Source organism: Schistocerca piceifrons, chromosome X (genome assembly GCF_021461385.2).
Source record: "Schistocerca piceifrons isolate TAMUIC-IGC-003096 chromosome X, iqSchPice1.1, whole genome shotgun sequence".
Taxonomy (NCBI): Eukaryota; Metazoa; Arthropoda; class Insecta; order Orthoptera; family Acrididae; genus Schistocerca; species Schistocerca piceifrons.
The window spans coordinates 747,320,336-747,870,152 of record NC_060149.1 but is presented as its reverse complement, the minus strand read 5'-3'; the positions used below and the strand labels follow the sequence as shown (position 1 = coordinate 747,870,152).

Sequence of the window (549,817 nt, the reverse complement as noted above, 5' to 3'; positions counted from 1 at the left end):
GTTGCCTTGATGCAGTAATAATTTTCCGAGGTACATGTAAACTGAAGTTAAATATAAGTGTAAATATCAAAACTATTTCCAGCGATTTTGCTATGTTTCTACTACGTTGACAATATGTATCCCTCTCTGAAAAGTAAGTCCAAAGGAATAGAGGAAATGAAATATTTCTTTTCAAGCAGTTGCGAAATCGTTTTTAAAATGCTAACCATCTCTTGTCGTTCGCTATTTACTCTCGCATTAATCGACTGTAGCATACTGGGCTACAGTATTCGGCACAAATCATCGAAATGTTGCGTCATTTCCAGTACTCCTTATTCGCTGAACCACTCACACCTAAATTCAGCGTTCCAGATATTCGATTTGCTAACAGCTACCAGATACTTCCATCACAGCTGTTGTTGTTGTGTGACAGATCCGAAATCGAAGAACAAATGCCGAGTAAACGAATACCTTTTGAATCTTATTGCATTTGTGATTATTGTTAATAGACAGGGGCACGGTGTGCTTATTGAAAACTTTGGCTGTATTACGGGTAATTTTAGTGAAAGAAAACACGAAGTACATGCGCTATAAAAATGACGACTACGATTTTTTGTAACTAATATCAACTTCCTTCAGTGATGTCCCAGTTCAAGTTCTTTGGGTTCGATTCCCGGCTGTGTCTGAGATTTTCTCCGCTCAGGGACTGGGTGTTGTGTTGTCCTTATCACCATCATTTCATCCCCATCGACACGCAAGTCGCCGAAGTGGCGTCAACTTGCAAGACTTGCACGAGGCGAACGGTTAACCCGACGGGAGGCCTTAGGCACACGGTATTTCCATTTTATTACCACACTAATATGTATCATCAGCCAAGAAGTTTTCCAGTTTCTAGTGAAATCAATGAAAAATAGCATTAACATAAGGATCACTTAATTTAATATATAATCAATGAAAAAAACAGCCTAGATCGCTATGGTACTTTATTAAGATGACCAGTTTCGGCCTAGGCTTAGGCATCAGCTGAAGTTGAGGGTGTTCCCTTTCTTTATTGTTATGAATTCAAAAAGTTATGAAGCATAGTTAGCAATAAGCTTTTTATTAAATTTTCCATCATACATTCGATAGTAATTAATGTGACGTTTTTGAAATCACCTGTTAATGGGACAGTCAATCTTTTTCTCAGAGCCACTCAAACACAAACAGTCTACTCATTTATAAATAAAAATTTCAGGTAATTAAGTGAAAATGAGTATGAAACCAAATATAAGACTTCCACGGAAGTAGTCAGAAAGTAAGTGTAGTATACTTCTATTAATCTCAATACGACTTAGAGCTATTAGTCTAAGATGATGCGGAAAAACAGCTCTAATGATTGCTAACTATATTTTAGCTCCAGGATATTTAAACTGGTATAAAATCAGTCATTTATATCTTTATGAAAATAGTTTGTATCAACCTAAACATCAAGAATTTTTTAAGACATGTAACAAAACTGACTTTAAGACAGATGCTAGAATTGCTCACAATGATGAAATTGTTTGGTTGGATCAGTGGTTCGCAGTCTTTCTGAGATTATTACCCCTGAATGAGATGATATTGAAACCAACACTACCAAAATAATTTATTATCTAAATGGTGGTAAAAAATGCTTGAAACATCCCTGTTTATAAAATCACGGGGCAACCAATGAGATGGTTGGTATTGTTTATTTCTAACAATCTTTTACGGATTCGGTTTTATCCCAGTCAATGCACATAATAAATGCTTTTGTTTTCGTGGCTATCACAGTCGCAAACCCACTTTCACACCTATAAGTTGTGGCAAATTGATTTATTTTCTGTGTCCAGAGCACCATACACTAAAATATGGTATAAGTCAACCATAATAAAATTGAAAGTTTAAATATTTTTTCCCAGTAATCAGCTACACTGATGGCCTTATCATTAGCTGGTTGTAAATCTAGTGAGGTACAGTATGTGCTGAGATTTGGGCAAGTCAGTAGCAGTGGCAGATACAGAAAAACCTCAAGGAGGGGGCACTAAAGATATCTTGAGCTACCTTTACTTTTACCACAATAAAAATTAATCAAGTCACATGCAAAGTTTAAGAAAGTTTTATTTAAACTGATTGTACACATATACAAGACAATGCCATCTTATGATATAAAAAAGTTACAGTTGCGTTTCTCTTCCTTAAATGATGAGTTCTGTGCGCCTAATCTTCCTGGTGAATTGGTTAATTACATCATCAATATGACAATCAATGTCAGGGTGAGTGTTCAATGGAGGTAAGCCATTAACTTGATTGTCCTTCATTGTCGACCTCAGCCATGTCTTTGTATGCTGCAATGTTGAAAAACTTTTTAATTATAGCAAACACATATATGAGAAATAAGATGCCAACTTTTACAATAAACAACCATAATCTTTTTTGTAATCCTGGAGTAGAAATGCACCTATGACACATATCCAAACTGGAAGCTTTTATTGTGTCTCATCCTAAATGTTTGAGGAACAATATCTATTCCATACTTGGCTTTTGCAATCCTCTTTAGCAGCTATATCTACTGTCAGTTTTGTTTTGAGAATAAAAATACCTGTTCTGAAATCTGGAAAATTAGCAGAGACGCAGATGGTGCTGCTTCAAAAGTAGTATGACAAGAAACAGGGAAGGGAGGAAGAACTGTATTGGTTTAAAAAGAAAGGGCATAAAGTTCAAAATTAGGATCAGATAATACAAATTAAACAAATGATTTCAGAATAAAAGTATGTTATTCCATACACATATGTTTATTTTATTTTCACTTAATTATATCAGACAACTGAAGTAATTAGTAAAACTACCTCATGTATAAGTTGTACAGTGTCATACACATCCCTTGAATAATGCTGCTGGCTGTTCTCTTCTCAATACAAATGAAGTCTCTAATGGACAGAGAAAATTACCAGAGGCAAAATAGTTGAGTGTCAGTAGTATCTGCTTCATTGGTTGAACAGTCATTTCTGAAAGAAAGAAAACAAATGATATGAGACAATTTGTTTGACTATTCAAGAGAAACTTAAAAACACAAATAGCTAGCCTCTCCGTCCACTGTTATGATTATGTAGATTCAGTAACTAAAGATTCCCTGTTAGCTGAGTGACAAGCACCTCTGTTCTTATGACACACTGATAACAGTTATTTTATGACAGATGTTGATGTGATTGTGTAGATAATACTAATAAGTGAGAAACACAACGGCCTCATCCTACAGCTTTCTTAAAAAGACTGACTACCCTGTTAATTTCACTGTGTTAAACTTAGCTTGAGGAAGCACAAATAATTTATATGGTTATAGGAATAATTATAGGTAGTGTACAGTTTTTTTGCTCTGAAGCATTCACTGAAAGATGGAAACTTGTTGTCCCAATGGGAGATAAGAGTGAAGAATGTTTTCTGCTATAGATGTGGCTGAGTGAACTCTGATTAAACAGTCGTAATAAGCCATCAGTTTCAGAAAAATGGTACTTCACAGACGTAAAATATACGATATTTCAGTTTAAGTTAACTTCAGCTAACTACAATCTGAAATAAAGGAGGGCACTGAAAATAAATTGACATGCAAGGAAAGATAAAACATAGCATTCCAGGTACTCCTTCCACACATTCTACAACTATGTTGATTCATTGACTAGATTCCTGTTCTGTTCCTATTACATACATATATATAGCTATTATTGTATGATAAATATGGATGTGCTTATGTAGATAATACTGATACTTGAGAAACACAAGAGTTATGTTGTGTAGCTGAGGAGGCATCACCATATTTTTAAATACTGACTTTCTTGTTAATCTTACTGTGTGAAACGTAGCTTGAATAAGCACAGATAGATCACAGACTTCAGTGAATAATAGTAGGTGGGAGACAATGTTGTTGCTCTGAAGCACTAACCCTAATATTTTCGCTATCAGGCGGAAGTTGTTCTGACACTGCTGTGATGTTTACGAAAAGGGTAATTCTACTAGAAAACAGAGTGGAACAACATTTTCTGCTATTGAAGTAATGTGACTCAATAAAGTTGGTACACTGCCGTGTTATCAAAACGTTTTACTACATAAAAAATCAATGTTTTTGTCTAAAGCTGAAACAGTTGTTAATACAAATAGTACCCATATTTGGTGTGGTTCTTTGATTTGGTAGAGTCCATTAAGGCACTGCTAAATTAAATGAAACACACCACACCACATAAATAAGACTATTTTTGCACAAATCGTTATTTTATTTGCACAAATAACACGACGAAATTCGCGAAGTACTGAAAACAAATGCATACTACTGCAAATAAAAAGTATTATTTTAGAAAACAGAGATATTGTGTCACCTGTCCGTCATATGGTGCACTTTCTCACGTACAAAACCGAAAAGACGAAGTATGGCTTCTCTTGATAAGCGAAATCTGGCTATAAATTAGGAATTGACGTAGTCTCACTTTTTTCTTCTTCCTCATTGTCATGAACAGTTCAGACAAAATCTCGTCATTGCTGTCTGTAACTATATCTCTCACGGTTCCTGCCATCTTGAAAACTGACTGGTTAAGTTCGCTAACTGACCAACAATCGCTTGTTAAGTTATCCCGAGTTTGTTCTCTGCTTAGGCGTTATTCCCGGTTCGTACAACGCGTTTATCGCTATTCCGGGAATGGAGCTTAACCGGCTGTTAACCGTGGATTTTACAAATGGCCCTATGTAAGAGAGCAAAAGTTCTTCAGTGTTAACTGAAATCATTTTAAGGCTAGTTCTGGAAAGGATATTTTGTTCATATTATGTTTCTCCTTGGTGTACAGGTTTCGGAAAAATTAGCTGGCTCCATGCCATTTTCCCGGGCACCTGATTTTTATTCGATTTTCTAGGAGGACCCTTATGTGTTCCTTATTGTTGTTGCAAATGGAATCCATATCCTTAAGGCTTTTTCTGATCGTAATGGACACTCGACACCAATCTTTCTCCTAAATGTTGACATTTCTGTTTTAGAGAAATCTATTTTCAGCGTGTTGTCTTGGTGTAGCCCAAGAAATTCTGCCTTTCCTTGTTCTTCTCTATCTGAAAATACTCTTTCATTCACTGAAAATGGTTTTAAAACCAAGGGATTCACTTGTTGATTCTCCCATTCAGGAAACTGGTTGCTGATAGATGGTGGTGGTTAGTGTTTAACGAGTTGCTGATAGAATTTACTACTAAAGGCAAGTGCTTACTTATTTCACCGTTGTCGTCGAGCATTATATTAATTTTTGGCGACATCGAAATGCATTTAACTTAAAACTCAAGGTGGTAAAGCTTCAATCTATGAAGAAAACTGACAACTTTATCTTGTGCTGTAAAAATATTCGCCATATTGCCTTACAAGCTGAGGTTAAGCGTATTTATTTCTATCAAGAAATCCATGAGATGTGGCAGTTTGGGAATAAATATATTATATGTTATTTCGCAATGTAAATCTATTTCCTTTTCCGCCTTCGTCCTTTACAGAAACAAAGCAATCTTTTGGCCAAGCTCGAGCACTTTATGCAATTCCTTGCCACATGATAGCAACTGTACTTCTTCGTGGAAGAGCAGCACATCGAATTAGGTCCCTGTCTCTTCGCACAAGCGTTTGATAACTCTTGTATTTGTTTGCACTCCTTGTATGTGGTTTAAAATCTTCCTTACCTGAGTGAATACGTTCAACAAATCAGGTAGAAGTGTTTTCACTGCTAAAACATAACGTTATGTACTGCAGTTGCTAAACGTTACGTTTGGAGCAACCTCTCTCGCCAACAGAGCGAATACACAATATGTAAGGTGCTTCGCCTGTACATATAGCTCCAACTTTGAGCAGTGTATTTCATTTTTCTCAACAAAATTCTTCACTGATCGGTAAACATATTAATCGCATATAATAGTAGCCAGTGATTCCAAGATCACATAGTTTTCCTTCTGGCTGTCATTTTTCATGTACTGAACACAGACAAGGAGCAGGGAACAAGATGCAACGTTGGTCTATTCATACAACTACAAAGCAAAGAAATAGCCTGATCTTATTTTGTTGGGTATCGTGAGTGTGTGACCAAAATATCCAAACTCATGTCCTTGATACGACTTCTGATTTTGTTGTTAGAAGGAAATATCTCGTTTATCTTTTCCATACGTTGCTCTCCTAGAACCAGCATCACCAAAATTTGTAAGCAAAGGCTGATGCGATTCTCTCCTCCTGAATGAGGTTTTTTGGTTGATTTGAAAAGTGATTCTGCGTGATTCTTCAGGACCAGCTTCCATTGAAAGGGAAAAGTAACCTGATAAATCCATTTATAACTTATTTCAGTGCATCCTCTTTGCATTTGAAGAATTCAGCGTCTTTTGCAGCGAACTCTACGAGACTTCTTTAAAAGTGGCCTTTTAATTTGCTGGTATTCATAATCTGCATTAATACTTTACTGTAGAGAACACACTGGGGCTTTTCATGACTTTATCAGCTGTCCAGTTAAAACCCCATGACAAGAACACTTCTTTGTATGATCTTTTCTTCGAGGTAAGATGGCTCCTGAAAGAAACAAAATTTTCTAAAGTATCAGTCCTTAAGAGCAAGAAGCACATCATAATGTGCTTTTGAGAAAAAGTGGGGCAAAAACGTAATATTATTTGCAAAGAAAATAATGCAACTGACGCTTACTATATTAATGACCCTGACTACAGACTGCTCTCCAGTTACACACGAATTGTTGCCTATCACGAGTAGATACGACAACGAATAGATAAACACGTAATAATTAGATAATAAATAAATAACAAACAAGTTAACGCAAAGGTCTACATTTTCTAAATTGATTTTGTCTTTTAAATTACATTATGTGCTGAAAATGACCACTTTGCGCTTCAATGCAGTTTTGCGCGTACTCTGACATGTTTATATGAATTCGCGCAACTCTGCCACATCAATTCCCAAGATTTCATTATGAATATTTTCCTTCAGGTCGTCTAGCGTTATTGGGTTATTTGCGTTCATTTGACCTTTAAACTACCCCAAAGATAAAAGCACAAGTGGTTAGGTCTGGCGAATGTGGTGGCCACAATCCTTTGATGAGAGTCCTTTCTTCCGTGAAGCTTTCATGAATTCATGAGACTGACTCGCATGAAGTGTGACAGGTTGCCCCATCCAGCATACTTACATTCATGGTGGGGTCAACTGTCCGTAAAATTCCTCAAAGATTCGCGTATACGCAGCAATGTTTACTGTTGTTTCAAAATAAATCGGACTCACAATCCGACTTGCTGACATAACACACCGCACTTGGATTTTTTCACGGCGAGGAGGCTCCTCAGTAATCGTATAGGGAGTGTTTATTGACAATCATCTGGTGTTCTGGGAGTTCACATGTTCTGTCTGTTGGGACCAGACTTCATCACTCTTGAAATACAACAACAGATTCAACATTTCACTCTCAACTATTTGTCATAGCCACTTACAGTAATTCACAGGTTTTGCCTTATCTTCCTCCTTCAGTTCCTATACACATGTCATTTTGTAGAATTTCATCCCTATACAGTGTAATACAGATTGACAAGACCTATGCGAAAGGTTCACTTGTTGCTATACTTTATGTGTCGATTTCCTAGGACTCTGGATCACTCGTGCTAAAATATCCGCGATCATAGCAGGTTTACGAATGGACGGGGCTCGATTCTTTTTTACGCTTGCAAATGACCCTGTAGTACGCCGCTTTGTCACCAAATCTGGAATACTGCTCTTTGCAGGCATGGAAACGCCAGGAAACTTCTTTGCAAAAATGTCCCGCTTTTCTGCAAATGAACTGGTAGACACGTACACCTCCAATACTGCTATTCTTTCTGGAAGAGGATACATCTCGCTGAGATATTTAGTTCACACCTCTTAACCAAATAAAAAAGGGTTTCGTTCGACATCACAAAACATAGTCGCAACAGCTTCGGAACAATAGATAACAACTGGCGAGCTACAATGGACAGTCTAGTACTCGGAGTCAGTTTTTCGCGTGCCACTGTGTATTTGCAACTGAAATTATATCTGTCCATACAGGTTTTGTCTCGATGTACTATGAACTACCTTCAGTGGCCTGTTATGTATAAATATTTAAGTGCTGCTCATGCCATTTATTTAGCTGCACATGTACGTAATCTCCAAATCATCATTATAGTATTTTGTATATTTTTCATTGCAGTTTTCACACGGATGGCAATACTGGCCTATATGTTACCTTGTAAAGGAAAGTGAAGCCCTGATTAAGGTAGCAGTACCATAATTGCGTCAGAGAAGCAGAGAGATCGAGATTATAAGCCTAGTACATGCTGAGATGCAAAGCTGCGACTCATTGTCACATAGCTGCATGTGGACTGCAACTGAAATGAGTCTGCTACATGTGTCTCGAGTCGGTGACATAGGGTCTTGAATGTGGCGCTTGCGGAACAGTATTGAACAAACTTTTTGAATCCTACTCGAAATGGGATTTTAAGACTCAATGTTGTGGAACACTGCCAATGCGGATATGACTCAGCGACAAACAACACGTTGTTATTGCACTGCACTGCGTTGTAGAATAAAGCGTGACAAATCACTACGTCTCACACAATTTATAAACGGTTTTCTGTTCAGAGACGTGGTAACCAGTGACTTTATAATAGAATTCTCTTATTAAGAATGGAGTGGAACTACAAAGGAACTGAACAATTTGTAGACTTTTATGGAGAAAAAAGGACAATATTTACCATAAAAGCAACAACAAAGATGATGAGTGATAATGGGCCACACTTGGTGTCGGCTGTGAAATCGATGAAGAGAAGAGCAATATGCAAACTTTGATAAGAATCATAGGTGAACTCTGGACATCTTGAATAGTTTCATCAAACTAATAAAGGAGTCCCCAGTTGCCAGAAAGCACACAGTTATTGGTAGGCCCTTTTTTCGAGATATTTCAGTTGTGCAATTTGTGTCCAATATTCGTCTTTTAAATGTAACAGATATTCAAAGTCGTCGAACGGTATCTGACAAAAAATTTCGAACTGTCGTTCTTGTCAGAAAGAAATTAACTGGAAACCTTTTTCGTCTAATATTGCCGTTTTGTCGACACTGGTTTCACTCACTGAAGATGACTTTTCCTCTTTTCTTTTCAGTGACTGTGCAGCACAATGAATGTGGAACTTGCAATTTTGACTCACCTCAGCTGTGACCTAGCATGCACTCCAACTGGGACTACTATGGACAGTGCAGCGCAGCTCAGCTCTGCGTAGAGCAGCCCTGTCCAAACAGAGCATGCATGACTGTCCTGCTTCCTTTGATGTAGTGACAACACATGTAACTTGTTTGGTGTGGTGTGCTCAGTATTGACCCGCCTTCACATACCATATTCAGATATTACTTATTTGGACACTGATGTTACACACAAGACAGGTAAATTAACCTTCACTGGCGAGAAAGAGATAGAGGTCATTTATAATGATAAAAATTTTTTCAGTACATAATATACTGACTTGAGAAAATGAGTTACACATGTTGTCCCTCACTACGTCTATTGCACAACAAAAATGCCACATTGTCGGAGGAGAATTCATGTTCCACGTGTCCTGGTGTACTGCAGACGCTGTTCTATGTTACGAATAACAGGTTAATCACAGTGTTTGATTGAAATGGTGTGGCAACTGTAAACATATTCCAAAGTGAAATATGTGGGACAGTAATATTCTTGCGTTCAAAGCTTCTAAACCACACACAGACTGACTGTGAAATTGTGGCAGTATATGGATCAAATGCAATTCCTTGTCCAGCCATAATGATATGGTGTTAACAATTTGACCAAGGCAGAGCAGATACGAGTGATGCTGACTGGGTATTTCAGATCTCACACAATACAATATCTGTCTTTTCAGTAAAGAGTACTTACACAGTGTGTCTCAAACGGCTCCATGACTAAGATGCAGATTTCAATTGTCAAGGAATTGAACGACTGGTATATCATTCTGACCATTGTTTATAGAAACTTGGTGGCTACGTTGAAAGATAATTCAATGTTTCTACATCACTTTGAAGTGTAGTGCAGCATTCAATAAAAGTTACTTGGCCTGCCATAATAATGTGTAACATACTTTTGAAGACATTGCATAGCTACATTTTGTATGCAGCAATGAATGACCTAAGGTGCACCAACTGGAAAGTAGCAGCATTTCTCATAAATGTTGGTGGAGTCATGAACTCCTTAAACAAGAAAACAGCCATGGGCACAACCTGCTTCATACCTTAAAAATGCAAAATGGAATGAAATTCAGAAATTTCTTGCAAGTGAGTACGCAAGATTTCGAAGATGGTTTGGGGGGACGCATTTCAAAGAAAGAGGGCAGTTTCAGACTACCAATTTCTGCTTCCCTCAGGTTAGCAATCTCCCTTGTGACCTCCCTTTCCCTTTTTTTATTTTTCTGGCGATAATTAACAGAGAGAACACATTTTGTTGCCTAATAAGAAACTGTGTCTCTTTCGCTTAAAATATTACAGTCCTTTAAATTTAGATGGAAAAATGTTGTTTTGGAAATGTAACAGTACATAACATTTTTATTTATTTGCTGGTTTTTGTATGCAACACACTCCCTGGCAATGCATATATGCAACCATGCCTGCACTAACAGTTGTCATATATTTATTCCAATTTCCACACTGAATTTAACCATAGCTCTATTGCTTTTCCTTACACACTCCACATTCATTATTCACTGAAAATTCTCCGAACAAGGGCAGTGAATTACTTAACTTCATCACCAAGCTGCAAAGTGAGACAATCAGATGTGAAAGAATCAAATATTTTTATCAGATAGTTTCCCTGCAATTGTATGAGAATTACTGCATAGCGAAAACACATGCAAATCCAAAATCTATGACTTGTAATTTTTTAAGCAAGAAGTAAAATGTTTCCAAAAAAACTACTTCAGAAAGGGATACAGCTTTGCTTGATTTACCTCGAGAAAGGTTTCCAGTGGTTTCTTGCTTTCCTTGAATCAAAACTAAATGTGGACACAATTCTTCATGTGGCAGGGTGAAAAGTCTGCCACAAAGAGACCATGCCAAGAAAGTTTGATAATGTATACCAACCCGTGTATGAAGAGTGCTATTACAGGCTACACATCTTGATCAGGCATGTTCAGAAGGCGGCAGCTTAGTGAGCAGGAGTATCATGATAAAATGGGGCAAGCAGACAGATGTCTTCTGAGTTATGGCTGGATGTTAAGTTTGTTGTCATCTTGAACACAAGCAAAGCCACTCACTGCACTGTGATTATAGCCCATATTTTCTCTTTTATTATAATTACAATATTGTAACAAAATATGTCTCAGATTTATATAAGGATTTTCCCCACCATAATTTTTTTTGAATTTACAAGCTTGCAGCCCCAATTATGCCCACGCATGAAATCATAGAACTGTGGATGCAGCTTTTATTCTTCAGTAAAAAAGCTTATTTGACGTCCATGTGACATTGAGTTCTGTCCTTAAAGTGTACTAATTTTTAGACTGTAACAGTATATGTCATTTACAGTGATCTATTTGTGATTACTGCTCAGTGGCGCCACAGTTTCAAATAGAAGACAAACTAGTACACCTATGAACAACTAAGTTATTTCTGTCAAGTAGCAAATAAAAGTCACTGCAGTAAATTAACAATTTTCTACCGAATAGGTGACACTTGAGTAGGAAAAAATTCACTCAGCTGTTTCCATTTCTCATCTAAGAATTCAAAGTACACCGAGAAGGTTACCATATCAGAGGCACCAATAATGCATTCACTTAATGTGTCTATCGACCTGGTTGGCAAGTGACAGTCTGACTAACAAAAGATGAACAATGATCTAGCTGACAACTTAGTGGTGGTAATAATGAACCTACTTCACGAAGCAGGTGGCTGGATGTGAATTTCAGATAATGCCATTAATACATTCCTTGTGGCCTCTACTTCTCTGTGTCATGCATTAATGCTCCTATTTGATAATTTTAGAATTAGTTACATATCTAAAATTTATTAGTCTTAAGAGGCAGTGTTTCGATTTTTTAAAAGAATTAAGTTTTTTGTTTGAACTGTAATCAAATCTTTCCTGCTTTTACCTCCCAGAAATGTCATTTTACTCCTCAGGGTGTAATGACTCCCATGTTGGGAACCACTGCTTTAGATGAATATGAGGACAATAAATTTGTGTAATTTGATAGTATGATTTTTGGAAACCAAGATATAAAGGATGGGATTGTTAATTTAGTTCTAACATATTTTAAAATTCCAAAAAAGACTTAGTTTGAGATAATCTTAATTTCTTGAACGTTATTCAACTACATGATACAAATTTAAACCTTAATTAAAAATTTTATGACATTATAGATATGTGTATTCAATGATGGAGTAACTAATTTCATTTTCTTACAGTAGATTTGCCACAGAAGCATAACAGAAAATGTTAAAAAAGGTTAAAGATTTTATAAGAATAAAAAGGTTAAATGTAAACATTAAACATTAATCTTTAACCATTTCATTGAGTGTTAATTGTAATGTTTCCAATAGAAGCAAAAATGTTCCTGAAATTGTTAGTAAAATGAAGAGAAGCAGAAAGATATAAGAGTTAATAGAAGCTTCTTGAGTATAGAGGGAACAATCAGGAACAGAGAAAGAGAAATACAAAATGGCAAATGAGCCGGTTATTAACACAAATTCACAAGAAACCGAAGGAGTAGATGATAATCTGCTGAAAACAATTAAAAGAGAAGCAGCAAAGGAAATGATTACTTACCATCATCTTCAAGAGACCTATAATCATTTAGTTCATATATCATCAAGGCCACCTTAAACTTAATTTGAAAAAGTTTATATTTTCAACTAAAAGTAGATGATTCATTAGAGTCTGTAGATATACTATCAAACAGAAAAGTAGAAGAATTTAAAGGAAAAAGAAGACAAAGAAGAGAATGAAAAATACGTTAAAATACACATATAAGTCATTGTATTAAAATGCATAGGAGCCTTTAAAAATAAACCATTAAGATTAAAAGTGTGAATAGTAAACCTTGTACTGGCAACACAAATGTTAAATTTGATGATGATACCCTATCTATGAGTCTAGAATTTATACAGTTACAGATGGTTTAATGAAACTTTAATATTAACCTATTAAATGAAGCATGCAAACAACATGACTCTTCCTATTATGAATATAAAGAACAATAATGAAGGTATAAGGCAGAGAAAATGTTACAACTTAAAGCAAACTACAAAATGAAAATACCAAGTGCTAATTTGGAAAAGAAAACGGTAGCAACTGCTGTTGGAGAAATTGTGTACTGCATAAGAAATATCTGAATGTGTATTTAAGTAGATAGAAATGGTTTTGGTTCATAAAGTTTTTCATATTACATAAACGAATTATTGCACATATTATTTATTATTCCTGATGGACAGACAGAAGCAAGATCTGTAAAGATAAAATTTCTAAAGACTGAATTAATGATTTGTTATTTCATTAATACCTATCCAGCTGATGTTTTAAAGAGACGAAAATGTATACCTATTTTAAAGGGTGAGTCATTAATTTTGACATTAAGTATGACTGCCATAATAAGTTTTTGAATATTTTATGCATAATAATGGGTTCTGGATCAAATCAGCATAAAGGAATTTTCTTTCATTACTGTTCATTGCATTTGGAGCTCTGTGATCTTTAGATGGTGAAGTGACAGCAATTGTAAGTGCTGTTCATAAGGATAAAATCGGCTCTCCCGACTAGCTGCTGGGCTAGTAATGCATCACATTAAGTTATTGAATAAATCATTGCTTTCTTTGCTGATGGCCAATGAAGCTCTCAATTTAAATGTGCATTCAACACAGAGGTAAGTAATCATAATAAAAGTCTGACGTGGCTAAGTAAAATATTTTGGGCGAGAGAATTAATTTAATTACACTGCACGCAGTAGACGAGCTCTGAACTTGCTCTTTGGAGATACGCTATCGCTATAGTTTTATAGTTATTCAAATGAAACTTCTCACATCTTTATGGTTATAGCGGATCTCCATTCTACTTAAATATAAACATCCTAGCCTTATTTATTAGCCTACTTAATCTATCTTGCTTCCTTAATTTTTAAGACAAAAACCAGAAAATCATGAATTTCAACTAAAATCTTAATTTGTGAGATCCAAAGTACTGTTTCTATTAAATTATTATGAAAAAGAAATCTAAATATAAATTTTTAAGTTTCTAGCTCTTTTCTGTTGTGCCAATGATTTTTACAGAAAAATGTCCAAATTTCGAAAATGGTTAAAGTTATTGGACTGACATTCAACACATGTTGATTTAGTATTACTCCTGACATGCTAGAAACGTTTCAGGTTATTTACTTGATTTTTAAAGTATTGTGCAACATTTGTGACATCAGAGCTAGTTACAGCGGACTAGGCTGGCACACAATGGAAAGACTGATGTGAATTTTATACAGCGTGAGTAGGCTGCTTCCCTACATGCTGACGAAGAACAGGGTCTGGGTTTTTTCAAACTACTATACTGGTGATTTTAAGCCCATAAAGAGTAAGCTGACTACGTGCCTATTTTGTATCATCCAGATTTGAAAAGAATTTTTTATTTAGCTTGTGACAGTTCAGTCATGGAGTCAGTGTGCAGGTGTACCAGATAAATAGTAGCAGGCAAATATTAGCTGTAAGTTTTTCCAGCCAAAAGTTTACTTCTGGAGAGAAGAAATAGACTGTGATCAAGAAGGGGGCACTCACTGAGGTACAGGAATTTTCAGAATTTATATGTTATCTGTTCACAAAGCTCTATTATTAAAATTATTTAAGGCGCAGTCGGTAGGAAAGATGCTTTCTAGCCCTACAAGAAATTGTCTATTGATATTAGATTGAGAGGTGGCATGCCTTTACGATGCACCAGTGACTTGACCCCTCTCATATTTATATCTTACCCTGAGTGATTCGATTTGGGGAAGTATGGCCGAGTGTTGTCATTACAAGGCTAGTATTGAGAACTCAGAAGAAATGAATATTTCCCTCTCTAATTGCATGTGCTGAAAAGTTGCTATTGTTTCACACACGATTTCCCACGCAGCATCTCTCGTCACCCGGGTGGTCCGGTGACAGGCGTGCTCTGCTTATCTTGAAAGGGTTATGCCGACGGGTGTGAGGGAGTCGAGTGGATGCTGTCCAGACGCCGACATTGTCATAAGAGCGGGGGCGACACGCCCACAGGGACCTGAAAGAGCGGCTGGGGCTAGAGATTCCGTTACTTCGCAGAAACTTGGTGAAAACACTTTCTGATGGGCTACCAGCGAGGCGTGGGAATGACTTGTGTTCCCAGGCGGTCTTGGTGGGCAAATTCCCACATTTTCTGCAAAATCTTAACTGTGATTGGCTTGCTCAGGGGATAGCTCTGTGACGTAGCAAAATCGGCTCAGAAATTGTCGCCAAGTATCTCCATTGGTGGAATAGTAGTGATTCGGCAATAGAGTGGAATCTACCACCGGTTTTCGAGTTGCTGATTGGCACGTTTAACCACGGCCACTGTCGTGGGAGCGGGAATGTTCTGTGTTCGGCTTGTACGGGTGCTCTTTAGTGAGTCATCTCTCACCTTTCAGTCGGAGTAGGTTACAAGACTGAGCTCTCGCTGCTCTGGACAGCCTGCTTTCCGTTGGTTGTCTAATATACTTTCATTTAATTATAACTGTTTGAAGAAGTTGCTGAAGTTTCGACTTCAACATAACTTTTCGAGTACAGTTGGCAATTGAGCGTTCTGCGTGCAAGCGGCCTATGTTGTCCGTCTTGAGCAGTTTTGGCTAAAGCTGACTGTATCGGAGTTACTGTGTGACGTCACGTGTTAAAATCAATCACTGTACTGCCAGCCTTGAATAGCGAGCCTTCGTCACCCTCAGAGGCGCATTTGTGTTGCTAGGAAGTCTTTAGTCTGGAACAACCAGACCAGGATAATTTGTTTCAGGCTATACTCGCGACATTGTTATCACCACGACAGGACGTCGGAGCAACCAGCCATCGCCTCCGGTATGCCAGATCGTGTTCTTGCAGTTAAGAAGACAGCTTGGTAATGTATGTCCGCAGCACCGGCAGATTAGCAAATTTTGCTGTGTGGCAATCAGAGCTCAGCAGAGCGCGCCTGTTCCCGTCTTTTCTAATGTGGTTCTGTCTTGGGTGTTCATTATCTGAGTTCTCACTACTGTAGCAGCAATTAATGTTGGGTTGACTGGGTGTTTCTCTTAAGATTTGAGTTGCAAGGAATTGGCTCCACAACCCACTTGGTCATAAATGTCACAATCTAGTTTATGGACAACTTCACCTCCACAGCATTTATTTGAGTATCCAATCTGACGTACTGTAAATGTTACATGTATTTTTTTATTATTTTGAGTTTAGTCATAATAAATCAAATTGTTATTTTGGACAGAATTTTCATTCTGTTGATCGGTAGAGCAACCCTTTCATTTCTCACTACGTTAATGAAACTTTTCTTTATTACATTAATTTCTATCAAATTAAATTATTGCAGGTGCCAAATTCTTTTCTACTCCACTTGCAAGGTCGATTACACTCAGTTCGCGTTTATTCTTAATCCAGGTGCAGCAGCAAAAGTCGGAGTTAGAAAAGGGAGGACTTAGAGCATCATTTCCATATGAAGATTCTAGAAGAATTTAGTGTTAAATACACTACTAGCTCCGGCACCTCGCAAGATGTACAAAAGAATAACAGAACAGCATGCCAGATGTGCTGTCCAAACATCCCAAAGAACTGAAGATATCGGAAGTGGAGCCGCAGGTTGCGGAAATGACAACAGAAACATGAGAGGAGTACAACAAGAAAGTTTTCTCAAAAAGACAATTCAAAACATTATAGTGAGCAAGATGAGGACAGGTGCCTACAGGTGGCTAACTGTAACTACAAGTGCTCATGGGAGGACAAGATGAGAAATACTGTCGAGCATGAAGACTGGAAATTGTGTATTTTTGAGCATGTTATAAGTCAGCTGATACGGTATCTTCATTTCAGCATAAGGCATTTCGCAGCACAAAAATGTTTGGAGGAAGTAAAACAGGAATGTTTTTGCGGTAACATGGCAAAGTAGGGCAACCAAGATATTGAAAACCTGTGTTGTGTGTAAAAAAATCCAATAAGTCAATGGTAAACAGAAAAAGCTTTTGTGCCTCGAGTGCTTCTGGATAATTTGAATTAGGTAGTGATTGCGCATATTCTAGGTCCATTACCACAATCTGTAGGTGGTGCCACACAGCTGCTAGTAATTACGAAACTGTTCTCTAAATGTGTTAAGTTGTACTCCTTACGAAAAGCTAGTGGAACTACCATAGAATAAAAAACCAGGAAATGTTACTTCCAGGACGTATAAGTTCCAGAGAAGATAATCAGTCACAATGGAAGTCAATTCGTTGGAAAGGAATGGAATGAGACAATGAAGGAATATGGTTTGAAGCCATTGTACATATCACTTTACAGGTCAGCAGCCTGTCCAGTGGAACTGAGTTTCTTATCAAAGAGTTAAAAAGAATTTGCAGGTATAATGACAAAGAAGACATGGAATGGGTGAACAGTATGTCTCAAAATTTGAGATCATTTTATACAACACACTGCATGTCACAAGTGGATATACACTACTGGCCATTAAAATTGCTGCACCAAGAAGAAATGCAGATGATAAACAGATATTTATTGGAAAAATATATTATACTAGAACTGACATGTGATTACATATTCACGCAATTTAGGTGCATAGATCCTGAGAAATCAGTACCCAAAACAACCACATCTGGCCGTAATAACGGCCTTGATACGCCTCGGCATTGAGTCAAACAGAGCTTGAATGGCGTGTACAGCTACAGCTACCCAAACAGCTTCATCACGATACCACAGTTCATCAAGAGTAGTGACTGGTGTATTGTGACGAGACATTTGCTTGGCCACCATTGACCAGACGTTTTCAATTCGTGAGAGATCTGGAGAATGTACTGGCCAGAGCAGCAGTCGAACATTATCTGTATCCAGAAACGCCTGTACAGGGCCTGCAACACGCGGTCGTGCATTATCCTGCTGAAATGTAGGGTTCGCAGGGATCGAATGAAGGGTAGAGCCACGGGTCGTAACACATCTGAAATGTAACGTCCACTGTTCAAAGTGCCGTCAATGCGAACAAGAGGTGACCGAGACGTGTAACCAATGGCACCCCATACCAACATGCCAGGTGATACGCCTGTATGGCGATGACGAATACACGCTTCCAATGTGCGTTCACCGCAATGTCGCCAAACACTGATGCTACCATCATGATGCTGTAAACAGAACCTGGATTCACCCGAAAAAATGCCGTTTTGCCATTCGTGCACCCAGGTTCGTCGTTGAGTACACCATCGCAGGCGCCCCTGTCTGTGATGCGGCGTCAAGGGTAACCGCAGCCGTGATCTCCGAGCTGATAGTCCATGCTGCTGCAAACGTCGTCGAACTGTTCGTGCAGATGTTGTTGTCTTGCAAACGTCTCCATCTGTTGACTCAGGGATCGAGACGAGGCTGCACGATCCGTTACAGCCATGTGGATAAGATGCCTGTCATCTCGACTGCTAGTGATACGAGGCCGTTGGGATCCAGCACGGCGTTCCGTATTACCCTCCTGAACCCACCAATTCCATATTCTGCTAACAGTCATTGGATCTCGACCAACGCGAGCCGCAACGTCGCGATACGATAAACCGCAATCGCGATAGACTACAATCCGGCCTTTATCAAAGTCGGAAGCGTGATGGTACGCATTTCTCCTCCTTACACGAGGGATCGCAACAATGTTTCACCAGGCAAAGCCGGTCAACCGCTGTTTGTGTATGAGGAATCGGTTGGAAACCTTCCTCATGTAGGGATGTTGTAGGTGTCGCCACCGGCGCCAGCCTTGTGTGAATGCTCTGAAAAGCTAATCATTTGCATATCACAGCATCTTCTTCCTGTCGGTTAAATTTCGCGTCTGTAGCACGTCATCTTCGTGGTGTAGCAATTTGAATGCCTAGTAGTGTACTTAAAAGCAGTCGGCAGTCTTCAAAGTCAACTTTTTCGAATCGTTTTTGTGAAGCGCACCGTACTGTCTTTGGAAACTAATGTCCCGCCATTTATCTTTAAAATCCAAGTTAGCTTTCCAGCACAGTAATGTGTTGTCCGTCGCTTTTTAATATAATCTAGGCCAATAACTATCAGAAGTAGAGTTCTAGATCCCAGTACACCGAAGGGTCCATACTGGTTGGCTTGCATCATTATGATAGTGACACAATATCAGAGTTGGGCATTTTACAACGAGCTCAACTCACAACGTGCGGTCTCTCTGACTGCAAAAGTTTTCGAAATCGCTCTGCAAAGTCGTTGCTAACGTATTGCTTCTATACCCCCCTGCTCTCCTTAAAGAGGCAACCATAAAGCGTGTTGTTGTCGGTTGCGTTATCGCCTTCTTTGTTTGCTGTTGACCCATGTTACTGATATGTCCTGGAGTTTCCTAGACCGTGCGTCGTGGATTACGTACCTGTTTTCTTGAGTGTAGCACGAACAATAATCACAGGAACATGTCAGTTTTAACGATTGCAAGTTTGATGAAACTTTTAGTCAGAGAGTGCAGGAAGATTTCTGTGTTATAAATAAAGAGATAGACGAAATAAAATGACGAATTTACAATAGCCAGTGATCAGAGTTCTCTGCCTTGGAGGTTCACTAAGATACTTCAGGACAATGGGGATGGGAACCTTTCTGTTTCTCCAATAAAATACTTAAAGTGTTAGTTAAAATCAAATGTGTTCTGAGTGCTGATAGAGAAAAATGTGGATCCCAGCACTGAATATCAATTTTGCAGGCTTTCTTTTTGTACCTATCGTGGGATGTTTCACGAGAAAATTTATTTATTTATGTATTTATTTTACCTGCCTTCAGGCCCTCTCTTACACTTAACCAGGCACACTCAGGTTGAACGAATGTCAGTTTGTACAGAACATTAAGGACATATAACGTGTTATACAGTATTAATGTTAAAGAAAAAAATAGAGATTATAACAGTAGTATAATGATAATTATAACAATAAAAAAATAACTATAGCAATCAAGAATAATAATATTAATAATAATAGCTATAACTATCGAGGATAATAATAATAATAATAATAATAATAATAATAGTAATGAAACCCATGAAGGCCCGGGAAAAGAATACGCCTCCGGTATGTTCTGCCAGTCATAAAAGGCGACGAAAAGAACAAACCACTAATAGGGCTAACCCCCCTTTTAGTGTGATTAGTTGGTTCAGGACAGAACTAAAGAAGCCTCGGACAAGCGCCGTCATGGTCGGGGACGACATTTGAACCCTCTGCCCGCCCACAATCGTAACGACACTGCTAGCCAACTGGAAAATGATTTAAATCCAAATAGAGGTGTTTTGCAGGATATGCTTCCTGCAACCACCCTAGAAGGAAATCAAAGACAGAGGATGAGATGGTCAGATGAAGTTAATCGACACCTCATGTTCTGTTATTACCAAGCAACAAACCTAGGAACAACACAACTGGATACAGATCACAAGTATACACAACATTTATTATCAGATACCCAGAATTAAAGTTTTTAAAAGAACAACGACTAGCTGATCAGATCTGTGTAATAATAAAAAATAACAGGATACCCCAGTCAGAATTAGAAAACATCAAACAACAAGTACAAGAAATACTGGAATAAAATAATGTGCAATTAGAAGAAGAAGAAAATACAGTAATGGACTCAAAAATCCCAGAGCAAACAAACAAAGAACAACACGAATCAATTAAACAATCAGAGGAAAACGAAATCTTAAGACAGCCACCAGAACAAGCACAAATAGAACTCGAAGTAACACACATGTTAGATATAGAAGAAAAATTTCAGCTGACATATATAGAATACAAAGACACAAATACAGACATTAGACCATTCTTGCATAGACCGCCAAATAACCCACAAGTCTAAACAACAATAAAAACTATCAACACAATCATACACAACACAATAAATGAAAACACAACTATGGAAGAGTCACAACTACTGGTTTATATAGGAGCACTCACTACACTAAATATACACACTAGGCAGAGATCATAACCAACCAACACACAGAAGAAACCCACAAAACCAGCATGGCAACACATGCTACAGATCAGAATAGAAAACTGAGAAAAGACATCGGACAGCTAACACAATTTATAGGAAATGAAATGTCAGAAAAAAACGAAAAAGGTTAGGTAAAATCTCACAACAAGAAGCGATAGAGCAATTAGATGAAAAGAAGCAGAAATTACAAGCATTGGCCAAACGAATTAGAAGATACAAAAAAAAGTGAAAATAGAAGGAAACAAAACCAAACATTCAACACAAACCAAAAGAAATTTTACCAGACAATAGATAACACACACATTAAAATAGACAATCCACCAAACCTAACAGACATGGAACACTTCTGGAGCAACATATGGTCAAACCCGGTACAACATAACAGGCATGCACAGTGGATACAAGCAGAAACAGATACATACACGATGATACCACAAATGCCTGAAGCGATAATTTTGCAACATGAAGTCACCCAAGCAATTAATTCTACTCACAATTGGAAAGCCCCTGGAAAAGATAAAATAGCAAATTTCTGGCTAAAGAAGTTCGCCTCAACACATTCACATATAACTAAATTATTTAACAGTTACATTGCAGATCCATACACATTCCCTGATACACTTACACATGGAATAACTTATCTGAAACCTAAAGATCAAGCAGACACAGCAAACCCAGCTAAATATCGCCCCATAACCTGCCTACCAACAATATACAAAATATTAACTTCAGTCATTACACAGAAATTAATGACACATACAACACAGAACAAAATTATAAATGAAGAACGAAAAGGCTGTTGCAAAGGAGGACGAGGATGTAAAGAGCAACAGATAATAGATGCAGAGGTAATATATCAAGCTAAAACTAAACAAAGGTCGCTACACTACGCATACATTGATTACCAAAAAGCTTTTGATAGTGTACCCCACTCATGGTTACTACAAATATTGGAAATATACAAAGTAGATCCTAAATTGGTACAGTTCCTAAACATAGTAATGAAAAATTGGAAAACTTAATATCCAAACAAATTCAAATAATATCACATCACAGCCAACACAGATTAAGCGTGGAATATACCAAGGAGACTCATTAAGTCCTTTCTGGTTCTGCCTTGCTCTGAACCCACTATCCAACATCCTAAATAATACAAATTATGGATACAATATTACTGGAACATACCCACACAAAATCACACATTTGCTATACATGGATGATCTAAAACTACTGGCAGCAACAAATCAACAACTCAACCAATTACTAAAGATAACAGAAGTATTCAGCAATGATATAAATATGACTTTCGGAACAGACAAATGTAAGAAAAATAGCATAGTCAAGGGAAAACACACTAAACAGGAAGATTACATATTGGATAACCACAGCGACTGCATAGAAGCGATGGAAAAAACAGATGCCTATAAATATCTAGGATACAGACAAAAAATAGGAATAGATAATACAAATATTAAAGAAGAACTAAAAGAAAAATATAGACAAAGACTAACAAAAATACTGAAAACAGAATTGATAGCAAGAAACAAGACAAAAGCTATAAATACTTATGCTATACCAATATTGACCTACTCATTTGGATATATTATGGAGTAACACAGACCGAGAAGCACTCAATACACTTACACGATCACTATGCCACAAATATAGAATACATCACATACATTCAGCAACAGAAAGATTCAAATTAAGCAGAAAGGAAGGAGGAAGGGGATTTATTGACATAAAAAACCTACATTATGGACAGGTAGACAATTTAAGAAAATTCTTTATAGAACAAGCAGAAACTAGCAAAATACACAAAGCAATCACTCATATAAATACATCGGCCTCACCACTGCAATTTCATAACCACTTCTACAACCCTTTAGATCACATAACATCAACAGATACGAAGAAAGTAAATTGGAAAAAGAAAACACTACATGGCAAGCACCCGTATCATCTAACACAGCCACACATCGACCAAGACGCATCCAACACATGGTTAAGAAAAGGAAATATATACAGTGAGACGGAAGGATTCATGATTGCAATATAGGATCAAACAATAAACACCAGATATTACAGTAAGCATATTATTAAAGATCCCAATACCACAACAGATAAATGCAGACTTTGCAAACAACAAATAGAAACAGTAGATCACATCACAAGCAGGTGTACAATACTAGCAAATACAGAATACCCCAGAAGACATGACAATGTAGCAAAAATAATACATCAACAGCTTGCCTTACAACATAAACTTATAAAACAACACGTTCCCACATACAAGTATGCACCACAAAATGTACTGGAGAATGATGAATACAAATTATACTGGAACAGAACCATTATAACAGATAAAACAACAACACATAACAAACCTGACATCATACTCACCAATAAAAAGAAGAAATTAACACAACTAATCGAAATATCCATACCCAATACAACAAATATACAAAAGAAAACAGGAGAAAAAATTGAAAAATACATCCAACTGGCTGAGGAAGTCAAGGACATGTGGCATCAGGATAAAGTTGACATTATACCAATTATACTATCAACTACAGGAGTCATACCACACAATATCCACCAGTACATCAATGCAAGACAGCTACATCCAAACTTATATATACAACTACAGAAATCCGTAATTATTGATACATGTTCAATTACCCGAAAGTTCCTAAATGCAATATAACATGTACCGTACAGTTAAAAGGAAGTCACACTTGATCAAGGTCAGTGTCACTTTCCATTTTTGACCAGACATAACGTCTGAGAAAAGAAAGAAATAGTAATGACTATGTATATGAAAGTAAACATATTTTTCTTTTATGAATGTCAGTCCTATTGCTAGTTGGGAATTTTTTCGTTTTGTTCTTGCAGCTTGTGAGTTATTCTCATCGAGCAGAGACATAAGACGATAGAATGGGGTGAAAGAGATATAAAAGAGGTAGCTAGGTTAGAGGAAGAGAAATAGAATGGTAAAATTCGAAGCTGTGATGGAGAGGAGAAAGAAAGAGATGAGAGAGGCACAACAATGGTGGCTATACCGTCCCTAATATGTAAGTTTTGAGTTCCCTCTTGAATGTATGGCTGAGATGGAGAATGACACGGAGAAAGATTTTGTGTTATATAAAGGTACAGCCAAGATGCTAGACGTATCCGATCTGGTATTGCAGTTGTGGAATGATGATAGGTGTTTAATGTGAGACGATAAGCCATGGAATTTAGTTTTACACGAAAATTCGCCTGCTACAGAATACTGTAAATTTTCAGAACGTAAAACTCAATTTTCTGACAGTTCGTTTACGTGAAGTACATAAAAAACTGGAAAGAGTACATTATTTTGCGTGATAAAAAGATAAATGCTCTGGGTTTTATTTAGTACAAGGAAAGTAACAAGGTGTATTTGAACAATACTTAAGTAACTGTAAAAATAAACGTTACATAACTTCAGTTAAAATTTTCAAATGATTTGTACATTAAATCTCGGTTTGAACATAGGGATCATACAGACCTCATTTTGTAATATAAGTTACAGAAAAGTCACCTCCTAAGTTAAGAGCAGTAATCTCTTTCCAAGTACTTTTGCGGTTTATCCTCCGACTAATAGTGGACTACCATTTGATTATTACCAGTTTTCAAACCATGGAGAGCGATTGTATTCCTGACGTATAAGCATCATCAGCGCAGTAACTACGATGGCAGCTTGAACAAACAACTGTAAACTGCAGGTGTACCAGTCAGATGTGAGCAGTCAGTGTTAAGTAATACATGTGCTGTCGTAGCATGTTGTGACACAAATCGCAATGGAGCTACATCTCTAAATCAGGTGTTCAGGGCATTCTCAAGAATGTTTTAAAGAAGAGAAATGTGTGTGCAAAGTTTGTCCTGCACACCTTGATTCAAGAACAAAACATGAGGATGCCTCTCACGACTTGACTGACACACAAAGTGAGGGCAATTCTCTTCTGGATTATCAGTACAAACCGATAAAGTTCAGAAATTGGCACGAGTTGAAGAACATACGTAAGATGATCTTTTCTGACATTTTGACATGGTTGTATAACCATGCACTATACTCAAGTGAAATGAGACTATGTAGAACACCTAATGCATTAAAACCACCACCTTAACTTTCTTCTATTTTTTAAAATTAATCCAGTCTCAAAGCTATTTGAACAAGGGGGGAGGGGTGGGGATTATGTGCAGCCAACACAGCCACAAACAGTAACATAGTTCGCCTGTCTGTCAGTATGGCTGTCCTGACAGCACTCATCCCTGGGTCATGTTATCCACCACTGTAATTTGTACCGTTATCGATAACATTACTGCTAACAATCGACACAGCAGCTCGTTTCAACAGCCTGTGAAACTGTTGAACGTTCAGAGTGTTAGCGTTTCACACCAGCAGTTAAGATTGTTTGGTGTCGACGATAATTCCTTGTAGACTGCATGCGGTTTTAAGAAATGAGGAGGACAAGTGTCCATGATGAGTGTCCAAATGTGTATGAATTCCTAAGGGACAAAACTGCTAGACTTACACACTACTTAAACTGACTTATGCTAAGAACAACACACAAACCCATGCCCCAGGGAGAACTCGAACCTGTGGCGGGAGGGGTCGCGCAAACCGTCACATGGCGCCTCTAACCACGCGGCCACTCCGTGCGGCATGATGAGTGTCAGAGTGCGACGGACGAGATGTAACCCTGTGTGTGGAGAAAAGTTAAAATTGTGGAAGAAACAGACTACATATAATCGCGAAGAAATATTAGAGTTGAGGATCTAATGACTGATTCTCAGGCAGTATGATTGCTGATTACTTTGAGAAGAATTACGAGTTTACCATCAGTTACAGACAACAAAACACATTCGCGTATGTACAACATACATTTTAGTGTATGGCAAATTATATCTTTCATAACGACCACGTTTGAATTTTGTATTTCGTCTGAAGTAACACAAACACTAAATTTCACAGTGCAAAGTTTTGTATAATCAACTGATCTATGTGGTTAAACAGAAAATGTTATTGTTAAAAAGAATGTGACATTTTAAGGACCACAATCTTGCTCTAATACATTAAAGTAAACAATATATAATTGAATGATTTTGCTTGTTGATTAAATATAGTTAAATTAATTTCCTGACAGGATGGTAGCAGACATGTAGATTAGATGATAGGCACCTGTGTCAGATGTAACAAATACCTACACTCATGAGATTGCCATTAACACTGAGTGAACAGTTTTGTTAAAGTGGTCAAGCAGTATATTGCATGTTATCTACAGGAAGACATAGCATGCATAGTTCACCACCTTGCAACGAGAAATAGCCACTCCGCTGACTAAATTGTGATTCATTCCCTTCCTTGACACACTATAATTACAATTTCTTAGTCTCCTATGGTAGTATATTTTGTGCTGGTGTTGCCCAATACCTTGTAAGTGTTTGACAAATGCCAAATTTCGGAACTTACAAGAGCTGCCGAAAAAATTTATTAAATACTACTCTTGGTTTTCTATGCTACTCTTGGCCCACGTACAAATATCATGAAACAGTACACAAATTACTCTTTTAATTTTAGAAATGAATTTCAAATATTGTAATTACTGTAGAGAATCGGAAATCCAAAATTTAAGTATTTAAAATCACTTCCTTTGGACCTTGGCCAATCAGAGATGTATTACAATTTGCATCTCAGTGGAGATGTAGCCTTGTGAGTTATTTCCATTTTTAGTCATGGAAAAGGTGGCCTTATGCTGGACAAAGAAAAAAATAGGTTTTGTTGTATAGCATGTGTTCAACATGAAAGAATAAATTAACTTTCCTATTGTTATACTGACTATGATACAAAGAACTCATGAATGTAGCCACTAGGAGGTGAACTGTGATGTTGGCACAAGATCTTCATGGTCAATAAATGCTGTGTAAGTTAGTAAATACGTAAGTGTCACCTCACACTTTCCACACACATTGCAATTGCATTTACCATCTAAAATACAGCTCATTTTCCTATAGTCGCTGATCTCTTATTACAAAACGTTGTCTTGGCACCACTATGCAGTATAACAACACAGACACTCTGGCCCACACTTGTAGCTATTGAGACAGTGTTATCAAGACAGCAAACGGAATTAAATTAGTAAGTAACCTTATAAATAGAGATGGTGGTTCTTGCTCAAATTCTGTGTGGAATCCTGCTCTCTCCCATGTCAAAAAACAGAGGGACATGGTTAATGTTACATCACCCATTGGTTTTTAATTTTCGCTATCGACAACTTGGTCATCTTTCGTTGTGTGGTGGTGCTAGTGGTTACAGTATATATATGAAAAAAAGTGGAATACATATATATATATATATATATTCCACACAGAATTTAAGTAAGAACCTCCATCTCTATTTATAAGGTTACTTACTAATTTAATTCCGTTTGCTGTCTTGATAACACTGTCTCAATAGCTACAAGTGTGGGCCAGAGTGTCTGTGTTATTATACTCCATAGTGGTGCCAAGACAACGTGTGTGTGTGTGTGGATGGGTTTTATTTTTCCATAATTGCTTTTTAAACTGTGGTTTCAAATTCCCTAGCATAATGCTTACTTCCTGCAGTTTCTAATACACTTGAACAACCTCCATGCCAACATAAAATTTACCATGGAAGTAGAAAATGACAAAAAATACCATTTCAAGATGAACTTGTCGCATGGGATGGTGAATACCTGGGTCACAGTGTGTATCGAAAACCGACACACACGGACCGATACCTGCAGAAACTTCCAAATCACCACCCCAGCCAGGAAAGAGGCATAATTAATACGCTCGTAATGCGAGTAAGACGAATATGTGAACCCAAGACGCGAACGACACTTGGAAAAGTGTGCTGAGGACCAATGGGCACTCCACAAGTAATATTAGAAGTATAACAGAGCCAAACACTCGGCGAAGTGACAAATCAGAAAAAGAAATATCGAGTACGGCCTTTCTGCCATACATTTCCAGTGTGACGGACAGAATCGGCCATATATTGCGCAAACACGGCTTAAAGACTATTTACAAACCGACAAAGAAGATCAAAGAGTGTTTCAGATCGGCAAAGGAGGAAAGAGACTCACTTGTTATGTCGGGAATATGCCACATACCATGCATATGTGGAAAAGTTTATGTTGGAATGACTGGACGATCAATCAACACCAGGATAACAGAACATAAGCGACATTACAGGTCGGATTACGTGGAGAAATCGGCTGTGGCAGAGCACGTGCTGTGTGAGACGGACCACGTATTAAAATTAGCCGACACGGAAGTTATGGCTTTAGGGAAGAACTATCACAACCGCTTGTTCGGAGAAGCTATAGAAATACATCAACACGAGAATATTTTCAATAAGAACGAAGAAAGCCTCAAGGTAAACGGGCCCTGGCTTCTCGTGCTGCTGCGAACGACCGTCGCAGGTACACTATGTGATCAAAAGTATCCGGACACTCTCAAAAACATAAGTTTTTCATTTTAGGTGCATTGTGCTACCACCTTCTACCAAGTATTCCATATCAGCGACCTCAGTACTCATTAGACATCGTGAGAGAGCGGAATGGGGCGCTCCGTGGAACTCAAGGACTTCGAACATGGTCAGGTGATTGGGTGTCACTTGTATCACACACCTGTACGCGAGATTTTCACACTCATAAACATCCCTAGGTCCACTGTTACCGATGTGATAGTGAAGCGGAAACGTGAAGGGACACGTACAGCACAAAGGTGTACGGGCCGACCTCGTCTGTTGACTGACAGAGACCGCCGACAGTTGAAGAGGGTCGTAATGTGTAATAGGCAGACATTTACCCAGACCATCACACAGGAATTCCAAATTGTATCAGGATCTACTGCAAGTACTATGACAGTTAGGCGGGAGGAGAGAAAACTTGGATTTCATGGTCGAGCGGCTGTTCATAAGCCACACATCACACTGATAAGTACCAAACGACGCCTCGCTTGGTGTAAGGAGCGTAAAAATTGGACAATTGAACAGTGTAAAAACGTTGTTTGGAGAGACGAATCACGGTACACAATGTGGCTATCCGGTGGCAGGGTGTGGGTATGGCGAATGCCCCATGAACGTCATTTGCCAGCGTGTGTAGTGCCAAGAGTAAAATTTGGAGGCGGTGGTGTTATGGTGTGGTTGTGTTTTTCATGGAGGGGGCTTTTACCCCATGTTGTTTTGCGTGGCACTATCATAGCACAGGTCTACCTTGATGTTCTAAGCACCTTCTTGCTTCCCACTGTTGAAGACTATTTGGGCATGGCGATTGAATCTTTCAACACGATCGAGCACCTGTCCATAATGCACGGCCTGTGGCGGAGTGGTTACCGGACAATAACACCCCTGTAATGGACTGGCTGCACAGAGTCCTGACCAATCCTACAGACTATTTTTGGGATGTTTAGTAACGCCGACTTCGTGCCAGGCCTCACCGACCGACATCGATCCTCTCCTCAGTGCAGCACTCCGTGAAGAATGGGCTGCCATCCCCGAGAAACCTTCCAGCACCCGGCTGAATATATGCCTGCGAGAGTGAAAAATGTCATCAAGGCAAAGGGTGGGCCAACACCATATTGAATTCCAGCATTAGGGACGAAGGACGACACAAACTTGTAAGTCATTTACAGCCAGGTGTCCGGATACTTTTGATCACATAGTGTACAAGGTGCATTCAAGTTCTAAGGCCTCCGATTTTTTTTCTCCGGACTGGAAAGAGATAGAAACATGCACATTGTTTTAAAATGAGGCCGCGTTCATTGTCAGTACGTCCCAAAGATGGCAGCACCGTACAGCAGATGGAATTTTACCGCCAGCGGCGAGAATGAGAACTGTTTTAAATACTTAAAATGGCGACGTTTTCCTTACTTGAACAGCGTGCAATCATTCGTTTTCTGAATTTGCATGGTGTGAAACCAATTGAAATTCATCGACAGTTGAAGGAGACATGTGGTGATGGAGTTATGGATGTGTCGAAAGTGCGTTTGTGGGTGCGACAGTTTAATGAAGGCAGAACATCATGTGACAACAAACCGAAACAACCTCGGGCTCGTACAAGCCAGTCTGACGACATGATCGAGAAAGTGGAGAGAATTGTTTTGGGGGATTGCCGAATGACTGTTAAACAGATCGCCTCCAGAGTTGGCATTTCTGTGGGTTCTGTGCGCACAAACCTGCATGACGACCTGAAAATGCGAAAAGTGTCATCCAGGTGGGTGCCACGAATGCTGACAGACGACCACATGGCTGCTCAAAAAATGATGGTGTCCATGTTCTGGGACAGCGAGGGCGTAATCCTTACCCATTGCGCTCCAAAGGACACTACGGTAACAGGTGCATCCTACGAAAATGTTTTGAAGAACAAATTCCTTCCTGCACTGCAACAAAAACGTCCGGGAAGGGCTGCGCGTGTGCTGTTTCGCCAAGACAACGCACCCGCACATCGAGCTAACGTTACGCAATAGTTTCTTCGTGATAACAACTTTGAAGTGATTCCTCATGCTCCCTACTCACCTGACCTGGCTCCTAGTGACTTTTGGCTTTTTCCAACAATAAAAGACACTCTCCGTGGCCGCACATTCACCAGCCCTGCTGCTATTGCCTCAGCGATTTTCCAGTGGTCAAAACAGACTCCTAAAGAAGCCTTCGCCGCTGCCATGGAATCATGGCGTCAGCGTTGTGAAAAATGTGTACGTCTGCAGGGCGATTACGTCGAGAAGTAACGCCAGTTTCATCGATTTCGGGTGAGTAGTTAATTAGAAAAAAATTCGGAGGCTTTAGAACTTGAATGCACCTCGTATATGCACCTGGCGCGCCAACGTCCAAGGGTTTCTCCGCGGTCATTTCCGGTGCAGTTCTCTTCCTACACTATGTGATCAAAAGTTTTGTGCTGTACGTGTCCCTTCACGTTTCCACTTCACTATCGCATCGGAAACAGAGGACCTACGGAGGTTTAGGAGTGTGAAAATCTCGAGTACAGACGTATGGGACAAGTAACATTTAATCACCTGACTCCGTTCGAAGTCCGTGAGTTCCGCGGAGCGACCCATTCTGCTCTCTCACAATGTCTTGTGTCTACTGAGGTCGCTGATGTGGAGTACCTGGCAGTAGGTGGCAGCACAATGCACGTAATATGAAAAACGTATGTTTTTGGGGATGTCCGGATACTTTTGATCACATAGTGTAGTTTGCTGACGCGAGCTCGGCTCCAGTCCACCATCAGCAATGGAGGGTGAAACTTTGACAATGCCAGCCACTCGTGCTGGCGAAACGTCCGAAAAATCATCAGACGAACTTCGATCGAAGAACCTGAGACAGAAGCCAACAGGCAGATTGTCAACAAGTTGCCAAGAAAGCCTTAACAGTTTTGTATGCTGTTATTCCTTTTATTTTTTTTCTTTGTGCATCTCATCCACATTCCATTCTGATACGGTATTTTTTTTGTTATAAACTACATACGTCTTGCATTATACATTAATTTAAAGAAATCTTCAGCTTCTTGTAATATTTTTGTTTGTTTGTTGATATACCATCTTACCCAACATAAAATTCTGTTTTCATTTGTTCATACTCTTACAAATCGATTTTTTTCTGACAACAAAATTTTCATTGCTTCCCTGACGTCCTCTCTAAAATTATTACAGAAATGTGTTTTTAATTAATCAAATTCTATCCTGTTACTTTAATCATTTATGCAAACTGTCACCTTCTCTTTAATAGTTTCGCTGTTCGAATAAAAATTTTATTTGTTTTGCTTTCTTCATACTTGCAACATCATTTCCGGTTTACCTAAGTACAAGCGTCATTTCAGAAGTCCCGCACACCGCGCATGCGCGACCGTTTCAGTGGCGTGGTCAAGTTAAAATTCATGTCAGTTGTGAGCGAGACTTCAGGAGTGATCGTCGTATACTTGTTTGCTGGTTCATGTGGCCGTGTCATCAGTAATTCAGTTTTAAAATGGAAGCTGAAACAGAATCAGGTCGGATTACACATAGTGAACTGCGCCCCCACATCAAAATCGAATCCCTATGTGGAAAGAACCCAAAGAAAATATAGAACGCTTTGCGAGAGGTATGTGGGAATAGTGTAGTAGATCATAGCACAGTATCATGGTGGTCTGCTTGCTTTTGTGAAGGTCGGGTAAGCACTGAGGACAATCCAGACTACACCTATCACGTTATTTTAATGACATTTTAAGAGATAATCGATGAAAAACAAGTGAGGAAATTTCATATTTGGCCAGAATATCTGTTACTTCACTTTACAAAAGCGTAACTGAAAAACTGAAGATGAGAAAAGTTGCTGCCAGATGGGTTCCACACGATCTGAGTGAAGAGCAGAAAGCAGGCAGCGAAAGAATCGCAGAAGCATTGCTTCAGCAGTTTCTGAAAAGGATTATTACATTTGATGAAACCTAAATACGAAATTTTGAATCAGAACCGAAATCTGAGTCATCGCAATGGAAACGTGACGCCTCTTCAAGCCTGACAAAATTCCGCCGCTGACGATCAAAGGTGAAAGTGTCAATGATCTTTGCATATGACGTGAATGGAGTCGTAGCTACAAACAGGGTGCCCATGGGGACGACTGTAACTGGCGCGTACTACAAGCTGCTTCTGAAACATATTATGCGCCCGAAAATTCTTCAAAGAAGGCCTGACTTGTTTGCAGCTGGTGTTCTCATTTTCCCCGATAATGGAAGACCAAATATGGCCCTACCAGTGAGAGAAATGGTCAGCAATTATGGATGGGAAATATTCCCTCACCCACCATACAGTTCTGATGTGAGTCCACCAGACTTTGATTTGTTCCCAAAGTTGCAGGAACAGCTCTGACGAAAACGTTTTGATACAACTGATGAAGCTTCCAGGAAGGCGGCCCGAGTAATCAGTCAGCTCAACAATGAAGGAACCCTATCCGCGGAATACAGAAGTTGCCAAAATGTTGAGGAGCTGTCATAAGCAAGAATGGAGATTATATTGAAGGACTATAATGTCATTTTGTAAAATAAAGTATTTTGTTTAATTATGTCTTACAGTGTGCAGAAATTTTGGAATGACACCCTTATCTTTGTTAAATAACTGGTTCTTTCTATTATTACCTTCTAACACGTTGAACCAGGTGATAGATTTGATTTAGTGTATCTTCATATTTTGAAATATATTATTATAATCTACAGTCTAGTTTTGTGCCTGACAAGTTTGTTTGTTTGTAGCTTTGTGTCTGTTTTTACTCGGGCTATTATTAGCCTATGATACTGAAATTCGAAAGTACGTTAAAACTATCATAAATGTATAATTTCCTCATTGTTTAAAAATACAGCTAATTTAATTTTTGGTTCCATTTGGGCCTTGTCATGTATAGCTCCTATTTGTTTCCATCTAAAAGAATGAGTTAAGGAAAAATATGTTCCATCTTTCTCCTTGTTATAGTAATGTGTGACTTCTGTCTTTTGCGATATCATGTCTGAAGCTTCACTCTGTGGAATTTTTGTTTACTTTTGGTCCTTATTTTGCTTTAAGATTCGCTGTTATCAGCATATAGTGGGATTTTCTGTTTTTTTAAATTAATTTCTGTAACTCTTTGTAGAGATACATTATTTTTTACATTAGAATGTGAGCATGTTGGTGCATTGATTTAAGTAATATCCATGAAACATCTTTTAGTGATGTTTTAATGAACTATTGCTGTCCTGCTTCTGGTTGTTACAATAGCTATAATATTGGTTTTAGTTTTCCTGACTGCAGTGAAACTTACACCAGGATTTCCTCCTGCACTGTTACTCTGTAATAAAACACATGACCTGAATTTGATCCTATTTGATTCTATTTCTTTCCTCACTCGTGATAACTCACTGTTTGCTGTCTAACGCTTAGAGCTCTACGATATATTGTCCTTAAACATATGTTGTCCTTACACCTTCGTCTGCATATCTGAGCGATCAGTGTGCCTGACTGTCTTGAAGAAGACCTGAGTTCGATACCCAGTACAGAATGGGTTTTTCCTTGGTGGACAGACTGAAACACGATATATTCAGCCTTGTGGGCGCAACTGAGGAGCTACTTGAATGAGAAATAGTGGTGACGAATATAAGAAAGGTGACGATTTCTGGTAAAGAAGTCTGTTATCCACATGCCTCTCGAAACAGCATTCAGTTACGCTGTTGGCAGAGGATGGACAAAGCGACTGCTCAGCATTGCTTGGTCTCTGGACCCTGATTGTAGTTCCCAGTTTAAATGAAAAGTATTACAAGTTTTGGGCTTTTAAACACTTTTTTACGTTTATCGCATCAAATTTCAAGTAACAAGGAATGATTTGACAGTGTCACGATCGTGGCACACAGAGATTGTTGTTTATTCCGTGATATTGCTGTTCACGTGTTTCGGGGTCCATGGATGTCATGAGAAGAGAGAAAAGATAGGTTCAGGACGGCCCACTCAGTACTATGCAGGATCACAGTTGCCCCATGTGACTAGCGCCTGAGGAAACCAACTTACTATTCGCTCAGCTCTGCAGGATCATAGAACCATTTCACAGACCTAGAGTCAGAAAGACAGCTTGTTTCCAGCGAAGCAGGCTGTACACGGAGAGTGCGACGACGTCTGGAACACCATGGATCGTCAGCATGGTGAGTATTGTTGTAGTTTCTCTTAATGAAGCAGCAGAGAGAGGTGCCCCGACTGATGTGCGCCACATGAAAACGCTAATGCCGGACACAGGAGTGACACCATGTCATCTTCTCACAAGAGTTATTGTCCTTTGTACATCATCACTGTGGAGACATCAATGAATAGAGACTCCAAGGAGAACAAAGGTTGTCAGATTGCATTCATTATTGTAATACAGACCCAGCAGCTGGTATGGAGTGCTACTGGATATACAAAATGGTCAACTCTTGTTTGCATAGCTCTTAATTTGCTCCGCAGGTGTTACATTTCCGACGTGCTATGGCCGTTGGTTGTGCCGTGTCACCGAGGTCTCCGTGACAATATCTGTCTAAAAGATAATGCAAGACCGCATGTTGCACATGCTGTTCTGACCTAAGTTGATAAAGAAGGTGTTCAGCCGCTGTCTTGGCAACATGTTCTTAAGATAATTGGTTTACACAGATGTTATTCAGCTGGTCTTAAGAAAAAGAAGCAATGTCTCTAACAGACTTAACACATTCCCTAATACAAAAGTTACTCCTTTAAGAGTAGTTAATGTGTTATTTGTTCACAAAATAAAACTGGGAATGGAAGATATCAAAATAAAAAAAATATAGACAGGACTATTTGGGAAAAACAACTGCCACTAGAAAAGAATATAAACTTCTATCAAAAAAACAATGGATTACAGTGGTGCAAACAATGCTTACAAATTACTTTAAACACAGTTCATGGAAAAATTTGGATACGACAAGGAGGACTATCAGCATCTACTGTAACTACCGGTGGAATGTTGCCACATGTTGGAATATTTATAGAAAACCAAGAACGTTTACTGTATTAGAGGATACAAGAAAAATTTGTTAATGGTCTTCCATACCTGTTTGGCTCTACTTAAAATGATGATTCTTTGTATATGTATGTAGTATTTTCGACAATGTTGATCTAGCAATAGAAAAGACATTTAGAGAGTTAAAACTATGGAATAATTACGAGTAATTGCAATTTGTTTGCTTAAGTGGTAAGCTTAAAGTTCTGTGTGGAAAGTCCACTAGAATATGCAGAAGAGTAAACAGCTTACACTTTTAATGTCTTGAGAATATTACTAAACAGAAAATAAAACGTAAAATTGAAATTCCCAAGAACTCATGGCCAGAAGAAGTGCAGTCATGTTCCCAATTGCTGTGAACGGCATTCTGCTATTTCCAGTACCATTGATGCACGTTCCAGATTGCCACATATGCTGTGGCCTGATCATCAGACTGTTATGGGAGGTGTATAAATTTTAATTGGACTATGACGAGATCTTGACAGCTAATATGAATAATTTGGACATGGAAATAACACCGTGGCATTTAATTGGAGGGGCAGTTGTGGCTTGCACCAAGTAGGTACACACTTTGACGTAAATCCAGGCCCGTGGTTAGCTGCCACAGAGTCTAAGTCAGCGCTGATCGCGACACTGATAATTTTCCAAGTCCAGCTATCTACACAATCTGATAAAACTGTAGGCTGCAGAAGTTCTTGAAGGAAGTCTTTACTTCTGTTTTAGGTATTATACTACGTCTGCGCCCATGGTCTCGCGGTCCGAGTTCTGCCTTAGCGTCGAGCGAGCACGTTGTTCTTACTTCCGCCTGTGCCACAGAGCCGCGTGTGTCGAATTTGTGTTTACTGAGTCTTGTGTGTGTATGTCGGCCGGCGTCGCATCGTTCTTACCTAGCAGAGTTTGTTGTTGGTTTATTCTTTGGTGACGGCGTTCTCTGCCCTCGCCGAAGAACGCTGTTGAGTTTCCCCGAGAATATCCCTCGTCGGCGTACCATTCGTTTCAGTTTTAACAAGAGTACACATCATGTTCAACCGGGTTCTTTAGAAACTCAGGATTGGTTGACAGATATGATTCGCGTTGCATCTGATCAGGTAGATACTTCAGTACTGCAGTATTCATGTCACGCTACATTGCGGGTTCCCTACATCAAGGGCAAGTACACTACTGGCCATTAAAATTGCAACAACAAGAAGAAATGCAGATGATAAACGGGTATTCATTGGACAAATATATTATACTAGAACTGACATGTGATTACATTTTCGCGCAGTTTGGGTGCATAGATCCTGAGAAATCAGTACCCAGAACAACGACCTCTGGCCGTAATAACGGCCTTGATACGCCTGGGCATTGAGTCAAACAGAGCTTGGATGGCGTGTCCAGGTACAGCTGCCCATTCAGCTTCAACACGATACCATAGTTCATCAAGAGTATTGAATGGCGTATTGCGACGAGCCAGTTGCTCGGCCACTATTGACCAGACGCTTTCAGTTGGTGAGAGATCTGGAGAATGTTCTGGCCAGGGCAGTAGTCGAACATTTTCTGTATCCAGAAAGGCCCATACAGGACCTGCAACATTCGGTCGTGCATTATCCTGCTGATATGTAGGGTTCGCGGGGATCGAATGAAGGGTAGAGCCACGGGTCGTAACACATCTGAAATGTAACGTCCACTGTTCAAAGTGCCGTCAATGCGAACAAGACGTGACCGAGACGTGTAACCAATGGAGCCCCATACCGTCACGCCGGGTGATATGCCATTATGGCGATGACGAATACACGCTTCCAAACACGGATGCGACCATCATGATGCTGTAAACAGAACCTGGATTCATCCGAAAAAATGCCGTTTTGCCATTCGTACTCCCTGGTTCGTCGTTGAGGACACCTTCGCAGGCGATCCTGTCTGTGATGCAGCGTCAAGGGTAACAGGAGCCATGGTCTCCGAGCTGAGAGTCCATGCTGCTTCAAACGTCGTCGAGCTGTTCGTGCAGATGGTTGTTGTCTTGCAAACGTCCCCATCCGTTGATTCACGGATCGAGACGTGGTTGCGCGGTCCGTTACAGCCATGCGGATAAGATGCCTGTCATCTCGACTGCTAGTGATACGAGGCCGTTGGGATCCATCACGGCGTTCCGTATTACCCTCCTGTACCCACCAATTCCAAATTCTGCTAACAGTCATTGGATCTCGACCAACGCGAGCCGCAATGTCGCGATACGATAAACCGCAATCGCAGTAGACTACAATCCGACCTTGATCAAAGTCGGAAACGTGATGGTACGCATTTCTCCTCCTTACACGAGGGGTCACAACAATGTTTCACCAGACAACGCCGGTCAACTGCTGTTTGTGTATGAGGAATCGTTTGGAAACCTTCCTCCTGTAAGCATGTTGTAGGTGTCGCCACCGGCGTCAGCCTTGTGTGAATGCTCTGAAAAGCTAATCATTTGCATATCACAGCATCTTCTTTCTGTCGGTTAAATTTCGCGTCTGTAGTACGTCATCTTCGTGGTGTAGCAATTTTAATGGCAATTAGTGTATACATTCAGGGTAAATATATTGTTCTCTTTTGATTGACAGGTCCTCAAGCTATTTTGTTAAGTGGTTTTCCATGTCACCCCTATCTCTTCCACCCTCTCAGACCCCTGGCACGACTTGCGATGTCGAATTAATTGAATAAATAACAAAATTGATTAAAAAGAGCGGGAAATAGCTCAAATGTATCACTTTCGGTATATCGTCTAAACAATGTAGTAGACAATGTGTGGAATACTGCTTATTTTTAAAAAATTTAACGGGATACAAGGTGGTATATGGGATACAATTTATTTAAAGAATTTGTCACGAAACCGATTGCAATGTGTGGAATATTTATAAACAATTGCGGCGCTTTTTTCATTCCGATCGCGTAAGGAAACACATAATTACACCTTCACAGAGCGCTTAAACATCTCTGAAAGACTTTCTCTTGTAGCGCCACACGCGCAGGCTACCCCGGCCACGTATCCCAGGGCTTGCATCTACTGCCGGGCTGAGCCACACTTTCTGCCGACGTCCACAGCCATTTCAAGTGGTTTGTATGCATGAAGCAACCTGTCGGATACCAGCCCACGCAAGATGCCTTCCTTCCAAGGCAAATACCCGACAGAGAATCGATCCAGAAATACTGCTGAAGTTAATACATAATTAATTTCCGTTCACATGATCGTGTGTAGGGGATACAAGGTATTTCGCACATACAATGCTAATAGCAGGCTGACTCGAAATACATTTTAATAAAAGATTGTTGCATACAAAGGGATATATATATATATATATATATATATATATATATATATAGAGAGAGAGAGAGAGAGAGAGAGAGAGAGAGAGGGAGAGAGAAAGAGCTGTAGTTTGCTTTGCAGATGACATAGGAACTAGCATGAGATATTTCATTCTGCCATGGACTCTAAACTGTCCCAGCCTTCCTGGTGCATTTTTCTTGCGGTACACTTCACAGAGTGCTTAAGGAGTTATTAAATCTGTTGTGGAGTATCCCATCTTGAAGATGTTACAAATGGTTCGTGCATAAACAACGGTGTTATGTTTTTGATGAGAAATTTCATTAAATAATCCAGACCTCTTATTATTTGATGTTACGTTTGGAAGCAGTGATGTATGAAATGATAGTTGGAATTTTAAATATCAACGTGAATTTATACTGGCACAGTTAGAGATTCCCAGACCACTACATGTTTGCTAGGTGTATTTTCTTTTTCGTAAGAATTCCTAAGTTGACTGGTTCTCTCAGCTACACCAGGACGAAGAAGGAGCGAGGGAAAGCTCTACCGTGTGATGGGATAGTAAAAACATAAAATACTGCTGCGATGTATTGAAAAACACAATCCATTCATGGCTAGATGACTGAGATCGTTGAAAACGTTCTTCCACATGCTCACCTTCCAGACGCCCGCACGCACCGTGCTGCAGTACAGCGCCAGAGACCGGAGGAGACTACCGCCGTAAGCACAGACCATAATTGCAGCCACGGAAGTGCGTGTCAACCAGAGAGGCCCACCAGTCATGGAGGGTCCACCACCAACGAAATCTTGAGTGGTAGGACTTCGAAAGCTATCAATACTGCAAGTGCAAACACTTGTCATATTAAATCTTCTCAAATTTCCACTAAGTATACATGCGACACATGCGAGCCCAAAGACGACTCAAAACAAACTGGATATTAGTTCATTATTCACCCATCCAGGGGGAGCCGCGAGCCAAATCATTGTAAGCCGCGCAGACCAGAAGCTTTCTCGGACTCCCCGAACTGATGTACAAGGGATGGGCAAGCCCCAGCCTGGAACAATGGCGGTCCGGCTCCGACCACGGCCATCTACAGGCTCACATTGCAGACAAACTGCGCAGTTATCGTTTATATATGTGCAGCACCCGAAAAAATTATATGCCCACACTCAACACTGGCTAGGTGCCTCAATTTTCGCCAGTTCTCGGAAATTGTTTGACGTTTAAGTCTTCCAGTCAGCGCTTCCGGGAGGTGCTGAATCTTGCCAAGTGTCTCTCAAACAAGTGTTGTAAAAGCACAGGAATCCGGTACTATCTGATAATCAGCAGTGAAGCTACGGACGAAAGGGTTGGGAAATACATCACCGATGCGGGTTGGTGTACTGTCGGCAGTTAACTTCGTCGCTGTCGCTGTTGTACGTCGCAGACATGGCTGGACGTGGCAAGGGAGGCGAAGCCAAGGGAAAGTCAAGATCTCGCCTTCTCGCCGTCCTACTGGAGCACCTGGCCTATGAAGTGCAAAGCGGAAAGAAGAGCGAGAAGAAGATAAAGACGCAGCAGAGCTACAAATGCCAACAGCTTGGCCATGTAGCAAAGTCCCGCAGCAATACGGTCGCGTGTATGAAGTGTGCGAAGGCACATGATACACGCGACTGTAATAAGCCGCGAGATGCTGCTCTGAAGTGCGTCAACTGCGGCGGCGCACACGCTGCAAACCATCGTCGTTGCAACTACATAAAGAATTTGAGCAAGCAGAACCGGAATAAGAAGACTGAGGCCGCTAAACCTGGAGAAGTGGCCCAACAAGACAAGGTGGCCTCCCCGCTCCTCTATCCGAGAAGGGGAAGCGGGCCACGCATCCGCGAAGAAGACGACTACGATAGTTTCCGCGAGTCGTTACAGAAAGCCACGGATGAAGCCGTTGCCGTGCTTAAATCTGCCATGGCGGAGGAGAGGGCGTCCCTGAGGGCAGAATTGGAAGAGGCGCGCCGTCAGATGTGGTAACTGACAGAGGCCTTGACCCTTGGACTCGCAAAGAAGAGGCGCCGAACCCCAATAGCAAGGGGGTAGATGCTGAAAACTCAGACGACCGCCTGTCTGGCCGACGCGGAAACGCAGGTTGCTGGAGAGGTTGTCGAGGAAATGGAGGAGGTGGTACAGCAGCCGGAAGAAGAGGACGACGAAGAGGCAGCACAAGTCACTGCTGTCACTGCTATGGTCCGAGAGCAGGCTGCCAAACATCGCAATTCATGACTACCTGCCGCTGCCGGACAACCCGCGAGCGGCTAAGCTGGTAATGGACATGCTAGTGGAGTCGCTGCGAGATGGTACATATCCGAACCTATACCATCCGTACCCTTTTATCTCCCCCCCCCCCCTCCCCCGATGTTCCCAAATCCCCTCTTCTCCACCAACCATATGACTTTGGTTCGGCAGCTGCCAACCTGCACAACGTCATCTCTAAAAAAGACCTGGCGCTGATTAATTCCCATCCCATCATCACGCCCCGGGATTGGCAATGCGTCATAGATGTGGTGCCAAGAGCCAGGACCAAGAAGAATAGTAGCTAGATCTACTACCACATACAAGTTATTTTATCCTGCCTTGCTAGGGCAAGTCCAATTTTTCCCTTGTCCCAGTTACAACTTTTAAACCATTATTTTGGAGTAAATTTCATAGGACAAAGACTCCTCTTTTTTTAGGCATTGCCGGCCGCGGTGGTCTAGCGGTTCTAGGCGCTCAGTCCGGAACCGCGGGACAGCTACGGTCGCAGGTTCGAATCCTGCCTCGGGCATGGATGTGTGTGATGTCCTTAGGTTAGTTAGGTTTAATTAGTTCTAAGTTCTAGGCGACTGATGACCTCAGAAGTTAAGTCGCATAGTGCTCAGAGCCATTTGAGCCATTTTTAGGCCTTCTCTGAGAGGCGGTCATTCACAGTGAGCAAGGAAAATTGATGTACTGTAAACAACGTCGCAGCCGATAGTGCAACAAGGAAAACGTGAGGATCTGCTTAGGGAACCCAATGAGGGGATGCTCTGTATATTCATTTTGTTAGAGCTGTATTGCCCATCCTGTTTGTACATTATAGCAGATCCAGTTGAACCCTCGAATTGCTATATTGTGCAGATGTTGAGGAAATGAATCTATCATACTCCTCAATGGGTTGAAATCACAATTCACATAAAATCCATCCTCCCCTTAAGACTAGACTTATATAATTTTTTTTACGTGAATACTAGTCGGAATACTTCCCACAGATGTCTCGTGATATGTCGGAACACAAGCCACAGTAACTTACGTTCAAGCAGCAGCACAACACTTATGACTATCATTTATAGGTGTATAAAAAACAAAATATGATACGTTCACACTCGCACGAGCTGGCACCGTTTTCGCAGTGCCCAATAGCAAAAAAGCCTCCCGCCATCACATATTTGTCGATGAATAAAGGATGTAATTACAATTTTAAAAAAATCCCTGGTCTTTTTTTATTTTATCCATTTCACCACTTCCACGAAGCCTTTTCATAATTTGGTACTTGTAAACCCAGCCAACACACAGTGGCGTCTTATATATATTGAGACAACCAAGTCAGGGTTTGTGTCAGTGCATTCCACGCATAGTTACTGTAGACCTACCAACCACCCAGATCATACAAATTTCCCCTGACTAAGAAATCATTGCGAGTGCAATATATACTAGAGAACGTCGATTCAGAGTTAATTTTCAGAGGTCAAGCGGATGGGTGGAGAAACCGCAGAACTGTTGTAGTCTAAGCCCATTTTTATGTTCCTGTTGCTAAGCACCGTACCTGTTTAACGCTTTGAAGCAGGAACAGAATCACCGCGAGACGGATCTGTAGTTGTAGCTGGCAAAATTGAGTTTGTTGCGAAAAAACAAAAGAGTCTGATACAGAGTTATACAAAGATTTATTTGTTACATGTGCGAGTATCGGCGACTTAACGATGCAGACCTATTTAGATCTTATAACATGAGTGTGCGAGAGCTGAAATTTCAGATAGGAATACCATGGTATGTAGGAACCTCCTATAGGCTGAATGCAAAGAATGCTTTATTCCAAGCGTACAACAGACTTGTGTTTGTCTCTTCCAGAGCACCAGCTGTATGAAACTGAATAATCACTGTTAATCCATCGACATTCAGTTATTCAACTTCAAGTGTGTGCTGGATGTCGGTGAATAAGGTAATGCCGTGATTCTAATAGTGAATTTGAGGAGTGTTAGTGAGTGTATTGTGCAAAGATGGTCATGCTTTTGTTATCGCTATTAACCCTTTTGTGCATGACCTATATGTTCTGCACATTTATATGTCCTCGATCTATAGGACTCATTATGTCTAATTCGAGAATTTAAACGAAAAAAGTATTTTGTGGATGTTAACATGCACAAATATTTTGTTTTAAGGTTTATCAGTATAATATGAGGCAGCTGTGAACATTTTTAACACTTTCATTAAATTAAAAGAAGTACATTTTTAATCGTGAATAATTTTCATTAAACAAATTACATAATGAAAACTTAAACATAAGCCACCAGTATAATCTCAATCTTTTCTCAGATTGGCAGTTGTAATATTCACAAAGAACAAATCATTAAGGGAACAAGGATGTTAATTTTTACAGTTGTTACACACATCACTGCTATGTTTCTGGCACACATGTTTTGTGCACTTACAGCACAATGTCTTAGTTTTTCTATCCTTTGAAGCGGGACACAATGAACACCTTCTCTTTTGATGTCTCGCTGTGCTGTTGTTATTACTACTGCTGTTCTATGTTTTAGGAATAGTAATGAACTTTTCAGGTACATGTATTTCTTTAAAAAGGGATTAGACGCTTTTCTGATCATTAACGCTTGGATCATCTCCACTGAAAGGTCCTTGATGAAAAGTCTCCTCTTGTGCAAAAGCCATTCGTGATATGTGCGATGTTATGTTTTGTAAAGAATAAAGGCATTTAGAGTTCATACATCAGTTATGTTGCACCAGAGAGCCATTGGCCGCCGTTTAGTTTGTCTTTTGAATGTATAATTAGCCCCAGGTTGATCCATAACATCCCCACCACCCTTCGTTTGGTTATAAAATTTCACAATCTCAGGCTTCCGTTTTGTATGTTGTTCACCTATAGATTTATCATGGTGAATGTTACTTATGATGATTATACACTTGTTTTTCTTTAGCGAAAAACTAACAATCGTCATTTCTTTTGTAAATGCAAATATACTTGAGTTTAATGCTCTGCTTCTATTTGGCTTAATCTCTTTTAGAATTTCTCTTTTATTTATCCTCATTGTTCCCACAACAGTTAGGTTATTACTCAACAGATGTTCCGCAAATGGTACACTTGTAAAGTAATGATCTGCAGTAATTTTCTGGCTGTACCTACAACATTGCCTGCAAGGGTCTTCACTGTGGTAAGGCCCAAAATTTTCTGGGGTGGCTCATCTGGTTCTCTTCCCATGTACACAATCCTGTCAATGGGATAACCAGTTTCAGCTTTGCACATCCAGAATATTTTCATTCCATACTTTCCAGGCTTGTTTGGCATATGTTGCACAAACACACAACGGCTCCTAAATGGAACCAGCTGTTCATCCACAGTATCATCACTTTTAGGTATCGTTATTTTCTTGCACTGTCCTGTAAATATTTTCCATACATAGAATATACAGCAAGCTTATCAGTTTGTAACCTAACCTCTCTTGTTCTTTTGTCATCAAATCTAATGAATCTTCTTATTGCCTCAAACCGACTCACAGACATTGTAGCTCTATATAACGGATTGGAAAACTTTCCTAGAAAAAGTTCCCTGATTGGAACATACGAACCCTTATCGCTCCAGAATGAAGTGAAATTCCCCAGAAGGCGAACATTTCGTCTCTAGCTACATCATACCAGTGTATTTTTCTTGGTGCACAAATACTTCTTGCTTCTAGGTTTGTGCATCTCACAGTTTCATCCACAATGGCTAGAAGAATAAATAAATCCCAAGCATCTTTGGGGATGTAAGTGATTATGCACCTTGTTGCTCCTCGAATAAATCTCACAAAATTCTGTGCAGACTCCGCAATTTCTCGAAAACGTCCGCAAGTAAGCACACGCCGGTGTCCATGTAAAACAGTGCGTACTGTCCTAAAGTGGAGATGTTGAATTTCATCCAGACATTCATACTCTGGATCCGTTATGGCATCGCCTGTGAAGTTGCTGGAGAATGCGGTTGTGCCGTGTAGCATGGTTTCGTTGAGTTTTGCCACACTAAGCACATATTCATATGAGAAAACCCCCTTCCTATTCACAAGTTGAAACTTTTCCTCTTCGGGAAATGCAGCTCGAGTGATATGCATATCCTCCTGAGGTAGAGTTTCAACGAGTTTCTAGAGTAAAGCGTATCAACCTCCCACGAAAGATTTTCGAGCTCAGTGAGCAGCCGAACCGCAGCATTATGCTTGACATCTGATGTTCGCTACCCCATATGGTACGTGTTTTTTTGTAAACATGGTATGTGAGGTCTTGGGGTCACCTTCACAGTGGGTCACAGGAGCGAGGAGGATTCATAGTCCATGTACATTACAAACGGGCATCGTTGTTTGTGGTGAGCATTTTTAAACTTTATGAATTTGTTTTCCTCAGTAGGCATAATAACACGTACCGGGTCCTTGGAAGCGCAATCTTTTGGATGCTCTGCTAGTAGCTTGTCTGACGAAAAATTATTGAGGCACCTTAAGCAAATATGCTTTACACAACAATTGGTTGATAGTTAGGTGGAAAGGAGTCAGGACATGTCTTTGATCCAAACATAATGATAATTGACCTTCTCCTTATTTTTCTCATCGGAGAATAAGAGCGTATTTACGTGCTTCTTACGCTCACCGGCAAATTTTGAGAAATGGAGGGGGCCGACGAAATACGCTTGTTCTGCTCATCTGATTTGCTTTTCTTTTCCAGGTCATAAACATGAACCGATATTCCGGTATTCTGTGCCTTTAATTTAGGTATGTCCTCAACCTTGAACTCGATACCATCAACGTTATAACATCCACGAATATTATCACCTACATGGTACGTATGGGAACATTCATGGTGATCTCTGTAATTGTAATTTCTCTCGCAAGCCAGGATTGACCATTCAAAACAAGCCTGATCCTTTCTATTTTCGACATTAATGCATGCATGCTTATTAGTCTTATCCTTAGGTACGAGAATCACTCCAAAAGAAATGCTACTATTTTTGTAAAAATACAGTTTTCATTCTGCATGTGTGAAAGTTTTACAGTGTATAGATGCAGCCTTCCCGCTTGTTTTCAAACTTAGTTCAACCTGTTCCCGTGAGTGGCGCCGTCACAGCATGTCTACAAGATGGCTGCTACACTTGACGTTCGTCAGAAGCAACGTGCTGTCATAGAATTCCTGTGCTGTGAAAACTAGACAGTGGGAAACATGCACAAGAGGTTGAAAAAGGTGTATGGAGATGCTGCTGTCGATAGCAGTACATTTAGTCGGTGGGCAAGCAGGTTACGCGATGAAAGCGGGCACGGCAATACTGAGGATTGTCCTCGCAGCGGCAGGCATCGTACTGCACACACTCCCGACAGTGTGCAGATAGTTAACGAATTGGTGACTGCTGACAGAAGCCATGGACTCCAGTGTGGAGTTGGTGTGGGGGCGGCGGCGCGGGCGGCGACGGGGGAGGCGGCGGCGGCAGCGACGACGACAGCGGCGACGGTGGCTTCACGCGCAGCGACTTGCGGCGCCCTTGCTGCCGAAGCATGCCGCACAGGACCTTGCCGTCCCCGTTAGCCGAGCCACACCGTATTGCGTGAACTGTTCCCCTGACACGGCCGCTGTAGAAGAGAGAAAGAATAACGAACACAATTAAGTACAACGTTCTAGACACTGCTTGCTGCAAGGAAAGAAACAACACTGGTTATTCATAAATAGAGTGAGTAGGTATTACCAATTTCGCTCTGGCTCCTTGGCATCTCCCTCATTTCCTCATGACGATGAAGGTCTCTCTCCATCTCCTCCACCCACTTTGGCATTTCTCCCTTCCTGAACTGGGTAGGACCCATCGTTTCATCTCACTGATATCACCTGCAACATAATCGTCCAACAATAAAAACATATACACACAAAAACTATGGGAAACAAAGTGAGATCTGCAATAGCTCGCCGCGCGGGATTAGCCGAGCGGTCTAGCGCTGCAGTCATGGACTGTGCGGCTGGTCGCGGCGGAGGTTCGAGTCCTCCCTCGGGCATGGGTGTATGTGTTTGTTCTTAGGATAATTTAGGTTAAGTAGTGTGTAAGCTTAGAGACTGATGACCTTAGCAGTTAAGTCCCATAAGATTTCACACACATTTGTACATTTGCAATGGCTCCTGCATATCTCCAGCGCATACCTCTCCCTGTCTTCCTCCTTCATCTGCTAGGAAATCATCTTACAACAGCAAAGACTATGTACCATATTAGATATACGATGAAATTCAATTATATATACACAGTACTGTGGAGATGAAAAAATTTAAGGGCTATATATACTGAAGCAATACGAAATTCTTAGTGAAAAGAAAAGAAGTAACGTTTATCGATTTTGATCCTCGAAATCGTCTACAACAACAACAGGAACGTATTACGTAAACAGTGAGATTTTGAGAAAGAAACTACACGACATATATTGCAACAATATTAAATTCTTATTGAAGAAGTAAATTTTATAGATTTTGGTCGCTCCAGACCCTCAGACTCGTTGCTCACAACATATTATGTATACGATGAAAAATATATATATACAAACACACAACATCAAGAAATCCATTAGTGTCTGTTCTGGTATCCAGCGACTAGTGGTCTGCGTCTGTTTACCTAGTTGGTGCGGCAGTGAAATATGGCTTGATCTCAACAATCAAGTCTGCAATTACCGTGATCTTGTTGAAGGTCACCACAACCAACTTCAACTTGAAGTAATCATGATGGAACAGATGGAAAGAAATCCGCTACCCCAGGCCCCAGTCAACGGACTGGACTTTCCTGGTCATCGGATTCTGGGGGACCAGGAACATCATGAGGAGAAGAGTCGGAGCTTCTCAAAACCTCTTCGCAAGCACTACCTTGGCACTCTCAATGCAAACACTCTGTTCAAACTTGGAAAACTAAAACAACTGACAGACATGCTAGATAAATTTCACATCAAAATTCTTGCCATCCGAGAGACGCGCTTCGTAGATGAAAACCATTTCGACACAGAACATTACAGGATTTACAAAGGTAAACCTGCTGTCAGAAGAGGAACACCATTATTGTTTGGTACAGGGTTTGCAGTACACAAATCAGTCATGGATAACGTCATAGACTTCAATTCAATATCAGAACGTATCTCGACACTGTCCTTCAAATCAGGTAATAAAGCATACACAATTATCAACGCACATGCACCTACAAATGACCATAACAGAAAGAAGCCACAAGAAATTGAAGACTTCTGGGAAGACATGGAGGAAGTAACTAACAACGTACCAGAAAGACATGTGAAAATTGTAATGGGTGATTTCAATGCGCAGCTTGGTAAGGAGAGAAAATTCAGAGAAATAACAGGCCCATACTCAGCACATATTCGCACGAACAGAAATGGGGAACACCTCATAAAATATGTCAAAACTTTAACCTCAAAATCATGTCAACACAATTTCAAAAACCAAGACGAAAACTTACAACATGGAAAGCACCCAACACAGTGTGGGGAGAATTTCAGATTGATCATGTGGCCATATCCAAGAAAAATTCGCGGGAAATTCTAAATGTCAGAACACGTAAAGGAGTCTTCGAGTCTGATCATTATTTGCTACAAGTTAAGATTAGGCCAATCCCAAGACTGAAACAGACAGCGCAAAACAAAATAGTCAAACCTGATCCGGAATACTTGAAGATAAACAGGGATAAAATCGTTGAAGAAATTAATAGGCACTCAATAGACACATGGACAGATCTGGCGAAGGCAGTTCAGAAGACTATGTGCTGGGGACAACCACCTAGAAAACGCAAACATAGGTGATGAAGCCATTGAGAGAAGAAAGCAAGCATGGGACAAGTTCAGTAGCTACAGAAATTCAGAAACATGGAAAGAATTTCACGAAGTTCAGGAACTAGCATCGAAGGAAATCAGAAGGGAAAAACGAGCATATGGCAATAACAGACTAAAAGAAATTGAGGAAGATTTCAAAAGAAATAACACAAGAAATTTTTACAGAACTTTCAAAGAAAATATTAAGGGCTATCAACCCCCTAGCCTCTGCTTCCGAAGAACAGATGGATCCCTGGAAACAAACACAAAAGAAAACTGTAAAATTCTCAAACATTACTTTGATAAACTTCTTAATTGCAAAAAACCTACAGGAAAATTAACATTCCAAAAGACCACATCTAATGCCGATTCTGATCCACCCACAATAGAAGAGATAGAGGAAATCATAAAACAAATGAAAAATAACAGAGCTGCCGGAGAAGATGGTATTATCGCCGAGATCTGGAAACTCCAAAATGAAAACATCACCAAAAAAATCCATAAGATTATCTCCGAAATTTGGATCACAGAGAAAGTGCCAGAGGAATGGAAATGTGCATTGATCCATCCGTTACATAAAAAGGGTGATAAGTCAGATCCAAACAATTACAGAGGCATTTCGCTAGTACCAGTTACATACAAAATTTTCTCTAAGGTGCTATTAAACAGACTAGAACCACAAGCAGATCTGCAAATTGGGGAATACCAGGCAGGCTTCAGAAAAGGGAGATCATGCATCGAACAGATCTGGAACTTGAGAACACTTTTGAAAGTCAGACAGGCAAGAAACACTGTAGTTACCTTTGTGGACTTTAAAAAAGCATATGATTCCATAGACAGACAGACACTCTTTGACGTACTGGAAGAATATGGTATCGACAGAAAAACCAGGGCACTTATACAACAGACGCTTACAGACACTACCTCCAAGATTAAGTTCATGGGAGAAATTTCGGAACCCTTCCACATACACACAGGTGTCCGACAAGGAGACGGGCTCTCACCAATCCTGTTCAACATGGTGTTAGACAAAATTATCAAGCAGTGGGAGGAACAAGTTAAAGGAATACAGCTGGGAAGAACACGTGAAACCAAAACAATCATAAAATGTCTGGCATTTGCAGATGATATAGCCATACTCAGCAATAACACACAGGAGGCAAAGGAAGCGCTGGAATGCTTGCATGAAATAGCTGCCAAAACAGGTCTGCAGGTATCTTACGAGAAGACACAATATATGGAACGACAGACCAACAATGTACACACCATGCATACGGTATATGGATCCGTAGAAAGAGTCGAAAAATTTAAGTATTTAGGGGAGTACATACAAATGGGAGGATCTAACAAGGCGGCTAACATAGAACGAACGAAGAAACTCCAGAAGGCATACAAACTCACATGGTCACATTATAATAAGAAAAGCATATCGAGGCAGGCCAAACTTAGGCACTACAAAACAGTTGTATTACCAGAAGCATTGTACGCGTCAGAAACAACCACAATTGGAGCATCAGGCATCATAGACACAGAAAAAATAGAACGCAAAATTCTCAGAAAAATATTTGGACCAATTCACAGAGATGGCATATGGATGAAGCGACCTACCAAAGAGCTGTACCAGCACACTGACAGACTAACAGACGCGATCAGAAAACACAGATTAACTTTCTATGGGCACATACAGAGAATGGACAACAACCGACTTACAAAGAAAATTTTTGATGTAGTAAACAGCTCAAGCAAGAAAACAAATTGGTATCATGAAATAGACGAAGACTTAAGGCAGATAGGGATCAACAGGCAAATGATAGGAGACAGGAAATACTTCAGAAACAAAGTTAGGAGTGCAAAATTTATTGTAAAGGAGAGAAAGAAGAAAGGAACATTATGGACAGACCAAAGGAAACAGGAGCACAGCCAAAGGATGAAGAGATTTTGGGAAGAGAAGAGGAAGAAAGGAAAGAAGTGAAAATTGTGTCATCATGTGATTTTCGAGTTCAAACACTGTCCGTAAGGGCAACAATGAAATGAATGAATGAATGAATGAATATATATACTGCTTATGATGATATTTCCGCTGCTGCATTTCCTGAAACTGCTATTGCTGTTGCAGCTACAGCCACTGATGCTGCTGTTGCTGCTGGTTCAGCTGCAGCGGCAGCCACTGTTTTTGCGTTGCTGCTATTGCTGCAGTTGCTTCCTGTCGGCCTTTTCATTTATTCGCTGGATATATTCTGAAAAAAATAAGAGTTATATTCAATACGGAATTCTTAGTGGAAAAAAAGTTACAGTTATCGATTTTGATCCCTCGAAGTCATCTACAGACTCGCTGGTCACTCCAGTACGACAAAGATGGAATATATATTTACAATGCAGCCGATCTGCTGCTGCTGCTGCAGTTGCTTCCACTATCTCTGCTGTTGCACTACAGCATTCATTTCACCCACGATTTGGTGCTAGTGTGTATGAGTTGAAACAACCAGAAGTAATGCAGTCAATACTACGAAATTCTTAGTGGAAGAGAAAAGTTACTGTTATAGAATTGAATCTGTACTTGCCAGGTAATTCCCCATTCTGTTCTAATGGTCTCTGCCGTTTGCCACCACTGACACTACCGATCGTGCTTGATGCAACTGACTGCTTCATTTTTCACCTGAACTGGTAACACGCACTCAAAAAAGGAGCACACTGACGATTAAAATACACGAGCAAGACAATCGACCTCACACTACGGTGGTTGACGACGGTATGAGGGCGACTGACCGTTGCAGAATATATTGGGGTATCTAGGATTGCCCAGTCTGAAAATAGAAGTTCAAGGCATGTGGCTACGCCTTCAATAATAAAAATTGACATTAAAACAATAGTTTTTGGGTTTTCTTGTTTTTTTTCTGCTTTTAAATGATTTAAAAAGACATTGGCTGGTTGTTAATAATTTTTTTTTTGTGGTGGTGGTGGTAGGGGGGGGGGGGATGGAGTGGCCTTTATATACTCTTTGCTCCCTCCAACCACCACTTCCCGCAGGGAGCCAACAGGAACGCAGCATCCTACCCCACCTGCAAATGAATGCTGGTCTGAGCCCGATGGACAAGTCTGTGCCGGTCTGCGAGCACTGCCTGTGTCCTGCTGGTTGTCAGGTTTCTGCTGTTCGTCAAAACCGAACGTAAGATTAAACGTAGGTAATGCTCGCCGCCATTTCGCGATAACTTTTCTTTTAGCTTTCTATGTATCTTGGGGTTGCCATAATTTCTTTCTGACAAACCGGGACACTCCTCTCAAACTGAGTAAAAATGGTCATAATTTGGGAAGCAGAAAACGCAGCAAAGCGGGCTACTTTTCTTAAGCTTAAAAAAGTGAAATATTCGAGCAAATGCTGTATTTAGTTGCGAACAGCTGCAGTTATACCAAAAATAACGTAATTTTGAAAGATCAATGTGTATTTGCTTGACAGTGTCGAGCGCTAACAATCATTTCACAATTGCTGTTGATTTTGTTATGTCCAACGCCACATTGTTTGTGGCTTCAGGCACATTAAAAAGTTTGGAGCTTAGTGTGAAAGTATAGTTCACTGATTTCCAAGACGTGATACTGTTTAACGGTATGACAGCACATTGGTAATTTCGCTGTTGTTACTAACTGGCCGTGTTTGAATGAATTTGAAACAAAGTAACTGTCCATTTCTTTAAGTGCTTCCAGAGTGCACGTATCATATGTGATTTACGTCAGCTAAATCATCATTAACATCTGCTCTTCCCCCATCCGCAATAATATCATAACATTTACAAATTCCACATTCTGCTTCATAGTCACGCCTCCCTCGTTTTTCTTCTAATGAACACTTACTCGTCTTACTCGTCGGCATTTTGAGTTCTCTTGAAACAATCTAACACAATAATAATAAATTAACTGCTATACGACTCGGAGAAATGGAGACTCACGTTGCTGCAAAGTTTAAACTAAAGTGAGATAAGGGACGTTGATGGATGTCCATCAATGTGTAATCGAGCACTCGAGTCATAGTGCTAAAAGTAGGCCTCATACTTCGAAACGAGTTCACCCTTTTCAAACACGTCAGGTAGCAAATAAAATCTGGGGGAACATGTAGTAATCAAAAGCGTTCACGTGGAGACGACTTTTATCAGTTTCATATAAACATCCGAGAGCACATTACATACATTTATTGATTTCACCCGCTCAAACGCGTTGTAAGCAGTAACATTCTCTTTTCCCAGCGAATCCGTAGTCCTCAAGGCTAACTGTCGTAACATATTCAGGAAGTAAGAACTCTAGAATATTTTTGCTAATGTGTGGGTACATCTCTGTTCTTAAATTAGCAGAGTTGTACGATCACTATCCCTCTTTAATAGAGACAATTAAAACATGACCATTTTTGTACAATACACTCACTAACACTCCTAAAATTCATTATTAGCATTATGGCATTACCTTATTCACAGACATCCTGCACACACTTGAAGTTGAATAACTGAGTGTCGATGGATTAATAATGATTATTCAGTTACATACAGCTGGAGCGCTGAAAGGAACAAACACAAGTCTGTTGTATGCTTGAAATAAAGCATTCCTAGCATTCAGCCTATAGGAGGTTTCTACATACCATGATATTACTTTTTGAAAATACACGTGTTATAAGATCTAAATAGGTCTGTATCATTAAGTCGCCGTTACTCGCACATGTAACAAACAAATCTTTGTATGACGCTGTAACAGACTCTTTGGTTTTTCGTAACAAACTCAATTTTTCGAGCTGCAACTACAGATCCGTCTCGCGGTGCTTCTCCTCCTGCTCCAAAGTGTTAAACAGGTACGGTGCTTAGCAACAGGAACTTAAAAATGTGCTTAGACTAGAACAGTTCTGCGGTTTCTCCACCCATCTGCTTGGCCCCTGAAAATTAACTCCGAATGGACGTACTCTAGTATATACGAGGTGCACTCAAGTTCTAAGGCCTCCGATTTTTTTTTCTAATTAACTACTCACCCGAAATCGATGAAATTGGCGTTACTTCTCGACGTAATCGCCCTGCAGACGTACACATTTTTCACAAAGCTGACGCCATGATTCCATGGCAGCGGCGAAGGCTTCTTTAGGAGTTTGTTTTGACCACTGGAAAATCGCAGAGGCAATAGCAGCATGGCTGGTGAATGTGCGGCCACGGAGAGTGTCTTTCATTGTTGGAAAAAGCCAAAAGTCACTAGGAGCTAGGTCAGGTGAGTAGGGAGCATGAGGAATCACTTCAAAGTTGTTATCACGAAGAAACTGTTGCGTAACGTTAGCTCGATGTGCGGGTGCGTTGTCTTGGCGAAACAGCACACGCGCAACCCTTCCCGGACGTTTTTGTTGCAATGCAGGAAGGAATTTGTTCTTCAAAACATTTTCGTCGGATGCACCTGTTACCGTAGTGTCCTTTGGAACACAATGGGTAAGGATTACGCCCTCGCTGTCCCAGAACATGGACACCATCATTTTTTCAGCACTGGCGGTTACCCGAAATTTTTTTGGTGGCGGTGAATCTGTGTGCTTCCATTGAGCTGACTGGCGCTTTGTTTCTGGATTGAAAAATGGCATCCATGTCTCATCCATTGTCACAACCGACGAAAAGAAAGTCCCATTCATGCTGTCGTTGCACGTCAACATTGCTTGGCAACATGCCACACGGACAGCCATGTGGTCGTCTGTCAGCATTCGTGGCACCCACCTGGATGACACTTTTCGCATTTTCAGGTCGTCATGCAGGTTTGTGCGCACAGAACCCACAGAAATGCCAACTCTGGAGGCGATCTGTTCAACAGTCATTCGGCAATCCCCCAAAAACAATTCTCTCCACTTTCTCGATCATGTCGTCAGACTGGCTTGTGCGAGCCTGAGGTTGTTTCGGTTTGTTGTCACACGATGTTCTGCCTTCATTAAACTGTCGCACCCACAAACGCACTTTCGACACATCCATAACTCCATCACCACATGTCTCCTTCAACTGTCGATGAATTTCAGTTGGTTTCACATCACGCAAATTCAGAAAACGAATGATTGCAGGCTGTTCAAGTAAGGAAAACGTCGCCATTTTAAGTATTTAAAACAGTTCTCATTCTCGCCGCTGGCGGTAAAATTCCATCTGCCATACGGTGCTTCTATCTCTGGGACGTATTGACAATGAACGCGGCCTCATTTTAAAACAATGCGCATGTTTCTATCTCTTTCCAGTCTGGAGAGAAAAAATCGGGGGCCTTAGAACTTGAATGCACTTCGTATTGCACCCGCAATGGTTTGTTAGTCAGGGGAACTTTGAATGATCTGGGTGGTTGGTAGGTCTATAGTAGCTATGCGTCGAATGCACTGACACAAACTCCGGCAATATACGTATATAAGACGCCACTATGTGTTGGCTGAGTTTACAAGTATCAAAATATGAAAAGGCTTTGTGGAAGTGTGAAACGGATAAAATAAAAAAAAGACTCTAGCAATTAAAAAAAAAATTGTAATTACATCTTTTATTCATCGACAAATATGTGATGGCGGGAGGCTTTTTTGCTACTCGGCACAGCGAAAACGATGCTCTTTTCGTGTGAGTGTGAACGTATCATATTTTTTTTTATACACCCATAATGGATAGTCATAGAAGTTGTGCTGCTGCTTGAAAGTGAAGTTACTGTGGCTTATGTTCCGACATATCACCAGACGTCGGGAAGTAATCCGATTACTATTAACATAAAAAATTATATAGGTCTAGCTGTAAGGGGAGGATAGATTTGACGTGGTGAAGTGTCATTTCAACGCATTGAGGAGTATAGTAAGTGATGATAGACTCATTTCGTCATCAGCTGTACAATATAGCAATGCGAGGGTTCAACTGGACCTGCTATAACAGGCTGTTCCAGCTCGTGGGCTCCGTTGTGAGCCGCGGAGCGCTCCCTGCTCCAGGGAGCCGTGTCGCTCGCTGTGACCATTCAAGTGGGCCGGCACGCCGGCACGTGGCACGGCTGGTGGAGGCAGGCGGCAAGGCAAGCGTTCTGATGTGCCAGCTGCGTCTTACAAGACCGACAACCTCATACTGTTAGCTGCTAAGACGTGGTGACATGCTTCATCAGGAAATACGATGTTCAGGGAATAAATAAGAAACAACTGTTTTACAAGAAATTGCATACTAAATTTATTGGGCCTCTGTACCTTGACATTTTCTTTTCATTACAAGATCGGAAATATCATGCGTCAAAGTGTTCGCAGCGTTAATGCGGAGGATGGCCTTCATTGTTGCGTCCTGAAGAAACGATCGTTCCTTACTTTTTACTCTTTTCATTGCTGAGAAAAGCTGCTCACAACAATACGTAGATCCAAACATGCACATGATCTGAGCGGCATTGTTGTGAAGCTTGGGAAATGTTTTTTGCTGTAATGAACGATACCATCGTGAGAAATCCAACGTGTTGTAGTACCTCTCTTTCAACAAAGTTGAATTTTGCAAATCAATTATCTCCAATAGAAGTGACGATGACAGGTCATCGGCGGAAACTGAAAAAGGAGTGCTGAACTCCTTAAGTTCCATTTCCAAACTAGTGAGGTCTCGGAATCGTGTTTCAAACGACGTGATGACCTGCTTTAACTTTGCTTGGTAATCACCGAAAGTAGTATCTTCAGGCAGTTTTAAAGAAGCAAGACGACTGAAGAAAGTTAAATGCCCATTACTCATCTGCCTCTCAAATAAACGTAACTTTTCCATGAACGCTTTGATCCGGTCGTGCATGTCAACGATTAGCTGCCCTTTGCCCTGCAATGACAGATTTAAATCATTCAGATGCGTAGTTATGTCAGCTAGGAACGCCAGGTCTGATATACATTTTATATCTTTGAGACAAAGCATTTCGAGAAACAGGGATATTTCCTCACGAATGGCAAAGAAAACATCAAGAACTTTTTCCCGACTCAGCCAACGAACTGTACTGTGGTAAGGTATATCCCCATACTCCGCTTCCATATCTTTCAGGAATCCTTTGAATTGGCGATGACTCATACCGTGACGCCGCACAAAATTCACACACTTCACGACATCTTTCATTTCGCCACCTAGTCCTACTGTTTCAGCACACAGTGCCTCTTGGTGTATAAAACAATGAAGAGTCCAAATGTCTTTCCCGAATTCGTCCCTGAGTTTATTTTTCAAACGAGAAGCAAAACCTTGGTGACGCCCGATCATTCGTGGTGCACCGTCTGTCGCTGCAGAATGGAGCTTATCCCACGGCAAATTCATATTGTCCACTGATTCACAAACAGCTTCAAAAATGTCACGTCCTGTTGCGGTGTAATCATGGTACCACATCCAAGAGTTCTTCAGTTACTTGCAGCTCCATGTCGACGCCACGCGCAAAGACTGCAAGCTGAGCACAGTCCGTTATGTCCGTGCTTTCGTCAAGCGCTAGCGAAAATGCAACAAAACTCTCCGCCTCTTTCCTGAGCTGTGTGTCTAAATCCGCTGCCGTGTCCAGGATTCGACGAGACATTGTTTGGTTCGACAGGTAAACCCCTTCAATTGCCTGCACCTCCCTTGGAAACAAACATTCAGCAACTGCTACCATGCACGATTTTACGAGTGGTCCCACCAAAAACAGCTTGCCACTCGTCGCAATGATGTGAGCGACCCTGTAGCTTGCTCGAATTGCAGATTCAGTAGTGTTTTTTCCGCTCTCATTCACCTGAAAATTATAAACGATTACAGAACGCGAACTATGTTGCATGTTTTGATACCCTCCGTACTACGAAACCGTTGTTAAACCTATGTCTCCTGGTATGTCGTTCTTAAGCCTGGTTACCAGATCTCTGCGTGCAACGCCTTCTACCTTATCGTGGTGTGGGATCCGTACCGGATGGGGTTGATAGAAGAGATAGAGAAGGTCCAACGGAGAGCAGCGCGCTTCGTTACAGGATCACTTAGTAATCGCGAAAGCGTTACGGAGATGATAGATAAACTCCAGTGGAAGACTCTGCAGGAGAGACGCTCAGTAGCTCGGTACGGGCTTTTGTTAAAGTTTCGAGAACATACCTTCACCGAAGAGTCAAGCAATATATTGCTCCTTCCGACGTATATCTCGCGAAGAGACCATGAGGATAAAATCAGAGAGATAAGAGACCACACAGAAGCATACCGACAATCCTTCTTTCCACGAACAATTCGAGACTGGAATAGAAGGGAGAACCGATAGAGGTACTCAAGGTACCCTCAGCCACACACCGTCAGGTGGCTTGCGGAGTATGGATGTAGATGTAGATGTAGTGCGCTGCGTGAAGACGTGTATAATGTCATTGTATATTGTACTTCTTCGCAGAATTAAATACTTTATGACATACAAGACATTGTGGACGGCCATCCCTGTCAATGAATAGAAAGGTATCCGCCAATAGAGGTACAGGGCTCCCGCTGTCATTGAACACGGATTATTGCGTCAGTTGCGGCTGCATGCGGCCAGGGGCAGTGAATTCGCTTTCCCCCTCCACGCGGGCTCCGAGCTGCCGCAGTGAGCGCTCCGGAGCGCTCCGGCTCCCTGGAGCTCGGTTGGAACAGCCTGTGCTATAATGTACCTTCAGGATGGGCAATATGGCTGTAACAAAATGGATATACAGAACGTCCCCTCTTCGGCTTCCCTAAGCAGAACCTTACGTTTTCCTTGTTGCACTATCGACTGCGACGTTGTTTACAGCACACCAACCCGTATCGGTGATGTATTTTCAGCCCTTTCGTCCGTGCGATCGCTGTTGATTATCAGATAGCATTGAACTCCTGTGCTTTTACAACACTTGTCTGAGAGAGTCTTGGCAAGATGCTGCACCTTCCGGAAGCGCTGACTGGAAGAGGACTGACGAGAATTGAGGCACCTAGCCGGTGTTGAGTGTGGGCATATCATAATTTTTTCGGGTGCTGCACACATATAAACGATAACTGCGCAGTTTGTCTGAATGTGTATATGTTGCAGTGCAAATTTACTATTGCTGGCAAGTGAAAAGAAAATAGCTTTTTCCGGTCTTAGGGGAGGTATGGAATCAACACATCGATAGCCGTAAGGGTATGAGAATAAGTGGAAATTGCCAACGTCGGTGTCGGCAAACGTCTACAGGGACGCCTAATTACTGTTTCACAGATTTAGGGCAAAGGAAGTATATTCACTTCATAACTATTTCCCTGACATATGGGTCCGCCGGCCGCGGTGGTCTCGCGGTTCTAGGCGCTCAGTCCGGAACCGCGCGACTGCTACGGTCGCAGGTTCGAATCCTGCCTCGGGCATGGATGTGTGTGATGTCCCTAGGTTAGTTAGGTTTAAGTAGTTCTCAGTTCTAGGGGACTGATGACCTCAGATGTTAAGTCCCATAGTTCTCAGAGCCATTTGAACCATTTTGAACATATGGGTCCTAAGTGACCATAAAAACTCGTATAGTTGATGGACGAGTCGAAATTCTTCAGAGACATTTGTGTAGTGAAGAAGCTTGGCATTCACAACGTAGATATCTACGACCATTAATACAGCTTACTGAGTTGAGCTTGAGACTTAATATGTAAAGTTTTCTTCAGATTTTGTTAAAGAATTTCTCCTGTCAAATTGCGTCACGTGACATTCCTTCGAGTTCATCGTCGAATACTTCACTCAGTTCTTTTTTAATTGCGGAGGACAGCCAGCCATCTGACCGAATGCACCGAGCTACCGTGCCTGCGAACTGTGTTCCGGACCGAGACTCGAGCTCGGGACCTTTGCCTTTCGCGGGCAAGTACTTACGATGATACGAAAGAAAGGACAACACAACACTCAGTCCCTGAGTAGAAAAATTCTTCGGAGGGAATTCCAAGCGATTTTAGCGGAACGAATCAGGGCCATACCGAAAGTAAGTGCCAAATATTTACAACGATGTTGCCAATTCTTACCAGTGCTAGGGATACCTCTGTAGCGAAATGTTTGTCGTGCTCATGTTATACAGGCGCTCATAGAGTACAGTTGGGTTTTATGCTGCGTTACCTTCAAGTATTCTGCATGGCAAAGCATCCAACATTCCAGTCATCCAGAATCACTAGTCATGTGCATCACTACCAAATAAGGATAGGAAAGCTTTTGCGGGTGAACGAATAACAATAATAATAGTAACAATAAAAAACTAAGAATGAAAGAATTCTATTGCATTATAAAAATGCTGACGATTAAAAACTAATAAAAATAGGCTGATGTGCAATTGGCGCAGCGCAAATGTTTTCTCAGCATTTTGTTACTAATTGCATTTCTAGCTATTTCCAGAGGGAAAAAAAAACTGAAGCCTTACACACCGGTAGTACACTGAGGCCTGAACCAGCAACTACCTTTGTCTTAGATCACGAGACGAGCATGGCGCCACGAAGCAAACATAACATGACTCTGCTAGGATTGGCTCTCTGCCATTGTTCAAATGGCTCTGAGCACTATGCGACTTAACTTCTGAGGTCATCTGTCGCCTAGAACTTAGAACTAATTAAACCTAACTAACCTAAGGACATCACACACATCCATGCCCGAGGCAGGATTCGAACCTGCGACCGTAGCGGTCGCTCGTTTCCAGACTGTAGCGCCTAGAACCGCACGGCCACTCCGGCCGGCTCTCTGCCATTGTTCTGGTGCTTGTTAATGCAGACAGTTCACAACATAAAGAACAAAGGTAGTTGAAATTTAAGCGTGGAATTAGCTTTCTAGGGTCGAAAAACTAAATTTACAATCTCGATCTCAGTATCATACTTTATTAGTATGAAAAGAGAATATTACGAGAATTTCGCAGGATAACTCAGCACCAACCACGAAAATGAGTGAGCGATCACGAGGTATCGGACATCGTCAGCAATACTGCCAAGTCTCAGCTGCACTGGCAGTATGAAGAGTTTCATGGACAGCTCGCAATATCCTCACTGCTAACTACAGCCTGTTCCAGCCAGTCGACAGTGGAGCTGCGCTACCAGACACTTATCTAAGGGACAACCTCACACTGACAGCGGATTACATTACTGAAAAATGCAAATGAGTTGCACACTTATCCTGTTCAGTTTGCGGCAAGATTTTACGAGGAAAGATAGGAAAGTAACGCACAATAATTTTCTTACCAAAAAAGCACAATAGGTGAGAAAACAAAAAAAAATCACAAAAGAATTTACATATTTTACCTAATTTTCTACATAGTCACCAACGTCCGCAGCACATATCTCCCACTGTGGTACCAATTTCCGTATGAACAACTCGCAGAAGTCCGTTTGACCAAATATAGCCATCCACAGATTGCTGATTTCACTTCCGAATCTGTCGCAAAACGTTTGGCCGACCAGGAATTTCTTCTTGGGATCAAACAGATGAGTCCGAGGGTGCAAGGTTCAGACTGTTTGGCGGATGCTGGAGCACCTCCCACCCAAATTTGGCGGTTTTCTCACGAGGAGCAGCAACATGGGCCCAGCATTGTCATGAAGTTTGATACCATCTGCATCAGTGTTGTGGCGTTTGTCAAGAAGGGCACAACGCAATTTAACCAAAGTTTTAATTCAGGCTGTTGCATTTACAGTGGCCCCGTGTTCAGAAAAGTCCACCAATAACACAGCGTGTATATCCCAGAACACTGTCACACATCCAACGAGATGGCGCAGTGGTTATCACACTGGATTCGCGTTCGGGAAGACGACGGTTCAAATCCGCGTCCCGCTATCCTAATTTAGGTTTTCAGTGATTTCCCTAAATCGCTTCAGGAAAATGCTGGGATGGTTCCTTTCAAAGGGCACGGCTGACTTCCTTCCCTAATCTGATGGGACCGACGACCTCGCTGTTTGGTCCCTTCCCCCCAATCAACCAACCAACCAACATTTTCACAACCACTTTCCTAGCAGACTGAGTCACTCTGATTTTTTACGTATTGGAGAACCAGCCTGTTTTCACTCTGTAGAGGCCTGCTTGGTTTCGGGCATATAGTGGTACCCCCACGACTCATCAGCAGTGACGATTATTTTCAGAAAGTCATGCCCTTCTTCGGTGCAATGCGTCAAGTGATCCAAGTTTGCCATCATTTGCTGGCCCTTGTGGTTGTCTGTCAGGTTCTTAGGCACCCAACGAGCACTTCCTGATGATGTATTGAGTGTATTCCGAACTTCCCTCACTGTTGCCTGCATCATTGATTTTGAAAAGTGTTAATTCGGCTGGCAGTCAGAACTTAATGCAGAAAGCCCTTCATTGTTGTAAACAATAAAATTGTTTATGTTGCTAGTTGCTCCGCACATCGATTCGAAAAAACAATAACTGAAACAATAGTTGCTTTCGAAATCATTTCCAATTTTTCTGCAAAAGCTGTATCTTATCATTTCCTTTCACGCCTACTTTAATTGGGCTACAAATTGTCACAAGTTAAATGACGAATCTTTACACATAGTGTCATATGTCTCGTGGAAATCTCGCAGGAGTAGCTACCGCCGTCGGCATCACGAATACAACGATACATCACCAACAATACAAGAGAACGTCTCGAACAGATTCGAAGCATCTGTCAGTGAGACGAATCTTTATTTTGTTCATCATCTCGGTATCAAACAAAGACGGGATGAATCACGGAAGCAATGAACCAGTTCGTTATATTCATTACCTATGGTAAATGTGAAGGTGAGGAGCGTAAAAAGTGCAAAACTGTACATTATCCTGTCTTATTTCTGCTGCGGTAGTCATTCTTCCCTGTGAATCCACAATTTGATTTGTTACTATGTGGCATAGATGTGTTATCTATTTTGGTGGTATTCCTGATATTCTGGTTGTCTATGATACTAGGTTGGGCGCAGATATAGTCTATTTCAGGTCAACAGTGCGTAGTATCTTACTGTTTGTTGACATTCCGGACAAGGCCGTCTTGCACACATTTTTAGTTTTGTTAAAGTACGTGGGAGGATTGGAAAGTAATGCAAAATAATATAATTTTATTCTCCCCTGGTAGTGCAGCTGGAATATTGAAATTTCACGACGATATAGTCTGATGTTCGAGCTGCAGAGAGTATTTTCTTTTCATGTGCAGCTTTAGCAAGAGAAGCCTACACTACGAAATAAATATGGCGCGCATGTTACTATAGTCCCCTTGTGGAGAGCGGTGAAGTGTAATTCGACATTTGTGGGCCAAAGGGCATAAACCGAGTGAAATTTACATTTGTGGTGTGTATGAGAACGAGGGTATAGATCATAGCAATGTCTCCAGGTGGTATAGATCCTTCCAAGAGGTCCGTGTGAACCTTAGTGATTCGCCACGCTCCGGGCGGCTGACAACAGCTGCAAACCTTGCAGACTATCGGAGCCATTGAGGGAGAATTTTGAACGACCTGGGTGTGCAACTGCGAACCTTATTGCAGCAGTTCATCATTTTCTATCGCGCGGTGTACGCTGTTGTTCATGAGAAGTTTAAATTTCGTAAAGTTAGTGCTCGATAACATAAGTGTGCAAAATGAGTATTGGTGCAGTGTCTCGTTGATGTCATCATGTGATACGAAAGGAATTATAAATAAATGTGAACTACATGTGAGTGAATAATGAAAATTCCATTCTCACTTTGTCTAAGTTATCCCATACCCCAAAATTTTCTGCCGTGTAGTTAGTGCTAAAGACTGGCTAGAGTGTGATAATGCTCCGTCCAGCCCTCCCGCCTTGAAATGCTGATTGTGATGACAGACTGACCTGTAGCGTAGCCCAAGGTCTAGGTTAGGTTTAAAAGGTTTTTTTAAAGTTGATGATGTACAAGTGAAAACAGTAGAAAGAATTGATCTTATAGTTAAAAGTTGACATCGTGAATAGTATTAATCCAATATTTGAAAATACAGACAAAAGTTTAACTACATAATGCACTTTCGTAAAAAAATATCTGCATTGTGAATACAGTTGTTAAATGTTTGGTAAAAGTTACATAGTGGACATCAGATTGAATTTTTAGTAGTCCATGTACGGTATATTTGTATGATACGCATCAAAATACTTGTTGGAACCTGGTCCATTATCTAATATGTTTTCTAAAATTATCCTGCTGTTTTAGCTTTTATGATGAAAGGTATGCTTAAATATTCACGAAAATTCCTTGCTACTCCATCGGTCTATCTATTAGAACAACCTTTATTCGGCATTCACATTCCTTGGCTCCATCAATTCTCAACAGAGTATAAAATTTTTCTAAGAGCAAATTAGCTTTTTGGTTCATTTCTTCGACCACAAGCATGTAATACGTCCATGTCGTGAGACATAAGAGTCTCCGAACGAAGCACAGTATGGGCGTAGGTCAACAGATGGTACATGGCATCTGATGTTAACTGCACTTTATAGTTGCTTCTTGCGACTCCTAGTTGCGAGTTGTCACAGAAATCGCAGTTAGACTCGATAACATATCGCAAAGAAAAACAGTAGTACGAACTTCGGCCAGCAAATGGTACAGAACGTTGGATGTTAACTGCGCTTTTTAGTTGATGCGACTTACATTTGCGACTTGTCACTGAAACTACAGCTAGATTCGGAAGGCTCTTGGGATGGGCAAAGCTTATCTTTCTTATGCGATGGCCTGGTTGTTGATAAACTCGGAATATCGACGTGTTCATTAAAAGTAATTCCACCAAAGTTTATGGCGTTCTGTCAACCATGCAACGTATACTTTTACTGACAGATGAAAAATTATATTCGCATACAAAAGTGTCCTATTCTAATAGCAGAGCAAACGGAAATCGCAAGTACAAGCGATGAAATTAATCAAATAAACGATTTATCCTTCATTAATTGAAGTATCCAACTTTCGAGAAAATGTTTGATATGCTTGGTTTGCCTCAAAATTATCGTCAGATCTCGATGTATATGGAACGTTAACAATTTTGCTTTTCATTTCTTTCCCTAATGACAATCGCATTAACGAATTTGATGGGGTATATCTGCCTTTCCATGTTGATGATGTCGCTTCGAGTTTTCATGTTTTGAATGTTTTTAGGATAGATATTTCCATGGGGAATACCCTCGTTCTCTTTCAATGTAAAAGTAAAAATTTATGTACGAGAATCTATATTTTTTTCATTTTCAATTACTGTTAGTTACACAAGGTTATGCAGGGTGCCCTAAAATTCATTAGGACTTGTAGAGGGGGGACTGTATAGAAAATATCTTGAATTGGAACCCATGTCCGGAAACGGTAAACATGTTGTTAATGTGAATATTTTGACAAGTAATTTACTATGCGTGACCCAGTACATCACTCGTTTTACAATTCCACTCATTAATAACAAAAGAAACGAAAAGGAATTTCAATCAGTATCAACGAACACTGTTGTTTACATTTAAACTTAAACTATTTTTGTCCTGCTCAAAGAAGGGTTAAAATTCTGATCCACTGCAAGTAAGGTTCAATGTGGCGTGTGCTTGTAAGGTGTAATTTCAGAAACTGTTGATGTAAATCCATGCCCGAACGCGGAATATAGAGTTCTTGCAGCTTTTCCACACCAATCCCTATGGGCCCCAAACGTCGGTCTTGAGAAACTGATATGCTATCGAAATCAATCACCACGTCCTGGATTCCTCAGGATTACTATTATGTAATTATGCTTGTTAAAGTAAGATTAAACCGTATTGATTCCATGGAGATTTACATGATTATTTTCCTGCAATTTGTGGACCTTTTTATTCTTTCTGACTCGCTTCCTAAATCTACACTCCTGGAAATTGAAATAAGAACACCGTGAATTCATTGTCCCAGGAAGGGGAAACTTTATTGACACATTCCTGGGGTCAGATACATCACATGATCACACTGACAGAACCACAGGCACATAGACACAGGCAACAGAGCATGCACAATGTCGGCACTAGTACAGTGTATATCCACCTTTCGCAGCAATGCAGGCTGCTATTCTCCCACGGAGACGATCGTAGAGATGCTGGATTTAGTCCTGTGGAACGGCTTGCCATGCCATTTCCACCTGGCGCCTCAGTTGGACCAGCGTTCGTGCTGGACGTGCAGACCGCGTGAGATGACGCTTCATCCAGTCCCAAACATGCTCAATGGGGGACAGATCCGGAGATCTTGCTGGCCAGGGTAGTTGACTTACACCTTCTAGAGCACGTTGGGTGGCACGGGATACATGCGGACGTGCATTGTCCTGTTGGAACAGCAAGTTCCCTTGCCGGTCTAGGAATGGTAGAACGATGGGTTCGATGACGGTTTGGATGTACCGTGCACTATTCAGTGTCCCCTCGACGATCACCAGTGGTGTACGGCCAGTGTAGGAGATCGCTCCCCACACCATGATGCCAGGTGTTGGCCCTGTGTGCCTCGGTCGTATGCAGTCCTGATTGTGGCGCTCACCTGCACGGCGCCAAACACGCATACGACCATCATTGGCACCAAGACAGAAGCGACTCTCATCGCTGAAGACGACACGTCTCCATTCGTCCCTCCATTCACGCCTGTCGCGACACCACTGGAGGCGGGCTGCACGATGTTGGGGCGTGAGCGGAAGACGGTCTAACGGTGTGCGGGACCGTAGCCCAGCTTCATGGAGACGGTTGCGACTGGTCCTCGCCGATACCCCAGGAGCAACAGTGTCCCTAATTTGCTGGGAAGTGGCGGTGCGGTCCCCTACGGCACTGCGTAGGAACCTACGGTCTTGGCGTGCATCCGTGCGTCGCTGCGGTCCGGTCCCAGGTCGACGGCCACGTGCACCTTCCGCCGACCACTGGCGACAACATCGATGTACTGTGGAGACCTCACGCCCCACGTGTTGAGCAATTCGGCGGTACGTCCACCCGGCCTCCCGCATGCCCACTATACGCCCTCGCTCAAAGTCCGTCAACTGCACATACGGTTCACGTCCACGCTGTCGCGGCATGCTACCAGTGTTAAAGACTGCGATGGAGCTCCGTATGCCACGGCAAACTGGCTGACACTGACGGCGGCGGTGCACAAATGCTGCGCAGCTAGCGCCATTCGACGGCCAACACCGCGGTTCCTGGTGTGTCCGCTGTGCCGTGCGTGTGATCATTGCTTGTACAGCCCTCTCGCAGTGTCCGGAGCAAGTATGGTGGGTCTGACACACCGGTGTCAATGTGTTCTTTTTTCCATTTCCAGGAGTGTATATAATCGCTAAGCTTTTCGATGAAATTTTAAGATGCTCGATGGAGATTTCGTCGCACCAGTACTGGAATGATGACAGTATAAGGTGGCGGACACTCCCCATTACAACCTTTAGTTACCGAAATATTTTAAACGACTCTAAGAGATCTTCAGTTACACGTATTTGGCGTTTGTTAGCTGTCTAGGGGCGGTTTCAAAACGGCAATGCTAACTGAAAAAATGATTACGTTTCATTTCGAAATGTTTACATTATTTCATCTACGTCATCTCATCTAAATTCGTTGCACTACCAATGCTTAACTCTTCAAGTTATTCCATGCTGATGTAAAGACTGAGGTGTTTAGTTTCCATGCCTATTTGTCCTTCTCGTTTTACACTATTTGTTTTACCCACAACTTTTTAGTTAAACAAAAGCCAATGAGCACTTGTCTCAGAAGACAAACATGTGTGCAGTGAGGATCTTAAAACGTTATTAAGTCTTTCCAGTAATCTCCAAGATGAACAGAAATTAAAATTGGCGTTATTCATTGATTCAGATCCGGCCCCTAGTGCCGAATGTTTAAAACAACAGTCTGTTTTAACAGTTACACATCGAAATTTCACATTGTGGTGGCCCAGAAGCAACTGATACATAAAAAACCTGCAAAATGTGCCAAATGTGAGTAGCTGCATAGAAATTCTCTCTCCCTCCCACGCTCATTTAGGTAACATCTTCTTGTTACCATAGTTCCTCTCTGTTTTAAGCTATCTGACAACTGAAAAGCTCTTTCACCAAGCGTTTTTAGCTGTTATTGGCAAAGCATCATCAACAGTTATATTGAAATCGTTATGATTAGACGACACTTTTTGTCCCTTTGGTTAATAAGGAATGAATGACAGTTCTGGAAACTGTTTTCAAGTGTATAGCAAGTGTGTGGTTTTGAGTCCAGGAAGCTCGTTCCAACAGAAACTGCAGCTTACTTTGCTATTTACTTTCCACATTACCTGTCTTGGCCATCACTGGGACAACAGGGCAGCCGCTGTTTGACGTTGTTGTATGCTAGCTTAGCGGTAAATTGTTCACCCTTCAAGTGGAAGAGTGGGTTAGTTTTCGGTTCCAATTATGCTGAAGACAAGATTTTTACCTCTTTCGTGAAAGAGCCACTAGCAGGCAGATCGACAACTTCTCCATGGTAAGTTTTGTCACTACCTCAATTCCGTAACCTAAGATCTAAAGGTGAAAATCTTGCTGAATTACACCCCTGTTAGTTTCTGCTTTTTCTGATTCTATAAATTGTCTTGGCATAATTGTGGCAGTGAGGGGGACAATGACTGTTCGCGTCCGTGACGTACCAACACGTGTCCTCTGGGTGGTGCTAAAGAACAGTCGCTTCACGGCAGATATCTAAAGCCAAGAAGCAGAGGCAGCCAGATAATCTCAAAGATGTCCTGGCTAAAATGAATCTGTCACACGACATGGACTACACGATTCTTCTCAGGACCCTCCAGCTATAAACTTTGGACCGGTCATCAGGATATGTCAAATCAACATTGAAGGTATAAGTAAATCCAAATTCCAAGTCTTACAGAAAATTTTATCAAAATATAACATTGATGTTTTTGTTGTTCAGAAAACTCATACTGAACATGAAGAGCAAATGAACCAGAGAGGAAAAATTCCTGGATTTGAGTTACTAGGAGCAACGTACCGCTGTGCTTATGGAGTGACAACGTAAGTACGATCTTCATTCAAGACTGCACATCTGTGCTCTATATCTGATCTCAATGACATCCAAGAAGTTACCGTAAAAATAGCAGAACTAACAGTAATTAATGTATACAAAGTCCAGCTATCTCTTGGCCTCCATAAGTCATCCCAGTATTATCACAACACCCCGCCATATACCTCGGAGATTTTTACAGCCATCATACTCAATGGAGGTATAAAGAAAGTGATGGAAATGGTGAAGCCATTGTAAATTGGGCAGAAGACAATAGCTTATACTTGGTGATGATGCAAAGGATAAAGAAATGTTCGTTTCAACAGCTTGTAGACAGGAGTACAATACCAATTTATGCTTTGTAACAGCTAATTAAAATAAATAACCCTCCAGTGTTCACGGTTCGTATTAAAAGACTTCCCACACAGCCAACACCGTCCAGTCTTTATTGAAATAGGGACAAATATCCCACTCGTTTCATCTTTCCACGACCTAGATAGAACTTCAGGAAAGCAAAGTGGGATGTATTTGCTAAAAATCTGGACAAATGTCTTGGTTGGATTCCCCCAAAAGCAAAAAAAACTATGAGAGGCTTGTTGGAGCCACGATAAGTGCAGCAAAGAAGACAGTCCCTAGGGGCTACCGGAAGCAATGTATTCCTGGTTGGAATGAAACTAGTGAGAAACAATATGATGAATTTCTAAAAAGCGGGGACCCGGAAATAGCGGATAACCTATTTGACAACCTCAATATATCCAGACGAATTAGCTGGACACAGACTGTTGAGTCACTCAATTTTTAAACATCAAGTAGAGAAGAATGGCTATTGTTAAGGAAGTTGGATGCAAACGAAGTTAAAGTAATGAACAACACTCAAATATCAAGTAATAGGATTGCTTCACCTCTACTGTCCACATCAAGAGTTCCAACGGATAAAACTCATACGGGATACATCAGACGAAAACTTACATTGCTCAAAAAGAACACGAAGGAACAATCTGACTTCTCAAGAAATTTCTCTATACCTGAAATTTCTGCTGCTCTTAAAACTCATAAGCCCGGGAAGCCATTGGGAAGTGGCGGAATCCATCCAGAATTTCTTCTGTGTAGTGGAAACTATGCAAAAAAATGTCTGGCGGTTTTCTTCTCAGATGTTATATCTGGTTCAATCCCACAAAAAATGAAGCAATCAAAAATCATAGCAATATTCAAGCCTGGCAAGGCACCAGACCAGCCTAAGAACTACCGCCCAGTCGCACTATTGAGCACGGTTTGTAAGTTCCTTGAAAGGATTCCATACAATCGGATTAGTCCAGTAATCTTTAAGAACCTTCCTCTTGAGCAAGCTGGATTCCATCCAGAACGGAGCTGCACTGATCAAGTCTTATGTTTAAAAACATTTATTGAAGCAGGATATCAAATGAAGCACAAAACATCAGTTGCTTCCGTCGATCTAAGTGCAGCATATGACACAATTTGGAGGCATGGACTGCTTTATAAATTATTGCAACTCGTCCCATGCAAACTGTTATGGGTTGGCAGGAGAGCCAACACCGGGTACTAGAGGAAGCCGAAAGGCACGAGTTTTAGCTCACGCAGGCTGGCGTGAGGTCTGGAACAGGACAAGGAAATTAGACTTTAGAAAAACGGACGTAGCTGGTGGAATACTTGACTTTAATCCATTAATGATGAGAGTCGCTCTGGACTGTACATTATTCAGTATCAATAGTAATTGGTAATGGCGCCTTGCTAGGTCGTAGCAAATGACGTAGCTGAAGGCTATGCTAACTATCGTCTCGGCAAATGAGAGCGTATTTTGTCAATGAACCATCGCTAGCAAAGTCGGTTGTACAACTGGGGCGAGTGCTAGGAAGTCTCTCTAGACCTGCCGTGTGGCGGCGCTCGGTCTGCAATCACTAATAGTGGCGACACGCGGGTCCGACGTATACTAACGGACCGCGGCCGATTTAAAGGCTACCACCTAGCAAGTGTGGTGTCTGGCGGTGACACCACACAAACGGACAACAAAACTAATTCACAACGCGTTAACTGAAAAAAGATGCTAGCTGCCCAAAAGTACTGAATAATGGTTACCACAGGGATCCGTCCTTGCTCCTCTCTTGTTTAATCTATATACGTCTGATATCCCTCCAACCCAGTCCAGAAAGTTTGGCTATGCATACGACTGAGCCATAGTTACCCAACACAAAACTTTTGAGAGAACTGAATAAGTCCTAACTTCTGATCTACATATCTTAAGCCATTATTTCCGCAAATGGACGTTACAATCAAATTCAAACAAAACAGAAGTTTGATGTTTTCATCTGTCCAATAGATTGGCACACAGAACACTCGATGTCTATTTTGAAGGAGACAAACTTCATAATGGTTCGAATGGCTCTGAGCACTATGGGACCTAACATCTGAGGTCATCAGTCCCCTAGAACTTAGAACTACTTAAACCTAACTAACCTAAGGACATCACACACATCCATGCCCGAGGCAGGATTCGAACCTGCGACCGTAGCGGTCGCGCGGTTCCAGACTGAAACGCCTAGAACCGCTCGACCACAGCAAACTTCATAATAATATGAACCCAAAATACCTTGGGATCACGTTAGATAGGACACTTTCTTTTAAGGTTCAGATGGTTGCAATGGCTCTGAGCACTATGGGACTTAATTGCTAAGGTCATCAGTCCCCTAGAACTTAGAACTAATTAAACCTAACTAACCTAAGGACATCACACACATCCATGCCCGAGGCGTGACGTAGCGGTCACGCGGCACCAGACTGTAGCGCCTAGAGCCACTCGACCACCCCGGCCGGCTTTCTTTGAAGGCGCACTCGACACGAACATCTGGTAACCTCAAAACCAGAAACAACATTCTCCATATTCTTCGGGTATCAGCACTCGGTTTGGTATACTCAACAGCAGAGTACTGTGCGCCTGTCTGGCTAATAGTCCACACGTAAAAAAGATAGACGTACAACTTAACGAGACCATGCGCATTGTTAGTGAATCAATATGATCTACTCCCACATACTGGCTACCTATCTTGAGTCACATTCCACCTCCTGATATCAGACGGAAGAGCGCGCTACTGCGTGAATACCGGAAGATTGCTAATAACACGGACCTTCCAATAGTGGACGACGTATTCCCTGCGGAACGAAAAAGACTAAATAACATCAAGGCATCCCACTCTCATCACAGTCAAGACTCTCATGGAAACTGAATCCAATCCCATCGATGAATGGAAACGCTGCTGGCAACAAAATTGTTCCCCACGATACCTGAAGATGCCCTGCATCCAGAAGAAACCCCCTGGATTCGACCAGCCTCAGGCAATCTGAACTATCTTGAACCGCATCCTAACGGTCCATGGACGATGCGCAGACATTCTCTACAAGTGGGGCAAATCTTCATCACCATCCTGTGACTGTGGTACGGAACGACGACAGTTGCTCATTTTGTATCGACATGTTCCGCACGTGCCTACAAAGGTCCTTTCGAAGATTACCTCACAATGATGAGTCATGTTATAAAATACATAAAAGACCTTGATATCCATCTATAGGCCTAGCTGTTGTTATTTGTGTTATTTTATGCTGGAGAGGTACACTTAAATGTTGATGTGTAGTGATTTGTATTCTTTATATATGTATGTCCATACGATAAATAAATAAATGTGGCACTGAGCGATATGTCAACAGGATTTGTTATTTATCAAGCCCTACTGCCACATTTGTATACTTTCGTGGTGGTCCTGTAACGCTACTTCAGAATGTGAATTGAACGTAGAGATGGACCGTTTCGAAGTCAAAAGTGTGAATTATCTACATCTACATCTACATCCATACTCCGCAGACCACCTGACGATGTGTAGCGGAGGGTACCTTGAGTACCTCTAACGGTTCTCCCTTCTATTCCAGTCTTGTATTGTTCGCGGAAAGAAAGATTGTCTGTATGCCTCTGTGCGGGCTCTAATCTCTCTGATTTTATCCTCATGGTCTCTTCGCGAGATCTACGTAGAAGGGAGCAATATATTGCTTGACTCCTCGGTGAAGGTATGTTCTCGAAACTTCAACAAAAGCCCGTACCGAGCTACTGAGCGTCTCTCCTGCAGAGTCTTCCACTGGAGTTTATCTATCATCTCCGTGACGCTTTCGCGATTACTAAATGATCCTGTAACGAAGCGCGCTGCTCTCCGTTGGATCTTCTCTATCTCTTCTATCAACCCTATCTGGTACGGATCCCACACCGGTGAGCAGTATTCAAGCAATGGGCGAACAAGTGTACTGTAACCTACTTCCTTTGTTTTCGGACTGCATTTCCTTAGGATTCTTCCAATGAATCTCAGTTCCTGCTAATTCGTAACAATTTGGGATACTTTGTATTATTAAAAGACTTTTTCGCAACGTTATCGTGACAATTTGTAATTCATTTTTGTTAGTAAACAGCGTTGTTTCGTTAGTTTATTGAACACAACAGATAAACATAAGAGATAAATACACCAGTAGCAATATATTCTCCTACATTATCTAAAAGAATCTAACAGTGTTCAGATAATTTTTCGATCTAACGTCTACAGATTATATTTCTGAGGCACTTCGTCTCCTTACGTATTATGCTGTACTAACAGACAGTGAAGCTATCCAAATCTAGCGTGAGACACTGTGTTCTCTAGATTTTAGGCACATGGTGTGACCAGCTGTCTAAAAAAAAAAAGTAGAAAGCTGAATAACACCCCAGCGAGTGTTTTTCACATTTCTGTGACTCTGATCATGGGTAATATTTACCTAGGGATAATTTTTGAGGGTAGTGACAGCAAACTACACCATTACATAACAGCAGGAAATCTGGCAAATACTTCCAGTAAAGACTTCCTAACATTCGAATTTATCTTTGATGTTAGTATGTTTATCTTTTGAGAAAAGCTGTTCTTGCTTTTCCCATCAACATTCTATATCTGTTTTGCTTCTACCACCATCAGGTACTTTGCTGCCCACATAGCAAAACCCACTCTACGTCGCCTGACTTAATTAAACTACAATTTATTGCCCTTACGTTTACGTCTGTTCCTCTAAAGAACGCTAAATGTCATCTACATGCAATGTTTATTGCAGGGTCACTCAGGAAAATTTGCCAGTAAATGTGAACAGCGTCTGGTGAACGAGGTTTTCAGTTTGTAGTATACTTCAGACGGAAAGAAATAAAATAATAGTAAGAGCAGCATGTTCACCATCCTGAGTGTGGGCAGTGTGACGCAGGGCCCTGAAGATGGTACATTTGCCTCCCAATTTACTATCTGATTGCTCCTAAGGGTGTTCTTAGTACAAAAATATTGGCATATTCGCATGAGAATTACTATCGAGGCGCAATCGATAAAATACCTTGCTACGTCAGGTCCCATTCCATGTCTCACTAATCTTTATTCAACCCCTTTTAAGCTGCTAGTTTTTCAAGAGTAGTGTTGAATCTTCATAGGGTTGCAAACCCTCCTGTATTATACGGGGACTCCCGTATCCTTCCGAATTTTTAAGCCTACTCCCGTCTCTCGTTTTTATTTTGTACGGGAGGTACAATCTACCGTATTTGACAAAATGACATCGAATAAGATTAAAACCTGTCGCATATTTTTCAAATCTCGTTGCTGGACAATCGTTCCAAAGTCGATTAATAGATACGGCATAGTATTATGGATACAGTTACTACATCGATAAGTAGGAAACACAAAACATAACATGATGTCGCGAGTATCGTTGCGATTATCTTGTTAATTGGTCGTTCGGCCTAATCCGAGTTACGCGAAATCGAAGAACCCAAAACTTCGCATAGAAAGATAAGTGTGAAATTTTAAGGCATGTGCCTACTACGTGGCTGTCCCTCACACCAGCTGTTGACAGGCTAATAAAGAAGTGGGAGCCAATAATACGTTTTTTTAAAAGCAGAAATGAAACACCTAAGGCTTTGAAATTGTGTTTTAGTGATGAGGATTCAAGCAAAATGTTAATTCTCGAAGCATATTTTCAATTTTTTCTTGCATTGGAAATATTATTTTGGAAACCTTAAAATATCTAGAGATTTCAGATTTAACTATAATGGAGTCCTGTAGTGCCATGGAAACTTTGCCAAAGAAAAGATGACTCGTTTTTGGAAGCAATACACGCAACATTTTAAATAGATTAGACCGGTTAATTTTAATGATTTTCAGAACATGCTTACTCATATTCAGGTAGACATAAATGAGAATAACCTGTACAATGAATTTTGTTCTTTGAAAAATATAATAAATATAAAAATTGCTACCGACGGTAGCACAGTTGAAAAGTGGGTATGCTTTATGATTGAGGCAGAGGCCAAAGGAATGAAAGCCGAAGAGATAAATAAGATTCTTGGCTTTGTTCTTAGTATACCGGCATCTAATGCTCCCACTGAAAGAATTTTTTCTTTGATGGAAAGCAAATGGTCTGATGACAGGAACCGTTGCAATCTAGATTTCATGAAAGCTGAACAACAAATAAGTGTTAATTTTTGTTACACATGTGATGAATTTGTCGAATTTGTAAAGAACGATCGCAGACTTCAGCCTGCTGCCAAAAGTGTAAACAAATATAGTTTTAAGTAAAAAAAAATGCTGTAGACCTTCAGCTTATAATCGTTATGAAGAAGTTTTTTCGTTGGTCCATGCAATAAAACTGTTTCAACATTTAAATAAATTGTGTTAGGCCTATTAATTTCGTCGGGTCGAAGTCTCCCTTATTTTGACAAAGAAAAGTTGGCAACCCTAAATTTTCACAATTAACCATTCTCAACAGTGGATGCGTAAATAGAGCAGCCAGTAATAGAAGTGGGAACTGCGTCCAGAAAACCACTAGGACTATTAAACTTTTATACTGCTACTAATTTCTGGCAATGTACTTCACGTTATACAACTTCTAAAATTTCTGGTTATGGAAGCATTTGAATATAGGGAGGTTTCACGCTTTGCATAAACGATGTCACTAAGTTGATTCAAAAACTTAGAAATTAACTTACTTCTGAAGAAGACGGTGTTAAAGGCGCTGTGGCAACTTCTCCAGGTCTGCTATCAATGATATTCTGAATTATCGCTATGTCGAGTGACTGAAAATGTTACTCGGATACCCATGGTTAGAATACGTATTCTAAACTTGGTCTTTTACGATACTGTGTGGTAATTTGCGTTACGATTCTCAACATCACGTTAGCAATATTTCAATATTTTCACACTTGTTCCATTAATACAAAATTAAAGCCAAAGGAAGAACGTAGGTAAAACATACTATTTACTGTTCTGCTAAGATGAAATTTTCTGTATGGGGAAGCGTGTGTTTCGTATATCACGTAACAACTGAGGAAGAATCGTTAGAATTATTTATAATACCAATTCACGTAACTTTTCGTCAGCTGGATTACTGAAGCGTTAACCTTAAGTTTTGACAAGTAATCGCTTAAACAGGCAAGAAAATACTTCTTGATTGTACTGACACAGTTCAGTTCTAACTTGAGACTAATGACAGTATAAGATTTATAGTGATAAATCACGTGAAGCCCAGAAATCGGGTAAGTCGCAGAAATCACGTAAATCGCAGAAGTAGCAAAAATGGAAGAAGTCCAGGAAACAACACTGGAGTGCGGTGGGATACTTGTTGAGAACTCGTTAACTGCGAGTTGCCGAAAAGTATCATTCGCAGGTATCACTGATATCGGAAAATTGCTCAGATCTTCTGGCACTGGAATGGGATAGACGTCAATCTCTGATTGTGCATTCATTTTTGATTTAAAGTCAACACAAACACATATAGAGCCCTTTGGGTTTCTTGTCACTACCAGTGGTGTTGCCTATTCAGTGGATGTGACAGGTGAGAGTATGTCTTGTTGCTCCAGATGATCTAATTAGAGCCTGGGGTCATCTTACAGTACTGTTGGTCTAGCTCTAAAGTATCGAGGAACTGCAGTCGACTTTAACTGAATGTGAGTTACATTAATTACTTGAGCACCATAAGCCTGGTGAAAATAGGTCTGAAATTCGATGCATAGTGAACCAAGATCACCGAATGGTACAATTGTTGATACAGTGTTGATGTTGCCTACTATCTGAAAACAAAAAGTTGAAAAAGCGCCCATCCCAAAAATGTTCTGTGCCTTACATGCTGGCAAAACTAAGAAAGTAATTGGACGGTTGAGTTTTTTGAATAATGTCGTTTACTGTGGATTTACCACGCAGAAGTATGTGGTGCTTGCTGTTGGATTGTAACCTCTGTGATATCAATTGAACTGTTGGATTGTAGCATTTGCGATGTCAATTGAAGAGACCGAGAGCCAATGTGAGAAGAGGTTTCCTCATTCATAAAAGGAACTGGTGAACCAGTATCAACAAGAACAAGTGGTAGAGAACACTTCTGTGATAAATGAAAAGCACCAGTTTGCTTTTGTTCTACAATATTACTTTTATTGTTAACCGGCTTTCGGCTTGCAAGGCCATCTTCAGACATTTACTGAGTATTATCACCAAAGAAGTTACAATGTTTGCAAACAACATTGGAAGCGAAGTAACACGTCTAGACATCTCTTCCAATGTTGTCTGCAAATTTTGTAGCTTCTTTGGTGATAATACTCAGTAAATGCCTGAAGATGGCCTTGTAAGCTGAAAACCGGTTAACAATAAAAGTAATATTGTAGAACAAAAGCAAACTGGTGCTTTTCATTTATTATAATGTTGTTCTACCAAGAACCGACGGAAGATTCTGTTAACATAATACTTTTGTGGTTGGTCCGTGAAACGTTTCAGCTGTGGCTGTAACCTGTTTTAGCTGCTGCGGCGTTGTCGGTGCAGTGAAGAGCTGCTGTTGTAAACTTCCGCCGTACGTTATTGTTTATAGCATTACGCACAATGCGTTTCCCTATACGGGCGCTAAGTGCTGGTATGTTTAGCAACACAATCTGGGCACCCTGGACACAGCTTCCTGCTGTTATTACAATGAGGTTGGGCGGTAGAGGGACTACGCGAAGACTGTGAATCAAATGCGAGCAGGTGCTGATTCGTTATTTGGGCTTTGTCCCTAAATAGACGTCGGAATTTGAATCCCGAGTCGGGTGACGAAGGTAAATTTGATGATTTCCGATCACCCTTACTGTGGCGTGGATGAGAACGCTTTCATTAAAAGCTTTCTATACTGCATCCGATAATTTAAGCGGTTTTACAGAAGATACGCTGTTTCCTCAAAATAGTGCTGTGCTGCGCCTAACATTTCAAAAGTTTTTTTTTGTGAACTTTTTTCGAGAGCTGTTGTGATCTTTAGTCTGAAGACTGGTTTGATGCAGCTCTCCACATTAATTTATCCTGTACAAGTCTCTCTTCTGTGAATAACTACTGCTGTACTATCCTCGTACTGAGGATTGATGAAAAACTCTTTGAAAGAACAGCTGTATATTCAGTAACTAAAAGTACAGATTTGATCAAGAATCTCTTCACGACTTGTTAACAGAAAACTGATTATCCTGGACACTATCTTGGGGAGCAGGGAAGAGAGTTCGGCACGGCCCTATGAGGCGAGGAGCTCGTAGGCAGCCACAGGTAAACACTGCAAAGCGGTATTGGAACACAGAGTGTATAGGCCCTCCGAAGGTGGTGTTCAGGTGGTTCAAATGGCTCTGAGCACTATGGGACTTAACTTCTGAGGTCATCAGTCCCCTAGAACTTAGAACTACTTAAACCTAACTAACCTAAGGATATCACAAGCATCCATGCCCGAGGCAGGATTCGGACCTGCGACCGCAGCGTCGCGTGGTTCCAGACTGTAGCGCGTAGAACCGCTCGGCCACTCCGGCCGGCGTGGTTGCGTTCACAACACAAATGGTTTTGCCTCCCATGCAAGTGTGAAACCTGGTTTTTTGATCTGAATTTTCTTATGGTTTTCAAGATGTTTGGTTTCGTCTATAGATGATGCACATGCAGCTCGTGGTCCTGCGCACGATGTCCCGGTAGAACTCTGCTCACTGGGTAGAAGAACTTCTGTGTTAACATGACGTTGTAATCGCTTGAGGTAGAGTCGCTGGAAGTAGACTAATGGAACGGTAACTCTGTGCAAGAGGAAGATCCTTCCCCATCTTGGGAATGGCCACTATCTCACCGTGTTTCCACGTTCGAGGGAACTAAATGGTGCGATATATCTCACTGATGATCACTGCCAAGTGGGTACAGGCTGCCAGAGCCATCTGCCTCAAGATGGCATTGGATACATCGGCCGGGTTTCCGCTTTCCTGGGGCTGAGCCCAATGCAGGATCAGCGAAACTTCACCAGTTGATTTTTCATCCCCCCCCCCCTCCCCCTCCCAACGTAGTGTGAACCTCTGTAGCCGACTGGGGCAGGATATGATATATGATGCTGTACCCCTTGAGCACGTGACCGCACGGACAGAAAACAGTGCCCGCTGGTCGCAGGACCACATAATGGCGAAGCTGGCGCCCTCAGACGCTATCGCAGCTGCTGGCGGCTCGCCTGTATACAATGCCTTGCCTCATCTAAATCTACATTTGCATCTACATGGATACTCTGCAAATCACATTTAAGTGCCTTGCAGAGGGTTCATCGAACCACCTTCACAATTCTCTATTTTTCCAATCTCGTATAGCGCGCGGAAAGAATGAACACCTATATCTTTCCGTACGAGCTCTGATTTCCCTTATTTTATCTTGGTGATCGTTCCTCCCTATGTAGGTCGGTGTCAACAAAATATCTTCGCATTCGGAGGAGAAAGTTGGTGATTGGAATTTCGTGAGAAGATTCCGTCGCAATGAAAAACGCCTTTCTTTTAATGATGTCCAGCCCAAATTCTGTATCATTTCTGTGACACTCTCTCCCATATTTCGCGATAATACAAAACGTGCTGTATTTCTTTGAAATTTTTCGATGTACCCCGTTAGTTCTATCTCGTAAGGATCCCACACCGCGCAACAGTATTCTAAAAGAAGACGGTCAAGCGTCTCCTTAGTCTCCTTAGTAGACTTGTTACATTTTCTAAGTGTCCTGCCAATAAAACGCAGTCTTCGGTTCGCCTTCCCCACAACATTTTCTATGTGCTCCTTTCAATTTCAGTTGTTCGTAATTGTAATACCTAGGTATCTAGTTGAATTTACGGCTTTTAGAGTAGACTGATTTATCGTGTAACCGAAGTTTAACGAGTTCGTTTTAGTACTCATGTGGACGACCTCACACTTTTCGTTATTTAGGGTCAACTGCCACTTTTCGCACCGTTCAGATATCTTTTCTAAATCGTTTTGCAGTTTGTTTTGGTCTTCTGATGACTTTATTAGTCGATAAACGACAGCGTCATCTGCAAACTACCGAAGACGGTTGCTCAGATTGTCTCCAAAGTCGTTAATATAAATAAGGAACAGTAAAGGGCCTAAAACACTACCTTGGGGAGCGCGAGAAATCACTTCTGTTTTACTCGATGACTTTCCGTCAATTACTACGAACTGTGACCTCTCTGACAGGAAATCACAAATCCAGTCACATAACTGAGACGATATTCCATAGGCACGCAATTTCACTGCGAGCCGCTTGTGTGGTACAGTGTCAAAAGCCTTCCGGAAATCCAGAAATACGGAATCGGTCTGAAATCCCTTGTCTGTAGCACTCAACACTTCATGTGAATAAAGATATAGTTGTGTTTCACAGGAACGATGTATTCTAAATCCATGTTAACTGTGTGTCAATAGACCGTTTTCTTCGAGGTAATTCATAATGTTCGAACACAATATGTGTTCTGAAATCCTGCTGCATATCGACGTTAACGATATGGGCCTGTAATTTAGTGGATTACTCCTACTACCTTTCTTGGATATTGGTGTGACCTGTGCAACTTTCCAGTCTTTGGGTACGGATCTTTCGTCGAGCGAACGGTTGTATATGATTGTTAAGTATGGAGCTAATTCATCAGCATATTGTGAAAGGAACCTAATTGGTATACAGTCTGGGCCAGAAGACTGGCTTTTATTAAGCGATTTAAGTTGCTTTACTACTACGAGGATATTTACTTCTGCGTTACTGAGGTTGGCAGCTGTTCTCGATTCGAATTCTAGAATATTTACTTCGTCTTCTTTTGTGAAGGCATTTCGGAAGGCTGTGTTTAGTAACTCTGCTTTGGCAGCACTGTCTTCTATAGTATCTCCATTGCTCTCGTGCAGAGAAGTCATTGATTGTTTCTTGCCGCTAACATACTTCACATACGACCAGAGTCTCTTTGGACTTTCTGCCAGGTTTCGAGACAAAGTTTCGTTGTGAAAACTGTTATAGGCATCTCGCATTGAAGTCCGCTCTAAATTTCGAACTTCTGTAAAAGCTATTTGCTAACAGCTTTGTAGCTGAGACAGGGGCCATAGCTGAACCGTTAAACAAAGACGGAAGTGTGGTGGTCGAACTATGCAGGTGGAAACCCTGTGTATACCAGAGATGCAACCTGCATCCATTTCAACCTGCTTACTGCATCCATCATTTGGCTCCCTCAACAATTTTTATCCCCCTCCTCACCCCCACTCCCTTCCCTAACACACACTTCCCTCCAATACTAAACTGATGAATCCTTGATGTCTCAGAGTGTGTCCTATCAACTGATCCCTTGTTTTAGTAAAATTGTGCCACAAATTTTAATTTCTACCCAATCCTACTCAGTACCTCCCTTTCAGTTTTGCAGTCTACCCATCCAGTATTCAGTACCGTTCTGTAGCACCACATCTTCTTGTCTGAATTGTTCTAACATGTGTGAGACTGTTTGTGATCTATTTTCTTACCACAGTGGCACAAGGACGCTCTGAGATTGTTTTAGGAATTTGGTGTTGAACCTACGGCCTGCAAGGTAGGAAGATACCAGATCAAGCATGCAGAGTTCAGGAGAGTGCAGCGGTATGGACAGTGATGTAATCAGCCAATGATCTCAATGTCAGTTCCACTACACTCCCTTTAAAGGAAACGTTATCGCTAACAGAAATTAGTGTATCGGTTCAGACGTAACTATATGTTAGCAAAAAATGAAAATCTCAGATTTTCGTTATTAAGGCTTTCTTTTACTCTGAGTATGGCTTCATGAGATATTTTAATACGTACAGGATGGTAAAAATATTGATATGGGGTGTTCACAATTGTGAAGCGAAATTACTAACTATTCTAAAGTGATTTAATACTAAGATGGTGAATGACCATGTCTGGGGGTCGATAAAATACAAACAAATTAAATACAACTGGGACCAGAGATATTAATTAAGCTAAAAATTGACAATGAAAATACCCAAAGTTGAATGGGGGTTGGTAAAGAGCAATCAGAAAGAAGTACACAATTAAAACAATTCCAGAACCTAAGAGTATAAAGTGCTCTACCGTGCCTGATCAGTTCTTTTTGTTATATCGGATATCTCGTGTTTGTGCTTCAATTAAGGCCGACAAGCGTGAATATGTTTAACTATAGGTCATGGTTGAATGTACGAAGAAAATTAGGAAAGATGGAGATGACCAAAGTTCTGAGTGTCAATTGAATATCACTCGCTGGCGTGGCGCGAGCGCCTGTGTTTACCTTTTGTCAGCAGCGGCAGTGGCGGCTGTAGGCGCGAGCTGTGAACCTGAGAAACTATCCTATATCTCTCTCGACTGTTAAACCCCAGTCTGACACATTTCCTTTGTCTTCAGTAAGGCAGAGACTCCTAGTTGTTCGCTAGCTAAGTTAATTGGCATAGTACACGCTATTTGGCTGGAATAGCACATACGGTACGTTTTTGCACTCAAATCACTCGCAAACGTTAACTGTCAGTGCTCGGTGTTATTCTCCGTACTAGGAGATACTGCAGTTCAACTCCTTACGAGTTAAGACGAGCCTGTGAACAAGTGTTCACATAATGTCTCCCACAATCGTCTCAGCGCGGCGTAGTCGCATTGCTCAAACACTCGATGAGTTGCTGCTACATTTGCCTGTATCAAAGCTAGTGGCCATACGTTTTCTATCTGGCCGTTCGTACTTGTTATAACACCACCCACAAAAATTTTTGTAGCCTATCACAGGCGTCGTTTCTTTCGTAAGGCAGAGTTTAACTTCTGCTATGTAATACAGAGATAAACAGCTTTTTCTTTCATGTGAGTTTTAACACAGGTGGCTACAGTGAGTCACCAATATTTTGAGTTGGGTTTCTCCATACGTTTATCTGCCATCTCCCGCCATGTTCTTGTAAAAAGGCTTTCCGAAGGGTCTTCATTAAAGGAGGGACAAGGGGTGACTCTGGCATCTCATTGAGTCTGCTAGGTGTCCCCCTATGAGGCTTCTGCCAAGCGTGGGACGGGCATGCCGCCGTAAAATTCTTCTTCATTCAGACCTGCGTCTCTGAGCTCAGGTTTGGGAAATTACATGCTTGCAATTGCTAGTGTGGGTGTTAGTGGTTTATATTCATGAGATGTTGGTTCGTTTGTTCTATCTGCATATCAATAGATTTTGTACCCTTTCACATAACTATGTCATTGACATATTGATTTAACCAGAATTGTTTCATGACATCAATGCAAGGTGTGTTATTTGTTTGACACCTTACATTGTTTTGACCCCTGTTTCACTTCCTTATAAGGCTACACTCCAGACAAATAGCTGCAAAAAATAACTCCCTAGAATTTAATTTTGTAATAGATGTTAAAAAATTCATCTTTTACTGAAATTCTTTCCTTGCTCTAGGCAGTATGCATTTTATATTCTCTCTGCTTCGACCGTCATCAGTTATTTTGATGCCCAAATAGCAAAACTCATGTACTACTTCTTGCATATCATTTCTAATCTAATTCTCTCAGAGAATAGGATTAATTAATCTTAGTTCCTGTGCACACACTTCTTTACCAGGTATGTGAGTAATTATTACATCACACACTGAAGATTCATCACAGGATTGTTAACAGTTTTGATTTTCACATAAAAATCGACATTTGCAGTCAGTCCTTTGAGATCAGCTACCCATACATATGATTGATGTGACTTCTTGTTACATCGAAAAAGTGAGAGTCTTGCTACTACAACATGTGTTTGCTGCTTGTAATGCTTAGTCACAAAACTATAGGTCTATCGAGAGGACGCAATTGTTATAGAAGACAGAATATTTGTGGGCTATTAGGAAGCAGAAAAGCACTCTTTTTAGTAACATTGGCTATGCTAATCGCCTGGAAGTGGAGCTGCAGACGTCTGTTGTATGAATCTCGATCTGAGTCTTCTGGATGAAACGGCGTGAATGGTGGTGGCGGATGCTGTTCTGGCCTGGTGAGCTACTATAGTAGATATGCCAAGGTAATAAATAAGAAGAAAATATTCTTTTACAAAATCTTCATTAATTTTGGCACATAAACATGAAACGTTTCTGGCATTTTTTTTCTTCAGGTATAATTTAACACTTCTGTGTGGTACTTGTGATAGTGTCAGTATTATCGATTTCCACATAGCTTACAAATAAATTTAACACATTAGCATGTGAATGGTCATCAAATGTAGACAGCCTGTCGCTTCTGCATTCTGCGAATGGCATTTTTGTTGCTAGATGCACTATGTCCTGTCCACCATATTTCGATAGAATGTAACCATCCTTTTTAAAGCAGTTCCTAACAGGAATGGAGGTTTATAAATAGATTTTTTCGTAATCTATCATTTTCTATGAGTAGTCCAATGTGTGACTGTTTTCCATCAGTGTTTGCAGTATACACCAGTATTTTCTGTCGTTCTCAGTCATATCCAGATTTTTGTTTACAGTAATTTGTAAGCCTTGCTGATATATCTGCAATGGCTTTCTCTTCTTCGAATGGATTCATATAGTTGTGGTGTCACCGCCAGACACCACACTTGCTAGGTGGTAGCCTTTAAATCGGCCGCGGTCCGGTAGTATACGTCGGACCCGCGTGTCGCCACAGTCAGTGATTGCAGACCGAGCGCCACCACACGGCAGGTCTAGAGAGACTTCCTAGCACTCGCCCCAGTTGTACAGTCGACTTTGCTAGCGATGCTACACTGACAAATACGCTCTCATTTGCCGAGACGATAGTTAGCATAGCCTTCAGCTACGTCATTTGCTACGACCTAGCAAGGCGCCATTACCAGTTTATATTGAGCATATTAATGTACCATCAAGAGCGATGTTCTACAATTATGGATTAAAGTTAAGTATTACAGCAACTGCGTCCGTTTTTCTAAGTTCTCATCTCCTTGTAATGTTCCAGACGTCACGCCAGTCTGCGTGTAATTAAACGCGTGCATTTCGGCCTCCTCTAGCAACACGGTGTTGGCTCTTCTGCCAACACAGCAATAGTTCCCCTTCGTCACAGTTTATGGGTAAACAATTAAAGCCGGCCGCGGTGGTCTAGCGGTTCTAGGCGCTCAGTCCGGAACCGCGCGACTACTACAGTTGCAGGTTCGAATCCTGCCTCGGGCATGGATGTGTGTGATGTCCTTAGGTTAGTTAGGTTTAAGTAGTTCTAAGTTATAGGGGACTGATGACCACAGATGTTAAGTCCCATAGTGCTCAGAGCCATTTGAACCATTTTGAAACAATTAAATAATTAAAACTGTAGGCACGTAGAACATACTTTATAATCTTTTCTCAGCCTTGATTCCTGGCAGGTTTTCTGTCAACTTACGTGTATTCTTCTGGTGCTAGTGGACACATTGCAAAAGACTGTTAACCATTACACAGCAGGTGGATATTTTACGTCATGTAGAAGCATCTGGAATGGGATCCATTGTAAATACTGTTTGTTTACATTTGCTCAAACATTCTGTAGCTATAAATCTTAGCTTCCAGTCTCGTTATATCATGGTCTTTAGTCAGGGAAGACACACATCAAAGGACTTTATAAAATCAGTAAGACGACTACTGAATTGTAAACAGGAGACTGTTTTAGCATTGTTGACAGGCTAACAGATAAGAAAAGAAATATTCTTGTACAAAATCTGCAGTAATTCTTGCACATACATTACACCCAGAAAACAAATCTTTTTTAATTTTTGGTTGGTGTAGTTTTGATAGTATTGTTGTGTACATAGTTCCGTGTAGTCAGCGCGTACACAACTTTCCCACTAGAGCGCGCCCCGCTACGCACAACAGCGCAGGCGCAGCGCTCGTCCGTCTCCGCACTACGAGATGGCGCTGCCTTAGAGATGGACCAAATTCTGCTTCCGCCGATCCGCGTATTAATATGTAACGCAGCCAATGAAATTGCTGCTAATGTAGAACCTTTTCTCCTCGCGGATCACACTCGCGCAGTGATACATGAACTCGCGAGGTATTATAACGAGTGTACAGACCTCCGATTAGTCAGTCTGCATTAGTCTGCATTTGTCTGCACCAGTCTGTACCAGTCTGCATTTGTGTGCACCAATCTGTACCAGTCTATAGACAAGTTTCAGTCTGCGCCTAATAAGATTACCATATTCCTGCACATACCCATGAAGATAAATGAATATACAATTTGTCAAGTATCAGAGATATGTGAGAATAAGATTAACGTACCAAGACCAAAGGAAATTCAGATTGTCAGTTGTAAACAGTATCCAGAATCAAGTTACGTAATGCTATGCTTTTTATTATTTTAATAAATGTGTGTCAAAATTAATCTAGTTCTGTTTAAAGTCGGTCATCTTCAATCTGCTACTCTAAGCGTGCAAGTGGCATTTCTATCGTCTGACTTAACGGCAGAAGATAAACACGCCACGATAAGACCACGAGACATATTGCTGACACTCGCCTACTTTGTTAGAGCAACTAGTCAAATAATCTGATGGTGTGTGTACCGGAGGTCTTACAGTACGCACACCACAAGTATCCTGTGTAATTTTTAACTTATAATTTAATTCTACACCTGAATCATCTAATTCTTCTTCCAGCTTGTACCTTTACTAATACAGTGAAGTTATGTTCTCAAATTCTAGTACGTATTTAATTTTTTCCTGTAAACTACGTATCTCTTGTATGGCCTTAACGATTAGTTCCCTTTTTCTTGCAATTCTTTTAGCTGAGGGTATTCAGAAATGTATTTTGCCTTTTATTTCTAGCATTATATTGTTTTTAAAGCATTCTGTGTCTTCTTGGATGAACATTATCAGCTTTTCCCCATCACATTATAACGAAATTTGCGTACAAAACTTTTAACTTAGCACATTAATTGTAGTTATATGTCGTTATTCCATCGGTTTTAAACTCTTCTAAATGCACAGTGCCCAGACCACTATACTATCATCCTTTTTAAGCAGATCCAGGTAGGACTGGAGGTTCACAAACATATTTTTCGTGTATCCATTAATGTAGTAAACGTCCTTGAATCTAATGTTTCATACAAGCACTCCAATGTATAGTCAATTTTCACTGTTTTTTACAGTAAATGTTGATATCTTGTTTTCCCCAGTGATATCCGGTATTTTCCTTATACCTTGTTTAAAATAATTCATTTGTCTTGTTCGCACATCTGCAGTGGGTTAGTTTGTTTATAGTAACTGTTTATAGTCTTTCTTCATACATATACATATATACAGGGTGATTATAATTAAAGTTAAACTTTCAAAACGTTGTAGAAATAACACCACTGGTCAGAATTACATTAAATTGCAACGGAGTATTATCGGAGAAGGGGGAAAACGCATGGTGGAAGAAGAAAAATAGTATGAAAATTGATCAATAGATGGCGCCGTATGTGTCACAAAACGTAAATGAAAACACCTGTCATGCTCACCGATCCGTTGAAGTTGGTATAAACACGCCGGATACACGGCTTTTCTTCCTTTCGCATCTGCGACGTTCGCCGTGACTGTCTCAATGCAGGATCGCGCTCTGCTTGTAAAGCTGTATTACAAAATGAGGGCTGTGCACACGTTGCTCTGGAGAAGTTCCGGACACTGAAGGGTTTGAAAAAAGGCGTTGGTCCGATGACTGCCGTGGGTCTGGAGAAAATAATTCGGAAATTCGAAAAGACGGGTTCTTTTGGTGTGCAACCTGGTGGAGGAAGGAAACGAATTAATTCGACATCAGTGGAAACAGTGGTCACAGTAATACAGGAGGAGACGATTGGTGATGTGCAAACGTGTAGTGCATGGAGAACTGCTCGAACTTTGGATATACCCATGAGCACAGTGCGTAAAATCCTACGAAACATTCTTCTTCGGTATCTATTCAAAATTACGCATGTGCACTAGTTGCTTCCTGTTGACCTGCCAGCAAGAGAGACCTTTGCTTTAGAATTTCTTGCTCGCATGGAAATTGACAATGATTGGCCGTGCAAGATTTTGTGGACAGATGAAGCCCACTTCCATCTGACAGGATATGTCAATACACAGAATTGTCGAATATGGGCAATGGAAAATTACATGCAAATCAACCAGTATCATTTCGTCCTGAAAAGGTCACTGTGTCGTACTGGTTTACGGCATCATTTATTATAGGGCCATATTTTTTCGAAGAGACAGGTGCTTCCTGTCCTGTTACCTGTACCGTTACTGGTAAGCGCTATGAGTGTCTTTTGTGCAACTACGTCATTCCAGCTCTCCAACAGCGAGGATGTGTGGACGGGATAATTTTTGTGCGAGATGGCGCCCCTCTGCACATTGCAAATGTATTTAAGCAGTTGCTGAACGGCAATTTCGGAAATGCTAGAATTATGAGCCGTCATTTCCCTAGAGCCTGGCTGTCGCTATCACCTGATCGGAATCTGTGTGACTTCTGGCTGTAGGGCTATCTGAAAGATGTCGTGTTCAGTGTTCCGATTGTAAACTTAACTGCATTGAAGGCACACACTGTGCAACACATTCTGAACGTGACCCCGGAAACACTTCTGCCAGCTGTGGAACATGCTGATTCTCGATTTCAACTTGTTGCAGAAAACGGTGGACAGCATATTGAACATGTTTGCGCCAGCCGCACGGATATTAATAATCCGATTTGATTTTGATTGACGCTTTTATGCGGTTTTTGGCCTCGAGACAAGGAAGAACTGATCTGATACATGCTTTTTGTGCGGTTTTTGGCCTCAGAACAATTAAAAACCGATTTTTCCCATCCGATGTGATATGACCTTGCCGTGGTCGATGGGCTAACGTAACTAACAATATCACACCTGTTCACCCATGCATACTGAGTAGTACAGTTTGTCATTATGATGCTTACAGCGCCATCCATTGCTACATTTTGTAACTATTCTTTTCTTCTGCCATACGTTTTCCCCCTTCTCCGATAATATTCCATTGCAGTTTGACGTCATTCTGACAAGTAGTGTTATTTCTACAGCAGTTTGCAAGTTTAACTTTAATTATTATCACCCTGTACATACCTACCGAAAACAGACCCTACAGACCGCGTGCTGCTTCCACAAACTGCCTCCAATCCTTTGTGTTTTGTGTCCTCCTTTAGGCGTCTTCAATTCCAAGGGCTGCCACATACTGTGTGTTTCAGGTCATCCATCTAGCGCTCCCTTGCTCGTCCTATGGGAGGGTGGTGTTTGGTTTTTCCTCAAGTGCCTTCTTTACCTGTCTTTGTTCTGGAATATGGGCCATCGGTCCATCCATTGGATTCTTTTGCTCTTCAGCTTCTGTAGGATTTTTGGATGTTGTATTAAGACATAGATTTACTCGTTCTTCCTCTTCCTCCATTCTCCTTTCTCTAAGATCGGTCCACCTATCTTCCTCATTACTCTTCTTTCAAATATCAATATTTTTATCCTTCTCTCGTTTAGTCCTGCTCCAGACTTCTGAACAATGCATGACTGTGGGGCATATCCCTGTGTTATAGAATCTCATATTAGTGTTTGCTGATATTGATTGTGATTTGATCGTCTCTCTGAGAAATACAGGCATTTAATTCTCACTGCTACTCTTTCGTTGATGTACATTTATATGCTGTTGTCACTGGTAAACCAAATCCCATGTACTTGAACTGGTGAACTCCCTTGAACCTCATGTCATCTATCTCCAGTAACTCTTCGTGCTCTTGTCTTATTCCTAATTGCATTAACTCCTCCTTGTCTTGATTCGCGTTTTGCCAACATTCTGTGAATAGTTGTCCATTTTCTGGTACATTTCTTTCAACGCATGGTTTGATTCACTTACAAGGGAACCTCCCCATCGCACCCCCCTCAGATTTAGTTATAAGTTGGCACAGTGGATAGGCCTTGTAAAACTGAACACAGATCAATCGAGAAAACAGGAAGAAGTTGTGTGGAACTATGAAAAAATAAACAAAATATACAAACTGAGAAGTCTATGTGCAAGATAGGCAACATCAAGGACAACATGAGCCCAGGAACGCCTTGGTCCCGTGGTTAGCGTGAGCAGCTGCGGAATGAGAGGTCCTTGGTTCAAGTCTTCCCTCGGGTGAAAGGTTTTCTTTATTTTTGCAAAGTTATGATCTGTCCCTTCGTTCATTGACGTCTCTGTTCACTGTAATAAGTTTAGTGTCTGTGTTTTGCGACCGCACCGCAAAACTGTGCGATTAGTAGACGAAAGGACGTGCCTTTCCAATGGGAACCGAAAACATTTGATCGCAAGGTCATAGGTCAACCAATTCCTCCACAGGAAAACACGTCTGATATATTCTATACAACACTGGTGACGGCATGTGCGTCACATGACAGGAATATGTTGTCAACCCACCTAACTTGTACACTTCGCGAATGGGTAAAAAGATTCTTCTACCTTGCCCGATTTAGGTTTTCTTGTGGATGTGATAATCACTCCCAAAAAGTGATGAAAACATAAGCGTTTGTCACATAAACTGAAAAAAAAGTTAAAATTTTCAGCCAAAGGACGGCTTGAATGAAGGACCTCTGGCTCCGCAGCGTCTCACGCTAACCACAGGACCACAGCACTCCTGAACATGCTCATTCCTCGTTGTTGCTTGTGTTACGCATGGACTACTCAGTTTGTATATTTTGCTTATTTTTTCATAGTTCCACACAACTTCTTCCTGTTTTCTCGATTGATCTGTGTTCAGTTTTACAAGGCCTATCCACTGTGCCAACTTATAACTAAATCTGAGGGGGGTGCGATGGGGAGGTTCCCTTGTTAGCAGTACTGTATCATCTACCAGCCGTCGCTGTTTACCAAACTGCGGCCCAGGCGCAGCTGCAACACCAGCGGCAACTGGATGGAGAGAATTGAATCTGAATTACTTAGATATTTTACTACAAGGAGAAAATGACGTAGTAATATTATCCTGGCTTCTCAACTTCATGAAGAAGAAGGAGATTAATAGTATTTTTGAGACACATGACATAATGGTCAAATGGCTCTGAGCACTATGGGACGTAACACCTGAGGTCATCAGTCCTCTAGACTTAGAACTACTTAAACCTAACTAACCTAAGGACATCACACACATCCATGCCCGAGGCAGGATTCGAACTTGCGACCATAGCAGCAGCGCTGTTCCGGACTGAAGCGCCTAGAACCGCTCAGCCACAACGGCCGGCGACATATGACAGTGACGGTTGTCGTAATATTTTGGTTAACTTGTGCCTTGTAAACGACGACACGAAATTCAGGCCGTATTTGAGGTCAGTTTACGCGTATTTTGCACCTTACAGAGAAAAGTGCAACATCTTCAAGAAACCCACCAGTTCAACTGAAAAACCCCAGTGACGCTTATTTTCTTCCGTAACACACAAATTTTTGGCTAAAATTATGAAAATAATTTTGCTCATTTTCACAGTTCTAGTAGCTTAACAACTCGTAACGTTTTAAAATATCATGGAACATTACGTAATTCCTCATTTATTATAAAGAACGAATGTTTCAGGTGGTGATTGATCCCCTTCCTGCCGCATGCTGCCACATTTCTCCTTTAAGGTGAAAACAGTGAAACGTCTGAAAAATAGCTATTTATTAACACTCTTGCATATCATTTAGGTAATGATCCTCCATGGTACTGAAAAACTGTGATAAAAACCCTTATTTACTCTCCCACCGTCGTCAGATTTACAGCAACAAAGAGACAGAAAACTTAATATACACTGTCTCCATTAAAATGGCAAGCTGCTTTTAAGAAACTTACAAAATATAGTAAAAAATTAATCAACAGTTTAGTTTTACTTGAAAAGGAAATACATCATGCCCCTAATATCATCAGTCTCAAATAATATCAGTCGTTTCTGACACTCTTAAACTTCTCATTTTTTATTTTTATATTCATCACTTAATTCCTAAATTCCATACACTTTTTTGACTCAATTAAAGTAGTGGGGTGTTCTCATAGTCACATTAATGCTGAGTAAAAATAAATTTTTATATTCCTTTCTAGGCGGCTCTAGGTATTTTATTTTTAATCCTGCGGATGCTTTCTCCCTTTCAGTCTGTCTTTCTTTTTCTTCGAGCAGGAGTTATATCTTGTCCTGAACAATCATTTTCTTCCTCTTCAGTAAACTTGTGCCACTGGAATCGAGACCTTTGTTTATCCCCACGGACGCTGTATGTCCATCTGAAACAGTTAATGGAGCTTGTATCTCTCTCTCATTTTAGAGTCTCCCAGGTTAAGTGATATGGATACAGCTTCTGTACTGTCTCTGGTATCAGTCAGAATGTATGAAGAAATACTGCCGGTCTTTTCTTCAGACTGAATGAGTTAAATATTGGACACAGATCTGCAACAAAATTTTTCTGCGTTAGTTCGTCAAACGTATCAATGCAGTGCTTGCACAAAGCTTAGGGACGTATCTTAAATTCATTGAATCCACATATTTCACCTAAGTAACAATATTTCAGTCAATGTTTTATAGTTAAAATTTCACTACTCTGGTTCTAATATTTTTGGAGATTTAACTGTTTCCCTTTTTGTAAACAGAACTAAGGAAATGCTTTTTTTCCTACTAAAATGTTGTAACTGCTAGTTCTACTGACATTAAATTTTAAATTCAGCTTCATTACACCATAGCAATGACAAGAATAATAACACAACACGGAAGAAAAATTTCTACTGATTTGTTTACCCTTCAACAATACTATTTTTAAATTACACTTTACAAGATACTGCAACCATCGTCGGATGGTAACGTTGACTTCTTTTACAGTAGTGAGATCTTGAAAAGTTCTCTTATAAATGTAAAGGAGGACTTTTCAGGAAGATACATATGTAAAAGAAATCAACGCTATCATATGACGATGGGCTCCGACCCGAAACTGATAATGGCATAATAAAATTATTTAAAGAAAACTTGACTGGTTGCACTATTTCCTACATTGTAATTTACGAAAACAGCTGCTATGTTTTCCGACCAAAATAGGTAAGACAATAAGATTATTTTTCCTCGGTGAGTTCGGTGGTAAAATTGGTCAGTTGCGTTCCACGATAACCATCGATTGGCTACACTTAGAAGAACACTAACAGCGCGTTTGTTTTCTCCGTGTCTTGTTTGAAATGGGTCAGCATTCAAAATGGATCTGGCTGTTGTCAATCGGGAATTATCGTGAAACAAAACTGACTGATTCTGTCACCGAATTTATCGGGAAAATTTTGTTTTGAGAGGCAACGACGTGAGTAGTAACTATTTGTATGGTTTCTATGTTGCAATAAAACAGCAGTAAATGTTTAATTGCTTTTGGAGCAGCAGTTTTCAAGAAGAGAAATATTTTAATCAGAAAAACAGGATTTTTAGCTCTGTTTACAAAACGGTAAAACATTACATTATCAGAGCTACAGTAGTGAAATTTAACTGCAAACTTGTAATTAAGATGTGTAATAAAACCATGTAAAACATAGACTGCATTGCTATCAGTTTAAGGACACGTGCGGATTCAACTAAATTTAGGTCTGTCCCTGCGTGGCCATCCTCCGCAGCAGGCACAGAAATATTTGTTTTTAATAAAAACCACCTTTTCTTGCTGCACTGTAATTTATTTCTCCCAGACGCATTTCGCCTTCTCTTTTATTCCAAAGGCCGGCCGAAGTGGCCGTGCGGTTAAAGGCGCTGCAGTCTGGAACCGCAAGACCGCTACGGTCGCAGGTTCGAATCCTGCCTCGGGCATGGATGTTTGTGATGTCCTTAGGTTAGTTAGGTTTAACTAGTTCTAAGTTCTAGGGGACTAATGACCTCAGCAGTTGAGTCCCATAGTGCTCAGAGCCATTTTATTCTAAGGCATCTTCAGTGGGATAATTTGTTGGCATCCGCGTTTCCTCTCATCTGGTCTGGAGGTCGCACTACCACTTCATTTCCGAAGCATAGGCCTAAGCATGTTTTTATATTATGAACTTCTCCCCTCCCCCCCCCCCTTTCGGGGCGACACGTATTGCCACCCGCGCCGCCCTCGCCAGTTAGCCCGCACGCCATTCATTTCGTTCTTCCGTCAGCCGATTCGACTTAATCGAGTAGTTGTACTTTCCTATGTAGCACGCGCGTCCGCATCATCGTATTTTATACGTTTCTGTCTAGCACACAGATAGCTAACACATACAAGTCACGGTCATTCTAGTGATATCGATACGTCATTCTGTATGGCGTTTGTTCGAGAAAAGTCTCGAATATTCTACTGTTTTCTTGTACAGAGAACCTCCGAGGTCGACAATGAACAAGGTTCGACTTAATGGCTTCGCTCTGTTGAACACTCACCCGGACATTGATTGTCCTACTGATATAATTAACCAAACTGCCAGAAAGAATAGGCGCATAGAATTCATCACTTAAGGAAGGGAACCACAATTGTAACTTTTGTTTATCATAAGATGGCATTCAAAATGGTTAAAATGGCTCTGAGCACTATGGGACTTAACATATGAGGCCATCAGTCCCCTAGAACTTAGAACTACTTAAACCTAACTAACCTAAGGACATCACACACATCCATGCCCCAGGCAGGATTCGAACCTGCAACCGTAGCGGTCGCGCGGTTCCAGACTGAAGCGCCTAGAACCGCTCGGCCACACCGGCCGGCCTTCCAAGAAGTACTGTCCGCATTTGTTTGCAAACTTTCTCCTGTTTATTTCCAGTTTCTTGAGCAGAAAAACTTTTGGAACAAGCAAAAGAATTTTCGACCAAATGGCAGTTTTCCAACTGCGACATTGTTGAAACAAAATGCTCTTGTACTTATGATACTTTAAATCTAAAGACCCTGACGCTGAGAGACTAACTCACAGAGTATTACTTTCTGTGAGTGGCTCATTGTATTTTTGTTTGCGTAGACAACATGCGACAGCACTAGATGGAACTCGCTCAGTCGCACGGCTTCCATCGCAGCACTGATCACCGATGCAGTGCTGCGACGGTGTCAGCACCAGCCGCGCGTCGCAGCCCAAACTCAAACTGCGCATGCGCAAGTAGGCAGCTCCTTTCTTCGCGAGGGTTCCTGCCGCTGCCGCAAGCCACTGTCACATCTTGAGCAATGCACCTTAAGATGGCAATCAACAGAACACATGAGAAAACATCCCCTTGTCTGAGACCTGTCACAATCTCGAACGTTTCTGGTGTCGCCCTTCGAAAATGAACTGCTGCCTTTGACCCACCCATACAAGTTTTCACCATTCCCATTAGCTTCTCACAGATACTGAAGTCATGCAGTACACTGTATATGCTATTCCTGGAGATGCTGTTGTATGTAAATTGAAAATCTACGAAAAGAAGGTAGATATATTTATCATATTCCCATTGTTTTTCACACAACTGTCTTAAGAGTGAAAATGTGATCTACTGCCGACTAGTTGAAAACCAGCTTGGTATTCCTTTATGTTGTTCTCTATGAGGGGTTGTAATTTTCTGAGGATGATGGTCGACACTGCTTTGTAGATTACCTTCAGCAAGCTGATATGGCTGTAGTTACCACATTCAGGTTTTCCTCCCTCTTGTGTATCAGGCGGCCGGGCGCAGTGGCCGAGCGGTTCTAGGCGTTTCAGTCTGGAACTGCGCGACCGCTACGGTCGCAGGTTCGAATCCTGCCTCGGGCATGGATGTGTGTGATGTCCTTAGGTTAGTTAGGTTTGAATAGTTCTAAGTTCTAGGGGACTGATGACCTCAGATGTTAAGTCCCGTAGTGCTCCGAGCCATTTGAAACATTTGTATATCAGGCATTTTATGAACAATTTCCATGCTTCTGGCAATGTTTCATTCCTCCGTATCAACTGGATCATTTTATATATCTCTAACTGTAGTCTCTTACTCTTCCTCTTTGATTAATTATCCTGTTATTTTTTCCTCACCTGGGGCTTTGTTGTTTCTGAGTCTTTTGACTGCAAGCTTCACATCTTTAGTGAGTTCTCATTCCTCTTCCTCTTTCTTTTGTTCCGTGGTGTCTCCATGTAACATCTAATGTAGGTCTTGGAGATACAGGAATTCTGACAAGTATTCTTTCCATCTTCTTTCATAAGGATTGTTTTTATTACATATTCCATTTTTCGTTTTGTCGATATCTTCCATTCGGTTTTTTTTTTTTTTTTTTTTTTTTGTACATGTAACACTTTGGCTGCAATTAAAGAAATCATTTCTTTAATGGGACGTGGCTGAAGTATGTTTGATGTATTTGTAACTTTTCTTAGGACCTGTGGAATACCATTATTCGTGGGAACCGCTCATAATTCGGCAAGATCTGTATATGGTGTTATTGCTGAGAACAATGTCCTAATTGAGAGAAATATGTTTCTTCAGTTTTAACAGAACAATTCCCTATAACACTTACGGTCTCCATTTTAGAGCTAATATTAAAAATTTGCACAGGTAAATAATTAAAACTGTAGGTTTGCAGACTATAGTTTACAATCTTTTCTCCGTTTTGATGAAGTGGTAGGTTTACTTGCACACCACTCATTTTTCGTGTATTCTTATGCCCCAGTAGACAAAATGAATAATGTTGGAAAAAAATGCAGCAACTGTTCTTCAAGCTATCCGATAGTTTACACCACATAGAAAGCACATTGTAAATACTTTTTGTTTGCCTTTAATACACTTACACAATCTTCGACACGGAAAAACACCAAACATTCTGCGGTTATAAATTATAGCTTTAAAAGTCTTCTGCCGAGGGAGATGTAAAAGTTCTTTAGACAACGGAGACATAAACATTTCTCATCGACACATATCAGGGCATTTTTTTGAATCAGTGATGTTTACCAATATCTTTGTTAATTCCTGGGCTTGTGATATTATATACAAACTTGTTACACACGGTAATCTAAAATTTCTTTTACTAACTACCGATGTGGTCAAGAACCCAGGAGAGGTGCTGCAGGAGATGTGCTGTTAGCAAAGGCACTTATGTCTTTCGTCTGCTGCCACAGCCAAGTAACGAGAAACTTTGCCACACTGTCCTAACGGATACGTTAGTCGTGCGTCCAACATTGATTTTTATGGTTATTTGACGCTTTCTTGTCTGTTAGCACTGACAACTCTACACAAACGCCGCTGCTCTCGGTCGTTAAGTGAAGACCGCGGGCCACTGCGTTGTCCGTGGTGAGGGGTAATGCCTGAAATTCGGTATTATCGGCACACTCTTTACACTGTGGATCTTGGAATATTGAATTCCCTAACGATTTCCGAAATGAAGTGTCCCAAGCGTCTAGCTCCAAGTACCATTCCACGTTCAGAACCTATAAACTCCCATCGTGCGGCCATAATCGGAACGTTTTCACATGAATCACCTCAGTACAAATGACAGCTGCGACAGTGCACGGCTCTTCTATAGCTTGTGTGTGCGTACTACCGCAATCTGTATATTTGCATATCTGTATCTCATGACTTTTGTCACGTCAGTGTACATGCTCTTCACTTTAATGAGATCAGAGTGTCCGCTTGAAAGGTGTGAGTTGATACACCTTTTATGCTCTTACGATTACTCTGTGATGTATGAGTGTGTGTGTGATTGAAAACGCATGTACATTAGTAGACTGAACATAGTAGCCCTCTTGGTTTCCCCTTGCAGTAAGGCGTCGGAACTGCAGTTAAATTTAAGTTTTCGAAGCTGACTTTCGGTGCCAGTGAGGCGGTGGCATCTGTCTGTCCCGCTCATTTCTGAAGCCTCGCCCCGCTATTGGTCCCTCAGACTAACGGGTAAGGCGAGCGCACGTTCAAATTTTCGGCGTTAAACAGGGGAAAATTTTGAGCAGTGGGCACAGGCGTTATTTCAGTTCCATGTGATTGGAGAACAGTTTTTTTGCGGTGTTCGACAGGTGCAGTCTAGAAGTCTGGTGAGTATGACGGGCAGCCTCCGTCCGCACTTGAGATGAATATCTTAGACAGGGGTGCGTTTAGTTTTTCTTGTGAGCGTGTAGGAAATTTTCAGGGTTATCAGATTCATTTGGTGACCGAATTACGCGGTTTTCGCTTGTTCCGATTTTGCGACCATTTACTTACTTTCTCGTAGGGCTGAATTTGCCTTTTGATAACTGTTTGAGTCGGGAATCTATTCAAAATGAGACTCAAATTTTCCTTGAACCTTTCAGCAGTTGTATCGTCTGAGTCAGGGGATCGGTAACAGGAAACAACTATTAATTTATTCCAGTTGTCGAATATAACCTCTACCATTTCTAACTCAGAGGGTCTAACAACTTGGTTTTAATTACAAAATAAATTACTTCTAACAGCAATAAACAAGCCACCACCAAATGAATTTAACATCATTCCTGAACACCGTTAAGTTCATTGTAAAAATTTCGGCCAAACTTATTTATGTCTTTAGCCACTTTTTAGAACCTATAACGAGTTCTGCTTCAGTGATTTATGTGAGTGTTTACCGAACGACGTGGTGCATCTCACTGGAATCGCATTAGGGAGGACGACGATTAAAATCTGTGTCCGGGCATCCAGATTTAAGTTTACCGCCATTACCCTAAATCGCTCCAGTCAAATGCCGGGATGGTTCCTTTGAAAAGGCACGGCCTATTGACTTCCCAATCATTGAATCAATCCACACTTGTGGGACATCTCTAATGACCTTGTTCTCGACGGCATGCTAAACCCTAATCTTTCTTCCTTCTATGAGTGCTTAGAGCTCTTGTTCCTTCCCATCGCAGCTAGAAAAACATAGAACTATAACACCAATATTTTGTAGGCCTTCTCTCGCCCTGTGTTTGACCTGCACGCTTTGAGACAGTTGCCTCGTTTGTAACTTTCCGAAACCGTCTAATGTAGAAAAAAAAGCCCAGTCTACTCCAAGCAGTGGCCGAGCGGTTCTAGGCGCTACAGTCTGGAACCTCGCGACCGCTGCGGTCGCAGGATCGAATCCTGCCTCGGGCATGGATGTGTGTGATGTCCTTAGGTTAGTTAGGTTTAAGTAGTTCTAAGTTCTAGGGGACTGATGACCTAAGAAGTTAAGTCCCATAGTGCTCAGAGCCATTTGAACCATTTTTTACTCCAAGCAGCACTTGCTGCCCATATAGCCTCACCTTTGTGAAGTAAATCCCTAATCTATTAAGCGGATTCCGACACCTCTGCACTCTGTGACCACGTCTCGGAATCTGCAGCCTAGACGGTCGCAGAACTGTATGCACCTCTCATTCAGACCCTACATTCGGCTCTATACCAAAGGTTAGCAAGTGAGCCAGTCAATGACGCTACAGAGGGTGATCTCCTTCATCTTGCAAGCAAGAATAGCTATCTTTACCACTTCAGGCAGCCACCGGATACGGGAAAGAATATTTACAGAACCAAAGTGACACGCATTGTACCGACATAAACCACCAGCTGCAGTTGGCTGCAGCCTGTGCTCTCCGCCGTATTTCGAATTACCCGTTCCACATCTGGAATGGCTCCTCCCGGTACGCACAGAGAGTTGAAACACCACCGTCATATCTGCCAAACAGTTAATTATTATGAATATATGACCGTGTGCTTAATGGATGAAAGGCCATCGTTTTTTCTGCTGTGGTTTCGGGGGTATTTCAATAGAGTGCGGCTGTTCTGAGACGGAATAGCTAATGATTGAAAGTTTTTTCTATTATTGAAGACCACAAAGGTTGCGATATACAAACTGATATGTATTTTCTATAAACACACAAATTCTGAGGCAGTTGCTACCTTCGCCTTACACGTTGAATTACGGTTATATCTCTTATTGGTTGCTGATTTTGAGTACTTCGTCACACGCAATGGTGATGGTTAACATTCACAACAATCCTCACTGCCATCCATGGTTGTTGCTGGCCGACGCGGTTGACGCGAAACACGTAATTCCGCACTTGTCACTTTTGGTTTTATATCACTCGCGAATCGGTGTTGATGAGGCTCATCCCCACGACGATAAGGGGACGGACTCTTTTGTCACACTCCGCTGAATTTATAAAAAAATGGTTCAAATGGCTCTGAGCACTATGGGACTTAACTTATGAGGTCATCAGTCCCCTAGAACTTAGAACTACTTAAACCTAACTGACCTAAGGACATCACACACATCAATGCCCGAGGCGGGATTCGAACCTGCGACCGTAGCGGTCGCGCGGTTCCAGGCTGTAGCACCTAGAACCGCTCGGCCACCCCTGCCGGCGGTGAATTTACAACTTACTCCCCACTCGGAACATCTGCCATTGACACCGTACTCAGCTCGACCGTCATTTTTTTACTCTTTCCAGTCTTTCCAGTACTGCTTTCACCCGACAGTAATCTCACTGCCTCCTGCAGCGCTCGACAATCGACTCCTGTCTGCTATCGACCTGGGTGTCGGATATTAATATCTATGTTCGTGGGACCACGGATCCCTTACAGAGTGCACATAGGATTTAGTCCCCTCCTGAACCGCCATATCACTAATGGGCTCCATTTCGCACCTACAACTGGAGCTAGTAACTGCTATTAATAGCACCCTCTTTGAATACAAGTACCTTTGGTGCAGAGAGGCGTCCTCTGAAACAGGGCAAACGACTGCAGCTGGCTCAGGATCTTTATCGGCCACAGATAGAACTTGGAACTGTTTGTGATACAAACCGGGGAGGCTTTCGATGGCTCTCCTGGTAAATCTTTTGCTGCCTGCCACACCTTGCAACGACTTCCCATTCAACCGCAGGTGAGGGGTCAACCTTAATGCGGGTAGTAACCGGGTCGATCACAGCAGCGCACCATCGGGAGAAAGGTGGGAAGTGCAGGACGTCCCTTGGATCCACACGTCCGGTCCTCGCAGGTGATGGTCATTGGCAGCAGCTTCAGTCTGCGTGAATAAAGGCATGGCCTGGAGCTGTGAACAAAGGGACTCCAACTCAGCTCTCATACGAACACGGCATCCACAGTCCCTTTCCACATTAAAGACAATGGAAATCTACGCTGTACAGACACGCAAGACGTTTAAGATTAAACTACAGCGGCATACAGATAAAGCTAAATAATTAACTCGTTTCTACTTAGAAGCTCGTAACACAATTGTGTAGAAAAGTTAAGGACGAATGTAACATGATATGGCACTGGCAAATAAAATAGCTCGATTAAGTATGGACGATGCATAGAAAGAACTGGTACAGTATAATACAGGAAGTAATTGAAAGACATACACAATGAGATGCACAGAAATGACAGTTTTATCGGAGTCTATAGTTAGTTACCGCATTTAACGATTGTTCCCTGAAAATTACAAAGGTGCGACACGGTTCTTAAAAGGGTGTGTGATCACCATAGACAGCAGTAGCTGCTCTGTAGCGTGCTCCTATCTTGACGACACGGTTGGCAAAGAGTTCTTGTCGTGGGTCGTTCCATTCCTCCACCAGCGCAGGTTATGATCGTTAATGCATGTGGACACGCAGCATTACGTCTACTAGCGCATCTCACACGTGCTCTATGGTATTTAAGTCGTGGGAACCGGCAGGCCTATCAATTTGCCGAATATCGTCTCGTTCTAAGTGCTACTCCATTTCAGCTGTTCGATGCGGCCGCGCATTGTTATCCACAGAAAAGAAGTAGGGGCCGAATACACCCCTGAACAGATGCGCACGGAGAAGGAGCGCAGCGTTACAATACGTTGCCCGGCTGGTGTACCGGGTTCAAGGATTTGGAGGTCAGTACGCCTGAGCAACACGATGCCTCTCCGCACCACAACACCCGGGCCATCATGTTCGACAATGCTGGACGTACCGTCACATGGCGTGAGGTGGGAACACGTAATGCAAAAGGAACACAGGCGAATATGATCGTTTTTGGTGGTCCAGATGTTATGGTGCAGAGAAGCATTATGTTGCGTGGGCGTACTGATGTGCAAATCTTTGAAAACAGTACACTCACTGGTCAATGTTATTTAATTTTGTGCTCGAGTTTAGCACACCAGTTTATAATGCACAAACAAACGGACTACACGCCTGGTGCTGCTGGAACAGTAAAACACATCGCTTATGGCGTCTGCCTTCGGAACTGGATAAACGTGTTCTTGACGCTTATATACTCGTATATATGAAATGGAGGTAGCATTTTCCGCTTTTGCTGTAATAATTTTATTAGTTCACAACTAGTTTCCGCGCTCGAGGCCATTGTGTGATTTTGTGATTCTAGGCCATTTTGTGTTTCCGTACAAAATAGAATATATTATAATACCTTCAGAAAACCTGACAGAAGCAGTTACTCAAATAAACATTCTGGAAAAATTAGCAAACAGAACTGGTCTCAAAATTTCAGCTGAAAAAACAAAATGCATGACAAATATGAAAAATGCACCAAAATACATAGAAACACACATAGGTAAAATAGAGCGAGTAAATAAATTTAAATAGCTTGGAGAAACTATACAACAGAATGGACTAGAAAAATCTGCAATAGATGTAAGAATTAACAAAATGGAAAGAGCATATGGTTTGACCAAAAATATTTACAACAAGAAATGTTTATCTAGAAAAACAAAACTAAAACACAACACCACAGTGGTTCGCCCGGAATGTTTATATGGATCTGAATGCCTAACGATGAACTATAAGATGGACAAACTAGAGGTACTGAAGAAGGATTATTAGAAAAATAATGGGTGCAATGAAAACTGCAGATGGTTGGAAAATAAGAAGTAATGAGGAGATCTACAAAATTATAGAGAAAATACCTGAAGTAATGGCCAAACGAAGATTAACCTTTTTTGGACATCTCTACCGAATGAATGGAAATAGACTAACAAACTGGAAGAAGAAATCGACAATAGCATGGATTACAGAAGTTAGAAAAGATCTTGAAAGAAACAACATCAAAGAATCAGAAGTAGCAGAAATAAACCGTTTTAAAAACAAAATTCTAAATTTGGAAGGCTTTCAAAGCAGAAGAAATAGGAAATCGGGAACAACATGGACAGAAGAAAGGAAGAGACTTCATGGGGAGAAAATGAGGGAATACTGGAAAAATAGGAAACAACAAAGGAAGAAGAGGAACTGAAGTTGTTAACGTGATCCTAGTTGGTCAATACAATTGTAAAAAAAAAAAAAAAAAAAAAAAAAAAACCCTCCACGAATAGGAATGTACTTATGTGAATGATGTAAATTTATACGAAATATACAGGGCGACAATTATTGAACTATATTAAATAAAACCGTCATAACTTCTGACCGGTTTGCGTTAGGACGTTCATACTGCACGATTGGGCCGGCCGGAGTGGCCGAGGGGTTCTAGGCGCTACAGTCTGGAATCGGGCGACCGCTACGGTCGCAGGTTAGAATCCTGCCTCGGGCATGGATGTGTGTCACGTCCTTAGGTTAGTTAGGTTTAAGTAGTTCTAAGTTCTAGGGGACTGATGACCTCAGAAGTTAAGTCTCATAGCGCTCAGAGCCATTTGAACCATTTTTGCACGGTTGGCCGCGAGGCATGATGAGAATTAGTATCAATAAGCAAAATTGTCGCATTTCGGGGGACTGAGAATCCGCATTTCGCGATAGAGACGTCTCCTCACCCTCAGCGGGTGACTGTGATGGGTAATGTCCAGTCACGGAATAATCGGTGCGATATTCCTTGATGGCACGATGCCTACCGAACGCTGCGTGAAGGTTTTGGAAGATGATTTCATCCCACTATCCAAAGTGACCCTGATTTTGACAAGATGTGGTTCATTCAAGATGGAGCTAGACCCCATCGAAGCAGGAGAGTGTTTGATGTCCTGGAGGAGCATTTTGAGGACCACATTCTGGCTCTGGAGTTCCCAGAGGCCACTGGCATTGTCCTCGATTGGCCGCCATATTTTCCGGATCTGAACACATGCGTCTCCTTTTTGTGGGGCTGTATTAAAGACAAGGTGTACAACAATAACCCCAAGACCATTGCTGAGCTGAAAACAGCCATTCAGGAGGTCATCGACAGCATCGATGTCCCGATACTTCAGCAGGTCATGCAGAATTTCGCTATTCGCCTGCGTCACATCATCGCCAATGATGGCAGGCATATCTAACATTTCATAACCTAAATCCAAATATTTGTACTGACGTTTATATGTCGAATAAAGTGTGTGCACGCCGTAGTCTGTAACTAATTTACATTTTTTTCATATCGGTCATTAACTGTCACCCTGTATTTACCTGCAGTAGAAAACCATACTGAAATGCCTGAGTTTTTAAATTTGTGTCTTCTGCTCTTGTTGGTTTACTCATGCTATCTTTCTGGTTGTACAGCTTGACATTTAAAATGTTATTACATCAATAAAAGAGTAAAGATAAGCGTGGAATAAGTGGAATGATATTTAAAATCGTTGAGTTAGTACAATATATTCTATTTTTTACAGAATCAGTAATCAGTTGAGAATGACCAAGAAGGCTAAAACTACACACATCAAAAAATGTTTTGCATCACCTCGGTTCCGAGAGTTCTCGAACCTGCACAGAAAATTGGAATAGAGATCAACATAAAGATCATTTCCACCCTTTTTATTGCTCAAGAAAACCACACATTGCATGTAGTGCCACCATACAGCGAGACCTTCAGAGGTGGTGGTCCAGATTGCTGTACACACCGGTACCTCTAATACCCAGTAGCACGTCCTCTTGCATTGATGCATGCCTCTATTCGTCGTGGCATAGTATCCACAAGTTCATGAAGGCACTGGTGGTCCAGATTGTCCCACTCCTCGACGGCTATTCGGCGTAGATCCCTCAGAGTGGTTGGTGGGTCACGTCATCCATAAACAGCCCATTTCAATCTAACCAGGCATGTTCGAGAGGGTTCATGTCTGGAGAACATGCTGGCCACTCTAGTCTAGCGATGTCGTTATCCCGAAGGAAGTCATTCACAAGATGTGCACGGTGGGGGCTCGAATTGTTGCCCATGGAGAAGAACGCCTCGCCATTATGCTGCCGATATAGTTGCACTATCGGTCGGAGGATGGTATTCACATATCGTACAGCCGTTACGGTGCCTTCTATGACCACCATCGGCGTACGTCGGCCCCACATAATGCCACCCCAAAACAGCAGGGAACCTCCACCTTGCTGCAGTCGCTGGACAGTGTGTCTAAGGGGTTCAGCCTGACCGGGTTGCCTCCAAACACGTCTCCGACGATTGCCTGGTTGAACGCATATGCAACACTCAACGGTGAAGAGGACGTGAGCGGTCCATTTGGCATGTTGTTGGGCCCATCTTTACCGTGATCGCAAAAATGGACCTCGACATGGACGTCGGGAGTGAAGTTGCCCATCATGCACCCTATTGTGCACAGTTTGAGTCGTCACACGACGTCCTGTGGCTGCACGAAATGCATTATTCAACATGGTGGCGTTGCTGTCAGGGTTCCTCCGAGCCATAATCCGTAGGTAGCGGTCATCCACTGCAGTAGTAGCCCTTGGGCGGCCTGAGCGAGGCATGTCATCAACAGTTCCTGTCTCTCTGTACCTCCTCTATGTCCGAACAACATCGCTTTGGTTCACTCCGAGACGCTTGGACACTTCCCTTTTTGAGAGCCCTTCCTGGAGCAAAGTAACAATGCGTACGCGATCGAACCGCATGGTTGAACTACAGACAACACGAGCCGTGTATCTTGTTCCTGGTGGAATGACTGGAACTGATCGGCTGTCGGTCGCCCTCCGTCTAATGGTCGTTGCTCATGCATGGTTATTTACGCCTTTGGGCGGGTTTAGTGACATCTCTGAACAGTCAAAGGGATTGTGTCTGTGATACAATTTCCACAGTCAACGTCTATGTTCAGGACTTCTGGGAACCGGGGTGATGCAAACCTTTTTTTGATTTGTGTAATACTAAGCTTATAAAACATTACAGGAAAAGTAGAAAATAACACTTTCTCGTAATAAATTCGTTTCTGTGGTACCCACTATGACGAATATGTAAAACCTGGAGGGTAATGTTGGAATATTCAAGAGAGTTTACAGGTAATGTTTTTGTATGTAGAGAAGTGAACAGTAGTGGTCCTGTAAGACTTCATTGCAATTTACCCGAGTCTACCTTTAAGTCTGATAATTTCTCTCTGTCAAGAGCAAAATGTTGTCTTTCATTCACCAGGGTCTCTTCAATCCAATAACAAAGGTTGTCTGTTTCTCCGTACATTCTACACTACTGGTCATTAAAATTGCTACACCACGAAGATGACGTGCTACAGACGTGGAATTTAACCAACTGGAAGAAGATGCTGTTATATGCAAACGATTAGCTTTTCAGAGCATTCACACCTACAACGTGCTGACATGAGGAAAGTTTCCAACCGATTTCTCATACACAAATAGCAGTTGACCGGCGTTTCCTGGTGAAACGTTGTTCTGATGCCTCGTGTAAGGAGGAGAAATGCGTACCATCACGTTTCCGACTTTGATAAAGGTCGCATTGTAGCCTATCACGATTGCGGTTTATCGTATCGCGACACAGCTGCTCGCGTTGGTCGAGATCCAATAACTGTTAGCAGAATATGGAATCGGTGTGTCCAGGAGGGTAATACGGAACGCCGTGCTAGATCCCAACAGCCTCGTATGAGCAGTCTAGATGACAGGCATCTTATCCGCATGGCTGTAACGGATCGTGCAGCCACGTCTCGATCCCTGAGTTAACAGGTGAGGACGTTTGCAAGACAACAACCATCTGAACGAACAGTTCGACGACGTTTGCAGCAGCATGGACCATCAGCACGGAGACCATGGCTGCAGTTATCCTTGACGCTGCATCACAGACAGGAGCGCCTGCGATGGTGTACTCAACGACGAACCTGGGTGCACGAATGGCCAAACGTTATTTTTTCGGATGACTCAAGGTTCTGCTTGCAGCATCATGATGGTCTCATCCGTGTTTGGCGACATCGCGGTGAACGCACATTAGAAGTGTGTATTCATCATCGCCATTCTGGTTTATCACCCAGCGTGATGGTATGGGGTGCCATTGGTTACACGTCTCGGTCACCTCTTGTTCGCACTGACGGCACTTTGGACAGTGGACGTTACATTTCAGATGTTACGACCCGTGGCTCTACCCTTCATTCGATGCCTGCGAAACCCTACATTTCAGCACGATAATGCACGACCGCATGTTGTAGGTCCTGTACGGGCCTTTCTGGATACAGAAACTGTTCGTCTGCTGCCCTGGCCAGCACATTCTCCAGATCTGTCACCAATTGAAAACGTCTGGTCAATGGTGGCCGAGCAACTGGCTCGTCACAATACGCCAGTCACCACTCTTGATGAACTGTAGTATCCTGTTGATGCATGGACAGCTGTACCGCCGGCCGAAGTGGCCGTGCGGTTAAAGGCGCTGCAGTCTGGAACCGCAAGACCTCTACGGTCGCAGGTTCGAATCCTGCCTCGGGCATGGATGTTTGTGATGTCCTTAGGTTAGTTAGGTTTAAGTAGTTCTAAGTTCTAGGGGACTAATGACCTCAGCAGTTGAGTCCCATAGTGCTCAGAGCCATTTGAACCATTTTTGACAGCTGTACCTGAACACGCCATCCAAGCTGTGTTTGACTCAATGCCCAGGCGTATCAAGGCCGTTATTATGGCCAGAGCTGGTTATTATGGCCAGAGCTGGTTGTTCTGGGTACTGATTTCCCAGGATCTATGCACCAAAATTGCGTGAAAAAGTAATCACATGTCAGTTCTAGTATAATATATTTGTCCAATGAATACCCGTTTATCATCTGCATTTCTTGTTGGTGTAGCAATTTTAATCGCCAGTAGTGTAATTTTAAACATTAGGTGGCAGCCAGGAACTGTATCGTATGCCTACGAGAAGTCAAGGAACATGACATCAATCTGGGTCTGGGTATCTACTGTCTTCAGGGTCTGGTAGACGAACGAAGCAAGCTGGATTTCACAAGATCGCTGTTTACGGAATTCTTGTTGGTTCGTACTGAGGAGACTTTTTATCCCCGCAACGTCCATCGTACACGAGCACTAACTGCGTTCAAGATGGAAAGGATGGTAACAATATGCCTTGTTGTTAATGAATCAGAGCTGTGTTTGCGGTTTCGTTGCCCTGCATAGTTACCTGAACTTATTAGTACCATACATTGTAAATCCCGTTTTAATTCTGCTTATTACCGTCAGAATCGCACAGAGAGACTGGGAGAATACAGTGTTTCCCGAAGTACGCGTCGTAGGCCAGTCAGTCTGTAATTTAGCCATGTTTTTATAGAAAAATGCAGGCTAACTGGGCGACGTAAAGAGATTACAAACACCAGCGGTGATCCGATTAGCGCGTGATTCTATTAGGCAATGGCTTGCCAAGTCAGTGGCGGCCGCGGCTCCGAGACGGAAACATGTGACTGGCGCTGGGAAAACCTAAAAGGTCAGTTGTGCGCCATGGACGGCGCCCCGCGGACCTCCAACGCGCTGTCTGCTCCTGCAGTCCTCAGAGACGCCGAAAATGCCCCGGGTGCGAGTCGCCCCTTCTCTGCGCGCAGCATCTGGAAAATGTGCGCCTACGTGAGAAACAGTCTGTGAACGCCGTTCGAGAATGCTGAACTTACTCTCATGTGATCTCGAGTGACGGTATCGAGGGAGACTGTAACAGTGTTGTTAGTGATTCCTGAACAATACGAGTACCCTCTTGCTGGTGGTTCGGACAGAAGCGGTCACAGTCGTGCACCGTTTTGCTGAAATACCTTTGGGACTGCACAACTGAGGTAAAATGGTTTTGTTTATTATGTAAATGTATAGCTGTCCGTGGTTTCGAAGATAATACAGCATAGTCTTGCGTGCTATAAATGAACTGAAAAAAGGCAGAAACAACCCCTGCAACAGTCAGGCGAATCGAGTTTGCACTGCATGTGCGAAACAATTGACAAGCAAGGGCTAATGTGATATCACATCAGTCATGCCTTAAGCCCTCAGAATATGAGAATTCTAGTCATATATCGTTAAAAGTTAACAGGAACACCTTTGATGAGGCTAATCGTATCACTGTCATGTTTTATGTTTACTCGAAATATATAAGACAGTGGAATTAATGGACAGTTTATGGTCTTCGTTAACGGATTAATATTTACGCTCCTCTGACTATTTTCTGGACAGCGCTAGTTTATGCTTATGAGATTATTATCAGTCTTATGGGATAGTACTAAAAATATGAAGATATATTAAAAAGCAAATTTGGTGAAGTACCTAAATTACACTAGTCTTTAGTTAATCAATTATTTCCACCTTCCCTTCATACTTCGTGTCCGTCGTCGCATATTAATTCGTAACCAGGGAGTCATTACCTGCTCAACATTTCTCCACTTCAACGGCGAACTGAAAAATATGTTAGAAAAGTACCTAGTGTATTTGATATAGAATCAAAACAAAGACGTAAATATTCCACAGAAAGGTAAAGGAGATGGAAGGAAGAGAAGAATCAAATTATAGTGATATAGAGAAAAATGACGTCTATAAGATAGTAGAAAAGAAACTATTAATCCCTTGTACATTTGCTCTTTCACAACATAACACATGATCCAATTAAGTCGTGATGAAGACCAGTCACAAAGGCAAAACGTATACTGAATGCAATAAATAAAAAAAATTATAACTAAATATCAGTTCTTTGAGCTGGTAGTTACTTCATTCTAGAGGATTACTTTTTCTTTAATGGAAGTATATATTTATGTTGGAAATATCGCATAGACATTTGCGCAATTGGAAGGCCTAGAGCCGCGTATTACTCGAATTTTCTGGGCGTGTGGAGGAACGTGTAGAGTGTATTCATATTCGGCGCTTGAGAAGGCAGTATAACGACGCACAGCCTCATTTGAATGTAGGTTTACTTAATTTTCCATATTTATGGGGTGAATCTACTCCAGGATTTTAATCTCAGCGGCTTCATCACATGCAGGTGAAACTACTGTACGCACAAACATACGCGCCATCTATGTGTAAGCTCAGAATTCCCACTCCGGTGCAGAATGACTAATTTCACTAAAAGTTTCTCCAAAGTAGGTAGTCATGAGGCCAAGACGGATATTAGAAAAATGGAAGGTATTAAACTTGGAATACGGGTGCTAACTTCAATCTGACAGAGAGGTGCGCACCTTCAGTCTTTTCAGTAATTATTAGGAAATGTTCTGATAAGAGTAACACTTATTGACATTGTCAGATTGTTTAATAAAATGACGGTATTTTATTTAGAAAATAAGTTAAACGAAATCTCTTAGTTCACCTCAATAATGTTATGGATGAGTTTCTATTACAGAGTTACTTGAAATAGAACATATAAGAAAAATGATTCAGTAGTTGAGAAGTCATATTATCTGAAAAATTTCAGTGGACAGAAGCGTGTAGAAGAACATCAGATCTAAAAATATTCATTGTCCGGTTTCTAGATTAAATAGTTCTGTGGATCTACGGATCCCCCAAATGAATAAAAAATCTAATTTTCTTAAAACAGCGACCTTTCGTTAACTCACGCTGATGCGGAACGGATCCGAAGTGTCTTTTTCTATCACCCACAACGCTTCTTTGTCAAGAAATATTTCACGAAATTTCACTTTCGCTGCTACTGCCTCAATTTTGAAATTTAAGTTATGCATGTTTATACACTATTTTTCTGAGTTTTCGACGGTATCTTATTGACAGTTTACAAACGGTAAATAATCTCCAAACCAACATGTAATCATGCGCAGCATAATAACAGTGAGTAATAGGGGCGATCATAGTACCTGAAGCTCTGTCATATATATCAACACAATCGCCATGTTTGTTTTCTATATTCCGTAGCCGGTGGAACTTGTGAAGAGCCGGCAGTTAAATCAAGGATGTTCACATATTTAATATTATCGAATCGTTGTCTAATTACACCTATATTCTCATGCCAATCTATTGGCCCTTTTATTACAGAAATCTAGGTTCTGTCATATATGACTACTGTAATTCCTCCATCTTTCTTCTTTACGACAGTCAAATGATTGTCGTATTGGCTAATGCTTCTTTTTATAACACCCCTTCCGTCAAGTTCGTTTGCTGTTGCTTCTCTGCTTGTATTTGGTATTGGGCAGGCCTTGACTGAAAATGGTTCATGAGGTTTTATCTCTAATTTGCACTGAAAATGCAACACTCTGACTTGTCTGAAAATATCTTCTTGTATTCCATTAGCGCTTCGCACATGTGGGCTAACTCCATGTTACGTTCCTTCATGGCCTTTATTCTTTCCATTTTGCTATACCTATATTCAGATACTTTCCTTTCTTTCCTGACCGGATGTACTCTTTTCTACTAGAAGTGAATGCTCCTTTTATTAATATTAAGGCACTGATTCACAATAGATATTGGATTTCCACTTTGACCTGTTTCACCACAGACGCTCATTGAAGCGGTGACTCATTTCCTTGTCTTGAACTACGCCTGGTAGCCTTCAATAAAGAACCACGACCTCTGCCACCTCTGTCTCTATAGTCATTTGGACCCATCTTCTTATCTGCCTCTTATTGTCCTCAGCCCCTCATAGCATTCAGTTACTTTACCCTCACTTTACAATCTTCTACTACTACTTGCTCTCCTGCCGCATCACCTTCCTTATGATTTCGAAAAATGGTACATAACATTTGTGTTACTTAAATTTTAGATCGAGGGAACTGTAGAAAAATTTCAGGAAGTGTTACTTGACGTTTATGTACTGAGAAAGATAGAGAAAGCCTCGCTGGGGCCGTTACACTACAACGTCCCACGTTTCCCTCTCAGGTTTAATTTAAGGGGGTAATCAGTCGTTTGCCTTTATTTTTCAGTATTAAATCGTAGCTTCAGAGAAGGCTTACATTGTGATCACTTAAAACTCCCATCAACGGATCCTGAGAATTGTTTGTCATACATTCCTTTCATAAATATCTATTTCGTTTTGGTAATTATTATTCTTGTTTTAATCCATAATGACTCACAAGGTAGAGGTCGATGAAGCACGGTATTGCGATAGCGCTCGACCTTGAGGTTTCTATTTGGAAACCTAGCGGTAGAAATAATGATTATCACCAGTATTTTGTAGGCAAGGAAGCTTGAGATGGTAGTGTGAAATTACTCAACGTCATACTAAGTACCAGTGTGCTGGATGAAACTCGTAATCATCTCTACAGCAGCTCATGAAGAAGATTTGTGACACGATTGATGATAGTTCATCTGTTCCATTGGCAGGTACGTTAGCGCTGTTCGAGAGTGGGTGGCTATCGATCGACACCAGGTTTCACTCACTCCTTTCCTTTCATTTTTTTAATTATCCACAATAACTTGTGCACAACACTACACAGCATAAGATAAGTGCACAGTTGACGCATTATTCTGTGGATCCACCTTAGTATATCACAGTGTATCTGAAACATCTAGGCAAATGGGCGACAACATTCAGATTACAGTTAAAGACTAGGCACATACCTAAAATGAGTTTCTATTTTCTATCTATCTTAAAACTTTGTTCTACATCTACATGGATACTCTGAAAATCACATTTAAGTGCCTGGCAGAGGGTTCATCGAACCACCTTCACAATTCTCTGTTATTCCAATCTCGAAAAGCGCGCGGGAAGAATGAACACGTATATCTTTCCGTACGAGCTTTAATTTCCCTTATTTTATCTTGGTGATCGTTCCTCTCTATGTAAGTCGGTGTCAACAAAATATTTTCGTATTCGGAGGAGAAATTTGGTGATTGGAATTTCGTGAGAAGATTCCGTCGCAACGAAAAACGCCTTTCTTTTAATGATGTCCATCCCAAATCCTGTATCATTTCTGTGACACTCTCTCCCATATTTCGCGCTAATACAAAACGTGCTGCCTTTTCGATGTACTCAGCCAGTCCTGTCTGGTAAGGATCCCACACCGCGCCACAGTATTCTAAAAGAGGACGGACAAGAGTAGTGTAGGCAGTCTCTTTAGTAGGTCTGTTACATTTTCTAAGTGTGGATTACTCCTACTACCTTTCTTGACTTTTGGTGTGACCTGTGCAACTTTCCAGTCTTTGGATACGGATCTTTCGTCGAGCGAACGGTTGTATATGATTGTTAAGTATGGAGCTAATGCATCAGCATACTCCGAAAGGAGCCTAATTGATATACAGGCTGGACCAGAAGACTTGCTTTTTTAAATGATTGAAGTTGCTTCACTACTCTGAGGATATCTACTTCTACGTTACTCATGTTGGCAGCTGTTCTCGATTCGAATTCTGGAATATTTAATTCGTCTCCTTTTGTGAACGCATTTCGGAAGGCTGTGTTTAGTAACTCTGCTTTGGCAGCACTGTCTTCAATGGTATCTCCATTGCTATCGTGTAGAGAAGGCGTCGATTGTTTCTTGACGCTAACATACTTCACACACGACCAGAATCGCTTTGGATTTTCTGCCAGGTTTCGGGACAAAGTTTCGTTGTGGAAACTGTTATAAGCATCTCGCATTGAAGTCCGCGCTGAATTTCGAGTTTCTGTAAAAGATCGCCAATCTTGGGGATTTTGCATCTGTTCAAACTTAGTATAAAAGCCTTTCATCTTTATCTTTCGTTTTTATAGTTATTTGTGGTAAATTGATGCTTTAATCATAGTAGAAATGGTAAACATATTTACGATAGCCAAATAATAGTAAACAAGAAATGCACGAGAGCGGTTTTACATAGTTATTTTGGACAAATGAGGCTGTATTCGTTATTCACTTTAACTTTAAAAAGTCGCAGATTGACATAATGTTTTAAATGTTGAAATGCTAAATACAATCACTTTCATATTTTCAGATCAGACATGTTTCGATCATCACAGGTTATCTTTTGGATCCCTATACAATTTAATAGACTGTGACAGCGTACAGCTTATTCACACAGAATATGTTACAGAATGCTGACTGATGTAAAAGGTTCTGTAAAGGCCAGTGATGGTTACTCATGGTCGAAACAGGGAAGTTATGAAAACATGACAGTGATTATATATTTCAATAACATTGTAGAAATAATGACGAAAAAGTCATAAAACCATGCAAGGTATTCAAAACTGATCATTTCAGCGAACGGGAGATTAAGAAAAGAATGTCCGAGGGATGATTTTGCCTTTAATCAAAATGTTCCTTGAGTGCATGTTGACATAAGGAATCACTATCGTGGACATGGTCTACAGACAATTTTTTTTCCACTTAAAGCCGGTCTGTGTTCAGCGGATGAACAATCGTTATATTATGCTCTAGTCTGCAATTATATTTAAATCGCAGTGACATGGTAGTGGTCGCACCAATGATGACTCTGTTATACTGATTGAGGGAAGAACTTTTGTCATGGCGATCTGTTCAGAAATAACAGAGCATGTTCAGTTTACAGCTTATAACCAACACATTTTCCTACCAGATTTTAGTCTGAACTTAGGACCTCTCTGCAAAGCCTGGTGAACTGAGAAAAGAAGATGTGAACTATGATTACTCATCGGTTGAACAATCGTCGGCTACGTATAGCAGCACTGAGTTGTACTCTGTCCTCACAGAATAACAAATAGTCTGTCAAAAACATTACGATTAAAGGACAACAGAACGACTTGAAACTTCGTGGCAGATTAAAACTGTGTGCCCGACCGAGACTCGAACTCGGGACCTTTGCCTTTCGCGGGCAAGTGCTATACCATCTTTTTTTTTTTTTTTTTTTTTTTTTTTTTTTTTTTTTTTTTTTTTTTTTTTTTTTTTTTTTTGCCCGACCGAGACTCGAACTCGGGACCTTTGCCTTTCGCGGGCAAGTGCTCTACCATCTTTTTTTTTTTTTTTACAGTCCGTCGCGCTGACCACTTTTTTTTTTGTAATCTTTATTATTGAACAAACGGAGAGTACATATATATATATATATATGTATATATGTATATATATATATATATATATATACGCAAAGCAAAAGTTCTTCAAGGTACCAGTTAAACATATACAAATGAGTGTTAGGTAAACAAATTATTAGAATAACGTGAAATACAACAAATTAGAACATATCCTGTTTACCTTTTTTTTTGTTTTTGTTTAAAAATTTGTATTGAACAAACTAAAAGTACATATATAGTCACTATGCAAGAGTTTTTCAAGGTACCATTTAAAAATATACAAATGACTGTTAGTTAACCAAAAAAAATATTAAAAAAGAAAAACATTAAATACAACAAAATATAACATATTCTGTCTTCTTCCTTTTTTTTTTTAAAAAAAATTGTGTTTGTTTTTGATCGATGCATGAGAACGTGGATAAGGGTGTTGCATCATGTGACAGGTACGCATGGTACACCCCAACTTTGAGGGGGGTCAAGGAAGACGCTGCGGAGATAACCGGCAAAAGTTTGTCGGTAAGATGGTTTTCGGGTGAGGGTGCTATGCGCGGTCACAACTTTGTACCAGAAGTCAAGGACTGTATGCGGACCACTCCGAAAGAGATATTCTAAAGCCTGTCCTCGAAACCAGATTAGGGTATGGTGCTTAGCAAGAGGGTAGTGAAATGTCTGGGGCAACAACAGGAAATCCGGAGTTACCGTCGTTGGCGGGGCACGGAGGTAAAAGCCCACGATTCGTTGGATGAGGAGCCATACGTTTTGTTTCAGGGGGCACGTAAGACGGTGCTCGTCGGTGTCTTCGAGCTCACAGTCAGGGCAGAGAGGGGAGGTGGCCAGTCCTATGCGATAAAGTCGACTATTAGTCGGGAATTTTCCATAGACTAAAACATACCAGAGTGCAGACACAGACGACGGTAAAAAGGGTGCATGCACACACCCCCAAACCGTGCGCCAGTTAATGTCAGGATGCTGTAGCACCATGGGGTCGCAAGGGTTGGACAGCATAAACAAACGATAATAATCTTTAGTATGGGGAGGACGGGTGACTGGAAGATCGGCCCGAACGTAGCTGAGTTCTATGAAACAATTGGCGACGTAGTACAATAATGGAGAAATAGGTGCCACATTGATCGGTGGATCGAGAGAAGCTGGTCGGAGGATACCTAAGAGACTGCGTGTGAAAGACGGGACCGGCCCCTGCCAGTGCCGCAACAGAGTGTGGACAAAGAGTGCAGAAGAGCGTGCCCGCACGTTGATGAGTCCGAGGCCACCTTTTGCAGGAGGCAGTGTTAGAGTGTTGTAGCGGACTTTGAAAAGTGCCCCTGCTGACACGAAATATCCAAAGGCTGATTGGATGCGGCGGCCAAGGAGTAACGGCATTGGGAGGATCTGGGCGACGTGTACCAGTTTAGGGGCGACATAGATGTTGACATAGGACACACGTTGGAGTTGGTTTAAGTTACGGTGCACTTGACCGCGGACATGGTGCCGAATCGACTGCAAAAGCCGCCGGTAAGCCAGGGCCACTGTGCGGTGTGTGGAGCTCGTAAATTCGATACCCAAGTAACGAAGGGTGGCACTAACTGGGAGTGGGGTCGGCACCATAGCCGGGAGGCCGCGCCCAATGTGCATCATAGTCGATTTACGGACATTAAGAATGCTACCAGAAAGACGTCCATACTGGTGGATCCATTGGATGGCGTCATTGAGTTCCGTGAAGGAGCAGGTGAGAAAGAGGAGATCGTCCGCATAAGCCCTACAGTGAAAGGTGTGGTCACGCAAAGTGAGGCCCTGCAGTCTAGAGGTAAGTCCAGTGATGAGGGGCTCAAGTGCAATGGCATATAGTAAAGTAGACATAGGGCATCCTTGACGCACAGAGCGGCGTATAGGAATCGGTCCTACAAGCCTCCCATTGACTTGTACCATCGAGACCGCGGGAAGGAGTAACCGGCGAATGGCATCGGCAAAAAGCAATGGGAACCCCATACGTGTCGCCACCATGAGGAGGAATGGATGTCGAACGCGATCAAAGGCACTCGTGAAATCGACGGATACCAGTGCTGCACGAAGGCGACAAACCGACGCCAGTGCAATGAGGTCACGGCATTCTTCTAGGGCTGTTTGTAAGGTGGCCCCACAACCACGTGCAGACTGCTCAGGTGAAAGGACCGTAGGTAAGACGGTGCGTATGCGCGCTGCTAAGAGGCGAGCATAGATTTTATAGTCTGCATTCAGTAGTGTAAGGGGGCGATATGCAGAGACATGAGACCCTCCCTTCGGTTTAGGCACAGGTAGAAGAATGCCAGTGACGAATTCAGGTGGAATTGGGAAGGACGGAGTAAAGAGTTCCTGAATCATTTCCGTCCAGCGAGGAAGCATTAACGTGGTGAACGCCCGGTAAAACTCCACTGGGAGACCATCTGGTCCGGGTGATTTGTTCTTGGCCCCTTTGTTGATCGCATTTACCACCTCTTCTGCGGTGATTGCAGACATCATGGACGTCGACTCCGCTACGGTGAGGGTCCGATCAGGGGAAGGACGGAGATCATCAGGAATGGGCGTCGCCATCGGTTCATCATCATAAAATTGGCGATAATGTTCAGCAAAGGCGGACACGACCGCCGCCTGTGTTGTGTGGTGAACACCATCGGAGGTCGTGATGTTGGGGACGAAAAGCCGACGTCGACGACTATGGTCGGATGCGGCATGGATTGTGGATGGGGTTTCGTCGTGGAGGAGGTCTTGTCGTCGGGAACGCACCACGACACCATGCAGTCGTGCACGTTGAAGAGAGAGGAGACGAGCTTTAGTACGTTGTCGTCCCCTGTGGGTGTCAGGTGATGGAGGGAGCGCATCGAGCTCACGGAGGACGGCGTAGTGAAAATTTGTGGTGTCTCGATGCCATGCTGCTGCTTCCTTGCCACATTGTATGAAGGCCTTTCTGATCGCAGGTTTGGCACATTTGAGCCACCAATGGAACGTGGATGTGTATTGCGGAAGGCGTCTTTCGCAAGACGCCCATATAGTGGCAATACATTGTCGGCAGTGTGGATCATTAAGGAGGGAGGTATTAAGCTTCCAGTAACCTCTGCTGCGCCACACTGACTGAGGTGGCAGAGCCAGGGAGCAAATGACGGCGCAATGGTCCGAAAATGCAAGGGGCCATCGTTCAGCTTGGGCGACTTCATTGCCGAGGTGAGCAGAGACATAAAACCGGTCCAGTCTGCTCGCAGAATGTGCTGTACAATGGGTAAAACCGGGGGTATTGCCATGAATTTTCTCCCAAACGTCCACTAGATGAAAATCTTCGATTAAGGTGAGCAGCGCCGGGCATGGCGAATAACCAGGTACTTGGTCCTGCGGATGGAGGACACAGTTGAAATCGCCTCCCATGATAAGGCGATCATAGCGTCCAGAAAACAGGGGCGCCACGTCATGTCCGAAGAAAGTGGACCGCTGCCGACGGTTCGTGGAGCCAGACGGAGCGTAGATATTGATGACGCGCGTGTCGAAGATGGTAACAGCCATGCCTCTTCCACAGCGAAGGATTGTCGTGTCCGTGAGTGGGATTACTTCGCGTGTGTAGAAAGCCACTCCACGCCCTGATTGATCACATGTGGACGTGTATGAGTCGTAGCCGTAGACTGGTGGTAGTGTGGCAACGCGTACTTCCTGAAGAAGGGCGACGTCGACGTCAGAGGCCCGAAGCATGTCACATAGGAGTTGCAGCTTGGGTGCAGTGCCGATCATGTTGATGTTCAGTGTGGCAAACCGGTATGTTTGTTTCAGTGGTGGTGGACGCGCATCTACCATCACCAAGGGAAGTAAGACGAGGGCACTGACAGGAAGTCCCGTCCCATCAGTTGCAATGTCTCGCTTTTGATGTTAACAGGCAGCCTCGTCCGGCGGAGGTAACTCATCCGGAGGAGGGGGCGTACCTTCCTCAATGTCGTCGGCCCATGCTCCTGTGCCGTGGGTCTGTCCAATGCCCATGGGAATTGCGTCGTGGTGAGAGAGATCTGGAGTTGTCGGCGGGGAGACAGGCGTCTCAACCGGCGCACCGATCGTTACATTGTGCGTGGCGACCTCCATAGTGGTCCCGTCCTGCGAAACGTCTTGTTCATCGTGAAAGTTGTCCGCCGACCTCTTCGTGGAAATGTCGGCTGCTTGGGTGTCGTCTTCGTCGTCGCGGGTGGCAACGCTCTGAGAGCCCGTGGGTGAACGGCGACGGCGTTTGCGCCTACGTGGCGAGCGTTGTTTGCGCACGTGTTCCTCAGTGTCGGACGACGGCAAGGAGGAGCGTCGACCTGGTTCGAAGGCGTCGGTAGGTACAATGAAATTGTCAAACAGGTGTTGTGAAGATGTACTGGTCTCCTCAGCGTCCGGTGCGGGAGCCTGTTCGGCGGCAAGGTTGTCAGGCGGGACGTCTGTACCGTCCGTTGGTGACTGGGACGGTGGGACGTGCCGATCGGAAGGACCGGGCGACGGACTGGACGAAACTGTAGACGTGGCAAGAGCCGCTGCGTAAGTGACCGGTAGGGCGGTCATCGTGGGTGTGACGGACGCTTCCGACAACGGGAGCTGCGCGTCACGTCGTTGAATGCATTCAGACCGTAGGTGACCTTCTTTCCCGCAACCGGAACAGGTCCGAGGTTGGCCGTCGTACATTATAATGGCACGGCAGCCTCCGATACGTAGATAGGAAGGCACGTGTTTCTGCAACTCGATGCGGACCTGTCTAACACCGTTTAAAACTGGATAGGTCTGAAATTGGACCCATCGTTCGGCAACATGTTCCAGAACGTTGCCATAGGGACGGAGCGCCTCGATGACGACGTCTGCAGGTAGTTCGAACGGCAGTTCGAAGATCCTTATCGTCCGTGTGCCGAGACCTGCGTGATCGACGGTAACGGGTCCGACGTTGCCGTCGGAATGACAGAAGCGCAGTTCACGTTTTGCCTCTTGAAGCACCTTGTCACACGCCGCATCGTTGATCATTTTGACGTAGACGGTACTGCTAACTATGGACAAGTGGATACCAATTAGATCCGTTGGTGGTATTTTAACTTCATCGCGTATAAATCGTTCTACCTCCAGGGCCTTGGGTCGGGCGAAGTCAGAACAAAAGTTGAAACGTAATGTCTTCTTCCGATAGTTGTGCGCCATGGTGGTCTAGAAGGAAAACGGCACTTACAGAGGCCGAAGTAAACACAAACACACCGTGCGCGCCTCGCCCGCAGCGCTCTGGCGCGTGACCGCCTCGCAGCACTGCCGGCGGCAGACTGAACTTTACAGAAGCTTCTGTAAAGTTTGGAAGGTAGGAGAGGAGATACTGGCAGAAGTAAAGCTGTGGGTATTGGGCGTGAGTCGTGCTTCGGTAGCTCAGATGGTAGACCACTTGCCCGCGAAAGGCAAAGGTCCCGAGTTCGAGTCTCGGTCTGGGCACACAGTTTTAATCTGTCAGGAAGTTTCATATCAGCGCACACTCCGCTGCAGAGTGAAAATCTCATTCTGGAGAACGACACTTGTTATGATTCAGTCATACAATGCAATCACGCACAAGGAGCTCTACGTACAAAGACTGGTGATAAACATAAAGCGTCTTCGATTAGGATGTCATCGAACCTGCTACTCGATGTTACTATATTCTTCAAGTACGCTTATAGGTGAATATAGCAACATTTATTGGTCCTGAAAGTAACTTTTGACTGCGAATGTCTTTTGTTCTTCATAACATCGGGTGTTTCAAAAATATTCATCCGATTTCGCTAGACTGTATCTTCCACATGACTGAAAATAGAAACCTTCGGTAAGTTTTAACTTACATAAAGAAAAAAAGTCCTTATTTTCAAAAAAGTCATACGATTTTAAGGGTGTATACATTTTACATGCATATACATGTTACCTTCGAGCACTTTTTACAATTATATTTAGGATAAGGGTATTCGTTAACTTTCCACAAATGTTTGATATACCCTCCACCAAAAGCGCAACAAACATCCATACGACAATGAGATATTCACCCTGCAGCGGAGTATGCGCTGATATGAAACTTTCTGGCAGATTAAAACTGTGTGCCGGACTGAGACTCGAACTCGGGACCTTTGCCTTTCGGGGGCAAGTGCTCTACCATCTGAGCTACCCAAGCACGACTCACGCGCCGTCCTCACAGCTTCACTTCTGCCAGTATCTCGTTACCTACCTTCCAAACTTCACAGAAGCTCTCCTGCGAACCTTGCAGAACTAGCACAATATCCTTTCTTCCAGGAGTGTTAGTTCTGCAAGGTTCGCAGGAGAGCTTCTGTAAAGTTTGGAAGGTAGGAGACGAGATACTGGCAGAAGTGAAGCTGTGAGGACTGGGCGTGAGTCGTGCTTGGGTAGCTCAGATGGTAGAGCACTTGCCCGCGAAAGGCAAAGGTCCGGATTTCGAGTCTTGGTCGGGCAAACAGTTTTAATCTGCCAGGAAGTTTCATTCATACGATAGTCAAACTCATCCCATACTTGTGGAAGTATGTCTCGAATTACTGCATTCACAGCTGTTGCTGTACAACGTCCTAGGTCACACATCCTAGCTGGAATGGGAGTCACAACAGAGTCTTTCACAACACACTCCCACCCGCCCTCAAACCCCCACAAAAAAAATCACGTACCGTTGTATCATGTGTCCTTTGAGGCCATCGATGCAGTGCGAGATCCTCACGTTCCTTACGGTCGATCAATTGCTGAGGCAGCCCACTGTTAAGAAATGCGCTCACATGAAGGTACCGGTACGGTGGTGCTCCGTTCCGTTGAAAAATATACTGTGTTTCACAATTCCTGTTACAGGCTTCTAAGGTTTGTAGAATGAATTTAGTAGATAAAATCTTGATAGTGAATATATGTCCTCAGGTGCACCATTTGGATATAAAAGGAGTTTGAGTATCGTATCACTTACAAAAATTCATCTTCACGGTACGCACACTGCAGAGACAATGAGCCCTACCTACGTTTCCTAGAGGAGCCTATGGTATGGGCAATGTTTCGCGTATTCGTCGTCGGGTTCGCTTCTACGTGATGAAGGACGTCCTCCTCACAGTCGAGAGCGTAGCGCGTCCGTGAAGCACCACAGTCAACCCTCCTAATTTGCAAATCTTTCAGTTTCTCGCAGCCGATGTTTCGGACGAGAATCGTCTGTGATGTCATAATTACAACAGAAATTGGTGATAGCGCCCTCTTCTCAGTTTGTATGCTTACCGTGAAGCAGGAGAGTGGCAAGTGATCCGATTTTAAAAATTATTTTATATCCAAACAGTACATTCCCGGACATGGGTTTCTTAACAAAATATTGTCTACTAAGTCCCCTCTATAGCCCCTAGAAACGTATAATAGGAACAGTGAAAAAGCCGGTGCAAATTTCAGCTTTTTCTCGCAGTTGTAGAAGAAGCCAGACGAACGAGCCAGCGACCTAGCTGTACCGACAACATGCACTGGTAACATATGACTGGAATCAAGATAAACTTTTAGTTTCGACGCAAATCTACCCTGAGTTTCTACTTTCATTCATGTAGAGGATATAGTTATGTGAAATTGAATTTACACTTTTGAAACAGTCTCTGTTTTAAAAATAACGTGTCTTCGAGATTCCTTGATTCAACAGTTTTTTACACCGTGTTTTTGTGACGTCGGAAAAATTTCCACAAACGGCAGGTTACCACACAAGTTGCAATACAAAATGATCACTCTCAGTTCGGAAAAGCCGTATTTAAAAGTTATATGCTACAACATCACAAGCGTAAAACAGCAAATTTTGGTGTAGGACTTCGTGCAGTGTTGAACGTGGTAGCTTTAACTATCTGGAAGATTTACGGATTTACTTCCTGCGAGAAGGATCGAAGGCTTCCTGAGGTGTTCTTGGACGCCCATTCTCGATTTTATAGAGCACTGTCGCTGTCTCCACAAATTTCTTCTGCCGTCAAGGAAATGATGGAGTTACACTTAAATCTGAAGTTTTTCTGAGTATGTTGGTCCGACTTTTTTTCAGTGTTCCAGGTTATATACCATTTAGGCTCCTTTCAGAGTGTGCTGATACAATAGTTCCATTCTTAGCACTCATATAAAACGGCTCGCACGCGGGAAGATCCGTACCCAGAGACGGGATAGTACGAAGGGCGTTTGAAAAGTCCGTGCAAAGTCCGAGAGACGGCGCAACCGGCGCATGTCGAGGTCATGTTTAGTTAGTAGTATCTTTGGAAAGAACGCACACCAAGTTTCAGCCATATTGGTCTATTTCTTTGTGTTTGGCATTCGTGTGAATCAAGGAAGTAAAGTGATTGTCAAAAAATGGACGAAAAAGAACTTCGTGTGGTGATTAAACATTACTTTATGAAAGGCAAAACGCCTCAGGAGACTGAAAAGAAGCTTGATAAACATTACGGCGAGTCTGCACCTTCGATTAGAACAGTTTATAAGTGGTTTCAAAATTTTCGACTTTCTGGACGCCCTGTGGTGGTTACGACTCCAGAAATCATTGATAAAATCCATGATGTGGTGATGGATGACAGAAGAGTTAAGGTGCGTGAGTTTGTTAGTTCTGTGGGCATCTAGAATGAACGGGTACATAATATTTTGAATAAACATTTGGACATGAGAAAGCTATCTTCATGATGGGTTCCGCGATTGCTCACGCTTGACCAAAAATGGAAGCTTGACCAAAACCGGAATCGTGTGAAGTGTTGCAAGGATGGTTTGCAGCTGTTCAGGAAGAATCCGCAGGACTTTAAGCGTCGTTTCGTCACTGTGGATGAAGCATGGATACATTACTATACTCCTGAGACCAAACAACAATCTAAACAATGGGTTACCAAGGGAGAATCTGCACCAAAAAAGGCGAAGACCATTCTTTCGGCCGGAAAGGTTATGGCGACTGTTTTTTTGGGATTCGCAAGGGATAATCCTCATCGACTATCTGGAAAAGGGTAACACTATTACAGGTGAATATTATTCATCGTCATTGGACCTCCCTTTTCCATCACGACAATGCACCAGCACACACCTCAGCAGTTGTGGTCGCAAAAGTATGGAAATAGGATTCCAACTCGTTTCGTATCATCGGCCCCCCCTCCCCCCCCTCCCCCCCCCCCTATTCTCCAGACTTGGCTCCCTCGGACTACTATTTGTTCTCCAATTTGAAGAAATGACTGGCTGGACAAAGATTTTATTCAAACGAGGAGGTGATTGCAGCAACTATTAGCTATTTTGCAGACTTGGACAATTCCCATTATTCGGAAGGGATTAACAAATTAGAACAGCGTTGGACGAAGTGTATAAGTCTAAAAGGAGACTATGTCGAAAAATGAAAAAGGTTTACCCCAAACACGTAAGTAGTTTTTTTTATTTTTGTACGGAATTTTCAAACGCTGCTCGCAGAACAAGTGACACCAATACCCAAGAAAGGAAGTAGGAGTTCAAAATGGTTCAAATGGCTCTGAGCACTATGGGACTTAACATCTGAGGTCATCAGTCCCCTAGAACTACTTAAACCTAACTAACCTAAGGACATCACACACATCCATGCCCGAGGTAGGATTCGAACCTGCGACCGTAGCGGAAGTAGGAGTAATTCGCTGAAATATAGACCCATACCACAAACATCGATTTTCAGTAGGATTTTGGAACATATACTGTGCTCGAGCATTATGAGTCACCTCGAAGAAAACGATATATTGACAAATAGCCAACACGAATTCAGAAAATATCATTCTTGTGAAACACAGCTAGCTCTTTATCTTCACGAAGTAATGCGTGCTATCGATAGGAAACGTCAAATTGATCCCACATTTTTCGATTTCCAGAAGGCTTTTGACAGCGTTCCTCATAAGCGACTTCTAATTAAATTGCGCACATATGGAGTATCGTCTCAGTTGTATGACTGGATTCATGATTTCCTGTCAGAGAGGTCACAGTTCGTACTAACTGACGGAAAATCATTGAGTAAAATAGAAGTATTATCTGGCGTTCCCCAGTGTGATAGGTCTTATGTTGTTTCTGATCTATATAAATGATTTGGGAGACAATCTGAGCAGTTCCCTTAGATTTTTTGCAGATGATGCTGTCATTTACCGTCATGTAATATCATTAGATGATCAAAAGACTTGTAAAATAATTTAGACAAGATATCCTTATAGTGCAAAAAGTGCCAGTCGACTCTAACTCACGGAAAGTTTGAAGTCATCCACATGAGCATTAAAAAGAATCCGCAAATTTCAGTTACACGATGAATCACACAAATCTAAAGGCTCTAAACTCAAGTAAATACTTAGGGATTACAATTACAAATAACTTAAACTGGAAGGATCACATATATAATGTTGTGGAGAAAGCAAACCAAAGATTGCGATTTATTGTAAGAACACTTCGAAAATGTAAGAGGTTTACTAAAAGGACTGCTTACACTACTCTTGTCCGCCCTCTTCTAGAGTATTGCTGTGCGGTGTGGGATCCGCACGAGATAGGGTTGACAGAGGACATTGAAAAAATTCAAAGAAGGGCAACTCGTTTTGCATTAACGCGAAATAGGGGAGAGAGTGCCGCGGATATGATGCACGAATTGGGGTGGCAGTCATTAAAAAAAAATAGTCGTTTTTCTCTACAGCAAGAACTTCTCATGAAATTCCAACCACCAACTTTCTCCTCAGAATGTGAAAATATTTTGTTGTTACCCACCTACATAGGGAGAAGTGATCATCATAATGAAATAAGAGAAATCAGACCTCGCACGGAAAGATTTAAGTGTTCGTTTTTCCTGCTCTCTATTCGAGAGTGGAGCGGTAGAGAAATAGCTTAAAGGTGGTTCGATGAAATCTCCGCCAGGCATTTAACTGTGACTTGCAGGGTAATCATGGAGATGCAGATGAGTAAACCATGATTAGATTAGATTAGATTAATTATTCATTCCATAGACCCATGGTACACACTGTTCCTTCTCTTGAGGAGTAACTACTTTGTTCGGAGTTCGTATCACGGTATGTCTTACACCAACAGTATACGTGAAAGACACAGATGCAATGCCATTAAAAACTTTGAAAAACGCTGAGTGTCTAGTACGAATTCGATGCAGAAATCTTATCAATTGCTTTAGTAACAAATTTTTAGAATTGTAAAGAGACTTCATGGACCCCCCGTATTTTAACCTTCGTTGTGGAGCGACTTCAGGCCAGGTTTCTTATAAAAATCAAAATATTTACGTCTTTAGCGTAAGTTTCTTATCTGGGACGGAAAGTACGTGAACGTATTCTCATTGGTATTACAAAGATTTCTGCAGGTTGTTCAGCAATCATGATGGCTTCCACTGTAACTTTAACAAATAAAGAAACATGAATATAGAACGTAGTAGTCTATTTGCAGATGGAAATATATACGTTACTTAATTTACACTAAGGTGAGGAAAGTTATGAGATACATCCTGATATCGTGTGGGCCCTACTTTTGCCCGACGTAGTGCAGCAACTCGATGTGGCACGGACGCAACAAGTCGTTCGAAGCCCCTGCAGAAATATTGAGGATTTGCCCAAAAACCTGTCCCCGTAACCAAGGGCGTAGACCCACTCATGTGTGGTGGTACTCGACTCCGATGTAGTGGGTCTTAATCCTGGTGGTGACAGCTTCTTCGCCAGTATTACCCCAGTAAGGGGGGAAAAATGATGAGTTGAAGTTCGTGGTCACCAGGCTGTGCTACAGCAACTTGGGATGAAGTCTAAACTTATCCGCAATGTCTAATGGGGTGATGTCACGGAAAGGCGTCGGTGTCATGCGTCCGTCTGATGGGGCCGTTGGGCTCTGCGGCTCTCTTGTTGCTATTCGACAGGAGTAGGGTACAGCCATTTACACATTGCACAGGTGCCGGCCACAAGTTTCACCTTCTCCTTTCTTCCTCATTATCGTCATCAGTACAACACTATCACGGAACTATACGCCATACACGGTCGTAATTATTATTATCACTAAACAGTTACACTTTAGATATTTGACAACAGCCGCTGCAGAAATGATGTTAGTTACAAATGCTTGCATCAAGCTGTAACCCACATCAAGAAATATATGAAACCATTTGCACTCTACGTTTTTAGTAACGAATATTTATTGTTCCATCAGAAAATTATACATAATGTTACAAGACAAGATTTAAAGCTGTTCTTGGAGTTGTAGAGGGTTTCCATTCAAGTAATTTAGTGCAGGATAATTGTTATGGTAAAAACGATAAATGTCTTAAAATTTATCATGGAGAAATTAATCGTATTATTTGCTTGAGTGTCCAGTAGGGTCAGATACTTTTTTAAAATTTGTTTTTCGTTTTAATCACCTTTTCATTGGCTACGTACCCTCCTTCGTAACCGAGGCCGCCGATGCATGGATTGTGCTGATACCACACTCGAGGGTGTCTGTCTCGAATTCTGGTTGTGGAAGAAATTGTCACTATCCTTATTTGCCTGGAAATGAGAGAAGAGGTGGTGGCATGAAGTTTGTGGTCCCTAGACTTCTCGTCAGTGTTCTGGATTACGTCTATGGAATGAGGGCATGTGACATTGTTGATATTACGTTTCCGTCGGATAGGAACATTGGGCCCGGCGTTGGCCTGGGTGTTCTTCGAGAGGTATAAGCTATGGCGCGGTACTGGGTTTCAGTCAGTCCCTTCTCTTTCATCATCATCACCATTATCATCATCATCATCACCGTTATCAACAACAACAACAGCCGACCGGAGTAGCCGAGCGGTTCTAGGCGCTACATTCTGGCACCGTGCGACCGCTACGGTCGCAGAATCGAATCCTGCCTCGGGCATGGATGTGTGTGATGTCCTTAGGTTAGTTAGGTTTAAGTAGTTCTTAGTTCTAGGCGCAGCGCTCGTCCGTCTCCGCACTACGAGATGGCACTGTCTTAGAGACGGACCAAATTCTGCTTCCGCCGATCCGCGCATTAGTATGTAACGCAGCCAATGAGATTGCTGCTAACGTAGATCCTTTTCTCCTCACGGATCGCACTCGCGCAGTGATACCTGAACGCTCGAGGTATTATAACGAGAGTACAGACCTCCGATTAATGTCCCTCCTAAACTTGTCCATTATTACTCCCGTGCCAACTGGTATGCCTACTGAGACTCCATTCACACCCAGGTTGACGGCCATGACCTTACCCTCCAATCTCCTGATGACATCTCTCGCACTGCTGCCTTCCTGCACCAGACCTTGTCTGACGCTGTCGCCACCCAAATCCCACCAAAGCCATTCACCCTCACCGCCCCGCCCTGCCTCCACAGGCCGTCCTTCTCCTTCGAGAGTCCCGCCGCCTCTACCGCTCTTTTCTCCGCACTCGTGACCGGGATACGCTTAGCCGCCACCGGTAGTTACAACGACACATCCGCAACCTGCTTACTGCGAAGAAACGCCGTGCCTGGCGCCAGACATGTACACAATTCAACACCGCGCTCCCCATAAACTCTTCCAAGTATTGGTCTGCTTTCCACCGCCTTACTGGGAACCGCCCCACCCCCCCAGTACCCTCTCCTCCTTAATGACCGTCCCTTTCCTGACAACCTCAGTATGGCCAACCACTTTGCCTCTCACCTCTGCGATGTTTTTTCCATCCCAGATGATCCCCACTTTGATTATTCCCTCTTCCCTGACGTCATGGACCGTACGAATACCTCTGTTCCTCCCCTTGCTCCTAGCTTCCAGTACTTGGGCCACACACCACCATCTGAACTTAACACTCCCATCACTGCACAGGACATCAGCCTCACACTCCGCACTAAACACAACACTGCTCCTGGCCACGACTGCATTACCTACTGCTACCTCAAACACTGCCCTCCCTCCTACCTTTCAATCCTTGCCACCCTCTACAATGTCATCCTTGCCACTGGCTTCTATCCCGACCTGTGGAAAACCTCCCGTATCCTGATGTTCTCCAAACCCAACAAGCCTCCATCTGATACCTCTTCCTATCGTCCTATCTGTCTCACATCGGTGTTCAGCAAGCTCTTGGAATCCATCCTTTCCCGGCACATCCATCACCACCTCCGCCAAAACCACCTCCTCCCAAACACCCAATGTGGCTTTCGACCTTCCTTCTCTGCTGATGACCAACTTCTCCGCCTCACTCATGTCCTCTCCCTCCAGCTTAACTCCCGTCGCTCTGCCATTTTTGTCTCCCTTGCCCTCGAAAAGGCCTACGACCATGTCTGGCATCCCGGTCTCCTGTTTAAACTCCAAACCTACGCCCTTCCTATCAACTACATCTGTCTGATGGCCTCCTTCCTCTCCCACCGCCCCTCCTATGTTACCATCCATAATGCCAGTTCCCACACCTTCTACCCCTCTGCAGGTGTGCCCCAGGGCTCTGTCCTCTCCCCTCTCCTCTACCTCCTGTACATGGCAGATATGCCCCAACCCCCCCCCCCCCCTCCAGTACACCTCTTGCAATAAGCTGATGACACCGCATTCCTCACTCTCGCTCCTACCCTCCAACGGTCCCAACGCCTTCTCCAGAATCACCTTGACCTTTTTGCTGCATAGTGTAACCAGTGGCTCCTGAAACTCAATCCTTCCAAGACCCAGGCAATCATCGTAGGTCGTACCACTCGCTCCTCCCGGCTCCTGGATTTCTCCCTTACTGTCTGCGCCTGTCCTGTCCGCCTCACCCCCACCCTCACCTACCTTGGCCTCACCATTGACCGTCACCTCACCTGGATCCCTCATCTCCGCTCCATCCAATCCAAAGCCCACAACTGCCTCCGACTCCTCAAACTCCTCTCTGGCTGGACAAGGGGGTTGCACCCCTCTACCATCCTCCACACCTACAAATCCTTAATCCGTCCCATCCTCTGTTATGCCAGTCCTACCTGGATATCTGCCCCCCCCCCCCCCCCCAAATTCTGTAAGTCCCTCCAGATCCTTGAGCGTCATGCACTCTGCGTCGCCTTCCGTATACGCCTCCTGTCCCCTACGCGGATCCTCTATGATCTCATTCCTTTCCCCGTCTGCTCCTATTCCTCGAACATATCCGCATCCTCTACACCTCCCGCCACCTTGAACCCCCTCACCCCCTGGTTGCTCCTCTCCTCTCCCATCCCCGCCCCCTGCCACGTCTTCACTGTTGTGTCCCCCCTACCCTCCATCTCTACACCGTACATCTCCTTTCCCAAGGTGGCTTCCATCAACTCCCCCTCCTGGATGATGCCCTCTCCCCCTCCATTTATCCCTCCTATCAACTCTGATCCTCACTCCCCCTCCTTTCCTCTGTCCTTTTCCCGGGCTCCCTCTCCCCCCCTTCCATCCTCTTTTTTCCCCACCTCCCCTCTCTTTGCGCCCTTCTCTCCCCCAAGTCCTTTTACATTTCCCTCCTCTGCCTCCTCTCATTCCCTCTCGCATCTGCCCTTCTCCCCCTTTATTAGTCCTCTCCCTCCTTGGTTCCCCCCCTTTTTCGTTTTTCTCCTTCCTCCCTCCTTGTTCTTCCCCCTCCTCCATGTCCCCCCCCCCCATCTGCCTTTGGCTCGGGAGTGTCATCTTTGTGCCGCCACTTTCGTGCAGTGTTCTACATTGAGTGTTCTACAATGAGTGTTCTACAGTGAGTGTTTTACAAAGAGTGTTCCGTGTTGTGTTTTTTGGGAAGTGTTGCGAATGGCCATCATACTGTCGCTGGGTGTGACTTTTATCTCTTGCGAACAGAAACCAGACTGTCGCCGTGTTTTTTTAATTGTGTGTGCACTATGTTACTTGTCTGATTTCTGTGTCTTTTATTAACGTTGCCAACCCCTTTTGCTTTCTGTTTTAACTTTCCGCATTTTTCCACCATTTTACACTTGACGTCACCGTTTTATCGCCTGTTTTTCTTGTTTCTTTTCTTCTTCCGTTTTTTAAAATAAAAGTCTGTAGGCTGTAGAGCAGCGTACTAAGCTGCTGCCAGCCCGCCCCCTTCGGGGGAATTGAAAATCAATAAAGGAAAAAAAAAGCTCCGATTAAACAGTCTGCATTAGTCTATAGTCAAGTTTCAGTCTGCGCCTAATAAGATTATCATATTTCTGTACATAGCCATGAAGAGAAATGTATAGACACTTTGTCAAGTATCAGAGATATGTGAGAATAAGATTAACGTACCAAGACCAAAGGAACTTCAGATTGTCAATTGTAAATACCATCCAGAACCGAGTTAAGTAAGGTTTATGATTGTTATTATTGTAATAAATGTGTGTGAAAATTAATCAAGTTCTGTTTAAAGTTGGTCATCGTCAATCTGCTACTCTAAGCGTGCAAGTGGCATTTCTATCGTCTGACCTAACGGCAGAAGATAAACACGCCACGATAAGACCACGAGACATATTGCTGACACTCGCCTACTTCGTTAGAGCGACAAGTCAAATAATCTGATGGTGTGTGTACCGAAGGTCTTACAGTACGCACACTACAACAACAATGCTATTTTCACGTAAAACAATTTTTATTAAAATGTCAACGAGTGGATATGTGTTAGATTCAGCACGAAGACGTTTAGGTTGTGCTTCGGGTATTGTCTTGGCTAATGGTAGATAGGCTTTCATTTAACATTATGTGTCCGCTGCTACAAAGCTGGTAGACTGACTAGCCTGATGTTCGAGTTGTTGCAGTACTTGGTGTTGTTGCCACAGGTGAAGTCGTTGCTCTTTTGGTTGTAGCTGCGGTTGTAGCTCATGTTGCTGTTGGTGTAGCAGTCGTTGTCGCTGTCGTATTACCGCCGCTTGCTGCAGTTTATGCGCTGTACGGGAGCCTTGCAACAGGCTTCTGCAGCTGCCTACGTAACCTGACTTGTGTCAGCAGGTTTAGCCATGCTTCCCGCTAACGGATGGTATTCATCACGAGGAAGTGCAACGTGAACTTAAGCCACGACGAACCACGCAGTACGTCCGAATTCTACGGAGACTCAGTAAGAGTGTTGAGTCAAAAGCTTGCCGAAGTAATAGATTTGGTTTTTGTTAATGAAATCAAATTGAGTTTTTGTTTTTTAGGATTGTATGGAACACGCTGGAATAGACCTCTGGTTTCAGTTTATTGCTGTCGGTCAAATAATTCAAAAATATGACAGTGGTTTGGAATCAATGAGTAAAACCGTTGCGGTGTTGTAACTGAGTGTCACTGATAATCTAGTCCAACAGCCACGTATTTCCTACTATATTTCACTACAGGGTGGCAGTATACGTGCACTTGCAAATATCTAAACATACACCTTCTTGACAGTTTGGCACTATGACATAGATATGGAAACACTCTGAAGATGGATAAATATACTTTATTACACTGAAAGGCTACAATAAATGTACTTAACTTTATTGGTAGCTTGGTGCGTGACACCTGAAGTGCTGTACGCAGTTGAATCCAAATAAGTTTGCTGTCTCTGGCAGTCTATGAGTCAGTCGTATGGACAGATTATTAACTTGCAGGCACTCGTAGTTACCTGTTCCTATTCGCATTCTCTGAGAATTATTTCGAGGAGTTAGTTCATGAGCCCACGCGAATAGTAAACGCCTGTGAAACACACTTGACCTCTTAGCAACAAATAATCCTGAGTTAATAACGAGCATCAAAACGGATACAGGGATTAGTGAACACCAGGTTGTCGCAGCGATATTGAATATTGTAACCCCCAAATCCTCCAAAAATAAACGAAAAATGTACCTATTCAAAAAAGTAGATAGAAGTTCACTTAACGCTTTCCTGAGAGACGATCTCTATTCCTTCCAAACCAACAATGTAGGTGTAGACCATACGTGGCTTGAATTCAAAGAAATAGAATCGGCAGCAATTGAGAGATTTATACCAAATAAATTAACTAACGACGGGTCAGAACACTGTTGCAGAAACAACGAAAAAACATGCCAAATTTAAACAGACGCAAAATCTCCAAGACTGGCGATCTTTTACAGAAGCTGGGAATTTAGGGCGGACATCAATACGAGATGCTCACAATAGTTACCGTAACGAAACTTCGTCTCGAAACCTGGCAGAAAAACCGAAGAGATACTGGTCGTATGTGAAGTACGGTAGCGGCAAGACGCAATCAATGCCTTCTCTGCGCGATAGCAATGGAGATACTATCGAAGACAGTGCTGCCAAAGCAGAGTTACTAAACACAGCCTTCCGAAATTGCTTCACCAAAGAAGACGAAGTAAATATTCCAGAATTCGAATCAAGAACAGCTGCCAACATGAGTAACGTAGAAGTAGATATCCTCGGAGCAGTAAAGTAACTCAAATCACTTGATAAAAGCAAGTCTTCTGGTCCAGACTGTATACCAATTAGGTTCCTTACAGAGTATGCTGATGCAATAACTCCATACTTAACAATCATAGACAACCGTTCGCTCGACGAAATATCCGTACCCAATGACTGGAAAATTGCACAGGTCACACCAATATCCAAGAAAGGTAGTAGGAGTAATCCACTAAATTACAGGCCCATATCGTTAACGTCGATATGCAGCAGGATTTCAGAACACATATTGTGTTCGAACATTATGAATTACCTCGAAGAAAACGGTCTATTGACACACAGTCAACATGGGTTTAGAAAACATCGTTCCTGTGAAACACAACTATATGCTTATTCACATGAAGTGTTGAGTGCTGTTGACAAGGGATTTCAGATCGATTCCGTATTTCTGGATTTCCGGAAGGTTTTTGACACTGTACCACACAAGCGGCTCGTAGTGAAATTGCGTGCCTATGGAATATCGTCTCAGTTATGTGACTGGATTTGTGATTTCCTGTCAGAGAGGTCACAGTTCGTAGTAATTGATGGAAAGTCATCGAGTAAAACTGAAGTGATTTCTGGCGTCCCACAAAGTAGTGTTTTAGGCCCTTTGCTGTTCCTCATCTACATAAACGATTTAGGAAACAATCTGAGCTGCGGCCTTAGGTTGCTTGCAGAAGACACTGTCGTTTATCGATTAGTAAAGTCATCAGAAGATCAAAAGAAATCACAAAAGATTTAGAAAAAATATCTGTATGTTGCAAAAATTGGCAGTTGACCCTAAATAACGAAAAGTGTTAGGTCATCCACATGAGATCTAAAATTAATCCGTTAAACTTCAGTTACACGATAAATCAGTCAAATCTAAAGGCCATGAATTCAATTAAATACCTAGGAATTACAATTACGAACAACTTAATTTGGAAGGAGCACATAGAAAATGCTGTGGGGAAGGCTAACCAAAGACTGCGTTTTATTGTCAGGACACTTAGAAAACGTAACAGGTCTACTAAGGAGATTGCCTACTCTACGCTTGTCCTCCCTCTTTTAGAATACTGCTGCGCGGTGTACGATCATTACCAGATAGGATTGATGGAGGACATCGAAAAAGTTCAAAGAAGGGCAGCGCGTTTTGCTATTATCGTGAAAGAGGGGGGAGAGTGTCACTGAAATGATGCAGGATTTGCGATGGACATCATTAAAGGAAAGGCATTTTGCGTTGCGACGGAATCTTCTCACGAAATTCCAATCACCAACTTTTTCCACGATAAAATAAGGGAAATCAGTGCTAGTACGGAAAGACGTAGGTGTTCGTTCCTTCATCGCGCTGTACGAGATTGGAATAATTGTGATGGTGGTTCGATGAACACTCTGGCAGGCAGTTAAATGTGATGTGCAGACTATCCATGTAGATGCAGATGGAGCTGCATTGCTCCGTAAATAGCTACTGCTATGTCGGAGCTGTAGTCATTTTAGATCTCCGGAACCGACTGTGGCCGGCCGGTGTGGCCGAGCGGTTCTAGGCGCTTCAGTCTGGAACCGCGCGACCGCTACTGTCGCAGGTTCGAATCCTGCCTGGGGCATGGATGTGTGTGATGTCCTTAGGTTAGTTAGGTTTAAGTAGTTCTAAGTTCTAGAGGACTGATGACGTCAGATGTTGAGTCCCATAGTGCGCAGAGCCATTTGAACCATTTGAACTGTCTGTGGGGAGGAGAACTGTAGTAGCTTCGGGACGGAACAGCAGGAACTGCGCTCCGTAGCTTAAATGCAGGAAATGGAGTAAATGTCGACAGCGAGCGCCTTCATTTTTCCCTTCTGGGAGAAGGAACTCTATGTGCGCCCGTACTTTGGGAAAGTGAAGTAGTCTACGACTGACAGCGATCTTCATCGCAGTTGATAACACGATCGGCGGATGGATTTGACGCGCTCTTGGACGTATTGCGGAAGCAGGAATTAGTCCCGGTTGTGTGAACACCATCTGAAACTGATTGTTCGGAACTGTTAGGCACCTGGCGAGTAGCGTGCCTGTGTGATGGCGGTTACTTGTGGTTTACTTCTTAAGTTGTGTATACAGCAGAAACAATGGACAGGCTTATGTTCAGGAACATACAGTAACTCTGGTGTAAGTTTTGTCAATAAATGACATAAAATAATATTACGAGTTAGTGATCATAATACAATTACTTAATGTATCTATGCAGACTGAAGGAGACGAATGAAAATTTCTACCAAGGCCCGGATTCGAATCCGTGTCTCCTGGCCACTAGGCAGATGCCCTTCAATAGGCAGATGCTCTAAGCACGCCGTCACCCTGGCAGAGTGGGTTTGCACAACTGCACGGACTATCCTAGCACACCTCTCTCCTCAATCCTAATTCCCACTCACGCCTCAGCCCACTTCGTGTTTCCCCTAAACTCTAACAGCATTGCAGAGGCTCTGCAACTGTAGTGGAACATCACCTTAGCATTGGAAAAAAAACCGGGGAATCCTGCCTGAAATCCAGGCATAGGTGCTTGAGAATTGAAAAAGTCTCTGGAACCATATAGTCACAATCACTTAATATAATGTTCCGTCTTGACTGCTACTTTACTTTCATAGACCTTTTAACTTAACGCGTTTCAGCTTAAAACGTCATCAGAAATCTCTGAGACGAGAAAGAAACAAACGAAAAGTATTTTTATACAGAGCATACAATAATACAGGTATACAAAAAATACAGATAAACATACATCATTTAAAGGACATCGATACACATCATCTCGTTAGATTTATAAATAACTGTGGTACATATGAAAATCTATCATGGTTTAGTACTACCTGTTTAATCAGGTAGCCTACGAAGAAGCTGTGGTCTATAGGCGATTCAATACTCATTCCATGTTGAAGTTCGAACATAATTTTGTACGTGATCGGCTCTGATTTAAATTTTGGATTACTATTGCAAAGGAATCGTAATATGCCCTGATTTCAACAAATTATGCCATGTTATAGAGAAAGTTATGACCTCTGTGATTAAGTAGTCTCACTACAATACAAAATGTGAAATTGCTTGAGCAGTACACACTTACGTAAACAGCGCAATGCCGGCATAAAAATATGAAATTGAGCAAAAGTAATCACGAATATCATTTAGATGATGCCCGCAGTAGTGGATGCATTGTAGCTACCTGACTTACAGTCACCACAGTGCCATGGGGACGTAGCGCCCGTATTGTGATGATAATGAGCAAATCTACAGCACTGATTGGATGCACAGCTGTCAATGATGTAAAATATTAGTCGAGAATTGTCAAATCCATCAGTTATCAGAGACAAATGCTGTGTATGACAATACGTGATTATGTAATGGTGCAATAATAAAAGCAATGCTTTTTTTCCCTTTATTGTGTTTCTATGCCCCATCTGGGGCGGGCTGGGAGCAGCATGTGCGCTGCTCTTCAGCCAAAAGACAGCAATTGTACAAAGAAGACATCTAAAAAGAAAAAAAAGAAAAGAGAAAATATGGCGTACATAGAAATAAAAAGGGGGGACATGACGAAAGACAACAGACAAAAAGAGGAGCGACTGTAAAATGGAGATAAAAACTGTAAAAAATAGTGCACACAAAGAACCACACACTGGGCAATTAAAGAACACAAGGCGAAGTATGACCAGAGCATAAAAGTATTGACAGATGGTGTAGCACATAACAACACTAACAGTAACACTATGTACCTGTCCAGCACACAATTAAAATCACAGCCCTTGATGCAAGAGAGAACAGCACCAAACACAACACTAACGCAGCACACTTGAGAATGAACAAAAACCTGGGAGGATCTGCTGGGGGGGACCAAGGGAGAAGTGAAAAGGAGGCAAGAAGAGGGGGAGAGAAATGGGGACGAGGTGGGAGGCGCGCCAGAGGAGTGCTGGGGAGGGAAGGAGGAAAATACCCTCAGGGAGAAGGAGGGGAGAGGAAAACGAGGGCTCTTGGGAGAGGGGGGAACAAGGCCAGGTTACAGTTGGAAGGGAGGGTAGATGTCAAGGCGAAGTTCAACATCCAAGAGGGGAAGGTGCTGGAAATTTCCCTGATAAAGGAGATGGCGGGTGTAGAGGTGGAGAGAGGGAGGATGCAGAGACGTTGGAGGAAAAGGAGATCATACCGGTGTCATGTGGGGGAAGGAAAGCAGATATGGAAAGCAAGGCAGATCACATGGTGTTCGAGGATCTGGAGGGCCTTGTAAAAATGGGGGGGGGGGAGGGGTGGAGATCCAGAAAATGCTGGCATAACAGAGGATAGGACAGAAGAGGGATTTGTAGGTGTGGATGATGGTAGAAGGATACAATCCCCACATCAGGAGGTGGAGGCGGTATTGGGCTTTCTGCTGGATGGTCAGGAGATGAGGGGTCCAGGTGAGGTGACGATTGAGGGTGAGGCCAAGATATCTCAGGGTGGGGGTGAGCTGGATGGGATGACCATAAATGGTGAGGAAGAAATTGTGGAGATGGAAGGAGTGGGTGGTGTGGCCCATGATGACCGTCTGGGTTTTGGAGGGGTTGATATGAAGGAACCATTGGCTACACCAAGTGGTGAACTGGTCAAGGTGGGTTTGGAGGGTGTGTTGGGACCGTTGTTGAAGGATAGGATAGAGAGCCAGGAAGGTGGTCTCATCAGCATATTGGAGGAAGTGGACAGGAGGCGGTGGCTAGGACATATAGGCAGTGTACAGGAGATAGAGGAGAGGGGAGAGGACGGAGCCCTGAGGATGCCAGCTGTGGGATAAAAGATACAGGAGTTGGTGTTGTGGAGTGTAACATAGGAAGGAAGGTGTGAGAGGAAGGAAGCAACCAGACAAACAAAATGGATAGGCAGGGCAAAGGTTTGGAGCTTAAAGAGGAGACCGGGATGCCATACGCACTCGTAGGTGTTTTGGAGGTCGAGGGAAAGAAAAATGGCAGAGCGACGGGAGTTAAGCTGGAGGGAGAGAAGATGGATGAGGTTAAGGAGTTGGTATTTGGCAGAGAAGGAGGGTCAGAAGCCACACTGGGTAAGGGGAAGGAGGTGGTGTTGATTAAGATGCTGACAGATTCCACAGGAGAGGATGGATTTGAAGACCTTACTGAAGACAGAGGTGAGGCAGATGAGACAATAGGAAGAGGTGATGGAAAGGGGTTGGTTGGGTTTGAGGAATAAGAATATGCGGGAAGTCTTCCACAGGTTGGGGTAGAAGCTGGTAGAGAGGATGACATTGTAAAGATTGGCAAGGACAGTTAGAAAGGAGAAGGGACTTTCTCTAAGGTGGCGGTAGGTGACACAGTCTGACCAGAGGCCGTGTTGCATTTTGACCAGAGAATAAGTTTAATGTCTTGTGCTGTGATTGGTGTATTGATGTCAGAGGGGGGCAACTGCACCAAGTACTGGAAACTTGGAGCAAATGGAACGACCGAGGTATTGGTGCATACCATGACGGTGAGGAAAAGAGAGTAATCCAAGTGGGGATCATCAGGGATGGAGAAGACCTCAGAAAGGTGCGAAGCGAAGTCGTTGGCCTTACTGAGGTCATCAGGAAGGGGGTGGTCGTTATGGAGAAAGGGGTAATGGGGTGCAGAATGGGAACCAGTAAGGCGATGGAAGGCGGACCAGTACTTGGAGGAGTTGATAGGGAGGGTGGCGTTGAGTCGTGTACAGGTCTGGCGTCAGTCCCTGCGTTTCTTTGAAGTAATAAGGTTCCGTACATGTCGCTGTATTTGCTGGTGGCGTTGGAGTGTATCCTTGTCACCAGTGAGCAGGAAGGAGCGATAGAGGCAGTGGGATTCGCGAAGGAGGAGGGCAGCCCATGGAGGGAGAGTGGGATGGTAGGGGTGGATGGTTTTAGTAGCAGCATGTGCCTCCACGGCGTCAGTAATGGCCTTCTGAAGGAAGGAAGAGGCGTGGATGATGTCATCAGGAGGGTGACAGGTAAGAGGGTGGCATTCGACCTGGGTGGTGACGGATTCCCGGTAGGCATCCCAGTTGGTGCGACAGAAGTCATGGACTACCTTCAGAGGGGGTGCAGGGTGGGGAGCCAGAGGGGGGTGGTGAGCAGACATTATGGTGAGAAGGATGGGGAGGTGGTCGCTACCTATGGGGTGAAGGATGTGGACGGCAGTACGCCCAAGGAGGTTGGCGGAGGCAATGACAACATCAGGGGTGGTGTTGCTTTTGGGATGGGTGTGCTGGGGAAGGGGAACAAGGTCACCTCGGATCATGAACTGATACAACCGCTGAAGGGCTGCAGGAGAGCGGCTATGGATATTGATGTCAGCAGCAATCACAGGGGGAGAAGGTGTGGTCAGTGTGGGAGACGAAGTCATAGGAAAGAGGAGCAGTGGAGTGGACATAGATGGTGGTGCAGGGAATGGTGAGGAGTCAGTTAGGAGATGGGAGAACCAGGTAGATACTTACGTATCTCCATGGTGAGGGTACAGACATCAAGGAACTTGGGGTCTGTGGTGGACAGGACAAAGGTGTGAAGGGTGGGGGCTGGGGAGTGGGTGTCAAGAGGAGGGGTGGTGTCCATGGAGATGACAGTGGGAGGGGGAGAAGACGGTGACATTTTATGGGAAGTGGCGGGAGTGGAGTTGGCAATGACATACTTCTGGGGTTTTTTGGAGAGTGGAGGCTGGTTGGAGGAGAGAGGGACTGGGAGGAGAGGGAGGTGGCAGGTAGCAGATTCCGTAGTGTAGGCGCATTGGAGGTGCTGGGAGATGCAACTGGTTCAGTGGTGGCGATGATGGCATGGCGTGGTGTGATGAGGGCGGGGGATGCAGATTGCAGATGATGAAGCACCGGTGGGGGTGGGGGGGTGGTAGAGGGGAAGCCGACCAGCTGAGGATGGCAGCAGAGGCGGCAGCGAACAGCGAAGACATACGTGCGGGCGGGGACAGGAAAGGGAGCAGTTGCGGGTGTGGAGGCTGGAGGGGTGTAGATATGGGAGTAAACAGCAGGGAAGGGTGTAGATATGGGGGTGAGCAGCAGGGGAGGAGATGGGGCAATGGGTAGGGAGGGGAGGAGAGGTGAGGTATAAGGAGGGAGGCCAGGGGCGGCACTCCAGGAAGTGACAGTTTAAGTGGGGGAGGGGGAGATGTAGATGACAGTGCAGATGGGGAAGGCTCATGACGGACGGACGGCAGACGGACAGACGGCGGAGGCGAGCTCCGGGCGGCGGCGATGGCGGACAGACGACAGTGGCCGGCAGGCAAGCAGGCAGGCAGACAGACAGACAGACAGAAAGCAACAGCAACAGGCGCTTCGAAACCGTAGATTGCAGCCTGAGGGTAGCCCAGGTTCTGTATCTGTCGACTTCGAAGTAAGGGGATCCAACCCTCGAGATGTCCGAAAGTTATGCCGGTGCACTTAAGTATCAAGTAAATGATCACGGAAGTTGAAATGAGAGAGAAAATTTGAGTTCCCAGTCATGTGACTAATTCATAAATCGAATGAGCAGAGTAATACATGACCTCATTAGCGCGTCCAACGAAGGAGTCTCTGATTCCAAAATTAAATATACTGAAAACTAAGATCGATAGACGAGTGCAACCAACGGTATGTTTATTGTGAAAGTTGTAAGAATTTTATACGGAAGTTTCGAAATAGTACGGAAGCTGCGAACAGTTGGCGCTGTAATCGCAATACGTACTTCCTATAAATACTACGCCGCAGCTTAGAGCGATCATTTCCACTGTTGAAACGCGTAAGGAGGTTAGCGTAACGAAGGAAGAGGTTGAAATCACGTATTTCATCGAACAATGTGTTTTTCTGGTACTAGAATACCACAGGTTAGAATACAGCCCTGGAGCAACAGGGCGCAGTGTTTAAACACGATTTTATGTTCCAAAAGGACCCTCTGTGAAAACCATTCGCAATCTCTTCACCAAATTCCAACGGAAAAGCAGTGTGATTGATGATCTAGCGCGAAATGTTGGCTCCAGGCTCATTGCAGTTACTCCTGACAAACTGTTCGGAAAAATCCAAGAAAATCCATCCGAAGACTTTCAGCAGAGACTGGGTTGAGGCGTTCCAGTACACAGAAAATGCTGAGACAGAGCCTACGCGTGTTTCCGTTCAAAATCCAAAGCCACCAGGCCATAGCTGTAAGAGTTGTACAACAGAGGGCTGCCTTTGCGAAGGAGATTCTCACAACGATTGATAATGAAAGGTTTAATGTTTGCTGCATATGGTTCACACATAAAGCCCATTTCCACCTGAATGGAGTCGCGAATAAACAGAACTGGCCATTCTGAGTTTCCGAAAATCCCCATTTGTGTGAAACGAAACAACTAATCTCCTCAAGTTACTGTTTGGGCTGCGGTATACAGCAGAGGCATTATCTAGTGAACGTTACATCGCAGTTTTGGAACAGTTTGTCGCCACACACCTAGCGTTGAAGTATCGACCAGGCACCGAATGGTTTGTGCAAGATGGGGCAGACCACACTGCGGTGAACAAGTTTCGCTTTCTTGGTGAGTACTGCGGGAATAGGGTCATTGCGTTGGACTACTGCAAATTTACTGACGCAGCGATCGATTGGCCTCCATGTTTGCGTGTTTGCCCGATCTGATTCCTTGTGACTACTTCTTGTGGGGCACATTGAAAGACACTGTCTACCGGAATCATACCGCCACGCTTGAATCGACGATCTGTGTGGCATCTTAATCCATTTCCCTTGAGACAGTACAGGATGTGATGGCAAATTTCTCTGTTCGTTTACTCCACCTCCTTACTGCGAGTGGTGGACATTTCGAAAAGATTGTGATGTGACTACAAAGCTTGGTTAGTTTAATTACTATGCACGATGAAACTGTACCAGTTGTACAGCGTACAGCGTCATCTGTTAGCAGCTTTTCGATCTATTTCGAAACTTTTGCACAACTTCCGTATAAAATGCTTACACCTGTCACAGTAAATATACCTTTCGTTGTACTCGTCTATCGGTCTTAGTTTTCGAGACATTTAATTTTGAAATCAAGGACTCCTTCGCTGGACACCCTGCAGCAGCACGAAGATACGTATTAGGTAAGCCAGATATTCAGGCATCATATTAATCACCTTCTATACGCGACACAAAGCATTTAATCAGATAAACTGAATGAACGATTGAATGAGCTGACAGTACTACTCTTCGAATTAAATCACCAAACGTGGATTCTTTATCAAGCCTCATGAATACTGGTCATATAAGACAGAGAATTAGTAACGTCACACAGCACATCGTTCCATTCGCGGCATTAATAGCAACTTCGCTAAACCAGTGAAAATTTAGCCATGAAACGCAAATACCTCACGAATGCTTGAGGAAATAACTTCGCAGATAGGCAAGCCGCCTCCTCAAACAGCAAACACGACGACCGACTGCATTCACCCCAGCTTGTATCACCTTCAAGCCCACTGACACACGGTAGAACTTATTCAGACCTCAATTCATAGTCTCTCACTTGACGGGTAGCAGTCTGCTGAATCGCAAACTAAATACATGACTGAGTAAAAATTTCTCGGTGTACATGCCGCGTCAAATCAGGATAAATCTCCGAGCTTTCGACCACTACCTCCATGGTCGTCGTCAGGGCTAAAACTGACTGTCGTGAACTAGCGAGGTTCCCACTTTTATATGCAAAGGACGGCTTCTTATTGGCTGGAATACGTCAGCGATATGGCGCGTAGCGAAGTGGTGCCCTCTACTTCCATAGATGTAGTTGCTATCCCGCGTTGCTTGCAGCCCTTAGGCTTAGCGATAACAACTTTAATAGAGACAACGGCTATGCACTTAGCAACACTTGGAAGAGTGCACTGGATAAAGAAAAATCGCTGAGAAAAACTTCTCGCACTTTACCTCCTGATTTAAGGGATGGCGCTGCAAGCAACGCGGGATAGCAACTACATCTATGGAAGTAGAGGGCACCACTTCGCTACGCGCCATATCGCTGACGTATTCCAGCCAATAAGAAGCCGTCCTTTGCATATAAAAGTGGGAACCTCGCTAGTTCACGACAGTCAGTTTTAGCCCTGACGACGACCATGGAGGTAGTGGTCGAAAGCTCGGAGATTTATCCTGATTTGACGCGGCATGTACACCGAGAAATTTTTACTCAGGAAATACGTCGCGAAAGACTTCGTAGCCATAAATACATGACTTTCCATAAGTTTCAAAGATTACGCATACTAACCAAACTGTCTATAGTCGATTCTTGGTACAGAATAGTAGCTTTGCATTACTTAGCAATAACTGGTTCACGAAAAAAGTAATATATTTCAAAATGCTATTTAACAAGCAACTTCAATAGCCCTCCTTTTCTGAAAGAAAACAGATTTGCAGTATTATTTGCAGGAAACTAGCAGAGAAAATTCCAAACTGATCGTGATACGTCTTACAACAGAGAAATTTATACGTTTATCAAAAGCTAAGACAAGCAGATAATATTTAAAAAACTGCTTATGTTCTCATAGGTTCTCATGGCTGAGACTGTTTGCCTAATATGACACAATAATGAACCATGAGTGTCAAGCACGACTTAAAAGAGAGGTAACAAAATAATTTACATAATAATAATTTAAAACAAAGCAAACAGTTAAATGTTAGATGCCTGTGAATAACGAATATAAAGGCACGACACCACAATGAGCACTCAAATTGTAAACAGCAAGTTTGTAATGACAATAAGAACATTCACAGTGAAAATTGATCAAAATCAATCACATAAGAATGACATTGGTCTAAAATGTAACTATCTCACGGATGAAAGTATTACAATATAAAGCAACGATTTTATCAAAAAACTAAGTTTAAATACCAAATGTAATTTATACTGGAAGTAATAATAATGGTGTTACTCTACTGTTAACTCCCACAGGAAGGTTCAACATCTAAATATAAAACAATAAAAAAGACAATATGTGTTTTCAGAATGTGTTGAAATATTGTAGAGAAACTGAGAGTATTAAGTTCTTAATGATTGGGAAATTGCATTATTAATAATGAGTTTAAGCTCCACAACGAGCTACCAGGCAAATGAGTGAATTCTGAGTAAAGAACTGGCACAATATACTATCCTCAAGCTGGAAGCTAGATCAGATAGCACAGAATCATAAATACAAATTATTATACAAAGATTAATAAATCCCCTTTTCAATCCTAATACATGTTTGAAGAACGATTATCTGAATACCCAAAGTGACAACTACAGGATAACATCAAACAAATTACATCTAATAATTACATCAATAGCAATGATATTGACAATCAACAATGAGAGATCCTTCACTCAGACACCGTTATTTATATCCAGAATGTTCAAGACAATTATAAAGTAAGATATTCACATACATAAAATAAGAGAAATGAAAGCAAAAATAAATATGCCTTCACGTTGGCCGTTCATTGAGTTAAGGGACATCCACACTGACGTACAGCGAAAAGATTGGATATTTACTTCAAGTGTTCATGTCAGCCAGACAACTGACTGGGCAAGTGGAGAATTGACTGAGCAACTACAGAACATCTGATCTTCCGTGCGCTGGATAAATGAGGCCTGCATCACGGTCCGGGATCGTGATTTCGAACATCTTCTTTTATGATTATCGTTGTCTGTTTTTGTTTTTATTTCTTGTTTTCTGCTTTGTAGGACCACGCAAGGTACAGTCGACAAATGTCGCTTTTGATGGTTGGCCCTCTTTTGTGTCCAAATTCGTTTCATCCTTTCAGAATGAAGTCTCTTTCTTTCCTCAGACCCCAGTGTTCCAGTCCGTTTTCTGATTTCCCTCTGACAAACGTTCCAGTCAAATATCTTTTGTCTGAATGTTTTTTTTTTTTTTTTTTTTGTCTGTAACGTCTGCCTAAGTTAGACCGGCTGCCTTCAGATCCTTCTTAATTACAGCGACCCATTTAATTTTCTCAATTTTGGTCCCACTTCTGTTTTCGTAGGATTCTACTGTTTGTTTTGTCAATCTAGTGAGTGCCGTTCTTTTAATGTGCTCATAAAATTTAAGTCTTCGTTTTACCTTATTAATTGTCAACCTGTAAGTTTCTCCATCAATAATTTTGGGACCTAATATTATTCTAACAATCTTTCTTTCTTTTGAATTTCTTCAATATCCCTCTTCCTATTTAAATTTCTGCTCCAAAATTTGTGTTATTCTGAATGCAGTTGCCATTTTTTAGGAGCGAACTTCGTTTGCAGCTTTTTCCAGACTGTTTCCTTGTATGATTTCCCCCCAGTATTTTAATTAAGGAACCCTTTTTATTTTTAGGTATTTCGTGCTCAAAAACTTTGGTGCTTGTTTGTTACATGTCATATATTTCGTGTTTTCAAATGATATTTGTAGTCCTCCTACTTTTTATGCAACTTCTTTAAGAATTTCAATTTGTTTTTGAGCTGTGTAATATCCCTAGTTAAAATGGCCAGACAATCTGTAAAGGCTACGCAGTCTACTCTGATATTACTTCTACCTAACTTGATTGACTGATCTGTGTTTTGACTCGACTTTGTTCTCGCCATTCTGTAATTACCTTTTCCAAAACTTAGTTACACAGTCATGGGAAAAGTCCATGTCCTTGTCTAACACCAGTCTTTATATCAAATGGTTCAGAAGTTTCCCCCATGAATATAATTTTAGAGCTAGTGTCGGTTAACGTTTCCTTAATCAGTGTTAGAGTTTTATTGTCTAGCCCTTGTTCCTTTAAAATATGAAGAAGAGACTCACATTCAACTGAGTCTTAGGCCTTTTTACAATCCACAAATGTACATGCAATATTGTTACTAATAATCCTTTGGTGCCTAAGGATTACTTTTAAATTAAGAATTTGTTACGGACAGTATCTGTTTGGTCTAAAGTCTGCTTGGTATTCATCAAATTTTAGGTTCTAACTGTTCTTGGGCTCTATCAAGTAAACACTGCGATAGAATTTTATATGTGATCGGGAGAAGAGAGATTCCTCCGTAATTATTAACATCTGCTTTGCTAAGCATAATAAACATGTTTTCTCACTGTTCATGTTCTTCCTTTCTTGTGTTTTGTGCTGTCACTATCGCCCCAGGAAAGTGTTTCCGACCATGCATTGCTGTGTGTTTTTCCATGGTCTAGAAGTGCTCTATCTCTCCTGGAAGTTTGTAGCCGCTGTGCTGAAACACACTGTATACAGGGTGTTTGTTTTAACACGGAACAACCAAATATATCGAAAAATACGCTTCGTCTGAAAAAATTGTTCCAGGTAGAGAGTTAATATTTTCAAAGGGGACCTCAGTCTGTGCTAAAACTGACCAAACCGTAAAACCGTAACCTCCACCTCCACTCCCCCCCCCCCCCCTCCCCCGCACATGGAGGTGTCAACTTTTTATTTTCAAATGGTGGGAACCCTTACTCCTTTTTGACTGAAGAATCGGGTTCTTCGCCAAAAACTGCCTGGGGTTTATCTGAAACATTTTTTTTATTCGTGGTAGATGGCGCTCTGTTTGGCACGAGCGTTAAGGAGGTTGGACGGAAGAACACGTCAAAATCAGTCACCCTGATGATGAGATTCGAGGAGACCACGGGAATCAAACATTGCGAAATCAACCCTGAAGGAAACAGAAAACAATATTACGTTAAATATAGCTTATGTGTCAGACTTTTAAATGACATTTGAAAGAAGCTTCTAAGAAGACTTCACCCATATATCATGTGTGGGAATTAATTAAACAGTATCAAGATAATAGCGCCACAAACCACTGTCCCACCGTCAGGAAAAGAGGTTGCACAAACGTCCAAACGTGTGCTCTATTATACCAAATGTGAGAAACACTTAACTTTGGTACGGTTCGTGTATTTATCATCTCGGCTGTCATACCAGCTGTTCAAAATGCTGCTACACGCTGTTAAGTGATTCTGGAGAAACAGTGCTGCACGTTGAATTTCATCTGGAGTTAATGGCAGCACAGGCCAGCCTGATAAAGCATTTCATGCCTTAGGGAGTCGTCGGCCTTTCGTAATAGACCTCTTCTTTTAATTGCCGCCACAGATAAAAGTATAGAACTGCCATGTTTGTTGACTGTACAGACCATATACGTTTCATGAACGGCCGTTCCAATGCTATTCAAATATTCTCTTAAGAGGGCCTGGCATTACGTGTACGTAATAGGGGGGATGACTGTCAACTTGGTACCACACTGATTGCCCTATTTCCAGTGGGATGTCTTCCAATAACAGCGACTGCTGCATATCTTAGGAAGTCGAGGTACTTAAGCGTATTTAGATCCCCATCAACATAACGTGGACGAATGATGCTCGTCTTGAAAGACATGCACCAAACATTGATAGATTAAGGGTGTTGTTGTTATTCACTTCTTTGAGTCAGCGTGGATTTTTAACTGACGATTCTTGCATATTGCGAAGATTGACTTGCTCATACCTCTTTCTTAAACAAAATTTTGCACGGGTATGCCGCATCACTTTGCACTTTTCGCAGATAACATACGGAGATCTGTCACCAATTTTGGAAGTCATTATCATGACACTGCAGATGCAGCGAAATATGAAGAGGATGAAACGCGATGGAACGCAAGTGTCCGCAGATCATTTGGTTGATCCCTCTCGTACTTCCAAAATGCCTCTCAGTAACATTCACATTGTGTATTACTGCTGTAAAATGTTAGTTTCATTTCTTTCATGAGCAGCTCTTAATTTTATTTGGTGTATTTTATTCTCCAAACTTCTGGTTCCTAGAACTTCCTTTTGTAATGTGTGCAAAGACAGATCGTGAGTGCTTGGTGCGACCTGGATACTCGTCAGCATACAATCTCACCGCCGCTTCAATAGTCTGGTGACATTCGTCGTAAACGATATTCACTTTTTTGACGGTCGTATACATTTTGAATGTCTCAATAGCTTTACGAGCAACTTATCTGATTGCAATAACAACAGAACATCGACTGATGGGCTTCAAGTGCACAGATAAGAACAGCCACCATACCTGAGTTAAGTGTTTGCTTACATTTGGTAATAAGGAAGAAGTTTGTGGAATCTCTTCTCATGATAGCGGGACAGTGGTTTGCGGCGCTGTTATCTTGATACTATTTGATCAAGTCCCATACATGTTATGTCGTTAAAGTTCTCATAGAAGCTTCTTTCAAATGCTATAGATAAAAGTATATAGTTCCATTAGAAAAAAAACAAAGTCGATGTTGTTATTCGGCTACTATAAAAGATAAGAATCACTTGCGAACGTCAGGAAATTCGCAATATCGTCCACTATAGCTTTGTGCAGATCGCACCTCGAGATATTTATTTATATTTATTTATTCTGGATATATTTGGGGTGGCCTGTCTTAGCTGCCTCACTAAAATAAGAGGTGGAGCCCCTCCACGCACACACCGGCATGATGGCCAACACAAAAGGTCTACTGCCATCTCTGCATAAGGGTTAGTATTCACTAAAGTGAGGTGTCGCAGGATGTGGGTGCTGCGATGTTTGCGTACGTCTAACTGCCTCACTATATTGCTTTGTTAGATATAATGAAACAGTTTCAAAGCCAAAGATGCCCCCGTTGTTCAGCCTACTGTGATATGTTATGAGGATTTGTCCAGAGTTCAGAAACTCAAGTTAGTCTTCAGAGAGAGCAGAAAACCAGATATGTTTTACATTTTTTTGCGGATGACATTCGCTCCATACGTTTCATGCTCTCTCACTCTCCAAGCCGCTTCAGATTCTGCAACAATCAATGAACAGCATCTAGTTACAGCAAGTAATCAGCAGTTTTGACAATAATAGACGTCAGACTTACATTTTGGAGAAGTGTGTGTGTGTGTGTGTGTGTGAGTGTGTGTGTGTGTGTGTGTGTGTGTGTGTGTGTGTGCACGTATGCGAATATCTGAAGAAAGTATTGAGCAATGACTATGATGGCAGAAAATTAGCAACTTGCTACTCCTACTGGTAGCCTGTTGTGTCAGCAAGGTGAGGCTTGTTTCAGAAATCAAAAGCAATTAGTCATCAAGTAAGAACAAGTAGATACTTGTCTATGCCAGCTAATCAAGACCTGTTCCAGCAAGGAAAATGCTTAGTCAGCAGGCTGAGTCTTGTTGATGTCTGCCAAGAACTCATCATATTTCAGTCAAAAAATTCAAAGGCAGAAGCGTTTGCCTCGTTATCCGTCTTATAACAAATTTCCAATATTTTGCAAACTGTTTGTAGAAATGTCAAGCATTTTTTAGATTATTTCATTAAACATCAGACATATGCATTCATAACATTAACCTACATCCATGACATAAGTAATACAAGATTGCACAGTTGTTGATCATAATAGATAATGTGATGTTGTTAAAACATCCAACGCCAATGATCGTAACTGTTCAACATCCCTCTTAGTTTTTATAACACAGAATGCATACGAAAATCCACGCATATCCAATTGAAAATTTCATCATACTTCTACAAACATAGGCACTGTAATATAGTGTTTATCCGCCAATACCAGGCTAGCGACTTTCGATTTAATGCCTCTTTTGTACGGGAATTACATGACGTGTACGAGTACAGGCTAATGTCATATGGATGACGACAAATAAAGATTGGGAACTGGCGCGCACCGATAACAGAAACTTTTAAGGCGACCGCTCGTGACACGTGTGGAATCCGGGTTCGAGTCCCAAGCCGGCACAGATTTTCAGTGTCGTCGTTCAGTTCTACAGTTGGAGATTTCCCGTATTCGCAACTGCGAATACATTTACTATATCCAACAGAAAAAAGTCCATTGTAAACGAAATGTCTTTTTTGTTGTTGCTTCATTCATCCAATCGATATAGCGACCTCAAACTACTCTGATGCGCTATGTAGATAAAGGATTTATGTTGACAGTGACGGCAAAACACGAAGGACAAACAGGGTTCCTAGCTGTACGTGAGCGCAGTTGCTCCACTGAGCCACTCTGTTTTTGGTCTCGACACACAGCAATGTGACCATAAGCACATATATTACCATTTCTGTCGTAATTTAAGCGAATAGTGAGGCCAGACACTTAGTAACGGCACAAAGAATACCCACACCCAGCGGCTGTGAGTTACAGAAGACTAGAATCCTGGACCATCGATTTAGGACGAAGCGAATTGCAGCTGTGTTTAGTGTAATAAACAGTCTGAGCCATATGTTGAGAGAGCTGCCGACAGAAGAAGTGTGTTAGCAAGTTACTCAGTATTTACTAGCATCCGTAGGTTCAAATGGTTCAAATGGCTCTGAGCATTATGGGACTTAACGTTTGAGGTCATCAGTCTCCTAGAACTTAGAACTACTTAAACCTAACTAACCTAAGGACATCACACACATCCATGCCCGAGGCAGGATTTGAACCTGCGACCGTAGTGGTCGCGCGGTTCCAGACTGAAGCGCCTAGAACCGCTCGGCCACTGCGGCCGACCTAGCATCCGTAGGTTGTAACGGAACATATTAAAGGCTTTACTTTAATGAAGTATGTGATACCCTCCAAATTCAACCAGTTTAACGAGTATTTATGATTATAGAAGAGTTATTGTGTATGTTAACAATGATTGCACAACATGTCTCCATAAACAGTCAACCCATTAAATTATACTGAATAACTGACCCATACAAAAGTTAATATCACTTGATCACTGATACAGCAAATGTCATCATGTAAAAACACTAAGTTTTTCTTAAATAATTAATATGAAGTACGAAAAATAGTAGCCAACTTAGGTATTTTGGATCTCCTTAAATAAAAATCACCCAGTGAAACCTATTTGTTCACTAGGAGCGTTTTCACTCAGTATTCACGTAATCAATCCTATTTTAGACGAAAACCAATGTAATTCTTAATAATTCATGTTAATTACTTATTTATGCAAATTAGAGAAGTCAATTGACAAACTTCTAAAAAACGGCCTTTTTGTAACAAAGAATTATTCTGTCAAGTCTACAAATCTGTCTGTCATTTTAATAACATGTTAAATTATGTCACTTGATGCAAATTAATAACTTTTCTGCACAAATTATGATAACAGATGTACATGTGACTTGTAAACTATATCTCTTTTTAGTAGTTCTTTGACAATGTTATAAATACAAGCAGCAAGAAGGGTCGAGGAGGCAATCGGAATGTCACTTTGGTAAAGTGTTTGTGTGTTATTGTTTGAGGTGGATAAACAATGCAAAGAACATGCAACGGAAATACTACTTTGTCTTGTGTCATGGTCTTTGGTGGACAGTGGAATTAAGATGGCCACCTGAGTAATAAATATTTGAGGTTTACATATTTGTTGGTTTCGCTCGTTCTTTATCATCAAAAGCACATAAAAAACACGGGACCTCATGTTTTTAACCCTAGACAACCAGATTTAGAGCCAGCATCAGCATCGAGACACAGCAACGATCCAGCAAGCAGCAGCGATTACTACAACGCATTTTAATGGCGCCAACCAAACATCAAGTGCTAACAAGCTCCGTAAACGGGAGTGAAATAGTGCGATTACAGCAATTAGCTATATCAACGACTAGGCGGCCATTACAAAAGTGGGGGCTCGTCCGGGATCTTTAAGTGCATCGATGATAATAGTGCAGCGATAAATTTCGTAAGTGCTTAGCACTTAAAAAAAAAAAAGTTTATTTGTGCAGTGTGGCAACAGTGAAGATATGTCAAAGTGAAAAACAAAAAAACTTGTGTATGTGCGATTACGAAAAACTATCATCACACCGCTCGGAAGATTAACGTCTGGATTGTCAATGGAATTCATCAATCAAGATAAAACCGAATAGATGTGAAAAAAGCCAACAAGAACACCGATCACGACATCATAGTATAGCTACATAAAGCAAGGTATTTTGTTGTTGTCAAAAAAAAAATTATAGTTAACATGTCTCTACCTGAGAGTGATGAGATCGTAGGAAACGTAAAAATTGAACCAGGGGATGGTGAACAATTAAACTTAACAGAGTGGCTAGCAGAGTTTGCAACTCAAATAAGCTCGTAACTTAAACAATCGAGTGAACAAGTAAGTTTGAAACTTAAAGAAAACACAGATAGACTAGATAAGTTAAGTTTGAATTTTGATCTATTAACTACTCATCTCAATGAGAAGTGTGAGGAAATTAAAACTACCCTCAGTAAGGACACTAGCGAACAGCTGATACACTTCAGAAAAGAATTTCAAATTAAAGTTGAAAGTTTAAATGAAAATATAGAAGCTAACACAGACAGCATTGCTGTCATCTACAACAGAGTAGATACTGAAGTTGAAAGATTAGATCAGAGAATAGACAAAACATCAGAAAACCTTAAACAAGAATACAACCTGTATACCACTAATGTAGATACAAAAGTAGAAAATATACACACTAAATATACACAATTGGAAGATGCATTGATGTCAAAACAAATGTTTTACAATCAAAATACAATGTATGGGCACATCCAAGTGAAATGCTTTCCTGGTGAAAATCTGCACCCTATTGACTTTATTCATCAATGTAAGGATATGTTTGTTGTAGGAATGTCAGATAACATAAAAATTAAGTTAGTAAAACGGTTTCTAGAAGGGGAGGCCCTATCCTGGGCAAATGAGAATAATGATTCTTGGAATACTTTTGAAGAGTTTGAAGCTAAATTCATTTGTAAATTTTGGTCACAATCCATACAAGCCAGATTAAAGTCAGAATTTCTAAATGGACCAGTGTATAGAGGGAAATAGGGAGAATGCAAAAATTTTGCAGAGACCAATTGAAAAAACTTGCTCATTTGAATAACTCATTTGATGTTATGACACAAATTGATGTTTTAAAAAGAAGGTTACCAGAGAGACTGCAGTGGGAATTGGTCCATGGACCAGACGATTCAATGGAAGAGTTCCTGAAATATGTAGATAGATTAGATAGGGCCTTGGAAAGAGAAAATAACCAAAGATTTGGCTCTGACAACAACCAGTATGGGGGGTGGAACAGGAATGTAAATAGAGATTATTATGGGAGGAGAGACTTTGAAAATTCTGGAAATAATGCTCCAAATAGGGGAGATAGGAGATATGAAAATGATTTCAGAAACAATGCACAGGAGGGAGGATGGAGGAGAGATAACAGGAATGATAGAAATATGTATTGGGGAAGAGAACAAGAAAGAAGGGGGTTTGTTGAAACTAGTGAACAAAATGACAACTACAAACGGACAGACCGAGGGAACCAGCCGGGAAACGGTGGACAGTCCCACTAGATGTCCGTAGTTTTGGGGCTAGACAATATTATGATAGGACAACACATAACCGGAACTGGAAAAGGAGAGGATACAATGTAAAGAGTAAATACCATGAAAATACTGATGTTGTTAGAATGAATAAATTAGAATTTAATAAAAGGTTTTGGGATACTATGAGTAAAAGTGATACAGTTAATAAAAACAGTGTTCAAGCACAGGTAGTTAGTGAAAGTGCAGAAGTTGAAGGTATTGCAGAGTTCCATAGTTGGGCTGAAAAAGATACTGGTGTTAATAACAAGTCAGACACACCATAAATAGAATCTATTTTGGGGGGTTTATTTGATAAGAAGGGGGATGCCGAAGTGTTTAATGGAGCCAAAGGCTCAATTGCTGAGATTCAGGTACATAGGGGGGAAACTGAAGATGGGGTTGTTGTGGAGGAGGAGGAAGAAGTAATAGAGGGACATTTAAATAATGATCCTAAATCAAGTGATGTTATTGATGAGAGTGTGGAGGAAGAAATAAAAGTATTTGTAGAATTGAAAAGTGATTATGTAGTGAAGGTAAGTGATGTGACAAACATGGGTAATAATGAGGTTAATTTAAGTGAAATGCAGACTAGGGAATGTGTATCTGAGGACAAGCTATTGCTATTGGGAACTATGAAACACTAATCTATGAGAATGGTAATAATAATAATAATAATACAGAAAATATAAAGGGATGGAATGTAAATGTGTGTTTTCAAGAAAAAGGGGAAAAGTTTTTAGAAGTTTTGTGGAACAACTATGGAAACTGTATAAACAAAGATGCCTTTTGGAAAGAATTAGCAAAGGTAAGTGCAACCTTGTATCCTACATGGTGGACAAGAATCCGTAGTGGATTTCATAAAAAATGGGGTGAAAACAGTAGTTTGTTAAGTGGCAACACAGTGTTAAGAGGGACAGATAAAAACAAAGGTTTATATTTAAATGTCAATGCTTTGCAAACAGAGAGGGATGTGGCTAAGTGTAGGAAAGAGACATTAGACTTAGGAACTAAAGAAATTGAAAATGATCTATTGTTTGAAAATGCTGAAATAGACAAAGATGTTGAGCTAGGTTGTCCATATGTTAAAGTAAACATTGACATTTGTCCATTTGAAATAAAAGAAAGCCCACATCCTAATGCGTATAGACTTATCTTTCCCAGATCAAGAAGGTTATTTGGATTAAGAAACATCACTGAATTGAAACCATATAAACATGATTAAGCATATTTCCCTGTTTGAATACAGTTACTTACCCATTTTCCGTAAAGCATTTTATCAGCAAAGATTTTTACTGGGTGTGTCAAATAGCAACTACCACTCACCACTCATCCTACAGACCCTGGAAAAGTTCCAGATCTCTGAGACAATGTTTTTATATTTTTATTGTCACTGTTGAATATTAAATTTGGAGACATCTTCTTTACTTGCAAGGGGCAAGTTTAACCATGCACCCAAAGAGGTGACAAACATTTATTACTTTCTGTTTGTATTGTTGAATATGGGACATACTTGCACCAAATATAAAAGACAGTGTAAAAATTGTTGTGCAAGACCCATCATTTTGTTACTATTGTTTTCTTAGGCATAAGATTTGTGTACAATTTTCTACAGCTAATCAGATGTTCACCAAGTTTGATGTTTGTATTATGTTGTGACCAATTTAAGTGTCCAATTTTAGTATTAATTTGTTCTTGTACTATCTTGACTGTGTCTCAATGGGAGACAAGTTTTTTAAATATTTTCTTTTTTTTTAAATGCATATTATATTCATACATGTGACTTCTCTAGTGTTTGTGTTTATATATCATGTCCATACTTCTAATTATGTTCTTTGTTTTCATTTCCTTTATGTGGCTCAAAAAGAGCAGACAGTTGCAATATTTTCCTATGGACATCTGACATGTCCATCTATGTAATATATTTATGTTCCTTCTATTATCTTGATTATTCTGTGACTCAATGAGAGCTGACTTTGAAATAATTTACATACATTTTTATATATATCTTAAGATCGCATGTGATATATTTGTGTCTGTTTTTGATCATTTTCCATGTGGCTCACTGGGAGCAAAGATTAAGTTTTTTTTTACTTTCATATATTACTAAATATTTTTATTATGCTGTCATACTGAGGGCCGTAACACAAAGTGCATTTGAAACAACACAACTAAAATATTTGCAGGAAACAGTCATTGTATACATACACATTATGCATAGTAAAACAAAAAAAAATTATTAAAATAGTACTTTTCCAAATTTTAACCATTTGACACATTTGTCCTAGTCGGCTAATATCATTAACATTCTGTAAATGATATTACCCGAGGGGGGTATTGTAACGGAACATATTAAAGGCTTTACTTTAATGAAGTATGTGATACCCTCCAAATTCAACCAGTTTAACGAGTATTTATGATTATAGAAGAGTTATTGTGTATGTTAACAATGATTGCACAACATGTCTCCATAAACAGTCAACCCATTAAATTATACTGAATAACTGACCCATACAAAAGTTAATATCACTTGATCACTGATACAGCAAATGTCATCATGTAAAAACACTAAGTTTATCTTAAATAATTAATATGAAGTACGAAAAATAGTAGCCAACTTAGGTATTTTGGATCCCCTTAAATAAAAATCACCCAGTGAAACCTATTTGTTCACTAGGAGCGTTTTCACTCAGTATTCACGTAATCAATCCTATTTTAGACGAAAACCAATGTAATTCTTAATAATTCATGTTAATTACTTATTTATGCAAATTAGAGAAGTCAATTGACAAACTTCTAAAAAACGGCCTTTTTGTAACAAAGAATTATTCTGTCAAGTCTACAAATCTGTCTGTCATTTTAATAACATGTTAAATTATGTCACTTGATGCAAATTAATAACTTTTCTGCACAAATTATGATAACAGATGTACATGTGACTTGTAAACTATATCTCTTTTTAGTAGTTCTTTGACAATGTTATAAATACAAGCAGCAAGAAGGGTCGAGGAGGCAATCGGAATGTCACTTTGGTAAAGTGTTTGTGTGTTATTGTTTGAGGTGGATAAACAATGCAAAGAACATGCAACGGAAATACTACTTTGTCTTGTGTCATGGTCTTTGGTGGACAGTGGAATTAAGATGGCCACCTGAGTAATAAATATTTGAGGTTTACATATTTGTTGGTTTCGCTCGTTCTTTATCATCAAAAGCACATAAAAAACACGGGACCTCATGTTTTTAACCCTAGACAACCAGATTTAGAGCCAGCATCAGCACCGAGACACAGCAGCGATCCAGCAAGCAGCAGCGATTACTACAACGCATTTTAATGGCGCCAACCAAACATCAAGTGCTAACAAGCTCCGTAAACGGGAGTGAAATTGTGCGGTTACAGCAATTAGCTATATCAACGACTAGGCGACCATTACAAGGTTCACGGCTCTTGGGTTATAGAAGACACAAGTTAATATATAGCCGAAGTTATCTATGGTGAGAATAATGTATCAACGAATAAGCGTCTCGTGTATTATGTCGCAAATAGCAATATATAATTACTTTTTTTGCGTCATGCCTGGACTTTGCACAGCTAGTTTGAATGCATTTTTTTGCTGCAATTAGAATTCAGAGAAACATATGGTCCATGTGAGTCAAAAATAATCGAGACATCTCAGAGTAATAATTTAAATTTCTGGAGGACTACGCTGTGATTTCTTTGAAAATATGCAAAAAATTCTCGCCAACATACATAATATACATTGATGCAATCAGTACACACCACTCTGACAGCAGATTTCTGGAGGAAAGTTGTCGATGCTAAATATCATGGCCACCAAAATTTTTACGTTTAAACCCAACTGGATTTTTTTGGTTTGCTTGTACTTTTGTAGTCTGCTTACTAACTACGGTTTTACGTGTTGCGTTGCGGGAGGTCGTTCTTTGTGTACACTGAGGGACATGTTCCCGCAGTGCATAATCAATCAACGACTCAATGTCGTTATGCTGTTGCTGTATCTGGAGACCACAACCGCTGGTAGCTTATATGTAAAGTGGCTCTTCAGATGGTAACTTTACAGTTGCCGATATACAGCGTAAAAGTCCGGTATGCCATTTGGAAACAATTTCATTGTAACCCCTGTCCTTCATCTACATCCACATATATATTCCGCAATCCACCATGAGCGAGGGAAGAATGGGTGTTCATGTGCCTCCAGAGGAGCCCTAATTTCTCTTATCTCATTTTCGTAGTCTTTAAAGCGAAATGTACGATGGTGGCAGAGGAATCGTTCTACAATCAGTTTCAGTTGCCGATTCACTAAATTTTCTCAATAGCGTTTCATGAAAAGAGCGTCGTCGATTCCCATTTGACTTCCAGAAGCATCCTCGTAATACTCGCGTGACATTCGATACTACCAGTAACAAATGTAGCAGCCTGCCTCTGAATTGCTTCGATGTCTTTCTTTAATACGACCTGTTGGATGTCCCAAATACTCTAGCAGTACTGAAGAATGGGTCCCATTAGTGTTATACGAGTATACGCGGTCTCCTTTACAGATGAAACACATTTTCCTAATACTCTCCCAACAAACCGAAGTGGAGCATTTGCCTACCCTATCATCGTCCTTACGTGCTCGTTCAATTCCATTTCGCTGTGCAACATTACGTCCAGAATTTAATTGGCATGACTGTGTCAAGCACTACACAACTAAAGCTATAATCGAACATTATGAGTATATTTTTCCTACTTATATCCATCAACTTATATTTTTCTACATTTAGAGAAATCTGCCATTAATCAAACCAAGTGGAAATTTCGTCTAAGCCATCTTGTATCCTCCTACAGTTACTCAACGGCGACAGCTTCCCGTACACCAAAGCGTCCTCAGTAAACACCCACACATTGCTGCTTAGTCTGTCTGCGAGATCATTTACGTGTATAGACGGTCCTATCAGACTTCCCAAGGACACTCCAGACAACACCGTTGCCTCTAATGAACGCTCGCCATGGAGGACAACATATTGGGTTCTATTACTTCTATTACTGTAGAAGTTTTCCAGCTACGCATGTATCTAGGTATCTATTTCGTATGCTCGCACCTCATTATCATTCTGCAGTGGGGGACCATGTCAAAAGATCTCCGGAAATCAAGAAATATGGAATCTGCCTGTTGCCCTTCATCCAGGGTTCGCAAGATATCATACGAGGAAACGTCAAGCTGCGATTCGCACGAGCTATACTTTCTAAATCCATGCTGATATGTGGACAGAAGCTTTCCCGTCTCTAGGAAAATTATTGTATTCGAGCTGAAAATATATTCAAGAATTCTACGGTAAACCGATGTTAAGGGCATTGGTCTGTAATTTTTAGGGTCAGTTCTGTTACCTTTCTTATCTAAAGGAGTCATGTGCGCTTTTATAGTTGCTTGGGACTTTCCCCTGGGCGAGAGATTTGCGATAAATGCAAGCTAAGTAAGGGATCTATGCCGGCCGGGGTGGCCGAGCGGTTCTAGGTGCTTCAGTCTGGAACCGCGCGACCGCTACGGTCGTAGGTTCGAATCCTGCCTCGGGCATGGATGTGTGTGATGTCCTTAGGTTAGTTAGGTTTAAGTAGTTCTAGGTCCTAGGGGACTGATGACCTCAGCTGTTAAGTCCCATAGTGCTCAGAGCCATTTGAACCATTTAAGGGATCAATGCCCTAGACTATTGTTTGTAAAACCGAACTGGGATTCCATCCTGACCTGCCGTATGTCACACTGGGTCAATACCGTCACTGTGTTGCACACTAAATTCAGTTTCTGGGTGCGCATTTAAATTTTTAGTTATTATGTGGCGCAGACAACAGGTAAACACGTTCAGCTCATACCGTGTGTCACAACTGGCATCAGGGGCACCCAAGAAGCGCTATATTGCTAGAGGCAGAGTGCCACTTTCAACACATTGCTACATCGAGCCGAGCCCTAATCAATAAGAGTAAATGGCGCAGTATGACAGCACCTAACACGTTAAAAATTCAAATGGCTCTAAGCACTATGGGACTTAACATCTGAGGTCATCAGTCCCCTAGACTTAGAACCACTTAAACCTAACTAACCTAAGGACATCACACACATCCATGCCCGAGGCAGGATTCCAACCTGCGACCGTAGCAGCCGCGTGGTTCCGGACTGAGGCGCCTAACACGTCAGTTTGCGAGCCTTGCACTACGGAGCCCTAACGTACAACCTCCGTGCTCAACCGATCCACGGCGTCCTGGCGCGGATGGAAAGTGCGAAAGCACGTGGAACGGGATATACACTGCTGGCTTTTAAAATTGCTACACCAAGAAGAAATGCAGATGATAAACGGGTATTCATTGTACAAATCTATTATACTAGAACTGACATGTGATTACATTTTCATGCAATTTGTCTGCTTAGATCCTGAGAAATCAGTACCCAGAACAACCACCTCTGGCCGTAATAACGGCCTTGATACGCCTGGGCATTGAGTCAAACAGAGCTTGGATGGCGTGTACACGTACAGCTGCCCATGCAGCTTCAACACGATACAACAGTTCATCAAGAATAGTGACTGGCGTATTGTGACGAGCCAGTTGTTCGGCCACCATTGACCAGACGTTTTCAATTGGTGAGAGATCAGGAGAATGTGCTGGCCAGGGTAGCAGTCGAACATTTTGTGTATCAAGAAAGGCCCGTAAAGGACCTGCAACATGCGGTCGTGCATTATCCTCCTGAAATGTAGGGTTTCGCAGGGATCGAATGAAGGGCAGAGCCACGGGTCATAACACATCTGAAATGTAATGTCCACTGTTCAACGTGCCGTCAATGCGAACAAGAGGTGACCGAGACGTGTAACCAATGGCACGCCATACCATCACGCCAGGTGATACGCCAGTATGGCGATGACGAATACACGCTTCCAATGTGCGTTCATCGCGATGTCGCCAAACACGGATGCAACCATCATGATGCTATAAACAGAACCTGGATTCATGGGAAAAATTGACGTTTTACCATTCGTGCACCCAGAGTCGTCGTTGAGTACACCATCGCAAGCGGTCCTGTCTGTGATGCAGCATCAAAGGTAACCGCAGCCATGGTCTCCGAGCTGATAGTCCATGCTGCTGCAAACGTCGTCGAACTGTTGACTCAGGGATCGAGACGTGGCTGCACGATCCGTTATAGCCATGCGGATAAGATGCATGTCATCTCGACTGCTAGTGATACGAGACCGTTGGGAACCCACTGATTCCATATTCTGCTAACAGTCATTGGATCTCGACCAACGCGAGCAGCAATGTCGCGATACGATAAACCTCAATCGCGATAGGCTACAATCCGGCCTTTATCAAAGTCGGAAACGTGATGGTACGCATTTCCCCTCCTTGCACGAGGCATCACAAAAACGTTTCACCAGGTAACGCCGGTCAACTGCTGTTTGTGTATGAGAAATCGGTTGGAAACTTTCCTCATGTCAGCACGTTGTAGGTGTTGCCACCGGCGCCAACCTTGTGTGAATGCTCCGAAAAGCTAATCATTTACATATCGCAGCATCTTCTTCCTGTCGGTTAGATTTCGCGTCTGTAGCACGTCATCTTCGTGGTGTAGCAATTTTAATGGCCAGTAGTGTAATTGAGACATCACGGTGGGGAAAAGTCCGCTGACATCTCCAAGTAATGACATCAAATGACCGCATCGCTGGCCACGATGATGTTATGCGCAGCTTTTCAACGACCGTTTCTTAAGCGTCAGTCTCAATGTCTGTCTCTACCTCTTATTCCGACGGAATGAAAGTCTGCTAGTTACAGAACAATTTGACTGCCGAATCGTGACGTGCTGCGTGTCGCCGAGGGAAGACTTCGCCTCCGAGACCACAACCCACAACCAGCTGGCTGTGGTGGGACTTTACCACTATAAGCTGCCACTGCTGTTTGGTCACCGCCATGACTGAAGATGATGTGGGCGAGCCAAGTGAGGGTCGTACCAAATGAGTGACAACTTCTGCCCTGTGCGTTACACCTGAGTACACCTCCCTGGCTGTACGCTGTATCATTGATCTGGGTCCTTTGCTTCCATTTTCTTGACACCCTTCTTCCGTGATATTCTGTCGACACTCGCTTAAGCACACGTCCCTCTTCCAGAATACAGAGGTGGAAACCACACTACGGTGAGGTCACAAAGTCATGGGATAGTGATAAGCACATATGCAGGTGGTGGTAGTACCATGTACACAATATATAAAAGGGCGGTGCATTGGTGGATCTGTCATTTGTTGTTAGGTGATTCATGTCGAAAAGTTTCTGACCTGATTGTGGCCGCATGACGGGAATTAACAGATTTTGAACGCGATATAGTAGATGGAGCTAGACTCATAGACCATTCGGTTTTGGAAATCGTTTGGGAATTCGATATTCGAGATTCACAGTGTCAAGAGGGTTCCGAGAATACCAACTTTCAGGCATTACCTCTCATCACGCAGAACGCAGTAGCCGAAGGCCATCACTTAACGACCAGAGAGCATCGGCGTTTGTGTAGAGTTGTCAGTGCTAACAGACAAGCAACACTGCGTGAAATAACCGCAGAAATCAATGTGGGACGTGCGACGAACGTATCCGTTAGGACAGTGCTGCGAAATGCGGCCTCAGTGGGCTATGGCAGCAGGCAGTGCCTTTGCTAACAGAACGACACCGTCTGCAGCGCCTCTCCTGGGCTTGTGATCATATCGGTTGGACCATAGACTACTGGAAAACACGCCGCGCGGGATTAGCCGAGCGGTCTATGGCGCTGAAGTCATGGACTGTGCGGCTGATGCCGGCGGAGGTTCGAGTCCTCCCTCAGGCATGGGTATGTGTGTTTGTCTTTAGGATAATTTAGGTTAGGTAGTGTGAAAGATTAGGGACTGATGACCTTAGCAGTTAAGTCCCATAAGATTTCAAAAAAGAAAAAAAAAACTACTGGAAAACAGTGGCCTGGTCAGATGAGTTACCATTTCAGTTGGTAAAAGCTGATAGGAGGATTCGAGTGTGGCGGAGACACCAGAAAATCATGAGCCCAAGCTGACAACAAGGCAATGTGCTAGGTGTTGGTGGATCCATAATGGTGTGAGCTGTGTTTACATGAAATGGACTGGGTCCTCCAGTCCAAATGAAACGATCTTTGACTAGAAATGATTATGTTCGACTACTTGGAGACCATTTGCAGCCATTTATGGACTTTATGTTGCCAAACAACGATGAGATTTTTACGGATGACACTGCACCAAGTCACCAGGCCACAGTCGTTTGCGATTGGTTTGAAGAACATCCTAGGCAACGCGAGCGAATGATTTGGCCATCCAGATCGCCCTACATGAATTCCATCGAATATTTATGCGAGAAATAATCTAGAGGTCATTTCGTGCACAACATCCTGCACCGGCAATACTTTCGTAGTTGTGGACAGCTATAGAGGCAGCATGGCTCAGTATTTCTGCAGGGGCTTCCAACGACTTGTTGAGTCAGAGCCACGTCGAGCTGCTGCTCTGCACAGGGCAAAAGGAGGTCCGACACGATGTTAGGAGGTATTCCATGACTTTTGTCACTTCAGTATAAGCTGCCACTGCTGTTTTGTCACTGCCATGATTGAATATGATATGGGTGGACCTGGGTCATCCCTGGCGAATTGTCATACCAAGTGACTGCCAACTCCCGCCCTGGCCGTGACAACCGAGTACACCTCCCGGCTGTACGTTGTCACTCATCTGGGTCCTGGACTTACGCCTTCAAGACACCCGTCGTCCGTGATATCCTGTCGACATTCGCTTAGCGCATGTCCCTCTTCGACATCGCTGAGGCGGAAACGGAACGTCTGGTCTGGCAGCACTTTTCTCGCTTCTGCCACCATCAACAGAGTACGCTACCGTCTCGCTGACCCACGTCACTGATGTCACGACTAGCTGACAAGGCATCAGCACTTCGCGGCGTATGCCCTTCCGCGATTGGTCGCCAACTGCATCTCTGAAGAAACTTATAGTCTGTACACTTAACGCAGTAAACAAATGTTGTTGCAGATATTGCTGTTTCACTGACGCTGTAGGGCGAATGACAGGCATCCACACCAGATTCTGAGATCGGCCTCCTACACCAGTAGTGTCACCACCTCTCCTATTAAATCTCCACATCCGCTAAAAATCCTGACCTGAGTGGTATCCGCTACAACTGTCCTCTATAGGTCCACGCTAGAAATATGACTGTATTATGTCACGGTTTTAGAGGTGTTAATTACTCATCTTTCACACTGTACGTAAGTCACGGCACGTCACATTGCGGAATGATTCCTTTCATATCATTAACTTGGTAACCAAAAAGTCTCTAACCTCATGTGTCATCAGCAGCTTCAATTATTATACACACATCAAAAAAAGTTTTGCATCACCTCGGTTCAGAGAGTTCCGGAAGATATACAGAAAATTGGAATATAGATCAACACCCTTTTTATTGCTCATGAAAACCAGCATACAGCGAGACCTTCAGAGGTGGTGGTCCAGATTGCTGTACACACCAGTACCTCCAATACCCAGTAGCACGTCCTCATGCAGTGATGCATGCCTGTATTCGTCATGGCATACTATCCACAAGTTCATCAAGGCACTGTTGGTCCAGATTGTTCGATAGGGTAGGGTAGAGTTCATGTCTGGAAATACCCGTTTCGTCTGAATGCTGAAGTCCTGAGGGTAATGGTAGCCCAGCTACAATGTATTACACTTTCTGACACACTGGTAATAACAGTTCCGCTCAATAACATTTTTGCGACAGATTTCTTGCCAGACTGTCTGCCACTGAACGCCATATGCATCAGACCTCTTCAGGACACACTTGCTGGAACACGGCAGCGGCTGACACGACGGAGCTGTGCTCCCTCGCCCTGTGTCGAAAACGTCAGCTACTGCTCATTGTTTTGTAGACTATAATATGCTTTACTGTTGCTGAGTGATGCTCCGCATGATAGGTCTACTATTTGTATTTCGAGTTCGATAGCAGTGGAGGCAGACGACTTGTTTTCATGCACTACTGGCCATTAAAATTGCTACACCACGAGGATGACGTGCTACAGACGCGAAATTTAACCGACAGGAAGAAGATGCTGTGATATGCAAATGATTAGCTTTTCAGAGCATTCACCGAAGGCTGGCGCCGTTGGCGACACCTACAACGTGCTGACATGAGGAAAGTTTCCAACCGATTTCTCATACACAAACAGCAGTTGACCGGCGTTGCGTGGTGAAACGTTGTTGCGATGCCTCGTGTAAGGAGGAGAAATGTGTACTATCACGTTTCCGACTTTGATAAAGGTCGCATTGTAGCCTATCCTAATTGCGGTTTATCGTATCGCGACATTTCTGCTCGCGTTAGTCGAGATCCAATGACTTTTAGCAGAATATGGAATCGGTGGGTTCAGGAGGGTAATACGGAACGTTATGCTGGATCCCAACGGCCTCATATCGCTAGCAGTCGAGATGACAGGCATCTTATCCGCATGGCTGTAACGGATCGTGCAGCCACGTCTCGATCCCTGAGTCAACAGATGGGGACGTTTGCAAGGCAACAACCATCTGCACGAACAGTTCGACGACGTTTGCAGCAGCATGGACTATCAGCTCGGAGACCATGGCTGCATCACAGACAGGAGCGTCTGCGATGGTGTACTCAACGGCGAACCTTGGTGCACGAATGGCATACCGTCATTTTTTCGGATGAATCCAGGTTCTGTTTACAGCATCATGATGATCGCATCCGTGTTTGGCGACATCGCGGTGAACGCACATTGGAAGCGTGTATTCGCCATCGCCGTACTGGCATAGCACCCGGCATGATGGTATGGGGTGCCATTGGTTACACGTCTCGGTCACCTCTTGTTCGCATTAACGGCACTTTGAACAGTGGATTTTACATTTCAGATGTGTTAAGACCCGTGGCTCTACCCTTCATTCGATCGCTGCGAAACCCTACATTTCAGCACGATAATACACGACCGCATGTTGCAGGTCCTTTACGGGCCTTTCTGGATACACAAAATGTTCGACTGCTGCCCTGGCCAGCACATTCTCCAGATCTCTCACCAGTTGAAAACGTCTGGTCAATGGTGGCCGAGGAACTGGCTCGTCACAATACGCCAGTCACTACTCTTGATGAACTGTGGTATCGTGTTGATGCTGCATGGGCATCTGTACCTGTACACGACATCCAAGCTCTGTTTGACTCAATGCCCAGGCGTATCAAGGCCGTTATTACGGCCAGAGGTGGTTGTTCTGGGTACTGATTTCTCAGGATCTATGCACACAAATTGCGTGAAAATGTAATCACATGTCAGTTTTCGTCAAGGTGCAGTAATTAACAGTGGAGTAATCAGTTTTACAGTCGTTGGTTGATTCCTTACGGTAAGTGTGTGTAATAAACTGTGTTAATACCTTGGAGTGCATGCCCTGTAGCAACGCAGGCCCACTACACATTTTAAGATCCACGTATCTATTCCTGAAGAAATTAATGGTAATCTAAAGAAAAACTTAAGATACTGAATTAGATTCAAACCAACAAAACAGCCCATCTTTGAAGACACCCAGAGTGAAAGGAAGTTGCTAACGAAGGTGTTAGCCAACGTCTACAGGTGTGCCTAATTGCTGTTACACAGAGGAACTATATCCACTTCATAACTATTCATCTGACATATGGGTAAAATGTGACAAACAAAACTCAAATTCGTGTCGTCGACAGTCGAATGGAGGATCTTCATAGAGGTTTACATAGTGAAGAAGCATGGTATTCTCGAAGCAGATGTCTATGGCCATTAACACAGGTTATTGAGTCGAGCTTGTGAAAGGACTTAATGTGTAAAGGTTTTCTTTAGATTTTGTTAAAGAATTTCTTCCAAAATTTGCAGCTCCACTAAATGAAATTGAAAGTAGGAACTTAGAGTGCACTGGTCTGCACTATAATTAGAACTGAGAACTTATGCCACCCTAGCATCACAAGACGTGTGTTGAACCACTGAGCTGACGATACGCTGCTAAGTCTCACAACGCAACGCTAAAAATTAAGAACGGTTGTTACTTATGTGAAGTACGGCACCTTGCAGTCCAAAAATTAAATTTTCTACCTCAGTTGCTCATCTTGCATGAGGATTACGTAGCATATTAATCGAAGTGGAAAGGGAATGCCACGTGAATTTACTGGAACAGTTTGGGCCACATGCCGAAGTAAACGCTCTGCCAGACGTGTTGCCACGTCTTAGCTGTGCCAGGGGGCAGCTATGTAGTGAAATGCTTGTCATGCTCATTTTATATGGTTTCTGAGTTGAGGCGCGAGATCGTTTGGTTTTTAAGCGACGTTATCTGCGTATACTTTCTAACGTCTCCTTTCAGGCTATCTATATTTAAAGCATTCAGTTGGATGTAATCTAGAATTTCTCATTTTTGAGGCTTTCCGGCTTGGAAGGGGTCTCTTGACGCTGGTGTTATATAATATCAGTGCAGCTATATCAAAACTAGAGAAAATACATTCAGCTCACGCAATAAACGGCATGTGAAATATTGAGGTATATAATTTTTCATCACAGTTACAATTTCCCCAAAACACAAACAAATAAAACACTTACTTTTATAGTTTGCAACTAAAACTTATTTCAATTTAACAAACAGTAATTGGAAATCAATCTCCACCCACACATCACGAAACAGTAAGATATCAAACACTTTGCTCCTCGAAATCGACTGTGTCTACGTGTAATCTTGTGGCACATCCAAATGGAATTTCGACTGTCTCTACGTGCAATCTTGTGCCACATACAAATGGAATTTCACGACTATCACAAGAAGACAGAAGTATTTTGACGGGGATGGAAGCAAGAGGAAACGCAGTTAACTACACTGATCAGCCAAAACATTATGACCACTGCCCACCACGAGATTGGATGCCGCCTGGTGGCTTTGCGGGCACGTGACGCGGTAACAAAACTACGTAATGAGCATCTCGAAAACGGCGAAGCTGGTCGAATGTTCACGTGCTACTGTCGTGAGCATCTATGGAAATAGAAGGACAGTGAATCTACTACTAGGCGCTGAATGGTTGGACGTTCATATTTTGACCCAGCGACATTGTCAGTTGCGATTGCAGTGTGCATGGGATCATCAGAGTTCGACTATCGATCAATAGAAACTTGTCGGCTCTCCAGGTGAATTACATTTGTTTCCACTAGGTCGATGTTCGTCTCCACAAACGCCGTCATCGGGGTGAACAGCCGCTCGAAACGTGTAGCGCACCACAGACGCGGGCTGGCAGGAGCAGTGTCATGCTATGAGAAATAGTCTACTGCGCTTGTATGGGACCTGTGGTAGTATTCGAAGACACGCTGACAGCTGTGAACCACCTGCGTCCCTTCATGCTTGGTGTATTCCCTTACGGCGTTGTCATCTCTCCTCAGTTAAACTGTCCGTGTCTCGGAGCTAGAACCATGCTACAGTGGTTTGAGGAGCATTTTAGTGTACTCACATTGACGTCTCGGTGACCAAATTCGCCTGATGTAAATCCTATGGAACCCGTCTAGGTCGCTATAGGGTGTCACCACCACTTACGCAAATCAGCGGCCTGTTATTTACTCGAATTACATGACCTGTGCGCAGGCATATAATACGACATACCTCCACAAACCTACCAACAAACTGTTGTATCCCTGATACGCAGAATCAGTGATGTATTTCGTTCCAGACACGGCCAAACCAGCTATTAAGCGGGTGGTCATAATATTTTGGCTCATCAATGTAATTATTCCAATTCACACAGTAATCAATTCATTTGAAGATTTAAAGAAAAGTACTGAAAAGTATGTTCAAACTAAACTATCCGTCTGGGCTATGGGCATTTCTTCTTTATATATATATATATATATATATATATATATATATATATATATATATATATATATATATATAAAAGCTTGAAATATGTAAACAGAAATGCCCATAGCCCAGACGGATAGTTTGAACTGAACAGTTCATTGCTTTCATAACGTTCCGTTCTTGTTTGGTACCTAAGTGATGAATGGCATCCATATCCATGTCACTAATGGTTCCTTCGAATCTTTCCAGCTACCTCTTTTGTGTGTTGTTGCCTGATGCTCGTAAAGCTGACCGCTATGCCTGTTTGCACGAGGTATTGGATTTGATCGAGGTTTCCTGAGGGCTTATGAATTGTAATCGTAATCTAACATCAAATGTGAAGCACGAACTTGAGTACCCAGAATTTCCATATTGGTTTACTGAACTCTGTAACAGCAACAGAACAAAATTATCAAATATAGTCTTCCATTTCCATATGCAACTCTAAAACCACTACCTGTGTCAATGATAAACCATGGTCGTAATCGAAAATTCGTAGCTATTTGTATTAGTGGCAGAGTCATACAAGCTATTCGATTGTTGAGTAATATACTGTGACATAAATTTATCTGTCGTCACGGTGCTAAATCAACAGAAATCGTTTGCAGAGTTCTGCCTGTGCCATCTGCCTCCAGTTGTCGCATTTGGTATTTGACTTTTGCTATTTTCCTGAGAATGAGATGGAGAGGTAAGTGTGCGTATTCTGCGTGGCGAAGCATCGAACATTCCACTCTTTCAGAATCACTGGTCATGTACTTGGGTACCAAATGGGGATAGAAAAACTCACTTTCTAAAACGGTAGCTGATTTCGAAATCAGTTCCAATTTTGCCGCAAAAACTGTGTCTTACAACGTCTTTTCGATACTGCTTTGACTGAGGTGATAACTGTAACTGTCAAAGTAAGTGACTTAACTTTTCTCTCCATGCCATACGTCTCCTGGCAACCTCCTCTCACAAATAGCCATAGTCGTCTGCTTCGTGAATGCTAGCCTACACCAGCAACAAAACAAGGGGAAATCTCTGGAAAGATTCGAAGCAACTGTCACTGACAGAATCCGTATTTTATTCATCATCTCGGTATCAAACTAGACGGGATGAATCACGGAAACGATTAACAAGTTGGAGTATGCATTACTTATGGTAGATCTGAAGGTGAAAACGTATGAAAGTGCTCAACTGCACATTTGCTTATTTGTATTATTTTGTTTCTGCTTCCATAGTCATAGATTCAGCTTTCCCTGTGAATCTGCAGTTTAAAAAAAATGGTTCAAATGGCTCTGAGCACTATGGGACTTAACTTCTGAGGTCATCAGTCCCCTAGAACCTAGAACTACTTAAACCTAACTAACCTAAGGACATCACACACATCCATGTCCGAGACAGGATTCTGCAGTTTAATTTATTACTCTGTGTTATCGACGTATTAGTTTGTTATCCATAATATCTCCACATTTTGGTTGCATTCCTGATTTTCTATCTGTGTCTGACACAAGACCGGACGTGGATACAGTCCGTTTGACGTCGCAAGTGTGTAGTTTTTACTGTTTCTTCTTCTGGGTAATCCTGCTAAATTCTTTTATTCTCTTTTCATACTGATGAAGTAATCTGAAAAGTCATCGCATTTAAGTGACATCGACATCGACATCGTAAATTTGATTTTGGAACCCTAGGAAAGTAATTCCATGCTTAAATTTCAACTGATTTTGTACTTCATGTTGTGAACTGCCTGCATTAACTACCACCATAGCAATGGCAAAAAGCTAACTGAAGTATTATCATGTTTACTCCTTGGCGCCATAGTCATCTCGTGATCTAAGCAAGGGTAGTTGCTGGTTCAGATCCACTAGACTACCAATTATAATACTCCAGTTTCTTTCTTTCTTCTCCTCTGCAAATAGCCAGAACGGAATTCACTAACAAAATGCTAAGAAAACCTTGCTTTACGCCAATTGAACGATCAGCCTATTTTTATTTATTTTTAATCGCCAACCTTCTTCGGTAATGCAATAAACTTCATTCATTATTAGTCTGTTATTGTTAACATTACTCTTATTCGTCCACAAGCAAGAGCTTTCCTATCCCTATTTGGTGTCGATGCACATGACCAGTGAATCTGGAACAATGGAAGGTTGATGTTTCGCCTTGCAGAATAGCACATTTACGTCGCCATTCCGTTCCCACGGGAATCAGAAAAACCCAATAATAAAAGACGACAATGGGAGGCCAGTGTCGCAGGCTGAACTCTGAAATAATTTCTGTTGATTTAACACCATGAGAACAGATAAAATGCATGTCACAGAATATTCCGGGTAATCAAGTGCTGTTGCACTTGTGACATTTAATTTCGTGTACGATTTGTAAGCCTTCTGGCAACTTGGATCCAATACCTCGTGGTAGCAGGCATAATGGTCTGCTTTATGAGTACCAAGCAACAACGCACAAAGAAAGTCACTGGAAAAATTTGAAGAAAGCATCATTGACATGAATTTGGATTTTTCACATCATTTAGGGACCAAACAAGAAGAGAACATCAGGAACGCAACTAACAGGCTAGTTGGTACGGATTATACAGCGTGTCTCTCTGGCAGGTATTCTCAATTTAGTTTTTTCAGTGTGGAACAGGAGCCAGTCCATAAAAATGCTGCTCATCACATCTTTCACCTGACGCCCAGCGTCGTTTGAAAGCGTCAGTTTGTTTCCAACTAGAAACAAAACGATTTTTAAATCGAAATTTAAGTGCCAATTTGGCAGAGCGGGCCCATATTAATCTATTGCGATATTAGTTTTATCGGTATATTTTAACAGGTACAGCTAAACGCGAAAATAGCCAGTACACCAACGGCGACTGCACAGCCCTGGCCCATGCTGACTGTTACCGCCTTGCAGTAGCACTACTTAATCGCTGCTGGAATACTCAGATGAATTGATTGCTGCGTGGCGAGGACTAATTAGTCTGCTTCCATTTCAACCAATATGCTTCTGTATTCTCGTGGTACTCGCGAAATTGTATTTGTATGTGGCACAAGACAGTGCGTAGACACAGTCGATTTTGATGAGCAAAGTGTTTGATGTCTTACCACTTCTTACGTAGGCAAAGGTTGATTTCCAGTTACTTTTTGTTCCATTGAAATAAGAGTTAGTTGCGAATTATACAAGTAATTATTTTATTCATTTGTATTTTGAGGAAGTTGTAATTGTGGTGGAAAATTGCATACCTTAATATTTCACATGCTGTATGCTGCATGATCGGAAACCAATATCACTAGCTCTAATATTAGTGCACTGAAATTATGTAAGCTGCATTAGCAACCCCTTCCACGCCATAAAGGTTAAGAAATGAGGAATAATAGTTCAAATATAACCCAGATAACGCCGCTTAAAACCAAACACGCTCGCGCTTCAACTCTGAGCGCCCATTTAATACGAGTACGACGAGCATTTCACTATGTAGCTGCCCCTGGCACAGCGAAGACTTGGCTTCACCGTTGCAAATATTTGACAACCCTGTGACAATGCATTTACTTCTGCACGTGGACCTGAGTTGATCCGGTAAAATCACTTGGTACATCACATAATCCTCACGTAATATGAGACATTGAGATAGAAAATTTAGTTTTTGGACTCCAAGAATGCCATATTTCACATAAGTAATAACTGTTCTTAACTTTTAGCGTTGAGTTATGAGGCTTAGCAGCGTATCGTCAGTTCATTGGTTCCACACACATCTTGTGACTCAAGGGCGGCCTGAGTTCTCAGTTCTAATCACAGTGCAGACCAGTGCACTCTAGATTTGTACTTCCTGTTTCATTACAGGAGTTGCAAATTTTTGAAGAAATTCTTTAACAAAAACTGAAGAAAACCTTTACACATTCGGTTTGCTCACAAACTTGACTCAGTAATCTGTTCTAATGGTCACAGATATCTCCTTCGTGAATACCATGTTTGTTCACTATACAAACGTCTCTGAAGATCCTCGACTCGACTGTCGATGACACGAATTTGAGTTTTGTTCAACGCGTATTACCTATATGTTAGGTGAATAGTTGTGAAGTGAATGTTGTTCCTCTGTGTTATAGCAGTTAGGCACAACTGTATACGTTAGCTGGCGCCAGCGTTAGCAACTTCCTTCCACTTTGAGTTGTCCCAAAAAAAAAAAAAACAATTTTGTTGTTTAAATCTAATGTAGCATATGCAGGGCTGGGCTGCTGCATATTTGGCCACCGCCTTTCTTGGATATGCTCTGCAAGCTAGGCATGGTCCCTACATCATCTGAAAGCAGCTGTTTATCAACAGACTGCTGCTCTGTCCATATGACTGCACACCTATGTTCTTCAACATGAGTACTTAATTTGCTGCTGAGTCCCTCGTTAGTCAGTTCAACTCCAGCTTATACACGGATCGTCAGCCATGCAGTCAGACACTGACACCTGCAGCCGCTGCAACACCACGGACACTGCCACATGCGTGAACTTTGTCCTCCAACTGTACTAAACTGAGTTCATGTTCAATAAACAGAATTACTGCCTTAGTCCACAACTCACCAGGTCACTTCAGTTAGTGGTGAGGATATTGATATTGTGTGTTTTTCTTCTTTGTTCTGTTCTTTTGTAGGACATGTACTGCAGCTGGTGTCATGGGTTCTGGTTTTGTAATACATGTAACACTCGTCATTTATGTGGAATCTCTGTGTCATGTTCTTCTCTGTGACCTCCATGGACTCCATTTTACTCCACCACTGGGAACAACTATAAATATTGCAAGAGGAGACTCTGCAGAAGTGCAGTCAGACTACAGACATCCATGCTGCTCTGGTGTTGGATCAGGTATTTGTGGAGATGCCTCTTCCTCCACTGACTACCTCCGCCACCAGCCATAGCTCCACTCCATCTCCCACACAGCACCTCATGTGCTGCTGGTGTCCTTGCCACCGACCGGCACTCCACTGACTCACCTACACACCGCTCAGCATGATGCTGCCCATTGCCCCAATGGTTGGCCTGCAGCATTTGCTAGTCCTGCTGATTGCTGCTACATGCCTGCCCTCTGCTAGGACGCCCTATGCTGCCATGCATTCCGCCAGCTTGCTGATCATCAAGACGGACATCGCTGTCCTGCCTGTCACAAACTGACACCTCACTGGTAAACACACTGGTGGGTCATGCATTGCTGGTCCACTGGCATCATCGCTTCAACACATCTCAGCGGACCTTGGCGCGTCATCATGCATCCCTGCGCAGTCAAACACGCCCACAAGTGGTCTCCTCTGCCTTCTCCTCAACCACTATCAATGATTCATCTGTCTTGAGCCCTCCCAGCTCCTGCATTGCAAGTCTGTTAAATTACTGAGCCGGTGAATCTGGCTCCGCTGACTTATCCAGCATCAGCAGCTTGCCGTCACCAGCTCGTTTGGCGCCAGCTGCTCCCATGTCACCTGCTCTAGCTCCATGTGCATCTAAGCCTGGTCACGTTTCGCTGGCTGCTGTACCAGCTCCTTATCTCGTCTGTCACCTGGCTACCTACCCTCTGACATGCCAAACCCAGTGCTGCCATGCCACGGCAAGTGTCACCTGGTCGACAGAGCTATGGCTGGCACTCTTGCCGTGGATGGCGGTACCCAGACGGGACGAAGACGACGATGTCGACGAGTTCGCGCTTCACGTCTACTGCCCTGTCTCCAGATGTGTTTTCCATCGTTTTGTTGGAGCGCAGCTTCGCCTTTTCACTGTTATGTATTTTTCAACTGCTTCACATTTTCCATTCCCATATCAGCACCCTCCCGTTCCTGCCCTTCCTCTCTCTCCCATGTATCTTAGGCGATCTGCTCCATTGTTCTCTCTACGTGCCTTTACTTCCATACTGTCATCATTCCGCGTCTTTTTCGTGTTTCTCTGTTCCTTCAGATATTGGTTCATTTGCTGTGTCTTCTCCGTCCACGGACCTCTCGCCATCAGCACTACCATGGCTGTCCCTCTTGCATCCAGTCTTCTCGACGACGTCGCCACCGCTGCCTCTGCCAGCGCTGCCACAGACATTCCTCTCACCGCCGTCCCTCTGTGCGCCGCTGCTGCTGCCTCCGTTGGCACTGTCACAGCCCCGACGATGTCGCCACCGTTGCCACAGCCGTTCCTGGAGGAGGAGGAGGAAGAGGAGGAGGAGGAAGAGGAGGAGGAGGAGATTAGTCTCGACAACGTGGTTATTAGAGATGGAGCACAAGCTTGCATTAGGAAAGAATGAGGAGGGAAATCGGCCGTTCCCCTTCAAAGGAACCATCTGGCATTTGCCTGAAGCGATTTAGGGAAAACCTAAATTAGAATAGCACAGCTGTTGCTATCATCGCCAGCCCTCTCCATGCCGCCGCTGCTGCCTCCGCTCGCACTGTCACAGGTGTCCTTCTCACAGCTATTCCTCTCTGCACTGCCTTCTCCACTGGGACTGCCATGGCCATTCCTGTGGCTGCTCCTATTGTCGACGCCATGCGACGACTGCCACAGCCACAGTCCACGCTGTGGCTCCTTCCACGATCGTCAGCGGCCCTGCCCCAGCAGGCTCGTTCGCTATCATCCTGGCCGCCGAAATTGCCATGGATACCTCTATGTTTCTCACCCAGCTTCCCGCCAACAGTTCCTGCTGTTGCCACTGGACTCATGTTCGTCTAGGCCTGAACTGCATTCCCATGGAATCTTCACTGTTGGCTCAGCCACTGCTTGTGTCTTTTCCATCACCACTTAGGGCCGACTGCTGCCATTCCTTATGCAGACTCTTCATGCTTCTTTCGTGACAAACATTTTCCTTTGTCTTATTGCCTTCTTGTCCTTTTCCACTTCGCTCTGGTGATTGCCCCTCATTCCCTGTCTGCTCTGCTGTTGCACCGCAGCTGTTTATCAACAGATTACTGCGCTGTTTACCGTCAAGTCTCCTGCAGCAGCTACAGTATCTGCGAACTCAAGTTGCCCCTCTATGTAGCATGCAGATTGTGGTGAACAGCGCTACAGTTGCAGGGGACCTACTCATGGCCACATGTGACCACGCATCTGTGTTCCTCAGGACAAGTACGTAGATCGCCGGCAGCCCTCTCGTAGGCTAGTTCAACTCCAACTCCCAGACGGATCAGCAGCTGTACATAGGATTATGCCAAAGACCCAGACACCTGCACCTGCTGCAACGCCACCAACATTGCTGCCTCGCGCCATCATCAGGCTGTCCGCCTCCGGTAGCTGCGTGGTCAGCGCGACAGGCTGTCAATCCTAAGGGCCCGGGTCCGATTCCCGGCTGGGTCGGAGATTTTCTCCGCTCAGGGACTGGGTGTTGTGTTGTCCTAATCATCATCATTTCATCCCCATCGACGCGCAAGTCGCCGAAGTGGCGTCAAATCGAAAGACCTGCACCAGGCGAACGGTCTCCCCGACGGGAGGCCCTCGTCACAGGACATTCAAAAAAAAAAAAAAAAAAAAAAAAAAAAAAATCACCAGGCTCCCAGGCACTTCTGTGCAACTACCACTCCGGAAAACCCAACTCCCACGGCTCTTCGTCTCTCCTGACCCTCAATACTTTATCCTCATGGGCACTGACTATATAATCACTATAGAAGATCATCTATGTTTTATTCTTCAGTCGTCGCAGAAGGATATTGTCAGTTCATTGCATTCATGGATGTCATCCTCGAAACTGTATTAAACTGAGTTCATGTTCAATTAATAGCGTTACTCCAAGTATACCAATTTATCAATGTCTTACTCCACCACTCAGCAGGACACTTCATCTAATTCAGTACCTTAAATATCACTTTCGATTTGCATTAATTTCTCCATGAATCCGTAGGTGGATCTCAAAATTTGTAATGTGCCTGCGTTGCTATAGAGCATGCAGTGCAAGATATTTACATAGTTTATCGCATACACAGCCGGCCGCTGTGACCGAGCGGTTCTAGGCACTTCAGTCTGGAACCGCGCGACCGCTACGGTTGCAGGTTCGAATCCTGCCTCGGGCATGGATGTGTGTGATGTCCTTAGGTTAGTTAGGTTTAAGTAGTTCTAAGTTCTAGGGGACTGATGACCTCAGATGTTAAGTCCCATAGTGCTCAGAGCCATTTGAACCATTATCGCATACATTTACCGTAAGAAATCAACCAGTGACAATAAAACTCATTACACCACGGTTAATCACTGATGCTTGACAAAAACATAAGGATTCCAGGCTAAAAATTACATGTATAATCGCTTCTAAAAAGAAAAGAAACGAGATATAAAGCATTAATGATGACATCAAATAACTCAGTGAGGCGTTCTGATAGGATCACAAACTATAAAATTAATTCTGAGCCATACTCATATCTTGCATGTTTGTGTGTTACAGTACTCATCACAAAAAATGGGCCCCCTGCCTCCATTGCTATCAAGCGTGAAGTGCAAATCACTGACATTTTTGTGGAATGTCACTCAACAACAGTAGAGCTTCTTGCACTCTCCAACATGACGAGTGGTAGCTGCCACTTCCTACACAGTGCGAGGTAGCCAAGCTCTACCGTGGCAGCCAGTGCCGACTGCCAGCAAGTGGGTACTGGAGAGGTCTGACGCATGTGGCATTCAGAGGCAGACAATATGTCACAAAAATATTACTGGATTGAACTGTTATTACTGGTGTGCCAAATAGTTAAATGCATTGTAGCTGTGTTACCATTAGACCCAAGACTTCAGCAGTCAGACACAAGTCGCCATGAAAATTTAGGAAATGGGTGGTTTCGACTGCAATACATTGCACTCCGATGATGCGCTGTTTCCTGCTAGACCATGGCAGGTGACAAGACTTACTCCAGGAAACGCCGCAGTCTACAGTGTTGCCAGATTGTGCTGACAGCCTGACTTAGGAGTATTAGGAGTTTCGCCATGTTATTTGCCCCATGTGCTATCAGTACTTTGTTGGACTGTATGGCGGCCAGCTACCGGCCAGTGTTCATGTCCAGGAGTGTACATTGGTCCATGATCATTGTCTCAGAGATACCAGACTGCACTGCTGTGTTCGCCAGTAGAATGGTGAACGTTGCAACATACCACAAGAAATGGTCTATAATGGTGAGAACGTAGCTGTTCTACGACGGTGTCTAGCCAAATAGTCCTAAAATAAAATATCCACTCTAATCATCTCAGAGGGTTTAGATGCCTCTGGCAACATCTGTTGCAACAGTTGTTGATGACTTAAATCTGCATATTGTGCTCATGACACCCAGTTTCTCACATACTCATCCAAGTCCTCCCATTCATCCACCAATAACACTCAGATAGTCTTCAGTCTCTTGTCCAATGCTCTCTACGCCCAGAAAACAAATGATCGAGAGGTTCCTTCAATACCCTTGCTCATAGTGCAGCAATCAATGTGACATGGTCCAAGTCTCATTGACCTATTTAACACACTATCGTGTCTGACAAACTGCAGCTGTGTTGTGAATAGTTTGTACTCTGCATCAGTGGCTACTGCTGCCTGCCACTCAGTAAGGACATGCCCCAGTATCTGTAATACACCGATCTTTTTGCTAAGCCCATCTGAGCTACCAAGTTATTTACCTGGTATGTGAACCACTTCAAATTCAAACTCACTTAGCTTTATTGCCTATCGTGTAAGTCTCCTCAGTCGTCCTTTAAACGTAACAACCATTTTGATGCTTTTTAATCTGTCAACAATTTAAATTTCTTGCTATACAGATAACATCTGAAATACATGAAATAGTATATCAAACTGAACATCTCTCTCCCTGTGGTAGAGGAATTATTCTCAGCCTTGTTCAATGGCCATCAAGTGTAAGCTGCTGGATGTCCCTTACCCTGTACTTTTTCACTCAGACACAACCTGTCATCTGGTTGCTAGCGTCACATGATAAAATAAATTTCTTTTCATCATTCAGGAAGGTCGACACAGGCCTAGTTGTTATTCGAATATGGCTTGATATTCTGCTGTCCATTAGAAATTCAAACTCTTCTTCAACAGATGAGTAAGTGGTCGTGAAATATACCCAAATCCTATTACATACAAACTTTCTATAGTAATTAGCTAATCCTAAAAGTGTCTAACTCTTTATTTGCTTCGGGTGCCAGGAAACTATGCACTGCATTCATCAATAAGGGATCAGTTTTCACATAATCTTGGGAAATCATATCTCCTAAGCAGTTCACTTCCCTTAATGCAAAGTGGCAATTATCAATGCTTATGGTCAAGTATGCAGAATGCAATCTCTTAAAACCTTCTTTCGATCACTGGACGTGTTCATCGACATTCTTTGAAAAAACAATAATATCATCAATCTACACCATGCGTTGGCACAGCCTTAAACTTCTTCACATTCCATTCAACAAACACTGAAATGTGGCTGGTGTAGTTTTTAAACCAAACGGCATTCACCAGTACTGGTAATGGCCCGAAGAGACTGTACGTGCAGTCTTCAGTCTCTCCTCTGATATACATCCAACTGGTGGTAGCCAATTTTTAGGTCTATCGTGGAAAAGTAGTTACATTGCGCTAAGCTGTACAGGGTCTCCGTAATATTCAGTATTTGATACGCATCTGTCGTCATTTTACTATTCAAGTAGCAATAATCACAACAGAATGTCTATTTCTTTGTACTGCCCAATAACTTCTTGGGTGTGATAACGATCAGTGCTCCCGAGAGGCTAGTACTTCCCTCTATTACGCTATCATTCTATTGCTGGTTAATAAACTCTACCATTATTCACTATAAATTATGGGGTACCCTGTTCTCCTTCCAGTACATGGGTGATTTATCTCCAGTTGGAATCCCGCCTTGACCGCTACGGTCGCAGGTTCGAATCCTGCCTCGGGCATGGATGTGTGTGATGTCCTTAGGTTAGTTAGGTTTAAGTAGTTCTAAGTTCTAGGGGACTAATGACCACACATGTTAAGTCCCATAGTGCTCAGAGCCATTTGAACCATTTTAATCCAGGCACGGAGTAGAGTTACCCCCTCCCCAGTGTCGCATTCCACCTGTCCCATCAGGAATTCACAGCGACTACAGTACCTGTACATGCCATCGAAGGTCCACCTTCTGCTGCTCAGCATGTGCACGAGCACTCCACTGACAGTAATCTTCAGTGGCTTCCAAGTGCCACTCCTAGTTCTTGGGTGGACGACATCGAGGATGAATCAAAACACGCCATGGGTACCGAGGGCAGGGCGACTCCTTGACTGTGCCAGTCACAAACACTGTACTGAAGAACTTACTGGAAGGAGTGTGCAATCAAACTTACTGCTTTGCATCAATTAATATCAATAACACACACACACACACACACCATAAACTGCCCATGCCCCAGGACACACTCAATGCAGTGTACACTGGCGTTCGCCTCCTTCAGGAGGTGCATGCCAAAGAGTCCACAGAACCCTTCATCTACACAGCTTGTGTCTCACGTGTGTGTCACTGGTAGCGGAGTGTCAGTTCAAAATGTTTAAATGTGTGTGAATTCCTAAGGGACCAAACTGCTGAGGCCATCGGTCCCTAGACTTACACACTACTTAAACTAACTTATGCTAAGAACAACACACACAGCCATGAGAGTGCCAGTTTTCCTCTGCAAAGGTATACTTGTCAAGCAATCGAGTATCTCCCTGACGCCAGAGGTATGGCTCTTAGTACCCCAGGGCTCAGACTTGTAAACTATGCAGTATGTAGATCGGCTCAGTGTCATGAACGATCTACCTTCTTCACGGATGTGCGTACATCTATGTATGGTATGGCAGGATGCCTTGGTACTAGGAGGGGATTTCAATTGCACCCAAGCGCCTAAGCATCAGCTACCACATCACTCACCATATGTTGAGTATGCCACACTTGTCAACAATTTCCAGCTTGTGGATTCATAGAAACATATTCAAGGCAATCAGTCTGGCTTTACACGCTGTACTAGCGATTCCTCTAGCTCCACTGGTCAGGTTTACATCTATTGTCAGGAGGACAAGAGCTGCTGAAGTGTGGCCTGTAGCATTTTCTGGCCAAGGAGCCTATATCTGCGCCATCACATTTGTCCATCAAATGATATGGCACAGCTGTGGTCCATGGAAGATGAATGTGACCCACCTCCCTTCCCTTGAATGTCAGCAGCTCACAGAGGATACGTCAGACTTCTGTACTTGCCAGTGCAGCGCTTACCAGTTTGCCCTGTCGTGGTGCTTACTCTGCGTCAAGCCTGCTCTCCAGAAGACCTTGATTGGCTATGCTAGAGACATGTCCATGGACTTCTATTATAGCATTCTACAGGAATGTTCCACACATCCACACTCACCCTGCACTCTGCTGGTATCGCGACATGATTGCATTTGCCCAGGCTCGCCTAAATGCCTGGGGTCTTTACCTCCCTCGACTTCAGCCAGGTCTTTGATAGGGCTGATCACGTGCTTTTGACGGCGGTATTATGACAATTGGGATACCCAGACACAATTGTAGATATAGTGATGAGTCTTCTTTGTGTCGTGAAATCCAGGGTGTCGTACAACGGCCGTCCCATGCCGCAGATCCTAATCGAGCGCTCTGTGAGACAGGACTGTACTCTCTCAGCGATATTGTACGCCTTCACTTTGGAGCCGACACTATTTGGCAGGGATGGCACTCAGCGGACACACTTTTTGCTGGACTGCCTATGCTGACGACCTGGTACTCCGACTTCTGGTGGTGATTATGATGATGATGATGATAATGATGTTTGGTTTGTGGGGCGCTCATCTGTGCAGTCATCGGCGCCCAGATAAAGTCACAATTTTTACACATTCCAATTTCTTTCAAAGTCCAATCTAGCTACTGGCACGAATGATGATGATGATGAAATGATGAGGACAACACAAACACCCAGTCCCCGGGTGGAGAAAATCCCCAACCCAGCCGGGAATCGAACATGGAATCACGTGATACAGAGGCAGCAATGCTAGCCACTAGATCACGAGCTTCGGACGCGGTGGTGATGATGTCTGCACAGCATTGGTGTGGGTGGCGAGCTATGGTTCGGCATTGGGCGTGCTCTGTCTGTAGGCAAAGAGACGCCCTACGAGCAAGTGACACGATATGCGGGCATTGATTTGACAACGGACCTGCAGCGCTCGATAGCCCTCAGCTGCAGGTGTCTATTAAATCAGACGAGAGCAGAGCTAACTGATCATCATTTTATGACTCTAGACGTCATGCAACGATCGCGGTATGCCAAAGCTTATTTAGCGTTGAGCATTCCCCATGTTGCAGACATGCTTCCGATCTTGCCATCCGCCCCCCCCCCTCCTCCCCCACCTGTTCACGGCTTCGGGATCCTTGTTAGTGTGGGCAGGCATGCTGTTTATGATCCGCTACGAGGGACAGAGATGTTTTAGACCTTTTTCATGTTCAAGGCAGAGTGAAGGTTCTGTTTGTAAGCTCTCACAGGAAGATGTGGCGACGTTGTCCGACATGCTTTACCCCCTGCAGGCCTTAGTGCCGATCTCTCTCTCTCTTTCGCCCCAGTGCTGTTATCAGACATCCTAGTGCCTTTATTTTATATTGGCCAATTCTTTCTTGAACTAAGTTACATCTACACCACACTATTGCCCACACGCTTGACTTCGACGAGACCGATATACACGAACCGGCAGCTGAGTAGGGCGCCAAATGTGACCGAAAGGAAATACCCCATATAGAGTAGCATGTCGTGTGTTAGGCAGGGAGCGCCACCATTCTTGTTCCGGACGTTCAGTACGCTAGGTAGATAATGATTAATGGAAGCAGGTGTGTCAGTCTCAGCTACATCAAGTTCACCTCGCAGACTCTCCATTATATGTAACCCATAGAGTAATGGATATGAATGACCATCGCCTTGTCTGTGGATGGCGAAGTATGTTTGACATTTGTGCACCAAATGTTGGCTTTCCTCACATACATGACTCCCGACCAGAGAACTGCACAATCGCTCCTTTTCCCGAATGAGATGTATTTTCTGGGAGCATAGACAAATTTCGTGACATGGAATGCGGCCACGCCGTCCACTACTTGATCGGTGATGGTGAGAAGTCACACCAGCTGGTTATCCTGAAAATTCGCTGCTTATAATTCCATGTAATATATACTTAAAATCGCATTCATCCAATTCAACACAGAGAAACACCAGTAAAGAATAAAATATTCTACTGAAAATGTATTGACCATACAATTTAATACAAAATTTTGTCAAAATTCTGTACTAAATATTGACGTTGGATATCTTGGTATTAGTTGTAATGTGTGTAAATGCATCATATAGATCATGTTGTCAGCAAATATTACAATTTCACCACTAGGTCTCTGATATACACTATTTATAGATTGTCACTTTGGTGATAAAAATGTTAACCATCAGTTATTAATTGTGGTTTGTTATCAATCCACACCCACTTCTTATAAAAAATATATAAATAGCCACCCACAAATAGTAAGTGATCGATCTACTTATTTTTACATAATGGTTGAGCTGGTTCAGTTGGTACAGAAGGTTGTGTTGATGTTGTAGAAGGGGTTGCTCCTGTTAGTTCAAATGGTTCAAATGGCTCTGAGCACTATGGGACTCAACTGCTGAGGTCATTAGTCCCCTAGAACTTAGAACTAGTTAAACCTAACTAACCTAAGGATATCGCAAACATCCATGCCCGAGGCAGGATTCGAACCTGCGACCGTAGCGGTCTTGCAGTTCCAGACTGCAGCGCCTTTAACCGCACGGCCACTTCGGCCGGCACTCTTGTTAGTTTTGGTGATATTATACCATATAAACTTTGAATAGCATCAATATCATCTTGAGGTAACTGCTAATGTGAACCATTACAGAATGGATACATTGTTGCTGCATAAGCATCCATATGTTGTAAACCCAATATATGGACAATGTCATGCACTAATACTTCAAATAGATTTATTTCCTCATTTGACGTATTACCATCAATTTTCAAGTACCATGGCTCATCATCATCCATATGCATTTCTACTGGATTATTATTCATGGTTGGAAAAATTTCATGTGCTAACACATTACCTCTTGCATTTAGTTGTCTTGGGCATTAATTACCATATATTTAATATTTATGTGACATCTTTTATTTGTAATTAAAATACCTAGATAATTACTATTGTGGTGAAACTGAATATCGATGTATTTTTGCCATAAACGAAATACTGCACCAGCTACTTGTAGTACCTTTTTATTTGCAGCATTATAATGCCATTTTGTATTTTTCTTATTACAGTCATATATAGTGGTATTATAAACACCAAATGCATCTTTTACACCATATTTAGGTTTATTCATAAAATTTAAAGTATCTTCACTTAATTCGCCATTTATTTCAAACTTTTGTGTTAACAGAAATAGCATTAAAGCCTTTCTAAAAGCATGATCACTCACTTGATTATTTTCATTATCTGGCATATCCAAATAACCAAAATCATTTAAATATTTTATTGCTTTACTCTTATCATCTGCAGCTACTATTTTCACAAACAGCAATTGTAGAAGTATCTTCATTTACATGCACTTAAAAATTCAATCTTCAAATATTCAGTCTCATCACTGAAATACAAATCAATAATATGACTATCTATTGTTGAAGAAAATGCTCACTATCATAATCATCGGATGAGGTAACTGATTCTTTTACACTTAGAAATGTGTTTTCATCATAATTATAAATAGTGATTTTGTAAGTTGTGTACAACATTTTTTCATGCTTTATGTGCTGACTCTAAGATTATTGTGTAATTAAAAGTGTATGTTAAACTCTTCAAATATAGGTATGACAGTTACCAACCTTATTTATTAACAAAAAATATCAAGGGTGCCTCAGACACATCCATAAGAGGTATATAAATTACTGTAATAATTTTTATTTATGTAAATGGAGCTGTAGCGCCTATGATTAATATATCTGAATTCATTAGCCACAACAACTATCACTTAAATTTAGACAGTTGTTCCTTTATTTGAAGAAAAGAATTATTAGTTACTAACGAAATTGTAAACGTTATTCATTATGGAATTTCACATGCTGTGAAGCCATTGATGTAAGTTATTCGAGAATTAAAAGAAAATTAATACAATCATGATATAATTATTGTATTGACTATATTAAAATAAATTATGATAATCCACTTGTCTTAGAGTATAAATATATACAGAATGAAATCAAACAAACAACACCAAATAATTTAAGTAAAAAAATTGGAGTCTACTTTTAATAAGAAATGTCAAAAACTAGTAATGAGTTTAAGAACTAAAGTTGCTGATGAAATTACAGAATATTATATAACAATTGAGGATATATTTTATGATTATTTGAAATATTAATCAGAACATGAAGCAATTCAAGCCCAACAACAATCTATAGAATTTGAAAATTGATATGAAATAAAAGAGGAGTAAAAACAGCAATTACATCAACAACTACAGCAAAAAGACAAGAAGTGCTTTAAGTTTAAAACTATGATGTGTGACATAGTGGAAATGAAGAAAGAACAGATGATCTACATTGCCACATCCAAGCAGTATGAAAAGAAAAATTATTTTAAAGTTGGTGGTGCATTGAGTGATAATCATCTTTCAGGAAGATTATCAGCAGTGGAAGACCTAAAGAAGATAAAATATTTTAGGTGAGAAAATATGAATTTACAGATAAGAATTAATAGATCATACGATTTTCGTTTATTTTGGTGTACACAGAGAATATAAAAGTAAAGAAATGTACAATGTACACTCCAACAGTCTATCTTATTTTGAGAAGAAATTATATTACGAATGCAACGTAATTGTTGACTAAATAAATGAGAAGAGAAAAAACATTTATGATGGACTTTTGACTGAATGGCTGATGACCGCAGATGTTAAGTCCCATAGTGCTCAGAGCCATTTTTTGACTGAACCTGTTTCTTAAACTATTCATAAACGATGATACTTCATCACTATTCAGATCATGTACATAATTCAGTGACTCATCAGTTAACTGATTTATGAATATAGATACATCATCATCAGGATAACAAACGAATAAAAAAACTGATGTGCAAACTTCTTCATTTGAATATACAAAAACGTGCGTGGTACAAATTGTGACATTAACAGAGTTTTTAATTTTGCACATCAGAAATTAACTTCTCTTTCTACATACAATCATCTAAATTTGCTGGATCTCGTATTTTTTAGTTCCATGGAGACAACAACACATTGTGAACAGTTCCGGAAAATTTTGTAGCATTACCGCATATACTTTTTGAGAAAAGACTTCTAATAACATAAAAAATGTAATACAGAGAAAATGTTCAAAGATTTTCTCCTCATACTTCTAATGTAATAAGGTTACTTCAATTTTAAAATCCTCCTTCCTGATACTCGTCATTTTCTACGTTTCCCTTCTTTCCCCTTAGAATCTGCTGGGCCTATATTTGATCCGTTAGCTACTTTGACCTTGCTCTCGTCGATGGTGTGAAATGCTTTTGCTGTAAACATACCAGGATTTATACCAACTCTCTTCAGAACTTCAATTCTGCCATTATTTCCGTTATTGTAACATGAAACTGCATGATAGGCACCTATCGTAATCAGGAGAAAGAAAACTGGAGTTCTACGGATCGGAGCATAGAATGTCAGATCCCTTAATCGGGAAGGTATGTTAGAAAATTTAAAACGGGAAATTGATAGTTTAAGGTTAGATACAGTGGGAATTAGTGAAGGTCGGTGGCAGGAGGAACAAGACTTCTGGTCTGCATCTACATCTACATTTATCCTCCGCAAGCCACCCAATGGTGTGTGGTGGAGGGCACTTTACGTGCCTGCCATTACCTCTGTTTCCTGTTCCAGTCGCGTATGGTTCGCGGGAAGAACGACTGCCGGCAAGCCTCCGTGCGCGCTCGAATCTCTCTAATTTTACATTCGTGATCTCCTCGGGAGATATAAGTAGGGGGAAGCAATATATTCAATACCTCATCCAGAAACGCACCCTCTCGATCCTGGACAGCAAGCTATACCGCGATGCAGAGCGCCTCTCTTGCAGAACTTGAGTTTGCTAAACATCTCCGTAACGCTATCACGCTTACCAAATAACCCTGTGACGAAACGCGTCGCTCTTCTTTGGATCTTCTCTATCTCCTCTGTCAACCCGACCTGGTACGGATCCCACACTGATGAGCAATACTCAAGTATAGGTGTAAGCCACCTCCTTTGTTGATTGACTATATTTTCTAAGGACTCTCCCAATGAATCTCAACCTGGCACCCGCCTTACCAACAATTAATTTTATATGATCATTCCACTTCAAATCGTTCCGCACGCATACTCCCAGATATTTTACAGAAGTAACTGCTACCAGTGTTTGTTCCGCTTTCATATAATCATACAATAAAGGATCCTTCTTTCTATGTATTCGCAATACATTACATTTGTCTACGTTAAGGGTCAGTTGCCACTCCCTGCACTAAAGTGCCTATCCGCTGCAGATCTTCCTGCATTTCGCTGAAATTTTCTAATGCTGCAACTTCTCTGTATACTACAGCATCATCCGCGAAAAGCCGCATTGAACTTCCGACACTATCTACTAGGTCATTTATATATATTGTGAAAAGCAATGGTCCCATAACACTCCCCTGTGGCACGCCAGAGGTTACTTCAACGTCTGTAGGCGTGTCTCCATTGAGAACAACATGCTGTGTTGTGTTTGCTAAAAACTCTTCAATCCAGCCACACAGCTGGTCTGATATTCCGTAGCCTCTTACTTTTTTTGTCAGACGACAATGCGGAACTGTATCGAACGCCTTCCGGAAGTCAAGGAAAATGGCATCTACCTGGGGGCCTGTATCTAATATTTTCTGGGTCTCATGAACAAATAAAGGAAGTTGGGTCTCACATGATCGCTGTTTCCCGAATCCGTGTTGATTCCTACAGAGTAGATTCTGGGTTTCCAGAAATGACATGATACGCGAGAAAAAAACAAGTTCTAAAATTCTACAACAGATCGATGTTAGAGATATAGGTCTATAGTTTTGCACATCTGCTCGACGACCGTTCTTTAAGACTGGGACTACCTGAGCTCTTTTCCAATCATTTGGAACCTTCCGTTCCTCTTAGAGACTTGCGGTACACGGCTGTTAGAATGGGGGCAAGTTCTTTCGCGTACTCTGTGTAGAATCGAATTGGTATCCCGTCAGGTCCAGTGGACTTTTCTCTGTTGAGTGATTTCAGTTGTTTTTCTATTCCTTGGACACTTATTTCGATGTCATCCATTTTTTCGTTTGTGCGAGGATTTAGAGAAGGAACTGCAGTGCGGTCTTCCTCTGTGAAACAGCTTTGGGAAAAGGTGTTTAGTATTTCAGCTTTACGTGTGTCATCCTCTGTTTCAACGCCATCATCGTCCCAGAGTGTCTGGATATGCTGATTCGAGCCACTTACTGATTTAACGTAAGACCAAAACTTCCTAGGATTTTCTGTCAAGTCGGTACATAGAATTTTACTTTCGAATTCACTGAACGCCTCCCGCATAGCCCTCCTTACGCTAACTTGAACATCGTTTAGCTTCTGTTTGTCTGAGAGGTTTTGGCTGCGTTTAAACTTGCAGTGAAGCTCTCTTTGCTTTCGCAGTAGTTTCCTAACTTTGTTGTTGAACCACGGTGGGTTTTTCCCGTCCCTCACGGTTTTACTCGGCCCGTACCTGCATTTTGCGATTGCCTTGAACTTTTTCCATAAACACTCAACATTGTCGGCGTCAGAACAGAAATTTTCGTTTTGATCTGTTAGGTACTCTGAAATCTGCTTTCTATTACTCTTGCTAAACAGGTAAGCCTTCCTCCCTTTTTTTATATTCCTATTTACTTCCATATTCAGGGCTGCTGTTACGGCCTTATGATCACTGATTCCCTATTCTGCGCTTACAGAGTCGAAAAGTTCGGTTCTGTTTGTTATCAGTAGGTCCAAGATGTTATCTCCACGAGTCGGTTCTCTGTTTAATTGCTCGAGGTAATTTTCGGATAGTGCACTCAGTATAATGACACTCGATGCTCTGTCCCTACCACCCGTCCTAAACATCTGAGTGTCCCAGTCTATATCTAGTAAATTGAAATCTCCACCCAAGACTATAACATGCTGAGAAAATTTATGTGAAATGTATTCCAGGCTTTCTCTCAGTTGTTCTGCCACTATTGCTGCTGAGTCGGGAGGTCGGTAAAAGGAGCCAATTATTAACCTAGCTCGGTTGTTGAGTGTAACCTCCACCCATAATAATTCACAGGAACTATCCACTTCTACTTCACTACAGGATAAACTACCACTAACAGCGACAAACACGCCACCACCGGTTGCATGCAATCTATCCTTTCTAAACACCGTCTGTGCCTTTGTAAAAATTTCGGCAGAATTTATCTCTGGCTTCAGCCAGCTTTCCGTACCTATAACGATTTCAGCTTCGGTGCTTTATATCAGCGCTGGAAGTTCCGGTACTTTACCAACGCAGCTTTGACAGTTTTCAATTACAATACCGATTGCTGCTTGGTCCCCGCATGTCCTGACTTTGCCCCACACCCTTTGAGGCTGTTGCCCGTTCTGTACTTTCCCGAGGCCATCTAACCTAAAAAACCGCCCAGTCCACGCCACACAACCCCTGCTACCCGTGTAACCGCCTACTGTTTGTAGTGGACTCCTGACCTATCCAGCGCAACACGAAAACCCACCACCCTATGGCGCAAGTCGAGGAATCTGCAGCCCACACGGTCGCAGAACCGTCTCAGCCTCTGATTCAGACCCTCCACTTGGCTCTGTACCAAAGGTCCACAGTCAGTCCTGTCGACGATGCTGCGGATGGTGAGCTCAGCTTTCATCTCGCTAGCGAGACTGGCTGTCTTCACCTAATCAGATAGCCGCCTGAAGCCAGAGAGGATTTCCTCCGATCCATAGCGACACACATCATTGGTGCCGACATGAGTGACCACCTGCAGATGGGTGCACCCTGTACCCTTCATGGCATCCGGAAGGACCCTTTCCACATCTGCAATGACTCCCCCCGGTATGCACACGGAGTGCACAATGGTTTTCTTCCCCTCCCTTGCTGCCATATCCCTAAGGAGCCCCATTATGCGCCTCACGTTGGAGCTCCCAACTACCAGTAAGCCCACCCTCTGTGATCGCCTGGATCTTGTAGACTGAGGGGCAACCTCTGGAACAGGACAAGCAGCCATGTCCGGCTGAAGATCAGTATCAGCCGGAGACAGAGCCTGAAACCGGTTCGTCAGACAAACTGGAGAGGCTTTCTGTTCACCCCTCCGGAATGTCTTTCGCCCCCTGCCACCCCTCGAGACGACCTCCCACTCTACCACGGGTGAGGGGTCAGCCTCAATGTGGGTAGTATCCCTGGCAGCCACAGCCGTAGTCTGATCGGGGGATGTGTGGGACGAGCTGCCCGTCCCCTAGAAACCCCCATCTGGACCCCCACAGTGATGCCCATTGGCAACAGCCTCAAGCTGTGTGACCGAAGCCAACACTGCTAAAGCTGGGAGTGAAGGGATGCCAACTCAGCCCGCATCCGAACACAGTAGTTGCAGTCCCTAGCCATGCGAAATACTGTAGTGCAAAGAACGTCTGAACTAATCTACAAAGAGCACAAACAATTCGACACAAAATTTAAACGTTTATTAAAATACAAGACTGCCTAGTAAATGCAGTAATGATGCTACTTGTGCACTGCTGACACACTGATCTGCAACAGAAGGAGACTACGCGATTTTACACTATTCAGGTACTAAAACGCGATGCTACAACTCTCAAATACTATAATACGCCAGAAATTTATGAATTAGACAATGCAAGTACCCAAAAACACGCAAAGAAATTAAGAATTAAACTATGTAACAAGTAAGTGAGCTAAGAGTATACGACTTGCTGCTGGCAGCTGCTTATCCAACAGTGGCAGGGAGCACACTGGCTGTGACCAACACACACTCGGCGTTCAAATCGAAAAGAGAAGACAGACGACTACTCGAATTTACACTATTCAGATACTAAAACGCTATGCTACAACTCTCAAATACTATAATACGCCCGAAATTTATATAGAGGGTCTATACAAGGACTATGTACTTGAGGACAATATTATGGAAATCGAAGAGCATGTAGATGAAAATCAAATGGTAGATATGATACTGAGTGAAGAGTTTGACAGAGCACTCAAAGATCTAAGTAGAAACAAGCCCCTGGGAGTAGACAACATTCCATTAGAATTACTGAGAGCCATGGGAGAGCCAGCCCTGACAAAACACGACAATCTCGTGAACAAGATGTATGAGACAGGCGAAATACCCTCAGACTTAAAGAAGAATATAATAATTCCAATCACATAGAAAGCAGGCGTTGACAGATGTGAAAATTACCGGACTGTCAGCTTAATAAGTCACGACTGCAAAATACTAACACGAATTCTTTACAGACAAATGGAAAAGCGGTAGAATCCAACCTCGGGGAAGATCAGTTTGGATTCCGTAGCAATGTTGGAACACAGGAGGCAGTACGGACCCTACGACTTATCTTACAAGATAGGTTAAGGAAAGGCAAACCTATGTTTCTATCATCTGTAGACTTAGAGAAAGCTTTTGACAATGTTGATTGGAATACTCTCTTTCAAATTCTGAAGGTGGCAAGGGTCAAATACAGAGAGTGAAAGGCTATTTACAATTTGTACAAGAACCAAATAGCAGTTATAAGAATCGAGGGGCATGAAAGGGAAGCAGCAGTTGGGAAGGGAGTAAGACAGGGTTGTAGCCTATCCCCAATGTTATTCAATGTGTATATTGAGCAGGCAGTAAAGGAAACAAAAGAAAAATTCGGAGTAGGAATTAAAATCCATGGAGAAGAAATAAAAACTTTGAGGTTCACCGATGACATTGTAATTCTGTCAGAGACAACAAAGGACCTGGAAGAGCAGTTGAACGGAATGGACAGTGTCTTGAAAGGCGGATTTAAGTGAATATCAACAAAAGCAAAACGAGGATAATGGAATGTAGTCGAATGAAGTCGCGTGATACTGAGGTAATTAGATTAGGAAATGAGACACTTAAAGTAGTAAATGAGTTTTGCTATTTGGGGAGCAAAATTACTGATGATGGTCGAAGTAGAGAAGATATAGAATGTAGACTATCAATGGCAAGGAAAGTGTTTGTGAAGAAGAAAACTTTGTTAACATCGAGTATAGATTTAAATGTCAGGAAGCCATCTGTAAAAGAATTTGTGTGGAGTGTAGCCATGTATGGAAGTGAAACATGGACGATAAATAGTTTAGACAAGAAGAGAATAGAAGCTTTCGAAATGTGGTGCTACAGAAGAATGCTGACGATTAGATGGGTAGATCACATAACTAATGGGGAGATACTGAATAGAATTGGAGAGAAGAAAAATTTGTGGCACAACTTGACTAGAAGAAGGGATCGGTTGGTAGGGCATGTTCTGAGGCATCAAGGGATCACCAATTTGGTATTGGAGGGCAGCGTGGAGGCTAAAAATCGTAGAGGAAGACCAGGAGACGCTAAGCAGATTCAGAAGGATGTAGGTTGCAGTAGGTACTGGGAGATAAAGAAGCTTGCACAGGATAGAGTAGCATGGAGAGCTCCATCATACCAATCTCTGGACTGAAGGCCACAACAGTAACAGGCACCTATTTTGAGTACTTCAAGTCCACAGAACGCCATTTTTGAGCATTTAATCCAAATTAAATTATTGCGGCTTTCATTTCCATTTTTTGTCTTTCCATTAAGACAATCACGCATTCCATGTTTTTACAGCTAACAAATGAACATGATTCCAGTGGAATCCATATCAAGTTCATTCATGCACCTGTAAAATTAACCTGTCCCAAGTTTCGGTTCTGAAGCTGAGAGGTTATGTTCTTCATTTCAAGCTGCTTCCTCTTTTTTGTTGGTAAACTGATTACCACGAAACCTCTGTTTCTTAAACACAGTTTTTCCACCACCCATTATGCATAAATCTTGATTTCCACGTAAGGGTTTGCAAATTCAACATTCCTCCTGCTAATATGTGCTACTATCGTCAAAACATAAGTAAACCACATGCAAGAAAGTTTTCAGGCAAAGATATAGATGTCAGCCACAGATATATATGTCAGCCAAAGATATCGAAAGAAAATAGCCTTCATACTGACAATGATTCCGATGAAGGAAGCAGTTTCCCAAATGTCGGAAAAGGTGGGAGTGGGCACTAGCGCAGAGTTAAGCAGTTTAAGAATTTAAAAGCGTTTATAAAACTGCTATCACAATAAAGTCCACACACGTCACAGATTTAACTGTGGAGATCTAGAAAATTATATTTTTGAAAAATCGATTTTTTTGGACCAAAATCCATTACATCCTCCCTTAAAAGTGTAGCGTAGGTCTGTTGTTATACCAAATTTTTAACTCCAGACGTCACATAAAAAAATAACCGACTGTATTGTGGTAATGAAACAATAACAATTCCTGATTGAAAGACTGAAAAAAATTTATTTATGCATTCACTTTAAAGCCGATGATTGTTTAAATATAATAATAATTGAGAGCGATGTTAAGTTGTATATGGATGCGAAAAATTCTATATCCACTGGAAATGTTAGGTGGATTTTCCAAAGATTATGAGGAGGTAATTTGGGAAGGTATTACTGTAATTATTACATGGAGTTCCAGTGCTGTAGACATTCTACAAAGATGGACTGAGTACAATAGTGCCAGAATTGATGTATATGATACATTACTGAATAAAAGTAAAATTGTTGTAGAAAATATTGAAATTCGTGTACCAATTCTTAAATATGAACCTAATCATGAACTAGAGCAAAGAGAAAATGTACTGAAAAATCCTAAAATTCCGGAATATTTTTATTAACTGCAGAGATGGCTGGATTAAATGGTAAGGAAAATTTTGGGCTAAATATAATGAACTATTACAATTCAATTGAGTTTGATATGCCTTATTTTATATTTGTTGTGTTTCAAACTAATCGAAAAAAATAATCAGTTTATTGATGTATCACCGTATGATCATGTAATGCTGTGTACATTATATTTGAAAAATGGATGAAATGATGTATTTCCTCAAGAGGTGGAATTTAGACCCACTATATGATTATTTGAATGCTCATGATGCATTTCGCGAATTTAAATGAGTTATACAATTGACAGCAGACTTTGACATAAATCCATATAATTTTATAACAAACTATTGTATCTATGCAATTAATATGATGTATAGAAAAAAGTATAGTAGCTACTCAAAAAACAACAATGAAATTATGTGTTACTTTTAATGAGAAAATATTGGGTGATAACTGCCTACATAATTATGTATGGAGAGAAAAATCTCTTTCATGATGCACGACATAGAATACTAACTGAAAATTTTTAACGGTGATCCATCTAGATTTTCTAATATAATTTCGTTATATTTTAGAGGTATTGTATGAGCTCTAAACAGATCTTCCATGTATGCAGCAAATTCCTTTTGTTTTTTAATTATATTGAAGGGATGCCTAAAAACTGTTGGTAGAAATTAATATTAAATTTCATATTACATACTTTCAATAGATGATCAGTATTTAACAACTGTGCTAGCTTTGGAATAAATTACTTGTATGCTAATGCTTTATGTTCTAACATTTGTTAAATATCACAGAAAACTCTCAAATACACTCCATTTCATCAGGCTTAAATATAAATGTAAACACTCCTTCATTAGTAGTTTTATACAGAGTCAGTATATCATTGTGAAAATATTTAGATCTATGTATTTGGTTACTATGTGGATGTGGTTTATTAGGATAACAATTGTAACATTTATTACCATCACTACACCACTGCGTACAATTTTTACAAAAGTCCGGTTGATTAGATTAAGGTAGGTCAATCACCTTCGCTTTTTAAGTGAATGAAAAATTAGAAAAAGTTATTCATGCACTAACAACATGTTTACATTTGTTTCTGTAGTGCTTTAGGAGGCAGAAAAGTAATAGAAAATGAAGTGAGTGAAAAGCATGCGTTTCTAAAATTACGTTTCTGTGTCCTGTGTGGCGCTCAGCTGAACAAAAATGTGTAGCTCTTGCTTGTACAAGAGCTCCAACTTGACTGACTGAAGAAGGAAGCGTGCACTGATATAGCTCCTCGGTCCATTGCCTCTAGCTATCAAGACCGCAACTTCCTGTTTTTGCTCCATCTCGCTTCACAGTATGTCTGTACCGTTCGCACACTAGGAGGAAGCAGTTGTTAAGTTCCTTCAGAGATGGCGCTGAGGTTGTCTCCATTAACAACATAACAGGAACATAATTCGCTTTTCAAGTAAAATATTCTTATTTAATCTTAATCTGAGTGTTCAAATTGACATTTACATGTTGTTTACATTACGTCTCTTCAAACAAACGAAATAATGGGAAGGAAATAATGTATTTGCATCCCAAATAAACTGTTGAAAATGACTTAATTTGAATCAACTTTGTTTCCCGAATACAAACTATATATACAAGGTGCAAGAAACACATTGACCGAAGGACGTGGCCACTACCTCAGTGAACCGTATATACGTTTTGTATGGAGAGATATATCCATTTGGCAAGACACTTCCATCCTCGCTTCTGAACGACTCATCGCCATCTCCTAGGTGGGCTTTAAGGCCTGTCCTAAAGACGAAATAGCGTGTTTCAACACAAATTAAAGAAGAACCCTGTTAACTCAGAGGCAGGTCTCTGTGATGCGCTGACGTTCAGGACAGAGGCCTGAAGCTCAGTGAGGGAGCTGGTGATCACTGAGTGGAAGGCGGTAGAGAGTAGATGTTCTACGCCTTTGTGTCTTGATTGCACAAACGAATTTTTCATGAAGTAGTAAGTGGCTTCGTAGCTTTTTTCACGAAAATGTTGCATTATTTCAGTATGTGTGTACATTGAGCGCACTAAGATATAAAATGTGAACACACAGAAAGAGTATTTAAAGATATATACGAAATAAAATTCAGTGGAGGACCATTATCAGTCAGTAAGCAAGGAGAATTACACATCCTACACTAAGAGTTGGCACACTCTATGATATTTCATTACCTTCTACGTCTTTCGAGTGAAAATGTTGAAAATAACAACACAACATGTCAGGCAATGACAATATATTGGCAGCTTGCTTACAAAAATGATTCAGAATGATATTACTACTGCGCTCAGAGTACCCACCTACTACTTGCACGAAATATTGGGTAACTAGAGCGAATAGACAGCTTTAATGTCTAACAGGGGGCGAGGACAAAGAGTGCAGCTGACGAACCACACGAAGAAGCTGTTCTGGCTATTACCGTTATCAGTCCGGATGGTGGTACGTGAAGCATTTCCAGGAAGTGTAGAATCAAATAGACGAGTGCCATTCGCATCTTGTATCATCTGTCACTACATTAGACACTCGTAGGACATGATTTCGAACGTCGTACAGACATTTGTCCGTTCGCTCTGCAGCGCTTGGGAGACGATAGTACGTTTTCCAGCGTGTGCTCTTTATCGACGAAGCAACGTTTACTAACCACGGTAATGTAAATTTACGTAACGTTCACTACTGGGCAGCTTAAAATTTACGCTGGTCTCGTCAGGTACAATTCCAAGTGCCGTAGAGCGAAAAAATATGGCGTGGCACCGTAGGAAATTCCATTGTGGGATATTACTTAATCCCAGCGGAGTTGGATGGAAATAAGCAGGCACACTTCTGTAGGGATATTCAATCTGTTTTTCTAGAAGGATAAGCGACAGTGAATGTGGTTTCAACACGACGGCTGCCTGGCTCACTCTTTCCGTGTTGAAACACAAATACTGAATGAAAAGTTTGCTGACCGTTGGTTGGTACGGAATGGTGCAGTATAACGGCCGGCCACGTCCCCTTATTTGACTCGTCTTGATTTCTTTTTGTGGGGCACACTGAAAGATGCAGTCTATCATGAAGCACCAACTACACCAGACAATAGGCTTCGTCGAATCGCCACAGCATGTAACGGCATATCATCCAACGTACTTTCATCTATTCGTCTATTATATTTAAACTGTATTCCATCTAATTATAGTTTCGCGACGTATCTGTAAACACATTTCTGCTACTGCGGGTGTTTTACCTTTAAGAAGCATCCAGGCGTCTCCATGCAGTGACAGATTAGGCATTATTTGTTTCAGAGCTAAGAAAGTTAGTACAGTAGTTACTTTTTTTTTAGTGAATAGGGCTGTTCGTCATTATGAAGTCTGGACGACAAACGTTTCTGTTTCCTCGTTTACAAGTTAGCAGCAAATGGGGGGTTTTAAATAGAAAACTGCCTGACAAAAGTGTAATTGTTTCCACAAAAACCGGGAAATGTACACACATTTGAAATAGTTCTCCTAACCCCCTCTGATGCACAAGAAGCTACCACATTCTTCAGTTGCGTATATAAAATCATAGCTGACCCTGCATCTATGTCGTTTGACAAATAAAGTTTAATTTAGAAGCTTAGGCCTGACTAACTGCATATAACAACGGAGCCTGACGTGCTGCTTGGCGGTGTTTACATCGCAATAGGCGAGTTTGGCCGCATTGCGTTCCAATTCTTATACATTTCTCGGTTTCTTTTGCGAGAGGTTCAAGTCAATATTAACAGCCTCTATATCACTGTAATTGTCTTTCCAAGAGCTACTGAATGCTGGTATGTAAAGTACACGGTTCCATTAACAAGACCATCCCTCTGTGGTCTTCAGTCCAAACACTGGTTTAATGCAGTTCTCTGTGCCACTCTAACCTGTGCAAGCCTCTTCATCTCGGAGTAACTACTGCAACCTACATCCTTCTGAATCTGCTTACTGTAGTCATCTCATAGTCTCCCTCTACGATTTTTACTCCCCACGCTTCCATCCAGTGCCAAATTGGTAATCCCTTCATGCCTCAGAATGCGTCTTACCAACCGATCTCTTCTTCTAGTTAGGTTGTGCCACAAATTTCTCTTCTCCCCAATTCTATTCAGTACCTCCTCATCAGTTGCCGGCCGGTGTGGCCGAGCGGTTCTAGGCACTTCAGTCTGGAACCGTGTGACCTCTACGGTCGCAGGTTGGAATCCTGCCTCGGGCATGGATGTGTGTGATGTCCTTAGGTTAGTTAGGTTTAAGTAGTTCTAAGTTCTAGGGGACTGATGACCTCAGACGTTAAGTTCCACAGTGCCAGAGCCATTTTGAACCTCATCAGTTACGTGGTCTACCCATCTAATCTTCAGCATTATTCTGTAGCACTGCATCTCAAAATCTTTTACTCTCCTTGTCTAAACTGTTTATCGTCCATATTTCACTTCCATACATGGTTACACTCCACACTAACACTTTCAGAAAGGGCTTCCTAACACTTAAATATAAATTCGATGTTAACAAATTTCTCTCCTTCAGAAACTGCGAGTCTACATTTTATGTCCTCCATATTTCGTCCATCATCGGTTATTTTGCTTCCCAAATAGCAAAACTCGTCCACTACTTTAAGTGTCTTATTTCCTAATCTAATTCCCTTAGCACAGTGGCGGATACAGAAAAACCTCAAGGAGGGGGCGCTATAGATATCTTGATCTACCTTTACTTTGATCGTAATTAAAAATAATCAAGACACATTCAAAATTTAAGAAAGTTTTTTTTAAACTAGTTATACACATATACAAGACAATGCCATCTTATGATATAAAAAAGTTACAATTGTGGTTGTTATCCTTAAATGATGAATTCTACGCACCTATTCTTCCTGGCAAATTGGTTAATTACACGTCAAATATGATGACGTGGACGCGCGAGCTACATACGAAAGGACAACTACTCGATAACTCGATTCAGTCGAGTCGACTGACGAAAGAAACGAATGAATAGCGTGCGGGCTGACTGGCAGGGGCGGCGCGGGTGGCAATGCGGGCGGCCCTGCCAGGGGGGAGGGAGGGTGCCATCTGGTTTCTGTTCAAATTGTAAATAGACTACCGCTCCATGCATTTTACCCCTGCCACCCATATAATTACAAAGAGTATTCCAGTCAACATTGTCAAAAGCTTTCTCTAAGTCTACAAATGCTATAAACGTAAGGTTATCTCTCCTTTATTTATCTTCACTGATAGAAGCCGACCTCGGGGAAGATCAGTTTGGATTCCGTAGAAATGCTGGAACACGTGAGGCAATACTACCTACGTTTCTAGCATTTGTAGACTTAGAGAAAGCTTTTGACAATGTTGATTGGAATACTCTCTTTCAAATTCTGAAGGTGGCAGGGGTCAAATACAGGGAGCGAAAGGCTATTTACAATTTGTACAGAAAGCAGATGGCAGTTATAAGAGTCGAGGGGTATGAAATGGAAGCAGTGGTTGGGAAGGGAGTGAGACAGGGTTGTAGCCTATCCCCGATGTTATTCAATCTGTATATTGAGCAAGCAATAAAGGAAACAAAAGAAAAGTTCGGAGTAGGTATTACAATTCATGGAGAAGAAATAAAAACTTTGAGGTTCGCCGATGACATTGTAATTCTGTCAGAGACAGTAAAGGACTTGGAAAAGCAGTTGAACGGAACGGACAGTGTCTTGAAAGGAAGGTATAAGATGAACATCAACAAAAATAAAACGAGGTTAATGGAATGTAGTCGAATGAAGTCGGGTGATTCTGAGGGAATTAGATTAGGAAATGAGACGCTTAAAGTAGTAAAGGAGTTTTGCTATTTGGGGAGCAAAATAACTGATGATGGTCGAAGTAGGAGGATATAAAATGTAGACGGGCAGTGGCAAGGAAAGCGTTTCTGAAGAAGAGAAATTTGTTAACATCGAGTGTAGATTTATATGTCAGGAAGTCGTTTCTGAAAGTATTTGTATGGAGTGCAGCCATGTATGGAGGTGAAACGTGGACGATAAATAGTTTAGACAAGAAGAGAATAGAAGCTTTCGAAATGTGGTGCTACAGAAGAATGCTGAAGATTAGATGGGTAGATCGCATAACTAATGAGGAGGTATTGAATAGAATTGGGGAGAAGAGGAGTTTGTGGCACAACTTGACTAGAAGAAGGGATCGGTTGGTAGGACATGTTCTGAGACATCGAGGGATCACCAATTTAGTATTGGAGGGCTGCGTGGAGGGTAAAAATCGTAGAGGGAGACCAAGAGATGAATACACTAAGCAGATTCAGAAGGATGTAGGCTGCAGTAGGTACTGGGAGATGAAGAAGCTTGCACAGGATAGAGTAGCATGGAGAGCTGCATCAAACCAGTCTCAGGACTGAAGACCACAACAACAACAACAATGAGAGGTCCTAGGGTCAGTATTGCTTCGCGTGTTCCTACATTTCTCTGGAATGTAAACTGATCTTCCCCATGGTCGGCTTCTACCAATTTTTCCATTCTTCTGTAAAGGATTCGTGTTAGTATTTTGCAACCGTGACTTATTAAACTGATAATTCGGTAATTTTCACACCTACCGTAACCTGCTTTCTTTGGAATTGGAATTACTATATTCTTCTCGAAGTCTGTGTGTATTTCACCTGTCTCATACATCTTGTTCATCAGAAGGAAGAGTTTGGTCATGGCTGGCTCTCCCAAGGCTATCAGTAACTCTAACGGAATGTTGTTCACTCCCGGGGCCTTGTTTCGAATTAAGTCTTTAAGAGTTTTGTCAAATTCTTCATACAGTATCATACCTCCCTTCTTATCTTCATATACGTCCTCTTCTATTTCCATAATATTGCCCTCAAGTACATCTCCGTTGTATGGACACCTTCTTTACACTCCTTCCACCTTTCTGCTTTTCCTTCTTTGCTTAGGACTGGTTTTCCATCTGAGCTCTTGATATTCATACAGGTGTTTCTCTTTAATTTTCCTGTATGCAACATCTCTCTTACCACTAGTGATATATGCTTCTATGCCCTTGCATTTGTCCTCTAGCCATTCCTGCTTAGGTATTTTGCACTTTATGTCGATCTCATAACATCTCAAACCATACTTGTTTCAAAAGCTCCATTGATACCAGCGTTCAGAGTGTCATCCATACAAAACCTTACGTGCTCCTAAGCATACTATCATTTGCGGGAAATCGTGTTTCGAGATCTGGAACTGTTCACGAAATAAGTGCGGTGTACGTCATACCTGACGCACCCTGTATAAAAAAGTCGCTATTAAACATGTAACATTTAAAAAAATCCTAACAAGGAAACACTAGATGCATGCAGATGAAAATAAACTAGGGAATAAAATGTTAAAAATGAAAATCATATTTTAGTGAATTTTGTGTGTACATAGGTGTCAGAAAAGCTAAGGGTCAGCCAACAATTACAAAAATCCGGGGTTGCATCTGGGGTAGTCTTGGCACTCTTTTCAGTTTTTAGTGAGTTATTCACCTCAGACAGTTATTCATGTCTGTTACGAAAATCAAGCTGCATCGTAGCTTTGATCTTACATTAAACTATAGAATTATGGGATTCACTCTCGCTTACGTCGGAGAAGGCGAAGGTACACCACCCCCAATGGTGTGAGACCATGCAAGGGCTATCATCCTACATGTGCACCGGAGCGCCTTGGGGTGGTTTTGGGTGTCGCTTACGTCGGAGAAGGCGAAGGTACACCATCCCCAATGGTGTGAGACCATGCAAGGGCTATCATCCTACATGTGCACCGGAGCGCCTTGGGGTGGTTTTGGGTGTCGCTTACGTCGGAGAAGGCGAAGGTACACCACCCCCAATGGTGTGAGACCATGCAAGGGCTATCATCCTACATGTGCACCGGAGCGCCTTGGGGTGGTTTTGGGTGTCGCTTACGTCGGAGAAGGCGAAGGTACACCATCCCCAATGGTGTGAGACCATGCAAGGGCTATCATCCTACATGTGCACCGGAGCGCCTTGGGGTGGTTTTGGGTGAAGAGGGGGGCGTGAAGGAGGTGTCAAAATTTTGTAAGCGTTAAGTGTGTCGAAGTTCATTGAAAAATGATGATTTTAAAAAAAAGGTGAACATGATGGGACTTGAACGCTGAACTCACTGTTAGAAGACGACTCTAGTGGCCCTAACGTAGAAGTGTTAGTATTATATAAATCTTTGTTGATCCATTATGGACTGTGGGACAACGGATGGCATGTATTTCTTGGTACAATAATTTACCATCAGCCGTACGTATTGTTGAAATTTATTTTATGAACTTCTTATGTGCATGTGCTACCAGTTTCGGCATTACATTGATGCCATCTTCAGGCCCCTGTACAAAGAGTCATAAATAGTCCAATTGTGCTATGACACTGACACCACTCGAAATTCGTAGAAATTAGTTGAAAATTAAACGTCGCACGACTTGAATCCACTTCCTTCCGGCTCTAATGCTATTTTAACTTAGGTCAATAGCGTAATTGTCATACGACCTTGGATTGTTGTTGGGGTCTTCAGTCCGAAGGCAGGTTTGATGCAGGTCTCTATGATATTTTATCTATGCAAGCCTCTTCATCTCCGAGTAACTATTACAAGCTACATCCTTTTGAACCTCCACACTGGATTAATCTCTTGGTCTCCCTCTAATATTTTCACCTCCCACACTTTCCTGCAATACTAAATTGGCGATACCTTGACGTTCCAGAACGTGTCATATCAACCGATCTTTTCTTTTAGTCAAGTTGTGCCATAAATTTCTTTTCTTCTCAGTTTTATTCAGTACGTCCTCATTAATTACATGATCTACCTATCTAATCTTCAGCATTCTTCTGAAACTCTACATGTCAAAATCCTCTATTCCCCTGTTGTCTAAACTGTTCATCGTTCACGTTTCACTTCTACACACGGCTACACGCCAGACAGATACCTTCAGAAAATACTCCATAATATTTAAATTTATATTCTATGTCAACTAATTTCTCTTCTTCAGAAACGCTTTCGTTATCCTTGTCACTGTATATTTTGTACCTTCTGTTCTTCAATCATCATCACTTATTTTATAGCCGAAATTGCAAACTCATCTATTACTTTTAGTGTCTCATTTCCTGATCTAATTCCCTCAGCATAACTGACTGCTTACGTTTCATTTCTCTTGCTTTGCTTTTGTTGGTGTTCGACCTATATTCTCCTTTCAAGACACCGTCCATTCCACGCAACTGCTCTTCCAAGTCCTTTGCTGCCTCTGACAGAATTGTAATATCATCGGAAAACCACAATGTTTTTATTTCTTCTCCCTGAACTTTAATTCCTTCACCAAATTTTTCTTTAGTTTCCTTTACTGCTTGCTCACTGTCCAGATTCAATAACTTCTGGGGTAGGCTACAATCCTGTCTCACTCCCTTCTCAAACACTGCGTGCCTTTCATGTCCTTTGCTTCTTATAACTACTGTCTGCTTTCTGTACAACTGTAAATAGCCTTTTGCTCCCTGTTATATTACCCCTGCCAACTTCAGGATTTCAAAGAATGTATTCCAGTCAACATTGTCAAAAGATTTCTCTAACTCTGCAAATGCTAGAAACATAGGTCTACCTTTTCGTTAGGCTATTTTCTAAGGGAAGTTTAAGAGTCAGTATTGCCTCTCGTGTTCCTCCATTTCCCTGGAATCGAACATGATCTTCCTCGAGGTCTGATTTTACCAGTTTTTCCATTATTCTGTAAAGAATTTGTGTTAGTATTTTACAGCACTGACTCATTAAACTTATAGTTCAGCAGTATTCACACCAATCAGCACCTGCTTTCTTTGTAACAGGAATTACCACATTCTTCTTGAAGTGTGACTGTATTTCGCCTGTCTCAAATGTCTTGCACAGCACATGTAATTAATTGATCATGGCTATTTCTCCGAAAGATATCAGTAGTTCTAATGAAATGTCTACTGCAGAGGCCTTGTTTCGACTTAGGTCTTTCAGTGCTCTGTGCAATTCTCCTCGCAGCATCATATCTCCCATCTCATCTTCACCTACGTCCACCTCTCTTTATAGGATATTGTCTACAAGTTCATTTCCGTTGAATAGCCCCTGAATAAAGTCATTCCACCTTTCAGCTTTCCCTTCTTTGCTTAGGACTGGTTTCCCACCTGAGCTCTTGATATTCAGGCAATTGCTTCTCTTTTATCCATTGGTCTCTTTGATGTTCCTGTATGCGGTATCTATCATTCCCGTACTGATTTATGCTTTTATATCCTTAAATTTGTCTTCCAGCCTTCTTGCTTAGCTGTGTTCACTTCCTGACAATCTCATTTTTTAGACGTTTGTATTCCCTTTCGTCTGCTTGATTTGCTACATTTTCATGTTTTCTTCTTTCAGAATTTAAATCCAATATCTCCTGTGGTATCCAAGGATATCTACTAGGCTTTTCCTTTTTACCTATTTGAACCTCCGCTGCTTTCACTATTTCATCTCTCAAAGGTACCTATTCGTCATCCACTATATTCCATTCCGTTGTTTCAGTCAGTCGTTGCTTAATGCTCCCTCAGCTTCTTTTAACTTATCCAGGTTCCATCTCCTACCGTTTTGCAAATTCTTCAGTTTTAATCTTCAGTTCATAACCAATAACATGGGGTCAGAGTCGTCATCCGCCATTGGAAATGTCTTATAATTTAAAATACAGTCTTATAATCACTTCGAAACCCTCCTCCGCTTCCAGGACTCTTTCATCTTTACAACCTTCTTCCATGATTCTTAAACCAAGTATCAGCGAAGATTAAATTATGCTCTGTGGAAAATTGTACACTACTGGCCATTAAAATCGCTTCACCAAGAAGAAATGCAGATGATAAACGGGTATTCATGGGACAAATATATTACACTAGAACTGACATGTGATTACATTTTCACGCAATTTGGGTGCACAGATCCTGAGAAATCAGTACCCAGAACAACCACCTCTGGCCGTAATAACGGCCTTGATACGCCTGGGCATTGAGTCAAACAGAGCTTGGATGGCGTGTACAGGTCCAGCTGCCCATGCAGCTTCTACACGATACCACAGTTCTTCAAGAGTAGTGACTGGCGTATTGTGACGAGCCAGTTGCTCGGCCACCATTGACCAGACGTTTTCAATTGGTGAGAGATCTGGAGAATGTGCTGACCAGGGCAGCAGTCGAACATTTTGTGTATCCAGAAAGGCCCATACAGGACCTGCAACATGCGGTCGTGCATTATCCTGCTGAAATGTAGGGTTTCGCAGAGATCGAATGAAGAGTAGAGCCACGGGTCGTAACACATCTGAAATGTAACGCCCACTGTTCAAAGTGCCGTCAATGCGAACAAGAGGTGACCGAGACGTGTAACCAATGGCACCCCATACCATCACGCCATGTGATACGCCAGTATGGCGATGACGAATACACGCTTCCAATGTGCGTTCACCTCGATGTCGCCAAACACGGATGCGACCATCATGATGCTGCAAGCAGAACCTTTATTCATCCGAAAAAATGACGTTTTGCCATTCGTGCACCCAGGTTCGTCGTTGATTACATCAACGCAGACGCTCCTGTCTGTGATGCAACGTCAAGGGTAACCGCAGCCATGGCCTCCGAGCTGTTAGTCCATGCTGCTGCAAACGTCGTCGAACTGTTCGTGCATATGGTTGTTGTCTTGCAAACGTCCCCATCTGTTGACTCAGGGATCGAGACGTGGCTGCACGATCCGTTACAGCCATGCGGATAAAATAATGTTCAAATGTGTGTGAAATCTTAAGGGACTTAACTTCTAAGGTCATCGGTCCCTAAGCTTACACACTACTTAACCTAAACTATCCTAAGGACAAACACATACACACATGCCCGAGGGAGGACTCGAACCTCCGCCGGGACCAGCCGCACAGTTCATGACTGCAGCGCCTTGGACTGGTCGGCTAATCACACGCGGCTGACAAAAGTCACGGGGTAGCGATATGCACACATACAGATAGAGGTAGTATCGCGTACATAAGGTAAAAAAGGTCAGTGCGTTGGAGGAGCTGTCATTTGTACTCAAGTGCTTCATGTGAAAAGGTTTCCGACGTGATTATGTCTGCACCACGGGAATTAACGAACTTTGAACGTGGAATGGTAGTGGGAACTAGACGCATGGGACACCGGATTTTGGAAATCGTTAGGGAATTCAATATGCCGACATCCACAGTGTCAAGAGTGTCCCAAGAACACCAAATTCCATGCAGTACCTCTCACCACGGACAACATAGTGGCCGGCGGCCTTCACTTAACGACCGACAGCAGCGGCGTTTCAGTAGAGTTGTCAGTGCTAACAGACAAGCAACGCTGCGTGAAATAATCGCAGAAATCGAAGTACGTTAGGACAGTGCGGTGAAATTTGGCGTTAAAGGGCTACGGCAGCAGACGATCGACGCAAGTGTCATTGCTGACAGCATGACATCGCCTGCAGGGCCTCTGCTGGGCCTCTCCTTGGTTCGAACCTAGACGAATGAAAAACCGTGGCCTGGTCAGATGAGTCCCTATTTCAGGTGGTAAGAGCTGATGGTTGGGTTCAAGTCTGGCACAGACCCCATGAATCTATGGACCCAAGTTGCGAAGGCATTGTGCAAGGGTCCACAATGGTGTGGGCTGTGTTTACATGGAATGTTCAGCTACGTGGAGTCTATTTGCAGCCATTAAAGGACTTCTTGTTCCCAAACAACGATAGAATTTTTAGGGATGAGCGTGCGCCATGTCACCGAGCCACAGTTGTTCGCGACTGGATTGAAATACATTTTGGACAAGTCGAGTAAACGATTTGGCCAACCAGATCACCCGATTTGAATCCCGTCAAACATTTATCGGAGATAACCGAAAGTCATTTCATGCACGAAATTCTGCGTAGGCAATGGTTGCTTGGTATGCAATAAAATACCTATAGAATTAGAATCGGGGATAATAATGGCGTGTGACTCGGGCCTCCCGTCGGGTAGACCGTTCGCCGGGTGCAAGTCTTTCGATTTGACGCCACTTCGGCGACTTGCGTGTCGATGGGGATAAAATGATGATGGTTAGGACAACACAACACCCAGTCCCTGAGCGGAGAAAATCTCCGACCCAGCCGAGAATCGAACTCGGGCACTTAGGATTGACAGTCTGTCGCGCTGACCACTCAGCTACCGGGGGGCGGACAGAATCGGGATAACATCATATGATATAATATTTGGTCATGTTTCCGGATTTTAAAATGACGCCAAGCGTTTCTTGAATAACTGTGGCGTAACTCGTCAGTTGCAAGTGTAATAATAGCGTTTTGGACTAACTAGGGCGACACCCAGCGGCCTGAGGTTGTGCGGCAAGGTACGCTCTGTTTTGTGCAAATTTCAGTAATTTCTTTTCTATAGACGAAAGTGGCATAGTGCACCAATGAATTGGAGGAAGAGAAAGAAGGACTATTCTTTCATTATTCTCTATACTTTTCTCTTATTACAGAAGTAACTGACTGCGTTCGAATTATACATTGTTATAACACTGATGAAATGTGATCACGTTTGCTAACTATATTTGACATAATTTAGTAAAACAAATACGTCACGTTCATGCTTAGGTTCCCATCTTCCTTATGAAATGTACCAGAAATGAACCAACGTCCTGATTACATGATGAACAATAATAATCAAATGTAAAATTTTTTCGTGATTACCATTATTTTACATGATATGGCCAATAAATACAAGACAAGGCTGCATACAGTCTCCTATTTTCCTCATTAATAATAACGGTCCTTATTTTCCTCATTAATAATAACGGTCCTGAGAACGACCGTCATTCAAGAAGGATGACAGTTAAAGAACAAGCGTTTTCCGAAACTGTGTAGATTATGGCAGATGCCATTTACTGTCAACTGTACAGTGAATATTTCTATATGCATCAGAGAAATCCGTAAAACAGGTTCCGAGCACGCAAATACACACAGTATAAGTGTCAGTGATGGTGAAAGTGTGATTCATGCGACTGATGGAGTAAGCAGTGAAGCCTTACTTGTAACAACGCCAGAAGACTCAAAGAATAGCAGCCATGTGTCTCCTAGGCCTGTGAAACCCTTGTCGTGGTGACATGGCTCTAGGGTAGCTGTCGTCAGCCAGCTGATGGCAGCTAAATGCTAACATAGTATTTCTAATATCCTGCACGTCTTCGTTTACTTCGAAAATACAAGTTGTGTAGAGTGTGCACTGTTTAGAGCCATCGTTTGCAGTTGGAAATCACGCAATAACACAATTGTTTTCTAAGAATATACAGAAAGAAGAAGACGTTGTTAATACGAATAATAGATGTGGTCACTGCTGCTATAACTAGTAGTAAACTTCAACTTGCGTGTGAGAAGATCTGATATCATTCCAGGATGCTGACATAACCAGTCGGTTGGCGGTGGGAAGCTGTCGGTGATCTTTTTTCCGTAGGCTAGTTAATTTTGCATCAAATTTGTTTATTAATTTTTATATTCCGACTTAACTTTTATCATTTACTGACCTTTAAGTTTTGAAGTAATCTTAGCTGTAAACTGATTGGAATATTGAAACAACTAGTATGATGCCAGCATTTAAACACACTGTATACACAGCAGTTTAATAAATACAGCAATAAATAAATAATGCTGTTTTCCGGCAATCTTCAAATATTTTGTTGTAAGTGCAGTCGGTTTGCTCCATAAGATGTGCTACATATTTGAAATAATGACATACACAAACAGATTCTTAACATCCTCGTTTCGTAACTTAGCCTTGCTATTATATTTATGTTTAACGGTATCTTTGTCTGTGCCATAGAGAACGTAATTCTACCCACATACATTGACTAGTTCGTTATTCGTTAGTATTACTTTCTGTAAGTGCATATAAAAACGTACATAATTTACTTATCTCTATGGACTGGTATGCTATTCCTGAACACAAGCCATACCTATATTCACTTATTTTTATACATCTGTGCCTGCTTCATCTTTACATTTTTTTGTTTCTGAAATCCCCTTTTATCACTAAAAACTAGCTGAGCACTCAGCGTTTCCTGGGCATCTATTTATTCCGCTCTTCTATTAGTCCATATCGTCCTTCCCCCTCTCAATATCCATCTCCTCTCCCTCCCCCCCCCTCTGTGCGCATCTCCTCCACCCCTCTCCATTTCCACCTCCTCCAACCCCTCTCGCCGTCCATCTTCTGCTAGCTCTCTCTCTGTTCATCTGTTCCTCTCCTTCCCTCTATCCAACTACTACTCCTCCTTTCAATTCCATCTCCTCCTCCCCCCACCCCCTCTCTTTGTCCATCTCCTTACAGATATCTCACTGTCCATCTCTTCCCCTATATCTGTCTGTCCATCTTCTCCTCCCACAACTCCCTGTCCACTTCCTGCTCCCCCTCTCATTGTTCATTTCCTCCTCCCTCCTTTTTCTATTCATCTCCTCCTCTTTCCTTTCTCTGTCCATCTTCTCCTTTCCCATCTCTCTGCCCATTCCCTCCTCCTCCTCTCTCTGTCCATCTCGTCTCTCTACCTCTATGCCTGTCCGTCTCCTGCTCATCTCCTCCTCCTCTTACTTCCACGTTACCGTCCCCACCCTAATAGGTGCCTGTTGAGTCTTTTCAGATCTTAACATACATGTGTACCAAATTTGGTTGAAATCGTTCCTGGAGGATGAACCTATAACCCGTGGCTTTGCCCATGTAGGCTCATGTCAAATATATTTCACATATATTTCACACGTATTTGTGCACATATTTCACTGTAGCGAATTTCACCCTGGACTTTCATTTTCACACAGCTCCATTTTTATGACGTTGTATCTCCCGAACTATGTGTCGTATAATGATGTATTTTTCTAGTTACATTCAGCGACATACGTACATCCATTTTTATAATATGTATAGATAAAACGATCCTGCTTTAACAACACAGTACATATTGTTTTTGCAAATTCTTAGTGATAATTTGTAACAATGATAAAGAAACGGTGCCATAACAACACTGTGTCGCACTTTATTGTTTCCGAAAGAGTAGTTTTGGCCATAGACGGTATTAAAGTGTCACAGAAAGTAGCATATGCAGGCTAATCATACAGCTACAGAATAAATTTTTTGTTTGTTTGCAGATACATGTCTGCAGCTCTGGTAAACATTGTAACCCTGTGCCATAGTACCGTAGCACGCTGCCAGAGGCGGCAAAACGAAATGGCGCAGAAGACATAGAGTGGAGATAGGTTGCACCCGTAAGTGTGCCCAAGTGGAGTTAAAGGAGTCACCCCTATCCCACCTGCCTCCCTCCCCCTTTAATATCTAAAGTACAGAGTTTTCATTCATTACAGAATTCCCATACAATCTTAAAAGTGAGTAGATGCCCAATATATAGTAAGTTATAGCGCCAATAATTAATTTTTTTTATTCGCTCTTCGTCAGCTAACGATCGATTAGTCACTGTGTGCACTATAAAAGTTATTTCTTGTGGCATGACACATATCCAAACAGACCAACTCATAAAAATCAGAACTAACCATGTGATGCATGCAATAGTGGCACATCAGTTGATATGAGTGTAACACTGTTTAAAGGAAATAAGGACTACCAATAAGGTAAACATATTTTCTAAATGAGATTTAGAAACAATATAGTTAAAAACAATACTGAAAAGAAAGACAATTCTTGTTCTTATTCGAAAGTATTCCAAAAGAGCAAAGTCTGCTATAATGGTAAAAATTATAGAACAGTTAATTACTAAAATCATTTTGGGTGTGATAACATTGACATCTATGATAATGGCACTGAAAAAAAACATAGAAGCTCGAAAATTTCTATAGAACGTTAAAAATATATTAAACGAAACAAAAAAAATTGTACGAAATTTCGTATGGCCTTGACTGTTCAATGAGTACTGCAGGAAAGTTGCTAACAGACTGCAACCAAATGCGGCTGATTCGAAACTAAAGAACAGTAAAAGGATGTAAAAGATACAACTAATTAAGAAACAATGGTATCAGAAAAGAACTACGTATCTATAGACTAAAAAATTAAATTCTACAGAACTATAAAAATTTTGTTAAGCGCATTATAAGAGCGAGTAATGACAGACTATCTTTAGTAGTGGCGTTTTTAACGCCACCCAAACACTTGCATCAACTTACCGTTTTGTATTGAGCAGCTTCTCGGCAGGAGAAATAGCAGCTCGGACTTTTGTGTCCTGCTTTGTCAGAGAAAATGCTCCAAAAAGTAGAAACTGACTCGACTCTTTCGGTGGAATTCGTGGAATTGGTGTTCGTGGCGAGAGAGCTCGAGAGTAACCACATCTGTACTATGTCTGATAATTATGACATTTGCACGGGTGCACCCAGGACCTTCTTTTCCTTTTCACTATTTTGAGCTTAAAATAATGATAAGCCACAATAGAGTCCTCTTCAGAAGAGCTGATGATTGCAACAGAGGCAGCAACGTGAATCACGTTGTCCTTAAAAATGGTTATTTTGCAATAAGTATTTCATACAATTTATGTGAATCACGGCAGAATCACACAATGTGAAACAAAAATTATTATTCATATTTGTTTGACATTATTATTTCCATTTATTCTGCTGTCAGAGTGAATAAGTGGGTGAATACAAAAAAACTGAAAACCTCCAGTAACTTATACTGTTCTGCACAAAATACTGTTTAAATAACTATTTAGCAAGAAAGTTTTTAGTTCTATTCATCCTCTTATCTATTTTCAAAAACATATCAGCGTGTACAGATTTGTTTTAATGGCAAAGTACAAAATTTAGGTTGGAAGTAATTTCTAATATCTCTGAAATTGTTTCAGCTATAGAACTGAAATGCACAAAGGTTAGCTATAGTTATTTCGAACGGCTAAATAAAATTTCTTAGCGACTGGCATATGGGAAATGACTATATTATTTCACAAGCTGGTGTGTGATTTAAAAAGACTGCCGTCTCATTGCTTGACATATCTCTTCAGTGTGACCATAATTTTTCGCCGAATAAGCGTTGTTTGCGCAACGTCTATTACAACGTATCGAATCGCATGTCGTATCGTCTACTTCGAGACCAAGCGTAAGAGTCTTTTCTGTGGCTCTGATGCCCTGCTGATTGTGTTCCCATGCTGGCTAACGTGCCATCTGTCATTGTGTGCCGGCTGGCTGTTGCAAGCCTCGGCTCACATGTACGCTTTACAGATCTACTAAATTATTCAGATATCTGGAATTAATCCATACTTTTGTCAGACACCAATCGAGGTAAAATTTGATAGAACCTTTCAAAATAACAATAGTTCACTGTTCTACGAGTCTCAGTGTCATACTTGAAATACTTTCGGAAATGAAAATACGAATTAGACTTGTCCCAAAGATATGTTAAAAACTAAAATTCACACATCGGATGGTAACTTACGTAAAACATAGAACATCGATATTGACGTAGATAAAATCCAATATTATGGACTGTATAAAGTAAGTAGGACGCATTAGTAATTATTTTATATTGGCAAAAATAATAGAAATGTAGGTAAGAGCGCTAAACAGCTATCTACGGCTGTTGCGTGGAAGTTCTAATTCACATATTGAAGCAATGATAAGCGTACCGCCGCCAGCCGTTGCCATGGAGACGGTAGCTACTTCTAGAATCTAGATGCATAGTGTCGATGGCGAGGTATATGGCGCGCCAGAGATGAAACGGTAGAACGACGCCGTCGATCAACGTAGAGACAAGGATCGATGAATGACGATCGTAAACGAATTTTAAGAGGTATTAAACCTAAAACTCGGTAGTAAAATAGTATGAGTGGCGAAATAATGTCTGAACACATGACAGAGACATGTTCTGAAGATGAGTTTTGATAAAATCGAAACCGTTGACCATCTGAAGTGTGATTTTTAATTTTTAACAAATCCTTGCGATTGAGACTGATTACTGTTTTAATTGTCTATCAGGTCGCTGTTAATTTCCAACAACGTTTTTAAAACATTCAGGAACATTTAAAATCACCGATAAACTAAAAATAAATCAGATGATCAGTTAAACCCAATACTTAGTCACCAAAACAGTTAATTAAACAATGTTTTGTTCAACAGCATACATTACAGAATGTTCTCAGCTTACAATAACTAATTTTTCCCAGTACATATAATATTATTATTTCGGTCTACTATACTTTCTGAATGAATTAATGAAGGAATGAACGCGGCATGTATGTGAAGTAGGTTATTGATATTGAGAACTAAACATTCATTAACGTGAAAATCTGTGCAGCCTTGATGTGAATCTAGTATGTGGGGGAAAGTGCTAATGGCAAAGCACTGGACAAGGTGATGCAGTACTTAGCGCACTGGACTGTCATCGGCGAGGACGCCGGTGCTCAAGTCATCCAGATTTACAGTAGGTTCTCTGTGAGTTTCCTAAAGTACTCCAGACAATTTCCGGGCTGATTCCTTTGAAAATTTGCGCCGATTTCCTTCTGCATCCTCAGCAAAACAATGTGCTCCGTCTCTAATGACCTCCTTGTTGATTGGTCGTTAAACATTAATCTTCCTTCCTTCCTAATTGTAAAGAAGGCAGTTTTCGATACTGCAGAAACATAAAACTTTCTTCAGTCCTTCAACCGATTAAAAATGGGGTTAAATTGTTTTCTTTTCTTTTTGGGAATGTTTTAGTGTGTAATTTCCTCTGAATTTATTTCGGAACGTGAGTTGGTCCAAGGAGCGAGATTGCTGGGTTATGTGAACTGAAACATGAAGCTGATTGGCTGCCTCAGTCAGAGAAGAGATCTTCCGCAACCCTTGGTAGCGGGAGAGGAATTTAGTGCGTGAGTTGGGAAGAGTCCGTGGTCACGTCTTGTGACTAGAGTTCGCGTAGCCTGGAAGTCTAGAAATTTCCACTGAAATGAGTAATCGTGATTTTTCGGAGAATTTGGATATCTATAAAAGCTTGTGATAATTCATAGAGGACATCTACGAAAATATCGTATTCCTTAGTGAGAAACGAGACTTTTTTCCATAAGGCATAAATTTTTCATGGCGTGCTGCACAGTCATAACCAATAACTTTCACCGTTCAACAGTGATGGGAGCATTCAAAACTATGAAACACCATGTGTTTCTACAAACTGTTTAGAACCTGATGAAAAGCGCGATTCTTTTAGTATCAAGTCTGAGTGAAAATCATAAATCGGCTTCTAGAGAGAGCGATTGTACTGTCAATGTGAAATGATTAGTACAAACTCTTTTTAATTTCGTTCATTCATTAAGGGAACTGATAGGACAGACTTTATTGCAAACGTTAATTCTTTCATACCTTTCTTAGTTGGTGCACATTATCCGCTGCTTGACAGAAGAGGGTGAAACACCAGAAGAAGTGGGAGAAAACGAAATGATTTTTACCGATTGAGAGGTTGAGAGATTGCAGGGCACTCTAACTTCTGATTCGGTGTAGGGAATACGATCTACAGCGATTTGACTTCATACATTGTGATGAAATGATGGGCAGCAGTTTATGGTCTTGTCTGTGTGCTCTAGGGAAAGAAATACTGTAAGCTTTACCTGCGTTCAAAGGAACAGGGTGCCGACTTAAACGACTGCAGTAAAAGCACGGCGTTGGTGGGCCGACAAAGCGCGTTTCTTCTGGGCAACGATGAAGAGACATTTCCAGATGGCCACGTGCAGCGGTTGCATTGTGCAAAACACATTAGTTTTGGTGCCAGACAGGGGGCAGACGTCCAGGTACGTATATGGCCTAGCGCCGAAAAGTCGCCGACACCACATTTTAGGCCTTGTTAGCGAGCAAGCCACCAAAAGAAACGTAAACGTTCTACAAATGTCCGTGGGACAGGGAAACTGGCGCCCAGACGTCCAGACTCTGTTTCAAAACATGTTTTTGTCAATGCACGAAGCTGTTTGTGTGTTTATGGCCGTTCTTTGCAAACTTTGAAATGGACGCAACAGGGGAGATAACAAGCTGTTTACGGAGGGCTGTGCTTTCAACCTCTATTGTGTTATCAAAAGACACGGCAAATACGTGGGAAAGAGGCCGTGAGGCTGAATTTCTTTCAGTTTACTGCCCATTAACTTTAAAGCCACCGATTGGTCAAATCGGTTTGCAGTGCAAAGACCATTCTCCGAGCTTAGAATGCCGGGCTCCAGCTCGTGATTGGCTTGTGTGTAAGTGGGGGAAGTCAAAATAGAGAAATATGCTTTTGGAACCGAGCTGTGGAGGAAACGGGTAGAAAGAAAGAGGGCACTCTTGTACAAGTCTCTTGTACTGGTGCTTCACTAGTAAAGAACTGCCGGTCTCTGCCTAAATGGTGAGACTTGTGTCCTTTGCTAGTGAGCGACTTAGAGCTTGTGCCAGTCACCTTCTGAACCATCAGAGGTACTGATTGTATCATCATGTTCACAATGAGTGACACGTGCATGTACTTATTTGTCTTGAGTCGGCCGTCTAAACATTTGATGTATTCTGACATGCACAGTCGTTACGGAGTCAAACTGGTTTGGCAGACCAGCAAACAGGTCCACCTGCACACTGGAATCCATCAAGGTTTCAGAGGCTCTTATGGAAGTACCTGCATTCTGAATTAACCAGACGCGAGACCGTGCACTTGCATTTTTCGGGAACGCACATTTAATAACAGATTGCCGCCATCCTTGACTTCAGTCGCCGAATGCATCGTGGTGTCCCGCCTTGACCAGTAGGATGGTAAAGTTTTCGCTACTGCGATGTAGGGCTATACTATCTACTTCTCAGAACCCTGTTCTTTCGAACCATATTTTTCCTTTTTTTGTATGGTACAATAGAGATGCTTGGTGGTGGCGTAGTTTGATGACATAACCTGGATTCACGTGTATGAAGTGAGATAGAGCAAGTAGTGTTCTGGTTAGTGTTGTGTGTCGATCCACAGCAGATCACTTTGTCCACCATAGATCCCACTTTAGCAAGGCTTTTGTTAAATAACTATTTTTTTGTATGATGTTTCTTTAATAATTTTGGTGTCTTGTCATGTTTAAGATCAATAAATCGATTGTGAATTAGATTACAAATTCTCCCTGAGATCTAATTAACAGTTCCTTCCCTTTTTTTATGGCAGTCTAGATCTGAAACATAAGGAGTAGCATTTTCATTTGATGTCCACTGCGTGGATCTTTTACTTCATTAACAATAATCATCTTTCAAGGTTATATGATGTTTTTTCAGGTATTACAACGTCGAGTCAAATTTACAAACAAAATGGTTATATCACTTATCAATATGACATTGCTATGTCTCTGGCATGTGTGTATGCACTGTTTCGGTTAGCAATAGTATCATAAAGTCGTTGTATCCTCCCCTGAAGGAGGCTGGTTCACAACAGTAGTAAATGGTCCTCGATATCCTGGGACCGAGCTCACATTCGAGCTGGTAGCACACATGCTCTATTGAGGACAGATATCGGGCAATTGATGGTCACAAGAGTACCTCAGCATCACGCAGACAGTTCATGGGGACACGCGCCACGTGTGGACGAACATTGTCAGTTTGAAAAATTGCACCACGATATTGTTATGTGAGAGGTAACACTTGAGGACACAGGATGTCTGTAATATACAGTAGTGCCAACAAAGTTCCAATCACGTCATTTTCACATCCCAATGCCCCACAAATCTGAATACTGCAGTATTCAACCTGATGACCAAATAGAGACCCATGATGACACCTTTTTAAAACTCTGCCAGGTGCTAATAACGCTGTCCCACTCGAGTACGTCTCATCTCCCTGTCCTTCACAGTGATTACTCCACATCTGACACTATTCGCGCCCCCTTATATACCCTACGAGGCCTGCTAACAATGTTAAATGTAGACTAAACGTAGACAACACTAATGCACTCTGGTGGCCGTTCTACCTATCAGAGAGAATTGTAACTCTAATCATTTACATACTAGCTGATGGTGTGTACGTGTACAAAATTACACTGACATCCGAGTGTGTCTTCAGGATGCTTACTTCTTTTGCCAGGCAGTATATGTCACTTTAAATTACCTACACATGATGTGAACGGGTAATCTGTGAACAAAGCCAAGGTTGTCGTAAGTGGAGCACCGTCTCAGCCAAGAACATAAGCGAGAAAGTCGATGTCCAAAGTAGTGTCGATATCCGAATAGCAACTAGGCGAGATTTAACTGAGCTCATGCAGTGTGCTAAACAAGACTATCTTGAAGGTGCTCGCTTAGGTTCGAGCTGCTTCCGAACTCGCCCAAGTGAACCTGCGATTGCACCACTGGTGGCGCCTGATAGACACCACTGTAGTGCCTTCGGCTTGCTGACGATCATAGGTGCTGACAAGCATATTAAATCACTCCTCCATAAAATGAGAATGCGGGGCCGAAAATATTCCAACTGTTTCTGGTGCCAGTGTGAGGCGGACGGCGGTAAGGTAGCAGTCCACACCAGTGACTCTAGAACCATTTGCTCAGGCCTGACCCTGGCAGGCGTCCCAGGCAAGGACAGCAGGGGTAATGGAGACGGCAATGCATCTACAGCATGAGACCGCGCTGGTGCCACTGGGCGGATGGATGGGTGGGATGGAGGGAGTGGTTACATGTGCATAGGTTCTCAAATCGAAATTCTGTCACCCACCCGCGAATGAATGGGGGCGCATGATTGGAGGTCGTACCTCAGTGCTGGAGTTGCGGGGACAGTGTTTTCAGTCTGGGGGTTGGAGGTAGAGACAAGGGCTGGTTGCACTGGCTGGTCCCGCCTACGTGGCGTCGAGCCTGTAGCGCCCGCGAAATAATTGCGAAAGACCGGGTTGGCCTGGCGGAAAACATACTCTGGCCATCGCTTCTGAACTGCCGACTAAACTTTGCACAGGTCTGGGTCACAAGACGACGCTGAGCCGACCTCGCACTCTGAAAGCGGGAATTTGTCCAACGTTATTTACAACTGTTGGTCAAGGGAAAAACAAACAGTTTCCTGGCGATTGGGTTCCACATCGGGGCCAAGAGGTAGGCAGGGCAGGGCATCTGCATTGATTTGTTGGGCAGTGGGGTGAAACTGGATTTCGTAACGGTACCCGCTTAAAAACAATGTCCAGCACTGCAAGCGCTGCAATATTTTAACCGGTAGCTTAGACCAGCGCCTAAAGAAGGAAAGCAAAGGTTTGTGGTCCTTCAGCAGATGAAATTTTCTGCCATGCAAATATACATCAAAGTTCTTGACTCCATAAATGATCAGTCAAGCTGCGCAGCTTTTATCGTTTTGGAGGTGAAGGCACCTGGGCGCTTCGAACCATCCAACAGCTTCTGTAACAAAATTGCTCCTATGTTGTACTGAGACTTCTCTATCACCAGTGTCAATGGTAGACTAGGCATGAAAGACATCAGACGTAGAGCCGCCTTGAAACCATGCTTAAGGTGCGGAAGGATCTGTTGATGGGTGAATGACCACACGAATTTGACGCCCTTCTTGCACAGCTGATTGGTGGGTTTCGTGGGGCCACTTGGGGAATAAACTTGGCGCAATACATTATATTTGCAGGAAAGGAATGCATCTATTTAAGACTGGTTGGAGCTGGGATCTTTGTGATCGCGTCGACCGGGCCGCGTGCGGGCTTGACAACTTTATGACTAAGAATATACCCCAGGTAGTTGTCTCTGGCGGCAAAGAAACTGCACTTTTCCAAACTGTAACTAAAGCCAATTTTATGGAACCGCTCAAAAAGGGATTCAAGATTCTTGTGATGCTGCACCAGTGTCACCCCATCCACACAGTTGACAGTGTGCAATACCCTTCAATTGATTGCATCGTTAATCAATTTTCGAAAAACAGTGACCCCCAACTAGTTTAGACACTAGCTCCTCTGGGGGATATTAGTATTAGATTGTGAGTCAAAACTGCATTTGAAATCACCACAAATACGTAAAGACCCATTTGGTTTTTAATTAACACAATTGGCAGTTTTGAAAACATTATTGGAGGTATCAAAGATCCACTTATAATCTTCGAAAATAATTGTACCAGTCTAAATCGCAAGGCACATTTATTTAAAGGTGTCTGTTTTCAATCATTGCAGGATCATCTTCAGACTTAGCCATATTGATGGACAATGGCTGTGTACGGAGCAGGAACTGCTGAATGATGGAAGTCAACTGCTCTATGTTACCGTCATTCAGCGGTTCCTGCTCCGTACGCAGCCATTGTACATCAAAATGGCTAGGTCTGAAGATGATCATGTAATGATCGAAACCGGTCACCTTTAAATAAATGTACCTTGCGATCTAGGCTGACATAAGTATTTTCAAATAATCGACATTGCCCACTGACTGGTCCTGAAGCAGTGTGAGTTCCACCTGAACCGCAACCGGAAGCGGGTAACCTCGAAAAATTTAGGCACCGCCGAAAGCTTCATAGAAACGTGAGCTATAAAGTTACTAGCACACCCCAGCATCGGTTCAAAAATCTCCTTACACAATACGCACAGAGCGACAAGATCAGAGAAAGGCACTGTGGCTGACGGTAAATTACCTTGGTACTCTATTGTGAACCAAAAACAGGTAAACGCGTCTAAGCCGAAAATGGTGGTATTAGTAGAGGTTTGCAGGACTAAGATGGTTAACTGCCAGCGACAGTTCTCCAAGGAGAGGAATGGACATGCGGAAGTAAGACAGGACACAGCGCCCGGCCCATCACGAAGGAGGCGAACCGGGCCAGCGATACGTATTCTCGTTGATTAAAGACATGGCCACGCCAGTGTCCAGCTGGAACTGACTGACAGTGTCAAAACCACAATGAGCTTCAATGTCGGTAAGGACACAGCTTGTTCTGCAGGCTTGATTGAATGTACGGCACTGTTGTTCTCATGCTTCCACTCACCACGTCGGCGGCTGTTGGCTTGATGACAGACGACGACCAGGGGGCGTGCTTGCTGTAAGCTGTAAGCCCTAACGATTGGGCTCCTGTTATGCTCGCTGTCGCATTCCGCTCACGACTGAAGGGTCTTCGACATGCATGGCATGCGTCACAGCGCTGAGGAGGGAGGGTCTTTCTGAGCCACCGACATATAACAAGAAAGGTCATGCGGCGCTGAGGAGGGAGCAAAAAATCGATGTACTTCAGTCTCTGACGAGATGATGGCGATCCGGACGGCTGTGAAATTGGGTGAGACTTAGGGGGGTCAGTTGACCGGTGCTTGTGATGGTGATTGCTTCCAAAGCAATCTCAGAAGATTTAGTAATTTGACTAGGATCAGATTTAGCAATTTTGTGGCGAGCTCTCTGTCAGGGGAAAGGCGCACATCACATCTTGAATCAATGATTGCGCATTCGACACTGTACAGTTCTGACATGTAAAACTGCACTTACGAACGAGATCCTGCGGGTCAGCAGCCCAAGCTGCCTACGACTGTCCATGTTGCTTATGACACTGATTAAAGTGGAGCCTTCCTGCAGCGAAGTGCGTCTGATGATCTTAGTATTCAGTTAACAGAGCACAGACATCACTAAAGACAATTCAGAGTGGTTTCAATTTCTGCACCATTACGTATAAACGACTACCACAAGAGAAAACCAAAACACTTTGCTTCTTACTGGAAATGTTACAAGCAAAACAGCGGAGTGTGAAACGCCGGAGGTAGGCTTCCCAGCTCTCCAAAGACGCAAGGATGACTCGTCGAAGGCAGCGAACAAAGGGAAAGGGGGGGGGGGGGAGGGGGCGGAATTGGGAAAGGGATGGCCACCGACCGACGTGTTGCTGTTGACACACACGATCTGAAGAAGAGCGGCCTGCTACTTTTTTTTGCCGTTCCTTTTCAGCAGCAAACTGTTGCTGTTGTAGCTGCTGCTGCTGCTCCAGTGACATTTTTCGCTGCCGAAGTTCCATATATCTGAGGTCCATAACACAGGGGAAGACGTCGCTATAAACACGACAGGGTAAGAACTAGTCACCGCTAAAGCACGCCTGATACGAATGCAATATATGTGAACAAAGCCGTGTTTATCGAGAGTGTAGCACTGTATAAACCAAGAAGGTAGGCCAGAAAATCAGTGCCGAAAGGATGGTCGATATCTGCATAGCAACTGGGTGAGATTTATTTTAACTCATGCAGTATTATAAACAAGACTGACTCGTGGCTGCTCGCTTATGTTCGAGCTGCTATTGGCCTCACTCGGGTAACCCTACAAGCACTCATCTGGTGGCGCTCAACAGACTAGGTGTAGTGCCTCTGATCCGCTATCGATCGTGTGTAGTAGTGAGGATATTAAACACTTCACGGCAGGTCGTGTTGATGCATGACTAAGTAAATTGAGTACTTTCAGTGTTAGTAGGAAGGCAGAAACATAACTGTGCCATCGAAAAGGCTCTGCCAATATGAGGGTGCATAACTACTCGGTGGAGCAAATAAATGTGGCCCACGTACAAAGAAACACAGCAGAGGAAAGGGAATACAGTACTAACCTGACTATAGCAAATGTTGAAAGTGCCACCATTTATCTCTTCGCACTTTTGGGCGTTGACAGCAAGTTGCAGAAGGTGGATCGAAGCTACTGCTGGAACAGCTGCAATCTCATGCGAAATGTTCTACTGCAGTTCTTGAAGACTATGAGGGTGGTTGGGATACACCTTAGACCTGAGTGCTCCCCGCACAAAGTATTCGCACACTGACAGATCAGGTGACCTGGATGGAGAGCTAGGGCCACGACCAGACTCACCTCTGTTAACAGCTCTGTTAGGAGTGAAGATTGTTATAATGTACTCCAAGGTACGGCTGGCTGTATGGGCAGTTGCTACATCCTTTTATAAGTAACTGTAGGTCTATCCCTCGTCCGTTAATGCTGCCAGAAATGGTCGCAAAATGTTGGCTGTTTAAAGAGCCGAAGTCAGCGTCCAATGAAAGGAAATGGAACCAAGGATGCGGCGTGCCCACGCAGCACACTAATCCTCAACCTTCTGATCATGCAATGGTTTTCCGAGGAAGTTATGCAGATTCTCCGTTGCCCAGAACCTGTGATTCTGTGAGTTGACATAACCACTCAGGTGAAAGTAGGCTTCAGCAGACATAAAGAACAGATCCAGGTCCAAGCCATTCATTTTTACACTATGTGATCAAAAGTATCCGGACACATGGCTGAAAATGACTTACAAGTTCGTGGCGTCCTCCATCGGTAATGCTGGAATCCAATATGGTGTTGGCCCACCCTTAGCCTTGATGACAGCTTCCACTCTCGCACGCATACGTTCAGTCAGGTGCTGGAAGGTTTCTTGGGGAATGGCAGCCCATTCTTCACGGAGTGCTGCACTGAGGAGAGGTATCGTTGTCGGTCGGTGAGGCCCGGCACGAAGTCGGCGTTCAAAAACATCCCAAAGGATTCAGGTCAGGACTCTGTGCAGGTCAGTCTATCACAGGGATGTTATTGTCGTGTAACCACTCCGCCACAGGCCGTGCATTATGAACTTGTGCTCGATCGTGTTCAAAGATGCAATCGCCGTCCCCTAATTGCTTTTCAATGGTGGGAAACAAGAAGGTGCTTAAAACATCACTATAGGCCTGTGCTGTGATAGTGCCACGCAAAACAACAAGGGGTGCAAGCCCCCTCCATGAAAAACACGACCACACCATAACAGTAACTCAATAGAGGAAAGTCCACTGGACCTGACGGGATACCAATTCGATTCTACACAGAGTACGCGAAAGAACTTGCCCCCCTTCTAACAGCCGTGTACCGCAAGTCTCTAGAGGAACGGAGGGTTCCAAATGATTGGAAAAGAGCACAGATAGTCCCAGTCTTCAAGAAGGGTCGTCGAGCAGATGCGCAAAACTATAGACCTATATCTCTTACGTCGATCTGTTGTAGAATTTTAGAACATGTTTTTTGCTCGAGTATCATGTCGTTTTTGGAAACCCAGAATCTACTATGTAGGAATCAACATGGATTCCGGAAACAGCGATCGTGTGAGACCCAACTCGCTTTATTTGTTCATGAGACCCAGAAAATATTAGATACAGGCTCCCAGGTAGATGCTATTTTTCTTGACTTCCGGAAGGCGTTCGATACAGTTCCGCACTGTCGCCTGATAAACAAAGTAAGAGCCTACGGAATATCAGACCAGCTGTGTGGCTGGATTGAAGAGTTTTTAGCAAACAGAACACAGCATGTTGTTATCAATGGAGAGACGTCTACAGACGTTAAAGTAACCTCTGGCGTGCCACAGGGGAGTGTTATGGGACCGTTGCTTTTCACAATATATATAAATGACCTAGTAGATAGTGTCGGAAGTTCCATGCGGCTTTTCGCGGATGATGCTGTAGTATACAGAGAAGTTGCAGCATTAGAAAGTTGTAGCGAAATGCAGGAAGATCTGCAGCGGATAGGCACTTGGTGCAGGGGTGGCAACTGACCCTTAACATAGACAAATGTAATGTATTGCGAATACATAGAAAGAAGGATCCTTTATTGTATGATTATATAATAGCGGAACAAACACTGGTAGCAGTTACTTCTGTAAAATATCTGGGAGTATGCGTGCGGAACGATTTGAAGTGGAATGATCATATAAAATTAATTGTTGGTAAGGCGGGTACCAGGTTGAGATTCATTGGGAGAGTGCTTAGAAAATGTAATCCATCAACAAAGGAGGTGGCTTACAAAACACTCGTTCGACCTGTACTTGAGTATTGCTCATCAGTGTGGGATCCGTACCAGATCGGTCTGACGGAGGAGATAGAGAAGATCCAAAGAAGAGCGGCGCGTTTCGTCACAGGGTTATTTGGTAACCGTGATAGTGTTACGGAGATGTTTAATAAACTCAAGTGGCAGACTCTGCAAGAGAGGCGCTCTGCATCGCGGTGTAGCTTGCTCGCCAGGTTTCGAGAGGGTGCGTTTGTGGATGAGGTATCGAATATATTGCTTCCCCCTACTTATACCTCCCGAGGAGATCACGAATGTAAAATTAGAGAGATTAGAGCGCGCTCGGAGGCTTTCAGACAGTCGTTCTTCCCGCGAACCATACGCGACTGGAACAGGAAAGGGAGGTAATGACAGAGGCACGTAAAGTGCCCTCCGCCACACACCGTTGGGTGGCTTGCGGAGTATAAATGTAGATGTAGATGTAGATGTAGAACACCACCGCCTCTGAATTTTACTGTTGGCACTACACACGCTGGCAGATGACGTTCACCGCGCATTCGCCATACCCACACCCAGCCATCGGACCGCCACATTGTGTACCGTAATTCGCCACTCCACACAACGTTATCCACTGTTCAATCGTCCAATGTTTACGCTCCTTACACCAAGCGAGGCGTCGTTTGGCATTTACCGGCATGATGTTTGGCTTATGAGCAGCCATTCGACCATGAAATCGAAGTTTTCTCACCTCCCGCCTAACTGTCATAGTACTTGCAGTGGGTCCTGATGCAGTTTGAAATTCCTGTGTGATGGTCTGGATACATGTCTGCTTATTACACATTACGACACTCTTCAACTGTCGGCGGTCTGTCAGTCAGTGAACAGACGAGGTCGGCCTGTACGCTTTTGTGCTGTACACGTCCCCTTCACGTTTCCACTTAACTATCACATTGGAAGCAGTGGACCTAGGGACTTTTAGGAGTGTGGAAATCTCGCTTACAGACGTATAACACAAGTTATACCCGGTCACCTGAGCGGAGCACCCCATTCTGCTCTCTCACGATGTCTAATGACTACTGAGGCCGTTGGTATGGAGTACCTGGCCGTAGGTGGCAGCAAAATACACCTAATATGATAAACGTAGGTTTTTTGGGGTGTCTGTGGCATCTCTGCTGAAAGAGCACAATGCTGGTGCATGCACACGTATATCAGAGAACACCGTTCATCGTAAACCGTTGAACATGGAGCTCCACAGCAGACCATCCCTACGAGTTCACATGTTGACCCAACGACTTCGTCAGCTACGACTGCAGTGGCCACGGGACCATCGGGAGTAAGCTATCGATCAACGGAAACGTATCGTCCCTTCGGGTGAATCACATTTTTCCTACACTAGGTTGATCGTCGTCTCCACAAACGACGTCAACGAGGTGAACGGCGGTCTGAAATGTGCAGCGGGGCTGGTGGGATCAGTACTATGCTATGGGAGACATTTTCCTACACTTGCATGGGACATGTGATAGTTATCGAAGACAAGCTGACAGCTGTGAACCACTTGCATCCCTTCATACTTGATGTCTTCTCCGATGGCGATGTCATCTTTCAGCAGTATAATAGTCCGTATCTTATAGCCAGAGCCGTTCTAAAGTGATTTCAGGAGCATTATAGTGAACCCACGATGATGTCTCGGCGACCAAATTCACCTGATGTAAATCCCATGAAACCCATCTGGGTCGCTATCAGACGCCATCACCGCGTACAACAATCAGCTGCCCGGTACTTAACGCGAATTACGTGATCTGTACGTAGATATCTAATACAACATACCTACCAACAAACTGTTGGATGCATAATGCATGGAATCAGCGTTGTATTTCGTTCCAAAGACGGACAAACAAGCTTTTAAACAGGTGATAATTATTATGTTTTGGCTCATTAGCGTGAAATCACATACAAGAATGGGTCAGATTCATTGTGTTTTGTCAGCAAAAGAATTCGACATTAATGTCGATCTCCATGAGGAAACATTTCCGAAAGTAAAAGACTCGGAGGTAACCCATTCAAATTCTTGATGAGTATGAAAGCGATCACGTTGCCATCATGTATCATTTACAGAAAGAAATTCTCGATGTGTAACTAAAATGGTTCAAATGGCTCTGAGCACTATGGGACTTAACATCTATGGTCATCAGTCCCCTAGAACTTAGAACTACTTAAACCTAACTAACCTAAGGACATCACACAACACCCAGCCATCACGAGGCAGAGAAAATCCCTGACCCCGCCGGGAATCGAACCCGGGAACCCGGGCGTGGGAAGCGAGAACGCTACCGCACGACCACGAGATGCGGGCAATGTGTAACTCCCCACAGGCGTAAAGTTTGATAAGATAGTGACTTGAGCAACTTGCGTGAATACACGCCTTCAAAAATTTGACACATAAAGATCGATGAAAGCAATATTGAAGAAGAATAGGAGAAAGAAGAGGCACTTACCAACGACCAGGTCCAAACGAATATTTTACAGAAAGCCAAGAAGATAACTGACTGAAGAGGAACACGAAACGACTCTGGTGTGACTACATATGAGGACGCTTTATAGGAACGAATGAGAGTCTTCCAGATATGTAACAGTAAAATATCTATTGAGACTAAACAAGAATTATTTGAGATCAGAAACCAGGTGATAAAGTTAATCAGTAAGGAGCTATTTCTGTACTTTTATGAGCTACAAAACTGTCCAGACCTACCTTCAAAATTTCTCGAGACACACACACACACACACACACACACACATACACACACACACACCACAATGATGAAGTCTACATGTCGTTAGGCCAAAAAACAACAAGAGATCTAGAGACGATAGCATCATCACGAAGTTGTTTGAAGCACATAGGGACAAACATGCTTCAGGAAATTACGTAAAACGTGGCGGATATTTGAGACACAGAAAAGCTGCCAGAAGACTCCAAGTGTGCACTAATCCACTCACTCCGGAAGAAAAGTGAGTGAACGGACGTAAACAACTACAGAAGGAACTCTCTCTCTGATGTCAGGTACAAGATATTATCAGCATATTTACTTCAGAGAAGACAATCACACCTTGAAAATAAGATCAACGAATACTAAGCAATCTTTCAACTTAGGCGAACATGCGCAGAACACATCTTCAACCTAAAAACAGTACTGAAACATAAGGGAATCCGGAACAGCTCAATTACCTGAACATTGATCGGCTTCGAAAAGGCATGACTCGGTTGAATTGCAATCTCTTTTGGGTATCCTAGAAGGTTAGTGACAAGATCTAAAGACAGTAAGCTGATGGTACAAAGTTATAGGGGCGGCGAGAGCCAATACATAGGGCACTGGAAGGGACATTGGTTTTGGTATGACTCTCACGTCAAAGGCCAGCAGTTGTGCGATGTAATGCTAGAGACATTCTGATAGAACGTACCATTCCTTGCCGCATCTTAAGAAAGTCTGGGGCTCGTCTTTGTAAATGACAACGACTTGACAACAGCGTATCTGGAGATAGGATGGCACATGACGACAGAGGTCTCTGGTTACCTGGTGGAAGCCTTTGAACACCAGGTATGTTCGAAATGATGTACGCCATTTGGCTACGTGGCCGTGAACGGTGGCATATGGACAGAAGGTGTCCATGGTGTCAGCCGCCAAGAATTCGAAGGGCAATTCAAAGACCCAAATTGTCCGCATGCCTAATCCTGTGTGGTCGACCGTCACCAGCCCAAAGTTACTGTCGACATGCCATAGACAGAGTCCCTGTTGCCTGTTCCGAAGGTGACTTTAATATACACCATACTGTTCAGTATTGATAAGTGAATGCCCACTATGTCGTTCATTGGGACGTTGGCTACGTCACGAAGGAAGCGCTTTACCTCGAGCGCCTTTGGTCTTGCATAGTCATTGATGAACTTGATTAGGGTGTTCATTTACGGCATCTGTTCGCGATTGATCTGGAATACAGACGGTGCGACACTAACGGCCATAGAAAGTAAACAAAACAGGCACGTGCACTCTGCTGGTGAAAATACAGAACGTCGGCATTGCTCAGCCGCTAAATCCAGACTGTCCACCACATCAGATGCAACTTTATCACTTTTCTGCTGTCTCAAGTAACTGCTACTCTCCTGAATTATTGTGGCTGCTTGCTAGGTGGCAATGGCGTCAATTTCACAATTATTTTAATTGATCATAATTCAGATGGTTCTTACGAAATATTTATAAATTATACACAAAAACCTTCCTCATGAACCAGTGTATCTATTAGTGAAAATCAGATCAAAATCCCTGCAGCAGCTCCTGAGATTAGCCTGCACATGCAGAAGGACGGGAAAGGGCGACTTCAGTTTATAAATATAGAGAAATGAAGACACAAATGAGCAGGAAAAACAGTCCTGTAATGTTTTAATACAGTATTAGTGGAGTGCTGATCCATGCAGTTAGATAGATTAAATACTTAGGCTTAATATTGGAAAGCGAGATAATGAACTGAGCTGGTAAAGTCAGTTGTAGGGGAGGTGAATAGTCGATTACGGTTTATTGGGGGAATTCCAGGAAAGTGTACCTCATCCGTGTCCTCCTTCATAGCTGAATGCTCAACACAGCTGACTGCCAAGCATTCTTCCTTGGTTGGAGGAGTGGGACAGATTGAACTCAGTCTTGTGAAGTCAATTGAGGAGCTACTTGACCGATTAACAGCGGCTCCAGGTCACGAAAGCTAACAAAGACCGGGATAGTGGTGTGCTGAAACCACGCCCATCCACACTGCATCCATTAACGCCATTAGCTGAAGATGACATGGTAGTTGGTCAGCATCGATGTCCTCGACAGGGCCTATACACCGAATTTACGTTCACGTTCACGTAACTCATCAATAAAGAAAGCCACTTGCAGAACACTTGTGCGACCCACTGTTGAATACTGTTCGACTGCTCGGGATCCTCATCAGGTCAGATTAATGGAAAGTAAAGAAGCTGTTCAGTGATGTGCTACCAGATATGTTACTGGTAGTTTCGATTATTACTGAGGAAGTTTAGAGAACCGCCATTTGCGATGGACTGCAGAACGATTATACGACCTTCAACGTACACCTCGCGTATGCACTGTGAAGATGAGTGAAATAAGTGTTGGTATTGAAGCATATTGGCAGTCGTTTACCCATCGATCCATTTGCGAGAGGAACAGGAAGCGGAATGGCTAGTTCTGGTAGAAGGTACAGACTATGGTGGCTTGCGGAGTGTGTATGAAGGTGTAGTGTAGATGCTAGTAACGTCGTATGGCATAAATGGTTGAGAGACCACGAAGGGTAGATTTAGCTGCTCAACTGTAAAAATTTTTCGAATCCTCGCATCCTCAGGCGCCTTTTCATCGAGAAGAATGAGAGCTGTTTGTGTAAGTTTATCTGTGAAGTGTAAATGAATGTAATGGTGTGTGTGTATCGTGCAGTGCCGTATTCTTGTTGGAGATGATGTGAGAAGGGAGTGGGTGAAACTCAGTGCCGTAACATAGCCTACTCCTCTCGACAAGCACCAAGGGGGTCTCCGAATTTACATCCCCATCTGACCGAAAGATCACAATCAACAGTGTTACACGTCCTCACTTCATGAGACACAGTGGAGAGATTGGAATTTAATCCATGTCATTGGCGCAAAGACTGGTGATCAGAAGCTTTACACCACGACCTCTTCTCCCCTCGCTGGCCTAATACTGGCAGTGAAACTTTCATCCACCACCAGGATTCGAACTGACTTACCTCTGAGCTAAGCGCCACCAAACAGGTGCGCATTAGCGACTTTTTTGTCTCTACTGTTCGCTGCGTTATATCATTTGATTTACACCCCAAGAGCCCCTCAGGTGCCACAAGTCTGCAAGTCTGGAGATGCCATTGACCTCGGCTATGGAGGTGGGTAGTGTTGAAGCTGATTGCCACTGATGCTGGAGATCCAGTTCGACATGGCTGTGACATACACGCTGGGCACCACTTGCAGATGTTCTTCCTCACCTGATGTGCAACACATATACCACATTCCTTAATTGGCCCACATAAAGACCAATTATCACATCACAATGAGAAGTATTAATGCACGCAAGTAAATTTCCGCCTGCTATTGTTCTGTGTTTTCAAGACAGTAAATAAAACTTAAGAAGAACCACCCTGAAAGAACTGTTAATACAGTAGGAATACTATCGTTTAATTTTTTATTGTAGTGTAAGATATTATATTTAATCAATAAAGGGTAATTGAAATTCTATGGTGTACGCTGTGTCCATAACACAATAGATAACTTTTCAGACACTCGTAGTTAACTGTTCCTACTGCTCTTTAAAAAGCGACTGTTATGTTGGAACTGTTGTTACTTTCGAACTTCGTAACTGTCTGTAGAGTAGACGGAACTGTAGTAGTGTCTGAATGAAACTGCTGGAACTGTGCTCCGAAGCATAATTGCAGGCAATGTGGCAGAGCTGTGACGGAACCGGGCGAATTTCGGCGGTGTTGCGTCGACTTTTGTCCCTGTTCGTGGAAAGATCTCCATCTGCGGCCGTATTTCGCGGAAGCTATGCAGTTCACGGTTGGCAGACGGAAACACTATCAATAGATGGGCATGACGCGCAGGTGAAAGTGTTTCGGAAGTAGAAGGTAGCCCCATTGACGAGTGGCATCTGGAGGCTGCTGCCCGGAACTGAGGAGGTGCAGAAGGAATGATAAGCCTGTGTGGTGGCAGCCTCTCATGGTACTACTGTTTACCTCTTGAACTATGTACATAGAACTAGAGTTGTGCTCTAGCAAAAGTACGTTACATAAATGACGTCATAAATGGCAGGATTACCTGTAGTATTGGTAGCATTGATTGGGAAAGAAACATAAATGAATGCGTAAGGGAGGAGCTGGGGGTCAGTGATTTTCCTTTGTTTTTTTGTTTGTTTGGCTGTCTGTTTTGCAAATCATCATTCAGTTTTAGTCCACTGTGTATTTTGCTTCCTTACAGAATATAAGTTGCATTTTATAAGTGATAAAAATTAGCTGATTGTTTAACTTCTGCGCTTTTGTGTAACCAAAGCAATTACTTTAGATGCAAGTACAGTTTACATGTCTAAACATAAACAGTCTATATAACTGTTGTTGTTATATTGTACTCGATAGAATGTTCATCACCATAACCAGAGGCAATGTTTTCCTGCTATTATTGATAAATCCGAAAGTTTTTCATAAATGACACAAACATAATTTATACAATCTCGATGAAGTATAGAAGTGATGTTTGACACATTTTTATTTTGCAGTTTTCTTCTTGTCTTACCTTTTTTTGAGGGAATAGTGTTTTCTAGCGCTGTATGATAGATCTGTGTTGTTTTTCTAATTCCACTACAACATCCCTCTGTTTCACATTACAAACCAACAATTTTCGGATAAAACCTGAATTAAATGTTGACAGCTTCTATTTTGCTATAAATATCGTTTATTTTTAAGTAACAGACAGGAAAGTAACAGTGTAGAACAAAAATGTTACGCGGCCGTTTGTATATCCTCACTCAGTTTCTAGAGGAATCTAATAATAAACTGATCGTTTATGTAAACGAAGTGATCGATATGAGGTAAAGCACAATATCTATGCAACACACCTAACATACAGGTAACGTGGATACAATATTAACTGATCAAAGGTACTAGGATATCTGCTACAGTCTGCCCTTACTTATGAAGGTCTATGGCAGCCTATGGTAGTTTTACAACCCTACACACAAGCTATCATATCTCTTCTGACGTAGTTCCGTCGGATGCTAAATCATTAAACTTAACTACAATATAATAATTACACTGCTCCACATGGAAAGTGCAACACCAGGATGGAAATTAAATAACGAAATTTTACTTATTGTACATGCATAGTATAGTAGGAATAACACTCAATAACATTTGTAGGTGATTTTGGGGTATACAGAATGCGAAATTTGGTTCACAGAGCTGCCAATTCGCCAACAACAGTAGCTCTAACCCAGCTGGGCATGTAGTCGAACTAATCTTGGATGGCAGGTATGGATATGTCATTCTTAAAAGCTTTAACTCAATGCCTCAGCTCATGAGTCTAAGTGGCTGGTAAATGATGGTGCGCCAGTGTCATGCTACCCCCTTATCAAGTTTTACCACAGCATGAGAGATATGGAGAACTGGATGCCCAGTTCAGCAGTCGAACATGCTCTGTATGGAGGTAAATGAGAACAGCATTATCGACTCGCGCTCTTGCGATATCTTGTTAAAAGATAAAGTCACAGTGACCTCATGGACAGGCCACAGCCACTGGCCTTAATACATCACGAATGCAATGGTTGCCATAAGTATGGGGGCAGCAGCTATTCTAGAACAGTTTTAACCTCATCTATGCCTGCATCATGGTGGTTCAGATTATTTATGACCCCTCTCCCCTCACTTCCCTGTCTCTCAACCTGTGGCCAATTGGGTAACATATAAATGGCGGGCTGTTACGCAACTGGTCAGGCATCCTGTACAGAGGGGCATCATTTATGTCCCTTGCCTTTATCACTAGAATTTATTACCCATTTAGGACTACCCTTCTCCTCATCATTATAATTTACTAGTTATGTTTTCATGAATAAGCTCATTACTTACATTTTCTTCTGAAGATAAAACGAAGTCTTGCTAGTTAACGCATTGTAGCTTAGAGCCTCTAGGTGACATGTTCAAAAAATTTGCGACCATTTGCTAGGTAATTCATAAACAAGCTCGTTACTTACATCTGGAACAATGTCTTGCTAGTTAACAAACTGTAGGATAGAGTCTATAGGTGACACGTGCATAGGACTTGTGACCGTTTGCCAGGTACACAGATCGGCCTGAGAGTTGTGTGAGCATCCACATATACAGGGCATTAGGGTTATGGGTACAAATATTGTGATAATTGGTACCTTAATATGTTTTTTCTCTTCATCTAAGAATATTTCTGCAAACGCATCACATAATTAAGTACCTTATGTGCCTTGCACTGTTGTAACTGTTCCAAAAAGTGGACTACGCTTGTCATTATAGACCATTAGTTTTACATCCACATATTCACACTTCATTACCTGATCTGTTGCCCAGGGGAAAATACATAATGATGGCTTTTTTGTGTTACGTGTACTTGGAGGTACTAGCCAACCTAAAAGCATACTAGTCCTAATAGCTATAATTATTAGTCTGCAAATGAAGTGAATACTGATGTAAAGCTGCTCAGTACATTATTCTCATTCGTCAATAGAAATGTGTGCTCTTACTCTCCTAACATCCTGTGTAATTCCTCAGCTGGCTTGTCATCTCTGCATTATAGATGGTACTCTAAGCATTTTAATTATTTAATATCAGTTCTCGGTGATTCTCTTGGAATATGATCACGATGCAGCACTACCATTCCATTAGATAGAAAGCTGTATTGATCCGCAACCTGCCACTGACTACTTAGTTCGATATCAGAATGAGAAAACGTAACCGCCTCTCTTGTAGCATATACCACTGTAGTTTCTTGAGCGTTTCCATAACGACCCCAGAACGAAACGTGCTGCTTTTCATTGTATCTTTTCTATCTCTGTTACTAATTCAACCTGATAAAAGTATTTGAATGATGATCAGTACTCAAGAAGAATTGGTCTTACAACTGTTTTGTTAGGCATTTCGTTTGAGGATGAATTATAATCCGATAAGATTCTTCCAATGAACTTCAGCATAACGTCTAATTTTCCTACAACTTCTTTGATGTGACCATACTTCAGGTCAGTCTGGACGTTTACTCCTAGGTATTATATGGTTGATACTGTTTCCAGTGGCTTGCTGCCAGAGCGTAATCTAACTGCAAAGGGCCTCTTCACATATTTATGTGCAATAGCTACATTTATCTATGTTCAGCATCATCTACTACCTGCACCAATTACCGATCCTCTGCAGTTTCTCGTGCTTTTGCTGTAACCTACTGATACTGCAACACTCTCATACACAGTAGCATCGTCTGAAAACAGGCTACATCTACATCTATGCACATAGTCTGAAGCCACTTTATTGTGCATGGTGGTGGGTACATCATAATATCACTATCGCTATTCTTTCCTGTTCCACTCACATACTGATCGAGGGAAATGATTCTCTATGTTCATCTGTTCATGCCCTAATCTGTCTTGTGTTATTCTTATGATCACTATGCTAGGTAAACGATGTTGATAGCATAATGATCTCACAGTCTTCATTGAATACAGGTTCTCTAAATTTACCCAATAGTATTTGGCTTGAAATATGTCGTCTTCTTTTCGAGGGTTCCTATTTAAGATCCCCTAGCATTTCTGTTTCATTTTAGAATGGGATATACCGACCTGATATGATCCTGGTCGCCTCATATAGCTTCCTGCATTATCTACTGATGTGGTTGTTTTGTGGTTCAGGCATTAACAACCGAACATATAACTCGATTTTATCAGCAGTGTCAGTATGGGAACCATGTGTATTTTTTTACTGTTGCAGAACAAACTCGTTGCCCATCCCTACCCCAGTTGCTGTTCATCAACCATGACTGCCAATGTCGTTCTGGAGAGGTGGTGTTTCCTGGACAGATCTGTAATCACAGATATGTGTTACCATGAGCAAACTGCTCATTTACAAATAACATCTGTACGTACGAGAGAGAGAATGTCATATTGGAAACATTATGTATTTTGATAAATAATAATACAACAATTTTGTTTTGACACAGCATGGAGCTTTTTTCTTCGTGATTAGAGATCTTAATCAAACTAGAATATTACGATAAGCAACCTCAGTGTGTTTTGTACGTATACTGTTACTCTACTCCCCAAAGCACCTACAGAGTGGGAAAATTAACGGGGTGTAAGTATTAAAGAGACACTAATATTACATAGTGGCCTCTACATTGCATTCTTAACAGTAAAGCAATACATAATGCAAACCCACATCTATTTTCAAAGTTTTTGAAAGTTCTGATACCACACAGGAATCATTCACTGACTAGTGCGTTACTTCCATCATTAAATGTATAATATATGGAGTTCTGTCACAGATTCACATTATGTTGCTGGTCAGGCATCCTGCATGGAGGGGCATCATTTATGACCCATATCTTTATCGCTTGAATTTGCTACCCATTTAGGACTACCCTTCTCCGTATGACTATAATTTATTACCCGTATTTTAATAAACAAACCCACTACTTACCTTTTGTTCTGAAGATGGAACGAAGTATTGCTAGTTAACACATTAAAACTTAATTATAAGAATCGAAGTGAAGTATTCCTACTTTATTATCTACGAAGAATTTTCGCCCAGCCAATTATTCCTGTGGCTAGAAAAGCGAGTACTGACAAAATGGTGAGACTGTTTTTTAAACCTCTCATTTCCTATTGCTATGTAATATCAGTGCATCATACTGTTATATAATTGTAATCTGCAGTGGGTGTAGTATTCTACTACATTGGAATGTAAAACTTAAGCATGAAATAACTTTCACATGATGTATTACTACCAAATAAAATAGCTTGATTAAACTTGCACCATACATAGAAAGAACTGCTACAGTATAGTACAGTAAAGAAGGTAACTGAAAGAAATACGGAATGAGGTGAACAGAAATGACACTTTTATTCAAAGACAATAATTACAGTGAAGTCCCTACGATTTATGATGGTCCCCTGTACATAGCAAAAGAGGGACATGATTCATAATAGGGTGTTACACACATTTTCATCCATAAAAATAAACTCAGGTCCAAATGCATCTATTAATAAACTCACATATGGAAGGAGTACACTATCACAATGATGTTGACCAATTAGTGTATCATCTTCTACATCTGAATGTCATTACTCCCATGCAATATAATGTATCCCCACACCATAACAGCGAGACCACCAAAATGATCAAGTTCGAGAATGCTGGATGTACCATCACATGGTGAGAGGTGGGAACACAGCATGCACCTAGGAATACAGTCGAACATCATCGTTTTGGTGGTGCAGGTGTTAGCTATGTGGAGGAAAATTTTGTGTGGGTATACAGACCTCCAAATCTTTGAACATGGTATACTCACCAGTAAACGTTATTTTGACATTGTACTCCACCCCTACATGAATCTTTTCGGGGATGCATTCGGCCGTGACTTCATTTTTATGGCTGACAATGTGAAACCATATCGAATAATGCAGGAGAACGTGTTCTCGCAACGAGAGGATATTTGGCAAATGGACGGTCTGCCTGTTCCCCAAAATTAAACCACATCCATCATATGTTGGATGCAGTGGGGAAATGTAATGTAGTGTGTCCACAAGCATCAACGACCATCCAGTAGTTATCAGCTGCACAGATGGAGGAATGGATTGCCCTACCATAAGAAGTCTTTGCCGACCTTTTGGCCACTATGGGAGCACAATGTAGAGCGTGCCGTGATCACACACTCTATTAAGTGCCATTTCCCACTTTAGTCATGTCCAGAAGACCATCATAAATCGGGGTGACTTCACTGTAATTATTGGGCGTGAATAAAAGTATAATCTCTGTTTGTCTCATTGCATATTTCTTCCAGTTACATTCTGTGCTAGACTGTAGCAGTCTGTTCAACGTACAGTTGTAGTTTCATTGAGCTATATTACTTGGCAGTGACACATCATGCGGAAATTACTTTCGTCGTTAAGTTTTTCATACTAAGATGTTCGAACCAAGATTTTACTGCCAGCAGAGTATTTAGTTGCAATCGTTTTGTTGTAACATAGTGATGTATGGAGTAAATTGTCGCAATTCTGTTTGCTTATCTGTAACCAAGAATACCGACAGAAATCCTAAAAGCATATGCTATATGAATCGATTTTGACACAAAATCTTTTACTTTTGGTGCAAAAGGTCTAGTGAGAAAGATTTTTTTAACAAATAATTCTGACATCCTAGTAGTTTACTGCTATCAGGTTCTGTTCTGTACTTTTCGAGAATGTGGAGGAAATTTTTAGCGTCATGTATTTGTTAAAGTGTGGGTATGTGACATCATCCCCCTCTTATGCCTAGTGCTTGCATTAAAACTCCACAGCTTCTGCTGCAATTTCCAGCTTTGAGGAATTATTAAGGATTCTCACATATGACTGTAGACAATAATTATGTAAGTGCTATATTATGGAGTACTTGTGTGGTATTGGAATCAGATATTTTCCGTGGTATACATCCTGCTACAGCCTCAGTTCGTTACTAGGTAGCAGAGTGTACAAGTTGCCTCTAATGTGCTGCCGCCACAGCACAAAGCACATATTGTAAGATAATACAGAACTGTGCAGCATAGATCTAAATGTCTTAACAATGGTAATCTACAGGGAATAAAATGTTCCTTTTAATCTTGTGGAAGACTGTCTACATTGACAAATGGTGGTATTGTGCAGACTGCTAAGACAAGTTTGTTTAGTCACAGCACTTCATAAAATTAGTACGGTGTGTATCAAATCATCGCTAAATAATTAAAGCTATAGGCAGACAGAACACACATCGTCTTGGGTACAAACTTTAAACTCATCCCTGAATTTTTTGTATAGGACTAAAGTTTGCACCTATTTAGCAACAAATTGCTGTTAGATGTTGTACATTGTGGGACACTCTTCGGCAGTTTACACCACAATAGAAAAGTCTGGCATTGGGTACAAAGTAAAAAAATACTGTTTGTTAGTATGAAAAATACCTAGCACTACCATGAAGCTATAAACTTGAAACCATTTTTTTTATTCAAGGAGACATATGAGCATATCAGTGTATTTTACAATACTGGTAAGACAAGCAACATGCCAGTGTTTATTGTACACATAGCGTTACTCTGTGCACCAAAAGCACCTACTTAGAGAGGAAATTTAGAGGTGCATATTTATTAAAGTATCAGCCTCAGTATTCTTTTAATATGAGATGACACGCCCAAGTGAACGTTACGTCCCACTCAGGGGAGTGTATAGAAGAACCAAGGTACAAGAACGAGGTAGTACCAACTAACTCTTAACGTTAGAAGATACCCTTGCGTGGTGGTCACCATAATGTGTGGATGCCTGTGATATTGGTTTAGTTGATCTAAGACGAGTTTCTTGACAAAGTAATACAGACAATTTAGATATGGAAATAAAACTGTTTCCTTTGGCACAAAGGATATTTAATTTGTCATTCACAATCAAAGATCTGTAATCATGCCTATGTTGCCTATAAGCAACATGCTCGTGCACAAATACTAGCTGGGAAGAGGGGGAAGAGTCCTATGATATGACAATTAGTAGAACAAAATAAAAAATAATTTGGTGCCCCTCGTCTATATAGGGAGAAATTATCATTGAAATAGAATAAGAGAAATCAGAGTTTGCAATGAAAGATTTTGGTGTTCGTCTTTCGTATCTCCAACTTCTGTGCCGAGGTGGATACACTGTTTCCCGACAGATCACTGAAGTTTAACACCATCAGGTATAGCCAACATCTGAATGGGAGACTATGTGAGTATGCCACATGCTGTTGACAATTTTCCCTTTGCCTTCATGGTTAATGGGACTGGAAGAGTGATGGCGTAAAGTCCCTGATTACCAGTCGTTGTGCTAATGTTCCGGATTAACTTCCAAATCTCTCCATAGTGTTTCATGAAGTAACGGAATTCTGTTGATGGTGATACAATCGGTGGATGGAATGCCCCCTTGACGCTATTCGAGAAGAGTAGGCTATATCCAGGCACCGGATATCACCCTCTCCATTCTTTCTTCATCTCCAACACGAACATGATACTACACTCCACACGCACACATTACAGACACAATTAACAGATACATTTACCCACACAGCTTTCATACTTCGCGACAGAAAGGTGACAAAGTACGATGGTTAGAAAAAAAAAACATTTCCCTCATGCCTACGTGATCTCCCAGTCTTTCATGCCACATGACTTTCTATTACTTTCTACTAAAGCCTCACAGCTTCTGTCTTAAGTTCCCATTACTTCCTAAGTAAACTGCTTTTTATAAGTGTATCTGTGAATCAGTGTAATATTACCAAAGTGGGTATTGCAAAGGATTCTGAAACGCGGGTGTAGTCAACGAATTATTTAATGTTATATTTTCGAGTGCTTTCATGGTACTGGAATCGATATATTCCACGATTCACATACCGCTGCTACCTCGAGTCGTTACTAGGTTACTGGAGTATACAAGTTGCCTCCGTCATGTTATTCCACAGCACAAAGTAATTGGTACCAGATGACAGGGAACAGTGCAGTACAGGTGTATATGTCATAACAACAATAATCTACAGGGAACACAATTGTGTTTTTAACCCTGTAGAAGACTGTCTACATCGCCAAATGGTGGTGCTGTGCCGACTTGTGCCCGACAATTCTACGTTTTGACACTAAAGTCATGATTCTTTAACGCTGGTCAGCTTTTTCGAATGAAGTGTTAAGATCATGATGTAACCGTAGCTGTTATATTACGAACTGACCTTCTAGGTATTACCTCCAGAACGAAATCTTCACTCTGCAGGGGAGTGTGCACTGATATGAAACTTCTGGCAGATTAAAGCTAGGTGCTGGACCGAGACTCGAACTCAAGAGCTCTGGCTTTTGCGGGGAGCACACAGTTTTAATCTGTCAGAAAGTTTTAGGTTTATCTGTCTCGATGTATAATATTGATATGCGATATATCACTTTGACAAAGAACAGCTACATCCTTTGGGCACATATAATTATACTGCATTTTGCTAACTGTACCAGAAGACTTGCGACTATCTATCTCTAATGTAATCCAAACAATGCAGAATATCCACATCGCATACTTATCATCCCCGTCTCTCATGCTGAAATACCATGTAAACTGATATGTGTTGCCATATGTCACAGTAGTAATAGATAAATTATTTGTAAATTTTGCTTGCACTTTTCCAATGCCCTTTTCTTTTTCTAGTAACAGTTTATAGTTTTCCTTCTTCGCAACTGTCTTCGTAGAATACCTCAGTTTTCATATTTGACCACAATTTCTTCCATTTACAGTTTTCCACATGAACTACGCTTGAAGGAATGGTATCTTTAATATACCTTCAGTGTATTAGATGCATCTCTTCTTTTTCTTAAGTCCTGTGGAATACCATTATTTGTGGGGATAGTAACAGTTTATGGTAGTTTTTTAAGTTCTGTGGTACAAAAAGATGCATAATGTCCAGTGTAGCACATTCTGATAAAATATAATCATTCTTTTTTTTAATAGTTACAAATAGGAACTGAGATTTATAAAAACATATTGTATGTATCCCCTAATGTGGCAGATGCTCTCAAATACCTGTGACCAATTTCAATCAGCAATGGCAATATCCTGTATTCCCCGTTGGTACCCAGATTCTCTCCATATTCTGTGCTTAAATGTATATGGAGTAACTAATAAAGACTTTGTATTAGAATATTTATTTTACTTGTTCGTTACACTAAAGTATGGGACTGTGTTTCTTTAGAATCCAATGGTTATTCAGAATCACCTACCCAGCCAGAGTATCTACAAAGTATTTGTAGAAGCATTCTACTTCTTTCTAATGTCTATCCACCAAAAAGCGTGAGTGCAAAACTAGCTGTGAAGCAGCCTCCTACATGCCCTAACACAAGGATTGTGGCTGAGGTGTAATGTATTACAAATTCAATTAGTGAATCATAGGTATGTATGCTAACTTTAGCGATTTTAAATACAACTTTATGCTTACTAATTCTTACAAAATCCAGCTCCATAGCCACCATCAAAGGTGACACCCATTTTCTACTTTCTCAGATGTTGACAAAGCAGAATACTGATCCACTGCAGCTATCCAAGCTTCTTATACGCTCTAAAGATCCAAGACACGTTTAACAGATGGATATAATGTTAGAGGAACTGACTTGTCCAGTTTTAAATCCCTAATCCAGTTGCACTGTTTTGTTTGTTTATGTCCATCATGGTTACCCCCAGATTCCAAAGTAGGTATGTGGTAGGTTTCAGAGATTGATCCACCCATGTTACATCCAGGGTAGTGTCTGGAGGTGCATCCAACCCTGTTGCACCTAGGTTAGTGTTCAGAGTGGATGCACCTGTATTACATGTGGGGTAGTGTTCGGAAATGGATCCACCCATGTTACATCCGGGCTAGTGTTCAGAGATGGATCCACTAATGTTGTGTCTGGAGTAGTGTTCAGAGGTGGATCTGCCTGTGTTAGATTCGGGATAAGGTTAGGGATACTTGAGATGTCCACTCATACAAAAAATTGTGGAATTGGATAAGGAACTTACAATTGTGTAAGTCAGCTCCTCGAGCATTTTTTCGATCTGTTGCATAAATGTAAGATCCTTAGAGTATACAAGAAGCTTTGATAGCTGGAGTTGATCAGTATTCAGTGTTATCAACGTACAATAAAGTAAAAGTGGGTATCACCATTTTTGGGTGGTTGTGCCATGAGATTTTGTATATTTGTTTGCATAAAAGTATATTTAAAATATCTACAGTGAACACACTCATGTACACTGTGCTGACTAACAGTGTAATGCACTCCACCTCCACTATAATACATGGAGTTGTTGGAAGTTCTCTTCTGGGTAGACATTTGAAAAAAGAAGAAGTGCTTCTGCAAACACTTTACAGATACTCTGGCTGAGTGTGGAATCTGGGTGGGGAATAACTGTTATATGCTAAAGAAACCAAGTCACACTTGGTATGATAACGAACAAGAAAACAAATATTCAAATACATTTACCCAAAGAGTAAGGAAAAATACAGATACGAGTGGCGAATAGAGTATATTTGCATTTGCTGTAAATACTAATGAAAATTGGTCACATGTCAGCATACTTGCCGAAAATGGTGAATTCAAGGGTGTTAAATATATTAGGGGACATACGAAAGATCTTTTATAACCATCCATACCTTGTTGGATCTGCTTAAAAGATACAGGGAACGAAAAGGAAAACGAAAATCTCCGAATGCTCTTTGTTACTGGCAGGTACAGTGTATGCAGTCTCTTTAATATATTTGTTACATCTTCTAAGTGTCCTGTTAATAAACTACTGTGACATAGAGGAATATACATTAGTTTACGTGACAATTTGGACATTAGAGGCAGGGAAGCTAAGTAGATGTTTTGGATATTTTTGATGGTCTACATAATGTTGGACATACATTGTCACAAATCCTACGATAGAGTTAGCAAAATGCTGTATAATTATATAAACTCAAAGGATATAACTTTTTTAAATGATATACCCCATATCAGAATTCTGTATTGAGACAGGCATGTCAATTATTAACATGATGACTATGATTACACTTCCTTAACAGACAGACCAATTTTAATAATCATCATTTTAGTGTCAAAACGTAGAATTGTCAAACACTAGTCTGCACAGTACCACCCCTCGTCGATATAGGCAGTCCTTCCATAAGGGTAAAAATGTAATTCTATACCCAGCAGCCTACTTTTGTTACGACGTTTGGATCTGTACCCTATCATCTGGTAATATTTGCTTTGCAATGTACGAATAACACGCTGGAGGCAACTTCTACACTCTGGTAACATCGTAATGACTTGAGGCTGCAGTGAGATTGATAGATGATGAAGTCCCATACGCCATGACGGAGCGTAGGGGAAAGATGCGGGAGGCCCGCACCGCCGTACTAGGCAAGGTCCTAGTGGAGGTGGTTTGCCATTGCCTTCCTCCGACCGTAATGTGGATGAATGATGATGATGAAGACGACACAACAACACCCAGTCATATCGAGGCAGGAAAACCCCTGGCCCCGCCGGGAATCGAACCCAGGACCCCGTGCTCGGGAAGCGAGAATGCTACCGCGAGACCACGAGCAGATTATACCATGGAAAATATCCAATTCCGTTAACACTCAATCATTCCATTACATAACAATTATGATTCGTTATCTACACCCGTATTTCAAAGTCCTTTACAATTCCTACTGACTTATACACTTACAAAAAGCAGTACACAGAGGAAGTAGGCCTAAATGGAATTCACTACAGAAGTTATGAGGCTTTAATGTACACCTATATATAGGAGGGAGAGTGACACCACATATGTATACTTTAATAGACGAAACATTATAAATTATGCATCAAATTACATACTGCAAGGGTCGAATAAATGACGTAAACACCACATGTCAGATAAGATTACGCTACAATATAAGAGAGGTATGACATCACTGTCTATAATTTAATGAATATAAAAGGTTATTGTACTTCGTTTAGAACACTTCTGCAGCTAATCCTTGTTCTTATTCATACTTAATTTCTTATTTTTTTGATCACACTTTTTGCCATATGCCATGGACTTTGGGAAACTAAACTGAATCTCATGAATTATAGGAGAAGCCTTAGTATATCCCAGTTCCACCGTACGCAATATCATATCTGACCCAATGAAATATCTGAAAAACGCAACGGAAATTGGTAGTGAGACTATAGCACGACAAGCCAGGGAATGGGTTTTATTAAATACCAGCAATTCATTTCTCAAGCATGGCTCTTTTCATCCACTTTTCACAGGAGATATTGGAAAATGGTTGAATTCACATGCGGAGAGATTGAAAAATGAATCATATTTAATGAAATAAACATTTGTTAGCTAGATAGGCCTTCCCTCTCGACCCATACGTCACATTCCAAGAACAATGTTATTAATATGTTTCCATAAAGGGCGAGGGGGGGGGGGTACCCCTAAACATTCTTCACCGCCGTGATCAGAAAGGGATGTCTGTTCAAAGAAGAAAGGATATGGATACTCTTAGGAACACACTAAACTGTGATCATCACATCGCACAATACTCGTACAAGTCAGAACACAAAATACTTTGAGACAAGATGGTACAGTATTTGCATATCAACATCCACTATGATGACAGAAGGACCTCGAAGGGAACTAGAGATTAAGTCCACGATACTGACTATAGGCCGAATAATTACAATAAATCCCAACCTATCAACACCTTCTCTGGCTTGTGAGTATTCTCACAGCTCAGGAAATTGGGTAGGGTACGATATTATGGTCCTGTTGTGAGTTGACGGTAATAGGATGCGATATTATGGTCCTGTTGTGGGTTAACGCTAACTGCAAAAACAACCTGTCAAAAATAGATTAAAACAGATGAAGGTCGGCACACACAGATATGGATTTACGCCTTTTTTAAGTAAGTTTTGAAATAAAAATAAAACAAGCTAACGTCTCTTAGCAGTTTTATTTTTACGCGAAAGCCTGTACTTTAATCTACTTTCCTACCTAATTCTCACCAACAATCGGCATGTTTACATTTGTTTGTGGGAATTTCCAATGCCTTCTCCGATCGTGATTCCCACAGACTGTGAAATACGCGCTGTGGTTCGTTTTCGTTTTAGTGCTAGAGTCCTTAAAGTTGCTGAAATCAATAGTCAGATCAGTGCAGCGTCTGGAGAAAACATTATGATCGATGGGATGGTACGGAAGTGGGTGAGTGCTTTTAAAGATGGCGTCATCTGTAGTCCACCACTATTAAGTTATGATGCTTACAGCCCCATATATTGCTACATTATGTAACTGTTTATTTTTCTTCTGCCGTATGTTTTCCCCCTTCTCCGATAATATTCCTTTGCAATTTTACGTCATTCTGACCAGTGGTGTTATTTTTACAGCGGTTTGAAAGTTTAATTATAAGCACCCTGTATATTAGCGTAGCATGGTGGAAGTGTAGCACATTTAGACAGATAATGTTATCGGTTATAGCGTTAGATCACTAAGTTAATACGTCCAAAAGCGGCGTCGTGGTCATGTGACCAGCTTATACGCCCTTAAAAGGTAGTGCGTTAAGTCTATTGTACACACTAACTCCTTCAGGTATCTATATCTTTGCCAGCAATACTATCACGTCTCTAGAAATGCATAGCCATTATTTGCATTTTTAGTAGATTTTATCCTCATTCATAACACTAGCAGAAAAAGACCGCTGGGAACGCCATAGTAACCGTAAAATATAAACATGTTCAGAGTATCATCATCTTACCCTGTTTTGACTATATAGCGAGTATTCAACTTCAGTGTCTACACGGAAATTCCACAATGAGTAGCCAGTCATCAACTCAGTCCAGAGATTAACAAATGATCCGTTATAAAACCGACAGGTTTGCGCAATATAATTCATCTCATATTGAATTTGAATTTAATTTGTTAACAGCAGACTGACAGTCTTTCAGCAGAACAACGTAGAATTCTTTCAATACACTGTGTACAATACAACTCACTGTGTCAATGACGTGTTAGATTGTGTAATCATATGTACATTCAATAATTAAAACTATCCACGTGCAGAGCATAATTTAGTAATCAATTATTGGTCCTGATTACCTGGAACGTATGTACTGTTACACAAGTCAGTCCTCAATTCATATGTATTTTAGTCTCAGGAAGATGTTACTAAAGAGCCCACGTCTGTCTGATATGGTTTTTGTGTATGCGTAGAAAGGCGTTTTAGTACAATAATGTAATCATAATGGCTAATGATTTTTTGCTGATAACGATTATTCAAACCGGCAGCAAAAACCTGTAGGTGCAGACCAAGACAGTAACACTTCTGGCCACATGTTCTTCTGGCCATGTCTGCAAACATGGTTGTACTTGCAGTCTGATTCCATTACTTTGTGTGTGTGTGTGTGTGTGTGTGTGTGTGTGTGTGTGTGTGTGTGTGTGTTTGCTGCAACGTGAATAGCCCCAGAGCCACTTTTTATTTTAAGGAATAATTCCAATTTAGATGTTTTACGATTAGAAATACGAATTAGTTGCAGCTGTTATGTATTCGGAGAGAATACCACACCATTCAGAACCAAAATAAAGAGTATTCACAAATCACACTTCTCTAAAACAACTCGAGTTTTATCGCCCTATATATTTCCATACATAAAAGTAAAAGTTTAGCAAACGAATGGATGCATACTAGTTTACGCCAAAACAGAATCATATAGTTGGGAACAGAACGGCTCATGTGTTTGACCCTATGCAAAGACCAACAAACAATATCTACAGAAGGCTCCAATGTACTCCGTGCAAATCACTTCCAGGTAGTATCAGTTAACGAATAACTTAGGGAATAGCTCTGTGTGGTGTTTAACAGTGTCTGCTGGCTGTTATTGGAGTAATAATTCCGTAAGAACGACTAATGTGGTAAGTGCACGAAAAAGAAAATTGGAAATGGAGGGCACTGATGTGAAGAAACGGATAATTGGAGTATATGGCAAGGACAAGTGACATAAAGGAAGAATATAATCTGCAATTGGAAAAAGAAGCTGTTGTAAATGCCCAAGAAAGGTTTACATATTTATTTAAGCGCAGGGTATGGAGAAATCTTAGGAGTATTGGTCAAAAATATTGGAATCAATACTGTTTATTGCATTAAAGGACACGTAAAAACACTGTTTACAAAGCTCCATTTAAGTCTCTGTCTGCTTATAAAGGTTTTTTACATTGCATCTAAATGTGTGGGACTAGACATTGTACACTTAGCAACATAATAGCCGTTAGCAGAGTGTAAAACCGACGGAGTTATTGCTTTTAACGGAAATTCGTTTTCAAAGACTGTAACGTGAAGTTCTACACATCTATATGACTTTGGAAGCAATAGCAGTTCGTGGCAGTCTGGTGCCAGATTCCACTGCGCGGCTGTCTGTATGCAGCAGAACCCGAATGATTTGAATGAAATATCAGTTGATGGACACATCTCATCTGGAAAGTGTATTCTTTTTCTAGCTTCTATGCTCTACACTAGCAGCCCCAAGCGAGTGGGATATGTTTAGCATAAATGGCGATGACTATGCCCAGGTCCACGTCCGCCCGATACATTGTAGAAACAAGGAACTTTTTCTTGCTGTAGGTATCATTTTAATGTGTGAGGATGTGGTGGTATCACTTTTTAGTGTTCACAGACAATGAATCAATTCCTTGGTGGATAGTAGAAGTTTGTCTTTCTTTCTAGTCTAGACAGTGCCCCTAACTGTGTTAAAGGCAGCCATCCAACTACTCAAAGGAAGATGTGTTATCTTTTCCCCTTACATTATGGTCCACACCACTTACACAGTGTAAATATTTTTGGAGTGCTTACAGAAAGTGTCCAGTACTTTTCCGCTAGATACGAAAGCTATCATTTGTACAAATATTGGCTACCATTTTTGGGTTCAGTCACACTTTGCGGAATATGTTACTATATCACACACACCAGTGTCAAAGTATCTCACCTTGCCATTCTTTTTTAACTCTGCCTCTCACTCCAGCACGTATGGATTGCATCGGTTCAGCAATCATTAATGCACAGCACTCGAATATATTAATGTAAATGTACACCCACAATAATGAATATATTTGCTCATCTATTGGTCTTTTCTATTGGTCTTTTCTACCAATTTTGATATTGTGCCCTACCAAATTTCGAATTTTTTAGCCAATTACACCAGTTTCTGGTTAGGTGTCCTACCAAATTGACAATCCTGCAGCCAGCTTTACGAATTTTCAGATCTGCTATTTTATCAATTTACCAATTGTACAACCACTTTACCAACTTCCAGATTTGGCACGATAAGAATACTGCCCGTTTTACAGTTATTTTCACCAATGTCTTGATGTAGAAGGCTGCTGCTGCAGCTCAGGCAATATACAGGGTGGTCCATTGATAGTGACCGGGCCAAATATCTCACGAAACAAGCATCAAACGAAAAAAACTACAAAGAACGAAACTCGTCAAACGGATAACAAGTGCGTTTTTTTAAATAGGAACCCCCATTTTTATTACATATTCGTGTAGTATGTAAAGAAATATGAATACTTTAGTTGGACCACTTTTTTCGTTTTGTGATAGATAGCGCTGTAATAGACACAAACGTATAAGTACGTGGTATCACGTAACATTCCGCCAGTGCGGACGGTATTTGCTTCGTGATACATTACCCGTGCTAAAATGGGCCCTTTACCAATTGCGGATAAGGTTGATATCGTGTTGATGTATGGCTATTGTGATCAAAATGCCCTACGGGCGAGTGCTATGTATGCTGCTCGGTATCCTGGACGACATCATCCAAGTGTCCGGACCGTTCGCCGGATAGTTACGTTATTTAAGGAAACAGAAATTGTTCAGCTGCATGTGAAACCTCAACCACGACCTGCAACAAGTGATGATGCCCAAGTAGGTGTTTTAGCTGCTGTCGCGGCTAATCCGCACATCAGTAGCAGACAAATTGCGCGAGAATCGGGAATCTAAAAAACGTCGGTGTTGAGAATGCTACATCAACATCGATTGCACCCTTACCATATTTCTGTGCACCAGGAATTGCATGGCAACGACTTTGAACGTCATGTACATTTCTGCCACTGGGCACAAGAGAAATTATGGGACGATGACAGATTTTTTGCACGCGTTCTATTTAGCGACTAAGCGTCATTCATCAACAGCGGTAACGTAACCCGGCATAATGTGAACTATTGGGCAACGGGAAATCCACGATGGCTGCGACAAGTGGAACATCAGCGACTTTGGCAGGTTAATGTATGGTGCGGCATTATGGGAGGAAGGATAACTGGCCCACATTTTATCGATGGCAATCTAAATGGTGCAATGTATGCTGATTTCCTACGTAATGTTCTACCGATGTTACTTCAAGATGTTTCACTGCATGACAGAATGGCGATGGACTTCCAACATGATGGATGTCCGGCACATAGCTCGCGTGCGGTTGAAGCGGTATTAAATAGCATATTTCATGACAGGTGGATTGGTCGTCGAAGCACCATACCATGGCCGGCACGTTCACCGGATCTGACGTCCCCGGATTTCTTTCTGTGAGGAAACTTAAAGGATATTTGCTATTGTGATCCACTGACAACGTCTGACAACAAGCGTCAGTGCATTGTCAATGCATGTGCGAACATTACGGAAGGCGAACTACTAGCTGTTGAGAGGAATGTCGTTACACGTATTGCCAAATGCATTGAGGTTGACGGACATCATTTTGAGCATTTATTGCATTAATGTGGTATTTGCAGGTAATCACGCTGTAACAGTATGCGTTCTCAGAAATGATAAGTTCACAAAGGTACACTTGACAGCAAAAAAAGTGGGTCACTGCCGAATACAACAAACATAACGTAGCTGTGTTGCAGGTCATCTAAACACCAAAACCCCGTGGGGTACAGTCGTTTGACTACGCAGAATGGGTACCGCAAGAGACTACTAAGAGACCAAAGGTCTTTATGGCAGTCAGTCTAAGCGTCAACTAATATTGTCATACAAAACATATTAAACATATTAGAAAACACGTTCTTAGCGATGAGACACCCCATAACACTCATAAAAGAACCTTAATTACAACAAGTGACATTCCAAAAGTTCTGAGAAAACGGATTATTTTACATATATCGTAGAGTAATCCTTAGTCAAAATTAAATACTTGAGAGAATATATGGAGTTACAAAGCCGTATGGCAATTGGAAAAACGTTTTTCGCTCTCTAAAAGGTTTTCCATCCATGTGCTGAAGGTCGCTCAACGGCGAGTGGCTATGGAAACTGGATATTGGACGAACCAGTAGAAAAACGCGATTAACGGCAACAAGCATTCTGAGGAAATCTCAACATTAACAGCGAATCACCAGTAATATCATGGATCTCGTAACACATCAACAGCTACGTGTACACAAATCTGAACTTTAATTGACATGACCAACGTCGTCGTTCTGGACCTGGATTCAAACCCAGCACCTATAGCCATTGCTAACTAAGCTAAGCTCTGTTTGTGGCTTATTGAGACCGGATCACTAAGCATAAAGAGACGTGAAGTATAGACGTTTGCACCAGTATCAGTTATCAATTCAGATCCTGAAAATAAATGACGAAAATGTTTATACTGAATTGGGAATCCTATCATAACAGTTACCGTCCTGGGAACTACCCCCAACGACGTTTAATATGGTGTCATTCACAAGGAACAAGGTATGTTCATGTTTGAAATTGAAATGCCATCATATAAAGCTTGTGACAGGGATGCGAACCCAGCACCTAATTGGATTGTTAACGAAGTACAGTCATGCTCAAAAGTATCCGAACGACCTGGATTGCATTTCGCCTGATTCCCATGCAACCCACATAACGCAGCTGTCTAGCAGGTCCTCTAATCGCTCCTTGACACAGTCGGTTGACTATTGAAAATGATTCCAACAAATCACCACTAGAAAACACTGCTCTGTATCACAATAGCTCAGGATGTAAAGTAATACCACGATACTAAAAACATCAGGGAACACCTCATCACAGATAAGACTGTCCTTAAGGCTTGTAAGCATGCATTTATTGCAATAACTGACATACCTGAAATATTAGCGCTCTCATTATTACGTCAGATAGTAATGGACGTAGTAAGTTCGTCGTGTTCATGATTTCCTCTTCAAAGTAACATACCATACTTGTTATTTAACACAAAATGTCATTAAAAATTTACGTTATTCACGAGCAGCTAGTTGAGAATATGTATGAACTTCAAATGACACGACGAACCGACTCGTTCTGCATATGGATTCAAACCCAGATCATCAAAAATAAGATTTCGTGACTGACGGAAATTAACAGTCATTCCTGACTAGGCATATAGAGAGTGATATACCTTATTTTTGGACAGTATCAGTTAGCAAATATCAACTTTAAATTACATAGCGTAACATTTTTAACGGACGCGAATTCCTATCCAGCATCTATTGTCCCTGTTAACGAACTACGAGACGTGTTAAATACTGCTTCTTCACAAGTAGCTTACTTGAAATGCAGTGAGGTAAAGCTTTGAGTTGGACAGGGATTAGCACCAGATTGTTATCGAAGCACAATCAACTTTGACATATCGGATTTTCTCGGCAGTAGCTAGATGTATTAACTGAAATGAAGAGACGAAACATTAATTTTTTCTTCCCAGGACTCCAACCCGGCACGTATCGCTGTTATATCCTAGAGAAAAGGAACGTTAAGTATGGGTTTGTTACACCAGCAGCGACATGTGAGCATGTTTGAACTAGAAATAATATGACAAAGAGTTCAGTGCTGACTAGGAATCGAACCCAACACATATCGTTGTTAACTACACACAAAGAGACGTCAGCTAACGAATTTTTCTCCACCAGCAGCTCGGAATAACATCCTTGAACTTACAGTGATCTCGCAAATAGTTCTGTGTCTGACTGGGAGTCAAAAACGTCAGATATCGGTAGAGTTGACAACGAATGAAAATGCATTAAAAATAAAAATTATTATCCACTAGCAGATAGGTGTTCTCATGCTAGAGCTTGATAATACATAGTGAAAAGTTTAGTGATGGGCAAGGATTCCAACCCATTCATGCGCAATATGTGGAGATGTTGAGGAATCTGCAGTTTTGAACAAACAAGTTGTAGTCGAGATGTATTGTCACGAAGGGATCAAATTCCGCGTTAAGGGCGGTCTGAGTTGCATTCCCAGTTCAGAACCAATTTTATCGACGTACAGAAACTCAAATAAAAGACGGAATAAGTGTCCTGTGACCATGCACAGGATTTGTTTCGTCACTAGAAATAAATAACTAGTATAAGAAAGGTTACTGGTGAGAGAGTTTCTACATGTCGCCACTTTTTACTTTATTGTGGTTCCACCTAACGTCTACTTGGTAGAGAAGGAATATCATGTTTAATGTGATTTTCAGACCACAATGGCATTATACCTTCTTCACTTGGCGTAGCCAGAAGAGAATAGAGTCCGCCTCTCCCTATCAAAAAACATCGGCAGAAGTTGGAATCGAACCGAGACCAACATCAGATGAAACTATCATCAGTCCAACAGACTACAAAACCCCCTTCTCTACAGCTCATTTCTCTATGATATCTCCGTTGCGGCACACAAGATGAGAATTCTAACACACAGGCTCCCTGTAGTGGTTTGCAGGATGTTCAGTACATTCATTTACTTGGTTGACCGAATGGCCATGAACTAGCTGCCTTGGCTACCCAGTGCATACATTCGACTCTATTTTGTAATCACCGAAATAAGATAACGTAACTGCCACCTACACAGAACTGTCAACAGTGTAGGATGCAGAAATAGTAAGTCTGTTTTAATAAAACTGAGTATCTGTACACAAACGTGCCTATATCTGCACGAATTAGTAAAATACTACTCACTTAGATTTCGATTGGGTCTGTGTTTAAATGGTATGCTGTGTCATACTCAACAGGTATGCAAATGTGGCATTTCATAAAGAAAGTTACGTATTCCTAGAAACCCAAAATTTGCTTGTCAGCAGCGGAAAGGGGCGTTACCTGTTGTGCAGCATTGTAAGTTTTTCACCATTGCACTATAAGCTGAAAGTATTTTCTTACGATTTGCTTATCGATGTTTGATCTGACTGCTTGCAGCTCTTGCACAGAAAGGATGAAAACTTTACATTCAGCGAGGCTGGAACTGCGAACCATAACAGTCGCGTTTCCACAGGTCAGCACGTCAACACAGAGCTAGCGGATAGAAATGTTTTGCGCCTTCCTCTTACAAGGCCAATAGTGGCTAGAACTCGTAAACCGCTATTTACAGGACGAGATTAGTTGCGATTGCCACGTTCAATGACTTTGCTGGGCTGAAAACCGTAAATTTACAATCTTCTGTTACACCTCAAGCGATAACAACTCAGGTTATTCAATGGAAATGACACGAGAAATCAAGTGATCTTTGAGGCTTAATTCCGTGCATACCAGGAAATAACTCGTCGATCACAGAGTTGCCAAACATACCTTGCGTTGTTGCCAGCAGGAAGAAGACGAACCGATGTGACCCTACTGTGGGCTGGGAAAAATAAAAAGAGAATGTGTGTGTGTGTGTGAGAGAGAGAGCGAGAGAGAGAGAGAGAGAGAGAGTGAGAGAGAGGGTAAAAAATTGTTGTAAAGAAATTGAGAACTGGTATGTAAAGAAATCTTTCATTAAAATGACTCGTTCCACATCATTACGAAATGTCGTATTCATGATCTATGGAACAAGTATTAATCTAATCTAATCAAATAATCATATCATATTGCTGACTATCCATGAAGAGTCATGAAGTACCGAAATTTTCGCCTATATCAGTAACCAAACCTAAACTTGAAAATAAAAGACGACGGTTTTTGTAATAAACCGGGACTCCTATCAAGACCCTTTCATCCCTGTTAACTAACCATGAAAGATGTCTGATATACCTCAATTCAGGAGTAACGAAGTGTGTATGAATTTAAAGATGAAGCGCATGATGTGATGTTCTGCGACGGAGATACGAATCCAAGACGTAATCGGATTGTTACCTAAGTAAAATCAGATGTTACGTATCGGTTTTTCTTGCCATTTGCTAGGTGTTTAATCTAAAATAAGGACACAAATTTTTGTGCCTGAGCGACAATCGAACCGCACTCCTATCGTTCTTCTTTATTGTCCGCGAATATTGCTTAAGTATCAATTGCTTACTCACCAACAGTAAGATGTGTGCGTGTTTGTCCAGAAATTGTTGGCAACATGAACAAACATTAAAATGCACGTTAATTTTCACTAGCAGGCCGGTGTGCACATGATAGGGCTTGAAATGAAATTATGAATATTTTTGTACTGGATCAGGATTCGGACCCACATATTTACGTCGCTGTCGGTTCTTCCATATGATTTGGTCGACGTGACCTGTTTCAAGTTGTGTATGACACAGAATGTTTTAGAAAATCAATTGTTTTCCTTTGCAATAAACAGAAAGATTTTCATTCTAAGCTCTCCAAGTACAAAATTTTCGCAATATTAGTTCAAATTTAATATTCGCTTCCATAATGTAAGGAAAGTATTTCACAGTTGCAAAACCCGCATCCGACTCACTGTCCTTACACTTAGTCGCTGGCCATAAATTCTAGCTCAAAGTGTCGCCAGTTTTAGTAACCTAATGTAGCGAAGACTGTTTGCCAGTGCTCTTTCTCACCGGAAAATATGCAATTCACTCACTGGGCTCCATAAGTACACTGTAACAGTAATTTCTGTGTGTATGCAATGCATACGGATTGTAGAATTTAGTGGTGCTCTTTCTTCCACTTCTGTGTACAATATGACTGACCTAAACGGGCCCTTTATCATTACAGGCCCTGGGCGGTGCAACATCATATTGACAACAGTAATGTGCTTATACTGACAACCTCATTTTTCGTTTTATCCGATTTTGTAATCATTTAAGTAAAACAACATGACCTTCGAGCGGGAGACATTTCGTCCCCCTTTTCCTTCTGTGAAATTTGTCAGTAAGCTTTTTGCCTTCGAACCAGCGAAATGCGGCAGAGTACGGCTGGTAAACGATTTACAAACCACGATTTAGTGCCGTTAACACGATTTCTTTAAACATTGTCGTAGCTGAAGAAATTTAGTTTCTTCTTAAATCGTCTTATGCAGCAACGTTCACAGATATCTCAAATAGGAAAAGCTCTTTATCCAGGTACGAAGGTTGTAAAACAAACTTCCCACAGTTTGTGTCAGGTTGATCTTTTCGTCTGATAGCACTGCGTAAGTATTTTGTGTAAGAGGTATTAAAGTAGTGTTCCTGTAGCTGTGGGAATCATTGGTAGGAAACGAGTTTCACACCAATGGGTACTGTAATGATAAATATTCAAAATGATTATCAACCTAAGTCTGCGTTCATCCACAAACAGAGGCGTATTTGTAATATTGAAGCTAGACTGGGTATCCTTGTCTTCCTTGAGGGGGGATTGGAAGGCGTTTGCGCTACAGTCTGGAACCGCACGACCGCTACGGTCGCAGGTTCGAATCCTGCCTCGGGCATGGATGTGTGTGATGTCCTTAGGTTAGTTAGGTTTAAGTAGTTCTAAGTTCTAGGGGACTTATGACCACAGCGGTTGAGTCCCATAGTGCTCAGAGCCATTTGAACCATTTTTTTGGAAGGCGTTTACACACACGTATACGAGGGTAATCTCAAAGGTAAGGTCTCCTAAGGGACACGCAAGTGCCAATGTAGGCACAAACGAGAGATCCTTAATTTTGATCGCAAGCGGAAACCACAGTGTTGGCTGCATGGTGGCAAGGTGATAAAGAGCAAGACTATGGATACGAAGGTCTCAGGGACGATCCCTCACCAGTCCCACGATTTTTATGTGCTGTTTTACACGTATTTCCTCTGGGGCAGTGTGTGTTGATGTGAAAAATGCCGAGTTGCACTGTGGTCCGAAAGCCACTTAAAACTGTAGGTTCCCCTACTAACTGGCTAGGTAAGTCAACTCAAAGGTCGGATGAAAGCAACAGCATACCACCTCCAACAAGTCCGTGCCTATTAAAGCACTTTGGTGTTTAAACCACTCTTGCGACTGATGACTGCTTTACTTTCTATGGGTTCCAAAACTAATGACCTTCGGGTTCATTTTTGTGTTTTCATGCTGTAGCTTCGATACCAGTAAACGTAAGTAACCGGCCGAGCACTGTCACCGTTCGAGTTGTCAAGGTGGTAGAAGACGATGCTGTCGACCCCAGTTACGATTTTGGTCATGGATATGTTTCAGTCGAATACCTCTATGGGCCTTTCTGTGTGTTTCAAGATATACTTTTATACACTTGGTACGCTTCCAAATTGATATCTGATAGAGCTGTATTTAGCAACATGAATGAGATACGTTTTCTGTGCAATATATCGGACAACACATCAGTGCAGCGAGATTTCATTTGTGTGATCGCATGGTGCAAGAAATATTTGTGTTTTGCTTGCTTCTGTGATAGGTTCCACCCCACTGAATGCGAACAAGCTCACGAATATGGCTCAAATGGCTCTGAGCACTATGGGACTTAAAATCTGTGGTCATCAGTCCCCTAGAACTTAGAACTACTTAAACCTAACTAACCTAAGGACATCACACACATCCATGCCCGAGGCAGGATTCGAACCTGCGACCGTAGCAGTCGCGCGGTTCCGGACTGCGCGCCTAGAACCGCTAGACCACCGCGGCCGGCTGCTCACGAATAGACTGTCAATAACTGGAATTACGCAATAACACACTTAAAAGTTGTATTTTTGCATTATGTATCCCGATGAAAATAACTGTAAACAGGTTATATGCCTACTTGCTTATTATCGCGCTCCTCGATGCTTTCCTCTAAAAATAAAAGGAGAGAGAGAGAGAGAGAGAGAGAGAGACAGAGAGAGGAAACAGAAATGTATTTCAAATATCAGCTCAGTGACGCCATGTTCGTTTCGTGATGTAAAGCAAGGATAGTTGATAGGTAATATCTCGTTGTACTAGCGATATGTATGGCTACAGGGTTCTTTGTTTTCTCTCTGCAAACAACTAGAACAGAATTCAGTAACAAAGTGGTAAGAACACCTACTCAGTGCGCCAATTAAACACTCAGCCATTCTTGGTTATTTTGTTAATCGTCTGTAATGCAGTAAACATCCTTGATGGTTGATTTGTAATTACTACCATTGTTATTGTTATTCGTCACCCCACAACAGCTTTCCTATCACTCATTGCCGCCGATGCACGTAACGTATGGATCAGGATGGATGGAATATGGGATGTTTCGTCACGGAGAATATACACATTTATCTCGGCGTCTTGTGTCAGGGTAATATCAAAATCTCAATAAGAAAAGTCGACAATAACACCCAACTATTACTGTCCACTTAACACCATGACAACAGACAAATTGGCGTCTCATTGTATTTTGAATATAATTCGTTAGCCTTTTTGCGACCTCATTTTAATACCTCGTGGGAGCAGGCATAGTATTTTGATTTTTGAACACCGAACAGTAACACACAAAGATAGTAGATGGAAGGATACAAAGAAAAAAATCAGACTCATGGGTGTGGATCCAGTTCATCATAAGAAGACTAAACAAGAGGGAAACATTACGAAAGCAATGAATACGCTGGTTAGTACACATTATCTGTGTAGATCTGAAGATGAAAAAGCGCAGATCTGCATAGTGCCCGCATCTGCACTTTAGTTTCTGTCTTAATGGGCATAAGTTTTAGTTTCTTCTCTTCTGAATTATCAAATGAATTGATTATTACGTGGTACAGAATAATTAGGTAACTGTGTTTCTTACAGCTTCCATTCGCACCAACATTTTTCTACATTCTCGTGCAATTAATGAAATTCTACTTGTATGATCACAAGACTGCACACAGATGCAATCGATTTCGAGGTGCAAAGTGTTTGTTATCTTACATTTCGTGACAGGTTGGCAAAGTTGATTTCCAAAGCCTTTTTATTGTACTGAAATAATCTTTTGTAACAAGGTAAGTGTGTTTTTCGTATATATTTTGTGGGAAACTGTAATCGTGATGGAAGATTACACACCTGAATGTTTGTCACACCTGGTAGGAGAAAACGCTGCATATTCACCAAACCCCGCGCCTCCTCTCTGTATCCTCCCACGACACGAGCACAGGATTCTCCTCCTATAACGCTACAGAGCTGTTCCTAGCACAGCTGAGAATTGGCAACATCGTCACAAACATTTGGCAACACTGTGACAGTGCAATCACTTCCACATATGGTACTGAACTGACTCGCTAAATTCACTTGATATTCCCTTTCCATTTGAATGACTCGTGGTATATAATCCTCACGTAAACTAAGTCACTGAGACAGAAGTTTCAATTTTTTGGCTAAAGAAATGCTATTCTTCACATAAGTGACAACTTTTAATATCTTTCACGATGTGTTATGAGGCTGAGCGACCAATACCAAGACGAGAGTGGCGGGCTGGCAGCAGTGTGTCCGTAGCCCCGTGGTACCGCCCGTGTCTCGTGTTCCAACGGTTAAAAAAATCGTCATTTCTACCCGTGGTAGGAGCAGAGTGTGTGAGCTTTTTTTGTCTATTATTTCATGGAGCTGCGAATTCCCAGAAAAAATTCTGTAACAAAATCAGAAGAAAACCTTCACACCAAATCCTCTTGGCGGCTCGACTCAGTAAGTTGTGTTAATGGTCGTAGATCTCGGCTTTCTGACTGACAAGCTGCTATACAATACAAGCGTCGCTGAAGAAATTAGAATCGACCGTCAACGACACAAAATTCGATAATGTTTTTCACTTAAGACTCCCATGCCAGGGTGATAAGTATGAAGGAAATAAATTGATTAGCAAATCGCAAGAAAATACTTTCAGCTCAAAGTGCAATGGTGAAAACTTACAATGCTGCACAACAGGTAGCGCCTCTTTCCGCTGCTGACAAGCAAATTTTGGGTTTCTAGGAATACGTAACTTTATTTATGAAATGCCACATTTGCATATCTGTTGAGTATGACGCAGCATACCATTTAAACACAGACCCAATCGAAATCTAAGTGAGTAGTATTTTACTAATTCGTGCAGATAGAGGCACGTTTGTGTGCAGATACTCAGTTTTGTTGAAACAGACTTACTTTCATCGTAAGGTTATCGTGGGTAGTTTTATTTCATTTCTTACATTACAGTGCACAGTTTTCGTAAGGTTTCTTTTAGTGCAGTTAAAACAATACTAAACACGAGAGAAAAATTAATCATCAACAATATATGAGAATTCTCTGATGTTATCTATAACAATCTGACAATGCACATGCAGTTTATTGATTACATGCATGTAGAAAACGTGTAGAAAGCTGTCAAACAAGGTTTGAAGAAGAATAAAATGCCACTACCAGACGACAGCTAATGTAGAAAATACTTTTCTATTTTGGCACGATGCACTCTCCCCATACATAGTACAAAAGCTTCGAGACGCATCTGCTGCCTGGCCGTCTATTAAACCTGAAAAGAACAAAATGACGCAGAAGTTAGCCTTTTTTCCATATGCGACTATTTTGGGTTGAGAAGTGAAGAGATTTATGTTCAAAGTTACATTAAATTGTTAACTTCAGCAGAATTGCGTTTTAAAAAAATGTAGTAGCGGATGTAATATAACACGCGACGTCTCATCAACAGTGCGCGACGCTTACCGTTACGCTACCAGCTGTGACACAACTGCAGCACCTCTGGAAGTGAACAACAGTTCTTCCAGTGCATTCGGCATTCCACAGTGCTGTGAGATAATGCATATGGCTGGATCTAGACTGCTGAGAGACAGACAGTTACAGCATTTCTTTTGCACTGCACGATGGTTTCAACAAACAGATAGCGCAATAGAGTAGCTGAAATGGAAAGGAACACTTCCTACTAAAATTTCTGCATCCTACACTGTTGGCAGTTCTGTGTAGGTGGCAGTTACGTTATCTTATTTCGGTGATTACAAAATAGAGTCGAATGTATGCACTGGGTAGCCAAGGCAGCTAGTTCATGGCCATTCGGTCAACCAAGTAAATGAATGTACTGAACATCCTGCAAACCACTACAGGGAGCCTGTGTGTCAGAATTCTCATCTTGTGTGCCGCAACGGAGATATCATAGAGAAATGAGTTGTAGAGAAGAGGGTTTTGTAGTCTGTTGGACTGATGATAGTTTCATCTGATGTTGGTCTCGGTTCGATTCCAACTTCTGCCGATGTTTTTTGATAGGGAGAGGCAGATTCTATTCTCTTCTGGCTACGCCAAGTGAAGAAGGTATAATGCCATTGTGGTCTGAAAATCACATTAAACATGATATTCCTTCTCTACCAAGTAGACGTTAGGTGGAACCACAATAAAGTAAAAAGTGGAGACATGTAGAAACTCTCTCACCAGTAACCTTTCTTATACTAGTTATTTATTTCTAGTGACGAAACAAATCCTGTGCATGGTCACAGGACACTTATTCCGTCTTTTATTTGAGTTTCTGTACGTCGATAAAATTGGTTCTGAACTGGGAATGCAACTCAGACCGCCCTTAACGCGGAATTTGATCCCTTCGTGACAATACATCTCGACTACAACTTGTTTGTTCAAAACTGCAGATTCCTCAACATCTCCACATATTGCGCATGAATGGGTTGGAATCCTTGCCCATCACTAAACTTTTCACTATGTATTATCAAGCTCTAGCATGAGAACACCTATCTGCTAGTGGATAATAATTTTTATTTTTAATGCATTTTCATTCGTTGTCAACTCTACCGATATCTGACGTTTTTGACTCCCAGTCAGACACAGAACTATTTGCGAGATCACTGTAAGTTCAAGGATGTTGTTCCGAGCTGCTGGTGGAGAAAAATTCGTTAGCTGACGTCTCTTTATGTGTAGTCAACAACGATATGTGTTGGGTTCGATTCCTAGTCAGCACTGAACTCTTTGTCATATTATTTCTAGTTCAAACATGCTCACATGTCGCTGCTGGTGTAACAAACCCATACTTAACGTTCCTTTTCTCTAGGATATAACAGCGATACGTGCCGGGTTGGAGTCCTCGGAAGAAAAAATTAATGTTTCGTCTCGTCATTTCAGTTAATACATCTAGCTACTGCCGAGAAAATCCGATATGTCAAAGTTGATTGTGCTTCGATAACAATCCGATTAGGTTCTGGGTGCGAATCCCTGTCCAACACAAAGCTTTACCCCACTGCATTTCAAGTAAGCTACTTGTGAAGAAGCAGTATTTAACACGTCTCGTAGTTCGTTAACAGGGACAATAGATGCTGGGTAAGAATTACGTTATGTAATTTAAAGTTGATATTTGCTAACTGATACTGTCCAAAAATGAGGTATATCACTCTCTTTATGCCTAGTCAGGAATGACTGCTAATTTCCATCAACCACGAAATCTTAGCCTGCATGATTGGTTCAAATGGCTCTAAGCACCATGGAACTCAACATCTGAGGTCATCAGTCCCCTAGAACCTAGAACTACTTAAACCTAACTAACCTAAGAACATCGCACACATCAATGCCCGAGGCAGGATTCGAACCTGCGACCGCAGCAGTCACGCGGTTCCGGACTGAAGAGCCTAGAACCGCACGGCCACCGCGGCCTAGCCTGAATGACCTGGGTTTGAATCCATATGCAGAACGAGGCGGGTCGTCGTGTCATTTGAAGTTCATACATATTCTCAATTAGCTGCTCGTGAATGACGTAAATTTTTAATTACATTTTGTGTTAAATAACAAGTATGGTATGTTACTTTGAAGAGGAAATCATGAATACGACGAACTTACTACGTCCATTACGTATCTGACGTAATAATGATAGTGCTAACATTTCAGGTATGTCATTTATTGCAATAAATGTGAGCTTACAAGCCTTAAGGACAGTCTTGTCTGTGATGAGGTGGTCCCTGATATTTGTAGTATCGTGGTATTACTTTACATCTTGAGTTATTGCGATACAGAGCAGTGTTTTCTAGTGGTGATTTGTTGGAACCATTTTCAATAGTCAAACGACTGTACCAAGGAGCGATTAGAGGACCTGCTAGACAGCTGCGTTATGTAGGTCGCATGGGAATCAGGTGAAATGCAATTAAGGTCGTTCGGATACTTTTGAGCACGACTGTACGTAAAATCAGAAGTTAAATATCAAATGTTTTCACCAATAGCGAAATCCTGGAACCTTAATTGACTACAGAATTGTTTTTGCCTGACTGGGATTCGAACCCAGCATCTAGCGCCGTCGTTTTCTAGCCAGGAACAGACGATAAATAGCTATTGTTGGTTCACCAGTAGCGAGATGGGCGCATGTTTAGCTAGACATCAGGCGACGAAACGTTCTGTGCTGAATGGAATTCAAACCCCGCACACGTGGTCATGAAGAAACTTTAACTATCAAATTCTTTTCAAATAACAGCTAGGAATGGCATGCTTGTACTTCCAATGATGTGATGGAAAATACTCTGCTGGCTAGAAGTTGAATCCACAACATGTCGCCGCGCGGGATTAGCCGATCGGTCTGAGGCGCTGCAGTCATGGACTGTGCGGCTGGTCCCGGAGGAGGTTCGAGTCCTCCCTCGGGCATGGGTGTGTGTGTGTTTGTCCTTAGGATAATTTAGGTTAAGAAGTGTGAAGGCTTAGGGACTGATGACCTTAGCAGTTAAGTCCCCTAAGATTTCACAAACACATCACAACATGTCGTCGTTGGTGATCACAACGAACGCAACGTCGAACTCAAATCCGTTTTCACCAGTAGGATGGAGAGGAATGTTTGAACTTGAAAAGATGTAAGGAAACGTTTGATCTTGTAATGTAGTGATAAAAAGCTCATTATTTAGCTGTGGGTTACAGCTGACAACGCACGAAGAGACGTTGAAAATGCAACTACTTTTCACCAGTAGTTCGGAGTGCACATGCTAGGGCTTGAAATGAAATAATGAATATTTTGCCCTGATCAGGATTCTAAACCAGATAGATGACTTTCGAGGACGCCTAGAAGAGTTTGCAATCTTCGGGAACACAGTGAAATCGAATTCTAATCCCAGTCCAGCACCACAATTTTCAACGTCTCAGTTTCAAATAAAGTAAGAGCCTTGTGAACTTACATGGCTACTGGTTCATTAAATGAAATACGTTTTCTAGTTTACGACGACTTGCTGGTGACAGAGTCTCTGCCTTACGGGTTTTCTCCATCTGTCACAGCTGAAACGAATGCCCAGTCGGCAGCGAAGGGATGTTATCTTTACTGCGGATATTGAACTACGGAGCTTACTGGCGTTCTGCACTTGGCGTTACTAGGGGTGAAGGAGAGCTACTTGAGTGTGTTAAAAGTCTACGCCTGACGTAAGATGTGAACCCACACGTTTTACACGTCAATACAAGATTAATCTACCAGACCACAGAACCCCCTGCCAAGCACATAATTATGAATTGCAGAGTATTCATTTAGATGTAGATGCAGATGTCAAGGGACGCGTAACAGGAAGGAGGGCGGGATCTGGGAATGGATAGAAGTGCAGAAGTGCAAAATATAAGCGTGAAATGCTTGCAAAGTATTGCTTACTTAGATGTGTGCCACAGTTCGTTTTATCTTAGGACCGAGAGATAAGGAAGGACTGTTCTCAGAACGAAGAATGGGTTATAGGTAAGGGGAGATCAAAGAATACGGTTTCATAGGTGGTGAGAGGAATGATAGAGAGTAAAGACAGCAGCAATTAAAGAGAAAATGTAGCGTCATTGGAAACCGCTAGATTTGTTTACAAAGTTTTGGGGGAGTGTAATAGAAGGGCACTTGCGGCGATAGTGTCAGAGAGAGAGTGTGAGAAAGAATAGAAGAGATATTAACAACGAGTAAACATAAATGTTCAAATGTGTGTGAAATCTTATGGGACTTAACTGCTAAGGTCATACAGTCCATAATCTTACACACTACTTAACCTAAATTATCCTAAGGACAAACATACACACCCATGCCCGAGGGAGGTCTCGAACCTCCGCCGGGACCAGCCTCACAATCCATGACTGCAGCGCCTGAGACCGCTCGGCTAATCCCGCGCAGCGAGTAAACATAATATGAAAACGTTGGCGTATTGTGCGGAGGACGGAGGGTGTATTCATGGATGGACGGGAAGAGAGAGACGTATTTGAAGTAACAAAAACTACTCTGACAGAGTCCATCTACGCTGATTAGTTTGTAATTATGTAGACAGGGTATAAATGAAATCAAAATAGAATACTTAATAAACTGTATATTCAAAAGAAACCTACTTGAATTAAAAGGGCAACTCAAAGGAAAGCTAACCCATATTGTAGTTTTTCTGTTGCCACGCGATCTTCCACTAGCTCCCAATGAGGAAAAATGACGAAAAAGAAGACATAACAAAACATTTTAAGAACTCTAATATTTTATCCAGAATCCTTCACTATTTTGTACTTCTATCACGCGTCTTGGCATAGAATGTATAACCGTGGGACGTAACAGCCTGAAGAAGCAACTTCCTCCCAGGCTTCCAGGACGCAGTCCCAAAGAGCGTCCGCAGTAGTTGGTTGGTTTCGTGGCCAGTTCTCTGTTAATGTTATGGCGACCTCAGCCCACATGTTTTCCATGGAGTTCATACCAGCCGCCCGTGGCGGCCAGTCCATGACGTTGACGCCAATCGTGGAGAGCCCGCTGCTGAACAAATGCAGACTTGTGAGTGGGAGAATGGTCCTCTTCCAGTGTGACGTCCCCTTCGGCGTACAGCATTTGCACTGACGGAAGCATCACATTTTCCAATATGTGGGCATACTGCGCGCTGTCCAGAGTTCCTTCTATCCTGTGAAGAATTGCCGCCCCTCTTGTAGAATTCCAACCCCAGCAGGTAACAGATAGCCGGCCACTTCTTCTCGTCGTGGTTACATATTCGCGTCGATGGCGAGTCCCTTGCGGCCTGTAAACGATTCGTGGACCGTCGTTATTGGTGGAAAACACCTTCTCATCAGTGAAAATGACGTTGTCCCACGACGCCCTCAGATGGAACTCCGCAAATGCTAGCCGGTATAAAACGTTGCCTTCGCTGAGTTCTTGTTTCAAGGCAGATCGTCGTGCATGCAGTCCAGCGTCCCTCAGCCTTTGGCGAATCGTGTCACTGGAGACGGGGAAGTTGGTCTCCCGCCGCAACTGCTTCGCATTCAGAAAGGGATTTTCTCTGCTCCTAGACACTAGGTCCCTGTCTTCCTGCTGTGAGATCACTCTCTTCCTGCCTGAGTCAGGAGCCCTGGTGGTGGTGCCTCTTTCAAGGCAGATCCTCCACCATCTCGTTGCAGTGGTATGTGGTACGCCATACCGTCTGTCAGCTTCTCTGATGGAACATCCTCCTTCCTCAATGAGAGCGACGACTCTACCTCGGCCGGCCGGAGTGGCCGAGCGGTTCTAGGCGCTTCAGTCTGGAACTGCACGACCGCTACGGTCGCTGGTTCGAATCCTGCCTCGGGCATGGATGTGTGTGATGTCCTTAGGTTAGTTAGGTTTAGGTAGTTCTAAGTTCTAGGGGACTGATGACCTCAGATGTTAAGCCCCATAGTGCTCAGAGCCATTTGAACCATTTTTTGCCTCTACCTCGAATAGACCTCTCCCAGTGAGCCATTACGGCAGACAGCCTGATGTGTATTTCTGCTTGCCGCTCTTATACTGATTCGAGGAGAGGAGGTAAACATATTTACGTCAAACGGAGCGGCAGAGGCAGAGGCATGCGGTGTAGCCGTGCTGGCTCGTCCCGGGCTGTTGGCCCACCAACGCCACCGCCAGCTCGCTCACTTGCGTCTCGCCTCGGCCAGCCTGGCTGGCCCGTAGCTCGAGAGCCGCGGCTAGTACAGACCCGGGCCGCATGGCCACGATCACCCCTTGAAGGATCAAATGTTACATCTAACCTACCCAAGTCTGTAGTACAAACTAACGCAGCTACAGCTATTATGCTACAACATGTGCAGGCACACCTACAGTTGACAATTCATTCAAATATTTGACGAACAATACGTTCAAAAATACATTCATTTTAAACATAGCTACCACAAAATATTTCACCTAGCTAGCAATAGCATGACGCAGGAAACTATACATTCTTGTAAGCGCTGTGCATTAGATGTAGCCTTAAGAAAACCTGTATTCAACCACGACAACTAAGCGGAATGCCGGCCGGTGTGGCCGTGCGGTTAAAGGCGCTTCAGTCTGGAACCGCGTGACCGCTACGGTCGCAGGTTCGAATCCTGCCTCGGGCATGGATGTGTGTGATGTCCTTAGGTTAGTTAGGTTTAATTAGTTCTAAGTTCTAGGCGACTGATGACCTCAGAAGTTAAGTCGCATAGTGCTCAGAGCCATTTGAACCATTTTTAAGCGGAATGTAAAAGTAAACAGGTTTGGCGGCAGCTTCTCCAAATAATACTATATACTTAGTATATAATACACGTTTTGTGCACTTATAACACGTACTCAGTGTCTCTGAAACAATACGTGCTGCACGACGGAAATTACTTTCTGCTGAGGCACTTCATTTACATCTCAAAGATACACGACTACTAGAGAACATTGCTCTTTACGGCAGTCAATCCACTTGTAAATTAACATCATGATATCGCAGATATTAGGCAACACGTTACTAGGGATGAGTAAGGCCTTAAGGTTTGCAACTAAACATGCTACTCCTAGCTGCTACTGAATATGAAGCTGATTATTAACGTGTCTTCATAACCATGTGTGCGGCGTTCGACTCTCAGTCAGCATAGACGTTTTCGTCACCTTATTTCTAGTTAAACGGGTGCGCATCTCATTGATGGTGGACCAACATTGGACATTTCTCGTCTGTTCCTGGTTAGACAACGACAGCGGTAGGCACCGGGTTCGAATCCCGGTCAGGCAATACAACTTCAGTCGTCATTTAAGGTTCCAACCCCATTACTGGTGACAAACTGTGATATCTACATTCTGATTTTACGTACTTGCTGTGTTCGCATCCTTGTCCCCAGCATTACATGATGGCATTTCAATTTTAAACATATGCATCCTTTATTCCTTGACAATGCAACACTATACAACGTCTTTCGAGGTTAATTACCAAGAAGGTAATTGTCATGTTAGGGTTCCTGCTTTCGTACAAACATTATCGTCATTTACGTTCAAGTTGAGAATTGATAACTGATACTGGTGCAAACGCCAATATTTGACGTCTCTTTCTGCCTAGTGATCGAGTCTCGATAAGGCACAAAGCTTTGCTTGATTAACAATGGCTTTACGTTCTGGGTTTGCATTCGGATCCAGAACGAAGACGTTGGTCATGTCATTTAAAGTACAATTTCGTGTACAAGTAACTGTTGATGAGTAATGTGAACAATGATATTACTTGTGATTCGCTGTTAATGTTGAGATTTCCGTAGAGTGGTTGCCGCCGTTAATCACGTTTTCTTTTAACTGCTTAATTGATGTGAAACCACTCCCCGTTGAACGTTGAATGACGTTCAGCATGTGTTGGGTAAACCTTTTAGATTGCAAAGAACTTGTTTCCAATTGCCATACAACTTTATAAATCCATATACTGTCACAAATATTTAATTGTGCCTAAGGGTTACTGAACGATTTATGTGACAAAATTAGTTGTCCCATAACATTTGAAATGTCACTTATTGTAGTTAAGTTTAGTTTACAAACGTTAAGGACTGTCTGATCTCTTCTGTACTATCGTGGTGTTACTTTACATCTGGACGGACTGTCATAAAGACTGGTGTTCTCTAGTAGTCTCTAGCGGTACCAATTGTGTATCTTACAACGACTGTACTGTGGAGGGTTGCGACTATGTGCAACACAGAGATGCTATTTTGTTGCATACATTCAGGTGCAGCCTACACGTTGGAATTCAGGGGTGACCCACTTTTTTTGCTGTCGAGTGTACATGTATAACATTGGAACAACTGAAATAAAGTGTTCAAACGTACCTACGTTCTGTATTTTAATTTTAAAAACCTACCTGTTACCAACTGTTCGTCTAAAATTGTGAGCCAGATGTTTGTGACTATTACAGCGCCATCTACCACAAAGCGAAAACAGTGGTCCAACTAAAATATTCATATTTCTTTACGTACTACACGAATATGTAATAAAAAATGGGGTTTCTATTTAAAAAAAAAAGCATTTGATATCCGTTTGACCTATGGCAGCGCCATCTAGCGGGCCAACCATAGCTACATCTGGTTTCCCCCTTCAAGCTAGACAAGTTTCGTTCTTTGTAGTTTTTTCGTTTGACTCTCATTTCGTGAGATATTTGGCCCAGTCACGATCAATGGACCACCCTGTATAATACATCGTGAACACCTCCATGTCGTGGTACAGTAATTCTACCAGCACTGGATTGGTCACTCTTTGGGCTGCGGATGAGTGCTGCAACAGACGTGCCATTGCATATTCAAACGACAACATGTCCGATGCTTCGGTTAGACGTCCTGTAAACAGTGGCTGCTGTTGATGAGGCAACAGTATGTTCCAGAACACATCCATGTCTCAGTCCAGCAGTTCGGCCAGCACCAGATCAGGGGTTGTAATAATAACAATAGAACCTAGCATAAACACATTCAATATACGAGGGTAAGTCAATTATTATCTGCAAAGTAGTTATAAAATTTTATTGTAATCAAATAGGAAACTTACAAGATCATCATTTTTCGACATAGTCCCCTTGCGTTTCAACGCACTTGGTCTATCGCCGTACAAGCTTCCAGATGCCCTAAGAAGGTTCTCGGTTGAGCTGCGAGCCAGGAATGCACCGCTTCTTTCACTGCTTCGTCCGAGGCAAATCGACGGCCCCTTAATGACTGTTTGAGTGGACCAAACAAGTGATATTCAGAAGAGGCAAGATCGGGACTATATGGAGGATGCTCCAATAATTCAAATTTGAGTTTCTGGAGCGTTTCAGCTGTGTGGGCAGCAGTATGCGGAAAGGCATTGTCGTGCAATAACACTACGTGCAACAACACAACACCTTTTGACAGCAATCCTCGGCGTATGCTTCGAATTGCAGGATTTAGCCTGGCAATAAGCATCTCACTGTAATGTACACTGTTTATTGTTGTGCCCCTTTCCCCATAATGTTCCTGTACTGGACCTCGTGCGTCCCAAAAAACCGTAAGCATCAGTTTTCCTGCAAACGGCTGGGTCTTCAACTTTTTCTTGCACAGCGAATTTGGATGTTTCCATTCCGTACTCTGCCGTTTACTCTCCGGCTCGTAATGATGGATCCATGTTTCGTCACCAGTAATGATCCCGTCTAAGAAATTGTCCCCTTCGTTACCATAGCGATCCAAATTTTTTTTTGCAGATGCCCAAGCGCGTTTGTTTAAGCAACTGTGTGAGTTGTTTTGTGGCCCATCTTGCACAAACTTTATGAAACACAAGTCTGTTGTGGATGACTTCGTAGGCAGAACCGTGAATAATTTGCAGACGATGTGCCACTTCGTCAACAGTTAATCGTCTGTCTAAGATATTAATTTCACGTGAACGCTCAATGGTTTCTTCATTTGTGGCGGTAAACGGTCGTCAGGCTCCTTCATCGTGCGTAGCACTTGTGCGACCATTTCAGAATTTTCCAATTCATTCTTAGACACTCCGTTGTGGCAAAACACTGTTCCCGTACTGAACCGAAAGTCTTCGATGAATTTCGGCACCTGATACGCCTTCCGACCACAAAAAACGGACCACTGAACGTTGCTCTCCTTCGTCGCAAATAGACAGCGGAGCAGCCATGATTAACAGCACGGCAGCGATAAAGAAACTAACCTGGCAGCTTGAAAATTGCAAAGATATAACAACAAATAAACAAAGCATGCGCCATCAACGTAAAACGACAGTGCTACCAAAATAAACAAAAATATAACTAAATTGCGCATAATAATTGACTTACCCTGGTATATAGCATCTACAGAGAAAACCAAAACGTTATTAATTAATAACAATAGGTCAGCGTAGCGGTAAAATACTGCGACGACGTGGTTCTTTCCGTCCCATTACTGCGTACCTGCACCTACCTGTGAACATTGTCTCAGCAGATCATCAGTAGGAAAACCGAGTGAAACCTACTGTACTTCGACGTGAACCAGGCTGCAATTTAAGTCACTAATCTACGTTTCGGGAGAAAGTTTTCACACAAATGAAAGGTTGGAAATTTTGTCCTCAATTAATTTCTTCTGAAACTTAGGTGAACAAGTATCACTGCCAAGCCCGTGCTAGTCTTAACACAGTTACTCATAATCTCTTTCACTCACGTTAGCAAGTTTATGGTGTTGCACTTCCAGAAAACGTAATAGCTACAAAAATACTGATTGTTTTTGATTGAGAATGCTCGCCAAATATTAAGTCTGTCGGTACCAAATGCAGTCACAGTTTTTTGCCACCAACCTGCTCAATACGCCATGCGGAATTTATGTCTTTCCTCGTCACAAAATTCACTTAATAATTCCGAAATTTCTACACACACATCGGAATAATTATGCCGTCACTTTACAACACTTTTGATATCTGAAACATTGCTAGATACGGCAACTTATCATTTCCATCGGAACTACTACTACACACGTCCGAACTGTTTCATGGCTAGGCTTCGACTCTTCTCTAGAATACTCTAAGTCTTCTTTTGCAGCAGAGAAAGGCGCGCGAAGAATATTGCTTTACCATTGGTCAGTTTACTCAACAGCCAATAGCAAAACAACACTTTCCCGTGTTAATAACACGTGTTAATTAATAACCAATCACAAAATAGTAAACCTAACGACTGCACTTTTTACCGACGTAATTATCTAATATTCTGAAGTTTTGCTTATGCTTAAAGTTATTTACTATTGTTATTTATACCTGAATTAACTTTCCCTTTACCATAAACTTACTTTACAAATCTATTCTACAAAAATCCCCATGGTCCACGTCCATACTTCTTCGAAATGTCCCCACACTAAATCCCACTACATAACTCGTTAAACAATTATTTTCATATTAACCTTAAACCACACTCACGCATCATTCATACTGCTAAAACACATTTATAACTTTTTACATACACAAAAGGACATAATAACACTTTATGAAAATACTAGAACAGTCTATGAAAAACATTCTATTGCTTTAGTGCACTCTAGTGGGCACAATCGAAACTAAAATCACAGTCCCCCTATCCAATATTGTCCTCTATCGGCTGATACATAAACTACGTGCGCCTCCAGTTTCATTCCACCATCTGTCACTATCCAGCTCTGAGACACATCTCCCACTTAACCGCCTCCAAGGCAGGATCGGTATATGGCGCTACGGCCAGTATTACACTATCAAATTTCTTTGTCAAATATCTTTCTCAAAAATCTTTGTCAAAGATATTTGATGGTGCAATAGGGAACTTTGTCAAATGTCGTCCATTATTTGATGAAATCTAGGGCCTCGCTGTAGATTTGATCAAAGAAGTCGCTTGTCTTCTGTTCAATTGGCGTGTGCCGACAACTACAAAATTAATAGAGATGTATGAAGTTGATGAGGCGCTTTACAACGTGAGGCACCTTCAATACAAAAATAGATGAAGAAGATTGGAGACCTAACCTAACCTAACCTAACCCTCTCCTGTAGCAAGGAATTGGAGTGTTACAGTGAGCCTGTCTTCTGCAGATGTAGCACTTCTTAAGTGAATATTGTGCTTTGTGATATGAGGATACACTTCATTCAGGACATACAGAAATATATGCTCATCCATTCTTAAGTAACTGATGTACGACTTGACGTCCTCCACTATAAGTTCACGTAACAAGTTTTGTTGAATGATTTTATCGTGTCGTCGTAAAGCCCACAGCTTCACCCAGGTATGTCTCCTTTTTTTCCGCCGCTTCTCTTCCGCATGTGCACACAGTGAAATTGTGGTACATGTAACTGCTGCGGTTAATAACAAGTTGTTGTTGTCTGCCATCTTGAACTTTGACGAAAGATACGATGACTGTAATACCCCTTCTAGCACTACGTCAAAGATCTTTGCCAAATATATTTGATGGAATATTTGATCACATCTTTGATCAAATCTTTGACAAAGAAATTTGACAGTGTAATACCGGCCTATGCCTCAATACATATCCAGTACTCTAAGTTTTACATGGAAGCAGTGCAATTTTAGCTGCTGTCTTTTGGCAAATTGACTTTGTTTATAACAAAAAGAATTGACAATTACTCACTGTGAGACTTTTTCTTCCCACCTGATCGCTGCTGCTGGCGGCATTTCATATTAGTCGACTCATCACAAAGTGCAGAGAGTAAATGATACCGCTTACACATCGAATTATAAAAATTAAAATTTTTTTGGTGGGTGGAGGGTCGAGTTTGCACGCCATTCGTAGCCTGGGGCCCCCAACGATTGAGTAAGAGTATCATCAAGTGAATCTGATAACACAGCGCCATTGGTCACAGCGGCGGGGGGTGAGGGGAGAGTAACTCTTGCATTTTTCGTGTATTGTGACATTTATGTGTGATGTCTGCAATGTGTGCGAGCTGCTCTATCAGTCTGTAAGCGCTGATGAACGTCATATCTCTACTGACAATATGCAAAATATCTTTGTGGCTGTTATTGTTATACAAATATGTTTCTGTAGACTGTAGAGTATCCTGGCTCACTGCATGCACTGTAGTAGCACAATGACAGTCACTATGTCTGTTATGGGATTCGATCTCATATTAATGGCTGATCATACAGGTTGGTCTGAAATAGTCAGGAAAGCTTGTAAGTGAGTTGCAGGGAGGGTTGAGCTGAGAAGTAATTGTTAAGAAAAAAATCGATACATTCCACAATTACCGACTTAATTAGCATACAGTTAGCCAGTTAGGTCATTATGCTCATATATTCAAGTGGCCTGCCAGAGGTGGTATCACCAAAGGTGTTCTTCGTTTGGTTTCCTAAACCAAACACGAAATAAATACAAAAATTGGGCGTGAGACAGTAGTAAGGGTTATACCCAAGTGAAAGCCTCAGCACTCTGGTACACTGTCATACCACATGCAAATTAATTTCAGCACTTCTACAATGCATGGGTGCATGAGGGAGGGGGGGGGGGAGGAGCACTAGGGGAGTGAGGGAACGGCGCAGGGACAGGGGGCAAGGGGCCATGTGTCATGGCGTCATGGTGGCATGGGAGTGCGGAGAGCATGAGGGCTGTGGGATTACAGCTGGCTTCATAGGGCAGTGACAATGATGTTATGGCCTTGGAACAATTCTCTGGCTGTGTTAATGTCATCAGTTTCTGGAATGCTAGTGCTGACATCTGCAAAATTCTTGCCAGAAGCAGCAGTGACCCTCTACTATTGGTCTGTTTATAAAAAACATTTTTCTATCATCAGTCACTATTTCCTTTTTAAATATGGTGTGCGATATTTATAATTATTATACTCTCAAATGAGTGAAGTTACTATACAATATACTACTGATGAGAGATATGCTGTTAATGCAAACTGTACTGTGTTTGAAATAAAGGGTTATCACATACATTTTAATCATGTCTAATTCCGCTGGAAACCGTGTGCACCACGACCGCGTTATTGTCAATATATTTTGGATAAATGGCAGCATTGGTCGTAAATATTGTAATTCTTTATTTTATAGATCGATTTCTGTCTCTGTGTGACCGCCTTCTATGCTAAAAATGAAAACCATCAGACCTGAGGATCTTAACACAAATACAGAACCAGAAAAATACAGGGTGTCCCACTCAAACCTCCCTAATTTCAAGGACTCAGGAGAGAAAAACCACAAACCTCCCTAATTTCAAGGACTCAGGAGAGAAAAACCACAGTAAGTACGACAATGAAAAATGCACCACATTGTAGAGCATCTCAAAGAATTTCTATTCCCGCGTCAGAAGTGCCAAGTATCGTCGTCAGAGTGCACAGGGTAGCATGAAGTGAAAATGGCGACTCCACAGCTGCGCGCGCAAGCAGTAATGTGGTTTGCAGAAACAAAATCGCCGAATACTGTGTAAAGAAATTATCGTCGTGTGTATGTATGTGATCCACCTGATGAGAACACAATTAAGGAATAGTATAGGAAGGTTTCGGCAACAGGAAGTGTTCTGAAACATTCTGGCGGTGCACATTACGGAGTTTCAGAAGAGATGGTGAAGGACATCAGGCAAACGTTTCTCAGAAGCCCACGTAAGTCAATTCGTCAAGCATCTAGGCAACTTGATATACCTCGATCAACATTGCATCTTTTAGTTCACCAGCGTCTTCGTATATGTGCTTACAAAGTGCAAATTCTGAAACATCTGACGCCGAACGGCAAACCATGCCGACAACTATTTTCTGCGTTATGTTTTCAATATTTACGACCGATGCTGCCATTTATCCAAAATATACTGATATACATTTTATCCAACTGCTGTTGGATGTGCTGTGCTAAAAATAAAGTAGTAGAACTGCTGTGTAGCTCGTGATTGCTTACCGATGTGATGCTCTGTAATATCTAATGTCCAGTGTGCTAACGCAATAGTCATAAGTGAATTATTTTATTCACTCATACCTTTTTCAACAAAGTCCCACTAAATAATCTTCTTTAGTTCCTCTGGTATCACTTCCTCATTAAATACGTTTTTTGGAAGGGTTCATGTAAATATATTTACAATCAGTTTTAATGATTTATTACTCATTTTACATACCTGAAAATATGTCCCTACTGCTCCATAATATCTTCAGGTTCTACATCGAATACATACTCCGCAAGCCACCGTACGGTGCATGGTGGAGGGTATATTGCACCACTACTATTCATTTCCTTTCCTGTTCTACTCGCAAATAGAGTGAAGGAGATACGACTGTCTATATGCCTTCGCGCTAGTCTTAATGTCTCTTATCTTCCTATGTGGTCTTTATGCAAAATGTGCATTGGCTGCAGTAGAATTATTCTGCATTCAGCTTCAAATACTTGTGCTCTAAACTTTCTCAATAGTATTCCATGACAGGGATACAATGATGTCACATTCTCTCCATGCATTCTCATTTGAGTTCCTGGTGCAGCTCCACAATACTTGCGGGTCGCTCAGATTTACTGGTAACAAACATAGCAGCCTGCATCTGAATTGCTGCGATCTCTTACTTTGATCCGAACTGGTGGGTACCAAAAGACTCGAGCAGTACCCGCGAATGCATCGCATTAGTGTCCTATATGTAGTCTCCTTCACAGATGAACCGCAATTTCCTAAAATTCACCCAATAAATCGAAGTCGACCATTGACCTTCCATGCTACAATCCTTACATGCTCGTTCCATATCATATCGATTTGCAACGCTACGCTTAGACATTTAATCGACGCGACTGTGTCGAGGAGCACACGGCTATTGCTGTATTAGAAGATAACGGCATTGTTTTTCCTACTGATCTGCATTAACTTATATTTTCTCTACATTAGAGCTAGCTGCCATTGATCACACCAACTAGAAATTTTGTCTGAGTCATCTTGTAGCCTCCTATAGTTACTCATCGACGACTCCACTCATGTGGATGACCTCATTATTTTCGTTATTTAGGGTCAATTGCCAATTTTCGCACCAGACAGATATACTTTCTGAATTGTTTTGCGATTTTTTGGATCTTGTGTTGGCTTTATAAGTCGATAAACGATATCTCATCTCATTATTGATGTAAGAAGTGTTGACTCACATAATATTGTTTCTCTGCTTCCTACTCATCCTCTAAATCCTCGACTGTGATCTTTTTTGGAACGTCCACACTGCATTCTCACTACTTCATTGTTTCTGCCTTCCCTAAGGAAGCAGCAATATTTCTTCACATACGAGATGTCAACAGCATTCATGAGACTTTACAACGTCCAAACGTACATCTGTTGGTGTTAATGCAATGTTTCACTTCTCTAAAGAGTTTTCTGTGCCAACTGTCATCACAGTCTCCTCCCCTATTGATTTGTCAATATCTTCTACAGTTGAATTTACGTTATTACCTCGCAACACTTGATCAATGAGATTTGGAGTTTCCCTGAACTCCATACAATTCTCTTTTTATTTCGTTTAGGACCTGTACTCGGTCCTGAAGCATTTGACTGAGTCATCACGACCACATGAGTCACAGACTTGTATTGTTTTCATACGTCATCCTTGGACACTCTCGTTAAGCGTTGTTCTACCAGTATTAGCTTCTCCGATTCAGAGTAGTATTCAGACCTCCATCTCTTATCATACAGAAAGGTAACTTGATGTGCGCACCTGAGGGAATCAAACGTTTGATCTGCTCACAATATGGTGAAAGTAAGATTTTCTTTTCACATTACAATGCAGAGTAAACACAGAGGTACTAACATGGTTTATCCTATCTCATATGGTATCGACATTCAATTGGACAACCTTCAGTTTTTCCTTAATTTTTCACCGAAAACTGTAGTCTTGGTAGCTGACTTTCCCTCTGCCTCTTTGGAGCCTTACTTCATAGCAACTCCTGTGATTTTCGCTGATGATAAACTGCCCAAAAGATCAGATATATTATGGTAATTTTTATGGCAGTATTCCAGTTTATCCATTTGTATGAAACACACACAACATTATTATTTTAAAAGCTGTATAAATAATACTGTTCTCCTGCTCATGTTGCCACATGAATAACATCAATTGTGCAACTTGTTGAAATTTAAGAAAAATAAAATTTTATTTCTCTCAAAACCCTTTGTATACTTGTAAAAGTTGTGGGGACCAGGATTCGAAAATGAAAGTAGGGCACGGTAATTGTGTTTATGTGCCATATAACTAATGACTGCTTCCAACGAAGTACTGCACGCTGTTACCCTAGAACAGCAGCACCAAACGAATGATCAATAAAACCCATGGGCCACATATGCGTGAGGCAGTCAGCAACAGGGCATGAGTACCGACTCCTGACACACATGAAGAGACAGAGACGTTAGAGGAAATAGATATAAAATCATAGGAAACAATTTTAGAGGTATGAAAAAACGTGGTAACCAGTAATATCTTCACTATCATTGCCTCCTAGAATTTTATCTAAAAAGCAACCAAGCCTGCAGCAGCTTCCTGCGGTGGAAGCTTGGTCAGAGCCATGAAAATACTGCAGTTAACCTGATATAATCATTATGTACATAACCCCATCTCATTTGATGGAATAAACTAAGGAAGAAAGGATTTACATAGGTCGTTAGAGATGGAGCACTATCTGACACTGGAAGAGGATGAATAAAGTAATCGAACGTAGTCTTGTTGGAGAAACCCTCCAAGAATTTGGATGATGCTGATTAGAGAAGCCATGGAAACCTAAACCAGTTTGACAAAATGTTATTTTAAGCTCATTCTCCTTGAATATGATCTCTACATCTCGATCAAAGTTCTCACTTTGCTCAGTCATTTATCAGAGCACTTAATCAGGAATACCTATTTTCCTGATACATGAATCTACACTCCTGGAAATTGAAGTAAGAACACCGTGAATTCATTGTCCCAGGAAGGGGAAACTTTATTGACACATTCCTGGGGTCAGATACATCACATGATCACACTGACAGAACCACAGGCACATAGACACAGGCAACAGAGCATGCACAATGTCGGCACTAGTACAGTGTATATCCACCTTTCGCAGCAATGCAGGCTGCTATTCTCCCATGGAGACGATCGTAGAGATGCTGGATGTAGTCCTCTGGAACGGCTTGCCATGCCATTTCCACCTGGCGCCTCAGTTGGACCAGCGTTCGTGCTGGACGTGCAGACCGCGTGAGACGACGCTTCATCCAGTCCCAAACATGCTGAATGGGGGACAGATCCGGAGATCTTGCTGGCCAGGGTAGTTGACTTACACCTTCTAGAGCACGTTGGGTGGCACGGGATACATGCGGACGTGCATTGTCCTGTTGGAACAGCAAGTTCCCTTGTCGGTCTAGGAATGGTAGAACGATGGGTTCGATGACGGTTTGGATGTACCGTGCACTATTCAGTGTCACCAGTGGTGTACGGCCAGTGTAGGAGATCGCTCCCCACACCATGATGCCGGGTGTTGGCCCTGTGTGCCTCGGTCGTATGCAGTCCTGATTGTGGCGCTCACCTGCACGGCGCCAAACACGCATACGACCATCATTGGCACCAAGGCAGAAGCGACTCTCATCGCTGAAGACGACACGTCTCCATTCGTCCCTCCATTCACGCCTGTCGCGACACCACTGGAGGCGGGCTGCACGATGTTGGGGCGTGAGCGGAAGACGGCCTAACGGTGTGCGGGACCGTAGCCCAGCTTCATGGAGACGGTTGTGAATGGTCCTCGCCGATACCCCAGGAGCAACAGTGTCCCTAATTTGCTGGGAAGTGGCGGTGCGGTCCCCTACGGCACTGCGTAGGATCCTACGGTCTTGGCGCGCATCCGTGCGTCGCTGCGGTCCGGTCCCAGGTCGACGGGCACGTGCACCTTCCGCCGACCACTGGCGACAACATCGATGTATTGTGGAGACCTCACGCCCCACGTGTTGAGCAATTCGGCGGTACGTCCACCCGGCCTCCCGCATGCCCACTATACGCCCTCGCTCAAAGTCCGTCAACTGCGCATACGGTTCACGTCCACGCTGTCGCGGCATGCTACCAGTGTTAAAGACTGCGATGGAACTCCGTATGCCACGGCAAACTGGCTGACACCGACGGCGGCGGTGCACAAATGCTGCGCAGCTAGCGCCATTCGACGGCCAACACCGCGGTTCCTGGTGTGTCCGCTGTGCCGTGCGTGTGATCATTGCTTGTACAGCCCTCTCGCAGTGTCCGGAGCAAGTATGGTGGGTCTGACACACCGGTGTCAATGTGTTCTTTTTTCCATTTCCAGGAGTGTAAAATGAACTACTGATACTACCGAGCACTGACACAGGAGTGTTACAGAGGACGGCACCACGCCTGGACAGCAATACAAATTCCCAAGTATCACACAGGCACCTTCAAAGAATGCTGATTCACCGAATTTGAACAGTTTGGTGTATGTTGATGGAAATTTAATCGTACAATAATTTAATACCCTGTCTACAGTGATTCCTGCAAACATATTGGTTATAGATTGACTATACCGAGTAGCCAGTTAGATAGCAGCATTAACTGTCTCAACTAAACGTACGAGTAAATGGTTTCTCTGCTATGATTTAGTGTGACGTTTCGAATGAGAGCCGTTGAGCACCCTATTCGACAGAGTTACTTCATTTGCAAGTAAACCTTACTATGCCATGCTGCCATACAACGAATAACATTCTAGTACCTTTGTGTTTGCTCTGCATTGCTGGTTATTTCTTTAACTAATAACTAAAAAGAAAACCGTAGCCTGTGGTGGAAATAGTCTGCTGCAGCTATTCGTAAGAGTTTGAGCCATTTGGTTGAGGCAGTTACATGGACTCATCTTCAGCTGTGTTATATTGGCACCCGAAATCGTTAAAAGCTGTCACCAAAATTAATTTTCTGCTTTATGATAATACTATTGATAGTCACAATTTAAGTTATTGACTTCACTTATGACGTTAGGTTGCTTAAGAAGAAAGAAAAAAAGCTGTTCACACTGTTTGTTGTTGCGGTCTTCAGTCCAGAGACTGGTTTGATGCAGCTCTCCAAGCTACTCTATCCTGTGCAAGCTTCTTCATCTCCCAGTACCTACTGCAACCTACATCCTTCTGAATCTGTTTAGTGTATTCATCTCTTGGTCGTCCTCTACGATTTTTACCCTCCACGCTGCCCTCCAATACTAAATTGGTGATCCCTTGATGCCTCAGAATATGACCTACCAATCGATCCCTTCTTCTAGTCAAGTTGTGCCACAAATTTTTCTTCTCTCCAATTCTATTCAATATCTCCTCATTAGTTATGTGATCTACCCATATAATCTTCAGCATTCTTCTGTAGCACCACATTTCGAAAGCTTCTATTCTCTTCTTGTCTAAACTATTTATCGTCCACGTTTCACTTTCATACATGGCTACACTCCATACAAATACTTTCAGAAATGACTTCCTGACATTTCAATCTATACTCGATGTTAACAAATTTCTCTTCTTCAGAAACGCTTTCCTTGCCATTGCCAGTCTACATTTTATATCCTCTCTACTTCGACCATCATCAGTTATTTTGCTCCCCAAATAGCAAAACTCATTTACTACTTTAAGCCTCTCATTTTCTAATCTAATTCCCGCAGCATCACCCAATTTAATTCGACGTCATTCCAGTATCTTCGTTTTGCTTTTGTTGATGTTCATCTTATATCCTCCTTTCAAGACACTGTCCATTCCTTTCAGCTGCTCTTCCAGGTCCTTTGCTGTCTCTGACAGAATTACAATGTCATCGGCGAACCTCAAAGTTTTTATTTCTTCTCAATGGATTTTAATTACTACTCTGAATTTTTCTTTTGTTTGCTTTACTGCTTGCTCAATATAAAGATTGAATAACATCGGGATAGGCTACAACCCTGTCTCTCTCCCTTCCCAACCACTGCTTCCCTTTCATGCCCCTCGACTCTTATAACTGCCATGTGGTTTCTGTACAAATTGTAAATAGCCTTTCGCTCCCTGTATTTTACCCCTGTCACTGAAAGAGAGTATTCCAGACAACATTGTCAAAAACTTTCTCTAAGCCTGCAAATGCTTGAAACATAGGTTTGCATTTCCTTAATCTATTTCCTAAGGTAAGTCGTAGGGTCAGTATTGCCTCACGTGTTCCAGCATTTCTACGGAATCCAAACTGATCTTCCCCGAGGTCGGCTTCTACGAGTTTTTCCATTCGTCTGTAAAGAATTCGTGTTAGTATTTGTCAGCCATGGCTTATTAAACTGATAGTTCGGTAATTTTCACATCCGTCAACACCTGCTTTCTTTGGGATTGAAATTATTATATTCTTCTTGAAGTCAGAGGGTATTTCGCCTGTCACATACACCTTGCTCACCAGATGGTAGAGTTTTGTTAGGCCTGGCTCTCCCAAGGCTGTCAATAGTTCTAATGGAATGTTGTCTAATCCCGGGGCCTTGTTTCGACTTAGGTCTTTCAGTGCTCTGTCAAACTTGTTACGCAATATCATATCTCCTATTTCATCTTCATCTACATTCTCGTCCATTTCCATAATATTGTCCTCAAGAACATCGTCCTTGTATAGACCCTCTATATACTCCTTCCATCTTTCTGCTTTCGCTTCTTTGCTTAGAAATGGATATCCACATGAGCTCTTGATATTCATGCAAGTGCTTCTCTTTTCTCCAAAGGCCTCTTTAATTTTTCTGTAGGCAGTATCCATCTTACCCCTAGTGATATGCGCCTCTACATCCTTACATTGGTGCTCTAGCCATCCCTTCTTAGCCATTTTGCTCTTCCTGTCGATCTCATTTTTGAGACGTTTGTATTCCTTTTTGCCTGCTTCATTTACTGCATTTTTATATTTTCTCCTTTCATCAATTAAATTCAATATCTCTTCTGTTACCCAAGGATCTCTATTAGCCCTCGTCTTTTTACCTACTTGATCCTCTGCTGCCTTCACTACTTCATCCCTCAGAGCTACCCATTCCTCGTCTACTGTATTTCTTTCCCCCATTCCTGTCAATTGTTGTCTTATGCTCTCCCTGAAACTCTGTACAACCTCTGGTTCTTTCAGTTTATCCAGGTCCCATCTCCTTAAATTCCCACCTTTTTGCAGTTTTAATCTACAGTTCATAAACGGTAGATTGTGGTCAGAGTCCACGTCTGCCCCTGGAAATGTCTTACAATTTGAAACCTGGCTCCTGAAGCTCTGTCTTACCATTATATAATCTATCTGAGACCTTCCAGTATCTCCAGGTTTCTTCCATGTATACAACCTTCTTTTGTGATTCTTGAACCAAGTGGTAGCTATGATTAAGTTATTCTCTGTGCAAAATTCTACCAGGCGGCTTCCTCTTTCATACCTTACTCCCATTCCATATTCACCTACTTCGTTTCCTTCTCTTCCTTTTCCTACTATCGAGTACCAGTCACCCATGTCTATTAAATTTTCGTCTCCCTTCACTATCTGAATAATTTCTTTTATGTCATCATACATTTCATCAATCTCTTCGTCATCTGCGGAGCTAGTTGGCGCATAAACTTGTACTACTGTGGTAGGTGTGGGCTTCGTATCTTTCTTGGCCACAATAATGCGTTCACTCTATGTTAACAAATTACTCTTCTTCAGAAACGCTTTCCTTGTCATTGCCAGTCTACAGTTTATATCCTCTCTACTTCGACCATCATCAGTTATTTTGCTCCCCAAATAGCAAAACTCATTTACTACTTTAAGCGTCTCATTTTCTAATCTAATTCTCGCAACATCCCCCAACTTAATTCGACTTGATTCCATTATCTTCGTTTTGCTTTTGTTGATGTTCATCTTATATCCTCCTTTCAAGACACTGTTTGTAGTAACTTACCCGCATTACTATTTTCCTACTCATTATTAAACCTACTCCTGCATTACCCCTATTTGATTCTGTATTTATAACCCTGTATTCACCTGACCAGCAGTATTGTTCCTCCTGGCACCGAACTTCACTAATTCCCACTATATCTAACTTTAACCTATCCATTTCTCTTTTTAAATTTTCTAACCTACTTGCCCGATTAAGGGATCTGACATTCCACGCTCCGATTCGTAAAACGCCAGTTTTCTTTCTCCTGATAACATTAACATTACGTTGGTAAATTAATTAAATACACCGTTTAATGAACTTTTGTCTAAAACAGTCCAGTTCTCATTTTACTTGACTCATAAACTTGGATGTGGGAAGCGTGATGAATGATTGATAGCAGACCATAAAATACACCATGTACAGTTGAGTAACGTATTGTAACAGGTGTACTGTGGGTAAGCGGATCTCTGATAGAGGATAGCAGAGAAGCGGGCGAAAAATGCAGCGCATCAATTGTTAGAACTCTTTATTGACTGACACAAACAGACATGGTTCAGCCCATCCGAAACAGGCAGACTGCAGACGACAGGAATGGATTCTCAGTCCACAGCGTGCCAGTACGGACGCGCTGACACAGGCATTCGCCCTCGATGGAAACGGCGGTCCGACTATCACAGATGATGACGGATGTTGGCGAATGACTTCTGGATGGCGGCACAGCAGCGGGGTGATGTCCGTGTGGCCAAGTTTGACGCACGGGCAGCTGTCGCTGGTTTGTAGTCCAAAGTAGATAGTCTCATAGATGCGGCGACGGCTGACACAGGCTTTGCGCCATCGGACGGCCCACCTGTGACGGTGCCATGACGGGATAGTCCTGTTGGATTAGATCCCCGAGTCCACGCACCTGTACCGCGTGAGTCTGCAGCAGACTAATAGATGCACATGCGGCGAAGAAGATTCCCCTGAACACGCTGTCTTCTTCTGCGGACAATGCACGAACACAAGACACACTTAAATCGCCTGAACACACAGAACGAGCTACATGCCATAATACGCGACACGGAAGGGTGGATTGAACTCAACAAACTAACTGACGAAATCTCGAAGATCCAACAAATAGAATACTTGCGCAACAGACCCTACCGAAGGCAAGTCGGTCCAAACAGACATCATGATGCCCAGGGGAACACAGACATGATTAGCACCACGAGTGATGAAGAAGAAACAGATACAGACCAGGGCAACAACACAGATATTGAAACGTCCAGCGCGGATGATCCATAGTATCAACCAAGTCCACTTCAAAGAACAGTCTGGGACAACCGACAAGAGGTGCACAAGTCACACACAATCCTAAAAATAGATTGCACCTTATATGTAAATATGTAATTAGTTAACAGTAGCTCCATGTCTAATAAGCGCTTAAAGCTAGGTACGTCTTCAAGGGACCTACGCCTTCCGTTAAGAGGCAGCGCACAGTCTGGATGAAAGGATCTTAATTGTGGTCCCTCTCTTTTGAGCCCAACCCGACGGATACCTATGGTAGATCGGGGATAACTACCGTTCAGGCTGTGTTGCTGGCGGGGCCGGAAGGTGCTAACTGCCACACCTCGTATCATTATAAGTCTCATTGGCTCAGAATGAATTGTTTGTACAACCAACCTACACAGCCTATACCTCGACCTCCACTACACTAATAACTTCTGATGTGAAACTTCAAGTTAGGCACCTCTTCAAGGGACCTACGCCTCCTGGTAACAGGCGGCGCACGGCCTGGATGGGAGGATCTTAATTGTGGTTCCTCTCTTTTGAGCACAACCCGACGGATACCTATGGCAGATTGGGGAAAACCACCGTTCAGGTCGTGTTGTCGGCGGAGCCGGGAGGTGCTTGCGCCTGATGTACTCTACTAGGAGCCTTGTAGGTTCAACACAAACCGTTAGCGTCATTACCATTATTACTTTTACCACAAGTACCCTTTCATTAGCAACTTTGAGCCAAGCACAAAATCAGTTACCTCTCTATTGTATATCGTAAATAGTTCAGCAGGCTGGACATGGAGGTCTTAGTCTTAGTTTCTAGCTTTAACGTACCCTAACCTCTTCTAGTTAAGTTAGTTTTTAGGATGGTGGATGTTAAAGGCATGGTGAGCGATGGCCAGCGTCTTGAGGGTCGTTCCAAGACCCGGGCCACCGCCCACAACCAGGTAATGAGCAATATTATACCTGTCTCTTCTCTATTCAATTCTCTTGCTTCCTTCTTTCTAAATATTTAATTTCGTTTTGTTTATTAATATCTCACTTGATTTTGTATTAGTTATAAGCTTTTCTAATGCTGCACAAAAAAAGATATGAAATGAATGTAAACAAATAGAGCCCGCCTCCACGTGGCGGGACACGGGCAACGGTGAGTGTGGGGACGGGAGCCGGGGTGGTGTTACTTTCAGTCACACCGGACCCCGGACCCAGTCATAGCGGCTAAGTGGCAACATACGACCCACCATAAGAAATTAGACGGTGGGTCATAAAAAATAAGGAGCTAGTAAAAAAAAAGTCCACGTACTTATAGTTGCGGAACGTCCAAGTATCGAGGCCGCGATGAAATGATCGGAGTGGGGTGGATAGCCAGGCGTGGAGTAACAAGTATGTCGGTAGATCTTGCGATGGGGCTCTCGTGACGTTCCTGTGGTTGACTCGTGGAAGCGCCTACTGTGGAAGCGGTCACTCTGAGTTTGGGTAAAGGAAGAGCTGGCACACTTTTGACATCGAACTGAAGTCCTTATTAATTAAACTGATCAATTAAACCATCCCTGCCCCGTCTGATAGCACTAAATTTTGTCACTCAACACGCAGGTGTTGGCGTTCACATGCCCATTGGCGCCTGCAGCTGTGGTGGGTTCTGTTCAATGGAAGCCGACACAATGGCATGCGTGCCCCAGTCCAGCCCGCAAAAGACGTAATCGTACTGTCGACACGGACATGTCCACACCTGTTGGAATGTTCCAACATCGCGTCAACACTGTGGAAAAAGCTGTTACGACCATTACGGCCAGGCGGACAAGATGGCGATAAAAAAAAAAAAGTTCAAATGTGTGTGAAATCTTATGGGACTTAACTGCTAAGCTTACACGCTACTTAACCTTAATTATCCTAAGGACAAACACACACACGCCCATGCCCGAGGGAGGACTCGAACCTCCGCCGCGACAAGCCGCACAGTCCACAACTGCAGCGCCTGAGACCGCTCGGCTAATGGCGCGTGGCAAGATGCCGATCACCTGGCGCTGTGGTCACATAGAGTCGTACAGCGCTGCGTATGGCCCTCTTATCTCCACTTGTTCCACATACGCCTCACTTTTCAAGCAGTGTGCCCCGTACGAGTACGAGCCGCATTATCACGGAACGACAGACCCGCCTAACAAGAAAAATTGTTTGCTCCATTAGAGCGTACTTACATGCCGATACTCCACCCTGTGATGTCGGCGATGCATAGTTGCACTTGATTACAAGTTTCCATTTCGTATGACGGCTCCGCATGGAGTGAGCATTGTGTAACATTGATCCGCCCGGTCACACAAAAAAGGGCAATGTTGGCCCTATGGGCACTCCACCTCTCTGCCATTTAAATCTCTTATTATGGTTTCGCTGTTCTACATGTACTCTTATCGTGGCGTATAGCAGGTCATTGCTTCTGAATGTTTCAATTTTTACAAACAATAGAGTAGTATTCTGGGAATAGTCGTTCCAGTTGCTACGAATCCTAATGGTGGAGAAGGATCTGATATAGTGTCTTTAGATTTTCAGTGTATTCTGATGCTGTTCACCTTTGTCACCTGGTACATAAAAACGAGCAAGAAATAGCCTTTACGCAATATCGTACCAGGTATGCGATTAAACGAACAAGTTCATGGCAAACAAAACCTTGATATGTCGTTCGGACCCATCTCGCATTCATGCAGAATCTCAGCGCCATAGTACGCTGTTTAGAGTCAGAAATTATTAGATAAAACACAAAATTTCTTACCATAAGACATTTCTGTAGCGGTGAAGTACCTGTTGAGACACTGGTCTGTTTTTATACTGTTAGCGTTGTATTATGGCTTTCATTTAGCTAGCTAAAGAAAAGAATCACAGAGGACGCAAAAGGAGTGCGGTGCAGGGATAGAAAGGTAGAAAGAAGCTCCGCACACGATTCAGACACTCTGTGGACGTCACCCCACTTAACTACTAGAGCAGATCCCTGGAGAACTCCCAAATTTATAATTTGCGTATCTACTAATTACACTCGTTTATACTTTCCAGCCGCGCGGGATTAGCCGAGCGGAATGCCGGCACGGTAACTCAGCGTGTACGGTCAGAGGGTTAGCTGCCCTCTGTAATAAAAAAAAAACTGAGTTAATGGATCAACGACGAGCTGAAACGGGTGTCTTGTGACGTCCACCCCGAGCACATACAACGAACAAACACGAACAAAATGAGATTAATATAAAAAAAAGCGGTCTAAGGAGCTGCAGTCATGGGCTGTGCGGCTGGTCCCGGCGGAGGTTCGAGTCCTCCCTCGGACATGAGTGTGTGTGTTTGTCCGTAGGATAATTTAGGTTAAGTAGTGTGTAAGCTTAGGGACTGATGACCTTAACAGTTAAGTCCCATAAGATTTCACACACATTTGAACATTTTTTATACTTTCCAAACTCACACACCTTCATTCCTGACGTATTACCGATCATGTTTGTTTACAGTTCCACGTCAGGTGCGAGCTGAGCAAGTTCTTTCGTGTGATGGAATGCCGTTTCCATGCTCGTTGCCGACACGAGCGTGGTGTTCTTTCCAACTCTTCGATAGAAACTCCAGCATTGGCACTTTCTTATTTTTACTCGTCGATAATGTAATGTAATCCTTTCAAAGGTGCTCAATCTTTCTGTCGATCACGCTCATTGTCCTGAATGTCTATGATTTGGGAAATAATCACAGCAGACAGAGACAGAGCTTCTAACGTTTACGAGCTGTTTTTATGCATATTAAGTCTCATGGATGTTCATGTCCACAAATCTCCTTCAGCTAATGAGCATGTTGTTTCAAAGTAAATAAGTCATTATTTACTTACACATAACACAGCCAAGTCTAATCGTTTCATTCACTTCCATTTAGTGCTCGAAACCTACAATTATTAGCTTACAGTTACCCATCTTGTCAGTTAAAACATCACAGGTCAACATTTCACATAATCTACACTTCCTGACAAAAAAGTGAAGCACACAGAAAGGGAAGAAGGAACGACGTGATACTTCACGATTTCAGAGAGTATGTAATGTTATTTCAGTAATTACAAAATTAGGTCAAATTTATAAAGAACTTAGAAGTTTGAGTCCACTTATCAATATGACGTTGCACTCTTTCTGGCTTGGAAGCATGCACTTATTAGTCCGGCAAGTATGTCATAAAACCATTGTGTCCTCTACTGAGGCTAGATGGTCCAGAACTGTTGTAACTGGTCCCTGATTCCCTGGATACTGGCGTTGGAACGGAGTTGGTCCCACCCATTTCTGTCGGGGACAGAGCCAAGGATCTGGCTAGCCACAGGAGTACCTCATCATCAGGTAGACAGTTAATGGAGACATGTGCCACGTGTAGAAGAGCATTGCCTTGTTGAAAAATGGCACCATGATAATGTCGCATGAGAGGTAACACACGAGGACGCAGGATATCCATAACGTACTGTTTTGCCGTCAGAGTTCCCTCGATCATTACCAGTTGTGTCCTGAAGTAATATCTGATGGCTCTACACACCATGACGCCAGGAGTAACACCACTATGCATCTACAAAACATTGGAAGAATGAGACTTCTCGCCAGGTTTCCGCCATGGTCATCTGGGGTAATGCAGAAACACGATTCATCGCTGAGCGTAATCCGACGCCATTCCTCAGCAGTTAATGATTCCGGTAGTGACACCACTCAAACCTCAGCCGTTTGTGTTGTGGTGTTAACGGCAGCCTACATTTGGGAAAGTAATTCCCTAGCCCAGCTGCTGTTAATCTTCGGCCAATGGTATGGATTGACACATAATGGTCCGGATGGAATCCCAGTTCGATTTTACAAAGAATACTCTACGGCACTGGCCACCAACCTAGCTTGCATTTATCTTGAATCTCTCGACCAGCACAAAGTTCCAAGCGAATGGAAAAAAGCGCAGGTGACTTCAGTATGTAAGAAGTGTAAAAGAACAGACCCTAACTTCTGTTTGCTGCAGAATCCTTGAACATATTCCCAGTTCTTATACAATAAACTTTCTTGAGACTGAGAAGCTTGTATTCACGAATCAGTATAGTTTTGGGAAAGATCACTCGTGCGAAAATGAGCCTGTCCTTTTCTCACATGATATATCGAGAACTATGGATGAAGGGCAACAGGTAGATTCCATACTTCTACATTTCCGGAAAGCATTTGACACAATCCCCATTGCATGCTGTTAACGAAGGTACGAGCTATGGAATAAGTTCACAGATATCTGAGTGTCTTGAAGATTTCTTAAATCAGTATTTTTCAACTTGTGGGTGGCGACCCCCAAGGGGTCGCTAAGTGTTGCTCGAGAGGTCGTTGTTACAGGAGGCAGGAGTTGCAGCATGGATTATAACGCAATGTTACACCACGAGCATGAGCTATTGTAGAAATGTCACTGGAAGTGACAAGGTTTCGTGAAAGCACAAAGTCGCTCTCGTTCAGATGTGTTTTAGTTATTTGTAGTAATGAATATGAATTCATTTTAAACTTGTTGAAAACTTCAAATACGCAAAGACTTGCAGGGGTGAGAAGTGACACAATGTCTGTCTAACTCTTCCGACATCTTAACCACCTTTTGTTCCATCAAGAACCGTTGTGCACAGTAACGCACAGTAACCGTAGACTGTAAGGAACGAGAGGCACACAGCAGTCAGTCGCAATCCCATTAGTTTTTATTATGCTTTGAAATCTAGATTTCGGCTATAAACAGCTATCTTCAGTGCATTACAAGTTTATAGGTAGAAGGACAATGTCAGTGTCCTTCTGCCTATACGCTTGTAAAAATGCATGGTAAAGTGAACTGTGGCATGTCTGTTGAATCGCAATGAAAATGCTCTGAAGATGGCTAACCATGGCTAGCCGAAATATACAGGATGTTCCATTTATCTGATGACCGCCTGCCGGTCGAATGGGTCCCGCGGGACTGCACTATGCCCCCCCTTTTTCTGCGAGTTTTTGAGTGTAGGCCGTACAGACACACACACCTTGACGGCCAGTGTCATTCGAGCAGTGAAACAGGCTTCACGAGTGTAACAGAGAAATTTGAGAACGCAACAGTGGCAAGAGCGAATTATTCAATTCCACAACGAGTGTTCATTTACGACTCGTATGTGCGTACCGAGTCCGCTGGTACTCTTCGGAGATGTTTAACAGAAGTTTCCAGGTGTTCAAGGTCCGATTCGGGATGCAGTTCACAAATTAGTGAATACATTTCGTGAAATGAGAAGTATTCAAGACAGGAAGCTTAAACTACGTCTAAAATGCTCACAGGAGCTCGTCTCGATGACATTGCATATCTCCTGGAAAATTCCCCTAAAAAGTCTCTTACGTGTATTTAACATCAAACACAAATTTCGTGCACCTCTGTACAAAGAGGTGCTAAGCTGCTTGGCAGTATAAAGTATCAGTAGTACAAGAACTTCAACCTGGTGGTCCTGCGCTCAGGGTTAAGTTTTGCGAATGGCTTTTAAAACAAGTGTATAACGGTGAAATGGATCTCTTTTCAGATGAGGCATGGTTCTAATTACACGGGTATGTTAACTGCCAAAACTCTCTACATTGGAGCTGTTGCGCTTCGTGAGGAATCCTTCATGATCAGAAAATAGGGGTGTAGTGCGCAGTTAGTGGTGACAGAATGATAGGCCCAATTTTTTTTATGACTTAGTTACATGTGAAAAATATGTAAAAAAACATTTTGCGGCAGTTTTTTAATGAGCTGAGTGAAAGAGAAGGAAGGTCCGTATTTTTTCAACAGGATTCGGCAAGGGCTCATGCACCCAATGTTTCTTTGTAGGCAATTCACGATGTGTTCGATGAAAGAGTGATTAGTAACAGTACCTGGCCCCCTAGAAATCCCAATTTAACTCGGTGCGATTTGTATATGTGAGGTGCACTGAAGGACAAAATTTACACAACAAATCCTCACACGATAGAGGAACTCAAGGATAATAGCCGTGAATTAATTAAGTCAGTATCTCAGAGAGAATTACATTGTGTGATTAGTAATTTTTTGAGTAGATATCAGAAATGCGTGGAAAATAATGACAAGCAGTTCCAGCATCTCCTGGAGTGATATGGGTGAGAACAAAATTTATTTGCTTATATTTTAAATGTAATCATGTCATAAGGCAGTAGTAGTCGGGCGACACGGATCTTATCGCCGGGCAATGGAGCGCTCGCTGCCAGGCATTTGCTGCGACGCACAGGCTGTTATCAGATAAATGGAACACCCTGTTCTAACTAATTGGATTGCGACAAACTGCTATGTGCCTCTCATTTCTTCCGAAATGTGCCGAACGGGAGTTGCGCGGCGAGGGTCACAAAGTCCTGGTCAGACAGAACGCGGACTGCCTGCACGATCTGCGGCATTGAGCCGCAAAGGCTGCTTCATTGAAATGCTCGTTGCTGTATGGTGCCAGTCACACAGAGTGCCGCTTTGACACAGTGGCAATTTACCGGCAGGCGCCGAGTTGTCGCTGTATACAGATTCGCCACAGAACTGAGTGGCTGTGTGCACCTGCTGGCACATTTGACTGCTGTATGGCCGCAGCGATGTGAAGCAGCTCCGTCATACCGCGCTACTAATGAGCTTTCGGCCGCTACCACAGTGTGACAACTTAGCAGTACTTGCAGCCCGCACTGGTAGCCGCTCCTGCCGGTGTGTAGTTCACTACCAACGCAGGCACAGGCCAGCCGCAGCGCCGTGAAAGGCCGCTTTCTGTCTGGCCGGGCAAAAGTCCTGCACAGACCATATTTAGGAGATCTCCTCTAAGATTTTTTGCGGGGAGAGGTAAAAGACCACATTCAGTGGTTCAAATGGCTCTGAGTACTATGGGACTTAAGGTCATGAGTCCCCTAGAACGTAGAACTAATTAAACCTAACTAACCTAAGGACATCACACACATCCATGCCCGAGGCAGGATTCGAACCTGCGACCGTAGCGGTCGCGCGGTTCCAGACTGTAGCGCCTAGAACCGCTCGGCCACTCCGGCCGGCCCACATTCAGTTCTAACAAGGGAACCTCCCCATCACACCCCCCTCAGATTTAGTTATAAGTTGGTACAGCGGATAGACCTTGAAAAACTGAACACACATCAATCGAGAAAACAGGAAGAAGTTGTGTGGAACTATGAAAAAATAAGCAAAATATACAAACTAAGTAGTCTATGCGCAAGATAGGCAACATGAAGGATAATGTGAGCACAGGAGCGCTGTGGTCACGTGGTTAGTGTGAGGAGCTGAGAAACGAGAGGACCTTGGTTCAAGTCTTCCCTCGAGTGAAAATTTTAATTTTTTATTTTCAGTTTATGTGTCAAACTCTTATGTTTCCATTAGTTTTTTGGGAGTGATTATCACATCCACAAGAAAACCTAAATCGGGCAAGGTAGAAGAATCTTTTTACCCATTCGCCAAGTGTACAAGTTAGGTGGGTCGACAACATATTCCTGTCATGTGACGCACATGCCGTCACCAGTATCGTATAGAATATATCAGACGTTTTTTTATTGTGGAGGAATCGGTTGATCTATGACCTAGCGATCAAATGTTTTCGGTCCCCATTGGAGAGGCACGTCCTTTCGTCTACTAATCGTACGGTTTTGCGGTGCGGTCGCAAAACACAGACACTAAACTTATTACAGTGAACAGAGACGTCAATGAACGAACGACAGATCATAACTTTGCGAAAATAAAGAAAGTAAAATTTTCACTTGAGGGAAGACTTGTACCATTGACCTCTCGTTCCACTGCTGCTCACGCTAACCACGGGACCACGGCGCTCCTGAGCTTGCAGTGGCACTGATATTGCCTATGTTGCACATAGACTACTGAGTTTGTATATTTTGCTTATTTTTTTCATAGTTCCACACAACTTCTTCCTGTTTTCTCGATTGATGTGTGTTCAGTTTTTCAAGGCCTATCCACTGTGCCAACTTATAACTAAATCTGAGGGGGGTGCGATGGGGAGGTTCCCTTGTAAGTGGGAATGTGATGAGGCGGCAGCTTCTTGTACAGTACTGACAACTTAATTTCAGTGCCAATCATCTGCTGTGGTAAAAATATCACACGGAACTAGAAACATTCGTGGAAGCACATTTAAAATATGCTCACTCTCAAATGTGATACAAAATGGCTGAGCCAGTACTCACAGCTCACGTGCATTTCAGTAACCGTGCTTCGAATCAAACAATAGCTCGCTAGGATTGGCAGCAGTGAGAGAATGCAAGAAGTACGGAGTGGATCTAGGGCGCTTGAGCTCACCTCAGACGGTAACTGACACACTGCTTATTTGCGTTTTTTTTTTCGTTTTTCGTAGCACTGTGGCTTGAGCGGGATTCCCACAAAGTCGCCATTCCATGCTTCCAGATTCATTTTTCATTTATTTCGTGTTGTCAATTGCAATTGCTGTGAATTGAATCATTGTTATTTTAATAGTCCTGTATAAAAGTTGAAAAAATTCTTGTAAAAAATTAGTACAATTATTTGTACTAAAATATACCAAATATTCTCTCAATTAATTAAAAAGTAACGTTGCTTTCTTTTGACAGAAAGTAATGCACCGCAATTTTTTTCTCAGCGGAGAACAATGCTACGAATGCGAAACGTTACGTATGTATTATTTAGTCTCCTAGGTGAGCGCGCCAAGTTTCCGTCACTTCTGACACATAGCGTAGCTGCAGGACAGTTTCAAAATGGCGTCGGTAGGTGATGTACGTTACAAGCCACGTGCCGTCATTGAATTTCTCACTGCAGAGAAAGAAACTGTGGGGAATATTCACAAACGCTTGTGCAAAGTCTATGGAGCATTTGCTGTCGACAGAAGTACGGTTAGTCACTGGGAACGGAGGGTGAGGTCTTCAGAAGGCGATTCGGCGGAGCTCCACGATTTGTAGCGGTCGGGGAGACCATACACGGCTGTCACACCTGGCAGCCCTGACCTAGCCCCCCCCCCCCCCCCCCCCCCTCGAACTTCCACTTGTTTGGGCCATTAAAGGATGTCATTCGTGGAAGACATTTTGAGGACACTAAGGAGGTGATTTACACAGTGAAGCACTGGCTCCACCACCAGGACAAGGATTGGTACCGACAGGGCATACACGCCTTTGTTTCACCCTGGAGGAAGGCCATAGAATGGGATGGAGATTATGTTTAAAAAATAGGGCGTGTATTGCATAATATTTTACATCCTGTTTTTACAATAAAGTTGTCTTGTTTTTGCCTAGTGTTAAAAATAAGTGCTAAACACAAAAGATGGCAGTTGAATGAAACATCTCTCTGCATGTTGGTTAATGGGCAACCTCGTTGACTTCGTGTTGGTTGACAACGACAAATGACTTATTGCCCAACTATAGTAGCTGAAGTGGTCTTTCTGTGTCAGAAGGTGGTTTCTAAAGTGGTTAACAAATGACACTCAACAGGCTTATCATGCGAAACAGTGTTGGTAACTCCGGCCACTTTGGTCGAGCGGTTCAAGGCGCTTCAGTCCGGAACCACACGGCTGCTACTTCGCAGGTTCGAATCCTGCCTCGGGCATGGATGTGTGTGATGTCCTTATGTTACTTAGGTTTAAGTAGTTCTAAGTCTAGGGAACTGATGACCTCAAATGTTAAGTCCCATAGTGCTTAGAACCATTTTTGAACTGTTGGTAACGGATTCAACCTTCCACAAAATTACATTGTGTATTGCGCGCTACATGAATCACTCTTTACAGAGCCGCGCGGAATTAGTCGAGCGGTCTGAGACGCTGCAGTCATGGACTGTGCGGCTCGTCCCGGCGGAGGTTCGAGTCCTCCCTCGGGCATGGGTGTGTGTGTTTGTCCTTAGGATAATTTAGGTTAAGTAGTGTGAAGGCTTAGGGACTGATGACCTTAGCATTTAAGTCCCATAAGATTTCACACACATTTGAACAAAAACTCTTTACAGAACGGGCTCGTTAAGTTAGGTTTCACTGTACGTTGTTCATCGTAATAATAATACTGATGTAAACATTACGCTGTTTATTCTTCTACGTGTTCTGTTATCTCATTGTTATTTCTTTCCACAGATCATAAATCATACCATCAAGAGTTAAAGCCAATAGCAATAATGGTACGATTCAGCGGTTATAGGCAAATTCATGGTCACAATTTCAGTCTGATGAATAATGATTAATGTATCTCATTTTTATTTTTTAAAATCGTGCTTGACACTTACCAGGATTTTATTTCTTTAACAGTTTTTATTCATAGGGTGAGACGAGCTATATCTGTCATAGGTGCCACTTAGATAAAAGTGAGCGAGGGTTGTAGGTCCTACAATACAATAAAAATACAATAATTTCAATGAGAAAGCTGTGTCCGTTTATTTATTAATAATGTCAAATCGTGGCCCTGTTTTTGAGACACAAACAATCAAATCATTTTCTAATTGAAACCTATTTCTCCTCTTAGTTTTTATGCTCACCGTTGAAGAGAACGCCAATTAACTTAGGTAGGAAATATCGGATGGAACTAACAAGTTCAAAGCTTCCCTTGCCAGCTGTTGATGTTCTTCTTTTCTCTTCATCCAGAAGACGTGTCATCAGCGAATTAAATTAAATTTTACGTGTGCCATCAGTAGGAATATCTGTAAGAATTTCTTTCATCCTCGTTCTCAGATCGGCCAGTTGTACTGACGTACTTAAAACAGGATTTTGTATCCATCTATGACCGTTGCCAGTTTTAGAATTCAGTTCTGGAAAGTAACTTAATAGTTTCTCTTCCAAATTATACAAGCTGTGTATCATGCAAGGAATGTGAGAACGCCCTATGGTTGCACTGTAGTTCCTTTGACACTGTTCTGAATACAAGGGAAAGACTCAACATCATCTTTTGCAAAGACGTTGACCATTAATGAAGTTTTGCGAGGACTTCTTCGATTTTATCCTTGGCCGTTACAATGTTTTCTTCTCTCCCTTGGAGGATCTTGTATAAAATATTTAGGTGGTTAAAAAGATCAGTGATAAATGCTAATTTTAATAACCAAACAGGGTCACTAAAATAATTCGTATATCATGATTTTTAATATTGTAAGAACATTTACAATTCAACTTTTAATTCCAGAACTCGTGTCTATGCCTTTGCTTTGGAAAGCCATCTGACCTCTGTGTAATAAAAGAGATTTTGATGAAACGAACTCATCTCTTAAAAATGATTCTAAACAGTCGAGTTTGCAAAGCTTTATCTTTCATAGAGTTCACAGCTTTGATCAACTCTTTAAGCACAGTGTTTAAATTAAAAGGTAAGACTGTGGCTGCCTGAGTTTGTCAATGAGGAAAGCAGTTTGTCTATGAAACGTTTGGCATCTTTTATTTTAATTTCGCCAAGCGCCCACTTTCATTGCCAGTCATAGCTTTAGCACCATCACTACTAATGGCGGTACATTTCGTCCAGTCAATCTAGTAGCTGAGAGTGCTTTCTAAAATCATGTCGTAAAATCAATAGTCAGTAGTGTTCGCAGGAAGTACTTCGTAGAATAAAATATCTTCCATGATATTTTCATATGCTTCAGAGCGCACAAATACCCTAAACAACTCAAATCTGAAACTTCAGTACATCATCAAATTTTAATTGTTCTCGAATGTCACCAGCCATATCGTTATCCTGCGTTTAATGGTACTATCAGAAAGTGATATGCTTTTTAGTCGGTTTGCCTACTGCTTACCTAAAAAATTTCAACCATATCGAGGGTTGCTGGCAAAATAAGATTCTCGGCGTCTGTATGCAGGTTTCCTGCGTGAGCGACTCGGTAGCTAGCTGACAACGTTTTCTCGTTAACGATGGGTACCTGAAATCAGACGAAATGTAACGTTAAATCAGTAAAAACAAATAAATAATCAATAACATACATTTTTAAAAAAGCCTTTAATATACACAGAGAAACGTCCTTGTTGGTGCTTCACGTTTGATGTTTGTTCTGTGCGCCGGTGAAGTTTCGAACCGTTCTGGCAGATGGCAAATCCGTAGAGGAAACTCAAAATGGCGTCTACATACGACGACTCGCTTCACAAGCAGCGCGCTGTTATTGAATTCTTGTGTGCAGAAAAAGAAACCGTGGTGAACATCCATAAACGTTTTTGTGCAGTGTATGGCGATGCTGCAGTTGATAGGAGTACAGTTGGGCGATGGGTAAAGAAACTTATAGCCTCAGGAAATGAAGAAACAGAGCTCCACGATCAGCCACGCTCTTGACGTCCTGTCACAGCCACTGCTCCAGACATGCTGAATCGTGCGGATGCCATTATTCGTGCCGACCGGCGCATCACAACTCGACAATTGGCTCTACAGTTGTCGGTCAGCATTGGAAGTGCGACTGGAATGGTCGAGACTTTCGGATATTCAAAGATGTGCTCAGGATGGGTTCCACGAATGCTCACAGCGAACCACAAGGTTCAACGACAGGCCATTTCATTTGAATTGTTAGAACGTTTTGAGACTGCCAGAGAGGCCTTTCTGTCTCCGATCGTTACTAGGGACGAAAGCTGGCTGCACCACTCTTCGCCGGAAACAAAAAGGCAGTCCATGGAGTGGCAACATCCTCGTTCACCACAAAAGAAGAAATTCAAGACAACCCTCTCTGCTGGTAAAGTAATGGTGACAGTCTTCTGGGATTATGATGATGTCATTCTCGTGGATGTGATGCCGAGATGGTCAACCAACAATTCAGAGGCATATGTGAAGACTCTGAATAAACTCAAGAACCGGTTCTGATGTGTTTGATCGGACAAGAATCTAGCAGAAACCTTACTCCAACACGATAGTGCTCGCCCACACACAAGTCCGAGAACCCGAGTACACATCGCCAAAGTGGGTTGGACATTATTTCCTCATCCACCCTACAGCCCAGACCTGGCACCCTCGGACTTCCATATCTTTGGGCCACTTGAAGAGTTCTACGGGGAACACACTTTGAAGTTGACGAGAGTGTCAGTCATACAGTGAACACATGGCTACGCCTACAGGAGAAGAGCTTTTACCAGCAGGGAATACATGCTCTTCCACAACGTTGGCGTACGGCCATAGAACGTGATAGAGGCTACGTCGAAAAATAGGACATGGACAAGATATGTTGATGTATATTGTCACCAAATTCTGAATCTTAACAATAAAAATGTTCTGAAAAAAAATGTGGGGCATCACTTATTGAACGACCCTTAATATTGTGACTCTTCAGTTTGTCCTGGCGTATTTGTTGATCGAACAGTCCATGGACACTGTAGGCGACAGTAAATCTCTGGACTGCTCGATCAGTAACATAATATTATTTTAATCAACAAATAACAGTACTATTTTATTACCTGAATCATAGTAGCTTGCTGCTGGTTAAGGGTTTTCAGTTTCCTTTCGAAGAAATCCACCGGTTTATCAGCTTCCTTGGAATGTTTAGTTGAGACGTGACGCATGAGCCGTGATGGAGTTATACTCTCACGTGACAATACTTCACCGCAAATTACACATTGAGGTTTATCATTCATGCTAGTGAAACCATGCTTCAAATAACTATCTTCCTACAGTCTTTTTTATTCGATTTTGATTCGCTTCTGCCATTGCAACTTGTACCAGTCGTGGAGTGCTGCGCAGATCTTTTTGAGAAACTTCTTCATTTTATGCTCGCTCGGAGCGAAGCGCAAAAGCACTATAACCACGTCCATACTCGCTGACGTACTCGGACAACTTATTGACGCAAGTGAAAATGCGGGCCTATACAACCGCTGACCCCTTCTCGCCCTGTGCCTCCAACGCAACAAGGAATAATTATATCGCTGTTGGCAGAGCGTTGCGACTACCTTGCACAGTACACTTGGTTTCTCGATCAGTATAGCATCAATAGAAAGAAAATTAAATACACTGCCTTTTAAATCACTGACAGTTTTATTACGGTTTGGGGGGGGGGGGGGGAGGGTCGACATAGCTTTTTCACTTGGAAAGGGGTCGCGTATTACAAGAGGTTGAAAAACACTGACTTAAATAATAGAACCCAGTATGCTGTCCTCGACGGCCAGTGTTCATCAGAGACAAGGGTATCGTTAGGAGTGCCCCAGGGAAGTGTGATAGCACCGTTGTTGACCTCTGTATACATAAATGATTTGGCGGACAATGTGAGCAGCAATCTGTTGTTGTTTGCTGATGATAGCGTCGTGTACGGTAAGGCGTCGAAGTTGATTGGCTGCAGGAAGATACACGACGACTTACACAAAATTTCCAGTTGGTGTGATGAATAGCATCTAGCCCTAAATGTGGAAAAATGTAAGTTAATGCGGATGAGTGGGAAGATCAAACCTTTAATGTTCGGCTACAGTGTTACTAATATCCTGCTTGACACACTCAAGCCGTTTAAATATTTGGGCGTAACGATGCAAAGCGATATGAGGTGGAACGAGCATGTGAGAACCGTGATAGGGAAGGCGAATGGTCAACTTCGGTTTATTGGGAGAAATTTATAAGGAGATCGCATATAGGACGCTGGTGCGACCTACTCTTGAGTACTACTCGAGTGTTTGGGATCCGTACCAGGTCGGATTGAAGGAAGATATCGAAGCAATTCAGAGGCGGGCTGCTAGATTTGTCACCAGTAGGTTCGAAAAACACTTGCAGGTGTTACAGAGATGCTTCGGGAGCTCAAACTGGAATCCCTGGACGGAACGTGACGTTCTTTTCGAGAAACACGATTGAGAAAATTTAGGGAACCGGCATTTGTAGCTGACTGCCGCCAACATACACCGCGGAGTATCGATGTAGATGTAGAATGCTGTAGCGAGTCCAGTACTTGTTCTCGGTTCACAGGCGCAGATGTGAAGGGGTACAATACGCGTACTGCACAATACGAGTCATCGCTTGTGGTGGTCATAGCTGGTTGACCAGAAGCGAGAAATGTACCTTCCCTCACTTTCCAATACAGTCCAACATCGGGCCACTGTTACACCTGAATGCCTCAAAAATCTGGATATTCCACCATACGACCACCCGGACCAACGGAGACCCTTTCAAGGTCCGTCAGTTTCTCATGACGCTCTCTTACATCTGACGTTGTTCACGCTTCTTATGTACCCTACCAAACTTACTAAAAACACTGTGTACGAGTAAAACTAACGCACTCTGGTGGCCGCTCTACGTTGAAAAGCCAAAGAAACTGGTACGCCTGCCTAATATCGTGTAGGCGAGCACGCAGAAGTGCCACAACACGACGTGGCATGGACTCGACTAATGTCCGAAGTAGTGCTGGAGGGAACGGACACTATGAATCCTGCAGGGCTGTCCATAAATACTTAAGAGTACGACGGGGTGGAGATCTCTTCTGAACAGCACGTTGTAAGGCATCCCCAATATGCTCAATAATGTTCGTGTCTTCGGAGCTTGGTGGCCAGCGGAAGTGTTCAAACTCAGAAGAGTGTGCTGGAACCACTCTATAGTATTTCTGGACATGTGGGGTGTCGCATTGTCCTGCTGGAATTACCAACGTCCGTCCGAATACACAATGTACGTGAATGGATGCAGGTGATCAGACAGGACGTTTACATATGTGTCACCTGTAAGAATCATATGTAGACGTATCAGGGGTCCCATATAACTCCCACTGCACACGCCCCACACCATTACAGAGCCTCCACCAACTTGAACAGTCCCATGCTGACATGCAGGGTCCATGGATTCGTGAGGTTGTCTCCATACCCGTACACGTCCATCCACTCGATACAATTTGAAACGAGACTCGGCCGCCCAGGCCACATGTTTCCAGTCATCAACAGTTCATTGTCGGTGTTGACGGACCCAGGCGAGGCGTAAAGCTTTGCGTCCTGCAGTCATCAAGGGTACACGAGTGGGCCTTCGGCTCTGGAAGCCCACATCCATGACGTTTCGTTGAATGGTTCACATGCTGACACTTGTTGATGACCTAGCATTGAAATCTGCATCAATCTGCGGAAGCCTTGCACTTCTGTCACGTTGAACGATTCTCTTTAGTCGTCGTTGGTCCCGTCCTTGCAGGATCTTTTTCCAGTCGCAGCGATATCGGAGATTTGATGTTTTACCGTATTCCTGATATTCACGGTAGACTGGTGAAATGGTCGTACTGGAAAATCCCCACGTCATCGCTGCCTCGGAGATGCTGTGTACCACTGCTCGTGCTCCGACTATAACACCTCGTTCAAACTCACTAAAATCTTGATAACCTGCCATTGTAGCAGCAGTAACCGATCTAACACACCGTCAGGTGGCTTGCGGAGTATGGATGTAGATGTAACAACTGCGCCAGACACTAGTTGTGTTATATAGACGTTGCACAGTATCCTACCTGTTTATATATCTGTGTATTTGAATACGCATGCTTACACCAGTTTCTTTGGCGCCTCAGAGTATCTGTCACAGAGAACTGAAACTGTAATTATGTCCACTCCCGCTGATGGTGTGTACTTGTACGATGCTAAATTGACGTCCGACCATGTCTTCTGAGTGCTTTTTTTTTTTCCATGAGATGTGTGAGTGGTTTAGGAAACTTTCGTAAGCGCAACACAGATGGGAAACAGTTAAATAGCGTTTTCACTGGTTGGATACTCGCCTCCAGCTGCCATCGGCTTTGTGTACAACGTATACATAAATACGCGTTTAGTATAGAAATCAGAAAAAGGGAAAATAAAGATTATTGATGTTTAGATATTAACATACACGACAAGAAAAGTAAAAAATGCAAAATCACAATAGGCAGTGATCCTATCTAGATTAATTGTAAGTTGTCTGATAGAAAAATCGCTAAATGTGAAGTACTGTTTTATAATGTAGAAGGTTTACTGTACAATGGGATTTCCAAGACCCGCTAAGAATTTTTTGGAAAATTAAAATTTCTAATTGGAATATTTACAGCTATCATGTTGTTCTAGGAAAGTTATACATTTCTGGAAACAAAAAACCAAGTCCACAGATTTATAACTGCGGAATTTCGGCAGGCTCTCACTTTAAGATTCGGACATTCTAGAATACACTAATTCCGATTACGTGTAATTTTTTGAAGGCACAGTTTCTGGAAACCGGAAACATGTAGGATGTTCACTGATAAGCGGAGAATGAGGGCTTTTCATCAAGGTATATCAGTCTTTAAAATAAACAGCAATTTTTGGGCCAAATTTAGAAGAGCACCTGATTTTACTGTATCGTAAATTTAAAAATTTTAATCATATAAAGTATTTCCTCAAGGACTAATTATATTATTACGATAGGTGGTCTGTAAACTATACATTGTTTAATAAAGTTTAGTGAAAAACAGAACGGATTGGAATTTATCAATTTATTGCATGTACTCATAGTATACACATTTACGTGTATAACAGAAAACAAACAAGAAATAAAAATTATTTAAGGAGTTGGACTGTAACTGGTGGAGGTATTTGAGCTTGCAACGTTTGAAGCTGTCGGCTTACAAGCAGTGCTTGTTGCAGGTGCCTGACATGAGGGAGAGGGCCTTCCTCGTGGGAGTCTCTCTGGCGGCCGTTATCTGCATGACAGCCGTACACGCACAGTGAGTTTCTGCTGCTCGCCTTCTTTCTCTGTAATCTGTTCTGCTTATTGCTCACGACGGACTCCGTCTGGAAGTCTGGCGATTCGTAAATGAGAATAAATATACATACCATACCATAATGTCCCTACCTAGTCAACATGTTAATGAATACAGTTGTTGCCTCTTTGGTTTGTTTCACAGCCATCAAATATTGATTAAAAGAAATCATTTTCCTGCTGGACCTGCTTGTCATTTGAATGAAATGGTATTCAAATTTTACTTTTTATTTTATTTTTTCAAATAATAGTTTTAGTTTATCCATAACTTATTGACATCGGTATTATTGATAATCACAATTTCTTCCAGAAGTACGCAAATAGGTTTATTATCGTTTAATACTGAGAAATGAATTTTGCGTCCAGTTGACAGTAAATGGATCTGACACATTTCTTAGCTAAGCAATGTTCTTCTCCTAGGACATATACTTTCTCTTATAACTTCTGTACCCTGTGGCCAATTGTATGTGCATTTTTTTTATTTTCATGTGTTCTTTTAATTCATCTACATGCTCTTATAGACTCGATTTACCAATGCTAGTCCAAATGCAGATTTTCAATACTGTAAACCACAATCGGCATATTCAGCATTTCCCTGCATCCCACTTCTCAATGACCATACAGTACTTCGAGATTTCTGGTCCCTGTAGTATCTGTCTGATGCTGCACCGAATTTCCTTTTGTTTTGTGGGGAAAAACTGAGTACAAATTAATGTTTTCTTTGGTAGTGCATTTTCTTCCGTTGAGAGTTGCTAACATATCATTATAATTTCTTCCTGCCAATGATATCCATCACAGCCACGACTAGCTATAATATTTGCTTGATAATGTAATTCTTACTATGGCATGATCACTGTATTTTGCTACTTTTCCTCACAAAATTTGTTTCGAGGATAGCTGCTTAACACTGTTTTCTCCCAGTTAAATTCCGTGTCTTACATTTATAGCAAAATCAATGTAAGCTTCCTCTTTTATTTAGGCTTCTGTAGTTCCTAAGAAGTGAAATTACTCGACAGATACATTTTCTTACCATCTCAGTTTTGTTTAAAATATCACTCTCATTCTTGTCATTTTGAAATACACAAATTTTGTTAACAAGGTGGTGTAGTGGGTAGATCACTTGACCTTAACTCCAGAGGACAGTAGTTCAAGTCACTGCCCGTAGATTTACCATGGATTCCTTAAATCTCATAAGGCAAATTCCAGGATGGTTCCTTTGAGAAAAACACAGCCGCTTTACTTTTTCGTCCTTTCCCGATTCGAGCATGTCCACTGTCACTAATGACCCCGTCGCCAACGGGACGTTGAAACCTAATTTTCCTTCCTTTTTCTGAGAATGAACATGTATAGCTGACACAGCAACAATCACATGGTTTTGAGTTTTATTTTCTGTGTTTATTGTATTGTTTTTATTGGCCGTTTTCTTCCTTTTTTCCAGTTTCCGGAAAATATAATTGGAATATTTAATTTTCCCTCGAACTAAAATGAGAACGCTGAAAGTGATATTTCTATTTGTATTTACGACACGTAGAATTTCTTTTCCTCTGTTTCAACATTTTCAATATAAATAAAAATGGACTAATCGCAGAACAACTCCTTAGCAATGTGGCAATCTTCCAAGATTTCTCGGTCTAGTTTCATGAAGCAGTTGCAGCAAAGATACCGATCCCTCACCCTTACACAACGTTGACATGTAGCAATTTTATACATAACGTACGAAATTTCATAGATTATTAGGCATCCACTCTCATTCCTTGTGCAGTATAAAGATCTCAGACCTGTATCAGCCTCTAGTCCCAAATCCACTGTTTCTCTTACACTGTGATCTCTGTTAGTTCTTACTAGTAAATTCTTTGCATATAATCGTGTATGCGATCACAAAGCAGTAATTTATTGTTATTGTTAGGATCTTCTTTGATTCCTTTCTTATAAACTGCTACCATAAATGCTTACATTCTCTCCCTAGGTTTAGGCGATACAGTGCATTAAATATCTCGTCAAAATGTAAAATTTTTAGTACGGTTTGTTGTGCTTAAGCGTCAGAAACTGTGACGTTTGTTTATAGAAATCCAATAGAACATAACTACAGGTACGTCCAATGCCACACAGTTATTAAAAAACCTAGTGTAATACATGATGCATTATCTTCTTACCCTAAAAAACGGTGCTTGGTGAGGTGCCATTACAGAGAAACTTCTAAAAAAAGGCCAAATGATGAAAGTTCGATGTATGTAACACAATTTAAAGTAGTCTCAACTAAACCTAAGATCGAAATTAGAACAACCCATAGCTTTGCAACGCTTGACATTAACATCGTGTGTTTCTTGTGACTTACGTCTTTCAGATATTTTAGCCATAGAAATACTGTTAAGTTAAATCATTTACATATTTTAATGAACATGTTAAATATGAAGATAATGTTTTAACACTTGACATAAATATTGTGAATGTTGTTATAGTGTTCCACCCTAAAACGGTGCTTGGTCAGGTTCGCTTTTGTGTACAGCCTCATCTAGGCCAAAGACTAAATTCAGCTGCCTGCTTAGCATGTTATTTCAGCAGAGCACTGGTGTTTTGTACACTTATTCGCTGGTGTCCAAAATTGAAGCAACAAACCGCTCTTTTCCCGTCCTGTGTCTAATTCACGATGCAATCACACAAATTGTCAACAGATGTCCGTTCGATCGTGTTCTGCACGGAAGATGGCATTCTGGTCAACGGACAACCACGCCAACGATGATGTCAGGGCACCTATCAAACGGCGTAGTGTTTGCGGGTGAGCCCACATCCACAATCACTGTGGACACGGTCAAAAACGGTGCAGCATGGCACAGAGAAGATGCCTACCCGACTCTCTGCGGTGGATGGCCGTAGGGAGAATGGCCCGATTGCCCGATGGCTTAATGTGAATCGTTGTGTTGTTTATCGGATGTGGCAACAGTTTATAGAGACCGAAACTGTATCCTGAAGACCAGGGCAGTGCCGAACACGTGTGACATCAAAAAGAGAGGATCGTTATTAGGCTGTAATGGCACGAAGGTACTGCCTTATTACTGCACGGCAACTGTCATCTGATCTCGCAGCATCCACTGGACGTGTTGAATCGAGGCAAACTTTGTAAAGAAGGGTTCGGCAGAGTGTGACTTTTATTATCGGAGACCTGCTGCATGTGTACCTCTGACGCGCCTGCACAGAAGACGACATCTAGAGTGGAGCCGTCAACATGCCACCTGGATGGTCGAACAGAGGGCCAGTGTTCTTATCACAGATGGGTTCGGATTTGGTCTCGAGAGTGATTCTCGTTGGATTCGGAGCTGGAGGGAACGTGGAACATGGTTCCGGGACCCAAACATTGTGGAAAGAGACCGATAGCGAGGAGAATCCTTAATGGTGTGAGCAGTGATTATGTTGACCTCTCGGACACTTCGTGAAATTGTACGGGTGAATCGGCAAGGTTTAATGGTTGTCAGGTATCGTGACGAGAACTTAGGACCTCATTCGCGGTTGTTGCGCAGTGCTGTAGGCCCAGACTTCGTTTTGACGGACGGTGATGCTCAACCTCATAGAGCACGGAGGACATTACACACATGGCGTGGCCTGCTCGCTCTCCCGATTTGAATCCCATAGGGCATGTCTCGCATGGACTAGGGAGACGGGTTACATCACGTCAGCACCCACCAGCCACTCTCCGACAAATGCGAGCAACTCTGCACGAAGAATGGGCGTCATTGCCTCAACACGAGATTGAGGATGTCATTCACAGTATGCTCTGTTGCTGTCAGGCCTGTATTGCTGCCAGACGTGGTCACACCTTGCCAGACGTGATCACACCCCATACTGAGCACATTAACCGGTTGTGTGCACAAATCCGTTAAGTTGAAAAAATGATGAACGTTTTATCTGTCGTTATGCATGTTCCAGTTGTTTGCCTTCCGTATTCTTCACATTGTTTCCACTTTACTATCACCTGTTTGTGCTATTCTGTGGCAAAATAACCGCAACCTTGCAAAATTTCCGTTTGTTGCTTTAATTTTGAATATCACTGTAGAACCATTGATATGTGGAAATACTTAAAGTTACACCATTTAGGTGTTTTAACGGAGATTTTAGACGTGAAAACAACATTGTGACACTTGAAGTAGACATTGTGTTGCTGAAGTATTTTTCACATAATTCTAGAATTGGAATTACTCTAAGTTGCACCCTTTACATACTTTAGACATGGAAATAACATTGTGACATGACTTGAACACTGTGTGTGTGTGTGTTTCTTTTTGCACATTTCTCATAGATTTCATAGATAGTGCAGACAATTTCTATATGGATATATTCATTTGTGTCCCAACTGTGGTACAGAGATAGAACTAAGCTCATTGACAAGTGCTGTTTAAGTAGTAAGTTCCACTACTAATGCCAGTTCACACCAATAGTGTCAATATATTTTTGACAGAGAATCGAATTTTTTTTAACATGGCAGACAATTCTGTTCATTGGAGTACTTCTGAAGATGATGTCAAGTTACACAATTTGGTTGAAGCTTACATATTCTGATAAATAATACAAGTAGTTTGGAAAATAGCGCAAAAAATCAGGTGTATGTGTATGTGCCAGTGCGCGCGCGCGCGCGCTTTTGTGTGTGTGTGTGTGTGTGTGTGTGTGTGTGTGTGTGTGTGTGTGTGTGTGTGCGCATCTGAATGGGTGATTGGGTGGATATGCACATGCTTACATATTTTTTTAATAAATTATATAGGTTGTTCGGATACATTTTAATATGGTGCAAAAAATTCAGGTCATTGAGACTTTTTGAACATTGTGCCAATTTCTACAATTCAGGTGAAACTTACCTACTTTCATGAATGAGACAAGGTTCTAGGCTCTCAGTCCGGAGCCGCGTGACTGCTACGGTCGCAGGTTCGAATCCTGCCTCGGGCATGGATGTGTGTGATGTCCTTAGGTTAGTTAGGTTTAAGTAGTTCTAAGTTCTAGGGGACTGATGACCATAGATGTTAAGTCCCATAGTGCTCAGAGCCATTTGAACCATGAATGAGACAAATAGTTTGGAGATTTTTAAATACGATGCGATAAAATTCAAATCTTTCAGATAGTTTTCAACATTCTGGCAACATACTGATTTACTGGTTTTGTGGGTGTTTTTAAATTTCCCGCCAATGGGACGTCATGTAAAGTGAGTGTGGCTTGCCACATCATGATGTTGACATCATAGATAGGGGGCGTGGCTTGTGATGTCATGGGTATGCAAATGACGTTACAAACTTGAACAAAGTATACCAGATTGGCCATTGTCATTCTACTCATACAAAATTGAAAGTCTTTATACATTTTCTATAGTTGTGGAGAGTTTGACCTGGTCAGCATGGATAGAGGTGACTGGCACATCTAGGCAAATATTACTGCATATTCGGGTAACTTAACTTTAGGTGAAACTTTTCTTTGCAGACCGTACATTTAGATAGCTTCTTATGTAAAATTTTTTATCATGAGATAATGAAGTAAATCTATTCCAGTTGGTTAATCATCTCTTTCTTGATTGATTTTTTCAGCTCCTCATATGAACAACATGAAATGACAGTGTTGGAGACTTTACTGCTCTTGTACAGATACACACATCAAAGAATGTTTTTGTATCACCTCGATTCCGAGAGTTCCGGAACCTGTACAGAAAATTGGAACAGAGATCAACATAAACATCATTTCCGCCCTTTTTATTGCTCATAAAAACCACACATTGCATGTTGTACCTTCGTACAGCGAGACCTTCGGTGTGGTGGTACAGATTGCTGTACACATCGGCACCTCTAATACCCAGTAGCACGTCCTCTTGTATTGACGCGTGCCTGTATTCGTCGTGGCATACTATCCACAAGTTCATCAAGGCATTGTTGGTCCAGATTGTCCCAGTCCTCAACGGCGACTCGGCGTAAATCCCTCAGAGTGGTTGGTGGGTCACATCGTCCATAAACAGCCCTGTTCAATCTATCCCAGGTATGTTCGATAGGGGTCATGTCTGGAGAACATGCTGGCCACTCTAGTCGAGCGATGTCGTTATCCTGAAGGAAGTCATTCACAAGATGTGCACGATGGGGGTGGGAATTGTCGTCCATGAAGGTGTATGCCTCGCTAATGTGCTGCTTATATGGTTGCACTATCGGCTGAAGGATTGCGTTCACGTATCGTACAGACGTTACGAAGCTTTCCATGACAACCAGCGGTGTACGTCGGCTCACAAATGCCACCCGAAAGCAGCAAGGAACCTCCACCTTGCTGCACTCGCTGGAAAGTGTGTCTAAGGCGTACAGCCTGACCGGATTACCTCCAAACCCGTCTCCGACGATTGTCTGGTTAATGGCATATGCGACACTCGTCGGTGAAGAGAGCGTGATGCCAATCCTGAGCGGTCCATTCGGCATGTTATTAGGCCCATTCTGTACCGCGCTGCATGGTATCGTGGTTGCAAAGATTGATCTCGCCGTGAACGTCTGGAGTGAAGTTGCGCATGATGCAGCCTATTGGGCACAGTTTGAGTCGTAACAAGATAGCCCTGTGGCTGCACGAAAAGCATTATTCAACACGGTGCCCGTTGCTCTCACGGTTCCTCCGATCCGTAGGTAGGTCATACACTGCAGTAGTAGTAACCCTTGGGAGGCCTGAGCGAGGCATGTCATCGACACGTCCTGTCTCTCTGTATCTCCTCCACGTCCGGACAACATCGCTGAGAGCCCTTCCTGGCACAGAGTAACAATGCGGGCGCGATCGAACCGCGGTATTGATCGTCTAGGCATGGCTGAACTACAGACAACACGAACCGTGTACCTCCTTCCTGTTGGAATGACTGGGACTTATCGGCTGTCGGACCCCCTCCGTGTAATAGGCGCTGCTCAAGCATGGTTGCTTACATCTTTGGGAGGGTTTAGTGCCATCTCTGAACAGTCAAAGGGACTGTATCTGTGATACAATACCCACAGTCAACATCTATCATCAGGAGTTCTGGAAACCGGGGTGATGCAAAACTTTTTTTGATGTATGTATAATTTTAAGTATACAGATTGAAGTGGCGAGTGAAATTTTGTACCAAGGCCTGGAATTGGACCCAGGTCTCCTGCTTACTAGGCAGGTGCGTTCCCTCCTCGATCCAAACTCTCACTGACGCCCCAATCTACTTTAAATTCCCATTTACACACGAACAGAATTGCCGAGGATGTCTTCGTGCGTAAGGGGGAATTTAAAATAGGCTGGGGTGGCAATGAGAATTTGGATTCGAGGAGAGAAGTGTGCCAGGGTAATCCGTACAGTTGTGTGAACCGTTGTGCCAAGGTGGGTTAGTGACTGCCGCACCTGCCTAGTCAGCAAGAGACCTGGGTTCAATTCCCGGCCTTGGTACAGATTTCCACTCGCCGCTTAAATCTGTATACATAAAATCGTATCTATATGAGATCAGTGAAATCTCTGAAACTGTGCCATTTCATCTGTGTAAGTACCTGCTCCTGGGATTCAGGCTGGATTACCCATTTACGTTCGATACTGGGGTGCTATTCCAGAACATGGAGACACGCGGCAATTCTTTTCATGTGTAAGGGGCAATTTAAAGTAGACTGGGGAGCCAGTGAGAATTTGGATCGAGGAGAAAGGTGTGCCATGGTAATCCGTGCAGTTGTGTCAACCGCTGTGTCAAGGTGCCTCAGTGGCTAATACGCTTGCCTAGGTGGCAACATACGCCCCTTATTTGGTACAGCTGGTCACGCAATTTTATCAATGAATTCCTCTACCTAACTACCATATGTGACGAGGAATGTACAAAGTTGCTATGATCACCAGAGTGCTTTGCTATGTATGGTCCTGTTGGAGGTTGTATGGCCTTTGATATGACTTAACTAGCCATGTACAAGGGAACCTAAAGTTAAGCATGGACTTCGAACCACGACACACTTGACATTTTTAGCTGAAACAGCTCACTGACTGAGATTAAGAAAGCGATTAGTAACAGAATAAACATTCGGACCAACCAGGGACTGAAACCTGGGTCTTCAGATTTGCAGGTATGGTCTGCCAACGGCAAATGCTGCAGTAAGTAACAGAGAAATGAAGTTACAATGAATTCCAGACCCTTAGCTGCTTACAGGCATTGATAAATTTCAACGCGGACAGTTGAAAATGTGTGCCCCGACCGGGACTCGACCCCGGGATCTCCTGCTTACATGGCAGACGCTCATTCTTGAACATTCTTGAACAGAGTATTCGCTATTACTAGCTGAAACTTGTTACAGAACTCAATTAGTCTTTCTCCTCTCACATTCGTTGTCCCAGGCCCATATTTTCCTGTAACCTACTCGTTCCCCTACAACTGCATTCCAGTCCCCCATGACTATTAGATTTTAATCCTCTTTTACATACTGTATTACCCTTTCAACATCCTCATAACTTGCTCTACCTCTTCCTCTTCAGCTTGTGACGTCGGCATGTGTACTTTAAATATCGTTATCGGTGTGGGTTTGCTGTCGATTCTGATAAGAACAACCCTGTCACTGAACTGTTCACAGTAACACACTCTCTGCCCTACCTTCCTATTCATAACGAATCCTACTTCTGTTATACCATTTTCTGCTGCTGTTGATATTACCCTATACCCATCTGACCAGAAATCCTTGTCTTCTTTCCACTTCACTTCACTGACCCCTACTATACCTAGATTGAGCCTCTGCATGTTCATTTTCAGATTTTCTAGTTTCCCTACCACGTTGAAGCTTCTGACATTCCACGCCTTTTCGTTGATTATTCTCATGGTAACCTCCCCCTCGGCAGTCCCCTCCCGGAGATCCGAAGGGAGGAATCTTATGCCAATGGAGAGATCATCATGACACTTTTTGAATTACAGGCCACCTTCCTGTGGATACACGTTACGTGTCTTTAATCCAGTGGTTTCCATTGCCTTCTGCATCCTCATGCCGTTGACCATTGCTGATTCTTCCGCCTTTAGCGGCAGTTTCCCACTCCTAGGACAAGAGAATGCCCTGAACCTCTGTCCGCTTCTCCGTCCTCTTTGACAAGGCCGTTAGCAGAATGAGGGTGACTTCTGATGCCGACCGCCAATTCTGATTTTTAATCAAAATTTAAGCAGCGGCGGGATTCAAACCCTGGACCGAAGACGTTTTGATTATGAATCAAAGAAGCTACTTCCCCTTTTTGTTCAATAACCGCTGCAGGAGCAGGACGACGGGTAGGGCAGGGGTCGACACGGGAGGCCAGGCCATCCCACGCAACGTGTTCTAGGATCGAAGGGTCAGGGAGAGGGTTTAGCGGGTTCTTCTATGTTATATCATTTATTTATTTATTGAATTTTTATTTTATTTTGTTGTATGTATGGAATTAATTTTGTTTTATTAGAGAAAAGATCCTACAACTGCCGTAGCTGAGCGTACGAGTCGTCGTTATATCATTTATTTATTTATTGAATTTTTATTTTATTTTGTTGTATGTATGGAATTAATTTTGTTTTATTAGATAAAAGATCCTACAACTGCCGTAGCTGAGCGTACGAGTCGTCGTTATATCATTTATTTATTTATTGAATTTTTATTTTATTTTGTTGTATGTATGGAATTAATTTTGTTTTATTAGATAAAAGATCCTACAACTGCCGTAGCTGAGCGTACGAGTCGTCGTTATATCATTTATTTATTTATTGAATTTTTATTTTATTTTGTTGTATGTATGGAATTAATTTTGTTTTATTAGATAAAAGATCCTACAACTGCCGTAGCTGAGCGTACGAGTCGTCGTTATATCATTTATTTATTTATTGAATTTTTATTTTATTTTGTTGTATGTATGGAATTAATTTTGTTTTATTAGATAAAAGATCCTACAACTGCCATAGCTGAGCGTACGAGTCGTCTTCTCCTCTGTTGGCAGGGGTTCCCCCCTATTCCGTCCGTAGTGGATCAATATGCTCCAGGATTCTTCTTCAGGTTCAGCTTCTCATACCCAGAACGCCCCAGTGAGCAGGAGGATCCGCAAATAATGAACCTAAATAATTAGGGAAGTGGGTCCTGTACTGCGGGTGGTGGCTGAAGTCTGCATGTGTCGACATCAGTAAGGACCAAAAGTCGAGTGTGCCTTTGTGAGCATCATGAAATATGTAGTAAAGTGCTATGGCTGTTAGCCAGTTAACGGCGTTCTTCCTGGCCGGTGGAAAAAATACACGGGGCGCAATATATCATCAGGGGAGACAGACTCCGGTAATCGCCTCAAGAGTAATGCCAGCATGCGCAACGTGAGTAGCCAGCACTCGCTGGTCGCGGCACAAGTCAGGTGGTGATCATCCGAATCAACGGCTGAGCATGTCGGACACAAGGGTTCGTCCGTCAGATGAATGGAATGTAGCCTCCGACGAGTAGCGAACTTCCCGTTCACATCCACGTACCACAATGAACGCACCGTCGTAGGGAGAAAAGGCGTGTGTACTGCTCGCCACACAGCGTTCCAGCCAACTTCGGGATGTCTGTGTGCGGCCGTATTGACAGGCTGCTGCTGTTGATAAAGGCGATAATAGTCTTTCGTGCTGGGCATCCGTGTCGTCGGAAGGTCTGATCTTAAGTAGCTGAGGTCAATCAAGAATTCTCTGATGTGGGAGATCGCTGGTGAAATGTGTCCTACAGGAACCGGGGGATGTGGAGAGTGTGGTGCCCACTTCAGCTATCAGGCTGCCCGTCAGATTGGTGTGGGCAGAGGTCCACGTGCGACGCATAGTGTTGAGATAAAGCGATCGCGCACGGTTATAAACATGAATTAAACCGATACCGCTCGCCCGCTGCGGCAGTGTCAGGGTGGCGTATCGGACTTTAAAAAACAAGACCGGCGCTCACGAAATGTACATATGCTGCTTGAAATCTTTCGGTCATCGTAACTGTCAAGGGAAGGATATGCGCAAAATAGTTCAGTTTGAAGATAAGGTAGGTGTTGACATAATGTGTTCGTATGAAGATATCCATTCGACGCAATTTGTTGTCCTGTATCAGAGCACGTGTCTGGTGTACTAGCCGGCGGTACGTACCCGCCGCCACCCCCAGACCACGGGTTAATGATTGTAGCCACAGGAAAAGGAACGTGTAAAGTTCTTCACTGCATATCTACCGAGTAAGATGAATCTCCAAAACAGCAACGATATAGTAAATGTTTTACTGCACAGAAAGGGAGACAAATTATGCATATTAAACTATAGAACTATTAACCTCCTCTTCTTAATTTAAAAGACATTCACTAAAACCGTTAACACTCAAACAGAAAGAAACATTATAAAGGAATAAAAAGGAAACAAGCTGGCTTTAGAAGTGGAAATGGGACAATGGACCACTTGAAAGCCATGAATGGAAACGCACAGAATGGTGCAGTAAGTATGATGTGACGCTTTGCCTGAGATTCATAGAATTTGAAAAAGCTTTTGATTCGGCTTCAACAAGATCTATACTAACAGCCAGTGAGAAATGATTAATTGATTAACTGATTATTCGTATACTGAAGAAGATATATTCCAATGCTACAGCTTCTCTAACACTTCACTGTAATAGTGCGAAACTAAGAATTCTTTTTGGGGAAAGGCAGTATGACTTCATATCACCAAAAATATACTCACGCAGCTCTAGAGGAAGTTTTCAGATTTTTTAATCTGTTCATTGAATACACATGAAGCACCATCACTTTGCTGCTGTGTTTTTCTTGCCTCCATTGCAAGTAAACCTCAACAAGGAGTGGAAGAAATTCAAAGAGCTAGGTATTCATACAAATATCATAATTCTAAAATAGTTTATAATCAACACATCGAAAAGAAAACAGTATAAATTGCAACGAAGTCATAGAACCAGTTGTTTGGTTTTCGCATTTAACACGGTACATAACAACGGCTGAATGAGCAGAAAAAAAACCTGAAGAGTGCAACTTTCCTGGGTGGCTTTTGTTAAACTAAATAGTTTTCGATACTAAGCGGACAGTGGACAATCATGTAGTATTACAGGTCACAGCCGGCCGGTGTGGCCGAGCGGTTCTAGGCGCTTCAGTATGGAACCGCGCGACCGCTACGGTCGCAGGTTCGAATCTTCCCTGGGGCATAGATGTGTGTGATGTCCTTAGGTTAGTTAGGTTTAAGTAGTTCTAAGTCTAGGGGACTGATGGCCTCAGATGTTAAGTCCCATAGTGCTCGGAGCCATTTGACCCATTTTTACAGGTCACAGCAGTCCTCAGAAACCAAAATAAGAGTAATCCAGTACGTTACAGACCAATTTCACTGATGTCAATTTGCGATGGAGTTTGGAACTAGACTGCAATTATGTAGATATAAGAATTTACTAAGGTTGGTTGGTTGGTTGGTTTTGGGGAAGGAGACCAGACAGCGTGGTCATCGGTCTCATCGGATTAGGGAAGGATGGGGAAGGAAGTCGGCCGTGCCCTTTCAGAGGAACCATCCCGGCATTTGCCTGGAGCGATTTAGGGAAATCACGGAAAACCTAAATCAGGATGGCCGGACGCGGGATTGAACCGTCGTCCTCCCGAATGCGAGTCCAGTGTCTAACCACTGCGCTAGGCCTAAAAGATTATTCTTTCTTATAGTGTGTTCATACATTATGAATTATCTCGAGGGAAACGATCTACTGACACATTCATTTCGGTTTCAGAAAATATCGCTCTCGTGAAACACAACTAGCTCTTTATTCACACGAAATGATACTGTCGAGGGATCTGAAATTGATTTCGTATTTGTAGATTTACATAAGGCTTTTGACACAGTTCCCCACAAGCGACTTCTCATCAAATTGCGTGCCTGTGAAGTATTGCCTCAGTTGCGCTACTGGTTCGTGATTTCCTGTCAGAAACGTCATAGTTCGTAGTAACTGAGTAACTGACGGAAGTCATTGAGTAAAACAGAAGTAATATCTTGCGTTGCACAAGATGGCGTTATGGGAGCTCTGCTATTCCAAATCTCTATAAACGATTTAAGACACAATCTGAGCTGCTCTCTTGAAGTGTTTGCGGACGATGCTGCCATCTACCGTCTGAGAAGGTCCTCAGAAGAACAAAACGACTTGCAAAATGATTTAGACAAGATATCTGTATGGTGTGAAATGTATCAGTTGACTCTAAATACTGAAAAATGTAAGGTCTTCCATCTGATAACTAAAAGAAATCTATTAAATTTCGTTTATACGAAATTTAATGCTGTCAGTTCATTTAAATACCTGGGAATTATAATTACGAATAACTTAAATTGGAACGATCACATAGATAATGTTGTCGGGAAGGCACACCAAAGACTGCGTATTATTGGCAGATCACCTAGAAGATGCAACAAGTCTACTAAAGAGGCTGCCAACACTTTACTTGTCCGTCCTCTTCTAAAGTACTGTAGAGTGGTATGGGATCGTTACGAGACAGAATTGACAGACGAAACTGAAAGAGTTCAAAGAAGGGCAGCTCGTTCTGTACTATCGAGAAATAGAGGAGCGAATGCCACGGGTATGATACTCAAGTTTGGGTGATAAACTAAAACAAAGGCGTTTCTCGTTACGGCAAGATATTTTCACGAATTTAAATTTCCAACTTTCTCCTCCAAAAGCGGAAATATTTTGTTGACGTCAACCTATATAGGGAGTGTGGTGTCACCGCCAGACACCACACTTGCTAGGTAGTAGCCTTTAAATCGGCCGCGGTCCGTTAGTATACGTCGGACCCGCGTGTCGCCACTATCAAAGATTGCAGACCGAGCGCCGCCACACGGCAGGTCTAGAGAGACTTCCTAGCACTCGCCCCAGTTGTACAGCCGACTTTGCTAGCGATGGTTCACTGACAAAATACGCTCTCATTTGCAGAGACGATAGTTAGCATAGCCTTCAGCTACGTCATTTGCTACGACCTAGCAAGGCGCCATTATCAGTTGCTATTGATATTGTAAATAATGTACAGACAAGAGCTACGTTCAACATTAATGGATTAAAGTTAAGTATTCCACCATCTGCGTCCGTTTTTCTAAGTTCTAATTTCCTTGTCCTGTTCCAGACCTCACGCCAGCCTGCGTGAGCTTAAACGCGTGCCTTTCGGCTTCCTCTGTTCATACGGGTTGACTCTCCTGCCAGCCCACAACAGGGAGAAATAATCATCATAACAATAAAATAAGATAAATCAGGCCTCGCATGGAAAGATTTAAGTGTTCGTTTTTCCCACGCGTTGTTCAAGATCGAAACGGTAGAGAAATAGTCTGAAGCTGGTACGATGAACCCTCTGCCAGGCACGTAAGTGAGAGTTACGGAATAGTCATGTAGACATAAAGGGAGACTTTTTGACCTCGAATGTGAAGAACATTCATAAACAGAGGGTTGTTCAATGAGTAACGGAGAAATGATGGTGGACTATTATTAGGAGAGAGAGGAAAGTAGAATGAAAGACGTAATTATGACTGTAATGAAAAGGAAATGGAGAGGGGGAGTGCTCATAACCATGTTATGGTTGATAGTGTGACTGTGGTGTCACCGCCAGACACCACACTTGCTAGGTGGTAGCTTTAAATCGGCCGCGGTCCATTAGTACATGTCGGACCCGCGTGTCGCCACTTTCAGTGATAGCAGACCGAGCGCCACCACACGGCAGGTCTAGAGAGACGTACTAGCAATCGCCCCAGTTGTACGGACGACGTAGCTAGCGATGCACACTGACGAAGCCTCGCTCATTTGCAGAGCAGATAGTTAGAATAGCCTTCAGCTAAGTCAATGGCTACGACCTAGCAAGGCGCCATTAGCCTTACATAGCTTGTATCTAAACAGTCTCACTTGTATCGTCAAGAGCGATGTACCACAAGGATGGATTAAAGTTAAATATTCCAGAAGCTACGTACTTTTCTTTATAGCATTTATTACGTATCCTGTTTCAGACCTCACGCCCATCTGCGTGAGCTTAGCGCGTGCCTTTCGGCTACTGCAGAGTGGCGTGGCTGTCTTGTTACGCCACAACAGTGACCAAGTAAGTTCTTGGCTGGATTCGAATATGTAACAAAAGACAGAGACAATGACATCAAAGTAGGTGGGTACATGGCATTAGTAAATATTCAAGATTAACACGGATGAATGTTGCTAAGGCCCATAATGCATGATGAAGTTTAGAGCATGCCATTATATAGCTATTGATGTGGAATGGCTGATGGCGATGGTAATAATAATAATAAATGATGATGAAGATGATGATGACAGTGGCTGCGGTGATGGTGGTGGTGGTGGTGGTGATGGTGGTGGCGATGGTGTCTACATCCTTAGTCTGAATTATGTTTAAAACATGATACTTTAAGTACTATCTAGTAGAACTAGGCACTGGTATCCTTAAGGTTAATGAACTGCTAAAACACTTGGAATTGATTTAACACTCACCTTTTATAACATTCCTCACAATTGGGTGTCATGTATAATATGTGACATTAGATCTGTGGCAGCGTACGCTGAGTTTTTAAATAAACTGCATGTGGAGAACAACAGACAGTGGTATTTGAAGTTCCTGTCAGAAAAATACTCTACGTACCAACAAACACCTTCACAAATTTTAATTTTCTATGCAAATAGATTCAAGAAACACCTTTCGTCATCACCAAATGCATGTACGAGTGTTTTATCCACTAGACTAAGATGTATCTCTTTAGTCATCTTCCACCCCTGTCATAGGTTTATTACATCAGGGTATTACTGTACATTGATTTATCGGGGTCGAAGGAAGCCATTGTAATGAATGTCACCGCTAAGAACAGAGGTGCAACGGTTTATTGCGGGCACTCCCTTTTTCTGGCGCCTATTCTTTATTGGACGGTGAGCCACTGAACACGACTAGTTTTCAAGGCTAGTCAAGTTGTAGAATCCTGAGTACGCTTCTTCCACGATGTCTGTAAAAACTCATTGTTTCTTCATTTCGACAACATACATAATATGAGAGCGGCTCTGGAAACGTCTACATATTTGTAGAGAGATTATGCACTTTGTCGCAAACTGATAAATCATTACTTTACTCACTGAGGGCCAATGTTAACTGTATTGTGAAAACTGGACTGTATCGTTATTTTTAAACTTTCGCATTATTCATTCTGAAATAATCAACACAGTATCGCTCATTCAAGTTGACCACGGTCCACTGGAATTCAGCCCTCCATAAGGGTACATAATGTAACGGACCATTTCCGTGGTCCGTCGTGGAGCTGTAGAGGAGTGTTGTTTTGGTCGGACAGGACGGTATTGTCGCTTCCCCGTCCAGTCCTTGTGGGTTTCGATCGGCGGACGAGGGACTCACGAGTGTGTCGAAGGTGGGGATGGCCTCGGCGGACGAGGGACTCAGGAGTATGTCGAAGGTGGGGATGGCCACGGCAAGATAAACGGATTGCAGTAAAACTCCTTATTGTTACATCAAGCTGGAGCAGACACAGATGCCCAAGTCCAGTGGGCATAGCCTGGTATCGACCCATGGCGTCTTCACACACAGTGCAGCACAAGCGCCCATGCCTGAAGAGTATACAGGCTGGTCCATTGATCGTGACCGGGCCAAATATCTCACGAAGTAAGCGTCAAACGAAAAACTACGAAGAACGAAACTAGTCTAGCTTGAAGGGGGAAACCAGATGGCGCTATGGATGGCCCGCTAGGTGGCGCTGTCATAGGTCAAACGGATATCAACTGCGTTTTTTAAAAATAGGAACCCCCATTTTTATTACATATTCGTGTAGTACGTAAATAAATATGAATGTTTTAGTTGGATCACTTTCATCGCTTTTTGATAGATGGCGCTGTAATAGTCACAAACATATGGCTCACAATTTTAGACGAACAGTTGGTAACAGGTAGGTTTTTTAAATTAAAATACAGAACTTAGGTACGTTTGAACATTTTATTTCGGTTGTTCCAATGTGATACATGTACCTTTGTGAACTTATCATTTCTGAGAACGCTTGCTGTTACAGCGTGATTACCCGTAAATACCACATTAATGCAATAAATGCTCAAAATAATGTCCGTCAACCTCAATGCATTTGGCAATACGTGTAACGACATTCCTCTCAACAGCGAGTAGTTCGCCTTCCGTAATGTTCGCACCTGTATTGACAATGCGCTGACGCATGTTGTCAGGCGTTGTCGGTGGATCTCGATAGCAAATATCCTTCAACTTTCCCCATAGAAAGAAATCCGGGAACGTCAGATCCGGTGAATGTGCGGGCTACGGTATGGTGCTTCGACGACCAATCCACCTGTCATGAAATATGCTATTCAGTACCGCTTCAACCGCACGCGAGCTCTGTGCCGGACATCCATCATGTTGGAAGTATATCGCCATTCTGTGATGCAGTAAAACATCTTGTAGTAACGTCGGTAGAACAATACGTAGGAAATCAGCATACATTGCACCATTTAGACTGCCATCGATGAAATGGGGGCCATTTATCCTTCCTCCCATAATGTCGCACCATACATTAACCTGCCAAGGTCACTGATGTTCCGCTTGTCGCAGCCATCGTGGATTTCCCGTTGTCCAATAGTGCATATTATGCCGGGTTACGTTACCGCTGATGATGAATGACGTTTCGTCGCTAAATAGAACGCGTGCAAAAAATCGGTCATCGTCCCTTAATTTCTCTTGTGCCCAGTGGCAGAACTGTACACGACGTTCAAAGTCGTCGCCATGCAATTCCTGGTGCATAGAAATACGGTACGGGTGCAATCGATGTTGATGTAGCATTCTCAACACCGACGTTTTTGAGATTCCCGATTCTCGCGCAGTTTGTCTGCTACTGATGTACGGATTAGCCGTGACAGCAGCTAAAACACCTACTTGGGCATCATCATTTGTTGCATGTCGTGGTTGACGTTTCACATGTGGCTGAACACTTCCTGTTTCCTTAAATAACGTAACTATCCGGCGAACGGTCCGGACACTTGGACGATGTCGTCCAGGATACCCAGCAGCAGACATAGCACACGCCCGTTGGGCCATACATCAACACGATATCGACCTCTTCCGCAATCGGTAAACGGTCCATTTTAACTCGGGTAATGTATCACGAAGCAAATACCGTCCGCATTGGCGAAATGTAATATGATACCACGTACTGATACGTTTGTGACTATTACAGCGCTCTCTATCACAAAGCGAAAAAAGTGGCCCAACTCTCACATGCCATCCTAACCTAGGACTCGTATGAAGATGGGCAAACCAGCCTAAATCTGACAAAGAAAATATAGATTTTTAAAAAAAAAAGTGGTTCATAGCAGTTTCTCCAACATTTCAACATATATTAAACTAGTTCCTAGTAACATGAGTGTTAGACTACAGCACAGTGTGCCGCACTGCAAGACAGGAATCATATTCTTAGTTGGTCCGTACGCCACCCGTGAAAAGCCGCTTATCCTAGCAAGAGCCCTGGGTTCCCCAGAAATCACTCACAGCGCAAGGGCCACCTTATAGAGATCGATGTGGATTTCCATAGTTTTCTGTTTGCAGAACCCATGTTTATCACGGCAAAACAGACTCTCGGTTTCCAAAATGACCATAATACGCGAGCAGAAAAAATGATCCATAATTCTACAACAAATTGATGTCAGCGATATAGACCTACAGTTACGTGCATCTGTTCGATGACACTTCTTAGAAACGGAAATGTCCTGCGTCTTTGTCTAGCAGCTTGATGCGATTCGATGCCCCTGCGAACAAAGAAAAGAACGTAGAACGTTTCTGTGCGACTCTTTTACATTCTCCCAAAGCAATTAGAACTCAATGAATAAAATATGGGGTTGGACAAACACATGGAATCACTGTCAACAATGCATGCTTGAACATAAATGCAGATGCTAACCAAGCCTGTAGGTCGCGCTCTTGTATCTGGCCGTTTATTCCATTTAAATCAGTTAAAATATATTTCTTAACCTGGAAGTTAAATATTTCTTTTCAAGGGAAATGACAAATTGCCCACGGCTGCTTAACGTGCAATAAACATTTAATTGAAGATTGAATTAATCCCAGCACCTTTTCTACTCCACAAGCTTTGCTGTGTCTACCGTTGCCAATAAATATATCCTCCCGCACCATGCCCTCAGCACGTTGCAAATACCCGTGTTCTTTGTAGTTGTGAGTACGTCACGTTGGATGTAAGTGATCTCAAACGTTGACAAACTGTTGGTGCTTGTGTGGTGGATGATTCCATAATCTTTGTAGCCGAAATGTTTGGTGTCTAAAGAGGCACTATATCGAAGTTTTGTATCGTATATTGGGAAAGCGAAAAAAAAAACACCTGCTAAATCACAACAAGAATGGAAGTGTGTGTTGAGAGATCGTGACCAACGGTCCTCGAACATGATTCTGACGAAAAATAAGAGATCGACAACTCAAAACGTCACTGCAGAACTAAATGTCTCACTTGCAAACGCTTTCAGCACGAAATCAACATGAAGACAGCTCCATAAGCAAATAGTTGCAAGGTGAGCTGGATTTCCAAAACCGTCATCAGTGACGCAAATGCCCGTAACAGGAGAACGTAGTGCCGAAGCCATAAAACCTGAACTATGGAGCAGCGGAAGAAATTTATTTGGTTGAATGACTATCATTTCACACTTTTTCCAACTTCTAGCTGAGTTTTCGTCCATAGAGTGAAACATGGTGGGGTTCGGTGATGATTGAGGCAGCCATATCGTGTTATTCCGTGGACTCCGTGGTTCCTCTGCAAGGTCGCATTACTACCAAGGGTTGTGTGAGCCTTTCGGCTGATCGGGTCCATCCCATTGCACAACTTCTGTTAACAAATGACGATTCTGTGTTCCAAGACGACATGGCCCATGTGCATACAGATAGCATCATGCAAGACTGGTTTTGTGAGCACCAGGATAAATTATAGCATCTCCTCTGGCCACCATTGTCACCAGATCTCAATATTTTTGAGCCTTTGTGGCCTACTGTGGAGAGAAGTTTGCGTGATGGCTTACCCACCTCCGTCATCGTTACGTGAACTTTCCACTATTTGCAGTAAGAATGGTGTAAAATTCCCTTGAAAACCTTACAGGGCCTGTATTTATCCATTCAAAGATGTCTAGTAGGTGTGAATACTAACCATTTCCTACACTGTATTAACCATGGTAATGTCTTACGTTTTTGGTGTCACCAATTTTTATCCACCCCCTGTATATCTTTAGCACGGCAATGGTGTTCGTGGATGCTCTGGACAGATTTCAAGAGGAAACACTAGAACACCCACAATTCCACCGCGATTTTTCTCCCAGTGAAGTCTGCGTCTTCAATGTACACATGAAATATGGAATGGTCAGAAGTTTATGGACGGTTAGGTCTTCCGGAAACCTGTCAGTAACTTACACAAACAGCTTCTAAGAGGGGTTTTCGAGTGTCGATTTATCAGAATAATTCGGGAAAGGAGCAAAGTCGCAATGATGGACTCGTGAACACTGAGTGAACAAAAGTTATGTAATATCGATATGCACATATACAGATGGCAGTAGTATCGTGTACACAAGATATAAAAGGGCAGTTCATTGGCGGAGCAGTCATTTGTACTCAGCTGATTCACGTAAAAAGTGTCCTACGTGATATGGCTGCAGGACAGGAATTAACAGACTTTGAAGGCGGAATGGTTGTTGCAGCTGGACGCATGGGGCATACCATTTCGGAAATCGTTAAGAAATTCAATATTACGAGATCCACAGTGTCAAGATTGTACGGAGAATACAACATTTCAGGCATTATCTCTGACCACGGACAACGCAGTGGCCGACGGCCCTCTCTTAACGATCGAGAGCAGCAGCGTTTGCGTAGAGTTCTCAGTGCTAACAGACTGCGTGAAATAACCGCCGAAAAGAATATGGGACGTACACCGAACGTATCTGGTGGTGGTGGTGGTTAGTGTTTAACGTCCCGTCGACAACGAGGTCATTAGAGACGGAGCGCAAGCTCGGGTTAGGGAAGGATTGGGAAGGAAATCGGCCGTGCCCTTTCAAAGGAACCATCCCGGCATTTGCCTGAAACGATTTAGGGAAATCACGGAAAACCTAAATCAGGATGGCCTGAGACGGGATTGAACGAACCGTCGTCCTCCCGAATGCGAATCCGAACGTATCTGATAGGACATTGCGGCGAACAGCAGAACAGCAGAAGACAGACGCGAGTGCCTTTGCTAACAGTACGTCGCCTGCAGGTCTCTCCTGAGCTCGTGATCAAATCGATTGAACTCTAGGCTGCTAGAAAACCGTGGCCTGGTGAGATGAGTCCCGATTGCAATAGGTAAGAGCTGATGGTAGGGTTCGAGTGTGGGGCAGACCTCACGAAGCCATGGACCCAAGTTGTCAAAAAAATGTTCAAATGTGTGTGAAATCTTATGGGACTTAACTGCTGAGGTCATCAGTCCCTAAACTTACACACTACTTAACCTAAATTATCCTAAGGACAAACACACACACCCATGCCCGAGGGAGGACTCGAACCTCCGCCGGGACCAGCCGCACAGTCCTTAGATCGCCCCAAGGTGTCAACAAGGCACTGTGCTCCATAATGGTGTAGGCTATGTTTACGTGGAATGGGCTGGATTGCGTGGACCAACTGAACCGATCACTGATTCTGAATGATTATCTTCATCTATCTGGAGTCCATTTGCAGCCATTCATGGACTTCATTTTCCCAAACTATGTTGAAATTTTTATGGATGGCAATGCGCCATGTCACTGGGCCACAACTGTTCGCGATTGGTTTGAAGAACATTTTGGCCACCGAGATCGCCCGACGTGGGACATAATCCAGAGGTCGTTAATGCACAAAAACCTACACCGGCAATACTTTTGCAATTATCGATGGGTATAGATGCAGCATGGCTCATTATTTCTGCAAGGGAATTCCAAAGACTTGTGGAGTCCATGACACGTCGAGTTGCTTCACTACGCCGAGCATAAGAAGGTCCAACACGATATTAGGAGGTATCCCATGACCTTTGACACCTCACTGTTTAAATTCTCTCTTTATTTATTTAACTTTGAGCGGAAACTGGGACACAAAAATGGGTCCTTAGCACCTAGAAGTTATCATCATTATTTCCATTATTTCCGTGACCATTTGATAGATCAGGTGGTAAATCAGTGGGAGGTTGATTCAAGAGCAGACCACATCGTCGACGCCCTTCTTCCAGTATTAGAGCAGAGACAAGGTGGGTGCCAGTGCAGTAAGGTACACGGCACGTCTATCATTCCGACCTGGCGTAGTTGGCGTGCTACATCTTCTGAGCTGCCGATCTTGTTAAATAGCTTGGTGGCATAGTCTTGTATCGTTCACGAAGTGCTTCGTGAATTTCTTGTATGCTGATCCAACATGGCATCCCAAACGTCCACTCCAGCCACCCGTTTTGAATTGCCTGTCGGGATTTAATGTTGAAATCACAAGTGATGGTCCATACTGCACATCCATTCAGATGTTTTTCCAGGACCGCGGACTTGCAGAGTTACAATTTCATCTTGGCATTAAGGTTCTTACTGACGAAAAAGAGGATTAAGGCGTGGACCTTTTTATTGTTGCCTCTCTTCGACTCTCGTGTATGAAGCATAAACATTAGTGACTTGTCCAAGGCAACTCCTAAGTATTTCGCCGACGGAAACCAGGGAATGGATTGTTCCAACACCCACAGTGGGAAGCATAGGAGTGGTCGACCCTTCTGTGTGAAGAACTCTGCCACCGTCTTGGTGGGGCTGACGGTTATGTCTCCATGACATCAATTTGTCGTTGCGAGATGGTGAGCAATCCATTAATATTCCGCCTTGACGTAAAAAACGTGGTGTCATCTGCTTAAAGCCTATGGAATATATGAGCATTCGTTGGGAGCTATTTCATATATAGGTTGAAGAGCAGGGGTGAAATAACAGAGCCCTGTGGGATGCCTTCAGCTGGAGTTTACAACGCAGATCTCTTGCCATCAGCAGTGACATAGAAAGTTCTTCCTCTTGGAAAGCTGTCCACCAACTTATTGTAGCAGTCTGAGAGAGGCGTTTGCTGATAATGTTTGGCGATCAAATTGTCATACCAGACTTGTCATAAGCCTTCCTGAGGTAAAAGAAAAAGAAAAAAACAACGAAAACAACGCCGTCAGTGGGCTGCCGTAGCGTAAAATGGAGGCCAACATTTTCCATGAGGGGAATAAGCTGCAACTTTGCAGACATTTTCTGCTGTAAATCGAATTGTCCCAGCCGAATAATTCTATGGTCCCCGAGGCACTGAGTCAATCTTGCGAACAACACCCTCTCAAACATCTTCATGAGCATTGATAGTAGGCAGATGGGGCGGTGATTTGTTGGCTGTGGAATGGGGATGACCTTTCCAGTCTTCCAGGCGCGTGGGAAGTATGTGTTAACCAGACGGCTATTCATGATTCCTATCGGCAGGAATATCGCCTTCTTCAGAAGATGCAGTAAGTCTGCGTTGTTGATGTTGTCCTTGGCCGGCGCCGAGTTGTCCATCTTGCGGATAATATTGGTGACCTCTCGAGATGTTGTAAGCAGAGGTTTGTCCTGTATGGGCTCTACCCAGAATTGTGTAGTAAGGCTCCTAATCCGTTCATCATCTTCATTGCTGCGATCACTGGGCTTTAGTTGGCCATGGTTGGGGATTGTCACCTGCTGAGTTCCACTTGAAGCAAAGCGTCGAAGATTGGTCCATCAGGACCTGGCTTCTGTTACCTTATATTTCTCATGAGCTCCCATTTGTCTCGAGCCTGCAGGGTGAACTAGGCCATTGTTGTCTCCCACGCCTGTTGGCACCAATCAATGACATGTTTGCCTGAATCACGTGACAAGCGTCTGTCAGTTGGGTCCTAGAATAGCTACTATCTTTTACAGACGCGGTTCTGCTATGTCTTTAGGTCTTGGGCGTTGGGCAAAGGAGTCAAATTGCAGATCTGGAAGTGTCGTAACTGCCGCGGCTCGTTGGATTTTCTTTGTCAACACCTCCACCGCGACATCGATATCTCCTGTCGTGAGGATGGACATGGTCCGCCTGGCATTGATCTCCAGATATGTCCGAAACTAGGCCCAGTCGACCTCTGTTCGTCCGATAGGAGGAAGTAAGCGACTACCACGTTTGATGATTCCTACGACAGGTAGGTTATCAGGGGACATTTCGTTTATTGTCCTGAGTTGAACGTTCGAATCGATGCCCTTTGTACGCATTATATCCAAGACATCCTCCGTCTGATGTTGAAAATAGCTGATCCAGATAGGTTCAAATGGTTCAAATGGCTGTGAGCACTATGGGACTTAACATCTGTGGTCACCAGTCCCCTAGAACTTAGAACTACTTAAACCTAACTAACCTAAGGACATCACACACGTCCATGCCCGAGGCAGGATTCGAACCTGCGACCGTAGCAGTCCCGCGGTTCCGGACTGAGCGCCTAGAACCGCTAGACCACCGCAGCCAGCGATCCAGATAGGCTGCGGAAGACCATGGACTACGCAGGTCATCTCCTCTTGCATTTCGTAGAGGGTCTGACCCCTGGTGTTCGTCTTGTGGGACTGCCAGGAGACATCTCTTGAGGTCGCCGGTGAGTAATATGTTCTGGTATCAGTAAAAAATAGACAGGACATCTTCCTTGATTATCGGGACCGCAGGGTTGATATATGCCGCCACCAACGTCACAGTTCCAATCACAGTGTGAATCATTACTGCCATCGCCTGCGTGGATTGAAGGGCTGGTAGCGTTTCAACGTGATAATGGATTGAGTGTTGAACGAAGATCACCGTTCCTCCGCCGTGCCGTTCAGGCCAGTTGGTGTTATATGCTTGCATACTGTGAAGTCGGAAGGAGACTGTGTCTTTTAAGTACATTTTCGTTCTCATCTCCACGTCGATGCAGTGCCATGATACAAAGTTGTTGTGTTGCATCTTCTTAGTACGAAGGCCATTTCCATTCCAATTCAAGAATTGTCTCATGTGAGGCCTGTGATCCGTTTCAAGGCGACATGAACGTCTTGATGATTCCTTCAACGAGACCGAGGACGGAGGTGATTTTCTGTTGGAGATATGTAAAAAGAACCGCGATGTCAGTAAGGGCTTGCGAAAAGGGGTGCATAATGGTTTGCGACGTGACGGTGCTTGCGTCCTCATAGGTAGGCTCTGCCGTGCCTTTTCTGTTGTGGAAATCGTCCAAGAAGGTCCTGTTAGGTTGTCTCCAATCCGTCGTTGAGGGCTCTGGCGAGAAGTTGACAGCTGCAACGTATCAGGTGGTGTGATTGGCGCTGATGCGGGCTCCGCCGTTGGGTGATGTTCAATCACCAGTTTCGGTTCAGTCTGCTTCGGTTTCTTGGACATCCTATTCTTGGATTTACACAGGTGTTCCTGGTCACTTCTTGCCGCTGGGCCACGAGGCAAGGTGGTCTCCTTCGCAGTTGGCGCACTTCACCTTGGATGTACATAGCATTGTGTAGGCCTTGGCGGATTGGTGGATGGCATTGGCCCGTGTTTGTTCCTGAATGTTTCGGCGCGAGCTAGAGTGTACAACAAGTGGTGTACACCGCAAATCTTGTCGTTTTCCTTCGACTTAAGTAGATTTATCACAATCACTGGCGTGGGCACTAAGTCCTTTGTCTCTTCATCTCGCTTTTTATGTTGGAGCACTCTGGCTGAGGTGAACCCTTTCTCATGCAGTGCCCGTGTAATATCGGTGAGTCGTGTCCGCCTGCTCAGCTGGGTGATAAAGTGCTCGTCTCCCATGCAAGTGGGCCCATGTTCGAATGCCGGTCGAGTTGGAGATATTCTCCACTTGGGGACCGGGTGTTGTGTAGTCCTCATCCTCATTTCATCCTCATCACCGGTGCACAAGTCGCCCAATGTGGCATCGACTGCAGTAAGACTTGCACTTGTCGGACGAACTTCCCCGAATGCGGCCTCCTGGCCAACGATGCCATACGCTCATTTCCATCGGTGACTCGTACTTGGGTGGGTAGTCGTTTTATGACCATTTTCAGCTCTTTGCATCTGGAGGCTGTAGAAAGTGAGATATTGCATTAGTCGAAGAATAGCATTGCCTTCTTGTTGTCCGTGTAAGACTCGGGATGGTACTTGATTTGGTCTCCTTGGAACATGGCCTTGAGGGGACCTTGCAAGTGTTGTTTCAAGGGGCCTCTGAGTTTCACGCAGTTTTGCGTGTAGTAAACCGTGATCGGCCGTAGTTTGCACGGCGGTGTAGGTTTAGCCATGGATTCCGAATGGTTGGCAGGGGTGGTAGCCGGCCTTGCTGGTGCCTCCCCCACCTCAGAGTCTTGCGGGGCGATCGGCTGGAAATGATTTACCGTTTCCACCTTTGCCTTCCATTTTCTCGGGTTTTCTTCTGAAGCCGATAGTCTCCGGTGTCTCCGTTTTTATTAGATGGTTTCAAAATCATGGTCCCATGTTTCTTGCGTTTCTGGAGCGTCATCTGTGTCCTCATCGCTCTGCGAAAATGAAGAAGCTTCAGGTGAAAAGTTCTCTTCCATGTTCTGGTCTCGGATTTGGTGCACTTTAGCGGACGCATGCTGAACCGGCAGCAGTTGAATGATTTGGAATGAGTTGTTTCCGTTACTGGCTTGTTGGTGAGTGGTAGCAATACGAACGCCGTCGGCTGTCGTAAAGTGGTGAGTTTTGTCCTCTCGACAGCTGTGTCCGTAGCCTGTGTTGTCATTCTCGCGGGTCCTCTTGCCATCGCCTGAGTCGTCGTAAACGGAGCGGACGATGAGGCCGCAGGTGGGGCACATTTTATCGGTAGTAAGGGGGCACATTGAGTGCAATTGGGGGAGCAAAAGTTACCGTCCCTCAGGTAAAGATAATGACCCAGCGCAATGGCGAGTAAGAGTATTAATATTAAAAAATTGAAGATAAAATTTCAGTTAAACTAAAAATTCCAAATCATGAAATTCATTAATATTATTTTTCATTTTCTTCAATCCATTGTATCTCAACTGAAAGTATCCATCTTCAAAAAATTCAAAATCACACTGATTTATTAATTTCAAATAATTGTCCAGTAAAAGAACCTTAAGCTCCCTACTTTTTTCCTCCATATCTATTAATAAAATATCTGCAACCGGTAGTGTTAGACCAAACGTTTTCCTCTAGCTCACTAATGTTTTTAAGCAAATTAGAATTGCTTGCATTAGTGAGCTTCTTGTGTTGGGGCACCATTTATGTAGTAAAAAGATTTATTAATAAAATTTAAATTTTATAAATGGACAACTCAGAAAACAACAACAACAAAAAAACCTGTAGGGGCATACAGTGTTGAAGAGAAAGTAGAGGTGATATGTAATAAGCCTCAGTTATATTATGCACTTTTTAAAGATGAAGAAGAATATTTTGATGATGATGAAGACGATGACAGTGGTAGCTGATAAACCGACTGCTGAAGCAGTCTTTTGTCCATATGGCGATTTATCTACTTTATTTTCCAAAACATATCATTTATCATCAGGAGGACTCAATGCTTTTTTATGTACCTTGTCTGACTAAAGTTCATGTTCAATGCTTTGTATTAAATTGGTAGTCCTGTATTGTTTAATATTATTAAACAAACAATCTTTATAATATTCTAAGCTTGTTTTATCCTTAAAACATATTTCTTGACTCCTTTTGATTATTTCTCCTCTCAATGAAACCACAAAATTTTTCCATTATTTTTCCACTATGTTCATCTTTAATTTTTCCTAAATCTTTGCCTTTTACTTGTGAAATACTGTATACATTATCTGTAGGGTAGTCATATAGGTAATATTAGCACAGCGCTATGTTTCCAGCTACTCAGTTTCAGTTACCTTTTTCACAAACATACAAGAAATCTGTTGTACTAAATAGAAGCTGAAAATAAACTGTGTGTTACAAGCAAAACATATTCTGTATAAGAAATTCTTGGAAATAAAACAAAAGCAACCAATGAAAGATTTGGGTTATGGCTATTTCCAGGAAATTTAAATAATAATAATCCTGTTACAAGTAATGGAGATATTATCTACACAAATGGAGAAAAAAATAGAAAAATTTAAATCAATTCCTGAATCATTTTGTTACAACATTATGATAATAAAATAACATCGTTTATAGATTGTGAAGGAAAAATGAAAAATAGACAACTTTTTGTAAAAAAAATCTGTGGAAATTATAATAGTTTTTTCAGATCTAGTTTTTCTAAATTTAATTTAGCAAGACATGGAGTAAAGCAAGAATCCCACATTTATTAGATTCAAATACACCAACAATTAAAGATATTAATCAAATTGTTAGCAAAGTTGTAAAACTTATAAAACAAAAATATTAGAATCTCTTTGCTTTCCTTACAAAATAGAGTTAGCAGATGTTAAATTGGATACACTTTTATGAGAGTTATTAGAAATTTTCACAGAACTTAAGAAGGAAAATTATTATTATTATTCACACATGGTTCCCAATAGGACCACGCAAAGTACAATCAATGAGTGTCACTTTTGATGGTTGGCCTTCCCTTGTGTCCAAATTAGTTTCATCCCTTCAGAATGAAGACTCTTTCTTTCATCAGGCCATGGTGTTCCAGTCCGTTTTCTTATTTCCCTCTGAATATCTTTCCAGTCAAGTATCTTTTGTCTGAATGTTCCTCTATGTGTAACGTCTGCCTGAGTTATACTGGCTACTTTAGGATCCTCCTTAATCACAGCAATCCATTTAATTGGCTCATTTTGGCCTTACTTCGGTTTTCATAGAATTCTATTAATTGTTTTGTTAACCTATTGGGTATCATTCTTTTAACATGCCCATAAAATTTAAGTGTTCGTTTTCTCCTTTCACAATGTATGTCTATGTATTCTTCTATTTCCTTATTGCTTCTCAGCCTATAAGTCACTCCTCTGTAATTTTGGGGTCTAATATTTTCCTATAATCTTTCTTTCTTTCTTTTGAATTTCTTCAATATCCTTTTTTCTACTTAAAATTAAAGTTTTTGCTCCATAAAGACATTCAGGTGTGATTATAGTGCTGTAATGCCTAAGTTTACTGAATTTAGAAAGTGATTTTTTATTATTAATATTTTGTGTTAATCTGAATGCAGTTGATATTTTCTGACAGAGAATCTGGCAGGAGCTTCACTGTGAGAGTGGAAAATGTGCACCCCACGGAAAGACGCATCCCAGCCGGAGTACCGCAAGGAGGCGTCATAGGGTCCATATTATACAACCTGTACATGGTGGATACGCCTATCCAGCCAAGGATGCGCACGGAACAATACGCTGATGGCACGGCGTTCTTCGCCAGTAGTAGCAACAGATACCTAGTAACAGGGCGGCATCAGAATGTATTAATAAAGATAGAAAAATGGGCCAAGAAATGTTGCATAATTGTAAACAGTGGCAAAATGTAGGCTATCATGTTCACTAACAGGAAAGGGGAGCGACGATACTGACACCCACAAACCACCCTGCGTCTCCATAGGCTCAATATAGAATGGTGGCCTGCTGTGAAATATTTCGCACTGGCTATGGACCAACACCTTACATAGGGTATGCACATAGAAGACCTGAGTGTGATGACAGATCGCGGTGTCCACGACCTCTAACCAATTCTATATCGAGACAGCGAACTAGAAGTCAGCGTGGGGACGAGGGTGTATTTGTTGACTGATACGTTCTATTTTGGAATACCACTGCCCAGTGTGGGACTATGCTGCAAAACACACCTGGAGAAGTTGCAATCAACAAGAAATAGGGCGTTAAAACGGGCGCTATATGTCGACAATCGATTACCGAGGGCGGATCTACACGCTGCTGTCAAAGTGGAAAAGTTTAATGCCAGGTTCAAATACCTCGCTATAACCTTTTGCCTCCGTGCTAGCCACTTACCAAATGATCTAATCAACGCCATGGAAAATAGAATTCCAGATATTTTCGCATAAAAACAATTAAGTCCCTAATCTCCAACTAACCAACGGCCATGTATCATAACACTCATAACCGCCAGGAATATCATCAAAGGAAAGTACCTACAACCACTCCTCACCAACTGTTAGAAGTACAAGTCGTAAACGCAACAAACGTCGCCATAACCTGCCTTAAGGAGAAAGCAGAAAGGTATTCAGTATGATGTTGAGTAGGAAACTCGTCGTAAGGTTGCGACAAAACGACGCCACGACTCGGCTAATAACACAAGATTCCATCAATGAAATTCGCCGAGAAACCCTGCATTCCCACGCATCAATTTATGCGTACAATACTGCAGGTCACATTTTGCCCACTGGTGACAGTATACCAGCCTTGGGAAAGAATGGAATGTACAAAATCACTTTAAATTGTGGCAATTTTTATATAGTCTAGTCTGCCAGGGCAATATCCATCCACTTGAAGGAACAAACACCATAAGTATTGAAGACTTATCAAAGAGATTCTACGGTGGCAGACTAACTGCTTACTGAAGGCCACAGTTACAAGGCGAGACATGAAGTCCTACATAACATCGATAAAGAGACGGAAAAGTAATAAATACTGGAAGACACTAGAGAAGAGCTGTGGTATAGAAAGAGTGAAGGAGACAATGATAGTGTGGGAGAGAGATAGGGAGTCAATGGCAGTGGAACATGGTTGACAGTGACAGAACAGCGCTAGGGAAGAGTGAAGTAGACCCGATGGTGGTGGTGGGGGGGGGGGGGGGGGGGATAAAGAGAAAGTGGAAGTGGATGAGAGACGGCGATAATGAGAGGCAGAGTGTATGACAATAAAAATGAGGAAGAGAGAGGTAGTGACGGTGTGAAGAGACAGCAGCAGTAGGATGGAAGGAATGAGATGTTAGCAGTAAGAGAGGGCAAGAGGGAGACAGGGCAAATGAGAGGAGACTGTAATAGTACAATAGAACGAAGATGGTTGTAATTTTTACAGTATACTCCTAAGAATGGTTTTTGGGTTTTTGGCTGTAACATGGGAGACAATGACAGAGAGGCAATGATAATGACTTGAGAAAACTGTCAAGAGAGCAATCCGCGATGCCTTTAATGACCTCCGTAGCACAATATTGTCAAATTACATTTCACGAAATCCAAAGAAATTCTGGTCATATGTAAAGGATTTTAGTGGCACCAAGTTAGTGTCCAGTCCCTAGCGAATGAGACAGGAACTGAAACTGAGGGTAGCAAAGCAAAAGCTGAAATTTTTTACTTCGTTTTCAAATGTTTCTTTACAAAGGAAAACCCACGAGAACTGCCCCAATTTAATGTTCGTACCACTGAAAAGATGAATGAAATAATTATTAGTTGTGTTGAGAAGCATCTGAAATCGTTAAAATTGTACAAAGCTCCAGGCCCCGATGGAGTCCCTGTCAGATTGTATACTGAATTTGCGGCTGAGTTAGACCCTCTTCTCACTATAATCTATCGTAAATCTCTCGGACAAAAAACGGCACCCAGTTCTTGCAAAAAGGCACAGGTCACACTCGTCTACAGGAAGGGTAGTTGAAGTGATCCACAAAACTACCGTCCAATATTCTAGACATCGATCTGTTGTAGCATCTTAGAAAATATTCTGAGCTTAAACATAATGAAGTATCTTGAACAGAATGACCTCCTCAAGTCCAACCAGCGTGGATTTCGAAAACATCGATCATGTGAAACCCAACTCGCACCTTTCTCACGTGACATACTGAAAGCTTTGAATCAAGGCAACCAGGGAGATGCAGTGTTTCTTGATTTTCGAAAAGCATTTGACTCATTATCGCACGTACGCTAATTGTCAAAAGTACGATCATATGGCGTATCAAATGAAATTTGTGACTGAATTGAGAACCCTTTGGTAGGAAGAATACAGCATGTTATCTCGGATGAACAGTCATCATGAGATATGGAAATGTCTTCGAGTGAGCCCCAGGGAGGTGTGTTGCGGCCCTTGCTGTTAATGTTGTATAATAATTACCTTGGAGACAATATTAATAGTAAAATCAGGCTTTTTGCAGATGATGCAGTTATCCAAGAATTCAACATGGTGCAGAGATTGGGCAACTTGCTCTGAATGTCCAGAAATGTGAAATTTTGCCCTTCACAAAACGAAAAAATGTAGTATCCTATGAAGATAGCACAAAATGTGTTGAAAATTGTTTGCGTAAAAAAAAAAACGGAAAAAAGGTGTCTTGCATAAGTCGGAATTCCTCTTCCCATTTCGTAGCAAGTTCGGCCATAACAATAAGAACTGCAACACCACAAGATTACTCGTAATGTATCTGACTTGTAATATAATACTTTTTAAAACAAAATTATTTTATTCAGTCACACACTTGAAGAAGTTCCTAAAGTTTATTGTATTTTGTTCATTTTATTTTTCTCCTCTGAACACTTGTATTCGTCATGTAGTTCATCAGCTCAGTGTATCATGTATTTTATCTGAGGTAAATCGTTCTGCTTCGTATATTGTAGACATAATTCTTCACACTTAAAACTTATCTCATACATCTACATCTACATGACTACTCTGCAATTCACATTTAAGTGCTTGGTAGAGGGTTCGTCGAACCACAATCATACGATCTCTCTACCATTCCACTCCCGAACAGCGAGGGGAAAAACGAACACCTACACCTTTCTGTTCGAGCTCTGATTTCTCTTATTTTATTTTGATGATCATTCCTACCTATGTAGGTTGGGTTCAACAAAATATTTTCGCATTCGGAAGAGAGAGTTGGTGACTGAAATTTCGTAAGTAGATCTCGCCGCAACGAAAAACGTCTTTGCTTTAATGACTTCCACCCCAATTCGCGTATCATATCTGCCACACTCTCTACCCTACTACGTGATAATACAAAACGAGCTGCCCTTTTTTGCACCCTTTCGATGTCCTCCGTCAATCCCACCTGGTAAGGATCCCACACCGCGCAGCAATATTCTAACAGAGGACGAACGAGTGTAGTGTAAGCTGTCTCTTTAGTGGACTTGTTGCATCTTCTAAGTGTCTTGCCTATGAAACGCAACCTTTGGCTCGCCTTCCCCACAATATTATCTATGTGGTCTTTCCAACTGAAGTTGTTCGTAATTTTAACACCCAGGTACTTAGTTGAATTGACAGCCTTGAGAATTGTACTATTTATCGAGTAATCGAATTCCAACGGATTTCTTTTGGAACTCATGTGGATCACCTCACACTTTTCGTTATTTAGCGTCAACTGCCACCTGCCACACCATACAGCAATCTTTTCTAAATCGCTTTGCAACTGATACTGGTCTTCGCATGACCTTACTAGACGGTAAATTACAGCATCATCTGCGAACAACCTAAGAGAACTGCTCAGATTGTCACCCAGGTCATTTATAGCCGGCCGCGGTGGCCGTGCGGTTCTAGGCACTCCAGTCCGTAGCCGCACTGCTGCTATGGTCGCAGGTTCGAATCCTGCCTCGGGCATGGGTGTGTGATGTCCTTAGGTTAGTTAGGTTTAAGTAGTTCTAAATTCTAGGGGACTGATGACCACAGCAGTTGAGTCCCATAGTGCTCAGAGCCATTTGTCATTTATATAGATCAGGAACAGCAGAGGTTCCAGGACGCTTCGCTGGGGAACACCTGATATCACTTCAGTTTTACTCGATGATTTGCCGTCTATTACTACGAACTGCGACCTTCCTGACAGGAAATCACGAATCCAGTCGCACAACTGAGACGATACCCCATAGGCCCGCAGCTTGATTAGAAGTCGCTTGTGAGGAACGGTGTCAAAAGCTTTCCGGAAATCTAGAAATACGGAATCAACTTGAGATCCCCTGTCGATAACGGCCATTACTTCGTGCGTTGCACAAGAACGATGTTTTCTGAAACCATGCTGATTACGTATCAATAGATCGTTCCCTTCGAGGTGATTCATAATGTTTGAATACAGTATATGCTCCAAAACCCTACTGCAAACCGACGTCAATGATATAGGTCTGTAGTTCGATGGATTACTCTTACTACCCTTCTTAAACATTGGTGCGACCTGCGCAATTTTCCAATCTGTAGGTACAGATCTATCGGTGAGCGAGCGGTTGTATATGAGTGCTAAGTAGGGAACTATTGTATCAGCGTAATCTGAAAGGAACCTAATCGGTATACAACCTGGACCTGAAGACTTGCCCGTATCAAGCGATTTGAGTTGCTTCGCAACCCCTAAGGTATCTACTTCTAAGAAACTCATGCTAGCAGCTGTTCGTGTTTCAAATTCTGGAATATTCCATTCATCTTCCCTGGTGAAGGAATTGTTCAATAACTCCGCTTTAGCGGCACAGCCGTCGGTAACAGCACCATCGGCACTGCGCAGCGAAGGTATTGACTGCGTCTTGCCGCTTGTGTACTTAACATACGACCAGAATTTCTTCGGATTTTCTACCAAATTTCGAGACAATGTTTCGTTGTGGAACCTATTAAAGGCATCTCGCATTGAAGTCCGTGCCAAATTTCGCGTGTCTATAAATTTTAGCCAATCTTCGGGATTTCGCGTTCTTCTGAACTTCGCATGCTTTTTCCGTTGCCTCTGCAACAGCGTTCGGACCTGTTTTGTGTACCATGGGGGATCAGTTCCATCTCTTACCAATTTACGAGGTATGAATCTCTCAATTGCTGTTGCTACTATATCTTTGAATTTGAGCCACATCTCGTCTACATTTGCATAGTCAGTTCGGAAGGAATGGAGATTGTCTCTTAGGAAGGCTTCTAGTGACACTTTATCCGCTTTTTTAAATAAAATTATTTTGCGTTTGTTTCTGGTGGATTTGGAAGGAACGGTATTGAGCCTAGCTACAACGACCTTGTGATCACTAATCCCTGTATCAGTCATGATGCTCTCTATCAGCTCTGGATTGTTTGTGGCTAAGAGGTCAAGTGTGTTTTCGCAACCATTTACAATTCGCGTGGGTTCGTGGACTAACTGCTCCAAATAATTTTCGGAGAAAGCATTTAGGACAATCTCGGAAGATGTTTTCTGCCTACCACCGGTTTTGAACAAGTATTTTTGCCAACATATCGAGGGAAGGTTGAAGTCCCCACCAACTATTACCGTATGAGTTACATTAATAATTGTTATGTGTGACAGCCAGTTGAAAGATTCCTTGGCTGTACCTAGTTTAAAATCTTTGTTTTCGCGAAATTGACAGCCACACATCTTTATCTTTGTACCTGATAGGTGCTTAACACCCGAAAACCAGCTATTTAGATAGTAAATATTACAGAATATTAAACAAGAGACCATTTTAATTCACAGTGTTTAAAATGTTCTGCCTAGAACCAACGGAACAGTCAGCGCACTTAAATTTTTATTAGATGCTATCAAATTTCTCTTTGTAAGAAAAGCTTTTCTTGCTGTGGCCAATCTTTCTTTATATTAAAATATTTTAAGAAATTAGAAGCATTTTTGTTTGTCAGTTTAGCTGTTTATCCGCCAAACTTAAACTACACTCCTGGAAATTGAAATAAGAACACCGTGAATTCATTGTCCCAGGAAGGGGAAACTTTATTGACACATTCCTGGGGTCAGATACATCACATGATCACACTGACAGAACCACAGGCACATAGACACAGGCAACAGAGCATGCACAATGTCGGCACTAGTACAGTGTATATCCACCTTTCGCAGCAATGCAGGCTGCTATTCTCCCATGGAGACGATCGTAGAGATGCTGGATGTAGTCCTGTGGAATGGCTTGCCATGCCATTTCCACCTGGCGCCTCAGTTGGACCAGCGTTCGTGCTGGACGTGCAGACCGCGTGAGACGACGCTTCATCCAGTCCCAAACATGCTCAATGGGGGACAGATCCGGAGATCTTGCTGGCCAGGGTAGTTGACTTACACCTTCTAGAGCACGTTGGGTGGCACGGGATACATGCGGACGTGCATTGTCCTGTTGGAACAGCAAGTTCCCTTGCCGGTCTAGGAATGGTAGAACGATGGGTTCGATGACGGTTTGGATGTACCGTGCACTATTCAGTGTCCCCTCGACGATCACCAGTGGTGTACGGCCAGTGTACGAGATCGCTCCCCACACCATGATGCCGGGTGTTGGCCCTGTGTGCCTCGGTCGTATGCAGTCCTGATTGTGGCGCTCACCTGCACGGCGCCAAACACGCATACGACCATCATTGGCACCAAGGCAGAAGCGACTCTCATCGCTGAAGACGACACGTCTCCATTCGTCCCTCCATTCACGCCTGTCGCGACACCACTGGAGGCGGGCTGCACGATGTTGGGGCGTGAGCGGAAGACGGCCTAACGGTGTGCGGGACCGTAGCCCAGCTTCATGGAGACGGTTGCGAATGGTCCTCGCCGATACCCAAGGAGCAACAGTGTCCCTAATTTGCTGGGAAGTGGCGGTGCGGTCCCCTACGGCACTGCGTAGGATCCTACGGTCTTGGCGTGCATCCGTGCGTCGCTGCGGTCCGGTCCCAGGTCGACGGTCACGTGCACCTTCCTCCGACCACTGGCGACAACATCGATGTACTGTGGAGACCTCACGCCCCACGTGTTGAGCAATTCGGCGGTACGTCCACCCGGCCTCCCGCATGCCCACTATACGCCCTCGCTCAAAGTCCGTCAACTGCACATACGGTTCACGTCCACGCTGTCGCGGCATGCTACCAGTGTTAAAGACTGTGATGGAGCTCCGTATGCCACGGCAAACTGGCTGACACTGACGGCGGCGGTGCACAAATGCTGCGCAGCTAGCGCCATTCGACGGCCAACACCACGGTTCCTGGTGTGTCCGCTGTGCTGTGCGTGTGATCATTGCTTGTACAGCCCTCTCGCAGTGTCCGGAGCAAGTATGGTGGGTCTGACACACCGGTGTCAATGTGTTCTTTTTTCCATTTCCAGGAGTGTATTTTGATTACCTTCCAATTAATCTGTCTGCCATATAACGTCCTCCTCAAAATAAAATCGTTCACTTCATAAAGATGATCACGATGTAAATCTCATTGTATTTGACCCCCTTAGCGGCATAAAATAGCAGAATCTGCACTGGATTAGAGTTTGCTTGCAACACTGTGTGTGCGGTATAAGTGGAGTATGAATGTCAGAAAGAAGGCCCTTCCCATGCTGCAACAGAAGGGAAGTTTAGTAGCTGCAACCGTGTGCAAGTCAGAATCAAACATTCTGAATATGCGAAAGGAATTTCACTTCGTTGACATTTTTGTGGATGAAATGTCTGGAAAATGATTGTAACGCCTTTAAAGATCATACACCATTCTTGAACCCATTTTGTCACACATTCCCGATAAAGGGTACGAATGCAGTCCAGCCAGAGACAATATTACTTTTTTTACTTAACAGGATGTTTCTCCTTCCTAAGTTGAGTGAGATAAAAGAAATGCAAAGAAATATAAACAGTGAAAGTTTATCGCAATTCTGCTTGGTGTAGCGTCGGCTGAACTTGCACTTGGTGGCCGAACTTCCCCGTATGGGGCCTCCCAGCCAACGCTGCCGTACACTCATTCTTTTTTTATGTGAAGAGTTAATTAACTTTGCTTCTTCTGAGTCGTCAACACATATATATTCTTGGAAAGAGGTCACTGGAGGGTTGCAAATAATTAAAATTGTGTTTGAAGAGTAAGAATAACAAATTTAAGAGAACAATTTGTACAGAAGGTTTGAAAATGTTAAGGAAGGCGTTAAAAAAATAAAACTTTGAACTGAAATTAATATAAGTAATTTGGCTTACATAAGAATTTGCAGAACATTGAAGAAATGCTTAGATACTGAAATGCTGTAATAACTGTTGTGTCGAGCAATGGCTATACTTACCTCAAGTAGTTAATTTTTGGCGATTTTTAGCCAGAACATAAAAATCAGCAACAGTTTTCTATATATTTCTCTTGGTTAAGCTAATCAAACTTTGCTAACATTGCATTTCCTAACCAACTGAAGCATTTTCACATATTTGTAAGACTAGATGGAAGTGTCTCTGTAAAAGCTTATAATATCTTGAATATTTCTTTTATATGCTGGTCTGCAGGTACAAACTAGATGAAATGCAGTGTTATGGTCCACCAGAGATTCTTTTTTAAAGATTTTTTATTTGTTGCTACTGGTTTCAAGCACTGCTCTTCAAGTTATTATCTGCACACACACACACACACACACACGCACACACACACACACACACACACACACACACACACACACATACACAGATATAAATATGGTTATGTAACGAATTTTTTTCATCTTTCTACTTTCTCTAATGTTTTTTCTTCATTTTCGTTTGCACATTGGCCCTAATTTTCTTTTTTTATATTTTGTCAATTATATTAGGATTCTAGCCATTACTTGCAGCTACAGTTTTAACTTTATCTAATTCTGTCTTCATATTTTCTGTAGTATGGAGAACTCTAATCACATGATCTAACACATTGATTTAAATACGTTGTTTTGTATTATATGGTCACTTGCTGTTGATTTACAAAATATGTCAAATTTATGAATACCATTACCATTAGCTATTTTAATATGTAAGGAATTTATGCTTGTGTCTATTTCATATTCGATGGTAAATTAAATGCTGTAAAATTTTTATTTTTTGTTGTTGAAATTCATTAATATAATCACAATTTCCATCAAATAGAATGCAGGTATCGTCAATTTAGCATTAGTAATAAGTTACTTTATCAGCCCACTGGATTTCTCCTCTAAAAACCTATTTACTAATGTTACATTCATAAATGCTTATTTAAAAGTAGCATTAGATGTAGTGAAGTTACCAACAATGGAACAGGGCAAGATAAGTGGCAAAATAGCAGGTTTCATTCATAATCAAATACAGGAGAATAAAAGTTTCAAATATTATAATAATTAAATTAGAAACTTAAAACCAACAAAAAGTGATTAACGATGTGAGTCTACAGGACGACTGAACGAACAAATTTAAGGCACTTATTAAACAAGCAGTTAAGAACTGTGATTTTCTACTCTGTAGAAAAAATAAATACCTAATATTAAATGGTAACACTTTCAAATATTCCTCAAAATTACCTTTATTTGGTCATGAAGCAACTTTCAGCTTCTTACACTACCTTCAGGTGACAATTGTAAGTTACAAACACAGAGACAATGATGTGCAACTTACATATATATTAGTTTCATGGAAGATGCAGATATAATTATATGTGAAGTGTTTACATAGGAAAGTATTACATTTTCTGTTAGACAGAAATAACAGCAGTATCTAAAAAACGAAACAAAGTTTTTTGTGGAGGTACATTTAACAACTGATGGACAATAATTTTGGATTTAAAATTTCTATCTATCTTTTGTAACTGAAACTTAATTTAAAAGAGGGGAAAAACTAAACTTAATTTGATCATTTAATGTTAAACTGATATTCCATATCATACATTTGAAGATTTCCAGCAGGTTTATTTTCTACTTTTCTTTACAGAATGTAAAACTTCACATTCTACGTCTTATGAGTCATTTTCTGTTAAAAGATGATTAGCAAAGATTGAAATTTTCTTTCTTACTCTCCAGCTTCTCTCATATTCAGATAACGTAACTGCCACAACTCTTCCAATATACGCTTTCCCATGTTGCTTGTGTGTGATTTTATGTACATCACTCTGTGCCAAGCATTACAGTTTGTCTTTACTACCGAATAACATTTTTTATTTGCTGTTCATATAATAAAATGCACTGTACTTGTGGGGGGACCATAACTTTTTTGCAAGTTCAAATGCAATAATACCAGTAAGTAGGATGCCTATTCGTTAACATACACAAGTGGTGTAATTATGCGCATTTTCTTGTTATGGTAATATATTATCATTCACTGCAGATCTGTAGCCATTACTTGAACCGATATGTTTGATAGTTTGCAGTTCTGTTTGAAAGGTAGATTCAGATAATGGAAACTATATGAGGCAATGAACCATTGGATAGAAAGCAGCATGTTTGTAGCTGTGTGGGTGCTAGGAGTTTACAAGGATTCCTGTATTTGTAGCTATAGTTTTTTTCTAAATGCTAAATAAGTGTCTCTTTGTGCCTGTGGACTGTTACCTATAAACAAGTAGATACATAACTACAATATTTAAACTCCCAGCACAAGATAATTTATTTCACAATGAAACTGAAAGGCACTTCCACAAAATTCTTGGTCATTAATATATATATTAGCATAAGCAGACACTTACATAGCATTTGGAGAAAAATAATACCTACAAATACAGTAATACCAGCAACTTCCTAGCATCCAAACATGCAGCTTTCCATTCAGTGGTGCATCGACTCATATCTGCTCCATTACATGAATCTGTCTTTCAAACAGAACTACAAACTATCAAACATATTGTTTCAAGTAATGGCAACGTCTCTGCCCTGATTGATAATACACAATAAGAAAAAATGCATAAAACTGCATCACTTTTGTATGCTTGTTAATGGGAATAAGACATTAGTTACTAGCATAATTTAAGATAACCTCAATAAAAATTAGTCTCGCAACTACAGACCTGCATTTTATAAAACCAACAGCATATCAATATTTTTATTCAGTAGTAAGACAAAACGCAGCTCCTGGCACAGATTGGTGTATATGAAATCATATTCAAGCATTGTAAGCTAGTATATGTTCATCAATTAGGCAGAGCAGTGGCAGTTAGATTATCTTAACATGAGAGAAGTTAGGGATTGAGAGAGAAAGGTTTAAGCTTTGCCAATCATCCTTTTACAGAAAACCACTCATATAATATAGAATATGTTTCACATTTTGTTAAGAAAGTCTGAAAAATGGTCCACTTGGAAATACTGGAAGTCAACAAACATATCACCCAGAATGCCAGCTAATTATTAAATGAGCTAATGTAATTCCTTTTTTCTCTTTTATAGTAAGTTTTGGTTCCAAATGATACATTGAAATTGTAAAACAAGAATTGCTTTTCATGAGCTGTTAAATTTACCTCCACAAAAAACTTAGTTTCCTTTTTTAGTTACTGTAATAATTTCTGTCTGACAGTAAATATAACTACTCTTCCCTGTGTAAACACATTAATGACATCATTTCTGTATCTTCTATGTAAACAACATGTGTGTAAGTCACACATCATTGTATCTGTGTTTGCAACATTTAATTGTCAAGTAAACATGATTTAAGTAGCCATAAGGTGTTTCATGATCAAATAAATTTAATTTTACAGAACATTTGAAAGTGTTCCTCGTTCAGTATTATAATCATGTCCTGCCAAGGACTGAAGGAAAATTTAACCAATGTTAGGTTAACAGGTGCACAGTAGTGAATTCACAACCATCTGAACTCAGAGCACAACCTAAAATACATAAACATGGGATTCCTATTACAGCTGTTGTAAATGACATAATTAGCCTAGCATACTTACGAAATAACTAAATAAATTGCTTAGCCAGTACTATACATACACCAAGAAATACACAAATAAAAAAAACCATGGACCTAATCAGTCAGATAAAAGACACAACAATACCAGTAAATAGAAAATTCATCTCATCAGATGTTACTAATCTGTATGCAAATGTCCCAATTACTAATCCCATAAACATCATAAGAGTTAATATACTGAAATTTGGCAAGGTTAGCCAATGAGAAATAGTTGAACTGATCTGTGTTCTAGAAATTGTGATACCACACAATTATTTCACCTCCGAACGAGAGATATACAATAATGATGAGGGGTCAGCTATGGGAAGCTGCCTTGCAGGAACGCTGGCAAATATTTTCTTAGATCACTTAGAAAATAAAATTCTTAGAGAACAACTCTAGTGGACAGATTAAGTCATTATTGCTGCCAATATGCTGATTATGCTCCAGTTCTCCTGATGGAAATAATGATGAAATTAACAAATTTAATCAACAATTGAATAAAACGCATAACAGCATTAAATTAAATATCGAATATGAAACAGATGAGAGCATAAACTTCTTAAATGTAAAATTAACTAGTTATAATGGCATCCATAAATCTGACGTACTTCATAAACAAATTGAAGTATCACACGTAACAAAATGAAAGAAGAGCACACAGGAAAAAAACAGATAATTATAACTTCGACAAAATTTTTGTCAGTGACAGAAAATTCAGATCAAAAGACAATCCTAAATTTTAAGTATTCCATACACTGAGGTGACAAACATCATGAGATAGCAATATACACATTTACAGATGGTGGCAGTATCACATACACAATACATAAAAGGGCAATGCTTTGACAGAGCTGTCATTTGTACTCACATGATTCATGTGAAAATGCACAAAGGGAATTAACAGGCTTTGATCGCGGAGTAGTCATTGGAGCTAGACGCATGGGACATTCAATTTCGGAAATCTTTAGGGAATTCAATTATACTGAGATTCACGGTGTCAAGAATGTGCCGAGAATACCTAATTTCAGGCATTACCACGGACAATGCAGTGGCTAATGGCCTCGGTTTAACGATCGAGAGCAGCGACGTTTGCGTAGAGCTGTCAGTGCTGACAGACAAGCAACACTGCCTGCAACAACCACAGAAACCAATGTGGGACGTACGATTAACGTATCCGTCAGGACGGTAAGCCTTTCCTGAGCTCATGACCATATCGCTTGGACGCTAGACAGTTGGAGAACCGTCGCATGGTCAGATGAGTCCCAGTTCAGTTAGTAGGTTTCCAATGTGGCGCAGACACCACGAAGTCATGGACCCAAGTTGTTAACAAAGCACTGTGCAAGTTGGTGGGAGCTCCGTAATGGTGTGGCCTGTGTTTATATGGAATGGACTGGGTCCTCTGGTCCAACTTCATGTTAGCAAAGGCACTCGCGTATGTCGGCTGCTGCCTAGCCCATTAATGCCAAATTTCGCCTCACTGTCCTAACAGGTACGATTTTCGTACGTCCCACATTGCTTTCTGTAGTTATTTCACACAGTGTCTGTTCTACGTAAACGCCGCTGTTATCGGTCGTTAAGTGAAGGCCAATGGCCACTGCGTTGTCCATGGCGGGAGGTAATGCCGGAAATTTGGTGTTCTCGGCACACTGTTGACGCTCTAGATCTCGAAATATTAAATTTTCTAGCGATTTCCGATATGGAGTGTCCCATGAGTCTAGCTCCCACTACCATTCCACGTTCAAAGTCTTTTATTTCCCGTTGTCGGCCATAATCATGTCGAAAACCTTTTCACATGAATCATCTGAGTTCAACCAAGTACAAATGACAGCTCCACCAATGCACTGCCCTACTATACTTTGTGTACGTGATACTACTTCCATCTGTATATGTGCATATCCCGATCCCATGACTTTAGTTACCTCAGTGTAACTTAGTGCAATTTTTTTCAGAGTAAATAAATAAGACATCTTGGGGAAACCTATGTGCAAAAAATGAGTGCGTGTGTGGGGATGGGGGTGGGGCGGGCTATGTGTGTGTGATTAACAAACGTTTACTATTCAGCAATCGGGGTATATAATTTTATGATTGCTAAACATCATTCATAATTTTTCTAAAAGCACACCTCATAGAAACAATCAAAAGTAATAAAGTGAGTAGGGTTCAGCAATGCCGATTACAATATTTGAAACGTATTTGCTGGCTGAAATGAGCAAAAATTTCCACTGTATAATTAGTGCGTATGTTGGGACGGGGGTGGGGAGGGGCTATATGTGTGTGATTAACAAACATTTCCTATTCAGCAATGAGGGCATATAATATTTTGACTGCTAAACATCATTGATAATGTTTCTAAAAGCTGACCTCATGTGATTAACAAACATTTCCTATTCAGCAATGGGGGCATATAATTTTTTGATTGCTAAACGTCATTGATAATGTTTCTAGAAGCTGACCTCATAGAATCAATTAAAAGTAATAAAGTGAGTAGGGTTCAGCAATGCTGATTACAATATTTGAAACGTACTTGCCGCCTGAAATGAGCAAAAATTTCCACTGTATAACCTCAAAATCATAAAGTCCTGCATAGATCAGTTGAAGTATCTGAGATGCAGTGTTTGTGTATGTTCTGCATACCTCGTTGACAAAATTATTCAAAAAGCGTTTAAGATTCAGTAACAGGCAGTGCAACATTTTGAACCTCTTTGCTCCTTACACAGTGTAATCTCTATCCGGAAATCGCAAACCTTTTTATGATGCTGTCCCAAGCACAGTTATCGTATGTATGAACTTTATGACGTAACGTGACATCACGTTCAAACAGTCGCGTTCGTATGCTGAATGGAAGTGACCCTGTGTGTTAGAGACAGCTGAAGGCCCACTTCCTCTCCCTCTGTCTCACCAACATTCTCCTTTTCACAGACAGCCGTAGCCAACGTCATCAAGTGTGCTGCAACGGATATAACTCTCTCAATAATGTACATTTATGGAGTATGAGTAATGCAGTTTATCATTTTTTTAAATACAGATTGCTTCTTGTAATTACCTCATCTAATAAGGTATTGTAATGATCATTATCACGGAATTTTCCACCTGTGTGCTGCCATCTTAATTTACAATGTAACCAACTTTCAGACAGTATTTCGTATATTAACCCTTTCAGACTCGAATTTTTTCTGAAGGAAGAAAAATTTTTCTTTATGTGGTGACGCATTTAGGTGATTTTTAATGATTTTAGATGCAACATTTATTCAAGAATGTGTACTCGTTTTCAAAATATACTTTATACACTTGGTTTCATTTTATGGACTAAAATGATTAGTTACGAAATTTTATCTATTGTAATAAGTAGTAAAACGATCATTCAAAAATTACCACGCAAGAAACAATAACAATACTCAATTATACAGTGGTATATAGCGAATCAAAAACATTCGTGTATTCTGGTGATCGCGAGTTGCTGAGCACTGCCACATCGACTTGCTGATATTTTCATTATGATGCCCATCAGTTGGCAACTCTTGTGCACTATGAAAAGATTGAACACTCTCAAAAATGTACCTCAGGTTTCCTTTGGGAAAAAGGACTTCTGTTGCAGCTAAGGCACAGTAGAAGTTAATGTACACAGTTGAAGTCAGAGGATCTGAGAAGGTTAATACACCTGAGTGAAAACGATGTCAATCTGAAGCATACTAAATCAGATAAAACAAAATAGTGGGTTTTAACTGGCTACTTATTTCAAGCAGTCCGCTGAGGGTTTTGGCATGGCAGTCTAGCGAGATATATTTGTTTTAACCAGTGAAGTAATTAGTTTTTATATTAATAAATATTATTGTTCCTCGGTTCCTTTTTATTATTTTTTTACTTTCGAGTTCCACTTCAGCGTATCATGTTCAGTACAGAATGCATCATCAGATGATCAGCGCACTTTGCTGAACTCGTGGGTGGACAATTAGGAAGGTGGGTGGTGGGGTCATGCACGGGACAGCATACATGACAAGCCAGTCCAGAAGGTTATTGTGACGGCTGTGTGCGTTGCGTGCAGTTTAGGGCGCGCTCTGAAGATTTAGCAGCGATTTTCATATTACAGTATTTACACTATGTGATCAAAAGTATCCGAACACCTGGATGAAAATGACTTACAAGTTCGTGGCGCCCTCCAGCGGTAATGCTGGAATTCAGTATGGTGTTGGGTCACCCTTAGCCTTGATGACAGCTTCCACTCTTACGCAGTGCATACGTTTAATCAGGTGCTGGAAGGTTTCTTGGGGAATGGCAGCCCATTCTTCATGGTGTGCTGCACTGAGGAGAGGTATCGATGTCGGTCGTTGAGGTCTGGCACGAAGCTTGCTGTCCAAAAAACCCCAAAGGTGTTCTGTAGGATTCAGGCCAGGACTCTGTGCAGGCCAGTCCATTACAGGGATGTTATTGTCGTGTAACGACTTAGCCACAGGCCGTGCATTATGAACAGGTGCTCGATCGTATTGAAAGATGCAATCGCCATCCCCGAATTGCTCTTCAACAGTGGGAAGCAAGAAGGTGCTTAAAAAATCAATGTAGGCCTGAACTGTGATAGCGCCACGCAAAACAACAAGGGGTACAAGCCCCCTCCATAAAAAACACCACCACATCATAACATCACCGCCTCCGAATTTTATTGTTGGCATTAGACAGGCTGGCAGATGACGTTTACCGAGCATTCGCCATACCCACACCCTGCCATCGGATCGCCACATTGTGTACCGTGATTCGTCACTCCACACAACGTTTTTCCATTGTTCAATCGTCCAATGTTTACGCTCCTTTCACCAAGCGAGGCGTCGTTTGGCATTTACCGGCATGATGTGTGGCTTATGAGCAGCCGCTCGACCATGAAATCCAAGTTTTCTCACCTCCCACCTAACTGTCATAGTACTTGCAGTGGATCCTGATGCAGTTTGGAATTCCTGCGTGTTGGTCTGGATAGATGTCTGCCTATTACACATTACGACCCTCTTCAATTGTCGGCGGTCATTTTTAGTCAACAGACGAGGTCGGCCTGTACGCTTTTGTGCTGTACGTGTCCCTTCACATTTTCACTTCACTATCACATCGGAAAGAGTGGACCTAGGGATATTTAGAAGTGTGGAAATCTCGCGTATGACGCAAGTGATACCCAGTCACCTGATAACGTTCGAAGTCCGTGAGTTCTGCGGAGCCCCCCCATTCTGCTCTCTCACAATGTCTAATGACTACTGAGGTCGCTGATATAGAGTACCTGGCAGTAGGTGGGAGCACAATGCATCTAATATGAAAAACGTATGTTTTTGGGGGTGTCCGGATACTTTTGCACACATAGAGTATCATGATGGATAATTTGTCTGTGGGGTTCATTATGAGTCAAAGAAAATAAACACGACAAGTGTTACTTGAACATACGAAAGTGACACCATTTCGTCCATATTACAATGGTAATTTCAGAAGTTCCGCTCATTGTCAGACAGAATTGAAGAAAATAATTTATTTTACCAAACAGCTTTGCAGGCCCTCAAAACAACCTCCATTCTTCCTTATGACAGCTTTCCAACGTTTTGGCAACTTCTGTGTTCCGGATAGAGGACCTTCATTGTTGAGCTGTCTGATTACTCGCGTCACCTCACTGGAAGCGTCATCAGTTGTATCAAGACGGAGTTGTTCGTTCAATTTAGGAAACAAATCAATCTAGTGGGCTCATATCAGGACTACATGGCGTTTGTAGAAGTGCTTCCAATCCATATTTGTTGAGGGGTATGGCAATATGCGGTCTTGAATTATCGTACAAAATGAGGACACCTGTTGCGAACATGTGAGGCCTTTTTTGACGAGTTGTCCGGAGCAAAACATTTTGTAGAAACAGCTTGTAGTACGCACCGATTACTAACGTCCGCTGGGGCATTCTATTTTTAGCTACTATTCTACTCATGTCATACGCAAAGATCATCATCAGTTTCACCTTCGATTGTTGGCGGCAGAATTTTTTCGGACGTGTAGAGTCGGAACACATTCATTGTGACGACTGACAAGGGAAACATTGAGTGCGTGGTCGCAAAAGGCCAGTGATGTTTACGGCATTCGACACCATATATATTTTCTTCCACGCAACCACAATATTGGCTTCTAACGGAAACATGGGGCGGGATTGGTAGTACCCAATGGTGAACACAGCCTGAGGCTGCGGAGCGTAGTTGAACTGCTTAGTCTACGAGTGATTCACAAAAGTGTTACAGTGCTGGTGGTGTTGATACAAACCAGAGCAATGGCAACAATAAAGAAAGCAAGCATTGCATTATACCTACAACAAGAGTTGTCGAAGTTGACATTTTTCAAAAAGTAATCCAAGAAATTTCGCAAAGTGAGAAATGAGTGGCACATGAATTACTAATGTTTCTGCAAGATAAGTCAGTGGAATGTTTGGCTACACTCTACTTTGCAAACAGTGTACATGAGGAGTACAATGATGGCGATACGTATTTAACAAGTGAAAGTGATACTGAAACAAGTGACGAGCCATGTGGTTCATCGTACTTGTCTGACAGGTAGCCACAAATCCAGTTATCAGTGAAAGGTAGTAAAGGACAATCGTTGTCCAAGGAGCTGGTACTAAACGTAGTTACGTACATGGAAGATCATCCGCATATAGTAAAAAAAACATTTATGAACATATTTCGAATAAGTCCACAGCAATATGACCGTGCAGTCCATAAGAAAAACTACGGATATTCAAAGGAGGACAAGGCGCACTTGTTATAAAAACTGGTGTTTGCGCGTTTCAAGGATGGTCAATACAATTTACAGGATGTGCATTATAGTGACCTACTATGTTATGCACATCATTTACGCACGACATAGATTACAGTGATTTCAAGGGAACCAGTGGATGGTTGCATAACTTCAAACAGTGTTACAGAATTGGAAGGCGTAAGGTAACGAAATATGAAACAAAGCGTCAACTTGACGATGTACCGCACTCTGCGGAAAGGGCCTAAAGATTTGTAGATGAGATACTGTAAACAAACTTATCCCAGCGTTCAGTGAGGAATTTGTTTCCAACTCCGACCAATCGGGATTTGAAGAGGAAATGTATATGAAAATAGAAACTAAGACGTACCAAGAGAGTTGTATCAAGATTAACTAACATCAATTCTTGACGCATTCATATACAATTATGGCGACTGTTAATCTGGATGGCAACGGCCTTGCCGCAGTGGTGACACCGGTTGCCGTCTGATCACCGAAGTTAAGCGCTGTCTGGCTGGACTAGCACTTGGATGGGTGACCATCCGGTCTGCCGAGCGCTGGTCGCAAGCGGGGTGCATTCAGACCTTGTGGGGCAAACTGAGGAGCTACTTGATTGAGAAGTAGCGGCTGCGGTCTCGGAAACTGACATACTGCCGGGAGAGCGGTTTGCTGACCACATGTCCCTCCATATCCGAATCCAGTGACGCCTGTGGGCTGAGGATGACACGGCGACCGGTCAGTACCTTTGGGCTTTCATGGTCTGTTCGGGAGGAGTTTAGTTTAGTTTTTAGTTAATCTGGATGGTAAACTGCTCAGAAAGCTGCGTATTGTGCTGCGAGAAGTTGAAGGTACACTGAGCCTACGATTCTTTTTCGTGTGTGCGATCCTGCAAGGGCAGACTGGAATATTTACGTCACAGCAAGCAAGAGTGGGAAAATCGTCGTAAGAGAACTACAGATATGGTATGAGCACTGCTTTTGGCCAATAGCTGGTTAAAATAACTTGCTTTTGCTTAATTCCTGGTCTGCGTTTAAAAATCGTACTCCTTTTGAGCAAAATGTCTCTCCTGGGACGTGTGTGACATTGCAGTTCGTACCACCTGAAACCACTGAACAAATTCTGCCACTGGATGTTTGTTATTTCCGTGCCTATAAAAATACTATCTCACTATCTGAAGATATGCCTTAAAGGATATCCAGTTTCATGATAAGCTTCATGACAGTCTATTTCTCATTCGGTTGCATGCCATCTCAGTGTACCAGATCTCATCGCCAGTATGATTTTGTATCTATTGTCTAAGAATGGATACCTAGCGGAACGTTCTGCACGGTTTGTAACTCGCAAGGAGCTCTCCTTCTATCTTGATGGTGCGAACCTTTGTGATCACCGTGGCGCGCTATTTTTCATTCGCTGTTCACGTTGCAAGTTAATGGTTTGTTTTGAAAACATCTTGAATGTCGACGATGTCCATTTTGTGAAGTGTAATACATCCCATAGAAGATCGATCTCTGCACTCCCGGACACTCATTTTCTTTTCTCAGAATTCATTAAGTACACCGAGCACACTAGCGTGACACGAAATTCTCAATCCGATGAACCACGGTATCCAATGGAGTCTCACAAATGTGGCAGCGCTTACTGCGGAACAGGAACCCGCAACTGTGCACTCTGATTTGAAATGCCCTCGGATAACACACTGTCGGATTTGGTAAGGTCTAAAATGAATGACAACGACTCAAATCGTTGTAGCACAAAAGCTTAATTTTAGCGTTCAGCTTTCCGCTGACCATAGGATGCACTCTCGGTCAAGAGATAAAGTAAACAGTAGTCCTTGTGAGTTCTGGGTGAGCAGTGACTTCACTTGTAGTAGCACAGCAGATTGGTTTCAGGTGTGACGCCTGCACGGAGAGAGATGTTACATTGTTGGACGTTGCCGCAGGACAGAGACAGAGCGCCCGGCGCCGAGGGAGCCGACGGCCTTCACCGCCTGCTCCGCCAAGGACCCCTGCTTCAAGCCCTGTGGACGCAGGTAACGGCACCAACGAAACTACCACAGCACCAACGCACCTGTCAGCTTTTGGTAACTGCTAACCAATCTACTAATTAGAAATTCACTACACCATGTCCAAGAGATATAGGTGTTTGCAGTTTGCTGTAGATATTTGTATACAATTAATGCGCATACAAATTTAACACAACAACGCTGTATCAAATCCACTACTAAGTGAGTCAGCAAAAGTGAATTGGACACATTACCATCTATTATGGCAAGAATGGGCGCTAGGGTATGACCATGAGGAACAGAACCACCCTCTAAGAAGAAACCATGCATACTGTAACATGGTACGGCGCGCCTTAGACCTCAGTCTCTGTAACGAAGTATGATTGGATAAATGGCCTCTAGCACTCTAGCATGAAACCATGCGTTTCCGGATATAAGTTCATTAGACCTTTTTTATTCCGTATCCTCTCCTCGATTAATCCCTAGAGTTTGAACACGGTGAAAAAATCACGGTGAAAAAATCACCCGTTATAGAAAAACACGCGCAGTTTTTATTAATGACCGATCTGCATTTGGTTTTAATGGTGAATTTGGAAAGACCTTCTACTTACGGTTTTCTTGTCGTCCACTTGTACAGAAATTCACGAATATTAAACAGTATACACAATTTTCTGTGCACAGTACACAACGGAAATAGCGGACACACAAAATCAAGACACAAATATATTTTTACCTATAGTCAACAGAGATAACGCCAAAGGTTGTCCACATAATACGATACTCTATTCTTTCGTACAAAGAATATAATAAATACGAGACGATAGAGAGCAACTACAAGGACTTCATCCTTCCTCCAATCAAGGTATGTCCCTTCCTTTACTTCTAAGAACATTTTTATCAAAGTATCACAACTGTTGTGCTTTTGATGTTATCTTGTCTCGGCTTGTGATAGTAACGAAGTCTATAGCTCATTTATTACTAAGCTATATGTGTTTTAGCGTAATAGCAATCCACTAAAACATTATTGTTCTCGGTGGTCAGTCGTCTTCACAGTAGAGTCCATACTTCATGAACGTTCACACGTTATGTATTTGGCACTTGTTTCTATGCCCGCGCGCTGTCCCTGTGTCACGGAAAATTGTGAAAACTATCTTCCTCACGTTTATGTATTTTCGCTGGAAGTATTCATGGTTGTTTATCACAGATGTAAATGATGACTCAGTTTTGGATTATCCTAAAAGTGGTTCTGAGGCTTACCGATAGAAAAGCCTTTATGGTCATCTCCCGGGGCGTGCAAACGCTCTGGATGTGGCTCCTTAACCCTACACCCTCGTCATCATTCTACATGTCACATAGTATGTGTATTACATGGAACAATATTGAGAATTATAAAGAATAAGATAACTTCAATTTAAGTATAAAAACCTGATCGGAACATTCCACAAAGAATTTATTTTTATTTCGAGATAAAAGTATTAGAAGTGACAAATTGCAGGTTCATTTCAGTATACAACAAGGTATTTTTTGACGGAGTGATACTAACACACTAAAATAAATAAATAAAGTACCAAGTGCAAATGAAATTCTGATTTAATGAACGATGGCTCTCTTCGCAAATAGCTGACATTTACTGTTTTATTTAGCCCGCGTTGTAACTATTTCATATAAAAAATCCGGAAAGCTAGGTTATACAGTTTAAATCTGTCACACCACTGTTCCCGTCACAGACCCTGGACGCCAATCAGCACTGAGTATTCCCCAGTGTAGGATGTGATCGAGTGACCTTCCGAAACTCCATAGTACCACACTAGCCACCACATTCATTACCTTACAGTTATATTGCACAGACCATCAATAATGCATTTCTTTCGTAATGGAGGTACGTAAATTGCGGTAACACCGTTCCACTAACCCTGGTGGTAGACAGTAACATGAGACAGTTTTCATTACTGTAATTTCAAACCCTGGCCACAGAATCACATGAAATGAGGACATGGGCCGCTGTTGGTGGTGATCCTTCTTAAGGACAGATATCTTAAACGCAACATACATATTCGTGCTTATAGAGAGGAATGGTTACTCCTAACGACATATCGGTAACATTGGCTTTCCCATGCTTATATAACAGCTACCTAAAAAAAAAAGTGTCTTCAGACTTGTTTCGACATTATAACCATACACTAAGGTGACAAAATCGTGGGACAGCCTTTTACACATATAAAGATGGCGTTAGTATCGCGTGCACAAGGTATAAAAGGGCAGTGCATTGGCGAAGCTGTCGTTTGCACTCAGGTGATTCACGTGAAAAGGCTTACAACATGATTATGGCAACACGATGGGCATTAACAGACTTTGAACGCAGAATGGTAATTGGAGCTAGACGCATGTACATTCCACTTCGGAAATCGTTAGGGAATTCAATATTCCGAGCTCCACAGTGTCAAGAGTGTGCCGGAAATACTAAATTTCACGCCATTACCTCTCACCACAGACAAAATTGTGGCCAATGGCGTTTATTTAACAACTGAGAGCAGCCGCGTTTGCGTAGAGTAGTCAGTGCTAACAGACAAGCAGCACTGCGTGAAATAACCGCAGAAATCAATGTAGAACGTACGATGAATGTATCCATTAGATAGTGCAGCGAAATAGGGCGTTAATGGGCTAGGCAACAGACGAACGACGCGAGGGCCTTTGATAACAGCACGATATTGCCTGCACGGCCTCTTCTGGTCAGATTAGTGCCGATTTCAGTTGGTAAGGATTGATGGTAGCGTTGGAGTGTGGCACAGGCACCACGAAGCCATGGACCCAAGTTGTCAAGGCACTGTGCAAGCTGCTGGAGGCTTCATAATGATGTGTGCTCTGTTAGCATAGAATGGACTGGGTCCTCCGGTCCAACTGGACCGATCATTGTCTGGAAATGGTTATGTTCAGCTACTTTGAGACCATCTGCAGCCATTCATTGACTTCATGTTCCCAAACAACGACATCTTGTCACCGTGCCACAGTTGTTCACGACTGGTTGGAAGAATATTCTGGACAATACGAGTGAATGATATGGCCAACCAGATCGCCCGACATGAAACCGATCGAACATTATTGGACATAATCGAGAGCTCAGTTCGTTCACAACACCCTGCACCGGTAACACTTTCGCAGTTATGGATGGCAGCATGGCTCAGTATTTCTGCAGGGGACTTCCAACGGCTTGTTGAGCCCATGCCACGCTGCGCTATGCTGGACAAAAGGCTGTCCGACACGATGTTAGGAGGTTTGCCATGGCTTCTGTCACCTTAGTCTAGAGAGTTCAACCACATTTTTAGAATCACCCTTTTAATGTGAAGTTCACATTGCGTCACTGAAGTATATTGGCGTAGTTCGTGTATAAACGACACAAAGACTGTTCTTACACGTGTATCTCACTACTATGGCGGGAAGAGGACACGATTTACACGAGCTGTGAAGAGAACGGTTAAAAGCTTTTATGTCGAATTTGGGTAGGGAGATGACGGGGGGGGGGGGGGGGAGAACATTATTTACGACCCTTGGTGGTGAAGAAAATGTATCTTGAGAGAACTAATGACACCATTCAGAATCAACAACATGAAAATTACAACTCTGCATGTGCCTCTGACGTGGTTTACTTCCACGGTGCACGAAGGCCAACAGGCACCCGAAAAAGTGTCATTCAGAGTTTTGGTCAGTCGATGTTAGCCTATCCGGCGAAAATGCAGGAAAAACTTTCTGCTTTATGAAACTACTTCTGGGAGAACACTATGTCATGGGACCAGCTTTATGGTTTCTCTTCGGCGATTGGGTTACGAATCTACACTGTGATATCACGTACACTCGTATGGTATAACAGTTTATCCAGAGGAGGATGAAACCTTTACGCTAGATAAGTCATCTCGTTCACTGGTAGTAATGGAGGATTCATTCTCCAAAGTACTTCCTGGCGCCCAAGTTCCTCGAATATCAAACCAATTGAATTTCTATGATACCATCTCGATTGATGGCTTTACTAAGTCTTTGATGACTTTACCGCTATACACCCTTTGTCAGCTGTGGGAAACCCTGCGGACAGAATGGTTCCTGATCCCATGGATCATTTCCAGTTCATCAACTCATGTGTACAGCATGGTGCAACAGGGACATAACTTCAAAATGCAGGACTGGAAATTCTATTTTCTGGAAACAAGATGTAACGTTCACCTGAACCGGTGCGGATATTCCAGCTCAGAACTATCTTAGTCCAGTATACAACAGAAACCCATAAAAGTAAGCATTATCACTAAGACAAGTAAGCTATCCAGCAGAATTGTAGCAGGTAGCCATTCTGTTTTTTCTTTTCCCCTCCCATCCTTTTTTCGCTAGCTATCTTTGAGGCAGGACCTCCCATCGTAATAGACAGTTATTTAGATGCTACATTGTTGAAAATAATTTGCAAAATATGTTTTTGACAGCATGTAATGCTACATAAAGCAATGAATGACAATTTCATGTGTAACTAAATATGCCTTTATTTTGTACTGATAAATTGCGCACCAAAGTATCATTGAAACTTTGTTCACTTTCTCAATATAAATCGAAATGTCCGAACAGTATTGTGAACAAAATGAAAACCATCTCTCTAGAGGATCGTTTTTTCATAGTTCGAAGCTTCAGTATCGAATATGCCCCCCGTGAGCATACATCACAGCCTGACTCCAATGTATCGTGCCCCACAGAGGCTTAGGAAGTCACTTTGTGATACCTGTTCCCATTCTTCAGTATGAGCCTGACTGAGTTTTTTGGAATTATGTGATGCAACAGGACGACCAGGAATCAGTATTAACACGACGTTACTGGTGATGCCCAATAGATGAAGTGGGGCATCCTCGTGCAGTAAAGGGCGTTCAGGACCAACATCAAATGTAGTAATCACCAGACTGTTTTACAGTATATTTTCGATACTCCACCATGGTTATGTCATCACAGACAGAGACAAGATCCTTTCGACTGTCAGAACTAGTGCCACCTCACGACATCACAGAGTCTTGCCTGTCAACTTGTTGGGCAACATTAATAACTGTAGCGACGTGGCCCTAAACCTTCAGATGGCTTATAACGTGGCTGCATACATCGAGCACCCAAAGGTGAAGCCTCAGGCTACGCAATAATAACCCCTCCCCTGGCTATACAGGGTGTCACGAGCATAGGTACACATACTGTGATAACTGATACCTTAATATGTAAAACTTGAGTGTGTTACTTTTTCTGGGCGTCCAGCAGTCTTCCCTCTCGCTGTACAGGGTGGCAGAGGTATAGGTACACATATTGTGATAATTGACACCTTAATATGTAAAACTTCTGTGCATTAATTCTTCTGTGCGACTAATAGTTTAACACAAACACATCACGTAATTAACTACCTGATGTTTTCTGCACAGTTGGAATTGCAGCACGAAGTGGTTTACGCCTGTTAGCCGAGAGCATCCGTTTTGCATCCACACGTCCTCACTTCAATATCTGACCTCCTGCCCAGGGGAAAATAATAATGGCTTGCTTGCGCCATATGTATTTGGAGGTACTAAGGTACTAAGCAACCAAAAAACATACCACTTGTAACAGCTATGATTTCTGAGCTGTAACGGAAGTAAACACTGGTGTAACGTTATCCAGTATACTGTCCTCAGCCATCAATAGAAATATCTACACTTACAGTCCTAACGCCCTCCATAAATGATGTTAAATAGTAAACGCTCAAACAGAATGATAAATTTTTTTCGCACTTCCGGCTGTGTTTGGTGATTAAAGGTGCATGAGCTGTCGGCAAGAAGCTCCGCAATCATTGTCATGTGGTGACTGTCATGGGATTGCTGCTACCGTCCTTATATAGCCGCCCCACCGCCTGTGATGTTACGGGGGCCCCACTCCTGCGTCATATACAGGGTGTCTCAAAACTTCTGTGTCGAATTCAAACAGATTATAATGCACCCAGAACCGATTATAGTGAGGCAGGGAACCAATGGTCGGAAATACATATTTATTGTATTATGGACATAACAGAATAAACCACATAACAACAACGTAGCTCATAGTAATTGTTCAAAGCCACGACCGCCACTCTCAATGCATGTACTGCAATGGACCATGCAGTTCTGCCGCACTCTCGCAAAGATCCCGGGTGTCTGCTGTACATTGGAACGGGCAGCACCTGATAAACAGCACACAACCCTGACCACATTATTTGCTGCCTCCCTGTTTGACTGGTCCACGTTACCTGGTATTCTTGTGAGACGTATTACCACAGTTCGTGGAGACTATACCCCTTGTCGTCTGTGAAAAGATGTGGTTTCAACAGGACGGTGTACCACCCCACTTCGATCTGAATGTCCACGAGAAGAGCACGTACCTTCATCGTTGGATTGGAAGGGGAAGTCCGGTCCCAAGGCCAGCGCGATCGCCGGATCTAACATTTCTCGAATGTTTCTCTGGTGTACGAAACCCCTATAGAAACGGATAAAGACCTGCTTGCTTGCGTCCAAGCTGCCTATCTCCTGGTACAACAGACACCAGGGATCTTTGCTTGAGTGCGGCAGAACTTCATGCGCCGTTTCCATTATTGAGACTAGCCTTCGTCACTCTGTACATCTACCATGAGCTACATTGTTGTTATGTTTTGTATGCTATGTATATCCATAACAAAATAAGAGTGCATTTCCAACCATTGGTTCCCTATCTCAATGTACTCGGCCGTGAACACATTACCACTTGTTTCAATCTGACCCAAAAGCCGGGCCCTGTGGCCGAGCGGTTCTGGGCGCTTCATTCCGGAACCGCGCTGCTGCTACGGTCGCAGGTTCGAATCCTGTCTCGGGCATGGATGTGTGTGTTGTCCTTAGGTTAGTTAGGTTTAAGTAGTTTTAAGTCGTGGGGACTGATGACCTCAGATGTTAAGTCCCATAGTGCTTAGAGCCATTTGAACCATTTTGAACCCAAAACATTTGAGACACCCTATATGGTAATATTTAAATTGTGCGCCCGCCGCGCTCACTTCAACCTTCTGTCGGTTGGATCCCAATCTGAGCTAAGCTGCAGGGCGCCATCTCTACTGACGGTACTGTCAGTCAATAGGTAGCCACTAAAAGTCCCAACTTTGTCGTGTGCTAATGAGAGCCTGCATGCATTTGAACGCCAAGTAAGAATTATTAAACTCGTCTGAAATAAATACTCTTTCCACGCCAGGGACGGTTATCGGCACTAGTAAGACCTGAAGTGTCACGTGCTGTGACGTACGCCCTGCGACCTGGCTCCTTGTAACGTCTCAGCGCGGCTATATGAGTACGGCAGCAGAAATCACACGACAGTTGTCAGCTGACAAAGGCCGAGGGGCTCACGGTCGGAAGCTCGTGGACGTTTCACCACTTGAACTGGCTGCAAGGTCGAGCAAATTTTATTAGTACACTACCGGCCATTAAAATTGCTACACCAAGGAGAAATGCAGATGATAAACGAGTATTCATTGGACAAATATATTATACTAGAACTGACATGTGATTACATTTTCACACAATTTGGGTGCATAGATCCTGAGAAATCAGTAGTACCCAGAACAACCACCTCCGGCCGTAATAACGGCCTTGATACGCCTGGGCATTGAGTCAAACAGAGCTTGGATGGTGTGTAGAGGTACAGCTGCCCATGCAGCTTCAACACGATACCACAGTTCATCAAGAGTAGTGACTGGCGTATTGTGACGAGCCAGTTTCTCGGCCACCATTGACCAGACGTTTTCAATTGGTGAGAGATCTGGAGAATGTGTTGGCCAGGGCAGCAGTCGAATATTTTGTGTATCCAGAAGGCCTATACAGGGCCTGCAACATGCGGTCGTGCATTATCCTGCTGAAATGTAGAGTTTCGCAGGGATCGAATGAAGGGTAGAGCCACGGGTCGTAACACATCTGAAATGTAACGTCCACTGTTCAAAGTGCCGTCAATGCGAACAAGAGGTGACCGAGATGTGTTACCAATGGGACCCCATACCATCGCGCCGGGTGATACTCCAGTATGGCGGTGACGAATACACGCTTCCAACGTGCGTTCACCGCGATGTCGCCAAACACGGATGCGACCATCATAATGCTATAAACAGAACCTAGATTCATCCGAAAAATGACGTTTTGCCATTCGTGCACCTAGGTTCGTCGTTGAGTACACCATCACAAGCGCTCCTATCTGTGATGCAGCGTCAAAGGTAGCCGCAGCCATGGTCTCCGAGCTGATAGTCCATGCTGCTGCAAACGTCGTCGAACTGTTCGTGCAGATGGTTGTTGTCTTGCAAACGTCCCCATCTATTAACTCAGGGATCGAGACGTGGCTGCACGATCCGTTACAGCCATGCGGATAAGATGCCTGTCATGTCGACTGCTAGTGATACGAGGCCTTTGGGATCCAGCACGGCGTTCCGTATTACCCTCCTGAACCCACCGATTCCATACTATGCTAACAGTCATTGAGCGAGCAGCAATGTCGCGGTACTATAAACCGCAATCGCTATAGGCTACAATCCGACCTTTATCAAAGTCGGAAACGTGATGGTACGCATTTCTCCTCCTTACACGGGGCATCACAACAACGTTTCACCATGCAACGCCGGTCAACTGCTATTTGTGTATGTGAAATCGGTTTGAAACTTTCCTCATGTCAGCACGTTGTAGGTGTCGCCACCGGCGCCAACCTTGTGTGAATGCTCTGAAAAGCTAAGCATTTGCATATCACAGCATCTTCTTCCTGTCGGTTAAATTTCCCGTCTGTAGCACGTCATCTTTGTGGTGTAGCAATTTTAATGGCCAGTAGTGTATATACCACCGTGAAACCGTTCATTCGTTCAAAACAACTTGCCGGTAAATAGTTGGAGGTGTGCGTATACACTGTGTGGAGAGTACAGTCCGTCGTGTTGCAGGTTCCAGCAGTGGCGCAGCCAGAGGCTGGTGGCGGCGGGCCGTCCGCGCGGCTACCCGCGCCAGGGCCGCGCCCCCACTTACCGCGACTTCGCTTTCCGCAGACCGCACACCCACATGCCGCCACCGCCGCCGCCGCAACAGCACACCAGGTGAGTCCACAACCATTGCAGCTTGCCTTGTTCCGGAGCTCTCGAGGTAGGGATCGCGGTAGTTAGGACCTTGTACGAGGGCAATAAGTACCGGGTGATCAAAAAGTCAGTATAAATTTGAAAACTTAATAAACCACGGAATAATGTAGATAGAGAGGTAAAAATTGGCACACATGCTTGGAATGACATGGAGTTTCATTATAACAAAAAAAAAAACAAAGTTCACAAAACACATATGGCGCTGGACAGCAAAACTGCTACCGTTGGGGTAAGAGGTATGCCGATATGTTACAGAATCGCATCATCCCCAGCCTGGCTGCTAAACACCTGCTGGAACGTACGATGTTTATGGAGGATGGCGCTCCACCCCATATTGCTAGACGCGTGAAAGATCTCTTGCGCGCGTCGTTTGGTGATGATCGTGTGCTCAGCCGTCACTTTTAGTCATGCTTCGCCTCCCAGGTCCCCAGACCTCAGTCCGTGCAATTGTTGGCTTTGGGGTTACCTGAAGTCGCAAGTGTATCGTGATCGACCGATATCTCTAGGGATGCTGAAAGACAACATCCGACGCCAATGCCTCACCATAACTCCGGTCATGCTTTACAGTGTTGTTCACAACATTATTCCTCGACTACAGCTATTGTTGACGAATGATGGTGGGTATATTGAGCATTTCCTGTAAAGACCATCATCTTTGCTTTGTCTTACTTTGTTATGCAAATTATTGCTATTCTGATCAGATGAAACCCCATCTGTCGGATATTTTTTGAACGTTTGTATTTTTTCGGTTCTAATAAAACCCCATGTCATTCCAAGCATGTGTGTCAATTTGTACCTCTCTATCTACATTATTCCGTGATTTATTCAGTTTTCAAATTTATACTGACTTTTTGATCACCCGGTACTTATTCAATGACCGTTCACACATTCAGATCTATGACTTTCCTAAATCACTTCAGAGGATACCAGCTCGTTTCCTATAAACTGACCACATGCTTCGAGCAAACATGTTGTAGGCAATGCTTTCATTAGAGATGGAGACCATGTTCACTTCCAAAGGAAAGGAAAAGGGAATGGACTGAACCCTTTTTGGAGAAACTACCTGTCCATTCACCTGAAGCAACTGAAGGAAAGCGAGGTAAATCTAAATTTCGTGGCCGAAGGATAGCTTCTCCCTAACATGGCTACAATTGTTGTGACCGGAAGCTCTCTGTATCGCGAGAGGTAACACTTATCTGCTGTAAGGTTAATGCTAAAAACTGATACGGCTTTGTGTCTTACGGTAGTTACACCTGTACTGGACTCGGCTAATTGTCGAGAAGTCCAGAAAAAGTCAAATACCAAAAACCAAACACTGATGTTCAATAGCTACGTATTTTTTGTCTTTGAGCATAAGCAACTATGCGAGAACTGGGATTGTGCAAAACATTGAAGTCCAACGAAGGGTATAGTGCAGTGGTAACTGCGGAGACGCGAGACGCGAAAATGCAAACATCTACAGGATGTATTAGGAAAACAGTATTAAACGCGTTTATTTACTTATTTAGTGCCGACCGGATTCAGCCCATCGCAGGGGCCATGCTCAGGGCGAACAGTCTCCTGCCACACCTTGGTGGACGTGACGCCACCAACAATCGACCAGCTCTATGTTCGCCCTGAAGATGGGCCCTACGGTGGGCTGAAACCGGTCGGCACTAAATAAGTAAATAAACGCGATCAAGACTGTTTTCCTAACACTAAGTTAATTTTATATCAAGCGCTGTTACTCCACAACCATGTTGTCCAAACACCTACAGGATGGTTAGAATCAACCTCTCACTACTTGAACCGGTGTAGACCGGATACTACTTATCGTATTGGTACCAACCTTTATAGGAATAATATTCAGACTGCGCGCTGGAGCATTTGCTTTGTTAATAGTTTCATCACTTACCGCTAGGCGCCGGTACTGGTACGGCGACGTAGGGTTGAAACACATGCATCAGTGTGCATTACGGTTGCAGACAGTCAACATGGGTCTAGATGAGATGAACAGCGCCTTACCTGTAAAGTTGTTTTATCAAAACAACAGCAATAGTGCTGGTGCTCTTCGCGAGTATCGACGCAATAAATGAATACGCAGAGGCCCTCTTTGAGCACAGAGATTGAGGAGCAAGATTCAGATGTTCGAATTAACTGACGATTTCGGAATTGCTCCTGGGAGAACCCGACGGCTAATTGCGCCAAAAACTTTGAGGAAGTTATTGTTTCCACAGCTGAGAATGCTGAACGCAGTTGCTATGCTGGACCAGTCCACGAGCTGTGTCACGAAAGTTGAAGATCCCATGGTCCACCGTTCGCAAAGTGCTGCAAACATTTGTGAAATGGCACCTCTAGTGCGGGTCCAGGCTGTCGTGGATGCAGATGGTCGTATAATTGAGCAATGTTTGTAACCTGGAACGTAAGCACGGTACACATTTACCCCTCCCATGTGGAAATTCAAATGTATTTCTTTCAATTGTTTGTTCATTATTTCTCTTCCGCATGTCCTTACAAGTATTTTCTCAGTGTTTCATTGACCTACGTTCACACGTTTTTCGTGGGGGCCCTCTCAAGTTCAAAATTCAAATGGCTCTGAGCACTATGGGACTCAACATTTGAGGTCATAAGTCCCCTAGAACTTAGAACTACTTAAACCTAACTAACCTAAGGACATCACACACACCCATGCCCGAGGCAGGATTCGAACCTGCGACCGTAGCAGTCCCGCGGTTCCGGACTGCAGCGCCAGAACCGCACGGCCACCGCGGCCGGCCCGTCTCAAGTAGCGAAAGTTTTATTACAACGACACTATACAGGAAGTCTCCTTGTGAGCGTGCAAAAATTTAACAGGACATAGAGGACGCTCCACTGAACAATTTGAGATAGGGAACCTGGGTCGGACAAGCCAATTTAAGGAGATAATCAGAATAAAAACAGATTACTGCGTACTTTTTTATTTACATTAGTTACAGTTAACTGCAAATACCCTCAGGGACACAATGAACGTACCATTTGTACTGTATCTTACAAAATGTGCTGAAACTGACGGCCATCAACCTCAATGCAAGCATATCATCGGCGAACAAGATTCTGACGTACCCCGACAAAGATCCCTGGTGTGTTTTGAATCACATCACAGGCAGCTACAATTTTGGCAACTAATTCCATCTCCGTATGCACTGGGGTTTCATACAAAAGTGATTACAGAGCTACTCCCGTTCGAAATAATCAAGGGTATTCAGGTCAGGTGACCTCGCAGGCCATGAGATAGGACCTCAATCGACCAGGAAATACAGCACTGAGATGGTTGCACACATCCACACTGAAGTGAGGCGGTGAACCGTCATATTGTATCTACATCCTCTCACGAACAGCGAAGGGTACGTTCTCCCACAACTCAGGGAGAGCTCTTTGCGCGAACCTCTAGTACAAGTGGCCATTGAGATGGTCTTCTGCACCATGACTTCCTAGTAATCAGGCTCGTCCTCCTTGTTTCCTTGCAGGAAATAAAGGATGTAAATGTAAATAAACAGCACAGTACATGTAAACCTGTACGCATGTTAGTTGTAAATAAGTTGGATACCGGTAATGCTAGACAAAGCGGTAGACACGTTTACCTCCACATTGCCTCCACAGATTCTCCACGTCAAATTGTTCAGTGGAGCATTCTCCATATCCTGTTATGTTTTTGCACACTCTTACGGAAACACCCTGTATACAACTGGTCGCAAATCGACCGTCACAGGTTTGGTGCAGCTACACTACGTGATCAAAAGTATCCGGACACCTGGCTGAAAATGACTTACAAGGGCGTGGCGCCCTCCATCGGTAACGCTAGAATTCAGTATGGTGTTGGCCCACCCTTAGTCTTGATGACAGCTTCCACTCTTGCAGGCATACGTTCAATCAGGTGCTGGAAGGTTTCTTGGGCAATAGCAGCCCATTCTTCGCGGAGTGCTGCACTGAGGAGAGGTATCGATGTCGGTCGGTGAGGCCTGGCACCAAGTCGGCGTTCCAAAACCTTCCAAAGGTGTTCTGTAGGATTCAGGCCAGGACTCTGTGCAGGCCAGTCCGTTACAGGGATGTTATTGTCGTGTAATCACTCCGCCACAGGCCATGCATTATTAACAGGTGATCGATTACATTGAAAGATGCAATCGCCATTCCCGAATTGCTCGTCAACAGTGGGAAGCAAGAAGGTGCTTAAAACATCAATGTAGGCTTGTCCTGTGATAGTGCCATGCAAAACAACAAGGGGTGCAAGCCCCCTCCATAAAAACACGACCACACCACAACACCACCGCCTCCGAAATTTACTTTTGGCACTACAGACACTGGCAGATGACGTTTACCGGGCATTCCCCATATCCACACCCTAGCATCGGATCGTCACGTTCTGTACCGTGATTTGTCACTCCACACAACGTTTTTCCATTGTTCAATCGTCCAATGTTTCCGCACCTTACACCAAGCAAGGCATAGTTTGACATTTACCGGCTTGATGTGTGGTTTGTGAGCAGCCGCTCGAACATGAAATTCAAGTTTCCTCACCTCCCGCCTAACTGTCATAGTACTTGCAGTGGATCCTTATGCAGTTTGGAATTCCTGTGTGATGATCTGGATAGATGTCTACCTATTACACATTACGACCATCTTCAATTGTCGGCGGTCTCTGTCAGTCAACACACGAGGTCGGCCTGTACACTTTGTGCTGCACGTGTCCCTTCACGTTTCCACTTCGGAAACAGTCGACCTAGGGATGCTTAGTAGTCCGGAAATCTCGCGTACAGACATATGGCACAAGTGACCCCCAATTACCTGACCACGTTCGAAGTCCGTGAGTTCCGCGGAGCGCTCCATTGTGCTCTCTCACGATGTCTAATGACCACTGAGGTCGCCGATATGGAGTACCTGGCAGCAGGTGGCAGCCCAATGCACCTAATATGAAAATCGTATGTTTTTGGGGGTGTCCGGATCCTTTTGATCACATTGGGTGTGACTGACGCCACGAAAAGTGTATGTGAATAGAAGAAAAAACACTAGTTTTAATAAGCTAACGTCTCATTTCTCCACCTTTTCATGAGTGGGGACATGCTGATAGTCCTGCGCGACGGATTTCCGAGAGAATCACCGAACTATCCGAAGTGCGCTCGTCTCCCTTCGCGTGTAGCTACGAGTGAGAATTCCTTTGCCTTTTTTGGTATAAATAACATTAACAATTGTCACCCATACGGCGTTTGGCTGGGTTGAAGCTGAATGTTGTTACTTCTCCTTTGCCGTAGTGGGGGCGCCCTGCTTGAACGCCTTTGCACAGCGTCCCCAAGCCTGGAAGACTACTGGTTTAAGCGTTCACACAAGTGAAAGCTATCAATCACGTGCTCACAGCAGGCCTTGTACAGCTGTGTCACTGAAAACCCCGTCGTGACCAACAGAGACCAGTCGTTTAAGGAAACAGTCGTCTTCAGCGACTCCATAAATGAAATTTACTCGGAGGGACTTACGGAAAGCGTTTGTACTGTATGTTCATGTGTATCAGTTCGCTCTTTCGGTTTCGCCTCCCTTTTTTCTGCCACGTTATCTCTGGCAGTCGGCGCAGACCCGAAATAGTGCCTGTGCCGGGCCAATCTGATTCTCATGCCCATTCAAGTTAGTGCTCGTTCTCTACCGTCCTCCACGCCTACGAGACTTGAAACTCCGACCTGCTTTTCTTCCTGTCAAGTTCGAGCAGTTCTTAAGATGCAGTACTGGGAAGCGCTATACATACTTCTGCCCGAGGTTCCTGATTTGGATGACAGCTGCCATGGTTATGAAACTGGTATATATCGTTAGAAAGTTGTAATATGTCAAGCAGCATTACATGTCCAAAGGACTGTGTTACGTTACGACGGGGTACTACAAAATTGCAGTAAAGCCAAATCCCGCATCTCGTTTGCAAGAAAGATGCAATTGGCACTTAATTTATTTCGAATTAAACAATAAGTGTATTAACCAACTTTGATTCCATCAGGACCCGTTGTGCACAGCAACCGTAGACTCGAAGCAGAGGCACATAGTAGTCAGTCGCAGTCCCATTAATTTTTATTATTCTTGTAAATCTACGAGATTATGGAATAGGAGGCAAACTTTTGCAAGCAATTAAAGGCCTTTACATGGATAGTCAGGCAGCAGTTAGAGTTGACAGTAAATTGAGTTCATGGTTCAGAGTAGTAAGACAAGGCTGCAACCTGTCTCCACTGTTGTTCATATTATTTATGGATCATATGTTGAAAACAATAGACTGGCTGGGTGAGATTAAGATATGTGAACACAAAATAAGCAGTCTTGCATATGCGGATGACTTAGTTGTGATGGCAGATTCGATTGAAAGTTTGCAAAGTAATATTTCAGAGCTAGATCAGAAATGTAAGGACTATGGTATGAAGATTAGCATCTCCAAAACGAAAGTAATGTCCGTGGGAAAGAAATATAAACGGATTGAGTGCCAAATAGGAGGAACAAAGTTAGAACAGGTGGACGGTTTCAAGTACTTAGGATGCATATTCTCACAGGATGGCAACATAGTGAAAGAACTGGAAGCGAGGTGTAGCAAAGCTAATGCAGTGAGCGCTCAGCTACGATCTACACTCTTCTACAAGAAGGAAGTCAGTACCAAGACTAAGTTATCTGTGCACCGTTCAATCTTTCGACCAACTTTGTTGTATGGGAGCGAAAGCTGGGTGGATTCAGGTTACCTTATCAACAAGGTTGAGGTTACAGATATGAAAGTAGCTAGGATGATTGCAGGTACTAGTAGATGGGAGCAATGGGGGAGCAACGGCAGGAGGGTGTCCACAATGAGGAAATCAAAGAAAAACTGGGAATGAACTCTATAGATGTAGCAGTCAGGGCGAACAGGCTTAGATGGTGGGGTCATGTTACACGCATGGGAGAAGCAAGGTTACCCAAGAGACTCATGGGTTCAGCAGTAGAGGGTAGGAGGAGTCGGGGTAGACCAAGGAGAAGGTACCTGGATTCGGTTAAGAATGATTTTGAAGTAATAGGTTTAACATCAGAAGAGGCACCAATGTTAGCACTGAATAGGGGATCATGGAGGAATTATATAAGGGGGCTATGCTCCAGACTGAACGCTGAAAGGCATAATCAGTCTTAAATGATGATGATGATGATGATCTAGATTTCGGCTATAAATAGCTATATTCAGTGGATTTGCGTTACAATTCAACAGACTTGTGGCGGTTTATGTCACCATACGTTATTACAGGAGTACAGGCAGAAGGACAACGAGGCGCCTTAGTGTCCTTCTGCCTGTACATCTGTAAGAACATTTGGTGACATGAACTGCCGCATGATTGTTGAATTGTAACGCAAATGCACTGAATTTGGCTACTTATAGCTGAAGTCTAGATTTGCAAGAATAATAAAAAGTAATGGAATTGCGACTTACTGCTGTGTGCCCCTCCTTCCAACAAGTGTACTGTTACCAGTCATTGTTTATTTATTACCAAAACACGTATCGAGAGTGTAAACATCCATAATCACGTGGAACTGCACTGAGGTGAAAAAGTCGTAGGATAGCGATATGTAGAGATACAGATGGTGGTAGCATCGCGTACACAAGGTATAAAAGGGTGGTGTATTGTCGGAGCTGTTATTAATACTCAGGTGATTCGTGTGAAAATGTTTCCGACGTGACTATGGCCGCACGACGGGAATTAACTGTCTTTGAACTCGGAATGCCAGTTCGAGCTAGACTCATGGGCCATTCCATTTCGGAAATCGCTAGAAAATTCAGTATTAAACGATCCACAGCGTCCAGAGTGTGCCGAGAATACCAAGTTTCAGGCATTACCTCTCACCAAAGACAACGCAGTGGCCGACGGCCTTCACTTAAGAGCAGCGGCGGCGATGGTGTAGGCTTGTCAGTACCAACAGACAAGTAACATTGCGTGAGAAACCGCAGAAATCAATGCGGGACATACGAGAAGCATATCCGTTAGGACAGTAGGCCTCTCCTGGGCTTGTGACCAAATCGTTTGGAGCCTAAACGACTGGAGAACCGTGGCATGGTCAGATAAGTCCCAATTCAGTTGGTAGGATTCGAGGGTGGTGCATACTCAACTTGTCAATGTGCAAGTTGCTGGTGGCTCCATAATAATGTGGGCTGTGTTTACAAAAATGGACTGGGTCCTCCGGCCGAACTGAACCGATCATTGACTGGAAATGGTGATGTTGTTATGATCGGCTACATGGAGATTATTTGCAGCCGTTCTTGGAATTTATGTTCCCAAAAAACGATGGAATTTTTATGGATGACAGTGTGTCGTGCCACCGTGCCAAAATTGTTTGCGTTGGTTTGAAGATCATTCTGGACAGTTTGACAGAATGATTAGGCCACCCAGATTAATCCCATAGAACATTTATGTGACGTAATCCAGTGGTCAGTGCACAAAAAGCTGCACGGGTAACATTTTCGCAATTAGGGGCGGCTATAGAGACGGTGTGGCTCAGTTTTTCTGCAGGAGACTTCAAACGATTTGTTGAGTCCATGCCACGTCAAGATGCTGCTCTACAGCAGACAAAAGGAGCTCCGACACAATGTTAGGCTGTATCCCATGACTTTTGTCACCTCAGTATATATGGATTAATATGGTATGTGTGTGATGTGATACGACTCTAGAGTAATCTGTGGCGCTGTCTCCAGTGGTTGCAGTGTCTTTTTCCTAGTTGTGATATATCACCATATTCACGAAACATGCAGCGCTGTGTCGAAACCTGTGGATACAGGTTAGAGGAAGTCATTTCCAACACATCTTGTAATGTACCTTTATTATAACTATACCGTGAAGGAGAAAACTTTAACTATATACAGCAGATGGGGGTACGCTCAAATGTTGGAATACGAAAAGTCGTCGACTTTAGATAGCAGTTTTCCCTTCAATACAAGCAAAAGACGAATAGCTTCTCAACAAATTGATTTACCGAAATGTGAATCATAACGAACCATAACGAGCCTTCGGTCAGCACCAGGTAGCAAATGATAGTCAAATCCCTCAAAGTATAACTTCACAACCGTGTACTCATTACATACAACATGAGGTATTCTAAGAGGATCACATCAAGATCGTCTTTGGCTAACTGCAGCCACCGACGATTCCTTACCTTGCTCACACATCCAGACACTCTTAATAGTCTACTCTACCGAACGCAAATTTGAAAAACAATTCCAAAATTGTGACTTTGAGGGAGATCTTTATAGAAGTACACTTACTGTGTTTGCTAGATTACCATCATCACACTGGAGAACCAAAAAGCATTTCTCGGAAAAACATCACTAAGTACACACTGATAGCAGATAGGTTCTTTTTTCTGAAGAGCCACGATTTAGTGTAGCTGCTGAACTGGGTAGGATTAAGCGTTGGCGGAGGTCACCATGTTATCGTGGAGCGTCTTCGACGTTCCGAACTTATATACACTCCTGGAAATTGAAATAAGAACACCGTGAGTTCATTGTCCCAGGAAGGGGAAACTTTATTGACACATTCCTGGGGTCAGATACATCACATGATCACACTGACAGAACCACAGGCACATAGACACTGGCAACAGAGCATACACAATGTCGGCACTAGTACAGTGTATATCCACCTTTCGCAGCAATGCAGGCTGCTATTCTCCCATGGAGACGATCGTAGAGATGCTGGATGTAGTCCTGTGGAACGGCTTGCCATGCCATTTCCACCTGGCGCCTCAGTTGGACCAGCGTTCGTGCTGGACGTGCAGACCGCGTGAGACGACGCTTCATCCAGTCCCAAACATGCTCAATGGGGGACAGATCCGGAGATCTTGCTGGCCAGGGTAGTTGACTTACACCTTCTAGAGCACGTTGGGTGGCACGGGATACATGCGGACGTGCATTGTCCTGTTGGAACAGCAAGTTCCCTTGCCGGTCTAGGAATGGTAGAACGATGGGTTCGATGACGGTTTGGATGTGCCGTGCACTATTCAGTGTCCCCTCGACGATCACCAGTTGTGTACGGCCAGTGTAGGAGATCGCTCCCCACACCATGATGCCGGGTGTTGGCCCTGTGTGCCTCGGTCGTATGCAGTCCTGATTGTGGCGCTCACCTGCACGGCGCCAAACACGCATACGACCATCATTGGCACCAAGGCAGAAGCGACTCTCATCGCTGAAGACGACACGTCTCCATTCGTCCCTCCATTCACGCCTGTCGCGACACCGCTGGAGGCGGGCTGTACGATGTTGGGGCGTGAGCGGAAGACGGCCTAACGGTGTGCGGGACCGTAGCCCAGCTTCATGGAGACGGTTGCGAATGGTCCTCGCCGATACCCCAGGAGCAACATTGTCCCTAATTTGCTGGGAAGTGGCGATGCGGTCCCCTACGGCACTGCGTAGGATCCTACGGTCTTGGCGTGCATCCGTGCGTCGCTGCGGTCCGGTCCCAGGTCGACGGGCACGTGCACCTTCCACCGACCACTGGCGACAACATCGATGTACTGTGGAGACCTCACGCCCCACGTGTTGAGCAATTCGGCGGTACGTCCACCCGGCCTCCCGCATGCCCACTGTACGCCCTCGCTCAAAGTCCGTCAACTGCACATACGGTTCACGTCCACGCTGTCGCGGCATGCTACCAGTGTTAAAGACTGCGATGGAGCTCCGTATGCCACGGCAAACTGGCTGACACTGACGGCGGCGGTGCACAAATGCTGCGCAGCTAGCGCCATTCGACGGCCAACACCGCGGTTCCTGGTGTGTCCGCTGTGCCGTGCGTGTGATCATTGCTTGTACAGCCCTCTCGCAGTGTCCGGAGCAAGTATGGTGGGTCTGACACACCGGTGTCAATGTGTTCTTTTTTCCATTTCCAGGAGTGTAGATGGGAGCACTTAGCTTTTTGTTTTTTATGTATTGATGCCGTTGACGATTAATAGTGACACTCATACGCTATCAACAGATGCACAGCAGAGCAATGACGTCACCAATAAGTACTTCTTCAAGTCTGTGTCTCGACTAAATTTCGTAAAGATATTTATAGACAATGGTACAACCCGGAGCGACTACATTGGAAATCAACAAGACATTTGCGGCTGTTTGGGGACAGATACTAGTGATACTAGAACTGTTTCTTGTAAAGTGTTTTGGGAATTCACAGAATTAGAGTTTGCTGTTGGACTGCAACTGTCGTGAGAGACGTATCTCTCATAGTGCTATTTCAGTTATGTATATTCTTTTTAATACTAAAAAGAGTATAAAATGCGCAGTAAACAGCTTAGTTCTATGCTCCTAAAATTATGATAATTTCTAAATTTCATACATTTCTCAGCCTCGAACGTACAGCACAGCGTTTTGCTATCTTTATAATACTGCATCTTTGAGCACACCTCCTTTACCGAAAAAGACGATCTCACATACCTTCAGAACAGTAATTTGTTTCACATGAATTGTATTCGCAGTTGTAAATATGGACAATAATCAACTTTATCATGGAATGACGCCTATGAAAATTTGTTGTAGACATGGACAACAATGAACCGTATCATGGAATGATGCCAATGAAAATTTGTGCCGTATCGGGCCTCGAACCCGTATTTCCCGGTTATCGCAAGCAGCCGCCTTACCTATACAGATAGCCTATGTTACGGCGAACGCTCGCAATAAGCTGGTTCAATTGGTTCAAATGGCTCTGAGCACTATGGGACTTAACTTCTGAGGTCATCAGTCCCCTAGAACTTAGAACTACGTAAACCTAACTAACCTAAGGACATCACACACATCCATACCCGAGGCAGGATTCGAACCTGCGACCGTAGCGGTCGCGCGGTTCCAGACTGTAGCGCCCAGAACCGCTCGGCCACCCCGGCCGGCGCAATAAGCAGGAAATTCAGGTTCGAGTCCCAGTCCAGTGCAAGACAACACTGGACTTGCGGTGTATTTCAGAAAGCGACAGGCGACTCTGAGTTACCGCTCTGACAGCAATCACTTTAACAAGTAAAGCTTCCACTTGACTACCTGCCCCATGTGTCTGCTAAATTGATTTTGCCCTTTCACTGTTTTTGTTGTTGAAACCATCATTAGACGTTATCACATTTATCAGAATTCAAAAGAACTTGAATGCTAAAACACTATAAATGAAATGGTGGCCCTGTCATTATTTTAGTCAACTGTTGATGAATGATTAATATATTAACATTGGATTGATCTTTTATAAAAGTTATGGCACAAGTTTATTTATTATAAAATAGGACAAAGAGATACATGTTATGCGAGATGACAAAAATAAAACATGGTCTGAAGGCAGCACAAATGTGGAACGAATAGTTAACATTCCCCTGGGTGGCGGCTGGTTGGCAAATAGAGTGGCGGAGCAAATCATCAAATAGTATTGCGATCTCACAATGGGACATGAGCGTTAGGGGCGACTTTGCCAACCAAGGGCACACATAAGAAACATTCTAACTTGATATCATTCACCTCAAGGGTCACTCACTCACACAAAGCTGCATGCCTGGAAGACGTATAGGTGAACATTGATGAGTGTAGTATGATTCATGTGGGCCCAAGGGTCGTTGCTACATCCCAGCGTTCAGACAGACAATTACTAAGCGGTTAGAAGGCTTTGCAGCATTACTTGTTTACTTATTCACATAATTTCTGAGGTCAGAACGACTAATGTCCCTAATCATATTACAATTCGGTGGATTTCGCACCATTCTCTTCCTGAGTGATTTACCCTGCTCAATCATACACAAGGTTTCAGTCATCCTCGATACATAAACAGACAAGAATTATAACTTAAGAAACACACTCATTCCCAAAACCTAAATACACTCCTGGAAATGGAAAAAAGAACACATTGACACCGGTGTGTCAGACCCACCATACTTGCTCCGGACACTGCGAGAGGGCTGTACAAGCAATGATCACACGCACGGCACAGCGGACACACCAGGAACCGCGGTGTTGGCCGTCGAATGGCGCTAGCTGCGCAGCATTTGTGCACCGCCGCCGTCAGTGTCAGCCAGTTTGCCGTGGCATACGGAGCTCCATCGCAGTCTTTAACACTGGTAGCATGCCGCGACAGCGTGGACGTGAACCGTATGTGCAGTTGACGGGCTTTGAGCGAGGGCGTATAGTGGGCATGCGGGAGGCCGGGTGGACGTACCGCCGAATTGCTCAACACGTGGGGCGTGAGGTCCCCACAGTACATCGATGTTGTCGCCAGTGGTCGGCGGAAGGTGCACGTGCCCGTCGACCTGGGACCGGACCGCAGCGACGCACGGATGCACGCCAAGACCGTAGGATCCTACGCAGTGCCGTAGGGGACCGCACCGCCACTTCCCAGCAAATTAGGGACACTGTTGCTCCTGGGGTATCGGCGAGGACCATTCACAACCGTCTCCATGAAGCTGGGCTACGGTCCCGCACACCGTTAGGCCGTCTTCCGCTCACGCCCCAACATTGTGCAGCCCGCCTCCAGTGGTGTCGCGACAGGCGTGAATGGAGGGACGAATGGAGACGTGTCGTCTTCAGCGATGAGAGTCGCTTCTGCCTTGGTGCCAATGATGGTCGTATGCGTGTTTGGCGCCGTGCAGGTGAGCGCCACAATCAGGACTGCATACGACCGAGGCACACAGGGCCAACACCCGGCATCGTGGTGTGGGGAGCGATCTCCTACACTGGCCGTACACCACTGGTGATCGTCGAGAGGACACTGAATAGTGCACGGTACATCCAAACCGTCATCGAACCCATCGTTCTACCATTCCTAGACCGGCAAGGGAACTTGCTGTTCCAACAGGACAATGCACGTCCACATGTATCCCGTGCCACCCAACGTGCTCTAGAAGGTGTAAGTCAACTACCCTGGCCAGCAAGATCTCCGGATCTGTCCCCCATTGAGCATGTTTGGGACTGGATGAAGTGTCGTCTCACGCGGTCTGCACGTCCAGCACGAACGCTGGTCCAACTGAGGCGCCAGGTGGAAATGGCATGGCAAGCCGTTCCACAGGACTACATCCAGCATCTCTACGATCGTCTCCATGGGAGAATAGCAGCCTGCATTGCTGCGAAAGGTGGATATACACTGTACTAGTGCCGACATTGTGCATGCTCTGTTGCCTGTGTCTATGTGTCTGTGGTTCTGTCAGTGTGATCATGTGATGTATCTGACCCCAGGAATGTGTCAATAAAGTTTCCCCTTCCTGGGACAATAAATTCACGGTGTTCTTATTTCAATTTCCAGGAGTGTAAATAAATAAATAATTAATATGCTGCACCTGTTGTGGGTATTTCCTAGGGCATTATAATATTGTTTCTTTTATCTCCAAGACCTTTTAAAATCACTGTCTTTGTGTTACTTAACATGAACGCTTCACAATTTATCTACACTAGACCAGCTGTAAAAAAAAGTTTCACAAGAAAATACTGGATTACCTGACCGTCTGAAACATGAATCATCATATCTCCCCCTCCACAAGGGTCCCTGGGGAGACATGTTACATTTATCAAGACACAGATAGAACATGGCACTTAACACACACTATTGGTCCCTGGACTGGCTGAAGCATTGAGGTGAAGGAAGGTCACACCAGAGTCAGGCTCGCCCTTCACTTAGCGCTTGATGTAGGAGCTCTGATCCCCCATCTGGTCCATAGCAACATCAATGAGGCAGCTGGGCTGTTGGCATCGTCTCGACCTGGCGGCAGTTGGAAGTCTGGTAGGGTGTCAGGGGCAATGGACACGACATCTGGTGGGAGGGAATCTGTGATTGCACAGCGCCCAACATCTCCAACTCAGGTGGTGACGTCTCAGCCCCATCTCGTCTCTCGATCCAGTAGCTGAAAGAATACAGTCTCCTCTTGGATCGGGTGGTGAGACAGCGTTGCCTTTGGTGTGCAACCCATCTCCTGGTGACGATTTCCTCTCTCTCACTGTGCCAGTGTATAAATTGTGATGTCTCCACTGTCGTCATTGTCTGTCTGCATCATGGTACACAGCTGCAGGAGCAACTCGTCCAGATCGTGGCCACCTGGTTCTGGACGCCATCTGTAGGGTGGGTGTGTCCACCTGGGGAATCGCTCTGGGCCTTGCTGTGGCGCAAGATTGTCTGCATGTCATTCGAAGGCGTGTCGTGACACCAGGCACGAGACCCTAGTCTGGTGATTCCATTCACAACCGCTCAGTGTATAGTTGCTGTCAGTTATCATTTACTCAGCACCCAGTCCGTCCGCCAGGCTGTCGAGAAAGTGGTGTCACCAATGGCGGGCCACCCTTGTCCAGGGACCACCTCCATTCACAACCACCCGGGACCGGCTGGTTTATGACAGCCATGGCGCGTGGCATAGATTCCTCTCTACTTTCACTTTCACTGGATTGCTAAGGCGGCAGGAAGGGCCCCAGCTGTTCCGGCATTCATTCAGTGCTGACTACCGGCCCACCGCTCGACAGATCTCTGGGCCACACAGCCACAGGCATTCTCCTTCAGGCTGCCACATGGTCACTGTCGCTGGCCACAGGGTGTTGCCTCGTGACGCCCCACAGGATGCATCGATAGCGGATTTGACAGCTCCCAGTATCTGCACAGTCCTCATAGTATGTTTCAGTGCTAATGTTTTACTTCGAACTTTATACATAGCTTCTTATGAATACAACAACAACCCAACAATGAGCTCTTTGAATAAATACAGTATGAGCACATATACAATTACTTGAGTGATTGTAATAAATAATGAAAAGAAGGAATATGTGTTATTGTATAAACTAAACATGACATTCTTAACATTCATACTTGTCTTAAACATATGGTGGGAAGTGTCTCTGGTCTGTGCATGAGAGTAGTGTTATTACCATTTCCCGTTCATGCATTACCCCTATGATAGGCTAGCACTGCATCCACTCTTCACCCAGCATACTCTTTCCACACAACACTTAGTATTAACTTATTTTCTTTACCCAACACCTGTCAGCTTCATCTCTGTGCCCTGTCGACTCTTAAATTATAACTACTCTATGTATAGTCCTCCTGTTCTTGGTACTTCCGGCAGCATTGTCAAATGGTTCAAATGGCTCTGAGCACTATGGGACTTAACTTCTGAGGTCATCAGTCCCCAAGAACTTAGAACTACTTAAACTTAACTAATCTAAGGACATCACACACATCCATGCCGAAGCAGGATTCGAACCTGCGATCGTAGCGGTTGCAGCATTGTCACCCAATGCCGAATTGGTCTGAAACTATGCTCCCATTCGTCTGCATAGATGCTCTGTCCCATGACACATGCTCCTGCATTCGCACATCTGAAACTTACAAATGTCATTCGTTCGTGCTGACTTGTTGCTCTACATGTTACCAAGATACCTCCAGTTTCCTCTTGTAAACTCACTGCTGCAATAAAATACAAAAAGGTAAATTTGGTTCTCCGATGTAGGTCGGTCCTCATCCTCACTAATGGTCCCTTCTTACTGCTGCCCTCCTTTTTCTGAACCTGAGGTACGCCACGCCACAGTGATCGCACTGTATGTGCTCATCCCTAAAAATGTGCTTCGTTTGCCTACGGCGCTCTCTAAGCGCCAGCAAAACAAATAGACCTAGAGAAAGGCTTCATCACGTGAATGGCGATGGCACAGAATCTAAGCAAACTTAACGTCTCCACGCACCTAATGTATGGGCAGTTAACACCACTCACAACACACTGAAAATCGAGACAAACATGTACAGTGGCATGGCCGCAACCGCGTCATCGCTGAACAGCGGAAAACAACGTACCCTTGCCTCTTGGGCAGTGCAAAATACATCTCGGGAAAGGAACAGAAATACTCTCAGAGGCCAAAGTGATATTATGAAAGACACTACTACGAGAACTATTCAGCTGAATTTGATGTTCATAATGCAGTCGTTTCTTGACTACCGTCCTTCAACTCCTTGAAGAGCGATAATGGACAACAGTGTGGTCCGAAGACATAATGACCATTTGTCGCAAAGGTAAATGCAGGTTGGAGTCTGGGCTCAGTTTACTCAACGTGCAGAAGTCATCATGCCATAGACAGGTGTCAGTTAATACGAAGAGCTGAATTTGTATTCAATTCAGGCTTTGATTTTCAAGCAGGCAGTGAACACGTTGATACAATGATTTAACAACCATGCTACTCAACAACGACGTTCCTCAAGGAGTCGTACCATAAGGTAATAAATGACCATTACAAACACATCAATTTCAGAAATTCAGTAAACGAATAATGTAGATCGCGCTGCACAATATAACCTAAAATTTGCTAATCTACTGAAGATCTACGTCAAATTGATTCTAATCTAACTGAACTACTATAAATATCTATTCTATAAATCTTGTGTCTTCATATTCTAGCATGTTGATGTTTCTTGTTCCGATGGTTTCTGTGGCTTTTCTTTGAGCTGTGTCCACAGCAGCCGAGCGTCAGGTTCTATTTAAACATCTGTAACACCGTCAAGTCCCATATTGGAACAGTCTTAAAGGCGACTCTGTATCAAAATATCCTAATGAAGTTCCATGCAATTTTCACAGTCGAGCGAGGTAGCCCAGTGGTTAGCACACTGGACTCACAATCTGGAGGACGACGGTTCAAACCCACGTCCGGCCAGCCTGATTTAGGTTATCAGTGGTTTGCTTTTTCCGTAAATATTCACAGCGTCTTGAAACTGCGTACTGAACCAATGTTAGAACGTGGATTCCTGTGTTCCTTGAACAGTGGTCTTTTAGTTAAGCAATCCAGGTAGGCCTAACACATTGGGCTGCAGAGTTAACCTGCAGCTACATGCCTACTCGACACCAAAAGTTACAGAGGCTCTCATACAGATTCTGAAATTTAGCATTTCTTGACAACGGAGTATTGTAGAAATACTGGTTTCTGTCTTTGCAACAGGACATTAACCTCTAATCTTCCCTTCTGTATTATCAGGGCTTGGTTTATGGAGGACAAACGGTTTGTGAAACTCACGCATTTTCTTATAGTTGCAATCACATAACGAAAATACACTCAGTAAATATGATCACGATTTGTCCATATTCTAATGCTAGACCACAGGCTACTTTATTTTATTTGGGTTCCTCGTGCTTGCACCCTTAATCATTGAGGGAAAATGGAAGTGGGTCAAAAGGGATCCCGATTTGTACTCCAGACAAGAAGAGAATTAATAATTCATTTTAAGAAAGAAAAAAAGGAAAAAAAACGCACCACGAAGGAATTACCCGTATGGGACGGAAATCGGTAGAAGTGATGTACATGTAATTACAAATAAAGGTTAAAATTTTAGAAAAATTGGATAATTTATTCAAAAGAAAGAGTTTCACAAATTGAGCAAGTCAGTAACATGTTGGTCCACCTCTGGTCCTTACGCAAGCAGTTATTCGGCTTGGCATTGATTGATAGAGTCCTTGGCTGACCTCCTGAGGTTTATCGTGCCGAATTCTCGCCAATAAGCACATTAAATTGTCGAATTTCGGAGATGGTTGGAGCACCAATACAAGCAGTAGAAAGTCTCACCGTGTGCGGGCAGGCGTTATCTTGCTGAAATGTAAGCCCAAGATGACTTGCCATGAAGTGTAACAAAACGAAGCGCAGAATGTCGTGGACGTACCGCTGTGCTGTAAGGTTGCAGAGGATGACAACCAAAGGAGACCTGCTATGGAAAAAGAATGGCACTCAAGACCATCACTCTTGGTTGTCGTGCCGTATGGCTCGCGACATTCACGTTCGTATTCCACCGCTGTCCTGGCGTTTCCAGCCGCGTCTTCGACCTGGAATCTGATTGACTGGGGTAGAATTTCTCCAGTGATGAGTCCCAATTCGACTTGAGCCCCCATGAGCAGCAAAGACAGCTCTGGAGACAACCGTATGTTCTGACAAAAATGACTATACTACAATCATTACAAAACCACTTCAAACAAATTATGAAATTCGTGAGGGCCAGTCAGTTCGGGGAGATGTCCACCCCGACAGCTGAGTGGCCAGTGTGACGGATTGCTGTCCTGCGGGCCCGGGTTCGATTTCCAGCTGGGTCGGGGATTTTATCCGCTCAGGGACTGGGTGTTGTGTTGTCTTCATCATCATTTCATCCCCATCCGGCGCGCAGGTCGCCCAATGTGGCGTCGCGTGTAATAAGATCTGCACCAAGGCGGCCGGACCTGCCCGGTCAGGGGCCTCCCGGCCAATGACGCCAAACGCTCATTTCCATTTCCAATTCGGGGAGATATACTACAGGAATTGAATTTACTACTGAGGTTAATTGGCTCACAAATGTTACAGCTCGCCATCATATACATGCAGAAAATTTTATTTAGGTATGTCTTGCTCTTTGGCCTTCGTAACTGAGCGGTCAGTATGGCTGACCACCATGCAAAGGAAACGATACTGCCAGGGAATTTTCCTTCGTGGGAGGTCTGGAAAGGGATGCACTCAGCCTCGTGAAGCCAACTGAAGAGGTACTTAACGGAGTCGTAGCGGCCCCAGGTCTGCTAACCTGACAATGGCTGGAAGTGCGGTTTGCCGACTGGTCCGTCTGTGGCTTGCTGCCTACATATAATATTCAAACTAACTCCATGTGTATTACGTCGGAAAGATATTACTGGATCGTGAATGACACGGTGATACCTCTTGTAACTAGACAATACTGAACTACACCGCGCGTGTAAGAGCGACGTCTTCGTGCAATACTGTACTAATGTAGTATAACATAAGAAGTAAAACTGATGGTGCAGGATCTTCATGGCGTATCGCTGTTCCTCCACCATCGTCTGAGTCTCTACTGAAGGTGTCTTGAAGCCATACCTACTGCTCCGTACATTGTTATAAAAGGATTAACGTTAACGTATCACTCCACAACACTTGCTGCTCGAGTAGTGGTGATGAAAATTTGTTCCACCACCAGGTCTGTAACCCGACACGGGGAGATTAGTGTGCAGTAGGGCCGTCGGTTACGAATGCAGCTAAAATCAATATGCATCTAATCGATTTTTGTCTATAATCTCTATAAATCTGTTTGTAATGATGCAACGATCATGATGCTTCGATGACAAATTGCTCTGCGAAATGACAGCAGAGATAAAGAGAACACTATTAGAGAATAACCAGCATACATCCCAAGGCAATATTTGAATATTGCACCATATTTTCGCTTCCCGGTTGTAGGTCGAACAGCTTTCCTTTCTAATGAGTAGTACCTCGTGTGCTGTCCAAACACAAATGACGAAGAGTTGTTTTCTCCACACATGTTTCACGTTATGACAGGGATTGACACTCAACAGTTGTCGTTATCTCCTTAAGTTTGCTTTACTACATACGGCATGCCGGAAACCGTGTCTGAGGCACTTACACCAATGTAGGTATGTAGTCTTCCTGGGGAAAAACGTCACAGTAGGTTAAGTTATTGTTGGTCTCATGTTCTGAGATTTAGAAGTACTCAGTCCTGGACTGAGACTGTTGTCATAGCTCTGCCGAGATTTAGCGCTGTTCACGGGTCTCACCAAACTCTTCGGGCCCTACCCGAGGCCCTGCTGGATTCTGCGTGTTCATGGGACTTTATATTCCGGCCCGAGTGAATGAATTTAAATTAGACAATAGTAAGTGCCTTAAAAACACTTATTCTTAACAACAGAATTCTTTTCTGGGGGAGAGTCCACAACATATGAACGCAATATTTAAATTACAAAGAAGGGCTGCAAGAACAATCACTAAAAATAGTAAACAGGGCTCATCTTCTGTTGAAAGTACTGCGGATTTTAACTATACCATGTGATTCCCTCAACCAATCAGTTAAGCATATAAAAAAGTTTGATAATTACTGCACAAACAATTCTGTCCATGACCATGGAACTAGATCTTGTCTGAACTTATATCAAGAAATAACAAATAAAACTATCAAAAAGGCATTTTCTGCAAAGTAATAAAACTGTAGAATAAAGTGTCTAAGAAAGTAAAAGGATCACTAAAATAAACTTATTTGAAAAGACTGTTAATCTCTTCCTGTTAAATAATAAATTCTATAAGTTATGGATTATTTAGATAACTCCGAGTAGGAGTTGGCAAGAAATATGTAAGACAGGAAAATAGTAATACACATTGATGATTTTTCTTCCAAAAAGTCCAATACCAATGTTTTCCATTGTACAATTTTCTCATTTTACTCTCTTTCTGAGCTCAAAATCTCACTCATTATGGAGGGACAGTGACTCAGTTTTTTAAGCAAGCGTGTGGATAGCGTTACACAAAATGGAAAACAAACGTCATCGTCATTCTGATGACAATTGACAATGTTTGTACAGTGTAGGTAGCGTGTGCAATGATTAGTGCTGAGAAATGAATGAACAGTGTAGCAATAGTTTTTACATAATGAAATAACCTACTCCAAGGTTGTATAAACAAAACAGTATTGTACACTAGGTCTCTAATCCTCATCCGACCATCCTGATCTAGAATTTCTGTCGTTTTCTAAATTACTTCTGGAAAATGCCAGAAAGGTTTCTACAATAAGACCACAGCCGGCCAAATTTGGCCCGTACGTACGTAAATGCCTGTATACTTGAATTACGTTTTTTTATTCTTAAACTATAATACAACGACACGGCCAGTATCCTTATAAAAGTAAGCCGCAGACGAATGAAACTACTACCACTACTACTACTACTACTACTACTACTATTACTTCCACCTCTACTAATTTTTATTTAGGGCCAAAAAACTGCAGAACTCTAAAAGTAAAAGGCAGTATAATAGAGTTGTAAGAGGAGATAAATAAAACTTAACGCTGCAAAAAAATTAAACCTGAGTAGATTTAAAATCAGTACATACGTTTAACTACAAACAGTCGGACTAGGAAGGAAAAACAGGTATTGGCTCCAGGTTTAGTTGTAAAAAGAAAATTACAAACGGTGCTAAAATATTGTACGTATTCCAGACGTGGTTGCAAAAATAGCTTAAAAACAAAGAAAAGTCAGTCCACTAACGCTCTCACAGTCTGATGTGCAGGAAGAAGACCTTCGGAAAGAGTTGAAGAAATGATGAGATTGAGAGACTGTTTTACGAAAGCCTATTTGGCGTCTGATAATGAGATGTCATATTTGCCAATAAGAACAACATGTTCGTTCGTAACGGTATAAAACAAATTGAAAATGGATTTGTTAAAGATCTAACGAACATGCTATGCTTTATGGAACACCAAAGAAATTATTGAGGGTATGACCGACCTCAATTAGTTCAGAACTTTGAGTGGTCATACATACGCACGATGCACAGTAAAAACAACTACGAAGCTAGGGAAAAAAACCACATTCACTGTGCAGGAAGTCAGAACTGTGGATTACGCGAGTTTGTTTAAGATATAGAGAATCCTAATTGAATTAAGCAACAACTTCAGTTTATTACGAAATGAAGGTTGTACAACCTTAGACGAATAGGGCAATTATTTAACATAGGTACTTACATAAACAGTGTAGTACGTTGTAGATACGAAGAAAGTAAAGTAAAAGATAATCTGAAATCGCACTAGAAAACTATTAAAGATAAGGCGAGAGTTTCAAGGAAACCATAAGAGAAACATGACAGAAATTGCTGAGGCTAACAAATCTGTTCAAAGAGGTTTTGGAGTGAATGTGCGAAGATACAATGAAATTTTGGTTAGAGAAGTAGGCGAAAGAAATAAGATCATGAAGAAACCAAACCAGGAATGCATTTTGAGTAGACATAAAATTTCATTAGATAGGATGGAAGACAACACACAGAAAAAATTACAGTGATTTCAAAAAATGTTGTTCAGTTCAAGAGATGAAAAAGGAACTTATGTAGACAATAACGAATTTAACGGCTTTCTAAAACTAATGCAACGTGGCGTGTTCGTAGCTATTCTAAGTATGAAGGAAAGAAATGCGACTATAGATACCGGATTTGTAATATGTATGGCTGAAACTGAAACAAACGCAGTACAGGAGGTAATTGCAAAGATACATCCCAAAATAGAACTGTGCTGTAATTGTCCCGCGTCACGAGAAAACAGACAGTTAAGACATATAAAACTATAGACCTATCAATGTTCTCTCTGTAATGTACAAAATATTCATCAAAATTACCACTAAGTATGCGGTGAAAATGTAACAGGTTTCCTCTAGAAGCGGATACAGTACAATGAGCTATTAGCATACCGTAACCGAAATTATAGAAGAGAACAATGAATATGAATTACCACATTGTCTCCGTTTCGTAAATTCAGTTGAAGAGAAGTGTGGAGAAAAAAAGGATTGTTTCAGCCGATATTAGTATACTGCAGAAACCATACTGTTATAAATAGCCAAGAGAGTTTTCAGATCCCTAAACTAGGAAAACAAGGAAGTAATATAGATATATGACACTTATTTAAACCCTTTTCATTTTGCTGATGAAACTGTTCTCTTTGCTTGCAATGTAGATAAACAACAAATAATGGAAATAATTAATACAGCAAATTTGATAAACGGCCTTAGATTCGATTGTAATAAGAAGAAAGTTGTCTAGCATTGATAAACTCACTACATCAGAAAGACCATAAACCAGATGTTAACGACAACTGACGAATGTCTTTGCTACCAGTTATATATAAAATAGTTCCCAATATTTTACTAAACATAGAAGAAAAACACTGCATAGTCATTTATGTGAATATCAAGGTGGTTTTAGGAAGGGCAGATCACGTTCAGAACAAATATTTAATCTTAAGTTAATTACTCACCACAGATTAATTAATTCAAAGAATTGCATTAGTGTTTGTTGATTTCAAGAAGGCCTTTGACTCCGCCGATGCCCAAACTATAGCTGAAATAATCGGAGAATTTGGTCTAAAGTCTAAACTAGCAAATCTAATTCGTGAAACACAGACACAGTATCTAAAGTGAAATTTGCGAGAGAAATATCTCAGCCAATCGAAATGAACACAGGTGTATGACAAGGTGACGACCTATCGTGTTCTAAAAAAATGACGAGAATTTGGAGTGAAAAACTGGATGAATATATGATTTCATGAACAAGATTGGAAAGAGGACAAAAAGATATTGGAATAAACCGTCTCACATTTGCAGATGACTTCGCTTTACTGTCTGAAAATGTGACAAAGATTAATCTTTTAGAAGTAGGTAGTAGGACCGATTAAGAATTTCTGCAGAAAGAAATAAATTTTTTACAATTTTTTTTACCGAAGTTTCTGAAAACAGTAATTGGTCAGATTGAAATACACTCCTGGAAATGGAAAAAAGAACACATTGACACCGGTGTGTCAGACCCACCATACTTGCTCCGGACACTGCGAGAGGGCTGTACAAGCAATGATCACACGCACGGCACAGCGGACACACCAGGAACCGCGGTGTTGGCCGTCGAATGGCGCTAGCTGCGCAGCATTTGTGCACCGCCGCCGTCAGTGTCAGCCAGTTTGCCGTGGCATACGGAGCTCCATCGCAGTCTTTAACACTGGTAGCATGCCGCGACAGCGTGGACGTGAACCGTATGTGCAGTTGACGGACTTTGAGCGAGGGCGTATAGTGGGTATGCGGGAGGCCGGGTGGACGTACCGCCGAATTGCTCAACACGTGGGGCGTGAGGTCTCCACAGTGCATCGATGTTGTCGCCAGTGGTCGGCGGAAGGTGCACGTGCCCGTCGACCTGGGACCGGACCGCAGCGACGCACGGATGCACGCCAAGACCGTAGGATCCTACGCAGTGCCGTAGGGGACCGCACCGCCACTTCCCAGCAAATTAGGGACAATGTTGCTCCTGGGGTATCGGCGAGGACCATTCGCAACCGTCTCCATGGAGCTGGGCTACGGTCCCGCACACCGTTAGGCCGTCTTCCGCTCACGCCCCAACATCGTGCAGCCCGCCTCCAGTGGTGTCGCGACAGGCGTGAATGGAGGGACGAATGGAGACGTGTCGTCTTCAGCGATGAGAGTCGCTTCTGCCTTGGTGCCAATGATGGTCGTATGCGTGTTTGGCGCCGTGCAGGTGAGCGCCACAATCAGGACTGCATACGACCGAGGCACACAGGGCCAACACCCGGCGTCATGGTGTGGGGAGCGATCTCCTACACTGGCCGTACACCACTGGTGATCGTCGAGGGGACACTGAATAGTGCACGGTACATCCAAACCGTCATCGAACCCATCGTTCTACCATTCCTAGACCGGCAAGGGAACTTGCTGTTCCAACAGGACAATGCACGTCCGCATGTATCCCGTGCCACCCAACGTGCTCTAGAAGGTGTAAGTCAACTACCCTGGCCAGCAAGATCTCCGGATCTGTCCCCCATTGAGCATGTTTGGGACTGGATGAAGCGTCGTCTCACGCGGTCTGCACGTCCAGCACGAACGCTGGTCCAGCTGAGGCGCCAGGTGGAAATGGCATGGCAAGCCGTTCCACAGGACTACATCCAGCATCTCTACGATCGTCTCCATGGGAGAATAGCAGCCTGCATTGCTGCGAAAGGTGGATATACACTGTACTAGTGCCGACATTGTGCATGCTCTGTTGCCTGTGTCTATGTGCCTGTGGTTCTGTCAGTGTGATCATGTGATGTATCTGACCCTAGGAATGTGTCAATAAAGTTTCCCCTTCCTGGGACAATGAATTAACGGTGTTCTTATTTCAATTTCCAGGAGTGTAGTTAAAAAATTTAATTATCTTGGGGAGGAAGTCCAAGAAAATAGTTTGGAATAAGCTGCTACAGAGGAAAGGATATATAAAATGGGTGGGTCAGTTGGTATAACTAAAGACCTTCACAACAAAAATGGTTCAAAAAAAATAAATAAAAAAAAGCAAAAATAAGGCATTGCAACACGGTAGTGGAGCCAGAATGTCTGTATGTCAGCAAATGTCTAGCATTAAACCACAATTTATATAAATTGGAAAAATCAGAAACTCGAATTCTTAGGAAAATACTAGGCTCGCTTGCGTAGTAATAATGAAATTTATCAATATATACAAAATGTACCGGAAGTAATGAGAAAAAGGACTGACATTCTTCTTCCGTTATTTCAAATGCAATACTGTAGATTAACGAAGAAGATCTTCAAATATTTGTTGGGAAATAAGCCAGTAACAAGCTGGAGGCATGAAGTAAAGAAGTATATAGAAAAAAACCATACAATCTGAATAAACAACCGACAGAGAAGTGCTTGGGGAAAAGGTACTGAATACTGAAGGATTCCAAGGCATGGGAGTGAAAAATGCTGGTCTGCAGACAGGAAGAAAAAACATAGTAGACAAATGAAAGAATACTGGAGGGAAAAAAAGGAAAACGAATAAGAAGTTGAAATTCGCTAGAAGTCCTTAGTTGGCCTATTCAAGAAGAAAAAATAGTCTACAATTAACGTATGGAAAAGAAAATAGTAAAGATGAACAAAAAATCACAAAACAAGCCGATAAATTTTTGTATTTAGTGGGGTTGAAGAAGACTGTTGAATTAAAAAAAAATTACCGAGATAAAATTTGCATCGAGTCCTTTTGTTACCTTAAATAAGATCTAAATAGGATCGTCAAAACCAAGCTTCCGATGTCTTTGAAAAGGGAAGTTGCAATAGGGTCTGATTTATAGCAGTGATGCATGGACTCCCAATGAAAGAAAATTTTAGAAAACTAGAGTTGTTTAGCAGGCAATGTCGTGATGAATCTTTGGAATTAGTAGAACAGGTAGGAAAACAAAATGTTAAGTGGATCAAAAAAGATAAAATGATCGAGACAACGATCAAACTGGAGGTGGGTAGATGATTTTCTTATGTATGCAGTATCAACATGATTGCGTATATTTCATGTCAGTAATGCGTAAGTCCACAAGAGATCTTTATCTAGCAAACGGTAGGTGATGATGATTATGATTTGGCTTTCTCCTAATTTTGGGGCATTATTATCCCTTCCACGTCGAGTTTGGAAAGAAGATCAAACGTGAGCTGCTATACCTGTGCCCTAACACTTTAACAGTTCAAGAGTGTTACACAGATGCAAGGGTGGTATCGATAGCAACGATGCCACGGAATAGTTTCTCAAGTTGGCACTACGAGAGACATCGCACCTACGTACAAAGTTATGTAATCGTTTATCACCTTGTTTTTGCACCAGTAAACCATTTTCTTGCAGTACCGACTTGTATTACCTTTTCCCGTTCCTACCCACGCGCCGCCTCCCAAATGAAAACGGAGATTGCAGTACACTGTGCAGCCGTGAAGCCCGCACGCCGGACCTGGACGTAGTAAATTTCTGGAGCACGTCCAAAAAGGCGTCAGATGCCTAAACACTATGTTGGAGTCCACGGCTTCTGGCCACCCCTATCGATTTTCTTATTCTGGCTTTAAATGCTTAAATCAGCTGGCTGTTCAGGAATCGAATCTTTTCAACGGATAAAACCTGGGCAAAGTGCATTCACCAAAAATTTCACTAAGTCGAAAAATAGATGTATTTTAGAAATGTAAAATAACATATTTTGCTGCCAGAGAAAATAAGTGCAGCTTGTCTCGTATCAGTGGACGTATGGACCTCCATCAACCTCCATATCATCCGAGGATTGTTGGTCTTTGACGGGTCGAAGGTATAGAGGCATTACCTTCCGTACTTTAATCTGTCTTATTCACTCGTGATCAGCAAGTATTTGCTTCTTATACAGGGTGGTCCATTGATAGTGACCGGGCCAAATATCTCACGAAATAAGCATCAAACGAAAAAGCTACAAAGAACGAAACTTGTCTAGCTTGCAGGGGGAAACCAGATGGCGCTACGGTTGGCACACTAGATGGTGCTGCCATCGGTCAAACGGATATCAACTACGTTTTTTTAAATAGGAACCCCCATTCTTATAACATATTCGTGTAGTACTTAAAGAAATGTGAATGTTTTGGTTGGACCACTTCTTTCGCTTTGTGATAGATGGCGCTCTAATAGTCACAAACGTATACGTACGTGGTATCACGTAACATTCCGCCAGGGCGGACGGTATTTGCTTCGTGATACATTACCCGTGTTAAAATGGACCGTTTACCAATTGCGAAAAAGTCGATATCGTGTTGATGTATGTCTATTGTGATCATTCACCAACAGCGGAAACGTAAACCGGCATAATATGCACTATTGGGCAACGGAAAATCCACGATGGCTGCGGCAAGCGGAACATCAGCGACCTTGAATAAGATTTTCACTCTGCAGCGGAGTGTGCGCTGATATGAAACTTCCTGGCAGATTAAAACTGTGTGCCCGACCGAGACTCGAACTCGGGACCTTTGCCTTTCGCGGGCAAGTGCTCTACCATCTGAGCTACCGAAGCACGACTCACGCCCGGTACTCACAGCTTTACTTCTGCCAGTATCCTGTTTGGAAGGTAGGAGACAGGATACTGGCAGAAGTAAAGCTGTGAGTACCGGGCGTGAGTCGTGCTTCGGTAGCTCAGATGGTAGAGCACTTGCCCGCGAAAGGCAAAGGTCCCGAGTTCGAGTCTCGGTCGGGCACACAGTTTTAATCTGCCAGGAAGTTTCATCAGCGACCTTGGCGGGTTAAGGTATGGTGCGGCATTATGGGAGGAAGGATAATTCGCCCCCATTTTATCGATGGCAATCGAAATGGCACAATGTATGCTGATTTCCTACGTAATGTTCTACCAATGTTACTACAAGATGTTTCACTTCATGAAAGAATGGCGATGTACTTCCAACATGATGGCTGTCCGGCACATAGCTCGCGTGCGGTTGAAGCGGTATTGAATAGCATATTTCATGACAGGTGGATTGGTCGTCTAAGCACCATACCACGTCCCGCACATTCACCGGATCTGACGTCCCCGGATTTCTTTCTGTGGGGAAAGTTGAAGGATATTTGCTATCGAGATCCACCGACAACGCCTGACAACATGCGTCAACGCATTGTCAATGCATGTGCGAACATTGCGGAAGGCGAAGTACTCGCTGTTGAGAGGAATGTCGTTACACGTATTGCCAAATGCATTGACGTTGACGGACATCATTTTGAGCATTTATTGCATTAATGTGGTATTTACAGGTAATCATGCTGTAACAGCATGCGTTCTCAGAAATGATAAGTTCACAAAGGTACATGTACCACATTGGAACAACCGAAATAAAATGTTCAAACGTACCTACGTTCTGTATTTTAATTTTTTAAAAAAAAAACATGCCTATTACCAGCTGTTCGTCTAAAATTGTAAGCCATATGTTTGTGACTATTACAGCGCCATCTATCACAAAGCGAAAAAAGTGGTCCAACTAAAACATTCATATTTCTGTAAGTACTACACGAATATGTAATAAAAATGGGGGTTCCTATTTTAAAAAACGCAGTTGATATCCGTTTGACCTATGGAAGCGCCATCTAGCGGGCCAACCATAGCGCCATCTGGTTTTCCCCTTCAAGCTAGACAAGTTTCATTGTTTGTAGTTTTTTCGTTTGACGCTTATTTCGTGAGATACTTGGCCCGGTCACCATCAATGGATCACCCTGTAGAGAACGTTGTTTAACGTAACATTCAGTTGATTTACAGTTTGCAGTAAAATGGCTGGCGCCTCTTAAATGTCTGAGACTGTATGGGATCCTTCGCTGCAATTAGGTTTCTACCCGCCCCTCCCATTCCCTCCTCTGGATGATGCAGAGTTAGGGATAGTTGTTCTTGGAAAGTCGACAAACGTCCCTACGTAGTGGTTATAATTACAGTTTCGCCGCTTGAGAGGGCACCCATGAAAACTGAGTCATCATAGAACAATGAAATTTTGTAGAAACATTTTTAATGACGTGCGGAAGGGAAATAATGAATAAACGAGTGAAAGAAACACATTGTGATTTCCACAAGAGAGAGTAACCTTTCTTAATTGCATTCCATGTTTATGTTACAGGTTACAAACGTTGCGTAGACTGGAACCGCACTGTAGATGCCATTTCACGATTGTCGCAGCATTTTTCGAAAGGTAGTCCATGGAATGTTCAGCTGTCGTGACAAAACTCGTGCACTGCTTGAAGATCGCACACTGCGTCCAGTATTCTCAGCCATGACAACAATAACTTCTTCAACAATTTGTGGAGAAATTGGCCGCCGGCCTCTACTAGGAGCAGTTCTCAAATCGCCAGTTAATTCGAACTTCTGAATCACCTTCTTCAATCCAGGTGCGGAATGAAGACATCTCCGTATTTCGTTAATGCGTCTAAACCCGAGAAGAGCGGCAACACTATTGCTGATGTTTTAATAAAACAGCTTTACGAGTAGAGAGCCCTGCTCAACTTGACCAGACTCATGTTGACTGTGTGCAACTGGAATGAACACTGATGCTTTCTTTTCAACTCTACGTCGCCGTACTAGTACTGGCGCCTAAAGGCAACTCATAACACACACTAACAACGCCAAACGTACAGCGCGTAGTCTGAGCAACATTCCTATAAAGTGGGTTCCCATACTGTAAATAGTTTTCCGTCTACACTGTCTCAAGTAGCGAAAGCATAATTTTAACGATCCTAAATAATCTCTCTGAAGCAATGTTATCCGTTCGTGGTATTAAATCAGTAATGGTTATGGCGGAATCTTTTTTTTTGTGAGCCTTTTAGCCAGTGCAAAAATTGTTCTTTCGTATCTTGAGCTAGATAAACTACAATGAACCACATTTGAAAAGCACTCTCTTATTGAGGAAACGCCTCACATTTTACACAGCTGCTGTCCAGCCTTCCAAAGTCTCTGACGCATCATCGCTTTACTACAATACTGCTTACAAAAATAAGAAGTTATAATTTTTTTGATTCCATCAATGAAGGAAAAAAAATTGGGAAGTCATTTGACAGTTTAATTATTTCCAGAAATCGTCGATGTTGTTATGTTTTCTACATCCACGAGATGGCTCTAACTTCTAGATCCTCATTCAAAGCATTCATTACAGGTGCCTGATAATAAATTATTATCTTTGCAAAATCGATCACAATGTAATTTCAACAACAGTATAAATAACAAAACTAACAAGAAAATATATTTCGCGTGAATACTCAATATTTATTCGCGTCTTCCAGCCCTCAAGTTCATAGCAAACAAATACTTATCTATATCTAAACTTACTGAAAATACTACGAGGCTCATGAATAATAAAATATAATTTTAATAGAAGAGATATACGTAAACAAGCAAAGGCCAAAAGAAATTAAAAAAAAAAAGAAAACGTGCACAAGCCGCGTTATGATATAACTGCTGTTACTAAGTGTAATAGTACTTTTTCCCAACCATCATAGCCATATTGATAATGAAAATAAAACGCCCTCAATAAATTCACGAAACCAATAGTCTTTCCCAGTATACTTTTTACGTACGGGTGTTATCAGAGCTAAATTCAACCAGTTGTGCTAGAGGTAACATTCACAGTGAACTTTTTCCAATTAGTTTTTTGTTCATTGCGCTTTCCTCTTGTATATAAGGCCACTGTTTGCGTCCAGTTACAATTCTTTCCAGTATTAACAACATATTTGTGCCTGAAAAAGAATAAAGTAATGCGACCACAGAAAAGAAAAGAAAAAATGTTTAGCTTCGACGACGTGGATGTAAGAGAAGGAGAAAAACTCGGATAGGGGAAGAATTAGCTGCCTTCTTCTCAAAGGAATCATCCAGGAATTTTCCCTAAAAGGTTTAGAGAAACAATAGAAAACCTAAATCTGAATGGGCGTATGGGGATATGAGCGCCACTATTCCGAATCCGCCAACAGGCAAGGTAGCGGCCATACAACGACTAACGGTATGGTCTTAGTTTCTTTAAAGTAGAAATGAAATTACTTGACGATCTAATATGACGTTTATCCGAAGTGATGACTCTAATACTCTTGCAATGGTTACATTTGTACTCTTACTAGTTGAGTACCTGGCGTTGCTTGGGTATGTATTTATTCCAGTCTTCTGTTAGTCCATCTACTCCTGCCCCATCTCTCAGTCCACATCCTCCATCCCCCACTCTCTCTTTACTCCTCCCGCTTCTCTCTGTCCATTTGCTTCTCACTTTCTGTCTGTCTGCTCCTTTCCCTTCTGCCCATTTCCTCTATGTCGATCTTCTGCTCCCCCCTTCTCTGACCATCTCCTCCACTTCCTCCCCCCCCCCCTCTTTCTGATCATCTCCCTTTCCCCCTCTCTGTTCTTCTCCTCCTCTCCCCTTCATCTGTCTGTCTCCGCTCCCTCTCTCTGTCCATTTCTTCTCCCCTTGCTCTCTGTCCATCTCCTTCTCCTCCCCACTCATCCATTTTTTCCTCCTAGCTTCTTTGTTCATATTGCCCCACTACCCCAACAGAAGACTGCTGATTCTTACCCCCACAGTATTTCTTTCCAGAAAGTAAATAATATGTGAACCAAGTTTTGTTGAAATTAGTTAGTTAGTTACATGTTCTATGTATCATTTTGAACAATAGATTGTAATGATGTGGACCCAGTCATTTTACATTCACATCGCCAATTAATTTGTGCACGTGGTTAACTCTGTCCCACCACCTTGTACAGATTATAGTGATAGAAATTCTTTTACGAAATAGAATGTGTTTTCAAGGAGAAACTTTCTCAGTTTGTTATGAAGTCAGACATTTTATATCACTGGGTAAGTGATCAGAAATTTTTGTTGCAGCATTGTGCGCCCCTTTTTATAGTAAAGACAACCTTAATTTGAAGTAATGAACGTCGTTTCTCCTTCAGTTATTGTAATACGTACCTCACTGTTCCTTTTGAATTGTAGTGGATTATTTACAACAGACTCCACGAGAGAATAAATATATTGTGAAGCACTAGTCAGAATTCCCAAATCCACATGTCTACAAGATTATCGTGGGCGAGCATCATATATTATTCTTACAGCACGCTTCTACGCAATAAAGACTTCTTTATTAAAAATGAGTTACCCCAGAACATTAATCCATATGATACTATTAAATGAAAATGTGCAAAATACGCCACTCCCACAGATTTGCAATGATTCTAAGTGCAAATGTGGCTGAACTAAGTTGTTTTAGGAGCTCCAAAATGTGTTTTTCCAATTTAAATTCTCATCAATAGGGATCCCTAAGAATTTTGAAGATTGCATCCTATTTACTGTTCCCTCACCGTGTGTTACACTTTTCACTGGTATAGTACCTCTAGATGTGCGGAACTGAATATGTTGTGTCTTTTTAAAATTGAGGGTGAGGCCATTTGCAGAAAATAATCACTGATACTTTTAAGGACTTTGTTTATCATTTCTTCTGTTTCTGTACATCTGCTTGTATTGATTATAGTACTCGTGTCATCTGTAAAAAGGACTAATTCTACTTGTTATATACTACACGGAAGATCGTTTACATATATGAGGAACGGTACTGGACCTAAGATCGAACCTTGGGGAACCCCATACGTGATTTCTCCCAAGTCATAATTATGTCCCTGGTCTACATTGCTTGAATTACTAGGTACAACATTCTCCGTCCTTTTGGTCAGATATAACATTATCCATTAGTTGGCTACACCACCATTCTCATAAAACGTCAATTTGTCTGGGAGTATACTGTGATTCACATAGTCAAATGCCTTAAAGAGGTCGCAGAAAATACGCAGCTGTGATTTTGTATTATTTAATACTTGTAAAATCTGGTGAGTGAACGTGTAAATGACATTCTCAGTAGAGCAACCCTTCTAAAACCCAAATTGTGATTTGCTAAGGACACTATTGTTGCTACGGTGGGATACTGTTCTTGAATACATCATCTTTTCAAAAATTTTGGAGAGTAATGCCAGCTGTAAAACAGGTCTGTAGTTATCGATATCTCTCTTATCACTTGGAAATAATTCACTGCAGGGAAGGCAAAATAGCAAGGGAGGATCCATTGTGCATGCATGACACGATCTGTAGCTTACCACAGTGCACACGATGCGTCTCTCAGTCATGTATAATTACTGTTCTGTTAGGAAATACTACAGCTAATCACTCGGCATATGGTCCTAGGATCAGCAGCACTGCAACAAGGTCATGTCTAACAAAAACTGACGATTCTGGAAACATTCACTTCACTCGCGAAATATTTAATCGAATATGGGATTCGCTGAAGATGAAACAAATGCATGAGAAGCGAATGAATTTACCTGACGTGGCTTTCATGTGTCTCTACGTAGTCTTAAGATAAGTAACAAAACAACAAGAAAGTTTACGGTTCCAAAAACATTCACTTCATTTGCGAAATACTGACTCGAGCATGAGACACGCTGAAGGTGGGACAAATGCGTTACTAACTACAATAATAAAGAGCGGATTTACAACTGAAACATGTGTACATCACAATCATCAATCATATAGGTACTGATGATCTGGCAAAGTTGGTGGAACGCACCAAAGCTGCAAAGATACTGACCATGGTCAGCTGCCCGTCGTGGGTAGTAAAACCCATGGCCGCATATCTACTACTACAGGAACTACTCTATGGGCAACAACTACTCTTAATCGCTAAGTATACTGTAACTAACTACCCTGCGAAACTGCACTACCTTCAGCATTACAGGTGTGCCAGAGAACACAAACCTACTTTTGTCTGGCCGTGCCCACCGAGCTAACCCCAGCTGGTGTGCCCCTGGCACCGGGCTAGTCCTGAACTTGACTCGCTGCAGTTTACTACTTAATGATGTTGCACAAAAACTAGTTCCTACCTAAATACTAACCTATTCTACGAGTGATAATCAGTGTGCGGTGTCATGTCCAAACCGGCCGCGGTGGTCTTGCGGTTCTAGGCGCTGCAGTCCGGAACCGCGGGACTGCTATGGTCGCAGGTTCGGATCCTGCCTCGGGCATAGATGTGTGTGATGTCCTTAGGTTAGTTAGGTTTAACTAGTTCTAAGTTCTAGGGGACTGATGACCTAAGATGTTAAGTCCCATAGTGCTCAGAGCCATTTGAACCATTTTTTTGTCATGTCCAGTTTGGTGTCGCACCTTCCCCAGACCTCGGCTGTCAGGACGATTGCGTCAGACACCGACCGCTCTGATCGTAAGCCGAATTGCCTGTCGTTCATCCCACACAGTACTAGGTGCTCTGTCACTCTGTCACCTAGCAACTGCTCTAGCGACTTACCCAGCAGGTCTAAGAGACAAATCAGCCTGTAAGAGTTAACTTTCTTTTGGTCTTCATCGTGACCCTTCTTGATAATGACTACGTTGGCGTGCTTCCAGATGGAGGGAAACGTCCTTAATCGTAAGAACTCATTATATATCCTTGTCAGAGGTGTTATCAGTTGAGGAGTGAGGTACTGCACTACCTCCGCTACAATGCCGTCTAGTCCTGGGGCCTTGCCCCTCCTTAGAGATTTTATGTGGGCAACCACTTCTTTCTCTGAGAACGGGTACACCGTGACGTTGTTCTCGTTTTGAATTTGATCTTCCTGTCCCTCTGTATCCTCTTCCTCATTGTCGTCATGGAGCAGGGACTAGAAGAGGACCTCAGCAGTTTCCTGCCCGGTTCCCGTCATCCGGTTCCCTTCCCTGACAGTGTATAGCACCATGGGGACCGTATTTTTTCCCTTAAAAGCTTGTAAGGGAACCCGCCCCAGTGATCGACAGCCAATTGGCTCAGCACATACTTCTCCCAACTTTGGAGCCTTACTGCCCTCAAGCTCTTTTTGAAATTGCTCCTTGGATTCCCAGTATATTTGTAGCTATCGCTGTTTTTCTTCCCAGACGACACTACGCTGGTAGTACCACCTCGCCCTCCTGACAGACTGACGCATCTGCAATAGTTCAGCAGACCATGGCGACGGAGAGGCCGCAACGGCTCTCCTCCTAGTTGGTACAGCTGCCCCCAGTGCCCTAGTAACTGCACCCACGAGTTCCTCGGCGTGTCTGTCGACCTCTTCATCACCTTCCGGCAATTCAGGGACGTCAAACACCCTTGCCAGATGTTTCCAATCAGCCCTGTTGTAGCTTAGCTGCACTTCCCACCCTATGTTCCAGCGGCACTCACTATCAAAAAGTACAAAGGTGAGTAGTTCATGATCGTTTGTGGTGACCCTGTCCCTCACAGTCCAATTTTTGACATTTCCCGCTATAGGTTTCCAGGCCTATTGGCATTTAGGAACTTAGGAACTGTAATGCCATGATGGTTTCTTCCATCTGCCCACCTCTCTCATCCCGAGTGCCGCAGTGCCAGAGGGGGGATTTGGCGTTTACCTCTGCACAAGTTGGTCAAGATGCACGTCTACCTCTTTCCGTATTGAAAGAACATGTTAATTAGATATGTTACCCCTACAGCGACTGGAGCTTCACGACGTTGCAATGATCATCCGATACGTGTGCTAACACTGTCTCTCAGAGCCTTGTTTATTACCGGGAAGCCGGCCGATGTGGACGAGCGGTTCTAGGCGCTTCAGTCGGAAACCACGCTGCTGCTGCGGTCGCAGGTTCGAATACTGCCTCGGGCTTAGATGTGTGTGACGTCCTTAGGCTAGTTAGGTTTAAGTAGTTCTAAGTCTAGGTGACTGATGACCTTAGATGTTAAGTCCGATAGTGCTCAGAGCCATTTGAACCATTTTGCATGTCGAGTTTTTCTGCATTGGTATATGCAATCGTACACTCATGACCTACTGTTTGCACTGTCACACGCAAACTGACTAGCAAGTCACAATGCACTCAAGGCACACACAAGCACCCTGTAAGCAAACAGAACAACATCGTACCTAGAAACTATACAGGCGGAATGATACAGACAAGTGTTGGTGTGGAAACTTTTCAAGATACGAAATCTCATAAACAACTCGCACTAGAATCCTGCACCACTGGCGTTATAATTTATTATACTTTTAGTTTGTTAATATCAATAGGCATTGTTCCATTTAAAAACTTGTATGTCTGCACAAAAAGTACGCTTTGTAAGTATTATTACAATTCGTTTATTGGCTAACAATATGAGAACCTGACTGCCAACCATACTCTGAAAACTGCACATCAATAGCACTTTCCATTTCCACAATATTTTGGGGTGCAAGTTTTAGCAGATTAACCTTTTGTATGTACATATATCTCTGAAAACTGTTGTTGCCAAAGCATTACTGGATGGACCTGCAGTATTTGTGGGACTAATTCTTAATTTCAGGCTACAAAATAACAATACATTTCAACATGGTAACTGCTGGTTAGCTGTTGCAATTATATGAGGTTCAAGTAATGTGGGTGGTGTTCCTGGCCTGCAGATATTATTACCTACCGTACTGACCAAGCTTGTGAATGGAAATTCCTATTATACCTCATCCTTTTCCTTCATATTGTATACACGTAATAAACGTAAGATTAATATCGATGAAAGTCTACGTATATCGATTAAAGGTATAGGTAGAGCTGAATATGTGAAATTTAATGGTGATACTACAATTTAGTATCATAAATAAAGAAAAGACACTACACATTGATCTTGCCAAAAGCCGAGAAACGATTCCTTCTTAGTGTTGTAGCCCTCTGGGGTACCGTGGGATGCCCCCTTTGGGGCTCCCACTGAGTTTCCTCAGTGGTTCCACGCAGCTCCATTGAGGTTATGCAACACAGAGCTGCCATTGCGCAAGCGCAATGTATTTGTATACATTGTAAAATGTAGCAACATATATAATAGACAGCATGTCCACCATTGGCATGGATAATGGCAGCAATGCATCATGGCATGGGAGCCGTGAGGCCTTGATAGGTCACTGGAGGGAGCTAACATCACATCTGCACACACAAGTCACCCAATTCCTGCAAATTCCAGGGAGAAGGGCAATGAGTTCTGATGCCACTTCCAATCATATTCCTGATGTGTTTGATCAGGTTCAGATCTGGCGAGTTGGGGGACTAGCATATCAACTGGAAACTCGTCAGTGTGTTTCTCAAACCACTCCATCACACTGGTGGTCTTGTGACATGGCACATCACCTTTTTGAAAAATGCCACTGCTATAGGGAAACATGATCGTCATGAAAGGGTGCACGCGGTCTGCAACCGGTGTATGATACTCCTTGGACATCATAGTGCCTTGCACGAGCTCCACTGGACCCATGGATGCCCACGTGAATGTTACCCAGAGAATAATGGAGCCACTACGAGCTTTTCTCTCTCCCACAGTACATGTGTCAATGAGCTGTTCCCTTGGAAGACGACGAATTCCCATTGACATGATGAAGAAGGTTTCGGGATTCATCAGACCATGCAAAGCTCTGCCTCTGTACTAACATCCAGCGCCGAAGGTCACATGTCCATTTCAGTCATAGTTGCCAGTGTTGTGGTGTTAACATTGGTACATGCGTGGGTCATTGGCTGCAGAGGCCCAGTGTTAGGCATGTTCAGTGAACTGTATCTTCAGACACACTTGTTCTCTGCCCAGCAGTAAAGTCTGATGTTATTTTCACCACAGTTCGCTACCTGTCCTGTTTTACCAGTCAGCCCAGCCTACAACGTCCAACATCTGTAATGAGGAGTAGCTGTCCCATCTCCACAACGTATGGACATGGTTTCACATTTCACCATTTGTTAAAGACACTCATCACAGCACTCCTCGAACACTCAACAACTCATGCAGTTTCCAAAATGCTCGTGGTGAGCCTCCAGGCCATCAGAATCTGCCCTCAGTCAAACTCAGATAAATTGCGTGTCTTCTCCATTCTACACACAGATAGTACGCTCACTGATAGTACATACATTATGCATCTGTATGACTAGCTGCCAAACCTCACTAGGTGAGCTGCTATCGCCTGATGGATTTATATCGATAGTAGCTCAATGGTCATAATGTTCTGGCTGATCGATGGACATTTGTCCTTATGTGCTAAGAGAATAAGTATTGACTGTGGTGGTACAGGTCTGTTGTGTGCATGTAAGTTAGTGGGTTAGAGCACACAGATGATGCTACCAGGCCCAACTATTGTCTCTGTACCAGCGTTTATACATGCATCTAAAGTATGTTAGATATAATTGTTACCATCACCTCTAAAGATAGCATAGCTTAACTATTTACTATCACCACTAAAGTAAACATGACTCATCCTAACATACCAAAAAGACATTTATAGAAACTAGAATATACAACTACCACTAAATACAATGCAATATAGCAGAGATTATTTGTGTGATTAAAGATTCTCTTCCTTAAGTCATACATCATATGTAACAAACGATGTGCTGTAATGCGTTGACTGGACAACCTGCTAACATCTCTTTAACCAAAATAACTTTTACTTTATACCATCATAAGTAGCATGTTTTCGATCTTGGTCACACCACTGTTCCTATATGGGCACAAAAGCCTGTGGTATACCCTTTGTAGATGAATACACGCTACTACTGGCTTACTGATTTTCTTCATCTCTTAACACTTTGTGTGATTGAAATATTTCCCAACAGAAGGTAGTGATGTCACAGGGAATAGATTTATTTCCAATAATTTTTCTCCCTCAAATCTTCTGATATCTTTTACTCATGTGTGTGCATCTATTATACTGCACAGATTACCAATGAATACAAAATTTGACTTCACATGTCCAATATCATTCATTACTATTAGTAAACTGATAAGATAACTGTCGTCCACAGGGCATGGTCTGTGTGGTTCCTACTCTTCGCCTAACATTTCCTATGACACAACAGGTGGACTTGTTACTCAAAATGCCTCGCACTGTTTGCGTAACATAACACAGTTCTCTGCAGGAAAAAGAAGAAACAATTCTCTTGCACATGTACTGTGACATGGGGCTCTGGCAAATGACTCACAGCGTCCACAAATAAGGTCCAAACGCTAATCGAACGTGGACCTAGCTCACTGGCTCATATTGCTCCAGACATGCATCTCTGGCATCGACACAACGCAGACTCCCTCGACAAAGTAACTCAGGCACAATGCACTTTAGGTGTAGCCAAACACAATAACAGAACAAATCACCAATGATGAGTGGAAAGAAAATGAAGCCTTGAAAAAGTAAAACACACGACATCCATAACATTCATGAACTTGAAAACTTCTCCCAAAACAACAGTCAATCCGATCAAAAGAAACAGGGGGTGTATCTCTATGTATTAATCTCACAAAAATTTTTATTACTGATATTATTCTGCTTAGTGTCCAGTATACCCATTACTCCTTTCTATCAACACAATAGGATAAATAGGCATGTTCAGAGACTATACGTCATGTTTAGGTTCTTACAGACTGACTGACACCACATCTAATTAAAAATAACAACATTCTGATGGTGCTCCTTATTAAATAAAAGGTAACCACACATTAAGACCATTTTCCAACTCAATTGGTTTGTTATACCAAACAAATAAACCGTAACCTGATAATCCTAGCATTGCTAAGCCTGAATCATATAACTTTACTCAACATGTGGTTTAATGTGACATATGTGATATTCTCCAATTGATTTCTTGTTTTCATGGATTCGAGTTCACTGCATTTGGGTGCACGATCCTCTAGAGGCACTCAAGTCCATTGTAAATTGGAAAAAATTCGCGAGACAGTTGTTTTTGCTTGTTTGAGAGACGAAAGGAATTCACTAGAACTTTATGACTTACATGGAACTCATGTACTCGAATCTTCTTATCTGACCATTGCTCCCATTTCCTGATTGTGACGTCAGGACTGCCCTTCGCCCTTGTCTTCACTGTTAACATAAATCAGCTTAAAACAGTTGACAGCAATCTGTCCTCAGATAGCATGCTCTTGAAAGAACATATGAATGCCTGAATTCTTCTTCAGTATGACTTTGCTTCTTCTAAGAACTAGCATAGCTTGGTGTTCGTTCAAAAAATTCATGCCAATCAATTGCTAAGTTTGGCACGACTAGCTTCTGACGTGTGTCGCTAAAACATGAATTCTAATCGAACCTGAAGTTTTACCTCCTTTTATTTGGCTACTAATTCCCCTTTGATCCTTGTTTGTTTAAGTGACACATGCGGAAAACAACACAGAAGTAGCTGAGAAGGGAATTAGACAGGGGCGTAACATCTCCCTGACTTTATCCAGTCTGTACATTGAGCAAGCAGTAAAGAAAACCAAAGGGAAATTTCTAAAAGGAAGCGATGTTCAGAGAGAAGAAATAAAAACTTTAAGGTCTGCTGATGACACTGTAATTCTGTCAGAGACAGCAGAGGTCTTTGAAGTGTAGCTCCAGGGAATGGATAATCCCTTCAAAAGAGAGTTAAAGATGAACATCAACAAAAATAGGACAAGTACACTGAAATGTAGTCGAATTAAATCAGACGATGCTCGGGGTATTAGATTAGGAATGAGACACTTAGAGTTGTAGATGATTTTGCTATTTGGGCAACAAAATAACTGATGATGGCCGAAAAATAAAGCATTTGAAATGCAGATAGGCAACAGCAAGACAAGTATTTTTGAGAAAGAGTTATTTGTTCACATCAAATATTAATTAAAGTGTTACAAAATCTTTACTGAAGGTATTTGTATAGAATTATGGAGTGTAGCCTTGTACTGAAGTGAAACGCGTATGATAAGGAGTTCAGTGTACAGCGTGATGGGGTAAAAATTGTAAAAGGAGATCAAGACTCTAGCATGGAGAGTTGCATAAAACTAGACTTTGGACTAAAGGCCAGAACAACAACAATCAATCAGTACAGACATAGAAACTATCAACAAAATATCCGACAGGAAGTTTGGTAAGGGAAAGAAACCATAGGAAGTTTAGTAAAGGCAGAACAGAAAATAAAAGAAATAGAGATTCCTAAATGTAGGCGAAAAGAACTGAAAGAAGAAGTATTACCCTCATTTATACACTTGTATAGTCATATTTTGTAGCAGTTTTCACAATCGCAGTACTTGGTGAAATACTATATTGTGAGTGAACTCTGCGAGTAAGTATTCAAAAACATTATGACACTTTCAAAGTTTTTCAAGTTTGTTGTTATTATAGTTCTTAAATTAATTGATGATATAGATACATCTCAAATTTTCTGGCGTATGCTTTTCAAAGACAGTATTTTTCTGAATTGCAGTTTCTCAAAAATTTTGCTAAATCCATGTACTGTTCACTGAAATCAACAAACAAATGTTATTAAATTGAAATTTTCATTTATTTGTAATTAACAATTTACTTTTCTTATATTAAAATATATTGTATATTTTGTTATTATTATTATTATTATTAAAATCGTTCACATCTGTGACACATTAACAGTAGTGGTGATGGCAAGCTATATTTGCGTTAGAGAGACAAGGGATAGACATACAGTAACAAACTGTGACCACCCCCAAAATCTAACACTATTTCTGTCTCTGCAAGTGGAGGCAAATAATAATTTATAGTGATATTACTAATATACATTAAAGAATTTGAGCCAAAATGGGACAGAAATATTATTTACGTTTTTAACTTTTGTGTTGCTTGTCAGTTTTCTCACCAGAACTCGGCAATACGTCATTATAAAACATTTTTGTATACTGAATATTATCAGTTGGATTAATATTCACCCAGACCACGTCGTCGGTAAACAGTAATATGTAAAATAATTACTCGAAGTTTTTTTCTAGGAAGCTGCAGTAATGAATGATATTACAAAGATCATATTTGAAAAACTTGCAGAATATAAGAGTGACGTATATAATGCCTTGAGTGCAGTCTTAAATTTAATATGCTTCACATAAATTTTTTTCCATTTTCAGTAGCTGTTTGTCATTTGAAACAGCTAGATATATCACTAATACACAATAGAGTCGCCATGGATAATAAGGGGAATCTTAGATGTGCAACTGTTTTCACGTTATATGGACGAGTCTTCTTTTCTAAGAAATGTTATTTAAAATACATTAAATGTATTCGCAGTTGGAAATACAGACAATCATCAGCTGTAGAAAGGAATGGCGACAGTGAAAATTTGTGGCGGACTGGGACACAAACCCGGATTTCCTGCTTTCCCCAGCCCAGCACAAATTTTCATTGTCGTCATTCCATTCTACAGTTGATGGTTTTCCATATTCGCAACTGTGAATACATTTAATGTATAAGAATCTCATAACGGTTGTAAACACCACAGTGCTTTTACCTCGTAATTCAGAGTAACACAGACACCGAAATAGCGTAACATCGTTATTTGAAATGGTTGAGTATTATGTACAAATTGATTTTTTGATAGTAAAACTGAATGTAAATTGGAATAGTCAGAAAAGAATCTTGAAAGTCTTTCAATGACCTGGATGACTTGGTTATTAAAGGAAATCAGTAGAAGATACATGACATCATACAAATAGAAAATGTTCTTAACAATCACTCCTTTAGTACAATTGAAAAATAGATGCGGTTAGCCAAAAAGAAAAAATAACATTGCAATCATGTGAGGAGAAATACCAGTTACATTCCAACAGTTTTCCATTAGTCTCCCTACTTCACGTAAAACTGACAAAACAGTAATAGTTACAACAAAAACGCTCATGGAGCAAAATTTTGAAATGCAAGTGTCCTGCCACTTTTTTATGTATGCTCACAACCCTTTTCATATGGCATTGTTCTTAAAATATTACATATTCTATTTTTAAACCCCTAAATAAAAGAGAATTAGGATAGATATTAATAATTGTTAGCTGGTTTCATCCCTGCTCTCAGGTTTTCGAAGCTTTAAGGCAATAAAGATGGTTGAGGATCTGTGTAAAAACAAGACAAGGCATAGTTTTGATTCCAGAATGCTCTTTCCATTGAAATTCCATCTACCACTTCACATAGGACAAGATAAAATGGTTAAATCGTAAAATATCACTAAGTAGAAGACAAATCGCAATATTAATTACAAAAGCTTTAAGGCACAAATAATAATCCAGTTGCTTCTTATTAAGTAATGGAATCAGAGGGTCGGTATATAAATATGATTTATAAATACTCATATGAATGGTAATCGTAAATTACAGCTCTGTTTCCCAAGGATGAAATGGTCAGTCATTCAAAGGACACTAGGCCATTCATAGTCTGACGAAATCACGCACCTGCACAGCCATACTGTAAAATTTCCGCGTCATTGCGAGTTGTGACCAACATGTATGTAACTCAGATTTCAAATCTCCCACAGTCTACGCCATGCCACACAATTCATTATACTGTCAATTACTGTCTTTATTGTATGTGAGTTACCTTTCATTTTATATCAAGTAAGCAGACATACTATCCCTGCGTGTTGGTGCATGTATCATAACTTAATCCATTGGAGTTGTTTGAGTAGGAGAAGAATTAAAATGTCATAAAAGTTATTATTATCCTTGAATGGAACATCACTTGGCGTCGAAAAATCGCAGTTCTATTTCAAGGCAGTATACAAATACTTCAGTGACTATAAAACAGTAAGGATATACAGTATGTCAAGGAGAATATATAGTGTTGTGTTTATTTACAACATCTTGAATTTAGTATCACATACTATAAATCTTGTTGCGCATTTGTGTATAGGAGCTTCTGCTTTGTGTGTGTTTGATTAAGCTGATTATCTGAATAGCAGAAATTTGTTTATTTTGTGTACATCTACTAATTAAGATTACATGTTATAATATTTTGGGCGCTATTCTACATTTATGCCCTCTTTTGATAAGCATCCTGCAAATAACTATTTTAGCAACTATGGTATACATTTTAACAACGTTTTCAAAAGATATGTATATCCTTCTTTTGTCGCCATTAATCTCAAAATAACAATAATGTTCATAAATATAACACTATAAAAATAGCATCTGTTGTTCGTCACTAACATGATTTTGCACAAGAAAGAGCTATGAATGTGTCTGACAAACCTTCTAGCGAATTAACAGATAGTAAGAATTCTAATGACAAAGCGTAATTAGTTTTGATTGATACGTTTCTGCTACATAAAACAGCAGTGGAATAGATAATATTTGTGTGTGTGTGTGTGTGTGTGTGTGTGTGAGAGAGAGAGAGAGAGAGAGAGAGAGAGAGAGAGAGAGAGAGAGAGGGAGAGAGGGAGAGAGAGAGAGAGAGAGAGAGAGAAGAGCCCATTTGTAGGTTTCAGTAAGTACTCGCGTCAATGGTCAGCGTAAATTCAAGCTCTGTTTACCAAGGATGAAATGGTCAGTCATTCAAAGAGGACTCCGGGCCATCCATAGTCTGACGAAATTGCGCACCTGCAGCGCCATACTATAAAATTTCTGCGTCGTTGTGAGTGGAGACTAACACGTATGTAGCTCTGATCTCAAGTATCCAAAAGTTTACACCATTACATTTTTGGTCATGTCTTTCAGCAATCCATTTCACGCAAGGCAGCATGAATTTCAGCTGACAGAGTTTTTATAAGCATCCTATTAGGAGATGTGGTCACTCTTGCAGCAAAGGTAATCACGAATATCGTCTTTGTTAGATATAAATCCTACTAAGATGACTGGGAAAGGTGACAACCTCAGTGTCTTTATTTTAAATATGATCTTCCTTGATGGAAAGTATTGCCCACTGAAACAGTGCTGTATTTCCTTCATACTCAGAAGAAGCCTGAAGCCAGCTGGAAACAATAAATACACTTAAACTAATTATGAGTCCAGACGCTGAGTCAATGTTGTGAAAATAATTTTAGTCCGAATTGGATCAAGACCACTTGTAACTTGCTGTCAGAGTCAATGCTTTCATTATGGTGTACTGTGAGTTTGTGAAACCTGAATAGCGTTGAATATAACGTCTGAAGGCTAGAAATATTTTTATGTTATTAGAATTTTAGCTCTTTTTTATTTTCCTGTAATATTTATAGTAAACTATTCCTCAGGATGCACTCGATGTCGTTACAACAACTAACATGAACTGATCTGGATTTACTTTCGGGATTTTCATTATCATTTTCCTGGTATCAACTAGTTTTCTTACTACTAGTAAGAATCAGAAATTTACTCTAAATAGTTTGAGGTTTTGTTCCCTTCATAGAATCCAATTGTAATGTTTTTCACTGCTCTATTTTAAAACATTTTCCAAATCTCCTTCTTTATTCTAGTTGTCTGGAGGGGACATTAGACAATCATTGTTCTAATGTTCAAAATGATAATTACATTCTCTGCTACTCCGTAACCACATATTGTAACCCTGATTATTTGGTTATTTGGTATTCTCGTCGAGTTGAAACGCCGGGGGGGGGGGGGGGGCATTGTTCCCCAAAAGTGCTGCTGTACGCCAAACTCACACAGGTCTACTGCTGGTATCTGTTCTGATAAGCCTGAGTTAGATGCTTGAATGAAGCTTGTAACCTTCCTTTGTTAGGAGGAGCTTCTATAGAGTCTTCGAGTATTTGCTAGCGAAAACTGGACAGGCTCTTTGACTCTGTTTTCTTTCTTTCCTCGCCTTGCATGCTTCTAAATTTGATAGAGTCTTGGCAAAGAGGTCTTCATTTTATTTCTGATTCTTGAAAATTATTCCTTTCCGTAGCTGTAGTAAGCTGCTACATCCAGGCTATTGTTGATTTTTTTCCCCCAGAGAATGTACGCGAATGTATGTGTGGTCAGTTTGTTATCACACAGCCTGTAAAGATGTCCAAAGAAGATCAGCCTTTACCTTTACGTTACTTCTGATAATTTGTGAATATTATGCTGTCTATTCCTCGTTTTTAATTTTCCTCCTCTCATTCGTTTGTACTGTACCAATTACTTTTCGTACAAATATTCTTCTAGTTTGGCCAATATCTCTATTCTGTAATTCATCATTCATTCTGTTTTAACCGCTGTTTTCGCCTTTCTAGAGCGACCTTTCTTATTGACTGTTTTAGTTAAGACATGCACTCTAATCATTTTCCAGAATTGTTCATGTATTGCCATGCTTTATAGTCTATGTTGTCCTATTACTCCTCCACGGCACACAGCGTCCCTGATGTTTTCCTTTTGATTATTTTTGTTTCTACATACTTGTATGTATTATTTACATTCCCTCTTTCAGCTGAGTTATGTTTTGACAGTTATTTTTGTCTATAATTTGTGTTCCGATGATCGTATCTGCTACATACCATAAAGACATCTCAAAATGAGATACAGAGACACAGTTTGCCTTACTTTCATTTTATTTTTTTATTTTTTTGTGGCATGATTGGATTAGCTATGTGATTTCAACTTCTTGTCTCCTAATTCTTATGACTTTTTCCTATGCAAAATTAAACAGTAAAGATGATTAGCCTTTGTCAGTTTTTATTTCAGACAGTCGAATATTTCTCTTGCAAGATTTTTTTCTTGGGGTTTCATTAAAAAAGGTTGATTGCTTTTGCATTAATATACATTTTCTGTTTTGATTTTTGTATATTTTTTGTATATTCTTAACATCAACTGATGAATGTGCAAGTGTTTCGTAATTTACTATTTTGCTGCGAATTATTTATTGTAAATGAAACATCTACTATATGACTTCACAATGTTTGTGCAAGCTGTGTGAACATCATTTACAAAGATTCTTCACAGTTATTTATAGTCAACTTTTGAAAATGATACAAATCTGTAGCTTTCTACATTTTATCATCTTCTTTCTTCTAAATATGGCATGTTTTCGTAATTTTCCATTCTACTGGATTTTATTATATTGCACAAATCTTCTCAAAGGGTAGCCATGGGTCCTTGATAACATTTGCTTCTAAGGTTTTCATTAGTTAAACTAATATTTCATCATTTATTTTTTTGATTAAAGATATTTCCGAGATTCTTGAATTTCTAGTCTCTTGGAGCAGAATAATTTTCAGGATTTTTTGGTGTTACTGAATGCCAAAACGGGTCTGCTAATAAACTTATAAAAATATTGCTCTAGCACCATATGAGTAGTTTCGATGATGATATATTGGTGGTAAGATATCAGTGGTTCTTATGTGTTGCAGTTTTTGGTAAATGGAACAGAGTGATCCAGAGTGACAAAAGTTGTTACAGTTGAAATAGTGAGTTATATTTATATTTATTGAATGATAGGTCTCTCAGTATTGACTCACATACAAGATTTTAGAGAAACTTGGTTGGATCTTATAAAAAAAGTCATGTTTCTTGCTGTTAAATTAAAAAATATATGACTGGATAATTAAACTAAACTAATATTAATATAGGTATCATAAAGAGTTAATGGTTCATTTAAATTGAAAATAGTATCTTCAAATCAGCAACTTTATCATTTTGTAAGAAGTCAAGTATACAGCAGGTTTCTTAATACTCACATGCACATAAATGAGATCAGTGTTTCACGTTCTGCTCCTTTATGTGAAGTTTTTAACAGGGAGTGGCTCCATGGAACCTGGTGCTGGTGAGTCCATTATGCGCTTTGCTACTATTGAGGCCCTAGCAGTAGCCCATAGAGAGTATTTCTCGGGGGTTTGATCGATAAGTTACCTCCATAGTCTGATTGACATTTAACATAATATACTGCACAACGCAAAGAGTGTAAAATATATCTTCACTATCTTAGTGTGACACTGTTTCTGACAATGGGCGTTTTGTTGTACGGAGAAACAGAGATTTTTGCTTGGGTTCAAATGAGCGGATTTTCAAGACATGTTATGATTCTTGAACGTTTATTATGCCATTCAGTGCATGTTTCAGGCTCAGTGTGCAAACATTATCAGTGTGTAATGCTATGGTGATCTTGATTATGATGGGCAAGTGTCAGAACCTTCCATATCTTTGTACCGAGTGAGGTGGCGCAGTGGTTAACACACTGGCCTCATATTGGAAGGATGCTGGTTCAAACCTGTGTCCAGACATCCAGATTTAGGTTTACCGTGGTTTCCCCAAAGTGCCCCAGGCACATGTTGAGATAGTTCATTTGAAAGGGCACAACCGATTTCCTTACCCTTCCTTGACACAATCTCAGCCTTCGCTCTGTCTCTAAGGACCTCATTGTCGATAGGACGTTAAACATTATCTTCCTTCCTTCGTTTCGCAATGTCTTTGTGGTCGTTGTGACTCAATATATATTTCAACACAATCAAAGGATGCAACTTCATTCAGTTAAAACATACATAGAACTTCAAACATTTTCATCCACCTTAACCACTTCTTGTTAGTAGTTCCCTGAGAAAATTTGCAGATTTTTATGGGGGACACGGCTCTAAATATCATTCCTGTACTGGCAAAATATGACTCACCACACTATATAACTCGTATTCAGCTTAATGTATCAGCCTTAGTATCTCTTTGCCCACTGAAATCAGGCGTCTCTGAACGCAATACCGAGCAAGGGTCTTTTTCATACAAACCCATACAAATATTAATGTTATACGATTCCCTGGGAGATATTCATTTCGAAAAGTATCTGGAAGGACCAGCATTGGCTGTCTGCAGTAGTTTACTCCTCCTATAGCTCCAGGCCAACGTGGTCACACTTCAATTTCAGTCGCCTGCACAGTGGCATTCCAGTTTGAGGAAGTCAGTTCGAGTCCTTTTCGTTGATAACCACGGCGTTGATCGCCCGTAAGTTCCTTCCTCGAGTCCTGCTGGTGGAAGAAATTTTCACCAACAGTATTTGGCTGGTAAGGAGTGGAGAGGTGGTGGTGTAAGGTTTCTGGCAAGCAAACATAGTGGCAATAGTGCCAATGACCTGGATTAAATTACGAATTCCACAGTGTCTCGTGAAGTAGGAGCGAGAGGAACTGTTGATGATCTGACCATCGGATGGGAACAGTGAGCTGTTTGAGAGGAGTAGGTTATGTACCAGCATAATGTTTCATCTTCTTCCTTCTATGACCACCACACAATGCAAACGTGACATCACACTACACATGTGCCCAACACAGTCACCTAGACTCAATGGAAACACTAAAGGCACAAATCTCACACACTATCCTATAGAAACCTGAAAGTAAATCTATAACATAAATTGAAGCAAACAAACTTTTGTGAGTTAGTTGACACCACTAATAATAACATAATCATGACTAAATTCTTTTGGATCTTTATTTACTGTTGCAGGTCATGTATAATATGAGATAGATCAACTTAGTAAACTGATACAAGGATAAGAAATATGCATTATTTGATTTTAGTTTAGCAGCATAATACTAACTTCTATTCATGCTGTAAAGTACATGGGATTGTTGAATGTTGTCTGATTATTCTTTATTCATATAAAAATTTAATAAACATGCTGAAATGTAAGAATTCCAGTGCAATAAAAAACAACACTACTATACTTTAACCTCTTTGATATTTCTTAAAGAATCTTCTTACTTAACTAAGGCAGAAATTCTTACATTCAGAACTGCTTATGAGTAATTACATACCGCGGGACAGAGAAAGGTGGCGCAGTGGTTAGCACACTGGACTCGCATTCAGGACGACGACGGTTGAAACCAGCGTCTGGCCATCCTGATTTAGGTTTTCTGTGATTTCAGTATATAGCTTCAGGCAAATGACGGGATGAGTCCTTTGAAAGGGCACGGCAAACTTCCTTCCCTAATCCAATGGGACCAATGACCTCACTGTTTGGTCGCTTCCCTCAAATCATCCAATCAGCCGACATACAGTGGGTTTGAAGGCAGGTAGCATCTGCCGCTGCATCACTTCCAGTGGCAAGACAACGTTGTAACTGATCAGAAGTTATTCAGTGTATGTTCTGGACCAGTCTGAATGACATTGATGACATCACTTCTGGTATTATGCAGTTGGACTACTTGTATTTCAGATCACTGAGGGAAACCCCTGTTCTACCCATGCACTTGGACACATGAGTGCTCATTCAAGATCATCCACCAAAACCTACCCAAACCTATGGCAGTGGGAGTTTGACCCAAGAACTGGTTATTACTGGTTTGATGACATCATTTCTGATATGGTGTTACATTTGGCCTTGAGAGTAGGTGTCAGGTTACACATGAGGTAACTGGGCGTACTAGATTGCTTTGACCATGAGTATTAGGTTATACACTCTACCCACACAACTCACCCCATCCCCCCAAGGCCGCTCATACACCTGAGGCACTGAGAGTGTTAGGTTACACTTGACCTTTGGCATACTAGCACAGATTCAATGCATCCCCGACACATTTGGTAAAGAACATCAATCTCAGGTTACACTTGACTTTGAGAGGGAATATCATGTTACACAGGCGTCAGTTGTGCTAAGTATATTCAAATTATCTCCACTTATTTGATATACTGTCTCAAACCGGTCCAGTCCATTGATAAGGGCATCTGGGAACAGTTCACATGGTCTCGAGATGAGGAAATGAAGGTCACCCTCTGGACCTATAGGATACAAGGTCCCCTTAGTCCTTGTAGCCTGCTTTTATAGCTAGAGCACCTGAATGTATGCTTTCATTCCAGTGCTGGACACCATACGAAGACGATGTGGTTTGATATAAATGATAATTTTCTCTCTGTAGCGAAAGCGTTAGGAAATAATAACAAAGTTGTAGCAAAGTAACTTGAGATTCATTAACATTTTTTCCTGTACAGTTTGTTAATAATTCTTACCATTTCCTTACAAAACTATTTTTACAATTTTTTCTGCCTGCATACGCAATACTTATATTTTTATCAGTCCTTTCTGATCTTTTTTTCCATTTGCAGTTTATGGGAAATGGGACTAACAGCAGCAGGTGATATAACACACATATCAACCCACACATATGCAATATTTACACATATATGGTGCAGTCACTCACTGATACACTCACACCTATGATAAACAATTCATTCAACTATTCTGCACACACATCCAGTCTAAATTAACCAGCCATACTCTCAGTCACTCAATGAACAGTTGGGGTAAGAGAGGGTCATGATCCCATCCCCACAGATGAACTGTTTGTTGTCATGATGTGAGTGCTTGACTTTCAAATGCAGCACAGTATGTACCTCATGTCCTCACTACTGAAAGACAACCTGGCCTGCGCAGTGGTACCACTGTTCTCAAGCAGGCATCTCTTATAACCCTCGACTGTGAGAGCCTTTGAGGCTGCATGATCCAACTCTTACTCGGCCACTGGGTGGCAGCTGCATGTATGTGGTATGCATACATTTCTGACCTGAAACCCACAAACTGCGCAGTCTGCAAACCATTTGCGTCATTTTCCATTAAGTCAATAACTTTATTGTTTTCTCATGTTATTCCACAAGGATTATCGACTGCACATCCAGACATGCCGATTTCCTCGTGGCTGCACCTAATTATTTCATATTGATAGCAGCCTTTCACCCAGTACATGAAACCATCAGTATACATAAAAAGTAACTTGGGATCAGCGAAGTTTCGCTTTGAAAACTCATACTGGAATCGATGCATATAGAGCCTAGAGAGGTCAACAACACACATATCGTAAACTGCGCCAAAACATTGACCATCTCTACAGTTACTAATCCTTCATTGAAGAACATAACCCGCTTGAAGTTTCCCCTGGTGATGTAATCTCCAGTGGTAAAGAACCCCCTCAGTAAACATTACGAATTTTGAGGTATTCTATAACATTTTCGATGGTTTTTCGAAAACTGAGCTGTTCATTAATTTGTAAAAATCTTTTTCAAAATCACATATCATGACAGCCCTCTGTTCAGTGGTTACATCAATGTACCCCTTCAACCAGCAACGCTGCTTGAAGGAGATGCTGTGGCTGATTCTAAGCAGCTCCATCCCCAAACTGAGACATTGCTGGAGGTTTACACAGTACAGAATATTTCGTTATTTATTCCCCAGTGTTGTCAACAGCTTTGGGATGGACCCATATTGCGGGACTAGGTGCTCCAGCACACAGTGGCAAGTTGCTGTGTGAATCCAGCAGATGGGTAGGCTATGTCAGTCCTGTCTCCAGAACTTTTCCTTCACCAGAGTGAGCAGCTACATTTTGAATCTTTTCCTTCAGTCTGGCGATTTCCGCTCTGGAAATCCATGGAACCCTCCAAATGGCAGAGTTTGTTGCATGGCTCACCTGTAGAGGTTATTTACGCCCATGTGAAGGGTGTAACCTACATCGTCGGGTGGCCTATATTCTTCCTCGCTCGCTCATGGGTTATCCGCCTTGGCATACCAGTGTACGCACTGGCAAAGTCCCTAGGGAATCCCGTATTCAAAGAAGAGCAGCATGTAAACATTGGTCATCAATTCAATGCTGAGACATGTTCTTTTCAACATTGTGTAGCCAGAAAGCGCTGGCACAGTGTAGTAGAGAGAAGCATCCGTGGTGTGTGCGATCAGGTATTCACTCACAAATTTCTCAAAAATATCTGCGAGCAGTCGTACATCGGTGTTCATGTACAATATACAAATTCCCCTGCAAAACATTCAACATGTGCTCATACACCACATACATTATGGCAGTGCCTGTTCCTTTACTGGAGATTGTGGTTACTCTGGGTACTGGGGTTTCGTGGAGTCCGTCCACCAAATCCAGGTATTCGTGTGGAAAGACCCCTCCTTCATCACTTGCGGAAACTTCATATCATCAGGATATGCAGCTCAGGTGATATGCGTATCCTCCTGATGCATTGTCTCAGCAAGTTTCCGAAAAGATGCTTGCATGAAGTGTAGCAATTCCAGGAAATGAAGTGCTGTGTTTGGCGTGATTCACCTGGAGAATGAAATGCAGTTTTCAGCAGTGTCTGGAACATTGGCCTTACCAACTTTCAGACTGAAATCACCCAAGCGTTCAACAAGGAAGTGAGCACCATACCCACTCAAATTATGGAAGAAGACGGGTTTGTTCTGTGGCAGTTGGTACTTCAAATTGCGTGCACTGTGGGCCTTACTGCAGAAATTCTCCTTTAGATGACAAACGTGTCTAAAACTACAAATACGATGATCAACTGCCTTCCTGTACAAGACGTGATTCTCCTGTGAGTCGCTCATAGAAACATCATTGCAATAAATATGATCAATTTCTCTCACAAGCTTTTTGAGCTGAGAGAGCAACCATCCAGCAGTATTAACCCCAACAAATGATCCGAATTTGTTATGACTACTGTCATACGAGCCTACAACTTCATATACCGCCGTATACAGTATGTGCCATTCTGTGAAGGCAGTATGAGAGGCACTGGGGTTCCCTTCACAAGTACCCTTTCCAAACGGCCTCCCAAGCATTATAGAAGTCTCAGGATCTAGGTATCCCACATTAGTGATGAGAATGTGAGCTTGTGAGATCCTGTCCCCAAAAGCACCATTAAGCACACAGTATTCCAGCGTCGCTGCAGGACTGACTTGGTGCTGCAGCTCCTTGACGATTGCAAGGTGACACAGGGTGCTTAGAGTGTGGTTGCAACAGCAAACAAGCTCATACCATTTGCCCATACCATGCTGATGATGACGAAATGGACTGTGGTGATGCTTGCAGGAATGGCTAACATCCCATCAATGAGCCAGGCTTTGGTGATGAATGTATCATCATGATGTCAGGTTGTGGAGGCTTTGCTGCAGATACAAGCCTGAGGCCACACAAGTCCATCACATCTGTAAAGAAAAAAACTTGATGATTATTATGCACAGCAAAAAAAAATACATGCAGATGTCTATAACAATAATTCGTAGTTTTTTACTTACCCTCAGAATTAACAGCATCTGGATAAGTCCACGAGCTCCTCGTCGCATCATTATTTCCCATGATGTCTTGTAATATCTTATCATGTAGATCAGGCATAATATTATCATCGAGTGCACCTAAAAACAAAAATACATGACGATTTTCAGATGGTCTAGGGGGCGGAGAGTGTGACTGCATTGGCAAATGAGCTGGTGTCATCAGGTCCTACCACGCTGATGATGACAGACTGGGCCGTGGTGCTGTTTGGAGACACAGCAAACACACAGCCGACAGACTGGGCTGGGATGATGAATGTGTCATCATCCTCATCATGACGTCAGATTACGAAGTTGTTGTTGCAAATGCAAGACCAAATCTTCACACATCGATCACATCTGCAACAGAATAACACAAAGAAGAAAATCATTAAATTGCAGCAAATTGAAGAGACACAACCATGGAAAAAAGTCATCTTAAATGTGTACCTCTAGGATCAGTAGCGTCAATTCGAGGGCACTTATTAGCCCCTGATGAAGATTCATCATAATCATTTCCATAATTCTGTTTCATCTCTGCTGGTGCTATCAGAACTACAGATGTTTCTGCTAGAAGGTCTCCATTGGAATGACTTTTCGTACCACAATTCCTCGTATTCATATCCAAAAACTGTATTCCTTTGCTTATTTTAGTCAATAGAAACCGCGTATGCTTATCACTAACAACGTGGTTTTTAGGCAGAATAGAATCAGCTCATGCCTGCGCGTAGGCGACACCATCTTATCCCACTTCCGCCGGTGTTCTTAAAAATACGGTTATATTTGAACGCAGATGTTCACGCTTCTCCATCATGAGAGCAGTGGTGCGATGCAACACACATCCAGTAATGAAAGAGAAAAAGATTTTGCCGACATTGTCATGACTGCACTACAATATGACCACTATCTGCAAATACTGCCCACGCTTTCGACGATGTTGTCATATGTATTCTGTATTTAGTTTTCTAAAACTGAACAAGAGACTGATACAAAAATTTGACATGGGCTGGTAGTAAGGATCGAAGCCGAGCCAAAGGCTGAGCAGTCTCATGCACTATCATATATATATATATGCAAGGCGGTCATATATGGGGAGTTTCCTTTATCTGCTGCAGCTAATCCCATTTCCCATGTATCATCATATATCATAATTAGAAAAAAAGATCACAAAGAACTGATTGAAATGTAACCGTTGTATATACAGACAGAAAAATTTGTAAAAATACTGTAATAATTATTGTTAGCAAATTATATTGTAAAACAAGTTAATAAACCACAAGTTAATTAGCTAAAACATTGTTATCATTACCTAACCCTTTCCCTACAGAGAGAAAATTACTGTTTATAACAAGCCACATTCTCTCCCTATGGTGTCCAGCACTGTAGTGAGGTAACCCACTCAAGTGCTCTAGTAGTAAAAGCAGAATAGGAGGAGGAGGTGGAACTTGACATCCACTGGTCCAGAGGCTGGTCTTCATTTGCCTGCCCATTGACAATGTGACCGGTTCCCAGAAGTCCTTGAATCAGTCTGCGGCAGTATATCAGGTGAAGGGCAAAGGGGTGATCTCAAATGTATGAAACGGAGTTGCCTCATGTTTAACCTGATACCCCCCCCTCAAAGACAAGTATGTCCTGTTACTCAGTAATAACCAGTTCTTGGGTAGAACTCACACTGCCTTAGGCGTGTAGTCAGGTATTTGGCGGAGGGAAGAGCGAGGGTGGTCGTAAATCCGTGCTCTTATGCCCAAGTGAGTGGGTAGGACGAGGGTTCTCCTTGATGACTTTTAATATGGAAATGAAGTCCCATGCTTCTTGACAGAGTGTAGGGGAACGATGCGTACTAGGCAAGGTCCTAATGGAGGTGGTTTGCAGTTGCCTTCCTCCAACCGTAACGGGGATGAATGATGATGATGAAGACGAGACAACAACACCCAGTCATCTCGGGGCAGGTGAAAATCCCTGACCCGCCGGGAATCGAAACTGGGATCCCGTGCTCGGGAAGCGAGAACACTCTCGCTAGACCACGAGCTGTGGACACTTTCAATATAGTTAGCCCAAATGTGCAACACCAGCAGTGGCGTCTTCAGTGAGTTTGAAACTGGCGCCTTACATACACTGAGTAACTACTAATCAGATACAGAGTTATCTTATTTGATCAGCGGAGGTGATATGATAAGTCCATAAGACTTATGTTTGTTCGTAAAGTGGAAGGTATTTTGTAGGAGTCTCAACTGTATCTAACTCTATACATTCTGCAGAACGACCACGTTTGCTATTTGTCATGTCAAAGCGAACATTAAGATATAGTTTCCGATCAGTCGAACATGGTTTCGTGAAGCAGAGATTAGTATTGTTGATTTAGCTTTATTTTCTTCTAAAATAGCACTATACAGGGTGAGTCGCGTAAGACGTAACACCCCCTTTATTCCAGGGGCGATTACATGTATCGGCATGCGGTTTTCGACGAATCATAGCGGACTATGGAGAACATACGTTGGTACATGCACAATAATCACAACGTTTATATTGACCGAGATAATGAGGCAAGTACGTTTTTTAAATGGGACACTATACTTTTTTACCATCATTCAAACGCTCTGGAAAAGACGCGTATAGTGGTGTAACGCATGTTGCTATTGTGATTCAAACTTTGCTTAAAAGAGGGCGGATGAGGATTTACCTTCGTAGCGTAAGCCGTGCATGCTGCATAGAGCACGGCAACTCGGCCTGCGCGTCGCGCGAGTCGTGTTTACAGTCTGCAGCCGCTTCCGACCGCATCGACCTTCAATCGTATAATATTTCCAAGCGTCTTTTAAGCGAAGTTTGAATCACAATAGCGACATGCCCTACATCACTATACGCGTCTTTTCCAGAGCATTCGAATGATGGTAAAAAAAGTAGAGCGTCCCATTTAAAAAACATGTACTTGCCTCATTATCTCGGTCAATATAAACGTTGTGATTATTGTGCATGTACCAAAGTATGTACCCCATAGTCGGCTATGATTCGCCGAACACGTCTTGTCGATACGTGCAATCGCCCCCGGAATAATGGGGGTGTTACGTCTTACGCGACTCACCTTGTATATTGTTAATAGTTCTGTCACAGCTATTCTAGAAAAAAGAAAAGGATCTGAAAGTTGATTGTAGTTCTTCAAAATCTTTCCTTAGATTAACCGTATTTGATGCGTTGTACCTCTGCAACTACATTTTGTACAATTACGAGCAACTGGCAGATTACGTCATTTTCCTCTATTCGTTTGTATTTCCAACAATATTTTGCTGTTCTTAGGACGTGCATGCCTCGTAATTTTTTTAGGTTTGTTAATATCACTGTGCTGGGAACGGGGCTCCTCAATTCCTATTTATTATTTTATAATTTTCGAACCAAACACTGAATACATAAGTGCATCACTTCGTGAGTAATTTAAAGGTCGTGTAATACGTTAATTCAAGATGAATTTCATCGAAAGTCTGACGTAAAACTACACAGAATAAGGAAACGTCATCATATGAAATCGAAAACCTGACGAATAGGAAGATGGTGAAGGAAGAGAACAAAAGCAAGATAAAACAAATTTAGACACTATCAACTCTGATTAAAGATATAAATATGCTTTTTACACGCAAAAAATGGCTACTGAAAGAAGAGCAGATCAGCGTGCGTGTGACTACATTCTTCAAGCATGATAGATATGAGAGTAGTGGACCGTTGAGTGTACCGTGCACAAAGATTTGGAGGTCAGTACGCCCATGCAACATTACGCCGTTCCACACCATAACGTCTGGACAACTAAAACTGTCATGTTCGACAATGTTCCTTGATACATTACGTGTTCCCAGCTCTCGCCATGTAAGGTTTCTTCCAGAATCACTCCTCAGAACAAATCTGCTCTCATCCGAGAAGGGCAGGCGATTCCACTCGTCGTTGATCCGGTTCCTATGCACTAGGAACCATAGCAGACGGTGCTGCCGATGTACAGGAGTCAGCAGGATACAACGCATTGGTCGTAGGTCAAAGAGACCACCTCCATGCAATCACTGTGCCATTGGAGAGCATGTGTTTGTGTGCCTTGCAGTACTGCTAAAGCACTCCGTCCTCAGGCCACAAGTGGCCCATCGGGACCATCCGACCGCCGTGTCATCCTCAGCTGAGGATGCGGATAGGAGGGGCGTGTGGTCAGCACACCGCTCTCCCGGTCGTTATGATCGTTTTCTGTCACCGGAGTCGCTACTATTCGGTCGAGTAGCTCCTAAATTGGCATCACGAAGCTGAGTGCACCCCGGCAAATGGCAACAGCGCATGGAGGCCCGGATGGTCACCCATCCAAGCGCCGGCCACGCCCGAAAGCGCTTAACTTCGGTGATCTGACGGGAACCAGTGTATCCACTGCAGCAAGGCCGTTGCCGCAGTCCTGCTAAATGTGACAGCAATTGCCCCCGCTGTTTGACGTGGATTCCTCCACGCCTGTTACGCAATGAAGTGACCATCTGCTGGTGTGTTTGACGATAATCGACATCTCTTCTCCTTCGGGCAGCAGTGCATGTGGTTCAGAACGCACCCCATGCAGATGAAACAATGTTGCGGACAATACTAAACTCCTGGGCTACATCCCTCACATATCGTACTTTGCCCAGTTTCCCGTTGATACTTTCTCATGTGAAGTCATCTAGATGTTGTCTCTGGGCTACGTTCGAATGAAAAACACCGCCACAGTGCACCGTAACTGCGCGCTGGCTGACACGCATTGCCTTTTCCCATTCCTTCGCCGCCGGCCGCGGTGGTCTAGCGGTTCTAGGCGCTCAGTCCGGAACCGCGCGACTGCTACGGTCGCAGGTTCGAATCCTGCCTCGGGCATGGATGTGTGTGATGTCCTTAGGTTAGTTAGGTTTAAGTAGTTCTAAGTTCTAGGGAACTGATGACCACAGATGTTAAGTCCCATAGTGCTCAGAGCCATTTGAACCATTCCTTCGCCGGCCGCGGTGGCTGTGCGGTTCTAGGCGCTCCAGTCCGGAGCCGCGCTGCTGCTACGGTCGCAGGTTCGAATCCTGCTTCGGGCATGGATGTGTGTGATGTCCTTAGGTTAGTTAGGTTTAAGTAGTTCTAAGTTCTAGGGGACTAATGACCACAGCAGTTGAGTCCCATAGTGCTCAGAGCCATTTTGAACCCATTCCTTCAACTGCCACGTGTTGCGAGACCAGCACCATTTAGCGTTTTGGTGTATTGAAGATGAAAGTAAGTTCAGGCTGCTGTATGTGGTCTGGAACGAAGTCGAGCAGGTGGTAAATTGATGAAGAATTCAATCTAGTGTTCGGAGTGTTCACGGAAATTCTACAGGGTAGAGTTTCTCAAGCTTTCAGCGATCACGACCCACTTTTCAGTCATAAATTTCATCCTCACTAGTTTTCCTCATACGGTAATAATATACTATTCTGAGTATTTGGACGCTTATGCTCCAAAGTTTCAAACCTAACAAATTACCTAAAATAAGAAAATTTATTGCTATTTCTCAACTTTGTTCTGTTAAATTGACAAAACTAGAATCGACGGCCCTCTATTGCTCTCTGTCTTACAGGTAACGCGCGTAAGTACTCCAGAAGACCTCTTAAGTGCGTAGGAGAAGTCTAGATTGAGTTCACGGCAAGTGGCGAAATCAAAAGATAGTTTAATAATTAAGCGCTGTTTGAAATTTGGGCAGGGTGGATTGACTAATTTTATGAACTGGAAACATGGGCATTTCGTATACTATTACCATTTTCAAAACACTACCTTTGCGAAACCAGATTTTCCGCGTTGGCTCCTTTGAAGACACAATATAAATCTGAGGAAAACGTCGGAAAAGCACTCAGAATGTCTATTTGTAATATTGAACCCTCCATCGAAAAACTTTGTTCTGCAAGCCAAGCACAAGCGAGTAACCAGTAATTACAAGCCTTCTTTTTAATTTAGTATTGAAAGATTAATTTTGCAGTTCTGATACAGTCCTATTTATAAGCGCATTATATCAGTGTAACTGCGAATTTTGAAATGCTAAATTTTCTAATTCATAGTTTTTTTCCTTTGGATAAGCTCCCTTCTCCAATTTATTGTCATTACGCCCCCCCCCCCCCCCCCCCAGGGGTGGCGCACTCCATAGACTGAGAACCGCTGCTGTAGGGTAATTCCTGTTTCAGTCTTCATATGTGACGTGCAGCAGCATGATCATCACTTCACTGAGTGGCAAAAAGTTGGTGGTCAGCATGTAGCAGTAAGTGACTAACTGATAAATGTTTCACCGCGTACCCATTTGTACATCCAGGTTTCCGCCCTGGTGGGTATTCATTTGTTACTGTCTACCCAGAAGTGTTACTTGTGGTCATAGACATTTTTAACACGGTACAGATGTCTACGATTTTAATGCTAAGAACAATAAATAGATAAAGATTTTAATGTAATAATAATAATAATAATAATAATAATAATAATAATTTGTTCATCTCAGTACTTAGTGCACTGCTTGAGCATAACATCCAAGAAAGTGTGATTCAGAGAAGTATACAATTTGAAAAGCAGTTACACTATATAAAATCGAAATGTACACTCACTTCGTCAATATTTCGAATGTAGACGGTGACTGTGCGAGCGTGTAAATGCGGGTAATGTTGCTTCTAGAGCCGTTTCCAGCTGCGTTAGAGAAGTCAGTCTTTCTGTTACCTGGTTTCGTAGTCGATGGTTTTTCCCTTTCTGGCTTCCCTTGCTCAACTTCCTGTGGTTATCGGGTCTACTTGTGGACTTACGAACAGTGTCGTATTTGTTGTTAAAGCTCCTGATTGGTTGGCGCTCCGAAGCTTTAAGATATTTATTAAAAAACATCTTCTATACACCAAGCGCTGTACTAGAAATGTTTTACTTACCAACGCCCGTTTCCAGGTTTATAACACATCATCAGTAGCATCTGGCACACAGGAACAAACAATTGTATGTGCATCGAGTTCTACAAAATGATAACTCTCCATTTATAGCAATAACATATGCCTACTTACATTACGCACTTCTATAGCGATGGCATGCTTGTCAGTTAAAACGACAGGAACTGAAATGTGTCTTATAACATAGTACACGGTTTGTCATGTATGTTACTCCTGTCAAATTTTAGACAGTGGCAATTCTTGATAATGTTTGACGTAACAGTCATAGATAGTAAACATGGAATTGACAGGTCAAGGAGTATATATTACCTATCTTTTATTATTTCCGAGGTCATATTTATACTGGATGAACGTTAATAAAACCGAGAAAATGCAGAGACGGATTCCTGACTAGAAATGGAGGTAAAAGAGGTCCTATGAACATGTGTGCGGAAATGCATCGTTGCCACGGTAGATGGGGCTGAAGGATGCAAGTTCCTCTGACCACGTGCCGTGTGTTCCTTGGAACAAGCCGAGATGGTGTTTGTGTGCGGCCTAGCAAATGGAGACGATCGAGAGACAGCACGGCTATGTCGAAACAAGTACCCGCAAAGACACCTACCACATCACACAACATTTCAAGCACATTTTGGGCGTTTGTGTGATTACGGGTCGTTTCAGACAGACGAACTTGCAGGGAGTCGGTGGACTGTGCGTACACCACATTTCGAGGACCGGGTTCTACAGGATATGGAGACGAACCATAGTACAAGCGCTAGGCAAGTGGCCCGCCAACATGGCATAAGCCAAAGTACGATCATGTGTATCCTACATGACAACCACTACACAGGACTGTCATCTGCACCGAGTGCAACGATCATCAGCAGCGGATTTCCCTTTACCGGAAGGATTTTGTCGAAGGTTTTTGCACCAGACCATCACAATTATGGGATTTCTATCATCATGATGATCGAAGTAGAGAGGATATAAAATGTAGACTGGCAATGGCAAGGAAAGCGTTTCTGAAGAGGAGAAATTTGTTAACATCAAGTATAGATTAAGTGTCAGGAAGTCGTCTCTGAAAGTATTTGTATGGAGTGTAGCCATGTATGGAAGTGAAACGTGGACGATAAATAGTTCAGACAAGAAGAGAATAGAAGCTTTCGAAATGTGGTGCTACAGAAGAATGCTGAAGATTAGATGGGTAGATCATATAACTAATGAGGAGGTATTGAATAGAATTTGGGAGAAGAGAGAGTTATGGCACAACTTGACTAGAAGAAGGGATCGGTCGGTAGAACATATTCTGAAGCACTAAGGGATCAGCGAGCTTAGTATTGGAGGGCAGCGTGGAGGGTAAAAATCGTAGAGGGAGGCCATGAGATGAATACACTAAACAGATTTAGAAGGATGTAGGCTGCAGTAGGTACTGTGAGATGAAGAAGCTTGCACAGGATAGAGTAGCATGGAGAGCTGCATCAAACCAGTCTCTGGACTGAAGACCACAACAACAATCATCAGTCCTCTCTACCGCCGAACTATTGTGCTGGTTACAGTACGCTGCGTCAGTCACATAGCCTGCAACGCACAAGGAACGCGGCACGTGGTCAGAGGAACTTTCATTCGCCAGCGCCATCTACCATGACAAAGATGCATTTCCGGCCACATGTTCATAGGACGTTTTTCCGCATTTCCGGTCAGGAATCCGTCCCTGCAGCTTGTCAGTTTTATTAATATTCAGCCTGTATATGTCTGTGACATGCATGCATATAATTATGGAAATTACAATTTTTGACAACTGGCCTGTAAAGGCAGAAAATTCAAAATGTACAAGATTGCAAAGTAATCCAACATATCATGACAAATTAGGCAATTTTACATGCAGGAAATAGACTGCAAACCAAAATTATTCGGTTAAAACACTGTTGAAACTTTGTATATAAATATTATTCCGTAACTTTGTTCGTTAAGTATGTTGTCTGGTTGTTTTGTCACTTGGGTGTATATTTCAACTTCTTCTTGAATGTTTAATAATCTGCCTTTTTCTGCTATGTGACCAATGGAGATGTTTCTGTTACTGTATTGCCTTAAATGAGCACTAAATATTAAGGGATTGGCTTTACTAACATTGTTATGTTCACTAAATCTCGTTTTCAAAGCCGCGCCGGATTAGCCGAGCGGTCTAAGGCGCTGCAGTCATGGACTGTGCGGCTAGTCCCGGCGGAGGTTCGAGTCCTCCCTCGGGCTTGTGTGTGTGTGTGTGTGTGTGTGTGTGTGTGTGTGTGTGTGTGTGTGTTTGTCCTTAGGATAGTTTAGGTTTGGTAGTGTGTAAGCTTAGGGACTGATGACCTCAGCAGTTGTCCCACAAGATTTCACACACATTTGAACATTTTTTTCGTGTTCAAGTTTCTCACTGTTTTCCCAACATAAAATTCATCACAGTCACTACGTGTTACTTTATACAGCCCTGACATGTTATATATTTGGCTCTTATCGTTATTGTGTATAAGACATGATGGAACATTGTTCTCTGTGCTGAGGCCGATTTGCAGCCTAGTTTTTGGAAACAAATAATTTGTTTGTCGAAGATATGAACCCAGTGTGGTAAGGTCATAAACTTACCTTCTTTTGCTTGCTTGCTCTTTTCTAAAATAATCGGATTTCTGCTCTTACTATTTTTCTTTGTTTTTTATATAATTTCATAACTAGTTCTGGGTCATACCCAGTGCATGTAATTCAGCATTAATATTCGTCTCGTTTAAATGGTACTTGATTAACCTGTTAATCGCTGAGGGGAAATATGCTACCATGTTACCATGTGAGACTTCTCAGAGACGCATTTGGCCCTGACTTCATTCTTATGGATGACAATGCCCGACCGCATCGAACAGCGCAGAAGTAGGGGTAGGAGGTGAATGAGCTCTTGGAACGATAGGACATTTGGCTACCGGACTGGCCTGCCCATGCCCAAGAGTTAAATGCCACAAGCACGTGCGAGATGCGTTGGGGAGACGTGTTGCAGCACGTCCACATGCACCTCTACCTCGACATCTACTTCTACATCTACATGGTTATTCTGCAGTTCACACTTAAGTGCCTGCCAGAGGGTTCATCGAACCATTTTCATACTACTTCTCTACCATTCCACTCTCGAATGGTGAGTGGAAAAAAGGAACACCTAAATCTTTCCGTTCGAGCTCTGATTTCTCTTATTTTACTATGACGATCATTTCTCCCTACGTGGTGGGTGTCAAAAAATATTTTCCCATTCGGAAGAGAAAGTTGGAGATTGAAATTTCGTAAATAGATCTCCCCCAAAAGAAAACTGCCTTTGTTTCATTGACTGCCACCCCAACTCGCGTATCATATCACTATTGCGCGATAACACGAAACGAGCTGCCCTTCTTTGCACTTTCTCGATGTCCTCCGTCAATCCTACCTGCTAAGGATCCCATATCTCGCAGCAATATTCCAGCAGGATACGGACAAGTGTAATGTAGGCTGTCTCTTTAGTGGATTTGTCGCATCTTCTAAGTGTTCTGCCAACAAAGCGCAGCCTTTGTTTCGCCTTCCCCACAATATTATCTATGTGGTCTTTCCAATTTAAGTTGCTCGTAATTGTAATTCCTAGGTATTTAGTCGAATTGACAGCCCTTATATTTGTGCGATTTATCGTATACCCAAAATTTATCGGATTTCTTTTAGTACCCATATGGATGACCTCGCACTTATCTTTGTTTAGTGCCAATTGCCACTTTTCGCACCATACAGAAATTATCTCTAGATCATTTTGTAATTGGAATTGACAGTCTGATGATTTTACTAGACGGTAAATTACAGCGTCATCTGCAAACAATCTAAGGGGGCTGCTCAGATTATCACCTACATCATTTATGTAAACCAGGAACAGCAGAGAGCCTCTGACACTACCTTGCGGAACGCCAGATATCACTTCTGTTCTACTCGATGATTTACCGTCTATCACTACGAATTATGACCTCTCTGAGAGGAAATTACGAATCCAGTCACACAACTGAGACGATACTCCATATGCACGCAATTTGATTAACAGTCGCTTGTGAGGAACAGTATCAGAAGCCTTCTGGAAATCTAGGAATATGGAATCTATCTGAGATCCCTTGTCGACAGCACTCATTACTTCATGTGTTGCACAAGATCGATATTTTCTCAATCCGTGTGGGTTATGTATCAATAAGTCATTTTCTTCAAGGTGATTCATAATGTTCGAGTACAGTATATGCTCCAAAATCCTACTGCAAATTGAGATCAGTTATATGGGTCTGTAATTCAATGGGTTACTCCTATTTACTTTCTTGAGTATTGGTGTGACCTGTGCTACTTTCCAGTCTTTAGGAACGAACCTTTCGTCAAGTGAGCGGTTGTATATAATTGCTAAGAAAGGAGCTATTGTGTCTGCATACTCTGAAAGGAACCTGATTGGTATACCATATGGACCGGAAGACCACCCAGCAGTTGTCAACCGTATTAGTGGAGGAATGGAACGCTCTACCACAAGAACTCCTTAGCAAACTTGTGGGCCGCACGGCAGCACTTTGCAGAGCATTTACTGCTGGCCGTGGTGATCATACACCCTATTGAGAACCGTGACCCACCTTTTGTAATTTGCAGGGGAGCATTATAAATCGTGGTGACTTCAGTGTAACTGTTGTTGTTGTGGTCTTCAGTCCAGAGACTGGTTTTATGCAGCTCTCCATGCTACTCTATCCTGTGCAAGCTTCTTCATCTCCCAGTACCTCCTGCAACCTACATCCTTCTGAATCTGTTTAGTGTATTCATCTCTTGGTCTCCCTCTACGATTTTTACGCTCCACGCTGCCCTCCAATACTAAATTGGTGATCCCTTGATGCCTCAAAATATGCCTACCAACCGATCCCTTCGCCTAGTCAAGTTGTGCCACAAATTTCTCTTTTGTCCAATTCTATTCCATATCTCCTCATTAGTTATATGATCTACCCATCTAATCTTCAGCATTCTTCTGTAGCACCACATTTCGAATGCTTCTATTCTCTTCTTGTCTAAACTATTTATCGTCCACGTTTCACTTCCATACATGGCTACACTCCATACAAATACTTTCAGAAACGACTTCCTGACACTTAAATCTATACTCGATGTTAACAAATTTCTCTTCTTCAGAAACGCTTTCCTTGCCATTGGCAGTCTACATTTTATATCCTCTCTACTTCGTCCATCATCAGGTATTTTGCTCCCCAAATAGCAAAACTCATTTACTACTTTAAGCGTCGCATTTCCTAATCTAATTCCCGCAGCATCACTCGATTTAATTCGTCTACATTACATTATCCTCGTTTTGCTTTTGTTGATGTTGATCTTATATCCTCCTTTCATGACACTGTTCATTCCGTTCAGCTGCTCTTCCAGGTCCTTTGCTGTCTCTGACAGAATTACAATGTCATCGATGAACCTCAAAGTATTTATTTCTTCTCCTTGGATTTTAATACCAACTCCGAATTTTTCTTTCGTTTCCTTTACTGCTTGCTCAATATACAGATTGAATAACATCGGGGAGAGGCTACAACCCTTTTTCACTCCGTTCCCAAACACTGCTTCCCTTTCGTGCCCCTCGACTCTTATAACTGCCATCTGGTTTCTGTACAAGTTGTAAAAAGCCTTTCGCTCCCTGTATTTTACCCCTGCAACCCTCAGAATTTGAAAAATCTCCCATTTCATCTTCATCTACATCCTCTTCCATTTCCGTAATATTGTCCTGAAGAACATCGCCCTTGTATAGACCCTCTATGTACTCCTTCCACCTTTATGGTTTTCCTTCTTTGCTTAGAACTGGGTTTCCATCTGAGCTCTTGATATTCATGCAAGTGGTTCTCTTTTCTCCAAAGATCTCTATAATTTTCCTCTAGGCAGTACCTATCTTATCCCTAGTGATATACGCCTCTACATCCTTATATTTGTCCTCTAGCCATCCCTGCTTAGCCATTTGGCACTTCCTGTCGATCTCCTTTCTGAGACGTTTGTATTCCTCAGTGTAAATATTGTCTTCAAATAAAAGTGTCAGTGCTGTTCGTCTCATTGTGTATTTATAAAAATTATTTTTCGTACTACGCTTAGCAGTTCTTCCAACGAGTGGTCCAATTTTCACCGAGCTATGCTACTTTTCAATGACACATCATGCAAAAGTTACTTTCGTCCTTAAGTATTGCACACCTATGTATGATCCAAGTTGCACCGAGCAATGTTACATGGCAGTGACACTTCACGCTACAGTTACTTTCGTCGTCAAGTCTCCTACACCAACGTATACGCTACAGTTACTTTCGTCGTCAAGTCTCCTACACCAACGTATTAACAATAATGCTGTTGAGGGTTGATTGTTGTTAATGAACATAACAGCCGGCCGAAGTGGCCGTGCGGTTAAAGGCGCTGCAGTCTGGAACCGCAAGACCGCTACGGTCGCAGGTTCGAATCCTGCCTCGGGCATGGATGTTTGTGATGTCTTTTGGTTAGTTAGGTTTAACTAGTTGTAAGTTCTAGGGGACTAATGACCTCAGCAGTTGAGTCCCATAGTGCTCAGAGCCTTTTTTAATGAACATAACAGTAGCTGTTGAAAATGTCCACAGTTGACGTCGATATAGCGCTGTGATCGATTTATCAAACTGAGAAACACACGTAGCAGCTATGTCTGACGGTAGCAGCAATAGTGTTTTCAATGTTGTGCTTTAGCTCATTCAGTATGTGACGATTATTTGGGGCCACCTGATTATTCAGTTTACTACATAGGTAAAAAACACAGGAAGGGGGATTATGTGATCGAGGTAGCTCGAAGATTTCACTGCCTCTCCTGACTGTCATCTCCTCACCGAACACTTCTTGCACTAGTGACAAGTTTGTCAAGGAGGAGTGTGCTATTGTTCCGTTTTCCTGAAAATATGCATGCAGTCGTTCATCTTTTGTGTGTTGATCCACATACCGATTAAATAGTACCGGTTAGCATTAACAGTTTTGTGAAAGAATTGTTTTACGCTGCGGATACCAGACATTGCATACCAAACAGAAACGCTGACATTACTCACCGGCTTCTCAAAGTATTGATCGGGATGCATAATGGTGCATGTTCTGTGAGCTCACATACCCTGACAGTCTCATCTGAAGAAATAGAAAACTGGGGATCCAAAAGCCCTGATCCTCTTCACTCACAGACCACCGACAGAACTCAATATGCGATAGTTCTGTTGTGACCTAAAACAGAATAGGGGGTAGACAGAGGGTTACAGAGCAACCTGCCATTTCCAAGCGGTTAGGAGCAAATGAAGAAAGACAAACTTTCAGCGAAATTAGGCTGATTTGGTGGATCAGCGCCAAACACTGGCGCGGATTTTGAGACTCGATACGTTGCTTGCTGCAGGGGACTCACGGATCTCAGAGGTCTGATCAACACTATTTATTAGCCAGCATACTAACTACTACACTGAGGACTAATTCTAAGCAACGGAAAAAGGAGGCAACTGGTTGTACAACAGAAGTCAGGGTTTGAATCCGTGGGGTGAGCGCTAACACAAGTAGCGAACGCTAACAACATTTTAAATACAAAGTTTGACAGCATAACTACAAGTGAGAAATACAGACTTGTCGGAGCATACCGACGCTGGCAACAAGCAACACGGACTTGGTGTCTCAAGGATCTGTGTGACAACTCTGTCTGAATACAAAAATATGGGTTTTTAAAGGATTGTGGCGGCGCACTGTCTCTCCCTTCCTATAGTCGACTCCAATTTTACAGGCTCCGGCCAGTCTGACGAGTTGTACTACACCTCCAGAAAACCTCTGGCCCAACCATATTCAGATTCCACTCTTTCTCTTACTCGGTAGATAGGGATGTTTCTGGACTTTGCATTAACAAGCTACAAGTTTGGTAGCAACAGCTTTCAGGTGAAAACTAAACGTCACTGTCCTTCCTCTTATGGGGAGCAACAACAGTGTTTTACGTCACATGGCCCCTCCCAGAGATCTTTTGTGAGTGGGACCTCTGTTGGGGCACTCTACCCTGTATAAACCCACTGACGTTGCGGTTCTCAGGGGTAAGTATCAGCTTGCTGCGTCTGCTAAGACGTGTCTTTTTGTGACCATCTTCTCCTGTAATACCTTACAACAGCGTCTAGGTGATGGACGCAGTTAGTTAATTCTCTGAAGTTCTCCCCTGAGATAGGTGCCCGGAGTGTCAGCAATTCGCAGTGCTCTAGCGTTACTGTTGACCTCCGGTAAACTATATGCTTACACATTTGCTTGCTCTCTGTATTGTGCCTCTGATCTTCTATCTTGATGTGCCCTTGTTGGCTTCCAATACCCTTAAGCTTAACAATGTGCAACTTATTACATCGGCAATATACACGCATTAAAAAAAAGTTTCCCATCACCCAGGCTCCCAGAACTCCTGAAGATAGACGTTGACTGTGGATATTGTATCACAGACACACTCTCTTTGACTGTTCAGATATGTCACTAAACCCGCCCAAAGATGTAAATAACCATGCATGAGCAGCGCCTATTAGACGGAGGGCGTCCGACAGCCGATCAGTTCCAGTCATTCCACCAGAAAGGAGGTACACAGCTCGTGTTGACTGTAGTTCAATCATGCCTAGACGGTCAATACCGCGGTTCGATCGCGTCCGCCTTGTTACTTTGTGCCAGGAAGGGCTCTCCATAAGAGAAGTGTCCGGGTGAACCAAAGCGATGTTGTTCGGACATGGAGAGAGACAGGAACTGTCGATGACATGCCTCGTTCAGGCCGCCCAAGGGCTATTACTGCAGTGGATGACGGCTACCTACGAATTATGGCTCGGAGGAACCCTGACAGCAACGTCACAGTGTTGAATAATGCTTTTCATGCAGGCACAGGACGTCGTGTGCAATAGGCTGCATGATGCGCAGCTTCACTCCCGACGTCCATGGCGAGGGCCATCTTTGCAACCACGACACTATGCAGCGCGGTACAGATGCGCCCAACAACATGCCGAATGGACTGCTCAGTATTGACATCACGTTCTCTTCACCGATGAGTGTCGCATATGCCTTCATCCAGACAATCGTTGGAGACGTGTTTGGAGGCCACCCGGTCAGGCTGAACACCTTAGGCACACTGTCCAGCGAGTGCAGCAAGGTGGAGGTCCCCTGCTGTTTTGGGGTGGCATTATGTTGCGCCGACGCACGCCGTTGGTGGTCATAGGAGGCGGCGTAACGGCTGTACGATACGTGAATGCCATCCTCCGAGCGACATTGCAACCATATTGGCAGCGTACTGGCGAGTCATTCATCTTCATGGACCACAATTCGCGCCCCCATCGTGCACATCTTGTGAATGACTTCCTTCAGCAAAACGACATCGCTCGAGAAGAGTGGTCAGCATGTTCTCCAGACATGAACCCTATCGACCATGCCTCGGATGGATTGAAAAGAGCTGTTTATGGACGACGTGGTCCATCAACCACTCTGAGGGATCTACGCCGAATCGTCGTTGAGAAGTGGGACAATCTGGACCAACAGTGCCTCGATGAACTTGTGGATAGCATGCCACAACGAATACAGGCAGGCATCAATGCAAGAGGGCATGCTACTGGGTATTAGACGTAGCGGTGTGTACAGCAATCTGGACCATCACCTCTGAAAGTCTCGCTGTATAATGGTACAACATGCAATGTGTGGCTTTCATGAGCAAGAAGAAGGGCGGAAATGATGTTTATGTTGATCTCTATTCCAATTTTCTGTACAGGTTCCGGAACTCTCGGAACCGAGGTGATGCAAACCTTTTTTGATATGTGTATGACATTTTGACAGGACGAATGATGTACAAAGTGACGGGCTGTTCTCCAGTTCATTAATATAGGTCATTCCGCGTCAGTCACACAAATTTTTTTTCGGACCACTTTTATTTTTCACACTTTGTACGTGTAAGCAAGTTTATGGTTGACACTGATTGGTACGATGTTGTGTTGCAGCGCAAGCCGCGTCGTCGAGGTGCCGGAGGCGAACCCGTCGCCTACGATGCCACCGGAAACGAGCCTCTCGCTGCGCGACATCCTGCCTCTCAACCCCAAGCACTACGACAAGAACCGTGCGCCCAAGGTGCAGGGACAGCCCACAATCGTCTACTTCCACGTCACCGTCCTGTCGCTAGATTCCATCAACGAGGAGTCAATGGTTCGTACAAACTTCAGTTCCTGGAAAAAAAACCACATAAAAACCGCTGTTGAGCACGTAGTATGTAGTTCATAACACTATGACGACAGGAAGATAATTTCCAGGTTGGGCAGTCTGTGTTCTTGGGTATCAAGAAACAAAAGGGTCATTTTTCTTTGCAGTGCCCATTCCTGCTTTCATAAAATCTTGACCGAACACAACGTGTTTTCAGTCTACGAGTACATACTGTTTTATATTTTGGAACTGATGGAACTAAATCACAGAGTGCTAGATCTGACAAATAGGATGTATGTTCTAACTATTCGTACTTCGTATCCCATAGATTTCTCATTGACAAGACACGTTGGTTGGCTGGTGCCTTGTCCTAGTAAAAGATGATATTTTTTTTCTTATCAGTCGGAGTATCTTTCCAAATATTTCTTCAACCATTTGATTTAGAAGCATTCCGTAGTATTCGCAAGTTATTACGTTACATCTACACCTACAGCTACATAGATACTCCGCAAACGACCATAAGGTGCGTCATTTCCATTTCCGTTCCACTCGCAAACAGAGTGAGGGAAAAACGACTATATATATGCCTCCGTATGAGCCCTCATTTCTCGTAGCTTATCTTCGTGGTACTTTCACGCAATGTATGTTAGCGGCAGTAGAATCGTTCGACAGTCAGCTTAAAATGCGGTTCTCGAAATTTCGGCAATAGTGTTTCTCGAAAAGAACGTCGCTTTACCTCCAGAAATTCCCATTTGAGTTCCCGAAGCATCTCTGTAACGAGTTCCCGAAGCATCTCTGTAACACTTACGTGTTGTTCGAACCTACCAGTAATAAATCTAGCAGCCCGCCTCTGAATTGCTTCGATGTCTTCCTTCACTCCGACCCGGTGAGGATCCAAAACTCTCGAGCAATACTCAAGAATAGGTCGCACCAGCGTCCTATATGCAGTCTCCTTTACAGGTGAGGCACTCTTTTTCTAAAATTCTCCCAATAAACCGAAGTCGACCATTCGCCTTCCTTGCCACAGTTCTCACATGCTCGGTCCACCTTATATCGCTTTGCAACGCTACGCCCAGATATTTAAACGACTTGACTGTGTGAAGCAGTACACTAGTAATACTGTAGCCGAATATTACAGGTTTGACCTTCCAACACATCCGCATTACTTACATTTTTTCTACATTTAGGGTTAGCTGCCATTCATCCCACCAACTGGCAATTTTGTCGTTTTGTATCTTCCTATAGTCGTTCAACTTCGACACCTTACCGTACACCATGGCATCACTTTTTATTGTTACATCAAGATGGAGGGGATGCAGATGCATGCCCAAGTCCAGTGAACACAACCTGGTATCGACCTATGGCGTCCTCACACCGCAGCAAACAACCGCAGATTGCTGCCCACCCTGTCCGTCAAATCATTTATATATAGAGAGAACAATAGCGGTACTATCACAATTTCCTGGGGCACTCCTGACGATACCCTTGTCTCTGATGAGCACTCACCGTCGAGGACAACATACTGGGCTCTTTTATTTAAGAAGTCTTCGAGCCACTCACATATCTATAAAATTATTCCACATATGCTCGCACCTTCGTTAACAGCTCTCAATGGGGCACCGTGTCAAATACTTTCTGGAGATCAAGAAATATGGAATTTGCCCGTTGCCCTTCATCCATAATTCGCAGTATATCACGTGAAAATGGGCAAGCTGAACTTCTCACGAGCGATGGTTTCTACAATCATGCTGATTCGTGGACATAAGCTTCTCAGTCACAAAAACGTTTATTACATTCGAACTGAGAATATGTTCAAGGATTCTGCAGCAAACAGAAGTTAGGTATATTGGTCTGTAATTTTGCGAGTCAGTTCTTTTACGCTTCTTATATACTGGAGTCAAAAATGGTTCAAATGGCTCTGAGCACTATGGGACTTAACTACTGAGGTCATCAGTCCCATATAACGTAGAACTACTTAAACCTAACTAACCTAAGAACATCACACACATCCATACCCGAGGCAGGATTCGATCCTGCGACCGTAGCTGTCGCGCGGTTCCAGACTGTAGCGCCGAGAACCACTCGGCCAACCCGGCCGGCTATACTGGAGTCCCCTGCACTTTTTTCCATTCGCTTGGAACTTTGTGCCGGACTAGAGATTCACGATAAACGCAAGCTCGGTAAGGGGCCAATACGGTAGAGTACTCTTTGTAAAATCGAACTGTGATTCCATCCGGACCTGTGATTTATTTGCTTTGAAATCTTTCAGTTGTTTCTCTACGACAGGTATGCTTATTACTGTGTTATCCGTGTGGTATCTGTCCGATCATCAAACGATGGCATGTTTCTACGATTCTCCCGTGTGAACGATTTCTTGAACGTGAAGTTTAAAACTTTGGCTTTCGTTTTGCTATCTTCAACTGCCACACCAGACTGGTCAACAAGGGATTGAATGGAATCCTTAGACCCGCTTAGCGTATTTACGTAAGACCAAAATTTTCTCGGATTCTGTGCCAGATCTTTTGCTAAGGTGTGACGATGCTAGTTGTTGTATGCTTACGCATAAATCTTTTCACAGACGCACGAATGTCTACTAACCTTCGCTTGTCGTCATTTGTGTGTTTTTTTTTTGAACCGAGAGTGCGACAGCCTCTACTTCCTCAGCATCCTCCGAATTTCGTTATTAAACCATGGTGGGTCTTTTCCATCCTTTATCCGCTTACTAGGCACATAACTCTCGAGACTATGCTGTACAATCCACTCAAACTTTGCCCATAATTCCTCTACATCCATCTTACTGGAACTAAGTGATGCCAGTTCACTGTCTCAGTGAGATGGTAATAACTGCTTACCTGCTCTATCTAACAGAAACACTTTCCTACTCTTCTTGACTGATTTATTAACTTTCGTAATCATAGTTACTATAATGACGTCATGATCGCTACTCACCGTTTCTATACTGACATTGTCGATAAGCCCGACCTATTTGTAGCTACAAGATCTAAGATATTTCCCCAAAAGTATTTCGCATGACTGTCTGTATGTACCCCCCCCCCCCCCCCCCAACCTCCCGCTCCACCAATGAATTCGTAGACTCTCACTCTATAATCGAGACGTTAAACTAGTCCCCAACTAGTAATGCATGATCTGAGTATTTATGCTATTGACCGTAGACTTTCTTTGACTGACTCTAGAATTGTCGCAGCACAATCGGATGGCCGGGAAAAAATTCAACAATTAACTTGGTTTTACCTACACTCGTTACACGCGACCAGATGACTTCACTGTCACACTCAACTTCGTCCACAATGGAGACAATATTTTTGTCAACGGCAATGAACACTCTCCCTCCTATGGCCTCTAATCTGTCTTTCCGATATACGTTGCACGACTCGCTAAATAGCTCAGAGCTTTCTCTTTGGGTTTCAGTCAACTCCCGATCCCAAGAATAATTTGAGCGAGAAAACTTTCCTGGAGGACAGTAAATTCGGGAACTTTATTACGAATAGTTTGATAGTTTACTGATAAAATTGTGACAGTGGGAGTGACATTATTTTGAACACCGTTTGACTTCCCTCGCTGCATGTCGATTGGCGACTGTTCATCAGAGCACCTCAGACTACTGCGCTCCACAAGTACTCTGCTACCCGAGTAGCTGCTTCCTCTGCAAAGTCTGCGTTGTTCTTCATGAGCTGAAACAACTGCAAAAATATTTGGTCTGTTATGTTCTATATTTCAATGTGGTGCAGACAGCGGCAACTTACTTGATGGTAAATGTTCAGAAATGTAAAACTGTGCAGTACACAAAACGAAAAAACGTCATATCCTGTGAATATATCAGTGAGACACAGTTGCAATCGGGAAACTCATACAAATACCTTGATGTAACACCCCCTTTGTATCCCAGAGAGTCATGGTCGTTATTTGTCTAGTAGATGAAATCTTCTTCGACTTTCTGGAGTAGGGTCACCAGTTTCTACCCAATGTTCTTCCTGCGTGTTAGCCACAGTAACCCATCTGTCCACAAAATCAGACTAATTCCCTTTAATACACTCCAACAATGTTTATAAATTCAGTCTGCGTTGTTCTTCATGAGCTGAAACAACTGCAAAAATATTTGGTCTGTTATGTTCTATATTTCAATGTGGTGCAGACAGCGGCAACTTGCTTGATGGTAAATGTTCAGAAATGTAAAACTGTGCAGTACACAAAACGAAAAAACGTAATATCCTGTGAATATATCAGTGAGACACAGTTGCAATCGGGAAACTCATACAAATACCTTGATGTAACACTTAGTAGGGACATGAAAGAGAACTACCACATAGATCAGTCGTGGGTAAGACAGGTAGCAGACTTCGGTTTACTGTTAGAATACCATCGTAATGCAGTCAGTCTACAGAGGAGATTGCCAACAAATCACTCATGCGAACCATCCTCAAGTATGTAGAACTTGTACCAAAGAGGAATAGCAGGCGATATTGAACGTATACAGAGAAGGGCAGTTAGAATGGTGACATATTTGTTTGACTTGTGGAAGAGTGTCACAAAGATGCTGAAGAATTTGAACTGGCAGGCTCTTGAAGACAGGCGCAAACTATCCTGAAGAAGACTCCTTACAAAGTTTCAAGGATCAGCTTTAAATCAGAAATCTATAGGTAGGAATACAGTACAAACCTCTACGTATTGCTCCCATAGGGATCGTGAGGACAAGACCAGATTAATTATAGAGCGCACAGAGGAGTTTAAGCCGTCATTCTTCGTACACTCCATACGTGAATAGAACGAGAATAAGCTCTAATAATTGGGACGATGAGAAGTACCCTGTGCCACGCAATTCGCAGTGGTTTCCAGAGTATGAATGTAGATGTAGATATTCAATAAAAGCGGCATACATCTTGCACAAATTTTACATCATTATTCTTCATTTAAGATGTACAATGGTCGTACGTGTGACAGACCTATGCAGTCAGCTTTTTCAGCTAAAATCGGCTACCATCTAATACCACACTCCACACTTTCTCTGCGTTCACCTATGATTGTAATTTACTGCGTATCTAGCTGACACTTGAATTGTTCAACATATATCAGAATAACAAAACAAAATTTTATAGATATCAAATCATCTCCGTATCAGGCTGAGAAATATTATCCTTGTCCTAATTCGTAATATGATTGTTGTGTCAAGTAATGACCTCATGTGTTTTATGTTTTGTGTGTATGACGTAATAAAATCACGAGGATTAGGAAAAATGTGATCTTTAACACTACAAATTTTATTTATATGTTATTAAACAAAGTTAACCCTTTCGTGATTAAAATATATTTCACACACGAATATATTCTAAAAATGAAATATCAAAAACTGTCTTATGATCAATAATAAACTTCAACTACCAAAAAATTTTAAGTTGGCCTATATTGAAAATCGAAGGGGTGCGACATGTGTCCCACGAACGTAAGTAAGTCAATGTTTTCTTGTGAGCCTAGAATTTCAATGTTAAATTTTTGTGTGCAGACTATTTTATCAGTATGGCAAATAGGAAAAAAGTGTAAAAAATAAGTACCAAAACATATCTGTTCTCATGATAATGAAAAACATGAAATATTGCACAAAAATTTTCAAGAAAAAGTTTCAAAACATATCACATACCAACGTTTTCTACATTCTGTGAAGCATTCTGGGGCATATACGCCCAGTAAATACAAATTATGTACAAACAGGTGAATTACTGAGCAGTGTACTAACGTTTCAAAACAATGTCTGTAGTGTATAAGAAAACACAATTAGTTACTTCAGACATTCTTACAACGGAGAAGACCATGATTTCATCTGATGTTCGCGAAGCACACGCACTGTGTCAGCTATAAATACACGCCGAACCTTCGCACGCCGCCTTCTATATATCCACCCCATGGTCCGTAGTATTTTTCTCCAAATACCGAAAGCATCTCGCTACATAGCAGCACTAGACTGATGTGCATATGTATTAAATATAGATGTTCCAACGCTCAAAACTTCGTATTACGTTAGTGGGGTATATGCATCCCATCATCCTCGAAAGGTTTGGGAACTTCAGATATATACAGGGGTTAGGCAAGGTTGTATGAACGCTCTCGTCTAAACATTTCATTTAGGTTGCGTTTTATCTTATTTGTAATACACTGACATCGTCTTTTGTTTTCTCTTGTCTTATTGCAAGTATGGATGTGTTCTTAGCCGCCAATATGCCTGGTAATGTTGTGATTCCGTGCAGATGAGCTCTCATGGCATACCTTATGGACGCTTCATAAGGATCCACTGTCGGCGTCCTCTCAGTTGTAGCTTCCTCGACAAAACTTGCAAATCTGCTACTGATATCCTGTGTCATGACGCAATAAAGAGTTGACGGCAAACTTCACCGGATAAACATAATATTCGAACGCTCTCATTTAACGATGATTTGCATGTGAAAAGATCGTTAAAGGAGAGCCTTGAACAGTGTTTATACTTCTAATAATAAGGCAACTGACACGAAAGCTACTGCTGTGATTAATATGCATTCAGAGAAAAGAGTGTCAGGGAAAACGGTGCAATGGGAACTACATAAACAAAACGGTCATGGTAGCGTTGCTATTTTCAAACCTCTTGTGAACTAGCTGCTTTCGGAGAAATGACATTAGTGGTGCGACAATCATTAAATCTGCACCATAGATCAATGGGAACTTGTAATGTGGTCCAACGAATCTAGTTCTACACTATTTTGCAGCAGAACGTATTTATATATGAATATGAGGGCAGTCTTTAAATTCAGATTGCCTTCTCTAACTACGCAGGATGCCCGAGGCTCTGTGACGGTTTTGGCAGTCATATTATGATATGCAAAGGGTCCTATGACACATTGAAACGAAAAAGTATGTGGTAAGGTCAACGAAATCCTTTTAGGTGTCCATATTCATTGAGTAAATGTTCAAGACTTGTTTGATGAGTATGATAAGCAAGTAACTCGTCTTCCCCTACATCCAATGCTGCCACATTTGAATAACATCACATTTTTGTTGTCGTCACGTCCCAAAAGAGATTGTTGCTTGGGATTGAGCGACATGGTTCGGGAAGAAGGGAAATAGTCGACTGGCCTAAGTGAGAGGTACTCTTGACCTAACTATATTTTTAAAATTCCCTTATCACAAAAGGTAAGGCATGGAATAAGTACGGAAATGATGAACACTACGAGTGTTTTACAACTCCTGACTTTATTTAGAAAACAGTATCATCTCCTTATATACTTGCTCCAAAGGACTTGTACCCACGAAAATACCAGTTCTTCCCACAGAGACGGTGTCTAACTAGTACCGTTCCGTCTACTTAAAATGAAACTGTCAGTACTAATTGAGCTCCCACCCATAACACGACAAGCAGCAGTTCGTAGCTAAGCGACTAGGATTCCATCAGCTACGCTGCAACTTCTGCAGGTAACTTTGCTAAGCTCTGCCTGCCTACTCTCTTCGATTGCGCTGCTGATACTACTACCAACTTCCTACCCTAACTGCAGTAGACCTCTCGGGGCGCCCTGCTTCCGAGTTTTATTTAGTTTTCCCTTTCGCCTCCGCCAGTCTATCACATTGCCTGTTTTCGAAGGATCCCCGCCATCTCATTGGCTCTAATTATGCACTATTCTTCAAAAGCTGATGGGAGGAAGACGTTAAATCATGACTTCGGCCAGCAATAGGCTCTTCATGACGTGTCGGTGCCCTTTCCAAAGACTCTTTCCCGTTATTCCCCTCTTACCCTCGCTCCTTGTCTAAAATTATATCGCTTTTGTTTTTACAGTCTATAGTGCTGTCGCTATATGTTACAATCGCTGCCCTAGCGCCTTTGGTCATTATTTTTCTTTATGCGTTTAGGAGCCTCTGACATTTTACGTAACCTCCCTCCAAGATCTGGCTGTTGTCGAGCCTAGGTGACCAGTATCTCTTTTCTTGTAACTTTCCCTTTGTCATCTTTCTGACTCACAAGACTTGGCCATTTCCCGTGGATACTACATTGTCTGTATTGTAAAAATAATTCAGAACTCGTTAACCTCCTTCAGTAGCCCTCACGGAATTGGAGCAGTTTCTTTGACGGAACTAGTAGAATACCTCTTAATGATGATTTATTCCTCGTTTTTCAAGAGGATTCAGATTGCTATGGATACTAAAAGCGACTGTACTCCGTATTAGGTGGATGTTCATATCATTTTGCCCAGCAATTCTGCTCCAACTACCTGGCAACACATCCTTATTGCTCATAGGCTACCTGTCCCTCCGACGAACTGAATAAAGGGATATAACTTTGCGAGCTGCGTGAAAAATGTCTTAATGTCTAATGTTATGTAGAACATCATGTTTATGATTCTTTCGCTCAAATCAGTTTCTAAAACTATTCTTTAAACACTAAAGATTGATGTGTGTTCATGTGTTGTTTTTCTTGTTGCGTAAGCACACAGTACAGCTATCTTCATTTGGTAATTATGTAAGCACACTCATCAGTTCCAATGTATTCTGGTATTTCGCAGCATTCAGGTCAAATTTCTCTTCTGAGATTTGAAAAGCTATCAGATGCTCGTCTACAAAATGTGTCATGAATTATAGCAAACTGCAAATTACATTGGTGGAAATGGAAAGTGTTACTCCATGAGGCACCAGTCCGATATTTATTAAACTTAGTGCAGGTATTCATCACATATAAGGAATTACATGATTAATCTTCCATTTCATTGGAAACTGATGTTCAATATCAACATCAGTATGCGATGTGACCCTTGGGGCACGAATACACTCTTATATCCGTTGTAGCGTAGAAGAAAACAGCTTGAGAATGTCATCTTAAGAAATTTCTTGCCATGCCTCAAAGCCATGCTGCGTTAGTTAAACAAGATTGTTGGCTGGAGATTTGTATGAAAGTATACATCTTCCGATCACATCCCAGACATACTTTATGGGTGACAAATCAGGGGACCGGACAGGCCAGTCAAAGACCTGTATATTCTTCAAGGCATTTGTGATGTGAACAGCCGTGTGGGGTCTTGCATTATCATGCTGGAATATGCTATTTGGTATCCTGGCCACGGAGGATATGGCAACAGGGTTTACAGTTAATGCCACACACTACTTCAATAATTACCAAATAAGATTTGTTGTCATATGTAACAGCTCACCACACTGTCACTTCAGTAGTTGGAGCGAGATCATGAATCTCTATTTCCTGTGATCTTTGACTATGTCTTCTATAGACACGTTGGCGTTAGCTGACCGCCACAAGTGACTCATCGCTGCATATCGTAGAACACCACTCAGTGTCCCTGTTGGCTCTGAATCTACATCATCTAAAACTCTGTTGTTAGTAGTATGGTGTCAGCAGTTATAGACGCATGCGAAATCGAGATCTCAAGCCAGATTCCAGTAAACTGTTCCTGATGATCCGTTGTGACGCTCTGCTCGTAACCTCTAACTCGGATTTCAGCTGTTGTTATTTTTCTGTTCATCACAGCCAGTGAAGCAATCTTACGATCTTCTCGTTGTGTTATCCTTTGGGGCACGGAGAAGACCCATGCCTACTCTTCTTACCATACTGTTGTCCTGAATCCATCTCGTCATAACTCGTTCTGCACTCATAGCACTACAGCCAACTGTAAGTGATCTCAAGACACAAAGGAAATAATGACATTAGATGCCAGTGGGCATTGATTTAAATCAACTGTGAACGTTAAAAATTTATACCAGACTAGGATTCCAACCCGGGTCTCCTGCTTATTAGGCAGATGCGCTAACCGCTCCATTATCTGGACACAGTGCTCAGCACAGCTGTACAAACTACCCTAACACTCCTTCCATCAGACCCAACTTCTCAACTTGTCACACATTACTGATCTAATACCCATTGCCCATTATCCACATTACTCGCGGCATTTCGCCGATTCTGTAAGAGTTCGAGCTTGTTGTGCACCTGCACTGAAAGGATCGTTGGCCGTCCTCGCCTTGACTGTATATGTGGTGTCTGTTCTTTCGAACATGTCGAAAAGAACAGACACCACATACATGTCTGTGATCTGTTGGTGTGCTGCTACTATGTCCCCCGTGTGAATAATTCGAGCGTTCTCAAAGTCTGAAATACGGCGATATGTTGCACATACACGTCCGGTGTGCATACCGTGTTGTGTTCTCCACCCAAAAAGTTTTTGTAGCGTTAGACATACCCAGTAGCAATCCTGTTGTCACACTATTCCTCATTTATGGAGAAAACTTCTTTCTGTTCTGAAACTACAGAATATAAGCTCGCATTAGAATGAAATTTGAATCAGTTCATCTCACAGTCATGTAAATACTGGAGGATCAGTTTGGTAGTGTTTGCTCTCTATATTCATGATGTAGCACTTTCCATTTCCGTCAGCGCACTTAGAAAAGCGTCGTGCCTTGTTTCGCTGGAGCACTGTGCAATCTGACTTAATTTACTAACGCTTTCGTTTGATTGAAAAACCAGAATTTAAAAAAAACTTTCCAACTACTGTGATTGATGTGTGTATGAATAAAGATATTAATTCGAATGTCGTGGTCTAAATACGCGCTTGTGGACTTCGGTAGTCAACTAAAATTCTTAACGTCTTTTCCTTCTGAATGTATCAGTAACTTAACAACAGTAAACAAAACTTTTTTTAAAATTCAACTTCGAGAACTTTTTTCTATTCAAACAGCGATAGGGACATTCTTCAAACCAATGGAAATCTGAGTAGCCGTCCAAAGCTTTAGTGGTGTTTACATACAAAAAAGCGTACACCAAGAGGGAAAAACTTCGTCCGAACAGCCCTGTGAATGCCCAACAACAGCGACCGACCGCCATGGCGTCCTCAGACGATAGGCGTTACTGGATGCGGATATGGAGCGGCATGTGGTCAGCACACCGCTCTCCCGGCCGTAGGCAGCTTTCGTGACTGGAACAGCTACTTCTCGATCAAGTAGCTCTTTAATTGTCCTCAAGGGCTGAGTGTACCCCGCTTGCCCATACATCCAAGTGCTAACAAAGCCCGACAGCGCTTAACTTCGCCGGTCTGACGTGAACCCGTGTTACCACTGCAACAAGGCCATTGGCTAAGAGGCAAAAAGGTTACCTCAGATTTTAAAGGTTTGTCGCCTGATTTTAGAACACTGAAGTGTTGTTTCTTGAAAAAGACTAGTGACGTTGTGATCTTGTATAGTCTTATAAGTGTGAACTATCCACTTCAAAATTTTGAAGAAAGATATTGTCAGGTCCAGCAACTTCTAAGCACTGTTGATAGAGTTTACTGTACATCGAATGTCGAACAAAATGAAAGTTTATTTTAGAAATGAAAAGTTCGCCTTATCTTTTCACTTTTTCGCTTCATAAGCTACCGATGTAAGTTGAGGTAGCAATTGAAAACAATCTGCAAGGACGTTGACAGCTTTCTACGATAGTACTGTGTACAGTTTATTTACATATCTGGCGACAATAAGGAAAAGTCTGATGCTATCTCACGAGCAGTCCCATCATGGTCGAATAATGAAAATTGGACTCCTGGCTTGATCAGCGAATTAGTTCACACCATGATTTCGATTGTTGTTGTTGTTGTTGTGGTCTTCAGTCCAGAGACTGGTTTGATTCAACTCTCCATGCTGCTCTATCCTGTGCAGGCTTCTTCATCTCCCAGTACCTACTGCAACCTACATCCTTCTGAATCTGTTTAGTGTATTCATCTCTTGGTCTTCCTCTACGATTTTTCCCCTCCACGCTGCCCTCCAGTACTACATTGGTGATCCCTTGATGCCTCAGAACATGTCCTACCAACCGATCCCATCTTCTAGTCAAGTTGTGTCACAAATTTCTCTTCTCCCCAATTCTAATCAAAACCTCCTCATTAGTTATGTGATCTACCCATCTAATCTTCAGCATTCTTCTGTAGCACCACATTTCGAAAGCTTCTATTCTCTTCTTGTCTAAACTATTTATCGTCCACGTTTCATTTCCATACATGGCTACATTCCATACAAATACTTTCAGAAACGACTTCCTGACTCTTAAATCTATACTCGATCTTAACAAATTTCTCTTCTTCAGAAACGCTTTCCTTGCCATTGCCAGTCTACATCTTATATCCTCTCTAGTTCGACCATCATCAGTTATTTTGCTCCCTAAATACAGTTCAAATGGCTCTGAGCACTATGGGACTTAACATCTGAGGTCATCAGTCCCCTAGAACTTAGAACTATCTAAACCTAACTAACCTAAGGACAGCACACACATCCATGCCCGAGGCAGGATTCGAACCTGCGACCGTAGCGGTCTCGCGGTTCCAGACTGAAGCGCCTAGAACCGCTCCCCAAATAGCAAAACTCATTTACTACTTTAAGCGCCTCATTTCCGAATCTAATTCCCTCAGCATCACCCGATTTAATTCGACTTCATTCCATTATCCTCGTTTTGCTTTTGTTGATGTTCATCTTATATCCTCCTTTCAAGACACTGTCCATTCCGTTCAGCTGCTCTTCCAGGTCCTTTGCTGTCTCTGACAGAATTACAATGTCATCGGCGAACCTCAAAGTTTTTATTTCTTCGCCATGGATTTTAATTCCTACTCCGAATTTTTCTTTTGTTTCCTTTACTGCTTGCTCAATATACAGATTGAATAACATCAGGGATAGGCTACAACCCTGTCTCACTCCCTTCCCAACCAGTGCTTCCCTTTCATGCCTCTCGACTCTTATTACTGCCATCTAGTTTCTGTAAAATTGTAAATAACCTTTCGCTCCCTGTATTTTACCCCTTCCACCTTCAGAATTTGAAAGAGAGTATTCCAGTCAACATTGTCAAAAACTTTCTCTAAGTCTACAAATGCTAGAAACGTAGATTTGCCTTTCCTTAATCTATCTTCTAAGATAAGTCGGAGGGTCAGTATTGCCTCACGTGTTCCAACATTTCTACGGAATCCAAACTGACCTTCCACGAGGTCGGCTTCTACCAGTTTTTCCATTCGTCTGTAAAGAATTCGTGTTGGTATTTTGCAGCCGTGACTTATTAATCTGATATTTCGGTAATTTTCACATCTGTCAACACCTACTTTCTTTGGGATTGGATTTATTATATTCTTCTTGAAGTCTGAGGATATATCGCCTGTTTCATACATCTTGCTCACCAGATGTTGGAGCTTTGTCATGGCTGGCTCTCCCAAGGCTGTCAGTAGTTCTAATGGAATGTTGTCTACTCCCGGGGCCTTGTTTCGGCTTAGGTCTTTCAGTGCTCTGTTAAACTCTTCACGCAGTATCATATCTCCCATTTCATCTTCATCTACATCCTCTTCCATTTCCATAATATTGTCCTCAAGAACATTGTCCTTGTATAGACCCTTTATATACTCCTTCCACCTTTCTGCTTTTCCTTCTTTGCTTAGAATTGGGTTTCCATCTGAGCTCTTGATTTTCATGCAAGTGGTTCTTGTTTCTCCAAAGGTCTGTTTAATTTTCCTGTAGGCAGTATCTATCTTACCCCTAGTGATATACGCCTCTACATCCTTACATTTATCCTATAGCCATCCCTGCTTAGCCATTTTGCACTTCCTGTCGATCTCATTTTGGAGACGTTTGTATTCCTTTTTGCCTGCTTCATTTACTGCGTTTTTGTATTTTCTCCTTATCATTTCGATAACGTTGCCAAATGTTACCAAGAGAAACAGCATGGCAAGCAGATGAGGCATTAGCAAATATCTGAAGATCCTTCGTTCTAACTCGTGGCTAACAGAAATTTCTAATGTAATTATCAGAGACACTATTGGCGAGGCTACCGCCCTTCTCTTATTGGAACAGCATAGGGAAGGAAAGATCGGTTTGAAACGTGAATAAAAGAGAGATTCAAACACAAGATGAATCCATCTTTTTTCTTGCATAATGTAAACGTGTTAATGAAAATATGGAAGTAAGGATATGATTTGACGCTCTGCCGTCACTGTTATCACAGGCTGGGTGAACGCTAGGTCATTTGGAACTGACGAGCTTCCAGCTGTGACCTTGTTGAAAGAATCATACTGACATTTACTTTAACTAATACTAACAAGCCAAGAAAGAATCTAAATTGGATGTCATTGAGCCCCCTTTCATCTCGAAAACGAGTACAATACCGTTAGCGCCGGCCGGCTAGAGTGGCCTGAATAAGTTGAGTGATCATGCACATTAGCCACACACACGTCGAACCTACACTACTTATATACACAACCACATGAACAGAAAAGAAACATTGGTAACGAGACATTTTGCCGTTGAGTTTACTGCTATGAGTCAAAGTAAAATCTGGGTTATTTTCCCGGAAATATCGTTTATTGTTACCAAGTCCAATTAGCTGCATCATTTTTTTTGCGTGGTTTCCCCCACGACTACCGTTATTTCTCCAGTGCATAAGCGCTCAAGAATTCATATACAAACAAAAAAAATTGTTGTGTCTGTGAACACTCAGGTCTTGACCAATGCACGCCTTCATCAAAAAGGAACTTCTTCCTCCCTATACCTCTTTCTGACGTCGAAGTATAGGTAACAACATACGTGAGATTAAATCAGTAAGGGTGATAAAGGAACACACTCAAAATGCACGTCCTCGTGACATGAATGATGGTTTGAAAGATATAGTTCCGGATACGTTCCAAGTTCACTAATGATTATATGGCCCTAGAAAAAGAATTTCTTTCACAACTGTCCTGTCTCGTTTTAGCACCCAGCACCCAGCTACTACGACATAGTCACCATAATCTGAAATTGTCAGGCCAGTGGAGTAAGATGAGTGCTTGAACAGTTTGCTATCAAACCCACATGTAATTAACAGTAGTACTCGAAAATGGTTGATTGCTACATAAAACATACTAATAAATCCAAGACAGAGTTACTTATTTAGCGCATAGCTCACGTACTATTTATTATACAGATATATCCTTTGCGCAAGCATGTCTTTTGTGCTTCGACTAAGCTACAATCCTCAGGAATATCACCAAAACTCATTTCAAAATCCGCCTCACCATCCTCCTTCGTCTCCTAAAATATGAATCTTTAATTTTTATGGGCTTGGCGATAAACGCCAGAAATTTTGCTGTCCTTCAGCTTGGTGAAAACTTAATGATTGCTGTTTTACTAACTCACGCAGGTTATCTTGAGAAAGAACTATTTCTTCGTGTTTCTCCTGCGCTCAATATACTGGAGGTGAAATGTTTTTCACATTTGCGGGACACACGGCGGGACTCTCCAACCGATATGATGCACAGTGCCGAATGAAGCCACAAGACTGCGTGCGGCAACCCGCACAACAGTCGATACTGACTTGACCTCAATATTTGCCGCCTAACCCAACGCAGCTTTTAACCTTCCATTTACGGCAATTTTTAAAGCGAACGCCTTCGTCACACTAGAATATTATTCAGCGGGAAGGAGGTGACTAAATGAAAGTGTTTATTCTCCGACGTATTTCTAAATAAAGTAGTTGTCTATCATAGCTCCAGTGGCAGCTCGTGAGTATACATTCTGGGTGTTCACAAATTTTTAGATTCAGATAAGTTTGGGAGTGTGAAATTAATAGCATCTGCTGTATAACAGTTTGCTTATCAACAAGTTTATAACAACTACAGCCACTGCCAATAATAATAAGAAGAACAGTAAAAATAAGATGCGTAATATATCTGACAAAAGAAAGAATTGTTTTTGTAGAATTTCGTTGTTTTGTACATAATTAAGTACAATTTAGGCCAATAAGAAATAATACGTAAGGTTTCGCAACTCTTTGTTTCCCATTTTTGTGTAAGTGGGAGTTTTCGTGCTTTTCCATTTCTTCCGACAAATGTACAAGATCCCTAACAGATGTATTAGTTCACGAATTTACTTCCAGGCTGAAAGTTAGGTATTCTTACGTTGCACCCACACAAAAGCTTGCGCTAACTGTACACTTCCTTTGTTAAATGTTCGATTGCCGTCACGCTTTTTTTGATTTCGTCACTCTCTCAGCCAAAGGATCTGTTCTCGGAGGCCCTAGTTTCTTTGGGGTTACCGTTTCCTGATAATTTACTTTTATGTCCCCCCAATGAGATTTCCACTCTGCAGCGGAGTGTGCGCTGATACGAAACTTTCTGGCAGATTAAAACTGGAAGCCGAACCGAGACTCGAACTCAGGACCTTTGTCTTTCATACGTAAGTGCATTACCGGCTTAGCTATCCAACCACGATTCATGACGTGTCCTCACAGTTTTACTTTTCTTTTAGTATGCACACGAAAGCCGATTCCTGCTTAGCAGACAACCAACTCGAAACACAAATTGGCGTTTGTGGAAATGATTGAACTCAAGTAGTCTAGCAACATGGTTACTTGACTAGAATACAAATGAGACGCTGAGATCTAAAGAGCCTAAAGCACACCGCCGTGGATCGCACATTCCAGTGAAAATCACAGAAATTAGAGATACGGCCTTCCGCGAATTTTCATAATAGTAGTGAGGCCCTGCAGCACAGATAAACCTGACTCACCATAAGATCAACAGATTTCAAGAGCATGAAGAAATGCTACAATCCCACAATCGACGGCGATGTGCCTTAGGCCCTTATGATTCTCGCCGCCTCAAATGGATGCCTGTATGATAAAATTCATAACTTCATATTCTATAACTCATTCAGAAGCCCAAAACAAGGGTTTACTGTCAGCACAACTTCAACATATACTGACGTCCGATCTAATTTTACTAATAGTGAGTGAATTAGAGTATCTGAGGAGTGTGCTACTATATGGCTGGATTTGTGCCGAGCAAACGGGGATAAAAGTCTGCCGTAGTTTGCTACCACCTGGTGGCACTGTCCTTAACTTCTGATTGAGTATCAAGGGCTAGCTCTGCACACTGTGAACCATACACGTTGTTTATGAAGTCCGTATGTATTTGACCCGTAAGGCAATTACGTCATGCGACGCTCCTTACAACGTGCACAGCTGAAAGTGTGCTCGAGACCCTGAATGCCAAGACACGGAGTCTAAAGGACATTAGTGCAATAGATTTAAGTGCCGTATCTTTCAGACTGCAGCATTTATGTTACGTTTAACAGCACTAAAATAAAAATAACCAATAAATCCGCAAGGTGTCGGAAGTTAGGGTGTTTATGTGCTGCTGACACAGCAGCCACCACTGCATAGGACGTCATTGCAACAAGCAGCTCGTCCTTTTCTAACTCTCTCGGCATCTAATTTTTCCGTTCCAAAGGCAAAAGTCATTCGATATTTGTTGTATGCCTTAAACTGTTCGCTCAGGTTCAGTGGTTAAGACACTGAATTCGTATGCGAGGGAACTAGGGCTCAATTTCCTGTCCAACCAACCTGATTTAGTTTTCTGTGGTTCCTGTAAATTACCTGGACTGAATGTGGAGTTTCGTAATTACGAAAAGGCAGAATTCCCTCCTCAGCATTGTCCAGTCCGATCATGCCCTCAGTGTCTAATGATCTCGACGTCGGTAAGACACTTGAGTGTAATCTTCCTGCCTTTTTTGGTTCAAAAATGGTGCAAGTGGCTCTCAGCACTATTGGACTTAACTTCTGAGGTCATCAGTCCCCTAGAACTTAGAACTATTTAAACTTAACTAACTTAAGTACATCACACACATCCATGCCCGAGGCAGGATTCGAACCTGCGACCGTAGCGGTCGCGCAGATTCAGACTGTAGCGCCTAGAACCGCTCGGCCACTCCGGCCGGCTGCCTTTTTTGTTTCACACCACAAGCAAGAGGATTGTACATCTAAAATGTTGTTTCCATCCGTAGGTGAAATATCACAAATTTGCAAAAGGAGTTAGCTCAAGTCAACTGATTACTTGTGACGATGTTTTGCTGTTTCCATCTCTAACCATCATTCTTCGTTGAAAGCTATGGATACCGTATTAGGTTCATGAAGTGATTCTCTGTACCAATTTATGACAGTAAATTGTACATTAATTTAAACAGTCCATACTTAGTAATTTTTTATTCTCAATCTCAACTAAGTACTTGGTCATCTGTCTTTAAAAGACAGCAGAAACGTATAGCAGTTACGACAGTACCAGTAGGTACTACTCAGCAGTTCCATGAACCGGCTCCTCAAGTCATCTGGAACCTCTTATACAACGAAACCGGTTACAGGAATCAAAAATAAGTTACTGTGGTTTGGTCTGTTTTTATTAGAACTGTAACAACAGCCGTTGTAGTTCCACAATTATGCAAAAAAATATTAGTCATAAAACAGCTCAACAAGAAAAGTAAAACTCATGCTATCTCAAATATTACGAAATGATATTTTACACTTTAAATTGTTATTGGTAAATAATGTATAGCTTTTATGCTGTCAATGTGTGGTGGAGTGAATAAAGAGTGTATGTGAGGAATTACTCTTAAAACTGCAAGTAATTTACTATGTATGAACCTGTGCATAATATTGTGTAATAATGTACGTATTTTGTAAAACAGTCGGTATTTAGTTTGAGGAAGTAATGTCTTCATTCAGTCCTTCAGACCACATCCGTACCGAAGTAATACTGCGGTCCTGGCAGAATTGTTAAAGCTGTGTTCTCTACATTTGCATCTACGTACACACTCCGCAAGCCACCGTATGGTGAGTGGCAGAGGGTAACTTGTACCACTGCTAGTCACTACCTTTCTTATTCCACTTACAAACACAGCGAGGGAGAAACGACTGTCTGTACGCCTCCGTACAAGCCCTAATTTCTTTTGTATTATTAGCGTGATCCTAACGCGAAATGAACGTTGACGGCGACAGAATAGTTCTGCAATCATCTTTAAATTTTCTCAGTTCTTTAAATTTTCTCAATAGCATTATGTGGAAAGAACGTCGTCCTCCCTCCAAGTGTTCCCACTTGTGTTGAAGAAACATCTCCGTAATGCTCGCATATTGATAGATCTATCGGTAACAAATCTAGCTGGCCGCGTCCTCCCTTTAAATTATTTTCAACAATTTCTTCTACGCATATTTATCAAATTTTATAATTCTGTAGGTTCTTTAAATAGTAGTGGAACATCATCGAAAAATATTACTTAAATGAACTATGCAGAAGAAAAACATCACATACAAGAAATTAAATTACAAATTGTATAAACTTCCTAGAGAAAGCTGAAAATAAAAATATCTATATCTTATTGTTTATGGCACCTACCTTACACTGGTTTCAGTATGATGAATAGTAAGGAAGATATTTTATTTACATCTCACAAATATTTAACAGCGCAAAAAATGTTTATTAAAAGTACACGAAGAAGGACTTTGATTAAGAATTGAGAAAATACTTCTTTCCAGAGTTTTACTTTGCATGTACACTGACGGAAAAAACAATCGTAACACCAAAAAGTAATTAATATAGACTGATAAAATTTCGGGAATAAATCTGCCTAGGTAACATATTTAAGTGAATAACAATGCAAGATCAGAGGTTAATGTAAGCGTGAGGTAAGCCACTACAAATCTATGTAACCGCTAGAATGTTGAATGCAAGCATGCAAACGTGCATGCATTGTGTTGTGCAGCTGCCGGATGTCAGTTTATGGGATGGAATTCCATGCTTGTTGCACTTGGCCAGTCGACACTGGGATGGTTAATGCTGTTTGTGGATGGCACTGGTGTTGTCGTCCGATGATGTCCAATGTGTGTTCGATTGGAGACAGATCTAGGGATCGAGCAGGCCAAGGCAACATCCCTACACTCTGTAGAGCATGTTGGATTACAACAGCGGTATGTGGGACAGAGTTATCCTGTTGGAAAACACCTCTTGGAATGCTGTTCATGAACTGCAGCACAACAGGTCGAATCATCAGATAGACGTACAATTTTGCAGCCATCTACATCTACATCCATACTCCGCAAGCCACCTGACGGTGTGTGGCGGAGGGTATTTTGAGTGCCTCTATCGGTTCTCCCTTCTATTTCAGTCTCGTATTGTTCGTGGAAAGAAAGATTGTCGGTATGCCTCTGTGTGGGCTCTAACCTCTCTGATTTTATCCTCATGGTCTCTTCGCGAGATATAGGTAGGAGGGAGCAATATACTGCTTGACTCGTCGGTGAAGGTATGGTCTCGAAACTTAAACAAAAACCCGTACCGAGCTACTGAGCGTCTCTCCTGCAGAGTCTTCCACTGGAATTTATCTGTCATCTCCGTAACACTTTCGCGATTACTAGATGATCCTGTAACGAAGCGCGCTGCTTTCCGTTGGATCTTCTCTATCTCTTCTATCAACCCTATATGGTACGGATCCCACACTGGTAAGCAATATTCAAGCAGTGGGCGAACAAGTTTACTGTACCCTACTTCCTTCGTTTTCGGATTGCATTTCCTTAGGCTTCTTCCAATGAATCTCAGTCTGGCATCTGCTTTAGCGACGATCAACTTTATATTATCAAAAAATGGTTCAAATGGCTCTGAGCACTATGGGACTTAACTTCTGAGGTCATCAGTCCCCTAGAACTTAGAACTACTTAAACCTAACTAACCTAAGGACATCACACACGTCCATGCCCGAGGCAGGATTCGAACCTGCGACCGTAGCAGTCGCGAGGTTCCAGACTGTAGCGCCTAGAACCGCTCGGCCACCCCGGCCGGCTTATATGATCATTCCATTTTAAATCACTCCTAATGTCTACTCCCAGATAATTTATGGAATTAATTGCTTCTAGTTGCTGACCTGCTATATTGTAGCTAAATGATAAAGGATCTTTCTTTCTATGTATTCGCAGCCCATTACACTTGTCTACTTTGAGATTCAATTGCCATTCCCTGCACCATGCGTCAATTCGTTGCAGATCCTCCTGCATTTCAGTACAATTTTCCATTGTTACAATCTCTCAATATACTACAGCATCATCCGCAAAAAAGCCTCAGTGAACTTCCGATGTTATCCACAAGGTCATTTATGTATATTGTGAATAGCAACGGTCCTACGACACTCCCCTGCGACACACCTGAAATCACTCTTACTTTGGAAGACTTCTCTCCATTGAGAATGACATGCTGCGTTCTGTTATCTAGAAACTCTTGAATCCAATCACACAATTGGTCTGATGGTCCATATGCTCTTACTTTGATCATTAAACGACTGTGGGGAACTGTATCGAACGCCTTGCGGAAGTCAAAAAACATGGCATCTACCTGGGAACCCGTGTCTATGGCCCTCTGAGTCTCGTGGACGAATAGCGCGAGCCGGCTTTCACACGATCGTCTTTTTGAACCCATGCTGATTCCTACAGAGTAGATTTTTAGTCTCCAGAAAAGTCATTATACTCGAACATAATACGTGTTCCAAAATTCTACAACTGTGGGCTAACCACGAGAGTGCTCCTGTTGTCATACGAAACCGCGCCCCAAACCATAGCTACAGATAAAGGTCCAGTGTGTCCAGCACGCAGACAAGTTGGTTGCACGCCCACAACTGGCCTCTTTCTGACCAACATACGGCCATTATTGGCACCTAGACAGGACCAGCTTTCATCATAAAACACAATAGACCTCCACTCTGCCCTCCAGTGAGCTCTCGTTTGACACTACTGAAGTCGCAAATCGCAGTGGTTTGGGGTCAGTGGAATGTACACTACAGGGCATCTGTCTCGGAGCTGCCCTTGAAGTAACAGATTTTTAAAAGTCCGTTGTGTCATTGTGTTGCCAGGTGCTGCTCAAATTGCTGCTTAAGATGCAGTTCGGTGGGACAGAGCCATGCGCCGAACACGATGTTCTTCCCTCTCGGTAGTGCTACATGGCCGTCCTGAGCCCGGTCTTCTTGCGACCGTATATTACCGTGACCACAGCAGCCAGCAATCACGTACAGTGACTACATTCCTGCCAGGTCTTTCTGCAATATCGCAGAAGGCAGAGCCTTCTTCGAGTAGCCCTATTACACGACTTCGTTCAAACTCAGTGAGGTGTTGATAATGGCGGCTTTGTCGCCGTTAAGACATTCTTAGCTCACCAGGTCTAATCTCAAAAGTGACCAACGCTGAAGAACGTTACAGCGTGTATTTAAACCAAACCTGATTTGCATCCTCATTGTAGCGTTACTAGCGCCATTCTTATGCGATTGGCACGAAATTTGCATAGACATCATCTTTCGGCTGCAGAAACACGCGTACCTCGTCGCACAACTCGTTCATGGCGTTGCTCTGACCGCAGCAGACTCGATTATGTCACTGATGTTTAGCAGCTCTGTTGTATCCTGTCGACAATATAGCTAAATTTAACAGTCTGTTTCCATCCACAATCGTCCTTAAGTAGTTTTTAATAACCTTTAATTTGATGAAACTGCGTCTACTAGATATTACAGTCATTATCGACGGAAACTTTAGAGCAGCAAAAGTACTGGATGGTGGGGCAAGTAAGTTACATAGGCAATAATCAGTAACAATTGGAAGTCTTCAATCAAATTGCATAAGTGCTTCAGCACTCGCTCGCAGACCTTTGAGATCCTACAATACCGTAACGAAGTAAGGAAGAACTCCATTGTTGAATACCGACGACCTAAGTCTATGGACGACCTGTGCGGTCGGCAGCTGTCTGAAGCAAGCGAAACGTTGCCACAAAAAACATATAAGCGGCAAACGTCTGTTCGGTAGTAGATATTTTTATATGATGCTAATTGTCTGAAGTGACAATGCAGGAACGACAATACAACAGCCGGCCGGTGTGGCAGAGCGGTTCCAGGCGCTTCAGTCTGGAACCGCGCGACCGCTACGGTCGCAGGTTCGAATCCTGCCTCGAGCATGGATGTGTGTGATGTCCTTAGGTTAGTTAGGTTTAAGTAGTTCTAAGTTCTAGGGGACTGATGACCACAGATGATAAGTCCCATAGTGCTCAGAGCCATTTGAACCATTTTTGACAATACAACAACAGTGTGCGATTACAGTTGCGGACCGAAGGAACGGCTTCCTCTTGTTGGCAGAAGATAGGAACACGAGGTGAAGGATAGCTCACGTACAGTGTTACCAATTCTCCAAAACGAAATAAGCTAAGCGTGTCTACAAAAATAAGGCTAGAAAAGATTTGAAATGAAATAAGATATATTATTATGCAGTTTTATTTTTGCAATAATTATACTGCGGTGTAAGATATTTAAGTAGGGGAGGGACGTATACGAAAATCAAGAAAGGCAGATATTGTTAGATAACTCCAACTGTGTCAAGAACAATTTGATCAAAGCTTATACACAGACAAGCCAAGATGTCATCAACGCTGATATTACTTCGATGGATTCTTTTTTTATTCAACTTCTTGAAAAATAGCTTACTTAGATTTACTCATATCACGTATGTAATTCAGTTTAAATAACTGCAGGAAATAACCGTTCCATCATTATATCTTAAATGCGTGGCGACGTTCATTTTAATGACCTTAATAGCCAGAGAGAAAAGCGCAAAAGAATAAAAATTCAGAGGCGTCTTAGAGTTTATTTCTATGATATGCATACAAAATACCAGCTCATTTTTAAAACCTTGATATTTTGACGCAAAAATAAACTTTAATTAACGTCTTCATGTCAGCTTCTTTCGCATAAATTTCTTTTTCTCACAATAAAGATATAAATAACGTTTCTGCTGGGTATTTACAGGACAAATTTCAGAATATCTGTATTGTAATATTACATTATTTCGTACACTAAGCAGACTACTGCACTGAATAAAGAGTTCGCTGTTTCTCTCCACAGTTCAGTCGCTGGCACATCGTTTATTACAACGGTGAAGTGTATAACTTCTGATTCATCGTGCATAAATCAAAGTCTGCTTTGCTTAGAACATCTTCTTTGTATATCGTAAAGTTGCGATACTTCGCTGATGTTAGCTGCACTGCAAAATCATTTCTAGATAGGCTCTCAACTGTTTATTTCACGTAGTTACGTTTTTGGTCTTGTGTATGCGTATGCTGACGAGCCCAGAGCACACACCAACTTTTCTTTGGTTTGCTTTGTTGTGCTTTTTCATTCAGTCTAATAAAAATTTTATGGAATGTTGAAGGGGGTAGTTTTCCCATAATCAAAATGGATTTTAATGGTTTTCTACCCTCAACGCAAAAATCTAGAAAAGAAGCGAAATTATTGTGAAACAACCCGTACTTCCGGACCACAGCTAAATCACTATTTGCGAGATAAATGGTATTAGAAATAAGCCAGAGTTAGCTCTAAAAACGCTGATTTGGCAACACTCTTTACGTACCCTTCCCGGTTAATCCTTTCTTGTTGCTTTTCTTCGGTCAGTAATTGCGCCTCCTGTGTGCGTGCGCCCGGGGGGGGGGGGGGGGGGGGGGGTATCTATCAAAATGTGATAGTTCAAATGGCTCTGAGCACTATGGGACTTAACTACTGAGGGTATTAGTCCCCTAGAACTTAGAACTACTTAAACCTAACTAACCTAAGGACATCACACACATCCATGCCCGAGGCAGGATTCGAACTTGCGACCGTAGCGGTCGCGCGGTTCCTGACTGTAGCGCCTAGAACCGCTCGGCCACTCGAGCCGGCGGGGATCTATCACATCACGCTCCAGGATACCACTTTGCTTCAGATGAAAAAATATTATTTAAAGTTTTTCTCGCTTTCTCTGAGCCCATAATTTGGTGGAATACGTAAATTAATTAAAGCTTTCAGAGTGGTTGAGCAGAAGATACACTTAATTGTAGAAGACCATAAACAACTCTCATTGACCGCACTTTACCTCAGCCTGCCAGAAATTAGTGCAGTGCCGCTTTTGGTTGGAGGCAGATTGATTATGCGGACTAATTATTTATCGTGGAGTGGGAATTTTGGTAAATATTTCAGTCTTGAACCTAAGAGTGGAAGTGTGACAGATAACTACATGAAGGGGACATGGTCAATTATTATATATTATATTATTATCGTATTTGGATGATTTTACTGAGAGTTTTATGAGCTAATTTGAAAATTAAGTTTCTTACTACAACTCGTACCACCGAGTGGCTCATTATAAAGATTTCAATACAGACGCTACCTCGCTGAGGAGTAGACAACTGCGTAATAATTTGGCGAGGAAACCTAATAATTCAGTACTGTGTAAACATCTGACTTAACAGTCTGATCTTAGCTGCGGTTTCTAATCGGAAGGTTGTTGGTTCGATACGTACGTTGACTGTTAGAGACTGTGTGCAGTTTGATTGAACTAGTTAGTAAAAGAAACTGATATACATCAACATTTGTATTTATAGCTGAGCAAAAGAAAGCTGAAATTATTATTTAGTATGGGCTTGATGGTCGTACTTGTGACTTTTCACTTTGAAAATATAACACAGCTGATTTTCAAAGAGCTTACTTCATTTAGTTAGTGAAAATAGAGGTGAAATGTGGAACAAAATTACAGCAGATTAAGTCAAAGGAGAGAAGTTTATGGAGACAGTCAAGAAATTCGGTTATTTATAGCCTTTCCTGAATGCATTATATATTTCGTCGCCCTAGACCTGGCAGAATACTTTGTTGAGTTTACTGATGTAAGTGAGCAATGAGCAAAAATAAACTGCGGCTCCACATCCGTCAATGTCGAACTCATAGAGATGTAAATATAGTGGAAAGCATCACTCTCTTTTAGACTGAATGTCAAAAATGTGTTGACCAAACAATTTCTTCTTGAGCAGACAGAAGAGCACTGAATGTTGTATCTCGTTATCTACGAGAAGTAACTCTTGTGTATGAAATTGTTATGCCTTTTCGATAAGTGAACAGCAGTTTTCGATCGGCTTGAGTGTGATGGCAACCATAACTTGCATTAAATTTGCGACGGTGGGTGTGCGTTAAACATAGGGACCAAGAGTATAAAAGGCGGCACTGCAATATCAGTACTGGATGGCTGACGAGCTGCTCATACTCTTGGCGGTGATAGACCATATAACTTCATCTCAGTTGTTGGAACAACTACAATACTCACCGAGCTCTCCCGTGACGTGGACACCATTCAATTATTCCATTAAATACGTTTCTCGCGTCAAATTCAAATATTCTCTAGCTGCACTGTGCCCACCATTACAGACACGGGGCCTTCCAGGTGGCAATAAATTGTATTTAACGAGTCTCGCCTCAGTGTGGATTGTAGTACCGCATCAAACCTCATGCCAGGTGAACGAACTGCGTGTAGGTGTAACTTGTCATTAGACGTTTTGAGCCTCCTAACGTTTGTATCTAAAATATTTTTTGATACGTTGAAATTTCTAGTAGTCTGGGTAATTCGGACCCTAAGTCTACACGCACTGTACCTGGACTCGCATTCGGGAGGACGACGGTTCAATCCCGCGTCCGGCCATCCTGATTTAGGTTTTCCGTGATTTCCCTAAATCACTCCAGGCAACTGCCGGGATGGTTCCTCTGAAAGGGCACGGCCGACTTCCTTCCCAATCCTTCCCTAATCCGATGAGACCGATGACCTCGCTGTCTGGTCTCCTTCCCCAAAACCAACCAACCAACCACGCACTGTACCGTCTCGTAGCAGCTCCTCCTTTAGCCCTGGTCTATGGTTCTATTGCTGGTCAGTGGTTCTAGGTGCTCCGGCACGGAGGGAGGGTCACCTCTATTTAATGGGGTAATTTTTCCGAGCTATCTTCCGATGTGTTGCGTGGAGCACATGGCGGTTACCCTTCGACTTTGTTGCTGATAGACAGATCGTCATATTCTACACTTCACAAGACTTTCTATTACCATTTTTTCAACACAAAACAATAAAACTTCTTGGATGTTATCTACGTCCAAGCCCGTTTTCCATTACTAATAGCATTACTTAGCAACAAATAATCCTGAGTTAATAACGAGCATCAAAACTGATACAGGGATTAGTGAACACAGGGTTGTCGTAGCGAGATTGATTATTGTAATCCCAAAACCCTCGAAAAATAAGCGAAAAATATACCTATTCATAAAAGCAGATAAAAATTCGCTTGACGCCTTCCTGAGAGACAATCTCTACTCATTCCAAATTAATAATATAAGTGTATACCAGATGTGGCTGAATTCAAAGAAATAGTATCGACAGAAATTGAGAGATTTTTACCAAATAAATTAACAAACGACAGAGCTGATCCTCCTTGGTACACAAAACGGATTAGAACACTGTTGCAGAAAAAACGAAACAAACATGCCAAATTTAAACAGACGCAAAATCCCCAAGATTGGCGATCTTTTACAGAAGCTCGAAATTTAACGCGGACTTCAATTCGAGATGCTTATAATAGTTTCCACAACGAAACGTTGTCTCGAAACCTGGCAGAAAATCCAAAGATATTCTGGTCGTATGTGAAGTATGTTAGCGGCAAGAAACAATCAATACTTTCTATGCGCGATAGCAATGGAGATATTATCGAAGACAGAACTGCCAAAGCAGAGTTACTAAACACAGCCTCCCGAAATGCCTTCACAAAAGAAGACGAAGTAAATATTCCAGAATTCGAATCGAGAATAGCTGCCAACATAAGTAACGTAGAAGTAAATATCCTCAGAGTAGTGAAGCAACTTACTCACTTAATAAAAGCAAGCATATCGTTAACGTCGATATGCAGCAGTATTTTGGAACATATATTGTGTTCAAACATTATGAATTACCTCGAAGAGAACGGTCTATTGACACACAGTCAACATGGGTTTAGAAAACATCATTCCTGTGAAACACAACTAGCTCTTTATTCACATGAAGTGCTGAGTGCTATTGACGAGGGATTTCAGATCGATTACGTATTTTTGGATTTCCGGAAGGCTTTTGACACTGTACCACACAAGCGGCTTTTAGTGAAATTGCGTGCTTATGGAATATCGTCTCAGTTATGTGACTTGATTTGTGATTTCCGGTCAGAGAAGTCACAGTTCGTAGTAACTGATGGAAAGTCATCGAGGAAAGGAGAAGTGATTTCTGGCGTTCCCCAAGGTAGTGTTATAGGCCCTTTGCTGTTCCTTATCTATATAAACGATTTGGGAGACAATATGAGCAGCCGTCTTAGGTTGTTTGCAGATGACGCTGTCGTTTATAGACTAATAAGGTCATCACAAGATCAAAACAAATTGCAAAACGATTTATAAAAGATATCTGAATGGTGCGAAAATTGGCAGTCGACCCTAAATAGCGAAAAGTGTGAGGTCATCCGCATGAGTGCTAAAAGGAATTCGCTAAACTTCGGTTACACGATAAATCAGTCTAATCTAAAAGCCGTAAATTCAACTAAATACGTAGGTATTACAATTACGAACAACTTAAATTGGAAGGAACACAGAAAACGTCGTGGGGAACGCTAACCAAAGACTGCGTTTTATTGGCAGGACACTAAGAAAATGTAACAGATCTATTAGGAGACTGCCTACACTACGCTTGTCCGTCCGCTTTTAGAATACTGCTACGCGGTGTGGGATCCTTACCTGATAGGACTGACAGAGTACATCGAAAAAGTTCAAAGAAGGACAGCACGTTTTGTATTATCGGGAAATAGGGGAGAGAGTGTCACAGAAATGATACAGGATTTGGGATGGACATCATTAAAAGAAAGGCGTTTTTGTTGCGACGTAATCTTCTCACGAAATTTCCATTGCCAACTTTCTCCTCCGAATGCGAAAATATTTTGTTGACACCGACCTACATAGGAAGAAACGATCACCACGATAAAATAAGGGAAATCAGAGCTCGTACGGAAAGATATAGGTGTTCGTTGTTTCCGCGCGCTATACGAGATTGGAATAATAGATAATTGTGAAGGTGGTTCGATGAACCCTCTGCCAGGCACTTAAATGTGATTTGCAGAGTATCCATGTAGATGTAGCTGTAGATGTTCCATTCCTCTATCCCGGTCACTTTAAATGGTTTATTTATCGGTATATCAAGAGGTAGCAATTGTGAAGTAATTCCTCCCGGAATAACAGCAAGCTCTCCATTTTCTTGTCTCAATTTCTCTTTCATAGAATTTTTCAAATAACTACTAAACTCATCTAGCACAGGAAGAGAACCCTTCTTCAATAAAGCACCTTTCCTTCTCTCCCACAGTGTTAATCCATAATTTCGCTCCAGGCTCGTCCACCCAATCCTTGTCATCTACGTGAACAACAACACCTGGCGGTATTTCAGAAGGTTTTAGCATTGTTTTGCGCTTAAAAATGATCATTAGATTAAGTTTAGTACCGCCAGCACAACATGAAAGGACAACAATGTAGCGCATTTTTTCATGGTCACTTGTTTTTATAGTTACGGTTTTAGCACCTTTCATGACAACAGTTCCGTTACTCGGCACATCAAATGTCAGAGGAGTTTCGTCCATATTAGCTATTGGGCTTAGTTCCACACTGGTTTTCTTTCGACGTTGAATACTAAAGTGATGGAAAGATAATATTTTCTCTTCATAATCTTGTGGCATTTTCTGAGATATTTTGGTTTTGGTTCGCCTGCTAAGTCCATGACACTTCATAAACCTGTAGCACCAACTAACTCCACCGTTAAAATCTGTTAAGTCCCACTGCAGCGCTAGCATACGAGCGTGTGTTTTAACCATTTTTGTATGAATTCCAGTGCCATTTTGAAGGTGTCCTTGAACCTATTTCAGTACATAATCTTTTAGTTTTGGCCATTTTGCGTTCAGTCCTCTACTTGCTCGTTTAGTTTTTCTCATTTTTTCAGTTCTTTTTTACTACCCCTCAACCGCGATTGATTCTTGTTTTGTGGGTGGAGGACTTAAATGGCGCTCAGCTGCTCTGTCACCATGTTCTTCTGCATATGTCATTACTTTCAATTTACAGCCCGCATCATATAAATAACTTTTACTTTTTTCCATTACGTAAGTAGATACTAACAAAAATATTTTACTGCTACCGATGACACAAATCACTTTCAGTCAAATTCACTGGCACCGTTTACTACAATGACGCATCGTAGGCTAGACAGTGTTCTGTGTTTGCGATGGCGGGGCAGGAGGGAGACAGTGTTAGCAAGCTTGAGAAATCCCGCAGCTCAAGTTCGTCGCGTCGATGCACTGTTGCTGACAGCTGAATCCTATGTTGCCAGATAGAGATGGGTTTCCCATGGCATCGGATATATAGCAATTTTAAAGACTAGTGAGAATTTTAAACCAAACACTGGACCTTTTTATGTTAATTTCGTGTATTATGGAGGCAATTTTTCCAAGAAAAAAGTGTGTCTTATAGTCTGTAAAATACGTTACGTGAATAGCATCTTTCCTAGGAGATAGACCTGCCGTACATCGTCAATAATTTTGGCTCCCCAATCGCGCAATTTGACTCCCGTGTACTTCTTCATCTGGGGATTTATCAAGTCCGAGGAGCATCAAGTGAAAATCAGTACTCTTCAACAATTGAAAAACTGAAGTTTTGCAGGTGTGGAATAAGTAACGCCCCAAGGATGTTTTGGGCTACATAGGAACAATGGGATTTTGCTTCCTTTTGCAGTGTCATCAAACTAAAAGGAACTAAATTTGTATCAAGAAATGTCTCAATGCATGTTCACGTTGTTTATAGCCCACAATAAAACTTCAGCTGGAAAATGTTAAGTGTCTTTATAAACACCCTGTCCGCCCGGTTAGCCGCGCGGTCTAACGCACTGCTTTCCGGGCGGGAAGGCGTGCCGGTCCCTGGCACGAATCCGCCCGACGGGTTAGTGTCGAGGTCCGCTGTGCCGACCAGTCTGCGGATGGTTTTTAAGGCGTTTTTCCATCTGTCTCGGCGAATGCGGGCTTGTTCCCCATATTGCGCCTCAGTTACGGCGCAAACACTTTCTCCACGTACGCGTACACCATAATTAAACTACCTCGCAAACATTGGGGTTGCACTCGTCTGGTGTGAGACGTTCCCGGGAGGGGAAGGGGGGGGGGGGTCCACTGGGGGGACCGAACCCGGGCACAATAACCCTGGGTTCGGTGTAAGGCGGCGGTGGGGTGAGTGGACTGCTGTAGTCTGTTGTGGGGTTGTGAACATCTGAGTGCTACGGCAGGGACGAAGCCTCTCCGTCGTTTCTAGGTCCCCAGTTCCATACAATACAATACAATATACACTGATCAACCAGGACATAATAACCACCTATATAATAGCCCGTACGTACACCTTTGGCACGGATAACAGCAGCGGTGCGTCGTGGCATGGAAACAATGACGCCTTGGTAGGTAGCTGAAGTTGGCACCGCATCTGCACGCACAAGTCACCTTATTCCCGTAAATTCTGGTGAGGGGGGCCACGAGTTCTGACACCACGTTCCATCGCATCCCGGATGTGTTCGATTGGGTACAGACTTGGCGAGTTGAGGGGTCACCACATCAATTGGAACACGTCTCTGTGTTCCTCGAACCACTCCATCACACACCTGGCTTTGTGACATGGAGCATTATCTTGTTGAAAAATGCCACTGCCATGAGAAAACATGATTGTCATGAAGGGATGTACGTGGTCTTCAACTAGTGTACGATACTCCTTGGCCGTCATGGTGCCTTGCACGAGCTCCACTGGACCCATGGACGCCCACGTGAATGTTTCCCAGGGCATAATGGAACCGCCGCCATCTCGTCTCTGTCCCGTAGTACAGGTGTCAAGGGGCTGTTCCCCAAGAAAATGACGGATTCGCGCCCTCCCATCGGCATGATGAAGAAGGTATCGGGTTTCATCAGACCATGCAACGTTCTGCCACTGCGCCAACGTCTAGTGCAGACGCCCACCTGCCAATTTCAGTCGTAGTGGCGAATGTCGCGATGTTAACATTAGCATATTCATGGTTCGTCGGCTGCAGAGTCCCATCGTTGGGAGTGTTCGGTGCACTGTGTGTTCAGTCCCACTTGTACTGTGGCCAGCTTTAACACTGATACCCATCCGTACTACTCATAAGCTTACTGATGAAGAGTTGGCCGATATGCACCTCGTGTATGAGTTCACTGAATGCAATGGAAGAGCGGCACAACGACACTAAGCCGAGGTGCTCCCGTACCGGCGCCTACCCCATCACAGCACTTTAGCGTATAGAGATAGTTGAATTACACTTTGCTATGTGTTGTGCATTTTGTTTCTTGCATATTACACGCTTCTTCGCTGTTGTGAAGGTATTTTCACAGAAGCAAGGGCTACTCCGGTAACAAAACGAATAAATCACAGTTACATTATTACACTGTAATCAGCCGCTGAAGACAGTGATTCAATTATTCCAATATACTCAAAAAGTATCCCTGAACAGCCTCTGAAACTATGAGTACTCGTTATTCTTCGTGTTCTACTGTCCCTGTTAACTGCATATTTATGAAACGATTATCGCACTAGACTAATTTGAGACATCTCTATCGAATGCAGACGTAAAATTCCGCTTTAAAAATTACTTTATTTGTAACTAGAAACAAACCGACGTTTTCCGTCGACATTGAGCGTCATATGAAAGACGCGATGAGCAGTATTTGTTTGGGATGACTCCAGCTACACATTGCAAAAAGGAAATTGCAAATATCTGCGGAAGCATCAGAGGAAATGTCCGCCCCCGGTAGCTGAGTGGTGCCGGCAGGGTAGCTCAGCGTGTTCGGTCAGAGGGTTAGCTGCCCTCTGTAATAAAAAAAAAAAAAACTGAGTTAATGGATCAAGGACGAACTGAAACGGGTGTCTTGCAACGTCCGCTCTGAGCAGATACAACGAACGAAAACGAACAAAATGAGATTTAAAAAAAAAGTGGTCAGCGCGATAGAATGTCAATCCTAAGGGCCCGGGTTCGATTCCCGGCTGGGTCGGAGATTTTATCCGCGCAGGGACTGGGTGTTGTGTTGTCCTAATCATCATCATTTCATCCCCATCGACGTGCAAGTCGCTGACGTGGCGTCAAATCGAAAGACTTGCACCAGGCGAACGGTCTACCCGACGGGAGGCCCTAGTCACACGACATTTTTTTATCAGAAGAAATGCGCCTGTCGACTCTTGGAAGAGACAAAAAAATGTTCAAATGTGTGTGAAATCTTATGGGACTTAGCTGCTAAGGTCATCAGTCCCTAAGCTTACACACTACTTAACCTAAATTATCCTAAGGACAAACACACACACCCATGCCCGAGGAAGGACTCGAACCTCCGCCGGGACCAGTCGCACAGTCTATGACTGCAGCGCCTTAGAAGAGACACCCAATATATTTACAGACTAATCGGAATATGTCTGAAACGCTCGTAGGGATGCAGCAAGGCAGGTTGTACTGAGACATAAACGTTCAGAAAAAAATTCGACATGTTGCACCGTTGCCGAGCTATCTAAATAACTCGGAAACGGAGCAACGGATCGAATTTTTTTTCTTAACATTTATGTCTCAATACATACTGTCCTGCTTCAGTCCTACAGACGTTTGAGGCACATTATGACCACTCTATATACAGGGTGATTTTTTACCACCGTGTACAAACTCTAGGGATCGATCAATAAGAGGATACGGAACAAGAAAGGTCTAATGAACTTACGTCCGGAAATGCATGATTTCCATGCTAGAACCCATTTACTCTATCATATATTCTTACAGAGACTGCGCTCTAATATGCGCTGTACCATGCAGCCAGGTTACAGTATGTGTTGAAAATGGTTTCCATGTGCCTTAACGCATGCGTGTACGCGCCGTAGTATGTTCTGTCTCACACGTTCACACCGGCCAGGCTGCATCCGAAGTGTCAAAGGCAGCATTAATATGCTGCTCCAGTGTCTCCACATCTGAAATGGACTCAGCATACACTGTATTTCTGAGATGGCTCATAACCAGAAATCGCACGGGTTGAGATCCGGTGAACGGCAGGCCATGCAACTGAACCCCCTCGTCCTATTCATCGACCAGTGAAGACACGACTGAAATGCGTCCGGACGTTAACGGCGAAGTGGGCTGGATCACCACCATGTAGCAGCCACATAACCCTTCGAATCATCAATGGCATTTCTTCCAACAGGGGAGGCAACGTCACCCGCAAGGAACGCTGATAATTCCGGCATATTAGGCGACGTGGAAGAAAGGCTGGTCCCAAAATACTGTCGCCAATTATTTCGGCTGCACCGATGCTGATAATTCGCTGTCACCATACCATGGGGGTCCTGCATACTATCCCAAAGATGGCTGTTATGGAAGTTGAAGGTACCATTCCGTGTACCTCATCTATGAATAGGATGGATGACACAAATCCCGGAATCGTGGTTGCATGGTGAGGAAACCAGTAACGAAACTGCTCCCGATGTGGAAAGTCTGTCGCTAGTAAGCCCTGCACACGCTGTAAGTGATAAGGGTAGTAACAATTGCAATGGAGAATGTTCCACACGGTCGTCTGGCTTACCCTGTACTTGCGGGCCAACTGCCTGGTACTGACATGGCGGTCGTCTTCCACAGTGTTAATCACATTTTCCTCCAAGTCTAGTGTCCGAACATTTCGGGTACCTCCTTCATGATTTCCTACTTCCTGAAAAGACACTGTCTCAGGCAAATGGCAAAACACTGTTCGAAACATTGAATGGTGTGGTTGTTGCGCCGGGATACGTCTCCTGATACAACCTCACTGCCCGCCACCCGTTGCTATTAACCTTTCCGTAAGTACACATCACGTCGGCAAGCTCTCGATTCCAATACGGAACCATTGTGTACAACACTGTGTTACATCCACTACAACGTGAGTCAGCAAGTGAAGTGAATCGGACACAACATTACAATTACCATGGTAGGAGAGGGCACTAGGTCATGACATTTGAGGAACAATACCATCCTCTAGGGGGAAACCATGAATACTGTAACTGCATAATACAGCGCGTAATAGACATCAGTCTCTGTAACAAAGTATGACTGAATAAATGGTCCCTAGCATGAAAACTATGCATTTCCAGACATAAGACCTTTTTCGTTCCGTGCCCTCTCACCGACCAATCCATAGAGTTTGTACACAGTGGAAAAAAATCACCCTGTGTTTATCATCTGTACTACATAGATTTCGGCTTTTATGACGTTATCAAGTACTATGCTAAAAGCCTTTATACCATTATTATGACGTATCCTTAAGGCAGTCCACAGGAGGTAAACAAGAATAACACATGTATGAAGATAGTAACTGTTCTCGAAAGAACAGATACCATTGATGACCGTGCAGCTTCTCTAGAATAAATGACCGAGCGAGGTGGCGCAGTGGCTAGCACACTGGACTCGCACACTGGACTCGCATTCGGGAGGACGACGATTCAATCCCGCGTCCGGCCTTCCTGATTTAGGTTTTCCTTGATTTCCCTAAATCGCTCCAGGCAAATGCCGGGATTGTTTCTTTGAAAGGGCACGGCCGACTTCCTTCCCCGTCCTTCCCTATTCCGATGAGACCGATGACCTCGCTGTCTGGTCTTCCCCAAACAACCCAGTCAACCCAAATAGAATAAATGATAATTAATTGAAACCATCAGCTGCCGACAGGTGTTGTTGACATACCTTGATGGGGACAGCTGAAAATGTGTGCCCCGACCGAGACTCGAACCCGGGATCTCCTGCTTACATGGCAGACGCTATGTCCACCTGAGCCACCGAGGACATAGATAAATAGCGCGACTGCACGGACTTATCCCTTGCTATGGTTTGGCGCTATTATAATAGTTGTGATAGCTGTAAGGGGTATGAATGATTTTACGTGGAAAATTACGACCAGTCATGAGGAGGATACAGATTTACATGGGAAAGTGAAATTTACAGAGCCACAGTCGTTTGGAGGAGGTATTTCTGATACTTTACTCATTGTCAGATGTCACCAGATGGGTGCCGCAATCGTAATATTTAATTGCAATTAAAATTATAATATGTAGCTGGTTTCCTAGGACGACACCGCTTGTCGTGCGGAGCACATGGCGGAGGTAGCCGGTGGCCGGAACGAACGGACATTCCCGGCTTAAGCCAGAGGCTGCCACTGAGCTTCCCGAACCGGTCAGTGGAGGAATGCGGTTGCAATTAACCCAACTGTGTCGCCTTCTAGGCAGGTGAATAGCGAACTAATGCTAAGAAAGTGTTTGGTAGCCTTTGTGATCGCATCTTTTGCGAGTATTCTCCGATTTTTATGTGGAAATTTGAAAAGGTTCAATACGGCGAGTGTATGCGCTGGACAATTATTCCTCACCCATGTAAATTGACTGATTGACTGCTTGTACTGCATTCTACACTTTTCGCATCTTTATTTGGTTGAGAGAGCATAGGTTTTGATGTGTTGTTTGCATCGAGATAGTGAGACACAGGTGGAGGAAACACTGATGGTTCTCTAGACATGAGAAACATATGATGATGAGTATTAAAAGCTTAGTTGACTTTGTAAAGGCGAGGATGATCTGGAACCTGTTATGTCACTGACTTCGGTATTCGTTCGAAAGTACGAGTGGTACTACCAGTTTCCTCTATTTTCGAGTTTTCACAAAAAAATCTTTGCAGACAAGGTAAGTTTCTAGATTCTCAATGCTTTGCAGCACGTCCCACATAATGTTCTCAAGTTTCGACTTTCTAGAGATACAATTTCGACTCTCTATCTTAGGAATTATACTGTGCAAGCGATCGGTAGCACACTGCTATGTGGCAGATACCATGGCAGCGAGGAGGCCAGAATGGAAACAGTAGCGTTAGCTGATGCCTTCGCTCTTGGGGAACCAGCCCAAGCTTTGTACACCACCCGAGCACACTTCCAGGAGCAGCCAAAATATCCATTTAGACACCACGATAAATAAAGTTTTGGGCCACTCGTGAAAGCCTATTCGGATGGCCGAAGTTATTAAGGCGACCGCTCGTGATAAGCGGAAAATACGGGTTCGAATCCTGCTCCAGTACAAATTTTCATTTATTCCGAAATATTCTACAGCTGATGCGGAACCATAATTGCAATTTGCGAATTCAAAAAATGGTTCAAATTACTCTGAGCACTATGGGAGGTCATCAGTCCCCTAGAACTTAGAACTACTTAAACCTAACTAACCTAAGGACATCACACACATCCATGCCCGAGGCAGGATTCGAACCTGCGACCATAGTGGCCATCAGTCCCCTAAGCCGGCCACGGTGGCCGAGCGGTTCTAGGCGCTTCAGTCCGGAACCGCGCGACTGCTACGATGGCAGGTTCGAATCCTGCCTCGGGCATGGATGTGTGTGATGTTCTTAGGTTAGTTAGGTTTAAGTAGTTCTAAGTTCTAGGGGACTGATGACCTCAGAAGTTAAGTCTCTTAGTGCTCAGAGCCATTTGAATCATTTTGAGTCCCCTAGACTTAGAACTACTTAAACCTAACTAACCTAAGGACATCACACACATCCATGCCCGAGGCAGGATTCGAACCTGCGACCATAGCAGAAGCGCGGTTCCGGACTGAAGCGCCTAGAACCGGTCGGCCACAACGGCCGGCCATTGTCTAAGACTGCACTGCAGTATGCAAGGCATAGCAAGGCAATGATGAGAGAAAACATTGTCTCACCCTGTGCAGGAATCACGGTAATACAGTGCGAGCACAAGGGTGACTAGAGACCACGGCAAATGGAAATTTGGGCTGCTCTTGTAAGCGTGCTCGGACAGCTGAAGTTCTTAAGGCGAGTGCTTGCGACAAACGGAAAATTTGGGTTCGAATACTACAGTTGACGCGGAATCATAATCACAGTGAGTGAGTTAATCGTTATTATTGCATCTGAATTTGTGGGTTTTTGATCAATAGAAAATTTCAACTTGCTTCCTGTCCTTGTTACTGTTAAGTGTAAGAAATTAATCTTTCTCTTTGAATCTATACCTGAAGTGTTTTTAATACTGTGGTACGGCTGGCTAAAAGTCATTTGAAGGGATGCAGAACGTCCTCCTTTCCTTTTATTACAATTAACGTATCGTCTACATAGCGTTTGTAGGTAACATCCTTCAGCGTCAAAAGTCGCATATTATTGATTAATGTACCCGCTACTAATCCAGAGAGGCAATTGCCCATTGCCAAATCAAGCTTCTGTTGCTACACTTTCCCATGAAATTCAAAGTAATTAAACTCAGGCTAAACTCTAACACTTCAAGAAATTTTATTACTTCACTTCCTTCCATGGTGCCATTGCGTACTAAATTTCTTCTTCTTATGTTTAAAGTTCCATCTATTGACATATTAGTACATAGGTTTACTGTGTCAAATGACGCCAGTAGCATGTCATCAGTGATCAGCAGATCCTTAGCGTCATCCTCAAAGCTACACCACTGGGTTCACAGTAGTTTATCGCAAATACATATGAGTTTGCTAGTTTTTTATACAAAAATCTATTTAAATCTGCCATCGGAGCCTCTATTCTGTGAATCATAATACGCATAATTTTGCTCTATTTACGGAATTTTATTAAGGCATTGACAGGCGGAAGTTAGAGATTCAAGCTAATTAGCCTTCGTTTCTCAAGTGGAAGTAAGGAAGTAATAAAAATTGCGCACTGCCAATCTTATTCTTAAGAGTGGCTTGAAATGATTCAGAATGGTTTCTGTCTACTTTTACAATGTAATTCCCTACAAACTCCACCTTTCTGCACTGTGCTGTTTCGATGCATTGCGAAATCTTTAACTGACGCTGTAGACTGGAATGACGTGAAGCCTCGGAGTTGGAAATGTATAAATGTCTTTTTGACTTTTTGAATCAGACTTCCAGCCCATAGAATTCTGCGTCTATACTTCCTTCAGTTCTGTCAATTTTACTTCCACTTTTAGATTCAATATCCCCAATTTATTCTCAAACATTGAATTCAAATTTGCAAACTGTTAATTTGAATATTCCAATTAGTTTTCAAATTTTGAATCCATTTCCTCTAATCTACTGAAAATTAAGTGCCAAAGCTTAGCCTCTGTCTGCAATTTCACTCCCGACCTAGGGCGTACTGGCTCAGTAGCTCCTTGCTCTGAACCACAGTCAGTTGGTGATATACTTATCTAGTCTGCCATGGCTGACAACACAGCTCACAAAACACGAAAATGAGGTAGCATCTCTCGAGGTCGCCCATCCAAAACTCCAAACTTGTACATTCATGTGGCCTGGCAGCACTATCCCCGCCTATCTCTGCTGTGCGGTGTTGGGTTGGGTTGTTTGGGGAAGGAGACCAGACAGCGAGGTCATCGGTCTCATTGGATTAGGGAAGGACGGGGAGGGAAGTCGGCCGTGCCCTTTCAAAGGAACCATCCCGGCATTTGCCTGGAATGATTTAGGGAAATCACGGAAAACCTAAATCAGGATGGCCGGACGCGGGATAGAACCGTCGTCCTCCCGAATGCGAGTCCAGTGTCTAACCACTGCGCCAACTCGCTCGGTGCTGTGCGGTGTCAATCCATTGCGAAATCCTTGAATGACGCTGTAAACTGGAATGAAGTGAGACCTCGGAGTGCTGGCTGCAGCGAAGTGTTGTCTCGTACTGCCAAAGTGATAACCGTGGCGATGAAATGCCTCGAACAGACGATGTGTAGCCAGCAGTGTTAAGATGTCTCGGACGGCGATCAACGTTTACTGCCGCTCAGTTTTTCTCTGATGTTATCCTAGCATTCCAGGCTAGTATCCACGGGTTTGCTTATTAAATTTCAACACATCCCAGACCCAGTCCGTCATTTGCTGCCACCCTGTTTTAATAAACTTAAATCTGATTTACTTGGAACGATATTGGCTCATCGTTTGTTATCTATTTTCCAATCCATACCGCTACAAATATTTACTATTTTTAAAAAGATGACATGTCTTTACAGTTGTTTGGAAACTTCGTAACTGCAGTATAAATATATTCCAAGACAAAAAAAAAAAAAAAAAAAAAAAAAAAATGCACCACGAAGGAATTGTCTGAATGAGACGCGAATCGACAGAGGTGATTTATATGTACAGAAAAACAAATTATTACAATTTCAGAAAAGAAATTGATGATTCATTCAAGAGACAGAGCCTCACAAATTGAGCAAGTAAGTAACGCGCCGGCCGCCGTGGCCGAGCGGTTCTAGGCGCTTCAGTCCGGAACCGCGCGACTGCTACGGTCGCAGATTTGAATCCTGCCTCGGGCATGGATGTGTGTGATGTCCTTAGGTTAGATAGGTTTAAGTAGTTCTAAGTTCTAGGGGACCGATGACCTAAGATGTTAAGTCCTATGTGCTCAGAGCCATTTTTTCAGTAACGCGTTGGTCCACCTCTGGCCCTTACACAGGCAGTTATTTGGGCTTGACACTGATTGATAGAGTTGTTAGATGTCCTCCTGAGAGATATCGTGCCAAATTCTGTCCAATTGGCGCGTTAGATCGTCAAACTCCCGAGCTGTTTGGAGGGTCGTGTCCATAATCCTCCGAACGTTCTCAAGAGGGGAAATATCTGGCGACCTTGCTGGACAAGGTAGGGTTTGACAAGCGCGAAGATAAGCAGTAGAAACTCTCGTGGAGTGCTGGCGAGATTTATCTTGCTGAAATGTAAGCCTTGGACGGGTTGTCATGGACGGCAACAACACGGGAGATGGAGTATCGTCGACGTACCGCTGTACTGTAAGGGTGTCGCGGATGACAACCAAAAGGACCTTGCTATGAAATGAAATGTCACCTCAGATCATCACTGCCAGTTGGTGGGCCGTATGGCGGGCGACAGTCAGAGTGGTATCACACCTCTGTCTGGGGCTTCTCCAGACACGTCTTCGGCCTGGTATCTCATTGATTGGATTAGAATTGTCTTCAGTGATGAGTTCCGCTTCGAAATAAGCCCTCAATGACAAGCGAAGACATATCGGAAGATGTCCCAGGTACCAACCTGACAGTAGCCCGCCATAAAATCCCGGCAACCATGAGTGATGGTCTCGGGTACCATTTTATTTCTTTGCGGAACTCATTTGGTTGTCATCTGCAGCACCCTTACAACATAACGGTACGTCTATGATTTTCTACGCCGCGTTTTGTTGCTTTTCACGGTAAGTCATCCTGGGCTTACATTTCACCAAGACAATGCCGGCCTGCACACCACGAGAGTTTCTACTGCTTGGTCCGTGCTTGCAAAACTCTGCCTTGGCCAGCAAGGTCGCCGAATCTCCCTCCCGATAAGAACTTTAGGAGCATTATGGGCAGCACCATCCAGACAGCTCGGGAATTTGACGACCTAACGCGCCAATTGGACAGAATTTGGCATGCTATTGCTCAGAAGGACATCCAGCACCTCTATCAACCAAAGCCAAATCGAATAACTGCTTTTATAAGGGCCAGAGGTGGACCAACGCATTAATGATTTGCTCAGTTTTTGAAACTGTAATGATTTGTATGTCTGTTCATGTACATCACATCTTCCGATTTCCGTCCCATTCGGATAATTCCTTTGGTGTGTCCTTTTTTTGTCTTAGAGCTTAAATGAATGTAGCTGGAGTTGATTTTATGAAATGAGCTAGGCGATAGAAGGAATTAATTTTGAATTCAGTAGTTTTGTTCACTAAAACACAACTCTGTTGTAGCACCTCGAGTTCTCTCAGCAATGCCAGCTGGCAGCCTGACTCACAGTTCCCCTCGCGTTTCGTGTATAAATAATCAGACTGTTAAGTCTAAAATGTATAACAACACACATCCCTATAAAAACTTTGAAGTTCCTCTGTGGTCTCACACGCATAATAATTCTATGTCGCGATGTGAACTGGACTTGCGACATGATCTATGTCCCAACTCTTGCACTGCATGGCTACGTGCCACCAAGAAATCAAGCTAAACACGATCTTTATAATGTCACTTCCTGAAGGTAGAGCTCCTCATTCTTTAGAGTTTAAACACCAAGTTCCCATCATTTTCGTCCCCCTGAGTGTCGACAACCAGATTCAGCTTGCTGTGGATTACTTCTAAAGAAAACCGCCATAAAAACTTTCCCAGCCGGGCTGTGAGCTCACCGCTTAAGACTGTTCTCTCAAGTGCTCTGCTGTCAGAATTTCTAACTGGATATCTTTAAACACACTGAAACACATTCAAAGGAAATCCCCACTGACTGCGTGGCTCAGAAAGTCTGCCCGAGCGACTAAGAACGCCATCCTTCACACTGAAGTCACTCACGGAGACCAGTCGCATAGGAACATACAGTCCTTTCTCGATCTTATGCCAATAATACACTCCTGGAAATTGAAATAAGAACACCGTGAATTCATTGTCCCAGGAAGGGGAAACTTTATTGACACATTCCTGGGGTCAGATACATCACATGATCACACTGACAGAACCACAGGCACATAGACACAGGCAACAGAGCATGCACAATGTCGGCACTAGTACAGTGTATATCCACCTTTCGCAGCAATGCAGGCTGCTATTCTCCCATGGAGACGATCGTAGAGATGCTGGATGTAGTCCTGTGGAACGGTTTGCCATGCCATTTCCACCTGGCGCCTCAGTTGGACCAGCGTTCGTGCTGGACGTGCAGACCGCGTGAGACGACGCTTCATCCAGTCCCAAACATGCTCCATGGGGGACAGATCCGGAGATCTTGCTGGCCAGGGTAGTTCACTTACACCTTCTAGAGCACGTTGGGTGGCACGGGATACATGCGGACGTGCATTGTCCTGTTGGAACAGCAAGTTCCCTTGCCGGTCTAGGAATGGTAGAACGATGGGTTCGATGACGGTTTGGATGTACCGTGCACTATTCAGTGTCCCCTCGACGATCACCAGTGGTGTACGGCCAGTGTAGGAGATCGCTCCCCACACCATGATGCCGGGTGTTGCCCTGTGTGCCTCGGTCGTATGCAGTCCTGATTGTGGCGCTCACCTGCACGGCGCCAAACACGCATACGACCATCATTGGCACCAAGGCAGAAGTGACTCTCATCGCTGAAGACGACACGTCTCCATTCGTCCCTCCATTCACGCCTGTCGCGACACCACTGGAGGCGGGCTGCACGATGTTGGGGCGTGAGCGGAAGACGGCCTAACGGTGTGCGGGACCGTAGCCCAGCTTCATGGAGACGGTTGCGAATGGTCCTCGCCGATACCCCAGGAGCAACAGTGTCCCTAATTTGCTGGGAAGTGGCGGTGCGGTCCTCTACGGCACTGCGTAGGATCCTACGGTCTTGGCGTGCATCCGTGCGTCGCTGCGGTCCGGTCCCAGGTCGACGGGCACGTGCACCTTCCGCCGACCACTGACGACAACATCGATGTACTGTGGAGACCTCACGCCCCACGTGTTGAGCAATTCGGCGGTACGTCCACCCGGCCTCCCGCATGCCCACTATACGCCCTCGCTCAAAGTCCGTCACCTGCACATACGGTTCACGTCCACGCTGTCGCGGCATGCTACCAGTGTTAAAGACTGCGATGGAGCTCCGTATGCCACGGCAAACTGGCTGACACTGACGGCGGCGGTGCACAAATGCTGCGCAGCTAGCGCCATTCGACGGCCAACACCGCGGTTCCTGGTGTGTCCGCTGTGCCGTGCGTGTGATCATTGCTTGTACAGCCCTCTCGCAGTGTCCGGAGCAAGTATGGTGGGTCTGACACACCGGTGTCAATGTGTTCTTTTTTCCATTTCCAGGAGTGTAAATGCTGTAATGTGGGTGAAACAGGCAACGTTTCTCTGTCACACAGCGATAAATCAATTACTAGCAAGCCTGTCTTTCTGCATAGGCTAGTAGGAGTGATGCTTATTTTCTTCCTCAGGTTCGCATTGCGCCACAACTGCTTCGTGCAGTATCATATCAGTCTCCTCATTGTGTGCAACTTTAATTTGGGGAGAGAACTCATCAGCCGAACCTACACTGTATCCGATACTTTCACACATATCGCTCCCATCCTCATTTTTCTAATGCTCACTTTGTTGTAGCTGGCTTTCCATCACATTTATTATTGCGTAACGTTACGTAATATGATGACAAACATCGTCTGCCAGATCTTCTGTTACGTTAGTATTTTGGCCAAATTTGTGGGCAGGTTCTTTATGCACTCTAAGGTTTGGGAATCAGTCTCTTCCATCAGTGCATTTGCGCGATAGATCCCAGAATTAAAAGCGTCGAAGTATGCTTTTATTGCATCATCTGTCGTCTTATTTAAGATTTCAGCGAATATAAAGATAAACTGTGCTATTGTTATGTTTCATATTTAGATACTAGAGTGACCCACGGTCACGTGATTTGTATCTCCACTTACGTTTTGCTCCTTTGAGCTACACTACTGGCCATTGAAGTTGCTACACCAAGAAGAAATGCAGATGATAAACGGGTATTCATTGGACAAATATATTATACTAGAACTGACATGTGATTACATTTTCACGCAATTTGGGTGCATAGACCCTGAGAAATCAGTACCCAGAACAACCACCTATGGCCGTAATAACGGAATTCATATGCCTGGGCATTGAGTCAAACAGAATCAAACAGAGTTCATCAAGAGAAGTGACTGGCGTATTGTGAAGAGCCAGTTGCTCGGCCACCATTGACCAGACGTTTTCAGTTGGTAACAGATCTGGAGAATGTGCTGGCCAGGGCAGCAGTCGAACATTTTCTGTATCCAGAAAGGCCCGTACAGGACCTGCAACATGCGGTCGTGCATTATCCTGCTGAAATGTAGAGTTTCGCAGGGATCGAATGAAGGGTAGAGCAACGGATCGTAACACATCTTAAATGTAACATCCAGTGTTCAAAGTGCCGTCAATGCGAACAAGAGGTGGCCGAGACGTGTAACCAATGACACCCCATACCATCACGCCGGGTGATACGCCAGTATGGCGATGACGAATACACGCTTCCAATGTGTGTTCACCGCGATGTCGCCAATCACGGATGCGACCATCATGATGCTGTAAACAGAACCTGGATTCATCCGAAAAATGAGTTTTGCCATTTGTGCACCCAGGTTCGTCGTTGAGTACACCATCGCAGGAACTCCTGCCTGTGATGCAGCGTCAATGGTAACCACAGCCATGGTCTCCGAGCTGATAGCCCATGCTGCTGCAAACGTCGTCGAACTGTTCGTGCAGATTGGTGTTGTCTTGCAAACGTCCCCATCCGTTGACTCAGGGATCGAGACGTGGCTGCACGATCCGTTACAGCCATGCGGATAAGATGCCTGTCATCTCGACTACTAGTGATACGAGGCCGTTGGGATCCAGCACGGCGTTCCGTATTACCCTCCTGAACCCACCGATTCCATATTTTGCTAAGTCATTGGATCTCGACCAACGCGAGCAGCAATGTCGCGATACGATAAACCGCAATCGCGATAGGCTACAATCCGACCTTTATCAAAGTCGGAAACGTGATGGTACGCATTTCTCCTCCTTACACGAGGCATCACAACTGCTGTTTGTGTATGAGAAATCGGTTGGAAACTTTCCTCATGTCAGCACGTTGTAGGTGTCGCCACCGGCGCCAACCTTGTGTGAATGCTCTGAAAAGCTTATCATTTGCATATCACAGCATATTCTTCCTGTCGGTTACATTTCGCGTCTGTAGCACGTCATCTTCGTGGTGAAGCTATTTTAATGGCCAGTAGTGTATGTGTCAGGCTTCCTGTTTACGTACTGTTTTTGAAAGTTGCTCCGTCTAAACTAATATTTGTTTGTCATTGACTTACATATCATTAACTACGTTCTATCCTTACCTCTGTTAAACTTTCTAATCGATTCAGTAAAATAAAAATTCCGTAATTCCACCCGTCACCCCTCAAAAAAAAAAAAAAAATAAAATAAAATAAAATAAAATAAAATAAAAAAATAAATAAATCGGGTGAGAATAACACCTGTGCAATTCCGAGACGAGACAAATTACACAGAAAGACAGAAAATCATAAGTGATGCCGTTGTAAGTCAGCTTTTTGAAGAATATGGAATTTGTTAAGCAAAACATATTTACAGTAAAATCACGGAGAGTAGTAGTTGCTGAAGTTGCTGACTCTTGTGGAAATACACAAAACGGAAGACTTCTGGAGGTAGATTCCCTGGGCCAGCACAGTTCTCTGGAGTTTTTTTGAAAAATTAACACGTTAGAGCAGGAAAACGCTGTTTGTAGCCTCGGCTGGGAAGCTATCGGATGCTAACCATACTTTCGGTGCATTCATACGCCGTCAGTTCGTTCACTGAAAACACATCTGTCGGTTGAACGGTGAAACTTAGATAGCCACGAGGAAACCACGTACCGCAGGGTCGTCGTTAATAGCTAAATTGGAGAGCTTGCTGTTAACATCGTCTGGTTGACAAGTGAGACCGTGGAGTTCCGGGTTAGCTCTTAAATCTCTACACCTTCTCAACCAGACGACATAAATGTGACTGAGGGTTTTGAAAATGTTGACGAGTTTAGTGAATTACAGCAAAGAAATGACCCAGGTTTTGTGGAATTGTTTTGCAAGTGACCTGGCACCGGTGCATGTATCTTTCCGAGCCGCACTTAGCGACTTCGCCGGACGTATGCATAATTATATCGATTGATCAATCATTAACATAGAAAAAGCTTTTGACAATGTTAACATGGAGCAACTCTGTACAGCTAGATGGCTGTACTGGAAGCATAAAAGAATTCTTAATCAATTGTATCAGAATTAAAGCACAAATACGGTAGAGGATGTATCCTATCTCCGTATTTATTTAATGGGTTCATTGAGCAAGGTATTTAGATCGTGAAGGAGAAAGCACTGTATCATAATTGCTGATGACATCGTATTAGCCACAGACTCTGAAAAAGAAATGAACAGGACGCTGCAAGTCGTATCAGACACTCTTAAACTATGGAAATGAAAAGTGAACCAACGGAAAACAAAAGTAATGATAGTGCAGGAAAATATGGACGAGATTACAACAAGTATAAAATTGATGACGTCAGAACTGTTCAGGTGGAACAATTTTGTTATCTCGGTAGTATAATCACAGAGGACAATAGATGCTTAATGGAAATGAAGAGGAGGACTGCGCTGACGAAATAGGTAGTTGTGACTAAGGAAAACATTTTAACCAGCAAACATATGAATACAGGTGTCATAAAATCCTTCGCAAACCATTTGTACGGCTTACACTGCTCTGTGGAAGTGAAAGCTGCGCCTGTCGACTTCTTGGGTTAGTGTAACATTACGTGTGGTAAATACAAAAATTGATTAAAGATGGATCGGGACTGCATCTGTCAGAGAACTGGCCACTGTCCATAAACAATTGGAAGATGTGTTGGTCACAGTCGACAGGCTTCAGACTGATACCCTGTACTGCGCTGGCGTTGGGGCAACCGAGACGAATACTTTGGCAGCTTCGGAGCCTATAATGTCGCCTGGGATCCCTGATGCAGTTGCGCCTTCCGATTCGCACATCCCAGCTGGTCGACACTTTACAGATTGTGACTGGCCACCGAGGGGTGAAGTCGCGAATGTCTGGCCGGGAGGTGAAAGTGGGTACAGACTGCACGGCTGTCTCCTTACATCTCAGAAATTAGTTTGAGGGATTGCCTACTGCTAAATGTACATCTGCACCAGCACATTACGCCTCGCCTGTTGGGACTGTGGTTGATCTTCTGAGAAGTCCGGACAAGTCATAGGGCGGGATTGCTTGTCGTTGGGAGTTCCAGTGTTAGGTAGGTGACGGAGGCCCTCTGGGAAATAGTGGGCAGGTCGAGATAGAAGACCATGTTCACTCCGTTTGCTTGCTGGAGGGGGTCTCGTTCGAAATGTGGAGGAGGATCTGCTGGCAGCGATTGAGCACACTGGGTTCACCTGGCTACAAACTGTGGCTCATGTAGGCACGAATGACTTCTACCACGTGGGGAATCCGCGGTTCCTGCAGGCAGCAGGCTGCTTTGGTGAAGACAGCTAGCCTCGCCCATTGGGTGAATGCACAGCTATCGTTTAGCAGCATCATTCCCAGAACCGATCGCGGTCCGATTTTTTGGAGCCGAGTGGACGATTCAAACCAGAGGCTCAGACTATGTTGTGACGACCTTCGACGCGGTTTCTCGATCTCCGCTATTGGGTGGAAAACTGTAGGACCCCCCCGTCCCCCCCCCCCCCCCCAATCTCCTTAATAGGTGAGGCGTGCAACGCACGCAGGAAGAGACTTCTAGGGTAATGGGGTACGAGTGGTGGGCATGTGTGGGTTTTCAGGACACAGAAATCTCTTCGCAGATCCGATAAGATGTGTTCTGATTCCAGACAGGGCCAAAGCAGTTCGTAGAAAGACAGTGTTAATATAGTTTTAGTTAACTGCAGGAGCGTCTATGGAAGGGTCGTAGAATCAGCCTCGCTTATAAACAGTAACAATGCCTACACAGTGCTAGGGACAGAAACACGCTGAAACCAGGTGTTAATAGCAATGACATTCTTAACTCCGACTGGAATACATACCACAAAACAGGCTGAACGCTGGTGGTGAAGGCGTGTTTATAACCATAAAAAATACAATAATATCTAGTGAGATTAATTCAGATTTCAAATGCGAAAAAATTTTCGTGGAGATCAGTGTTAAAATTGTATCAAACATGGCCACCGGATGCTTTTACAGGTCCCCTGCCTCAGGAGCAATAGTGGTGGGACATTCGAGGCGAAACTTGGAGAATATTTTGCGTAAAAGATGAAGTATTATGTGGAGATTTCAGCTTACCAGACTGGAAGGCTCAAGTGATTATGGCGGGTAGTAGGGACAGGACAGTGCGTGAAATTATTGTAAATGCCTGATCCAAAAATTCCTTTGGGCGGTTAATCAGAGAACCGGCTCGTCAAGGTAACATCTTAGATTTTCTGGTGACAAGCAGACCCGAGCTTTTCGACTCAGCGTAGTACAGGGAATCAGTGATCAGAAGGCCGTTACAGCATCAGTGAATACGGCTACCAATATGATTACAGAGAAAGATAGGAAGATCTTTCTGCTTAGCAAATGTGACAAGAAACAGGTTTCAGATTACCTGAGTGGTCAGCATGAAACTTTCACCTCCAGCACTAACAATGTTGAATATCAATGGACAAAGATCAAGAGTTTGTACAGTACGCTTTAGACAGGTTATGAGCAGAGCAAAGTTGTGAGGGATATAAAAAAACCCGCTGTGGCTGGACATGCTCGTTAGGAAGTGGTTACGAAAGTAAAGAGAGCTTCACTGCAAATTTAAATGCAGCCAAAGCCTCACAGATAAACAAAAATCAAACGAAGCAAAAATTAGTGTAAGTAGAACCACGCGTGAAGTGTTCAACGCATTCGAAAGTAACACTCTGTCTACCAACGTGACAGAAAAACGTAAGAAGTTACGGTCTTGCGTTAAATCAGTAAACGGATCGAAGCCATCTGTCCAGATGTTCAGTGATCATATTGGCACTAAAACGAAGAATGGCACAGAAAATGTCGAAATACTAAACATATTTTTCCAAATCTATTTCACACACGAAGATCCCAATGTAATACCTCCTCTGAATTGTCGCACGAATGACAAAATGGTTGATATTGAAATAAGTGACCATGGGATAGAAAAGGAACGGAAATCGTTCAACAGAGGAAAGGCGATATACTAGTTTGACTCCACACAGAGTATTCGACATAACTTGCCCCTTGTGTAGCAGCAGTGTAACATAGACCTCTAGTGGAGCGAAGTGTTCCTGATTATTGGAAAAGAGCACACGCCATTCCAGTTTTCAAGAAGGACCATCGAACAAATTCGCAAAACTGTATACCTGCATACTTGATGATGGTCTGTTTTAGAATTCTGGAACATGTTTTATGTTCGCGTATTATGACATTTCTGGAGACAGAAAATCTCTGTAGGAATCGACATGGGTTTCGAACACAATTGTCGTGTGAAACCCAGCTCACTCTGTTCGTCCACAATACCCAGAAAACAGTAAATACCGGTGCCAATGTAGATGCTGTTTTCCTTGACTTCCGGAAGGTGTTGCTGAAATATATATATATCCCTCAATATGTCCAGTGGGATTACAAGATCCTTCCTCCCTTGAATCGGCCCCTAAGGCCGAAAACGACCTGGCCATTTCGGGAAAGGACGAGGTGGGTGAGCTGCAGCCTGCTGCAAAGGCTGGGGTGCAGCTCTGAATGCTGCCAGTGGTGCAGGAGCTGCTCCATGGTCCAGAAATGTAGAGGCAGTAGGCGATGGTGATTCAGACTTGCTGCTTGCTGCTGATTCTGGAAAAGACCGTGGGTTCGACATCACACTGGGTGCTTAATAGGGGCCCTCCACCATATTGTCGAGGTCCAGATATGTAGGGGTCATGGACAACAGCCGCATAACCGGGAATGCCAGGTGCCCGCCTCTTGGGATGCCATCATGGAACCAGGCCCCACATCCACTGTTGCTGGTGCATGCGGTGGTTGAGGTGAGCTGCCCACACTGGTGTGGCAGTTCCAGAGGCTGAGTGTGCGCTAGATGACACAAACAGAGCTGGTTCTTGGCCAATAAAGGATGCCTCGAAGTGTGGCACACTGGTCAAGCTGGCAGCCTTGCTGGGCAGTGACAGAGCGACACATACAACTAGGGATATATCTGAAATGCATGCCCAGGCAGGGAAACCCACCTTGATAGATGCAGCTTCTTCTTCTTGTACTGCAAGAGCTCTAACAAGGAACACTGAGGCTGTATGTGCAAGATTCTACTGAGTTTTAGTCTTGGATCAGTGTCAGCCTGGTAAGAGCATAGAAAAGGAAAACAGTGCATAATCGATTGGTGTAGATACCAACTGTTTTTCCACCTGCATTTAAATGTACACGCAAGAAGTTCAGACATTGGAAACCAGTGGAAGCAAGCTGCCATCCATTATTGGTGACCAGAGATTGTAGGGCCCTTTGAATACGAAAAGCACTGGCCACTTTTTTAGTGGTACTATCCTTCGTGATCTGTTGAATTCTGATCATATATGAGAATACACATGGCCCCATTGAATGGACCCACAAAGTTCACATGTGCCCGATCCCACAGTACAGTATGTGTAGGCCATGGCCGGTAGACTTGGGCTAGTGTAGGTTCCTGTATATGATGAGCTCGGCATTGCTGACTCATGTGTGCAATATCCTCATCGACTCATGGCGAGTACACATGTCACTGGGCCAGATTCTTTATTCTGGAAATTCCCCAGTGGATCTGATCTAGGAGTCGCAGTATATGGTAGCACACAACCTCTGGAATCATCTCTAAACACAAACCGTCATCTTGATTCAATAATAGGACACCTTTGAAAAGATGAAGGGTATGGCGTCGTAAAAAGAAACAATGAAGTTTCGAGGAGGCTGCCAAAAGAAATACTACAGCTAGCCGGTTTGTACGAACTGGCAAACCCGTCTCAAGAGTGGATCATTATGTGTGACTGCTGAAGAGTCTCTGGATTGATGGAAAACTCTTACACTGACTGTTCTTAATTATGCAGAGAAAAATAGCCTTAAAATCATGTTTTCGTCTCACAAATTGGTTCACATACTTCGTAATTTTATAAAGAATCAAACTATCAATTTTCTTAATAATCGGTTCTAAGCTTTTTGAGTTAAGACTCCACGCAAATGCGACTAAAGTCATTTCGAGATAAATACGTTTGAAAAATAAATTCTCGGAAGCTAGAAATTCAAGGAAGTTAATAGTAATGTAAAATTCTTACCGATTAATCTGCGATTCCAACACCATATAATCATCCTTCTTCTTCCTCATAGGCTTCGTTTTGCGCTTGCAGCAATGCTTTCCGAGCTCTCCAACCTTCCTATCTTTTACACGGCTTACGGCGGCGTTCTTTAGACTCATGGTCGCCTTTCGGATGCGAAGGCATTTCTCAGTCTCAATTACAAACACACTCGTAGAAGGCTGACTCAGAACTGACTCCAAGTAAGGTACAACGGCGCTCTAACGTAATATAACCGAAATAATCCCTTGTGTTGATGCTTCCAGTACCTTCTGTACCTTTATTTAAAAAGAAAACCATTTCCAGGCTACGTTAGTATACAAATCGACTGTGAGGTTGCGGTCAAGCCCACCTGAGGTAGTGCCCCACCCCATCTGCACTCGAACCTGTACTGGTACCCGATGTGCACTCGGTTCTATGCTCATAAAATCTAAACGAATGCGAATTTCGCTTTGAAATTTTGACAGCGTATTCTTGTATAGTTAAGCTAACGATTTATACAATAAAAAAATCGGAAATTTTTGAACTTCCTAATGTGGTTTGCCCCCTTAAATGTAAGTAGTTGGGATTTACTGATGCACTGTGTTTAGACCTTGGTGTAGAAAATACGTGGCTACTTCCATTGCACCCTTAGTTGCAGTTGACTGCAACGCTCTCATAAAATAAGAGGGAGGTGTCATCAGCATAGCTTACTAGATGTAAGTTGAAGGGCTGTGTCATGTAATTGGCATAAAGAAGAGGAAGGGATTGATCCGTATGGCATCCTCTGGACTACTTTATCTCTAGAAAAATGGGAATCTATGACTTTATTAGCTATTTTGCATGAAAATTTAATATGTTGCTCATGATTTGTTAAGTATGTGGACATGCATAGATGAGTCTTTGTTATTGTATGACTTCAATTTATTAATGAGGAGCCCATGATCGACTGAGTCAAAGGCTTTGGAAAGATCCAAAAATATGCCCATTGTCTTCATTCCTTTGTCTAGGACTGTGTATACTTTACGGAGAAATTGAGTAACTGCAGTTGTTGTGCAGCGATCTTTTGTAAAGCCAGGTTGTGTTTCTGTTAAGAATTTTTTTTCTTTTTTGTAAAATGAGCTGAGAAAGGATAACCATTTCCAAAACCTTACTAAAGCTAGGGATCTTCTTATGCAATGGTTTAACAATGGTTATTTTTAGACTGCTAGGATAAAAATTTTTCATAATGCTGCAGTTTACAAGGTAGGTTCATCGTTTAACTATTTATTTAATGCATTTTTTAGCTACAGCACTTCACATACCACCTCATCCAGCTGAGTTTTCTTTGTTTAATATGAAGATTATCTTGCTTATTTCATTTTCATTAACATCATAAAATTGAAAATCAACAAATTCGGTATCTCTCAGTGCATGTCTATAGACTATAGTCCATAATGATTTTCTGTTGATGATATGAATTTTTTATTAAAAAAGTTATATATTGCTTATGGGCCTTTTATAATACTACCATCTTGTATAATGCTTAATTATTTGGTATCCCCAGCTGTGGAGGTTTTTTGATACTTATTGATCAATTTCCAGAAAGCTTTGTTTACATTAGTGGACTGTGGTATTTCATTACCATGGACTTGCTTTCTAAGATTTGAAAGTTCAGCTTCAAAGGTTTATTTTAGCTATGTTATATTTTTATTCGAAAATATGCAGTCTAGGTCATGAATATTCTGCCTAGGTTTAAGAAGGTTGGCTGGAAGTCTGAGTTTGCTATTTTTCCTCTCTGAACATGTGTTGACCCTATTTGCATTTTTTAAATAGGACAGCATGAGCCAAAGTGTCTCAGTAGAATGGAGTAAAACTCATCCCATTTGTTGTTTGATCCTTCCATGTGGCAGATTATAACCCATCTCTTCTCAGCTAGTTTAGTTTTAAAAGCGTTGACATCATTATTATGTAAAGCTCATTTCTTTTCAAAAGTTTTTGTTATTCGTTTAGGACCTGATTTTCTTATTCTGTCTAATGTGCAAGGTGGCCTGAGTAACAAATGTCTATTTTACTATACTTAACAGTGTCTTCAACAATATGTCTGCAAGTTTCATATTAGCCATGTTGCTGGAGTTTGCATCAATATTACGGTCTCCAAGAACAGTATGGTCATTGGACCCAGTTTGTCTAATTATGCTATTGAAACTGTAGATAAGACTGATTACATCTGCATGAGGTGGAATATATATTTTATTACTTTGTATTTTACCACATTGACTCCATGCTTTTTCCATTAGATTACAATATCACTCACTTCTAATGTTCCTCTTCAACCTATCACTCAATAAGGCCAAGCTTCTTATGCTGAATATGTTCATTGACAAAGACTGCCACACCATCACATTTATGCTGAGTTATATGATAACTGTCCGCCAATAAATAACTATCTACTTTACCGTAGCTAATTTCGTTACATTTCAGACCATGTTCCTTTAATACTAACAAATGTGGCAAGTGCTCATTTACTAATACCTGTAACATACTGCACATTCAGATGTATCATCCTACATGGTGTCTCTTTTTCTTCTCTTTTTGTATGTCTGTGTAAATTGCAGTACACTTCACTGTCCTGACATACACCATACATATATAATATTTCACTGTTTCACTTAGAGATGTGTTGTTTATATAGGGGTCTACGTCACAGTTGGAGGTTTGTCTATTTGATGATGATGCTATGATTGTGAAAGTGCCAGCCATAAAAGACCATTCCTTCTCTTTGGAACTCATCTTGCTCTCATTGAAACTTGAAGAGCAGTGGTGCAGTTTTCTACTTGGGATGCAGCAGCAGAAAGGCCTTGAGATCCTTTTAATGAAATGTAATATAGCACTGATGTCCACAGCTTTTGAAGAAGCGAGGAGTTTTCTATAGATTTAGCAATGTTAGCCTGACACACTGATATACATGTATCCCTTGCACTCATATTACTTTCCTTGATAATCTGGTATGGAGTGGCTTCTGCAACACAAAGAGAGACTTGCCTGGCATAGCTAGTTGTAGGTGTTTTTATTATTTCATCCTGTTTCCACATGTTTCTATTTTTGTTACAATGCTGTTACTTAGTCTGAACTTCCCTATTTCGTTTGGATGTAGCCTATGATTACTATAGTCACATCCTTGCAAGAATTGATCCATATCAATTACACTCACAATAGCAAACTTTGAAGTGAAAACTAATGGTCCTATAATACTGCCCTGGAGCACGTTTGAAGTTACTTTTATGTCTGAAGACTTCTCTCCATTCAGAATGACACACTATGTTCTGTTTTCTAGAAACTCTTAACTGAAGTTCACAGTTGCAATTTTGATAGAATACACAAAAGTCTGATACACTGATTTGTGTCTATAATGTTTTCACTTACATGCAGACTACCTCATACTCATGTGTCAGGCAGAATAAACATTTTCATACACTTGTATGTTATGAATATTTAGCCATTGCACAGTGCTAGTTTCATTTGATGGTCTACCAGGGTCTTAAAAATGACAATTTGTTATAATGAAGAAAAAATAAAATATACATCCATCAAGCACCTCTATGGCTACCACAGATTTTTTAACATCTAATACATTATCACTTGTAATGTGACCTTATTCGTAATTCTCAAAAGGTGTAATATAGTGGTAAAAGCAATAGCTCATATTAACAGCCCACGACCATGCTCTTATGATTTAACTTTTCTGTGCCTCCAGTCAAACACTAACATGCCTCTTAATTGGCCATGATCAATTTCATCCCCCGCCCATAAGGAAGATTAGTGATCAACAATCTTTTGATACCATCTCATTAGAGGTGATCTTGTATTCCCATCTGATTGTGACAATGCCCCATTTGTTGTGTCCTCCATGTTGCAGGAATACGAATCATCTCTCCACAGACTATAATTTTTATTTACTGAGACTAAATAGCCTGCTCAGCTTCCTCTGGTATTTGTAAGACAATGATATGGTATTCCAGGAAATCATAACAGTGACCTCAGTAACATAGTGTAGGACTTCTATGTATCTGGACACCATCACAGTAAATTTATTTTGTTCTCCTTTATAAATCTATATTTCCATAATTTATAATCAAAATTGCGGTCTTTCTCTTCTTTTAATTGATAATCATGGCTGAACATAATAGGAAAATGGTGATAATTGAGAATATGTGCATTGTTGATAGTCTTTAGGTTACACTTAGTTGACCTTGATTATGTTACCAAATACTTTTTTGTGTTTCAGACATACGTGGCAGACATTTTCTTAGCACAAAGCTGGAGAGACCCCCGGCTCCGCCTACCTGAGTATATGAGTGAAGAATATAGAATACTGGATGTTGAGTGGCTTCATGACATTTGGAGACCAGATTGTTTCTTCAAGAATGCCAAAAAAGTCACATTCCATGAAATGAGTATTCCAAACCATTATTTATGGCTATATCATGACAAGACTCTACTGTATATGTCCAAGTATGTTATCCACAACATTTAATTATTGTAAACAAATATATGTATGTTAGCATTGACACCTTCTGTCCAAATTGACCTTTCTCTCACTGACCAATCCACAGAGTTTTACAGGTATATTTCTGAGACTCACATATGACTAGACTCTGACTAAGGCTGCATACATAATTATAAACTGCATTGAAACTTATATTTTATGTCCTCTAATTTTACATTTTTTGCAATTCCACACCATAAGTTCATAGCCCCTGTGAAAAAACCGAAAGAACAGTGTTAAAAATTACCCAATTTTACATTTCTTACTGGTAAGGTTTAACACAATTCTAATTTCATACTCGACATCTCACTTGACTTCACACTGTTTTCTTCCTATTTAAATTTGATGTGACTAAACGAGTTATAAGTGTCAGAAAAGGCAAATGGTTTGCACCATGGGTAGTGGCAGAGTTAAGGGATTATTTTAGACCATTGTAGAGAGGAAATACTGAAGTAATCGACAATCAATTTTGCCATTGAAACTCCAAAATTTAGCTTCACCACACAATTATGTACAACTACAGTTAGGTTGCAGTGGTAATGGAAAAACAAGACAGTTGACGTGAAGTGTTCCAGACCAAGGAAATACATGACAAAGGCGTCCAGTCACTGCCTTTTCTTGTGCCACTTGTAACTGAGGTTTTTGAATGTATTTTTGATGTGCTGTATTCACCAACAACATCAATTATCAACCTTCTACATTCATACACCGAATCTTCAAGAATATGCTTGGTCATAATCAAGGAAATGTCACTCTTATTGGCTAGTGACTTGCCAGTGCAGCCACCACACCACACCACACCACACCAACACACGTAATATGAATTCGCCTACTGGATATGTGGAGAAGGGGAGTGACTCTTCAATGACAGGAGTGTAGGTAGGGGTGAAAGCATTTTGTGAAGTACTGAAAATATACTTTTCATGCAATTGATATGCTATGACAAATATCTCACATGGAAATAGAACAAAGGTTTTGAGATAGCACATTTTAAAGACTTTTGTGATCTGACATGATACAGTTCCAACTACTACATACACTTGCTGTTACACATCTGTGATTTCTTAAAAATTGATGAAATTCATTACCACAAATTATTGTATAAACATTGTATTGTACATTAAATTTCCTTCACTTAGATAAATTTTATCCAAAGTGTTGGAGAGTATTGCTACTTTTGATCATATATGCCAATTATATGTGTTTTTGCTTGTGTTTTGAGGGGGTTTTAACAATTTGCTCAATTCTGCATTTTCCTCTGTTTTGCGTTTTTAAAGTCTGGACCACACAAAAACATAAAATACGGGTTTCACAATATTTTTTTCAAGTTTGTGTCCACTTATGTATATGATAAAGAAACATAACATGAGATTATTTACACATCTGCCTATTAAAACAAAGGCGTAGTTTCAAAATAACAGTGGCATTCATAAATATAACATTGGGAACAAAAATATGCTTCACTATCTGCAGTGTAATGTGACTCTTGCACAGAAATGAGAGAAGTCTGCAGCCATAAAAGATTTGACATTCGTTCTTGTGAATTAAAGGTGCTGGCAGATAATGAAAATTTTAAAAACAAACTGAAATCATTTCTGCTTGAAAACTCCTCTTAACTGACAGATGAATTTCTGAGTAGGTAGTATGTAGGCAGTTGGACTACAGTTACCAAATAATAATACACCACCTGATCCAAAGTATCCAGACACATATTAGCAGACATTAATAAGGATTGTGTGCAACCTCCTTCTTTGCAATGGTTTGAGCTTTTCTGGGGACACTTTCAGTGAGATATCTAAATGTCTGTGGGGAAATGGCAGCCCATTCTTCCCCAGGAGCCAAAGGTGGGGAAGATAGTGATGCTAGATGGTGTGGCTGGAGTGAAGTCAACATTCTAATCCCAAATGTGTTTCACTGGCTTCAGGCTAGGACGTTGGGCAGGCCAGTCCATTTCAGGTATATGATTGTCCAAAACCCATTGCCTCACAGATGCAGCTTTATGACTGGGTAAACATTCATGCTGATACGATCATTATCTGCAGACTGTTCATTTTCTGTACGCAATGCACAATGCTGTAAAATATGTTCATATCCTTCTTCATTTAACATTTTCTTAAGCACAGTAAAAGGACCACATGCACACACAAGAAACACCCTGTTGCCAGAAAAAAATCTCCTCCATACTTCACTATTGGCACATAACGTTCTCCAGGCATTTTTCAAAATCAAACTCTTACATCAAATTGCCACAGAGTATAGTGTGGTTCTTCACTCCAAATCAAGTATTCCACTCACTCACTGTCCACTGGCATCAGTCTTCACAATACCTCAAGCTCTGCTTATCTTTGACTGTAGAAATGTTTGGCTTATGAGGAGCTGCTCAACCACAGTACCACATTCTGTGTAGCTCCCTAAGCACAGTCATTGTACTAGCTTGCTGCTGTTAGCACTCTGGAACTTATGAGTGTTTCCTTCCATAGGTTTCATGTGATTTTGTACATTCACTCTCTGAAATGCTCAACAGTCCCTGTTCATCAGCACATGAAGTCTGTCTGGTCTTGGTTTAGCTGTGATTGTTCCTTTGCATTTCCACTTCTCAATCACATCACTGACAGATGACTTTAGAAGGGTCAATATATCCTTAACGGATTTCTCACTTAGGTGACTTTCAGTGAATAGTCCACATTGTAAGTCACTGAGCTCTTGTGACTGACCCATTCCACTGTTACTGCTTCTCCACTGATGACGCAATACTTTCTGCCCCCTTTTATTCTGATGAGTCCACCTCTTGTGACATCCAGTGGTCGATTCAACATTACACAGAGCTGTCTGGATACTTTTGATGAGCTAGTGTAATAATAATAATAATAATAATAATAATAATACCAAGGGTGAACATAGTAGTGACAGTAGTGGTAGCAGCAACAACAGTAGTAGTAGTTGCAGTAGTAGTAGTTTCATTCATCTGTCAATCACTTTTTCAAAGATATCAGACATATCATAGTACTAAAATCAAGGAAAATAAAAATAACATATTTTATATATGCTGGCATTTTCATACTTAAAACTGTAGTTTGACAAGGATGGAACAGATAGTTGGCTGCCACCTTATAATAGGAACCTTCCTAGCATTCACTTGAAGTAATTTATGGAAATAATGGAACCTAAATCAGATGGCAGTTGTAGCCTCCATTCTTCCAAATACAAGGTCAGACTGTTTAACAGAGTGTTATATCATTTGGTTTAACCCTAGTTTTTCAAAGAAGTTGTTTAATAATGTAAGAGGGTAGTGCTCCGCTGTTCATTTGTTTCTCACTACTAGTCACAGGACACACTACACATATTGTTTTATAATGTAGCACTTCACACACTGTCATCTGATATTAGGGCTACAGTGACAATGTTTGGTTTCCAATTTGTGCACTGCAACTTCCCATTTGATAACCTGATAAACTGAGTTTAGCATTCCTCTATAATGACTGAGATGTTGATCTCAGAGAGAGGATAAGGTGTTGGTATTATATGTAGCACTTTGGGGTTATGGTTTTCCAGGAACAAGTACACAGTGTGAAAGTGTTATGTGAAATGATAATTGCATTATTATTATTATTATTATTATTATTATTATTATTATTATTATTATTATTATTATTATTTGTGTTACATTTTCTCGTACTGTACCATCACACATAATGATCTAAGTAGTCCTTCAGTCTATAGGATGTAGAGCTTAACTGATATTTTTAACTTTCTTTTTAAATAAATTCATTTTAATAATCTCTTTGATCTCTGTGGGCAATTTACTGCATAATTTTATTCCCTGATAGAAAATACTACTTTGACTTTTATGTTTATTCTTTCTTGGTAGATATAAGTTCAGTCCATATCTTGTTCAATAGTCACAGATAGAGCTGTTTGTGCAGCAATTAGTAATGTTATTTTTGATGTACTTAACTGATTAATAAATGTGCTCATGTGGTGCAATTACAACCCCCATTTTTTTGGAACTGATCTTTGCAATGAAATTAATTACTACTTTTAGTAATTATTCTTGTGGCTGTTTCTCTTCAGTTCATATTTTGTGCATTTCTCCACCGTGAAAATATGAAGAAAATCCTATGATACACTCATCCTTGCCAAGATTATCAGATACCACTTTCATGAATTCTGCTATAGCTGAGTCTGAACTTCTTCCACTTCAGGACCCAAACTGTGATTCACTTAGAAGGTTGAATTTACTCAAGGAACTCATTAACCTTTCATAAATTATTCTATTACTTTGGGAAAGATGAAATTGGTCAGTGGTTTTATATATTTTCTGCATTACATTTCTTTAGCAGAAGAACAACTCTTTCCTATTTTAAATATTATGCAAAATTCCCTGATGTAAATCACTATTTTATTATGATAATTAAGAGAGCCTGTCTACTCTGCATGTATTGTTTTGGCACACATCTTGGTACTTCATCTAAGCCTAATGACTTTTTAATTTTTAGATTTTGCACGATTTAATCAGTTCATGCTCTGTCATTGATAACATCATCATTGTACATTGTAGATAATTATTCACAGGTGTCATATTTGTTTGGGATTTTTTTTTGTCTCTCTGCAGTAGTTGAACAAGTATGATATACATAGTTTGCTTGGTCATATGGATCTTTTACTTCTACCTTTATTAACAGTATGCTATTATGCTTTTGTTTCTCTCCCCCTGCTTCCTTTTTACTGACATCCCAGATTCCTTTGCTTTTATTTTCTGTATTGTGTATTATTTTGTTATTATATTATTTTTTGTGACAATCAGCACCCTTGTAGATCATTTTGTACTTATGCTAGAAATTTAAGAACCCTGATTCATAATAACTCTTTTTTACATAGTTGAGGTACTTGAGAGTTTGGGAGAACCTTCTAATATCCGCTATTACTCATATGTGTTTGTGAGACATTTTTAGTGATGTGGATACCTTTGGAACTTTATTTTTAAAGTTAAATTCAAATTATGTTGACAACTTAAAGAATTTTGTATTGGCGTTGGTTTCTCTGCATTGACATGGGTGTGGTACACTTCATTCCAACTCTAGTTTGCTAGTTCTCTTGAAAACTTCAGTTTCTCATCAGTGTCTTTTGTAGTTTGAAGTTTAGGGAATTTTTCCATGCCTGATTTTACTGTTATTGTCCAAGGTTTTTCACAGCAGCATTACAATTTTCCTTGTCCATACCTATCGCCACACGGTCAGTTACCAATGCAGTCATTGTGGTTACCCTTGTTGCTGTATTGACAAACAGGAACATGCCAAAATTGTGAAGGATGTTTATGAGGTTGCTACTAGCTTCATTTGTGATATTATTTTTATGTTTATGTCTTCATACAAAATTATGTTAACTTATCTTATTTGTAAGCATACCAACATGTTCCACATTATAGATCACAGCAAGTTGTCATTAGTATGATCCACAGGACATGCAAAATACCTAAAACTAATTGTCAGAAGGAGTCCACATCCATCTGGTTACTTTACATAGACCTAAGGTCAAAATTGGACAGTTGTGCTGAATGTAACATTTATTTGAATTGAACAGTCTGGATGGAAATTTTCATGCCTTTCTTTGCATTAAACAACAAAGACTGGAGTCAAGATTTTTTTATTAAAGACTTGTTAATGTAAGTATTGTACACTATATGATCAAAAGTATCTGGACACATGGCCGAAAATTACTTACAAGTTCGTGGCACCCTCCATCTGTAATGCTGGAATTCAATATGGTGTTGGCCCACCCTTAGCCGTGATGACAGCTTCCACTCTTGCAGGCATACATTTAATCAGGTTCCAGAAGGTTTCTTGGTGAATGGTAGCCCATTATTCATGGAGTGTTGCACTGAGGAGAGGTGAGGCCTGACACAAAGTCGGCATTCCAAAACATCCCAAAGGTGTTCTACAGGATTCAGGTCAGGACTCTGTGCAGGCCAGTCCATTACAGGGATGTTATTGTAGTGTAACCACTCTGCCACAGACCATGCATTATGAACAGGTGCTCGATCATGTTGAAAGATGCAGTCGCCATCCCTGAATGGCTCTTCAACAGTGGGAAGCAAGAAGGTACTTAAAACATCAACGTAGGCCGGTGGTGTGGTAGTGCTTTAAAAACAACAGTGACACTCAAGATTATAATACCAGAAGAAAGAAAGACTTACACTATGCTCTACCTAACACATCTTTGGCACAGAAAGGGGTAAAAGTAACCCTCAATTTATGAGTGCATTTCTTATGTACCCAACACATTCCACATCATAAAGGTTACTGTGAGATTGATCAATGGAACAAGTAAGTAACTATACTGAAGTGCCAAAGAAACTGGTACAGGCATGTGTATTCAAATACAGAGAGATGCAAACAGGCAGAAAATAACAAGTGTCTGGCACAGTTGTTAGATCAGTTACTGTTGCTGCAATGGCAGGTTATCAATATTTAAGAGAGTTTTAACATGGTGTTATAGTTGGCACACAAGCAATGGGACACAGCACCTCCGAGGTAGCGATGAAGTGGGGATTTTACCATTCGACCATTTCACAAGTGTACCATGAATACCAGGAATCTGCTAAATCTCAAATATCTGACATCACTGTGCCCAGAAAAAGATCCTGCAAGAACGGGACCAATGACAACTGAAGAGAATCATTCAATGTGGCACACGCGCAACCCTTTCGCAAATTTCTGCAGATTTACATGCTGGGCCATCAACAAGTGTCAACGTGTGAACCATTCAATGAAACATCATTGATATGGGCTTTTGGAGCCAAAGGCCCATTTGTGTATGCTTGATGACTGCACAGCACAAAGTTATACACCTCAACTGGGACTGTCAACACTGGCATTGGACTGTTGATGACTGGAAACATGTTGTCTGTTTGGCAGAGTCTCATTTCAAATTGTATCAAGTGGATGGGTGTGTATGAGTATGGAACTTCATGACTCCATGGGCCCTGCATGTCAGCAGGAGACTGTTCAAGCTGATGGAGGCTCTGTAATGGAATGGGGCTTGTGCAGTAGGTGTGATATGGGACCCCTGATACGTTTAGATATGATTTTGACAGGTGACACATACATAAGCATCTTGTCCGATCAGCTGCACACATTCATGTCCATTGTGCAATGCGATGGACTTGGGAAATTCCAACAGGATAACATGACACTCCACATATCCAGAATTGCTACAGAGTGGCACCAGGAACACTTTTCTGAGTTTAAACACTTCTGCTGGCCACCAGACTCTCTAGAAATGAACATTATTAAGCATATCTGGGATGTCTTGCAACATGTTGTTCAGAAGAAATCTCCACCTCCTCAGACTTTTATGGATTTATGGACAGCCCTGCAGGATTCATGGTGTCAATTCCCTCCAGCACTACTTCAGACATTAGTCGAGTCCATGTCACACCATTTACCAATTTCTTTGGCTTTCCAGTGTACCTAACTAACAATTCCTCATGAATGTGTATCCCATAACATGTCACCTATTTGTATTGCAATAATGACCACAAGGCAGTCAAGAAGATCAAATGAACACAGAGAAAACATATATACAACATACATTTACCTGCAACATTAAATACTGTTTGTGAATGCAGCTTCTAAGACACAATAGTGTGATAGCTGCTTCACTAATCAAATGAGCTGGATTGTTATACATAATATCAGTGCTGAAGAGCCTCAGAGAGATAAACATGCTTTCTGCCTTCCAGTATTTATTTTGTTTCCATTATCCACCTTACCTCAAACTTCACCTATACAATGTAGTATTAATATAAATTTCTAGTTTAAAATTTTCTATCAGTGGAAAAAGAATGATGGGAATCCACAGTTCTGAAGTACAGATGAATGAGTAGTTCCTCAGACCCAGCTCCAAACATTATCTGGAATTTATGGGTAGTAGTTAAGTGTTCACATGCAATGGCTTTTCAGTTCCTTTGGTGCTACATGACATATTACATCACCAATATGATCATGGCAAAAGGGAATGCTACATGATGCTAGGTGGGTGTCTCTAATTCAGTTGCTTGCTGTTACACGTAGGTACATTCCCAATTTTTTCTCTACATTTTCTGGCTTCTTTGACAGATTTTTGTGCATGAATGCAGTACTTAATTTTGAACCTTAGTTAGAGAGATAAAGCTTCTGTAAGCAATTGTTTTCATTTCTTTACATCTCCATAGTTTGTACAGTATGACATTCTAATGTTAGTAGCAAGTGCAGATACAATAATGCATAAGTCTAAGGAGGCAAAATTCCATACATGATCCTATGTTGTGTCTCCTTACTGATTTTGCATTATCTGGGAAAGCCACAGATTTCCTGATGATTGTAAAATGTTGACTCATTGCATTTTTTTGTACAGGTACACATATTTTGTAGCAGATTATGGTATGTAGTTTTTCTCAGCTACGTATTTCTGCTTATGCATACAATGACTTATTTCACATTTCTGAAGGCTGTTCTTTCTGATAAGATATATTGAATAAAATCAGTGACTTAGTGTGATGATAAAAAACTGATATATGAGTTGCTTATGAATGGTACTACATTATATCATGAACTAAGCATTATTTTTTTAAGAACCAGAAAAGGTTGAGGGGTGTGTGTAATTAGACTTTATGCAGTAAATTGAATTTTGACAGATAAAATGGCATGTAAAATTTCAAATGCCACAGTCAAAATACATCTTGTTTCAGTGAATGAACTGCAAAAATGCAATCTTTTGGTTGTAGAGAAGGTTGGAAGCAGGGCTATTCAGTGGGAATAAATCTTACTTTGGGAATAAAAGTCATAACAATGTATACTTCCCTGTGACCCAAAGATCTCTATGATCACATTATTTATGGTATCCTTCAAATTGTTGTTCCTTAGCTGATGCTTTTGTTGTCAGCCTGAGGATGTCAAATGAATCTGCACATACACTTTAGCTTTCAAACCACATACCCTAGTTGCACTATTGTTCAAATTCTGTTTCCTTGCAGTTGGCTGATTAATGATTACTTCAGCTATTTTTAGCAAAAACTTTTCACCTGTAATCAATTACTTCAGTCTGTCTTCCTCTGTCCCATACATATTGTTATTAAAAGATTAAATTTTATTCACCTTATAGTTTATGTTTCAATACAACTCCACAAATATTTTGCTTCATTCTTGCAGCCCTAATTTATTGAGATTAGAGCACACCACTTAAATTTAAAATTTTGCATTAGTTCTTAAAGGGAGGAAGTCATATGATTATGTAGAGCTCTATCTCTTCTTGGCATACATTCTTTTGATAGCAAATGTTAACTAACTCTTCTCCTCATTTATGTTCTAATTTACACTCATCTGGTGTAAGAAGAAACTGGATTCATTTTTATATAAGGCAATATTTAAGAAGTTACCATATTTTTCATTATAGTATTTGTTTCATAACATTTTTGCCACTGATGTTTTATCAACATTTTTTCTAAATGTAATTTTTGTATGTTACTTATGGTTGTTTTATGCATTACTTTTCCTTTTCTACCCAGTCTAACAGATCAGAATGCTTTACTGCCATCATTCAGTCATAGTTGTCACACAAACAACCAATTATTGTTTTTAGTTTTAAATCCCAGATTTCAGTTGGCTGCAAACACAGGCTGTCGTTCATTATTGCACTGTATCTTTCTTTCACACTTCCCAGAGTAACTATGAAAATGCCACATACATGCAATACTGACTCTAGGTATCTTCTGTCAGTCTTATCTGACACAAAAATATTATTAATGTACCTGCAGAAAAGATGTAGGGTAAATTATTTGTACAAATTCTTAAAAAGAAGAAAGCCTCTCTAATTGCTTCATGGATTTTAAAATAATTTCAGTTCATCTTTTTCCTGTGATACTGTCTCCTTCCTGTTTTCATACAACTCTCTAATTGTGAAAGAGTGGCAGCTGGAGGTGTAGGAGGATGTGTGTGTCCACTAATATTACAACAGATGAATTTTCTTAAAAATGTTTTAGAGTCCTTAGCAAATTCACAGAGCCAGTTAAGAGCTTAATTTTTGTTATATTTTATACCTCCAGAGTTTCATTAATGAAAGGTGATAGTACTTTCTCCATTTTTGCTCTGTATTAAAGAAGAATTTTGAGGCTACTAAAAAGTTACTTCTGGATGTTAATTGAGCAGTCTGATACAGGAAGTATCATCTGGGTTTTTCAGAAAAAAGAGAGGAATGAAATAACAGAAGAGTCATATAGCTCTGTGATGGTATTTAGGTCTTTCCTTTTATAAAATATAATGGTACAGATCTAGTTCAAATTTTTAAAAAAAATTCTGTATATCCTTCATTATTTACATTCCATTCATTCATCCAAATACAATATGACATCATGTGGATGTTCTCAGCCAGACACACAACTTGATAAAACAAAAATGTAGAATGCAATAAAAATTATTTACACATGGTTCAGAACATAAAGTGAAATTAAACAATTTAAAATTTAAAATAGAAAACTATGCTATTTTATTTAATAACAATACAATACATCCAAAAGAATATACAATAGGCCTACATGAGGGATAGAGTAGTAGGAGCAGAATTTTTTTTCATCATTACTTAACATTAGTATTTGACGTAAATATTGACACTAGTTTCCACAATACTGACTATAGTTTTAGACATTTTCACTGCCTACTTGTTTCATTCAAGTTTCTCATCATCATCTTACACACTTACTAAACTTATTCTAACTCTGATATTCCACACTCTGTTTATAGTAGTTCCTTAACTATTTGCATTTGTAATTGGGGAGAGTGTCACACATTTTGTTTCATTGCTTCTGTGGATCAGACATAAAAAAATGTACTATGTAATAAAGTGTACAGATGTCATCCTGCTGTATTTGTAATAAAATTTCATTTGTGAGGTGAAATTAGTGCTGGTGTTTCCTATATAAATGTCCCAATTAATTTTCAAGCATTATGTGGATAATATTGAATGAAGAAACACTGAGGTGAAGAAAACTAACTGTATTTAGCATGGTTATGAATGGCAAAGGCAAAACTAATGATTAATACAATATTTCAAACTGTGTAGTTTGTAGCATCAAACTTTTATGTTTCAGATTAACATTGGTGTTGTCATGTGCAATGAAATTTGAATCTTATCCTCATGATACACAAGTTTGTTCAATGATGATTGAGAGCTGTAAGTTTCTAAACATATCACTGTTCTCTTAACTTGATAAATGAGATATCTTGGATGATAAAAGGAGCAGCTACAAATTCATCTGATGTTATAAAAATGTCTTCATATTTTATTTTTTCAGTATCTCATACAGTTCATGATTTAGTATTCATATGGAATACAACAGATCCACTAGTTGTGAACCCTGACATAGAACTACCACAGTTGGATATATCTAACAACTATACTGGAGATTGCACCATTCCTTACTCCACAGGTATGATTAATCATTGACTTCCATATAAATGTTACTATAATATACACACATGAAAAAAAGTTTTGCATCACCTTGGTTCAGAGAGTACCAGAACCTGTACAGAAAATTGGAATAGAGATCAACATAAACATCAGTTCTGTCCTTTTTATTGCTCATGAGAACCACACATTGAACATTGTACCACCATACAGCGAGACCTACAGAGGTGGTGGTCCAGACTGCTGTACACACCGGTACCTTTAATACACAGTAGCATGTCCTCTTGCATTGATGCATGCCTGTATTCATCATGGCATACTAACCACAAGTTCATCAAGGCACTGTAGGTCCAGATTGTCCCACTCAACGGCAATTCGGTGTGGATCCCTCAGAGTATTTGATGGGTCACATCATCCATAAACAGCCCTTTTAAGTCTATCCCAGGCATGATCGACAGGGTTCATGTCTGGAGAACATGCTGGACACTCTAGTCAAGCATTGTCATTATTCTGAAGGAAGTCATTCACAAGATGTGCACGATGGGGGTGCGAATTGTCATCCATGAAGATGAATGGCTCGCCAATATGCTGCCGATATAGTTGCACTGTCGGTCGGATGATGGCTTTTGCGTATCGTACAGCCATTACAGTGCCTTCCATGACCACCAGCGGTGTACATCGGCCTGACATAATGCCACCCCAAATCAGCAGGGAACCTCCACCTTGCTGCACACACTGGACAGTGTGTCTAGTGCGTTCAGCCTGACTGGGTGGCCTCCAAACACGTCTCTGACAATTGTCTGGTTGAAGGCATATGCAACACTCATTGGTGAAGAGAACGTGATGCCAATCTTGAGAGGTCCATTTGGCATGTTGTTGGGCCTATCTGTACCGTGCTGCATGGTGTCATGGTTGTAAAGATGGACCTTGCCATGAACATCGGGAGTGAAGTTGCACATCATGCAGCCTATTGCACATAGTTTGAGCTGTAACATACCCTGTGGCTGCACGAAAAGCATTATTCAACATGGTGGCGTTGCCGTCAGCATTCTTCCAAGTCATAATTTGTAGGTACTGGTCATCCACTGCAGTAGCAGCCCTTCCGTGGCCTGAGTGAGGCATGTCATTGACAATTCATGTCTCTCTGTCTCTCTTCCATGTCTGAACAACATCGCTTTGGTTCACCCAAGACACCTGGAAATTTCCCTTGTTGAGAGCCCTTCCTGGCACAGAGTAACAATGCAGACGTGATCAAATCTCGGTATTGACTGTCTAGGCATGGTTGAGCTACAGACAACATGACCTGTGTACCTGCTTCCTGGTGGAATGACTGGAACTGATCAGCTGTCTAATAGGCACTGCTCATGCCTGGTTGTTTACATCTTTTGGTGGATTTAGTGACATCTCTGAACAGTCAAAGGGACTGTGTCTGTGATACTGTATCCACAGACAATGTCTATCTTCAGGAGTTCTGGGAACCAGGGTGATGCAAAACTTTTTTGTGTGTGTTTTTAAAAACAGTCCTGTTGGAGGAACATCCACAACTGATCAGTATATGGATGAAATTATGGCTACAGTTGTAAGGTTCCTTTATTTAGAACAGAACTGGTTTCGGGCTCTTATGCAGCCATCATCAGGTGTTATAGCTTCATGCTGTGACACCAAGCACTGTGATGGACAAGTGCAGGATGCAGTGTATTACCAGCTGGTAATACACCACATTCTCTACGTGCGCACTGCAGCACTCAGGGTCACAGCACGGAGTTGTATCACCTGCTGATGGGCGTATAAGATCCTGAAACCGGTTGAGTTCTAAATAAAAGAACTGTACAACTGTACCAATATTTTCAACCTCTGATATAATATACTTAGTTATAAACCAGATATGGCAGCAGCATAGCATTTCTTCAAATTTAGCTACCTAAACTTCGTTTGACCGGTTTCACTGTCGACTTGTTGCTTTACTCCATTCACCTTATATAAAAATTAATAACATAAATACCTGGAACTTCTCAGAGGTACAGACATTCTAAATTTCCCTTCATAAGACAATTTTTTTCCTAAGACATGCCAGGGACTTACTGGTATGTCCTGCACTGGTGGAGTGCAATGAGAACATTGTCCAGGTGAAAAATGTAGAACCAGTTTATTAATTAGCACATAAACAGAAGCTCCTTCTTGGAGTAAGTTATTTACAAATAAAAATCTGTTTGGTACTTGTAGTCCAAACAAAGAAAGCAAATAATTAAGTGTCTGAAGACTGAAGTGAGTAACAAAAAGGTTTAAGTCTGTATTCACTAATGACTAACTGTGCAAACTCAGTTACAGGTTACCACTAACATAATTAGTACTTGCTAGCATAAAGCCCACATATGAAGATGTTGAGAAGTTAAGTCACTACCCTTAACTCAGTAGGGATTAGAAGATAAATACTGCACAGTGACTTTCTGACAGTCATTAATTAGTGAGAGTTCTGATTGATGGGCTCAGGATGCAACCAGCACCTGGCCCAGAGAACTTGAAGGAATGACTGGTTCAATAGCTGAGAACAAACTGCCAATCCGTGATTGAGCACCAGCCTTAATACTGTCATGGTGCATGGATATGGCATGAGCTGCTGGAGGTATGTGACAAGTCATAGGAAAATAAAGCCCACAATCACAGTGCTGTGGTCATGGCAGCACACATTGCTGGGAACAAGCTTGGCACCTCTTGTTGTGGCTGCCAGAGACTATGTGTACAGTAAACTGGCATGTAGTTGTGGTGGTGGTGTTTGTTATCCAGAACATTTACCAATGTGAGATGAGTGTGGATTGGTGTTTTCTTGCAGGTGCTTGTGCCTGTTGTGGAGGATGATGCCTGAAGCAGGCCCCTGCAAGACATGTGCATGTTGCAGGTACATAGGTTGCTGTCTGGTAGGAGCGACATAGCATCTCTCCCCCAGAGAAGAGATGGTGAAGTCATCTGAGTGAAGAGTAACAATCTGGGCCCCTTCCTTGGGGGAGGGGGGGGGGATTGGGGGGGGGGTGAGGAGTCATCATCTACTCACTGAGAAAATGACATCAGAGATGTCCAGTAGCTATGTCTAGAGACTGGGATTCTGGAACCACTGTGAGTCTTGTGTGGGTTGCCTGGAGCAGTGGCTAGACTGGCAGCTACTGAGGAGCAAACCATATGGAGCAAATCTGCAAAGATCGCTAATGTAATAAGAGAAACACTGTATGCTGGTGGTTGATAAGGTGAGAGCACTGTAGAAGGAACATGCGAACTGTGCACCCACAGGGCAGATGTGAGAGGAGAGCACCCAAAAGATAGAAAAACTGTTCCTGAAGGATGTACGTGACTGCAGAAGCACTTGAGAAGTTGGATTTTTGTGCTCAGAAGGCATGGATGAGTGTATGGGCGCATGAGAGGTAAAATTATTGTGCCCAGATGGTATGGGTGATTGCAGAAGTGCTTGAGATATAAAATGATTGTGCCTGAAGTTCATATGTGGGTAAAGAAGCACTTGGGATATAAAACTATGGTGCATGGAGGGCAAAGTTGGTTGTGGGAACATTTGGGAGGAAAAATGAATGAGACTGGAGGGCATACTTGGGTGCAGGAGCACCAGAGAGTTAGGTATGGAAAAGATATTCATAAAATGCGTGCATGGATTAGGCACAGAAAAAAAGAATCAGAAATTGCTTGAATGGATTAGGTGCTGGTTGGGCCAGGGGAAAGGGAACAGTTGCAACCATGGAAGTTCATTGATGGGAATTGCTGTGAGGTCCATGTGAGAGAAAGAAGTGAGTAGAAGATTCTGGAATTGTGCCAGAAGGAGGGAGCTGCAGTGATGGTGTACAGAGGTGATTGCCCATGGAGGTGCATCAGGGATAACAGCTGAGATCCACTGGCATCCTGTTGATGCTGTCCAGCTTCTCCTAAATGCATCTGTGCATCTGCTGCATGTTATGCAAGATGCATAGGACTTGAGGAGTCACTTGTGTGTCAAGGATGAACATACTTATTAGGACAAACCATTGAGAGGAAGTGCAACAGCCAATGGCAGTTCCAGAGCCAATCAAAGAAAGTCTTCTACTTCATTTTTGATTGATAGGATGAAACAATAGAAGGTGGCACAGGAACTAATGGCAGTACTGCAGACAATGAAAAGTTCTTTAATCTTGACACCAGTTGATGGAATGAAATGTTGGAAGGTGTTGCAGGAGCCAGTTGTGATGCTGGAGTTGATGAAAAACTTTTGTGCCTCATTGTTAGCTGATGGGATGAAACTTTGATTGTTACCACTAGAGCCAAAGAAAATGTTGCCTCTACCAAATGGTGGGACAAAATATAGGGAGAGAGCAGTGGAGCTGATGAAAAGGGTTACTCTCATCACAAAGTGGTGAGATAAAAATATAGAAGCTGTTACCAATTGTGGAGTGTAAATGTTGAAGCCATTGGCAGTGGTGGGATGGAAATGTGGAAGTCATCACCAGTGGTAGGATGAAACACTGAGCCATTGCCAGTGGTTGGATGAAAATGTTGAGGACATTGCCAACTGGGGGGCAATAATATTGAGGTCATTGCCAGTGGTTGGACAAAAATGTTGAGACTGTCCTCAGAGGTGGAACACAAATGTTGACCTGTGGAGCCAAAAGAATACACCATCTACCTAGGATAGATGGGAATTAGAGTTTAAAAGAAAATACCTCATAGCCAAATGATCTGGGATGAAACATGGAGGTGGCACTGGGGCCAGAGGAAATCATCATTACCAACTAATATGGGATGAAACTTAGAGAGGTGGCACTGGAACCAGTGAAAACATTTACTTGTCACCAAATGGTGGGATGAAATGTAGAAGCCATCATGAATGGTGAGCTAAAACTTGGAAAGGTGGCACAGTTGGGGAAAATGTTTACTTGCCACAAAATGGTGGAATGAAAACTCACAAATTTTTTGTGCTCATTGCCAGTCTCATATGTCCTGCCCTGGTAGGTGCACAATGAGATCACTACCCAGATGAACAATGCAGAACAACTTTATTAACTAGTACATAAACAGAAACGCCTTCTTGGAATAAGTTATTTACAAATGAAAATCTAGTTGATACTTGGAGTCCAACCAAAGCAAGCAAATAATGATTAAGTGAATGAAGGCCAAAGTGACTAACAGAAAGTTTCAAGTCTAGATTCATTAATGATTAACTGTGTAAATTCAGTTACAGATTATCACTAACATGATTAGTACTTGATGGCATAAAGCTCAAGGGTGAAGAAGTTAAGTCACTGCCTTGATAGTGATTTTAAGATAAACGCTGCATGGTGGCTGTCCAACAATGATTTCTTAGTAAGATCTCTGACTGATTGGCTGTAGATGCAACTGGTGCCTGGCCCAGAGAACTTGATAGAATGTCTGATTTGATAGCTGAGGCCAAACTGCCAGTCTGTGGTAGAGTGCCATCCTAAAATCTGTTGCAGCCCATGGGTATGGCATGAGCTGCTGGCAGGCACATGAAAGGGCATAGGAAAATATCATGCCCTTGTACTTGTTGTGGCAGACTATGCCTGAAATATGGTCACCTGTGGGATGCAAGTATGTTGTAGGTCTGCAGGTTGCTATCTTGTAGGAGGGACACATCACTTACAGAGGATACATTATCCTTTGGAACGCAAAGTTTTCTGAAAAGTAACGAAAACAGCTCTCATTGCATTGTCCAAATTTATTGCTGTAAACATTATCATCATAATCACTGATTTGGCGTTCTTGTATGATAAATCATCATGTCAGCAGGGCAGCAAACATTTGTCATTCAGAAAGAACTCATAAATGAGGAAGAAATTTCAGAGATTTTATAATAACCTTTTTTTTTTAATTTTTTACCAGTGAAATATCTCAATGACTGTCTTCACTGGAAACAGTCCACACCGAACCAGTTTTCCTATCTAATGTCATCTTTTCATAATGACTAACAGTTTCATAGTCTGGGGTGTATTACCCATTCTTTCCAGTCAAGGAATTGTCTCTTTGTTTTCTTTTTCTTTGGACCTGAAGCCATATTAACTGAATTCAATAAATTTTTGTTTCTAATCCACTCTGGCCTGAGAAACACACCTTCCAGCTTTTTATGTGCCTATAATAGAGACATTCAAACAATTCTGTAATTAACATATGTGCTGATTACTCACTAGATGTGAAAATATGTTTCAGGTAATTTTACATGCCTGGTAGTTGTGTTCAACTTAAGACGACGCCTTGGTTACCATCTGTTTCACACATATATTCCTTCTGCTCTCATTGTTGTTATGTCATGGATATCTTTCTGGATTAAACCTGAAGCCATACCTGCAAGAGTGACTCTTGGTGTAACATCACTTCTAACATTGGGTAAGAATATTTAACTGATATCATATCATTACTCATTTGTTTATGAAGTTTCAGAGAATAGCCATTTCAATAAAAAGTCAGGTTTTTAGTTCCAGTTGATAGAATGAAAAACAAAGAAAGGAAATTTAAAATTATGCCTATCTCAAACATAAAATCTGTACCATGGTGACAGTGAAGCATTCTATCATTTGTCTGAAGCAAGTCAGTTTCACTGGACTTGAAATAGTCAAAGTTCGTATAAAATAGTTATGTCTCATTTGGCATTTATTCTCATGTCCTGTTTTATATACAGGAATTACTTTTACCATCTCAGGCAAAGGAAAAGAAAAGTTTTAAATTGCAAATATAGTTGTATAATTTGACCAGAGAATGGCACAGTAACCTCAGTCTTAGCTCATCTGAAAATAAATATATGTGTAACATGTACTATAGCAACATGGGTTGGTGTAATTATACAGATATCATCTCTTATGTTTCTTGTCCTTACTGTGTTTTCTTTAAATTTGATGAGTGCACTCACACTGATATTTTTATGAGTATTAGGTAACTTACTGTTACGATCCAAAGTACCCTGTTTATCAAGCAGTGAATGACAACGTTTTTTGCAAATTGTCTCCATTTATACATAATAGAATGAAATGAAAATATAATCCAGGAAATATTTTAGTAAACACACAAAATGATTATAATAATTTGATAACTGTAAAATTTCTTTTCATTTTCTGCAACCATGAATGCTCTCAAGAGACTTTCTGTGGTTTCATTCATTTATCTTCATGATATCGTCATCTGATTCTCAGTATATTCAGTTCTTCAATGAATTTTTTTCATAAATAACAAATCCCTATCTTCAGTCAATATCTCAGTTTGAAAAACCAATGGAGCCTACCACAAATAAGCATACTCTACATTAAACTTAAGGGGGCTTAATTTGGTCCAAAAATACTTCCATTAATGAAACAAACATATTTTTAATTACTTGCCAACGACTACCAAATGTTTAGCTGTTTATAAGGTATTGTTAAGAGGAGCCTGAAGGACTGGTTAATGACATCATCTTTTACTTCACTGATGGATTTTGTAGCAGAACTAATGTATGTTTGCATTGTGAAAGTATACTACATAGTGTGAATGCCATGCAGTATTTAACTTCTGCAAATCTGAAGTGGCAAATAGTTTAATAGTTCAATCATGTGAGGTAATTTTTTTTAAATTTCCTGTTGCCTAAGAACCATTTTACATTCTTAAGTATTTGTGTACATATCTGTTTCTGACAAATATTGTATTCATGGTAAATAAAAATGAGTGCTGATGTTTTGTCTGAAATGGTATCTGTCAAGCCACTTAACTGTAAGCATATTATTCTCATGTAAATTTATTTATTCTATATTGCATTTTTCTGACATTTGATTTCACATGTGTGACACTCTTTTGTACTTCAAAAAACTCCTTTTAGCAGGTTAGAATGTATCTCTCATCTTCTCTCCTTTCCTCTTTGTGACTTCATTGTACAATTCCAGGTATTACTACCAGTGTTGGTTTTACTGGGCAGTCATGGCTTGCATAGTAGCAAGTAGTTTACTGTATGGCCAATGTTCATAAAAATAATGATTTATCAAGAAATCGAAGCAGCTACAACTTCTTGTGATTATAGGAATGTTTCATTTTATCTGATTCAGCTGTGGATTTTTGGTGAAATACTATATATCATGTTAATTAAGTGAAGCACCTTTTTAGCCATCAACAATACAAGGGAAAGATAGATTGTTATTTACCTTGAGATGAAAAATTGAGGCCGGCCTCTGTGGCCGGGCGGTTCTAGGCACTTCAGTCCAGAACAGCACTGCTGCTTCGGTCACAGGTTCGAATCCTGTCTCGGGCATGGATGTGTGTGATGTCCTTAGGTTAGTTAGGTTTAAGTAGTCTAAGTCTAGGGGACTGATGACCTCAGATGTTTAGTCCCATAGTGCTTAGAGCCATGTGAACCATTTTGAAAAATTGAGTTGCAGACAGGCAAAACAAAAACACACGTATGCGTTAACTTTTAACCAAAGTCTTCTTCAGAAAAGGAAACAAACACACACACACACACACACACACACACACACACACACACACACACACACAAGCAAACATACCTCACAATCGCATAACTGCCATCTCTGGCAGCCTGGACTGGAGCTCGATGTGTAAGTCTCTTTTTGTTGTGCCTGTCTGCAACTCAGCAATCCATCTTTACAGCATGTAGCAATCTATTTTTTCCTTACATTGTTGATATTCCAACCTGAAGTTTCCATAGTTTACTTTTCTAGTCTTGTTTCACAGACTTTATTATTACTGTACAACCTAGATTTCAGGTTATAAGTCCATTTCCTAGTACACCACTGATCCCAGTGATGGGAATTTAGCAAAAATAAGCATGTAAACTTCTTATCAACAGAGATAACTTTTATGTTTTAAGTCAAGAATCAATAGATTGAGAAATTGATATGTTTCTCTTTGCGCGGTTCCTATCTTTGTGATCAGTTGTGTGCAACATATGTGTTGCAAACATTCACAAGTATTTGAAGGAAATTGTTGATGAGGTACTTCTGCTGGTGCAAAGGTGGTAGGTGGCCAATGTTTTTTAAAAGTAATCCTCCCTTGATTAGAATCCTACCTAAAAGCTGGGAGAGAGTACCAAAATACAGAATGTGGGTTACAGATAGCTTAGTTATCAAAGTGGATAATAACTTTTTCACACTTTAGAAGCACACTACAAAGAACCAACAAAACTTTGGGCTGGCCAACATATGCATAACTTCCAATTACACAACATCTTGGCAAGCTGCAAGCTTGTACTGAAACAAGGTGCAGGCTTGTACTGAAATAATCATAGGAAATATATCCATCAATTTTATATGTAATACCACAGTCAGATAGTAAGCAGTGTCAGGGCCATATGTAGAACATAAACAATGTAGACAAGGTACATGACAACAGAACTGGGATAGCCATTTTGATTATAGTTTTATACTGAACAATCAAGAAAAACTGAAAATTCAGTGAGAGCCATGCAGTCTTCATTTGTAGATTCTCACAATTAAAGCTTATAGACACACAGACACACACACACACACACACACACACACACACACACACACACACACACACACACCCCGCTCCACTGCAGTGTGAAAATCTCATTCTGGAAACATCCCCCAGGCTGTCGCTAAGCCATGTCTCCACAATATCCTTTCTTTCAGGAGTGCTAGTCCTGCAAGGTTTGCAGGAGAGCTTCTGTAAAGTTTGGAAGGTAGGAGACGAGATATTGGCAGAAGTAAAGCTGTGAGGACGGGGCGTGAGTCGTGCTTGGGTAGCTCAGTTGGTAGAGCACTTGCCCGCGAAAGGCAAAGGTCCCGAGTTCGAGTCTCGGTCCGGCACACAGTTTTAATCTGCCAGGAAGTTTCGTCTGTAATGAAGTTTGAATTGAACTGCATAATATTCAGTCAGATCTTGATAAGATTTCTAAGTGGTGTGAAGACTGGCAACATTCTTTAAATGAGCAGAAATGTAAAATTGTGAACTTCAGAAAACGAAAAAACTTAATATCCTGTGACTATAATATCAACATGTAACAGTTGGAATCAGCCAACTCATACAGATAACAGAGTATAACACTTTGTAAGGATATGAAATGGAATGATTGTATGGGCTTAGTTATGGGTAAAGCAGGCGGCAGACTTCATTTGATGGTAGAATATTGGGGAAGTGCAATCAGTCTACAAATGAGATTGCTTACAAATCACTCATGCAACCCATTGTAGAATCTTACTCAAGTATGTGGGATCCGTACCAGATCAAGCTAACAAAGGAATGGTCACAGGTTTATTTGCCCCTTGGGAGAGTGTCACAGAAATGCAGAAGAAACTGAACTGCAGACTCTTGAAGACCGATGTAAATTATCCCAAGAAAATTTACTAACAAAGTTTCAAGAACTGGCTCTAAATAATAACTCTAGAAATATACTACAACCCCCTACATACTGATCACTAGGAATCATGAGGACAATATTAGAATAATTATAGGCCATGTAGAAACATTCAAACTGTCATTCTTCTTGCATTCCATATGTTAATGGACTGGGAAGAAAATCCAATAACTAGTACAATGGGACATACCCTCTGCCATACACTTCACAGTTGTTTGCAGAGTATAGATGTAGATGTAGAGGCATTCGACAGAGAGAGGAGATTATTAAGTGGAAAACTACATAATGATTTAAGGAAAAGACCTGGCAAGTGCTTTGTCTGATGTGTGGCACTGTATGGGGCAGAAACATGGACACTGGGACAAGAGGATAAAAAAGCTAAAAGCATTTGAAATGTGGATGAGTAGGAAAACGGAGAAGATAAGCTGGATGGAAAGAGTGAGTAATGAAAGAGTGCTGGAAAGATTTGGTGAGAGGAGAAGACTGCTGCAGATTATAAGAGAAAGGAAGAATAACTGGATGGGACATTCATCAAGACAAGAGTGCTCGCTAACAGATGCTTTGCAAGGTCTAGTTTATTGTAAGAGATTTAAAGGAAGGAGAAGATACAGACAGATGACATAAAGGGAAACATATATTATGTGGACCTGAAGAGAATTGCAGAAGACAGGAGAATGTGGAGATTTACATGTGCAAATCTGCCTTTATGCAGAACACTGATGTTGATGGAAATCCAGAGAGCAGAATTTCTATCAAAATGGTTTACAGAAGTTGATTGTTTGTTCTGATTAGTGTCTTAACATTAATGGAAAGTAAGTTGTACAGATTAAGACATAGGATTTTATGTAATAATATAAAAGCAGTACTTTCTTCAGCATTGCACCTCATATTTTTATTGCAACCTAACCCCCCATGAACCATGGACCTTGCCATTGGTGGGGAGGCTTGTGTGCCTCAGCAATACAGATAGCCATACCATAGGTGCAACCACAACGGAGGGGTATCTGTTGAGAGGCCAGATAAACACGTGGTTCCTGAAGAGGGGCAGCAGCCTTTTCAGTAGTTCTGCTACCCTGGACTGTGGTGGTGTTGGGACACCTGAGACGAATGCTTTGGCAGCTTCGGAGCCTATAATGTCGCCTGCCCCCCGTGAACCATGGACCTTGCCATTGGTGGGGAGGCTTGCGTGCCTCAGCGATACAGATAGCCGTACCGTAGGTGCAACCACAACAGAGGGGTATCTGTTGAGAGGCCAGATAAACACGTGGTTCCTGAAGAGGGGCAGCAGCATTATCAGTAGTTCTGCTACCCTGGACTATGATGGCGTTGGGACACCTGAGACGAATGCTTTGGCAGCTTCAGAGCCTATAATGTCGCCTGCCCCCCGTGAACCATGGACCTTGCCGTTGGTGGGGAGGCTTGCGTGCCTCAGAGATACAGATAGCCGTACCGTAGGTGCAACCACAACAGAGGGGTATCTGTTGAGAGGCCAGATAAACGCGTGGTTCCCGAAGAGGGGCAGCAGCCTTATCAGTAGTTGCAGGGGCAACAGTCTGGCTGATTGACTGATCTGGCCTTGTAACACTAACCAAAACAGCCTCGCTGTGCTGGTACTGTGAATGGTTGAAAGCAAGGGGAAACTACAGCCGTTATTTTTCCTGAGGGCATGCAGCTTTACTGTATGGTTAATGATGATGGTGTCCTCTTGAGTAAAATATTCTGGAGGTAAAATAGTCCCCCATTCGGATATACGGGTGGGGACTACTCAAGAGGACGTCGTTATCAGGAGAAAGAAAACTGCCGTTCTACGGATCGGAGCGTGGAATGTCAGATCCCTTAATCGGGCAGGTAGGTTAGAAAATTTGAAAAGGGCAATGGATAGGTTAAAGTTAGATATAGTGGGAATTAGTGAAGTTCGGTGGCAGGAGGAACAAGACTTTTGGTCAGGCGAATACAGGGTTATAAATACAAAGTCAAATAGGGGTAATGCAGGAGTAGGTTTAATAATGAATAAAAAAATAGGAATACGGGTAAGCTACTACCAACAGCATAGTGAACTCATTATTGTGGCCAAGATAGACACGAAGCCCACGCCTACTACAGTAGTACAAGTTTATATGCCAACTAGCTCTGCAGATGATGAAAAAATTAAAGAAATGTATGACGAAATAAAAGAAATTATTCAGATAGTGAAGGGAGCTGAAAATTTAATAGTCATGGGTGACTGGAATTCAGTAGTATGAAAAGGGAGAGAAGGAAATGTAGTAGGTGAATATGGATTGGGGTTAAGAAATGAAAGAGGAAGCCGCCTGGTAGAATTTTGCGCAGAGCACAACTTAATCATAGCTAACACTTGGTTCAAGAATCATAAAAGAAGGTTGTATACATGGAAGAAGCCTGGAGATACTGACAGATTTCAGATAGGTTATATAATGGTAAGACAGAGATTTAGGAACCAGGTTTTAAATTGTAAGACATTTCCAGGTGCAGATGTGGACTCTGACGACAATCTATTGGTTATGAACTGTAGATTAAAACTGAAGAAGTAGTGAAGGCAGCAGAGGATCAAGTAGGTAAAAAGATGAGGGCTAGTAGAAATCCTTGGGTAACAGAAGAAATATTGAATTTAATTGTTGAAAGGAGAAAATATAAAAATGCACTAAATGAAGCAGGCAAAAAGGAATACAAACATCTCAAAAATGAGTTCGACAGGAAGTGCAAAATGGCTAAGCAGGGATGGCTAGAGGATACATGTAAGGATGTAGAGGCTTATCTCACTAAGGGTAAGATAGATACTGCCTACAGGAAAATTAGAGAGACCTTTGGAGAAAAGAGAACCACTTGTATGAATATTAAAAGCTCAGATGGAAACCCAGTTCTAAGCAAAGAAGGGAAAGCAGAAAGGTGGAAGGAGTATATAGAGGGTCTATACAAGGGCGATGTACTTGAGGACAATATTATGGAAAGGGAAGAGGATGTAGATGAAGATGAAATGGGAGATACGATACTGCATGAAGAGTTTGACAGAGCACTGAAAGCCCTAATTCGAAACAAGGCCCCGGGAGTAGACAACATTCCATTAGAACTACTGACGGCCTTGGGAGAGCCAGTCCTGACAAAACTCTACCATCTGGTGAGCAAGATGTATGAGACAGGTGAAATACCCTCAGACTTCAAGAAGAATGTAATAATTCTAATCCCAAAGAAAGCAGGTGTTGACAGATGTGAAAATTACCGAACTATCAGTTTAGTAAGTCACGGCTGCAAAATACTAATGCAAATTCTTTACAGACAAATGGAAAAACTAGAAGAAGCCGACCTAGGGGAAAATCAGTTTGGATTCCATAGAAATATTGGAACACGTGAAGCAATACTGACCCTACAACTTATCTTAGAAAATAGATTAAGGAAAGGCAAACCTACGTTTCTAGCATTTGTAGACTTAGACAATGCTTTTGACAAATTCTGAAGGTGGCAGGGGTAAAATACAGGGAGCGAAAGGCTATTTACAATTTGTATAGAAACCAAATGGCAGTTATAAGAAAGAGTTGAGGGGCATGAAAGGGAAGCAGTGGTTGGAAAGGGAGTGAGACAGGCTTGTAACCTCTCCCCGATGTTATTCAATCTGTATATTGAGCAAACAGTGAAGGAAACAAAAGAAAATTCAGAGTAGGTATTAAAATCCATGGAGAAGAAATAAAAACTTTGAGGTTCGCCAATGACATTGTAATTCTGTCACAGACAGCAAAGGACTTGGAAGAGCAGTTGAACGGAATGGACAGTGTCTTGAAAGGAGGGTATAAGATGAACATCAACAAAAGCAAAACGAGGATAATGGAATGTAATCGAATTAAGTCGGGTGATGCTGAGGGAATTAGATTAGGAAATGAGACACTTAAAGTAGTAAAGGAGTTTTACTATTTGGGGAGCAAAATAACTGATGATGGTCAAAGTAGAGAGGATATAAAATGTAGACTGGCAATGGCAAGGAAAGCGTTTCTGAAGAAGAGAAATTTGTTAACATTGAGTATAGATTTAAGTGTCAGGAAGTCATTTCTGAAAGTATTTGTATGGAGTGTAGCCATGTATGGAAGTGAAACATGGACAATAAGTAGTTTAGACAAGAAGAGAATAGAAGCTTTCGAAATGTGGTGCTGCAGAAGAATGCTGAAGATTAGGTGGGTAGATCATATAACTAATGAGGAGGTGTTGAATAGGATTGGGGAGAAGAGAAGTTTGTGGCACAACTTGACTAGAAGAAGGGATTGGTTGCTAGGACATGTTCTGAGGCATCAAGGGATCACCAATTTAGTATTGGAGGGCAGTGTAGAGGGTAAAAATCGTAGAGGGAGACCAAGAGATGAATACACCAAGCAGATTCAGAAGGATGTAGGTTGCAGTAGGTACTGGGAGATGAAGCAGCTTGCACAGGATAGAATAGCATGGAGAGCTGCATCAAACCAGTCTCAGGACTGAAGACCACAACAACAACAACAACAACAACAACAACAGGTACAGTGAACATATTCTGTAACCATTTGTCTATGTACTACACCTATTGATCACAATGTAATCGTTTTTTTAGTGAATTTCTGATTAAAAAACAGGGAAACAGGGACTGTTAAAAAGAGAGACATGACATTTTCCAAACTAGGCATATTTGATTCTTGTTTAAAATGTTTAATCGTCATACATTTCTCTGGCATGTTCAACATCTATAAGGATTTCCTCTGTCCCCATGAAGTAAACATCTAAGATCCAGAAATAAATGTGAGCTTGGGCCCAGTCTTTTCATTCTTTTTGTTAAGAATCTGTCAGAAAAATTAACTAAAGGGACAACAGTATATTTTGCAGATGAAACAAATATCCTAATTAAGTCATGCCATGAAGACAGCCTATGAAAAACAACTGTATATATAATAGAAAATTTAACACAGTGGATCAGAACAAACAAACTAATAGTAAATTCTGAAGAAACAGTAACAGTCAATTTCCACACTTCACAGAAACTCCATCTAGCAACGCCAACTTTTACCATTGATGAAAACTGTTTCATCTGTGAATGTGACCAAAATGTTTAAGTGCACCTATCCAGGACAACCTGAAGTGGGAGACACACCTGAAGAATGTAAATGAAAGGTTAAATATATTTACGTAAGATGTAAGAACACTATCACAAAATACAAACCATACATAACTGGTCATAGTGTACCATGACAGTATCCTTTCACTAATGATATAAGAACCAGAAAAAAATGTGCACTACAAAAAAAAGGATTGCTAGAATAATAACACGTGCTAAATACAGAGACTGCTCTAGACCAATATTTAAAACTGTCAATGTACTGTCCCTTCCTTTTTTGTATAGCTACGGAAGTACTAATCTTCATAAAAGTAAATTATTAAAAGAAGAAAATGTCTTCAAGCATAATTATGATTTCCACTATCATGATACTAGGCAGAAGGATTACCTACATGTCAATAAAGTAAGTACAAACATTTGTAAGGGTGAAGTGTATCATACTGACATTATGTTATTTAACCACATGCCATCCTATCTGAAACTGATACATAATTTTCATAAGTTTAAAGTGAAACTGAAAGAGTTCTGGCTTGACCACTGCTTCTGTTCTGTTCCTGAGTGTTTGGAGCACCAAGCAAATGTAGTGTAAGTGGTCACCTATACTTAACCATACTATTCTTGCAACCATTTTATCAATTTTATAATTATGTTACCAATATTCAACATGCATTGAATGTGTTTTTCTAAATCTCACTATGTATTAACTTGTATGTACTACTTCAAATCTGACTTATCCTATATTATTTGTACAAACTATGTACTAAATCACAATTTACAGGACAATAGAGAGACACAAATACAAATACCTTTATGGCTTATAGCGAATAACTGTTTTGTTACCAGATTTACAGTTCCGTTATTAGAAAACAGCTTTATTAAAACTGTTAAGATCTTGTAATAACAATCTGATACCATATGTGACATGTGACATGTTCTGAGAATTAAAAATGCATGGAGAGAAAGACACACACACACACATATATATATATATATATATATATATATATATATATATATAATAGTCTGAAGTGGTATCAATGGAAAGCAAATTATATGGTCGAAGTTCTACAGCAATGTAATAGTAGCTTAATTTCAATGCAAGAAGGGGAATATAAATCGTATATGACATAAATCTGCATCACTTACTTGCTTGTAGAATTAAGTAACATAATAATGCATGTTACAATTTGATTACAGAATAATAAAATAATAACAGAACCAAGATGTCACCATTATTTATTGAAATATTTACAGTATGACTTGATGCAGTAACTGCAGCTGTTTTGTCAAAAGCAAATATCTATACATTCATTCTTACTGTGTGTTACAGCATATGTCTATTACACATCTCAATGACTGCACTTTCTCATTATCTTTGCTATTCATTATTTCTGCACCATTGCATACTAGTGACACCATACAACATTTAACTAAACTGAGATTCCTTTTCACTAAAATAGAGTGCTATGTAGGAAGAGATACTATTAAATATGAGGAATGAAACTCATAGGCCCTCCATTTGAATGAAAGTTCTCATATTTATAAATATTATCACATTTTTTTCAGTGTTATATCACTTGTTCTGATTTAAGTATGTTTATTTTTCAGCTACACAAAATACACAGAGTCAACAGTCCTTACCTCCAGTGTCTTATGTGAAAGCCATAGATGTGTGGATGTCTTCGTGTTCTGTATTTGTGTTCTTGTCACTTATGGAATTTGCGGTGGTAAATAACTACATGGGACCAGTAGCTACAAAAGCAATGAAAGGCTACTCTGATGAAGATATACCAAATGCACTAGATGATTTTAAGGTAGAGCATCAGTCTGTTACTGTTCTGCTTGTGTTATCATATTTGAAACAACTCTACAGTGAGTTAATTTTTTTTAAATTGGAAAGGGAAGGGGAACAAATTCAGCAAATTTTGAAATCCTGAGACAAAGCAAATAACAAAATTTGTCTTAGAATTGAATTTAACTATGATTTGTTACAAATTATAGCCATACTCAAAATGAATATTTAAACTGTTTCTTGGCATACAGCTGTTTAACTAGGTGTACCGCTCTACACAAAACATATCTTCCTTTTGTTTCTACAGAGATAGCTTTCAAAGATTCATTGATGGACATTTATTCAAGTTCCACTCAAACGTGGTTACTTTTTGTATACACCAAATTTCATAAATATAGAAATTACTGAAAACATTATGAAAAAACACATTATTGTCTGTGTGGGTGGTAAACTGTAAAACACAATTGATATATGGCACACCTTTGACAGCAAATAAAATATTATTTTGAATATTCAACTTCATAATGACTTTGTTTTAATTTTATATTTTGTTTTTCTCATTTGTATTTACCTGTAATCTTTGCATTGTGTTACACAAAATATTAAATTTGGTTTATTCATATTTAGACAATGTAAATTGTGTGTATTCATCAAGAGCAAATTTTTGATTTCTAATAGTACATGTCAATCAGAATGTAAATGAGTATGAATTCAAAAATATTTCCATGACAGTTTAGTATTGCTCTGATATTTATGAATGTTTCACTGTTACTTATTGTTATGGTTGAGGTGTCAATTTACATGTGACTTTGTGATAAACTTCACGATACTCACAATTGATCACTGTACTAGGAACAACTATAATAGTATTCCAGTGTCTTTTTCATACAAGGTAATGTCCTACGATCAGTTTGAAAACTGATGTTTTTCACTTGCAGTGATGCATTGATTGGTACTATTGATGCACAATAATGAAAAAAGAACACGTAATCCTGAAACATCATTCTGACTTGGCAGTTGGGGATCACACATTAGCAAAGCTGTGCAATGTATTATGCAGCTGTAATGTTATTACTATATCGGGAGGATGGATTATAGTCAAGTACAGCAAATGTCACAGAAAATTTAGTCATCTGCAATATTTTCAATGCTTTTGACACTGTTGACAAATGTGTTCTGGCAACCAAGTGAGCTCAAATGCATTCTGGCAATATGGTGCACATGGCAGCGCAAGATAAGGCTAAGAAGGAAAGAATAATAGGGAAGTCGGGGTAAAGTTGGTCACTCTAAGTGAAATTGAATTTTCATGTAACCATGGCTATTAACAGAAGCTTGTGGCATATACATCTCAAATCTGCATACTGTAAGGTATCATACAAAATATTTATAGCTAAGGTTAAGGTATATTTTATAGGATATATATATGTTTTTTTGAATGCTTACATAGTGGCTACTTTTCCCTACCTGATGGGGTAAAGTGGCCATTCCTTTGCCGCCATTTACAAATAGACTGTACTTAAAAAAAAAAAAAGGATAAGCTTTTAGTTTTTATTTCACCATTGGTTATTATTAGGAGAATAATAATTCAAATGAGAAAGAAATGTGTTGCATTACATTGCTGGCACAAAAAGGTCAACAAATGAGAAGTATTAATTATTCCTAGTGATGTAAATAGAGAAATCAACAACTACCTATGGGTTACTATTCCAGTCCAATTCATAGTGCACAGCTCTGACGTCTTAATTGTATAAAATTTCTTGCAGTAAAAGCAGTCTGTGTCACTGTCCTTACCAGTGAAATTTCCTTCTTCCATTTCATCTTGAAGAAGTTCCTTTTCAGCAAAAACTCTCTTAGCATTTGTCTCACTTTCAGCTTCTAAGGCCTACCTTTGTTTTGTCTTTCATTATATAGTAGAATATTGGCCTTATCTGTTTGTTTTTCTTTGAACGTCCTCTTTTTCATTAAAAGCTCTTCATCTTTCCTTCTTTTAGCTTCAGCCAAATATGTTTATAAGGACTTGAAGTGATTGTGGCAGTCTTTCCTTTTTTACTCCTAGTTTGTCTTTGAGTCACACTTTGTTTCTTAGGCAAATATTTTACATCCTTTGGGGATTATGTGGAACCCACGTGGTGGATACTCAGAGGGATGTTTTTTAGTGGTCGGACACTGAGGGGAAACTTCTCTTGGAAAAGGTTTATCAGCTATAATCTGAAGGGAGTCTGCACTTGAAGACAGCTCATAAGTTAGTTCCAGAAATGAACCAGTAGGCCTATTTGGAGAAGAGACAGCAGTTTGGCATCCACAGGAACCAGCACTTTCACGATGAGGACCAATATTTGAACAAGGCATAATATTAATGTCCCTATTCAGAGGAATATCAGTGAGCTCAGCTGCAGTATAGTCCTCACTGATAAACATGTTAGGGATTAAAGGAAATATACTTTCTAAAGTCATTACTTGCTTTCATTTGAATGAGTGCAGGAAGAAATGCTTCACCCAAGAGCACACTTATTTGAAACTGTGTAATAGTTCTTCCTGGATTATTGTGAAGAAATTTTTCACAAACTTGTGTGTACAAGGAATGTGAATGCCACATCCAAAGGTTGGAGCTCGTGGCTACAGTGTGGGGGCAAGCACACAACAGTTGTATGATTTTCTCTGGCCTTGTCAATGAAACCTGTGCTCTTAATATAGGTAGAGTGACCATCTAAGATCAGTGGAAGTGGATCTTGAGCAGTTTGTTTTGCATTTTTTTAAGTGTCTGAACCAGTCCAAAAAAACTGTCACTCTGCATCCACCCACTAGTGTGGCACACAAACTTGGTTCCTGGCAGAGCCCCATTTTTAAGTTTAGCCTTCATTATTCACCTAGACAAGATTAAAAACTGGGGAATGTCCTCCTGCACACATACACACTACAGAAGTCGACAACAAATACACACTATAAAAATCAACAGCAAATACACACTATAAAAGTCGACAGCAAATCTCTATCAGCTGAATTAGCAGTTCCGACTTGCTGTCTTCCTTTGAGTGCAAACACTTTGCTGTTCTTGGACTGAACTGTCAGAAGACCAGTTTTATCCATGATGAGTGGGATGAAATCATTTATCTTGCAATGTGTTAAGGATATCAAAAACTTGTCTATTTTCACCTTGTTAAACACTTGAGCTTTAGCCATAGAAGTGAATTCTGGCTTCCTAAGACTAATATTAGGATTCTGTTTTCTAAAGCACACCACCCAGTCTTTGCCTGCCATTTCAGACACTTTGTTGAAATGATATGCTGTTTTATTATGCTCTGTCAACTGGAATGCTAATTGCTGCAGATCATTCACTGTAATTCCATAAAATCACTTTTCTGTTTCAAAATGTAGTTAAGTATTTCTTGCTCTTGTAGTACCTGGAATATTTAATTGTTTTACTGGTGCTGTAAAAGACATGTTATAACTCTTTGCTGCTTCAGTTCCCTTTTGTATCGCAACAGGGTCCTATGTCTTTTGCTCTGCTTTTTGGCTGTATTTTCTTGGCACCTTGAAGCTCTTGAAAACCCTTGCAGAAAGGCAGAACTTACAAACCCTTGCAGAAGGGCAGCATAGTGGATATTAGGTTTGTGTATAAAACAATTTACAATGTTTTAATTTCAATTGTTATATTATACATGTAGTATGGAGTTAGCTAATTCCCATTAGGACAAACAGATTGAAAATGACCTGTCAGGAATAGTGGCCATCCACTGGGAAAAGTGGTCGCCTTGGCCACTTTTCCTGACATGTGGCATGGACAGTTTTCCCAATCGGACACCATGTCTGTATGAGTGGTTCACATGCGAAACAATACAATCGAAGGAAACAACATTGACTTACATTTGTAAGCCAAAAGGCATTGTGTGAACTTTGATATCACAAAAACCTATTGCTCTACATAAAAGTAAAGCGACTGAAGTAATATGTGTGACTTAACTTACATTAAATGATTGAAAAACCTAAATGTTTTCCCATAAAGATAACAGAGCAAGCTTCATTTGTCAACATCAGTGACAACACTAATGGTGTCAGTTACACCTAGTCTGGCCACTTCTTAGTAGGTATCAGCACTGCTGAAGGTATCAAATAAGCAGTGGCCACTTTTCCCAATCTGCCCACTTTACCCTTCTTTCATCTACATTATAATTTGATACATTTTTTGGCTAGATACAGTTTCAATACTTTTAGTTCATTTACTTGGTTGACAGATTCTCCATTTGTTATGGATTTTCTCTTTACTCTCTACCCTATGAGCAAAGCACTCTAAGTTAAATTGTTGTGGGCATGAAATATGAATTGGTGTTATCAGTGAAAGAAATAATATTATTTCAAAAAATACTGAACTTGGCAGGGAGATAGTATTCATATCAATAAATATTTCCTCTTATTATGTGGACATATGCTGTTTGATAAAATAATTCATCCATTAAATGATTTGTGGGGATAGTTTTTCTTATATGCCTTCTTCAAGTACCATAGTAGTATTTTATATCTTTCATTCAGATAGGTAATTGACATAAATTGTCATCACATCACTCTTTTTGGATAGTTTATCATGAACTATGATTCATTCAAAGTTAATCAAGGTTTATAAGGAGCCTACTACTTTATTTTCTAAGGTACATGATGTAGGTCTGCTTCTTTAACAACAGAGATTTTACTAAGCACAAATTATGTGCAAATAAATCACAGAATAGTTTCTGACTCTTCTGGAAATACCACAAACAGAAAACTTCTAGTAGGGGATACCTCTGGAACAATAAAGAACTCTAGAATTTTGTTGAAACAATCACATGTTAATGCAGGGGGACTGGGAAGCACTATACAGGGTGTTACAAAAAGGTACAGCCACGTTTCAGGAAACATTCCTCACACACAAATAAAGAAAAGATGTTATGTGGACATGTGTCCGGAAAAACTTAATTTCCATGTTAGAGCTCATTTTAGTTTCATCAGTATGTACTGTACTTCCTCGATTCACCATCAGTTGGCCCAATTGAAGGAAGGTAATGGTGACTTCGGTGCTTGTGTTGACATGCAACTCATTGCTCTACAGTACTAGCATCAAGCACATCAGTACGTAGCATCAACAGGTTAGTGTTCATCACGAATGTGGTTTTGCAGTCAATGCAATGTTTACAAATGCAGAGTTGGCAGATGCCCATTTGATGTATGGATTAGCACAGGGCAATAGCCGTGGTGCGGTACATTTGTATTGAGGCAGATTTCCAGGACGAAGGTGTCCTGACAGGAAGACATTCGAAGCAATTGATCGGCGTCTTAAGGAGCACGGAACATTCCAGCCTATGACTCGCGACTGGGGAAGACCTAGAACGACGAGGACACCTGCAATGGACGAGGCAATTCTTCATGCAGTTGACAATAACCCTAATGTCAGCGTCAGAGAAGTTGCTGCTGTGCAAGGTAACGTTAACCACATCACTGTATGGAGAGTGCTATGGGAGAACCAGTTGTTTCCGTACCATGTACAGCGTGTGCAGGCACTATAAGCAGCTGATTGGCCTCCATGGGTACACTTCTGCGAATGGTTCATCCAACAATGTGTCAATCCTCATTTCAGTGCAAATTTTCTCTTTATGGATGAGGCTTCATTCCAATGTGATCAAATTGTAAATTTTCACAATCAACGTGTGTGGGCTGACGAGAATCCGCACGCAATTGTGCAATCACATCATCAACACAGATTTTCTGTGAACGTTTGCGCATTCATTGTTGGTGATGTCTTGATTTGGCCCCATGTTCTTCCACCTACGCTCAATGGAGCACGTTATCATGATTTCATACGGGATACTCTACCTGTGCTGCTAGAACATGTGCCTTTACAAGTACGACACAACATGTGGTTCATGCACGATGGAGCTCCTGCACATTTCAATCGAACTGTTCGTACGCTTCTCAACAACAGATTCGGTGACTGATGGATCAGTAGAGGCGGACCAATTCCATGGCCTCCATGCTCTCCTGACCTCAACCCTCTTGACTTTCATTTATGGGGGCATTTGAAAGCTCTTGTCTACGCAACCCCGGTACCAAATGTAGAGACTCTTCGTGCTCGTATTGTGGATGGCTGTGATACAATACGCCATTCTCCAGGGCTGCATCAGCACATCAGGGATTCCATGCGACAGAGGGTGGATGAATGTATCCTCGCTAACGGAGGACATGTTGAACATTTCCTGTAACAAAGTGTTTGAAGTCACGATGGTACGTTCTGTTGCTGTGTGTTTCCATTCCATGATTAATGTGATTTGAAGAGAAGTAATAAAATGAGCTCTAACATGGAAAGTAAGCGTTTCCAGACAAATGTCCACATAACATATTTTCTTTCTTTGTGTGTGTGGAATGTTTCCTGAAAGTTTGGCTGTACCTTTTTGTAACACCCTGTATATGATCAACATTCTTAGTCTACCCATATGCCATTGGTTTGTTCACTGAATGAGAACCGTTGGTTGAATGGTGAGTGAACACTATACCATATTCAGCAAACAGGCAAGTGTGTGTGCTAGCCAGTTTCAGTGGTAAGTAATAACAAAATCCAAATCACAGCCCAGGAAAAAATTAAGTAATGCAGGGTCACTGTCAATAGGTAGTCCTCAGGGCTTGTTGTAAACATTGGCAGGTTGACAAGTGAGGCCATGCTGGTCCATGGCACTACTGCAGTCTTTGAAATGGATGGCTGCAGGTGTTTTTCCATGTGACCTGGCACTGATGGCTGTATCCTGTCATGCCTCGCAATCTCACTGGTTGTATGTATATCAAATGATCCATTGGCATATGTGACACGATTACTAGATGCCTCTCCCCTTGAATTGGTCCACAGGGCCACAACAGAACTGTTGGTGCAATGGAGGATGAGGTGGGTGTTATGTGGCCTGCTGTGAAAGCTGGGATGTGGCTGGTGGTAGAAGAGATACTGCATTGTCTGGTACCATAGAGGCTGGGTTGGACTCATGATTAGCTGCTGGTTCCAGAGAAATCTGTGGGCCCAATATGAGACCTGGCACACACTGGAAGCCCTCCTGCATATTGTCTGGGTGCTGATACAGAGTGGGCTGGGTGATGACAAGAGAATCAATAATACCAGTTGCACTCAACACCTGGGATGATATCCTGCAACTGGACTGAATGTCTGCGGTTGTTGGTCCTTGGGGTGCACAAAATGGGCTGACCATGCTGGTGTGACAGATCTGCAGGCAGAGTTTGCCCCAGATGGAACAAACAGTGCCAGTTCTGGTGCTGGGGGAGGATGCCCCATGGCGTGACTACCAGGATCAGCTGGTGGTATTGCTGGGTGATGATGGAGCCGTGTACCCAACCAGGCATATGTTCAAATGTGTACATCCAGATGGGGACACCAATCTTCAAAGTTGTAACTGCTTCTTCTTCTTGTAATGATGGAGGCTGCAACAGATCTAACACTGAATCATTGAATGATAGTGGTGTCTGTGCAAGAGATCCACCAAGCTCTGATGAAGGACTGGTGCTGCTTAGTAAGAGGATAAAAAATAATGCAATGATGAATCAAGGGGCCTGAATGTAAGTAGTTTCTCAATCTGCATTTTCAAAATTCGCACAAAATGGTCAGCCATGCCATTAGATGCTGTGTGAAGTGGAGGTTTGGTAATATGGTTGATTCCATTATGGGTGCTAAACTGTTGAAAGCCAGTGAATGCAAACTGCTGTCTGTTATCAGTGACAAGAGTTCATGGTACTCCTTCAGCAGCAAAAGCAGAGGCCAGGCGTTAGTGCTACTTTCTGTCATTGTTTCTTGCATTTAATGTATGGAAAGTGAGAATGCATATCTCTTAAAATCAACCATACTGCACCTTGAAATGAACCAGCGAAATCAACAACATGGTCCCACAGCTGGTTAGGCATGAGCCATGCATGGTTGGTAGGCTTGAGGCTGTGCTGGTTTGAGCATTTAACAAGCTTAGCAGTGTTGAGCCATGTACATTACATCCTCATCAACTAATGGCTAATACACATGTCATCAGGCCAGATTCTTCATTCTGGAAGTGCCGCAGTGGGACTGATGCATGAGCCACAATATACGGGAGTGCAAAAACTCTGGAATCACCAGTAAACACTAACCATCATCTCAATTGAATAACAGGTCACCTTTGAAAGATGAAGAGCATGGTTTCATTAAAGGAAACAGTGAAGGTCTGAGGAGGCACTGAAAAAAGAGCTTGTGACCAGCTGGTTTATAGGAACTCTCAAATCTGTCTCAAATGTGGATACTTGTGTGTGGTTGCTGTGACACCTCTGGAAGTGATGGCAAACTCTTCCAGTTGTGAATCAGTATACTCAATGTCAATGCAGTCTCTTGTTTATGAATCTTGATTATGAAATTATTCATTGGGAACTGGGGCAGTGCGGTTGCATTGGGGTGCTGGGCTGATATAATAATGTATGCTATAGTGGTTATTTTGATAAGAAAAGAGTCTGGCATTTTAGCCTCTGAAATGTCTGTTATTGTAACTTTAACTTAGGACCAAATATCAACAATAATGACTTATGATCTGTGATCAGATGAAACTTCTTGCCATACAGGAAAATGTGGAACTTCGGGATATCAAACATAATTGTCAACACTTCCTCTTCTGTCTGTTAATAATTTTATTGTGTCATGGTGAGCACCTAAGAGGCAAATACGACAGGCCATTCCAAACAATTAAGATACTTGTATGACACAAGGACCTCAACACCATGTCTGTGACCAGCATGAGAGATAGATGAGGCTAACACAAGGTCAAGTAATGAGTGGTTAGGAGACACTCCTCCAACTTAAGATATGTTTGGTGAGAGTTTGCAGACCACATTTTCTCCATAATCAGTTTAAGTGATGGGTTATTGTTGTAATTTGGGAGATTAATTGGAAGTAATATATAATCTTTCAGAAATCTGGAGATCTATGATGTTCTTTGGATAGAAATATGAGAAATGGTTACCACATGCTCTGATGTTGATTTAAGGCTATCCTGACTTTTCTGTATACATTTACAGGCCCGAATCTGGGAGGGGGAGGGGGGAGGAGGGAGAGGGCAAACTGGGGTATCTATAAAAAAACCTTGTTTCACAAAACGCATAGCATCCAGCGTACGTTGGTCTAACGACTATTCAAATGATTTTGATATTCATCCCTGTTGGTTTTTGAATTTTTTAAACACATTCTAAGTTGATTCCTGTATAAATCATAAGTTGATTTTTGAATGCGTACATAGAGTATGTGAAGTCTCTGCTAGAGGAATCCCTGTTGCATATAAAAATAATAGAAGCTTTCCTGGTGACAAAAGGGTATGGGGCTGTATGCGCTGAGCTGAATAAACTTGAATGGCTGAATGCCAATCACTGTTTGTTTATGTGACTGACTGGGAGTGCAAATGATCAACATTGTTATACTTCTTAGTGAAATTGATAGATTGAGATTGCCAAGGTGGAAATAAACTAGTAACAGGAATAAAAGGTAAGAAAGATTACATATTTTCTCCTTGGTGTATCCAACAAAATGAAATTTTGACAAAAAAAATTTGCCAGATTACCACACTACTAAGGGCCAGTCATACAGGCCCCAGTTAGCAGCTGCTTAAGTTCTAGTCTTGGAATAGTGTGGAAAATGAACTGTATGAATACATAATAACACCTAACCAGAGAATAAATGCTTGATAACTGAGCAAGTGATTCTGGTAGAGCTAGTGAAGTTACCAGAGAATAAGTTTTGACAATGGCGGGAATAATTATAGAATAGTGATGACAAGATTGTTTGTTAGAACAAGAAAGTAGAAGAAATGGGGACATTACACAAATTATATGGAAGAACATGATGATTCCAAATTTATATAAGTGTTTCATATTACCATTTTTCGACCTCATGCTTGACAAGTGGAGCATATGAATAAAATGTGAAACTATTTGCTTGTAATAGGCCTAATAGGCATTTGATGTTGCTACTTTGTAAATTATATGTTTCCATGTTATTTATATGAATGAGGTACATAAAAATGACTATTTATGCCAAAACAGTCTCACTTATTTGGCATGTGTTACAATTGCCGCAATATTAGAAAGGCCTATTTCATTTTATCTAGCAGACAGTGATAAAATAGACATAATCAAATCAAAAAAACTCACCAGTCTTGGGTACTAAACATATTAATAGCTTTTTCAGTATTACACAATGACATTTTGATTCTTCATGTAGCAAAATGTTTGACAAACTTTTATGAGGTATTAGATTCTTTCACAGAAAGGAAAGCGTGCTATGTAAAGCTGTAGCAAGATTATAGAGAAAAAATGCTGAGACCCAAGGATTGAAGAAATGTGTACTGTCTTGCTTATCTCTTGTCTTTACTGGTTTTATGTTTCCTATATTTAATTTTTTGGCAGACAAAAGAGTAAGTTATTAACAAATAGGCAAAAAGGAGTGAATATTTTCTGAAGAAGAGTTATTATTCTCCTGGTCACAAATACAAATAATCTCAGTACGTTTGATGGCTTCCATTACAAAAATTTCATCAAGGGCAGGTGAAAGAACTGTTACGGTTTTTGGTTTGATTTGAGCTCAGTTGTGGGGGAGCCTTTACACTGCCATATGGTCTACACAACATTTATGACAGTTCTGATATTTCATACTCAGTGGAAATGGAAGGCTGAGTGAGCTGAATGTGAAATCTTGAAAGTCATAGCAATATGCAAAACTTCACCTAAAGAAGGACCTGATTGCCATAACCGTTGAGCACACAATTCATTTTCAAGTTTTAATATAAATACCATCATGTATTAATTATTCTGCTGCCATAGTCCACAAGAGAACATGAACTTGCATTATAGGTCTGTGATCCAAAATACATAACTGTCTGATGCTGCTTTACAGTGTTGAAGGAACTCTAAACAAAATGGCATTTTTGTGTGCATAATATTCACTTAAAAGCAATTAAATTTAGGTGAGGGCAGCATTGATGAGTCACACAAAGGGGCCAGTTTTTGTGCAGGTTGATAGATCAATGGGTTTGTAATTACTATAAAGGCTCGCTGTCACACACACCACTTGACGAAATGAAGTGTTAACTGCCTGTACTACACTTCCCAGTCCTTTTTATTTACAGTGAGTGTCTGGAAAGCTGGGATTGCTGGAAGTGATTGTAGATGTGTCAGATCCATCAGCTTATGCATGAGCTTGTGCTCCTTGAGCTGTTGTTTCCATAGTTCAAAAAACTTCTTGTTCACTTTAGTTGAAACACTCGGTAAAATGGCCTGACAAGTCTTATTCTGACACAGGATTCATAAAAGTACTCATCAACACTGTTGTAAGTCTGCTTCTTCAACAGCACAGATTTCATTAATTACAAATTATGTGAAAATAAAAAACAGAAAGTAATAGTTTCTGTCTCATTAGAAATATGGAAAATGGAAAACTTCTGGTGATGGATACCTTAGGGCCAGTACAGTACTCTGGAAGTTTGTTGAAAAATTCACAAATCAGTGCTGGAGAACAGTATTTGTAGGTTTAACTGGGAAGAACTAAACATGATCCACACTCTTGTTGCATCCATATGCCATTGGTTTGTTCACTGAAAACACAGCTGTTTGTTGAATGGTGTTTGAAGAAAGTACTGCATTAGGCAGATAGGCAAATCTCTGTGCTAGCCAGTGCCATCAGTGGGTAATAATGAAGTCCATATCACAGTTCAGGAGAAGACCACATACTGCAATGTCATTGTCAATAGATACACCAGAGAAATTGCTGTGAACATCCACTGGCTGTGACAAGAGATACTATAGCATTCCACAGCAGTCTTTAAATTGGGTGTAGGTGTTTTGCCATATGACCTGGCATTGATGGACGTATCCTTCTGGAGTGTACCAAATGAACTTACCAGATGTATGCATAATTGTATAAACTGACCTTCTGATATGTTCAGCAGGATTACGACAATATGTATACTGCAACTTTTCTGACAGATTAAAACTGTGTGCAGGACCAAGACTCGAACTCGGGACCTTTGCCTTTCATGGACAAGTGCTCTACCATCTGAGCTACCCAAGCATGACTCACAACCCATCCTCACAGCCTCAATCCCTCAGGAAAGGTTCATATCAGTGCACACTCTGCTACAGAGTGAAAATCTCATTCTGGAAATATGTATACTGCTTAAGGAGTTAGGTGTGCTAACACCAAAAGCTGAGTACAGTGAAGAAATGACAGCATATTCTAAGAGCCACACAACTATGTAGGCCTACAACTTTATCTGAAGATATTTGGAATATAACATTAATATAAAATTTTAAAAAGAAAATGGCTTTGAGCACTATGGGACTTAACATCTGTGGTCATCAGTCCCCTAGAACTTAGAACTACTTAAACCTAACTAACCTAAGGACATCATACACATCCATGCCCGAGGCAGGATTTGAACGTGCAACCGTAGCGGTCACGCGGTTCCAGACTGAAGCACGTAGAACCGCACGGCCACACCGGATGGCTTTTTAAATAGAATTTTTTTTTAACTAAAAATAAAAATTTTCAAATCATGGTAAAAAAAGGGTCAATATAGAACATGATTACCATAACCATTCCACATACTTGGCAGGAATTGGCACATAAACTATTACATTGCTTAAGAGCTATGCTGACAGTTCATACCATTTCTGAGAAATGCCAATAAGATCAGGAGAAAGTATTGAGGGCAGCTCATGGCCTGCAGTTCATCTCCAAAACTCATCCCCAGTTTGATGACTGTAGGATGATACAAGATGGCTTAGACAAAATTTCTAATTGGTGTAATGAATAGCAGCTGGCTCTAACTGTAGAAAAATGTAAGTTAGTGTGGATGAATAGGAAAAACAAACCCATAATGTTGAGGTACAGCGTTAATAGTGTCCTGCTGACACAGTCACATCACTTGAATACCTGGGCATAACATTGCAAAGTGATATGAAATGGAATGAGCATTTGAGGATAATGTTCGGAAAGGTGAATGGTTGACTTCGGTTTATTGGGAGAATTCTAAGAAAGTGTGGTTCATGTGTAAAGTAGACTCCATATAGGACACTGGTGTGACCTATTCCTGAGCACACCAGGTCAGATTAAAGGAAGACACCAAAGCAATTGAGAGGTGGGCTGCTGGATTTATTACTGGTAGGTTTGAAAAACATCCAAGTGTTACAGAGATGCTTTGGGAACTCAAATGGGAATCCCTTGAGGGAAGGTGATGTTCCTTTTGAGGAACACTGTTGAGAAAATGCATAGAACCGGCATTTGAAACTGACTGCAGAATTATCCTTCTTCCACCAACATACACTTCATGTAATGACCACGAAGATTAAATATGAGAAATTATGGCTCATATGGAGGCATACAGATTGTCATTTTTTGCTTGCTCTATCTGCAAGTGGAACAGGAAGGGACACAGATAGTAATACAGGGTATCCTCCACCATGGACCATACAGTGCCTTGTAGAGTATGTATGTAGATGATCGATAGGATTCAGATCCAAAGAACCACAATGTTCAGTAATATTAATTAGATTTTTACACATGTGACACATTTTGAGAGAGCATGCCCCCATCATTAGGCTACTTTTTTTTACCATATAAATTGTATAAATTGCGTATGGCTGAGTTACCAACTAGCAAATGAACAATGAAGAATGTAACAGATGCATAACATGGCTAACACATGGAAAAAAGTCACTGGGGCTCACTTCTAGCCGGATAAAACATGCTCTACCAGCAATGAATATGCTGAGTTGGAGGGAGCAACCTATTACAACAGAACTGGTTCTGAAAGTACAGGACTGCTGATACCAACTAAGGGAAAAATAATTAGTCTGACATATTATGGTGTGAGAGGACTAATTTTATTCACTTTTATTTATCTTGTATCAAGTTGGATAGTCCGTGTATTGGTTTTTCCTGATGATGGGAGCACTATCTCTCAAAATGGATCATGTGTATAATAATGTGATTATGAGAACCATAACTGAACATTTTGACTGAAGCCAATAAATAAGTTTCAAAAACTTCCTACAACTGTGACCTCTCATCCTGTAAGAAATAGGTAAAACTAAATCCACAGTAAAATTAATTGTTATAACTGAACTGTGACTCATTTAAATTGAACTTTTCCACTTTTCATAGCTTGGTCTTGACCTCGCTAGCTCCACAATAAATGGACCTTTTTCTGCACTGATATGAAAAGGAAACATACTGCCAGATATCTCAAATACAGACCAGCTGCTTTGAGTTTCTGATACTGTATATACTTTATCATGTAACCTAACTTCTGAGACAACAGTAATCACTGACAACATGATGGATTATGTCATGCGTTTAAGACAGAACATCAGTCTTGTTATTGTGTGTTCTACAACAAACATTTTCTGTGATGTGGCAGTCACCAAAGCCTTGATATATCTCTTTGTAGCTCTTTCAATGGTATTACAAGCATGATCTATGTCTAGTCTAATTCTGTGGTATTCAAGGCATGTAATTTTACATATATAGGCAATTTAAAAACATATAAATACATACAATGTTAATGTCGACTTTCTTGATATGTATTACTGATGGAAAGCTCTCGGGTTTCTAGCTGGGTCGCAGCACTAGGATACTGCTGCCATCTGAATGGAAACCCAAGAATTTTTCATTGTGTTTAGTGTTATCTACACTTTGGAAACATTTTTACTGCATTTCTACAGTAATTAGGTCCTTATTGTAATATATCAGATGAATATATTGTAATAATTTCTTTGTGTACTATTCATCACTACATTTTCAGCTGAGAAAAAATTATTCCTAAATTTCTCTTCACATCAGTTCACATATATAGGGACATTTCAGAAAACCTATTTCAAGAAAATGTGTTTTACCCAGTATGACAAGGTCCAATTCACATCTGTGTGGCATTTTGTTCTAAACTTCACCAAGAGACTACTATCTCCCCATAAAACAGTACAAATAAAAACGAGGCATTATGGTTCTAATGTACTGTTTTTATTACCTTCAAATTGTTCTTATTTTCTGATATAAATAAAATTTTCTAATATTACAATTTTTTTGGGGATTTTCTGGTTTACACTGATTACTTACCTTCTATCTTTCTGCTTTTGTCTTTTCTCAGTAATGCGTAACTTATTCGTAATAATCATTTCTACTATTGCGTCACCATGAATATATTTTCTCACAAAATTTGTTGTAAGTAATCCACTATAGTTCAGATGAAACAATGGTGCTGATAATTACAATACTAGAAGAAAAAAATAAAGTCAATCACCCTTTATTAAATTCAAATTTAGCTCAAAATAGGATGAATAGTACTCCTGTCAAACATTTTTTCACTTACCTAATGATATAAAATTCCAGCAGTGGGGAAAGGTAAAAATGAAAATTTAGCATCACGTTTTTTATTTAGAATCTTTTAGCTTATATAGAAAAAGAGAATTGCATATTTTCTTCCAATAGGCACTCATTTTTAATGTTGCATAAACTCATTTGTAAACATTTAAATTAGAATTATGGTAGACAGTATGAAAACTCATTTCTTCCATGTCATTATGATATAGTAAACAAACTGTTGTGTTGGCAGAAGAGCCAACACCATGTTACAACTGGAGGCCGAAATGCACGCATTTTAGCTCACGCAGGCTGGCATAAGGAGGGAAGAACTATACTGACTTGTGGTTTGGAACATGACAAGGAATGAGAGTTCAGAAAGCTGACATAATTAGTTTGATACTTAACTTTAATCCATTAATGAGGAACGTCACTCTTGATGGTACATGATTCACAATATTATCTGTTCAGGATACATAGTAACTGAATATGGCGCCTTGCTAGGTCGTAGCAAATGACGTGGCTGAAGGCTATGCTAAACTGTCGTCTCTGCAAATGAGAGCGGATGTATACAGTGAACCATTGCTAGCAAAGTTGGCTGTACAACTGGGGCGAGTGCTAGGGAGTCTCTTTAGACTAGACTTGCCGTGTGGCGGCACTCGGTCTGCAATTCACTGATAGTGGCGACACGAGGGTCTGACGTATACTAATGGACCGCGGCCGATTTAAAGGCTACCACCTAGCAAGTGTGGTGTCTGGCAGTGACACTACACAAACAATCCATGGAACACTTTATATACATATGAGGTTAGAATAGTGGATGAAATGAACAGGAGACAGCCATAGTACCAAAAAGTAGCTATGACGCTACAAAGCTTTTATGAAACAAGAAGAAACTTTGTTACTTCCCCAAAATTTTCAGAATAACTCTTTATGTTAAAGCCATGAAACATTGTCAAGGGTCTGCAAATGCTGCATCCTATTCTTCTCCATGCACATCTGATACGTATTAAGATGCCAGAATGTCATTTAAGAATAGTTTTAGTTTGTGTCATAAAAGAAAACTTCAGACAATATTGTTCTAAAGGAAACTCTTCCAAGCAGTCATTAGGGCTGAAAGTAGAAAATTGTAATGTGGAGTTCTACATTAGAGGTAATGAATTTTACCTATACTATGTTTTATGCAAAATAAATTTCTAATTTCTGTACTCATTTCAATTCTAAATTGCAGGAACTGGAACCTTGTGGTCGAAGTCCGATGCGTCCAATTACTGCTCAAATGCCACAGTATTCAACTTTCTGCCATGGTCGAGAAACAGCTTTATACATCGATAAAGTTTCACGATTTTTCTTCCCATTCTCCTTTTTTATTCTTAATGTTGTATACTGGTCAACATTTTTGTGAATTCAGGGAGTTACTTTTTTTTTTTTTTTTTTTTTTTTACAAGAACTTAAAATTTTTATGAAAGTCAGATTCCATAACTAATGTCATGGGATTACGCTGTGTGCTTTCACATTCTGGGAGCTGCTTGTGCATGGACTCTTATTGTCAAAACATGAGATAAATGATGCACTGAAGTGGTGCAACTGTTGACACAGTATCTAGAAAGTGCAAAGTGTTTTATTTCTTATAACGTATGACAAATTGTACTGTTATGTACAACAAGAAGATTTCTCAAATGAATTTGTAAAGTCATATAGTATGAGAACTGTTTACTTGTTCATTTTTTATATGTGAGAGTGGAATGTGAGTGACAAATATATAAATATGCTATTACTTCTTCAAATACTGTCTCTGAGTTCAAATTAAACAGTGGCTTCAACGAAGTGTTGTGTTAGGTTAAGATCAACTACCATTTTTGTACTATGCTATATGTCTGATATATGTCTGATATAAACATTAAAAATGTGTTATGATAACACAGATGCAATGCAATTTTAGGCATTTGCTGCACTAATAAATGTTATTATTTCTTTTTCATCCATGTTTTTATTTGCATTTGTTAAAATGTTTTGTTCCAATGTATATTATTGCAATTTTTTTTTTAAAACCAAATATCATGGTATGGAATGGAATGTCTAATAGAGAAGAAGTAGAGAAAAGTCTAACATATTAAGTGGAGAAGAAAGGTGTTAATGGACTCTTGTAAGATCATTGTCTAAAAAACTGTATGACAATTAATGGACAGAAAAAAACACAAAAAAAACAACAGAAAATTTCATGTCATTCTGCGAATACTGCAAAGCTACAGTTAATTCACAAATGGGGCTGCTACTGGAAGATTCTCATGTCTTATCCTACAGTAATTACCTATTCTAGTGTGCTTGATGTTTGTGAGGTAATCTAATGCCAAATGTTGAATAGATACAGAAGTTAGTAGTTTGGTAGTTTTCTGGGACTCACATAAACTTTTACTGTTAGTAAAATTTTGAAGGATTTAAAAACCCCTGAATAATATTGCCATATACTATTTGAAAGCAACTATAAAAGTATAATTTATTTCAGTACACATAGTTGGGATCACATTTTAATAGTTTATTTTCATTTTCAGATGACTGATTTCTTCAGATCTTGCATTCAGGTATTACATTCTTCAGGTCTTACATTCCTCTATGATCATAGGAAACATTGGTGTAGAATACTGCTCCAGTGCTCTCCATGCTTGTATATATGGATCTGCACCATGCCAGTGGTTCCTATGGCCACAAGGAATTTAAGATCTGAAGATGATCTCTTAGAAGATTGAAGCTGGTCATCTGAAAATAAAAATAAACTACTTAAATGTGATCATGACTGTGCACTGATATAAGTATAATATTGTAAAGATTACTGTTCTTCCTCTAACAATGTTCCAAAAAATTTTGAACACTAAAAGTTGTGGTAATATCCTTTGATGGAGAATGTGAAAGTGTTTAAGGAGATCACATACAGGGAGTGATAAAAGCAGATTTGATTAATTACCCTCTACAAAAAAAGAAAGACAGGCAATTACTTTCTACCAGTTCTATCCATAAATAGACAAAAAGGGCACATAGCAGTGCACACCCAATGACAAATATGTTATCCCATACATATCACAGTCAATGATGAAAGATTACAGATGCAGACACACATCACATCAATCCAGAAAATAAAATAGGACTTCACAACTTATAATAATACCCAATAGGAAGTACCAAACTGAAATATTTTCATCTAAGTGGAGAGACAGTATGATATTTGTTAAGATCCGAAGGATAAGACATAACCAGTTGTAGCTCTCATTACCGAAGGAAACCTTGTTCCAGTCAAGTTAAAAATTTTCAAATTATTTACTGACTTTATCAGGATAGGGAGAGACCATCTCAAATATTCCCTTTGGTATGATCTCCTTTGCAAATTTCTGGAGGTATATATTTTGTGTTGTTGTGCTGGCTGTGCTACATGTTCCCTGTTTTATAATAGCTCACCAGTAATCTGTGATGTGACTCTAAAGTTTACTTTTTTCCATGACTGTAGGTTCATAGGCTATCAGTCACATGAAAACAATCAAATTCCATTTCTGGAGTTCACAATTGTATAAGTGCTATATTTACAAAATATGTAAATGTTACTTAGCACATTAATAATCAGACTGGAAATGTTCTGCTGCTCCTGTCATAGAAAGATTTCATGTTTCTCCATAGTAGGGATAAAAGAAGAATGAACAGCTCTAAAAACTTGATATGTAAACAACACATTTTCATCAGCTTATCTCTGAGGGCAGTGAAGATGATTATTAAAAGAGCTGTGCTGTGGTCAGTAAAGGCAGCATGTACTGAACATAAAAACCTGTAACAACAAAGAAAAAGAGGTCTGTTGCTTTAAGCATCACACTGGGTTAGTAAAAAATTTACACATGCCACAATAGTGTTGACAAGAATGGTTTGTAAATTTCAGTGTGGCCACATTGTGGCCCTACATAAGGTTTTATGGCCCTTCCAAAGAATTTCCCAGCACATTCTGTTTGATGTGTTGGCTGCCTATCAGTATTGGTGACAGTGCACCAAGAAAGGTATCCAAAATCTTTTTAATAGTCTCCATGTGCAACTTCAGATGTGCATTTTAGCTAGAAGATGTAAAAAAAGGCACTGAAATTGATGTCCAAGGGATTCTATTTGTGTTTATCTGCTCTGCATAGTAACTAACAGTTCTTGATAAAACTTTACGTAGTTTTCGTGTTAGATTTCTTAGTGTTTTCTTGATCGTTTAGAACAGAAAGCGCCCTAAAACCGTCTTTTGTTTGTTTCGCGGCCGTTAGCCACTAGTCACTTGAATCAGCAGTTGTCTTGTGACAGCCAGAGCGAGAGCACCAGCAGCAGCGAGTACTGTTTGTATAAAGCGTTTTTGTACTTATTTGCTGCGCTTAGCTTTTAAATAGTTTTTCTGGGAAAACCTAGCGTAGTTTTCGCGTCTCGTATTTCAGTGAGTGTTTCTTGATTATCAGAGTAGCTCATCAGAAGATTATCTTGGGAATTTGTCACCGTATAGAGTAGGGTAAACATAGTCATGTGTAGGGACTGTGGTTGTTGTGAGCAGACGCAAGGAGAATTGGCCACACTTCGGGGGCAGGTGGAGGCTTTGTCTGTTAGGCTCATCGAGCTCGAGGCGCAGGCGTCGGCTCGTAGTGGCGTTGGGGCAACTGTGGTGAGACCTATGCCTACTTCGGTGGCCTTGGAATCACATGGAACCCCTGATGTCGCTGCGTCTTCCGGCAGTGAGCATCTTACCGGTCAGCCATCACTCCAGGGTGAATGGCGGACAGTGGTGGGCTCGCGCGTGCCTGGCCGAAAGGCGAAGGTGGGATCTGGCCGCGTGGCAGCTGCCTTACCCCTTTCCAACAGGTACGGGGTGCTTCCTAGTGGTGATGACATCGTTTCCGAGCCACCACAGGATGCCTCGCCTGTTGGGCCAGTGGCCGATTCTCCAGCAAGGTCCCGACAGTCACAGAGGGCGGGCCTATTAGTTATAGGGAGCTCCAACGTTAGGCGGGTTATGGAGCCCCTCAGGAAAATAGCGGGTAGGTCGGGGAAGAATGCCAGTGTGCACTCGGTGTGCTTGCCGGGGGTCTCGTCCGTAATGTGGAGGAGGCCCTTCCGGCAGCTATTGAACGCACTGGGTGTGACCGGCTGCAGATAGTAGCACATGTCGGAACGAATGACGCCTGCCGCTTGGGTTCTGAGGCCATCCTTGGTTCCTTCCGGCGGCTGGCTGATTTGGTGAAGACAACCAGCATCGCACGCGGAGTGCAAGCTGAGCTTAATATCTGCAGCATAGTGCCCAGAGTCGATCGCGGTCCTCTGGTTTGGAGCCGTGTGGAGGGTCTAAACCAGAGGCTCAGACGACTCTGCGACTATAATGGTTGCAAATTCATCGACCTCTGTTATTGGGTGGAGAACTGTAGGGCCCCCCTAGACAGGTCAGGCGTGCACTACACACCGGAAGCAGCTACTAGGGTAGCAGAGTACGTGTGGCGTGCACACGGGGGTTTTTTATGTTAGAGGGACCCCCCCTTGGGCAAAACGATAAAATACCTGACGGCTTACCAGAGAGGACATTATCATCGTTGATAAAGAACATCCGTCCTCAGAGACCAAAAACAGGAAAAGTTAACGTAATATTGGTAAACTGCAGGAGTACCCAGGGCAAGGTTCCTGAATTAGTATCTCTTATTGAAGGAAATAGTGCGCACATAGTATTAGGAACAGAAAGTTGGTTAAAACCGGAAGTGAACAGTAACGAAATCCTAGACACAGAATGGAATATATATCGCAAGGATAGGATAAACGCCAATGGTGGAGGAGTATTTATAGCAGTAAAGAATTCAATAATATCCAGTGAAGTTATTAGCGAATGCGAATGTGAAATAATCTGGGTTAAGCTAAGTATCAAAGGTGGGTCAGATATGATAGTCGGATGCTTCTATAGACCACCTGCATCAGCAACCGTAGTAGTTGAGCGCCTCAGAGAGAACCTGCAGAACGTCGTGAAGAAGTTTCGTGATCATACTATTGTAATAGGGGGAGACTTCAATCTACCAGGTATAGAATGGGATAGTCACACAATCAGAACTGGAGCCAGGGACAGAGACTCTTGTGACATTATCCTGACTGCCTTGTCCGAGAATTACTTCGAGCAGATAGTTAGAGAACCAACTCGTGAAGCTAACGTTTTAGACCTCATAGCAACAAATAGACCGGAACTTTTCGACTCCGTGAATGTAGAAGAGGGTATCAGTGATCATAAGTCAGTGGTTGCATCAATGACTACAAGTGTAATAAGAAATGCCAAGAAAGGAAGGAAAATATATTTGCTTAACAAGAGTGATAGGGCACAAATCACAGAATATCTGAGTGACCACCATCAAACGTTCATTTCTGAGGAAGAGGATGTGGAACAAAAATGGAAAAAATTCAGAAACATCGTCCAGTACGCCTTAGATAAGTTCGTACCGACTAAGGTCCAAAGCGAGGGGAAAGATCCACCGTGGTATAACAATCATGTACGAAAGGTACTACGGAAACAAAGAAAGCTTCATCATAGGTTTAAGAGTAGTCGAATCATAGCTGATAAGGAAAAGCTGAACGAAGCGAAAAAGAGCGTAAAGAGAGCAATGAGAGAAGCATTCAACGAATTCGAACATAAAACATTGGCAAACAATCTAAACAAGAACCCTAAAAAGTTTTGGTCATATGTAAAATCGGTAAGCGGATCTAAATCCCCTATTCAGTCACTCGTTGACCACGATGGCACCGAAACAGAGGACGACCGAAGAAAGGCAGAAATACTGAATTCAGTGTTCCGAAACTGTTTCACTGCGGAAAATCGTAACACGGTCCCTGACTTCAGCCGTCGCACGGACGCCAAAATGGAAAATATTGAAATAAACGATATCGGAATTGAAAAACAACTGCTATCACTTAGTAGCGGAAAAGCATCCGGACCAGACGAGATACCCTTAAGATTCTACAGTGATTATGCTAAAGAACTTGCCCCCTTTCTATCAGCAATTTATCGTAGATCGCTGGAAGAACGTAAAGTACCTAGCGACTGGAAGAAAGTGCAGGTCGTTCCCATTTTCAAGAAGGGTCATAAATCAGATGCGAATAATTATAGGCCTATTTCGCTTACGTCAATCTGTTGTAGAATAATGGAACATGTTTTGTGTTCTCGTATTATGACGTTCTTAGATAATACAAATCTCCTTCATCATAACCAACATGGATTCTGCAAACAGAGATCATGTGAAACTCAGCTCGCCCTATTTGCCCAAGAAATTCACAGTGCCGTAGACACTGGCGAGCAGATTGATGCCGTATTCCTGGACTTCAGGAAGGCATTTGATACGGTTCCGCACTTACGTTTAGTGAAAAAAATACGAGCTTACGGAATATCGGACCAGGTTTGTGATTGGATTCAGGATTTCCTAGAAGAAAGAACACAACATGTCATTCTTAACGGTTCAAAATCTGCAGATGTAGAGGTAATTTCGGGAGTACCGCAAGGAAGCGTGATAGGACCTTTATTGTTTACAATATACATAAATGACTTAGTTGACAACATCGGTAGCTCCGTGAGGCTATTTGCAGATGACACGGTTGTCTACAAGAAAGTAGCAACATCAGAAGACTCGTATGTACTCCAGGAAGACCTGCAGAGGATTAATGCATGGTGCGACAGCTGGCAGCTTTCCCTAAACGTAGATAAATGTAATATAATGCACATACATAGGGGCAGAAATCCATTCCAGTACGATTATGCCATAGTTGGTAAATCATTGGAAGCGGTAACGACCGTAAAATACTTAGGAGTTACTATCGGAGCGATCTGAAGTGGAATGATCACATAAAACAAATAGTGGGAAAAGCAGGCGCCAGGTTGAGATTCATAGGAAGAATTCTAAGAAAATGTGACTCATCGACGAAAGAAGTAGCTTACAAAACGCTTGTTCGTCCGATTCTTGAGTATTGCTCATCAGTATGGGACCCTTACCAGGTTGGATTAATAGAAGAGATAGACATGATCCAGCGAAAAGCAGCGCGATTCGTCATGGGGACATTTAGTCAGCGCGAGAGCGTTACGGAGATACTGAACAAGCTCCAGTGGCGGACACTTCAAGAAAGGCGTTACGCAATACGGAGAGGCTTATTATCGAAATTACGAGAGAGCACATTCCGGGAAGAGATGGGCAACATATTACTACCGCCCACATATATCTCGCGTAATGATCACAACGAAAAGATCCGAGAAATTAGAGCAAATACAGAGACTTACAAGCAGTCGTTCTTCCCACGCACAATTCGTGAATGGAACAGGGAAGGGGGGATCAGATAGTGGTACAATAAGTACCCTCCGCCACACACCGTAAGGTGGCTCGCGGAGTATAGATGTAGATGTAGATATGTCCATAAGTATGTGACACTGCGACTTTGAAGAGGCAGTGTTGAGTCACAGACAGGCACACTGAAAAGACTGCAAAAATATTAAAACTTCCAGACAAAGTCGGGCTCTAGCACACTGAGACAGTGGCTATGTGTGTGTAAGATGTACTTGTATGAATGTTTGTGCATGTTTTCTACTGCAGAAGAAGGACTTTGTCCGAAAACTTTAATATATTAGCAATCTTTTTCATTGCATCTGCCTGTGACTCAATACCTCTTCTGTATGGTGAATAGCAGTCTATCCTTTCCACATTGTTGTTCAATTGTTTGATATTGTGAGTATGTTCATATATATTGTAAACCTGTGTAATATCTGACGAAGGATTAATTTCAGTGTAACTATTGCTTCATAGTGTTCGTTTAACACTTGTAACTATTGTTTACATGAATGTATATCAAAAGTGTTGGAAAACATTTACCACAGAAAGAAGAAAATATTGCTAAAGGTGAACTTGAGTTATAGCCATTCTGCTGTCCCCTTACTCTTGACTGTTGCTGTCAAGGTACCAAATGCACCAAGTGTCACCTCATATGATTTAATTAGATTTTTGTACTCGTCCAGTGATTACCTGACATGATATAGGATATATCATAATAAAATAATGGAATACTTCAGAACTTAAGGATGAGATGGATAAAGTAAGAAAACATATTATCTACTTAGTGGAAATGAATGAAAGTGTGCAAACATGTTGCTAGAGGTCTCCCAGTCAAGCACAGGACGTTGGATGTCACATGGCTTGAGATCAGCATGACTATGGTGCCAGATGGGCCTAGAATTGCAACAAGAGGCAGCTGAAGGAAAGGGAAGAGACAATGTGTGTCAATCAGTGAGCAGTTACAGTGCACTGTGATGGTGTTCTTCATTACATCATGGCCTGGAGACAACATTTGGTGACTTCATACAGGAAAGAATCATTGAGAATGCAGAAAAAGGGTGATGTGCGATGATTGTAGCCCAGGAGTTTGGTATTGCTTCACATGCGTAGGGAATGGTCCAAAACACTGCTACCCAAAGGAGAGGAGGTGTTCAACGATGGTCATCCACAGGAGCAGATGGCAACTACATTATGCAACAGGCAAGAACGGACCCAAATCAAACAGTGAATGCAATTGAAACCTCATTTAAGAGGACAGTAAGACACACAATCTCACACACCCCAGTCGCATGGTGACTGCATGGGGGTGGTCTCTTTGCCCAATGACCAGTATGTTGAGCTCCATTGAGACCAACACATTGGTGGCACTTTTTGTTATGGTGTGAAAAGACTGGAAAAACAAGAAGTGAGATCATGTGCTCTTTTCAGATGAGAACAGATATATACTGAGTATTGATTCTAGATATATCTTAATATGGCAAGAGGTAGAAACACAGAAAGTGCCCAGGAACGTTGTCAAACATGATTGTTTTAGTAGTACAGTTGGTACAGTGTGGGGAAACGTAATGTTGCATGGGTGTACTGAAATCAGAATCTTTGAACAATGTTATTCTTACACTGTACTCATTCCCCATGTGTGTCTTTTCAGGGGTTCATTCAGTCCTGATTTCATTTTTATGGATGACAATGTGCAACCACTTCAGACTGCTCTGGGAATAAGAGACTATTCAGTGAATGGACTAATCTGCCCATTCCTGACTTAAATCCCACTGAGCACATGTGGGACGTGTTGGAGAGATGTGCTGCAGCAAGTCTACATGCATCAAGGACTATTCAATATTTGTCAGGCATACTGGTGGAGGAATGGAATGCCCTACCTCAAGAATTTCTGCTTACAGTTCCTATCTGGTCTGGGTCCCATACACTTGAGCAACATTCTAGGATGGTCACACGAGTGATTTGTAAGCAGTCTCCCTTGTAGACTAATTGCATTTCCCAAGTATTCTTCCAATAAACCCAAGCTTGCCACTTGCTTTACACACAACTGAGCCAATGTAATCATTCCATTTCAATCACTACAAAGTGTTACGTCCAGGTATTTGTGTGAGTTGGCTGATTACAATCGTGATTCATTGATTTTATGTTCATATGATACTGCTTTTTTTCTTTTGTAAAATGCACAATTTTACATTTCTACACATTTAAAGCATGTTTAACAGTCCTTGCACCATTTATTAATCTTATCAGGGTCTGACTGAATAATTATGCACCTTCTTTCAGATAGTACTTCAGTATATGTAACTGCATCAACTACAAAAAGTAACATTGTCTGCAACATGAACAGCAAGGGTCCCAACACATTTTTCTGGGAGCTGAGCTAACTATTTGTAGTGTCGTTCCCAGAACTGATCTCAGTCCTCTGGTTTGGAGCCAAGTGGAAGGCTTAAACCAGAGGCTCAGACGATTCTGCGGAGATCTGGGGTGCAAATTTCTCAACCTCCACTATTGGGTGGAGGAATGTAGGGTCCCCCTGAATAGGTCAGGCGTGCACTACACGCAGGAAGTGGCTAGAAGGGTAGTGGAGTACATGGGGAGTGTACATGTGGGTTTTTTAGGTTAGAGAATTCCCTCCCTAAGCCTGACACAACACCTCCTGAGACGCGAAAAGGTAGCAGTAGACAGAACACAACAGGGAATGACAATATTAATGTGGTAATAGTAAACTGCAGGAGTGTCTATAGAAAGGTCCCAGAACTGCTCTCATTTATAAACGGTCACAATGCCCACATAGTACTAGGGACGGAAAGTTGGCTGAAACCAGATGTAAGCAGTAATGAAATTCTAAACTCAGATGGGAATGTATACCACAGAGACAGACTGGACAGTGAAGGCGGAGGCGTGTTTATAGCGATAACAAATGCAATAGTGTTGAAGGAAATTGATGGAGATCCGAAATATGAAATAACTTGGGTAAAGTCACGGTTAAAGCAGGCTCAAACATGGTAATTGGATGTCTATAATAGGCCCCCTGGCTCAGCAGCTGTTGTGGGAGAACACCTGAAGGAAAATTTGGAAAATATTTCGAGTAGATTTCCTGACCATGTTATAGTTTTGGGTGGAGATTTTAATTTACCAGATATAAACTGTGAGACTCGATCATTTATAACAGGTGGCAGGAGCAAAGAATCTAGTGAAATTTTTTTAAGTGCGTTATCTGAAAACTACCTTGAGCAATTAAACAGAGAACCAACTCATGGTAATAACATATTAGACCTTCTGGTGACAAACAGACCTGAACTATTTGAAACAGTTAATGCAGAACAGGGAATCGGTGATCATAAAGCAGTTACAGCATAGGTGATTTCAGCCGCAAACAGAAATATTAAAAAAGGTAGGAAGATTTTTCTGTTTAGCAAAAGTGACAAAAAGCAGATTTCAGAGTACTTGATGGCTCAACACAAAAGTTTTGTCTTGAGTACAGATAGTGTTGAGGATCAGTGGACAAAGTTCAAAACCATCGTACAATATGCATCAGATGGGTATGTGGCAAGCAAGATCATAAGAGATGGAAAAGAGCCACCGTGGTACAACAACCAAGTTAGAAAATTGCTACAGAAGCAAAGGGAACTTCACAGCAAACATAAACATAGCCAAAGCCTTGCAGACAAACAAAAAAGCAAAATGTAGTGTGAGGAAGGCTGTGCAAGAGGCGTTCAATGAATTTGAAAGTAAAGTTCTGTGTACTGACTTGGCTGAAAATCCTAAGAAATTTTGGTCTTATGTCAAAGCAGTAGGTGGATCAAAACAAAATGTCCAGACACTCTGTGACCAAAATGGTACTGAAACAGAGAATGACAGACTAAAGGCCGAAATACTAAATGTCTTTTTCCAGAGCTGTTTCACACAGGAAGACTGCACTGTTGTTCCTTCTCTAGATTGTCACACAGATGAGAAAATGGTAGATATCAAAATAGATGACAGAGGGATAGAAAAACAATTAAAATCGCTCTAAAGAGGAAAGATCGCTGGACCTGATGGGATACCAGTTCAATTTTACACAGAGTACATGAAGGAACATGCTGCCCTTCTTGCAGTGGTGTACAGTAGGTCTCTAGAAGAGAGTAGTGTTCCAAAAGATTGGAAAACGGCACAGGTCATCCCTGTTTTCAAGAAGGGGCATCAAACAGATGTGCAGAACTATAGACCTATATCTCTAACATTGATCAGTTGTAGAAATTTGGAAAACGTATTATGTTAGAGTATAATGACTTTTCTGGAGACTAGAAATCTACTCTGTAGGAATCAGTTCCGAAAAAGATGATCATGTGAAACCCAGCTCGCGCTATTCGTCCATGAGACTCAGAGGGCCATAGACACGGGTTCCCAGGTAGATGCCATGTTTTTTGACTTCCGCAAGACATTTGATACAGTTCCCCACAATCGTTTAATGAACAACTTAAGAGCATATGGACTATCAGACCAATTGTGTGATTGGATTGAAGAGTTCCTAGATAACAGAATGCAGCATGTCATTCTCAATGGAGAGGAGTCTTCTGAAGTAAGAGTGATTTCAAGTGTGCCACAGGGGAGTGTCGTAGGACCATTGATATTCACAATATATGTAAATGACCTTGTGGATAACATCAGAAGTTCATTAAGGCTTTTTGCAGATGATGCTGTAGTATATCGAGAGGTTGTAACTATGGAAAATTGTACTGAAATGCAGGAGGATCTGCAACAAACTGACGCATGGTGCAGGGAATGGTAATTGAATCTCAATGTAGACAAGTGTAATGCGCTGTGAATACATAGAAAGAAAGATCCTTTATCATTTAGCTACAATATAGCAGGTCAGCAGCTGGAAGCAGTTAATTCCATAAATTATCGGGGAGTAGGCATTAGGAGTGATTTAAAATGGAATGACCATATAAAATTAATCATTGGTAAAGCAGATGCCAGACACAGATTCATTGGAAGAATCCTAAGGAAATGCAGTCTGAAAACAATGGAAGTAGGTTACAGTACACTCGTTCGCCCATTGCTTGAATACTGCTCAACGGGTGTGGGATTCGTACCAGATAGGGTTGATAGAAGAGATGGAGAAGATGCAATGGAGAGCAGTGCATTCATTACAGGATCATTTAGTATTCACAAAAGTGTTACGGAGATGATAGATAAACTCCAGTGGAAGACTCTGTAAGAGAAATGCTCAGTAGCTCGGTACGGGCTCTTGTTAAAGTTTCGTGAACATACCTTCACCGAGGAGTCAAGCAGTATATTGCTCCTACATATATCTCATGAAGAGACCATGAGGATAAAATAAGAGAGATTAGAGCCCACATAGAGGCATACCAACAATCTTTCTTTCCAAGAACAATACGAGACTGAGATAGAAGGGAGAACCGATTGAGGTGTTCAAGGTACCCTCCGCCACACACCATCAGGTGGCTTGCAGAGTATGGATGTAAATGTAGATGTAGATGTAGACACAGCCAAAGTAACTTCTACATCTGTCAGTTACTCTCCATTCAAGATAACTTTCTGCCTCCCTACTACCAAAAAATCCCCAATCCAGTCACAATTATTGCTTGATACCCCATGCACTTGTACTTTTGATAATAAGCATAAATGTGATACTGAGTCAAACACTTTTCAGAAATTGAGAAATACTGCATTTACCTTACTGGCTTGAGCCAAGGAATGCGAGAAAAGTGTGTATTGGATTACACATCGTTGATGTTTTCAGAATCCATATTTGATGGCATGGAGGAGGTCATTCTGTTTGAGATATCTCTTTATGTTTGGGCTGAGAACATTTTCTAAGATTCTTTGACAAATAGATGTCATAGATATTGAATGATAGTTTTGTGGATCAGACAGGTGAGACCTGTGCTTTCTTCCAGCTACTAAATGCAGTTGTTTGTTTAAGGAATCTATGATGCATTGTAGTTGAAGGAGGGGCTAGCTCAGCTGCAAATTCAGTGTAGAATCTGATAAGGATTGCATCAAGCCATGGAGCTTTGTTCAGTTTTAACAATTTCAGCTATTTCTCAATGCCATTGACACTAATACCGATTTCACTCACCTTTTCAGTGGTCTGAGAATTAAACTGAGAGCAATATTCCTGAGTTTTCTTTTGTAAAGGAACATTGGAGATTGGAGTTAAGCATTTCTTCTTTTGCTTTGTTACACTCAACTTCATTTCATTTCTCATCAACAAGTGACTGGCCACTAAAAGCCTTTACATGTGATCATAATTTCCTTGGGTTTTATGAAAGATCATTTCACAATATTTTGCTACAGTACCCATTGAAGGCTTCACACATAACTCTCTTGACAGTCAAATGTGCTTCATTCAGCACCTCTCTATCCTATGCTTTGTTTTACACCTATTATATAGGAGTCTCTGTTTATTTAGAAGTTTTTTTACGCTGACTGTATACCATGTAAGGTACCTCCCATCATGAACTGTTCTGCTGTGTGCGTATCTATTCAGAGCATGCTCAAGTATTGTTTAAAAGTTGAACAGTAGTTCCTCTACACGTTTCTGTCCTGTGCTAAATGTTTCTTTTGCCTCATTTGACATATGACATTAGTGGTTTTTTATCTAATTTACCAAACACAGAAATCTTTCTACTTAGTTTAGTTGTCCTTTGTGCTTCGATAATCATTGTTGTCACAACCACAACATGGTTGCTAATACCACTTTTGATGTGTTTGTCCTCATAGAGGTCAGATATATTTGTTGTGATTGGCTCTAACATATTTCCATTATTAGTGAGTTTCTGAACTAGCTTTTCTAAGTATCAGGGGTACCAAGAAAAAAAAGAAAAATGGAAAAAAAGGCATTGCCATCGGTGGAGCTTGTAAGTATGCATTTCTGACACTAGGCATGCATAGTGCAACTCATTGCCTGTTCAGTACTGTCTCTGTTGTTAACCTTGCTTGTTCTGTCCATCTGCTGTGAATGTTTTCACTAGTGCTGTTTTGTCCTTGTTTCATTTTTTAGTATTGCAAGCTTAAGTGAACAATATGCAGCTGTGAAATTTTGTTTTCTATTCAGTAAAAATGCTGCTGAAACTGTTTTATTGTTAAAAGCCATGTACGAAGACGATGCTATGGGAGAACTTCAGGTGAACGAGTGGTTTGCTCAATTTAAAAATGACAACATGTCAATTGATGACAAACCTCATTCTTGACATCAATCAACTGCCCGAATTGACAAAAATATTGAAAAAATGCAAGAGCTTGTGCTCACAGACTGTCAACAGACAGCTGTTCAACTGTCAGAGATTATTGGGTTATCTTGGAGCTCGGTCCAGTAAATTTTAATGGAAGATTTGATGAAAATGATTGCTACCAATTTTGTTGCTCAGGTTCTGACTGACAATCACAAGGAACATCAAGTTGAAACCAATTGTACTTTAAAACAACAACTTGAAACTGATCCAGATTTTCTGTCAAAGGTCATTACTGGTGATGAGTCATGGTGCTCCAGAAACAATGAAACAGCCAAAGCCAATGGAAGATGTCATCGTAACCCCATCCAAAAAAATGTCATCAAGTCAAATCAAATACTAAAACAATGCTGATTTTCTTTTTTGATGCTGATGGTGTAGTTCATTCAGAGTTTGTTCCCCCCACGTCAGACCTTCAATCAGACCTTTTATTTGGAAGTTTTAAGAAGATTGCACAACAGTGTTCATTGAAAAAGGCCCAATTTGTGGCCAACCGGAGAATGGTTCTTCCACAACAGCAATGCCCCTGCACACACAGCCAACTCTCTTACACAGTTTTTGACTACAAATGGCATGGTTTCTCTAACCATGCACCTTACTCATGTGACATGGCTCTGAGCGACTTTTTCTCATTTCCACTGATGAAAAGGGGCACAAAGGAACACCAATTTGACAACACTGAAGAATTCAAGAAAAAAATGATGGAGGAGCTGTCAGCCATTTCTAAAGATGACTAAAACAAATATTTTGAGCAGTGGAAGCACCAGTGGGACAACTGTATTAGTTGTAATGGAGAGTATTTTGAAGGGAATGAGGTTGTTTTGTAAACAATTTGAAAATATATAACTTTTAAAAAATAATTCCCTTTTTTTGGGTACCTCCTCATTGTTTGTAGAGAAGACAGAAAGTAATGAATTTTAGCTTGTCTTCTCATGTCCACCAGTATCAAAACCGTAATTTTTCCAGTAATTACACACTAGTAAACTGAGAATTTCTCTAAAGTTTTGGTTACATCAGGAGGGGAGTCTGATGGTCTATAGAAGGATTGAATTACAACTCTATGCCCACCTAACACTGAGTTTTGCCCAAACAATCTCAAATACAGTATCAATTTCTTTTTTGGTGGATCTATGTTTCCTTTCTACTTTGATAAATACACCACCTCCAGTTTTCATTAGTCTATTCTTTTGACATACGCTTAATTCTTCCCAAAAATTCTCACTGGTGTCAATTTCATGTTTTAACTAGCGTTCTGTATCTAGTATCATATGACCTTTGCTGCCTTTCAGAATCCCTTCAACTCCTGACACTTCATTGTGAATGCTTTGGTAGTTAACTACTAGGATTTTAATGCTCTCATCTGTTGGGAGGGGGGGGAGGGGGGCATTCCTTCAGATCTTACAGGTATCCTACAGCTGTGATAATCTAATCTAAAAAACCCTGGGATGCACCCCACACACTGTCAGTTACCTGGGTTGCAGCCTTTGATGTGTGGTGCACACCTGACTTGTTTAGGGGAAAGCTATAGTTTTCAATTCTGTGGCACAAGTCCAAGGAGTTGCAGCCTAGCTTGTTACAGAAACTTTGAAGTCTTTGGTTCAATCCTTTAACTTGACTCAGAAATAGGCAGCCACAATCGGTTCTGGTGACAAAGCCATTAATTGTGAGCTTCATTGAAACTCTGTTCACAAGGCTGGTCTTCTCAACTTTGCCTGCTAATCACTGGAATGGTAAAGTATGACCTTGGAGCTCAGATGATAGGCATAATTTGTTCCAATGTGCACGACAATGTGCAGCAGGTGTCACCATGTACCCTCAGGGACTACCAGAATAGCCTCTTCAACAAGCTGAATGAAGCTCCCAAGCACATACACTGAGTGCACCTGCTGATACTTCTTGTCCCTTGTTGCCATTTCCCTAAAGAGTACCATTATTCACCATATTTTTGAACTGCTGACAGTTAAAAGACCCTACACGTTTGCATTTGCCTCTTCTTTACATAGGACACAGCAGGTTTCCCAACAGATGAAGTGAGTCCCACTGGCTCACTTTCCGTTTCAGTGAAAGATGGCACCTCAGAGTTGTTGGTTATGGGGATCAGTACAACATCCTGAGTTCTCCTTGACCACTGTCACCTCTATACTGCTTGCCTAGCCCTATCACTGACACAAAACTCATGGTCAAGTTGACAAGTAGTGCCAAATCTGTTACTTCCTGTAGAGAAGACAAGACCCATGTGAGTAGACAGTACTTGAGGTACATTTGGTAACTCTAGTACATGACACTTGGGAGATCTCCAGACACCCGGATTCATGGCAGTTGCCAGTTACTTGACAATAGCCAGGGTGATTTCCAATTGCTCATGAATTACAACCAACTCATCTTCAGTTCAAGAACAACATTCACAGTGGGGCTGCATTATGGCTGGATTATTGTTCTACATGAATGTAAACAAATAACTTCCAACTAAGCCCGATGATTTTCTTTTTAACTGTTTAGATAAAAATATTACTAATTTCCTTTAAGAACTGAAGCAATTAATACCTAAAACAAGATTTCTATTATGGCAACAGTAAAATCTGTTGTAAAATTTACCAGTTTCCTAAAACTTCTTGAGGTTGTAGTTGCTAACAAACTCCGAAATAAATTTACGATATAATGCCTATTTTAAGGCAGAACTAGAAGTAACATGATTCTTTAGTCACAAGATGTGCTACAGTATTTAAATCACAAATTCTGATTTACTACAAAATAGCTTATGCACACAGAAACCATAATTTTCGAAAATTCTCAAAAATGCACGTTTATTCACATTGATAACACACTGGAATTCAGGGTGAAGTATTCTTTGGCAGTACTGGCAATTTTAAATCACAGATGCTGATTTGTTACAAAATACGGTGTGCATGACATTCTTAACTGAGTAAAATTTTCAAAAATATACTTTCATAACCGTCCAAAAAATTTCAAA

General features: G+C 41.9%; 1 protein-coding gene across 1 annotated transcript; it reads left to right on the top strand.

The window, feature by feature from the left end:
* The first annotated feature begins 108,517 nt into the window (after positions 1–108,517).
* Positions 108,518–532,675, top strand: LOC124722530 (glycine receptor subunit alpha-2-like). The gene is made up of 9 exons (XM_047247678.1): positions 108,518–108,856; positions 300,319–300,398; positions 431,033–431,234; positions 486,971–487,197; positions 498,354–498,436; positions 498,558–498,692; positions 504,866–505,042; positions 515,704–515,909; positions 532,501–532,675. Exons 2-9 carry the CDS (start codon positions 300,328–300,330, stop codon positions 532,672–532,674), a joined length of 1,275 nt encoding a protein of 424 aa, XP_047103634.1. The 5' UTR covers positions 108,518–108,856; positions 300,319–300,327; the 3' UTR covers position 532,675.
* Positions 532,676–549,817: the final 17,142 nt, after the last annotated feature.

Bases quoted from the DNA above. Each gene is read 5' to 3' on its own strand.
- LOC124722530 (XM_047247678.1), top strand. From the start codon at position 300,328: ATGAGGGAGAGGGCCTTCCTCGTGGGAGTCTCTCTGGCGGCCGTTATC. The intron at 300,399-431,032 runs GTGAGTTTCTGC...GTTGTGTTGCAG, and splicing joins ATGACAGCCGTACACGCACA to CGCAAGCCGCGTCGTCGAGG. The intron at 505,043-515,703 runs GTAAGAATATTT...TTTATTTTTCAG, and splicing joins AACATCACTTCTAACATTGG to CTACACAAAATACACAGAGT.